Genomic DNA, 515,590 nt, shown 5'->3' with positions numbered 1-515,590 from the left:
ACGAGTTTCGCGCCACAGCACCTATTTGGGTGTTAGTGAGACGACCACGTGATGCAGCGCGAGTTTTTGTTGTCTCGTTAATGCCCATGTGAAATGTGACTTATGGCTGGAGCAAACACTTACAATATAAGTACTAGGGACGCGCGGAGGCGGCAGGACTTGCTAGGTGTTCCGGTCGCGCTCGAAACGCCGTAGTGACATTGCAATAAGAGGGCTGGATGCTACGTTATTGTACGAAATTGACGGTCTCATAAGAAGGAAAGCGAGCTATATAATAATTATGTCGGAATATCGATTTTTTCTCCTAGCTTCACAACATGCGCAGCATTGGGCACCTGCTAATATCCATCTGATACTGAGTCTGTAGGGTGGACCGATAATACAGTGGATAGGTATTCCTGGAAGGGAGACGAGTAGCGAACCTTTGTCTCTGAAGTATCTTTTGCAGCTGACACAGCTCCACTCAGGACAGAGTAATCGTTGTAAGGGTGCAGCCCAAGTGTTGGCATGGTAGGCAACATCGTAGCCGAGATTAAGGTAGTAATACGAGATGTCAGAGATGTCAGTATGTGGATACGGGTTTTGGTGTTCATCGTGTTTGGGATCATCCCAGTGGATATTTAGTATGCCGCGTTTTTTTAAAGTGAGCGCCGGATACGCAATACCGATGCAGTCGGCGGAGAGGAAATTCATAAGAATGGTGCTGCGGAGGTAGGGGATGGGATATAGAGGGGATTCTGCGATGGAACGATGCACGAGAATGGTAGCTTGGGGTGTTCTGAGTTCGGTGGTTTCTTGTACACCTGTTAGGTGTGGACGGGGGTGAGCATATGCGTCAGTGACGCACACGAATTCTTTCGTGATTAGGTAGTCTACAATAATAGAAAACTTGGTGTAGGGAGAGTACAGGTCGAGACGGGGTGGTTGCCAGCATGCCGTACGATCGATGTAACGGAGGGTTGCAATGTCGGAAATAATGGTATGCGTTTTTCGCATAATAGCTCGGAGGTTGATGGGATTGTTGACGAACTGGTGGAGAAGGTCGTGATAGGAATCGAGGAGTTCGTCATGTGCAGTAGTGTAGGCTGCATGATTTCGCTGTCTCCAGGTAAGAACGGAGAGAAAGTCAAGATGCTTGCAGATCTGTAGTTCGAGCTCTGGCGACAGTGGGCTGGAAGGTTTGTATGTGAACTGCGTAGGTTATAGGCGATATAGTAGAAAAATCACCTTTTTGCTTCGAGGGACGGATAGATTTGCGTGGACATGGTGGTTGGTGACGTCATTGCTCTTGGGGTAGGGGTAAATATGGTTCACACCGAGGGGAGTGTGACGTATGGTTCGTGCATGTGAGCACGTTAGATTGGAGATCAGTACTATCTTAATATCTCACAGTGGCAAAGGCACGGAGACTTACGGTCGGTGGGGAGGAAATGGTCATTAGATTTAGCGAAGAAGTGCGTGAACAGGTGGTACAAGTACAGTTGTCTGTTATGAGCTAAGCATATTGTATTCTCGGCTACATTTCACCGTATTTGAGGGTCGGTAAACTGGTGGTGTTCCCACGATCTTCATTGGTCGGGACGGCGAGGAGCTGGGAGACGGCGAGGAGTTCAAATTTGGTTCGCCATGCTTTCCAGCCAGTTCGGTCGCCACCGGAGCTGGTGGTCTTGAAGCGTCTGATGTGAGCTTCAACAAGAACAATGTCATTCATCGTGATTTCAGGTGCACTGAGTCGCTTCATTTGATTCTTCGGCTTGAACTTTTCTTTCGCATCAAAGACGTTCGTGAACGGCACCACCTGTAGGAAGTGGTTAGCATATACTTTTGCATGTAAAGGACACTAACTGTGGCAGTGTACTCTCCGCGTGCCTTTTCGGTTTGGAATCATGATGCGTAGAAGATGTTGGACGGAAAGTCTGGGGAAAATGTCTGCGAAAGGTATATGCTGCGAAAGGTCGAACCTTGCGGGGGCTCGGACTTGTCCTTCAAAAATTGCTGCAGAATCGGAACGTCGGCACTGTGGAGAGGCTGTACGCCGATGTTAACTTGGCTTTGTGGTCTTCCACTGTTGTCGAAAAACCAGTATGCTTGCACTTCACCGACGAGCCAGATGATGATCGGATCATTGTTCGGCATGCATAGGAATGACATTTGCTTGTTCCCCCACGTAGCATTAGGCGGCAGTCATGTGGGTGAAAATGTGGCTGATTCCTCGTCTGCATAGTTTGCAAAGGAAGTCAGTTGTCTGCAGTAATGAAAAAGATCGTGAATGTAAGTAGGCGTGCGCATAATGGGATAAACTTTACTTCATGAATATATCATTGAAGTGGGAGCGTCAGACGATGGGGCTGTCATGTTGCTCTCATGGCAATTGCGATTCAGTGTTATCTCTATTCATTGCGGATTAGTTGTGTTTCATAGAATGTGAATTCGGGTTGGGTAGAACTTACGTTGGGCTGATCGTCGTAGAGGGTGCTTGGTCGGTAAGCGTGCTGTCACTAGGTGGGAATGTCATAGTCTATTCATGTTCATGTGACCAAAATGTGTTACCTGCGCTTCGCAGAGTGGTCACTATCGTGTCCACTATCATTTTTTTCTTTTCCTTTGTATGTTTGAGTGTCGTCATCTTTGTCAGGCCTACAAGAGGATAAGCAAGGTGCGTCAGAGATCGGTGTCTACAAATGATGTGTGCTCGTGTGTACTTGTTCTTTTTCACAGTGACACGCGTTGTAGTGGCATCTTCCTCTGCATTTCACTTGCGACCTCTGGTTAACGGAATATCAGTAACTGCGTACACGAGGAAGTAAACCAGCTCCAACCGAGGACTTTTCATTGTGTCCATGAAGGGAGTTCACCTCGATGGAAGGGGGAGAAGGGGTACCGAGGGGTATGTTCCCTATTCATTTCCTGGACAGACGTGTGGATCAGGATTCAAAGTCAGAGAAAGTTCAGCAGCGATCATTTGTGAGGGCGTAGTTCATCATGTGTGTCGAGAGCTGATGCAGTATTGGGCCAGTCGTGTGGAGTGCATCTGTATAAGGATCTATGTAATCGAGTGAAGAGGGTGCCGCATAGGTGATTGCTTACCAGTCTCATGCAGCCATCGCTATCAGCCTCAACTTCTATGAAAGAGCAGCCGTTAAGGTGAGCTATTTCAGTCGTTCATCTGTTTTTTTTTCGTGCGAGAATGATTGTTTACTTAGGGTTCCAGTACAGTTCAGCGGAGACTTGGCTCTTCACGTCGAACTGCTGAGCTATCTGGATATTCATACACTCTTGAATTGGTCGGGAGCTTGTAGACGAAATTTGCGGACAGTGAGAACAGAGCTCAATCGGACGCTTCACCAATTGCTGTCACACTTTGTGGACAATGTCAAGCTATTTCAGACAATCATGCACGAATCAGGCAGCATTATTTCAGGCTCTGCCGCCCTGTGGTTCATTCATCGACAGGCTGGCTGGTTTCTACACGATATCGACTTGTATGTCGCTTTTAGCTTGTACGAGTTCATTATCAACCAGCTCTTGGTCGCTTTTCCACATGCACTGGTCATCATTGGAAGGTGTTTTGTTGGAAGGTACAGCACCGGCCCTTCTATATGTCAAGTGGTGCAATTTATTACGGACCGTGGGCGTATCGACATCGTCTGCAGCCATACGGAGTCTCCCCTCTTCCCGATTTCACATTTCTGGTCGACACTTGTGATGAACTTTGTCAGTGCTGACACATTTGGTTCAGCATATCCAGCTCTGACTCTTCGAAGGCGTGGTCTTCTTTCGCCATATCGACCATTTGGAGTGAAGGAAATGGCGGTGAAGGTCAAGTACGAAGCGCGGAGTTATGAATTTGGAGTTCGCTGGAATATCTGGGAAGATTGATGCAGTATAGGATGTTGTGATGGCAACAACGGAGCTTGCATAAATTGCGTGTGTTTCTTCGGTGATTCGTTTTGTCTAATAGGGTTTTTTAATGTCATGGAGAGGGAGCGGTTAACCGAGGAGATGTCCCTTACACCACCATTTGCTGAGATGGTTGTATGGCGGTTGGGAGAAGAGGGTTGTGGCGGGGAATGTTGTAATGGATTTCCATCGTGGTTCGCTTCTGTTCCTGTCATAAAAGCTCGATACTAAATGTATAGTTCTGTTGGAGTAAAAATACAGCACTACTGTACACCGAACTTCATAGCGGCCGTGTGAGTTATGGAGAGATGAGCAAAACCTTAGTCGGTCTTTATCTTTTTCATCAGAGGTACCGGAACGGCAGCATGGGTGGGACTGGAAGTCTTCATTGCACGCGGAAGGATGAGGACAGGAGGGATTTCGACACAGTCATCGGAGGGTGCAAGTACATGCAAACTGTCAGCGTGAATTTGGTAGATCTAAATATGGTGAGTAATTCGAAAGCTACAGCATTCACAAATGGAGCTGACATACCTTGCGAACCCTTGATTTCTTTTGAAATATCCAGCAATGGAGAGATGCATTGACGGCGACGATGGTACCGGGACGAAGTGCATCATGTAGTTTCCACGGTGCTATGTAATTGTCATTGGCATCGCGGAATTCCGGCTGTACCAGCTTTGCATTGACTAAGTTAAAGTAGTCTCCGATGTAGTCCAACTGGAGTGTGGGCTCGTACAGAGCTCCTCTTGACACTAGGGGCTCTGTCGTGACAATTGGAAAGTTTGCAGGAGTCGCACGCTTCCTCATGATGCGAGCCGGTTTCAGTGGAGTTATTGTTGGTATCTACCCATTAATGTTCAGGACAGATGCAATGGGAAAGGTGTGAGTGGTTACCTGATATTTGAGAGGAAGATGGACGGCAATTAAATCCATCTCCTTAGTCAAATCACCTTCGACAGAGCGGATCCATTCTTGTGCATGTGTTTTCTGATATCTGAATTAGATAGAAATATGAAGTTTATATGCAATGACTTACAATCACTTCTTTGGCCTCCTCTTGCTCATCAGCGATGCGAACTTCATTCAGCGTGCTGATTTGCTCTCGAAAAGTTTGATAAATCTCATTAGAGGCCATCTTGGGTGAGCTGAGAACGAGAACATTTCTGATCTTGGAGTCATCCGTGACAGGCTAACAAATTTATGGGAGAGTGAATCTGAGGATATTACTCGGGACTTACAGATGTGTCATCGCCGGGTTTGTGATTTCCCTTTGCAGACAAATTGGTACCATTTGTTGTCGGTCGCACTTCTTCGAATATATTGGTCCGAAATTCGGTGGACTTGTCAGCAGTCCACACATAAGAATAGTTGCCCTCGGAAGTGATGACTTTTGAAAAGTCACCAGGATAGAATACTCCGGAGAGGATTGACTTGCCAAGAGACTGTATGAATGCAAGCAGATCGTGGAAGAAGTCACCGTTGGCATGGTTCTCATAGCAAGTTACTGCAGGAGACATGGTTGAATGAAGAGGGGTGAATCCTTTCGTGCTGAGATGAAGCGGGCCAGTCCGGCACGTGTGACACTGGAGCGTGACTTTTCGAGTGGCTCTAGACTCAATGACGTTTCTTGGAAGGGTGTTCATCGCAAAGTGAAGAGAATTCTCGTTTTCTTTTGGATGACACTGTTTGAGGAGATTCTCTTGGGTATCAGTAGGTGTAGCAGTATAAGCTAAATTTACTAACCATGTGAAACATCAGTGGTTGTTTCAGTGCACAGTTCCGGCATCGGGTCATCGTTTGAGACCGATGTCGGAATTAATAAGCCAGATCTGAGCACCGATGCAGAAGCATTCTTTGCAGTGGTCGACGAGTCAACTCTTGTAATGAATGAATTACAATCTTTTAATTCATGCAGTGATGCTAGTGCATCTCGAATTTTAGTCGGAGTACCATACTTTACAATGGTCTTTAGACGCAAAGATTCCAAACGTCTCTGTTCATGTCTGAGATCTTCCGATTGCCGACATGATATTTTACATTATTGAAATGGTCTGAGAATAAGAAGACCTTGCAAAGATGTTGCTCTCGAAATCATAACATATGGTGTCTCAGTTCCTCTACAATTATGGAGATCAACAATAACATGACTAAAGGTCTGACCCTAAGCTTTATGTGCTGTTATCGCATATGTGGGTTCAATAGGCAGTTGTGTACGACGAATACTGCAGCGTTTTTGAGAATATGGATTAGTAAATTCCATACTAATAGTATCATTTAACACTGGAATATAGTGAGATGGTAAATATGGTAAATTTTGAGCATCAGAGTCTGACACTTCAACTATACAGGATACAAGATGACGTTGCTGAAATTCATCAATAGTGTATTGAATTTTTCGTAGTATTCCAATACTACCATTTACAATGCCACCATTTACATCAAAATTCTGAGACATCATTACTCGCATTCCAATTACTAGCGGTATTTTTCCAAGACGATGTCTCATTTGGCCAGAATGCAAATTTTGCAGTACAGTTAATAATCTTGGGTCCAATAATACATTTCCTGCATGTTCATCTTTTGAATAATACCAGTTTAGTGCATGACCAGTTGATTCAGCAAAAGCTTTTACTGCTCGAACATTTAACGCGTTCTTTGTAGCATTATCTGTGACTATAATTGGTGCATGCCGAAAATTTTCTCTACATAAGTCAATATTGATGTTCGACATTAAACGTGAGTTAAGCAAGGTATAATCTGAAGCATCACAACGACCCTGACGAAGTCGACTAAGCAGTTCCACAAAAGGTGCATTTTCTGGACCAGATTGACACATTATTTTTGTTAAAATAACAACTGTATCTATGGAGAGCCAATGAAGCTTACCACACAGAATATCTTGGCCTCTACCTTTTGTGGCTCGAGCAATATCTGATTTTTTATTGTGACCATATAAACGTTGCTCTGAAACAGGTGATAACTGAGAAAAATCCCCTGCAAATATAATATTTATTCCACCAAAAACACTTGTATTACCTTTTGCATCTGTAAGAGCCTCACTAATCTTTGCCATCATATTACAGCCAATCATTGATACCTCGTCTATGAACAAATAATCGACACCTTCCCACATAGCCATAAGACCGTGTTTTGCTTTAGATCCTAAAGCTTTTGATCTAGACCTTTGATCTAGAGAGAGTGCTGAATGTAGTGTAACACCACCAATATTACGTGCTGCAACTCCAGTATATGAAGCAAGTCGAAAACGTCTAGATTGTCCAGTAGTTTGAAAATATTCTTTAAGTGCACTAATAACCAGTGATTTTCCAGTCCCTCCAGCTCCACCTATATACATTCGCAAGGGATTATATTCGCCAACTAACTGAGAATGTTGTGTTACAATTTTATATGCCCGTGCTTGTTCACAATTAAAATTTAATCTAATAATTTCTGATTCAATTGAAATGTCAAACGGAGTGTGAACAGATTGAGATATATGCATAACTTCTGCAGCGTGTACAGCATGTTCATATTCACTATTATATAATGGTAGTATCTGGACTGTAGGCTCATTATTGTTTGCTTGTGGAAGATTTTCCGATGCAGTAGAGTTGGTGATAGTTTTTCTCCAGGAGTCTTTGCGCTGATCATAGGTAGCTTTCCAAATTGCTTCTAAATTAGAATTTTCAGCAGAAACTAGTTGTATATTAGTTGTATCATCATCAGTACAACGTGTATGTTCATTTTGAGATGCATATAAATTCGATCTATTTATAAAATCCAAACAATTCTGAACGTCATTATTGTGCGTAGCACTAGATTCAACGTTAATATCATATAATCCATCTAAATGACCTAATATATCAATTTCTGCTGTGTCGCTGGCTAAATCATCTATATCATTATTTTTTATGTTATATCGTTAGACATTCGTGCAGAACGAGCCAGCTTATTTAATTTTTGTCTTTGAATATGATCGATTTGACTATCTTTACATTCATGCAAAATTTGCATATTATCTAAAACAGTAATTATATATAACGGAGCATTCTGAAGAAATGTTGAAAAATGCATTTTGCCATGTTTGGCTTTCAGACTTTAAGTCTGTAATATTTCTCCATAGTTTAAACAAGATAAGCATAAGGCGACAATGACATTCATACATATTTTCTCTATCTCGTCGAGGTATAGCAGGTTTAATCCGGACAGGAATCATGAATTGATTTGGATGAACAATTTGAAGATGTTTTTGAGAAGATTCTATATGCATTGAAAGTAAATCACATTTTGGTCTTCGCTGAGATGTTAACTGGATTAACTTGAGTAAATCTTCAGTACTAACTGGTGCACAATTTGATGTGGTAGATACTGAATCAGCATTTTGATCTTCACCATCAGAACTAAAATCGTCACTATTAGAGTCGTCATCATTTAAATCGTAGTTTTCGTTTGCATTATAGGTGCTACTAGCATTGTTTTCTTTTCGAATCTTTTTAATATGCGAAACAAAGTCCCAGACACTTAAATTAGCCAACATGCTTCCGCGATAAATATAGTCCATTAGTTGTCCTCCATGTGGAATAATTGTTTCAGAACCACTAGCAGAAATTGTAATTTTATCAGGTAATCCTTCAGCTTCGAGTTCTTCATTTAAGTTTGAATCATTGTTTGTATCAATATGTTCTGAAACATCATTTGACATCAATTTATACGATAACGGCTGTTGATTATCAATATGTTTCTCAAAGCTTGTCCAATACAAATTGTTAAATGTATGACTAGTAAAGTGGTCTTCAAGATCCATTAAATATGAAGCAACTTGCTGCGCGCTAAGTTCTTGATGAGATAAAATAGCAAATGCACACTTTTGTAATACTTTTTTTGAACGCACCGTCATGTCATCTTCATCTATACATACATTTTCCAATTTCTTTATAGCTAGTTCTAATGCAGAAAATGCTACATGTGTCTTAAGTTGTGCTTTTGTAATGTAACTCGTAATATAATATAGAATCGCTTTTGCTGCTTCGCCTGATCCTATAAATTTGATATCCATATTACAGCGAACAGCCTCAAGCATTGTTGCATTAAAGTTATTTACAAGTCCATTAAGGCATTTTAAACAAAGCTCACCGCTCTCCATATCAATCGAACTTTCAGATCGAACATTACTTTCATCTAAATTAAAATGACATTCACGTGGTTCAGGTGGTCCCTTCCAATATTTCAAACATGTATTCGTATGAACATGTGACTGACATGTAATAACAAGGTCATGAAGATCCTTAAGACGATTTTCAATTAGGTTATCTATGTCTTTAGAGAAATTAATACTGCGAGTACTACATGGATGTGACTTAAAAAAGTGTTCATGATCTCCACAAGTTGAAGTTGACTTGGATAGTGATGGTATTGTGGTATCAATACTATCATCTAAAAAAGCTAATAATCTCTGACCAAAATCGACATCTTTTCCCTTTACAATACGATTTTTTATTTGATTGGGATTTAAACCACCTGCTACCCATATCATCATGTGACAGTGTAGTGTACCTCTTCCTTGTGCCTCAACACAACCATAATAGCCTTTAACAACGCCAAGTGCACCTTCATTAGTATTAGAATATTTGCCATTGAAATTTAATAATGAATTAAAAAAGGCCTTCATATAAATATTAAAAAAGTTGGCTGCAATAGCAGGATTTCGTGCTATAAGTATTGATTGATCCCAATAATTCGGAAGTTCATTCAACATCATGTTATCTATATCTATGTCATCTCCTGCAAGAAACTTAACTAATGGATTATAAACATCGGCTGGATTAATAGTAATATAAAAACTTGGAAGACCAAGATGCATCATCATACCTCTAATTTCATTGTGCATTTCGAGTTTCGCCGACGATGATCCATCTACATGAGAAGTAACCAACTTCACTTCTTTTATTAATTTTAGTACAGCATACTCTTCTGTATTTGATGCAACAGCATATCCTTGTTTACTTATTTGATCGCACAGTTTTGCAACAGCACTAGGACTAACTGTTGCAATTTCAGATGCTACTGATGAAAATGCAAGTTTATTTATTCTAATTTTTGAATATAGAAGAACAGCTCTACGTTGTAATATATTAAAAGCAGTAAACAAAAATGAATAATGCTCTTAAAATCTACGATCATGCAAATTAAAAAGATGTTTAACATGATATTTTAAAGATAGTGCTGTACTACGACTAGAATCTTCAAATCCTCCAATACCATAAGGAAACAAATTTGGATATATTAACGAAAACAAATCAGGATTTAAAAATTCATTCACAGGCAGTGGATCATGTGGAACTTGAATGTAACCACCATTTTTTTGAGTCACATATCTAATAGCAGCGGCACGTAACTCATTCGCAGGTGCACGACCATCAATATCAGTTACAATAACATTTTCAAATAACAGTTTTTCGTTTGTACCATTATTGACATTTTCATCTGTAGCTTGCGATGTATTATCAACATGTTTGTTTAGAGCATCTGAATATATATCTGAAGAATCGTAACGCGACAATAAAGCATCTTGTGCATTATTGTATTGAACATGTTCAACTTGAACTGGAAGAATATCATTTTCAGGGAACATATTCAATGCAGTATAATTAATAGTAACATCGTGGTATAATGGATTATGCTGTGTCAACCAAAGAAGGGCATTATAAATTTTTTCTCGACGTATTATAAGTGGTTTTGCTTTTGTTCATAACCATTCTCTAGTAGGCGGGCTGGATCCTACAAATATCACACATACAGGTGTACTAACATTACTTATTGGAGGAGGCAAAACATTTAAAATTTTATCTGGTCGTTGTGGATAAATAATAATATGTCCACGCACACCTCTTTGAGTAATTGGAAGCTGTACCTGATTTTCCTCTTTTAACTGGAGAATTAGACACTTTGATCTACAATGTGCAATAAGACACTCTTCAATTGGAGTTAAATCGGCAAGAACATCTGGTATTGAACCTAGAAATGTTCTATTAGCCAAAGAAAGTGCAGGTACCTTGTTACATTTTAATGAACGAAAGCAGGAATGACAAAGTAATAAATTACACTTTTCCTTTTTAAAAGTATCACCTTTAATGCCTTCACAATCAACTAAAATATTTTTGAGAAATCCGTGAGAAAACGGCATAGGAGGTGAACAGGAAGAATTTAATATGTCAGCTGGACATTGCAGAAGCTCTAAATTAAGACTAGCAGCATTAACAATTTTCTGCTTAGTTACACTAATACACTCTGCACAAGATGCACATATAAACATGCGAAGAGCATCGCTAGAGGTTGCCTTTCGAAACATTTGAATTACTTTGTCTTTAATATTTTGTGATACCACTCGCGGCCATTCATGTGCTATAGCAGACAGCTCACGTTGTTGCTCCATCTGTAATTCGAGACGATGTTGACCGACACTTGCAATATGTTTGCCCTTATATAAGGTAGAAATATACTTTCGAAGATGTCGTTGAAGTAAACTAAGTGAATCTGAAATCTCATATGATATTTTATTGATATCTAGTATTCTTCGAAGTGGATTACGCTTTATACGATTTACAATTGAACTCAACATGTAGATTTGCACGTCTGCTGTTGTATAGTTTGCTGGCACATTTCCATCACACTGACCTGTAGACACATGATGCGTAATTAGATATTTCAACTGTTCTTTACTAGTTTTATGACTATATTCAATACAGTGCGAGTCCGCAAGTGAACGTAATTCAGATAAAGATTGCTGTTCAAAATTGTCAAATAATTTGTGACCATCTGTTGTACAACCTGATATAGGTATCAATTGCTTAATATGAGATTTAAGAGCATTCAACAAATATTGTCGATCATTTGGAACAGAACCAACAACAATACCTACTGATTCGCATAAAGCAATAACAACTGTTAAACTAATGTCATGTTGTCGAGTCATACTATATATATTTTTCAGAATTGATAAGGATAGTTCATCAGCTGATGTCCAACAGTCTCCGATATTTTTACAAGACAAATGTCCACTCTTTGAATGTTCAATACATAGACCACTTATCACGTGATGCATCAGAGCATACCGACAAAGTTCAATAGTAAGCATACTTGAATCAATTCCATGACTGCAAAGAATACTCTGCATCGACTCCAGTGAATCATTTTCATAATTTTTAACAAGAGATCTGATGATGCCATCAACATTCCGAGAATGGCCATGGGTTGTTGACTCCCCTACACAAGTTTCAGAAATAGAATCACAATTAGACAATGGCTCATTCAACACACGTCCGACGGAGGAAATACTTCCACCACTGTCATGATATGCCAACATAGAAGACTCCCGTGAAGTGTCAGCGCTCATTGACTGTTCCATACAATTCTTAGAACTATAATTGCAACCAGACAAGTGTTCGCTCAATGCGCCTCCGCATGAGGAAGTACTTCCACCACTCTCACAACATACCGGCACAGAAGACATTTCACCTTATCAAAGCATCCATTTACATTAATAAGTAAACTCAAGACATAGACAGACGATGTACCAATATTATCCTCCGATGTTGATGATATCACACTGCTATAATGACCAACTCGACTGGCATCCACATCTCCATTCATTCCAACATCTAACATCGACAATCGCCGCATTGAAAACAATGATGAAAGTCCATAATAAAGACACACCATGCAAAACCCCATTGTTGACGCACTCCCAACTGTGTCCATCTGCGCAATGAGAGCCGATATCAGGATCCAGAAGCACTGATCCCGATATCATAATGTCAGTTCCACACACCCAATCATGTCCCAAGATGATGTCAAAGCCTTGGACAGGCTCTACACTCATTCGAAACACAGAAGTATAGCGACCGCGAGCAGTATAGACAAGAACAGGCCTGGAGGCGGTACACGAAGCAAACGAACCAGACACAGCAACTGTAAGGGGAAGGTGATGTTCCCGAGCAAATGAACTCAACAACGATGATGTGGCAACTTCCAGATCGACCGCAATTGACGCCGCGATGTCCAGATAAGAACCTATAACATGAAATCGCGAGCACATCGTTCAGAGCGTTGTAAAACAGTCGACAGTACGCACTGAGCTACGCGTCCAAAGCTCCCGCAGATACTCTGACATAAGCAATGGCAAAGTCCGCGCCGACTTACCAAAATTGCAAGCTGACAAACTGCCTAGACAAGCCTCTATGATCGACGAAAAATGGCACACGGATAAGAATTCAATCAGATGACAAGACCCGCTGGTTACACCTAGCGGGCAAAATCCAGAAAAATCACACAAATACCAGGAAAATTGTGACATGATGTAAGCTCCTTAGAAACTCATACCAGATGCCATCCTAGGTAGTATAGCAGGCCATTGTAGTGGTAACTAGGCAGTCTTATAGGTCATTCTAAGGTTCTTACAAACCAATACTAGAGGGTGTGCTAGAATTGAATAAATGGCATAATAAAACATTGTAGAAGGCTTACTAAACAACATACTAGGAGTCAATATAATACTTTGTAGGGTATTGTAAGGCCCTCATTGACTAGTAGTTAATGGTATGCTTGACTATTGTAAGCATCTTACAAAGTGATACCAGATGATATTTTCAGACTGTTCTAAGCTCATTACAAACTGATACTAAAGGGTATATTAGGAGCCAGCATAACAGGTTATTATTAACTTACTGAATATTACTAGACAATATACTCAGAGTCAGTAGGAGACTTTGTAGACAATTGTGAGACCCTTCTAAACTCACACTACGCAGTATAACAGAATATTGTAGAACACTTACTAGACATAATTAGATGGTGTACTACTTTTTGTAGTGATTCTTCTACATACATTTGTAATAGTTTCTAGTGCTATTTTTTGTAGTGATTCTTATAGGCATATTTGTAACAATTTCTACCGTCATTTTTGTAGTGAGTCTTATAGGCATATTTGTAATAGTTTCTAGTGTCATTTTTTGTAGTGATTCTTATAGACATATTTGTAATAGTTTCTAGGGTCATTTTTTGTAGTGATTCTTATAGGCACATTTGTAATAGTTTCTAGGGTCTTTTTTGTAGTGATTCTTATAGGCCCATTTGTCATTTTTTGTAGTGATTCTTATAGGCACATATGTAACAGTCATTTTTTGCAGTGATTCTTATAAGCACATTGGTAACATTTTTTGTAATGCTTCTTGTATGCATGTTTGTAACAGTTTCTAAGATCATTGTTGTGATCCTTATAGGCACATGTGTAAACAGTTTCTGGTGTTATTTTTTGTGGTAGTTCTTATAGGCACATTGGTAACATTTTTTGTAGTGATTATTGTAGGCACATTTGTAACAGTTTCTAGAATCATTTTTTGTAGTGATTCTGATAGGCACATGTGTAACAGTTATTTTTGTAGTGATTCTTATAGACACATTTGTAATCACTTCTTAGATCATTTTTCAATATGAGGATTGTAGGCATCATTATAATACTTTTCATGGCCACTACACACTTATACTAGGTAACCTTTTTAGCTCTGAAAGTTTCATCACTTGTAAAAATGATGCTTTTCATTTCTCAGGAATCATGACTTTAAAGGCTTCTGACTTTCCCAATTTGGGCAAGTGTACTTTGAGGTCAGAAATCTTTAAAAAAGGCAGAGAAAAGCGGAAAATTTAGAGACATGATCTAGGTAACCATGGGTACCTTAGGTAAGTCGGTTTCTAAATTAGGAAACTGACTAAGCAGGCCTTCTTGTCGTTCACCTCAGTAAGTGGTTTATCACTCAAATCTTGATGAAATCAAATGTTTTAAAGTGCTAACTAGGTCTATTTCTTGGTTTCAATTCAATAGTGATGGTCATAATGCATTAAACTCAGTACAACACTCTATAAAATGTAATTTCAATGTTCTCCAAAATAGAGCTGTTATCTGTTATCTGATCTAATTGCTACAGCCATGCATCTGTTAATTATACAAGTCACCCCAGTTTTCAATACAACTGTTTTGAATGTCCACCTATACTCGACTTGTAGTTTGGCCAAAAGAACCATTAGAACATTTGTAGCTAAGTTCTATCTCTAGAATTTTCCCACAGTCTGGGAAAAAGTATGTCATGGATTAGGTTGGCCTTCAAAGGCTCACTGCTTATAAGAACAATTCTTTTTATTCCTCAGAAATTATAACTAGGTCACATATTAAATAATACAAAGATGCAATACCATCAAAAGCTACCTAAGAAGGTATATGGACTGTGTCGAAACCACCTTATACATGGCTATTGCACTTGGAAAGGCAAGCAGTATATGCCAAAAAGTATGCATCAAGAGCTTCACTGGTCAGCCCAAAAGCCATTCAATGTTCAAGCACCAGAAGACATTAGTGAATGGCAGATACTTGAGATAAAGAAAACTAAGAAGAACAAATCTACCGATTTGCAAGATGTTGATGAGTCTGAACCTATCAGTAAAAAGAACATTGTACAGTATATACCAGCACAGGAAACCAAGCAGCTAAATACTCTCAGCAATGATCCAGCAGAACGATGTGGTCTCAAACGGACTAATTTAGAAAGGGAGGAGAATACCATGCATGATCAAAAAAGGGTGAAATATTCACAAGAAGCAGGTAGCAAGCACAAGCATTGTGAAGATTTAACTGAAGGTTCTGCTTCACAAAAAAGAGGCAGATTTGATATTGGTTCTGCAGGTTTTAAGTGGAATGCCAATACATACAGCTGTGCCTATGATGTCTTATTTGGTATTCTCTTTACTCTTTATAAAGGTTCTTCTAATAATTGGACAAACAGTTTGCAAGATAACAACCCTCATACTAACTATTTCACAACTGAATTCTCAAAAGTTATAAAGGGTAACCTAAGAAAGCTCGAGACCTTGTAAGACAAAGTCTTTATCATATGGACCCTGATATTTTTCCAATTGTAAGTACTGATAGTACAGACCTGATTCAGCTTACATAAAAAATGCTAGCATGACTAGAAGATACTATGTTACAATCTGTCAGATGTAATACATGTAATGTTGAAATAAAGTCAGGTGCTGAAAAAATATTACTTTGGAACTGTTCAAAATCAGTGTGGAAGGATGGTTTGAATACAAAGGGTTCATATAAATGCAGGACAGTTGCCAAATGGCTTCAGCCACTTTTATATCGCAGATCTGATGACATTTGTACTCATTGTCAACATCGACTACAAGTTGAGTTCAATTTCACTGGTCAGCCTAACTTCTTTATTCTACTAACTGATAGAATGTCAATTAAAATGAATTTTGTACCATCTTAAGTAAGACAAAGAAGTGTATTATTTATGTGGGATAATTTATTTGGGTAATTTTCACTCTACTTCACGTATTATTACTAAAGGAGATGTATGGTATAATGATGGAGCAGTAACTGATTCTCAAAGTGTTTTTGAGAGAACCACTAAAAGCATAGATGCCAAGACACTTAGTTATGCTTCACAAAAGAGAAAGAGTTGTATGATTATATATACCAGACTATAATATGGTTATTCAAGAACACAATGAGACAGTTACTAGCAAGTCAGCTACTAGTCAGATATTATAATATAATAGGCTTGTTTAAGAACACAACAAGTCAGTTACTACTCAGTTGGCCACTAGTCAATTAGGTCAGTTATCGTACCTGCCATGCGAAGCATTAATGGCCCACTCCAAACAAGTTAAAATCTGTAATCATCCTGGTCATATATTAGCATTGGCTCACTCCAACCAAGTAATTGTTGTCACACAACCAAGTTGAATAGCCTTAATTTGACTCTATTTGGCTCCTGGCAAATCCTGCCTGCAAGTTAGTAAGAACAAACCTTTCTTTTAAGTGCTTAATTTTCTATTTAGCATGAATTGCTCTGCTAGGCTGTTGTTAATGGAAGATAGTAATGATTGAGAGTAAACACTTATGTTTTCTACTGGTGATATTGAGCACTAGTAAGAGCAATAGTAAGAACTGAAAGGGTCTTACTTAGTAAAATAGTGGCTGAACATTTCAGAATTAAAGGAAAGAAACTAACATGGCTGTGCTAAAGACTTAGAGAAAAAAAAGCAAAAGAACAATGTACAGTAAAGGAGTCAAATACAGGCACAGCTGCTACAATAAGCAACTTTTAGAATGTCCTGAGACATGGTGACTTAAATGGGGACCTAAACAATTGGACATCGCCGAGATAGGTGCTCACGGAGATGTTGAACAGGTGCAACAGAGTTTGCACTGCACAGGCATCCTGGACGTGTTTTTGAGCCAGGATTTCTATGTACATGTACAGGGGTGCTATAACATACAAATGAGCATTTTTTCAATTTTTTTGATGACACAGGAGGCCCGGAATTTGAGTAGATGTGTTGCTCCCAACCAAATTACCTAAAGATGTGAATATGTAGTGGTTCTCGGTGTGTCCCATAAAGAATATCGCAACTTATTTTTCATAGGTCACACAGTTTTTGGTTGGTGGCCCAGTGGGCTGCGTGTCCCATGTCGATTTCGATTTTGAGGCTTCATGGGACACGCAGCCCGATATGGAAGGTCACCATGAACATATCACATTTATTCACCTAGCGATGTGAGGGAGCGCCCAAAGAACATGGGCGCGACTCATGCTGCCCATCAGCTAGGTGGTGTGCACACTCCGGCCATCAATTCCATCGCTCTGCCCCGTGGCCCCCCGCCCACCAACGGCAGTTGCGCATGTCTCGAGACATGCATTACATAAGCAATAAGCCCCGATCGGGCTAGGCTTGCGTGCCCCATGGCTACAAAGCCAAAATATTCACATCAACTCAGCCTGCATTAGCAAAAGTCAACTTTTGGTTAGCTTCATTTAGCTCCCTTATCTTCTTAATTAAGGGCATCTTCTTTCTTATTTGGGTAATTAAAGCCAACAAGGGTGAATAATAGAGGAATAAGAGAAGGGATCTCCTTTTTTTCCTTATTCAAAGGAAATAACTCCGATAAACAAAAGTTGACTTTTGCTGACTTTTGCTTATGTAGGACCATAAAAGATTCTTCAAATTAGTTCTATATACTATCGTTACCCCAGTAATGCAATTGCGATTGCATCTCTATCACCGTTCCTTCAAATCGGGCCCGTCTTCCTTCAAACCTCTTTGGATCAAATATACAACATATAAGCTACCTTCTGTGTGACTGCCAATTTTTTTCCTGATGTTGTGCGACTCCAAGACCGAACGCAGTGAAGAGACTCATTTGCACGCAAGAGCGCCGAATTGGTCACAGATCGTCACGCTTGCCGACGTGCCGTTCCCTTGTTCTCCCTCTAGTCGGAGTTTTAAATGGCACATTTCACTGTCACGCCTGAGTCCTCCAAACTTGCAATTCAGAGACTTCGCACTCTTCCCCTCCGAGTTTGACTCCCAAGTTGCACAGCCAAGGTATTTGGGACTGTGCACATCTATTACATATTTTTTTGTGATTTTTAGTGCAGCAAAATGCGACAAAACAGCGAAATTGCATAACTAGACCAGATTGCAATACTGGGGTAACGATAGTAGAGGTATAATCAATGGCGCCGCGCACTGGCCTTTCCTAAGGCCTGCGCCACAGGCCAAATAGAGCCAAATAAGCCGAAGAAATATGGCTACTCAACCGAGTTGGTTCACTTGCCTCACACATTTGCACATATTCCTACGAGCTCAGCAGTAAATGGCGTCGAGCCCTCTTCTGCGATTGATATCTGCGCTTGCAATGCTGATGGTACTATCTTCGTCGTACTGGATACTGGGTTTTCATCCGTCGGTCGTCACTCATGCAGCTTTGTATCTTCCTTCGTCCAACCGTGATTTTATGACTGGACTAGATGGTGACCCCAGCCCGCGTCTCGCTCAAAACGAAACTCTCGGTGTTGCTTCGAGTATTTACGTCGTCTCTCTTCCACGCAGAACAGATCGTCGTGCTACTATGGAACGCCTCAGGCAAGCACTGTCTCTCACGTGGACTTACATCGATGCGGTGCAGCCGGATGACCTTGGAGTTATCAACATCATGAATCACGTCCGTACCTTCCGAGAAAGATCTCAGCGTCGTCATGATTCCCCTGGAAGCGATCTTGTGGATAGCGGTCGATTCGATTGGATCAATGATTCCGACTTTGACTCTCTTGTACGATCGCGAGCCTCTCTTGGACTTACCGGTTCTGACTTCTGGACATCACAGCCATTGGGTGAGTACCGTCATTGCAGGCTCGTCGCAAGAACGTGATAAGCAGAGTATTGAACTCACGGAGCAGGAGCAGCAAACAACTCTCCAGCATCTTCGGATGACCTCTTACCTCTGACGTGTGCTACTACGAACCTCATCGATGGTCCCGCTTTCTCTTCATCCATTCCTGCCCACATGGTCTTGACAACTGCCAAGATTGCTTGCTGGTATTCACATCTTGAAGTGATCCGGCGTATTGCACAGAGTGGATTTACTCAAACGTCTAGACTACGACCTGGACTGATAGGACCTACCAGCTTGGATGGCAGTCTCCACGGAGACGACGTTTCGGTTATCCTTGAGGATGACGTTGATATGGAGCGGGACATACGTGAGAGGTTGCTCGCAGTCTGGCATCTTCTTCCCAGGGAATGGGACATTGTTTTCTTAGGTGCGTATGACATATGAGCCCTCGTTCTATATCATATACCGATCATGTTCCATGCTCCTCCAGGACACTGTTGGTCCAACGAATCTTTCCATTCGCCTGTCGCGGATAACTCTCCTGCGCAAAATTCGACATCCCTTCGTGGCGTGTCGCTCCACCCTTCCTTCGCTCCTAGATGCACTCACGCGTATGCGCTGACTACTAGCGGCGCTCGACGACTTCTGTTGCACTTGCGTCATCCCCCCTTTGCCTACTCCCGAGCATTCGATCAGGCGCTCTCTTGGCTCGTATCAAGCGGGAGACTAAAGGCTTTCTCCATCGTACCTAGCGTAGTTGTACAGCGGAAGATCGTGGCGGGTGATATAGATCCTGGGGCGCGCGGAACGGGAAGTACATGGCGGGACCACTTACTCAATGGGGTCTTCTGAAGTTGACATTGTTTCCTCGCTTGGGGGACGAAACAGTTGAAGAGACACTCTGGAGATGTTGAAGTTGTGGACCGTACTCTGCGATTGGTTGCAAATCGAGATCTGAGATGGATGTTGTAACAGGATATGCTAATGATGATCTAGTAGTCTGATACGCGTGTGATCACTCATTGTAGCCTGCTCAGCAAGCCCGCGCTGGAGGGGAGGAAGTGGAGGTATATTCCAGAGCAGGTCGCAATCAGGAGCGCCGGATTGTTACACGAGGATCTACTACGACTCTGTACTAAGTGGTAATATACTATAATACTAGTACTCCGCCGATAGTAGTGTCTTGGTGTAACGTGCAGGATTGCATCTGCATACGCACGATACACCTCTCTACTCACTACCGCCACTATAGCTATATTCGACGTCCGATCTTGTCTAATACCTCAACTTCGTGCACTATAAGGCGACGATCTTCAAGCGATCTGTCAGTGCTTCCCTTGAGCGGTTTACAGAACGCTAGACCCCTCTGTGAGTAGTACGCGTATGGCATGGATAGAGGACCATGACGAATCCGCAGGTTGTGTTGCACAGCGTGCCCAGATAAACGAGTTGGATAAGCATGTCTTCCTACTACCAAATCTTGGAAGAAGATCCATTTCCATCGAAGTTCTCAATAGTTCGATTCTTCACGGAATGCGTTCATCACACTTGGCCGACTCATCCTGCGGTCCTCCCGTGGTACGCATCTCTATTCTGCACGGTTGGTTGCAGCTCAAACATCACATTCGCTATCATCCTGACTTTCCCCCTTCGATCAGGAGTCCAATATTAGCTCATGCCGATAGAGAAAAGGCCTTGCGGTGTCTCGACATCGACATCGAGAAGATGGAGGCAACCCTTACCCAAGTCAACATTGCTATGCAGCGCACCATGCGCAATGTGCGCCACCGTCGCAACTATCAGACTGCAATCAACAGGCTACCTGTCGAAGTCCTATGTCAGATCTTTTCCCATGCAAATGAAGGGCGTGTTCGAGCGAAGCTGAGCATCTCCCACACTTGCGCTTTCTGGCGGGACGTTGCAATCGACTATCCCCATATGTGGACGTCAATTGACTTGAATAGCGTCTCTCGCCCCGAGTTCGTTCCAGATATTCTTGGACGTGCCAAAGGTCTGCCTCTTCAACTGCAATACTACGACTGGGAACAACTCGACCAAGCCACAGTTGACCGGTGTGCAGAACTCATGCACAATACTGAACAGCTGAAGCTCCGGGTAGGGACGAAGTATATGCGACATTCGGGCACATGGTTGGCAGATCAACCAGCTCCCATCCTCCGATGTTTGGAAATAGCGATGTCGGGTGGCATCGCTATCTTCCCTCGATTATTCGGAAACGAGAAGCCTTGTCTCATGGAGCTCACACTGACAAATTGTCGACTGGCCTGGTCTCCCAGGCTCTACGTCGGGCTAACCAAACTGAAGATACGCAGTCACTATGTGATGCAAAGTTCCGACCCCAGCGACAGGGACATCCGACAGGTCTTCAAGGATAGTCCAAATTTGGAGGAACTCGAACTCGTAAATTGTGGTCCAGTACATGATTCAGAAGTGTCTGAAATTCCAAAAGTCACACCTCTACCGCGACTGCGCATCCTACGATTACGCCTCCATGTCTCCGACGTCAGTTTCATTCTGAGTGCTATATCCCCCCCTTCGACCATGCGCCTCTCTGTCCAATGCGCCACTAGCGGGACGTTCCGCGATCTAGTGGGTTCGAATCACCTCCTCAATTTTAGCGAGTTTCGTTCCCTCGAGATAGATGGCTCGACCTATCGCATATTGGGCTTCACTGATGTCGGAGGCAAATATCCGTCCTTCGACCTCTCGACGTACGGATCACATTCATTTGGAGTCTTTGATCGTTTTCTATTCAGTCTAGGAAGTGTTTACCCCCTTCCCCTCTTACACCGACTCCGAGTCCACTCTCTGCACACCGATCGCATCGTCTGGCTACTCCATAGTACACCTTCAATCGTCCACCTAGAGCTGGTATCCGAGGCGATGGAAATACTATCCCTACTGTCACATCATTACGGAGAGTTGGACTCCCAATTTGCCCAATCCTTGTGTACTTTAGCCATTGAAAGGGTGTATCTGGATGCGGAGACCTTGATGGACATCGCCGACATGTTGCACTTCTCTCCCAAGCTCCGTGCTCTCTACTTGCATAAATGCACCTCAGATCTTACTCCGGACGAAGTCGTCGAATTTTTCCTTCAGGACGTTGCAACTGTGCAATGGTCGAACGAACCTCTGGATGGATACGATGTAGACGATGAATACGACGAAGAATCCTACATCAGCAGCAGCATGATGTAGATTTGGTAAGCAGTGTTCCTATTCAGTGTCTTTCATTGCTTATTTACTTACCTCTGTGCAGGCCTGGTATGTGGATACAACTCTGTGACGCGCGTTGAATATGCGATCTTCATGGCAATATATTCATCTGGCAGTTCTACACTCGTGGATCCAGGTGGGACAATCTTGTTCATAAACCAAAACGAGATTTGTTGGATAACATTTGTATCATGAATTACCTTTCGCACATGTTGGTGCATATGGCAAAGACAGCTCTACCGCTATTCTCTCTTGTGGTACCATGTCGTTATGCAACGGCACATGCAAAAAGAAAATGATTACTCGTGGGTATTTGCAGCATTCTGTTAGTTCCTTGATTCTCGGTGTATTATCAAAATTCCACATTAATCACTGCATTCGCGCTATCTCTATGCGAAGTCCAGTAGCATCTCCGCCGACATTCACTGCGTTTTTGCCCTTATGTCTGGGTGCAAGATACCCCCATGGATACGTGGTATAACTAGGACCTGGGCTACGCCGCATAGTTCTGCATATCAACCCCCAAGCTGGGTTACCAAGCTTCAAGTGTATCTTTCACTGTGCGATCCCCTGTAGTGAACAAGGTGATACGTTGGCTATGCCGCGCAGCACGTAGTCACTAGCAGTCTAGAAGCTACAGCATACACTTCCTAGGCTACAAGAAATATCAAACTTCAGCTATATTGGCGATGCTCCATGGCTACCATCAACAACACCCGTCTATTCCATTATATACTAATAGTAGATACTCCTGATGCGCTCACATCCCCTACTGCATACCTAATCACACCTGCAACAGAATAGACTTTGCATGTCGATCTTCCGATGGGGTTTGCGACGCAGTCTGTTTCTCACATACCTGTCACGAGAGGTGTCAATGGAGCATCCCAACTTTGGACAAACACAAGAATTGTAGAGCACATCGCATGTTCAGCCATGACCCGAGAGACCAAGAGCATGCAGAGACCATGTCATGGAGATAGAAGGCAACGCAGCACTCCTCGCTCTTAAGGTGACGGCGACGGCACGCCAGAAATATGTTTAGACAGCGGTCAACGGGCCAGTGAATCTGTGGATGGAAGGGCGCGGAACCAGCACGTAGTGTACGCCAGGTGAACTTGACCTTGGACACGATGATGCGCTTGGGCCGATGGAGGCCTGAACTTAGCACTAGTTATATGTACGTCAAGCTTGAAATCGCTACGTGGAATAGCCAATGTAGCTGGTGCAAGGTACACCAGAAAGCCTGTATAGAAAGGAGCACAGTGATGTAGTATAGCTCACGTAGCAGATGGTCATAGATAAGTGAGATCGTGCACCAAATGCGATGCATAAGCTATGTGGGCTAGCACACATCTTTCACATCAAGATTTATGACATAGCAGTGGGGGTCACAGCTATGTTCGCTATCTGCCCTACTCCGCCTATCTTCACATTGCGACTTCGGCTACCCATCAAACTATGTATTCTATCTGGCGTAGCCTATTCGTAGCAGACCCCCTACTAGAACGGCGAAAACACAGTGATTATAAGTGAAGAGATCAGACATTTTACGCCACACTTCTACACCATATATGATGGAGTTGCTGGTGACACCATATTCATTGGCGACTCCTCCCTGACTCCCAGTGAAAAACGCATATTCCAAGAACGAACCAAGACGCACCAGATCGCGGCTTGACTTGGACTATCGCAAGCGGTCGAACCAGATCTCACCTGGTTGAACACGTGCGAGACATCCTGTGATTTGACGCGTCGATCCTGTACCATGTCCCGTCTGAATTGCACTTTGCTCGACGTAAGGCCGCCATCTGTCGAATTTTGCCTGCACGCGTGTCTCGATTAGCTATATACTATATGTTGTACTTGTGCCCAGTGTACTTGCACCCACGCCGAGCTCATCATGTGACAGAGACATGGACGCGTCACCGTACTCATGTCGCCACCACGTCTGCGCTCTTGTCCTCCTGCATCCAGTCGCTCTGACCTCCAGAGCACGATGCTTATTATACCGGCCGATTACTCTCACTCAAGCTCATCCAACAGCTCCATGAGAGCACCCACCCCTCGCGTACTAAAGACACCGCCGCGGGCGAAGACGATGCAGCGGTAAGCTCGAGCTTCAAGAAGCCCATCGTCAAGGCACCGCCGAAAGCGTGCACACTGCAAGCTCGAGACACCGATTTTATATGCGGCCGAAGACACCGTCGAGAAGTGGCTCAACAGCCTTCTCTGCCTCAATGTGACGGTCATGCCACGCTCGAGTGCGCACAGCTGCCCGCACCCCGCACAGTGCGAACTGTTCTACATCTCATTCCCTGTCTAATCTCGCAGCAGTTCCGGGAGAACAAGTTTGCACTGCTTTCTGGTGCACGCGTGGTGCGCATTGCGACACATCCGGACTATGAATCCTCTGATGTGCCCCTATTGACGAGGTACGGCGACAGTTTCTGTGTCAGGCATCCAGGCACCTGAAATGTCCTTAAATTTACTTATCAGATGGTCGAGAGACCCCCTCTGGTGTACTTGCAGCGTTGCTGCTGATTATGGTAGTAAGTACTGCCTACGTGCAAGTGTGGATCATGTTATGCTAATCTTCCGATAAGAAGGCGATCCGATACTATCCACATTCGTTGAGATCCCCATGATCTTTCCATCTGCGCCTTCAATTGGGGGGCACTGACTAGCCCCTCAATCTCAAGCGGCTGGGCGCGGTACGCGTGCCGCATTCCAGGCTCCAAAGCCAAACGAAGACATCCGAGCAGTCCCGTCCGCGCGCCGCATTCGCCGATTCGCGACCCTGGCGCGCACGATAGACATGACCCGCATCGAGAAGTTGAGAAGTGGGGGGATGGGGCAAGTTAGGATGACCAGGTGAGTACAAGGATGTGGATGCGGACACGGCACGTCGACTTCTGGCGCATATACCGGGAAATCCGGGGTCAGAGGATCGATATTTGGGCGCGCGGGCGGGGGGCACATGGACCGAGCGAGGACCGAGCGCACCGAGGCGATCGTCTCGCACTGCGAGAGGTTCGTTTGCGGCGTCTAAAACCCCCCGCCCCCTGTAGCAGGCTCCGCGGTCACACATCTCTCTTCCGACGACCCCGACTAACGAGCTCGCCGGGCCTTTATGCACACTTCGAGCGCGAGAAGCCGTCTGGACGACCTCGACTATCCAGTCAGCCTGAGCGTGAACAGCTGCGCTTGCACCGACTTTGTAGCGGACCTCTCTACCTTATCTCATTCTTTATCTATGCTATGACACATATTCACTAACTCTACTTATATTACAGGTGTTGGGCAGCATCCAGGTGTGAAAACGGGGACGACGGCGAACACAGGGAGTGCGGATGTGTGCGGTTGCGCGCCAGTGCGCGGGTGCGTGCGCGGGCAGGGGGATGGGCGCGCGTGCGTGCAGGGGTGCGTAGGTGCAGGGGTGCGTAGGTGCGAGGGCGGGGGTACGGGCAGGAGCGGGGGCGGTGGCGGGAACGGGGGCGGGGGCGCAGGCAGGGGTGGGAGCGGGGGCGGGGGTGTGAGCGGAGCAGGTCGAAGTAGATCGCGCGATGTCGCAGGAGCTCGCACGACGGCGAGGGTGCTCACACGACGTCGAGTGTAGTCACAGTGTATTAAATCACGACAATACAATTATTATACAGCAGCTTAATATTCGACTAGATGCGAAATGCCTCGATTCTCCCGCTTGGCACTGTGCTAGCCTGCGACCACGTTTGATTGGGCTCGCGCAAGATCGCATATAGTCCAAATTTTCGCGGCTGGTCGCAGCTGGTCACAGCCACGACCTCGTGCGACTTGCTGCGATCTCACAATACGCGTTTTCCACTGGGCCTGACTGGTCAAGTTCGATCAGAAGATGCAGTGCAAAGTTAGCGTACCGGACAATCGGGATACGTTTCCACAACGGTCAGATACAAAGTAGTAGCACCGACTTCTGAAGATTCTGCACCGGAGAGATCTGGCATCAGGAGAATGGAAGGTGGGGGGTTCATAGGCATATGGAAAATCAGACGCCCTGCCAGCTGCCAGTACTTTAGACGTCAAGCCGAAGTTGGCTATGTGTAGTTTCCGAACTGAAAGATGCAGTCGTTCTCGGCGAAGCCTCCATTGGCCATCATCGTCTCATTGAAGACTGGATGGTCTAATAGCCGGATGGACACCAGGTAAAGCTTGGCTGGCATAGGCTCACCGAGGAGAACTGGAAAGAGACATCTCTCCAGGCCCTATAACAGTACCGCTGACGGGAGAATCGATGGTGTCATGTACTGAGCCGATTGTGTGATGCTTTCCAGGTGTCTGAATGACAAGGACTGTAGCGGCGGGAGAGAGTAAAGGAAATAGAGCGGCCACTTGCAGATGCATTGTTGGCGGTGAGGAGAAATTCTATGCTTTCATGACAGTGAACTGCTCTTTGATAAGTCTGCTTTACGGGCCTGGGTGTGGAAGCTCACGTATGATGACACGGGCAAGGCACAATATCCAGCCGAATTTTCACGAACCTGCTGACCATGGAACGATATCAGAGGAACTGTGGTTCCCTCTACCGACGACGAAGATTAGAGGTCATTAGTGGAAGCAATTGTGCTTTCAGTCGACGGGCGACAGGAGCTCAGTGATCGCCGAAGAGGCCGACTCTTCCCAACGGTCTGTATCAGACTGCCAACGTCTGGCAGGCTGGAACGTACAGGCACTAAACTACCTGAGCTCCTGGTAGAGATTCCAGAGTTATTCAAGGCGGTCAATGTATGCCGGGCGTGACACGATGCATCCCGCACAACAGATGGATATCGCAGCGGAGGCAATGACATTTAGTCCGTACGCCACACAAACAGTGGGTGACATGTACTAGAAGCATCTCCAGTGGACATTATGAGGACATTTTTGAGCCAACGAATATAAGTATAATTTAATGTACAGAGACATACCAGTCACTGAGGAGACGAACTGCGCTCGTTTAGGCAGTTGCCGTCTTTAATCTCAATGTTGTGGCTGGAAGAGCTGCACAAAACCAATACTTCCTGAATCTTGAGGCGTGACCTTCGTAGAGCACGTGAAGGGAATGCGCCGGTTGCAGTGCTATTTTATCCGTTTCTCCGTTTCTCGATCAAGTATTCGCGCGGACTAATATTGCTGAGAGTTGAAAGTCCCGAAGAGTCGAAGACAACTGGAACGAACCAGTTAGAAGTCGGTGGCAAATCAGACGAAATACAAATCGCTCTACATCGCTACGTGATCACCATGGATCGGATAGCAGTGGAACTGGCCGAGTATCTCGCACAGTTCCTCCAGAGGTCAGTCAGCTCAAGAAAAAGGCTGGACATGATATGACAACTCAACCTCCTTGCTGCGTCACAGCACTGATCCAAGCGCGCGCCTCCTAGTTGGCATCGCAGGCGTGCCTGCATCCGGCAAATCCACTCTAGTGCAGCACATTGTGGACTATCTTAACGACACTCTTCCGTTGGGGAACGAACCGAGTCGCACCGATGACACCACGAGAAAAGACGTTGCCGTCTCCGTCGGTCTTGACGGCTGGCACCTGACACGCGCGCAACTTGACGCGCTCCCTGACCCAAAGTTGGCGCACGACCGGCGGGGAGCGCACTGGACGTTCGACGCAGTGGCATACGTCGACTTCGTCAGAGTTCTCCGCCAACCACGTTCGGAGGAGGTCATCTATGCGCCCACGTTTTCTCACGTTATCAAGGATCCGACTCCTTACGCTGTCCCCGTATTTGCTCATAATCGCATTGTCTTGATCGAAGGTCTGTACACCTTCCTTGGGATAACTCCATGGCGAACTGCAGCAGAGATGCTGGATGAACGGTGGTGGATTGATGTCAGCGAAGAAGAGGCGCAAAAGCGTCTCGTAGCGCGTCACGTCGAGAGTGGTGTTGCGAAGGATCTGGAAGAGGCAATGTGGAGATCAAGGGAGAACGATGCGCCTAGTACGTACTCAACACATGAATGTGGAAATTCATGATGATTCTGAGATCTCACCACAGATGGGAGATTCATCAAAGAAAATATGCTTAAACCAACAAAGATCATCCACAGTGTCGAAGATCCCAGGTTCTCGTCATGAGCAGTGATTTTGTTTTCTGCGCCAACGTCAGCTCAGTTCTATATCTTAGTCAATACATGTGTCACCTTATACCATCCTATCCCACCTAAATACGATGCAGGCGCCATACATGCCTGCTGCGAGATTCACAGGGATGTGTAGAGCATATAGAGCTGATCCTTCGTTCAACGGTCCACCCCGAAGAATGTGAATTCCTTGACATAACCAAGATACTCATGAGCGTACAGTGAAGGTATCGATACAGCTAGGTTGAATTCACGACCTGCCGCGGAGGGGCATACTATCTCCCTGGCCGCAAGTCAACCTTTCTCTCTGCGGTAACTAACATGAAAACTGTGGGTTAAACGGAAATGTAAAGGGAATACGCGGACCTCCGGTGCTTACCCCAAGGTCTTCTGTCCATAGGACACTGCTGTTTCGACGCTGCGGTCCCTATCCATTGAAGAAGACAGTGCATGTGAAACACATGGCTACATTCTCCCCAAACTAGCGCAATATGTCCAATTCAATACGGAGGTAAGAGTACGAGTGTACTGGGACATCAGACACGTACTGAGCGGACAATCATCCCCCGGCATCTTGCAAGATGGGCAGCAGCCCTCATAGGGCACCCTGCATATGCCACAGACGTCGCCCTCACTGTCAACGTCGCCAACATCTGAGCCAGTGTCCCAGCGCCACTGTGCGATAGCGTGCCAATGTTTGACGATGACCTTCATGAGCCGTCGTGGTTCCGCTCCAGGCGTTGTTTGGCGCTATGTACGCGTTTACGGTCAAGTCATTTTTTCTTCTGTCCTTGTGCGATCACATTCTGCGGAAGCTTATACAATATTCACTCGTGATGGCTTCGATATCTAACTCCATCCATGGCCGACCTTTGAAGCGAGCAGACCCTTCCACCATTCAAAATAAATTCATGGTTGGGTACCAGGGCTGGTTCACCTGTGCGGGAGATGGCGAACCTGTCGGCCCAGGACATCATGGGTGGCTCCACTGGTTCAACTATCCCGTACCAGACGGCGGGCGACCCAACACTGACCTCTGGCCCGATGTTTCAGAGTATTCACCTTCAGAGCTCTATCCTGCCCCAGGTCTCAAGTTAGCCACAGGGGAACAGACCTTTCTTTTCTCCTCCCGTCATCCCAAGACGGTGCAGAGGCATTTCCACTGGATGGCACAACACGGCGTGGATGGCGCCTTTCTACAACGCTTTGCTGGGCAATGCGATGTGGAAGACGGCGGGAACTTGGGCATCAGAAACCAGCGGGACGAAGTAGGGGATCGTGTCAAGGAGGCCGCCGAGAAAGAGGGTAGAGTTTTTGCGATCATGTATGCCGTCTCGTACTCCTGTTACCATCGCTGTTTAAACGTACTCTTAGGTATGACGTCTCCGGTGTTGCCCCGGAACGCATACAGAAGGTGATTGAACACGACTGGCATCACCTCATATATGAAAAGAGCGTATTGGATAGCCCAAATTACCTACGCGAGAAGGGCAAAGCCGTTGTTACATTCTGGGGCTTTGGCTTTGCAGATTCTCGTCATGATCCTGCGACGGTTCGTGCTATCACTGCCTTCATCCGTAATAATACCCCCGGTGGAGCGTACATCATGGCTGGTTCGCCTGCCTATTGGCGTACGTCTACGAGCGACGCGGACAGAAATCCTGAATTCGTCAATGTTTGGTTAGAGGAGTTCGATGCCATCTCACCGTGGACAATCGGCAGATACGGGAGCCCCGAGGATGCTGATAGACATGAGCGGGAGAATATCAAGGGAGATCTTGAATTAATCAGAAAGAGAAATGAACACCAGCACTCAAAGCGGCAGATTGATTACATTCCTGTCGTGTTTCCTGGCGGATCGGTAAGCGTTCGTTCTGTGCGATTTCTCTATTTTTCTCGGAACGGGAAACGAAATTTAATAAATTGTTCCTCCTGATCACCTGCCCTTCCTTTTGTTGTCGCCGTCCTCTCGGGTTTTCGTTGCATTGATGCATATTGACAGCCAGGTTAACATGACTGATATTGTTATCTTCACAGGGCTACAACCTATCCGAGGGGAAGTGGGGTTGGAATGACATTCCACGCCGCGGTGGTCGCTTCTTATGGAGGCAGCTGTATAATGCGCGCAGGAACGGGATCCGCATTATCTATGGAGCTATGTGGGACGAGTAAGTGAAACTTGTCGATATATTTTCATGTTCACTGATTTGCTTGAAATATAGATATGACGAAGGAACGGCATTTCTGCCCGTTGTTCCGCATCAGAATCAACTTCCCGTCCTGGATAATTACAAGTTCATGGCATTGGACGAAGATGGCCTTGAACTACCCTCTGATTGGTAATTTGTGCTCTTCGTTTTCTCCGGCCTTCAACCAATATCTCGAATTGTAATCCAGGTACATGCGTATATGCGGCTTCGCCGTTGAAAGCCTACGAGGACAGCGTGAGATCGAAGAGGCGTTCCCAGAAAAGGAGCTGCAGGATTACTGGTCCTCACGGCCAAAGGGTGCGGATCTGGGCAGCGGATCGGCAGACCCTGGTGGCAGCAAGTCCAAACCGTTTGAAGAATGGGAAAAATTAGAGAACGAGGGAGGGAAGATCGACGACGTTCCTCCGCCCCCTTATTCGCTGGAGCTAAATGAAGCCCTTGCAGAGCAGCAATCTCGGAATGTTTCATCCTCTCCGCCTCAACCTAGAATCTCCACACGTCCCCCCACTGGACAATCGTCTAGACATTACACTACGATACAAGCAACACCGTCCGCACCACCTGTGGTGTCCACTTCTCGTCCATCTATTCCCTCTTCTCCTGTGAACGCTAGCCCACGTACCAGCCCCGTCGTTCCAGAAACTGTAAACTCTCTTGCAGATTCGTTCCACCGGCAATCCATCGGTCCTCCTCCGTCCCCTTATACAAGAACAGCTTCCACTGGTCCTGCTGCAAATCAAAGCACATCTCCTCCATCTGCTTCCGGATTCCATCAGTCCGTTTCACAGCCTCTCGCTTCGAGACCCAGTCAGTCGAGCTCCCCAGCATCCGCACCTTGGCCTCCACCGTCGTGGGGACTCCCTCCTGCTCAGCGCCCGCCACAACCTCCGCATCTCTCATACACTAGACCAAACCCGATGCACGACCGACCGCATTCCGGCGGAGGACCCAGTCCGCCTCTCGGTCACACCTATAGCTACCCGCCAGGTGCTACAAGCTCGCCGCCGCCGCCACTCATGCCTCGCCCTTACATGCCGATGTCCCACACAGAACACCATCCCGAGAGGCCCCAAGGCGTGCAGATGCCCACCCTCAACGTCGGCGCCGGGCAGTGCCCTGCGCCATACGCGACGTATGCTCGACGGTCGTCCCCTTCGCACCCGCACCACGCGAGACCCCCGGAGCATGGTGCTGAGAGCGTGCAGTTCCCGCAGGCGTACGCCCCGCCGTCTCCTCTTGACTACACCGGGCAGCAGCAGCCCTTCGGCGGCTATCCCTACCTCCAGTCGGGGCCGCCGCCCGGTCCTGACCCTCAGAGATTTCCCGCGCATTATGGCTCTCCGCCTCCCCCGCATCCGGGCCATTCCAGTGGTCCTACGCATCCCCGTAAGTACTCGCGCTCTTTTCGTGGCGTAAGATCTTATCCGCAATTATCTATGGAGGGCCCAACGGTCCTCCACCAGGCCAGAACTACATGTATCTCCCTCCTCCTGGGCCGCCGCCACCAGTCCCGCCCACTCATCCACAGCGCCCCGCCTATCAAGGAGCCGCACTCCCGGCTGGGCCGTCCCTCTCTGCCAACCCTGTCGGATACGCAAAGAATGCGGCACATGGTATTACCCAGGGTGCGTCATCGACGCCGGCTTCTGGGACACGCGCACCTGTTCACGCTTTCTGACAGCGAGCAAAGAATTCTACAAGAAGCATTTGAAATGAGGATCCTCTGCCGATGCCGCGATTGCTGTGTATTTATTCCTGTAAATGAACACTCTCGGCTGTAGAACTATATAGTGTGAAATTTCTTGCAACAGACGCTGCGCTGACGAACCATCGTGTTTAAGTGTGGTAACGTACAGCAGGGTATAAGTATTAGATATTAGTTTACCATAAGGACGAGTCAACTCGATAGCGATGCGATAGCCCACCAATACAAGACGGTCTCCACCGGAACAGAAGGGTATAAACGGTCAAGAGACGATACAAGCTGCGTGGAAATGAAAGCAAGCAGATGAAAGCATAGAGTAGATAGCTCTGGAACAGATTAAACTTTGAGCATGGTGCCACCGAATCGGACGGAATGAAAAGGGGGGATTACATATCAAAAAACCAAAATGCCCTCCGAGCTGGTATTGGCCACGTCCTTGCCGAGCAAGCCGGGCCCGGGGAGCCTCCCTCGCCACCCTTGGGGGTGGTACGGCGCTACGTCGGCGTTCTCGTCGAACGAGTCGCGCTCCTCCCAGACGTGCGCGTTCGCGTCCTGGAAGGGCTGCACGGGCGGAAGGGGGACGGGCGTGCCCTTGGATATGGGGGTGAGGTCGAACACCTTGAGGCTGTCCGGGACCCAGCGCGAGGGCGACGGGGCGCGGCGGCCGCGCTTCGCCCGGGTGGGTGGTCTGTCGCTCGAGGGCGTACCCGAGCTGTTGTCTGAGGACGAGGTGACCTTGCGCTTACGGCCGCGTGGGGGGGCGGGTGCGCTGCTCGTGGAGACGATCACGGCGTGCGTGGAGAGGCCGACACTACTCAGGGTGGAACTTGACTCGGCCGCGGAAAACGCGGTGCCTGACGTCGAGGTGTCTGCATCTGCATCTGCATCTGCACTTGCATCTGTCGCGGGAGTGGTGCCGGTCGGGGAGGTAGACACTGCGCCCTTGACCAAGGCGTTGGCTTGACGTTGAGCACAGCCCTTTGCGTGTCTGTTCAGGTTGGAGGCGACGCCAAAGCGGTGTCCGCAGGTCTCGCAGACGAAGGCTTAGAGTGGGGGTTAGATACTGGAGGGGCAGTTGCTGAGGGAAATTGGTATGCTCACCTTTCTCGCCGGTGTGCACAAGGAGGTGCTGGAGGCGAGCCAGGCGGCGTAAGAAACCGCGAAAAAAAGACCGAATCGGATACCATACCTTCTTGAGAGTACTAGGCCTGAATGATTGTCAGTGTGAGCAAGTCCGGGTATTCTAAGGATGGGAGAAGACCAACCTATCGAAGCTCTTGTGACACATCCAGCAACCATGCTTCTTGTCACGTTTTTCTCTTGAGGAGATACTAGCGTGAGGAGGCGGGGGAGTGTAAGAGTCGGACCGAGTTGGAGGGGGAGGGTCTGAGGAGGGAAGAGGATGTTCGGGAATGGTGGGAGCTGCAGGCTCCTCGGGCTGGAGGGGTTCTGTATGCTGATAGGATGGGTAGGGAACGGGCATGGGGGGCAGAGGATGGTGGAAGGTGGGTGGGCAGGGGTGGGTTTTAACCGGGTATGAGTACGGGAAGGGAGCGAGTGGGATGGAGAAGGAATAGGGATTGGGATAGCCATAGGGAGAGTAAGGGCCGGTGGCGTACTGTGCGGAGTAGAAGGGCAGCAGTTCAGGGGAGCACTGAATGGACGATCCGGCTGAGAAGTGGGTGTGCGTGTGAGTAGCATGGGATACGGCTAGTGGCGCTGGGACGCGCTGCGCTGTGCGCGCAGTGGACGAGCGCGCAGTGGTCGACGGGCCCTCCATCCTCGACGGGAGTGCGGCGCAGCGGGACTCGCGCGCGATCTGTTATATACTTTCTCATCTGCTGGAGAGGTACGTACGTACACGTTCTCGCCGATCTCCTCTGGCGTCCACTTCGAGTGCAGGCCCGGTCTCTCTTCGGTCATGCGCACGCTTCCCATTCGACATCTCGCTGCTTCTCCAAATCTGCGTCGCGCGCAAGGGGAAACTTGATCCCGACGGGGTGACCGTCGGGGACCCGGCGATTGGGCTCCCAGGGCGCGCCGAACCGGATCCGAACTGCTGGATGCATCGATGAACCTAGATATCCTCAGTCAGCTGGACTCCGACGATCCCGATCCAGAACAATCGCGCCAAATCCTGGGGCCCAGCGCCGCGAAATATTCCCGTGACTTCATTCAATTCTCCCAGCTGCGCACTCCGAAGCAACTCCCGCGCATGCTGCTGTCACTCTAGCTCACGTTGGCATGGTGTTCACCCCACCGATGAGCACCTCGGACGATGGAATGAATCGCCAGAACTCCCCATCGGTCCCACATCATCTCGCGCAATCCGCCCGCCCTCGCACGTACTACGGAGCCGACGCTGCTCCGCGGCACACTCAGGCGCCGGCAGCGTATCTGATAAATACAATACACGCACCCAGCCAACATGGCAATACATACGTAGAATCGGTGCACCTACCTGAATGTTGCTGCGTCGACTCCACCAGCTAAATGAATCGCCGACTCCACAGACAGCCTCGTTGTAACCAGAAAGCGGACTGAGCATTCCCAAAAAACCCATGACAGGCGGGCATCTCGGGCCATAACCTTCCCCACGCCATCACTCTATTTGTGCACACAATTACGATGCATACGCAGTCGCATGTGCGCGCACTTTACACAGAAAGAGCGTCGTGCGTACTAAACTGAGGTTGCAACATCGACAATGGAGCTCCCAGATTAGCCCTGCAAGTATATACAGAGCTGCATGGTGGAGGCACTCACTGTATGCTCATCAAGGGTAGCACTTCTCAGAAGCCAGCTCTTCTCGTACGGTTAATCAATTGCTATAGTGAAGGGAGAACACGCACGCGATGGGCGAGGAGTGTCACACTGTGACGTGTTGTTGGTCCATACTTGGCGTTGTTTATTTCCAAAGCTCTTGCCAAACACGCAGGCCCAATTCGTTTCGAATCACTCCAAAACCGTTGACGCCGACCATTCAACAGGCCTTTCCACGATGCCCATCACCGCACCACAAAAGCACGAAATCGATGACGTCATCAACGTCCTTTTCAACGCGTCGAGTGCGCGTGGCAAACGCCGCCTCGCGGATATGTTCCTGGAGTTGGTGGACAGACAGTCTTGGCCAGAGTATTACGAGGTCGCTTTTTTCCTTGATCTCCTCATGTATTCGCCTTACGTTTCAACCCGTCCTCTCAGGTAATACCGGAACCCCGTTGTCTCGACGGCATCAAGGCGACTCTGGAAAAGAACAAGTACAAGGATCCGTTGAACGTGTACAACGACCTAAACCTGGTGTTTCTGAACGCGTTGTACTACAACGAGGAGAGCAGCCAGATTTCCAAAGACGCACGAACGCTCAAGGTAGGCATCGCCTGTTTTAAAACTCCGAACAGCTGTACGTATACACGCGCGCGTTGCAGGCAATGCTGGACAACGAGTGGAAACAGCGCTCGATCCTTCCGACACCCCGCGAATCCCCACCTCCGTCTTCGGCACAGAAGACGCACAAATCTGCAACTGCAGCTGCATCGGCGCCTGCACCTGTGGCGACGGCGGCCCCACTAGCCAAGACACAGCCTGCCCAACACGCGTCGATCGCTGTCGCAGCGCCTGCAGCAGCCCCTCAGGCCGTACAAGTAACTGTCGCACCAAAGTCGCCGGAGCGCCAGCAGACGCCGGACATGGACGTCGATGTGGGTGGGACGCCGGAGCCGGAGGGCGTCGCCATCGATACGGCCAGGGATGGGGAGAGCGAAGAAATCGTGTCGCAGCTCGAGAAGGGGCTCCCGAGGTGGGAGGGCTTTGGCGACGTTGGGTGGGCGGAGGGGCTCGATCCCGTGAGTTTCCATTGTTGAGCTCGGTATATGCGCTCCACTGATGGACCACAGGAGCGGCAGCTGGACATTGTGCGCGCGATCTCGAAACATGTCGACGCGAAGTAAGTTTAGCGCGACATCTTCTCTGCTATGCTGACCCTCTCGCATCCAGTGGCACTCGTCTCGCAGCAAGTCTCGATGCCTTGCCAGAGGAGAGTTCCATCCCGGAGCTGTCGTTCAATGCACGTCCACCGATTTATCATTACTATCATAATTTAACTGTCTCCTGCAGTTCCCCCTGTCTCTGTCATTGATAGAGGCGAGTAGCTTCGTTCTCGCTACCTCTCCGTGCATCTGAAGAAGTGATGTTACAGAATCGAACGCTCATGAAGTACTACAAGTCTTCTAAAGACTTTGACAAAGAAATGTCGCAGCTATTCCTCAAGGCTCGCAGATGGTTTGAACCCGGAAGCGAGGCCTATGGCAATATCCTTGTTCTCCAGGTCAGCAAAATGTCTACTTGGGAGACCCTAAATTTGGCTCAGACGTCTTTGTATTTCAGCGCCTCTACCATGCTCTAGCATCTTCCAGTCCCCCTAGTGGTCCTCCCTACGCATCGACCACCAACTTTGCCTCGTTGCGTGCAGGACCGGGCACGGCCAAGCCCATGCACACGACCGAACCAGAAGGCGTGCACGGGGTGACGACTTACCGCGTCTCGACCAAGGACCGGACGTTCGTCGACGAGGTGCAGTTTAAAGGTTGGAGCATACACCTTGCCGACTGGTTGCACATGAGCAATCCGGATGATCCCAGCAAGCCGATAGTCGGTCAGGTTTTCAGATGCTTCACTTCGGATGAGCCGTGAGTTTGTCCGTCGTGTGTCTGTACTGCAGTCATACTCAAATGATCCGCAGAGCGAGAAAAGGACAACCCGGGGTCACAGTCTGTTGGTATTACCGTCCGGAGCAGGTGGGCTCAATCTCCAGTGTTAATTTAACTTACTTCGCTCATTAGCTCCGTCAGACATGGCACCCGGCCAATCGTCAGTTTTGGGAGAAGGAAGTATTCAAGACCAGTGAGTCTACCAACACGCTCCTCCGTAAATCTCGATTTAATCGTGATTTTGTCCAGGCCACTTCGCAGACCACCCTCTCGAAGACATCATTGAGAAAATCGCCTGCCAATTCACCGCACGCCATATCCGTGGCCGCCCACGACCTCCGTTCTGGTACCCCGGCTGGCCTCTCTACGTCTGCGACTCGCGCTACAACGATCGCGAGCGCATCTTCGTAAAGATCAAGAACTGGAATTCCTGCGTCCCTGAGGAGGTGCGCAAGAGTACCGAGTTCATGCCCATATATCCCTTCGAGCGCACCGTATTTCCGCGGCGCTTCGCCAGCCCGTTCGTGAGCGGCAAAAACGTGAAGGGCCCCGGCGGCATCGGGGACGTAATCGAGAGGGTGGAGGGAGAGAAAATTGAAGGAGGAGGCACGGGCAGGAAGCGACCGCGGCGGGCTGCTGCTGCCACGACTGCGGGTTCGAGCCGCACAGAGCACACAGACCGCGTCGGACCTAGCAAGGGTTTGTACGTCGGGGCTTCCACTGGTGCGCCTGCTGCACAAGTTCCGTACCAGTATGCACAAACTACGCAATATCCACGGCCGCATGACCGGACCGTTGTGACTGCTGCAGGGGGTCTGGCCAATCTCGGAGGCAACATTTCCACCGAGAGGCTTCCTCCAGAGACCGGTATGTTTATTCTATATTTGTAACTGCGAAAATAATATCTCTCGACAGCGAAACAATTCGACCGCGATCCTCAGACGAACGAAGTGCTGTGGTTCGCCTCCCCGCCAGTCGATATGGCGCACACCCCGGCGCCACAGCACAGCCTGAAATATTTGCACTTCATGACCAAGATGCGGAAGAATGCCAAGCGACCGCACGATGCTGTGGAGGGGGACGGGAATGAGCAGACGGCCACTGCTCCGAAGCGGAAGAAGCCAAGGTCGACCGTTTCAGAGGCCCTCCAGTCTATGATGACGAAATTTCGGGTTGACTTGTCCACACCTCCGCAGCATTGATCTTTGCAGGTTGGACGTTGATAAATGCCGTTGCTATCACGCTACTGTATTTTTTGTACTGTATAATTAGGTACCGTACGCTTCTCACCATTATTGCACTGCAGCCACTGGGTTGTTTGGCCCTGATGTGCAACGGCTTCTGAATCTAACAGATACAAACATACGCTTCCCAGCCGAGCTTGCGTAAGCGGCACTGCCGCACTATCCCTGAGTTTGCCTTCATCCTTGACCACAAATCGATACCATGGATTTGGGATCACACTCTACCGCAAAGCTAGAACCCTTTCTGCTGATGTCGAAATCAGCAAAGGGCGCTGCTGCTGCTAAATTGATTCAGGACGTCACATCCGCTCATGGCGTGTTTGTCTTCGCGGAGTTGCTCGACCTTCCCAACATTCGAGAGGTGTGAGGTCTGCGTAATGGACATCAGAGCTCTTCTGATGTGAGGCTGTACCAGCTGGCTAGCAGCGAGCAACACTCTCCGTCTTATTCATTGCTGCAATTGTTCTCCTACAAGACATACCCGGACTACCTCCGTTGAGTCACATCATTAACGGGATTGTTGAGTTCCACCTGATGGCGTCGGCTTGCAGAGCATAAGGATTCTCTGCCTGCTCTCAATCAGGCACAGATCACCAAGCTGAAGCACCTGACTCTGGTATCTCTAGCCATGGAAAGCCGCGTGCGTGTTGCTCGTTGTATTCGGCGATCTGGAGTATTCATTAATACAAATATACACAGATACTTCCATACTCCCAATTACTCGAAGTTCTTCAAATGCCCACCATCCGTGAGCTGGAGGACCTCATCATTGACGCAATTTACCTTGAGATCATCCGCGGCAAGCTCGACCAGAAGGAACAACAGTTCGAAGTTGAGTATACCATGGGGAGAGATCTGGAGCCAGGAAAGATCGAGAGGTTGTTGACGTCTCTGCAAAATTGGTGCGTCCTTACTCGTTGATCCTAGGCTCTGCCCATGACTGACGAGTGTTCGCTATTCAGGGCATCCACGACGTCGGCCGTCCTGGCCACTCTCGACGAGAAGCTTGTCTCGATGGCGGCAGATGTCGCAGAGAAAAAGAGGACGAACGAATTCTACGAGCAGTCGTACCAAACGAACCTGAAAGAAATCCTGGATAAGCAGAAGGAGATAAAGGCGGGATTGAGAGCCGCAGCCTATCCTGGACGCACGGGCCTGACAGCCGCTGGTATTGCTGAGCGGGACCGGGAAAGGGAAAGAGAGCGGCGAGAACGAGAACGCGAAAAGGAACAGGATCGCGAGAACAATAGCATGGATGTGGATGAGCCTACCGAGTCTAAAGGCAAGAATCGAAAGTGAGTACTCGTCATCTTCCATTTCGGCTCGAGGTTTATGGTGTTATTGCAGAGCACCGCAACAGGACTCTGCACAGAGAACACAGCGAAAGCGGAACCGTGTCTAGTTACTCCCTGACAGATAAAGGCAATCATTGGACTCTTTCTCGTCCGTCCTCGTATCCCATCTGTTGGTAGAACATATCCTGAGTTGCGTGTTCGCCCTCTGTGGATCTGCACTTGCATGTTATAGTCCATCCCTGTACTTCTAGTCGACGCACTATCATCTGTAATGCACTGTGTACGGTATATATATACGCAAATATTGTCAGTGAGTGGGCTACAGTATACAGCGAACCGTCTTTTGGAGGAAGTTGGATCGCCAAATTCGTTTGATCCGCCCAAAACGAGCTTGCAAGAAAGCCACCAGCTCATACACAAAATTCCACACGGGTATAATGAGCAACCAAGATATTTCTGAAGACCGTCAGTAATGCATTTACCTGGCCCATACTGATCATTGTCCTAGGCAGTGACGATATTCTACGCTCTCTTGCAGGTTCTCCAAGCCACAAAGCAGAATCCTACTACGAGCTCAAAGGTGCGAACCCTGATATCTGCAAGAACGCCCTGACAGCCGGTGCATACAGGAAAAGGTCTTCCGAGGCTTTCGTCGGCCTTCGCGAACGCCCAATTTCTGCCGGAGGAGCTCGAAGACTATGTGACCATCCTCGTAGATATCGCCGATGTCCTCGGGATCGACGACCTCTCGTTTTCGAGGTACATATTATGGCATTCGTCTCGTTTTGCCTGACTTCTTTTGCCTCCTTCCAGCTTTTCCAATGCGATTTGCAGCCTGTCCAGTGAAGAGTTATCTTTGAAGCGGTCTTCTCTCCGTATGCAATATGCCCAAGATGAACTTTTGGCCCACCTCGCATCAGCGGAACACCTGGAAAGCCTCACACAGAAGTAACTACTCGATCCCCGTCTTAGTGGCGACTTCTGAACTTAACTAGACTCTGATTGGCAGGTGGATCAAAACAATTCAGGCAGAGCCAGACCCAAACGCTAGCGTGTCGGCGCTTGAGAGACGCAAAGCAGCGCTCTTCGCAAAGGCCAAAGAGTATCAAGCAGAGCTGGACGCCATAATGGTCCTTTTCCTGCTGAGGTTCGCTTTACCTGAACTAACTTAACCACTTATAGAGCCAGATGCCTGAAACACCTCCCGTGACAGCGACCCAACTCCACGCCCTGCACAAGGAGCTGAAAGTGAAAGAACAGCAGCTCAAAGAGAAGCGCGCAAGGGTCGAGGCATTCCAGGGAGTTCCGCCAGTAAGTGTCTCATCCACCGTCTTGCGAAAGTCAAGTTGATTGCGGAATTCTCCAGAATCTGGAGCTCGCACGGCACGAGCTGAGAAATGCGCGAGATGAGCAGATGAAGCTGATCCAGCTTAGGGAGAGACTACTTGACAGGATGGCAAGTGGCATGAATTGATACTGCAGTTCCTGAGGAAAAGGCGAATGAGTGCACCGCAAAATCGACCTAGTGAACGATCTGTATTCTTCATTGCGAGAAATCCAAAGACATTGGAGATATACATTGACTTCTTCTCTTCCAATAATCGTACAATAGTAATATACAGATTTTACTCGACACGAACACCCAGTATATATAAAGTATGTATGCAACTCCGCACCAACTCCCCACCGCTGACGCCAGGTCAAGTCATCCACGAGATGTCCGTCGTCAATATTATCGGAGACGGGAGACAACACGACACACTGTTGTACACGAATAGAAACGCAAGTTAGCATGTAAGTATTTGCCGCGAGCTCTCGGTTCCAATGCGAGTGTGCGGAGGGTTCGGCTCATAACGTACAGACGACAACAGCAGTAGCAGCAGCCCAAGGGTGGCCGGAAACACAAATACGAGAAGGAAAGCAGCGAGGTATAAGCCAGACTGGATGATGCATATCTAGATGCGTTAAGAGTTAGATGGGGTGTACAAACTGCCGACGGTCCATTGCGAGTTTGAGAAGAAAAGAGAGCGAAATGGGATTCTTTCATTGGTCAAAATTGCCGGTGCCACCCAGGGAGGCCATCCAGATTCTGGTCTTGTACAATCTGGCCATCGAAGTGAACGTGAGCAAGCTCATTTCCGGGGATGAAAATTTGACACGCACCGGAATAATTCTCGCACAAGTTCTCGGAAATCGATCCGCTTCTCGGCGACAAAATAGAACGTTAATTTACGTCGATCCCTGGAAGAGTGGCTGGTCAATCAGGGCCAATCGTGGAGGAATTTTGGGACGCGTACCATTGGTATTCTGCATCGACAACTTCCATGGGCAGTTTTCGCTGCCGAACTTTACTTCTACATAGCTCCAGCGCTTTGGCTTCATCTTGCAATTTAGACGCGAGTCCGCTGACAGATGCACCAAGTGAGAATCAGTAGACTTCAAAAGGGTGTCGCCACGTACTGCGTATCCGAATGTTGCGCCTTCCCATATATCATCTTTGGATTGATATCCTTGCCCCCGCTCGGCCCAACGCCGGTGGGACTCGTGGGCACGCCGTGCGCGTCCGCATACCCAATGTTCATTAACTTCTGCTGCTTCTGGAACGCCTCCACCTCCGCCAGCGTAATGGTATCGTTCACGACTTTTCCCAAGTCCTTCCCACGGTCGGCCTCGACGATCACGAGGTCGCCTACACGGATGTCGAGCGTGAGGTCCGTGCAGTAGAACAGGTCCGTACGCCCCGCCTTGAACTCGACGATGAAGAGCGGCCACGAGGTCGGGACGGAGTGCAGCGGGACGCCGCGCCCGAGCTCGGTCAGCGGCTTGCTCGCGTCCGATGGGCGCCGCTGCAGCTGCAGCTGCTGTGCGTAGAGGCTCGGGCGCAGCACGGACGGCGAGATCGGCGAGGGTAGCACATTCTGCTCTGGTATATCTTGGATGCCCTGGCCGGGCACGAAGCGCGCTAGGACCTGGTGCGACACCTGCCGGCCCCCTTCTCTGCCAGCACCGCTGAACAGGTTGTCCTGCGTTGCAGTGTCAAGCTGGCCGCGGGACGGACTTCCGGCAGAGAGCCCGCTGTCGCTGGGAGAGCCCACGGGCTGGCGAGATGCAAATGAGCCGGCGCCTGAGATGTTGAGATGGAGCGGCTGATATGGCGAGACGCGATCCGCTGAGGGAGGGCTCCGCGACAGTGGAGCGTAGATGGGAAGAGAGGTGGGTTGGCTGGAAGGATGCCCGGACGCTGGCGGGCGCGACTCGTTGCGTGCGTTGAGGCTGAGCATGTTGAGGTCATCGGCAAGTTCCTCGTCCGTGAGCAACAGGCCTCCTCCCCCCGCGAACGATGCGGGGTGAAAAGTGCCAGAACGGACAGGCTCGTCGGGACCATCCGCACCTGGGGCATTGAAGCCGACGATGGTCGGCCGTCGCGGCTGGACGACACTGACGCTGTGGCGTCGGCTGGTCGTGCCACTGCCGCCGCCACCGTTCTCGTCTCTCGGGGGGTTCCTAGCCCAAAGCTCGCGAAATGCGGAACTGTCGTCGAGCAAAATCTGGCCGACATCTCGAACAAAAGGGCTCACGTTCGAGTGATCCGTGATGGAACCATGAGAATAGCCATTGGAAGAAGACCTCGCAAGTCCCCCGAGGGAGCCATAACGGCTGCCAGGCGGCTTCATATCGCTGTATCGCGGGATGCTCTGCGGAGGAGTGAGGGTCGACTCTGGCCAGACGTTCGCCGAGCTGCTTGGGACCCTGGTGCCGATGGGACCTGGCCTCATGGTGGCCAAGGACTGCGACCTGCTGCGAGTCAAATCGACCGCGTAAGTACGCCCGCGGTTCATGGAGGAAAGAGCATATCGCTCATCGTACTGCTCGTACGGGTCCTGGGTGTCGGAGAGGGCCTCGGACTCGTCGTCCTCGAATGTGGACGCAAAGCGAGAGTCGCGCATGGCGGAAGGAAACATGGCCTGGCCGCTTGGTGGGGATGAGGAGAAAGAAGCGCTACGCGTGGGAACCGACTGGGGCAGGGAGCCATTGATGGAATTGGGGTTTAGGCCTGAAGAGAGGCGGGGCCAGACTGCTCCTGAGTTATGGCGGACAGACTGGTAGGGGGACGAGAAGAACCCCTGGGTGGAGGTTCGCGGGGGCTGGCTAGCGGCGCGTTCTCTGGTAGGTGTATCGGAGCCATGTGAGGACAGGAAACGGTTCTGGCGATCAGCGTCGTCAGCAGGGTGCTGGTGGTGATTGTCTGACTGCATCAGGGCTATAGATGGAAGACCAAGGGTCCGAAGCTGTTCGTAATTTTGGACGGACGCCAGCTTTGCCAGAAAGTCGTGAGATACAAAGGGCTGAAGGTCTACGGGGATCGCACAAATCTTCTTGAGCACGCACGGAGGATGGTTCGGGTTCGGGTCGGGTCGTCAGTCTGCGGCAAGTGGCGATGAATTGAATAGGCATGCAGCGGTAATAGGAGAAGCAGTGGACATACGGTGGGCGTTGAATGTATACAGATCGTGAGCTCGTAGACTCTAACCCGTGGCACGACTCTAAACGGGCAACGGCTGTGTGTTCGTCGAGGAGATCTAGCTGGAGAAACAGGCAGAAAATACGTGAAATAACGGGAGAGGTAGAGGCTACAGAGGTGTCTATGTGTGGTGAGGTCAAGAGGGCGGAGGACAGGCTGCAGCGTCGGGCAGCATGATGGGGAAGAGCAGCTGATGGGCTGGTCACCAGAGCGCACTGGCGCCCCTGTTCCCGAATTGGCAATCCGGGGTCACAAGGTTCCAGCACCGACCGCCGGCGCTTCCTTCCCCACAGCTCCCTTGAAAATCCTCCGTCTACGCTACCTCCAGAACGCCTTCTCTTCCAGCCCCGCAATCAGCCCATCTTTTGTGCCCACTCCCGGCGAAGTTGTACCCGGTGTCCCGCTGTGATGTCGCAGCGGGTCCAGGCGCGCCCCGCTCTCTGACGGCGTCCAGTACTGCGGGCCCGACAGATGGCGGGAGCATTCCGGGCTGGGCTTCCACCACCGACGATCAGCCCATCCGGATTAGGGATAGACCCGGAGGACCTCTTGGCAGATGTACACCGTCGGAAGGACCTCGCAGCATGACGTACCCACACGCTAAACGTCGAACACTACCTCCGTCGCCTTGAACGCCGTGTTCCCAGGCCACACCCTGATCGGCACCTCGCACTCCACCATCTCCGTCCGCACACTCCGCCACTCGTCTTCGCTGCCCTCCTCGTTGTCGTCGTCGTCCGAGTCCGCCAGCTCGTCCCCGTCGTGGTACCCTTCGTTCGCCGGCCCCAGCAGCGAAGACGCCAAGTACGACATCCACGACCTTGCCGTGCTCGGTGTCGTCGCTGCCTGCTCCGACGCACCGAATGGGTTCGCATGCACGCGCAGGTCCGGCCGTTCCAAGGGCGCGATGCTCGCCGCAGCCTTCCACGACGTGCCCCACTCGCCCCGCGGTCCGTCCTTGACCAGGTGCTTCAGCCGCAGCCCATCAGCACTCTGGCGCGAGGTCGGCGACGCGACGGCCACAAGCAGACACAGCCTGACTTTCCACTCGAGTCCGCCAGGCTGAGCTCCGATCTGTCTCGCAGAGTCGCCGGGCTCCCCACCGATAGTCACCTGGAACGCCGGGCTCGCGTCTGGTGGTATGTCCAGCGAGAATGTGGTGCGAAGCGTAGACACCACGAAAGACGAGTGATGCTCGGCGTGCACTCGACGCGTCTGCCGCGAGCTTGCCGGTGAAGAAATAGCCGAGGGCAGAGATTCGTGCGCCTCGAGCATTGCCGAGAGCTGCGCGACATTAAGTAAGATCCGTTAAACACTGCCAGCTCTCACCTTCAGCACCCGTGCCCGACTTGACCGCTCGTTCAACTCCACGACACCTAGCACAGTCTCTCCGAGCCGGTACGCAGACTTCGTGAACGTGAGCACCGCGACCTTTACGCCATCCTTGTTTACGTCGTAGGACGCTTGAATGGTGCGTGGTCAGCCCATTTCGATTAGATCTGATATAGGGGCCCATACCTTTCTTCGGATTACGCGTCAAGATCTCCACCGCTTGGCGGCATCCAGTGAGCCCGCCCGCCTCCTCGCGCTCCCGGTCTCGCTCAAGATCCACTGGAAGGTCCAGCCGGACGCCTCCAGTGCTCGGGTGGTGAAACACAGCCAGAAGTCCCCGAGCGTATACCTGGAGGTCTTCAAAAGTTCCCGACCGCGACGCGGGGACGCCTGCCAAGCGCGCAAGATATCAGATTGCACGCGGGATCGAGAGGATAAGCACACCGCACCTTGTAGAGGGGCCAGATCGCTCTTCTTCGCCGCGATCCTGGATTCCTCGATCACCTTCGCGGAAAACTGTGAGCCTCTGGCCTTGCACGGCCATAGGAGATCGTACGGCATAGGTGCCCTCCCCACTGACCGATATTGATGAGTGTATACCCTCGCGAAACGGAGACACGACCTACCGACGACGTTGTTGTACACCCGTATAGGAACCTTCATGACGCGACTGCTGCTGTTTGCTCCTGTCGGCCCCAACCCCCCAGACGGCAGAGACGAGGGAGAGCGACATATACCCAAAATAAACTGGTACGAGAATCTCAACACTCTTCCCTTGTGTGTCGGTGGGAGCTCCGCGGGAAGGACGATGGTGTATGTGTCTACGCAAAGCGAATACGCGGATGAGAACGAAACAGCGGTTGGGAGGCGCGAGAACTCACGCACAGGTACGTGATTCGCCTGGTGCGAGGCTGAGGTCGACAGCAAGTAGGGACGGCTGCACCTCGAACGTAGGAAGCGGTAGTTCAGGGTCTGTCTCCTCCTCTGCGACTCCCAACCCCAGACCAATCGGACCACCATTATCCCCGTTCGAGAATAGAGAGAAGACAGACGCCGTTTGTGGACGCTGAGATGGCATCCAAGGCTGTGGCGCTGGCGAGGACGGCATCAGAGAGGTGGGGGAAAGAAGGGAAAGTAGACCCGCAGAGAGGGAAGACGAGCGTCCATGCGAGCCTCTTGTTCCCATACTCGAAGATGCGCTGTACGCGTGATAGCTCATAGAGGAAGTGATGTCCATACTGCCCCCGCCTACACCCTTGCGCTTCAGCAGATTGGAACGGAGGTAGCTAAGCGTCTGTGCCTGCTGTGCGGTAGTCGTTGAGCCCGGTACCGGGCTGATTGCCAGCGTACCAACAAGCTGCGCGTACGAGTAGAGGATGAGCTCAGAGTTCGGAGGGACGAATGAGGACGAAAACGTAGTACGCGAAGGCTGATTGTTTAAAGCGACTGGCGGAGGGCCGTGTCCGAGCTGTGGTGGTCGGCGTGGGGGACCGCGGCTGGGACGCACGACGTATTTCGCACTTCCGTTCGTGGCGGCCGTTGTCTCCGTGCTGGTCGACGAAAGCTGGGTGCGGATGGTAGGAAGCGTAGAATCAGGCACAGGTGAAGGTGCGAACGGCGTCATCGGTGGGACGGGCGAAGAACTGCTCTCAGCTATGGGGTCCAAAGAGAGGGAGAAGCTGGATGAAGACGTGCTGGGTGATGTGGTGAAGGGAGATTGCAACACAGGTGGTCGCAGCTCTTGCGGCTGCAGTTGGCCATCCAAGATAGACTGCTTGCGAGCGTGTGGGTGACTGGGTGCAATAGGAAGCGAAGCCGACCTTGCCAACGGTGAAGATGTTCGAGGTGAGGTGGGTGCTAGGGCGAGTCAGGTATAGTACCGCGACAGAAATACGGAACATACAAGCATAAGCAGACTCTGTCACTCGCAGGGAGTTGATGGAAGCCTTGCTCTTCAGATCATCTTGTGACTGCTCTTCCAACTCGCTGGACAGTACGGAGATAGAGAGTGACTTCGTCAATACCCTCTTCCTCATTGGGTCCATGGAATCGAGTGACTCATCCGTCCCAGCTGGGAGCTGCTTCTGCCCTATCAGACCCTTCCTGGTAGAAATATCACTGACGCCAGCGGTGCGAGCCAACAGCGTCGGTACAGCCGTACGCGGATTGCCAGGAGATGTCGGAGGACGCGCCAGAGGTACAGAACTTATGGAGTGGGCAGTCCGCTTGTGCCTGCTCGATACAGAATGTGAAGCAGACCTAGCGGGAGGGAGTTCCTGGGTGCGGGTGTTCGTGAACGTAATAGTGACAGAGAACGGTTCGCCAGCGAAATAAGATGCTTGAGATGGGGCGACGACGACGCGGATGGCATCGTCAATGAGAGTGGTATCAGACATAGCACTAATATCAATACAGTCGGTGGTGCAAGGACGGGGTATACTGAACCGCGGGGTGTTGCCGGCGAGATCGTGCTGTTACGAGAATGAGAAGGTGAAGATGAGAAGAGTGTACACAGTGGTCCTGGGAAATCGTTCTGCCGGAATGTTGTGAGTCACCCGAAGAGTCTGGATATACCCACGATTTCACAACGAAGCCAGCGAGGCAAAAGGACGTGGCGAGACGGACAGCATCTTGCTCCCAGCACTTGAGCATCGACGCTGACTTTGGCGCCTCCGGAAGTGATGCGATCACGTGCATTAAACTCAGAGCCACGTGGAGATGGCGCGTTCCTTGCGCGTCGCGTCGCGTTAAGACCTAGTCTTGTTACGTATGGTGTTAACTCTCGCATCTTGATTTCATCCTAACAGACCCATGGAGAGGATTGTTCATTTACATCTTTGCATTTAAATTTCAACTGTACACTGCATTAGTTACTAAGTAGTATCCCTTACAAACAGCCCGTCATAATTTTTTCGTCGCAGAAGTCATCAATTTTTTCGTTACATAACATCGAGCACAACTCAGAGATCACCAAACATCTCACTACGGGGAAGCAGCAACAAACGCGTTGAAATTGTACGACGGCGGCTTGGTGTTGAACTTGAAACTCGGCGGTGCGAAATTCACCGTCGTGTTCGTCCCCCGCACCACCACGGCAGTGACAGAGCAGTTGGTGGAGAGTGGGAGTTTAAACTTCGTCAATCCAGCCGGGGCGAGGGTCTTATTGGTCGTGGATCCGCAAGATAGTGTGACGTTCGCCGGCGACATGAGCAGGGTAACTCCCCAGAGGTAATCCTGTGTCTGCAGAAACTGGGTTGGTGAGGATAGCGACTGGAAAAGCATAGAGAGACGGACCAATTGGTAATTTGTGGGTTTCCCAACAGTGTCCAAAGGTGCCGTGGCGTTGACGGGGTAGAGTCGCGCCCAAAGGAAGACGCGGTCCTTGGAGATGGTTGGGTACTTGCCCGTCTGGTATGCAGTGATGTAATAGGTCATGAGGTCAAACCAGCCTGGAGGAAGATTGATGATCAGGCGACGCGACCGCTCGTGAACAAACTTGTGACATGCCTTGGTGATCAAAACCGTTGACCCATGCCTGCGAATTCGGTTGCTGGCCCTCAATGGGGCCTATGTAGTGTGATTCTCCATAGTCGTTCCACGAGACCACTTCCGTGAATGGAACCTTTGTGCGGTTCGCGATGAGAGTTTCCCACCGCTGGGAGAAGAGCCAGTCATCCCCGCGATAGATAAAGTTCTTGTTGTAGGAATTTACACCGTAGTGCTAATAGCCATAACCTTAGCGACATGAACGCATGGAGAATGAACAAGTCCATACCGTGAAGAACCACGGTGATTGTGCAGCCATATAAGATTTGGAGCCAAGCGCAGAGATATATTGCGCATCAGATGTGAAATTGCTACTGTAGTTACCCATCGGCCAGCCGGAGTTCCACTGCAACACAGATGAGCGACGAAGCCTTGAGGTGCTAGAGGAAGGACCCACGTTGAACATCCCATCAATCACCGAATACGTTGAGAATGTATTCGGAGCAACAAAGAACGACGGGACGAAATAGACCGACGGCACGTTAGTCTTCACCGCATTAATCCAGCCCTGATTAACGCTCGACGCCCCGAACTTGCACGACTCTCCCGAGAACGTCGACAGGAACACTTTTCCGTTGTACAGGAACTGGTTAGGGTGCGAAGCATAGCTCTTGATGTAACTCTGCACGGAGGCAATATTGCTCGCGCTCGAGCAAGGGAGGGATGTCATATCGAGCGAGACGAAGAGCTTGAAATTCGTGTTGTTGGACTTTGCGGCTGCATACGCGTTCGCGACCTGCTGGGGCTCCCAGGAGTCGCTTCCAACGTTGAGAGCGAAAGCGCTGATCCCCTTGGATGCAGCCAGCGCAATGTCTGGACAGCCAGCAGTAAATCATCGGGGCAATGATTAGGGTGAGGAGACAGACCTTTGGCCCAAATACTTGTCGTGTAGTTATAAGTATTGCCGACGATGTGATGGGCGAAGACGATCGGTGTAGTCGTATTCGTCGTTGCTCGCTCGGCCAAACCTGTTCCCGCCAGATCATCCTCCCTCGCTATTTCAACGTCCGGAGTAGCAAAGCATGACAAAGATACAGCAAACATCAGTAGGAAAAGCTCGCAGAGCGTTCTGAAATGGGTCTGCATACTCAAAAGATTGGATAGAAAGCAGAGAAAGTAGGTGCTGTGCCAGACAGCGAAAGAAGAATAAGCAGAAGAAAGAAAGTGGAGGCGGAAAAACGGATGGCGGCCGTAGAGGTCAATGAACGAAGGCGGATAGAGTCTCACAGTCACTCAAGATGCCTTAATATTCTGACCATTTCGATTCTGCCCAAGATGGGGGGTCGCATCCAAAAGTAAATCTCGCAGTCTTCCTGTCTCGTAGTCAATCTCATCGCGGAGAACAGAAATCTCAACATCGCAGCTGATAATATGTTGGCGATATCAGGTAAATCAGAATGTCATCGCCTCATTTACCTCAAACAACTTTCACTTGCAGCTGACTATTCCAAGTCAGCAAGCTAAAACCCTGAGGAAGACAAATCTTAAACTTGACGATGCAGACGAATGATCGACGATCAGCCGCGGCAACAGCGGATTGGCAAACAAACTTACCGCACTCATTCCACAAATTGACCATGACGTCATCGTCAATACTCAAATCACCGAGGCGGAGAAGCATACCCCGCACTACCCCACACGAAGCAAGACGTGCACACCTGTGAGCACACGATCAAAAATTACAATACTCATCGCATAAGTCCATCGTAGAGTTGATGATAAAAATCACCGAATCCAAAGCATTATCGCCGCCACGGCTTATACGGCTACTTGTCCTTCACCTGTTCCTGCAGCCAATTCCACAGGCGTTCCCCGATTTGATCGTCATACGCCTCCTTCCTGCACTCGCCAAGGCGTGCCCACGGAATCAAGAACTGGAAATCCACCATGGTTATCCAGCTGATAAACAGCGGCGCAGCGGATGAAGCTTAAGGACGAACCTTGCCGTTATAGTTCAGAGGCTCGGGCATTGTCCCTGCCCACAGCTGGGTGAGCGCGCCCATCGGCGCCTCGTACATAATCTTATTCTAGGGCGACATTCGATCCATCTCAGTATGGTGTATACGAGATCGACTGCGGGCGGCCTACCATAACATTCCGCGCTGTATTACTGGCATACCGCTGCAGCTCGGTCTTGATGTTACCTGCCACGGGGAATACAAGCTCGTTGCTGTGATCATAAGACAGGGCTAGCATACTGACCGGGATTGAGGGAGACGGAAACGATGCCCTTGTCCGCATACCGCTTCGCAACCTCCCGCGCGACTACGACGTTCCCCTTGAAAAATCCCGCAATATGAGTCCGAGCGAACGAGCAGGAACAAGAAAAGTTGACCCACAAATTTGCTCTGAGAATAGAGATCGATGACACTCAACTTCCTCCGCGCAGGGCCGTCCCTGAACGTTTCCCAATCGAGCGTGTACATGTACGCGCCGCTGGACGAGGTGGTGACCACGCGCGCGTGGTGATCGGGGGATGTCTCCTTTCCGGCGAGCAAAGCCGGCATGAGTAGCTCGGTGAAGAAGAAATGTCCTGGAGAACCCGTAACTCAGCGTACACAAGCGGAACAGGCAGGACGACATACCGATCACGTTCGTGCCGAACTGCAGGTCGTAGCCGTCGGCGCTGAGCAATTCGATGGGGCACCACATGATACCGCTGCAAATGCCAAAGCGTGTGAGATACCTCGGGTAGGAAATTATACAATTGCGTACGCGTTGTTAAACAAGACATGCAACTCCTTCTCCTTGCTGGGCACCCAACCAGTCCGGTGTCAGAACAAGGTCAGCGAGGTGAGCGGAATCATTGGGCACCTCAAAAATTCCTCCGCCGCCTTGCGCACGGCCGATAGATCGGCCAAGTCGAGCTGCAGGAAGATAGCCTCCTTGCCCGTCTCCGCCTTCAGCTCTGCAATGGCCTCCGTAGCCTTCTCCGCGCTCCGCGACGCCATGTACACCTTCGCGTTGTGCTGCAAGAGCGCCTAGACACCGCATGATGTGCGTCAGAGAGGTGCCTCGGATTGAAATGTATTCGAATTTCACCTTGATCGTCTCTTTCCCAATTCCAGTATTTCCTCCTGCATATCGTAGCGTTGAATGTCGGATTGCGACGAGAGAAAACGATGTGTAGACGAACCTGTGACGATCATGACCTGCCCCGTCAAGTCTGGGATCTGATCCGTGCTAAACGTCGACTTGGGCGGTAGGGATTGCCCAAGGACCGACAAGAACGACGCGATACCCATAGAGAACACTACACCCATACTGACACAGCCAAACTTCAAGCGTTAAGCAAGTAGCAACAAGTATAAAAGTGCCTTCGCACAGCTGGGAACACGAGCGGAGTGAGAAACGCGAGAGGCCGAGCTATATGGCGCGCTGCGCAGAAGGCGAGACTCTTTGATATCGGCTGGAGATAGCACAATGCTGCGGGGTATCCATAGCTGACCGTGGGGCTCGTGCGAGTACCGAGTTGGTTAGTCTCCCAGACTACAAACTCAGTCCTAAGTATGAGAGGTTGGAGGGATGGCTGAGTTGGTCGGAATTCGAGCTCGCTCGCGGCGGTTCTCCGTTCAATCTCGAGCTGTGCAATCAGAATAAGGCTGTAGTGCCGTGCAAGCACGGCAGGACCCGCTACCTGTAGGGTGAAGGAGAGGCGCGAGGAGATGAAGACATATATTCGGCGTATTAGAACGTGAGGAGATATAAGTACATTAACGTCGTACGTACGAGTATAATACAATGAATCTGGTAGGCAAAGCTTACATTTGGGCCGGCAGAAGGTACGAGCGATACAGTAAAGCTGGCAGAAAATTTAAGTACAATGGATAGTGGGATGGTTACGTTGTGAATCAATCAGTCTGCGTTGGCTTTCTTGGGCGGAGAGGCGTCGAACTCGGTGAATGCCACAGGAGGGTTGGAGGAGGTGGTGGTGGTGGTGTATTACCGGCATGGGTCCCAGTTAGGAACGCCGGGTTGTCACTGTAATAAGTACAAGCAAAGCCAGTAGTACTAATATGCTACGCAATGCTTAGTTCGCTATTACAGCAACGCATCGATAACCGGAGGAGTGGGCAGATGCGCAATTGATAGAACTGAGTGTGGGATGGGGAATGATGCAGAATTGGTCGGATTCGGACTCGGAGACATCAGTGCCGATTTTTCCACCAAAGAATCAAACAGAATTAAGGCGGGAATTCCAAGATAATTGCCCAGAAGTGAGAAGGAAGGCATTTCAGTGCAACGAATATTATCAGCAAGCAGAGGGTTGGCGATAAATGCGGACAATTAATCCGAGCGATACGCAGAGTCGACGTGGAGGATGCGCGGCGAAAGATTCGGACGCTTAGTAAGGCTTACGAAGCATCCCACACTTAGTAAAGCTTAGGAAGCATTTTGTAGACCTTTCAATCTTTTGTATAGTTTAGGGCAGGACCTCCAAAACTGACAGTTTTTGGCGGGGCCCCTGCGTGACGAAAGATGCAGCAAGACCCACTACCAAAGGTACACGGCCAAAACAGTAAAGCACCAGAAAATCATTAGACGAAAAGGGTAGAAAAGACGGAAATACGTACCGAAATACAGCCCTCGTGTGATGCCGCTTCAGGAATTTTCACGAGGCCTGAGATCGGACCGGATTTGGGTGGTCCGAATGGCCCCGGATTTCCAAGGCTGTAATGGGGCTTTGAACAGGTGGATTCCTGGGCTGTGAGAGGGTGGCTGAGGCGTTCGCATCCAGCCTGACATTGTTGCTTTGACAGCGGCACCAGTTAGACACCGGTCGTGGGATACCGAAACGACGCTTATACAACCCCCGTCCGGCCCTTGCTAGAGCATATCCCGGTCTGGTCTCGTACCCAGACGGTTATCTCATCGCACCCTACCACCGCAGATAACACGTCTGGGGCAGTTTGATAGAGCCCTCCTACCTTACAGTTAGCGCCCGTTAAGCGCCGGATAAGCGACAGACCATGGGCTAGGTCTGTGCCAAATCAGGCAACTGTTGCGAAGCTTGAATGTCCTCCTTCATTGAAGATCAAGCTATTGTAGGCATGCACATCTCAGAACTAGCATGAACACTGTATAGTAATGCTGTAAATGCCTCTAGAAACATTTTAGCACCACAGGAAGAGCCCGAGCATATTTTCAGCCAGATTCCTTGACATTTTCACTCAAAGTAGCTGGCTTAATGCATTTCCGGTGCTCCTTTGTGTCAGCACGAGCTCAGAGTATGCGGGCCATCTCAGAAAAGCTTCAGAGGTTCTCGGGAACTCACTCCCGTCAAATCTCCTCAAAAAATACATGTAAACTGGGCATAGAGATCAAAAATCGCGCTCAATGAGTGGGAAGGCACATAATTAAAGAAGCACGTAAGCGAGGCTTCTCGAGCGGCTAACGGGCGCTAACTGTAAGGTAGGAGGGCTCTATCAAACTGCCCCAGACGTGTTATCTGCGGTGGTAGGGTGCGACGAGATAACCGTCTGGGTACGAGACCAATCCCGGTCCTGTTTCTAACTCCGCGGATTACTTGTACTATGCCAGACCGCTCAGTCGGCGCACCTCCCTACTCGGCGCACCATATATAGGCAAGAAATATGCGTTACGCGAGACCAAGCGCCCACATCCAAGCCCAACGGTGCTCTCTGATTGGTGGAAACCCTGAAAGTGCCGATTAGGGGGGTGCGCCGACTGAGCGGTCTGGCATAGTACAAGCCGCGACTCAGAAAATCTCAAAGTAGATTCAAACTCCGAAGGGTTCGTCAAGATTCTGCTGTGCTCTGCTTCGTGCGCTCGTCTCGCTCCCTTTTCGTCCTCGCCATGATCATCTGGTGACAACCTGCGGCTCCCGCCATCATCTCGGATCCTCTCCTAGTTGATCCCAGGCTTGGCGACATGTTCCCGTCACACGCCGCCTACATTTGCATTGAGAGGAGCTGGTTGCTCTGTCGCATGGTAGGTCAGTATGATTTTCTTCCATTCAATATTCATTGCTAACTCTGACATTGAGCTTACAGGTTGTTTGTGATTGGTGCAGGGTGGAGGGCATACACTAGAACGGCGTGGCGGGAGGGTTACCGGTCAGAGCGGGGCCAATTTCTGGTAGCGGATGGTTCGTAGGGCAGCATAGCGTAGCATGTATCGAAGTCCATACAAAAAATCAATAATTTTGCGGTATACAGTTTTTTGGTATGAAAATGAGATTTTTTAACTGGTTGGTCATTTGTGAGCCCCAGACGAAGCATCGGACTGGTCCTTTCCTCAGCCATATTCTGGGCTGCTACGGCCCCATAATGGCATGGCAGTCTAGGGTTGTTTTGGTGTCTGACTACAAGCCCTGAAATGGGGCTGCACACGGGCTGTCACGGGCCTGTCTACGCGGCTGAATTGACAACAATTACAAGCATTGTATAAGGGTTTTTATAAAATACCGTAAAATCATTAGACGAAAAGGATAGTAATGGGCTGTGGCACAGCCTGGTACGGGGCCTCCGCTCCACGGCCCCATTTTGGTGCCGCAGAGATCTGGCCGTGTACCTTCAAATTCGCACCTCAGGATAACCAGCTACGTGAGCACACACAGATCCAAGTCCGCCGGATACAGCATCCAGGTGGAACTTGGCTATAACACACACAGTACTGTATTGTAAAGTTATAAATACAACAAGCACTCTCAGCAAACTCTCAGTGCAAAACCCCGTACGACCTGCATGAACTTTCTACATCCCGTCTCAGGTCTGTGAGCCGGGATAGGTTTAGCGGAATACAACTCAGAAGGGTGATTTCGCGCTTGCAGTTGGTTCTGTCGAACGAGTAGAAAGCGAGTCTTTGGCCCATCCCATAACACTGATGCCATGGAGTTTCGAAACCAGGACGAGCTCAGACATGCCGAGCCTCTACCGCATCTGCACATCGGCCACAACTCTGGCTGTGTGGCTCACGCCGTGCCTCGGAGGTTTGATCCCGAGGGAAAGAACGTCGACCGTGACGGCGAAGGTTACGATGTGGTCGACGATATAAACATCAGGAGCACGGGCCTCCGGGAGAGGATCCTGAGGCTCGACTGTGGAGGAAGCAGAGTCGGCGAAGCATTGTGTGGCGAGAATTTTATGGTAGACGCCAAATTTAAGTACTGGTTCTCGACCGTAGCGTTAGCTGGGATGAGAGCGAAACGGTCGAATACATACGTGTTGCGGCCACATCGAATGGGGACTATGCGGAAACTTGAAGTACATCATCATTAATCTGCGTGTAAATGATTCGATTCAGCTCACACATAGTCCGCCGTGAAATCTTGAGGAGAAGGAGCGGCTTAAAACCATCATGCGTCTGGCTCTCTACGAAGTGAAGCCGAAGTCCCGCGTATTCAGGACGTCGTGGGTGCTAGAGAATGCGATCACAAAAGCTCCCCGCTTCCGATCCGTTCAAGAGGGTCGGAAGACGGGGCTCCTCCTGCGTTGTCTCCCTGCAAGAACAGTCTCTGGACAAAAGTTGCGCTAAATGAGTGCCGAACGATAAAATAGCTGTGTCGGGGGGACATAGACGCAGATTCGTTCCGCAACGAAGTTACGCCTTGTTACCATATGGAGCAGCTCACATTCCCCTTTTGTCAGCAGAGCGTTTTTCAGGTGAAATGGAGCCTCGCTCGTAACCCTCCGACCGTTCGCTTGGTTCCAGTGACAGCTAGATCTCTTGCAAGAGATGAATTCTAGCAAGTTACAGCGTGACCCAGCGAGCCAAACGAGTCATTACAAGTACAAAGCGGTCTCTTCAGAAGGCGGCCGCCTCTCGCATCCCGACACGGCGCATGCTCTGCAGACATCACGCCTTGAGGGCCTCTTCGCGGTCGAGAACGGACTGTTCGAGCTTAATGAGGATGGTGGTGCGCCCCGGGAACTGGTCCGTGGGGGTGTTGTGCGCGGTCACGCGGGCGGGCTGTAGGAAGTGGTCAGCGGTGCTCGGACGGAGGGAAAGGCAAGGGGGACACGCACGAAGCCGAGGCCGTCGAGGACGGCTTCGACGATGCCGGCAGTGAAGGAGGAGCAGCTGAGCTGGGACATGTCGCGGGGGACGGAGATGGCGCGGGTGATGGGCGGGTCGTTGTCGATGATCATATCTGTGCGGCCAGATGAGCCACGCGCGGGAGAAGGAGAGAGCAAGACAGACACTCGTCGGCGTTCTCGACGCTGCGCTCGATGGCGTCAGCGGGTTTGCCGAAGACGGCGCGCCAGAGGTGGGTGTGGATGGACATGAGGGCGGGGAGGAAGCGGATCTCGCGCTTGGGGGCCTTGTTGGCGGACTCTGTGCGCCAGGACATGAGCTCGAGGACGCGTGTGCCGACGCGGTAGCCGAGGGTGTTCAGCCTGGGAGGGGCGGGTCAGCGGGGGGACGCGATGGAGGAGGGGCACGGACCTGCGCTCGAGGTCGTTGATGCCGGCGACGCGCTTGTGGGTGTACTGGACGAGCTCGGAGAAGAGGAAGGCATAGGCGGAGGCGGAGACGTCTGCGGCGCGGGTGCGGTTGAGGGGGCGGTCGTAGATGTTCGGGCGGAGGCCGGGCTTGGGGGTGGACGCGGTGGAGATGGAGGGCGCGGTGGGCAGCGAGAAGCGGGTGGACGAGGACGCGGGCGAGAGGTGGTCCGTGGACGGGAGGGACGACGAGGAGAGGACAGAAAAGCGGGGATGGGGTTGGGCGTAGGCCATGGCGGGCCGGAGCAGGAGGGAACGAGGCGCCAAGCCTGGATCGACGGCGCTGGAGAGTCCTCGGAGCGACCACTGCTCCCACTCAGCCAAGCTACAGGACGGTATTACGAAGCAGCCATGGACGATACACGCTCCCGCCTGGCGTCCCCTTGCACCGTCTCTTTGTCCTCCCTCCGTCCCTCGCCCACGATGGCGTCCCCGCCTGCCTCCCCACCCGCGTCGAACCCGGCCGACCTCCAGTCGCACCTCTACGCGTCGTTCCTGCACCGCAAGACCGCGGACGTCGCCCTGCGCGTCCGCGGCTCGTGGCACGCGATCTACAGGCTGCACCGCGTCGTGCTCATCCAGGCCGTGAGTTGCTCGCTTCCCGCTCACTGCAGCTGACCGCGATCGTCGTCCAGGGCTTCTTCCAGTCCCTCTTCACCTCGGGCTTCCTCGAGTCCAAGTCCAAGCTCTCTCGCCGCCTCGAACCGGATGTCATCGACATCGTCTTTGACGACCCCAACATCACCCGTGCCGGTGAGTAGCCTCCCGCTACGGCGTCGATCCTGGATCGTGTGCCCGTGGATGCACGCGAGCAATGACATCATGACGCTACCCATCTGCGTGTATTCCTATCATCCACTGACCGCTAGCTTTTCTGTTTTCCTCTCTAGCATTCGAGTAAGTCTGTCCCCGTGCCGAACTGTCGATGGGTACCTGATGCCCTTCGCAGAGTGTGCATAGCCCGTCTCTATTGCGGAGGTCCGCCCCTCCACATCGCCCCATCCCTCATCCCGACCCCTTCCCTGCCCTTGACGCCCTCCTTCCCTCCCTCCTCGTCCTCGCATTCTCCAGGAGACACAACCCCAGAAGGTCACCATCCCGCGACGCCGCGCTTCCTCCTCTCCCTCCTCGCTACCGCCGTCTTCCTCTCCATCCCCGCCCTCGCCTCCCACGCTCTCTCCAGCGTCCTCCGCACCGTCGGCCCCACCACCGCCGTCCGCTACCTCAACTTCGCCATCGGCTGCGGCATCGGCCCTCCAGACTCCGAACCTTCCCGCGCTTGTGATGGCCGCGAGCCCGCCGTGGGCCTCGACGCCGTCGCCGAGCTCGAGATGGACGACGACGAGCAGAGCATCGCCCCATCTACCAACGCTGCATCCACGCCGACCCCCGCCTCTGCCTCCGCCTCCTCCTCCGCTCTAAACCCCGAAACCGATGCCACCGTGCAGAAGGAGGATCCGACCACCACCTCCGACTTTGACACCGAGTCCGACTCGGGCGACACCGGCCCCGCCCCGAGCTGCTTCTACGGCGCCATCTCCGACAAGGTCGGCGAGGCCGCCGCCTGCTGGCTCGCCCGCTGGGGCGCCGACATCCTCGCGTACGAGCTCGACTCCGCAGGCCCCGGCGCGGACTCGGCCGCAGGCACGTTCAAGGTGCCGCCCTCCGTCCTCCGCCCGCGCGCGGGCACCGCCCCCTCGCGCATCAGCAGCGACTTCGTCGTCGTCGAGCGCAAGAACAAGGGCAGGATCGCCGAGGACGCGCCCCTCGTGTGGCGCCGCGGCGGCCTGAGCCCCCGCTGGGTCCGTGGCCTGCTCTCCAGCGACGCGCTCTTCGTGCGCGGCGAGCGGGAGCGGTACGACATGGCGCGCACCGTCGTCGAGCTCCGCCGCGCCGACGGCCTCGACGAAGAGGAGGAGCGCGAGTGGGCCCAGCTGTTCGCCCAAGGGATCTACTACGCTAACATGGTGGGTGTACCCCTTTCTCATGCAGCTGGCGCGCTGACTGTGCCTTCTTGCCGCGGTGTGCCAGTCGCTCGATGACCTGATGGCCATCTCCCGCGACATCTCGCCGCGGACGGGCCAGCCGTACGTGCCCCTCACGGTACTGCAGGCCGCGCACTGGAACCAGTCCGCCCTGCGACACCGCATCACCGCGCGGCCCCCGCCGAGCAACGCCACTGGCGGCGGCAGCAATAATTCGGGTTCGCCGCCGGTCTCGCCGAGCGCGCGCGAGAAGGAGCTCGGGATCGCGCTCAGCAGCGCCGAGGTGGCAGCGTGCGCGGACCGCGACGCACCGCACTATCCCGTACCCGCAGACTCGTCGGTGCGCATCGGGGACAGCACCGGCATCGAGGGCGCGGGGAGCACGAGCATGGAGGCGCTCTTCGAGGCCTCGGCGGGCACGGACAAGAAATCGCCGCCGACCTGCGAGGCGAACTTCTTCGGGCTGCAGCAGCAGCGCGTGCCGGCGTCCGCCATCCCCGCCGAGGGCAGCACTCCCAGTGGACCCTCGCGGTGGACGGCGCACCCGCCGTTCCGGTTCGGCGTGGAGTTCTGGGACATCGACGCGCTGAAGGAGAAGAGCCGGCTGCACTCGCAGACGGTGTGGTACGCGGGCAGCCTGTACAACGTCTATGTGCAGGTCGTCCACAAGAAGGGCGTCCAGCTCGGCGTGTACCTCCACCGCCAGTCCAGCGTCGACCCCATCCCGGGCTCGTCCGCGCCCTCCACACTCGCCTTCGGTGGAGGGAGCAGCCCTACCAGCGGAGGTGGGAACACGCATGCAAGCGCGTCGGGGACGGGATCGACCACGTCGTCGTTGTCGCACCGCACGTCCGGGTCAGCGCCGTCACGCCCGGGGTCCTCCGGGGGAGGGGCCCCGCTCTCGCGCACCACGACGCCGTCGACGCCCGCGAGCGTCTCGAGCTCGCTCCCGTCCGGGCTCGGCGTCGCCGCGCCCCCCGCGGCGCACACGCTGCCCGCGACGGCGGCGCCCGCGATGCCCGCGCAGCCGTACCGCGACCCGCGCGGGGCGGTGTCGGCGTACTTTGCGATCGCGTGCGCGAGCGCGACGGGCGCGAGCCTCACGCGGTTCGCGAGCGCGCCCGACGTGTTTTCGGTCAGCCAGAGCTGGGGCTGGAAGTCGAGCTCGCTCAGGACGGAGGAGTACCTCGAGGTCGGGCCTGATGGCCTCGCGCGCGGCGTTGCGCAGGAGGCGATGCCCGGCGGGCGCGAGGTCAGCCTGCGTGCGACGGTGGTGCTCGGCGTGGTGTGATGTGGTGCGGGTGGTGTGATGTGGTGCGGGTGTGGTATGATCTGTGCGTTATTCCCGGACGGGTGGATATCTACAAGAGTTGGTTTAATGATTTAGCTGTATCGTATAGTACCCGGATTTTCGTCGGGATCTCCACTCAGCCTAGGTAGCAGATGTATATAAGTACTATGCCGTTCATTGTATCGATATGCTTTTTGCCTTTCTCTTCTACGCGGGACGCAGCGATCGCGACCGGGATTGTTTGTTCGGCTTTGTCCGGCGCCGATTGGAGAGATCGTGACACAGAGATGAGTTTTCTCTATAATAGCATACGCCGAGCCGCAGTGGCAGACTCTGCTGGCCATCGCTCTACTCTTCTCCGAGCATGTCGCCCACCGCAGTGACCACGAACACCGGCGCAGCACCGCCGCCGCTGCCGAATCCATCCACCGGCAGCGCGAACCCCTCCGCGTCCTTCCCCGCCCTCTGGGGCTATCTCCAGCCCGCGCTCGACCACATCGTCCGCTCGCCGACGAACAACCCCGCCAAAGCCCCCGCAATCACCGTCAGCTACCACATGGGCGTGCACACCGCCGTCTACAACTACTTCACCTCCCAGTCCGAAGGTCCCGCGCCCGCACACGCCGCCGCCGGGCTCACCACGGTGTCCCGCGGCGGCGGCGGCGGCGGCGGGGACAAGGGCCGCGCGAGCGGGACCGGGACGGACCTCTACGAGCACCTCGACCGCTACTACACCGACGCGGCGCGCGAGCTCTTCCTCGGCGCGCCCACGGACGACACGACGCTCGTGCACTACCTCGTGCCGTGCTTCAACCGCTACGCCGCGGGCGCGCAGGCCGTGAGCCGCCTGCTCAACTACGTGAACCGGCACTACGTGAAGCGCGCCGCGGACGAGGACCGCGGCTGGCTGCGCCTCTCGGACGTGCTCGACGCCGTCGCGCGCACCATCCAGGAGACGGACACCCGCGAGCAGATCCAGCAGCGCCTCCGCGAACGCCGCACCCAGGAGCTCAAGAAGTGGGGGTACGAGGACGGCGCGGGCCCCGCGGCGCTCGCGCAGGCGGAGGCGTACGCCGAGGCCGCGAGCCCGCCCGACCGCGTCGTGTCGCTCTCTGCGCTCGCGTACCGCCGTTTCCGCATCGAGGTCATCGACCCGCTGCTCACCGTCCCGAAGATAAAGGGGAAGGGGAAGAAGAAGAAACCGCCCTCCCATGGCGATAAACCCCCGATGCCGAGGGGCCGCCTTGCGCGGGCGGTGAAGGAGCTGCTGGAGTCGAAGGGGGGAGACGGGGAGGAGAAGCTGAGGCTCTCGGGGGAGCTGGCCATATGTTTGCGGACCGTTGGCGTCAAGGTGGACCACCCGCTGCGCAAGAAACTTGACAAGTATATTCCCCGCTCTGATTCGAAGTAGTTCGCTGCGTGCGTTGCGTTGAGCTGTGCCGGATGGATTTCCGCTGTGTGTTTATTCTTCGCTCGGGAAGTCGCTCTATCACTCAGTGCCTGGAGAGGTGACGTGGTGCAGCTAGACTTGTTGGATTGGTCCGAGGGGATATTGCCGGATACCTCAGTCTTGTGCATATACGTGGTTTACTTGGATCGTGCCTCTTTTATACATGCGTGCTAAACAGTTACAGCTTTCGGACTCCCTCCATTGGCCAATCTTGACTCCAACGATATATGCGGTGTAACCTGGCAACATTAACCCGAACGTTTCATTGGCCCGGCAAGCCGTTGAATATCCTGTACGGGTGAAAAGAGGGATTTAGCATGCTCATCCAAGCATTTTTACGTCGACGTTAATCGCAGTCTTTTCAGTTTGCAGATGGATCGAAACTCTTCTGGCTAGATTTCCAGAGCATAAATAAACGCATGGACGGGCAACTGAAACAACTCTATGTCCCCATGATAACGCCTTGGGATGCATATTGGCAGAATTAGAATTACCGCAGTATAGCAGCTATAGCCCGACAATGTCAGCTCGCGTGGTTATACTGTGAGAAAACATACCGATTGGAGCTGCATCCAATAGTTGGTACTTATTGAGAGACGCTCCCGGTGAAAAGTGCGCTTCGCCATGACGTCTGTAAACCATCAGAGCAATAGAGGCCATTTCTTACCATATAAGGGTCATTGGTAACGAGAAAAACATTCTTAAAGAAGAGACCAAGCACGCTGGTGCGGGAGTTCCGGTTGTGCATCCCGTTTTCTGCGTGAAAAAAAGGAGGTATGATCAACCACCCAGCAATATAAAGATATCGGTGAGCGAAGGTGAATGGTTGCCAGTGGATTCTGAGTCGAGCGAAGTTACTACCGGAGGTCCGATCGACACGGAGACGCATCAAGATGTCGATCACGCACGTCTCGATCTCAGGCTCGAGTTTTGCAGATTTCGATGGAAGGTGGCTATAGGTAGGTGTAAAGAAGACATCGACAATCGCGTCAAAACTCCCCAGCCTGCTGCCTGCGAACAACACAGCACAGACAACTTAGTCGAATGCGCAAAATTTACAACTAGTGAACATTTGAAGTTTTAGTTCAGGTTCCTGAGCTTTTTGATGATTAGATACACAATGATGTCGAGGCACAAGGTGTGAATCTCGCATTCCTTGCTGGTATGCCTCTCCCCATCAATGCTCGGTCCCCTGCTACGAACCACCGATATCGCATCCGTATTACGATAGGGTAAGTGCAGCGATATCGCACTCGAAATTCCGGATGGATCGCAGGCCTGTGAGGCTGTTTGGCGCAAGTCGAGCATGCAATGGCACGTCAGTACGGACGTCATCTTGCAGAACCAGCATGAGCAACGATACAAGCTCTAGTGTTCTCGTCCGGTGTCTAGGCTTACAATGTAGTAAATCCAAGTGGTCATCACCAGGAACTAGAGAAGAATGGAAAACTTGAAGGACGGTGCTGGGGGATCATTGATTGTCCAAGACTCATGTCAGATACTTGCCCAATTCCGAGAGCGAGCGCGTTGAGAACGAGAAGCATCCTGCGCTCATCAACGTCCTCCTTGCTATCGAAATGCGAGTAGCAACGGGGCGACCCACTCAGGGTCGAAATGGCAAAGCCGGGTAAGCGCAGCGGGCATGGCAGAGGGGCAGACAAACTGGAGAGATACCTGTCAGTGACGCAACGGTCAACGGATGCACCAGGAGTAGAATTCTCTATTCATACCTGTCAGTGACGCGACGGTCACTGCAGGTGCTGTAAGTACGAGCGAATACAATAGGAAGGGGGTACGTACACGGATGCACCAGGAGTAGAATTCTCTGGGGCATCCGGCGAGCAAACGTATGGTATATAAGCCACTCGACACTACCTAATATAGCTAGCAGTAGAGCCGAGGCATTGAGTAGTTACAAGAGAAAACAGAAAAGCCGAACCAAAGGTATAACGCACGTTCAGCGAACGTGCTTCAGCAACTCCTCGGACTCCGGATTTCAACACTTGCATCTCCATGGCCACCAGCGAACTTACGAGAAATACACAACACCTGCAAGGTATCAGTATTCATCGTAATGTATTCAGAAGGGCTGCGAACCGTCAGTCAGCAGAACCTCGGCAAGGGCGAATATTGCAGTGGCATTCACCACAGGATCGCGATATCGAATTGTCTTCACCCAAGTGAGCGCCAGAACTACAGCGTCCGCCACGATAGAAGACAAGCGAGTGCCGAAGAACACCGTCATGAGAAGAGGTCGTGAGGACGAGCGTCATCATCAGCGAAGAACCATATACGCACATCATCAAAGACGGGAACAGCCACGTCAGTGGATGTCGGTTCAGCGACGAGGGCGATCTTACAGTCTGTAGACTACGGGATGCAAGGTTGTGGTGACTCCGCATGTACTCAGTGTAGGTGAGAGGTAGGACACTTGGGGGATAGTCACGAAGGCTATGTACTGCTCAAAACTATGGCATTTTAGTCCGAGCAGAAAAACTGAAACTGGAGGGGAGGCAGGCCATAGCAAACCTACCAAATTCAATATAGGGTTGACCAGGCCCAGAAACAGAACGACGAAGAAAACCATGCAGCTGCACATATAGAGTGCAGAAACCCGCATCGCAGAGAACACTTTTGCGAATTAGGAAACAGCAGGATCCCAGACGAATACCAAGCTCACTAGCTACGCAACCCACTACAACCAAGGCTGAAAGCGCTGTTGAACATTACAACTACCAGCCACTCATCGGAATGTTATCTGCGTATACGTTAAATCTTCATTACCTCTGAGTGACATGGTTAGTCCACATCTACCAACCAGAAGCAATGAACTCACCAAAAGTGACTTCCCCGACCAGGTCGACCGCAATATCAACAGCGCAAATGTCAGACGGCTGTATCGCACACTGTAAAATAGCAAGCAGGCTGGGGTAAAAATCCTCTTTGCTCGCCATATATATTTCACCTCCAGTGCGGATGTGAGCAGGTAGCCATACCAGATTAGTGCTGCCAGTGGTTGACTGATTCATCGACACAAGGGATAGCGACGATTGAACAGAGACGTACCGAATACTGCAGCGTAACACGCAGAATTAAGGAAGCTAATAGGACAGAGCCTCAGAACTCAGAACAAAGCGAAGTTCGAAGTTTAGTCACCCACTCCTGCTGATAAGATGACAGGGCCATTTCCTTGTTTACGAAGTCCGAGTGCCGTACGGGCCACTAAGTGAAAGGAGAAAGATTTTCAGTTCGCGGCCTTCATATAATATCTACGTTTGCTGCCGGTTAAGAGCGACTATATCCGGTGCTCTCACGGAGGACTTGATGACTAGGTAGCCTGCTGCCATGCATGCGAGAGAATAATTTATGCATCCGACCGGTGCCCTAAACACGTAAGCTTGCTCTCGCGTTGATGGTGCGAAAGATTTCCGCATGGGTGGAGTGTGTCAAGGATGCGTTTGTGAGGTAACAAACCGATCTTCAAGTTGGAGGCTGCCAGACAAAGGTCAGCATCATTTGAGGCCATGCAATTCTGCAAGAGCGCAGTCCAATTGTTGAGGTTGAATAACTGACAAAAGCCGGAGTCAATGTTAGTAGTTGCTGCAGTACACATCGCAGAACGTCATAAATACAAATAGAACTCGTGAGGCAACTATAAGATGCGCTTCTTGTTGAAGGCTCTGGAATCATCGGACTTTGACGAGAGTACGACAAATATTGACCGCATCCCGCAGAGCAGAAATTATGGATTTTCATAAACAGACCTGTGTCAAAGAATAGATTTTTTGAAAATAATGAGAAAGGGTTGGCAGGTTCGCAGCTTGAGTTGGAGCCGCTCTGAGCCGTTGGCTGACAGTACTTGCCAAATGCAGAAGCGACCACGCGATTCGTCGTTGCAATTCGCAACTTCAGGCTTTCCTTCGAAAATCGTCAGAGATAACTCAGAAAAAATTCGCGAGATGACTGCTGTATTTGAGACTCTTCTGTTGAAGTTCGTAACGGTGCTCGAGTTAACCCAGCAATCGGAGACCACCGCCTTACCACAGATGAAACAGAACTTGTTACAATCCGTGTGTACCTCTTCTGTGGATCTCACGTTGCATCTTCTCATTGTACTCCAGACCAATGATTTCAAGGATAGTCTCAAGCAGGCAAAAGAGGTCGCCAATAACCTCCCGGGAGGCGAATTGTCGGTGCAGGAGCAGGATGAGATTATTGAAATGTTGGAGAAGCTGAAGGAACGGAAAAGGTGCGCGCAACGTCTCACCGGTTTCGGTTGGACGTGTATCTGTGGACTCACCTATGTTACTGCTCTAGGCAACAATTGGAAGCCTTTGCAGGACGTGCAAGTTCTATGGCAGGTGCTTCAAATACTTTCAAGTCAGACAAGATGGAAGTCGACTCCACAGCGTCGACTCCTTCGTAAGGATTGAGGCCGTGGTCAAATGATGCCCACGATCCTGGACCAAATGCCTAGTCGATGTCATAATATGTCAGACACTTGCCGTTTCAAACGCAACCAACGTGACCGAGTACAGTGTCAGCTCGGACATACATTCCCTTCCATGTCCCTCTCTTCACTTCCACCATCAGCCATAGACGGCGTTTACGCTCTTCAAGGCTGGCCCTTATTGTCCATCCTTTATTGCGCTGACGTTTGCCATGTGCAGAGGTCTTCCCTTGTTTCCTTCGTTTCTCCCATTTACCTTAGTTCTTACACTCATCCGACGAACGTCAGGTGAAGGTGTAACGTGGCAGAGCCCTTCCGCTGGGGATGTGTACGCGTCTGGAGACACCATCGTCGGACAGTGGAGTGCGGCACAGTCTGTCGTATCGCCTTCCTTCAGTCTTTGCGCTCTTCAAGCTAAGAACGTTACTGGCCCAGGAGGAGGGACTTGTGGTTCAAGGGTATGGCCCACCGTAGACCAGAGTGATGGGTCACCTAGGATTTATCTGTGCGTCAATTGGCTTGTATATCCGTGTTGTCCTCAAAATGACGTCCATCCTCGCAGCTCTCTGCCAAACGTATCTTCTCCTTCGCAGTTTTATCTTCAGCTGAAAGATGACTTTGGGAACAAGGCGGACTCGCCGTTGTTTTCTCTTAACCGTGAGTTGGTGCGCTGACTTTTATAATTAAATCATATTCTGATGGTCAACTTAGCTGCTTCCCCGGATGAAAATACCGATGATTCTGTCCCAGCAACCACGACATCTCTCACTGCTGTCAGCACCGATTCAATTGCCAACACGAAATCGTCTGGCGGTTCTAGTAGTAATACCGTCTCGTCCAGCAGCACCGGCAGTCCTGTGTCATCCAGCGGCAAGAGTGCCTCGCGCAGTGGCAATGTCATTTCGCATGGCAGCAGTGTTGTCTCACCTACGGCATCCTCACCTACTAGCTCTACCTCCGCAGTGCTTGCCTCCGACATCATTCCCTCCTTACCCAACTTCGACGAAGCACGCATGCCCTCACCCACTGTCGCCTATGCACTCCCGCTCTCCGTCGTCGTCTCTGTGCTCCTCATCGCTGGCATCCTCTCCGTGCACCACCGACGCAAGCTCAGGAACGAGTGCCTCCAGGAAAAACAGGCGCAAACTGCTCACGCACTTTCCCGCCAATCGAGCGCGAGCGGAAGCACGAGCACGCGTACGCTTGTTGATACCGCCCCGCGCCCGTACCCGCCGAGCCTGGTGGGATGGATCAGAAGCTCGAGCAGAAGTACGAAAACTGAGCATGTGCCTGCGCTTACGGGCGACCGATCTCCCTCGATTAAGCGGCAGCCTCGACGTATGACGCGCGAGCCGTTCTATACGGACACTGGCCGCCGCAGGAATCCAACTCGCGTTCCCGCGGGTGTCTTTCGCGCCGCTGTATCCCCTGTGCCGCCCGCTCCGTCAAAGTTCGACCTGGACGACGAGCTAGATGAGGATCGCGACCTGAACGCGTCCGTGAACGAGTCTGTAGTCTCGCGTTACTTCCACTCGTCCCCGATCCCTCCACCCTCACCAACACCCCCCTTCTCACCTAGCGAGGTGGTCATCAGACCGGAGATGGCACATGTGCGCAGATGCGCGGGTGCAGAAGTGAACAAGCCACTGCCTGCGAGCCCTGCAGATGCGGAACTGTACGACGCTGTGGTGCACAAGTTGTCTAAGTTAGACGGTGCACGCGGTTATTCAAGGCGATGACGGTATCGCGTCGTTTCTTTACGTTTTGCACTCTGCCCAATGATGCTTGTTATTGCTAGTGGCTTGTATTTCAGATTTCCCCTTGTCCGACTTCTTCAGCCTTCCAGTCATCGACTAGCTGACACAATGTAGTATGGGACGGCGCCCATTGCCATTACCTTCTGACGTTCTAAGCCAATCCGTACTGAGTCAAACTCGAAGCTTGAAGCTTGAACATCATTGTCGTGGTGTATACTCTTACGCGACGACAATGATCATGGTAAGGCTCAAGTGCAAGAAGAGCGCGTATCCAAATACCAGCACAAGCAAACCCACGGACAGAGGCACGAACGCAAACTCAAGCGGATAAAGGAAATGACTGCTACAAACGACCAAACGAGTTTCGTCAACGATCATTATGCACATATGCAAATCACAAGTGAAACGAATGAGTACAGCTCCGTGAATGTGCCCAACATCTGCATCATCTCCCAAAACCTGTCTACTGGGACGGACTCGTCAGACACCAGAGCAGAATGAGCACGCACCAACGAACAGTATGACCACCGACAGCAAACGCCTGAGTGGGGGATCAGATCGGACGCGCAGCCAAACGAGACGATGTCACATACCATATCCGTGCCATCATGTACGCACATAACCTCCGAAGAGGGCAACAACGAAGCAAACCTCACGAGGAGGCGAAGAATCCAAAAATTGTAAAGCAGCAGACCTGGTGTAGTCTGAATCGAGTTACCCGCAACGCGAGCACCGCGAAGTGCACTCAAGGACGGCGCCACCGAAGCAAGACGACGACATTCGACTTACCGTACCAACACACGCCCGCAGCTCGCCTCGTGCATCTTGTCCGTCCGATAAGTCCCGCAGCCAGCGTGACGGATTCCCGTTGGCAGACGGTTCTCTCTGTCGCGCTCATACAGCAGCCTAAGGAGCTGCGCGCGTTCGCGCCGAAGTGCACCGATTTCTGGGGTCGCTCTGGGTTCCTGCTAGGTACTGCTGAGACCCTAGTCTGAGACGGAAGGCACCAGGCACTACGTCCGCGTTCGTCAACGATTCATGCGCGGCGGTCGATGCGGTTCAGGCGGCGCCCTTCTGTGGGGCTATGCGGACCAAATTTTTCCAGTACAAAGAGAAGTCAACGAGTGTTGACTGCGCGTCGTCGAGGTATTCGACGAATACGTCGCCGGTCATGTGTTCGGCGAAAGCACCGACTACTGAGTCGGCGGGCTGCACGATATCAGTTCGATCGTGGGATCGATGCATGGGGCGCGCAGGGCGGCTCGCGACCGGGGCCAGCGGCCTATGCGAGCCTGTCGAGTGCGCTCCTCCATGCTCGAGGATCCAGCGGGACTTGCGGACAACGCCGAGCGATACTGCACTCGGTATAAGACAAGGGCAGCCAGCCCCCGGCCGTGTCGTCCTATGAAGGCGATCCGGGTCGATGTCGATAGCGCGTGTGTGCGGGGGTGTTGGTCAGTATGCGCCACCCGTCCCTGCGACGTATCCCAAGCCCCATAGCTCGCCCTCTGCTCCGCCAAAGCGGAGTGTCATCGGGCATGCAGAGAAGTGGGGCATTTTTCTGGTGCGTCGCTCGACCAAAATATTACGGTCGGACCCGGCTAGGGTCAGTCGAGAGGGATGAAATGCTCAGACCTTGGCCCGCTCGCGAGTGGGGACAACTGCCACCGCCCACGGGTGCCCTGGGGCACCCTTCCCAGGTCCCTGAGGAGTGGTTGAGCGGCGAAACAGGACGTCCTGTGCGGAGCGAGCATCGCGGCTACAGGTCTGCTGCTGCTGGTGGTTGAAAGAGAAAGGGGAACGGAGAAAAGTGCCACAGGCAGGGGCAGATGTGACGTGGAAACCGTGACAGTCACGTTAGACTTTAGCTTTAGCCGTAACTCCGACAAGGCACCTCGCGGAGCGCAAATTTCGAACGGCACTGAAGTGAACTGCCACGAATTTGAGGGAGATGTTGACTTCGATGCTAGTACCTAAGTAATACAGAGCTGGCGAGCATTTCCCCTCCGGACGACACAGAAAGCGCGCAGAAAGCCTCCGCTAAGGTGGAATACAACACGGTGATTGTCGTACCAAGTCCGAAGTTTTCGTCCCGTTGGTTAATCCTTCCACATCTAAAGTCCCGCTGGCCACACTCATGCCTGGCGTTCTGCTAGATCTGTCAGATCCCCGTAGAAGGCCCCTATTTTGCCATCAGCTGCCAACCCAGGCAATCCTTGGGCCCGCAAATATTCGTTTGCAAAGAAAGCTGCATCCGTGCTCGACCCTTGATTTGAGGACATATTTTGCACCTGTACGCTTGTTACCATCTAAGAACGGGTGGCCTGTACCCAGACCATTCGAATGCAATCTTCATTGCGACGAGGATGGTTCAAACAGACCCTTGATGATACTATATGAGAGAGTAGTAGCGAGATAGCTCACTGGTCTCTCGGGCTCATAAAAAGCCACCTGGAGCGGGTTTCACAACTTGCGAAAGGGTCGGATGTATAATGATTAATCTGGGTATTTATATGCTGGCGTGAAAATATCGGGGAGCATAGTAGGAATATGTGTACGTGAGGAAGATGTTAAGATCACTTAAACTTTTCACGCCTTCGTCTCCCGCAGCTCATCCGACCATCTGTGTTCGTCACCCGGTCGGCCTTTTGCCATTGCTTGCGCGAGCTATCACTTACCCTCTTATCACAGCGATGTTTCGGCGTATGATTACGAGACTGGGCATAACACACCGTCCCCACCTATGCAGAGTGTTCGCGCATCATAACTCGAGTGGCAGTGGTGACGTGCTTTTTGTCGCTCCGTCGAGCGGTACAAGGTTCTTCTGGACAACCAAACCCTTTATATCAACCTAGCTAGGACTTAGCACAAGTGCTCGGGTGGACGTCTGATCAAGGACACGAGTGCGTTAGTTTAACTCTTGACAGTGGTTGGGAGCCTTCCTACTGCACCATCATTCCTCCCGGTACAGACAGTGTTAAGTCATAATGTGATCTGTGTTTTGTCTCTTAAAATTAGGCCTACTTGAAGTAGTACCAGACGACAATGTCGTTTTCTTTGAACCTCATATATTCGGCTAAAGCTCACACGGCTTCATCAATGAGCAAAGACCGTCTCTCCAAGCTAGAGATTCCAAGTGGGTCATTCACTGCTTTTCATTCGCGACATATTGAAGAAGGGCGACCTTGAGTGAAACTTCAAGAAAGAAAAGATCATCATCGCGATCCTAAGCGCCTTCCTAATTCGGCGTATCTGCTTCGGTATCCAGGTCTGTAGTAGCTAGTCTCGTAACCAGCCGTTCTGAGATTCGACCCTTTTTAGGATCTGTGTGGAGGGTCGTCATAACGTCTGGTGACTTTCGTATAGAAGGGGGGGGGTATGTCACACGGGCGTGACCTCAGCCAAAACTCGAGACATGCGAACTCGAACGCGGCACATTCACGGGCCATTGATGGCTAGAATAGGGTTCGGGGTGCATATATGGTTGCATACATGAACAATATTTATCAGCAGGAGGCAGGAGATGTGCAGGTACACGCGGGATGACCAGCGTGACACGCGCTGCGCGGGAGCTACAGCCAGGAGGGCGTTACATACCCCCCCCCCCTCTATACGACTTTCACCAGACGTTCTGCTGTGCGACCCTCTCTTTCTGTCCGTTTTCGGTAAGTCGCACGTGAACGTCTGGTCACGAGACTATGTAGTAGCGGCAACATCTAAATAAATAATTAACCCCTCGAGCTCGTCCGAGCTACACAGTACGAGCTACCCTACCAATACAACAAAACCATAGTCTAGGATCATTATCCGGGAGCCCACTGAGAAGTCCCCCGTGGGAGTTTTTGAGCTACGTGCCAGACACCGGGAGGCCCGGGAAGGGACGGCTGCGTCATCGGCACTGAACTATAATTCCCAAAAGGCGTTGGTGGCAGCAAGATGGCAGAGATGTCAATGTCGTATCTACTCGCTTCGTTCGTGAACTTATGCATGTATGCTATGCAGCTGCAATCCATGTTATTTTCTATGTCTATCATACCTGCAGCTGAACACTTTTCAGAATGGCTTTGATGCACTGATCACACCGTGACAAGAATGCAGGCTAGGACATCTGGGAAAGACTGAAGGATAGGTTGAGAACACATCTGTACATTGGAAAATACAGCGACGTCGCCATGGGCATCGTCTGCAGGTGGATCGATCGCGTCATGAGCTGTTTGCTTCGCGCCTGTGGCTGCACGCGACTTGAGCGCTAAAGATTCGTGCGTCAAATTGCCGTCGGCATCATTCAAAGTCCGGTTTCCCACGGGCGACTTCTCAGCGGGTCATCGATAATGATCTCAGCCTCTATTACAAAGGAACGACTGTCTTCCTCAGGGTAACTAGAGGCTGTATCTATGAGCCTAACAAAACCATTCTGATGTATATAATCTTGCGGCTACCTCGGTTTGTCCCGTGTCCGTCATACATATCTAGGCCTACGGCAATGCCTCCCACTATTCCCGGCTCACTGACACTACCTGTCCTATAACAAATAGAATCTACTCGTGTTATACGTGTACCACAATAAAGCCGGGAACAGCGAGCGGATATACGATACGAACTGTATTGACTACAACAAAAGTCGACGAGGCGATGCGTGTATTCTAAGGAGTTAAAAATCCAATAACTGTAAACGAGCGTATGGGGCTGCGTTTTGCGGCCTTTCCAACAGAGCAAATATAAGCAGCCTGAGACGAACGAGCGGACGGATGCAAACGGGGACAGTTATTGTAAAAACCACAACACCGGCAGAGCACGAAGAATCCGAATCCAGGTCTCCTCAATATGAGTGCAACAAATCACAAACTGCCACCCTCGGTGTCCACCGACTTCATACTCGACCGCGCACTGTAAAACATGCTCGACACGGTCGTGCGTGCGGTATGCATCGTGCCGTGGTCCCAACTATCACTGTCATCCCCCTCGGTATCGGTCGTAGAGGAGTAACGGTTGTGCGCATGGCGAAGGAGAGACTGAACACTGAGCGGGTTGCTCTCCGGATTCGCTTGCAGCGAGTCAGGGCCATTAGCGGACGACAGTGCGGAAAGGCCAGGGTGGATCATCGCTGCGGCGTTCAGAGTCGCCGTCGAGCCGGCTAAGGAATTAGGCGCATGCATCGGGAGACCGGAGCTAGCCCCCGACAACGGTGACAAAACCCCAGAACGGTCCTATCACGCACCAAGCAAATCAGTCCTTGTATGCGCAAGATTTTGAGAGAATACAGACCTCCACGCTCAGCTCGGTGTCGTGCCAGCCCTTGACTTCATCCTCCTGCACGGCACAAGACGCCGGATTCGCAAGGCTCTTGCCACCAGCCGAGCCGCGTCTCGGCGATGCCCTTGACTCGGACCCATGCGTCAATGCCCTCATAAGCGGGAACGGCGACGGCGGACGCTCTGACCGACGCGAGCTCCGACTTGAGCTTGACACCCACGAGCGGGGCGACATTGGTACAGGAAGCGACGCACGGCTTCGCGGAGACACAGGCGACTCAGGTGGGGAAGCTGGAAGAGAGGCGCGTATCTTACTTGCTCGTGAAGGCGAAGTATCGATGTGGTCCACTCTGTGCGCTTCCTTACGACCCACGGACACGTCCTTAGGTGGGACCGGTGGTGGCGATTCTGTGCGGGGAATGTCGGGGAGAGGACGGTGAGGAGGGGGTAGCGGCGCGACGGAAAAAGCGGCGTCAAGAGGCGAGCCAGGGAGCGAGCGTGCAAGTGACGATACCGAAGGTGACCGCGGGATGCTCACGCTCCTGATATCGGCGCTGCCACGGCTGCGAATGCTAGCACTCGAGGATGACGCAGACGACGTAGAAAAGGCGGAACTGCAGGGCGACCACGCCGACGGTGGGAGAGCACCGGTGGCAGACGTCCTGATACTCAAATTGTGCCGGAGGGAACGCGGTGCGGGCACGGGTGAGGGAAAGGTATATGGAGGGGATGGGGAACGTAGAGGGAAGCTATATGCGGGATCAGGAGGCAGGGCAGAGGACAGACGTGCATTCCAGCTCGCGCGCCCTCTCGCATCTGCGTCCACGTCGCTCGCCCAAGGCTCGTGGATATACGCGTGCGAATCGCGCATCCACGGACGCGTCCACGTTCCTGGAGACGAGAATGGGTCTGCAGGTGGTATAATAGCACGGGGCGTCGCGTCAAAGTTGAAACCGAGGGCATGTGAGGGCAAAGCGATGTCCCCTTTAGCGAACGGGTCCGGCTCGGGTGTAAGGACACGGCCAATTGAGAGCGCATATAGATCCTCGTCTTCGAGTATATTCAACTCAGGGTCCACGGTGGCGAGGGACGTACGGCTGCCATAAAGTGTCGGTTCGTACGACTCGGGAACGGGAGGAAATGCGAATACACCAGTGGGCGTGACGGGGGACCATGTATCCGTAGAGCGCGTAGAGGAAGCGGAGCCTGCGGGAGAGGAGTCGGCAGAGAGAATGCTGAGGTTAAGTTTGGAGCGTGAACGCGGGCGCAGTGGAAGGGGAATCAAATTTACAAGGCGCTCGCTAAGACTCATCGTAGACTTGGTGCTTGCCTGCAGGGGAGATGTCAGTATCAGTGACAAGGACCATATAGGAAGGGTAAAGGTGGGAAGGGGGATTAGGCCAATTGGAGCGGACTTATAAGTGCAAATAAATGAATGGGGACAGGTACGGGTCACGTGCCCGGACCTGCAATCGCTTCTCTCGGAAGCGTACCACCGCATTCGTAACGAAGGTTGTTTAGAATGCCAGAAAGCGCATCTGGAATCATACCGCTTCCAGGGAGAATGGGGAATGTATGCACCGCAAGGAAGAGAGACGGGAGGAGGAAACGAGGGTAAACTTACCGTGGTACAAGTACTCGTCGCGCTACCCCTTCTCTCGAACACATATGCCGGTGGCTGTATTTCTTCTTCCTCACGCTCTTGCCGCCCTGCCACACTTGATGATGCACACACTGGTACAGGAACTGGAGGCGGGTCGCGCGGACACGTGTACGGCGACGGGCACCGCCCTGCATGATCCGCAGACGCGTCCTCCTGCGTCCACGGCACAGGCGGCGACGACAGAGCCGTCTTCCTGCCCGAGTTCGCACCGAGGGTAGCGGTCGCTCTGCCGAAGAGGCTGGTGCTCTTCATCTTGCGGAGCGGCGGAAGCCGCGAGTGGATGCGAAGCGGTAGTAAGCCGGCCCCGCGTAGGAGTGGGGTAGCTGGGCGGCTGTAGGAGGGCGTTCGCGCCCGCGCGTAGCCTGTATCCTCAAAGAAGGATGGAAGGCTTTCGATGGCAGCGCTACCGGCGATGTACGGCCTAAGGGGTACACGTCTTGGCGAGAGTTTAATAAATGACGCGTGTACCTCGGCGGGCGAAGGGCCGGTCAAGGTTGAACTGGGTATGGATGGGCCGAAGGGAAATGGCGAGGTGGGACGCGTGGATGGAGTAGATGGACGTGATTGGAAGACGGTCGAGGAGGGGCGGTGGGGACGGACGGTGCGCGTAGAAGACTCGGAAGCGGAGGCGGCGGTAGAGGGACGTGGCGTGTTGAGGTTAGTGGAACGAAGGACGAGAGCCGAGGCGCGTGTTCGGACGCGTTTGAAGACGTTGAGCGCGGCGCGAGCGCTGGAACTGGAGCGCGGTTTGCGACGCGGGGACGAAGAGGGAGAGGCAGTGTAGGAGGAAGAGCGAGCGCTGGGTGTGCGGCTATGTACGGCAGGTGGTGGGTGGGTAGTGTCTCCGTCCTCGTCTTCGGTGTCGCTCTCGAAGCAGCTGGATACAGATAGAAGGGCAGGAGAGGATGCGTGGTAGAGAGAATCGCGAATATAGGGTGAGGTGGAGGACAAGGCGAGGCGGCGTTGGGGGGAATGGAGGTTGAACGCGGCACAGACGAGGTCGTTGAATTCCTGGAGGGAGAAGGGGGTCAGGCGGGAGGATGGGAGCGGTTTGGAGGGGTGGGAAGGCATGGCAGTGAGGAGGATATGTCGAGAAGGTGGTGGTTAAAGAGAGAGAGAGGGAGCGCTCGCACACAAAGAGACATCAACAGAGCACGTCGAGGATGTGACAGCGGGCGAGGATCTGTAGAGCTCATAAGTTCATGTAGACGACACTTGCCTTTTCCGGCCGACGTCTTCCTTCGCAGCTTAATGGCTGTCTCTATCCCTTCGCGGGTCTCGTCTGCCGCCGATGCCGAGCAGCTTTGATCCTCGGCTCCTATCTGCAATATTCCCTCTCTCAGCTTCTCCGACTGTCTCTCGTGCTTCCACTTCCTTCATCCTTCTTCAATTGAGCTTCTCATCCTGGTCCTTCCGACGTATTCTTCTAATTATTCGCCAATTATTTTCATACCATTCTTCTTGTCACTGTTCTCCAAGTCTCCACGCGGAACACAGAGGAATGCTCAGCGCGCTGGGCACTCCGCATTTCAAACGAATTGACGTCCTATGGCCAGTGGCACTGGGCGAAGATGCGACAGCCGCTGCATCAGGCTGCCAATGGCGCGAGCGTCCCCGTACGATGTCCCTGCGCAGTGTCAGTCCCTTGCGACGCTTCTATAAGCACGTCATCTTGTAACACGTATTGATGCTGCACCGGACGTTGGCGCCGAGTTAATAGGTATTGATGCATCACCAGCTCCTACACACGGGAGTGTGGGTGTCAGGACAGAGTTGACCACGAAACACAAACATTAATGCACTTGCCTGTGAGCTCTAGAAACACAATCTCAGGCTGTCCAGAACCAGAACGCTCAGCAGCGTGGGCACATCTTGGTATCAGTCCCCACCCGCAACAGCAGCGCTCATGTCCTGAGCAAATAGATGGGATAGCTGTGAAGTAGATGGCGTAGCCGTAGTACCCGCAGTCGCTGTACGCACAGTACTCGTACACGATGCAAGTACACGCGCATTTCACGGTCTCAAATAATGCCTTAAAGGCTTCAAGCTCAAGCTCAAGGGCAATGCATGCCCTAAGCCGAGCTCCGGCGTCGCATTCAAGCTCGAAATGCACCAGAACTGGAAAGGCACAACAGAAATTAGTATCAGGGCGAGCGTTGGCAGACTCCGCACCAGAGCTGTCCTTAACTTACCACGACATTGTCGCGTAGCCGGCACGGCTTGGACGCCAGAACTTCGTACGCTCCAAAGGACGCGGAGAAGGCAGACCCAAAAAATTTCCGTGAAAGACGCAGTGTGTGCGAGCTCGCCCAACAGGCCGACGTCGGCATGGAAACGTAGGCGTACGAGAGCGCACGTATGGAGGCGCGTCAGATGGGCAGCTTTGGGCATGCTCGGCGCAAGATGGCTCCGGCGATCCCGTAATTTCAACATCACGGCCCCGTCCCTGTCCATCTCACGGTTCATCAGCAGCGTGCATAGATAGATCAGACGTTGGACTCACAAATTGTCGCGTGCAGGACAGCGTCGGGAGCAGGGAGTCCTCCACGACGCCGAAGACTAGTAACAGCATCTCTAGTCCGGGGGACGCGTGCCGCGGAAAGGACATACAGCAATTACGACTGGGACCACAGAAGCTCGTACCTCGATATTCCTCGCGGTATCCGCCACAAGGAGTGCTCTGTCGAGCCTGATGGAGTCCACGGTAAGACAGCATGTCCTAGCTTCCTCGCGTTGCAATCGGAACACAACGAAGCGAGGACACTCTGTTCTCCGAGTCGATAGCAGGTTTGATACGTCAGCGTGCACTCTCCAGAGGGTGCACGAGCGGCCTTCGAAGTACTTTTATTCTGGAAAGCAAAAACAAAAAACCGGGGGTAAATAATGCGGTTCACCTGGGATTGCACGCCGCGTCGACGTCAACTGCGGGGAATGGTCATCTTTTGCGAGAGCGCAATTGAGAGAGGAGCATACATAGCACGGATTCACGCGTCTGCAAATTCCGAGTCTCGCTGGCTTGATATTCTGAGCTCGAGTGTGCTCAAATTTGGGTAGGTATCATAAAACATGTCACATGATTCGTGCTTACATAAGCATGTGCTAAGTTTTGAAGTCGTCCTCCTCCTTCTTTTCGAATGATAACCCAGTACCCAGGTTTAATCGAGTTTCGGTGGACCGCAGGGAAACGATCTCACACGCGTACAGGATCCGAAGGCGTTCCCATGTGTGGAACTCGTGACCGCGTCGCGTGGCGCCCGCGTCGTGCACAGGTAGAGTTGGTGTATGTGCTCAGAGAGAGAATGGAGAGACAACTTGAGATGAGGAGTAGCTCGGTACCTTGCAGAAGAAGATTCAAGATGATGTAACTGCGTCGGCAATAAAACACAGGTAGTACAGAAAGGGAACGAATCGGCGAGGAGATCGAAATTCTGAGCAAAAGGTATGTTGCAACTCTACTGTGTTACCGTACTCCGATGAATCTCGCACGCGCAACGCGACCTTGCGCAGGCGGCACATTAAAGTTGCTCGGGCTATTGTGTGGGTCGTCCTGTGACTTTTCTCGTGCTGTACGTTATCCAGGTCACTAGTGTCTTGGACGACGGGCGTCTGGCTATCTGGTGCCGGTCGCGTCTTGCCTCCACCCCAATGATCACGATACGCTCTCAGCTTTTCGTTCAACATCCACGCCGATAAGATGTCCGAATCTCTGAGAGTCAGACGGCTCTTCGCGTTCCGGAAGCCGCTATCGCTATCGCCTCTGTTACTTATAACGCTGTCTTTCAGCCCCTCCTTCTCACTAGCATTCAACTCCATCTATCTCAACCAGAATTATCTTGCCTAGCTTTCGCCAGAAACCGTGCGGCGTTGTGTATATTGTTATAGTCTCTAGGTGACATGGTACGGCTGCATACACTCAAGATCGACCCACCGCTCCTGAATAGCTCGTGCGCGTGGGCGTCCGACCTCGAACAGCTGCGCGAGCTGTACGAGTGTCCCTCTACGGGCGCAGTCACCACGCGCACGGCGACGCTGGATGGGTTTGAGGAGGGCCCGGGAATCGGGGTGCGTTCCGACTTGCTTCACTCTCGCCATCCGACCCTGTGTAAGCTTACAAATGGCTACTCCTGACAGGTCGTGTTCACCACGGACGGGCTCTCGACGCTCAACACGTATGGTTACTCCCCGCATCCGCTTGGGACGTACCTCGAGTGGATCTACGCGTTGCTCACCGCGCCCGCCTCCCCCACTCGTCCGCACCGCAAGCCTTTCATCCTCAGCATCACCTCCGCGCTCCCCGCAGAGCTTACCACGATGCTCACGCAAATCCAGGCACTGCGTTCACGGCTGCGCGCCGCGCTCGCGCGCGACGGGGCCATGAACGGCTATGCGGACGCAGAGGACGACCCCGCGGCACTGCTGGCGGTCGAACTCAATACCTCATGCCCAAATATTCCGGGCAAGCCTCCGCCGTCGTATGCGCTCCACACGCTTGCGCCACTGCTCGCCGTCCTAGGGGCCTTTGCACGTGCGGACCTCTCCCTCGCGCTCGGCCTCAAGCTCCCGCCGTATCCGGATCCGAGCGCAGCGACGGGCATCGTCGCGTGCCTCCATGAGTTTACCTACACTTCTGCTGGTGAGGGTCCGCTCAGCCCCTTCGCCTTCCTCACCTGCACGAACACGCTCGGCTCGAGCCTCCTCTTCGCCTCGCAGGTCCAGTCTGAGTTCGAGCCCACGTCCCCCACTGCCGCGCTGGCCCCCGCGCTGCCCCCCGGGCTCGGCGGGCTCGGCGGCGCGCTGATTCATCCCCTCGCGCTCGGCACGGTCTTCGCGCTCTCGCGTGCACTTGCGGCGCACCCCAGCGCTGCCGTGCGCAACGTGGGTATCATCGGCGTCGGCGGTGTGCTCGACGCCCCAGGAGCACGCCGAATGCGTGCTGCCGGTGCGACCGCTGTCGCGTGCGCGACTGCACTCGGGGCACGGGGGGTAGGGGTGTTTGCGGAGATCAGACCGGGGGTGGAAGGGTGAACGTTTGAATGCTGGGGGATCTGCGATAATATCGCCGAATTGGATACAGTTGGTAACTAGCTGATCTGGAAGCGGCAGGTATGCTCAAAGCAAGATATTACTATCGTTGACCCGGATATGCCAAAAGTTTGGCACTTCTGGTCCCGCCGCGCAACACCTGGCGCGATAGTCTCCGGCACCCCATATGATGTTGATATGGCACGTAGAATACAACAGGTGGTTTTTCTGTATTTTTTAGAGCAATGTTGACCATCGTAGAGAGATGCCGCTGTGTGGCACCAGCCAAGTACAGTCCTGTGATTGCGAATTTTTTGGGATCCGAGCGGGCCACACATACTTACCAAAAATTTAGAGCATCAAGAGTAGGCACACAGGCTTCTACCTCTGCAATTTTGAAGTGATCAGGTAAGAGAATAGAGCCGCAGGAAAAAATTTGGCACTTCTGGGACATTTGGCATATCCGGGTCCACGATAGTAGGCCTTCAGTCCGACGACTCACGTCTGTTTGTTATATACTGACTGTATTTATTCCTCGAAGCTGGATGTTCAAGTTAAAAGTGAGAAGTTAGTATATTTTGGTATACGATGTAACAACTCACGCCTGTCCACCGTACGGTCTGAGTGTGTCTTTCTCAGTTGCCAATCAATCCGTCTCTCGAAGCCTGTGACAAATTATGCACATATTTGTGTGACTCCCCGTGACGGTACGCGACAGGCGCTTACTCACTTGGCAACAGCTTGACAGGACGCCTCCAGACAGAACAGCAGGCACTCACCTGCATCGGACTTCTTTGCAGTGACGGCGCAGCTCCTGACTCACCGCTACTATGTGCAAACTTGAACAAGTTAGCTATTCGGAACGAGTACGATGAGAAGGTAAGAAATCTGACGAGGTAAGAAATCCGATGCGGAGGTAGCAAAAAGAACTGAGAGAATACATCAAAGCAATAAGAAAGAACTTGGTAGGAGATCGCGAAAACTTTAGATATTCGATTAACGTGAAAGCATCACACAGCATTGCAAGTAAGCAACGCGGGACCTGCCAGTCCCGCGCAGACGGCTACCACACCCAATGCTCTCCAGGGAGCACCACCTCTCGGGCGTCCCTGAGAGCGCATGGGTGTAATAAACGGAAACACCAGAGCAAGAGAAAGGGCATAGGTACCACGCGCTTGCCCTAGGTGTCCGCAGCCTGAATGTCTCTGAAAGGGCCATTTCGCCCTCGGTGCAGTCCTCATGGCCAGAAGGACCCAAAAGATTGCGCAGCCCAATTCGGCACGTAGTCAAGGTCGAAGAATAACCTGTCGAACCCGGCCCCGAAAGATACGTCCGCGCTCTGGCTCAGGCCCGTAGTGGCGTTCCCGGGGGCTTGGAACGCGAACTCTGAGAATGCGTGGTCTCCCGGGACAGGTGCGCTCACCGCTATTCGTGAGATGTTCGCAGGGCCTGCAATGCCCAGCGCACCGGTCGTGATGTTGCTGGCCGGAGCTAGCTGGTATCCTGGACTCTGCGGGCTTGTGGCAGGCATCTCGAACGGCCAGGAGTTAAGGTCGAGCCCGACCGTGGTGTTGGCGTATTTGTCGGTGAGCCCTGTCGATGTGGACGCACTGACGTTGGACGACAAGGCAAACAGGTCCATCCCCGGGAGCGCGTCAAACGCATGGTGATCGAACGGTGAGGAGGGCCCAGCGTTCGGGTACACGTGCATGGCAGGAGTATGCCATTGTGGCACGTCTACTGGTTTGAAGGAACCTGCTCCCTTCATGGGTGCCTGTGGCGAGCTTGTTAATACATTGGAAAAAAGATGAAAGGCAATATAACTGGTGCATACCAGCTGTGCCAGCTCGGGAACCTCAAAGTCGGGCCACGTCTCTGGCATTTGGGTGGAGAGCGCGGCCATCGGGTCGCTCTTCTCCTCAATGGCCCCGCACGGAGGCAGCAGTGGGCTGCGAAAGCCGGGCACGTCTCTTGAGATGGACTCGAAGGTCGGGGTCGCCGAATCTTCCTGAATCCGGGCGTTCCACAGGGCGGGGTCGAACACGCCAGTGGAATAGCCCTTCCTCGACTCTTCTTCCTCCTTGAGCCTTTTCTCCTCCGCATGGATGGTCTGGTCGAGCTTTCGCACCTCCAGCTCGAGCTCATCCCCGTCCTTACCCTCAGCGAGGAGGTGCGCGAGCTGCTCGCAGCGGGCCATCTCTGCGGGGGAGTTGTGCTTCACGTTGCGCTTCTTGGGTTTCTGCTTGCGCTGGACGGGCGCGAACTTGTAGTCAGGGTAGCACCGCTTGTGCTCCTCCTTGATGATTCTCGCGCGCTCCCGCCAGACCACCTTCTGCGTCTCCGACATCCGTTTCCACGCCTTTCCAGCGATTCTGCTGATCTGTTTGTGGCTGCGCTCGACCTGGCCTTCCAGCCTGTGGCACCAGTCCGTGCGGAAGAGTATGAAGCAGTTTGGTGGCCTCGGGATGGGGTTCTTGGACCTTGCGGGCCCGGAACGGCGAGCAGTCGCGCGTTTCTTCGTTGTGGCCTCTTCATATGTACTCCCGGGGGTCGATGGGAGAGGAGAGGCCGCGCTCGAAGGCGATGACCGCTGAGTGGCGTCGTGTGGCCCTAGGGAGTATGAGGACGTTGACGAGGACGGCGTGAAAGGGGAGAGCGGCGACATTGGGGACACCGACTCAAAGACCAGCGCGCGTTGGGTGTTACGGGATGGGTATCTAGACATTGTCGCTGTGTCCGAGGGTGAATCTGAGTAGGGAGTAGGAGTGGGTATGGATGAACGAGGTGAGTGATACGAAGTCAGACGTGATCAGTGCCTGTGAGGGTTGTTATGGGTGAGAGCGGTGGGCGCTGGATGTTGAAGAAGCAGAGGCTGGGTTGGCAGGGTGTTTTATAGGACCGCGTCCGAAATTTCAGAACCACCCGCTTTCAAGATCTGGATCTCCAACCGCACGCGAGGTCCATGCCCTCGGCGGATGCTTATATCTCCTTGTGCCGCCTTGTGTGGCTGGCGGCATTCCGAAATCCTGGCCAAATCCTCCGCAGCTGCTCTCATTGGATGAACGCATGCCAGGTGAGTGTGCCGGCTTCGTCGATGCTCATTGCCACTGACCTTTTGCTCGTGGGTATCACATCCACCTCTCTATGCAACCCTCGCGCAACCCCACGTTGCACGTACAATAGCAAACTCTATCTTCCTATCTCGGCCAGAATTGCGTCGAGATTAGATGACCCCGGTATGATCCCGGTGTTCAGAGTGATGTATCCGTTCCGTGAAGCATTATACACACACGTGACGCCAAGGGACCACGCCGAGTCCGTTATGATTTAGGTGAAATGTTTTCAGGGCTGCCGGACAGTATTTGAGTTGTGTATATTTATTCAGGAACCACCGAAGGGATCTTTACTGGTGGGCGTGCAATCTCTCGGTTCTCGACACGTTGGCGAAGGAGCCAACAATCGAAACGGCCCGAACACAATATGATTACAACATCATTGCCGCAGGCGAAGCATCGAATCAGTGCAGAGGCTTTCGCTCCTCGGGTGGGACCTCGCCGTTCGAAACATTTCGATGCTCAATGACGCTCATAGGATAAGCATGTATGGATTCATCTCATTGTACCTAGTGAGTGGCTACCGGACCTTGAGAGTGGAGCCAAGTGTCCCGAGTGTGGCGCCTCAGAATTTCCGATTCGAAGCTTCCACAGTACTGCCTTTCTGCATGCCCAGCACGCAATGCAGAGGTTGGGAGTTCCCGTTTTAAATTTATTGCAGAGCCACTCTTCGTCAATCAGCTAAACACGGCGAGGTTTCAGGTCTAACCGCCTGGCAGAATCATCGCCAACGTCGACGTTTGCGCTGAGCAAGACTTCTCAATTCATCGTTGTGCAGCAGCACTACGGCCCTAGGATCATGGTCGTGCATGTGAACGTTCGGCAACTACCTAGGTTAGGACCAAGGGCTTTGCAGGGTTAGGTTTACAAGCGTCGCCCCGTTGCACACGACGAGCTCAGCGAAGTCTCAGTCAATGGGATAATTTGTCTGGCTGTGCGATAACTATCAGTGCTCGGCTATGTCGCGGTGAGCGAGATGTCCCCGACACTTGCCCGATGAGTCAATGCGCTACAGGCTCAAAGGGCCCGATTTTCCTGAGAGATATTGAGAAATTCCTACATGAACCATTCCACATCGTGTACACGAAACAGATTGCGCGCAATGGCCCACACGATCGTACAGCTGCGCAGAAACCTTTTCGTGCGGAGAAAATAAATGTCACTCACCGCGCACAGTGTTTGGAGGTCCCAGGGTGGTGTCGATCTCTATTCAGGACCTCGGTCACTCCGTTCATACTTGGCGATGATGATGCACAGCTTGGAGTCCACTCTCTCTATCGTTGCTCCTCCATCTTCCCCTCCCCTCCGACAGCCGTCGCTGCTACTTATCTCTCCCGTTCTCACGTCTCGTTCACATCTAGGTTGTAGCCGAACTTGCTGGCACCGCGTTGCCGACTTCTCATCCATTGCGACTGTGATACCGGCGTGTTGTCACGCCCCTCTCAAACTTAATTCGATCTGCGAACGCAGGTAGACCAAGATGCCCGCGATATCTCTCAGAGACTCTCTGCTTCCGCAGCCCCCTTCGTTCTCTAAGAAGAAGGCGTATGAAATACATAAGGTGCTCGGCGAAGGCTCCTTTGGCAAGGTTATGGTGCGCCCTGTACCTTCACTTTGTATCACACGATCATAACATCTTTATTCCAAACCTCTGCTCGCGCGTGTAGCGCGCAACATGGCACGTTCCATCCGGTCAAACATCCATCGCAGAAAAGGGGGCAGCCGCGGATCCCCACGGTGCCCCAACTCCCAGTTCTACCCTCCCCGTCAAGCCGCAACGCAGCAACACTGGCTCCAGTATCTCTTCCTTCCTGTCAGCTGCCTCCAAAAACCATCCAACCAAGAGCGCCCCGAGCGAACTCAAGATCGACGTCGCGCTCAAAGTGATCCCGAAGAAGAAGGTGAAAGGGAACGAAAGCAGCGTTTGGAGCGAAATGGAGGTACTGAAGGGCCTGAGCCATCCAAATATTGTGAGTATTATCGAATGGTATGAACTACTTTGCATCGGGCACGCACCAAGATTGCATCTCCGTTCGCCGTGCCCCTGATGACAGATTCTCTCTGCCTCATCTACTGCTATGACGTCAGATCGTATATTGTGTTTTGATCACACTCCCCAGGTGAAATTCTACGAGTGGTTTGAGTCCCGCTCCAAATATTATCTCTCCTTCGAGCTCGCTCAGGGTGGCGAGTTATTCGAGCGCATCACTCAGCGAGGCAAATTCACCGAATCTGACGCGGTCGCTGTGCTTCGGTGAGCCGCTATCCATTTGTCCTTTTGCTACCCCACAAAAGTAGTATCGAAGATTGTGATCGAGCGGGCATCGGTCGATATTCTTGCGGATGTTTCTCGTGCGGCGTTCCAAATTCACTCCCTTGTCTTTTGGTGATGAGACTGCTGCTAAGTGCAATAACAGATCTGTACTATCGGGTATTAAGTATCTGCACGAGCATGACGTCGTTCATCGTGATCTCAAGTAAGTCTCCGATTCCGTGTCTGTGGTGCTCGCTCAACGTCCTATCGTTATTAGGCCCGAGAATATCCTGTACCGAACAACTGAGACGGATTCGGATATCGTAATTGTCGACTTCGGGATGTGAGCACGTGTCTTCTCTTCTCTCCTACTATCGTGATCGTACCTTCCGCCACTGACCCCAATGCCATCGATCCAGCGCAAAGCACCTCCATTCCCCGGAAGAGCAGCTGCACTCTCTCGCGGGCAGTTTCGGATACGTCGCTCCGGAGGTGCTCAACAACAATGGGCACGGCAAGGCGGTGGATATCTGGTCTATCGGGTACGTCCGCGTGTATGCCCATGACATCACAGCTCCTGCGAGAAATCCACGAAGTCTGATCTTCCGCACAGGATAATCACATACGTCCTGCTATGTGGCTACTCGCCGTTCCGATCGGACGACATGCAGGAGCTCATCCGCGAGACGACCGAAGCGAAGTTTGAGTTCCACGAGCGCTACTGGTTTAATGTCTCGCAGGAGGGTGCGTCTACCTTTATCCCGCCCCGCCCCTGACACGGTGCTCCCAGCTTCTGACCCAGCGCCACTACAGCAAAGGACTTCATCACGCGGCTGCTCAAACCCGACCCCGCTGCGCGGCCCACCGCCGAAGAGGCACTGCGAGATCACGTACGTCATACCTCAATCCCTCGCACCTGCCTACTGACTGGCCCCCTGCCTGCTTCATACAGTGGTTGACCACGCACGAGCCGTCGACGGAGCACGACCTCTCTGGTTTGCGCACGAACTTCAACCCGCGTGCGCGCTGGCGCGCCGCCATCAACAGTGCGCGCGCCTTGCACCGCTTCGGCTCGTCCGGCTCGCGCGCGAGCAGCGGCGGGTGGAAGTCGCACGGGAGCATGATCGACAGCGACGACGAAGACCACGAGCAGGACCAGGAGCGCACGGGCAGCAGCAGCACGCCACTCAACGGCCCCGGCGAGAACGAGCATGTGACCGTGACTGCACCCGCGCAGGGGCACGTCGACGATCGCGCAGCGGTACTGACTGGAGCCGATGGTGCTGGCGCGCAAAAGGGTGGCGGCGAGAACGAGGTTGCGCGTGTCCCTGCTTCTGCCGAGGAGCCGGACACGACGCATGCACCGGGGAATGAGGAGGAAGAGGAGGCGCACGAGCCGCTCCACCAACATGTGCCGACGCCGCTGCAGGAGACGCACGACGTGCAGTCGCATCCACAACCGCAGCCACAGCCGCAGGAGAAGAAGCAGCTGCAGATTCCGGACGAGGAAGACATCATCCCGCGCAGGTCCGAAGAATCAGAGTACCTGCAAATGCCTGGCTCGTTTGACCGCCATCAACATCATCGACACCACCACCTTCACCACCAGAACGACCGTGAAGGCTGGATGGCTAACATCATGAAGACGCTGCACATACGATGAGGAACTACCATGTACTACTTTGCGAGACACCACTACCGCCTGATGATATTGTGGGACTTTTCTGAACATGTAGCCTAGCGATACATACCGTTTATGACGATTCTTGATTTCGATTTACTAGGATTTCCTGCTGTACTGATGTCTGTAGTGGTGTGGTTTACATACATGCTGGCCGTTGTGTATCCAATCGTACTCCTCACTTGGACGGGGTGGTATCAGCCTCAGACGAAAGCAAACAACCTACATGACAGCATAGCGATAACGAGCAAGTGAGCCCAAAATGCTCAGCTGTTTTGCACGTCACACCCTGACCCATCCGCGACAATCAGCGGCGCCGCACGCGCAGAACCTTGCTCCTGGGGGTATCTGGTCTTTGCCCTTGCCTTTGCCTTTTGTGTACGAAGTGGCGGCTTTCGGGTCGTAGTCTATCGTGAGCTCGGTTCCCGCAGGAACTGCTCGTGTGGTTACGATAGCCAAGTATGGTTGATTGACCTATGTCCACACCGAGGATAATCAGAGTCCAGGCAGTAACTCTACTGGGTAAACGCACTTCCGGTATCGTATCCCAGATGACGGGATATACACGCGCATTGGGCTCACACGAGTGACTGAAATTGCATCCTATCAGTTTGTTAAGTGGCGAAGAGAAGGCGATACTTGCTTCAGAAATCGAGTCCAGTTCCCTGAGAAACGGAGGAATAAATCAGCATACTGTACTATGAGGATAGACAAAGACCCAAGCACACTCACCGTAGATGTATGAGTCGACAGAATAAAAATGGAGCCCCTTTGCATCTTCGCTGCCATCCTCATGCACATCCAGATCGAATATGTATGACTTGTGGTCGTCCGAGCGCTGATGAGCTTGACGGCGTGTTCTGCTCCCGGTGGTATCAGCACACCTTATCCGAAAGGGTGAAGTGGAGAACCACTGCACATAAGCTCCCTGCACGGTCGGTATCAATGTTGATCCTTGCATAACAAAAGTGGAGTTCCTCACCCAGTATATACTCCGAGCACTTTTCCTCTGACAAGATCAACTGGACAGCGCACCCCCCACCCGCAATCTCGTGTCCTAAAAATTTCGATTGGAACCTCGCGTGGAGTCTGTGCCACACGGTTTGGGCATTTTCTAGTAGTGTAGCAGGAACATTTCTGCATAAGGTCAGAATCAAGATGTCATCACATCGAGCGGAAACGTGAACCTTATTACATTCGATCACCTCAACTCCAGGGGGGACGTTGAACTTGAACAGGCCCTGCAAGCAGGCAACTCGTCAGGCTATCGTAGGAAAGGACGCGAAATGTCGAGCCTTATCATCATACGCAAATTCCCTCTCATCAAACTCATTCGTGATTTCTGATGGATCTTGACATCCACATACCCATGCATTGGTACAGCCGTTCTCGCAGTCGCAACTTACAACACAATCAGTCATATCACTGACTAGGACTTCCGGGGAGCTGATAGTTTATGAGAATGGGCGTAAATGCTGCTGCTAGTCGCACGTACTGGACATAGCAATATTCGCGATAAGTGAAACTTTCCAGGCCAGGCGGGATGTCTTCATCGTTTACATCATTGACAATTCTGACGGGAGCTGCACCAAAGCCCCTTGCCACGTTTGACCATTTCTCCTGTAACTTGGCACGACGATCTACGATGGGTGGTAAGGGGGATATTATGCGTCGGGGGAGGGGCTTCATTGGACGTTTCATAGGCTCCAGTGCTATGTCATTTACAGCAGGCGAAGCGGATGAAACCTTCGCAGTAGAGGAACGCTGGCGTGAAGATAGCGGGGTGCTTCCAGTGGAAGCCAATGTATTGCTTTTGTTTCGATCGGGGGAGAGGCCAACCGATGGCAATGGAGATGCTACACTCCTGCTCACCTGTTGACAAGAAGTAGTTAGGCAGACAAAATCAACGAAAATGACGGAGAACATTTACCGGAGAGGCTGGTACTGGTCTGTTGGATGTCGATTGCGCGGCATGATTTGATAATGCAGACACTGAAGCCGGCCTAGCACGAAGTCTTGCACGACTTCCAACGGCAGGTTCGTCGGAGTCGCCGTCACCATCGTCGCCTGGACACCGAATGTTAGCCCAACCAGCATACTTCCGCAAACCAACGCGTTGAGCTTCTGTATCCTTCTCTGCATAGCCGTGCCCTCTCTCGGCGTTAAGAGCGTCATGCCATTGCTGAGAGGGTTCGAGTGCTACTGGTATCTCCAAAGACTCCTTTGCCATTTCCAGCCAATTGTTTTCTCGGTTTTTGTTCCACTCTTCGATCATCTTCTCCATGTCGGGTTGGTGTTTTCCCCATGTCGTACTGGTGCCATCTTCTCGATGCCAGTCTGCCCACTTGATCTGTTGGATGCCACCGGGTAAATTGAGCCAAAGATGGAGGCGATCAATTCCTGTGCACGTACTTCATAGCTACAGTGGGTCAAACACACCCGAACAACGATTGAGATACTCCACGCACCGTTTCGCACCGAACGCGTCGATATCGTCGCTCACAATGCCCTTGACGGCCCATTGTGTATCTGGATCGTCTCCCCAATCCTCCTGAGGTGGGGGTGATGCCACCCATATTTTGTCTGGCATGTCAGCTTCTGGTTTGTACGCGCGAAGGGAGGAGGGTCATCATGAAGAGGGAGCGCGTCACATGTAGCGCAACGCATCGTGTGGACACCACTCAATTACTCACGAGTCATTCTCACTCAAGCTCACTAGGTCAGACGTGGGAATGTGGAGATTGCTGAATAACTACAGGGTGACAAACAAATAGTGCACGGCAATATACAATAAGACAAATTACGGGCCTCGGAATGGGGACGGATGCAAAAAGGTACGCTGTACAAGTGAGAAAGTACGCCGTACAAATGCAAGCAGACAAGCAAGAAAAGGTCTTTATAGATCTGTCTGTGGCATGGAACGGAAAAGCGAGAGGAGCGAGATGGGAAATGCGGGTGTGCAAAATACAATGCGTGATGGATGGTAATATATTCGAGAATGCCGGGCCGACGAAGCCTAATAAACGATGATGATTAGCGGTTCGGATGGTGGTGGGGAGGTTAGTGAACAGGTGAGATGGCAAGAAGGCCGGAATCAGCATAGACAGGCATAGGTATAATCCCGCTCGACAGAAGCTGGGAGGGGTTTAATGATGCGATGCATTCGAGAGGGAGCGACTTGAGTTATCATAGACCTGACGGAGAGCCCGAAGCAAAATTTACATCCCGTAGGCGAACGACCTCTGGTAGGGGTCCGTGATGCCGATTGCAGGGAAAGAGTTCACACCCGCGTACGCAGAAACACCAGAGAACGAGCCCGCATGACTATGAGGCGGAGTCAATCCCGGACTGTGATTCGAAGATCCTTGCATCACATAGCCGTCAATCGGGTGTTGTAGAATCGACGCTCCATGCAGTTGGTTCTGTGTAAGAGAATTTTGCCCGCCGTACATGCCGTTAGGATTCGTGTATGCATCAGCGAGAGCAGCGGCCTGGTGCAACTGATGGGACATATGGCGACTAGAGCCATGAGTAGGACCCATACCCATGCCCTGATTGCCGATGGCCATAGTAACAATCTGTTGATTGTGGTGGAATCCAGCACTGTAACCGTCCATATGTTCTCGCTGCAACTTGTTTTGAATGCGCTTGCCGTACGGAGTGTTGCGGATGAGTGGGAGGACGGGGCGAATCCCCTCAACCAAGAGCGCTCGCTGACCTGGCTCTGCGTAATCCAGAGCAGTCTAACCGGAACGGTCGGCTCGACTCGCTTCTCAAGAGAAATTTGAACACGCACCTGCACACAATAGTTGCCGTAAGAGTCCCGCAGCAACTTTTCCAAACGCGTGCGGTTCAGGAGCTCCCCAATCAACATCTTGCGAGTCGAATGTTCTGCAACCCGGATGCACTACAGAACACTAAACACAAACTGCACCCGAACCTAATCAACACATACCTTTTCGATCACGTTGGAGCTGAACTTCTGCACAGACAGAGCACAGACGTTACCAGTGAACTGCCGAATGACAGCGTCGCTGAATCTGTTGTCATTGAGATCAAGGATGTACTGCACAACCTGGATGATGTGCACGATATATCAGGATCAAGTGCAGAACGATAAGCTAGGTACATACGTAGTTGCCATATGGGTCCTGGACGAGCGTGAGTGCGTTGAACGTGATCTCGTTGACCAGCTGGATACGCTGTTGATCCGAGGCGTGATCCACGCAGCGCTGTAGGACACAGCATCCGTGACGATGCGTGGCTACTTCAACACAGTTGGCGGCCACGGCATTATAGATAAACTTCACAAGATGAGTAAGCCAGCAGTCTTGGCGGACAGGGCAGATAGGCGTACCTGGTTATCCTCTGGTGCCAACTTGTTGAGGCACTTCTGGATGACGTGATTCCCGTTGAGGTCCTTGATAAGCACTACAACATGAAGGCTCAGAGCAACGATGATGGAATGGATCTGAGCATCGTATTTGAGGTCAGCCTGCCATCGTCTTGTAAGTGAAATAAGTGAAATCGAACTGGGATCAGACTTGCCTGTCTGCGCGTGGACAGGAAGTCAATCATCTTCTGAACTGCGCGGGTACCATGCATGTTGAGAGAGATGTTGACCAGATCTTGCGCGACCGACTCGCATATCACATTACGCTGGTCGTCCGTGGAGTATTCCAGGAGTTTCTGGCAGAGGTAGTTGCCGAATGGATCTGACCATGAATATTAGCGCTTTGCACCGAATGCGAATCAGGTATAAACATACCCGTCATGAGATCCGCAAAGTGACCAAAAGTCTCCCTAAAGATCATGTCACGGTGCTCCGGAATACCCTCCTCCAATTTCTTCTGGAGATAACGGCAACCATGCTGGTCCTTGCAGAGCGTGGGAATCTCACCAACCAGATCCTCTAAACGTGTACCCGCGAACCTGTTGACTGCAACGATGCCACAATACGTTAGACTTGATAACACAGTGTTCCAAGGTCGACATACACTCTCTGTCCATATCACCACGTTTATGTTTCGGACCGTGCAACCCATTCATCTTGCTATCCGCTCCGGCGGGCCTGCCGTTGATGGCCAACCCGTACCTCGAACCATGATGGTTGTACAACGCAGTCGATCCGGTGCCGGCGTTGACATTATTGATGCGACCGTTGGCCTCGAAGCCGTATGATTCATACCTGCCACTGTCCAGACCACCATTCAGGCCATAAACGGCGTCCACGCCATACTGCTGCTATCAATAAATCAAACCACGCGATTGAAACGAGATACAAAGGCACGCACGTCTTCCAAGCCCGACTGTATCGAGTTGAATGTGATAGGACTGCCGTCATACTGGCTCGCAGACATCCTCGACAGAGAAGGGTTCAGTTCGCTCTCGTCGCCCAAGCGTGAGGCACTCAGCATGCCGTTCAGACCTTGCGCGTCACCAGAGAGCGGAGTGCCCGGTGCCTTGGCTAGGTGCGAAGCAGAATTTGGTATTCCAGGGAGAGGCGTAGCAGGTACCGATCGCGCCGTGGTGATAGACAATGCATCAGCTATGCCTAGCGGTGACCCTCTGCGCGAAGCTGAAAGGCCTTGTGCGAGCCCTTGCACCTGCTGCAATAGGGGAGAGCCGGAAACAGAACCAGTACTAGCAGAAAGATCACCCAAGCCTGCAGACAGGCTCATGGCAGGGTTTGTGACGGTGCGTCGCTCAGTGCGCGAGTTCAATCCATCAACACGGCTATTACCGTTGAATTGGGGCCACTCGGATGGCTTTTCCCGTGTCTCCAGAGCACGCCCGACGAAGGACGGGCGGGGAGGGGTTTGTGAGAGGGGGGCAAGATCCAACGCTGCTGACGACGTGGAAAGCTGCAGAATGATCGATCAGATATGCACATTTCTTGATCACGACACCAACCTTGTTTGAGTAAGCATTCGGATACTTGTCCTCATCAGAAGTTGGCAAGTGGCGCATTGCGTCTAGTATGATCAGTCAGACCAATTGACTATTTCTCATCTGATAAACTCACTGTGCATCTCTTGGTCCAGCTGCTCGTCAAGCATCATACCAGCATTGAACGTAGTGGTAAAGTGCTGGTTGTCGGAGGATCCATAGCGGCCGCTGCTAGAGCGTAGAATAGACTGCGGGATCAAGCCTGATGAGGTGGAGACACGGTCCGCCCGTTCTGCAGCCAAAGCAAGACCCTGCAGATGGCCTGCAAGCTCCTCGTCGTGTTCACTGGCCGACGTGCGCCGACTGGCGGGCATGCTCTTGGCACCACCGGGACGGGCAAAGCTCTGGGTACCCATGTTGTTCGTCTGTATCTCCGGCGAGTGGTTGACGGATGGCGCGTACGTGACGGACTTACGCTTGTCCGACGCAGCAGATCCGACAGCCTTTGACAGGACTTCCGCGTCCATTGACAGGTGAGACAAACCAGAACCGGCTGATAACTCCTCATGAAGCACAGCGTTTACGCGCGGAGGCGTGGTAGGTGCCGAAACGGCCAAATGCTGATTTGGGTCCAGCGGAATGGTGAGGAGCTCGCGAGCCTGCTTCTGCTCAAGAGCACGCATCTGATCCTCGAACATTCTGCGCTGCAAGGCGCGCTGCCGTTCGTGCTCCATGCGTTTCATGGTGCGCTGAGACGATAGTGACCGTCAACGGCTGGCACGTGGAAGGACAAGAATGCGACATACAGCAGTCACGTCAGGTATATTACTGCCATATCTGGCGGCCTAGAGTGGTGGGCGAGGGTGAGTGCAACGGACGAAGCGATAGGCGCGAAACCACTCACCGAATCCGCCAGGTCAAGAAACGCAGGAGGAGCCTGCTTCTTGTCATCAGAGGACGGGCGACTATCGGCAGGGGATGTAGGAGCTTCCAAAGTAGTACTCATAGTGGTTGAAGATACGTGGCGAATACTTTTGATCCGGGGCGGTGAACGACAGAGAACAGATTGAGTAAACGGTTAGAATAGAGAGTGCGAAAGCCTAATTGCACAATGGTAATCCTGGGGTGGGGAATGTGTCGCGAGATGAGACGGAGACGTAAAACGAGATATTGTGGGTCGATATACCTGCCAGCTGATTTTAAGCCCGTCTATAACGACTGATGGTGATACACTTGGCTGAAGGGCTGGTGGGGGTTGCGATGAACAGCTGCGAGGGTGAGGAAGAGATCAAGAGGCCAACCTTGGGAATTTTGATAGCGAGAGGACGAATGAGAGCAGCGTCGAGAGGATATTAGCGGTAGTACACGGCGTTCTGGAGAGAGCACTGGCGAACTCTAATAAATGCGTGCGGACACCCTCTTTTTTAAACCTCCGACTACTACTATACGCGGCCGGGCCCGTGCTAGCGGAGGTCGCCCCTTGAAACGTGGCTGAATATGCCTTTCCCGTCACTGTACCTCCCGCTTCCCCGCCGGGTCCTCTCGATTTCTTCGCCTTTTGCGACCCGTTTATTCGCCTCAGCCCGGTGAAATTTTTCTTACACTGTGTGTATTCGGCGGCCCCGGCTCCAGCTTTTCGGATCCGGCACGCTGCGGTCGCGGTAAACCTTTTAGGATGCCCGATCATGGGTAAAACATGGCCGCGTCCTTACACCTAATATCCTTTTCCTTTCGAATTTCTGCGTCGGCTGTCAATTGCATCTCACAGAGCCTTCCCCCAGCGTCGCCATGCAAACGCTCTCCAATCTAGGCAAGTATTACGGTAATCCGCCCGCCCTGGCCGTGAAAGTAGGTGTAGGTCCAAGCGTGCAGTCGTGCCGTAATCCAGACCAGTCTCGCATACAAACGAATGTCTAGCTGCACATTGCAGACTCGCCACTGCTATACGTCGATGCCGTATATGCACTTGCAGGCCGCATCAACTGTCCGACACGAGGTAATTCCCAATGTTTGTGCGACCACAAGCGACGATTGGCGCATTCCGCGGCACTGGCGGGACAATTCGAGTTCCCGACTGCGAAGATTGCCGACAGCCCACTAAATTACTCAGATTTACCGTGGTCAGATCAACGGAAGCCAGCTGGGATCGTCCATGTCCTGGAAGCATAGCGAGACGAGATTTTGCACCTCTTGTGCACAAGCATCGACACCATACTTCCACCAACATGCAATAACTTGGCATGCGTGAAACATACTGCCCAGCGCAGAGAGCATCATCCCAGGGCAGACACATAAATTCAATTGACTCCGTGTGTCCGTACAGCTGGCACTGCCGCGGGAGGACGTACAGTCTCGTCCACCTTCTCGAAGTCATGAGTGTCCTCCAAGTGAGTATGGCCATCCCCACTAACCTCCATCTTCCCCTCGTCGTCTACGAGGCCAGGTCGGATGGTCCTCCGGTCATCCTCATCATCCCCGGTCGCCTCGGACTCTGCCTGTGCTTCTCCGTTCGATGTGGGAGGTGCACTACCAGACGCGTCTTGCGCGCCTTCCGATGCCTCGGGCACAGACTTGACGGTCGGTCTAGTTGTAGATGGGTAACGCGAGCGAAGGAAGCCGGTGAATGGTGCAAGGTCGATAAATGCGCGGGATTTACGCGCGGTACCGGTATCCGGGATAGACGTCGTAGGGGTGGTGGAGCCGCTAGCGGGTGGAGAGTCGTGCTCAGCGACTGGAACGGTGGTGTTGATAGATGGTAGGCCGTCGGGCTGTGTCTGAGATGCAGTCTCGGACGGCAGCGTGGACGGAGTGAGGATGGGCGACTGTAAGGACGAAATCGAGACTGACGACGATGCGACTGTTAGGCGCGATCTAGGACAATGCTCTTAAAAAACACGTAAGACGTAGATCAAATGTTGCACTCACGGTAGACGCGATGTCTCGTTGTCAGTAAGCGTCAGCAGAAGATTTTTCAGGTTAGGCAGAGTATGCCGCATATCAAGCGCTCGTAAATCCCGGTCACCCATCAGCTACGCAATCCTTCAATGAACAATCAGGAAACAAGATCGAGCAACCTACCATCTCAATATCTTTGTTCAACAGAAAAACGCCATACTCGAACCGGTATGTATCCACACTCCTCGAGAACAGGGGAAACCTGAAACTATCGGTGAGAAACATAAAGATGCGTGGCGGTAAGACTCACATTCTGGGCCCCACCATAGCAGATATGCCATCTTTGATGAGGCTCCTGCTCCCCACACACGTCACAGGATACACAAGGCCCTTGCCCATGTATGCCGCAAGTAACTGCACAACCTGGGCGGCAAACCCGAGTGCAGTTGCAACCGCGTCCTCCGTCACCTCTTTGTGTGAAAGGAGCGATAGAGGTGGTGCCGGATCTGTGGCAGCGAGTGGTATTGGCAGGGGTACGTCAAGGATAGTGAACAGCAGATCTGGCGGCGAAACAAGCTCAATAGGAAATATGTTCGCAAGCGTCGTGATGAGTATGCTGCGCATAGGACTGAGATTGCTTCGAAGGGACGACAGCCATTCCCTAGAAAGAAGATCAGCCTATTGCAGGAAGGAAAGACTACTGGCATGCGCTTGCCTTTCTTCTGCAAGCTCCAATTCCCGCTCAGCCTCTTCCTTCGTGAACTGGGCATGTGACTGTCGAGCCAATGTAAGCAGTTCCCGACGACTTCGGAGGTCCTCCCTGAGAGCAGCGATTCGGTTCCTCGCTGAAAGGGAGTCATTGATCGGTTGTCGTCGACACCCCGATTAGATCGAATGGCACTCACCTCTGTCCGATTCAGTATCTACTGCTCGGGTCTCCTCGTTCAGTTGAGCCACCCAAGCCGTGCGCTCGGAAACTTCGCGGGTCTTTCAGTCAATAAGCTTGAGGCTCACACATGTCAAACAAAAGTAGCCATACAACGCACGCCGAAGCGGGCGAAAAACACAGAAGCTAAGCAAATAAGAGAGATGCGACTTACTGCATAAATCGCACCACCCTTAAGTACCAATCTGTTGATTGGTCGCACGATGCCCGAAAGTGACTCCTGTGTGTCACTGATGCATGTCTGAAGGTTAATGACTCTGACAACAGAATATCGTCAGTCCCCTCAAGAAGTGATAGGGGATAGATACTTGAACAGTGAGAAGGATACTGCGCGTACTTCAGGAGATCTTGCCATCCAGCAGAGGGAACTTCTCTCCTGCGTCTAAATACGCTCGGCTCCTCTATCACAAGTATATTTTGCTCCATCTTCTCTACCAACCTCCTCGCTGTCTCGTCGGAAGTTATGATACCTCCGGCACTCGCAATATTCCGAACATCAGTTTCTGGATCGGAATTGTAACCAGTAGAAGACGTAGGCAGCGGAGACGGTATGCCCTTATTCAGTGAAGGCGCAGGAAGGTAGAACGTCTGGCCTGGGGGTGAAAGAGTGACAAGAAGGGTATTGGATGGAAGGTGTGACGGGTGGGCCACGAACTACAAACGAGGATAGTCAGACAAGATAGCGGAGGTGATGAGAGAAGTTATACGAATACTACTTACATCCTCGGGTAGGGGAACTAGGTTATCCAGTTCAAAGTCCCACCCCTCCAACACTTTCCACTCTGACAGTTCACCCTCTCTCTCCTTCTCCCTTCCCTTTCCCTTGACATCCGATGGCTTCAGTGGTGTTGACCCTCTGTGTGCCTTGACCGGACTACTTTCGGCCACCCGCTCTTTGTTCTTACCTCGTCGCTCTCTGCCGGAACACTCGTCGTTCGTTCCCGTTTGAGCAGATGACCATCCAGGCCCACTCCCGACACGTCCCCATACCTCTATATGCATCCTCGTCCCACTGACATCTGCGCTTGAGGCAAATTCAAAACCAGATCGCGCATCGAGCTGAAAATATGGGTTGGTGGAAGGTCTATGGATGGGAGAAAGATAGTCCGGTGCGGGCCACGCGTGCTCTTGTGAGGATAGAGCATAGCCCGGTAACCGTGAGTGTTCGGTCTTCGGTAGAAGTGAGGTAAGGGGAGGTGGGATGGGAGAACGCTGTCTTTGCGACGGTGGCGAAGACGGTGTCTTGAGCGCCCTCCCGTTCGGAAATGATACAGATGAAGCCTTCGAGTGAGAGCTGGATGCGCCATTCCGCAGGTTCGATGAAGACAGAGTTACACTCCGTTTACTCGGAGATAGCGAGCTTGACGAAGCGGAGACGGTATTTCGTCGGAGCGCCGCCGAATCCGGTTTGCGAGTCGGGCATGCAACCCGTTCTCGACTTGACGACGACTTCAAACTTGGTGTGGGCGATCTAGAGGAAAAGTTTTCATGATGATCGGCTTGTCCTTGATGTGCACCATCCAACGCATGTGCAACCGGAGCGGTCGGAAGACGGATGGTGATGAAAGTCTCGACAAGGCGGGACTGCAAGACCTTTTCCAAGCCGGTTTGCGAAGTATCTCGCAACAGTCCGGAAAAGCTAGCAGATTTGGAAGTCCCTGGCTCACCTGAAATGGCTGGAGAGGTGAAGCTCGCACGCGCAGCCGAAGATGCGACAGATATCGTGCGTGGACGGTGGAACGGTCGCACCGTCGGCACTGCTGCAGTCACAGAGTATCGTCTTCCAAGCGAGGGGCTAGAAGGAGAGCTCAGTCCACTGGACATACTCGCCCTCGAAGTCGTCCTCTTTCTGACGCCGAACTCGGTAGTATGGTCTGTCTCATGCTGCCCTACCTCTGCTTCAATTCTCACGGACGACAAGGTAGTGCTAGATGCAGTCGAAAACCTCCTTCCGTGTTTGCGACCTATCGTGACGTCGAGGTCGTCGGTTAAATGACCATGAGAAGTGAATTGCGGCTGTTCTGAAGGCTGCTTCAGAGCAGAAGCAAAGGCATCGCGGACAGGGAAAGGCGTTAAATTGCGGACTTGAATCGACGAAACATGTCGAATTCGACGCTACGTGATGATAGCAAAAAGGTTAGGTCACGCATGTAGGATGCTGGGGACGTGCTGGGGACGTCAGGGACTCAACTGGTGTCAATGATAAACTGGCCTCGTCAAGGTGTAAGTCAGAATGGTTCCAAACGCTTTCCGGAGAGCCATGCATGATCTTGCCGCTTTGTTAGAGTCAAGATGTGGATACGAACGACTGCGATCGCTGCAACGGTTGTGGCAGTGCCAACACGCCCCAAGTGCATGCACAGAGACTTAAGCAGAACTAGAATAATCTAGACGAGAAGTAGAGTAATGTGTCGATGTGGGTGGTGTCGTCGCAGGGAGTCGACCGGGTATCGTGGAGGACATCCAAAAGTGTTGGCTGTGAGTGAGAGAACTGCTCCATGCGCGTCCGACGGCTTGAACCGCCACCACTCCCTCGTTGTCCCTGTCGCTCCTGCGCACTAAGTACCAGCGATCTCATTCAGGCTGTGCTGTACGATAAAGAGCCAGTACTTGGATGCTTTAGACGCCACATCTTAATATGCCGCCAAAAGGTCATGCTCGCAAGGCATCCAGTGCAAAGGATGCACCTGCTTCAATCAAAGCCGCCAAACATGCAGCTATGCCACCCCCTCCTGTACCCCCACCACCTCTCGCGATTCTAGAGGCTGAGATGAATGCGCTTTCATCGTGTCTGCGGGCGAGTTTTTCCGAATTAATGTACGTCCTTTTCAGCTGACTGGCCTCTTGGTTAGAATGCTACGGTGAAGACTGGCCAAATCTATGGCTTCTATGCCGATGTCAAGAGACTGTACGTTGCTTAGGTGAATTGTTGGGCAAGGACGAGACTGAATATGTTCTTAGTGGCGTACATAAGTACGCACCATACCCACCCAGCTCTCTTACCTCGGGTCTTGGCCGTGAGATTGAGAAGTATGATCAGCTGTGCGATGCCATGGAATCACATCTAGTGAGTATTGCATTTCAGTTCCATCCTACTCCGGTTAAGGCGTTCTAGCTCCGTGCGATCACTGTCCTACGACGCGACATATCTCGCGAAGAGCGACGGATTGAAGCTGAGGAGGCAGCGGCGTCAGCTGCGAAGAAAGCCCCTCCACCTGTGGAAGACGTTTTCGTGCCGTCCGCGTCGACGCCGCCCGGCTCGCCTTCCCCCAGCTTAGAGCAATCTTTAGTCGCGTCGAAACTCGGGCTATCTGCGACTCCTCAGTCGGCGAAGCCCATCTCTGCGCGCAGACAATCTACCATCTCTCTCTCCTCACTACAGCGCCCCGTGTTTCCCCACAAGCTCGATCTATCTGCTGCGGCTCTCAGGATGAATCCGGAAGAGATTCTCCGCAGCGGGCTATCTTCCCCTGTTACTCTCGCGCCTAAGTCGTCGGCGCGTGCTCTTCCTCCAGACCTTCTTGTCGCTGCGCTCAGCGACGCGTCGGGCGGACATATTGACATCGACCTTACTGCAGATATGGACATGCAGCCCGTTGGGCAACAATCCGAGACGGACCCTGCACTGGGGAGCTCAGCAGACAAACCAATTGAACTGGACCTCGACATGGACATGGACCTGTTCACTGGCCCTGCTGATGTCGGCACCGGCGAGAGTGGGTCCAATCTGTTGTATCAGCCTGGCGCTCCGGGAACAGTCGCCGGCCGTGCTCAGGCTCAATCTGACGACATGAAAAAGGAGGACGAGATTGGGATGGATCTACTTGACGCATTTACTTCTGCGGGTGCCTCCGGGGATGGAGGTGATTTATTCGCCTCCTTAGACGGGCCTTCGGAGACCACGAACACCAGTGGCATGGAACAGCTTGCCTCCACCCCGCGGACAGTGGGCGCAATTGCGACCCCGTCCCCTGGATCCATCCTTGCGAGCTTTGGAACCTCGGGACATGCTGATATTTCCTCATCAATGTCTTCGCTTCCTAATGGACACGAGACCTCATTTGATCTCAATAATATCGATCTGTTGTCTTCCCATCTGGACCCTGGATTTTTCGACGAACATGGCACAGGTCCGGACATGAGCATGATGGAGATGGCGCATCTTTTCAGTATGGATACCATTGAGACAGAGGTAGGTGGTCACCTTGATTAAAGATTATTTTGTGGGACTTACCACTACATCCCAAACAAGAAAACGGCCAGTTCTTCACAAGGTGCTGGTGGAAGCACATGATAGGAGATGCCCTGACACTGAATGCTGTATACCGTATCGTGTATATTATTATTAAGATAGACATTTGTACGAACAGCACATAGCGTTCAGGATCTTCGAGTTTGCCGCCCCGCCTATGAGATGGCTTGATCACGAGCAGTTGCACTCACGCACGTCCACCCTTCTTCTTCTTGTTCACCACCTTGAACCCGCCCCACTCGTTCTGCGCCGGCTTTGGCTGCGCTTTCACCACTTCCGCGATGGACGGGGTCTTACCGGCGGCACCCACAGATGAGGCCCCCTTCGGACGCGACGATGCGTCTGCTTTGCGCTTGCTCACAAATTCTGACGCGAACCGACGGCCGTCGAGAGTGGTGCTGCTAGCATAGATGAGATCGGAGATGATCTCTACCGTGGAGGAATCAGGATCAAGCGGGAATGACAGCAGCATCGACGTGATTTCCTCATCTGAGAGCCAAAGATAGTGTTAGATCGATTAGCGTTGGGGCCACAGAACAACAACGTACAGCTAACACTGCCGTTCAGTCCCTTCAACGAGTCACTTAGCCACCTCAAAAATTCCTGCGACGGTGGTGACGGTGTTTCGTCGGCTTTCGATGACGCACGATTGATTGGAACGGGAGCTCGAGGAGAGGACGTAGCGGGTACTGTTGCTCGAATAGTCAAGGGCGGCGTAGCGACTACTGCAGCTGAAGTGCTAGGAACGACCTTGGTAGAAGCCGAGGTCGAAGCTGGAGGACGAACAGCAGCAGGCGTTACACTAGACGTCTTCCCACCAGTGCCCACTGTGGTCCAAGCTCCGCCAGATGGCTGAGCAGATGAAGAAGGCTGGACGCAAATCAGTAATAGGAGGTCAGTTACGCGATTGGACTCACCTTATTGGTTGTCTCTGCATAGGCTCTCCTCGCCGCGGCGGCAACCGTCTCCTTCTCCTTCACAGCCTGCTTCTTCCGCTTCTCTTCCTCCTCTTGGATCTCCTTCATGGTCTTCTTTGCTACGGGTGTCTTTGGTGTATTCGTCCAAACAGGCACATTGGACGAGCTGGAGAAACCAGTAGATTCCTTGGCAGCAGTAGGAGTTAGACGAGCCGTTCCAGCTTGTGACGTCGGCAAGCCCCAGGAGGTCGTGAACGTCAGGAACTCTTCAGTCTGCGAAGGAGTTCCAGCAGCGGCACGAGCAGCACGCTCGCGTTCTCTTTCAGCGGCCTTGCGCGCTTCGTACTTCTTTGTCTCTGCTTCCTGGATTTCCCGCAGACTCGAAGCAACACCAGAAGGTTTTGATTTCTTGTCATCTTCCATAGACCATGCTGGCTTATGTTCAACAGGCTGTCCTGGCGAAGGTGGCTGTACAGCGGTAGACGGAGCAGTAGTTTTAGGAGCTGGCGCTATTGCAGTAGACTGTGTCGGGGCAGAAGCCTTGCGACTGGGTTTCGGTGGGCGGGAAGGCTCAGCTGGAGTCAAGGGAGTAGTCGATGGCGCTGCCGTCGTGGATTGCGACTGCGCATCACGAAACGCTTCGACGATCGTCTCACGCTGTTGAGAATTAACATCGATCGGAACATTGGGTGCGTGACGCTGGGTAGTATCCTGTTGCTGCTGATTGTGTTGTCCGAGATTCGCAACGGTAAGATCGTTGGGATCTCCTTTCCACCCGTCGCTGACAACGCCCTGAGAGGCAGCATACCATGGTGGTTGATTCGTCTGCAGAGCGCGGTTGAAAGGAGTTTGAGGGAGTGTGGGTACACTGGAGATAACAGTGTTGCTGGCTGTGGGAAAGGTCGGGTCGAAGGGACCTGGCCGACGGAATGCTGGAGGCTCCTGTGGAGCCCAATTTGACTGGGAGCCGGCGTAGGCAGATGGTGCGAAAGAACGTGGGAGCTGCTGGTTGAGAGGCATGGCGTGCAGAGAGGCTTCAGCCTGTCGATCCGACATAGCTTGCAAAGAGTGACCATCCGGTGGCAATGAATATTGAAGAGAGGTATTTCGCGGAAATGACTGGCCATTTGATTGGAAAGAGGAAGCGTTTCCATTGGCGTATGGGCCTCCGAGGCTAACACCTAAGTGAGAATCGGATCTGTCAATCAACGCAGCCCCGTCGAACACATCACGATTCATCGTGCGCGACTGGTTAGTGAATCCACCAATGGTTCCAAATTCGCCGTTAGTGAAGCTCATGGACAAATGTCCACCAATGGCATTCTTCTCATAGTTTCCATTCGATGAAGACCCGCCATCGGCTGTAGAGGCACCGTAGCTGGAGCTGAAAGGACCGACAGAATCAGCAGAACTAGTAGTTATGCCATCCATGCCTGAATATTTGCGCAAGAATCAATATTGGGAAAACAACTGCCAACGCAACACCCACCACCAAAACCAAGTCCATCAGCCACTCTTCCAGGTGTGAGGTTCGCGTAGGATGTTTGATCAGCTAACGTTGGATCGAAGGTATCATTCAATGTCGCTCGCCTCCGGACCATTGGGTCGGCGGCGAATCCTGCTATTAATGATCCCGCTGAGGCATCAGAATAGAGATGGTCCGTTGTGCGCCCGTCAAAGGAATTTGGGTCGGGGGAGTTAATCAGGAATCTTGCCGCACCAAAAGAGGACGCAGGCGAGGCAGACGCACTATTGGGTCCACTGTGCATAAACGAGTCTAGTGTTGAGCCTCGCCGGGACATAGTAGGGACAGGCTGATAAGGTGAACTTCGGTCTCTATCCGGGACTGGACCTTCAAGTAGAGGATCTGGACGACGGGGAAGGCCAGGAGGAGGGACCGAACTTATAGCGGGTGTAAGGAATATGGGACTACTCCCAGCGCCACGCAACATCTCGCCCACTGACATCCACTCTGAGTCTAGATGTGTACGCTTCATGAGGAGATTGGGTGAGAAGTAACCTTCATCATGCCAACGCTGCATAAGATCCGCACGGAACGGCCCTGATAACATATATGAGATGGCGGAAAACCAGTGTGAAAGGGCGACTCTGAACCTTGTATTTGACCCTGAGGATCCAGATAGGACCACTCAACACTGGTTAAATCCGTGAGGCCTAGAGGAGGCTTTGACATCATCGGGTCTTCAGTGATCCCAACGCCATTGGCTACACCTCCATCACCTTGACCTGCCAGAGATAGAGATGCCATACTCCCGCTAACGTTGTCCGCGGAAACCGAACCCCGACCTGTAGTGGCTATTGGAGGATCGGGACGTGGGCTCGGTGTAGGTTGAGCAGCTGCATTATCACCACCACGAAGGTGTTCTGGACTGGGAGGAGCACCTCCTTCCTCTTCTTCCTTGATGTAAGATTCATTGGAATCACGTCCAGCATCGCTCGTGTCCCTCTCTGGACGTCCGGATGATGTTCCGCCAGGCTTTGCCAAGGCGTCGGAAGCTCTACGCCTTGACGACCATGACTCACTCAGTACACCATCGAAACCAAGAGTCTGTCCGATACGAGTCCTAGGAGAAGGGAGTCCAGTTTCGCGCGGCGAAGCCAAAGGCCCTTGCATGGAAGATAAGGATAATTTTCTGGGAATTGTGAGGGGTTGCGCTTCTGCTCGCGGTTGTTTAGGTTGTATCCAGAGAGTACGACGAGAACTCACCTGTACTATCCCGCCTTCTGCCCACGAATCCGCCCAGACGTTCACGCATGGGGCTACCAGCTCCAGACGTTGTATGGTTAAGTTTCGGGCGATCTCCGAGAGAAGGGGTGGCGAGAGGAGACAAGTAGTCTGTAGATTGACGTCGGCGGATCTCAGAATTCAGCGATCCCGCGAAAATCTGCACGTTCACGGCGATGAGTTCACGCCGTGACCGGAAACATACGGAAAGCGGTGATTGACCTTCTTCTCCACCTCGCCCATTTCCTTGAGCCCAATAGGATCGCAGCCCACCTCACGAACAATCCCCTCCCACCTCTCCACCTCTAGGCCCAAGCCACCTTTGCCACCACCCTCCTTATAGATGCGGAGCAATTCTTCCTTAGAATATCGGAAGGGATGAACGACGTCGCGTCGTTCCGGCTGGGGGTTAGCAGTAGGAGTGACCAGCGCAGAGTATGTAGACGCTCCAGGAGGTACAGGCGAGCTCGCGAGAGGTGGGGACGGCGCAGGACGGGAACCTTGCTTCGTGCGCATCCACTCTGGACCAAAGTGCATCATGGTGGTGGTCATTTTGGTGACGACAAGTTTTGCGAAAGGTCGATGTGATTGACACAAATGCGGCGTAAAATGATCGCTCAGTTAGCTGGCGGCGCGTACGAGTAGAGGAGAATATGTGAAAGTAGCGATCACTAGACCTGACCCCAATTGTAACCAGAGAATCTACACGCGGCATGACTAACCTCAGGGCCGGCGCGCCGCCGCCCCGCAAAGTCCATCTCCTCATTTTCTACACGTTTTGACGGGAGAGTGCTGCAACCCGCAACATGCAGTGACATCGACACAGGTGAGACGCCCTTGCAATGACATTATCAAAATATGTCAAAAAATATGTACACTCCGTCCCATCGCTCTAGGAATATACTCGCCATTTGCTTACAGGAATTGCTGCAACCACGAGGTAAGTTGAATGATCGATGATGCATTAGGCGAGCGAAACGCACCTTGGAGTCTACGCGCTGTGGGGATCATGTAGGAGATAACGGATAACAGGCCCAAACCTAGACAAATGCCCGAGACAATGTAGTAGCCATCCTGTTCGGTGACACATTCCCCTCCTAGTTCGGCACATGATGTCTTCCCGTGTTCAGAAACACACTCGGCCGCTATAAGGGCAATGAGCAGACATCCTAAGAATCACGGAACAATCATGTACAAACCTTTGACAGATAAGTCATGACCAATTTTACACGTCGCGATACTGAAGAAATCGACCCCTGCACGGCACGGCCATTCAGTCATGAACCTAAAATAGACAGAACCGACATACCCTTGAGAACGAAGAACTTTGGCCACGTTCCACCGAGGTTGGAGAAAGTATTCAAGAGCTACATTGACGGTCAAGCGCGAAGCCAGCGTGCATGGAAGATGGCACATACGGTCATGTATGTTCCACCAACAACTGGGTCTGAAATGCGGGTATGGAACGCGGAGATACCGCCGAATTGAATCGTACTGGAGAAGGTCGGGACATTTACTAGGACTCGCGTTGTCAAGGACGGTCAACTTACGATGAGAACGAACCCGCTACGGTCTGTACAATCAGCACTATGAAGAAGCCAGTGGAGATTGGTGGTTTGGGGAAATAATACACGATTAGTGTGGCCGTGAGAGTCAGAGTCAAGCGGGGCCAATAAGCATACGTCCACGCTCGCAGAGGCTTTTCACCACGAGACCATCTTCCGGCGAGCCAACCTCCAAATATTTGGAACGGGAAGTCTATGAGGACGGTAACAGCCAGGTCTTCCCGACCCAGACCTTTCTCCACCATCTTGAGTTGGGAGACAGCATCGTTTGCTTGGAAGCCAATCTTAGCAAATAAGTGCACAATCAATAGAGTCTGCACGTCTACACAGCAAATTAAGCAAGGAAACATAACTGAAAATAGGTCAACGTACGTCGCAATTTACAGATTGTCCACATGTCCAAGTAGACTGACTTTATGCTGATGTCCTCGTCAGAAGTCTCTTTGCCCTGGTCCATTGATAAAGATCTCAGTGTAGCATGTATATTGGACCCTGGGACAATCACTTGCCTCTCTCTTGAATAATAGCCAGATTGTGACCAGAAATGAGGCTGCACTGCAAAACAAGAGGTAGCCGCTCAAAGTCAACCGGGGAATATGCCATTTCTCGCTGCAAATAATTAAGCGAATTTGATAAGCCAGGTAAACAATTACAACGCACGCGAAAGCCTCGCTGTTTAAAGCAAGGAAGACAGTATATGACAGTAGGTACCCTGAATTGAGACCTATTGTCTGGCAAGTGGCCGCGTAAGGTAGGTTCTCTTCAGAGAGCAGGGTCAGAGCCCAGCCTGACAATTGCATCGTCAACATGGAGACATCGAAACTGAGTTCCTAGCCTTTCCCTCACCGTCCACCGCAATGTCTGCATTGCCAAGTCAGTACGAATATTGCGATGTCGAGAGAAGAGGGTGAACCTTGTGTTGCAGAAAAGAGCACGAGGCCGGTGAACGCCGCCGTCAACTCGTATAGATGTTCTGCGGGCTGCGACGAAATCAACGGGGCCCGTCAACGATCCCAGAGAAAAGAAGACCGACGTGTTCCATCATCTCTTCGGCCCGGAATGAGAGCGCGAGCATTATGGTTCCAATAATTAGTTGCATGGGTATGATCCAGGACTTGCGACGACCGAAGGAACGGAAGAACATCGAATCAACGATGGGTGACCATAATAGCTTGAGAGAATATGGATAGCTCGACAAGGAAAACACAGCAAGTTGCGAATAAGATAAATGTTCACGTAGAATGAATGGTATCGACCCTGTACCGCTTGGATGAGTGAGGGTGAACAAGGTCTATACGATCCCATACCTAGAGCAAGTCCTAACTGCATGTATCGTGTGAGCGAACATGATGACGGGAAAGAGCATCAAACTCACGGGAAATCCTTGTATTAGATCTTTCCAACGCGTTTAGTGACACATATGCAAAGAAGAGAAGTGGCAGTCTCACAAAGAATGACTAGCAACACCATCGCACTCGTGTCTTGCACAGGATGTTTCACACTAAGCAGTGATTCCCCAACCGCGACGCCATTCCCCGCCTCCCGCCGCTCATCTTCATCCAGTAGACTCAACTCAACTTCATCTAGTTGCCCGTCTGACGGTGTCCACCTATGATGGCCACTTCGCGGCGTCTTCGGCGTGCGCGGCAGAATTTGGATGCTCTCCAAGGATGTGGAGAGAGCTTTGGGGGGCATTTCCTCGTGGTCGTCTGTATGTGAGTTGTCTTGTTGAACCCTCTGGCGCCGCCTGGGATGATGGGGGGGATCGTTTTGATGAGTAGTCATGCAATCAAGTACTGTAGTGAAACGACCTATAGGTTCAGTCACGCGTCAGAGGCCTCGCGAACTGAACCCGCTTCGGCGCTTAAGCGTTTGTAACGTGTCACGAAAGAGGATGTACGTGGCGGGCGCCTGCGCCTGAGTCACAGGTCACTCCTAAGATAGACCCAGTTCAAACCCGACCACTATCACGTGACCCATTTTGTCACGCTTACATTCTTTTGGCGGACGAGAAGGAAAGAATTTCTTATTTCTCAAGCATCATCACCTTCAAGGTAAAAGTAGGACCACAATCTTATTAAGAATATTTTGCTTCAAATAATTGTGGTCTCCGACTTTTGAGAAATCTCACACACTGAGAGAAATAAGATAAAATTTTACAATATGGACATGTTAAGTAATTACCACATTTCTTGCCTGTGGCGACACGATCCTTCTCCACTTTCATGGCGAAATGAAAGCTCGCGCACCGGCGCTCTATTGCAAACCTCGGGAACCATGCAAAAAAAAGAGTGTGCCAAAGACAGGATAGTGAAAAGGAAAACAAAGAAAATGTGAGTAAGTTAGTGCAATCTAGGCTTACAATACTCACCATTACTACAGGAACCACCTTCCGAACTTCTCGCCCAGACCGCAGATAGTTGCGGGGATACATCACCTGCAGATAAGCAGTGCACGACATCACACAGTGCCAGCGCCAGGGCAATACCACCGAGCACCGGCACTGGCATGCATGGGCCACTTGCATTGGAACTCTCTGGCCACGAAGGTGTTGTGGAACAATATCAGATTCAAAATGCAGAGGACACTATGACTGTACCTGATAATGCCAGTGCATTCCCTACATCCAAATCACATCCCTACATACCTCCACCCACCATTGAAGATGCAAATTCTGCTTTAAGCGACATACTGGCATTGCTCCGGCCACGGCGGAAAAATGGAAAGGGAACAAAGCCATTTGATGGTGATGATTTCCTTCATCGGCGCATGGAGCAGATGAGAATGTTGCTGTGGTTCTATGTCAGTGGAGAGCCACCAGCCTGGATTGATGCATCATTCAAAGTTGCATATGCATACCAGAAAGGTGACTTCATTGCAAAGGCTTTGCGCACGTGGACACGATCATTCTTGGCTGACCGGCATAACCTTCCAACCAATCCATATGGGAAATGGAACAACTCAATGCTACAGAAGGGGGACCTAGCATCAGCAATCGGAAGACACCTGCAAAGTATTGGCAAATATGTTCGTGCTATGGATGTTATGGAGTTTGTTAACAGTGCGGAGACACAGAGTGAATTTGGACTCACAAAAGGTATTTGTCTCTCAACGGCCCAAATGTGGATGCATGCAATGGATTACCGCTGGCGCAAGACCCCACATGGACAATTTGTTGATGGACACGAGCGTGCAGACGTTGTCAATTACCGGCAGGAAATATTTCTGCCATTAATAGCCGAGCTGGAATATAACGCACGTCGTTGGAGCCGAGATGGTCTTGAGGACATTGATCAGAACGAACCTCGACCTCGTAATTGCCGTATGGTGTTTTGGTGGCATGATGAGTCAGTCTTCTATGCAAATGATCGTCGCTCAGTGCGTTGGGTGCACGAAACTGAAACCGCAGTGCCGCAGGCAAAGGGAGAAGGCGCATCAATCATGGCGGCAGACTTTGTCTCGGCAGACTATGGCTGGGGGCGCTCTAAAGATGGGACCAGATCAACCCGAATACTTTTCAAACCGGGAAAGAATAGAGAAGGCTACTTCACCAATGAACGTATCCTCGAGCACTGTACAATGTTGATGGACATAGCATCAAGAGACTATCCAGATGATGATCATGGTATAATACTCGACAATGCACCAACTCACCTGAAACGCGCTGACGATGCACTTTCCGCTCGCAAAATGCCCAAATTCCCACCAAAACCTGGCGCTCCAAACTTTGGTGTTATGACAAATGTTATTGGCGAGAATGGCAAACCTGTATATGGCACTGATGGGAAGATCCTCAAACGATGGATGCGAATGACAGAAGGAAAGTTTGCAGATGGCAGACCACAATCCTTGTACTTCCCACCTGGTCACGAGCGCGAGGGACTCTTCAAGGGTATGGCAAATATCTTGGAAGAACGTGGCTACAAGGGTGTTCAAAATTTGAGATATGAATGCCCCAGTTTCAAATGCCCCCCTGGACAGGAAAGATGCTGCTGTAGAAGAATGCTGTACAACGAACAAGACTTTCGAGATGTCGAGACATTAGTGGAGACTCACTGCAAAGCTCGTGGTTTCCATGTGATCTTTCTCCCGAAATTTCACTGTGAGCTCAATCCTATCGAACCTTGCTGGGGATTTGCAAAACGTGTATACCGCCAGTTCCCGCCTTCAAAGTTGGAGGCCGATCTTGAGCGCAATGTGGTCAAGGCATTGGATGCAGTCCCACTCGAAAGCATGCGACGGTGCGTTCATCAATTCTGATGTGATGTGATGTGACTCAGATCACACACAGCTTCTACACTCGCGCGCAACGCTTCATGGATGCTTATCGCAAAGGTTTGAATGGTAAGCAAGCTGCATGGGCGAGCAAGAAATATCGCGGCCATCGCATCCTCCCAGAGAGCATCCTCGAGGAACTTGAAGCTGCAAAGATATAACTTATATTCATAGTTCAACTATCTTGTATACTTTCATTCTTGTGTATATTCACTATGTTTCTACCTCATACACTGAGAACGCTGACTCATTTTATGTCGACGCTCCTGCCGCTGTCGTGCGTTCAGTGCCTTTTCGGGACTTATCCAGGCGCTAAGTGGGTTGCACGTGAGGTGTCACAGTGTGACGATAGTGGTCGGGTTTGAACTGGGTCTATCTTACCTATAGACCACCACCACCACCACCACCACCGTTACTGTTACCGTTACCGCGCCGACACTACAGTCTGTTCACAGTGGCAATCCTGCCGTGACTTGTCCCGCTCACGGTGGGGTTCGACGCAGGGACTGCCGGTGCCAGAAAATATTAAAACCACATCAGCCCCTATTATTCGACATTTTGACGTTCACCATCTGATGCTTTTGCTTTATTCTTTTCTCTTCCTCAGTGCACTGTCAACTCGGTGCCATGTCCTCTGCATCCAGGAGACTCTGTCTCAATAGGGGCTCCGACTGATACACACCATTCTCGTGCGATTGCGATGCCTCTCAGTGCCGTTCTCTCCTCTCCTATCGATTTTTCGTCATTCAACTTTCCATCGACCCCAGTTGCATTGGAAGCAATCACCTTCGCAAGCCCTCTTGCAGTACAACATCATCTGTTGTGCACCTTGATTGGTGACCATCTGATGACTGGCCATCATTGGGAGGACATGGATCATGGATCATGAAGGATTGAAGTTGGAGCCAGTGAGTTTGTGAGGGCTGCATTTGTATTCATGCGATTTGTGCCGTGGATGACTGGGAAGAATGATGGACTTCATGGCTGCGGGACTTCGGAATGCTTACAGGTACTTTAAGGAGAACAGGTGCATAGCGAGCTTCAGCAGAGCTGCAGAAGGACTTTACTATTGCATTACTTTACTTTACTTTACCATACATACTTTAGCTGTAGCTGACGAGGTGCCTTTCTGTACCTAAGCCACGTAGTTGGCGTAGTCAGCTAATTTCATACATTTCCACTGAAGAAGAAAACATGTCACAGGTCACAAACTGTGAACCTAAGGGCCTGATCGGTAGCTCGAGCACCTAGCGCTATTTTGAAAATACACCTGCCAAACGACAAAAAACGGTTTTTTCCTTAAAATTGGCACGTGCTGAGAGTTTGTGACCTGACGTGACCAGTCTGGGTTGTGCCCAGAAGCACCACGGACCGATCTGTGCAAGTGGTGTAAAATTGTCATATTTAGCTAGTCTCCTGCTCAAAGTGCTCTCATCTCCCTGGCGACATGCACAGGCGACCCACGGGTGGCGGTGGGCGCCATGCTCGGAGGTTTCGGAGGGTCTTCCGACCTGTCACCACTCGTCACGTCCGGCCTTTTCCGCGGTTTCTCCTAGCGCAAACTCATAGACCTCGGGCTACCGATCAGGCCCTAAGGTCGTTTCACTACTCCCAGGCGAGTAAATGACGCGCTGCACGTTGCAACAAGTCCAGCCGAATGCCAATCTTCACCTATCCTGACGAGAACTCAGGCAAGTGAAATCAGTATGCTCTACAACGCTGAAACGTGCGTTACGACTCTTATATTCGTACCTATCTGTAGTCTGCCGACAGCTCGGGGATTAACGCCTCCGAATTGAATTGACCATCGCGGACTCAGATTAAAAGTTCGAGTTCTATATTGTCAAACGTCAGACAAGCAGAGAGTGGTACATTACATTACTGAGGGCGGTACATAATACATAAGACCGCTCCCAGAACCTTTGACCGTTTACTCAGAGGTAACCTCAGTTCCCGTGCAGTTGAGTCCAATCGGGCCGTCCGTGCCTGACCCACAATCTGCCGCAAACATGCATCAACATCTCAACGACACCGAGAAAAATAAGGGCGATCGCACTCATGTATCCCGAGCAACAAATATTATAGAAGCCCTCATAGGTCGGCGCTGCGCTATGACACCAGAGGAAAACCGTCAGGATAAGATCAACATATAGACAACGCGGAAACAGCGCACCAAGATACGCCAGCTTCGCATAGAGTGCCCACTAGAATGCTCTCGTCAGAGACGTACACGCCACAGTCGTTCCAGACGTAAGCATCGTCGCTGAACGGCTCCAGCTCCTGGCAACACAGGGAGAGTGGGCGGGGCGCGACGCATTGACTGGACGCGGACTGAGCCAGTGCGAGGGCTATGGGCAGTGAGAGGAGTGCAAAGGCGAACATACTGAGGATGTGTTCAGCGAGACTGCGTTCCCTGGTGAACGAGGAGAGGATTTATAGAACTGTGGCGAACGAAAACGCGCCCAGGTACGCACACGAACGGCTTCCAGGTTTCACAATGATCGAGGTAAAATCCCTTGAAGTACTTGACAGGGCTCTGCACAATGTGCCAGGCGTCAAAACCAGATAAGCGGTTCCAGATCGTACGCAAGCATGTTGGGTATCTCCCCAGAGCAAACAAGTGAACGTGGCGACAAGAATATAGACGCATGTTACACCAAGTCCAGTGGAGTGATATTCCTAATATCTCCTGCCGAGTAACTGTCCCAAAAGGCTCAAGCTAAGTGAAGTTAGCAATCTGAAACGAGCCTGACGTCTCCTGCTCGTACCTATCTGTGATCGAGTAACTATCCCGACAACTCGGGGTTAACGCCTAACATTATCAAGCCCATACTGGCTGATGACGGTAATAGATGGCACTTACCTCACACCCTCTGCGCTTCATAAGATTGCAGCAATTCAGGTAAACACTGTGCAGGTTCACATGCAGGCCAGCAAAAATACAGGGACTCGAGTACATTCGACCGACTTTATTGTAAGTGCACTGGACGTACGTACCACCTCCGATCGGAAGAAAGCAGACAGCGAAACAAGCGCGCACAATGACCGGGGCAATCACGGATGCCAGCGTCGTATCAATCCGCTCGTAGCTTGCCAATGCAATACAGTCAGAGACATGTCGGAAGGAAGCCAGGAGTGAATGAGTTAGTCCGACGGGAGCACATAGAAGAAGCTTCGAGTCAATCAATCATCACATGGGAGATCAGACCCGCCACTGGCAGTAGATAGGAACTGCCTATATTCGTCGCATGCCGGGAAGGGAGATCTACGAGCCGAGGGAGAAAATGCTCGAGCGTCCTAGATAGGATGTGCACTCACGGAAATGAAGGCTTCTCGTTCGTAACGCAGGCTTGAAGCAATAAGTGTAGCTTTGAGGCCCGAAGAGCGAGCTTCTTGCCTCCTTCAGCGCTCTTGTGCAACGACCGAGCACCCAAAACTTGAAAGGACGAACGCCCACCCACATGCCTAGCTGTATGCTTCAGCTGCCTAGAAGCCCACAGCACACCATCGAAGCACTGTGATTAGATTCCGAGTGGTGTAGTGGAGCGGCTTCACTCACGCCAAGCCTTCTTAGTACAGCCACTTGGTGAGGATCTTGGATCTGCTTCCGCCTATCCGCTTTGTGGCAGGCGCTGTGTGCTGCTACATAGCTGCATTACTTACCTGGGGGACGGATTTGTGTCTCTGTCGGCATCACTACAAGCGAGAAAGGGGACAATGGGCACGTGGCCGGCAAGCTCCGAGCTATTTTCGCGCAGCCACTGCGTCTATCAAGGCGACCACCACCCTGCTTCCGCCAGGCCCGCTGGGAACACTCCTTCGTGGCCACGCCCCGGATTCATACTGAGAGCTCTGCCACGCCTTTCTCTCGTTCAGTGGCCCGGCCTAACTCAGCGACGCCCCGCTTACTTTCTTCCTCTGACACCAGGCAGCGCCTGGTCCTCTTTTCCGTGTACCACTGCAGCCTATACTACTGACCTTCATCTCTTTTTTCTCGGTGCTCCGTCAAGATGTATCTCAAGTTCCCTCTCATGCTTTTCCTACTCCTACAGGCTGCTCCGTCCGACGCCAACCTCTTTTCGCGCGGCTCAGAGACCATTGTCCGCAGCGTCAACCATGTCCACCGCCATGCCCTCCGGCGCAGCGCTGGACTGGCGAAAGACATCCGCAGAGCACTGTCTGGTATTCTCGTAGAGCAGCAACCGGTCAGCTCGTCGTCGTATTGTGGATTGGGACTAGGGCTGTCGAACAATTCCATCGGCTCAGACTCAGGCTACGCGCCCGCAGCCAGCGCGAAGCCTTCCGCAACCTCCACCGGCTCGGCCGCGAGTCCTAGCGGTAGTGCTGCTGCCTCGTCGCCATGGAAGTTGACCCAGAACTACGTGCGTACTCAGCCAGTGAATGCGCGAAGCACCCTGACGTCCTACACAGCAAGGGAGCTCATTCTTCAACGGCTGGACGTTCTTCACCGCCGCGGACCCCACTAATGGGAACGTGCAATACGTCGACTCTGTGACCGCCGTACGTTGCCTTTTCAACGAGTTTATCTGAGATGAGCTGATTACGCCTCGATCATAGCAATCGGCGAATCTCACTGAGATCAACAGCGCGGGGAACGCTGTGATGCGCGTTGAGACGACGCCGACTGTCACGGGCAACCGCAAGAGCGTACGCATCACAACGAACTACACCTACACTGGTGCGCTCGTCGTCATGGACTCCGTGCACATGCCCACCGGATGCGGCACCTGGCCCGCATTCTGGAGCAACGGTGCGTCCTCCCTCCGTTACTGCTGGTCATCCTGAGACTGTTCCTGGGGCTACTGCTGACATGATACCGTAGGGCCGAACTGGCCTGCGGGTGGCGAGATCGACATCGTCGAGGGTGTGAATAGCTTCACGGTGAACCAGGCGACTATCCACACCAACCCAAACTGCAACCTACCCACGTCCAATAGCACGCTGCTTGGCATCTCTGGCACCGTAGTTGGCGGGACCAACTGCGCCGCGGCTCAGAGCGGCAACGCGGGCTGTGGCATCCGCTCCTCCCAGACGAACTCGTATGGCGCTGGCTTCAACGCCATCGGCGGCGGGGTGTACACGAGTGCGTGATCTCTATCCTCTCGCGTTTCTTACATGTCTGACTGGCGTTATGCTCGCAGTGCAATGGAATAATGATGGTATATCGGTGTGGTTCTTCCCGCGCAGCTCCATCCCATCCGACATCACTGCCGGTGCTCCCCAGCCAACGCAGTGGGGCCAGTCGCTCGCGTTCTGGCCCGCTACGGACTGCAACCCGCAGACGTTCTTCTACGACCATTCTGCGATCTTTGACACCACGCTCTGGTAGGTTAACCTGTACCATTCCAAGGTGGACACTCACCGATCTTGGATGTCTCAGCGGTGAATGGGCTGGCAACGTTTGGGGCGACACCGGTGTTCTCGGCCAGGAGCAGAGCTGCCAGCAGATGACGAGCACCGCGACTTGTGCACAGTACGTCCAGAACAACGGCGCCGCCTTCGCCGACGCTTGTACGTCTCCTCCCCTTGTACTGTTTTTCCGTCACTCACGCACCATCCGCTTCGCAGATTGGGAAGTCAAGAGCGTCAAGATATACCAGTACAGCTCATAGACGTGTTCTTCACGTACATCATTCACCGGATGTCATGACGCATATCGAATCTAAGACGTGCAGAGTTAACTCACGCGCATATACACAGATTTACGATATCTAACTAATGCGATGTAGTACATACTACGAGCCCTGTAGGGTATAGACGGTCAATACATATCGATTATTTGTACTGCACACGTTGAAAGCAAGTGGCAGGGCAAGCAGATGTTAGCCCATTGCAACTTTGTGGGAGGCAGCAGATCGTAGAGCAGGGAAGATCACACAGGAGCACAGAGCGTTGTTATCTCTTGTTCAGTATATCGTAACGATGCGTACAAAAGACAATTTTGGACGTGCAGATGAAAAGCAGAAACAGTGTGGCGCCAAAGATGGAGAGACGAAGAGGATATGAGATACTCTCATCGTGTCTACCCAGTGCGCACGCAAATCGTCAGCTCCTCTCGTCGGAATGCCCATAACGTAGAACACGCACCTTATTGAACCCAATGGCAGCCGACTTCTCGCGGAAGCACTGACGGCAAAGATCAAGGCCGTACTTGCGGATGAGACCAGCCTGGTGAGCGCACAGACGGCTGTCACAGTCCACCGCACGTCAGTACTATCCAACTATACATGCACCCTTCACTACGCGCAGTGCTATCGCTGACACTCACCACTGACGGCTGCCCTTTCCGTACTTGCGGGGGCGAGAGAACCAAACGGAATCGTGCGTCATTTTGGTGGAAAGGGGTTATTGAGAACGCTGGGCTGTCGTAGGTAGAGATGAGCTGGTTGCGGAGCAAACACGAAGGGACAACTGACCTGGCCCGAGATTGCAGTACTAGTGTGAATTGGCTGGGCTATCGTGACGGTGTGTTGTACTGTGTAAGTGGCTGAAAAATTAAGGTTCAAGTGGTCGGCTGTCCCCGGTTTATGAAGCTGCAGTAATAGTTAATTCCACCAAGCCCGCCGAGTTCGACCCTCATAGTGGGCTAGTTTGTATCCTTTTTCCCAACTTTACCTCGGTAAGAGCATTACTTACTACACCGCATAGAGGCGAGACTTCCAACCCGTGTAACCATGGTGGTCATGCATCATGTAGCAACTTGTACTAGTTAGAAACCAACTGTAGATAACACATCACGTCATGTTTGCATTTCATGCACTACCGTTGTTCCCTATGCTGACCACACCCATTATATGGACCAGCTCTGTAACATCGGCCTCGTCGTCAGAGGTGTGAGCGCGCAAAATCGACTTTGGACGCCCAGCACCCTCCCAGCGCCGCGCACGCGTGGGGGTCTCCTGCTCCACAGAATCTATAGTGAGGTCTATGATAGGCGACATGAGCACGATGGGAGAATCTAGTGTGCCTAACATCAACCACAATTCAAGAGTCGCAGAACACCGGGATGCGCACCGCGGCTCTTCGTTGAAGCCTGTTGGCTGTCAGCCTTGGTCTTCGGTGTCTTCGGGGCGCGCTGGGCCGTCTCGAACAGCGGGATCAGCTTGCCGACCTTGCATGACCCGCATACTAGAACACGTTTGATGATCGGCCACGCAATACGAGAGCGAGTATGAGAAGCCTACCGCATTCGTCCGGATTGATGCTCTTGCTATGACGGCCATATCTGCTCAGGTGTTATAAAGATCAACATTCGCAATTGATACCAAGTGGCGGAAGTCGTAATCATACATCTTGTCACACTTCTCACATTCTCCCAGGATCCGCATCATGAGCCTCAGCTTCCCCACTGAGAACAGAGAGCTGATAGTTACTCACTCCACTCATACTTGTAGGTGATCTCGTAGCTGTGCTTGGTCTGCAACGAGTCCGGTGACTATCATCCTCAGATGATGAACATCGGGCATAAACATACCGTGACCTGAATGTCAGGCCGAGCACTCATCACCTTGTCTGCCCTGCAGGACCATCCCATAATGTCACTGGGACAATCGCGTTCAGGACAAGCCGTGATGCTCACCATTCTTTGAAGATTTGTCCGTGACCCTCCTTCGGATCTTTATTGATGATCCAGCATGCGAGATGGCACATCTCATGCGAGAGCGTGTTACGGATCCGTTCTGATCCACCACATGGTACAATTGCACAACATGGTCATTAAGAAAAGCTTGGACAACGGAGCTTACGCCAAGTAACGTCAACGCACCGTTACAGTCCAGAATTTTCACAGCCAGCTCAATCTGAGCGGTCTGTACGCCATCCCGAGATCTGGAGGAGTCATGCCCGTCAATACACTCGAAAAGCACCGCGAGCTGCGACCCACTTATGCCACTTCGCCCTCCCAGCAGTCGTTAGAAGCCTTTTATTCCAGCGAAGCTGCGTATCCTGCGGGATCCTGCCCTGGAACACCACGCGGTTGAGCTCGTCGAAGAATGCTTGCGCATACGTCTCTCGGTGCGCCTGCTCCGCTGCTTGGAGCGCCTTCTTCGTGAGGCGCGGGGGCCTTGCGCCTTTCCCCGTCGGCGTGCTAACGGCGGGGGATACGATGGTGCGAGACGAAGCGGGCGTGCGGTATGCGGTGAGCGGTGTGTCATCATTGGTCGAGTCGACGTCGGATCCGCGGGTTGCGGATGTGAGTGAAGTAGACGGACCTGCCGCGACAGTGTTGATGCCGGGAGCAGAAGGCGGGGTCTTACGAATAGGTTTGTGAGCACTCCGTGGTTCATCTCTGGATCGGACTGTCAGACTACACGTGTAGACTCTTACGGCGTGAGAGCAGCACATACAGAATGAGTATGGATCCGTCGTCCATGTTGGCCTCCTCTTCCCCGTCGTCATCCACGTACAACGGGATGAACGCTTTCTGCTCTGCGGCAGGAGTTGGCCTGACTGCATGCCGCTTCGTTTTCGGCACCCGTACAACTTCAACATGTTTAGGGAGGCCATGGTCGCTATCTTCCGAAGAGCCAGACGTGAGGTCAATTACTTCGCCAGTAGGTTTATGAGTAGTACGGGATCGAGGTTCCCTAAGCGGTGCCGGAAGAAGAGCCTCTGCCTCGCTATCCAAAACTTCTAAACTAGAGCTCAGAATTATGCGCCGAGCTCTCGGTGTCTGCGGATTCCTTCGCCTGGGAGTAGCAGCCACGGGCTGAGGATTGTCGGATGAACTAATCCAGGTTTTCCTTCATGAGGTAAACTAAAGATTTGAATAGTTGCTACCCACCTATCGGTGGTGTTGCCATTCTTTGTATGTGGGTTAAAACGATCAACAATGGGCTCCCATTGTGGGACGTCTGGCCTAAGCTGCCGCAGTCAACAACCATTTCACATCACAGCTAATAAGAAACAAACATTTTCTCATCCTCGTCGGAAGGTATTACGAAGACGTCTACTTCACCCTCGTTAGCGATCTTCAGTTTGTCAGCCTTCATTCGTCTTTGTCTTGTTCTGGATATCAATGATCCAATAAAGAAGCTACCAAACATGGAGCGTACTTTATCCTTTCTTCCTCGCTGTCTGGAATGATCTCATCCATGTCTTCATCTTTCTCCACTTGACGCACAATGTGAGCACCAAACCTGCTTGGCACATTCAACACCAGCGACGAGGCCTTGTGAAGAGGTTGATGGTCGGGAGTTTCCCCATATCCCGACATGATATTACAATATCACCAGCGCGTCGTCGAGGTTGCTGGTCGCGTACTACTGCATACCTTACGATCGAGTACCTCGGAGGCAGATCGCCAGACAAAAGAGGAAGTCAACTAGCTCCGCGACGCGACCTGCACGTGACGATGCATGGCGGCCACGTGTGGGGTGCACGCGCGCTTGTGGCACAGCGAATTCTGGAGATGGCCATGGAGCCCTTGCAGCACTCCACATTTATCCAATTATGTGGCTTTACTTGCTCATTATTTATATGCCTTGGCTTTCCGCTTTTCCCTTTCAACCTCAACGTCCACCCAGTGGCTACCACACTAATAGGCGGCTCTTCTCCACCCACCACTTCTATACGACCCGGCTGTGCCTCGGTCGCTCTGTACATCCTTTGACCAACATACACTCTTTCACTTTCATTCTCAATGCGTTCTGAAATATCTCTGCTCGTTCTATTACTCGCCTCTGTCGTCCCTTCGGAGGCCATGGTCTTGGTTCGTGGCCCGGAGTCGGTCTACACTGCGGCCAACCGCGCTCGGCATCGTTCAATCAAGCGCAGCGCAGGACTTGCCCGCGATCTCCATTTGGCATACTCTGGTATGTTTGCTGAGGAAAAGCCTGCCCGTTCTGCACAATACTGCGTGAAGGTTGCCCCGAGCCAGGCTAGTTCAACCTCAGCAAGTACTCCGGCCACATTTCCGACGACATCTGCCAGTGCAGAAGTTCCCATTGCTACCGGAGGGACGAATGCCACGTCGCCATTCAAACTGGCTCAGAGTTATGTTAGTGTCTTTGTTGACTCACTGGGCACACTCTGACCTTGGTAGTACAGGAAGGCAGCACGTTCTTTAATGGATGGTCCTTCTTCTCATACGCCGATCCTACTGCAGGAACTGTACAATATGTGGATTCCGGGATCGCCGTGCGACTTTTACGCCTTCTCCCTGCGCAATTGATACTGAAAGCTGTTAAACAGCAATCGGGCAACTTGACCGAGATAAATAGCGCAGGTAACGCTGTCATGCGCGTAGATACGACTCCTCAGATCACTTCCGGCTTCAGGAAGAGCGTCCGAATTCAAACTAACTTCTCGTACAACGTCGGCACCGTCATGATCATGGACTCGGTACATATGCCGACCGGGTGCGGGACGTGGCCCGCATTCTGGAGTAACGGTGGGTCCTCTGTACTCACCTGAGTGGCCCTTGTAGCTCATCTTCCTTCTCCTTGCAGGACCCAACTGGCCCGCAGGTGGTGAGATTGACATCGTGGAAGGCGTTAACACCTACACGAACAACCAGGCCACACTACACACGAACGCGGCCTGCACCCTCCCCAGCAACAACTCCAGTACCCTGGGCATCGCAGGTGGGCTCGTTGGTGGCACTGACTGCTCCGTGGCAGACACCGGGGATGCCGGTTGCGGAATCCGCGCGTCGGACCCGACTTCGTTCGGCGCCCCATTCAACAACGTCGGCGGCGGGGTCTATGCCAGTACGTCGCCTTTGTCAACTTGCTTCGGGCGCGGCTAACAGTTCGCAGTGCAATGGCTCACCAGCGGGATCTCAGTGCACTTCTTCCCGCGTAGCGCGATCCCGGCCGACATTACCGCCGGCGTGCTGCAGCCGTCCACCTGGGGAATGCCCATGGCTAGCTTCCCCGCCTCGTCGTGCAACCCGTCGACGTCCTTCTACGACCACTCCGCGATCTTCGACACGACGCTCTGGTGAGTCCCCTCGCGCATCTCTATGAACGCGTCCTCATTCTGCTTGTCGCACAGTGGCGCATGGGCCGGCACCGGCTGGTATGACACAAGCGCCCCTGGCCAGTCGGTCAGCTGCGCGGTGAGCACTGGGACGTCCTCGTGTGAGGCATACGTGCAGAACAACGGCGCTGCGTTCAGCGAGGCCTGTGAGTACCACCTGCTTCATCCATCTCCGCCCCCCTTCTCATTTCCCATTGCAGATTGGGAAGTCAAGAGCGTCAAGATCTACGAACTGAGCTCCTGAAGGCCAGTGCGTGCAACAGGTAACACGACCCGTTATGCTTTCACAATTTCTGCGCTATCGGTGTAACTGTACATGTAATCTTTGCTGGATCTGGATTGTATGGTTAGGGCCGCTGTAATGGTTATTGTATTGTATTGAAGCTCTGTCTTCGGTCTCTCAGCGTATCATTGTAGCATAGAGAATAGAGCATTGATAATCTCCGAGTGATGACGGATCTGCGTTGGACCACCAGCACCAGAATGTCTAAGTTGATGTCGCCTGGCTGCGCGACGGGAGCAATGCGCGAGTAGACTATACAAAACGTCTTTTCCATCACTGCGGCGAAGCGAAAACCACTGCAAGTACCACGAGTTAACCAACATCTACAAGGAATTCATCGTCGCCATCAGGCCGTTCCACACGAAGCTCCTCGGGTTTCCGCTCGCCTCGCAGAACTTCGACATGAAAAGCTCATCGGTGGGCTCTAAACCACCGGAACACAGTAATCAGCAACCCTCACAAGATCACTCGACGGAAACGAAACTCACTGTAGACCTGCTCATTATCGAGCGTGCGCACCTCGCCCGAGTGCAGCGCCTTATCTGCCATCCACACCTCGAAGAGCGACGCCGCCTCGCCCACATTGAGCTGCTCCGGGACGGGGAAATTGCGCAGTCCGCCCGCATAGTGCTCGAGCTCTGACGAACGGTGGTAGTACGGCCCGGCGGGGCGGGGTAACGGCAGCCCGAGGGCCTCGCTCAGCTCAATCGGCATTTTAAACCGGGTGTTCGCGGTAGATACAGCGCCGAGGAATGCACCGCGGGTCTGAGAGAACACGTCAGGAAAGACACGCAGAAAGAAGTGGGGGAACGAACGAAGAATTTGCTACCGCAAGCGTATTCTAGGATCAAGCGTGGGACGGAAAGATACTGCGATAGGATGGGCCGGTAGTGGGGATCGCGGTACAGGGACGTGCGGTAGACGGCCTGGATGTCGTCGACCGCCATGAGCACAGGAAATCTATCAAAACAGTTGTCAGCGGGAGACAGGAGACAGGTGCGTAAGACTACTGACGTGTTCTGCTGCGAGACCTCCTCCAATACCCGCGAAAGGATTGCAGGTGCGAGTCTCTCGTCGTCCAGTCCCACTTGAATGAGGTCGGTCAGAGGAGACTCGGCTGGGACAGACAGATCGTCCACAGAAAACCCCTTCCGCGTCGAGAGTTCTGCGAGTTGGCGGGAGTTCACGCTCAGGAAGCGCCGCAAAAGCTGGTATGAGTACTCCGGTTGGAGATATGTGCGTGTCTGAGGATCGTAGACATAGTGGGAGGAGGAGTCAACAGTAGTAATTCCTAGCTCAACCTGTCAGTAATATGCTGCATACAACACGAGGCCTACTCTACCTCGGGGAACGTATAATGTTATCCAATTGCTCGCAGAGCAGTATTCTACTGCCTGCAGCATGAGGAAACTCTTTCCGCAACCAGCAGATCCAGCTGAGAAGACCAATATGTCAAGTCGGGGAATTGACGGAGATGAGAACACCTACTCAAGACTAATCTCGTATCCTTGCTGGATTTCTGATTTGCGGTATCAAGAGTATCAATAAGAGATAATGTAACGTCCCGGATGACAGAACATGGTTTTGACAACACACGGAACTAAGGCAGGTGATCAATTACTGTCTCAGCTGGAAGAAGAGGAGCGACTGACATCCATGAGTACGTTCGTTGGCACACCGTAGGCTTTGATGGTATCGTCCTGCGATAATGGAAACTGCATGACAGTACCTACGGCGGCTTCCGTCAACGCTTCCTAGGAACAGCAACCCCACACGCGAGTCAAAACAATACCACCCGTTACCGAACGGTCACTCACAGGACGGAACATTGGCACGCGCATCTCAATACGCTGATCACTCTTGAACAGAGGATGAGAAAGCTGATTTATTGGCATAGGGTTGATGACCTATCCACGGAAAACGCGCGCCATGTCAATGCGGAGAGCACCGCGCAAGTGAGCAGGACGCACCCGTCTGTTGAAGTCACCATCGAACTTGCGCTCCTTTACTTCCCCGTTCTTGTTCGATTTAAATTGACTTGAAACTATGCTCGCCAGTAAGTTGCCGTACCCGAGAGCCCATAGGGTGTGTATGCGGCTTTCTTACTTTTTCTCGGGGCTGCCTTCGAGGCTGCCTTCGATTGGGCTCTTGGTGCAGCGTATCCACGTGTCTGTGCTAACTGCAGTAGCAAGGGACCATTGCGAGATGTCCCAGTGAGATTCACATCGAGAAGACAGCGTGGTCGCCGGACCGCCAGTGAAGCCATCAACCTATGCAGCGCTGCTCGCTGAAGTGGTGAACTTGAAGAACTCGTCCACGTCACGTGGATGCGATCCAGGCGTACAATAGGCGCCGGTTAACTAGACTGAGGAACCTTGACCGTGGTTGGCTCGCAATTCTTATAAATCTTCGAGAGCCATCGACGCTGCCTACTGGGCCAGTCGACGTACCTGAATCCCTGCAGGCTTTTGGGTAAGAGTCAGACATCCGTGATATACTGCTTTCTCCACCTCGCAGCTTGGCGTTCCACTACTAAGCTTCGGCCACTGCAGTTACTCCTGGCGTTGCAGTAAGTCCCACCACTCCCTGAAGTAGTGTAGTACTGTACGTGTTATCGCTTTGATTCATGTGAAGCGCGCCGATCTTCCGTTTCGTAGAGTTGGTTCACTGGGTCAGTTGATACGGATACGCTAAAGACGCGTGCACATACTTCTGGTAGGCATTTGCTAGTACTATCGCGCGTGTGAGGGCTCATCGTCCTCCTGTATGACAGTACAGATCCTCCGAAAGAAACTTCTCTTGTCCTGTTACACATTCAAACGAAGTCCAACTATCGAAACAGTCACCATGGCACCTCTCGCACATACCGAGCCTATCATCCTGCGCTTACCCATCGAGCTCTTACTCCTTATCCGCTCATTCATCCCTCTGCATTCCGCCAAGACCCACATTGCCTTCCAGTCCAGCTGCGGCGCCATCCGTGCCATTTACCAGGACGATGAGCGCTTCTGGGCCAAGGTCTGCTTGGCGTCCGGCGTAGGCCATCCTCGTTACCAACCAGAGCATCCACTCCAGAACGCGCCGTGGAGGGAGCTGGCGATCGCCACGACCAACCATCGTCTCAAATGTCCCTTTCCGCCTTGCCGCGACAACTTCCATCTCGGTACGTGGCTGAGGCACCACTAAACTGCTGCGCATCTCAATTCAAGATACATCTATGCAGGAACGGATGATGTCTCAGGTCCGGTACTGTCTCCCACAGTCGTGCAGCGGGACAAAATCGCGTGCGAGGGGTTCCTCACCTGGTTTGAATTCGACATGGAATACTTTGAGCTGAACAGGATCTACAACTGCGAAGCTTCTAACACGCGCGGCGGGCCAGTCACAAACTTCTACGAAGACCACAACGTGCTCGCCTGCACGTTCGCGACCAACCCGCCGTTGTTGCTTATCAACATAGATATCCTGGGCATAGACACCGTCGCCGTCACGAATCCCGGCGGGGTCACCGTGGGGGACGTCTTCAAGATTATGTACGACGCGTGGGTACATCTTTACGTGGTCACCACCGATGAGCGACTGCATCGCCTGCTGACTCTTCTACAGGTTCATCTCCACGCCCTCGTTCACACTCTCGGAATTCGTATCGCTGTATCGCACCAACCGCGAATTGTTCACCTGCTTCATCAAATTCGACTGGTTGGAAACCACCACGCTTCAGAAAGTCTTGGATCACGCGCGACTGCTGTACGTGTCAGGACTGTATTGCGGTGGTGCCGCGGCTACTCACTTTCGATTGCGGCGTCTATAGAGAGTCTCAAGGCGAGATCACAGATCCCCAGATGCTGCAATATATGGAGACAATCGAGGCAGCATTCGGAGGCTTTGCCCAGAACGTTGCGGTCGCAGATGTCTGGCAACTGTGAGCACCTTGCCCCGCTCTGATAAGACTGGGTCAATGTCTGACGCTGCCGCCAGGCTCCACACGGGTACGTGGACGATCGAGAGGCTCATCAAGCGCTTTGCCGAGATGATACCGTGTGTCCGCAAGGAGTCTTGGTTTACTGACTTGGAGATGCACCAGGACATGACCGACATCGTGCAGCACCTGTAAGCCTCCCACTGGACTCCGTGCGGGGAGCCGCTCCGAATGAAGCTGATGGCTGTGTATGCAGGCAATTTTGTGGATTGAAGCAGACCGCCCCAGGTTCGGTAAAGTTCGTGGCGCAATGGCAGTATGATGGCGACGAAGAAGACGATTGAGTGGTGGCACCCTCTAGATTCCCTTCCGTGATTGCCCGTAGGATATACCGCCTTGTACTGGATTCCAGGCCTGTCCTGTATGCGAGAGTCAGTTGACCGAATCCGCATACCCCATTTTACTTCGGACAGCTCTCTAGGCCGTAGATAACCGTGATGCGGTCCAACAGACAGTCCGGACCAAGTACGGACGTTGTTCTATGTCGTGTGCCACGCCCACATCCGTCAACCTCGTACATCGTCGGCTCAAGCGCGAACATAAAATGACGATCCATTGAACAGAGCGGGCATACGTGATTATACTGACACAAGCCCCGCAAAGGAGGCGTAGACTTAACGTAAATGATCCATTTGACGATACAATGCCGCTGAGGGCTTTCCGCATAAAATACGTTTGTTATTAATTTGTTCACGTCTCCGATTAGTGGTTTACCACAACCAGGGGATGAGCCTCGCCGTGACCTTCTTCTTGTACTCGACGTATGCGGGGCCGGTGTTCTCGTCGTCTTCGATGAGTTTTTCCTGTTGACCAGATTGTCACATACATCACACTATGGGGGAGAAGATACGCACTTCGACCGGCACCTTCACCGCGAACGCAAGCGCCGTGATCGGGAGAGCGACAAGGGGTATGTACGACCAGAACATTCCTGCCATCAGGAACTCCTGCACGAGGATCAGACTGTATCAAAAACGAATCATCAATCGCCGGGACAGAACTAGGAGATAAAGACGGTGCGAACCTGTAGAGAGGGTGGCGCACGATAGCGTAAGGACCGGTTGAAACAACCTGGGCTTTCTCACGAATCTATCGAGACAGCTACAGTCAGTACGACCACGATCTAGTTCATACAGCTTGGACATCTGAAACGCACTCCGATGTAGTGCCACTGGCCACCCAAAGCCCTGACGGTCTTCGTAGCAGCGTACCCGACTCCCACGCTGACGATGCTCGCAAGAACTCTCACCACGCCGACCGCGCGACCCTCGGAGGAGTGGAAGACGTCGTCCAACTCTCCCGGAAGGCTGAATTTCCGCAACCACTCTGGCTGCTCGAGATTGTGTGCGAGCACGCCGCTAAGGTACAGGACAGGGGGCAGCAAAGAGCTGAAGCCATGTGCGGGGAGGGCGAGCCACGCGGCACTGTGCGCTTTGGGCAGCGTTTTTACGGGCCCTGTGGTCTCCTTGGCAAGAGAAGTGGAGTTGCGGTGGGCCCAAGCGGTGGCTGCGACCTGGCCAAGGACAGAGGCGGTGACTATTGCTTCGACATGCTGGGAAGGGCTGAGGCTAAGGTTGAGACCGGCGAGATAGTGCACCATCGTGTAGATGCGTTGGTGGGGATAGGAAAGCGAGCCTGGTGGTTGAAATGGGTGCGGTGCGCGGAGGAGGCCGGGGGAGGACTGGTGATGGGCTGCAATGGGCTCTCGGTCTCGAAAAGCCTGCGCCCACTGCAACCCCTGTGCAGCCGTCCTGTGACCGGTCGGCGTGCGTGACACGCGCGTCGGGATACGCGATCACGCGATCGAGGCAAACCGCCGATCATACCTAGCAACTACGTCGGCTGCTGCTTCTTCTTCTCCGTATTGAACAGCTCCTGGCCGTGTTCCACGATGCACTCTGCCTGTTCGTGCTTGATGGTGAAGGATAAAGTCAAATATTTTTGGCTTACGGATCTACAAGCCAGTCTGACCGCAGGAATCACGGCAACTGGCCAGGCAGTGACCGCATCGACCAAGTTATCTCGCCTTCAGTACTTCTGGCGATCTTCTGTCAAGCGCATTCAGAGGTGTTGGATTGTTTGCGCACACCATCTGACTCATCGGACCCGGCTGCGCCACTCATGCCTAGCAACCAGTGCAACTTCAAAGCGCAATCCCAAAAAGGGCAAGTGCATGCCAGATTTCTGCCTCGTGTCGTGTTTGTTTGCTTTTCCAGTCTTTGTACGAACTGTCAGTAGTATATAACAGAGTAAAGCAAACGACCCAACTCAACGGCTCCCTTTCTCTTGAACTTCCACCTCCACGAATCCCTCACCCTCACCTTCACCTCCCGTTTGTGCCAACCTCTATCCCTATTAACATGTCTTCGGCAAAGTCAAGCGGTACACGCTCGAGAAAGGCTACAGACAAGGAAAAAATTAAAATACCACAGGGTAGGCGTATTCGCCACCGTTCGTCTCCATCCGTCCTCAACATTACTCATTTCTTCCGGTCTGCAGTACCGTTTACCTTCAATACCAAAGACATCAATGTGGGAGATGATCGCGCCTCCCTCGCTTCGTCTCCCTCTACTGTTGCCACCACTCGATTGGCAACCTACAGTGGTCGAAAAGACGAAGACCACATTCCGCGACCCAAGAACGCCTTTATTTTGTTTCGCGGGTCTTGCTGGAAGGTAGAAAAAGAGCGTGTCGACAAACCTGGTACCAGCTCGAACTTCAGCAAGATTGCAGCACAGGTTTGGAAAAGCATGTCAGCAGAACAGCAGGATCCCTGGCGTCGCCTCGCCGAGGAAGAAAAGCATCTGCACAACTTGCACTATCCGGGGTATAAGTATACCCCACAAAGGCGCCAACCGACGCAGCCCAGGCGACCTCGCAGCAAGAGTCTCTTGTGCCCCACTCCGGTCGCACCTAGCACAAGGCGTCGCGGGCCCGCGAAGAGCATGGCGGGGCTTGACGCGGAGGACAGTACGCTCTCTGACCCAGACTACGTTCCTGGCTGTGGCTCTAGAGCGAAGCGTGGCTCTCGAGCCGGTGGCCGCCCAACCCAACCCCGAAGGCACTCGCGCAAGGCACCACAGGAGCCACAGGATGCTACCGCGCCCTCCGAGCCGCCCTCGAAGCGAGCACGAATGTCGCAGGAATTGTCTCCCTGCGAAGCCGAGAACGCCGTCGAGGTCAGTGCACTAGGCGTCCAACATTCACCGGCGCATACCCAGTGGGCTCTCCTTCCCCAGTCCGCTTCTCATCCGAGCGCGGAGCTCGTACCTCCGTCACCCATGTCCTCCCCCAGTCACGAAGAGGTCGCTGAGCTCGTCTCTTCTGCTTCCACTGGGCCCTGCATCCGCGTGAAGGAGGAAGTAGAACTCGATCTCCCGGCTCTTTTCAGAGAGTCCTCCTTCTGCCAAAGCGAGGCAGTCGAGCTCACAACCTCTCAGGAGGCGACACAGACGTTGAGCCTAGCCGACCTACTTTTCGGCGTTCCCCACTATCCTCAGGTACGTTCCGTCCATGTCTGCTCACGAGCTCGGTGCTCACCGAGTTCTCATTAAAGCCCCACTACGGCCACGGGGATACCTCCCTTGACGTGGCGAGGCCGGCGATACCCATCAGCGACTACGCCCATTCGTCCGTAGCGAATCACCACCTGTCGCAAATCGCCAACGAGGTGACCGCTGCTGGCCTCATGGATAACCCCGGCGTTGCTGGGCCATCGTTCTTCCCGGCCTTCCCACCGTTGTACGCGCACGATCTCGGCTTCAGCGACAACTGCGCCAACTTCGTGGACAGTGTCTTCGCTCAGGACGCCGACGCTGGGGCCTGTATCGACGAAACCATGTCCGACAGCTATTCCTGCCCTGTCGTCTCCAACTACTCGTTCCTCGAGCCCGCCGACGACAGTGGCGCGGTCGAGGGGTTGTACTAGAGTTTTGATTGTCCCATCTCGTTTGTATCTGTTGTATATATTCTTCATTATTCTGTTCTTCCCTCTTTCTCTCTTTATTGTGAATACCGCCCTCGCGGATATCGCCATCCAGTTATCGCCGTCCTTCGGTACCTGCTCGGTTGTGGCGCACTCCGTTCTGGATAGGTGTAGACATAGAGACTCGCTAATGGTTGTACTTATGGGAGCATAAGCTGTAGTAGGATTGTCGCGACAGCTGGTTATTTTCTTCCGCAACTGTGTCCTGCTCTGAGCACAGAAGTTCCGCCACGGTCACGGTAGCGGGAGCTTGTGACAAGTGCACGCTTCGTCGCACTCCGAGGACAGCATTTCGTCGACGCTTTGTGCTTTGATGCTTTGCATCAACGGGCGTTCTTCAAGCGAACCGCATCCAAGTCATCTGTAGAACCGCTGCTTTACTCTGTTGTCACGATCTACTTACACGTTCCTCTCTGCTGGCCACATCCATCGATCCAGCACCTTTGCCCTTGTCAGACCTTGCATCAAAACAATCTGACGCGACCCTGTAATTTATGATTATACGGACGATAAAATATGTCAATGATGTTTGATTCCCTGCCCGCTGCACACTGCTCTGGTTATGACAGAATGTGAGAAGAATATAACGAACGGTAAAATATTGTTCGACAACTGCTCCTGCAAAGTTGCTCGAATGCCTAGAAAGGAGAGTGATTGGAACTAGCCCTGCAAGTAGGCTGTTACTGACACATTTGCATGTCCCGGCGGGCACCGCGTGATTATCATGCGGTCAAAGGTACACTCTGGATCGGCACAGGTATTAAAATGAGTACAACGAGGTGCGGAATCAAATAGCGAGGACTCACCGGGCTGGAAGACGCCATGGATATTATCCTAATCAAAAATCGACCATGGCGTGAACGTTGCGGTTGGAGGCCGGTATGGTTGCGACGGGAGCCCGCCGGGCAGCTCTTTTGGCCAAGGCATCCGCAGTCTTGTTGAGTTCTCGGGAGACGTGCCAAAACCCAACGTCTATGCGGAACGTCTTCACAATCGTGGTGATAGCGTCGTCGAGCTTCAAATCAAGATTTGATGGCCGACGCCCCTGGGTCCCACGCTAGTCATTCACCTACCGGGGAATAGTCAGGATACTGAGAACTGTGAACAGAAAATGAAATAGTAGCAAACCTTCCAAACAGGCAGCCACTCCGTCATGCCCTTGACGACATATTCCGAGTCAGTCGTGATGATCCAAGCCGGACGGCGCAGTCCTCGGAGGTGCTGCAGAGTATTGTGCTCGTCTAGGCTGTATTCATACACTTCTAGTTCTTTGTCTCGGAGCTTGAACAGGCCCTTCAGCGCCGCAAGTAGCTCCGCGCGCTGGCTCGACCTCTTGTGGTACGCGTCGACACTATCGTCAATTGGGATAGCCCACTGGTCCCAGTCTTCACCGAATACCCCCACCGCGATACCAATCCCAGCAGTGGCGTCCCGCTGACCATTGGAGAGGCATGCGCCGTCGGTGAATACGAGCTTGTAGTGGTGACAGACCTCGTCACGGTCTGCGTGATTGCAGCATCGCGCGAAGTAGCCGTGACAACGCGAGCAGAATTTGATGAGTTGGGCCGTGTGGTTACACTCAGCGTGCTCGCAGAAGATCAGGCGACGCGCGACGACGCCTTGAGCGCGCTCGGGATTTGTGAGGGCGGCTTGAAGTTTGCTCATGGTGAAGGTGAGACGGCGGACGGAGGTGAAAGAGCATTCGTCGCTGGAAGGTGCTTTGTATTAGTCTCCCGAGGGCAGATGGTAGACACTCTGCTTCAACCTCGTACCTCGGATATCACTTTGTATGCATCACAGATCTCAGATCGAGAACAATTGTTCTCTATTTATGGCAGGTACTGTAGCTAGGCATGAATGTGTTCCTCACAGGAAGGACGGTCAGTCTGCTGATGGCAGGAATCATATTAAAAACCATATATTGAGGGCGTCTACACCAGAGCAGAGATGCTAAAGTAGGTGCAAGGTATACAAACAGCCTGAGTGCGTGACGGAGGGCAAAGCACAGCGGTATAAGATATCTGCGTATCACCTTTGAGTGAGTACAATGGTAAGTACAGGAATAATCATGCAATAGGATAATACACAAACCTGTGTGATAAAAATTCGGGACAAATTGAGGTCACCCAACCTGCCAACACAGTGATAGCAAAAGCTAGCGACCATTGCATCTCGCTACTAAGTGGCGGCTGGCTTCTGTCAGGGTGATAACCAATCAATTTGTGGCATTCTCAAGGTCGATATCTCACTCACCTCTCTTTTTGCTTCTGGGACATCCATCTTGGTGTTGTCTGCCAGGCACCGCTTCAACCCCGTGGAATCACCGTCGACATTGAAAGGAGCTTCCTTTGAAAGAGGTGTAGATACAGAATGTTCTGCGAATGATGTCTCGAGAAGCTTGGGAAGTATACACTCTTGTGCGCTCCAAACAATATCTTCAGAGACTTTTGCGGACAGGTAAATAATGCCTCTGGGAGCCGCCTTGATTCTATAGCGCGCCTTCAGCTCCGTGATACCACTGGGCTTCTTCAGCTTGTACACGCTGCGGATGCGATACGCGTAATCGTATCTGTTCATGTCATTATGCCTCTCGTTGAACTCCCTATTCCCAAGTCCGTCCTCCGGCAATTTCTCATCACCAGAATTGCGGGTCCTCGCTGGGTCGATTTCGCATACGTAGTTCACGGAAGAGAAAGGAGCGGTGAGATAGAACCAGACCCGGACGGAAGAAGAGATGTGGTATCTGCGAAACTCGTAAGTCTTTGCACCGCAAACAATGAGTTATCCGTCATCGGAAGAATAACATCTTCGCGAGTAGCCTTAGGCATGATGAACAGATTCAAGACGTGCCTGCGGCCCTACTAGCAGTTGAGTCGGAACACCGTGACGACGCGCCGCTGTCGTGCGTCACATGCCTGTTGTGACCTAACGCGACTCACTTGTGGGTCATGTCACGGTCTTGGCTACTGTACGGATTTTGCCTTTTCGGATGGAAAAATCTACAAAACTCCCATAAATCGAAAACATTTATTGGCGAGGTCGTTGAAACCCCGTGTAACCTGTGACTATCCGGATTGGTCGCTACAGTATGCTATTTTCATTCCGCCTTTTAGGAGGTAGGTAGATTACCGGCAAATATTGATCTCATTGCTGTTTCTTTTTGAGATTTCATCTATTCTGGAGGTCTTATACCGAATGTACCAGATCAAGCAGGACATACTAGCATTGAAGCTGTGACTTCAAGAACTCGGTGCATATGCCAGCTTTTTTGAGTGCTGCGCTCGGTCAGTCAGTTCTGTAGGAGCCACGTCTACTGTACATGCTTACCAATGTTCCAGCATCGCTCCCGGCATCCCTACTCAAGCTTCAAGTCTCAAGATGAGATGGGCCTGCCATCAGGCAAGACTGCAGAAGTGTCCTTGCCATGCCACTATTGAAGTCGATTTTGAGAGCAATAATAACCTGCCTTCGGAGCGTTTGCGGGGGACACCGCTTTAATGTCTGCGCCAGTACACGAAATTTTGCCTAATCATTAATCAGGGCTCGTCGTGCTTGCGATCAAATCTCCGATCCACGATATTATCTTACGGTTCTCACACCCCTTCAGTTTCCAAGAAGCATGAGCAAAAGGAAAGTGGATCATACTGATTTGAACCGCTTTGGAAATATGATTTGAACATACTGGTGAATGTGGGTCAGCAGAGACTCTAGATTCTTGGAGGATGTCCCACCAGGATATAACTTTCGACTCACGAGGGTGAAGAACTTCACGGGTGGCACCGCATTGCAACTTGGATGAGTAAGATCACTGTCCACAAGTAACAGTCGGTGGTGGTGACGGAGACGTCCGAAAATGAATCTTGATGATACTGGGATGCATTGCGGAGAGTTCTGGCTTTGCAGACTGCACTTTGCGCAAGACGGTATATACTTTATTGCAGATGCTTCGATGCATCCTTGTAACGTGGGAGGCCATGATGAAACACACCTCTGCAGTCCGCACTACGGCAACGCAGACGCAAGATAATGGGGTGCATTGGCTCATGCTGGTAAAACGTAGGCGGACGTGTGTGCAGGAAAATGGTGTTTGATGTCTATAATCAAGTACTAATACTACAGGAACAGATCATCTGCAAATATTGTTCATTGCCTCCTTTTGAATACTCATTCACGAGAAGTAAAACGTATCAACTTTAAAAGCTGGATTTTTCACTAGTATCGGGCGGAGCAGTGATAACAGAGGTTGCTGTAGTGACATGTCGTCTGAGTATTTTCTATCTACACGGAGGAGACCCGACAGACGCCGACACACCTTCCACGTGGGTAAGATCTGAGATACATGTGCGGGACGCAAACAAACATCGTTTCTGCATTTCGACAGCCATCTATCCTCTCATAGTCACTTAGGTGCATTCCGTCTCCCCCATCCTCCACTCATTACCAACATCCTGGAATCATGGGTGTCATTTCGAGCTGCTGCGAGTCTTGCTGTTAGTGCCTCCAATTCCTATCACCGAAAAGCGCATCGTGTCTGATCTCACACGCAGTCCATTCGCGCAAGTCACAGTCGTATGAACCCCTCCTGCTGGAGAATGAGCGGGAGGCGGTAGCAGATCTCCTTCAGTACCTTGAGAGTGCGTCCCAGGGCCGTCTTCGGATACTTGCCACGCCTCTTACATGTCATCCAGACCGAACGACGACCAACTTCTTCACGGGATCTCCCCTCTCCGCGTTGACCACACTCTCGTTTTCCGACAATGTCGACCTGCAGCGTAGCGCTGCGCTTGCCTTCGCTGAAATCACCGAGAAAGAGGTGCGCCCCGTGGGCCGAGATACACTCGACCCTATCCTCTTCCTCCTCAGCAGCCACGATACCGAAGTGCAGCGGGCGGCGAGTGCTGCCTTGGGCAATCTGGCCGTTAACAGTGCGTCTTTTATGGCCTTTTTCAGGTTATATTATGACACAATTTTCTCCGTGACAGCCGATAACAAGCTCCTCATCGTCAAGCTGGGCGGTCTTGAACCTCTCATCCGACAGATGCTTAGCCCGAATGTCGAAGTGCAGTGCAATGCTGTAGGATGTGTGACGAATCTTGCGACGCACGGTACGTAGCTCTCCCTTCGTCGACAGCGTCGAGTGCTCACTGTTTCTGGACAAACGAAGACGACAACAAGACGAAGATTGCAAAGTCTGGTGCTCTCGTTCCCCTTACTCGGCTAGCACGTTCCAAGGATATGCGGGTCCAACGCAACGCGACTGGCGCACTACTCAACATGACACATTCCGGTGCGCACCGTATCTTATCAATGGCAATACGCCTATCAATAACGTATTTTTTGATCCAGATGAGAACAGGCAACAGCTCGTGAATGCTGGAGCTATCCCTGTTCTTGTCAGCTTACTCAATTCATCGGATACTGATGTCCAGTATTATTGTACCACTGCTCTCAGCAATATTGCAGTGGATGGTGAGTTTTGCTGTCCATGCGTACGTCCAAACGCTGATGAGATATATAGCTATCAACCGGAAGAAGCTTGCACAGAGCGAACCGAAGCTAGTGGCTAGTCTGGTGCAGCTCATGGACAGCCCCAGTCTCAAGGTTCAGTGTCAGGCAGCACTTGCTCTGCGGAATCTTGCCAGTGACGGTAATGCAATCTGTAACTTACAGCAACAAGATGATCTGATGCCATTACCTTAATAGAGAAGTACCAGTTGGAAATTGTCAAGGCTGACGGCCTGTCTTCCTTGTTGCGTCTGTTGCAGTCGACCTATCTACCTTTGATTCTCTCGTCTGCAGCATGCGTTCGCAACGTTTCTATCCACCCTCAGAACGAGTCCCCTATCATCGAGTCCGGTTTCCTGCAGCCGTTGATCAACCTACTGTCTTTCAAGGACAACGAGGAGGTGCAATGCCATGCGATCTCCACTCTGCGAAACTTGGCTGCGAGCTCGGAGAAGAACAAACAAGCTATCGTCAAGGCTGGTGCTGTGCAGAGTATTAAGGAACTAGTTCTTGAGGTACCGATGAATGTGCAAAGTGAGATGACGGCTTGCGTTGCCGTGTTGGCTCTCAGTGGTGAGTACCGGTATCATGCCTGGGACCAAGTCACGGAATCATCGGTGTCATAATAGACGAGCTCAAGGGCCAGTTGCTCGAGATGGGCATCTGCGAGGTCCTCATACCTTTGACGAACTCGCCAAGTTCTGAGGTGCAAGGAAATAGTGCAGCTGCACTTGGTAACTTGTCTTCTAAGGGTAAGCACGGTTTACTGTGGACGATCAGGCGGCTACTGAAGGTCGGTGCAGATGGCAGAACGACCACCGACGATTACTCTGCATTCAATGACGTATGGGACAAACCTGACGGAGGCATGCATAAATACTTGTACCGCTTCTTGACTAGCCCGGATGCGACCTTCCAGCACATTGCGGTATGGACCATCGTGCAACTTCTGGAGTCTGGTGGTGAGCATATACGAGTCATTGGTACATCACCTTATCTAATGTATGACCACAGATCCGCAGCTGATCAGCAACATCCGTAATTCAAACATCCTCATCCCGAACATCCGCCAGCTTGCTGAGACACGCACATCGACGCCTACGTCTTCGCTCGGCGGCACGCCGCGCTCACACCACTCGCCTAGCCACTCCTACCAGGACACTGAGACCGGCGAGGGCCAGGGCGAGATTCAGCTGCTTGCACGGCGCATCCTTGACTTCACCGAGGGCGACGGTGATGCGATGACGCCCAGCGCAGCTGCATCCCACATGGGAGCGTCACTGCGGGACCGCGAGGAAAGCGTGAGCGGACGGGACCACGAAGAGCTGCGGAAGAGCGTGCGGGAGGCGTTCTCCACGAGTTCCCTTGGACACTAAAGCGTAGTGCTGGCCGCGCATGTGGTGCAGGTGGGTTTTTACTGGACAGCAGTCTGCTGCATGGATAGTGTTGTCTTATCTTCATTAGATATTCTCGTATACTTGTAAGGCGCTGTGTGTGTTTTCGTTCAACTCGTTCGGGTGCATCTGCTCATAGTGTCTTGCGGTCTCCGTACTCTTCTTGCGAGTCGTTCGTACTTCTCGACGATAGTGTTGACGATATATCATGATCGCGATGTACGTAAGTAAAGGTGTTCCGTCACTCATAGTGGATTGCTCGTTAGAAGTAATAATTATTTGCATCGAGAGTTTGTCCTCTCCTCAGAACTTGTTACTGTCAGCTGTTTGTCACTTGAACGGAGTAAATGAAGTTGAGCGTCCGTGGGCGTTGTGTCCCAAAAGCCTTCCGACGCTTCGCCGACTCGACATTCAACCATGCGTATGGTCCCACCACAACGACAGTGACAGCGCACCCTCGTTCCTTTGCACAACCAATTCGCTTCTTGTTTCTTGACCTTCTCATCAGCCCATATCTTGTACCAACCGCAGAATATCCTTTAAATTTTGTCTCTGTAGATCTCTTTGATTACAATTGTCTGCGGGCTCGTCGATGGGAAGACCGCTCTTTTCTTCATGTCAGCACGGTCCCCTGCATCTTCCCAGAGAAGTAAACTGATGTCATTGTCTTCAAGTCGATTCTGCTTCGTACACAGACGCTGTTGGGGTGGGAACTGCTACAGAAACCGTCTTGCCGCCCGAGTATCCCCTCTTGTCCGGTTCAGTCTTGGATACAACGACTATTACACCGCTCCCACACAACACAGAAGAATCTGAGCACCCTACGTCTAATCTCAGTCCTACTACCATCTTAGACGACCTCGCGAACTCGCAGGCCAGCTTGCTCCACGCCACAGCCGTGTTCAACGATACGTTTGCCCGACTTCGCATCCTGCGTAACCGTCTCGCGAACAATATGCCTTCTCAGAACTCAGCAGCAGCTACAGCGGCTTCAGAGACTGGCATGAATCCAGGTCACAGCGCTATCGTACTGTCCGACGCCGATAGGAACCCCGACCGTATCTCCACCACGCTCACCGAGTTGCGGTCGTCCCCACTATGGCCCCAGACAGAGTCTTCACAGAGGCCCCAGGTTTCTCAACGGCAAGAGGAGCTGTTGCGCATGATGCGAGAAGTGCGCGACACGCGCCGGCGAATTGAGCCATTGGCGGCCAGAGTGGGCGAAGCATCAGCGTCGCTCCTACCCCAGACTGCCCAGCGCTCTGCCGTGCCCAATATACAGCGCTTCGGTCCACGCCCGGAGCTGGCGCAGAGCAGACGAATAGTCGAGTCCTACGTCCGGTCCCAGCACATCGCCTCGCCTGGCGACTCGTCCACTACCCTCGGCAGGCGCGTCGCTGCCCGCGCTGCAGCAAACGCCCGCACTACAGATCCAGACGCACGCAGGTCGGCTCTCGCAGACGATGCGGCCTCACGTCTGATAGAAATCACGTCAATCCTGCGACGTGACATCACATTACTCGCCGAGCACAGAGAAGAGATACTCCGTTCACCTTGGGCCTCGCTCTCAGCCAGTGACCGAGGGATGCGGGAGACCGCCAGCGCATCAAGTTCAGGCAACAGGCTGGCTGCTGAGGTGGCAAGAACTAGGGAAAACCACTTGAGACATCAGCGTAGTATGCGCACCGGAGCGCCATCGGGCAGTGTCAGTAACCGACGAAATGCCCCATCTCAGCCTCCTACAAACGCATCTACCGATGCACCAAGGCAGATGCAGGATACTGGCGTGGCTACACAGGCGAACCCTCTTCTGCACGAAGAGATCCACTCACGACCGAGTTATCGCGTTCGGCGGAGGCTGACTGCAGACGGGGAGGAGCACATACAGAACATCATCATGTCCGACTCGGACGATGATGATCTTTTCAGCTGGTTTGTGCCGGCGGCGGAGCGGGAGCAGCGACGCCGAATACCTATCAGTCACCCTCTTGAAGAGACAGTTAATGTCGCGCCTTCGAACCTGGACGGCTACTCTATTCGTCCCACGAGGAGGTATCTTAGTGAGATAATTGAACGTGGGCGCGCTGAAGCCTCCAGGGCTGCAGATAACTCTCGGCCGCGCAGAAGGGGTTGGGGTATGCAGTCATGTACACCCGTGGGCGCATTTCTTACTCACTGTTTTGCTGTTAGCTCGCCTTGACCGTGATGGTAATGAAATCCCCACAGACGAAGAGGAGGAGTACGAGCGCAACCGTGCCCAGATGCGTAGTCGCGCGCTTGCATTGTCGTCGAGACAAGCAGTGAGACGGACGGAGCTTGCCTTAGCTGAGCTGCCTTTGCCCCCGCCCCCGCCACTTTCACTTCAGCCGACCACACAGACTCTTTTCTGGCAATCGCCTGGCGACTCGAACGTCCGCGTCCGCTTGGGGCCCTTCCCTGGGACAGATATGGATGGCAATGTTGTTCCTGACAGCGACGACAGCGCGACATTGCGCGAGGGGCCTTCGCAACCGCGGTACTTTGGCTCGGCGGTGCCGTTTACTCCTAGCCCTCTCCCGCTGCCTCTTGTCGAGGTGTCGTCATCTGTTTTGCAGCCCAAACGTCCTCACGTCACTGGGCCCGTCGAAGGGGTCAGGAAACGAAGTCAAGCATGGGTTGCTGGACGCTGAAGCATGGCTGCAGCCCGTACGCCATGCGGTGCGGCAGAAGGAAACCCTTGATATAAATTCGTTCCTGGCTTCTCGTCTCGCAGTAGATCTGTGAGTTGAACATTGTGGTTGATACCTGGGCTAATAGATACCGGTCGAAATGAATGACCATTCGCGTGCCGTACGACTCTCCTTCGAACCGTAGTGGGACGTCTTACTCTTCTTTGATCTTGCATACACGTACGCGTTCAAATTGTGCGACGCGACATCAACTCTCCCCCGTGGCTAATAGAAAATAGTTGTCAGGTCATAGCCTGGGCACCTCTGCCGGGGCCCTGTTGAACGATTTGTGCAGATGGCGGCTGCCCTAGATCCACGGACAAACAGACCTGAGGCAGTCCAGATGCGTAGATGGACTTCGATGCGCGCCGCGCAACCACGTACCACGCCAACCGTAAGCGGTTTTAGTCATTATCACGTGAGGGTGTCGGATTTTAAGATCGGTCGATTTCTGAAGAGCCAATCAAAATGGCGCGCATATGAACTCGGCGTACTCACCCGCGAACATATCAACGCTCTTTTCTTTCTCTCCTTCCCTCGTGCGACCACGACGACTGCGACGACCACGACGATGGCGTCCATCCACGATCGCTCGACGGCCGCGTCGTTCCCGTCCTCTACCTCTTCCGAACACCATCGCGTCCCAGTACCTTCCTTCCTCTCCGTTTCGTCCGACATCGCGACATGGGTATACACTACCCTCGCGATTGTCACAGCTCTTCTCGTGCTCGAGCAGTCCGTCTACCGGTATAAGAAGCGACATCTTCCGGGCGACGCGTGGACGATACCCGTTATCGGCAAATTCGCCGACTCGCTCAAGCCTACGATGGAGGGCTACATGAAGCAGTGGGAATCGGGCGCGCTCAGCGTCATCAGCGTCTTCAATATGTGAGCGGCTTACCATTTGCGCCGCGTCCGGTACCTGACGTGTCCCTCTCTCTGCGACAGCTTCATCGTCATGGCGTCGACGAACGATTTTGCTCGCAAGATTCTTAACTCGCCGAACTACGCCGAGCCTTGCCTCGTCAACTCCGCGAAGGCGGTCCTGTGTCCCGAGAATTGGTAGGTATTTGCTCGACTTGATGTCCTGTGCACCAGTTGAAATGTCTTCCAGGGTCTTCCTCACCGGTAGAACGCACGTCGAGTACAGACGCGTCTTGAACTCGCTTTTTACCCGCAAGGCACTCGGGTACGCGATTTCACTCATTGCACCGAGCTTAACGCGTGCTCATCTGGCCTTTAAAGTATCTACGTCGGTATCCAGGACCAGATCGCGCGGAAGCACTTCGCGATATGGCTCGATGCTGCGGCCAAGGACCCATCGCCGATGGCGATCATGTTCCCCGCGCGCGACTGCAACATGGACACGTCCCTGCGCGTGTTTTGCGGGCCCCACATCTCGGATGAAGCCGCGAAGGAGATCACGGAGAAGTACTGGGCGATCACGGTTGCGCTTGAGCTGGTGAACTTCCCGCTGGCGCTGCCCGGCACGAAGGTGTACCGGGCGATCCAGGCGCGCAAGGCCGCCATGCGGTGGCTGGTGCTTGCGGCGGCGGAGAGCAAGAAGGCGATGGCCGCGGGCGGGGAGCCGCAGTGCATGCTGGACGAGTGGGTGCGCACGCTGCAGGACCCGGAGTACAAGGGACGGAAGGATTTCAGCGACGTGGAGATGGCGTTGGTCGTGCTCTCGTTCCTGTTCGCGAGCCAGGACGCGATGAGCAGCGGGCTGATCTACGGGTTCCAGCACCTCTGCGACCACCCGGCCATTCTCGCCAAGGTGCGCGAGGAGCAGGAGCGCGTGCGGGGCGGGAACTACGACAAGCCGATGACGCTGGATATGATGGACGAGATGCCGTACCTGCGTGCGGTGGTGCGCGAGAGCATGCGGGTGAAGCCGCCGGTCACGATGGTGCCGTACAAGACGATGAAGGCGTTCCCGATATCGGACGACTACGTGGTACCGTCGGGTAGCATGATCATCCCGTCGTTCTATAACTCTCTGCATGACGCTGAGGTGTACCCTAACCCCGACGAGTTTCTTCCCGAGCGCTGGTTGGACCCCGATGGCAGCGCGAACGCGAACCCGCGCAACTACCTCGTCTTTGGCAGCGGCCCGCACAAGTGTATCGGTCTCGAGTATGCGATGATGAACATTGGCTTGGTGCTCGCGGAAGCGGCGGTCCTCATGGACTGGGAGCATGTCCGCACTGAAAAGAGCGACAAGGTCCAGTAAGTTCTCGTCATGCACATAGAACGAGCGTGAATGTGTAGCTGACCTCGTCACAGAATCATCGCGACCCTGTTCCCCCAGGACGGCTGCCTCATGAAGTTCAAGCCCCGTCAGCGTGCATGAGAGAAGTGGACGATGACGCATCCTTATCAACCTATCTACATGTTGTCTAGAGTCGTTCATGCATTTTTACACCGGGATCGAGTAGGGGCCGGGTACCCTAATGTCTTGACAAGCATTAATGACATTCGAATGAAATAAAGATGCAAACATTCATGCAGATTGGTGCGAGAGTATTACTGTTATCGCTTCAACTGTCACGCACACGGCTGTAAACGCAGATCGAGATTCGACGCACATCCTCCAAGTTGCAGCTTGGATATTCTTAGGCAGCTGCGTGGTTCTTTTATCTCAATATCCTGAATCTTGCCGATACGCAGAGCTTGATATTATTATACAAGAAGATTACTATCCCTGCATGTTATTTGGGTGAGTGGGCCGTTGCACGAAGGACTTCGTGCATGTATAACAGCCACCTGCCTCGAAAAGTCATGGAGAAGTTTATTGAACATGGCAGGACTGAGCTTATTATACAAAGGTATGTCACTAATAAACGCTGCCTTAAAAGGGATTCTCTGATGATGAAAAGATGAAAAAGACGTGCAGAGCGGTGGGAGGATAAACATCGCGAATATATGCTACATTGGAAGTGGTAACGCAAGCGAGTCCGCGGTCAACTACTTGCGCGCTTCCTTCTCGACGTCGCGCTTGAGGTCTGATGCACCCTCGCGTGCGCCTGCAGCGGTCTTGTAGGCTGGTCAGTGTGGCGAGTAGGTCGAGGGAGCTCGGGGTTACTCACCTGGTTGGCCTTCTGGCCAGCTACCTCGGAAGCCTCTTTTGCCTTCTGTTTCGTTGAGCCTAGAGGACGACGTATCAGCACAACCAGGTAAGCCGTTGTCCTATCCATACGGACCAAACGTATGCTTCGTTGCCTCTGTCGCCTTCTCGCCCTTCTCGATGGCAGACGCTAGACCCCGACCGACAGTTTTGTTCACCTGCGACGCGTGTCATCAGCGTCCCCACAGTGCGTGAATGGAGTGCGCACCTTTTCGGCGACCTCTCCGACCTTCTCTGTGACGGTCTTCTGCGCTGCAGGGGACGAGTGGAACGTGCGAGCAGGGGTGATCACTGCTGCGCGGCAAGTAGATGCGAGTGCGGTGCGGATCATGGACATCGTGGTCGTCGTGTCGATAATGATGGTGGTTGTGGTTGTGGTTGTATGCAGCTCCGGCGGGGACAAGCTGGAGACTAAATGCTGGCTAGGGGCTTGATGACCATGACGTAGCGCGGCGGAGGTGTGAGCGTGGTGGCTGCAGATGATGTCATCGTCACCGCCGATCGTGTCCACGTGTCTGACGCGCTCCGTCCCGACGCTTCGAGGCCGCCACCGCCAGCGGGATGCGCACGGACCATCTCTCATATTCCGGAAAGCGAATGCACGAAAAGGTAAGTCACATTGCAGCAATCGTGTAGTGAATAGAAATAAAAATACTGTGAGTGTCCAAAATACAAGAATGCAAATCTGGCCTCTATGGAAATGACAACATCAGAGAAATATACATACGCATGGATACAAGATATGGCACTACTCTCTCTGTCGGCCTCACTACGTCGCACCACCCTTATGACACTCCGCCCCGATGGTAAAGAACCGCGCCATCCGTCGACATCGCATTTTTTCCGTTGTCTCTCGGTCCTCCCGCACACGCTCTCTTCTTCGTACCACCGCAGCCTCCATGTTGATGCCGCCCACCCACCCCTCGAGCAGTGGTGGGAGCGGCGGTACGGCTGGCTGGGGCGGCTTCTGCCTCGCACCTGCCAGGCTCAGGATCGTCTTCACGCTGTCCGCGCGCGCGGGGAGGTACACCGTCTGCGGGGACTGCACCGTGTCCACGAGGGAGTGGACCGTCCCCAGAGGTGACCGCGCCACATCTCCCGGAGAGTGCACCGCGTTGTTTGAATTATCTGTGTGGGCCATCCCTTCTGGCGGGTGTGCGCGTGCGCAGATCACGGCCTCGGACTGGGGCGAGAGCAGCTCACTTTCGATGAAGATGCTTCCGCCTGCGGTTGGGATGTGCAACCGCAGCGGTGAGTGCCTCAGGATCCGCTCCAGCTGCGGCGGTCGCGCGTCGAGCGAGCGTGGACGAGGTTTTGGTTTTGACGGTCCAGCGCCCGGTGTCGACTGCACGGGGTACATCGAGGGCTGGACCGAAAGCATGAGCGACGCAGACACCGCGGGCGACGAGTACGCGGCAGTGCGCCTCAGCGGCAGGATGAACGACCCGCCCTCCGTCGTGCCCCGCGCCGCGGGCAGCTCCACCTCGTGCTCTCCCCTCCCACTCCCACTCCCAGTCCCAGCACTCTCAGCTGCAGTCCTCCCGCCGAAGAACCGCTGCCAGGGCCACGCGCGCTGCGAGTGCACGGACGCGACGCTGCTGTCCCTGGCCCACGTGCCGACCGCCCACCCGCTCAAGGCCGGGTCCTCGTCGATCGGTGGCGGGGGTGGTGCGCGGTCTGCATCGTCGCGCGCGCAGACGGCATACGCGTGCCGCCGGCGCAGGAAAAGCACCAGCGCGGCGAGGAGCGCGATGAAGAACGCCCCGCCGATGGTCGAGACGAGGATCGCGACCACGCGCGTGTGCGGGGAGAGCGTGGACGTGGATGTGTGCGCGGTGGGCGAGCTGAAGATGCTTGCAGAGATGGTGGGTCCACTAGTGGAGGGCGCACTTGGGGATGACGAAGTTTGGGAGGCCGAATCTTTAGTATCGTTGGTGCCGTCGTCCCGTCTGAAGGTCTAAATGAGTACACAACATGGGACAGCAAGTCGAACACTAACGTGTAGACGATGTAGTCGAGGAGTGCGAGCGACTGTGTTGATGCGTCCGCATATCCGTTCACAAGCGTGAAAGTATGCAGGCCGGGCACAATCGAGTCATTGGCGTACACAGGGACGCTGTAGTCGAACGCATCACTCATGCTCGGCGGGTAATTGACGAACTTGCCCAAGGGCTCGTCGTCGATGAGGAACGATACGAGCGTATTCCCATCGAAGTCCATTGCGGACTGAGGGACGATACAGAAGACGTACAGCGCTGAGCCTGCAACGCCAGAACAAGTGTCAACGAAATAACGGCATACCACACTACAGAGCGCCGAGGCGAGTATTGTATATTGAATGCGGAGACTGACCATTAAACTCCACAGATGCCGTCAGAGGCACGCCAGTCCCGCCGAGTGAGGTGGGGAGGAACGTCCCGTCGTGCCAGGAGCCGAGGAACGCATCGTACGCGTCCGGATGCGCAAGGCAATCGCTGCAGTTCTGGCCGGCGCTCCATGCGTCCTCGGGGCCGTACTCGAACTGAGCGCCAGTGAGCGGGTCGCCAAAGGTGTCGTCGACGGTGACGTTTACGAGGACGGCGGAGGCGGCGCGCAGGCGGAGGAGCGCGCCAAAAAAAGCGAGGTGGAGATGTAGCCGTGGTGCACGCATGAGGCTAGCGTGCTGGCTCGCTAGCTAGCTGAATGAGTTCTTTGACTTTTGCCGAGAGGATGGGAGTGGGAGCGTCGCACAGGCCGCGGGACCGGGGGGGGCAGACTTGATGAGACTCGGCACACTGGCAAGGGCAGGGAATGTGCGAGGAAGTATGACAGATGAACAGGCTTCTGTTGCTGTGACTGTCATCGTGTGCCTGGATGGGCATGAGTATATCACCGCAATCAGCGAGCGAGCGCACTCTAATCACCGTAGGATGCCTTATCGGGAGTGCAGTGCGCGCTCTGGCGTTCTTTATGTCCAACGGCGGTGGGTGAGGGCACAGCCTGGGGAGAGGTCAGTCTTTGGGACCGCGTGTTCGCAGCCGCGTGGGATGGAGAGTTGCCGTATACAGAGGACTGTAGAAGTCAAGGTTCTTCGGGGTAGGTGCTCAGGGTGGGAGATCTGCCAACCGTCGCTAGAATCCGGACATTTGAACGTTGAACGTTGAACATCCACGCGGAGCACAGGTGCAAATTTAAATGGAGTTCAGACCCCGTCGGCTGCAGCCTCCAATAGTTGCCAGAGAGTTGACAGCGGGGCGTGAAACGAGCATCGGACGCGATAGCTTGCGCAACAAGAAGAGACTGACGAACTTTGGCCAGCAGCGTTTGCCTACAAAGTCTTCCGCGTGAGATGATGGAAAGGGCTGGCAGGCACGGCGCATCCACGCCGTAACAAAACGCGTAGCGTCACAGGACGTCACAGCCACATGACATGATTCAAGGTCTGAAACGTTTTGAACTCAGCAGCGAGCTGCAAATATCGAAATCGTCATAGGGCCTTTCAGACTCAATTCATCGCGATAGCTACAAGGGATGCTCTGCGACACATTGATTCCCTCGTCACAATGACGGAGGCTTAAATCAGAGAAGGGATACACTCCCGAGAGCCGGGCATTTCAAGCTGCATAACGCGCGGAAGCTTTCACTGTCGCTGAGTTCGAAGGCTAAGCGCTAATACTCAAGCATTCGTCCAAGAGGATGTATTATGATCGATTAGTACAGCTGCGAGAGCTTTATCGAGGGCACGACCTGGCACAAAGGTGCCCTTAAGTCCACACTGCTCCCTACATCAAGCATGGATTTTCGCAACACAGGCTACGTTGAACTGGGCGAGGTGACCGTCGAACACGGCCTGCGCGGTTTCTCGAAGTTTCCATTCCAGCTGAGCATAACCTCGGAATGCTGTAGTATACGTCGGGTGAGCGATGCAAGTCGAAATCCGCATTTATTCATTTGTTCACCGTGCACTCAGTGGCTGCCTCTCGCAGAACACGTGTCTGCGTGCAGGTTTCGCCCCGGTGACCCTCTTCGTTATCTGCTCCCTAGCGCCCACAGTCGACCACATTCTCTGGCATATACTCTGCTGCAAACATCCATGGTTGGAGTCATATGTCCACCAGTGCTTGTTCTTTGCCATCGCGATCTACCACCCGATGGTCAAGATCGAAACGATAATGACGAAAACCTTGCGCTGCGACCATTACGTCTCTGACCACCTCATCGCAAGGCGCGTTTATCAGCCATGAGCCCTTCATGCCACACACCTCGTCTTTTCTACTTCCGCCCTCCGCCTGGCCTCCACGCATCCTCTCCCCGCTCACCCCACTATGGGGTTCAAGACTTTCCTCGCCCGCGTCTCAACCTCCTTCACCAGCAAATCCAAGACAACAGATGTCAGTGAGCTGATGAGTGGCGGAATGACGTATGGAAGCATGGCTGATATATTCCTGGCGAATAGTCCAAAAATACTGGCTTGGAGCACCAGCCGCTGGTTCCCGCTTACTCCGAGGTACGTCTTCCAGCAGACTCCGACGTGGAGTAATTGACCTACGCAGGAGGGCGCATTAGGTTTCGTCCCTGCATCCCTCTCCGGTCGTCCCGAGTTCTGCAAATTTGCTCGACGCCCATCACAACAATTTCCTCGCCGACGTGGACGTCCACGTCCGTTTAGTTTTCGACCAGACGGGTGACATGGTACGCACTTCACCTCGCTTGATATCTTGTAATTGACTCACCACTGGCGATCCACAGACGCTGTGCTCTGTTGAGTCGCTCAAAGTTGGCAAGGCGGCCAAGCTCGTGGATAGCGAGTCTGGCAGCTCGTCCGTTTCCGAATCGGCTTTTTCCACCCTCTTCGATACAGCTTCACTCCGGAAGGACAATCACAATTATGAATTTGTTCTGCCATCGAACGATTCGTCCTACGGGCGCACACTTACCCCAAAGCTCCTCCTCCCACCACAGCCAGACCTTTTCCCCGTCCCCGCGCCGATTTCCGACCACGTCTCTAGCCTCGTACTGGATAAACCGCTCCCCCCGCTCCCCGTTTGCCCCTCCCCCTCGCTCGCAGACCCTCCAAATCCCATCGGTCGCCGACTGCACGTGAAGCAATTCAAGCCGCTGCGCGTGCTCGGCAAGGGCGGACAGGGCACTGTTGCCCTCGTCGAGGACCGCGTCAGCGGTTCCTTCCTCGGCATGAAAATCGTGCGCAAGGCCGCTGTGCGCACAAAATCGTACCCGCGGCTGTTTGACGAGCAGCGCATCATGCGCGCTCTGGCGGGCGAGCCGTGGGTCCTCCCTCTCCTCGCGTCGTTTGATGATCGTGATCATTTCTTTATTCTGACGGTATGTGCTGGCTGGCTTTTGGCGATGGAATAATTGTGATTTTGTTTCGTCGTGATTTGTAGAAGTACTGCCCTCAGGGCGATCTGTGGTCGAAGATCAAGAACCAGAGGGGCCTGTGCCCGTCGGATGCCCTCCGCTACGGGGCCGAACTGGTGAATTCCCACCCCGCTGTCTTAGACCTCCTGCTCACGGACCGGTTTGCACAGGTCCATGCAATCGGTCTACTTCACAGCCGCCGTATCATCCACCGCGATATCAAGCCTGAGAATATCCTGCTGGACGGCGGTCACATCGTCCTCGCCGATTTCGGGATCTCGAAGGCGTTCGGGCGGCCCATAAGCGAGACCCCGTGGAAGATGTGCCCAGAGTGGAGTGGCAACGTACCTTCCGTCCCCAGTGCTGGTAATGAGACCGGCGAGGGCAACAGTCTGGCTGGTGACGAGGAGGAAGAGGACGTGACTCAAAAATTCTGCGGCACCCCCGGGTTCATGGCTCCCGAGATGAACGAGGGCGAATACTCCTATGAGGCGGACATCTATGCCGCCGGCGTCGTCCTGTATGTGATGCTCATGGGCAGGGTGGGTCCATTTCTCATCTCCTAATTGAATAACACTGATGACGCCGTATGTGCAGCTACCGTTTGGCCTGAACCCCCGCAAGCAAACGCTGGCCGAGCAATTTCGGCACATCACTGAGCTACCGGTTGACTTCGATGTCGATGGGGACATCAGTCCCGACGGCCAAGATCTGTTGGAGCGGGTATGTCGCGCTCTCATTCTCCCTTTCGTTGTTTTGAAGCTGAATGCGAGACAGATGCTCGAAAAAGATCCGCGCCGCCGCGCGACGATCCCAGAGATCAAAGAGCATCCATACTTTGCGTCGATGTGAGTCCCTTATTTGGGAGTCAGACTTGTTCGTTCAGTTGTGGCTACTATTTTAGCGATTGGCCCGCTCTTGAACGTAGAGAGCCCGTACGCTCGGACTCTGGATGTGCGCACCATGCGCACCCCCGCAAGCAACAGGTACACACCACCCAGCCATCTCCCTTCCTCTCTCTCAATTCCTCTCGCGCTTTGCAGCGGACCGTCGATATCGAGCGCTTGGCGCGGGACAACTCACTCTCTCAACCCACCAAGTCGGCCTTCCCGTGGTTCCAATGGCTATCGCCGCAGCTCGAGCACTTCGGTGGCGACTCTGATATTTCTCGCGACCTATCACATTCGAATCCGTTCATCGACGATTTGTTGCAATGTGGGAAAGAGGAAACGGCATCTGCGAACATTGTCACGGGAGAGGCTAAGCCGGGTGCGGGCGAGAAACTGGGGCGATTGTCCACGCTCGTTAGCGGGCGCACTGACGCAGCTACGCCGAACGTAGTGCAACGGGTCAAACGGTGGTGGAAGCGGCGCGGCTTGGTTTCCGTGAGGCCACGGGTGGTCTCGGGCAGGATGGACATGCTGGAGTGATGGCTCGAATCGAATCTTTCATGAGGTGTTGGTGTGGCTCTCCGAAATGCTTGAGTGCTGTCGATCTGCTTTGTTGTTCATCTGCTGTTTCTTCTTTCTCCGAGCTATCGTGTTTCGCTTTCTTGGGGTTTGGACCTGTGATTGCTGTGTTGTGCTTCCGTGCTAGACTACTACTAGTAACTACAGGGCTTACTGGGATTCTGCACCACTGTGATTGACTGTTTTATCCTTATCAATATGTACTTTTCTGTTGTTCATTGCCGATTTTTAAACATGCGCGGCGCGCGTAGATCGTGGAGATGCTCGCTGCTCAGACGCGCTCCCGCCGGCATCTTGCGGTATCCTCCGCGTTTCAGTCACATGACCGGTATTTTTCGATCATATGGGCGCCTATGTAATGGACCGATGATATTCCAAACCTGTCCGAGGAACAGTCCACCACGGCGAGAACAGGACACAAGACACACTTTCCATCCTTATTACAACGGCCAGTGCTGTTCGATCGATCAGACATCCAGTTGCTGTTGCGCGGCGGGGTCAAGTTCGACAAGCACACGTTTAAGGGCGACATGCTGCTGTTCAGAGTGAGCGACTCGTTGCGTGCGCCTGGGTTTGCGATGCTGACTGTCGTTCGATTAGGAGGCGGCGAAGACAAGAGAAAGCGCGTAGCACGCGCAGCCGACCCGGAGATCCCGCCGGAGCTCAATATTTTCAAGAATGCGCAGGGTGGGAGCACGAGTGCCAGTACCAGTGTGAAGCGGAAAGCGGCGGCCTCCGGCAATGGGGCAACTCGCGCAGGTGAGGCGGGCACGTCAGCCAAACGGCAACGTGTAGACGATGAGGACGTGGACCAGGGGGGAGGACGAGGATGATGCCCCCATGCCCTGGCAACGCGTCACGACGAAAGGCTCGAACGTGCCGGCACATGTGGACACCTTCCAGGCATTAATGCCTAAGGGACCGATACCACCTTCTTGCAAACCTCGCGCAGAACGGCCAACAGACATTCAGTCCCACGGAATTCCGATTCGCATGGAGGTACGCCGATTTTGCTCTGCTTTGTCCGTGCACCACAAACACATGTCCCGCAGTCTCGGGATTTAGCTGCGATATATCCGACGGGCACGGGAAAGAGAATGTCATGTTTACTGCCCGTTGTCTCATTTCTCGGTGCCTGCGTCTTGAGCGAAGAGCGAGGCGGGGGCGGGGGTACGCACCGACGCGCGAATTGGCGTATTAGATACATAATGAATGTCTCAGGCTCACCCAGGGACGCAAGTGGCGGATCGTGCTCTTCAGTAAAGCGACCGCAAGCACCCTCGCCGAGAAGAGCGCACGCGACCGAGTCGGTAAGCCTGCCTGCCAGCATGTGGCATCACCAATGCACAGTTGCTCATGAGCAATCGCCCCTTCCAAGATATCATTATCAACACGCCACTGCGTCTAGTCGCGGTGCTTCGAGCGGATCACATCCAGCTGGACAAGTCGACTCCGCGGCTCACTGCAAATCTATCTCATGTTTCTCAGTGTCCGACATGTAATTTTGGATAAGGCCGATCGTATGCTAGACGCGGAATTCTTGTCTCAAATCGAGGAGGTTATCGCTGCATGTACGCATCCTACAATCCAAAAGGCTGTTTTCAGCCCTACCTTACCGGCGGGCGTGGAAAAAGTTGCGATGGGCATGCTGCGCGATCCAATACGGGTGGTCGTCGGGCTGGGAGGTACCGCTTTTAGGACCTCGATTTCTGCCGCCGTCATATGAACAGTATAAGAAATGCAATTCCACGCCAAACATCATTCCAGAAATAGCCTACCTCAAGCCCGTGAATGTGATCCATCCATTCTATTTTTCCGAGCTTGCGCGATGTCCGCAGTGCAACTCGGATGATGTCAAGTGAGCTTTCGCATTGCCCACGAGACGAGCTATGTTGCTGATGGGCCTTGCGTCCCAGAGAACCCCTTCCGCTCATCGCACAATCACTGACGTATGTGGCGGATAACTCGTCCAAGCTGCCGACTCTCCAGCAACACAGCCGTACAACCCTCCTGTACTCGTCTCCGTCTCGTCGCAACCACGAGCGACATTGTTCGCAGAGGAACACTTCCTGAGCAGTGTCCCGAACGTCGACTGTCTGAATGCGGGAATGAGCAGGAAAGGAAGCGCGAAGACGCTATATCCTGGATGCGGCGCGGGGAGAGCTGGATAATGGTCAGTACCGAAGTCATCATGGCGCGCGGAATGGACTTCAAGGGCGTGAGGGAGGTCATCAACTATGATTTCCTGCAGGGCGTGCAGATCTGCGTGCACAGGATCGGTAAGTGACGTAGGGTGCCAGGCACGGTCACCTTCTCCCTTGTTCGTCCGTTGTGCAATTAACTGACGCTCACTGAGTTTCACCCAGGTCGCACGGGACATGCTGGTGGAAAAGAGAAGACAGTGACGTATTTCTCGGATCAGGTCGCGCCATTCTTGAAAACGTAAGTCGTAGAAATCCGATCCCTCTTCGTCGCCCATTCTAATCGATACCGACTCCGCCACTCACACCAGAATCGCGAACGTCCTTCTCCAGTCAGGCTCTCCTGTTCCGGAATGGATCCTCAAGTTGCCAGAACCTTCCAAAATTAAATGGTCTGAGATGGGTAAGGTCGGACGTGCAGAAGCTGTCACACGGGCGAGCTGGGTCGGTCGACAGGACGCTATCAGGAGGTGAGCCGCTTGTGTCACACTGTCCGGTGCCAGGATCGATGATCGATTCTTTTTTGCAAGGATATGATGATCGCATCGACGCGTAGGAAAGAAAGGGCCAGAAAAACGGGGCCAAGGCGGAGGAGCGGGGTAGGCACAATGGAGGAGACGGCGACACTGCCTGAATGGCTTTTCCGGAGTGTGCGGTGAAGTAAGATTATGCATATGTCATATACGCTACTTATCGCGCTTGTATTGCATCCACACCTGCCGCCGTCTCTTTGAGGATCAATTGAATGAGTGACGAAGTTATGGTACCGCAAATTAACCGCGCGGTTGTAGTCATGCCGTCGCATTGCCCAGAGAAATGCGAGCGCGTCGGACAGCAGGAGGCACTCTGCTGTCGAGTGGCGGTCCCATGGCCTGGTCCAAGGGTGGTGTGCTTGCTTTCAGGGCATCCCCCGAAAGGAAATTGGTGTAGGGAAATCGAGACGAGAAGGACTGACTGGTCCACACGTTTATTTAATACTACGAGAACGATGATGTGTGGCTGCTCGACAGGAACGTGTCAGAGGTAGCAGAGCAATTGTTCTCCAATATAGGATCAGGGGAAGGAATCCTTGGATCTCCTCGTTCTCGTGAAACAATCCGAGACCATTGAACTGGTGACGATGGACTGGCGAGTCTTAATTAGTCTGATGCCTCGATAGCAGGAGCATTAGAATTTAGAACATCGAAGAACACGGCATGTTCCCGTGCCTATGCCATGAGAACCCAGGATAAAGGAACTCAACTGGGAAAGTACACCCAGAGCGTCGGCTGCTTTGATGCTGGAAATCATATTGCACCGCAACCTTCCAAAAAAGTGGAGTACAACCCCAATTCTTGGGGCTACAAACGACAGTCACAACTTGAAGGGCATACCAGGGTGACTAGACAATCGGTCTTGCTGGAAGAAAAACTCACCTCAGAGCCTGCCAGATAATTTCTCTTGACTGTAATGGCACGCGGAAAATGCTTCCGCGAAAATTGGGTCATAGTAGTTGTAGGTTAAAACCCAGATCCGAAGCGTAGGAGCCGCGCCACATATGCACCTCATGTTTCAAGGGCATGAGAAAATGTCCTTTCTTCCTATTATCAAGACCAAAGAGTGGCAGAATGAACCCTAAAAACCGAGGAGTAGAAAAAGCTGGAGCTGGAGCTGCCGTACTAGTAGCGGTTCCTCTCCCTCAAGTTCTCCCCCTTCCGTCCCTCCATCCCTCTTCTCCTGGCCCTCCCAGGCATCCCCTCAGTGTTAATTAGTACTTACCGCTATAATGCACAAGCCGCTTCGCGGTACTCGTCGGACGCATCGTCTCTCGAGGCAACCGCCTCACGATCCCGGTTCGTTCGTTCACTCACTATTTGCCATTGTGGGTCCACACCTCGATCTTATTCACTTGCTCGAATTGGATCCAGAGTTTGAAACGTTGGACTTGAACGAAGTTCAGCGTCGTTCAGATGATGGTGCTGTCGATCACTCGTCCCCCGAGTTGTCCAGTTCGCCCTGCGGACCCCCACGCACGATACCTTCTGGCGAGTCTCAGCGTCCTCCGCATAGTCGCAAGAAGGCAGACGACCACATCCCGCGACCTCGTAATTCCTTCATAATATTCCGATCCCAGCACTGGCAGGAGATCAAGGATGATCCTACTACCCCACGCCACCATACTGCGATTAGTTGCCTCGCCGCTACCCGTTGGCTTGCTCTCTCCGAGGAGGAGCGCACACACTATAGGCAGCTCGCGGAGCTCGAAAAGGAGGCTTTCTATCTTCAGTATCCTGATTACAAGTACCATCCTGCCTTTCGCAAGGACAAGCGAGCGAAGCGCAATACGAGCCGTAAGAGCAGTGCGAACAAGACTCTGCGTGCGAAGAAGCTTGCTTCCCAGCCCTCGCAGAGTGTGGGAATGATCGAGAGGGAGTTGAGGAGAGACGACGTTGATTCAGATCCGGAGTACACTCCCTCTTGGCGGTGCACTCCTCAACCTTTACGGGGTTCTGTGCAGCAGAAGGAGATCCAGAGATCCAGAGCGTCTCTCCGCGTCAGACATGAGTTGTCTGAGCGATCTCTTCCGTCTGCACCTACTACTCCGGAGAGTGAGGATGTCGAGCTTCCTTCAACTCCGGACAGCGACGAGCTTCTTTGGGATCTGGGCAGCGAGGACGAGTGCTCTTCGATTCCGTACAGCCGCGACGTTGAGTTTCCTTCGACTCCGGACAGCGACGACCTCGAGCTCCCCTTATATGCCAAGCAGGCTGATTTTGGATTGACGTGCATTGAAGATATGGCGATGATGACTCTCGACGATCCCGACGTATGTGTTATCTGTCTCTGTTCTATGGTCCAAGCCTTACACTTTTGAGTAGGCTGATTTTCAGATGGGATCCGATGCTTTTTCTTTGGCCTTCGCTACCACTTATTTTCAGGAAGCTGTCTGTGACGGGCACAATGTTAACGACCACTTCGTGGATACTCCCACCAGCCACTCCCAGTCCCACATCGAGGGTCTAGAGTCCCACATCCGCGGCCTCAAGTCCCACATCGACGGTTCAAAGCCCCACATCGACAAGCCTGAGTTTCACATTGACGGCGGTGACGACCACTCAGATATGGTGGACTACAGTCCTCACGGCGACGCAATGGATGTCAACTAAGGCGAGGAGATGCTGGTTTTCTGTGTCTCATTCGCTTTACTTTACCTATAGCCTTCCCATGTTTAATGGCTTTCACTTTCGTCTCCATCTCGCTCCATTATATCTTCGTTATTCTCGCTTCGCTTCGATATCTGTTACTCAATAAACATTATTACTATAGCTCAAACCAGCCATGAGTTAAGGATATGCAGTATATATATAGCACCTGGACGAATCATCGCTTTGCCTTCTTCGCGGACTTTCCTCCGCTGCCATCTTTACGCTTGCTGCCGGATGTATTAGTTACTATGTTAATTCTGCCCGCCGCCTTCTCCGATATCAACCAATTCTGACATTCATCAGTGCTCCCTTCCGGGTGTCTTAACTGCCACTCAACCACACGAGAGAGCACATCACCAGTCCAAGGACCCGGTGTAGCCGTTCCAAGGGTCCTCATGACTGTGCGACCCTATCGATGCATGTGTCAGCACGACGCACACAATCCACCACGAAGAACCAAGTATTCTCAAGAACTCACGTCCAGAATCGGCTTCGCGTCCACTGCTGCTGGCAATTTCAGCTCTTCTATTCTAGCGACAAGTTCATTGTATGCGATTACGCGTTTCGTCGCTTCTTCCGCTGCACCAAAACAATTAATAAAGTACCTCGATGTTGCGTTTTTGCTCAATGTGCGACCCACCGTCAAATTCGTCCCTTTCAATATCCCACAGAGGCACGAGTTCTTGGACGAGCGAGAAAAGTAGCGAAATCGACCAGGTTGATCCGATGTTCGGGTTATGCACTACCTTCTCGCGCAACAGTAGACCTATCGCAGCTCTATCCCACTGCGCAGCAGGCTGTTCATGACCTTTGCCAACCACAGCATTTCCCAGTTTGTCCACAGCGGCAAAGAGTGTTGGGATCCCATCCAGATAATGATGCTGCACGCCGAGCTTGAGACCCTCACGGATGGCTGGCTCGACAGCAAGTTGGATCTTGTCTTTTGAATCAAGGCATGTGACGCCGCGATATGGCGTAAGCGCGCAGGCAAGATACAGACGCGAGATGGGTGATGGTTCCGAGGCTGTGCCGGAAAGTAGAAGATGGTGAAGGGGCGGAAACGAGAGGGGGACGATGGACGATAGATTTGGCAATGTCGGATTCAGGAAGGCGTAGAGGTACGACGCAGCTGCTAGTGCGGTATCCTGGGGCGCTGGTCGTGCGGATAGTGTCACGGCAATGTTCTGGGGTATGTGAAAGATGCTGGAGAAAAGAGAGAGATCTTTGATGAGCTTGATAGCATGCAGAGGATCTCTGCCTGGACGCCGATGATCAGGTTCTCTTGCCGCATAAGTGATTTAGAAACGTACCCCTCATCATTTTGTCGAGTTCTTCGCCTACACGTTCTCGACTGATCTTGGATGCGAGAGCTTCCTGGATACGGGTAAGATGTCACGTCAGTCGGCTCCCCCAATGCAGACCAATGCGACTCGCTTGGATCTCGGGATCTTGTGCAGCTTCCTGCAACTCCGGTACCATGTCGAATCCGTACCTACTGGCAAAGCGGATGCAACGGATGACACGCAAAGGATCATCCGAGAAGGTCTCCTTCGGTGGCAAGGGGGTGCGGATGGTACCGCTTCGCATGTCGTCCAAGCCCTACTTCAATAGCATCAACATTTGTTACACCAGATTGTTGGTATATATACCTTTCCAGTGTGGTCCTCAACAACTCTCGAGTGCACATTGTAAAAAAGGGCATTGATCGTGATGTCTCTCCTCAAAGCATCCTGCAATGGTGTGCCAAATGCCTGAAACCGTATATTTAATCCGCACGTCGCTTAATTTTCAAGATTTGCTCACTACTTGAGTAGGTATGCGGCTGTGCTCTGCGTACTCCTCACTCCGCAGATTCACAAAGTCAAGTTCGAGATCGAGCACGGTCGTCTTGGCCGTCTCCAGATGTTTCGACTGGTCCGGGTTGCTCTCAATTTTGGCGATATTTTTTACGGATATATGCTTGACAGATCTGCAGTATGTGACAAAGTGTTCCGCAAATGTCATACCCATCATGTCCTGGAGTGCAATGTCTATGTCGTGGCTCTGATGGCCGAGGAGCTATAAACGACTGGTTAGCCATGAAGTATGGAGATAAGGAGGTACGGTTATTGACCTTATCACGAACCCATCCTCCCGCTATCCTGCAGGTAGTCTCTAGACCTTTCTTCTCCTTGATTCGGCGTGTACACTCGTCAAGTAGAGTACAGAGCTCATCCTCTGCTTCTGTGAGTTTAATCTCCATGTTCTCGGGGATGGGGACGCGGCCACAGAAGGGTCGCGGTGTGGTATGGGAGGCCAGCTGTCTAAAGCGATGTAGAGAAGGCTTACGGCAATGTCTAAGCATGAGCTCAAGGTTACAGCTGATCAGTGTGGTCACTGAGTGACTTGCAGAGAAGTCATGGTCACGTGCTGCCACTCTCTCAGAACTCAATATGTACCACTCTGGAGCTGGCGAACACAACCGTATGCGCAGAATGACATGTCATTTCTACCTTCCCGCGGATGGGTAGTAAACTACTCGCTCTCGTCATCCTCTTCACTATACTCCTCTGCCTCATCATCGATGAATCCATTCAGCTTTAGATCATCCTCCTTATCTTCATCTTCTTCGTCCTCTTCCTCGTCATCCTCGTCATCTTCATCTTCATCCTCTTGAATCTCCTCCTCCTCCTCATCGCTCCCACCGAGCTCGATATCCTCCACGCTGCCACCATCGTCCCCGCTTTCCACCTCCACGTCCATCTGCTCGTCCTCATCTTCCGCCTCGCTCTCTCCCTCCACGTACCGCCTAGCCTCTCGCCCCTGCGTCTCCTTACCCTTGCCCTTAGGCATCGGTAATGGCGCCGGTGGCCCGGAGGCACGCATCTCAATCTGCGAAACCACCATGTCTAACCGTCCGTTAAGAGCAAGCAGGCTGTCTTGCAGCGCTAATCGCATGGTAAGTGTCGCGTGCAACCCCGACAAGCGTGCCAACAGGTCAGGCATCTAAGCACGCCTTCAGCAAACGGTCAACCACGGAGCACGACAGAGCCTACAGTCATGAGGTGCCCACTGTGTGTCGCGAGGACAGCTTTCACCCAGTTGATAAGTGCAGTACCTCTCTGTGAACTCGCGCCGCCGCCGCCGCCCTTCATGTTGCCCCCGCGCGCTCCGCGTCCCAGCCGTTCCACGCAAGCGGTGATCAGCGGGACCGCGAGCTGCGGTGGGAGCCTCCTCACGGTATTGCGTATTAGCGTGGTGTCCGAATGCGCGAGACACGTCTCGAGTAAACCTGCATCGGAGGAGTGTAGTGCCTGGATGAGCGTGCGGGTGAGTGAGTTCGCAGGGACGGCCTGCACGGCGTCAACGCGTTTTGGTTTCTGTGTGGACGTCAATGCGTCTTCCTCGTCGCTCGTGCTCCGGCTCCCTGTATCTTCGACGCCGGTTAACGCGGTCAACCGCTGGCCAAGGCTGAGCTCAGCTAGGTCTGCATCGAGTTCGCCGTCAACGTCGCGCATCGGCAGGTCGTCCATGTCCTCGTCTTGGCCTAGCTCCGCACCTGAACGGACAGCAAGAGATGGTGATTCATTGTAACGCCGCACAGATGCGCCCTGAAGGAACGTGAGATGAGTCAACGGACGAACGATATGTTCACGGTGAAACTCACCAATAGGCCTTCTGGGCCGCTCGCAAGCCCCGCATTGGCGTCAGATATCACGACGTCTTTGATGTAATCACCACCCTCACTAACGTATGTCTTACAAAATATATTAGTGACCGCCGGTGTATACGCACATACCTCGATGATACTCACGACAACATCGAATGCGGGTTGAATACCGTTGACCAATTTAGCTACGCGTATTCGTCCCTCTTCTCCCGTGAACGCGGCGGCAACAATTTCCACGGTGTCGCTCTTGGTAGACACAGAGATAATAGACTTCGGTACGAGAGTGGGTACCTTCTGTTTCGTCCTGACAGGACTCTGCTCTATCAGTTCGGACGGAAGGGGGAAGACGGATATTTTCCCAGAGGCGGAGACGGCGAGAAGGATTTGTTCTTGATGCATAGCAGAAGTGGAGGGTGGTGACAGAGATATGCATCGCGCATCTGAGTCAAGGGGTATAGAAGCGACCATCTTACCCTCGGATGCCTGGCATTCGGGCACGTCCCAGGCACAGATGAAACGGTCTGCTTCTGCCAAGGAAAGGAAGAGAGAGGAACTACACCACTGCACATCCTTCACCGCAGAAGCGTGACCAGTAAACTTCGCCAGCTCCTTTGGCTTTTGTTTCCCAGATTCGGACGAGCCCGTCATCGTGGACAACAGGCGCATGGAGTGGTGCGCAACGAGGACATCCGTTCGACCTTCTTCATCTATGGAAGGGCGCACTGCTAGGGCGGTGTACGGATTCCGGTCGTCGCTGTTCCACGTGCTCAAAATGGTATTCTGTGATGCGTCCCATAGACGGAATTTACCGTCAGCACTGGAAGTCCAGATCGACGATGTGTGCTCGCTCCCTGTTTCGTCAACAGCGACAGACAGGATAGCTGCACTACTTGCAGGATGCGATAACGTACGCACGACGCGTCCGTGAATAGGAGAGAATAGGACGAGAGCCCCGTCTGATAGACCGAGCACTACCAGCTGGGGTGCAGGAGGAGCAGGAGGCGCAGGAGGCGCCAGACTCTTCCGCTTTTTCCGCTTCCGCTTTGGCTGCTGAGCATCCACGTCGTCCTCTCCGGCCTGTTTTCGGGTTTCCAATGGGTCAAAGCGACCCCAGCATAACGAGGTGACGCGGCCAGCATCCACAAGGTGTTCGGCGACACACTGTCTCGTGTCAGTATCGTAGACGCGTAGCTGTGACTTGTCGACTGCCAAAGACAGTAAAGCGAATAGATTCCCAAGTGGCGAAAATGTAGAGAGATAAGTTAGAGATGAAGAATCTGTGACCGCGGGCTGAGATATCGTGGAGGTTGCCGCAGGTCGCTCGCGCGGTGGTTTTGTACGCGGTTTTTTGGATTTCGCCGGTACCAACGCCATGACCGGGGCTGCGTGCCAAAATGTAAGATCGAAGTAGAAGACAATAGGGGTTTGCGCACCTCGCGCGAGAATGTGAGAGTCCTTGGCCGAATAATGTCAAAACACTTTGCAGCTTTGCAGAGGCAAAATCTTCGGACGGAGCACGTGATCTACTCGACTTCAAATTAGATCGAAGTTTCGAACATACTCCTGCACTTCAACCACGTCTTGCTACAAACGCTCTTGACAATCCGCGTGTTCAGAACTTTTCCCTGGATTGATCCTTTCAGCCCTTTTGAACACGGGTATTTTTGCATTACAAATCTTTGTTTTCCGCCTCGCAAGGCACTTAGCTGTGGCTGTTCCGTGTAAATCCAGATTTGGCCATGAATTACGTTCAGGTAGGTATCCTGTTGTGATATTGATATCTCTGCTCATATTGTCTCGTGTGCAGCTGGAGAAGCTTGGTGAGATTGGTTGTATACGGTTGATTTTATGTAGAACTCATAATTCGTGCAGGAGAGGGTACATACGCTACCGTCTACAAGGTCTGTGGCGTATCACTCGTGAAGACGCAGCGGCGTTGACGTTTACTTTAGGGGCGTTCAAGGACTACGAATGAGATTGTCGCTCTCAAGGAAATCCACCTCGATGCGGAGGAAGGCACGCCTTCTACTGCGATCCGTGAGATCTCGCTCATGAAGGAGCTCAAGCACGTCAACATCGTTCGCCTCTACGATGTTATCCACACCGAAACCAAGCTTGTGCTTATATTCGAGTATTGCGACCGCGATCTCAAGAAGTACATGGACGTACACGGCGATAGAGGCGCCCTCGATCCTGTTACTGTCCGGAGCTTCATGTACCAGCTACTCAAGGGAACCGCCTTCTGTCACGAGAACCGAGTTCTCCACCGAGACCTCAAACCACAGAATTTGTTGATTAACCGGAAGGGGGAATTGAAATTGGGCGACTTTGGCCTGGCAAGAGCGTTCGGTGTTCCTGTCAACACGTTTTCGAACGAGGTACGTCCTTAACGAATCTTTCTATCTTGCAATTCGTCTCAATGAACTTAGGTTGTCACACTATGGTACCGTGCTCCTGATGTCCTTATGGGCTCTAGGACATACAGTACCTCCATCGATATATGGTCGTGCGGATGTATCTTCGCCGAGATGATCTCTGGTGTCCCTCTTTTCCGGGGAAGAGACAATCAAGATCAGTTGTTGCATATCATGCGAATCATAGGTACACCGGATGACCGCGTGCTGCGCAAAATTGCCAGTGAAGGCGTAAGCTACAGCTCTTGCCCCCTTTTCCTGCACACTGACTTGCTGTCGATCAGCAAACCGAAAATCAGGGACCGCAGAAGCAGTATCCCCGTTATCCGAAGATCCCCTTCCATCAAGTTCTTCCCAAAGCCTCGCCTCAAGGTACGTCGTCCTGACACCGTGTTCACAGCTTGATGCTGGTGGCGTTGACTTCTCGATTCACACCATTCAAATTCTAGCGATCGACCTACTCGAGCGCCTGCTCCAGTTCGACCCTGCCAAGCGTATCACTGCCAATGACGCACTGTCACACCCGTACTTCACCACCGCCATACCATACCCCATTCCTCCTGTTCCTGGTGCGATGGGTCCTCCAGCATTCAATTACCCCCACCCGCATGCGCAACAGATGCAGCAACAGCAACAACAGCAGTTACAGGCTCAAGCTCAAGCCCAGGCCGCTTATGTACAAGCCACACAGGGGATGCTTGCGCATGGACAAGCACAGATGTTCACGAACCCGGATGGGCGGATGGCTCAGGCACACGTGGCGGCTCAAGCCCAATTTGCGCTCGCTGCTCAGGCTCAGGCTCAGGCGCAGGCGCAAGCTCAAGCTCAGGTACAGGGAGCCCAACAGCCGGCAGGTTACGGGATGCAGTACCCTCAATACGCGCCTGGACGAGCGTAGCGTGTCTACATTTGTATGTGTACGTGTATACCCTCGCTTGCCAAGTTTTCGGGTTTTCTGTACAGAATTGTCGTGTTTGATTTATATGTTGTACACTTTCACCTCTACGTTACGACATAGCGCGGGCTGTTAGCCTACTAGATCTCTTCATTACTGTATACGTACCTCTTGTCGGACTGAACGTTCTCTCTACAACGTGTTGTAATTTAAAGCGACGCAATGTTTACAGAGTTCAAGAACAAGCGGACCCGTCTTTGATCATGGTCTGGATGTATGTATGTGTTCAAACGTCCACTGTCCAGTGATCTCGGTGGCAGTTTTGCTCCGTTTCGCACGCGAGAGACGTGTCAGCGACGCTTTCGATTTCTGCGGGTGCACATACAATTATTAGGCGAAAATTAGATGAGAAGTGCTCGAAAGCTATACCTTGCGCTTCCGGGTTGGGGGTGTAGCGGCGTCCAGCTCTTCGTCAGACAGAGGCGTCAAGTCACTCTCTCCACCAACATCTTTCTCTTCCTGTGAAGCAGATGTCTACATCGAAAATTTGCACGTGGACGAACTCGAACGATATCCTTACAGTCACGACAGCACCAGCCTCGCCACGGGTAGGTAGTCGTTGGAGCTCAGCGACATATGCAGAAGTCCGGCCCCCAACTGTAATCCACTTTATTGTTGCCGGATTTCCATCGGGCTGACGAAGATAGATTGCATTTCAGGATAACTGACGACTCCAGCGGAAAGTTAGAACTGACCAACTTCATCGTATGTTTTTGCTTCTTGCCCTTCCCCTGAACCAGCAGAGACATGTTCTGCGGACTGCGCAGGTATATAGAGTTTGGGTGACTCACCCAGCGATGCTTGAACAACCAGTCTTCGGGAAACTTGGAGTCATCTGCATTAGCTTCGACTGCGATCTGACAAATTCTCGACGTTTGCTCGTATAGAGCGTGAAGCTGAGGAAGCGACAGAGTCTTGCAGCGTTGTTCTGGGTGTACTCTGGCATGATATAGAACTTCGTCTAATGGAAGTAACATGCATGAGCTAATACACGCACTGAAAACAAAGTCCTACTTGCCAGCAACCCAATTTCCGACGCCCGCACTGAACGATTGGTCCAAGAGTAATGCTTTGATGGGACATGACCGTTTGAGCACACCCTTCCTAAACTCTTCAATATTTGGCATTGAGAGTATAGGATCGAAACCAAGTGTAGAGATTGGGGGCTCTGTAAGCGGGGAAGTACAGAGTCGGATCCGGCCGAGTCGTCGTGCGTCTAGGAATGCCAATTGTGTGATATCTCCGGTCTCCACGTCACTGATATGAATGACAAACTGGGTCGAAATTTATCGCAAACCCTGTGGTAGACTAGAAAACAAGCACACCTTCATGAACTTCGGTGGCCAATCTGAGGAAGCTTTTCTAGGTGTCTTCCTGTAGTAGGTGGCTAATTGACCTTTCACCTTAACATGTTCACTCAAAAAGCACTATCAAGACGTGATGAAAAACATACTTGGAGCATTCCATCCCGAAATGAAGTACAGGAAATTTGCCTTCACCGTCAAGCTCGATGTAGAAGACCTTTCCTAAGGCAGGAAACATAAGACAATCTGAGAACTCTTGAGAATACGCTCACCATATCTTCCAACACCGGTGACCGTGCGACCGGTGATTTCATTGGCCTGATTCAGTGATTGCCAGTGCATGCGGAAGGCAATTGGATATCAGTCCACTCGCCGCAGCAACCTCGACGCCACTAACGAAGTCTTTATGAGTCGAGCCTGAATAGACAATGGTGTCTTCTATAGTATCGACCTTGACTATCTTCTTCCGAAGTGCTGTATCTCTGACCAGCTTGGCCGCTCTTTCAACCTCTGTGAGAGAAACCTTGATGATGAATCGGAACTTCTGAAAGATGCTGTACGACTTGCCTGGAAGTTCAGGCATGATCAAATACCAAGTGGAATCATGCAGTGTGCCGTTCCTAGGCCTGTGCCAAGTACGTCGTAAATGCTGAGGAGCCACGCGGCCGCGCCTGATCACAATCGGGATTCGCCGGGCGTTGAGTCGTTGAAGCTATCGGCCCCCGGAGATTTGGCCGAGATCCCTAACAGTTACAGTTGCGGACAATCAAACGCGGTAAATTTGATAGCGCCTGAACCAGATTTTTCTGAGACAAATGGACTTCAGATTCAGACTCAGGGAGGTCTAAAACCCCCAAAAATGCACTCAGATAGTTTTTCCCACGAGGTTTTTGGATGGCCAAATTTTTGGGCGATTTTTTCGACACTTATAGGCCACTTTGCGATCGTACTGAGCACTATTGGCCACCTGCTAGTCACCCGCAACCTCTGATTCATTCAAACGTTGCGAATCCACCCGAAATTCACCCAACCAGCTTCCGTAAGGGATCCTACCGCTACTTACACATTTGTTCTCACGCCACATGTTTGAGGCGTTCTCACATGTTCGCGCAGATTTCAGCTGAAACTGCCTCCGGCCATCATAGCTAGATTGGCAATGGTCAGAATGCTATCTAAGAGTGTTTGAGACTAACTTTAAATGACAAATTCCATATTCTAGGTGCACTTTGTGCATTTTCTATGGCCATATTTTTGCATGTATATTTTTCATCTGTTTGTGGCATCATCCCCTACTCATCGAAAGGAGTCGATTGCATATTTTTTCGTATTTTTATCTAATTAATTACGGGGTTGGCCAAAATTTTGGGTCCAAAACAGGAAATAATAAGAATTAGTGAAATCGGCTCGTGCAAATCGAGTCTCTGAGTCATAAGCATCACATTTGTGCAGTTTCCGAAAGTTTCCGGCACTCTCCGGACTCTGCATAATTGGACTAAAATAGTTACCGTGTTTGATTGTCCGCAACTGTACTACCTCCGAGCCTCAGGGGCACGCCCTGAACGGAAGGCTCTGTTCGAAGGTTTCCTGTACTACACCACCACCTAGCCTGATGGAGCATCCAACTCGGTGACACTGGAAGTAAAATGGAACGTTGTCTCTCGCAACCAGTGGAGAGAGAGAACCATCTCGACTCGGATGGTAACACTGGCTCTATAAACAAAGCTCGGCCTTGGGGTCTGAAATGGAGGTGCTCAACATGGTTTGTGACCCTAGGTAGATTGTTTAAAATGCGTCCAATATTTATATGCTCAACATTTACTTCAAGTCGTTGGCTTAGGTGCTTCCAGGACGGTCGTTTAGCTGTCCGTAATGGCTGATGCCTATGACAGGAATCACCACTGACCTTTTGGTGTATTCCATCATCGTGCCCATCATGCCCTTTCATCTCGAACACCTTGAATACAGTGGAGTGTCCGGGCTTGTAGGATGGCTTTTATTTGGATATGTGAGTGCGTTCTCATTGTTCAAGTTAGCGGATTGGGTTCTGACGTGCTAGTCAAGTCGGCAGGACTGGTTGTATGCGAGTAGTGTTGTAAACTTTCCATACGCTCCAATCTAATCATTGCTCTAGTCACACCTCCCATTGCGCTCTTTTCAGAGCGCTATAAATCCCGGAAGACGCCACTCATCATTGGCTTATTCGCCCTTGTCGGCGCTCAAATCATGCTCATGGAGGCGCCCAAATATTGGGTCATGGTGCTTGCTCGGATTCTACAAGGAATGAGCTCCTCTGTTGTATGGGTAGTTGGCCTCGCTTTGCTGTAAGTCCGTGATGCGGTCATGCGATGAAACATTGTTGAAAATCCACCAGTTGCGACACTGTTCCCGAAGCAATAGTAGGCAGTGAGCATGCCTTTTGCCGGTGGTGTAAAGGCACAAGCTAATCATCTGATCGTTTGTCAGGACAACTTGGCCTCGCAATGAGTGGTCTATCTCTCGGGTATGCTTCAAGTCTGCTGAACAGCTATGTTGTTCCTCTGATATACTAGGTAGCTTTCTGGTAGGACCGTCTGTATCTGGAGCTCTCTACAATGCGTTCGGCTTCCACGGTCCATTCATCTTCGGTGTTATTGTCACAATGGTCGACCTGTTCGGCCGCTTGTTGATAATTGAGCGCAAGAAGGCGCTGCTCTGGGGAGTAGACCCTGCCGCTGTGATGGCGAAAGATGACGGAGTTGATAAAGAGGAAAAGACCTTTAGCAGTGATGTCCACAACGCACAAACTCCGCCAACCGCTATTGTAACAGAAATCATCGAAATACCAGCAGAAACGACTGAAATACCAGCTGATGACGCAAAAATGCCTTATACTCTTCCCTCTTTAGGAGGTGGCACGGATCCAATGGACGCTCCTACAATTCCTGAGCGTGGACCAGCGCTTTTGACTGTTCTAGCGTCGCTCGGCAAATCATCGAGAGCGCTGTCTGTATTTGCCACGACATTGATTTATGGGTATGTTGTCGCTATCATATCTATGTGACACTGTGTCAGATACCCTCATAGAATTTTGTATACCAGCCAGGAACCCGCACTTCCCTTGTATTTACAGGCACAGTGGAACTTCAATGCATCTAAAGTTGGGCTTGTCTATATTGCAGCTGTGGTGCCTACGGTGTTCTGTATGTCCACTAGCCAGAAGATATCCCGCCACTCACCGTCCATCTAGCATCGGCTTTGACAGGTTGGCTCTCTGACCGCATAGGGACAGCTGGAGTCACCGTGCTGTGCCTTGCATTATCTTTGCCATGGTTCAGTCTTCTCATCATACGTGGAGCTTTGGCTTTTTTTATTGTTGTGTATGCTCTAGCGAGTACGTCTTCTGTTATTTTTTTCCCGTTCAATCATGAGAAAAATGTATGGCGCTTTTCTAGATTTCTTCTCTTCAGGCGTTGTCTCCCCGCTAACTGCGGAGCTTGCTGCAGTAACTCGAAGACTGGACGGTGTAGGCTGTATGTGTTGGTGGCCTTCTCTGAATTCTATCCTTAGAAATGTCGGACAGATGCGCATGTGTATGGCGCATTCAATCTCGCATATGGGATTGGCTCTGCTTGTGAGTGGCTAGATATCCTCTGAACGGACAGCTTATTAAGATGATGCGCACACATAGTGGGACCTCTGATTGGCGGGCAGGTGAGTCAACATCTGTGGCCATCGTACAAGACGGAAATTATCAATTCACATCGGGCGTCCTAGATTTATGAACATGTCAAACATGGGTGGGCCACCATCTGGCTGCTTGCCACAGGCCTTGCTGTCGTTTCTATGGCCCTCGCGTTCTGCTACTTCGAAGAAGTCTCTCTTCTCTCAAAGTTCATTCATTGTGTTGACAACTTGATAACGAAGCGCGGAAGGTAGGCCGAAGTTGCTTCTAAGTAGGCATGGGCCATAATTGGCACGTAGGATGTATACAGGGCTAGATATGCTACATGACTCATGAACTCTTGAGGGTATCTAGCGCCGACGTACGGCAGATACTGTTCAATATAATATGTATAGGATATGGATATGTGATAAGATGCATGAAGGACAGCGTGAATGGATAACACAACATGGATAGAGGAAACATCACGCAGAACTGACAATAAATCAGGGTGGATGTGTTGAGAGATCTGAATGCTGGGGAGGTGCCCCGAATGTACACAACAGGGATATGAGATCGGCTGATGTGAGAGTTGCGGTCAGCAGAACAATCCAAATTTGCATGAGGAAACGTACCTCTTTTCAGCGGTTTACTCAAGAAGGCGTTCATCCCGGCACTGAGACAAAGTTGCTTTGTTGACTCTTGACAGTCCGCGCTCAATGCAATGACTGAAACGACATTTAGTTTATCATACGATGAGTCGCAAGGAAAGTGGACTCACTCGGCAGAAGAGTTGTTACCTTACGCCTGCTTTCTAAGACTCGTACGCGCTTGCAAGCCTCGACGCCGTCACATATTGGCATATCTGCAGCAGAATGAGTTTGTGACGGTACTTGCTTATATAACATCAACTGACGATGATCAAATAGGGCCGCACTGAAGTGTCCAGGTTCATGAGATTCCCATTCTGTAAAAGCGGTAAAATCAATCTAGTGCCAAGAGAGACCAGCGATCATCATTACCAGCAATAGCCTCTTCACCATTGGAAGTAGCCACAACATTCAAGTCGTAACGTTCTAGCTGTTTCACAAGAAGCTTCTGCGCCACAGGATTGTCTGCAACCGAACTTGAGTTCGTACTCAACAGCATCATCAAGGACCTGACCTTCCGCAACCAGTACACTACCATATAGTGTGCGATGTGAAAGAGCCTCTTCTTCCGCCAACTCAGCAACATTCATTGGTGGTGCAGCGGGGGCTTCGATAGGCAGATTCTTCAGATCGGCCAACGCTTGTAGTAATCTCAGTTGACGTGGTGGCTTCGTCATCCGGACAATCCCTGCGCCTATATCATGCCTCAACACGGGAGGCCCTGAAAGGCTGTCCGTCGTAGGTGTGAAGAGGTGAATGATCTTGGTATCCTTCAATGAAGCAAACGACAATGACTGAAGAACATGCGCGAGATCGTCCGCACGAGGCTCTGACTGATCATCGAGAATTACGAAGTCTAGAGGAGGATGAAGGAGTCTGGCATTACGAAGGTGCTCCTCTGCCTCTTGGATTGACGAGACGGAAGTGATGAAGAAGCCACTTAACATCGTACTCAGGAGAGACAGCGTGGCGCTCGAGGCAGAGCTGATCAGGAGTCGCAGTGGCTGAGGTTTCATAAGCTGAGACTTCAAGCGTTCCATCTCTGCTAGTGCCTAAACGAACCATGTTGAGCACAGGAAATCATACGTTCAAAGCAGCGACTTACTTGACGAGATTCCTCCGACTCGAAAATCTCCACGGGAATTGTGAACCAAAACATCGAACCAACACCTAATTCAGACTGAACACCGATGGCACCGCCCATAAGCTTCACAAGTTGTCGAGAGATTGATAGGCCTAAACCAGTTCCTCCGAACCTCCGCGTTGACGAGTTATCGGCTTGCTGGAAGGGAACAAAAAGCAGATCGACATCACTGCCGAGGAATCATCAGCTCAGCACGCCCCGTAGACAACGGTGCCTTGCCCACCTCGAGCTCAAACCAATGCCCGTATCCCTTCCCGAAACGATTTGTGAGATCACGCACAAAGTCAAGTTGATAATTTAAGTACTCACTGAATGACGAACTTCAGGCTCACTTGCCCAGCCGAAGGTGCAGTACTGGCGTCGAGCAAACACGTCACACGAACAAAGCCACGAGCGGTGAATTTTACGGCGTTGCCGATGAGGTTCATCAAAACTGGCGGGTCAATGAGTTATCGACTACCAAGAGTGAACGGTGGACTTACTTTGTCGTATTCGAGCATAGTCAGCTTTCACCCCTGTCATTTACTTATCAGAACCAACGCAATTACAGTACAGATAGAGAAAGCATACAAGGAGGAACGTCAGGCTCAATGTTGTAGGACAAGTCCAGCTTCTTCGCCGCCATAGGGAGGAGCAGCTCCATGCAATCCTGGCCGGCAATTCAAAGATTGCCTAATGTGGGGAAGCAGAACACATACGGCAATCATGTTCTCCATGGAGAACCCAGAATACTCTAGCTTCAGCGCTATGGGAGTTCTATGTCAATGGAATGTAATGGAGGTCTGCTCAATGGTCTTACCAGAGGCCTCTAACTTGCTGTAATCCAAGATAGAGTCAATGATCTGTGCAAAAGAATGTAAGTACGAAGAGTGATGCGCAGAAAGCACCATTACTTTTAATAGCAGCTCGCACGACTGCTTGGCAGTTTGAACTGAATGTGATGTCAGCTTGAGCATCTGTTGTCATTACTTTATCAACCCACCGATCTCTCTCTGGCCGGTATTCAACTCCGTGCCACTGAGAATATCGAGAAGTCCATAGAATGAACTGAGAATTTTACGTATCAGCCCGCGATATGAACCTGGGACTGACGTGCTATATGTACCTGAACGGTGTTCGCAATTCGTGACTCATCGAAGCCAAGAAGTTGCTTTTGATCTACCATACGGATTAATATGCTCCATGAAGCACGCAGCTTAGGCTACGGACCTTGGTAGCTTTGAGGGCATCTTCTCGACTCTTGCGTGCAGTTTCAAGAGCATCACGCTGAGCGGCTATCATTTTCAAGTTCTCTCGCGTCCCAGCTTGCACTGAACGGAACAACAATGCATTTGAGATCCCAATACTGGCCTGCTGGCAAAGGAGAGTCAAGATGGTCACCGTGTTGGGCGAAAAGGTGTATTTTGAGGCCAAATACACTGCTCCAAATGTTTGTCCGCGGTTGCTGAATATCGGCAGGCACACCACGGATCTATGTGAACTCTGCTGAGCTTCAGAAGAGAATCGTGGTTCAGCCGATACGTCCTCGAAATACTGTCGCTCTTTCGTGTTGATGGCTGACAAGAGCATCAGAGTGAAGCAATCAACCACGACAAAACACGTACTATGCTGGATGATAGTGCGCTGGAGAGGATCGACGATAGATCGTATTGGCACCGGATTCCTAGCGTTAAAAGTCAGTGACAAAGATAGTGGTGACAAACGGATGACATACTCATGTACCTGACACGGTTCAGGCGGAACCAAGCTGGTAGCAACGGTATAATCTCCCGCCTCTCGTGCTATAACTACGCATGTGCTCTGACTACCAGAGCTTTCTGCAAGTGCAAGCTACTTAGGAACGATGCTGAAGCATAGCAAATACGTAGGCATACCAGTAGCGATCTCCGTCAAGCGCTGCAACGCCATAGGCAAGTGAATGTCGCTTGAGATTTCTTTACTCCACTTCAAGATGGATGCAAGATCCGCAGCAGTGAGTTTCGAGATCTCCTCTTCTTCCGTCGAGTCCGATTTGCCGTTGTCAAAGATGCCCTGCATCTGGGGATTCGAAGTCATGACAACACTATCGGTCTGGACTGCCACATCGGACGAGAAGATGTGACGCTTCAAAGGTAATTGCGCGCGGGTGTCCAAGAGCGAGGTTAGGTTATTACTGTCAGAGATATGTCAATACCAAAGCAATCGTGGAAGAGACTATACAAACACTATGCCTCGTGCACCCCATTGAGCTTGCCGTGATATTCCTCTACGTTGCAGTTCACTGCCAAGGCCTTCGACTCCACATCGAACAAAGTGGCATCCTTGCTGATTTCCAAACATGAAGGTTAAATGCCACGATCATTACGAGCATGGAGAAACATACTAGAAAGATGGCCCAACCAGCTTCAAGCAGCCAGTCGTTGTTAACAGCAAGTCTATGTCCGAATGTGAGGCACGAAAGAATGAGTGATTAAACCGAGCATACTTCACAGCGACATCGAATAACTTGAATGCATCTGGATTATTCGTCAGAGATGCGATTTCCGCGTCCTGTGAGGTGGAATTAACGAGAATCATTCAACACACGAAGCCAACGCACCACTAGAGCAACCCAAGCAGCTGTGTTGACCGGACTGGGTGACAGCCATCTATTGACGTACAACTCAATGCGACATTGTAGGAAACGTGCACGAACTGCTTACTTTCTGACGTATGCCTGGTTGTTGTCGATTTGCTTCGTGAAGCGACTACGGCGGTCTTGAGGCACCTTCCCCTCACGAAGACAAGCAACCAACGCCAGACTGTGGAAAAACAAGGCATAGCGAGTGTGCCGGTGACTGGCAAGGATATCAGTAACTGCGTAAGTGAGCACCAAAATCAGAAATTACTTTGGATGTCTATCTCTTGTTTCATAGAGGAGAAAACCCAGATCAGCGGCTTCCTCAATGAATCCGAGGCAAAATAGTCCAACAACCTGTGCAGACCATTACATAGACAGATCATCAACCGACACAAAAAGGTAACGATACCTTCAGAGAGTTGTACCTGCAGATGGTCAATTAACCGATTGTGACGCGTAAGTATCAACCTCGTGCACATACCAGTTCATCGTCACATCAAAATTACCACACTTAGCCTCAACTTCACGCAGGTATTCGCGTTCGTTGTAAGTTTCAGTATCAAAGGCGGTCTCCGCCGATTGAGCGATTGTGAAACCTCCAAGGGCACGGATACAATTCAAAAGACCTATTAAAAAGTAAGTCACATACTAGGGACAAATCATAAACACAAACCTTGACCCAACACAGCAAGATCGTCGCTCGGTGTCCATAACGTGACGTCGGAAACACACTTTGTAACCACAGATTAACCTAACGTGATGAATACTATCCTTTGACACTGACCTCTTCCGCGGCAACCACAAGTTCGCTGACTACGCTGCATCTGAGTATCATTAGCATGCGAGGGGGTTTAAGACCTACGATGATCACATGTCCATAGTCGGGTTTGTATCCTATGGACGCTCGCAAAACTGCTGAAGATCCTGCAGAGAAACTTGTAAGGTCCAAAGTTCAAAGAAGGCAATCACTTAGACAGTACTGACTTGTCTCCTGAGCTTTGGCCGTATTTCAGTGCCTCCTCTAATCGCGGCAGATTCACGCGTATGTGAACGTTATCGTACCCAGAAACCATGGAACAGAAAAGAACAAGAGCACGGCTGTAAGAATGAAGTCGGTTAATATCGAGGCAGGATTCCAATTGCCCTATCTTCACCCTTTTTCATAATTGGTGCCGTATTGGTCAGCGATCCGCAACGCTAGTTTGCCCAGATCGGCAGAGAAGCGATACAGTTCCCTTCTCTCCGCGGCGGCTTCAACGCACGTCAGATATGCTTAGAGCACACACAGTACTGAGCAATCATACCTCCCAGCGCCCAGAAGAATCCAAGCGCCGTACCAGGACACATTCCCGAGCTGGATGCAAAGATTCAATTTGTTTACGCCGATCGCTTGATTGTGTACGCTTACCGCAACGCCAGCTTGACCGTCTAACGAATGCGTTAGATAAGATATCACCTCGAGAGGGCGATCCACACACTTACCGTCAGGCCAATGACATCCGCAAAACCCTCACCCTTACTCCAATAAGCATTGTGGCCTAGACAGAATGTGAGATCACAACGGTGACATCGAAAATCATACTCACCAGCATCGTTCAAGAGGGCGATGGCGAGATCAGTCCTGGAGTCTCTCGCGCGAGGTATTGACAAGATGTCATCAAACCCTACGGCCAATATCTCGTTCTTCACGTCTTCAAACATCACGTCCGCTTCGCGTCGCGTGGGCGCAGAGTTGACTTCGACACCGAGCAGATGTAAGCCTTGGATATTATCGATAAGGGCTGCGGCGTAATTCCCACGCATCCAGAAATTTCTAGAACGAAGACGCAACATTCGAGCCTTGCTTTCTGCGTCGTCCACTTTTGCCAGACATTCCTCAACCAGGGCATCCGAAGTGGCATAGTCACCTGTTGGCACATCAGTAACCCTCTCCTTGACTTAGCATGTAGACACCACCTTTCCACGTGTACAGTCTGCGTAAAGGGGCAATCAGCCTCCGCTTCTACAAAGTTGATATCAATACATACTCTGCGAGCCTAAGACACAAAGATCCGGTTCGCTCTGGATCTGTTGTCCACGAATCAGCATCAAGGAGTGACTGGGCATTGATGTATGACTGTAGTGCAAGCTATGAAAGAGTTTCGAGAAGTTGATAATATTGCACCACACGAATCATTCAGCTCTGCTTACCTCATGAGCACCACGGGCTCGAGCGGAATCACCTGAATCGATGGAAAGGAGGAACAACTCGTCCCGCTTTGCATGCTCACGGAGCAATGGCAAGCACCTGTAAAATTGTTCAGTCACGGCGTTGAAGTACCTGTGACAGACACATATACCGTTTAGCGTGCTCCGCAATGCGATAAGCGTCAGGTGTAGAATCGTGAAGCATCATCAAAATAATCTAGGAGTGTATCATGAACAACTGGCTTTATTTTACGCCGAATCGCGTGACTTGCCCTGAAAGACATCTTAGATATCATGCTCTCTGGTAGACTCTCCGCTTCGGCCAGGGCAGCTTGGCGATACCGATCGTGGGCAAAGCTACACATGTCGCGCGCTCTCTGGACCAGCCATCCTTCTGCAATAGCCGTCTGCAATCCACGCATGGAAGGTCGACCAGTAGTCGGCGCTGTATCCCGGATATTCGTCACCGCCTTTGACACGTCCCACATGTCATCTGCTTCTTCGTCGCTGGCACTGCTGCCACTGGAGTCTTCCCAGTCTATCATCAACGCTACTTCGGTTACGCGGAAACTGAAGAAGAGAGTCAATACAAGAGAACGAGGGCCCACGAAGAACTTACGTCGGTCCAAAGAAGGAAGCCCAGATGAGATACTTCTTTGCATCTTCAGGCAGCTCGCGCAGATGGGCGATGAGGAAGGTGAGGTCGGTTGGGTCTGTAACCATTTGCTTGTCAAGGAGACTGTTCTCAATGGCAGTTATGTCATATCTGTGAGAGCAATGAATGAACACGACGATAGTAGGAATTAGGTGGGTGACAACGTACTCCCAGTAATTACGATCCCAGCTATATTTGATCTGCAATTATATTGGCATAAGAGAAAGGTCCTACACACGCTGCAGCAATTCGCACGTACATGATGTTGCCGCTGTAAGGTGTGCAGAATATTTCTCGCCGAAAATGCGTTACCTAACGACGCGGCATGCACAATACGCGACAGACTGGCGGCCTCTTCTTTCGGTCGGTGAAGCGTTCGTGCCACAAGATTCGAAATCGCTGAGTAGGTCAGAGGTTCCAGCGCTATCCACGTGGCGGCTTTGCTGTTGGAGAACGTAGCTCGAATCTTCTCCACAACATCGCTGGTATAGAAAACACGTCAGTAATAGTTAGATGATCTGTATGCTTATACCTACGCTTTGTCCGAACGGACAGTTGCAAAAACAAGCTATGGACACACGTCAATATGACTACTCGAACTGGATAGTGGTGAAATAAAATACAATGCGACTTCGAGAATTGACAAGGGCATTGATGAGGTCTAATGAACTGAAGAAGACATTAGTTTACTCTCCGAAAGAGTCATGAGGTCACTCAACGAATCGCCAGCGTCGTGGAGATCATCCAAGAACAAGGCGAACAAGCGCGTCTCCGCAAGGATGGTAAATACATTTTGCACAAGGGATTGGAATCGCGCACGTAGCTCATATGTCTCCAGCGCTTCTTGCGGAACATCAATGTGAATTCCAAAGAGTCCCAAGATATCACGCAACTCAGGCGCGCTCTCGTACAAAAGTGGTACGTTCTGCAGCTGCGGTCCCAGGCGTGCTTTCAGTGCGTAGACAAAGCTGTGTAAATCCGTGTGGAAAACAATCAACTGGCGGAGCACCGACGACAAACAAGCCAGCTGAGACTGTCGGCTCAATAACTGCGTGGAACAGCGCATTCGTGAAACACGCACCAGCGATGCGAATGGCCCAGCTTCCACACCGGAGAACCTTGCTTGGCCCCACAAGCCGTGCGCTGTAGCAAGTATCAGTACCGCAGCCCTAACAGTATGCGATCAGGCTACTCACATCTCCATTTGGCTTGATTGGCCAGTATCAAAGAACTCTTCCCCGCTCTACGTGAAGTATAAGATTAAATAATGAGCCAAGATACCTTGGATGTCATAGCTTACCCTGGAGGCCCAACCACGACCACGGCGTGAGTTCGCGGCCGGCTGGTTGAAGGAGACAAGGCAACCCGGCGCAAGCCATCGCTGGTAGAGACCGGAGAAGTGCTCAAGGTAGCAGATGAATTGAGCTCGGAAGATCTCATTGACGACAGCTTTGGACTTAAGGCATCGCTACTTGTCCCGGTGGAAATCTGGCCCAGTCCAGAAACTTCGCTTTTCGACGACATAGATTCGCTGCGGTCTTCCCCTGTTCCAGTCGTTGTACCAGTTGCACTATCTGAGGATCCAAGGATTATTGAGCCTTTGGAGGCCCCGATATGCCGAGAATAGCTTGTTGAAGTGTGGCGAATGACATTGCGTATAATCTCAAGCTCCTTCTCTCGGCCAAACTGAAACAAGCGTTACATGACCAGTAGACGGCTAACAAACAAAAATCATACCAATGGACTTGGAATGGTGAATTCCTGCGCAGAGGATGAGATACATGAACAGACAAACATTGGTAGGTTGACTCACCATATAACGGTCCTCTGCGGCGATCTCGAATGATGGTATAAGCTGAAAGAAGGTGAATTCTAAGACTCGCAAACAGACAAAGAAGATAAACGCACTTCCATTGCTTGATCCGACACCAGAGTCACAGCTCTCAACAGTAACCGTTGGCATTGCAACAGATCTTGCTTGAGACCATATGCGCTCTGGTAACGCATATCTGGGCCTTTTGCTAATAGCTATATGGATAATTCGAACTTCGTCTAAAAAAACCTATTCATCAAGCCACGCACCTTGTCAATGATTGCTGCCAACACCTGCGGAACGTCTCTGCGAACTTCGTGCACGGGCATGGGTCGTTTCTGCACAATCGCATGCAAGAGCTCCAACGGCCCTCCTTCAAACGGCATTGTACCGCGGCCGACTAACAGCGTCCAGAACATGACGCCGAGAGAATACAGGTCTGTTCGGTGATCTTCCGTCAAAGCCTCCATGCTCCCGGTTTGCTCGGGTGCTGCATTAAATATGTTAGACTTAGCAACCACATGAGAATCTCAAGACACACCAAGATAACACAGTGCCTCTTTCACCTTCAATTTCTTCGCCTCCTCAAATGCATCCGCTCGTAAGACAAACGTTGATGGAACACCAAACTGCTCCAGAGAGACCGCCCGGTTACCAAAGTGGACCATCCGAACTAGACCGCTATGCGCGCTCAAGTGGAAGGCATTGGCTCGCACTGTGATCATACATAAGATTATGTTCTTAAGTTGCTTGGAGCAAGACGCATACCTTCGCGATGAATCAAGCCCGACCTTATAAGGGATGAGTAGCAGATCGCAGGATCGTACGTCAAAACGTACCTGTGCATCATCTCCAAACAGTGTGTGGCTTGTATTGCAAACCTGCAACAAAATCAGATACCGAACATCAAGTGAATACGCTAGACTCACTCAAGGAACGACGCCAGATCCATGATCTCAATCGCCTCCATCTCCTCCGCGTCATATGCATCCTCCAGCCCCATCATGTAGATATCCCTATGTGAGGATGCCGGTCGCGCCCGTGAAATGTCGCCCAGCAGTAGGTCATTGACTTTCAGCGGGGGAAAGAAACGACCGAGGAGGTTGAGCCCTGGGTGTGCGAGCAGCAGCACGACGCAATCTCCGTTGGGGCGAGGGATGGAGAAGAAGTCGATCATCCGCAAGGTCGTACTGGCCGACTCCGGTGTCGTAGACATACGCTCGAGACTGTAAGCAAAGCCGAAAGCTCCCGTCAGTTAGAGAAAAAGAGAAGGTGACAGTGACGTACATATGAGCTTCGCGTTCGATGCATAAGGATGCATTCGAGTGAGCGAGGGCGATCTTAGCCAAGACCGCCGAACCATCTTTCAAGCTTGTGCCCTCCGCAAGCCGGGTCATACTGCCGGTATCCTCCCATGCTACTGCCTTGAAGGTTCGCGTGATGAGATGGACACAAATTCGGCCGGAACGATGGGCATACCTTCTCAAATGTGTACCCGGGGAGAGATAAAATGTCTTCCCTGAAGTAGAGGTTTGGCAGCGCAGGTTGCGCGAACTTCCTGCGCATGTTGGAAAATGAGCGACCAGCGGTCGAGCCAAACGTTGTTGCTGATAGCGTCGCCGTCGTGTACGAGGAAACAGATGGTCGTGGAGAACGCGAATTCCGCGGCGACAGTGAACTTTTGACGACCAGGTACTCGTCTGTTTGTCACGACGCATCGTCTGCAGCTCTCCTTGGCCAGGTCGCCCAGACTCAAACCAGACCCTGTTGCTGTGTCACAACAACGTCATAAGGCACGATTTCACTCCTTATTCCGATATTTCTATTGGCTCCTTCTCGATTAATGCCCGTGACAAGAACTATGGACTTTCCACCACAACACATATGCATGCACGGCGTGTCCTTTGAGAGAGACAGAAGGACGATGAGATTATGAGTACAATCATGACAAGGCTACTCTACGCGAGTAAATAACAAAGAACAAAGAACACCAACACGGACATCCAGAGATTACGAGGTCACTGGACAAAGATCTGTCAGTCCAACACCGCAAGGAAGAAATTATAACACTTACTGTAGCTGGCAGGATCGACGTGTTCAGGAAGATCCGAAACAGCAACTTCGAACCGCGACTGAATCGCGGACATGACCTGTTGGTCACTTTCCGACGACACGAATGTAATGGCGAGACCTTTTGTGCCGAACCGTCCAGCACGACTGCATCCGGTATCAGTGCTGGTTCACGCATCAAGGATGACTACGGCACATACCCGACACGATGAAGGTAGCTGTCCGCATCGGGAGGGCAATCGTAATTGATAACGATGTTGACCCGCTCAACATCAATTCCGCGACCGAATATGTCGGTCGCCACAAGGATACGCTTCTCGAATGCTTTGAAAGCGGTGTATCGGTTGATACTATGCACGCCACATGTCAACGTGGATCCAAGAATACATGTAGATGGCATACCGCTCCTCCTGAGCCAGACCAGAATGGATACTGATACTTGGGAAGTTGCACGAGACCAATAGCTTATCGAGCTCTATCGCCCGTGCGACAGACTTCACGAAAATGACGACCTAGGTGCAAAGTCATTTTAAGCTCGGGTTTGACGCACAGAACAATCACACAGACCTGGTTGAACTCCAACGTGTCCAACAACTCATTCAGCTTCCTGTTCTTTCCGACTTCCTCCAACTTCACATAGTGCTGCTGGAGACCGTGGAGCGTCAGCTTTGTCTCATCATCAACAAATATTTCGAGTGGCTACAACATATGGTGTCAGTAATAAGATCGTCTGAAACCAACTAGGAGATACTGACGTTGGCCATAAACTTCTTGCAAGTAACACGAATATCCTTCGCCAACGTCGCACTGAACATCATCACCTGCTTGTGATGAGGTGTCGCCCGGAAGATTTCTTGAACATCGCGTCGCATGTCTAATGAACGGTGCCGCAATCGGTGAGAACGGTCCAGTACAAGTCAGGAAGGTAAAATTAGTGAAACAAAGTCGATCGGGAAGGCGAGCAAGAAAATGAAAACGAAGCGAATAGAAGCAAAGGCTGCGCTATACATCTTGCTCGGGTGGCGATCGGTGCTATGTCTGAGTAGACACTGCTCCGCTGCGTATTGATTTCGTCGAAGCATTCGTCAACTCCATCCTCCCTTGCTATCCTCGTCCTCAACAAACGCCATACCGGGTTCCGCCAACCGGTGCCGATATTGATCGAAGGAGGGCGCTCAGCGCTCACAGCGCCTCGCGGGACGCAGACAGGCGAGAACGACTGAGAAATCCACACGGCCGACTCCGCGATGGAAAGAAAGGGGCATGGGGCAGGTCGTAGTAGTAGGAGGGAGGGCCGAAATTCGCATGACTAACCAAGCTGTTCCAGCATTTTATCGCACTCGTCCAGAATGAAGTGCTTGACTTTGCTGGCATCGAGTACCTTGTCCCTCGTGAGCGCATTCAACCGTCCCGGAGTAGCGACGACCACGTGAGGGCACTTGTTTTTGTCGCGGAGTAATTCGGAGTCCTTGGCCACGGGCGTACCGCCGTAAAACGTGCTAACACGAACGTCAGGCATGTACTTGGCGAAGCGAGTATATTCGTTTTTGATTTGGAAAGCGAGTTCTCGTGTGTGGCATAGGACCAAAACGGAGACTTCGCCGTTGACAGGCTCGAGTTGTTGAAGGGTAGCAAGGACGAAAACCGCAGTCTTGCCATGGCCAGACTTAGCCTGGCACAAGACGTCCATTCCCAGGACCGCTTGCGGAATACACTCCTGCTGGACTGAAAAGTAAACACAACATGTGAGACTGACAGCATCAAGAGTAAGAATTAATCAAACTCACCTTCAGAGGGATGTTCGAAGCCAAGGTCACTAATGGCGCGCAGCAACTCAGGCTTCAACAAGAAGTCCCTGATAAGGTGAACAACGTGAGTGGCACAGCTTAGATAGCGCCGGCAGCGAGAGCAACAGGCATACCGGAAACCCGTTGAGTGAATGCCTGAGAAATTTTTCTTGTCTTTGTCGCTCTCACCATCGACTGCAGGAGCTGTCGAGACAGCACCATTGGTCGCCGATGGCGCCGCGCCACCGTTCGTGACAACGTCGTGTTCATCCTCGTAGTCGATCAATTCCTCGTTGTCGTGAGAGCTCATGGTGGATTGTGAGACGGAGAAAGCTAGCAGAGATGTTGAAGAAAGCAAAGACAAGCAGAGGGGCTAGCTGGTGACGGTAAGAGGAAAAAGGCGATGACAGGCGCCCGACGCGCGTTGCCGAAAATGAGCTTGATTGCAAGGGCGCGGCCCAAACTTTATTCCTACGCACGGACCCCTTCCCCCGACGAGTCACCCATCCCACTTATGTCTCTTGCAACCAGCTCGTTGCAACAGCTCTTCCTGTCATAGGGTCGCGACATTGATGACCTTCTTCCGCTTGCGGTGTCGTCCACTGAATGGAGGACCGCGGTATAATAATATTATCAGCTCATTGTGATCGATCTTCTCGCGCCGTGTTATCCCAAAAAAGAACCTCTCCGCCGCGCATATTGTTTTCTTTATTATAATAGTGTCGGTTAGAATGACTGCAAGTCGTGCATTGACCGGCGATGTGCTTCTAGCACCTTTTCATGCATGTCAGGTTTCACTAGCTGAGCTATGTCCGACGATTGTGCGTTAGGTTCGACGCAAACCCCTCTGACACGCAGAACGCGGACGGTCTTAATATGAGACTGCTATGTGCGTCTGTACTTCTCGTAGACATATTGGGACGATATTACAGGTTTTCCAAAAACCTTGACGTCGCACCATTTTTTTTCATTTTGCTTATGAGCTCCGGAATCCCTGAACGTCCTTATGAGGCATGAGTCATATGGCAATTAATGCGACGGAAAACATAATTTTCATTGCAACCTACGTAAGTACAAGAAAAGGGATAGTCTGGTAGTCAAGGTGCAAAATACCCAAGAACACTGATGGTACGCTCCTATAATTCGTGGATACTCTATGGATGCATCACATACCTGAGTAGAGCCCTCAACGGAGCGATAACAGCTTCCGAGAACCAGGGGGGAAAATGGTGCACGTCGACTTCAAGGCTTTATGGAAATAGGTTTTCCCTGGCATGGCCAGCCGATTCAGAAGCTCCACCAGTTGCCGGTCTTTTACCGTCTGTGGTGTCTCACAACATGTCAACTTAATGCACAGATGTTTCCTTATCCTTGTACGGCGCACATATGTGTAAACGCTCAAAAGAATTGATATTTATTTCGCGCCGAAGACATGTGGTGTTTTACGGCGCTCCGAGTCCGAAGCCGAAGTTTCGCAACATATTACCATTGTGGTTGTATTAAAATTGGAACTTCATGTAACCCACACCTCCAGCGCGAGTTTGACGGAAGGTGGAACGCTACAGAGACCGTCTGTACTCCCACCATGTCGCAACAGCAGAAGTACCCCTTCTGGTGAGCTCAAAGGTCCATTCTTGTCATCGGCGCTCATGGTCCACATCTCGGTAGGCTTGGAGGTTAGTTCGTACGATGTTGTCGAGCGAGCAGATTTTGTCCTGACTGTCCGAGCGCAATAATTGCAGGAGTCGGCGCTTCTAGTACGTTGTCCCTAGTTTTGAAGCTATGGAGTTGACTAACTCGCTCCCTGCAGTGGCCGCAAGCTGCACGCATCCGCTGGACCTCACAAAAGTGTGAGTTACCAGTGCCACGTCGGTCTCCCCACGGTTTTCATCTCTCAAGCCCTCTTAACGCTTTAATCTAGTCGAATGCAGACATTACCCCCGGTTGCAGTGAAACGCCCTTCCACATTTTCTGTCATCCGCACGACTGTGGCTGAGGGAGGCTTCCGGAGTCTGTACACCGGCCTGACAGCTTCTCTCATGCGACAGATGTCCTATTCACTCATTAGGTTAGGTAGTTACGAGAGTCTAAAAGCGCGTTTGTCACAACATGGGCATGCATCAACTGGGCAACTCTTGTTGGCCGCTATGTTGGCCGGAGGAATGGGTGGCGTAGCGGGTAACCCCGCTGGTGAGTGTTCTTATTTATCAAATGATTTTCTCTCTCAGGATGGCACACAGATATCCTGCTAGTCAGAATGACGAGTGACTCGATTCGACCGCCTGAACGAAGATACAATTACTCTAATGCACTGAGTGGTCTGGTAGCGCTAATCAAGAAGGAAGGTGCGAGGGGGTTATTCCGAGGGCTGGGGACAAACACAGTGAGCCAAGAAAAAATGTAGACATGGTGGTTCACGTATCAGGCAATTAGACACGAGCTGTCTTGATGAACGTACGTGTCCAAGTTGAATTGAATACTCGTGGCTAATTGCAATGTCCCAGGGTTCTCAAGTAGGATCGTGAGTCGGTCTAATTTGCAACGATAAAACTGCGCCGCTAATTACGCAATAGCTATGATTTCTTCAAGTCCACATTATTGCGACATCCAATACCCATAATCGAATACCATTTCCGCGACAGCCTTTTGCTGCATACTGTTTCAAGTCTTCTAGCAGGAACTGTTGCAACGAGTCAGCAGTCATACTTTGTCCCATGGTAGTTATTGAATTGATGCCCCACCTTCAGCTGTTTGTGCTCCAGCGGATGTGCTCAGGTCTCGAGTCATGTCGGCGGTGAGTGTAAAGCGGTCGCAGACGATCTTGACTATTCATCGTGACTCTGACCAGTCCGGTAAATCGAGTCCTGTGGAGGTGTTGAAGACATCGTTGCAGCACGAGGGCCCGAGGTTCCTTTTCAAAGGCTGGACGCCGGCGTTCATCCGTCTCGGACCAAACACCGTTCTCATGTTTGTCTTCTTCGAGGTACGTCCATTCTCCGTGAACGCTTGTGTGCACTAGCTGTTTTGCTAACGACGTGCGGGCAAGCAGCAATTGAAGCATGCTTGGCGCACGCTGTACCCAACAGTGTAATCTGGTGTCCACTTTCTTTCATATTGTAGTAGACATTTATTTACCTTCCACTGACATAGTGATGGACTCAGGTTACTCGTATAAGCCTCAATTTGTCTAGACATACCCACTAGATTGGATTCGGTTCTATGTAGATGCGATTGGTGTGTCGTAAATTATCAGACTGGCTTTGCAAAGTAGACATCTAGTCTGTTCCCTGTCCATGGATGTCAATCTATGCTCGGCTTGAAGCTTGAGCCCCAGTCAAAAACCCGTATGTCTGGAACGGATACAAACGACGACAAGCGGAATAAGTCGGAGGAGATCTAAGCTTATAGAAGATGCGACAGACTCGGCGCTTATATGTGACTTGACATCGTCTTCTCAGCCTGTTTTTAGCAGCGCGTTTTTGAATCACTAGTCATGTAAAGTTTCTCTGTCCTGGAACAAAGTGTCCCAGATGCTAGGACCATGACATAATCCCGGAGAGCACACCGACACGTCCGAAAGTATTACTCTAGTCTCGCTAGCCCTCCTACTGTCAGTGCAGTCGACGCGCCATCGACATGTCCCACCTCGTCTCTCGACTACTATAGTACCTTCAATATTACTTCAGTTTTCTGCTCTAACCGTGCTGAGTCTTCCACGCTAGATTCACCACTGCCAGAAACTCAGTCTAACGCCTCGTCTTCGTCCGCCGACATAGATGCCACGCTGGCAATTCAATCATCCATGCTAGATTCTCGGCTGCCCGAACATCAGCCTCACGCCTCGTCTTCCGAGTCCGCCAACGTGGACGTCTCAGGTGATGGTGCGTACAACTAATTCTATTACCGATCTCATTATTCTATTCTATTCTATCATTTAGATCCTACTCAATTGCGACCAGATAGTACTGTCCCCAGCACATCCGTTGTAGCCCTGCACACGACGCACGTAGATGCACAAAGCATTCCACTAGTCGTGGTCTGTGGCTCACATCCTCACGCTCGCGTTTATCTTCTCATACTCACATCTATTTGCGTAACCAGCCTTTCGATCCACTGTATGTACCTCCTCTCTTTGGGGAGCATCTCACTCACTGTCTGATGGTTCTACAGTGCTGATGAGTTCGATCCACCTACTCCTTACTCTCTCCCCACCCAGTCCAAAACTACGAGTGCAAGTGGTACGGCCGGTACGGGTGTAGCACCTGCCGATAGTGATCTCAGAGCGACCGCTGCGGATGCACCTGCAAAGCCGAAGCGCAAATCACCCAAGATGAAAGCGAACAAGTCTAATGATGCATCGTACGTGACATTGGTTATGCCTGTTTGCCCATGCTCACTGCCAATCTCTCTCCCACAAGTAATTTGTTTGCCATCGACTGGCTCCCAACGAATCAAGGGAAATCACGCGACGAATTCAGCGCTGCTTGGGCAGCTGTAGATGCAGAAACCAGGAAGGTAATGCAATGTACTATGGTATTCTTCCTTACTCATTCTTGTCGCTGCATGCAGAAATACGAGGTTCTCAGTGCGACCAAGAAGACTGCTGCAAAGATGGAGGAGGCTGCAAAAAGAAAGGCTAGTAGAGCGACCAAGGCCACTAATAAATCGAATGCGAACATCGCAGGTGCCTCTCAAGCGACTTAGGTATTTTTCCGTGTTTCTCTTTCGAACCGTACTGATGTCGATGCCCAGGGTTGTGGCTGGGTATCCGAATTCTGTTGCATGTGGAGGCGGGCAGCACGGGTGACAGTTGTGGGGCGTGGAGCACGTTGCAGAGGGGGAGCGAGGCGAGTGCGGTGCAGGGCGCAGGGCGCAGGGTGCAGGGTGCAGGGCGCGGGGCGCAGGGGCGGGGGCGGGGGCGAGCACGAGCACGACGGGGCGGGCGCTGGCTTACTCGGACAGCAACGGACGATATCGAAGGACAACGGACCTCATCTCAGTCTATCGAAGACTATCGATGTGTAGCTAAAGGGAACGGAGTGTATTCTACGGGTCGAGGATGAATCTGGTTGACATCGGACAGTTATATACCTGGGCCTAACGGTTTCGAAACGCGCATACAGAGCATATTTCTGCTCCTTTTTTCTTTGAAGCTGTCCGCTCTCAAAATAAAATAGTCCACTTTTCGAACCAAAACGGAGTATTTCTACGTCTTAATATTTATTCCTTTCTCGTCCTTTCTCGTCATACAGGTTTTTGACTGGGCTTGAAGCTTGAAGCTTGAAGTCCAAAGTTAATCCCCGGTTGTGAATGTGACCGTTTGTCACTGTGAAGCGTCAGAGGAGGTTGGGTCAGCACAATACTTAACTATTCTTGACACTCAATCGATCAAGCTCAAGCCCAGTCAAAAACCTGTATGACGAGAAAGGACGAGAAAGGAATAAATATTAAGACGTAGAAATACTCCGTTTTGGTTCGAAAAGTGGACTATTTTATTTTGAGAGCGGACAGCTTCAAAGAAAAAAGGAGCAGAAATATGCTCTGTATGCGCGTTTCGAAACCGTTAGGCCCAGGTATATAACTGTCCGATGTCAACCAGATTCATCCTTGACCCGTAGAATACACTCCGTTCCCTTTAGCTACACATCGATAGTCTTCGATAGACTGAGATGAGGTCCGTTGTCCTTCGATATCGTCCGTTGCTGTCCGAGTAAGCCAGCGCCCGCCCCGTCGTGCTCGTGCTCGCCCCCGCCCCCGCCCCTGCGCCCCGCGCCCTGCACCCTGCACCCTGCGCCCTGCGCCCTGCACCGCACTCGCCTCGCTCCCCCTCTGCAACGTGCTCCACGCCCCACAACTGTCACCCGTGCTGCCCGCCTCCACATGCAACAGAATTCGGATACCCAGCCACAACCCTGGGCATCGACATCAGTACGGTTCGAAAGAGAAACACGGAAAAATACCTAAGTCGCTTGAGAGGCACCTGCGATGTTCGCATTCGATTTATTAGTGGCCTTGGTCGCTCTACTAGCCTTTCTTTTTGCAGCCTCCTCCATCTTTGCAGCAGTCTTCTTGGTCGCACTGAGAACCTCGTATTTCTGCATGCAGCGACAAGAATGAGTAAGGAAGAATACCATAGTACATTGCATTACCTTCCTGGTTTCTGCATCTACAGCTGCCCAAGCAGCGCTGAATTCGTCGCGTGATTTCCCTTGATTCGTTGGGAGCCAGTCGATGGCAAACAAATTACTTGTGGGAGAGAGATTGGCAGTGAGCATGGGCAAACAGGCATAACCAATGTCACGTACGATGCATCATTAGACTTGTTCGCTTTCATCTTGGGTGATTTGCGCTTCAGCTTTGCAGGTGCATCCGCAGCGGTCGCTCTGAGATCACTATCGGCAGGTGCTACACCCGTACCGGCCGTACCACTTGCACTCGTAGTTTTGGACTGGGTGGGGAGAGAGTAAGGAGTAGGTGGATCGAACTCATCAGCACTGTAGAACCATCAGACAGTGAGTGAGATGCTCCCCAAAGAGAGGAGGTACATACAGTGGATCGAAAGGCTGGTTACGCAAATAGATGTGAGTATGAGAAGATAAACGCGAGCGTGAGGATGTGAGCCACAGACCACGACTAGTGGAATGCTTTGTGCATCTACGTGCGTCGTGTGCAGGGCTACAACGGATGTGCTGGGGACAGTACTATCTGGTCGCAATTGAGTAGGATCTAAATGATAGAATAGAATAGAATAATGAGATCGGTAATAGAATTAGTTGTACGCACCATCACCTGAGACGTCCACGTTGGCGGACTCGGAAGACGAGGCGTGAGGCTGATGTTCGGGCAGCCGAGAATCTAGCATGGATGATTGAATTGCCAGCGTGGCATCTATGTCGGCGGACGAAGACGAGGCGTTAGACTGAGTTTCTGGCAGTGGTGAATCTAGCGTGGAAGACTCAGCACGGTTAGAGCAGAAAACTGAAGTAATATTGAAGGTACTATAGTAGTCGAGAGACGAGGTGGGACATGTCGATGGCGCGTCGACTGCACTGACAGTAGGAGGGCTAGCGAGACTAGAGTAATACTTTCGGACGTGTCGGTGTGCTCTCCAGGATTATGTCATGGTCCTAGCATCTGGGACACTTTGTTCCAGGACAGAGAAACTTTACATGACTAGTGATTCAAAAACGCGCTGCTAAAAACAGGCTGAGAAGACGATGTCAAGTCACATATAAGCGCCGAGTCTGTCGCATCTTCTATAAGCTTAGATCTCCTCCGACTTATTCCGCTTGTCGTCGTTTGTATCCGTTCCAGACATACGGGTTTTTGACTGGGCTTCAAGCTTCAACTTGAAGTTTTCATGCAGCACTGTGCCGTCCTCAACCTCGCAATCACTGCTACATCATTGATTCTGGAGGTTCTTGAAAGCATTTATCAGGCTGTGTCTGTCAAATGTCTTGCTCCTGACTGAATTGACAAACATCCTCGAAACACAAAGAGTTATCACAGCTGTGGTCATCACATCTAAGGTTAAATCTACTGTACAGTTTCATCAGCATTGTGCTCGGTAGCTGAGCTACGGAGTGGAGCACGGCTCACTAAGATAGCACATTCGCCGTGCAATGTAGAGTGCTAGTCTTGCGGGTTGGGGAGAGGTGGATTCCGGCGGCGGCTCAAGCTCGGAACAGGCTGCAATAGGCGCCTCACAGGACTGCGACGGCCCGAGAAGTCAGCGGGCGACCGGCAGCGGAGGGGCGAAATGCGAGGGGAGCCTGAGCGGAGAGAATCGCGGAATCCAACTCGAGCGTGAAGCGGCGGAAAGTCGTTGAGAACACGGCTAACCACCGCTAGGACGCTTGAATCAACAAGGGGAGGTGGGTGGGATGAAAACGAGTGAGAGGCTGTAGGTGCAGGAGGAACAGACTGGCGCTTACGGCGCCTATTCCTCCGCCTTCAGCCTCTCGCTTAGTAAGCACTAGTTTGACTTAGCGCTCGCGAGCTGGCTGCTAAGCCAAACTCCACTCTCCCTATTTCTCAGTGGCGCAGCGGACCTGGTCTCTCAGTTTGTCAATGCGCGGTCGAACTCTCGGCGGTGGGCTACCGCGAAGATGGATGTGTTACTCTGCTAGTGGTGCACGCAGATTCACTATATTATCCGTCATGACTACACTGGCAACCACTGGCTTCTCTTGTGGGAGTTCGGACGAAACATCAAAATTTCGTTGGTTGCGGTCAACATGTCTCATGCACTCGATTCGTCCGAGAGCGATGACACTGGACACCCCTTGGTGCCACTTTATTTTACAAGTTGAACGTGTTCTTGAGAAAATCCTTTCCTCTACCCGTCTCCCTTGCCGCCTATCGATGGGCAGTTTGCTGGGTTTGGGCCCTGAGGCAACACTACGCGATCAATGCAGAGGGTGCTAGTGTGCTGTATTGACACTGCTAACTGAATAATTGGGGCAAGCCCGTGCCAAATATTTCCGGTAGCATGTGGTCACACGGTGAGAATCGATGATTGGCAAACCGGCGGCCTACATGCAGCAAGATCGTAAAATTCCGACCACTTTGGTGTGCATGGTGAGCAGCTCACTTCTTCGGTGAAATGTAGTTTCATGACATTCGTCTTGTTGGCGGAATAATATCTTCCGAGACCATACCTGTATTTAGAACGATTTTCCCCTTCGTTTCTTCAGACGCGTGCCTCTGGAATTGTACCTACCAAGTCGTTCACTAATTATTGAAGTCTGACGCTGAGGAAGGCGCCGTAGTAACTCGATGATGGTTAGCAAGAGCCACGATACCATGACGAAGCTGCAGCGTGAAACGATTTACGGTGTGTCTGTTTCCATTTTTCAAATTCATCACCCACTCGGTTCCATTTTCCTTCCATACCGCTGGCCTCTTATAAAGTACGACTCGGAAGGTTGTGCGCATTTATTGATTCTCATGCTGTGGCTCCAGATCTTTTTTTGAGGTGACTTTCGCCGTACATGCTTTAATACAGTCACGCCGGTCCTTCAATATTCAATCCCAATGCGCGTCAACATATCTTTCATTCACTTCTGAGAGCTTCCAGCTCACGTGTCTGCCCTGACGCGTAGTCAGCTCATACCGAATTTAGCCGCGTTTCTTCTAAAATCTCGATAATCCGCATCCATAACATAACACGATCCTCTCAATAATTGCGCAAGATGTATGTCCGGTTATCTATGTTGCTGCGAGAAGCCCACGATGTATCAAGATGGTTTCACGGCGGCACTTTCCCAGGTACGTGTTGGAAATGAAACCTTTTCACTTGGACATCTTCCCTGTGGCGCTTTACAATGTTCCGGATCAAAGAGAGGCCCCTCAGCGAATATGATGGTTATTCTATTCTACGCTGTAATCTTTGAAGACTTATGTTAGCTATGATCGCTTGTGAATGCTGACTCTCGGATTGCTGTCTGAAGTAGACCGTCCGTTCATGTACGTCCCAGGAGCCCGCAGACTTCTCATGTTCTTCGTCCCAGTGGACTTCACGTGTCGTGTGGTACTAAGTGTCAGCACCAATTTTTTCTTTTCCACTAGTGCATTGAACGGTGCTGAGGCGAGTACTTCACAGTTTATCCGATAGCTTCGTACCCTCGTAGGATATGTCCGTTCCGCAGGAACGGCAATGGTTGCAGGCTATCGGTCTTTCAAGCTCATGTACCCACCGAAATCAGACTATGCGGATGAGGTTGTGATACAGGTGACATCGTGATCGAATACTTATTGGCTCCTCCTCCAGATCAAGTAGTGAGTAGCTAAGCTCTCGAGACGAATTGGCAGAGCTCATCGCATTGGGAAACATTCAGCAACGGCCCTTTTAGTATCTAGGTCACAATAGAAGCTTGCCACAAGCAATATTCCATGAAGGGGAGGCTGATGCGATGCCTGTGCCTCCGACTCTGCCCGTGTCACGTTACTCCCACTGATATGACATGGACCCAAGTTACACCCGCCCGTGACTCGTCTTCTCATTGAGACACCACGGTCTGTCCTGGGAGCTTGACGTGATGGGTATGCGGGCGCGGTGGCGTTAACTGACGAAGCGGAACGCGGACCGACTGCTGGAGGTACTTATCTGAACACATGACAGAAGCCGCGCTGCCAATCATATCCTTCAGAAGGTCTACCCCGCGTTTTGTCTAGACGCAGCCGAGCTCCTTGTTCATCATTCGTTGGTTTTAAACGCCGGTTGGCATCTTGCCTTGCTCAGGTCCACTGAGAACAAATCACGGGATGCCGTTAGTAACCTGCTTCCGGAACAGGTGCTCGTCGACGGCGTAGCATTGACGCCTATACTGGCTGTCCCTCTCCCAGACTTGCGGGAGCCAATTGAAGTGCGACGGACCCGATGAAAGTCGTTGATGGAGAGGCGGTTGGTAAGTATCACCTGGTCAAGTCTTGAGTGACGTGCGATGATTTACTGTATTGATTATTGAGGTGAAGACACTTGACCTGTACTGCCGTCAGACCCACTTTAAAAGCGGGGCCCCAGGACATTACACCTTATCTCAGAATCCCTTTCTCGCTACCCACTGCCACTCAGACGGACGTTTCAGGGTTATTCATGTATTCTACCATGCAGCCAATCAAGTTGTTTCTCAACCGGAGGTTCAATGTTCGCCCCCTCCATTTCCATATTGCCTGCATTCTGGATACTCATAGTGATTTTTTTAGCGATCTGTCTCCTGTGCGACCGATAGTCGTCCGTCAATTGACTCGTTTGACTCGAACGAGTATGTCATCCAACTAGTATGTCGCGTACTGCTCGGTCAGTCTTCTTGCTATGAGCTAATTTAGATTTTTCAGCCCGTGAGCCTCATCCCCAAGTTGGCGTCGCAATCTGTGACACCGCAAGCAGGCAGTTTACAGCGCGTACGTACACCATTGCACCATGTTGCTGTGTCTGTGCTTATGTTGAATTAGGCCCAAATGATGGATGAAGAGGACTGTGCTTGGGGACGACCAAGTAAGAAGAACCAAGGAAGACGCCATTGAAAACTCTTGCTTTGGCCCTGCAGTGCTACGAAGTGTTTTCCCTAGGATACCCTGCACCCAGTTATGCTATTGTATTATACTGTACTTGTATTGGCTATCAATGTTTATTTCACTATTCATGACTGTCATTCCGTTGCTGGATTGAAGACGTGCCAGAACCGGCTTGGACAATGCTTTAAGATTTGCTTCTACACACGAGACTGGGAGTTGGACACTGCCGTCGTCAAGGAAATGTTCGCAAAAGCCTCCAGCCTGGCGCCGCAGAGACCACGGAAACCTACATGATAGTACATCAAGAAATGTTACATGTGCACTAGATTACTTCCTGTGCATTCCGTCGAAACAATTCAAATGGCCATGAGCGAGACGTTCACAACCTGGCTTGTCGCAGGACATATGGAGAGAATTTCCGGGATTTGACTTGATCCACATCCGCCATGGTGACGGGCCTGCACTCATACGCATGGTTGTATCCGAGCCTTGGATACCGAGCAGAATTAGCACATTTTCAGAAAGAATTGCGTTGATCAGAACGTACCTGTCTCTTCCATCCTTCCCGCCAGCCTTGAAGAATTCAGGGCGACGAAGAAGACTGCAAACCACCGCGCCACCAAGACCGATGTTGTGCACCATGCCGTACTTGCCCCGCTTATCAGCTGTATCGAAAAGGCCTGGAGCCTGCATCGGGCCTGCCCCTAGATATTGACAGCGTCTAAATGGGGCTCAGCCTAGAAAACAAAAGTGGCTTACATTCGCGCAATTGCACTAGGAACACGTTGTGAGAATTAGTGTATGCATATGAGAAGAAAAGGTGAACGAACTGGTTATATAGAAATGCATTCCTAGTCCCGTAGCGCCCAAAGGGTGACCTTTCGCTTCCAGGCCCCCGCTAGGGTTGACGACGAACTTGCCACCAAACTGGCCGATATTTGACATGAGACTTCAGTGCTGACCATGAAATACCTACACGTACAGTATTGTCCCCGCGCTCAACAAGCTTGTGCGCCTCGCCTGGAGCACACAGTCCCAGTGCGTCGTATGTTATGAGCTGAAGAACATCTCGGTCATGAATATTTACGTTAGAGCACTTAGATCACACCTCGTTGGCCGCGAAACAATCATGAAGTTCTACAACTCCAACCTGCTCTCTTCCTTCGCCCTCGTTGAAACCTGCCGCCGCAAAGACTTGATTGGCACAACTTTTGGTCATACCATAGCCAACGACTTCCATGGCACTCCTGCTTTCGAATGTTGCAGGTTCATCAGTTGTCAGAGCCTGCGCCACAATCTCTATCGCTTGATTTTCCAGGCCATGAGAAAGAACAAAGTCCTCCGAGGCGACAATGCAGCATGCAGCACCGTCCTGGATTTAGATCTAAATAACCACGGAAGAAATCGAGAAGATTTTCATACCGATGTCGGGCTGCACATGAATTTCGTTAACTGGCTGCATATTTTCGGAGCGGCCAAGACCTGTTCTACCGTCCAACCATCACGAAATTGTGAATAAGGATTGTTGAGAGAGTGCTTGTGGTTTTTGGACGCTAACAGCAATAGATCTCGATCAAATTAAAGGCCATAATCAACGCCACTCCATTCTCACCAATTTGGGCAAGATGTTCAATAGTTCCGCCATACTTGTCGAAGTATTCTTGAGCGCCATTGGCAAACATCCTTGGTGCATCAGGTCCGAAATTCGCGCCGCTGCTGAGGTCCTCCTCGAGTTCCTGTGTCCTCTCATTCAACAGCTTCAATGGAGACGGTCTGTCCGGGAAGTGAGTCCCAAGGCTCCCTCGCGCCATGCGTTCAAAACCAAGAGCGAGAACACAGTTCGCCAGACCTGACTTCACCAAATTGTTTGCATGGTAGAGGGCAACGCTTCCCGTAGAACAGTTATTGTTGACGTTGGTGATGGGGATGCCGGTCATGCCAAGGTTATAGAGTGCTCTCTGAAAACCCGGGTTTCAGTATTCCCAGGTTGACAGCAATTTATCCGATAACGTTCTTACTTGTCCGCTGGTAGAGTCACCATAACAATAACCGACGAAGGCGGCCTCAACTGCGTCATAAGTGATGCCTGAGTTTCATGCATTAGCCCATATATCAGTGCAATGAATAATCATGAAGGACCTGCGTCCAGCAACGCCTTCGTTCCGGCTTCTAAACCCATCTATGAAACAACAATCAGCGATTTCTGGATGTCAAGCCGCCTGGTTTATTACATCCTCTGTCGTTCTTGTGCCTCTGGGCTGTCCAACGACGATCTCAGAAGTTGCGCCACTGTAATACAAGTACGCCCACCTTTATAAACGCGGTACATCCTGCCCCAACTATGAATGATCTTCGTCCCCCGAATGACATGTTTACCACCGTGACGTCGAAAGAAATAATGAAATGGCTGTGATTTCACGCTCGCTGCATGCGGAGATAAGCTTGGTCGGCCCAGAAGTGTGACGACCGCGTCTTTTAAGTAGTCGCCAGTCAACACAAGGGTCACTGGGACTCCTGTGTGGTGACAAACTTCGGAAGACAATGTGATTGTGACGGTGAACATGTACCCCGCACGCCAGAACATTTACCCTCGGCTTCCCCGCGGCCGGTTACTTACTACATACTTAGTCCTGTCAGATTGGTCTTTGCACGAACGGTCAAGCTTTGAACGCCAGCAGTCAGCTGAGCCTTATTCTCTGCAGACATGTCCAGCCTTCCTCCAGTACTCTATCACTATTTCTCCACACCTCTTCCATACGCACGGACATTAGCTTTGCAAGAACAACTTCATGCCATCCAGCTACAGCATCGGCGCTCCTCCGGAACACATCGAGACATTCTACTCCTGCTACAGCACCGCCCAGTGTATACTGCGGGACGACGCCAAGTTTCCACATCTCCTGAGGTGGAAGTCGAGGCAAAACGTCTCCGAGGTATAGGGGCCGACTTCGTCAACACTCTGCGGGGTGGAGAGACCACGTATCACGGTCCCGGTCAAATCGTTGGGTATCCACTCTTGGATCTTGGGAGATGGTCACCACCGATGGGTATTCGATCGTACATCTGCAATATGCAGAAGATGCTGCAGACACACTTGTTGGAAGCGCACGGTATTCGCTACATTTCGAGCGAGCATACTGGCGTGTTCTTGGATGAACAGACAAAGATTGCCAGCATTGGAGTGCAGGTCAGACACAGGTTTACGAGCCACGGGTTCTCCATGAATATCACACGGGAGCCATTAGCCTGGTTCGACAGAGTGGTTGCGTGTGGATTAGCTGATGTGAAGGCCGGATGCATCGCGGACGCCGTCAAGAAGGATAGTTCGACGATCACCGTTGAAGGGGAGATAGAGGGCTTGGTAGAACGGTTTGGGAGAGTGTTCCAGCGGGAGATGATAAAGATGGATGTGAACCTTGCAGGAATTGATTTGATGGGCGCTATACGGGCAGTGGAAGAGGATGCGGAGGGCGCAGGGGGCTGGTTGGCAGGACCGGCGCGATGATCTCTCAATCTTCCGCGTGGCAGAGTTGCAGAACGTCAGTACCGTGGTCCTGACTGTGTGTATCTCCGCATCACAGAAGAATCGGAGGAACTCAGATTAACATCGACTAACGGCCTGTTCTGGTTCTGATTGGTGGGTCACCAACCATCTCATCGTTCCTGTTGCACTGCAGAATACTTACCTTAGCATCAATATAGAACACTAACAGACGCTCAAAATAGGTCGCCAAGGGCCAAGCATGCTCTCCGCCGCGGGGTTGGCCTTTCACCCGGTGATGTTGACTCTATTCCCAGGAGAGAATTCTTGCACGGGAATCTGTGTACCCATCGCAGGTGAGCTCGGTCCTGTTTTCCGGGAATGAACACGTGGATATCCTTTTAGCAGTGCCGTTGGGCGACGAGCTGCAGCAAGCTCTGAGAGCGCGTGTAGCGAATGCGCTCCGGTGGGCAATCTAGGCGTCGCCGGCACTTTCCGTTCAGTCATCGGAATTCACCCTTACCTGCTCACCGCAAATTCACCCACATGTGCACGGTATCATCGTCATATCGTACCGGTGAACATTTTTTTTTGCGTTCAGGAGTCTCACGGATCATCACATGCAGCCACGACTCCACATCCTCATGTTCATCGTGTCCGCCCCGCTGTGGTGTCGTGGTTTTCTATGTCCACCGTTACTGGCTGCAATACTGAATAGCGGACAAAAGCACCGTTGGTCGATATTACATCGACGTCGTGCGATCAGAGTAGACCACTTCCCGCTTCTTCTTACGCGCACCACATGGTGGCGAAGAGCATGACATGCAGAACGATAGGCTCATTGAACGCCCGCGGCCAATGTGAGCGGACCAGCAGGTCAGATATATCCAGGGTAAGTCATCCGTATCGGTCATGCGCTTTCTCGTCCCACCGTTGTTCCCTCCATTCTGCAGCGCTGGCATTAACGCTGTGAACGGTACTCGTGCAACCTCTTCCGGACCCTCGGAGCGACGATATGCCTTGACTTACATGGAAATCTTCTGCGATTGTCCATGGCTGATGTCCATAGATGTGTATCTGAAACAGATCCGGACAACATGTTCAGACGAGAGGTTTCTGGTATTATTTTTCACCCCTGGTATAAAGATGGGTTGACTACCGAGATCGCACTTAGCTCGACACGACATTAGTTCTCGCTCTCCTTGTCATGTGGTCATCGGCAGCCTCCCTCCTTTTTCTGTCCTCTCTAGCATTTGACGTCCTTGCTCAGACATATAACCTTGACACCAGTTATGTCGGCCAGGATTTCTTAAACGACTTCACCTTTGAGGCTATCACTGACCCGACGGGGGGCAGAGTGTGAGTGTCGTGTCTCGTATCGAACGTGTCTGCATCCTTCTGTGTCGCATGTATCGATCACTGACGGTTGCTGGTTGGTGTTCAGCACATACGTGGACCAGGCTACTGCGCTTGCGGACAATCTGACCTATGTATCCAGAGATACTCTGATCATGCGTTGCGATGATACCACGGTCCTAACTTCCAGTGACCCTGGGAGAAACAGCGTCCGGATCAAGAGTTCCGCGTCGTACACCACCCACGTTGTGGTGTACGTTTTATGCTTCGTGCTTTTCCTCGGTCACTAATACTTTGTAAAGGTTCGATATAAGGCACATGCCGGAGGGATGTGGCACTTGGCCAGCCGCTTGGGAAACTAATGATGAGGACTGGCCAACGGACGGCGAAGTAGACATTGTAAGTGTTATATGACGGCCTACAAGTAATTATAGTTCATACATTCGCCGAAATTTGTTGTATTTGTATTTCAACAGTGAGTGCACCTGCTATCCGTTTGTGCCCGCAGCTCTGACATGCTACGGATTGTAGGATTGAAGGTGTGGACAACGTGACCCCAAATACTGTTTCCCTCCACGTCGGTACGAACTGCACCATGCCCGAGACACGCACAATGCTGGGGTGAGTCACATGACTCGGAGCTTAGATGAGGGTATTTATTCAAGCCCAGGACTGCTACCGCAAACAACTGCGACGTCAACACAGACGGTAACTCAGGATGCGGTGTGCAGAACCCATCTTCGAACAGCTTCGGCCCCGACTTCAACAGTGCAGGCGGTGGCTGGTATGCGATGGAGCGAACCAATAGCTACATCCAGGTGTGGTTCTGGTCGCGGACCGATGGTAGCGTTCCTTCGCAAGTATCAAGTGGAGCTGTAAGCTCGATCGACACATCTACTTGGGTGAGCACCTTAAGTTGCGTCAACTTAACTCAAACTGAGCGGGTTACTTCAGGGTGAGCCCACTGCGCTGTTTCCGGATACTTCATGCGATATCGCCGATTCTTTCGGGCCCAACAACATCATATTCGATCTGACGCTCTGTATGACCTTGCCATGATCGTACATGAATTGATGATTAATATTCGTTTACCAACAGGTGGAAGCTGGGCTGGTATCGCATCTGTCTACAGTGACGCAGGGTGCTCTAGCGATTGCGTCGGTAAGCCACGATTCATCATCTTATTCAACCAATACTGAGCTTGTCGAACTTCCGTAGACTATGTCAACAACAACCCTAGCGCTTTCACCAACGCTTACTGGGATGTCGCAGGTGTCTACGTTTACACGTAGTGCACCCTGGTGCTCCCTCTGGGGAGTCTCGCCTCACGCAGTCTTCACATCACGACAACTCATGACTTGTACGAAGTATTCGGATGCAGAAATCCCGCATTTGTATCAATATCCAGTGTATCCCGTATGCAAGCTACGTATCTGGGAATATACAATGTCTCACTAAGTAGCTAGATTGCCCGAGTGCCTGAGTGCTACTCGATGAGGTACTATTGATTTTATGCAGTGTCCGAAGTGGTGCATAACAGAGGTTGCGTAGATTTGCGTAGCTCCGAATCACAACGACACAAGAATCCATCAAGCCCTAGATCAAATAAGTACTCCGAGAAGTCAAATGCCGCAGGGGCCCGGGGCGCTGCCAAGGCAGCCTGCTTGAGAGTGGGCCATGACGGATCGACGAGGCCAATCTCGAAATCATCCCCTTCCTGTGTGATCGAGCGGTCCGTCAACTGTCCCAGCCCTGTAGCCGGAAGAACATACGTGAGGATCAGCATCTGGGAGGACTTCCCAATACAGCCATGGAAGACCTGCGGCAGTGATGTTGCTCGCCCATCCTGCAATGTTGGCGTTGCGGGTGGCAGTGGGGAGCGGGTCGCCTACTGGGCAATTGCTGTTCAAAGTGTCGTAATAGCATGAGCCCCTGAGTAAATAACATATTCAGACGTTGTTTTGATGCAGCAAGTTCTTGACGTAGTGCACAAACCGGAAGGTGCGACCTCGCACAGTACTTACCATTCCTCCATAATCAACTTCTTGCCCGCGGCTTGTGCCTGTTGGACGTATGACTGGATGGACTCCATGTAATAGTCGGTTACAGCATAAGCGTGAATTGAGATGACATCCAAAGCAGAGCAGCTTAGGAACCGGGCTGGACAGATTCACTCATCCAAGACTCTCCGCCAGTCATAACAATGATCTAACAAGCGCGACCAAACATAAATCATTGGCTCTACATGATCGAACAGAACGTTGCTTGACTCACTCCATGGTTGTTTCCGAGTTCGTTTCGAATCGTGGTAGCCCGGTCGCATTGCCTCTAAAGGACGGTGATAAGTATGCATCATGACAGCAGCGAGGCCAGGTTTTACCATTGCTGATTAGCTTCGATGAAAGATTGTCCCTGATCAGCACGACGAGAATGAGCTATGAATGCTATAAGATAGGCAGGACAAAAGCATACATCGCCAATCATCGCCTTGTTCTCAGCTTCGAACCCAAAGATGAAGTCGTTCAGCTCCTTCCACGGCTGTTCAGTCATAGTGTGAACATGATTCAGTATGTGCTGCAGACGGGCGTCGAAAGCTTGTTGGGCAGACGGATTTGTGTAGAAATCTGCGATGCCGTATGCAGCTCCGTATACGTCCCCGCCTTGCAGAGCATTGAAGCTGTGCATGGTGATCAAGAGCTGAAGGCCAGACTGCATTAATGCGACATGAGAGGGATCTGGAAGGCCAAAATTCATCACCTTTATGCCGAAATCACGAGCTACAAGCATAAAGTCGTCGAGCCGTTCTAATACAGTATCGTCATAGCAGGACGCTACACTGTCGCAGATTTGAGTAGGCTCCAGATCCGGAAAAGGATTTATTGGAGTGCCCTACGATATCCGGTGACTAAAATGAGGAGCATAAACGATGGGGAGAAGATATGTTTACCTTCTGATCTGTAGACTGGCCCCAAATCCAAACACGGAGTGCTTTCATTCCAGCACCTCGCAAGCCCCTGCAATGTTTTCTTCGAGTCAGCCACAGTGACATGAATTTCCTGTCCAACCATGTATGAACGAAGAGGAAACACACTCTAGTAGAGTCGTGGTCGAGTTTCGGTAGAGCCCGGCGGCATAATACAGGTTAGATCCTGCAAAGGAATTTGCTGCATATTTAACCTGGAAGCTGAAAAGGGATAGCACGGTGTACAACCAGAACGACGAGCTTTTGGACAAGATCATCGTGTCGAAGGGTTTCTTGCTACTAGTGTCCGCCTCCCTGTCTATATAACATTCTGAATCAACCAACTCACTTGACATTTGAAGCTTGAAAGCTTGATGTGTCACTCGAGGCTTCCGGTTTACTGTACATGGGATGACTCGCCCTTGATGCAAATAACATTGGCAGTAATACTTACTACTTACGCACGCATGATCGGATTGCTGCTTACAGAGTCCATGCTGTGTACACCTACCTAACGAACTTCGATTCCAGGGCCTCACGCGCACGTTTTGCGAGTGGATCAAAGTGCGTTGCAGGTGCAATGAGGGATACTTAAGCCGGGTGGGCAAGACTAACGGAACTATCACTTTGCGAGGACAACGCCACCGTGGCGCGAGGCTGTACTCTATGTCATTTTTGAATTGAACCGCATTCAATTACATAGAGCATACATAGCAGAATGGATCGATTTTGAGACAATTGGAGACCAATGGAAGAAAGAAAGGCTGTACAGCAAGCACACTCAAGCACATCGTGGGTCGTGAGCGGGATCTGCGTGGATGAACTTTCCGCCACCAAATCTGATCTGATCTATAATCGGAGGCTATCCCTTCAACGGACACCGTGACACACATGTGAGTTGTCCGCCGTATTTGACTTGAAGCTTGACCTCTCCCAGCGCAGGAACTTGTGATGCATCTGCTTGTCCTTGGTGCCACTGGTCCCTGCGGCGTTCAGCTTATCCAGGAGGCCCTTTCTACCTCGCATTCCGTCGTCATCTACGCCAGGTCACCCCAGAAACTCCCGGACAGCATTACCTCCCATTCCTCTGTCTTCGTCGTCAAAGGGGAGCTTGGAAACGTTGAGCTGTTGTCCCAGGCTATGGCGGGTGTCGACGCTGTACTTTCTGCGCTAGGGCCGGCTGTCAAATCTGGACCATTTCATCCCAGCGACACTCCTCTCGCACGAGCGTATGCCGCTATCATCGACGTGATGAAGAAGTGCGGTGTCAAGCGGCTGATCGCGTTGGGCACCGCCAGCATCAAGGATGACCGCGACAAGTTCAGTCTGGAGTTCGTGGCGCTGGTCAGTGGAGTGGCTCTCTTCGCCCGCAGCGCGTACAAAGACGTCGTCGCCATTGGAGAAACGATTCGTGCACAAGGTGACGGCCTGGAATGGACCATTGCACGGGTGCCCATTCTCACGCAGAACGAGAAGCGAGATGTCCTTGCCGGTTACATTGGGGACGGGACGACGAAGACAACATTGGCGAGGGCGGGGTTTGCGGCTTTCGTGATCAATGAGGTGGAGAAGAACGAATGGTGCGGAAAAGCTCCTCTTATTTCTTCCCCCTAGATACCCGAGTACATGTATGTGTATTGCATTCCGATATGACACCTTATTTCGAGTGATGTTGGAGGCTTTGAGTGATCACACACTAGCTGGAACTGTGTTGACAGAGTGACACATTCTGCAGGCTGACGTTGAAGTCGTGGTTCATGATCAAGGAATACCAGACGAATATCCCAGAAAATAAAACAGACTACGTATACTCAGGCTGCATCCGCCTAGGCGGCCCTAGTCCTGCATACACACAGTACTAGTCACCATTACTCAGCTGCGGGGGAACTTTGACTGCAGACAGGTTCCGGCCAGCTCTCTTCCAATAGTACTCGTCGCAGTCAACCACAACTTGCTGCACAGTAATACCACACAGACGGATGCGTCTCCTCATCCTGGGCGGAACTGGCCTCTGCGGTCACCTACTTATTAGAGATGCCCTTACTGCCTCTCATACAGTCGTCGTGTACGCGAGGTCTCCAGAGAAACTCTCAAACGATTTCGCTACCAACCCTGCCGTTACCGTCATCAAAGGAGACCTCACCGATGTCGATGGCTTGTCCAAGGCCATCGAGGGTGTCGATGCCGTAGTGTCCGCTTTGGGTCCCGATAAAGGCCATCCCAGCGGTACACCGCTCGCACACGCATACGCGACCATCATACCCTTGATGAAAAAGTACGGTGTAAAGCGCCTGATTGCTCTGGGTACTGCGAGCATCCGGGACGAGCACGACAAGTTCAGCCTCTCATACAGCGCGATGATCATCATGGTTTCGACCTTCGCTCGCAGCGCATACAAGGATATTATCGCCATCGGTGACACGATTCGTACGCAAGGAGATGACCTGACCTGGACGATCGTGAGGGTGGGAATCCTCACGAACGACGAGAAGAAAGATGTGGTTGCTGGCTATGTCGGGGACGGAAAGACACGGGCACACCTGGCGCGGGCTGCCTTTGCTGACTTTGTCATTGGAGAAGTTGAGAAGAACGAATGGTGTGGACAAGCACCCCTTATTTCTTCGCCTTGATTGTTCCTGTCGTTTAATGGCCCCGGTCGCCTGAATCAATCCCTTCGTCTCAGGTGAGGGTTGTCATTTTGTCCACCGATCGAGTCCTCAGCGCTCAGATCACACAGGAGTTCTTTAAAGCGCAGATCGTTTAATGGCTCTCGGGTTTGTAACCTGTACACATTTGGAATATCAACTTTAGCCCATGAATGCGGTCCTATCGAAGATGCATGTCCAAGTCCGGGGCAGGGTAATCTCGCCATCTAGGGCGAGATGGTACGGCGCGCTACTTCTGTCTGCTGAGTACCATGACAGTTTCCGAGTTGTCATGCTCATCCCATTTTCCGGTGAGGGGGCAGAACCGGCGCCTTGGAGGCTTAAGAGGTAGAACCACAGATTTCGAGCTTCACGCCACTAGGCTGGGTGGAGTAGCCAGGAACATGTACCGCCCCTGGGCAAGTTTTCCACCATGGTACAATGTACCTGCAGAACCTAGATACAAGAAATAGCAACGAAGTAACCGCGGAGAACTTGGCTGGAACGAGTCGGGTGAGTTTTTCCGAACGAACTCATCTTGCATTACAGGCACGTAGAAAGAACAACCTGGCAATTGCGAATCACGTTGCCATGCTTGCTCAGAGAGCACGAACGAACCCTCGGAGAAATACGATAGCGCAGCGGTCGAGATTGTCTGTTCCTCCAGATGCGAGTTGGATCGCCGGTAGCATGAGGTCAAGCAATACATGTCAAATAAGGCCTTCTGCGCCGGATGAAAATGTCAGGAAACAGCTTAGAAGCGTGTAAGCTTGCTAAGTACTTCTTAGAAACCTACCACCGAAGAGCTACAGGATGTTGGCATCCCCACAGACGTTATCACCCCGGCCCGATTCGCCTTCACTACGCCGTAGTTGTAGTCCTCGTTGACATTCGCCCGACTAGATTCTGAAGCTTTCGACAAGTTCTCATCGTGAGGTTCCCCTGACAGAGAACATTACGACTTCAGTACGGTGCGAGGATTCCACAGTACACTTGATACTTGCAGTAGCATAGATAAAACGAGCGTAAGTTTTGTCCGTTGAACATACGTAATTTACATATGCGCTGGGCGCAATGGTCCATCAGCTTGGATATCACACAAATATTACAAAGGTCCGCATGGTCTGTATATGGTACGGTTTGAAGTCCTGTGCAGAATACTCCTCGTCAATCGCCGCCGCGTCTACCGCCTCCACTTCCGCCGAGAACCCCAGGCCATATTATCGTCGTCCAGCATCTCAGCCTCAAAAAGGACCACCAGAAATCAGTGACTTCATGGTTGGAGAAGATGCCTATTACTCACAGTGGGTCTACATGAGAGGTACTCTGCCGATGCAAATCTTACTTGGGGAATCTGCATGGGTTGTGTTGGCTGTCAAATCTCGCATGAACACCCATATACATCTACGGATTTATAGGTAAGAAACTGACCAGTGACACAAGGTATGACTGCGAAGAGCCCTGGCTGGACATGGACGGACGGGGAACATCGACAGAAGACCGTAAGTCGACGGAGGAGCGGCTATCCATGGATGATCTCTGCATAGCACCACGATGAGCACATACTATTCATCGAGTCTGGGTACAGAGGTATATACAACGCAACGCACTTTTGTTTTGCGAGACACTTTGAAGAATGAGAGAGAAGGCATCGCTTGTTCACAGAAGTCGAGACTCTTAACGAGCGCAAATCGTAATGGAGGTGCAAGTGGAAAGACCGGAGGGCTGTCGAACAACTCGGATCATTCGACGACTGACCTTTATACAACGCTCATCCTTCGTTAAACTGCGGCCAGGTCAGGTGCAGGGCAGATAAGTCGTGTTCTCGATCCATCTGCCGAACTGCGCAGAACTCCAAGCTTCAGCAACGAGGAGAGCTAATTACGACCAACGTCCGACCAAGGTCATCGGACGAAGCATCAGGCAGTGTGTTCACTCCATGCCGGTCTCCATCCTATTTTTAGTGCAGCCAATCCGTTGTGTCCTATCGGTCATCCACTTCTCTTCGATACAGCAGATCGAGACGCTGTACTGTATCCGGACGGGGTTCGTTTACGATTGGACTTCTGGAGTTTCATTTCTGTGAGCTATTCTGCTCGGAAGCATGAAGGAGAGGATTCATAACCGATGTAAAAATTGCACCAGGTGTGCGCAGGCGCCTAACATTGAAAGTCAACGACAGCTATGCGAATATCACACGATGGAAGTGGAACAGAGAGGGCATGGTCGATTGGTCGGATTCGATTGGCGCCTGCTTCACGTAACATGACAGATCCTCTAAGGATCTGACTTCCGGTTGTCCCGTCCCGTCCGTGCCCGGAGTCAGGCCGTGCTATCCACGTGCACGACCGACGAGCGCTTCATCATTTTCTTTCCTTTCAGTTTTTGAGCTACTAGTCTACCACCGCCTTCTTGTCACGGTCACCTAGTACCCTGAAACTCATCCGTTCATCTCGCTCGTTCGACCCTGTCTGCACATCCCGCGTTGTACGCCAGCTTGGAGCCCTCTCTTCCGCTGCAATCGCTCGCTCGCGACGCACTGCTAGTGACCCCTTGCCGTCAATGGCATGAAGTTCGCGAATACCTTGGAGTCCACTGGGCGCACTCGCGCTGCCCGCTGGTATCTTTATAAAGGCTAAGGTATGATCAAAAGGCCAACTAACAACCCTCACACTCATTTGTGTATATCACCCGTTCGTTTCAAAGATGCCTGCTGAGCTTTTTCCTCCTCTGTTTGGTCGTACTCGCAACGGTGTCGACGACGAGTACGGTCATTTACCTTGGCTGCGTCAGATACGCAGAGCCCGCAATGTCGTTCTGAGCTTCCATGGTCAGCTGCGATGCTGGTTCTGGTGAGTTCGGTATGCTGTCTGATAATGCAGCGTTTGACTTGTGTTCAGGCCGGTGAGGGAGGATGGTGCCAGGGTGCCTCCGGATGATCTCATCACTCACCGCATCACTCACAATATGCTTGGGCCTGGTTGTCTGTGCTCCCGAGTTGAGAATGCTGACTTCACCAAGGCAGTGATTTTCTGCGTAGAAACTGGTCAATTGTCCGGGCAGTGGGTTGCGGCATGCGCTAACCACAAGTGCAAGTACTTTGGTATGTAACTAGCATATTTGCATCGGAGAGCTGTCCACTAACCGATGCCGCAGTTCGACTGGAGTCATTGTACACGAAGCCCGGCTTGCCGGTCACTCGCTATCCCCGTCGCAGTATGTCCAGCAGTTTCACGTTTTGATTACCTGCTTACTGTCCCTTGATAGCCATAAATAACCCTGCACCTCCCGTGGTTGTATGCGATCGCCCGCCTGAGATCCCGACTGAACCTAGCACCCCCACGACTCGTTCTACCCCCCGTTCGGTTCGAGGTGAGCCTTGTGTCCATGTCTCAAATCACTCTGCGGTCTGATGTACAAGTAGGTACTCGTCAACATGCGGCAGTGACAGAGCAAGCGAACAGATGTGCTGTTATGCAAGACGGTAAATACTTTCCATGTATCTCTTGTTGGTGAAGCTCAGTCATGCCTAGATGATGATGACCCAGTTGCCGTCATTCCAGTCCATCGTCCTGCACGCCACAATCCACTGGATGCAAGCCGGAGGCGTACACGTCGGTTGTGGCAGGGTAAGTTTCGTGCAGCACTCTCAATGAATCTGGCTTTGAATGTATGACTCAAGAGGAAGCTGATCCATTCCGAATCCCTTTGGCTGCGATCGCAGGGGCGGATGTGCAACATCGTTGGAGACCGTTACGTGAGTATTCTTGCCATACCCGTCGTGAGCTTGCTTTCTTACAGCCACATTGATCAGGGAACACTGATTCGACCACCATTCGTTCAGCTCCCGCACCTGCAACGCGCACCCTATCACCGAGCCCCTTCAGACAGCTCATGAAGCTGGATGATTTCGAAAACCCGGGGCTCACATTGCCCGAGTTCAAGAGGCTTTTCACCCGTTGCCAGTGTGGTCTTATCATGACTCACTCCTCGTACACCATTCACGAGTGCTCGTCCAAGGGTGTGGTCATAGACCTGACTCTTGATGAGTGAGGGCTTGTAGATCCTGATTTTTGACACCTTCCTTAGTCATTCTGTCCATGTCTGTCCCTACCGTAGTTAGCTTACCAGCAAGTTTAGTACATGTTATATTTACTCATTTACCACAATATACATATTCTTTGTTTTGCCGTAGGTCCGCAGGACACATACTTTTTTTCTCTATAAATTCTGCCCATAGTGTTCCGTCAGTCCGCCATCGATATTACACCACTCAATTCCTCCGAAGCATCAGCATCTCCAGCTAAACCGACAATGCTTGTGTCTCCAACGATCAAATTACAGCCTACGGGCGGTGAGATACCCTAGGTCGGGTTTGGTACTTGGAAACATTATGGTCAGAAGGCTTGACGCCGTCTACGAGGGTCTGAAAGTGGGCTACCGGCTGTTCAATTGTGCCTGCAGTTTGCATGCCTCTTCCTGTACCGCAACTGATGTAACTACGACAGATTATGGCAACGAAAAGGGGTGCAGCGCTGGACTGAAGCGCGACATCGACGAGGGCATCGTGAAGCGCGAAAAGGTCTGGGTCGTCTCTAAGCCGTGGAACGTCACTGACCCAAGCTGCAGAGTTCCACCCGTACAATGTGCAACTCCGGCTAGTTGAGTACGCGCATTCGTTGGGAATCGCCGTGACGGTTTACTCCTCGTTCGGTCCACTTGGCTTCCACGAGCTTAACATGAAGAAGGCACTCAACATGCAACCTCTGTTCATGCACCCGCCGATCACCACGCTCGTCGCTTCGCACGCGTGCATGCCCTCACAGATTGTGCTCCACTGGGCCACACAGCGCAGCATCGCGGTGATTCCCAAGTCCGATACCGTCCGTATGATGCGGGATAACATGTGCAACGTCGAAGTACACCTCAGCGAGGAGGAGATGCAGGAGATCGGCGAGCATGATAGAGGTTTGCGGTTCAACGAGCCAGCTGATGTGAGTTGCGTAGCTGTAGTCAGAGTGCAACTTCGTGTCGGGTTACGTTGGATGCACACCCCTCTGATAATGTCCATGCGGAACGCGGACAGCAGACTTGGTACAAGATTACCCACCTCGTTCGATCTCCGTGATTCAAGCTCAGGATGTGGGCCCGAACTTCATTGGATGTAAATTCAATCTATGACATCTGTATGATACATCCCAATGCACGGAACTGGCAATTCTACCTCTACATTCCCAGACCCACTCCATGCCAGTACAGTAGAGACTTCCACGGCTCGCTGGTGTGCAGATTCTGCAGCAAGTAATGTGTGACGGGCAGTTTCCATGGTGTTGGCACCATTCTCTTTCCGTGTCATCAGGTGAGTACTTGCGTGGGACTGGCTGGTGCTATCAAGCCGTCGCTGGGCAGCAAGCATAGTTTTTGTCCTTCTTCTCAATGCAGTATTAGCTGCGGTGATTTTGGAGTCATGGGTTAAGTGGCCCTTTCGTCGTGCTGCCTCTGTAGTATATATTAAGGTGAAATGTCCCGATGTTGTAAAATACAGACTCACGTTGTGTTTTCAATGACTTGTATGCCTTTTCGGCACTGCCGCGAAATTGGAACGACGGCTCAACACCAGCATCTTCCAAAGCCTGCATGAAACACGAGTATAAGCAGTATGCCAGGCCATCACTGACTATGTGTGTGTTACATACCTTGAGAGTGCGCAACTTCAGCATATCCAGATGATGGCCTCGAACTATGCCGCCAACGAGACTGCATGCTACACCTTCCCGATTCACATCTGCATGCTGGCTCTCGATTAGATTGCTGTTGCGCTCGCCCGCCTGCCATATTTCTAATGGAATCATGCTTTTCGACCAGCAAATTCCCTCAAATGCAAAATGACTACGAATCTTGTCTTCAATCCAGTCTGCATAGTATTACTTTAGACTGTTGCCGAAGATCACACGGTTTCATACTCACTGACAGCCGCCCGACCCCCCTGGTTCCGAATCTCTGCAACAGTCCCATCCCAATCATCATGCTCAAGGCAAACCAAGCTTCGCATCATCTTCTTGACCTCATCCGAGACCGCACATGACTTGATGTTTCGAAACACATGCACGACACAGAGTCTGAAAATGCGGTGAAGATGCTCGTACAGAGAGAGTTCTGTGACATGCCGGTGAGGCTCGTGAAGGTCCAACCTTGGTGGGAGCTGTGATGCCAGGTGTTGTAGATACAAACCCAATCCTGCAGTATATGACATTATTGAGCGACGCCAAGAGCAAGGCATCATAGAGATGACATACCTTTTGCCTGACCAAGATGCTGATCAGCCGTCCACTGAAGGATCCCTGTGAAATCATCAAGGGACCGGGCATGCAGATGTCTCCAGCAAAGAGAAGAGCCCGTATCGTCTTTCACAATAGCATCAATCTTGTGAAATATGAAACAGTGTGCCGCGGCCGTCTCGCGTGTGAGCAAAATACGACAATACACAATAGCTGTCAGAAACGATGAACAAAGTATCCCAGAGCACTGTGCAATGCGCTGACCTGTTTTGTTCTCACCATCCCATCCTCCGAGCTCGAATTCCTTATATCCCACTACACGCTTGAAGGCAATATCGCTCTGAAGGTACTGCGCCTTGATGAGTCGTCGACTCTGCTCTTTTGTCATACAAATAATGATTCTCATCTTGTCGGAGGCCGCCTCGGGCTCCATGCTGTCCTGACCTTCTAAGTCCTCTGAGATGAACTCTTCCCCAGCATTTAGGGCCTCTTCTGACAACTCGGCCATATAGCGAATGTACGTGTCTTCAGGAGAGCATGTAGCATCTTCGACAGCTTTGAGGTGCCTCAACCCTGCAGGTATATGAATTACCAGCATACTCTAATTGTAGTGAAATCACCGACCTTCCCAACCTGTTCCTTGCGGAAACAGCTCCTCTTTCGCCTTTTTTATGTATGACCGCAGATGCTCACGGTTTGCCAGGGAAACGTGTAGGTCGCTCAATGTTGGATTGCATATATGTGGGAGAAGCTCGTGGACCCGTGCCAACACTACTGGATGCCGAAGAAATCGTCGGGGCGTCATATCTGGTAAGTCATGTCCTACTGATTCCAACATATGGAATATCTCTGCCCGAATATGGGCAGGAGTGTTGGTCGGGAGTGGTATCGGGTGTGTATGTTCCCCCTGACATACCAAGAGTACATATGGGCAAGCCGTTCGAAACTCCGACAGAGGTTCAAACACTTGGAGCTTACTTGTGCATGACAAGTGCAGCATCTCCTGCGGTATAAGATGCTCGTCTTCATCTCGGTGCTCACATGCTACAACACTTCAGGTGAGTACTCAGAGTATCTGACTTGCTGATAACTCACGGCAGTGCACCCTGTTTGAGGTAAAGTTTGCGAGAGTATTGCATACCGCCAGCGGCCCATATCCCTCTTCTTGTGCTGCATATTCAAGACGACTAATGCTCTCATAGTCATCCGTCAAAGCGGCCTCAAGGTACTCGAGGTCATACGACCCATTGCGAATTGTGTAGTCGAGCAGGTGTGTGCGGTTTTGACGGGAATAGTGCTCGCACCTGTAGCATCCATTTCAGGATCCGGGAGAATTAGCATAGTGTGCGTGGTGCTATTGTTGAGACGTACTGTACAAATGGCTCTCCGTCATAGTCAAATAAATACAGCAACCGACCCTCACACCTCCTCATGGTCAACTGGTATCCACGCCGTCCCTTCTCCTGTGCAGCACGCAGGTGTTGATGCTCCAACCAGTCTTCATCTGATACAGCTTGGTAGCTTGAACCTGCAGCATGCTCGTTGATAGATGCACCACATCCATACTTCCGATAGGCAGCAATGCGTCCCAATGTTTTTTCGAACACAAGTCGCATGGGTGAAGCGAACGTTTGCTGTTGCTCGCGGTCACGCCGTAGCCGATTTTTGAGGTCTTCCCGGGTGGCGGATGTGTGCGTTGAATTAAGAAGTGCTGCATCGGCACAAGGACAGATTTTGAGACCTTGACCTTACAGAGTACACTCAGTCCAGTCAAAATTGAAATGAAATATAGAACAACTCAATGCTACATACATGTAGAATGCTTTTCCTGACACAATACCATCATCCCATTACCATCACGCAGAACTTCGCACTTCACTGGCTGGTCCTTGGCCGAACGTCCACGCGGAGATCCTTGCGCATAAACCACGTTCTCCACTGGGGTGATCCAGTTCTCAGGATCACATTTGAACAGATGGCCCACACAGCCAGTGCGGCTGGTCTGCGGGAACTCAATGACAGCACCGTCTTCGTGATGGATGAGAATGTCAAGCATTCTCTTCCGAGTGATTTGAACATTCTCCTCACACGAAGACAGAGTTCCAACAGGGTACTGAGAGTGGCCAGATGGACTGAGAGTGGCAGGGAGGTGGGTAATTTCTCGTAGGGCAGTGGAGAGCGCATTGGCGGTGGTGGCAGAGACAAGGATAGGGCCAGACGGCAGAATAAGGTGCTGTAGACAAGAGAGCTGGTCACGAATATCAATAACCTCAGCATGTGGAGAAGAGGAGATCTGCGCTGCAGCGTCATCGGCAGAATCTTCAGGATTCAACAAGTCCTGTATTCGCAACATGGACGTAGCAGATCAGCAGGGCACGGGGGGGAGGACCATTCAGACAACGGAGGCACATCGAATCCCCAACACAAGACGCTGAAGGAGATGGCATGATGGATACATGACAATCCTCCGAGACTTACAGCATCTGTGGGCAATCAAAATGCAGTGTTTCCAGGGCCACAAGGCCAAGATGCAAATGAGAGAGCTTCAATTTGAAACAAGGAGCTCTTAAAAAATGCATCTGGCACTAGTCTGAGCCTTGACGATGCACTCACAATATATTCGATGTGATCCCAGCGGACAGTCGCCATGTCTCCCTGAAATTTGGCACGCGGGCCGCGCCACTTGCAAAACGGCTCCAGGGTGAGGACCATAAGCAGTGTCCCTGGGACATTTCGGAGATGCTAACGAAACGGCAGTTGCTATTTCTATTGAGTACGAAAAATGTATCCCAAGCGCATCATGTAAAGACGTCAAAAAAGGTGCGACAGATCGCACGGGTTGTTGGACAGGATCCAGTAGCCGCATGGTGTTAGAGATTGTAGATTTATAGCGTGACAGGGATATGTGTGCACGAACGACAACCATAAGATAGGAGTAATGGAGCGAAATGCGACTCACCGTCCGGAAGCTAAGCGCCTTTCCGTCTTCCCGGTCAGGGACCACGGAGGAAAACAAGCGCTCTCTTCATCCCGCCTTCCATGCTTCTTGGGCGGCAATCGAATCCGACCCATCGACAGTAGACTCAGTGGAACAGTAGGAGAACGCCGTCTCACTAATTGTCGCATTGTAATTGATTTGTCTCCGGGAGGTCACCCGAGAATGGAAGCCCATGTGATTCTGTTGCGAATGGACAAGTCTATCATGTTTGACATAGAGAAACGTTTGGAGCCCAAGAACGCACTGCTATGGGAGTGCCGCAGGACTGGTCTTCAAAGAACAGTCTGTCATTGGGGCAGAGGGGCAGAGGTTCACGGAACGTGGCCGGACCAACTTGTTAACTTTGCCAGATGCTCATTCTGTTGATTCCAGACATGCCGGAGGTTTGAGAAGAAAGTTGTTTTTTTCTGACGCTTAACAACCACGTGGAATCACCGCCAAGTGTTTAGACCGCAAGTTACTGAAGTCACATTCAGAACAGACGATGCCAAGAACAGATAGTGAGGTGTCTTCGTCATCATCTACAGAGATGGAAATGATAAAACGTACACGGGCGGGCCCAACCTGGACTGAGCCTTCCGGTGACCGGGGACAACTCACCGATCCCAAACCCATCCCTCCGCCGCCCAATCGGGCATCTCAGTTTCGAAGCACCCCAAATTCGTCGTGTATCGGAGCGCGTGAAGGAAAATGTACAGTCGATCTGGCTTTGGGTCTGGATGTAGAGGCAGGTAACATTCGCGACAATACAGAGCTTGCTTGGGTGCGTCTGCGGGTGATACGAGGTCATCTACTGGGAGAAGAGTTGGTTCTGGCGTCACGCAGTGCAAGGTAGCTACCGAGCTTGAACCCGAGGGGGAGAGTGTCACCGGAGGAGTAGACGGCTGGAAACATGCGAGCTTCGCCAGAGCCTCCTGCTGCGTAAGCTGCACCGGTTCTAAATTCTTATCTTCCGGCTTGGTATTGGAACTTGCTTTAATGCCGGTGTCATCGGGGGTTGGTAGCTTTGCAGGGCCACCTTTTCGACGTCTGTTCTGCGGCGGAAGAGGTGCGAACACGCCATGTGGAGCTAGGGCGGCTTTCCCTCGGAAGACGACGTCCCGCCAACGACTCCAATCTTCGTCCTCATCCTGCGTGTTCCGATCCATTATAGCGGGAAAAACAGTCCGACGTGGCAAAGCATCAGAGTGCTGCGTAATATGGACTCGGGCAGAGCGCACCTTCATGTTGCGAAGCCGCGTTATGATGCCAACCATCTCAGCCGAGAGCGGAACAGGCGAAGCCATACCGATGTCATGGCCCGTTTCGCGCGGAAGTAGTTTACGACGGGGGCCTGTCGTTTCGAGCTTCTCACCGTCCATCCCTGTTGCAGTGCAGTCTGGTTGTATGTTGTTGCCTGTACCCGTGCTATTATTAAGCTGCGCATCAAGTGCCGTCGCCAAAGGTTCCTCGCCGGACAGCGATTCAGGGCTCAGTGAGCCCTCGAAGGTAAAGTGCGATGGAGCCTGAGGTGCTGCGCGGTCCTCACTTGGAGTGAGATCTAAACCACCCTTGCCGACGTTCTCACCCTAGTGTGACATATATGAGCATCAGTGTCATGTTCGAGCGGGAATGAAACCAGAAGGGGGGAAGGAAGATGAAAATATAAAAGCATACCCAAATCTTTGTGTCAGAGTATATGATATCATTGGCAATTGGGTGACCTAGGTACTGCAGATGCACGCGAATCTGATGAGCTATGTATGAATGGATTTGTAAAGTATCCTGAACAACAGTCTAGGTAAATGAATGACGTACAGCGACCTGTGAACGGTTTGCCTATATCGACATGCCATGTTTAGGTAAGTACTATCAGAAAAAAATGACGCTCACAGCGGACAACACTTGTATCTGTATTGAAATCGTAACGGATCAACTTGAACACAGTCTTGGCTGGCTACCGTTTCGTGGGTTGTTTCGTCAACGATGATCACACCAAATGCACGACACTGACCTTCCCCTCAGGATGGACGATAGTGAGGCCTATCTGTCTGTCGACAGTAAGTAGGGGTTGCTCGCACGTAATCTCGTCTCTGACGGTGCATATCAACGAAATTACGATTTAATCACAGAGCGCGCCAGATAAAACACCGCTTACACTGGGAATCTCCCTCGACAACGCGCAACATATTCCTTCCTCACAGTGCCCGCTGCGAATTCTTGCGCGAGTAGGTTGGCCCGTGAGGCTGAGATAGGTATGATCATCAATCCCGAGGTCAACCGATCGAGTCTATTAACAGCTGGAAACATAAGATCCGACGTTGGCATCAGCAATAGGGCGCAAAAAAAGAAAATAACAGTGTTGTACGGTAGACTTTCTCAAACCCGAAATCACTCTTCAGAATCTCGATGAGGCTGTTGCGATGATACCTGCCACACGCGTGAATTGGCTATGTGAAAGATTATTGAGGTGTGGCGAAATTTATTTAAATGAAGGCAGACTCACGATAGAACCAGGCTTGTCAATGACGATGATTTCCTTCTCATTGTCCTGAAGAATAATGCGGACGGGCTTCGTTGACACTGGAGGCTCATGTTTATGCACAACACTCCTGAGAAGACGTTCAGCTCCGTGAATTTACATCGATCGTTATAAGTCTTACTCAAGTCGGTCTCCATTGCAGATGATTGTGTCAGGTTTGGAAACCTTGCCATTGACAGTGACTACTCCGGATTCGAGTGCATATCTCTGTTGTTGGGGTCGATCAATTCACTGAAGTCGATTTAGACAGATGACAAGCTGCTGCGTACATAGTACTCCATTGAACGATCGCGAAATTCAGTGGAGACGACTTCAAGGACTTCCCGGCCAAGCCAGCGAGCTTTGGCCATCGTTGTGTATGCATACCAGTACGGCGGGATCTTCTTTAAGCGAGGTTCCTGCTTTGTTTCGGCAATGGTCACACCATTCTTCGCGCCTGGCATGTCCATCGTCGCCATCAAGAAATGAGCGAGGACGTGCCAGAAAACCTCGTTGTCGGGTAAGGAAATGTGTGGCAGGTACACTCGACGTGGGTAGTTTTCAGCAGAGTGGCCTAATGGTGGACGCAGACCGTTCTCCAGATCGTCAGAGGTTGCTTGAGCCACCTTGTATATCACAACTGCACGGCCTTTGTGAAAATTGTGAATGGAAGATCGGATGTAGTACGAAGAGAGGCGAAGGCTCATACCAAATAGCCGTTAACAATTGATGCGCCAGTCAAAACTCTTGAAGACTCAGTCACAGCGACGTAATCTGTGACAGATCGTGACGCGTGCTGCCCGACGCATGACTCATGGACTCAGAGGACAAGCTTCCAGACAAATAATACAGACTGTTTTTTTTGGAGGAGCAAAGGACTGGGGCAACGGACAAATAATACAGACTGTTCCATTATTGCCAAGAGATACATCCTAGTGCTGGTATACACGGGAACAGGATAACATAGCGCTACATTGGAGGCAGCCGCTAACCAGAGCCAGCATCGAATCATAACCACCAATCATGTCGTTAGTATAATTTACTGCGCACTAACCAGAGCCAGCATCGAATCATAACCACCAATCATGTCGTTAGTATAATTTACTGCGCAGTAAAGCTGTAGCAAAAAGTTTCAGTAAGTTGTGGAAATGGTTGAAGAAAATCTCTGAACTCACTAGATCATGTCATCAAGCGTTCCGTGCTGCGCAACCGCGACGAGCACCGGCTGGTGGTTTGCCGCACTGTTGATTGATGCCATCCGGTATACACCAGCAGGAAGTCCACCCGTAACTTGCGCGGTGAGGGTGCCATTCTGTGCTGCATCATTCAAGCCCTTGAAGAACGCGAACTGGCTTGGGTTCGTCGGCGTCGTCTGGTTTAGCGAGTTGAGGCGCTCAATCACCAGATGCGAGTGGCCCTTCACGTTTCCCGCGCTGTCCGTTGTTTGTGGCGCGGCGAAATAATTCTCGTCCGCATTCACGAAGAAGCCAGTGGCAAGGTTGGAGATCGCCATCGTCACCGTGAAGTTGGTGTTCGCCTTCACGGTGCCCATGTTCGCCGGAAACACGAACTTGGCCGACGGCATGTTGTTCGTCGACGCGATGATTCCCATCGGCGCTGGGTTGCATGATCCGTTCTTGATCTGCTGCCCATTCGTGATCGGTAGCTGTGGCACCGTGGCGCAGAAATTAATGAAGTTGTTCGACGACGTCTGTGACGGTACCTGGCCTGCCTGAGGTCTGCCAAAGGATTTTCAGGCAACCTTCATACACTATCGATGGCTGACACTTACTGGTCCTGACCATTATTCTCAAACCCTGTAGCAATAACCGACTGAAGGAGGGTGGAGGACGACTGGGGATCAGTACTGTTGCCGGACGAGGTACCGTTGTTCTGGGACGCAACGGCACTAGCAGTGGGGGTAGCCTGCGTGCACATTAGATGATGATTTACAACAGCTTTGTCCGCGGGGATGCAACGCACTGCTGAGACAGAGGACGAGACTGCAGACCCGGAGCAATCACTTCCGATACTAGATACCGCGCTTGCAGACGCAGCGCTGGGTGCAACACTCGTTACCGCACTAGCGGTTGTAGCAGGCTTGGACACCAATCAGCTGTAAATCGTTACTTGCTCCGAATCCGACGCACCTTTGAGGTCGAATGAGAGACAGCGGATGCAGAGCTCACAGGGGCCACGCTAGAAACGGCGCTCGGAGATGAAGTGCCATTTGTGGCGCCAGTGGCCGCGATACGTGCATCGAGGTCTCCTTGTGTGGTGCAAGTGACGCTCGTTCCTTCGGAATTGACCAGCGGCAGCGCGGCGCAGCTAATGCGAATGTCAGCTTGATGTCTCGATGAATGCAGAGCAAGCTCACATCAAGGTCGTGCCACAGGAATGCAAAACATACTGGCCATTGACGCACTGGGCGAACTCGCTGTTCACACACGCAATATCACCGGACGTGCATGAGGAGTTGGCAGTGAGCGTCTTGAACTGGTTGCTGTTTTCGATTCAATTGTCGTCAGCACGTGCAGCCCAACATGTAGTAGACATACTTGAGAGCGATAGCTTTCTCGCCATTCTGGAGCGCGAAGCCGGCGCGTGAGACATATGCCGGCGCTGCAAACGCAGCCGTAGAGACAAGCACAGCAAAATATACAGAGAGTTTCATGACTTCTAAGGAAAAGAGTGAGCTGAGTATGCAGTGGTGATGCTGATGGGTGAGCGAGGTGTACAGTGGTTCAAGCAAAGGGGAAAGAGAGTGACTGGCACTTGTATGATCCCAGATCGGAAGGAAGGGACGGGCTAAATACCCTCAGAGAGCGTGGCAGAGAAGAAGTGAAAGGGTGGTGACGGAGGAGTAACGGGAGACAAGGAAAAGATTATATACCACCAATCTGACAGCATGTTGCAACATGAACAAAGGGCCGCCGCTGTGCCGGTTGAGAGCCCTCAATTGAATAATGAACCTTTACGTTGAACAATGGCTGGGAGTCACGTGCCCATTGTTCTGCTCTATTTTTGTCGAAGGTGAGTTCTGAAAGAGGAAGGTGTCGAGGTCGCTTCGCAAAAAAAAACTGAGACCACAAGTACGCCAAAGCGCGTCCCGACATGGCGGAGGCTTTGAGGAAAATTGATCAGATAGGCATGTTGACAAGGGTGTGGACACCGGCGAACTGACGTCGCCCTACAAAGCTGGTTCCAAAGTGCTGCTACTAGAAACCAGGGTCAGTCTCCTGTTTGAACGTGCATTTTAATCAAACAGCTAAAATGGGATGATTTCTGCGATGAAAAAAGATACAGCTCGTACATATAACCTGCTCACGACTTGAGCTACGCAATCATGCCTTAGTGTCCGCTTCCTCGAGTGGGGGAGGGCCGTCGTCGTCCTCATCGTCCTCATCCTCAACGTCTGCACCTGACGGCCCTGCACCACCTGCGCCCGCTCCACCCATCGACTTCATCATCTACATCAGTCATCAGTGTCAAATGTTAAGCAAAGACGTGGTAAGATAGACATACCTCCTCAAAGTCCATTCCACCCGGCATGCCGCCCATACCACCAGGCATGCCGCCCATGCCGCCGGGCATACCGCCCATACCACCAGGCATTCCGCCCATACCGCCAGGCATACCGCCCATACCGCCCATGTCGAGATCGTCGCTTAGATCCACCTTCTCCCCATCCTGCTCGTCCTCATCCACCCACTTTCCGAAGTCGGTTTTGATGAAAGGTGTCTTGACCTTCTCCTTCGTGAGACGCGGCCAGTACTCTGCCTTCTTCTCCTTTTTCCGTAGGGCGAGGGTAATGGAGCGGCTCGTCAGATGCTTCAGTGACTCCTGTGAGCACGTGAGTATCCAGCAATCGTAGGAAACTGGAGAAAAAGGAGTACTTCGGGCACGATGTCGGCGAAAAGGTTGAAGTTGAATGCGTAGTCGCGTTCTTCCAATCCCTTCTCGGCACTGCGCGCGAAGTCAGCATTACCGCCTCGGAAAAAGCGCCGATGTAAGTGGGCCGATGAATGACACGCACTCGCCGGCCTTGGCCTTAAAGGAGATCGTTGTCGACGTCAGATCATACTCGACGGTTTCCGGCTTGATATCTGGAAGGTTCACTGTGAGATACAAGATGTTCTGGGCCAAGAGGGGCGCGTCAGTGCCTCAGAACACGAACGCGATCATGAAGAGCGCTCACTTTCTTCTCGTCAGATTCTGAGCTGCGCTGTGCCCAAAGTATTTCAGGATGGAATGCCATGGTCACGATGGTGTGAAAAATTGAAACTGGACAGATAAAGAGGTGAGTGTCGAAAGCTCCAGAAATTTGGAGAACACGCACGCCTCTACGAGGAGAGCGCGAATGTGCACGTGATCCAGTCTAGGGCAGGCCGGATTGCTATGGCAGACTCTTCGCCTTTCGCAATGATGCGCCCCGCTTCATCGAAGTGATGTGGTGAGTGCGACGAGCTCTGTAGATGCTGCCGACCATAATACTCACTGTCGTTTGCAAGGTGTACTAGGTGGTATATCCCTCTTGCGCTTCTGTCGGTCCCGACTGCTTCCTCGTTCTTCCTCCTGCTGTTCCTATTCTCGACGACATTACAAGCACGACCATGGTATGCTCCATCACCTTGTCATAGTCGCTCGTTGATTGATTGTTGTTAGTTTTTACTGCATTTTACTGCTCACCCTGTCGTTCATGTCGTCGTGCTATTGGTCACCGCTGCCGCTCGATAGCCCGCTCGCCGTGCCGTGGTCGGAGAACATCACGACATTTGCAGACGCGCTCTACTCGGTCATGCCTGATCTTACAGAACAGGAACAGCCTGTTGACATCCAACTGGTGGACCGCTGCTGGTGTGACCTATCCAGTAGCGGGTTCTTCGAACCCTTCAACGTGACGCAGTGGGAGCTCACCAGTGTCTTGCGGACGAAGGAGGAGTTGGAACAAAAGAGGGCAAGGGCGGCAGAACAAGGAGTGCCAGAGATTGGTGGTAATGCGACGAGCAGTCAGGGGAGCTCGTTTTCGCCGTCAGCAAAGTCAGACATCACATCCCTTACAGAAGAATACACGAAAGCATGGACCGACGTCTGGGGTCAAATGCGGCTGTTCTCGCGGAAAGCCATTTCGCGCTTTAATGCCTCGGCGACCGTTCCTGCTTCTATCCCGTCTCCCCCCACCACGTCTGATCAGCTTCCTACTGCTCATTCTCACCCCGAGCCTAACGCGACAAATACCCCGCCACAATCCTCCGCGCCCTCGGAGTCACCAGAGAAGCTATCGATCTCCCGAAGAGAATACGATTTGCGTCCTTATGGCTTCGCAATTGTTCTCGACTTCGGCTGGTCGTCACCGCGATAGACATATTGGATAGTTTTGCGAGTTGGGTGGAGATTCCTCCTTAGTTGGCACTCGGAGGTTATAAAACTACGTTCCGCAATATAATAAACCTGTACTGTATTGTTAGCACTCGAATGGGATAGTACGTTGTACTTCCGTCCTCCGTGGTTGTCTCAAGGTGGGACTCGGTACCGGCAAGGAGGTAAGCGTCACAGCACGTGCAGGCGCGGGAAGTTCTGCTCCTCTGCCTGACGCGCTTCAAGTTGGGTCCGCCAAAGCAACGACCAAGTACTGCTCGTCTGGGACTCCGGACGTGAACCAGCATGGCGCAATCTAGCAAAGGCCAGTCGGCGCAGGAGAAGAAACGTCCACCGCGGCAAGCTTTGGAGCCTCTTGCCGCAAGCTCTTCGTCCAGTACAGGTAGCAAGCTCGACGTCGTGTCCAAGGCGATCCTTGCCCCATTCACGCATCGGAAACACGACTCAAGCAAGCTTTTCACGGATTGTGCGTGTCTTTTTCGTCGCTGCATGCAGTGGCTTACGGGCACGCTTTTCCGCACTCTCTTTTACATCTCAGTGGCTCCCGTCATCATGACACCCCGGATGATGAACGCGGCAACCGTCTCTGGGAAGCCACGCGCCTCGGTCGGCGGCTCCGGGTCAACTTCACGCATGGACTTCGCAACACTGGGACGCGCCCCGTTGCGCCTTGGTCTGGGCTCTCGGCGTATTACTTCACGGGACTTGCAAATCGTCGAGGCAACGGACGAACTGCTCGACGCGGAAGTGCCAGAGCCGGAGGGCGTCGCGTCAGATGTCAGTCTTTTACGCGGGTTCAACGCGACAATTCCAAGTGCGGAGAAGAGCCGGATACGGAGAAGGCAGACGCGTAATGTTGATGCTCCGCGGCTAGGCCTCAGGAAACTAGGACAGAACGCGAGGGGCCTGCTCGGTCAGGAGGAAGACCATGAGAGCGAGAGTGTGGCGAGTGATGATGATGTGGTGGTTGTGTCCAGGACGGTGCCAAGGAGCACAAAGCGTAAGGGGAAACGAAGAGGGAGGCAGAGTTTGAGTGCAGGAAAGACTTTTGGGAGGGAAGAACTGGTTCGGCAGACTCGCGAGATCGAGCGGGATAAAGAGAATCTACATGTTCGAAGAGTATGCATTTCTCGGGCAAGTTTGGCCACTCATTTGGACTGACGTCTTTCAGACACTGGTCAACAGCGAGATCGCGGAAATAACTAACAAGATCGAGGCTCTTGATGCGATGCGCGCGAAGCTCGAGCAGGATCTCCTGAAACTGCAAGAGGATGAACTGGAGTTAGATGACGAACGTCAGTGTGTTTTTTATCAGCCGTTGAACAACCGCACTCATAACCCTCACTGCAGTGGAGGGCGTGAGGGAACGACTTGAGTTGGAGGAGTCGACAAGTCGTGGTGCTCGGAGTCCTGCGCATGCGAACCATGTATCTCAAAGTTCTCGCAGACGGAAAGGTCTGTCACACGAGCGAAGAGTACTCTACACTCAACCCTGACATGCCATTGGCAGGTCCTATGTTCCTACCGTCAGAACACGACGAACTACCGCCAGGTGTAGCATTCATGGTAATGTATCAAGCGGCTATTGGCGTTTGGCTTCACTCAACTATGGTCTTGCAGACGTTAACGGGTCATACAAATCCTATTACAGCGCTCGATTTCTCAGAACCTTACGGTACACTCGTGAGTGCCTCCCAAGAAGATCCACAACCGCGTGTCTGGGATCTATTGACCGGTGAAGAGCTCGGACGGCTGCGCGGACACCGAGGGACCGTCAAGTGCATGCAGGTGGAGGACTATGTGTGTCTAACAGGCAGCGAAGACAGTACTGTCCGTCTGTGGGATCTCCGGAGGGTGGACGAGGAGGATGAATGGGAGGGAGAGGGTGAGATGCTGAGTTTGAGTGATGTCGCGGAGGATGATGAGAGCCGGGACGGCGGAGAAGCGAAAACCAATGGTATTCGCTCTGGAACCAGTGGAACCGGCAGTACAGAGGAAAGAGATGGTTCATGTGTGAGGTTGCTCGAAGGGCACACGAAGGCTGTCTCCACGTTGTATTTTGAGGACGAATGTCTGGTGAGACTGAGTCGAGCCTCGTTTACTTCAGGGTCTCAGCTGACTGTCTGGTTCGTCAGGTTACAGGCGCCTCAGATAAGACGATGCGGCAGTGGGACCTCACCACTGGACAGTGTGTCATGACCATGGACATCCTGTGGGCCATATCACATCCACCCGTTGCTCCATCCGGCAGTGCGTTGCCGAATCACTTCTTCTCTGGTGCGGTGGCTGCGTCTGGGACGTTCGCTGTACCTACCCCTCCATACGCTGACGGGACCTGGGAGATGTATCAGGATTTCGTTGGTGCCGTGCAGTTCTGGGGTTACGCTCTAGTCAGTGGAAGTGGGGATGGCGCAGTGCGAATGTGGGACAGTGAGTTGACTGCTACAGATGTCAGGTGCACACTGACGGCGTACTCATCCTTGCAGTGCGTACTGGCCAGCCTCATCGTACATTACTAGGTCACACTGGTCCTGTGACCTGTTTACAGTTTGACGAGCTGCATGTCGTTAGTGGCAGCTTAGACAAGTCGATTCGAGTTCGTCTTCCGCTCTCTCTCTCACGTTCTCAGTCGTCTCTATGGTTCTTTTGTAGATCTGGGACTTGCGCACAGGTGGTATATTCGAGACCCTTAAGTACGATCATGCCGTCACTTCGCTACAATTCGATACCAGGAAGATCGTGGCAGCGACAGGTGACAATGGGGTTAAGGTGAGCGCACTGGCATCTATTTCGTTGTGCAAGACTCGACCCTTTTCAGATTTACAATCGCACAAGTATGCAGCAGTCAACACTCATGATCAACGGACATACAAGGCCGGTCGAAAAGCTACGTTACATGGACCGGTATCTTGTCTCCGGTGCTCGCGATGCCGCTGTTAAGATCTGGGCTCTATGACATTCAAATGTTGTGCGCTATCCCGATGTTCATCGGCATGGGGGCTCGTTCGGACTACTTACCTTGGTAGTAGAAAGGCTTAGGGGCAACAACTGTAGTATATAATGCACACAAGTATCATGTTATAAATCATCTAATTCACCTGAGTAGAAAGCTTTTGAGATCAACGCAAGCGCGACGCGTCGAGATCAACGCGATCAAGGATGGACCACGTGATCGGCATCAAAAATTTGAGAGCAATCCGAGAGACTCAGAGGTCTAGAGAGCCACCACCATTTGTTGTGCATGTAGTCACACCCGCCGCTCCAAGCTTCTTACATCTGCTGCAGCCGCGCGACTCCCAGGTTCAATGATGTCGATGTTCGCCAGAGGCCGCGTGCTGTTACTGCCTAAATGTCTCAGACGACCTGTTCAGTCGTCTCTCTTCTGCACCACGGGTCGGCGATGTCGCGACTTGGAATCTTCCCGGAGCGTATATTACGAGTCTAAGTACGCAGTAAAGCTGCAAAAGCGTGCACAGGAGTGAGGTGTTTTACCTCCACCTTTTGTGAGCTATGAATTGTACTGACACACTGTGCATTTGCGTCAGGCAAGATAAAACCGTCTCCCAATTGCGTACAGAAATCCAGGAGCAAGAAATGGAGAAGCGGAAACAAAGCCTGGCTGCCGCATCGCAGAAGGAGAAGACGCCGAGTGCGTCTGGGGTACGCGCGAGCGGCAGCGCCTCCTCAGAGAAGTTCTCTGAGCAGACGCCCGGGTTTGTTGCACGGAAGGACGGTTCCCCCGTCAAGGTACAGTCATCTATTCCGGATGCTCCTTGGTCTAATGTGTTGCCACACGTTGTATAATAGCCTCTCAACAGCATTCTAAACTTGCAGCGACTCTTCTCGGCTCCTCATACGACAGAGCAACTCTCTAGACTTTGGCAGGCCTATCATAATTCTCGATCTGGAGGTACTGGGCGTGGCTTCCTCTCTGCTGTAATCCCGGCCGATAAGTATCGGAAGATGCTGGACGTTGCCACGCGATACCCCAGATTTGTCGTGCCATTGCCAAGGGATAACGCGGTGACCGACTCAAATGAGCGGGCGTACGAGTTTTTCCTCATGGAGTGGGGCTTCTATGGTTCACCGCCAGAACCTTCGACAAGCAGCGAGCTGTTTGCCTCTCCACAACCGTCCGCCAACCCGCAGACGTCGACGGTGCTCTTCACACCTCTTCAGGAATATAAGCTTCGCTCCTCCTTCGCCACTCCGCACCTCGTCCTGACGCACTACACCGACCTAGCGCAATCACACGGACTTGTACTCTTGCGAGGGGAGATCACTCCGACATCTAGATCTTCCGCTGCTGGTGGCGGTGAAGCTGATGGACGGTACTTGCTGAGCCAGGAAGACGCGCAGATTTTGGCGGTCGCGGTGCAACGATTTTATTTGTGGGCGGAAGGGGAAAACGAAAGAACTGCTCTGCTGCAGAGATTCCATGACAGTTCGGAAAATTTCAAGTGGGAGGAGTTGTTGAAGCACATGGAGTATTCGTTGTGATGGGTATTTTGTAGCTAATTACTCTTTGCTTGATCCTACAGCTCCTCGACCGGATGCCCACCAGCTATTGGCTATGTCAATCTTTGAAGCTGCAGTTACTTCGGATAAACGTCTGAAAGGTTTGATACAATTGTGGTAGCCGGACTCTCTCGAGTCGAGAAACCAAGTATAATCTTTGTTCAAATTGGATGTCGACTCGACCTGACATGGGGAGCGCATCTATTTCCAGCACGACATCCGTGTTTGTTTTCATCAGATATCCGGTTTTCTCACAAAATTGTGAGAGACATCCAAGCTTGAATTACGGTCCAACAGCCTGTGCTGACCTCGCATGTTGACGCTGCCTGGAAATTTCTGCCTCTGTGGTACCTTTCGTTTCTCTAAGCTGTCTCTCGCGAGTTGGCTTGAGTAAGTATTATCCAATGTATCTCCTCTGCTTTCAGGCGACGAAACAGCATGGAGGTCTATTTCGTTCTGCAATGTGTTCGGGCCACTCAAATGTCAGCGCACATGATGCGCACCTTCTCCAGCAGCTTTTGTGAGCTATGATATCACTTGCTCTCAAGGCTTTCTCAAGATCCGCTCTTACTGCGATCGTCGTCCAAGGCATCGGTCTTCTTCCGAAGCGGTATGGGACTGGAATGTCTTGTAATCCGGTCATTGGTGTCTAAGTCAATTTTGTCTGGGCATGGTATTCTCTTCACCGATCTAGAGCTCCCGGGTCAGGCTTGCAAGGCTTGCGACTCTTGTATGGAGTGTAAGATCTGGATCTATAGAACTACATAACTACTTAGTGCCTTTTAGTGTGTGGATCTGCATCTCCTCAGAGGCCAGCTCTGCTCGATTACTCTGCAGATATTAGGCCAGACTTCGTGGGAACAGTTCTCAGCACACCCGAAACTGGCTTTCGAATTCTCAATACCTCACATTCGATGCTACTCAAAGTACCCGACTACGATCGTGCGGATACGAGTCGATGCAACCAAACCAACTGATTATATTCAATTACTACGATACAATCGCAAGACCCCCTCTCATCGCGCTGCCGACGTCGTAGGCTGATAATCCGCAAGATATCTCTGCCCCGCATACGTTCCTGCGCCCCCAGGTGTCGCAGGCCGCGGCGTCTCCGGCGCGCTCGGCGTCGCGACACTGCGCGGAAGCGGCGGCAGCGTTGGCGCCTGCGCCTGCGTGGGTGACCAAGACTGGTACAACTTGCTTGCGGTGGACACCACCGTGTTCGCCACCGCCCGCTGCGGCTGCGGCTGCTGCGCCGTGGACGCGAAGAAGCTCGCGTAGTTCGTCGCCACCGTCGTGGGCGACGTCACGGCCGTCCCTGGCTGGGGGGTGGCGCGTCCCGACGTCGAGCCCGCGACACTCCCGGCCGCTTGCGGCTGCGCGGACGGCGGGTAGTTGTGCCAGGAAGAGTACGGGTACTGCTGGTTGGTGTTGTATTGCTGGCCGGGGTAGTGTGTGCCCGTGCTCGTCTGAGTCTGCGTGGGAGCAGTGTAGCTGGGATAGTACGTGCTTGCCTGGCCTGGGGTGTAGGTGCCATAGCCCCCACGGTACTGGGCACTTGTAGAGTAGTTGGAGTATGTGTAGGGGTTGTACGCTGGAGCGGCCGCTTTCACCGTCGTCGGCGTGGCTGGAATGGGGGGGGCGGCCGGAATGGGTGCCATTGCAGCACCCGACTTGACTTGGATGGTCGTGTCGTCCCGGAGAGCCGTCGTGCGCCCCTCAGGAAGAGTGCCATACCACCCTTGGGTTTCGTCAGTGGGAAGCGTTCGGTGCAACTTGTGTAAGACTGATGCGGGAGGGACGAACGGAGGGCTGTCGTCTAAGGATGATCTGGGTCGCAGCGAGGCCAACAGCGTCAACGAGTCGAGGATGCCATGTGCTATCAAGGGAGCGATCTGTTAAATTCGATCGGAACCATGAGAGCAGAAAAGGCCACATACCGACATCCCACTCTTCAGAACCTACTTCCACGACGCTCGACCCGCCGCCTTCCGCACCAAACCGTCCCAATTGCAGCACCTCCAGTCTAACCAATGCTCTTGCATTCTTGTCCAAAAGTTCCTGTACAGCTTCTTCCAACTCGAGGCTACCCAACGCAGCCTTGATGACTGCGACTTGATCTGGAGGCAACAAGCTTTCCACCACCGCCGACAAATCTAGCACCTCAGGATTCTTCTTCTTATCACCAACGTTCTCTCCCTCCTCCGCGCCTCCATCAAACATCTCCACATCGTCTCCAGTACCAAGCGCGGGCCCGCGCCCAGGCCAAGCTCGTTGCTTGCCCTTCCCGCTGCCTTGCAATCGTCTTTTCTGCTCCTGTCTCCAAACTACCTCGCCTAGCGTCATTCTCCCGACCTCAGCGCCACCTTGGTCAAAGCTAGGCGCAAAGCCGGCATACGGTCCGTAATCGAGGAACCGCCCGCAGCTCAGCTGGCGAGGGCCAGGGAGACCCGGAGGAACCGAGCTGTTGTTCTTCTTCGCGTATGCAGCTAAGGTCACCGGCTCCACCGTAGAGGTCGACGCAGAAGGGAGGATGGACACGAACTCCGCGTGGGCTGTGGGCAGGTCCTTCAGCTCCTGGCTGTCCAGGGCTGTGCTCGAGTTCAGAGACGTCCACCAGTCGCCCGAGGGCATGTGCTGCACGAGTGCGTATTTACGCTTGCGTGATATGCTCGGAAGCCCCGTGGCAGGCTGAGGTGGGAGTTTGACGTCTTCATGGTCTGCTGAGGACGAATCGAGGATCGGAATGAGACTTTCGACGTCAAGGGATATTGGAGAGGAATGGAACGAGGCCTGGTCAAGCAGCGACAGGGCGAGATTGCAGAAACGGAGCTGTTGAGCGGCAGGGGCGGACGGACGGGATCGTGGGTGCGATGATATAGGAAAGAGATGTTGGACTGCAGACTGGTATGGATACATGTTCATCAACATGCCAGGACGCAAAAAGCTTGACACGTACGCGCAATACACGTAATGGGTAATCTGAAGAGTTCTTGAGGAGTGCGCGGAAGGAGTATGACCGCGTTAATGTTGATGGACTAGCTACGGACTCCGGCAAGGTTGGCTCAAGGGTGTCATCTGGGAGGGGGAAGACTCGATCTAGAAGACCTTGGGTATCAACCCTGCGAGCGTAGTCGGCGAAAGTAAGACACAAAAGTCGTTCAGAACATACGCACATTTCCAGGACATCTAGAATCTTCTCCGCGTCGGAAGGTTCAATCGGAACATCACCGCTCCCAGGCAGCTGCACTGGTTTGGCATTTGGTGGGTGTTCTTCGGGCTCCTGACTGCCCTCTTCCTTTATGTCTGTTCGTACTTGCTTTGCGGCGGGTTGGTCGCCAGAGTCCGCGAGTGAGGTCCGTTTCCGCTTTTTTGAGCCTGTTTTGCGAGCGGGAGGACCGACGTCAGCGGGTTTGTCTTTTTCGAGCTGCGCGGTTGAACGAGTGGCACGAGCCATGCAGAAGAGGATATATTTCGAGATAAAGAGATCACGAGGATGGGTGGTTGACGCGACTGTGGCGAGACGTGTATGCGGTGGTGTATCCAAACGCGTCCAACTCGACGCGTCCCGTGAAATCACTCGACGGTCGTCGATGAGCTGTCTTGGGTGAGTGACGCAGACTGGGCGGTTGAACATTCTCAGTCACTTACTACCATTTCAATCTCCGCTTCTAGTTGTTACTACAACGTGTGCTTACTTTTCTAGACTTTTTTTCAAACCCAAATTGAACTGTCACTATTGTTCATTACAAAGGCTTGGCGATATTTTCCCTCCACCACCCCCTCACTATGGCCTTCAAGCTCGCACCTGCCACGAAACCTCTCCTGCGCGCCTCGCTGACTTCGCGACCAGCTAACGGCCATCTTGCATTCATTCCCCAAATCCGCAAACTGGTCTTCGAGTACTGCGACAAATGGCCATCATCTGCAAACACCCGGACATATCTCCATGACCATTTGGAGGATCTCGCCCGCGAAAATCCCCACGTCGAGTTCGTGGTGAGACAGCGGAACCAGAAGGAGCCCATTATCCGCGGTTTCTACCGTGCGTGGCACCTTTCCCGCGCGTTTACGCTACTTCTGACCTGTTCCCAGTGAACGACAGGGAAAAGGTCATCGCGCTGAACGGCTTCGAGGTAACGGGCATCCAGAAGAAGGTCCAACTGCTGCTCGATTCTTCTGGCGCGAAAATCAAGCCTCTGAAGAGACGGACGGTGGAGAGCACGACAGAGGCGGCGAGAGGCATCTGGAGCGGTCTGCACGACACACCATTCAAAATCTAGGGTTGCAGTCGTCGTAGACGCGGTATGTGACATGGGCTGGGGGCAGCTGGAGGCCTTGAGTGGCCATACCCACTAGAGACTCGGTATTTGCATGCGTCTGTATGGGGCTTAGAGGAGCAGGATCCCGAGGAGACGCGTAGGACTGCAGTCATGGTGGACGTTATCCAGCGTCATACGGGTGACTTGGACTAGTGAGCAAGATTGAACGTGGGGCAAATTGCGGTGGTGTCGAATAAATCAAGGGTCCGAGTTTAGAAATTCAAAGCTTCACGGTTTCTACAGTCATGCCTTGAGTGGAAAGCTTTACCTCAAGGGCCTTAAGGCAGACTCAAGGGGTATGCACCGGCAGATTCCGAGACACAGGGTAGGGGGGGGGGGGGCTCCGAGGTCCTTAACTGAGAATTATTTTTACTTATGAAATGGGCGGCAGGAGGTAAGTAAGAGTCTCCTGCAGTAAAACCATACACTCAGTAGCTGAAAGGCACCTTTGATGATGGTCTACGGAGTGTTTGCGCAACTTGCAGGGGTGGGCTGCTCGGAGGTGGCGGCGGGCACGGGCGCTACCAGATGTGATGTCGGGTCACAACGATGACTAACAAGGTGACCTGCATCACGTAAGCCTAGGATTACCATCTCTATATGGCAGGTGCCTTCTATATATGGACCGTGGGAAGTTCCCACGGGGGGGGGGGGGGGGGAGGGGGTCCTGGGGGGGGCTTAACCGGATTTTCTGACCCTGTCTAGAATCCGATTTATGCATGCCCCGGCAGACTTCGAGCTTCTGCTCCACGTGACAAGCTTCAAGTTTGAGGCTCTTCGCGGCGAGCAGGCTCAAATAAAGCTTCGTGCTAATAACGGTGAGCTGTGACAATACGAATTCCTCTTCATGCAGTGTGCCCATATCTTTTTCATGCATTGTGTACTAGGTCCTCCCTGGGTCTGATCACCATCCACACCGGATGTGAGCGCGCGAGTCCGGAAGTCGATCACAGTCAGATGCTTTCGGGGAGCAGTCATCCCGCGCAATCGCTGATCGTCATAGAAACGACGACGATACTGACGACGCATGCACAGGCAAATGAGACGTATGCCTTCACTGAGGTGGAAATCTATGCTGCCCCCCGTCATCTACCTTCAAAGACGCAATGATGTAGACCCCTCCGACGACAGCATCTTTCCTGTGCCGTGGAAGGGAGCCTTACATCCTGCGAGTATTAGCGAAGCATGCGGGCACAGTCATGGGTGGACGTTCACAATCAATGGGGGAGGAATTGACGAAGCCGGTAGCGCTAGCGGGCGCGCACTTAGGCCGCCTCACAGGTAGTGTCTGCTGTCAGACATGAGTGCGTCGTTCTCTGCACGTTCTTCCGATGTTCTGTGCTCATTCCAGCTATACTGACGCGAAATGTTCAGGATCACTGTAGTATCGCATCCCCCCTCGATGGTCATTAGGTGACCTATGCCTATGCCACGACGAGGTTCATCTCACGGCGTGTGAGCGGTTGGAGGACAACGACCCATTCAAAGAAGGTAAGCCGGTCCTGTGTTTTGCAGCTTCGGTCCTTGCATAGAACATACTTCTCTCACTATGCCCTATTGCGCACAGAGCTTAATAATATCATTCCCATGCGGAGAGTTTACTCATGACCATCATCTCATTCGCCCTGGAGTGGTTGAGACCTACACACATATAAATACGCAGAGGTGAGTTCAGACGAGGCAATAATGGGCACAACAGCTGACTATATAAGCTTCATTATTCGACCCATTTACAGCTGCTTACATCCGTACAATGAACCTATTGGCAGATGTGCTCCACAAATTCCCAACACAAGGCATCCCTAGTTCCTGGAGTCGGGGAACTGTACGGTAGGTCGTCGGCTGAAAATCTAGCAGATGCAATGTTCCACGGAATAGGAACATTGGCTCTCTTCCAGTTCCTGAAGTCAGGGAACTTGCATGGTATGCTGCCAGCTGAAAACCTCGGTGTATTCACCTCGGAAGTGCCGTGGTAATAATATTAGAGGCTTCTGATAGTCGTTGTACCACGCTAAGTCCGTATTTGTATGATGAACGTCAATGTACGTTACTTTCCAAGCGGTGTAATCAGGAAGTTGCTACGTCAACGCTACGCAACCGGGTGTCCCAACGGTCACCCAGTACACCGCGTTCGCGGGCCCTGGAGTTCATTGCCACGACTGCGGGTATTTCTCGGTCTCTGTTTGAGTTCTTGCACTCCAACTCTTCACCCATTCAGCTACAGTGCCTGCATGGGGCATTCTCGTGCAGTCGAAAGTTCTGGTTGGTAATGATACGCGCGCCTCGTGTTCGATGATCCACGCTTTTGCCATGCTTTTGCGACCGCACTGATGCCTGCATGACTCACTCGTGCTTTCTATATCTTTAGTTTTTCATGGGTCGCAGGGTCCCGTACGCCCTTCCCCACGTGTAGGATATGTGAGCACTTAGTAGGCTTGCTCCGAATCCGAGAGCGCAGCGCCCATCTTACATTCTACCCATCCACTACTACTTTCGCCATGTCAGTGACGTCGACCTCTCCCCGACGCTTCTACGCCAACGCGAAAACTTTTGACGTCCAGCCTATGCAGAAGAGGACGAGCTTTTACGCCATGCCCCAGGGCGATACCCAGATCTGGTTGGACTGGGTGCATTCAGAGCGAGCAGCGAACGTGAGTACCATCGGGTAAGGTGTAGGCAGCGGTGTTGACGGGCTCTTCGCGACAGTCCTCATGGGGCAGTTCGACATCTACAACCCTCGTCGATGACTACGTGAGTGGCATACAGATGCCATCAGTTGACGAGCTGAATCCATTTTGTAGAAGCACAATCCCACCGAGTCGAAGACGCACGACAATCCTCTGTCCCTATGCTACTCACTGGTGAGTGCTGTTCGCGTAGGAAGGATGTGCTGTCTGACGAGCTGCATATCAGACACCCCCGACACCACACTCGCCCGACAGCGACATGTCGTCGTCACAGTTATCGATCGATTCGGCGTCCGTGTTCGACGAGATGCCCGAGATTCCTTTCGTCTCGTCTCCTGTCCAGTACGGTAACCCGTGGCATCATTACCGGAAGGGAAGCGCGGGTCATGACGCAGAACACTTCTGGTCGTCCGTCATCCGCCCCACAGCGTCCCAGTCGTCGGACCGGAGCATTGCGGTCTTAGGACATACGAACGACCGCGTAATGGGGCCATCGAGGCAGCGGTCCGGATCCCTGGATTCCATGGCTTCATCTCGGTCGAAGCCTGCACCAGCGAAATCGATCCTGTCGTCGAGCTCGTCCATCCGAACACGGACGGGGCGATCACCTTCATCCGTCAAGTTTCTCGACATGCCGACCATTCACTACCAGGAGTACGAGCCGGAGTCTCCTCTCTCGCCAGAGGCTCCATTGGAGATCAAGAAGCTTGGCCTCTTGGACCGGATTTTGCGTCCGATGAAGAAACCGCAACTTGCACCTGCGCGTCCTATGATTTCTGGGCCAATTCCGCTATGGGAGAAGCCGCCACGACGCGTTTGTAGTGGGGCCGCTAGCCTACGCTCTGTGAAATCGAGCCGTAGCCTCCGGTCCGTCCGGTCATGTAGCAGCAGGCTGCAAACATATTGGGGCAGAATTACGCGGAGGGATAATTGATCGCCTGTAGTCTCATGCGTTATGCCAATGTGAGCTCCTTATCGGTAAATATGTTTTTTTTTGCTGATAATGATGCTGTAGTGCTGCCCTATCATGCTCGGACATTGCATGTTTGCCTTCATGCCGCCGCCTCCAGATTGCGAAGCACATGGACATTATTTTTTCGCCATCTCGCACTCACCGCACTGAGCTCCTTGCACCTTGCCACTGCAAGTGCTCCCGGATTTGATATCAAGGGAAGCCAAGTGGGACTCTGTCAAGGAGTACAGTAGCGCGACATGTAGGACAACAGTAGGGTGTTCTCACTGAGACATGCCATTCATCCGTAGTAGCCAAGCAGTATGTAGTCCCAACGCCTGCTGTACACTCGCCTATGGGTCCTGGCCGTCGAGAGATAAGATAGCAGACCGACATGGTAGCCATTGTATTCAGAGTTGTCGCTCTCGTGCCTTCTCCATGTCCCACCTCCTTTTCATCATGGCAATACCTTCATTTCTTGACCGCACGATGGGTGATGTGAACTGTAACCGAGCAGCCTCAAGGTGTGGCGGTAGAGCCGTGTCATTGCGGATAACCTCAACGTCCACAACTTCGTCAATCGGACGGCGAAAGAAAAACTGACAGCTGCTCACCGAACCAATGGCAAGGAAGAAGGAAAAGGTAGCGGCACTACTCAGCATGTATTGCGAAAGCGTTGGGAGGACCCCTCGCGGTCCCGCACCTCCTCTGGAAGAGGAGAGTCAGTAACTGCGCTATCCTCGCGGCAGAAGACACACCTGAAGATGCTATACGAGCCAAAGATGAATCCTATAGTAAGGCCAACCCCTGCGCCCATCATAGCACCCATCCTGAAGTAGATTATGTTGGTTCACTCTACAACTGAAGAAGTGTCATAGTTCCATACTTCACTACGCAGATATGTTACACATAAGTCGCAAGGAAAACGCACGAAATTCACGTACATTTTTGCCATACAGTAGGGCCAGCGTAATTTCGCTGTGGTTGAGCCATGGTGAGAAAAAAGAAGTGCGACAGAAACCAGTTGAAGACGTTGTGAAGATGCTGAAGATGGACGAAGCCAAGGAGAGGTCACGCCTCAGCCTCTTAAGCCAAGTTTACCATGGCCGCCACGCCACTTCTATCGTTCCCCCCGGCCCAGCAAGCTCAGATCAGTGTGTCCATCCCTTAGTCCGTATGATTCTTGCTCATTCACGTCAGTCCACTGGGCACAGTCCGGTCAAATCAACGAGATTTCTTCCGCGTCTCATCCTTACGGGAGCAGACGGAGTCCGTTCTGAGGTCCTGGCTAGGTAACTGTGTGCTGCTCACCCGGCGTATGCGTTAGATATTCAAGAATTCATTAGGAACACGTTGGCTCACGCGCTGGGACAAGGAGATTGACCTCCTCGTCAGGTTACTGTACTATGGCTTGACTATTGGTCGAGGTGAGTATAGTGGTACGCCCTTCAGCATTTCGACCCATCAGTCTTTTACAGCCTCCCAGACTCTCGGTGAGGAGTATACAGATATTTGGCTGCATTCTGTGCACACGGAGAGACCGCCGTCATGGCGAACGCGAGCAGCTCTTGTGATGCTACCAGCATTACCCTCATATCTGCTGGCGAAATGGGGCTCTGTTCTCTCCCAGACATCGACATTAGGCTCCATCGTGAAGAGGTTGCCGACGTTGCTCGAAGTATTATCTGAGGTTAACCTCGCAATATTCTACTTTCGGGGAACCTACTATAGCCTCGCGAAGAGATTTCTAGGGCTCCGTTATGTGCGCCTTCCTTTTCGTGTTCGTGGACGAGCACGCTGAAGATGATTCGTTTGCAGATTTCTTCCATCCCAGAAGACCCAAATACCCGTCCGCCTTCGTACTCGCTTCTAGGCGTTCTCCTTGCCGTCAGACTACTATCCCGTCTCATAGGTGCAATCCGTAATTTTACAGCGAAGTCTGCCGCGCAGGCTTCAGGAGGGTCCAAGGACAAGCAACCTGTGGACAACTCTCGTGAAACATATATTGATGATAACCCTGTGTCAACCATGCTCGGGCCTGTCGATAGGGAAGAAGCACCCCAACCCTCCGCTGAAGACGATGAGCGGACAGTTCTAGACGTCACACGCATACCACCGAATGTGAGAGCTGCCCGAACATGTACACTCTGCCTGGAAGAGCGCACGGCAAGTTGTGCTACGGAGTGTGGTCATCTTTTTTGTTGGAACTGCATAGTCGGGTGGGGTCGCGAGAAGGTGAAGTTCGGCCTTGGTGATCTATGCGTATCTGGAGCTAATCCACATCATAGCCCGAATGTCCACTTTGCCGACAAGCTCTCCAACTGAACACTCTACTGTCCATCTACAACTTGTAGCGGTTTGCCTCGTTGCAGGGTAAAGCCGTTGTAGGATCTCCAAGATGGTATTCGCACTGTACCTGTACACACAGCAAATCGTACAACAAGGACCTGTGCACTCTGCGCAGTGGTCAAGTTTTAGTCGGATAGCTTCCTAGACGACTATCACACGACTTGTTGAATTAGTGTGATATTATCGCCCTTGAGCAGAATGCGCCCTGAACGCCGAACTGTCAGCACCAAACGCAGCCACAAGCATAACCCTGAAAACGCGCACCAAGTTCTCGTCGAGGCTTTGACTCCTTCACGTATACTTCGGCTGCCTCGTCGATCACGACGTTCATGAATTCGTCGAAGCCCTGAGCGGAAATACGTGAGCGAGAGTTCATGAACACGAGCCAGAGGAAAGGGGAAAAGTGGCGCAGCAGCGATTCGGAAGCGTTAGGCTCGAGCGGAGGGCAGGAAACGAGACGCATCAAAATGCAGCCAACACCTTTCATTGAGTTGGTGTTCAACGCCAGGCGTGTTCGAGTCGGAGTGAGGACGTACAATTATCCGGCCCTCAATGCGCATCTCGATATTGTCGTACAGCCAAATCACTACTTTTGTTCGCTTAAAAAATGGAGAGACTAAGCGGGTTAACTGGAAAGAGGAAAAACAACTGTGTACCTGCTGAAGGTTCTTGAATATGACATTCTGGTGAAGCACTGAGTCAAACAGTCAGTCCAAGGAGAAGAAATCGAGACGTACGATGGGCTGAACCATCACACGCTGCTGACGTCCAGACATATTGAGGCGGTAAGTCGAGAATGAGAGACTAAGATGATGAGCGAACTGCAGGAGGCAAATGCAATACTGAAGCAGAGTGGTGGACGACAAGAAGGTGTCGTTCGGCAAAAGCCGCACGAGTTGTGACGACGCGTCGCAGTCGCGTTTCCTTGCAATTGCAGCCAGCCAGCAACCATGGAGGTCCGTCGTGAACTTGTCATGTCCGCCAGATTTTGCTCATTTCATTTCGTAGCTGTTGGCACCGTCCAACTCATCCACTGCGGCTGCAGTCACCTTCATCACCTTCGTGCAAGACCTCAAACGTAAGACGAAGACATGGGGCCCGATGATAGAGCTATGCGCAAGTGGGGAGAAGACCCTGGAACGTTTCCGTTACCAGTTCCCGGAAGACTGGCTGTACAGTGACCAGCTTCAGGGCGAATGGAGTGCGTATAATGAGATTCTGAAGAGGAAGAACGACTCCATCCAAGAGCAGCTTGGTGCGTTTCGTCGGTCCATCTGTTCAGACGCGTCTGTGACGTGTTTTTTTGCAGCTGGACTACAACTGAAGATCGTAGCTGAGGATAAGATCGTAGAGAACAAGATAAACGATACCATACAGGAATGGGAGCAAACTCGTCCCGTTCAAGGCAGCATGCGTTCCGACACCGCACTTAATGTGATCAATGTGTTTGAAGGAAAGCTCAATCGAGTACAAGAAGAGTACGATCTGGTCTGCAAAGCCAAAGAGGCCTTGGATCTCGAGCTTATACGCCACACCCGCCTGGAACCTGTCTTCGAGGAATTACGGGACCTGAAAGCAGTATGGACCGCGCTCTCCGGTATTTGGGGCCAAATAGGCGAATTGAGGGAGTTGGCATGGGCTACCGTGCAACCGAGGAAACTTAGGCAGCAGATTGACGGGCTTCTATCCTCAACGAAGGACATGCCAACGCGCATGAGACAGTATGCCGCATTCGAGTACGTGCAAGACACATTGCGTGCCTTGCTTAAGTCCAATACCCTCATCTTGGAGTTGAAGTCGGAGGCTCTCAAAGACAGACATTGGAAGCAATTATTCAAGGTCTTGCGGGTGCCGTCGCAAGTTGGCTTGACTTTGTGGGTCATATCATATCGAGTGCTTCAATTCCGTCTAAGGAACTTCTTTCAGAATGACGCTCGGACATGTCTACGATATGGATCTTCGCAAGAATGAGAATCTGATCAAGGAAGTCATCATACAAGCCCAGGGCGAAGTCAGTTTCTGGTTCCTGTTGGGTCGCGACAGTTATTCTAATCATTTGACTAGATGGCGCTAGAGGAATATATCAAGCAGGTCAAAGAAATCTGGACAAATTACACGCTAGATCTCGTCAACTATCAGAACAGATGTCGTTTGATTCGGTACGTGCATGGTTGCTCATGTCAAGAAGAAGTCGTTGACTTTCACTCTCTAGAGGTTGGGATGACCTCTTCAACAAATGCAGCGAGAATCTCAACTCTTTGATGGCTATGAAGCTGTCGCCGTACTACAAAGGTACGAGAGCCCAGTTCATGAATGACGCACGTCGTTCTGATAGCCGCGATTCGCAGTGTTCGAAGAGGAGGTACTTCGTGAAATGTGAGGGATTCGAGGCGAATTACTAATTCTTTTTTTAGGCTGGCTCCTGGGAGGAGAAGCTGAATCGCATCCATGTGCTATTTGGTGAGTGATTAATAAACGCTAACGTCTCCCGCGCTAACCCTTCATACAGATGTCTGGATCGATGTGCAGCGCCAATGGGTATACTTGGAAGGAATCTTCTCTGGCAGTGCTGACATCAAGCATCTCCTTCCTGTCGAGAGCGCACGCTTCCAGAACATCAACACCGAGTTCTTGGCCGTCATGAAGAAAGTCTACAAGTCTCCTTTCGTCATTGATGTTATGAACATCCAGGGTATACAGAAGAGCTTGGAGCGTCTCGCAGACCTTTTAAACAAGATCCAGAAAGCTCTCGGAGAATACCTTGAACGGGAGCGGGCATCATTCCCTCGATTCTACTTCGTTGGTGACGAAGATTTGCTGGAGATAATTGGAAACAGCAAAGAAATATTACGTATCATGAAGCATTTAAAGAAGATGTTCGCTGGCATCTCGACCATCATGTTGGATGATGACTTGACGCAGATACAAGGCATGGCTTCTCGCGAAGGAGAGGAGGTACAATTTAAGGATGCTATCCTCCTCAAAGACTACCCGAAGATCAACGACTGGTTGGGCAAACTGGAGGCGGAGATGAGGGTATCTCTGGCGCAGTTGCTATCTGACGCAGTATCCGAGTTGCAGACCTTTTACGGTGTTGCTACGCCGCTACCTCAGGATCAATTCATGACATGGATGGAGAAATATCCGGCCCAGCTAGTCACTCTCGCTATACAAGTGGCATGGACGGCTTCTGTGGAGAGCGCCTTTGAAAGTTCACAGTCTCTCGATGTTCCCCTCGACGTCGTCCGACAAGGACTTGATCTCCTTGCGGATGTCGTTCTCACCGAGCTAAACCCCGTCACTCGGCGCAAGTGCGAGCATCTCATCACCGAGCTCGTCCACCAGCGTGATGTCATCCGGACGCTCATTCAACAGCGTGTGTCCGACAATAGAGCCTTCTCTTGGTTGTATCAGATGCGCTTCTACCTCGACCAGAGTGTGGAGAATCCTTTGGATCACCTGTCGATTAAGGTCGCCGACACATCGTTCCCGTACGGATGGGAGTATCTCGGTGTCCCGGATCGACTCGTGCAGACACCACTCACGGATAGGTGCTACTTGACCTTGACACAAGCCTTAGGTAACCAGCTAGGTGGTGCTCCGTTCGGTCCTGCCGGAACTGGTGAGTACACGGGAATAGTGTACAATTGTCATAGCTATTCACACGTACTCCCCAGGAAAAACGGAGTCAGTCAAGGCACTTGGGGTGCAACTTGGTCGCTTCGTACTGGTGTTCTGCTGTGACGAGACCTTCGACTTTCAGGCCATGGGTCGAATTTTTGTCGGTCTTTGTCAAGTAGGCGCTTGGGGATGCTTCGACGAGTTCAATCGTCTGGAAGAACGTATTCTGAGTGCCGTCTCTCAACAAGTGCAAAGCATTCAGCAAGGTCTTGCTGCGCTTGTCAAGAATCCCAACACCGAGATCGAGCTGGTTGGAAAGAATGTCAAGTTGAACAAAAACATTGGTAGATACCCCCTTCTCTACATGTTTCTCATGAATCTTACGTTGCTAACTCCTAGGTATATTCATCACGACTAACCCGAACTACGCCGGTCGCTCGACCCTTCCGCCAAACTTGACAAAATTGTTCAGACCGTATGTTGTTATAGCTTGCCCCTATGGCAGAATTCTGACATACATATAGAATGGCTATGACTCGACCAGACCGTGAACTGATCGCACAAGTCATGCTTTTCTCCCAGGGTTTCCGTACTGCAGAGTCACTCGCATCCAAGATCGTGCCGTTCTTCAATCTTTGCGACGAGCAGCTTTCTCCTCAGCCTCACTACGACTTCGGTCTTCGCGCGTTGAAAGCTGTGTTGGCGAGCGCGGGTATCCTCAAGCGCGAGCGTCTGCAAGATGCACGCTCTGGCGACGGGAATGGCGACCCTGGAGGGCTCTCAGACGCTATATCCGAGCAAGTAATCCTCATTCAGAGTGTCACCGAGACAATAGTGCCCAAGCTAGTTGCTGACGACGTGCCACTGTTGACGAGGTAAGTAGTTGTTACTGAATCTGCTTTGCAACTCAAGTCGGTTTTGCGCGCAGTCTATTGGCGGACGTGTTCCCAGGAACAGACTATGTTCCTGTCAATCTAGATGCACTGCGGGAACAGATCAGCAGAGTATGCTCGGAGCGTCGCCTGGTGGAAGGCGAGAGGTGGATAGCCAAGATTCTCCAGCTTTATCAGATCCAGAAGATTCAGCATGGTCTGATGATGGTCGGACCCTCCGGAAGCGGAAAGAGTAACGCATGGCGTGTTCTACTGGCGGCACTCGAGCGACTCGATGGCGTTGAAGGTGTGGCGTACGTCATCGATCCTAAGGCCATGCATAAGGATGCACTATATGGTACTCTGGATCCTACAACACGTGAGTGGAAGGACGGTCTGTTCACACACACACTACGCAAGATTGTTGATGACGTACGTGGAGAAAGTGGCAAGAGGCACTGGATCATCTTCGACGGTGACGTTGATCCAGAATGGGTCGAGAATCTGAACAGGTAATTCTGCATCGAAAGCCATGTCTTATAACAGCTAATTATCATCGTCTCCAGTGTTCTCGATGACAACAAGCTGCTAACCCTCCCTAACGGAGAACGTCTGAACCTTCCACCCAATGTGCGCATTATGTTCGAAGTGGAACATCTCAAATACGCCACGCTCGCAACTGTCAGCCGTTGCGGTATGATCTGGTTCAGCGAAGACATCGTCGAGCCCACCATGGTTTTCCGTCATTATCTCGATGCCCTGTCCACGGTGCCTCTTGACGCTGAGGATGAGGAAGGGTTGGAGATGCCTGGTCGCCGCTCTGATGCTCTGGCATCGGATAATGCATTGTCTGCGAATCTCATCACTCAGAAGCAAGTGGCGGTTATTCTCGAGCCCTACTTCGCAGAAGGTGATCTCGTTATGTCGGCTCTCGAGTTCGCGGCATCCATTGAACACATTATGGATTTCACCACGACGCGTGCTCTCAACACCTTGTTCTCCCTCATCAATAAGACGGTACGAACCGTTATCGAGTACAACATCCAACACTCGGACTTCCCTCTAACTCCCGAACGGGTGGAGCAATACGTTACCAAGCGATTATTGGTCAACATCATCTGGGCGTTCTCAGGCGATGCTCGATTGGAGCTGCGTTCCGATTTAGGTGATTTCCTCCGGAAGCAGACTGGTGTAGATCTCCCGCTCTTGGGTCCAGGAAGCTCCCTTCTTGACTATGACGTCCAAGTATCCAATGGGGAGTGGTTCAGTTGGCAGTCAAGAGTTCCCGTTATCGAGATCGAGGCGCATGCGGTGACGGCCTCGGATGTGGTCGTGCCAACCATTGATACTGTCCGACATGAAGAAGTCCTCTACTCTTGGTTATCGGAGCACAAGCCTCTCATGCTATGCGGACCTCCGGGTTCTGGCAAGACTATGACTCTCTTCAGTGCTCTGCGCAAGCTCCCTGACATGGAAGTCGTTGGTCTGAACTTCTCCAGTGCCACTACGCCAGATCTGATCTTGAAAACGTTCGAACAATACTGCGAATACCGTAAGACACCTAATGGTGTCATTCTTGCACCTGTTCAGATAGGACGTTGGCTCGTGGTCTTCTGCGATGAGATCAATTTGCCGGCTACAGACACGTACGGGACGCAGCGCGTCATCTCTTTCATTCGGCAACTGGTCGAATCTGGTGGTTACTGGAGAACATCCGATATGGCGTGGGTAAGGCTAGAGCGCATCCAGTTTGTTGGGGCGTGCAACCCTCCTACGGATCCCGGCCGTGTTCCTCTCAGCCACAGATTCCTTCGTCATGCACCTTTGGTAATGGTGGACTATCCTGGAGAATTATCCTTGAAGCAGATCTACGGGACCTACAACCGTGCCCTCCTCAAAGTGGTCCCGAACCTCCGCACGTATGCCGAGCCGCTCACGGATGCTATGGTTGCGTTGTACCTCGCGTCACAGAAGCACTTCACGACGGATGTACAAGCTCACTACGTCTACAGTCCCCGTGAACTCACACGGTGGGTACGCGGTATTTATGAAGCGATCAGGCCCTTGGAGATTCTATCAGTAGAAGGCCTTGTACGCGTATGGGCACACGAAGCATTGCGTCTGTTCCAGGATCGGCTTGTCACAGAAGAGGAGAAGCAGTGGACGGATGATAGTATTGATGCTGCTGCTATGGACCATTTCCCGACCATCAATCGTGACGAAGCTCTAACACGTCCCATCCTCTTCTCTAACTGGACTTCGAAGAACTACATTCCAGTAGACCGAGAGGTTCTCCGCGAGTATACCAAAGCTCGACTCCGAGTCTTTTACGAGGAAGAACTCGATGTACCGCTCGTCCTGTTTAACGACGTTCTGGACCATGTTCTTCGCATTGACCGGGTTTTCCGCCAGATTCAGGGTCATCTGCTATTGATTGGAGTCAGCGGCAGTGGCAAAGTGAGTAATGAAGTGCAGTCGTCCGGTCTTCGTATGCTGAAAAAAGTGCAATAGACTACTCTGTCTCGCTTTGTTGCTTGGATGAACGGTTTGAGCATCTTTCAAATCAAGGTCTCAAACAAGTATACCGGCGAAGATTTTGACGAGGACCTGAGGACCGTTCTTCGTCGAGCAGGTTGCAAGGGAGAGAAAATGTGCTTCATAATGGATGAGTCAAACGTGCTCGACTCTGGTTTTCTCGAGCGAATGAATACCCTACTTGCCAACGCTGAGGTGCCAGGTCTGTTTGAAGGCGACGAACATTCCGCCCTCATGACAGCCTGTAAAGAAGGATCTCAACGTGATGGTCTCATGCTTGACTCTCACGAGGAGCTCTACCGGTGGTTTACCCAGCAGGTTGCCAAGAACCTCCATGTCGTGTTCACCATGAATCCTCCGGAGAATGGTCTGGCCTCGCGAGCTGCTACTTCTCCTGCCTTGTTCAATCGCTGCGTTCTGGATTGGTTTGGTGACTGGTCCGACCAGGCGTTCTATCAAGTTGGTATGGAGTTTACTCGCACGTTGGATCTGGACGTGCCGTCATACAATCCTCCTGCCCTCTTCCCCATCGCCTATCGTGACTTGGCTATGCCCCCTGTCCATCGAACAGCCGTGGTCAATGCTCTGGTCAACGTGCACCAGTCACTACATCAGATCAATCAACGCCTCAGTCGACGTCAAGGTCGCTACAATTATGTGACACCGCGACATTACCTTGACTTGTTGAGTAATTCCTTTTGCTGTCCGACTTTAATCCTAACACATACCTGCAGTATCAATCATTATGTTCGACTTCATAATGAGAAGAGAGAAGAGCTGGAAGAACAACAGCGCCATCTTCACGTTGGGCTGGACAAACTCCGTGACACAGTGACACAAGTCGAAGAATTGCGCAAGAGCCTTGCCATCAAACGTTCGCAGTTGGAAGCGAAAAATATCGAGGCCAACGAAAAATTGAAGCAGATGGTAGCCGATCAGCAGGAAGCGGAGCAAAAGAAAGCTGCGTCCATTGAAATACAGGCAGCCCTTATTGAGCAGGATCAGAATATCGAGGAGCGTCGTGAAGTCGTCATGAAGGATCTCGCTGATGCAGAACCAGCTGTTATCGAAGCCCAGTCGGCGGTCAGTAACATCAAGAGGCAGCATCTCCAGGAAGTTCGTACCATGGCGAATCCACCGGAGGCCGTCAAATTGGCGATGGAGTCGGTCTGTACCATCCTTGGCCACAAGATTGACAGTTGGCGTGCGGTTCAGGGTATTATTCGTCGCGACGACTTCATCCAGCGGATTGTGAACTTCGACACGGTTAATCAAATGACCAAACATCTGCGCGATACCATGAAGAAGGATTTCATGAGCCGCCCATCATACAATTTTGAAACCGTGCAGCGTGCTAGTAAAGCTTGTGGTCCTCTGGTCAAGTGGGCAATCGCTCAGGTTCGATTCTCCGAAATCCTGGATAAGGTAGAACCCCTGCGCAACGAAGTGCAGTCGCTGGAAGATCAAGCAGAGCAGACCAAAAAACAGGCCAAAATGATCATCGGCATGATCTCCGAACTTGAGGCCAGCATAGAGAGGTACAAGGAGGAGTATGCCGCTCTCATCAGGGAGACTCAGGCTATCGCTTCAGAGATGGAACGTGTCCAGAGCAAAGTCGATCGTAGCATGAAGCTGCTGGACAGTTTGTCGTCGGAGAAATCCAGATGGGAGTTAGGCAGTCGTACCTTCGACACAGAGATGAGCACAATCGCCGGTGATGTGCTACTGTCTGCTGGATTTTTAGCGTACGGTGGATTCTTCGATCAGCATTACCGGGAAGTCATGTGGCAGGAATGGTCGAACCATCTGGCAGAGGCCAACATCAAGTTCAAGACCGAACTGTCACTTCCAGACTATCTTTCCACTGCAGATGACCGCCTCAGCTGGCAGTCCAAAGGTCTGCCGTCCGACAACCTGTGCACCGAGAATGCGATTATGATCAAGCGCTTCAGTCGGTACCCTTTGATAATCGATCCGAGTGGCCAAGCGACCAACTTTTTGCTCAACGAATACAAGGACCGCAAGATCACAGTCACCAGTTTCCTGGACGAGGCATTCCTCAAGGTGCTGGAAAGTGCTTTGCGATTCGGGAACACTCTGATGATTCAGGACGTCGAGCATCTTGACCCCATTCTGAACCCCGTGCTGAACAGAGAGATTCGGAGAACTGGAGGACGTGTTCTCATCCGTCTCGGTAACCAGGATATCGACTTCTCGCCCTCGTTCACGATGTTCCTTTCCACGCGAGATCCTTCGGTCGAGTTCTCTCCCGATATCTGCAGCAGGGTGACCTTCGTCAATTTTACGATGACGAGAAGCTCTCTTCAGAGCCAATCACTGGATCAAGTGCTGAAGGTGGAACGCCCTGACACGGAGCGGAAGCGCACCGATCTCATGAAGATGCAGGGCGAGTTCCGTCTTCGCCTCAGGACCCTGGAAAAGTTGTTACTACAAGCTCTGAACGAGTCAACTGGTAATATCCTTGACAACGATAAAGTCATTGATACGTTGGAGACTCTTAAGCGAGAAGCTGCCGAAATTACTAGGAAAGTGGAGGAAACAGATCTCGTCATGAAAGAAGTAGAGCAAGTCACCGCGGAGTACCTTCCATTAGCGCAAGGCTGCAGCGCTGTTTTCTTCATCCTGGAACAGCTGAACCTCGTCAATCACTTCTACCAGTTCTCTCTGAGGTTCTTCCTCGATATCTTTGACTATGTTCTCCACCACAACCCAAATCTCAAGAATGTCACAGATCACAGCCGTCGTAGAGATATTCTTCTCAATGATTTGTTCCTCGTGGTGTACAAGAGGACGTCACGGGCATTGTTCCATCGTGACCATGTCATGCTCGCAGTACTACTGGCCCAAGTCAAGCTTCGCGGGATAGAGGAAATCGCAGATGAATTGGAGTTCCTGCTGGAAAGTGGAGACGGTGGTGTTAGTGTTGCACCTGGGTCCACTGTTCAGAGTTCTATCTTGTCCGCCGACCAGAGCGAACGATTACAGAACTTTGCGAAGCAGCCACTATTCAAACCGGTCCTCGAGCACGTGCTGCGGCATGAAACAGAATGGATTCCCTTCCTCGAGTCTAGCAGTCCAGAGTTATCGGTCCCTTCGCCGTGGGATCCAACCACCCGTGAGTCACGCCAGCTGAGTTTCACTCTAAGTTGGTAATTGATATTCCTTTAGCTGCGGTCGAAGCCGTGCGCAGAATGATGATTATCAAGTGCCTGAGACCCGACCGACTGCTCCAATCAACGGCATTGTTCGTGAAAGGCGTCTTCCAGACTGACATGGCTGCAGAGTCGGGCTACGATCTCGGCAGCATGGTCGCAGACGAGATTCTTCCCGCCACACCATTGGCACTAGTCTCCGTCACGGGTTATGATGCGAGTTATCGCGTTGAGAATTTGGTGCAGAACGCTGGTGTTCGGTGTGCCTCCGTTGCAATGGGTTCGCAGGAAGGTTTCACTCTAGCGGACCAGGCAATCGCGTTCGCCGCCCGTCAGGGTTCGTGTGTCCTGCTCAAGAACGTTCATCTTGCACCGTCTTGGCTCGGACAATTGGAAAAGAAGCTGCAAACATTGAACCCTCACCGGAACTTCCGCCTATTCTTGACCATGGAAGCTAACCCAAGCATACCTGTCAATATCCTGCGACAGTCGCGTATTGTCATGAATGAGCCCCCGCCTGGTATCAAGGCTAATCTCACTGACTCGCTACGGGGAATATCGTCCGCTCGTCTGTCACAAGGGCCTGCGGAAAAGGTCCGTCTATATTTCTTGCTTGCCTGGTTCCACGCCGTAGTGCAAGAGCGTCTGCGTTACGTTCCTCTCGGCTGGAGCCAAGTCTACGACTTCAACGACTCTGATATGGCTTCCGCCTTCAACACAATCGATACGTGGCTCAACGCCATCGCAAAGGGTCGCGCGAACATCGACCCAGCTGTTATTCCCTGGGATGCCCTGCGAACGCTCGTCAAGCAGTCTGTGTATGGTGGCAGAGTTGACAGTGATTTCGATCAGAAGATCCTGGATGCGTTCGTTGACGGACTGTTCACTCCGTCCGCTTATAATGTCGATTTCCATCTGGTCCCGAGTACCACAGGTTATCAAGTGCTGGGTGTACCGGATGGCACCAAGTTGGATCACTTCTTGTCATGGGTGCAGGGACTACCCGACAAGGAGCCTCCAGCGTGGCTGGGCCTTCCGCCCACTGCCGAACGCGTCATTGCTATTGCTCAAGGTAACGCACTCTTATCTTCATTTAGATATTCGAACTGATGTCTTTTCAGGGAATGAGCTGCTTGGGAAGCTGCGCAAGATGAGGCTCCTCGCTGATGATGACGATGAAGGGGCTGCTACGAGTGTGGGTCCATCCAAGGGCCAGGTGTCTCAGCAACCTGCGTGGATGAGGTCTCTTCTGGATCGTTGCCGCGAATGGCTGCAACAGCTTCCTGCCGTGGGTGTCGTTGACATCAGTTTTGCGTCTGCAACATGACTGACGTGGTTGGAATGTAGACGTTCAACACACTCCAAAAGCAAAGTGCGGACAATCAGGATCCTCTCTACCGGCTATTCTTCCGTGAGGGCAGCATCGGCAGCAAACTCCTGGGGCAAGTTCGCAGAGATTTGGCTGATGTCATCAAGGTTTGCGAGGGTGCTCTGAAGCAAACCAACCATCTCCGCACCTTGATGAGCTCTCTGACGAAGGGTATGCACTAATCTACTGTCTCTTCGCATTTGCTGATATCTTATACTCAGGTACCATCCCTACCCACTGGCGGCAATACAAGGTGCCGAAAGCAATGGCGGTATCTGGCTGGATATCCGATTTCGCGCGGCGGCTAGCACAGCTCGACAGCATCGCTGGAATGAACAACCTGAACAATCTTGAGGTATGGCTTGGCGGGCTCTTCTTCCCAGAGGCGTACATCACTGCGACTCGCCAAGCTGTCGCCCACCGGAAGAAGTGGAGCTTGGAGACGCTACAACTCAGTCTAGATATTGAGCGCGTGAACGATCCTGGCGCGTTCATTGTCGATGGTGTGTTTCTTTTCGCGGATGCTTTATTGTCTGGGCTGACTTTGCGATACTGGTGTAGGTCTAGTGCTAGAAGGCGCGGCGTGGTCTGAGGACAAGCTTACGCTTAACGATGGCGAGACCGTCCGCCTCAACCCGTCGCAGATCCGCTGGGTGCAGGCAGAAGGCTCTGCGACATCCGCCGCAACGGTGAACCTGCCCGTCTATCTGAACAGCGACCGCAGTCACATCCTCTTCACTGTCGACCTGCCAATTGTCAGCACGGCCGGCGCTCTGGTAGCGACACGAGCTGTGTGTCTCACTGCGGGAGGTTAGATTGTAGAAGTGAAGTGAAACAAGTGTAGATGTTGGCATACCCGCGTGCATTACGATACCTCGCATTTCATTCGTTTATAATTTGTGTTACCTGACGATCTAATGACTTACGATTTGGGAGGAGTGGCAAGCGGATCACTCTGGAATTATGGATACAGGCTATGAATGTTGGACAGCGCTACCACCAACAACGGTGAGTACCTTCCAGTCTACTTCTATACCTTGACGTTTAAATATTGCACGTGCGTCTTCCGCAATTGCCTCGAACCCGCCTGTCGCGAGCGCAAGAATAGTGGGACCTGCACCAGAAAGACAGATGCCGAGCAGACCGGGATGGGTCGAGGGTGTAATGCTCGAAGTCACTTCTGGAAGACCGGGAATCTGGAGATAAACGAGACGCATCAAAATAGCCACCTTTTTCCTGCGATGTGCGACACTCACTAAAGTTTTTCGGTACGGCTGATGGATTTTGTCCTTCATCGCCTCGTAGATGAGATCGGGGTCGGGAGGTGATTGCCCCAGCGCGGTGGTCAGCACGGCTAGCCGCTGCAAATTAAATACCTGTGTGGATTCGCATCGTTAGACTCGGAGTAAAGGACATTCTGAGTTCGTCTGACACACCAGATCTTTCCGCGAATAGCTCAGTGGCAACACCTCCCGCGCCTTCGCCGTGCTGAGCTCGAAGCGCGGGATGATCGCGACCGCTTTGATGCTTTCGGACCATCCAAACCGGACGTAGTGGCCGATCCCATGCGGCGGGTGGGGCGGGTCCATCCCCCAGTCTTCGCCCGCGTCAGGTGGGTACTCGGGGAGAACTTCGCTCAGCGGCACGCTTGCGGCCTCCTCCGCTTTGTGGTCCAGCTCGCGCAGATACGAGCCGACGAAGCCGCCGACGAGCGCGGCGGTGACATTGTCCGGATGGCGCTCGACCATGAGAGCGAAGTCGAGCATACGCTCGCGCGAGAGGTTCAGTGTGCAGACTGCATCGGCTAGCAGGACGCCCGCGATGACAGCAGCACCAGAAGAGCCGAGTCCACGGCCAAAGGGAATTTCGTTCGCGGCGTGGATGGAGAGATTGGCAGGGAAGCGCGCGATGCCATGGCACCGAAGGACGTATAGCGCGACACGAGTGGTGAGGTTCTTGTAGGGATCTAGCGGAACCTCGTCGGCACCCTCGCCAGTATAGAGCAGCCGTGGAGGATGTGGAGGATCTCCAGGAGCTGGCGGGTTGACGGTCACAGAGAGAGTGAGGTAGAGCGAGAGTGAGAGACCGACGACGTCGAAGCCGGGACCGATGTTGGCGGAAGTGGCGGGGACGCGGACGATGAATGAGTGGGACATCACGAGCAGTACACTCGTCGTCGCGGGCGTCGTCGTCGTCGTGAGCTGCGACGCTGTTGCGACCAGTGGTGACAGTAGCAAAATTGCATCTGACGAGCTGAGCGGTCGGTAAACGCGCTCGAGGCTCCCGACGCGGAAAAGATTAGCGCGATTTCCTTGAACGGGCACGGACCGGAAAATCTTTCCGGGTTAAGCCCCTGATTGGAAAAGTCCGTTGGCCGCTCCGGGCCCGGAGAAGACTCCGGGTGTGCATCTGTAAAAGGAAGGTATCTAGGTTTCTCGCCTTCTACGCAGTAACGTTTTATTAACGCTCCATCCACTACGGCACTCCACAGCGTCCTCATGTTCTGAGTCCAAAATTCGGGCAGTAGTCTCTTACAGAACGAACGGATGATTGCGACATCGTACTAGCACTGTACTGTACATTGACCTAAGCACCTGGATATACAAGCATTAAGATACTACCCTATTGAAATATTGATCATCGGTCTATATAACGGCCTCCGTCGTCACTGTGTTCACAGTGATGAAGGGAAAACGGCCGGCCACCGCCGCCTCGACGTGAGCTTCATGCTGCAACGTTAATTCTAACGCATCAACGTGGCCGTGCATTGTACCGGCCCTGCGCCTCATATCCTCTACCCGTAGAACCAAGCGCGAAAGTGTCAGGATAGTGACGGACCATGTAAAGCTGTGCGTGAATATTCACGTGAATCAACTACTCAAAAGCCAAGAATCAATGATCTAGAGCATACAATGGTGTCAACAAGTTGTACGCCGCCTTGCGAAGTTGTCAGAATCAACGTGTTCCAGATACCATAGGCATACTCACATCCGGAACGGCACTCAGCGCCATGTTCAATACGCGAATCCCTGTGACCAGAAAAGTTACAAAAGTCTATCGTTTATTTACTGGACACGTGACAATTTGCTTACAGAAAAGTATCTATAGACTTTAATCAATATAGGTCAGACACGCACCACGAATTAGACGTACAAAGATATACAGAAATCCGTCGCGGTACAAGTCTGTGACTAACTTGCTTTGAGCACGCCGTGGGCGTTCCGCAGCGTTAAAAATTGTGAGCAGAAAGGTGAACAATTCGAATGCAACCTGCAATCTTGTCAGACTGCGTGATGTAGTGGAGACGTCATAACACATACCTGTGGCGCCCAGTATCCGACAAGATAATGAGGCTGCGACGTGAGGATACATGTCCGATATAAAAGCGGCTCCCAGATCATGCTAGCTGAGTGAATAGTGGACTCATCGTGGACCGAGAAATGAGGTAAATAAATGCCTACCTATCAATTCACGCAGCGCTAAAGCTCCGAAAACCATTCCAATGGAAAAGGTCAATACACATGCGTATATCAAGATTCGCAAGATCTTCTTCCTGTGGTCATATAGCGCATAAACGCGAACGATCAGAACGACTAGAATGGGGTAATTAAGTATGAAAAACATTCATCTCCGTGGTCTCAATATCACGTACAGTTGGTCGAAGCGGTAGAAAGAATAGTGGACACCCCGACAGCGATTATCCATCCTTGACAGCTAGGCGGCCGTAAGTGTAATTACCACAACGCGTTATATGGTTCGCTCACAACTGTTACGGAAATAAGTCACTGATCATACAGCATAGCATGAGTGACACTTACTTTCGTTGTGTGGGATGCCATGCCACTCGTGACTGGAACAACCACTGCTTCAGCGAGAGGAGTGTAATTAAGTTATAATGGAAATATACCATTTGCTACAGAGAGTAGGGCGGATATAACACCGTATCGAGTAAACAGGAACACTAGCTTCGTAACGTCGATCGGCTGGAACCATACGAGACGTATTTCGTCGCCGAGCGTCAACACAGTGTCATAGATTAACAGCGTAAGACCTGCGGCTGCACAATACGTCCGTGAAGACGGGAAACAAACACTGAACAGTGGTACAACATACCTGTGAGATACCTGTTCGCTGAGACACTCCCAGAGATTCCCTGCAAAGATCGGAGGACAGCCTGAGGCGACGTGTCCATGCTGGCGACCGTTGAACACACTGCGGGGTTAGTGTGGATGATACGGAATGTTATAACCACTCTGCAACCTGTTTTAGACCTACTTGGCATGCACACACAAATAGGGCATAACGTGAATTCTACAAACTGCCAGCCGGCGTTGTCCTGAGGGCTATTCCAAAGTTATAAAAATCCATCAAACTTAACATGCTCCGCAGTATGAAATACGGCGCCACGCGGTCAGACACGGATATCCTGAGGCAGAGTGTCTACTCACGCGTTAAACTCACCACTGCGTCAACCACAGAAGACGTTGGCTCAGTATCAATCACGGAATGATTCTATCCCGACTGTTGATCAGTCGGACTAGTGCAAAAGGGAGATGGTAGCTCGACGCTGCCTTCTTCGAAATACATGTGTTTTCACTTGGTGTGGCGCCCAATGTGTTGTTACAAGTGCAGTTGGTCTCCATACAGAGGGCGCAAGGCCTCCTGTCAGCATACAGAGAGAGGCCACGCCCGTTTGTGGTAACGGATGTGTGGATACGATAGTAATCAGCGGAGGATATCACACAGATGAATGCAGGACTTCCATGCTCGCACAGCGTTCAGCGCTCAGGTGTCTGATAAGGAGATGTCTCGGCGCGGGTGTTCCGTCGACTGGCCTGCAGTTTCAGCTTGTTGACGTGCGAGGGTGTTTGGGAATGCTCACGCTTTCTCCCGACATACTGTATTCTGAGAAATAACTAAATTTTGCATCATACCAAGTCGTGGCACTGAAGAATAGTAACCTGAAGAGTCTTGATTGATCAGAAGACGTGCGAGAGAAGACCACTGGACTCTCCAATGCCAGACAGCGACCCTCCCACTGGCTGCCATAATCTGAGTCTCAGGCACGTTCGCTGGCAACTTTCAGAAGTGTCAATCTGGCACAGCGTCCTATGTGGGTAACATTTATGAACCGCTCCGCGGAGAGTTAGTTGACTGGCGATCTTGAAGTTGTAACGTGATTCTTGCTTGCAAGGTCTCTCTGAGTCCCTCTATATTGTTGCATTTTTTGACTCCCCAGTCTCTTCCGTGTGCATGATGAGTCCTGCAGGACAAGTCCCGAATCTGTGTGGTGGAAAATTTCGCAAGCAAGGTCTCTGCCGCGAGGAGGCGGCGCTTCCCTCAAGGTGTGCACAATGGCATCTGCTAGTCTCGTAACCAGACGTTCACGTGAGCAACCTGGCGGTTACCAAATTGGGCGTTTAAGATGTTGGGTCGCTCCCGATAACGTCTAGTGACTTGTGGGTGAGCGGCGCTGCATTCGCACGCCATGTCCGATTCCCTAGTCCCCCCACGTATATTCACAGCATCGATTTCTGTGAGAGCGACATGTGATAAGGCGGTAGTCATAGTAATAGTATACAAGAAAATCCCGTAGTCAAGCCATGTAAATTTACAGTGGCAATCACTGCAAGCGAATAGTGGGGAAGAAAATAAACGTAGGTAGCGCAGATTACAAGCAGTAGCACAGGCTCATATAAGATAGAGGCTAAACCTGTCCGCCACTTGGTCCAGCCCTTCTCGTATGAAGCCTTACCTTTAGCATCGACCCTCCAACGAGTGATGTTACATTCGACCAGGACGAGATCATTTTTGTGGATGTCCATGGCATGCATCTGTCTCATAGTGTTCCTGGGGCCGAACTTGGTGTCGGCATCAAATACGTCTTGAAGGCTTCCACCTTAAAGCAATGAATAACAAATATTTGTTGAAAAGAAGAAATTCAACATACAGAAGCATACTCTCCACTCCCGGTGCTCTGGAAGCGTGACACTTTCAAAACATCTGAAGTGTTTGAACCGATCTTGATGCTCACAACGGCCAAGGGTCCACCGCGAAGTTTGAACCAAGATGAGTCGACTTCTCCGATGAGCCACACAGTAGCTGGTTTATTGTCTACGATGAGGAGAGGATATAAATCCAAAGCTGCAAGTGTCGACATCAGCAAGGGAGAGAAGGAGGGAGGAAGTATCAGGCACACTCACATCTATGCAGCATACAGAATCTACGTGAAGAGTGAATGCAGCTGCGAGAAGATAGAGGATGGGTGCAGAGATGCAGACAATCACCCCTAGCCATCGGTCCTCCTCCAGTCTTTCATCGGAAATAAACTTTCAAGGAATGCCGGCCGACTTTGTGTTGCGGAAATCTTGAACAGGAAGCGGGAAACCCGAAGTGAATCGGGTGGCCTAAAGACGGAAAGTAAAAAAAGCGGATAACCATTCTAAGAGAAAATTACTATATGCGGCGCGGGTACAACTTTATGTCAGCAACCACCATACGTGCACAGACTGACTGATAACCGATTCTTTAGGGAATCGGAAAATTTGTATAGAGGGAGGGGGGTATGTCACATGGGCGTGACCTCAGCCAAAACTCGAAACATCCGAACCTGACCGCGGCACATTCGCGGGTCACCAATGCCTCGAATATGGTCCAAGGTACACGTATGGTCGCACACATGAACAAATTCTTCCAGCGGGGGTCAGGAGATGCACAGGTACACGCGGGATGACCAGCGTGACACGCGCTGCGCGGAAGCTACAGCCAGGAGAGCGTTACATACCCCCCCCCCTCTATACAAATTTCACCAGACGTTCTGACAACCCTTCCACCTCAATTCCCAAAAAGGGTCGAAGGTCAGAACGGCTGGTTCCGAGACTAGGCATCTGCAAACTGTTCCTTCGATGGACCATATAAGGAGCGAGTTACTATATAGGGACCGGGTACAACCTCCTATCTCATTACCTAAGCATTGGCTATACTCCCTATAACCGAATCGGGGTTATTCTGCGATGTTTGGCCAGCTTCCGACAACTTGTATAACGGCCCGGGAGCTGCCAACCTGCGGTTGGCAGCGGACGGGCTGAGACGGGGGAGGAGTGTAAGCTGAATAGGTATCAATTCTGCAGAGATCACGGTATGTCATGAATGTTCAGATTTTTCCTTTGACATAATAGAGAATTGGACATGGCGTGCGAATGCAGAGCCGCTCACTCCGCCACCCGTTACTGGTTTCGTTTGCCCACATATGGAAGAACGGTGGCGAATGCCACAAGGCACCGGTTGCAGCCTGACAGCTGTGCACACTGCACTGGCGGCAGAATGCGACACACGAGGTCAGCTTGAATTCAATCCTCCGTAAAGTTCATCACAATATGGTATGTACGTATTCTGCAAGCCGTCCTTTGGTGCGGTTTACGGTCCGCCTGCTTCCCAGTTTCTCCTACCGTCGGTGAGGATCATCGTCATTATAGTAGACGCTTGCGTTTAAAATCCATCAATTGGCAAAAGAAAGCAGGTTCACAAGGGTTCGAAAACGCGCCCGAGGCGTCAGGCATCCGTTTGCCGAGGAATGGAACCTCCCGCGGCCGCCCTCCATGCAATTTCCTACACCAAGATCATGGTCGCAGGGAGGTCGAAGATAGCATCTTCACAGAAACTTGAAATGCGAACTTTATGCATGCCAGTACTGACCGAGTTCGGTCATCGCCCACCCTATACCCATTTGCTTCCCTTCCGTCCTTCCTCCGCTTTGCCCTCTATCTACACATCCAGTTCACTGACCGCAAGATACCGAGGGTGTTTCGCAATCCATTCACCCACTGAATGTCGAAAACGCACGGCGTCGTCGTTCCTATGCAGTCCTCGGTGCAGACCGCAATCAACGACTCGCTTGTACCGATCGAGGTTTCCGCTACTCCAAATGAGCCTCACAAACGCGACTGGCGTTTCTGGATGATATTTCTATGTATCACTGCATCGCAGTTTATCACAGCACTCGAACTGGTCAGTCACTTAGCAATCTCCTGGTGTCGCAACTGACGGCGTGCAGGCTGCGGTGACCACCGCTCTTCCCCGCATCATCGATGTTCTGCACGGGGAGCAATTTGTGTGGGTTGGGTCTGCGTACACCATTGGCACAACTGCCTTCGTCCCTCTCAGTGGGAATCTAGCACAGGTGTGTTCCAACCCATGTCAATGAATGATTCACGGTCTTGCTTAACGAGCCCAAGATATTTGGCCGCAGAATTACCATGCTGGCCTCCATTCTATTCTTTGCCATTGGCAGTGCGCTTTGCGGCGCGGCAACCTCACTAAATTTTCTCATTGCCGGAAGAGGTGTGTATGTGCTTCGCGTCACATCCTGGTGTTCGTTCGATACCTTTACTGAAGAAGATCTGTGTTGTAGCCGTGCAAGGTGCGGGTGGAGGGGGTATCCAAACAATGTGTCAGATCATTTTATCCGACCTCGTCCCCTTGAAAGAAAGAGGATTGTTTAACGGTCTTATTGCAATGTAAGCCAATGGTTATCTCTGTGTAGACAATGTCTTATTTCCTAGCAGGAGCTTTGTCGTCGCGAGTGGCATCGGGCCGGTGGTAGGCGGAGCGCTGGCTCAGCATGGGGAGTGGCGTTGGTTATTCTGTGGGTACCGAGTTCGTGTTCACCAAAGTTTCACACTGAAAGTCTATGGCCAGATCTCAATCTTCCTATCTGTGGCGTGGTCGTCTTTTTGGTTCTTATCTTCCTGAGGCTCCGTAGCCCTCCAGGAACTCTCAAGGAGAAGTTGCAGACGATAGATTGGATGTACGTCTATTCTCAAGTGTTTCGGCAACGTGTTGATCGTCTCTCTAGGGGAAATGTGCTCGTGATCTCCGCGACGACATCGTGCATGATCGGACTGACGTGGGGCGGGGTACAATACGCTTGGTCGTCAGCACAAATCCTTGTTCCCCTCATACTTGGGCTTTGCGGTCTGGTCGCTTTCATGGTATTTGAAGCTTATGTACCCAGAAATCCAATTGTATGTTTGACTTTCATTTACTCCGGTTATTAACGATCAATCTTAATCCAGGTTTCGTACGCTGTCTTGGCTAAACGAACGGCTGCCAGTGGTTTGCTGCAGACATTCGTTCTCTTCACCGTTATCTTGGCTATGCTTTGTGCGTCAGTCGGCCTCCCAAGCTCAATCTTGTAGCTGACGAGCTACTTTCAACAAGATTACTTACCTGTTTACTTCCAAGCATGTAAGGATGCGTCACCAACTGCCTCCGGCGTTGACTGCTTTGGTTTGGCTTTCACCATCGCGCCGATGGCACTTGTCTCGGGGTTGTCGATCGCAAAATCTCACCACTATCGCCCGCAAATATGGTCTGCTTGGGCACTACTAATCATTGGCATGGGACTTTTCAGCACAATTCACGCTGACTCCTCGCGCGCCCGCGTAATTGGCTTTGAGGTCATTGCCGGGGCCGGGGCCGGTCTACTCACCGCCGCCATGTTCTTCCCTCTCCTCGCGCCCGTTCCAGTAGAGTTGAGTGCGCAAGCGCTCTCTGTGTACACGTTCTTCCGCAGTTTCGCTAACGTGAGCATCTACTTCATTTGATGTATTAGCCGCACGTCCTCCGGCTAATCTGACTTCCACGTTTCATTGCAGATCTTGGGTATCACTATCGGAGGTACTGTGCTGCAGAACGAGCTGAAGAAGCAGCTCCCAGCGGCGTTTGCGCAACAGTTTTCTCAGGGTTCCGCGATCGCGTATTCAATCATTCCGCTCATTCCGACGCTGCAGGAGCCGCTGAAGACACAGGTGCAGGTTGCGTTCGCAGGGAGCCTGCATGTCGTGTGGCAGGTCTTCATTGGGATCGCCGGTCTCGGACTTCTGTTCAGTCTGCTCATGGAGCACTTGCCTCTGCATACACAGGTCGACAAGCAGTGGGGTCTCCAAGAGAATAGTAGTAGCATAAAGGAAGTGCACGAGCTGGAAAGCGACCATGCCTGAGTGCAATATTGTCCAGGTTACGGCGTTTGGTGTTTGTTTAAACCGACCGTGTATGATACTGATTTTTTGTCTCTTTGCAATTATGTATATAACTTATCTGCTGCGAGTCATTCCGTTTGCAATCTATACCGTATCATGATAACACGTAAGTTCAGTAGATATTAAGGCAGTCTCGGCTATTGCCTACACGTGGGAGGGAATACTTGGCATGTGTCTCACGTTCCGGGATGTCTAAGTTGAGGACCCATAATCGCAACACTTAGCGACTGTCCAAAGAATCCGGTCTGTATGGTAACAGAACTTTCTTGGCTCAGAAACGGGCAGCGACTCGGATGCCGTTTTAGCTCGATTTCTAGTTAGCTGCCAGATATAGTTGGATCTGATCGATCGGTGGACCCGCTTACTAGAGGTTGAAGGTGCGCGAAATTTGAGCAGAAACTTAATCCCCTAGTAGCCGTTGTAAATGCACCTAAATTATGTCTGCGTTATGGTTTCTCAATGGGTTCTCAACATGATAAATTATCGTCCTTCAAGAAGCTCTTCCATATATCCCCGACTCCAGGAACTGGAGGAGGGCTTTGGCAAGGGGAAACGGCAGACGCCTCTGCGAATGAAGTTGTGCGAAAACAACATCAGTAAATAAGTTGAGTAATAACACTTACGATTTGAGTCTTGACTCCGTCTAGGGTTCCGGTCGCGAACGTCGCTGTTGCACTGGACCTGTCGACACTGTTCGAGTGCAGGTCTATTTACGTAAGATCGCGCTCGCGAACGTTCCGCCCTTGCGCTCGACCTGCCCACGGTGTTCCAGCGCAGGTCTATTCACGTAGGATGGTGCTCGCAAACATCACGTGCGCGCTCGATTTCTCGACGATGTTGGCACTGCTGGACGACGTTACACCTCAGTGTCGCTCCTCGACGAGTCGCTATACGACATCATTCTGTTTTGCATGTGAGTGTATTCTTCTTCTCGTATTATTACTAATCTACTGATTCACCACTAAACCATGTAGAATCTACGTGGACCTGCTCTCTTGAAGACATAGTTTTCGCGTTTTTTGCGACTGTTTCGGACAAGTGTAGCTGCAAAATAGGTGCGTCTATGCTTGTTGACTTGTTCAAATGGATACTTACAGTTTAATTTGCACGATGCAGTTGCTATTTGTGATACTGTGTTCACAGTTTCGCAGTGCTGTTTTGATTGAGTTCGTGTCTAAGCACGTTAAACATTTTGTGTTCAAGCACGTTAAACATTTTGTGTTCAAGCACGTTAAATATTTTGTGTTCAAGCACATTAAGTATTTGTCTTCAAGCACGCTGTTCAAGTACACTAAGGATTTGTGTTGAAACACCTTTAAATCTTCGGACTGAAGTAGCGTAAGCGATTGACTTTAGCTATGGCAGATTTCAATCCCTCATGGTTCTATTTGTCTGATGAACAGTATTTGCGTACACTCCAAAGGTTAAGTCTTCATACTCTGCAGTCTGCAGCTGTGTCATCTCACTGTTTAATACCTCAGAAAGACCGTAACAAGTCTGAGATTTGCAGAAGACTTCTTGTTGACTTTCAATTGAGTCGTGCATCTGTTGCTATCATGTTCAATGAAGATGTAGCAAAGTGTCTGCATGGTGATGATCAACTTCTCAAATCCCGGTATGCTCTGCTCAGTGCTCTGTATATTAAATTGTATGGTGAACCTGTAGCACTAGCAATATGTTCTGCGAACTCTCCACTTTTTGAGGAACATCCATTAATTGGATATGCCATACCGCCTGTAGAATTATGTATAGAATTACCCTGGTTTGTCACTCCAGCTAGTGTTCTCATTCACTGTTTGTCATCTGTGTTAATGCGAACACTTTATAACTATGGTATTACGTTTACAAACCAATTGCCAGTAAAACGTCATGCACGTTGCACAGTTATAGTTGAGCATATTGTTGAGTTGTCCCAGTACTTATTCAAAGTTGAATCTTCAAAGTTTTTGAATACTATCTTGTGTCATTTACCATTCTTATCTCAGAGTGAGTTATGTAGTCCTCGTAGTGAACTGATTTTCAAGCTACTAAAGTCAAGTGTTCCATCTGAGATTTTTGATAAATTAAACATGGAGTCTCATACAAACAGTGATGCAAAGAAAGAGCAGCGTAGAGTTGAAAAGGCGTTAGAAATTGAACAGGACAGTGCAGAGACAAAAGCATATATTGATGCATGGCCACAACTTGTTCCTCACAATGTGATTCTTAACTGTCTGAACAATTATTACACTCATACTCAGTGGCATTCACCTTCAATTTGTGCTGTATGTGCTCGTCAGTCACATGAGATTCATATTTCTGAATATAAGATGGATGGTTTACTGCGGAATAAGCAAGTATTATCTGCATTTCAAATCACAGATTCTTTCATTCTAGAAAACTGCGTAGTTAAACAGAATAGCTCTGAGTTTGTTTTTAAGGACTCAAGGTTAGACGGCTGTATGTTGGATAAGAAAGGGCTGACTTATGATAATGGCATGGTCACAGCTATCAAAATTTGTTCGAGCTGCTATACAGCAATACAACATCGTACTACACCACAATATGGCTTAGTTAATAATCTGTATCGTGGTTGTCTGCCTGAGCAATACAATGATATAACCTGGGTTGAAGAAATGGTTTGTGCAATCTACCGTAGCACTGCACATGTCACAAGAATTTACCAGTCATCTGACCCTGCACAGCCAAAGGTGTTTCATGGAAACACATGTGCACATGATTTAAATGTTGTTTCCACAGCATCAGTGCTTCCAAGAACACCTGCCGATGTTGCTGGTATGCTTACAGTTGTTTTTATTGGTCCACATAAGTTTAAGCCTGAGTACGTAGGAAACATGTATCGTGTGCGGAAGCGTAAGATTTGGAGCTTCTTACTGTGGCTTAAGAGTCATAACAAGTTGTATAAACATATGACTTTTGATCTGTCTGCACTTGATATGTATCCTGAAGATGATGTGTTACCGGGTCTTAGTTCACGAATTGTCGAAGATCACAGAATGGATACTACACTTATATTTCAAGATGAAACGGCAGGCTTTTCAGAACATTCTGCAGAATTATTTGCCAAAAGCTGCCCTCTATCAAATGAACCACAACTTATGATGGAGAAAATGGGCATGTCAGATCCAGAAGGAGATAAACTTAGTGGGAGAAGCTTTACTGCTGCGGCAATAAGAAGTATAGTTAATCCAACTGCATCGCAACCTGATCTTGTAGTTCATCATGGTATGCTGCCTGTCTCTGAATACAACAATCCTAACTTGTTTCCAGGTATGTTTCCAACACTATATCCATTTGGCATTGGTGGGTTTGAAGATCCTAGTAGGCCAAAGCCAATAGAGTTTGATACTCAGGTCAACTACTATCTTGATCTTGCAGACAAGGCATTTCGGTATCATCACATGTTTATGTTCATTGCACTTAATATATGGCAGCGTCGCTCTGCTCACTTACACACACACTTTGCAGTACAAAAGCCCTACTTTCAGACTATCACTAGAAGATTAGTCACTCTTTCACCCTCCTTGCTTATGTCAGTCTCTAACCATCTTGAGAATGAAGGTAAATATGCAGATTTGACTGACCAGCAAAAAGATGCATTAGACTTGCTAAAGCATGTGAACACTATTGGTGGACATATTCCTGGTTCTCAAGCCTCAAAAATTCGGGTCAGAAATGAGATACGTAGCTACTTTAGTTACTTTGGCATGCCACATATTTACATGACCATAAATCCTTCGCCTGCACATAATCCAATTTTCCAAGTCATGTATGGTGACACTACTGTAGACTTGGCCAAACGATTTCCACTAGTTGTGCCTGCACATGAACGTGCTTTGCGGCTGGCCAAAGATCCAGTTGCAGCATGCGATTTCTTCTACTTTTGTATACACACTATATTTGAAGACCTCTTGGGCTGGGATTTTTCTAAGAGACGCTCCAAAAGGCAAGGTGGAATCTTAGGAAAGTTGCGTGCATTTTATGGTACACCTGAATGTACTGAGCATGGTACACTGCATGGTCACTTTGTATTATGGCTACTTGGAGGTCTGAATCCTTCTGATTTGCATGCTAGGTTGCATGACAGTCATGAGTTTGAATACCGATTTTTCAGATACTGGGAGAGCATTATATTTCATCACTTGCCTAATATTGATATGCAAGTTGATCAAACGTACGAACCTCGTATTGAACAACCACCACAACCACCTATTGTTGGTGAATCGGCACTCAATATTCTGAATGAATGGGAGTCAGTGTTTGTCACTGAAATTAAAAAATGTGGAGAAGTCTTGCAGCGTCATCAACACTGTAAAGTCTGTGAAAAATACGGTAATGAAGGTAAATGCAGATTTTTATTTTCCCATGAGGTTGTTGAGAGCTCATATTTTGATCGTAATACTAACTCTGTCATTCTGATGTGTAAAGATGCAAATGTGAACTACTACAATCCATATATTCTGGTTTTTTGCAGACATAATCATGACATTAAATGTATTCTTTCTGGTAAAGCTGCGAAGGCTGCAATGTTTTATATTACAGACTATATTACTAAGGTTGACCTAAAAACCTATCAGATGCTATCATTGTTATCAAAGGCAGTAGCAAGTTTACCCAGCGGCAATGACCAATCCTCGCAATTGACTAGTTACAGTACAAAAACCTTACTAAATAGGTGCTTGGCTCAATTCTTGCGTCAACAACAGATCCACTCTCAGCAAGCAGCCTGGTACATACGTAAGAGAGGCGATAGTATTTCATCACATCCTACAAAGCCCTTGCTATCCATTTTGTTACTCCTTTATGTCAAAGAGCATTATTCATTTGCTATGCAAATTGAAAGTCAGAGTGGTGAGGATAATCATTCTGATGCTGATGACATAGAAGAGTGTACTATCAATATTAAAGTGAATAAAAATGGACAGCTACTCAAACGGAACCAAATTGATGATTACATCTACAGACCAGACACTCTTTCTCACTTAAACTTCTATGACTTCTGCAGATACTTCACATTAGAGTCTAAAACAGCACAGTATAACCATCATACATCAGATGATCGACTAGGTGTACTTCCACGTCTTTCTGTAAAGGAACAACATCCTCTTGCAGATACACATGTACTTGTTGAGCACTTCAGTCCAATGCATGTTGACTTTAATATGGAGCGTGTTCCACGTCCAATTGGTACACTGATCCCTCGCCGTGAAAATAGTGAAAGGTATGCAATATTTATGCTGGCACACTTTAAACCATTCAGTGATACAGTTCCACTTGTAGAGTACGGTGACATCTTTCAGCATACCTTCAGTGTATATGACTTTAGTGAGTTCAGCAAAACCAAGATGCGCAACTGGGAGGCAGCATATGAATGCGAAGATGCAAGAGACAGTGAACAGTTGCGCAAGCGAGTGACGCTGCTAGCAGAATCACGTCACTTGACAAAATCCATGTACTTATCTGTTACAGCAGACACAGATGATGATGTTGATGTTACATCACATGATAGACGAAGTGCAGTCAATGACTTTAAGATACAGCAGTTTGTCTCTTTACTTGAACAGTGCAATTGGCTCCATCACAACACTTATCACAAGATAGCTGCACTATCCACTGTTAAATATAATATAACCCACTTGCAGTTGCAGAAGTGGAAGTCAGCCCTACATGAGCAAGAGATGCAAGTAATGCAGAAAAGACGTAATGCTGGCAACATGAGCTCTCAGTTTACTCTCGAAAAAACTCCTGCATACACTGAGTATTACATGACGCCTACAATACCAGAACAATTAACCACATCCACAGAAGCCCCAAATATGAGTGATACTACTGCATTAGTTGAACAGTCCCCAATGAAAGTTCTACAGTCTGTTCAGACATCCTACAGTTTAAATGCTAAGCAGACATATGCCTTTCAGATTTGTGCAAAACATTTTATTCAAAACTATGTAGTCAAATCAGACACTGTAATGAAACCGCTGTACTTGTTGCTCACCGGTCCCGGTGGCACAGGCAAGACGCATGTTGTCAAAGCCTTGAAAGAATTGATGACATACTTTGGCTGCTTATACCAAATTCGTTTTCTTGCACCTACCGGCTCTGCTGCTGCTCTAATCAATGGAATGACAATTCACAAAGGACTCGGTTTGAAGATACAATCAAAGACAAAGGGTAAAGGCAACAGGCGACTGGGCGAAAGTGAACAGGACTATACAGTAACAATTAGTGTTCAAAATTGTACAGTATTGCATGATGAATGGCAGCATGTTGAGTTTGTACTTATTGATGAAATCTCACTGGTTAGCTGTCAGTTACTCTCTGAGATAGATCATGCATTACGTTATGCCAGAGAAAAACCAGATGTATGGTTTGGAGGTATTAATATAATTTTTGCGGGAGATTTTTATCAATATCCTCCAGTAGGTGGGTCTAGTTTTCCATTGCTGTAACTACTGTAATAAATGCCTGTACTTGTACTACATAACCACCAATCATACACCCTCACTCTTACAAAAATCGTCAGCACCCCATCGGAGTCGGGGAATGGCGCGAGCGCCGCTACGATCCCTTAATGAAATCCCGGGCCGACGGAGCTTACGAGTTCTCTGTCTCGCCCTTGCGATTCTCCGACCTGCCAGACTGCCAGATCATTCTGGAACCCCTAGGCCTCGTAGGGCTATCGGCACCACCTATACTGGCGAGTGCGTTGCATCCTGAATTGCGTATCGTTTTCTCCGCACCCTGGGCTTAACGCAAATGTCCCGCCAAGCTCGCCACATTGCTTTGTACCCCTGGGTGTTATGCAACAGCTTCCGTCTTACATGTCCGTCCAGAAGTGTTGAACTTCGCTAATGTGAGCTTGTTCCGTCTAGCAAGCTGAGCTTTTTGCGCGGACGCACTGACGCGATCTTCCCTATCAGTTTTTGGGCGTCATTATGTGATGCAGAACGAGCTTCTCAGGACCCTCCATCATCCGGCTCATCCGAAGGTTGCAAGAGCCGCACAAGAACAACTACAGCTCGCCTTCGCAGCAAGTCTGAAGGTTGTCTAGCCCGGCCTTGGGCTTCTATTCAGTCTGTTCATAGAACATTTGCCCTTGCAGCCGGGTCTGGACAAGCAATGGGGCCTCGAGCACAACAATAGTGCACGGCCGCAGTCACAACCCGAATCTGACTCGGAGGGATGGGATTACTCCGCCTCTTTTTCCAGTCGCTGTTCCCCACACCTGATATCTTGTACACGGAACTTCTTGGTTCTCGTAAGCGAATTCACATGTCAGCTCCCTTATCTAGTGCTTATCTATGCCGTTCTGGCGAAGTTTTCATCCGTAACGTTCGAATGTTCATGCGTCATGCAGTAAAAGGACGTATTGTTTTCTTCGCTCCCTAGTACTCCTGGCGCCGTATTGCTATCGACGATCTGTTTGGGTCGTTCATCCACTACTTGAACGCTCTTGTCTATCAAGTGTGGGCGCTGAGATTTGGAGGCGCTGATAAATTGGTGATCTGTTGCATGAGCCGCCAGAGCTCCAACCGCGATGCTTATATTTGGTTGGTATTGCGGCCGCTTTGTGATGCTTCCATCTTGTTCCTAATGTCGCCGTTTAGAACCTGATTGCGTTCAATCCTTCTGCGTCCGCGCTGCTGGCCATCGAAGATACTATCAAGGGTTGCAGGAGGTCATCTATCGTCGACCGTCGGAGATGGCATCAAGCCGCGTCGCTTCCCTTAAACGTTGACTTTTGGTACAATCGTTCTCGCCAGGTTGGATCATACATCGATGGCTAATCCAGCTACCTCCTTTGTCCCCCTGGCAGTGTTCGTCATGACTCATCCTTGTGCTTGCTCTGCAAGGCGCACCAGCATGCAGTTCCCCATCTCCAACACATCTGGTATGCCTGTATAAGGCTTTTGCGGCCTGTAGGTGATCTGAGAGTCGTCGGAAATGCACTGAACTGAAAGTATTCGGAAGGCAAGTTTTCGGCAAGCAAAATACAGAACTTTCAACGCGGTTGAGCGCGTATTTACTCCGGCGCCTCGACTTCTTTATTCACCGAATATCCTTACAGCCTCTAATTGATGCTGATCGCAGCTACTACCGGAGGTCAGGTTCGTACCAGAGCACGCCATTTAATCATTATAGTAGCGACTCACCTACTCACTCACCTACTCCTTCTGTCGATTAAATACAAGCAGCGTTCTGTTCTAGAGATCATGGACAATATACTGAATGGCACGATACGCATGGAAGCTAGACCCCGCAGTGGCGCTGAGAGGCATCGATCCTCGTGTCTGCGTCGACACTGACGTCCGCGAGATCTGAATTCCTGGGGGCATATGTCAGTACGCAATTTGCGCACCAGTGGAAAGATAACGCATACCACTTGCATGTGCTCACAGCACGGCAACCCCTGATGCTAAGTTGTCGAAGTTAGAACAGCCGAGCAACAACAACTCGGGGTAGTTGGCACGCGAGAATAAATATAACGATGCCGAATGACGCCGTCGAAAAATAATTCTAAGCGATAGGCAAGCAGAGGAAGAGAACAGCGCAAAAGAAAATACTCCATTAGGTGAAACTCGCTCGTGTGGATCGCAAATAGGAATGTATCACCATGATGAGGTCTTTGCGTCTGCATCGAGAGCACATTACTGGCGGTGACTACCAGTGCCCAATGTCCGCAAATTGCTGTGCAGCAGGAAATGATCCACAAAATAATAATGTGGTGGATTAGCGACTTTAAATAAAGTATAAGTACGGTTGCCGACCGATCGACAAGAGGTTCATAACTGAAAAAAGTATTTGCTCGAGGTACCTACCTGAAGAGATCCAAGATTGTCATCAGATGGCTCGAAATATCATATCTTCAGTACTGAGTGACGAGGGATAAGTTGCAACTTGAACGCGGTCAACAGCGCTCAAGCTGTTCAGCGGCAAGTGATCGGACTTTCTCAACCGGACGCCTTCCTCGTAACTCAACTTCGGGCGACTTTGGTTCCTGCAGACTATAGGCTCATGGGATTATAATTTCTGAGGCGCTCGGTATCGTGCTTCAACTTTTTAACGACGGACGGGGTTGCTCGGTACTGGACATACTCCACACTCTTCAACCTGTTGCTGGTGATGTGGCATTCTTTAATTCAGTCTCATATTCAGTCCACAGCACCGTTCCAGTCGTTTGTCGGTATACAATCGAGGGAGCCTTCACAGAGATCACCTAATACGTGATCGAAAAATTCGAAGTGGGACGCGCGACGGTGTTCGTTTGTCTATTCTCCGGGTTGCTGGAGTCTCGTGAACGTCAGTGAGCAGTTGCTACCAGTGGATATAGCAGAGTGCAGGTCGGTCACTGCATTCTTACTGTGGTCATCGGGCGTGGTCATCACACAGTCCATTTAGTCTCCCAAGGGCAGATGGTAGACACTCTGCTTCAACCTCGTACCTCGGATATCCGTGTCTGACAGTCCATTGAGTTTTTGGTCGAGGTCAGGCGAAGACTCCATTCTGCGCGTCTACCGATGACGCCCGCGGCTTCCACCCATGGACACGGCTCTCCAATTCTCCGAGGAGAGGTTAACTTCCGATACAAAGGACCACCGCGATGCATTTTGCCATCGTGAGAACTTGCGCACCCATTCTATGATGTTTGCGGTGCTTCCTGTGCGCTCGGATCTCGACGAATGGACATCGCACTCTTAGACCCATGGTGACCAATACGCTCGTTACTTCCCGCCGTTCGAGCACAAAGCTTTAATCGGAGGTTGCATGAATAGCAGCATTCAAGAAGTCCGACTGGGGTGGTTGGTCTTATAACTACGTGGTATGCTTACTCCATACCTTCCATGTTGCGCTCATGTCCGGCTCACTGATGCAAACTGCGTGTTTGTATTGACAGATTGATTAAGGTTGTTCGGTACTTGTCGTGATGTACAGCCTGCACCCGACCACTCGAACATGTATACCAGTCCCTTATTCGTTATAACAACACCGGGCCGTTCTCGCCATGCATCAGTGTCATTACGTTGCACACGTTCAAGCAGCATGACAGTAATTTTTTCGTCTAAAATGCTGCAGCGGCCTGTCCGAAGCAGACTCCGAGGTGCGTGTTTCCTCGGACGCATGTGTTAACCACTATTCTGTGGCTTATGACGTCTCCCGCTTCTTATCATGCTCTTTCAAAGAGACAGACATGATATTATGCAGCCAGGCCAACCTCGGATCAAGCGTTGGAGAGGTGGTGCTCGCCCCAACCATCCTTCTTTGTCCCTCTTCATCTGTTTCTGTGTCTGAGTCCTGCTTCATCCTTGTCCGCCGACCCGTGAGGATCAAAGTACGCGGTTGGAACGCTCAGATTATACAGCTCGCTGCAAGGCTTTCATACCATGACGGAACAGCAGGATATGCCCATTGTGACGATGAAATCACCGAATCCAGGCATCATGGAGAACTCGACTCCATTGGCTGAGATAGAACCAGCCCCCAAGGTCGATCCGTATAAACGCGACTTACATTTCTGGATGGTCTTCCTCTGTATTAACACGTCCCAATTCCTCACGGCTCTAGAACTGGTAAGTTGGATATTCGAGCCACGTAGCTTGAAACTGATAGCTTACAGGCTTCGGTGACCACTGCTCTTCCGAGCATAGTTGATGCATTGCATGGTGAACAGTTCGTGTGGGTCGGATCAGCGTACACAATTTCCACGACAGCCTTCGTTCCTCTCAGTGGAAACCTTGCCCAGGTGCAAGAAACCAACACTGAATTACAGGTTGTCATACTAATAGAAGAAGATATTTGGCCGTAGGGCTATTATGTTGGCCTCCGTTGCTTTCTTCGGTGTTGGCAGTGCACTCTGCGGCGCTGCACCCTCGATGAACTTCCTCATTGCTGGAAGAGGTATACATCCCATGCAATCCAGACCTTGAACGCTCGCTGATGCAAGTCGTTGTCATAGCCGTTCAAGGAGTTGGAGGTGGCGGAATTCAGTCGATGTGTCAGATCATCCTATCCGACCTCGTTCCTTTGAAAGATAGAGGGGTGTTCAACGGTTTCATTGCGATGTAAAAGAACTCTCATCTCTTCAGGCGATGTCTCATTCTCTTTCAGGAGTTTTGTCGTCGCAAGTGGCATTGGACCTGTAGTGGGCGGAGCATTTGCTCAGCACGGACAATGGAGGTGGTTGTTCTGTGCGTGATCACAGTTTTATCATTATAATTATGGGTGCCAATTGCGAGCACAGATCTCAATCTTCCGATTTGCGGTGTAGTTGAACTTCTGGTTATTCTCTTCTTGAAACTTCGCATTCCTCCTGGCACATTCAAAGAGAAGCTGAGAATGATTGACTGGCTGTACGTTCATGTTCAGCACGTTGAGCGGTTCTTGATGGTGGATCTTCAGGGGCAATGCCATCGTAATTGGGGCAACGACATCCAGCATGATTGGGTTAACCTGGGGCGGGGTCCAGTACTCTTGGACGTCGGTGCATATTCTTTTGCCGTTGATTCTCGGTTTATGCGGTCTGGTGGGCTTCATGGTATTTGAAGCATACGTTCCGAAGAATCCGATCGTACGTTCTACGTTTGACCTGCCTTGTGGATCGGCTCCCGAACTGTTCTTCAGATTTCGTATACTCTCATGGCAAACCGGACTTCTACGAGTGGCTTTTTGCAGACAATGATACTCTTCACCGTCATCTTGTGTATGCTCTGTATGTCCATCTTGATTCTCATGCGTTCACGACTCACAAAATCCCGTCTATCAGATTACATGCCAGTGTACTTCCAAGCGTGCAAGGATGCTTCGCCAATTGCCTCCGGTGTTGACGTGTTCGGCTTGGCCTTCAGTATTGCACCTATGGCTGTAATTTCCGGTCTGTCTATCGCGAGGTCCCACCACTATCGACCACAAATATGGATATCCTGGGCGCTGGTCATCGTTGGCATGGGTCTCCTGAGTATAATACATGCCGACACGCCGCGCTCCCGGGTGATCGGTTTCGAGATCGTGGCGGGAATTGGAGTGGGCATGCTCACTGCAGCTGTTTTCTTCCCTGTCCTCGCCCCACTGCCAGTCCAGTACAACGCACAGGCTCTCTCTCTATACACGTTCTTCCGCAATTTCGCTAACGTGAGGATCCTTATCTCTATCTCTTTCTGTTGGTGCACTGGCATGACTTATGCGTTGTAGATCTTGGGTGTCACGATTGGAGGAACGGTACTGCAGAACGAGCTAAAGAAAAAGCTTCCGCCTGCATTCACCCAGGAGTTTCCCGAGGGCTCAGCCATCGCGTACTCCATCATCCCGCTCATCCCGACGCTCCAGGAGCCGCTCAAGAGTGAAGTGCAGTTGGCGTTCGCAACGAGTCTGCGCGTCGTCTGGCAGGTCTTGATCGGCATTGCCGGGCTCGGGTTCCTCTTCAGTTTGTTCATGAAGCACTTGCCGCTGCATACGAGCGTAGATGAGACGTGGGCCCTTGAAGGTAGCGATGGTGCGGGGGACGAAACACATGAACTCGAAGCCAATGCTAGCCACACCATGCAACCTGAGTCGTAAGCAGACATCACCGCGGCAGCCATTGTTGACTCTGGTCGCCAATCTAAAGGGGGTCTAGATTCTTCTTGGATGCTATTATATGTATTCTCGTACCAGATGTATATCGGTATACTATTATCGGCGTATTCTATTAACAAGTCTGATCAGGGGGATCCGCGCAACGAACGCTGCGAGTATAGATCGTTGGAATAGATCGTCTTTCAAGTGTTTACCAGTCTCCGCACTCGAGGGATTACGCCTACAGCAGACCATACGAGCTACTTCTGCAGCTCTGGCATAACCTTGTCCTCCAGCGTAAACTTGCCATCGGCGAGTCCTTTCCGCATATCCTCTTCGCCCCACAAGACTTTCTGCAATATCGAATCCCTTCCCTGGTGTGCGAGCGCAGAAAATTCCCAGATCTCCTTCATCTTCGGAATGGCGAGTCGTACGCGCTCCATTATAGGCAAGAGTATCTTGATGGGTGTGCCACAACTGTACAACGCATCGAGAGCGCAATTCAGGTACCCTGTGATGGTAGTGGACCAACCAGAAATATCAGAGTGGGTGGGCCAGTACGAAAAGAATCCTGAACGCACAGACATGATTCTCGTCGTCTTCGGGGAAAATGGTTGCTGCCGTAAGATAAGCCTTGGACGCCTCCGCGAAGTGGATCATGACGTCCCCCAAGCTAGTCACTCCAAGCTCTGCACACTGCTTTGCCATTTTGTTGTGATAGAATCCAATCATGCTAGATGGCCAGCACCCTGACTGTTAGCTCACTCCGAAATGGCAGATATTGAACACGTACGCGTATGCGTGCGCTCTGGGATAGATGTAGAATGAAGAAATGAAGCCTGGGTCGTATTCGACGGTAGGTATATTCGTCATTGCGATGTCAATTTCGCGAATGAGGTCTTGGGCCTCTTCAAAGAGGTCCTCCAAAGTATATTTGGAGTCAGGCCTGGGATTTTTTGAGCAAGCCTGGAAAACTAATGGGATCAGAGCCTGAAAGGAGGATGACTGTCACTTGAGACCGTACCTCCATCAGGCTCTCGAGACGTAATGAACGAACGCCGCGCACAAAAGTGCTCTCAAAGACAGAACCGCGATCGTCTTTTGGTACAGATTTCCATACACGTCTACCCCATTGAAGCACATCCAGGATCCAGTCATAAAATTTTAAAGCATCATCCGATTTCTGTTGAATTTTGTCCGCTATGAGCGCTCGCATGATCCACGCTCTAGGGACCCATGTCAGCTTCCCCTTTGGCACTGTCAGGCTACGTACCGAACTGTGGTCGATATTGCTGGACGAACATCATCCCAGCCCTTCTTGCGTTGCCGCCTCAGGGCCTCTGCGATGACCTGCGAACTGTCTCCGGTCCATGCTTGAAACCTCTGACAGTTCACCATCACTGCAGATACTCAGCCTATATCAGGAAATAATATGGAACAATGTACCCTGTATATTGTACATTTCCAGCCAATTGTTATCTGCGATGTGGAAGGCACGGGAGTCCCTCATGATGCCATTGGTGAGAGCTTCGATAGCCTGGTTCCTGCGTGTAAGAAATGATAACAAGAGATGGTGCAGGACTCACTCCAGGGGGGCCTGAGTACATTATTCCCGCGGGTGTAGGAGACTTTTTAATGGACTTCATCAACTCAACACCTTGAGCGAAATCCTGGAAGAAGGGCAAAGTCAGAAATAGATAGGTTGTGACTTCAAATTGCGCTACATCGTATGCTGCCGATATAACCCATGCCTAAGTGGAGATTAAGTTAACGGTGAACACCGCTCGCGACAGGGTTGGATACAACTCACGCTACTCTGCACCATTGCATACCCGAGACTTCGTAGCTTGGGTAGCATAGCCTTCGCGCGAACCCACGGCGCCTCTTTCCCTCCTTCCTTCATAACGATCCCAACGGCTGGTGCATCGTGCTCTTGGGCTCTGATCTTCCTCAATTCCGCCTCGTACTGCTCCTTCTGCCTAGACTGGGCAGGGCTTAAGTTGGTTCTTGGGAGAGTAGATAATGCTTTGTTCCAACATTCGATACTCTCGATTATGGTGCCAAGAGCCTAGGTAGGGCCATAATGGCAAGAAATGAGATACACGTGTCTGCTTCGAAGAAAAAGCTTACAGCGCGAGCGGTGGCAAGTCGCGCCCACGCTTTGGCGTAGGTTGGATCAATCTCAGTGGCCTAACATCGACATATTGTGAGCAAAACGTTTCCACTACTGAGCGATTTAGTCGTGCTGTCACCTTCTGTGCATCGACACTAGCATGGGGATAACTGGATAATGACATCAGCAAACACATAGACGCATATTGATTAAGGATGATTTACTCTTTTATTCCCAAAGCGCAAGCAGCACGGTTCGCGTACAAAACAGCATTGTCACTGTCGTACTCCAACGCCTTGCTATATTTTTCGGCAGCCGCATGGTATTCTTGCTTCACATATAGGGCATTGCCTTCCTCCTTGAGCTGTGCTGCTTTTTTCTTGTCAGTCATCACGAGAAAGATATAAGGATGACCGCGTCCGAAGGGATGCTCTCGACGACGAGAGGAAAGTGAAAGAAACAAAGAGGAAAGGATGTAAAGGCGCTCATCCCGAATCCCGAATAGGTAAACGCCGCCGCGTTAATTCATCCGTGACTAGGGACGGTCTTCTGAAACATCAGCCTCGCGAGGATGAACACGGAGACGGAGACGTTAGCTGACGTGGTGGCGGCGAGAAGACAACTAGATTGATTCAGAGAGCGTTCCGAATCGGCATTTTCCGCCTGATTCCACCACTATTCCCTAGGCAACACAATCGCTATACTGACATGCGTCTTCTCTATTTGAATCGGTGTTTGAGAGAATCAGCGCGGAAAGTTTGTGAAAGTCGATCATTTCCATGAATAACTAACAGCTGCTTAGGCTGAAAGCTAAAAGTCTGATACTATTCTCTCAGACAATCTATTCGTAGGTCGAAAGGCATTCCTGTCGAGATTGATGGAGCAGTTTCATGTAAATGACCAATACTTGTTTGTGGTTTGCTATTAATCGTCGAACGACTCGAAGTACAAGAGTTCCCTCTTTTGGCGTTACAATCACTGATCGCCACTTACCAGGTTCGACAAGGCATGGGGAGGCTACACAACACAATTATAATGGTCGAAATCAATGCAATAGCGGCAATAGTATTCGAATTTCCACTCTGCTGACCTTCAAGTTGAGACTCGCTGGCACGTTGCCATCTTGGAGGACTGAATCAATGACCTCGAATGTGGTATCAGCCTCTAGACCTGCTGCTACCTATGATAAAGCTGGCAATCAACCAATCGGAGTGCAGACTCAAACTGACGTAGACGTTCACCGCCCCTTCTTCTATGTATTGAATGCTTATTTAAGTTGTATCGTCTACAGATATGAACAATCGAGATGTCCGCTCTTTTTGACACCGTCGTTGTGAGCGCATATAGGTATGAGGCAGTTCAACTGAAGGGAATTGGCTCTATTCGTGAGTATGACTTGTACTCACATTCCTGTACGTTGTCTAACCACATTGTGCATCGTTGAAGGTCGTTCTAAGCAGCAAGTTCCCAGGCGCCCATTACCAGTGGTCGGCCCGAAGGGCTTATCGCGCGATTGGTATATTCTGGCGATGACACCGCGTTTATAGCAGAAATGTAAAAGTGTGCTGTCGCTTGTTTGGAAATTGCAGTGGTTTTTCTAGCAATACTCACTTGCGTTTTCACTGACCGCGATGAACAGATACACCGATGATCTCCGTTGCTTTCCCCCGTGGACGGTGCTCAGTGATCCAAGCCCTGGCTCGCCGCTCCCCGAGTTGCCGTACAGCTTCTGCCAGATGGAGCTCGCGTGTGTGACGGTCGCGATCCTTATGTGTGTGTTTGCGGAGCCAGGACGAGTGCTCCCCAGTATGGTATTCACTTTTGTGGGTCACGCTCATCTACTATCTACTCGCGTGCTGGGCATGGTCTGTTCGTGGCTGTGAATACACGTGGAGTGTGCTCGATTATGCTGGTAGGTGCTCCGCTCCTACAACCTCTGTTTCTTCGCTCACGGCCATCACTATCCGGTGGCGGGCCCACAGAGATCGGCAGCGGCGTGTCCGGCGTATCGTTCCCCTGGGTCCTTGGCCAGCGCAACGAGCGCGAACTGCTGAAATCCTGCTCACACAACGTGTCACTCGGGAGCTTCATGATATGGTTCCGATGGTTCATGTTCAATACCGGAAGCACGTTTTGGGCGAACCTGCATGTGGTCCTCGCTATATGAAACTCCATAATCGCTGGAGCATGGCCGGGATCGTGTGGAGTCTACTAGACTATCGCCTAGAGCGCAAATTCTGCATGGTCGGCTTCTGCTCTGGTACTATCGCTGGTTTAGTCGCTGCCACCCCTGCTTCGGAAAGAGAGTCTCTTATTATGGGCGTTGTAGTCGGAGCAGCAGCCAATTATGGCACCAAGCGTGTGTGAACAGTTATATGCACTGTGTACAGTTGCTGATATCTCTCTTAGTTAAATTCTCGTACGGATCGATGATGCGTTAGGCAAGTTTGATCGTGGCTCAGGTTCCTCTGTACTGGTATGTCCCATGCAGATTTGTATGCGGAGCATGCTATCGGACCTATCGTTGGCCTCATCTTCAACGCACTCTTCGCCAAAAGGGAGCTGATTGCTCTAGACGGTGTCAATACCTCCGACTCGACCACAACTGGAAGCAACTGTCCACTTCATGTACATCTGTGTGATAATGGTACATGCATTCGTTATGACACCTACGCTCGCGAAAGCTATGGATCTGATTCCATCACTGAGTCTTCGAGCGATGCAGAGGCGCTTGGTATGGACGATGCACAGGTGCGTGGCATACTCGTCGGTCCCATGTCATTGGTCTCAAGCTCGAATTTCTGTGATTTTCTCTGTAGATCGGGGAGTTCTTGAACGACTACATTGAGGTGCTCCCCCTACATAGTGCCTATTGGACACCGGCGTGCAACTCCGGCACAGGAGATTCAGACTTGCACGCTCCCTACCGCTGGGGACCGTCATGGACGCCAGATACATCCATGTGGGGGCCGCAGCGGAGGGATCACCACGTTGTAAACAACCATCGGGAGCGCCATCTGACACCGTTATCAGAGAAGCCTCAGCACGAGCAGCAGGCCTGACTCCTGATATAGTGGGCTGTCATGTTCTGAAGTCTGTGCGCTTATGCAGCTTGAACTGTCATTTCTTTAGCCCTACGAATGTATCAATCACGCGATATCGTAAGATTCAGAAGCGTGCATATACTATCGTTACCCCAGTACTGCAATCTGGTCTAGTTATGCAATTTCGCCGTTTTGCCGCATTTTGCTGCACTAAAAATCACAAAAAAATATGCAATAGATGTGCACAGTCCCAAATACCTTGGCTGTGCAACTTGGGAGTCAAACTCGGAGGGGAAGAGTGCGAAGTTTCTGAATTGCAAGTTTGGAGGACTTAGGCGTGACAGTGAAATGTGCCATTTAAAACTCCGACTAGAGGGAGAACAAGGGAACGGCACGTCGGCAAGCGTGACGATCTGTGACCGATTCGGCGCTCTTGCGTGCAAATCAGTCTCTTCACTGCGTTCGGTCTTGGAGTCGCACAACATCAGGAAAAAAATTGGCAGTCACACAGAAGGTAGCTTATATGTTGTATATTTGATCCAAAGAGGTTCGAAGGAAAACGGGCCCGATTTGAAGGAACGGTGACAGAGATGCAATCGCAATTGCATTACTGAGGTAACGATAGTAGTAATCGATGTGTTACTCCACATCCTGTATGCTTCCGATCGGGATCGGGAGCTGGATCTCCAAGTTGCCTCACGCGAAGGTAGCTGTCAACACTCACTGGCGTTCAACCACACGCCCACCACTAGACAATCGTACGTGCACTGTTGTTCGCGAGTCCCAGTGGCGAGCATTTTTCTTCTGAGAGTGTTCAGACCACATACTGACTCACATATCGCGCCTTGCAGGCAACAATGCAAGTACCACGTTCCCCTGTACTAATCACTCGTTCGCGAAAGCAGCGGGAAAACCAGAAACCTCAAGGAATCCTCCCGCGAGCTCGAGCCGCGCAGACAGCACCTGCCAATATACCTGGATCCTCGGAGGCTCCACTGGGAAGTCGAAAGAAGGCTGTGGTAGCGCCTCAGGAGCGCTCGCGTCGGGGACGGCCTGTCCTAGAAGAGAAGACGGGAAGTCAGACGAGCCTGCCTCGCACGAGGCAGACGTCGCGTGCAGCAGATAGCAGTTCTGGTGGAGGGAACGGCGGGCAAGTGCGACAAGAGGCGTCTCTCTTGGACTCCGAAGCGAAACGGGAATCGCATCCCCAGGCTAAATCCAAACCCAGAAAGAATCTCTGCTATGTCAACGTACCTCCTCTCCCCAAACGCGCACTCCGCAGACGCCCAGTCGGCGAGGCTATCACTCAGGCCGTGGTCCCAGTCGCCACTGAATCACCGCCAGATATGCTTCCGCTTCCGAACCGTTCTCCGTCGCCCTACGCAGCATCTGCCGAGTCCCCGTCAGATTGCGATGTCTACCTCTCTCAGAGAGAACGGCCCTCAGACGATGCGGGAATCATCACCCCTCTAGATTCCTCCCAGCCTCCGGATTCAAGCTACAGCGGTGGACTCGTCACTCTCTTCATTATCCTCTTCATCGGCACCACTTGGGGTCTTCTGTACTACCACATCGACCCTGATACTGGCTATGGCAGGTTGCTCGCGTTTCCTTTGCAGCTGGGTTATTGACATTTGATGCACTTGGTCTTCTTGTTCTCTTCTCCTTGCACAATGCATTTGAGTTTCGCCTCATTCAGTATCACCTAGCTTGTAGCAGTTCTGCACCACCAAATTGTAACATACTGCATTTCTGAGACGGCCATACGAGGACCCAGGAATATCCCCTTACTAGACGTCGTCGCCAAAAATTCCGGATTTTCGAATTTTTGGCGGTCCATTACCGACACAGGGCCAAGCACACTGTCCGGATGGCGCGACGGCCTTGTCGATGCGGAGGGCTCGTTTGCCCGGATGCTGCGACATCGTTCGGTCGATTTTTTCGAAAAAAATTGTCCGGATTCCGCGACGACGTCTGAGGGAAGATAAGTTACACGAGGTGTATTACGCGTAATGAAAATATGACGCGTCGCGCGTATAGCGCGATAATGGGTCACGTGCTGAGGTTACGGAGCAGCCGAAGTTGGGTGAGACACGCACTCATACCGCTCTTTGTTCTTCGACCAACCATGTTCGAATTCACAGGGGCATCTGCCATGCTCTTTCTCCCTCGAGAGCTAGCAGAGCGCATCCTCATTTTCTGCCATCCTCGCGATGTTTCGGTTCGAGTTCACCTTTCCCCCTTTCTCGCACATGGCGACTGATAAAGTTCTCGATTGCAGAACTTTGCGCAGACATGCCGCGGTGCCCATGATTTGGTGTACAAGTCCAAAGACCAGTATCTCTGGCGCGAGCTCTTCCTCGAGCTGCCCTTCGACGACCTTCGCAAAGCCGTCCTACCGTTCGGCGCGAAGAAAGTGGATTTCGACTGGAAGATGGAGCTCCAGCGCAGGATAGAAGCTGAGAAGGTAGCACAGTCGGCCATCGAGGGACCGGACTTCACGCGCGCACTGCAAACCTTCATGTCCGTGATCGAGACTGCGCTTCCGGCCACGGCTACGCCTGGCACCGACTCTACAAACCTGCTCTGGCTCGATGGCGTCCTGCAGAAGTGTGCGTTCCATTATTTCCTCGTGCCCAGCTCGGAGCGGCAGCTACACGGCCGCTTGCGTGCCTACCTCGCGCTCTGGCACGAGAACGGGGACACCGACGAGTCTCGCCGTCGCCTGAATGTGCTGCGCCGCACGAGCCGCTGTTATGTCTATGACCTCCGCAAGTACGAGGAGGAGACACTTTGGGGGCCGTACGTCGTTGGAGAGAAGGGCATTAAGGTCAATTGGGAGCATATGGAGCATATTGTTACCGTGGTCGCGATGAAGTTGCGCGAGCTCCCGCTTCTTGCGCTGCAGATTTACGGCTACCCTGTGCCTGGACTGGGTGGGTTGCGCGCGTATTCTGCCCCACACTCATTTTCGCGTAAAGCCCATGACTGGGCTGGCGTCTCGGGTGTCTGGAGGCGCTTTGTGTGCTTTATGGATTATCGGTAAGTGCCAGAATTATACGAACGTACCTTGCGCTGATGCCCCGTGGGCAGTGACCTCTTTGGTATGTAGATGTTGGACTAATGATCTTACTGACGTTGACACCTCGTCCGTCTGTTAGCATTCAATGTGAGTCAACAATTGATCGCAGCTCTGGTACAGCTCGATTGACACTATTGCCACTTCCACCAGTTTTCTTCATCCCGCAATGGGGCCCGTGACCCTTCGTTCTTCGGCGAGAATTACCAAGAAGCAATTCGTCCCGTTGAGTTGCACCTGGAGGTGGTCGATCCCGAAGATGGAGCGGACGCAGAGACGATAACAGACTATCCGCCCCTTTTCTTTAAAGGCTTCTCGCGCGGCAGCCACAGTGGCGAGGCTGCCGTCGAGGGCTCCGTGCGTTTTCTCTCGGATGGCTGTATCAGGTGGTTCTTCGTAAGTCCTGTTGGAGTTCTCTGCTTATTAAAGCTGATCCACCTGTATAGGTCACGAAGTATGATGGGCTGACGCAATGGAGGTAGTGGCTGTAACTCGCCCGTTTGTGCTTATTACTGAACGTGGAACCAGCGCCGAGGGCGTCCAGCTTGGGAATGTGTGCAGCATGGCGGGCGTCGCAGGTATTTGGACGGGGGCATTTCACGAGGAAGGTCCGTTCATTTAGTCTTAGATCTTGTATACTGATCTCAGTATATTTGTATTCCTTAGCTGATCCTGCCGGTAAGACCATGCTTGGAGATTATTGGTACATTACTGATCGTCGTTGCAGGTCCATTCTGGATGTGGAAAGCACACAGTGCTCTGCCATTCTATCATAACTAGGTTTGCGAGACGCTGCCAGTGCCACGCGTGTGCGCACAATAGGTAATGCATCTTACCGTGTGTTTTCTGCGGGTTTTAGTCACCTTTCGCTGTAATTGTAGAATGATTGACAGACTTTCATATATGGACGACATGTTACATTTGGACTCGACGACTTCTACGTCCTTCTTTGTTCTTCTGTCACGCCTCAGTGGGTGTGCATGCCATTGACATTCGTGTAGAACTTGATGAGGTTGCCGTATAGATCTTCGAAGCTGAGATTTCTGTGTCAGGACGGTGAGGAAATGGAACGAATTTGTGACACACAATTTCTTGTTCTCGGCGTTGTTGAGGTCCGCACGGGCTCCCGCGAATCCGTGGAACCTGAACGGGGTGTTTCAATGATAATGAAGAGATACCGAAGATGTTATGATTATACATTTCGTTATAGTACTTCGTGTCATTCTTGGCAGCAAACGGCTTCTTGGAGACGATGCTGAGCATCTTCTCGTACTGCAATCATACGTTCTTCGGTAAGCATGTGTGTATTGGGAGCAGAGCACTGATTACCTCCTCGTAAGACTCGTCCTTGGTCGGGTATAGTCCCAGGGGCACCTGAAGATTCTCAGTGTCGGGCGCCGACAACATACTGTACATCATTTCAGAACAGACGTCAATGCACGCATCATTCAGCCTCACGCAGGATGAACAGCAGCGACAGCATCGAACGGCGTCCCAGTCTGTGAGCCAGAAAGGATAGTGACCTTACCACCTGCAGCACTGTCAGCATTCCGTTGCAGCGGCGACCCCGACTCGCTCACCCCAGCAGAGGCCGTACGTGCCAACGAACTTGGCACCGTCCGCCTTCAACGCTCGCCCGACAGTCAGGAGCTTGGCAACGCTGTCCTGTGGGTGCGCGGGCCCGCCGAAGAATGCCTGCAACCCTGCCTTCTCCTCGTTTGTCTTGGGCGGGAAGTGCTCAAGCGGCCACGGGCCCGCGGGCTCAAAGAAGTCCGGGATGAGGACTTGTGCTTTGAGCTGCTCCGCGAGGATGTCTGCGCCCTGCTGTGTCTGCGGCTTGAAGCTTGGGGATGGGAGGGGGGAGGGGGTAACAGTGAGCGTGAGCTAGAGCGACTGATGGGCACAGATATACTGACCCGAAGATATCGTACACGCAGACGATCGCAATGTCGCCGACCTTCTCGGGTCCGGTCACGTACACCTACAAAGTGTAGAAGTCGGCCTCATATCCTGGACTCTCGAATGGAGATGAAGTCACCTTGCTGATGCCGCCATAAGCCTTGTAGGTCCCCTTCGGGACGTAGTCAGACTTGACCGGAGGAACGGTGCAGCAGGCGACGTTGGTGTTGTGGACGGTGGTGGTGGACATCTTGGCGTGGTTAAGGTGGTGGAGGACGGCGGAGAGACGAGAAAACATCGACTCTTGTATGCGCCCAGTCTGCTCGCCATGATGGCATCGCTAAGCGCCCTTGGACTTTGGGGATGGGAATCTCTTTCCTGTTTTGGGCAGGTGGGCATACGACGACCTGGCGTCAATTATTTTCCACTTCATGTTCGACCCCTACCACAGCTTCGTGTCTATCGCCTGGCAACTCTCTGTCTGCGTCGGCACTGGGGGTATAGAGTCTGGAGGGGGAAGATTGACCAGAGCATAATTAAGCCGGAGCGCTTCTCGACCGTTTGTTCCTCCTGGAGCCCGGAGTGGGAACTGCTTGACTATGTCGCTCGTATATTTCTTCTTATGCTGTTCCTGTATGTACCTTACCAGGCCCAGTATCTATGCTTTATGCTTTAAGATCTGTGGAATGCTTGAGCGGCTGACTCACAAATCCGTGCGGCAACTGTCCATCCTCGACGCCCACAAGCGAATGCAATGCAACCGAGTCAGTAAGGCCGGATTTTCGATTCTGAGGCTGGCAATACAGGTACTTCTCTTTATTGGTACTTTAAATTTACTTGTCGGCGTCTTGGTTGCGGAACATCGTGGATGTGCACTCGGATTGCGCACATCCGCTCTGCCGTCTAGTCAAAACTCAAATAATCCGAACTGCACCCCTAGTATTCCTTGTATGCGACGCGTTCGCGTTGTTCTGTCGGTGTCTAGCACACGCCGGCACGACGGCACGATTGGACAATTATCTCACTTTTTCCTGCATGACAGATAGATCCAAATGTCGGCTTCCGAGCAGCTTCTGTTCCCCGAGGAAACGTGAGCAACATTTCTCCCGACGAGGAGTTGCATCGGTTGAGGCCAGTGAGCAATTGCAATATGGACGGTCCATATTGCAATTGCTCATCCGCGGACACGAAGCGGACACGCAGAGCGCGCCGTGTCCGCAATGCCGCCTACCCGTTGCTGGATGTACACTCGTCCCACACCCGACATGCGTAGCCGCAGAGTCGGGTGTGCGCAAGGCTCACGCAGGAAACACATAAAAGCGCGACCATCTCAGCCAAACTGTCATCCGCATTCTCCGTCTTCACCTCTGCACTCGCACTCGTACCATCCTGCAAAGACATCTGGCCATGTCTCCTACCGCTACTTCATCCTCTTCGGCTGGTCCGGAGATTACCCACCCTTACTCTATCATTCCTCCGAGTTCGTGCTTCACACCGCTCTCCCTGGAGGAGAGCCTATTCCTACCCCGTGTGACCCCCGCCGAACTCATGGAGATGGCCTCATACCCGGGCCTCGCACATATTACTCGTAGCGAGCTAACACGCTCGTACGAGGGCATCCCGGAGGCAGAGACAGACGAGGCAGACTACGAAGCAGACCGCGAAGACGAGTGCACGCGCACGATCGAACCAGTGCGCCGCGTCGCCAACAGCAAGCGGGCGCGCATCGTCCGCCCGCTACTGCCCAACCCCATTGCGAACCAGCCGGAGAAAGCGAGAGCTTACGTTGGACTCGGGCTGGGTCTTCCCAGCAGCGTCACCCCCCGTATCACCCGCAGGACGGCGTGCATCGGGCTGGGAATAATCTTGTCTTCGCCATTGGCCGACAACCTTCCGCCTGCGATCACACCCCCCAGCATGCATTGCGATTCTCTTCGACGGCCTTTTGCCGGTATCGGCCTAGGGCTTGGGATCATTATTCCCCAATGATGCGAGAGTGGTGTAAACTACTATATGTCAAAAAAATTCATGGTGGCTTGTGAGCAGGACTTGCATCCCCACAATGCATAGATGTTGTTCACCCAGCACACGATGTATATACACCACTGTACATACATGATACCCAACACAAATAGAAAACTCGTCCACAAAGAATGGCTGTCTTGGCGTGAGGCAGTGGTGGAATTACAGTAAGGAGAGCGTTACGTGTACGTAGCTAATAGACATGACCGATCCTAAGTTACAACTACGAAAAACATCTGAATAAGATGCGAGCAACACCAATACTTATCAGCAACCGAAAGCACGAAAACAAGCCCCCACCGCATCCTCCAGGGGTGCGAACTACGTGCGACGGCTAACGAAGGGTACGGTCGAAGGGCGGGCGGGCGCACGCGCTCATTCGTAAGGTGCAGCATATCCTTGACCCTGCGCGTACGACGGCTGGCTCTGGGCATATGGCTGCTGCATCGCGTACGGCTGGAGCTTCGCCGACTCAGCGGAATCCTCGTCCCAGCGCTCCGCCAGCGGGCTCTGCAGGTAGTCGTTCTGCAGCGGCGTCTTGATACCAACGATGACGTAGATGAGGATCGCGATGTACTCCATGAGCACGGACATGACGACGTAGATCACCCATGAGCCCGTGATGCTGAAGTTGCTGAGAAAGGAGTTGTTCGTCGTGTGTGTGACCTTGCCGTTGGCGTCGATGCTCTCGCTTAGCGGCGCGAAGGAACCGAGGACGCTGTAGAGCACGCGGATGAAGAGAAAGGGTAGCGCTGCGGAGATGCCCGCGAGCAGCTGGACGGCGCACGTCAATCAATATGGAGAGAGCGCATTGGACTGGTGCTCGCCTGACGTCTGTACTTGAGGATCCGGCCACGGTTGTTCCAGAGGAAGACGTGCACGAAAAAGGTCGCGACGAATAAAACAAGGAAGAGGATAGAACCAACGTGACGCAGGGTCGACGCGCTGTGCAAATCCGATTCGGTCTTCGCGACCCCCATTTTCACACCACCAATGATGGACAGTACAAGGGCGAGCGTGCCCAATAGACCCATCAGATGCGTGCCGCGGGACATGAGTGGGTGTGAGTCGACAGAGTTCTGTGCACTGTGTTTCGAATTAAGAGTATTAGATGATTAGACACATTGTAAAATCATTGAACCATTTGTACCACCCACACAGTGTTGCAGAAGCCCAAGGTTGCCATCAACAGCGGTGACAGACCCGCAGACTCCATAATACTGTAGATGGTGATTAATGTCGAGTTGTTCTTATCCGACGTCTCTGAAAGAACATGCGTAACGCCGCCAACAATGCGGACTAAGAAAAATAGTACAGTCAGTGAGCTGCGAAAGCTGGACGGATATTAGAGTGCTCACTGATGGATAGAATGACGAGGAAAATCCATCCCGCTGTCCGGGCAAAACCATGCCGCACGACCAGTATAAAGCTGATCACCAGGATAGGGATGTAAATAACAATCTCCGCCGCCGCGACATCACCCCGTTTGTCCAAAGCCATGGCTGATAGTCTCTGGTGTTTTGGAGGTCGCGGATTGAGGGTCGTAACAGCGGTGGAACTTAGAGTGGAAAGAGAGGGTGTGCTGCTACCGTTAAACGTTGTGCCTAGCAGCATATATAGTGCATTTCTACGCGACTGATCAGCGCCCACAGCGAACGCGGGAAGGCGTTGGTGCAGTAGGGCGTCTCGGGCCCTCGGAGTGGCTGTACGTCTATGAATAGGTGAGCATCGGCTCCGTAGATTTATATCTCAGTCAACACCGAATGATCTCCATAACGAACTGGAACAAGTTTTGCGCTCCGGATGCTCTTTACAAGGGCTGCCTTTTGCGTGCAGAGAGAATGCCCACGGGCGCGGTTGGTTTTGAGCGCGCTCTAGCGCAGCAGCAATTCATTCGTGAGAAATTTCAGGAAAAGTCGCAGGTTTCAGAAGACTCCCAGATGAGAGATTGAGCACTTCCATACGCGCAGTTTGTGATGGCTGAAGCGCTGAAAGCTGCGATGTGCATAGCGCATGGTGAGTCGTTGACTTCTGGCCTGGAAGGCGGCCGTGCGTTTGCGGTAGGCCCTCGGTAAACCTAAACCGACCTCCATCCCCGCAGCTGGCGTGGCTGTGTGCGCGCAGGTCTCACCAGAAGTCACAGCGAAGAGCAACGTATAATCGCTGCGCATTTCGCACAAGAGACGGTGAGCGTAGCGAGCGGATGGTTGGTATGTACAAATGGAGATCTGCCATGAGGGCGGTGGCGTGCCTCGGACATCGGAGATCAATCCGAGACTGCTAGCTGAATTCGGGTTAAGGTTATGACGCGGAAGCTGATTGGCTGAAATTTCTGTTCATGCTAAAAGGCCTCCGATTAATACTCTTGTATAGTCTCCAGACGTTCACGTGAGCAACCTGGCGGTTACCAAATTGGGCGTTAAAGATGTTGGGTCGCTCCCGAGAAAGCGTGACACGCGCTGTGCGGAAGCTATAGCCAGGAGAGCGTTACATACCCCCCCCCTTCTATACAATTTTCACCAGACGTTCTGACAACCCTTCCACCTCAATTCCCAAAAAGGGTCGAAGGTCAGAACGGCTGGTTCCGAGACTAACTCTTGTAAGTATCTACATGAAAATCCTCTAAACTGCAGGAATTCAATTAGTAGAACAGGCTTTATCCGCTGAAACTCGCCAGAAACCATGAGACTTCCGCGTCGCGTCCCTTGGGAATCTCTGAGCGAACTTGATCAAGTATGCTCCTTGATCTACGCAGACGAGAACGACATTGACGCAAAAGTGCAAGCGGTGAACAGGGTCAGCCACTTCATTCGCTATTGAGAGCAATTTTGACATAAGAATTTTGACCCAGATCTCAGCCTGGCGGGCAATAACATCCCTTCCGCATGCTCTGGAGTCTACACTTGCCCTTCTCTGCGCCATCCTAGACGACTCGCGCAGACAGGGCTTGCCATCGCTTCTCTCTCTCCGACAGAGCTATGCAACTGCGCTCATCCGATTGGTGAATGGCCTCGTAGACCCGCTCCAAGTAGGTGCCTATGCCCGCTCCATTGCGAGCATCGCCGCGCAGCTGGGGTTGCCAGCGTGGCTCGTGGAGCTGCGACATGCCGCAACGCACGAAGATCTCCCTAGCATTGATGTGCTCAGAGAGGCCGCCAGGGAGGTACTGCGTATGTTTATCTCGCAGATTTTCTTGGCTGAAAGGCCTGCATTGTTTAGGCTATGAGATGGCTATTAGATAATTATTTCCTCCCGACTTTGAACCCTTCGGCGGCCGCCCCTTCGCCAAAGACCGTGCTGCGACCGCTGTCTCCTCTCCTGAAACAGTACAAAACACTGCTCAAAGGTACGACACGCGATGCGTCTCTGTTGCCGACACGGAAACATGAGATCGCAAAGGTCACGCGGGATATCGAGCGGTGGGTAGCGGAAGCAAAGGTTGCGGCAAACGTATCTGTCGATGCAATTGAGTGGGACATAGGCGCACAGGATGATTCTATGGAGGATGGCCGGGAGCGCTGGGCGCTGGAGAGACTTTGTGATGCGCTCTTGGAGCTCGGCGCGCTTGTTCCTGTCTCAAAGAAGTATGCTCATCATTCCTCTGGAAATCCATACGCTCATTCTCTCGCTACAGGAAGAGGACCATCTCCGGCGTACCCTTGGCACCTGCGCCTGCAAACCTTGCCATCTGGACACCACTTTTGACCAATTTGCAATCCCTGCATCCCAAACTTCCGGCGGTGCTTGCCGTCCGCATCGTCTCGCACCTTTTATCTCGATCTGGTCCATCTCAGGCAGATGTTGGCGCTGACACTGTGTCTCTATTACCTCAGGATGACGCTCAAATGGATACATCTTACGACAGATGTCTTGCCGGCTGGGCAAATTGGCTAGTCGATACCTGCGGCGCAGGCGCCGAAGAAGAGGAGCAAGAGATGTTGAGAAGAGACGACATCGTAGTTTCTCTGATCACCGGACTGGGTCCGCAGCGAGAGGCTTCAAAAACGGACATCATGGTGTACGCGCATTTTTCCTGAGCACAAGTCATCTGCGGACTGATGGCATCCTCCTTCGCAAAGTGCACAGGATCTGCTAACTGCGCTCTGCGCAGGCCATCCACACCTCGAAAGAGTGGCGGCGTCTCTACCTCCGATCGCGGATGCGCCATCAAACGTACGTCTTCGACCCTTTGCATCCTCCACCGGCTCCGCCTAACTCTACCAACCGCCATCATTTCCGCAGCAATGGAACAGCACCGACATTGACCTCATGCAACAGCGACTCTCCGCAGTCCTCGCACTGGCTCGCGCGCCTGACGCTCCAAGCTCCTCCGCCACGGGCGCACTAGGCGCCCAACCTCCGAACATCACTAATCCTATGGAGCCGGTGTGTACCGGACTGCCGCCTGGGTGGAGGCTACTGAGCGAGAAGGACGGATGGAGACCGTCGCCCATCGGAGTCCACGTCCCACGCGTGCCTGCATAAAATTCATGTTTAGTGTTTCTGATACCAGCGGGGAACATGCAGCCGCAGCATCGTACAGGGCGGAGTCGGTTACCGTCTGGAAAATAACGCTAGGGGCGAGGTTCCGGAAGATGATCCAAATACAGCTGCAAACCTAAAAGACTGTACAAGCAGTCGGTACAAAGGGCCAGTGTCAGGAATGTCGTAGCTGTTAGCTAGGGTCATACCATATTTGTTGGTTTCACCCGAGTCTAAAGGTATGATAAGGAATAATCGCAATAATTTCTCACTTGGTTCAACTTTCGCAGAAGTCAAAACGCTACTGTAACTTCGAGCGGTCGAACACCAATTGCGAGGGTAAATTTGATGGGAGCAGACGTACGTGCGGGGTGCCGAGAACGCGCACCAGCTTGAGCTGTAGGAAAGGCACTCACAAAGCATAAACTGCGGAAAAGACGGCGCGATTGTGAGCGGTGATATCGTCGACCTAAATCGTCCGCCGAAGGAGAAAATGGCGTCGTTGCATGGGAAGTCCTGGATTTTGAACTTATCGAGGCCTTCCCTCTTGGGTAGGCCCGCGAGGCGAAGGTGTCGTATATACTGAGAGATGTGGGGTGCTGATACAAGGAATTTGCGGAATGCGTTGAACGAGCCGTTCTTGGCGGTGATGCGAACGCAGTCGTTGAAGAGATGTAGGCGTGCGGAGGTCGGTCCATGATCTGCAGACTAACGTGCACACAGCGAGACCCAGCTTGTCGTCAAACAAATAGTCAATGAATGAGTCACATATCTCCGCAGGAAATATGGAATCGCGGGGTGTAAATGCTTCCCGGAGGATGTCATTGCTCTAGTGAGAGTGGAGTGAACAATCAGGCTGACCGCGGCTGTCCATGTCACCCGTGGAATCACTGTGACAATCGTGACATGACGCGTGAAGTCACGGAGCATCAAATGAACTGCCAGCTGTCAGTGCACTAAAATTTGCCGTTAAATCCACTACACCCCCGCATTCTAAGCATAGCCTGGAATATCGCTTTTTGTAAATATCTTCTCCATGTTATACGCACGATGCTTTCCGACTGATCAGTGAGGTGGCTTTTATCCATAGAAACGATGGAACACGACAGTGTTAGAAGCCCTCGGTTCCCGGTGGAAATGTGCGAAATATTTATCGATCATCTGCATGACGATTTCTCTTTGTCTTCGTGTGCGTTGGTGTGTCGCTCGTGGGTCCATTCCAGTCAATACCACCTCTTCCACACGCTCCGCATACAAGCCCGAAACGAAGGCTTTATCCCCTTCCAAGAATTTATTACAGGAAAACCACATATTGCTCGACATATCCGACATCTGCGCCTAGCTGCTCCTCACGACGCTAGCGCTGTGGACCTCGACGGGCGTCCCCTTACCCCACCGCTGCGGGAGTCGCGAGAGGTCGACTCTCAGCTCATCTACGACATTGTGTCTCATCTACACAATATCAGCTCCCTCACTCTCAGTGAGGTGAAGTTTTCCCGATCAGTCTATAGCAGACATGTTCGGCATCTTTGCACTTTTCTCGGACATCGATACACTAAAACTGAACTCTATTGGATTCTCCGTGAAACCCATAGACCTGATTATGTCTGCCACCCAGAAGTATGCAGTCCGCGAGATGTTGTCGCGCACGAAAGTGTGCTCCCTCATACTGCAGCTGGCGCGGAGATACACACCCACGCTGTGCAACACTTTTAAATTTACAGGAATTTTTGCCTATGCACAACCTGAGGTTGCTGGAGATGGATTGCGAGACCTGGCAGGATGCTATAGCAATGGGAGCGCTTCTTCGCGCTGCTGGTCCAAGCATCCAGCATGTACATTTTGACCCGACTGGCCCCATCATAGACCTCTCATATTATCCAGGTGAGTACATGCATCTGCTAGGTCTTATATCACCGCTCATGCTGTGATATTCAAGACAGCGGACCATCTCCCGCCGCCGCCGACACATGGCGGGTTCTTGAGCTTCAGTACTGCAGTTCCCTACGGTCCATGATGTTCACATTGGAGATAGAAGACGACCCTTCAACGAACTACCTGAAGCCCATCGAATGGACTGCATACATCCATATTCTTTCCCACGTTTCCTGCAGTCTGCGGTATGTCGCCTTCAAGGTCAATGTGTGGCCGGACAGCTTGGACTGTCTCGCCGATACAGACCTGTTCGATTGGGATGCAATGGACGAGAGCTTGAACAGATTCCCGCAGTTGGCTACGGTGACATTCGATTTTGGGTTTGTAGAACGTGACGAGGAGGAGAGGCAAAGCGATTTCGAGGAGTGCCGCATGCTGGTTGAGGAACTGCTGCCAATGCAGCAGGAAAAAGGACTGCTGCGGTCCTTGTCCGATGGATACTATTAGCCCTTGAAAATGTGTCTGTACACCTATGATGGGCTCAGGTGGCCAGGTGGCGAGCTTTTCTTATATTATACGAGTCGTGTACTATATACCTTTGTTCGACCTCGGAACATTTTATTGAAATTATTCTTTTCCGGGTGGCGCGTACACGTGATCGTGAAAGGGCCTGGGGATGACGTAACCCCGCCCCCAACAAATTGTATGGGTGGAGACGGCCTCGCTCGTCGTTCTGCTCGTGTGCCGCCGAGTCCCTCACCATCTCCCACGTTCTCCACGCCCTCGTCCTCGTCGTGCGACATGGCGAGCAGCCAAGGTGAGCCCATCGTTCCCCGCTGTCGCTGCCGTTGACACTGTTCGCCAGAGCCATCCATTGTACCGTTGCTCTCACGCGCGCTGCATCATATTCGCTTGACTCCTCCACGTGTAATCGCTTCCCCCGCAACTCGTACGTGCCTTCCATACCATTCATGCACCAACCCCCAGTCAACTTTAACTCCGTCAGAGCCGCGCCGCGCTGCAGTTGCGCTCATCGTCCGTGTCGTTCCCCCACCGTCGTATGCCCCACGACCAGTTTCAGCTGCACAGCCGGACCCCGTCGCCGCTGCCGATCCCTCTGCTCCTTCTTCATCTCCAACCAATGTACCCACTCCGTCTCTTTCCGAATTTTTTGAGCTCGACTGGGTAAAAGCACCCGGCGCCCGACCGGAGATCCTTTTCCTCCGTAGGGACACGCCCGACAGCGGAGATGCTGGTCGTCTGAGCGGCAGTGGACCTCGCACGCGCGAGGCCCATGTCGCATTTCCCGGCGGTAAGACTGAGGAGAGCGATGAAGGCGGGCTCTACACAGGTTTGTCGTCACCGCTGTCTCATAGCACGTTCACCTGAAACTCCCTCAGCGATGCGCCAGACCTGGGAAGAAATTGGGCTCGACCTCGCTGAGAGCGCATACACACCCATCGGGCAGCTGGATGACCGCGAAGTGACAACCTCGCTCGGCAAGCGGCTGCTCATGGTGCTCTCTCCGTTTGTCTTTTTACAGCTCGCGCCGCAGACGACCGCAGTGGACCCTGTTGCGGGCACGACGTTGCACTGGGTGCCGATTGCGGAGCTGCTCCCGCTCGGGGGAGATGGCGAGCCACGCCCGCGGTGGTCGAGTGTGAGTGTGGATGCGTCGTCACGCCTCGCCCCGCGGCACAGCACCTTACTGCGCCTGCTTATGCGCATTCTCGTCGGAAGTATGCAGTTCCCTGCCATTCTCATTTCGCCGTCGTCCTCGTCCGCGTCGCTTTCTCCCTCGCCGTCAAAGGACACGGCGAAGGCGATAGACGCGAAGCGTGCGCACGTGGAGGCAGGCGCGGCGAATGGCACACTCAGGAAGCGCAACTCCCTGCCAGGGCTGAGCCGGGTGCGGGAGCTTGAGCGGACGCAACTGAAGTTGTGGGGGCTGTCGCTCGGCATGACGCTCGACCTGCTGGTGCACATGGCATCGGATGTTGGATCCATACCTGCATCTAAGGGGAAGAAGAAGAGGAGGAGGAGCGTGAAGGATAGGGCGTTGGTGGCGCTCAATGCAAGCGAACTCCTCCCTCCCGATGCACTGATGGCAATGGGAGTTCCTGTCGTCGCGCCCAGCCTTGCGAGTGTGTTCCCAAGGTTCAGCTATCCAGATGTGAATTTCTGGATCTGGTGCGCATCTTTTCCCAGTATATTCAGCGCGATATATCATTGCTCATCGGATACTGTCTAGGGTATTCGCAAAGCGTTATCGAGCAGTCATCCGTGGATGGGAGGCCAGTGCACGGGCGGGAGGCACGAATGACCGTCGGTGAGCACCTGTTTACTTCCTGGTTATCGTGCTTGACACTGACACCTCGTGTACAGGATGAACTGGACAGGCTCGGCACTCACGACATTCTACGCAGCAGTGCGCAAGGCGCTTGTCGTAGTTCTTGTCCTGCGCGCACTGGGTGTGCTCGTCGCGCTCGTGCTCGGCACCTGGATCCTCTTCTGGTGAGTTCACCAGGAGGTGGTAAATACGTACATGTTTGTACTCGCCCCGCTGTTGTGTTCATGTTATAGGAGGCGACGTTGTAGAAAAAGCGGCTCGTTACGTACCACTTACCTTTTCTCAAACTTCAGTCGCGTAACCCCGTTCCTCCTGTGTTTTCTTTTCTTGTCTCTCGAGTGGGGACAGGAGGCTACGTGGTATTTGGGACGAGTGCTCTGGTCGTAGTTCCTACTGGGGTTTGGAAGCAGACGTACACATCTCTAGGCTTAGGGACGATGAAATGAACAATGCATTGTCACAACGATGGTCGTCATTCTCATTGTCAGGAGCCCGTACTGGTGAGACTCACCACGTAGCATATTTTCCCATACAACATGCGCGTCGACATCCTGACGAGGGAGATCGATTCAAGCCGAGGAATGGAAAAACACCAGTACAGAACACGAATTGTGTTGGTGAGTGAAGAGAACCGTGTGCACGGTGTAGGGAACGAGGACGCTCACACAGCCATCGATATCGCTATACAGTTGATGATGCCTGTGATATCAGCGAGCACAAGCCCGCACAGCGACATACTAATCGATATCGGGTGACTCCACACGCGTACCCTAAACTGAACAAGATCCCGACTATAAGTGACTGCGTGCGGCCCTGCGGCTTGCGTTGGAGAGACGGAGGAGAGCGAAAGCAGAAAATCAGCCCCAAGACCGGAAGAGAGCACGGAGATCCAGGATCCCCTGCATATATAGAGAGCTCGGCGTCCCTCACGTGAGCGTAGCAGGAGTGTCACTGTCAATCGGGACTGGTGTCTTCGCGAAGCCTTGAAAAGGGCCACACAGGACCCCTGGCAATTGGCCAAGATGCCTGATCCTGAGAGGCCAAAAATGTCCGTTAGGAAAGTGCCATTTTTGACCCAAAATGTCCGCAAAAAATGAGGCATCACCCCCAATTTTTCGGTCCATGTCCGCGTTTTACCTCAGGCATGGCGTCGCGTTCGGCCCCAAAAAAGGAAATTTTGGGCGCTTTCGGGAAGGCGGCGAAGCCGCCGCCCCTTCCGCCCTCCTTCGAGGCGCCTCGCCAGGATTTCACGAGCATTTGTCCGGTCCCGGATCAGGCCCCCCAGGTTCAGCCTTCCGATGTCCGCGAAATGGCTCAGGCTATATGGTGGTCAACCCCTTGATTTGTCCGTGAAAAACCAGGCATGAGGCTCTCGAAAGTCTAAATTTTGTCCGAAATCGGCTCAGGGATCCTCCCCAATTGCCAGGGGTCCTGGCCACACGACACCGATCGAAGTGGTAACGTGGTTCAATCTTCAGGCCAGCGCCAGCAACAACGAGTCCAGTGAGAGCTATCCGGCAGAAATTGCAGTTCGATGACTCCAGGCGTCGCGAAAACGGTGTTGTACGCAGCTCAACTCCGGACAGGTGGGATCTAAGCGAGAACGGTGTACTTTCAACGATATCCGAGACAGATGCAAAGCGAAAAATAGGCGCGTTGTACCTTATCACCTTCTTGCCATGCACTGCTCTACCGGTATAACTACCGCGCTGTATCATATCGGGACAAACCACAATATGGCTGGGTCAGCAATGCACCCAATAGCTGAAAGGTGAATCGAGGTAGCAGACCGTACACCGTTTGTGATGCAACTGAAGCGCCATCTTTCGGCACTGAGCGGGGCGTCTGCTATGATGTGGTCTGAGAGGAATATAAGACACTGGTTTGAACTGAAATGTAGAGGCGATGACTTGGAAGAAGGGGGATGACGGAATGTGCCAAGATACGATCTAGGACCGAGCCCAAGCCTGAAGATGCGATCTCGGATCTGCGATGTTGACACTCCGCGGTAAGAACGAAAGGGCCCCCCAAGTTCCGTTGCGACATCTCACTTTATCAGCCATCTCTCTCATCCCCATCCACGCCATCCCCATCCAACGCGCAGAATACTGCCATGAACGCGGCCACTGAACGTATCGCGCGCAAATTCATTGGTGCGGTCGAGGACGAGTGGCAGCTCTACAGGTGCGCAGCACCCCTTTGACTCACCACATCCAGCGTACTAACGGTCCTGCAGCGACACTTTCTCCGACTACACTGTCGGCGCACCCATAGGCTTTGGCGCGTCTTCCACAGTCTACGCCGCGCAGTTCCAACCGCCAGGCGTGGCCCACCCGACCCCGTGCGCGCTCAAGGTCCTAGATCTTGACCGCCTGCCACCCCGTGCCCTCTGTCTTTTACAGCGCGAAACGCAGCTCATGTCACTGTCTAAGCACCCAAATGTCCTCCGCGTACGTGGCACGTGGATGGACGGTCACAAGCTTTATATCGCGATGCGTCTGATGAATGCGGGCAGTGCCGCTGATGTGATGCACTATGGATGGCCCGGTGGTATGGAGGAAGAGGTTGTGAGGTGTATTCTCAAGCAAGCGCTTGAGGGAATAAAGTCCAGTTATATTTGTCCATCTAAAGAGCGGTACTGACGCTGCTTTCTCCCTTCAGCTACTTGCATGTCAATGGTCTTATCCACCGCGATGTCAAGGCAGCGAACCTCCTCATTGATGATGATGGCACCGTGCTTTTATGTGACCTCGGGGTTGCTACCTTTCTTTGGGACTCAGAAGATATCCCTCCAATTATTAACAAGCGTACAGTCGCCAGCTCCAGTTCAAGCTCAAGCTCATCTGCTACTATTCCCCGCCACTCACACACCCATTCCCATTCGCAATTACACTCACATTCTCACCAGAATCCACATTTACACTCGCCTTTGCATGTAAATCCACACCCACGCCCCAAGCTCCGTACAGTGGGCAAACGCAAATCCTTCGTTGGAACGCCGTGTTGGATGGCGCCGGAAGTAATCAACGGGCGCACCTACGACGCTTCTGCAGACATCTGGTCGTTCGGCATCACCGCGCTCGAGCTCACGCAGGGTCGCGCCCCACGCTCGCTCCTCACGCCACATAAAGCCCTCCTGCAGACTGTGCAGGACGCACCGCCCCAGCTCGACCGCGCTGGCGGTGCATACACGTATTCTCGCGCGTTTCAGGAGGTCGTTGCGGCCTGCCTCAACAAGGATCCCACACGCCGACCAACCGCTGCTGAGCTCCTCGCGACCCCGTTCTTCCGCGGCGCGCGGAAGCATACCTTCCTCGTCGGTGCCGTGCTGAAGGGTTTGCCACCGCTTGCTCAGCGGCAGGAACGCCGGCGTCAGCCGTCTGTCTTGACCCATGGAACGATGGAGAGCTGGGATTTTTCCACGAGTATTCCCACTTCGCCGGTGCAGTCCGTGTATGGCTATCACAAGCGCGCGACGAGTAGCGTCTTGCCAGAGGACGGAGTGTTTGAGATCGAGCACGAGGAGGCCGAAGGAGAGGAGAATGAGGTAGGAGAGGCGAGCAGTAGTACGCAGGCGAATGGCGTACGAGCCGACGATGGCTTCGACTCAGAGTCGCGGAACGTATCATGGACAGAGAATCATTCGGCGCCCAATCTGTCCGATTCAGGACCCGATACGGAGCTTCCTAGTCAGCCAATTCTGATCAAGTCTAGTAAGGCAGACGAGAAGAACGGGATACTCGCGGTGCCCACGGCGCCGTCGCTCTCGACCTCTCCTTCCATGTCCACTTCCTCACACTCATCCAACACCTCTAAGGCCTCCGCTTCCACCACCACCTCCGCAACCTCCGTCTCCCAAATCTCCTCTCCTGTGCACGAGACGCCCACGTCTGTTCATATCCCGTTAATGCCATCATCGCCGAGTAGATTGTGGCGGCGGCTCATCAAGCGGCGGAACGAGAAGGGGAAGGCTGCTGATACGAAGGGTGACGGCAGGACGGTCAAGAAGACTCTCGATGCTGTTCTCGGGAAGACGGCCAGCCGGACTGTGGGTGCCTAACGGTGAACCTTTACGCGCCTTTGCTTCATTTCGGACGAGGAAGCTCTGATTATTTGTGTGTATCTCTGGAGGTGGTTATATGCATCTGACGTGTATATGTGTACATCTAATAGTATAATGTCTAATGGTTTCCGTGCTCTCCCACTCGAATTTTTGTTATGCTCTCGTAACAATGTATACGGAGTACTGTATTAGGCGACTTGCGTACGGCTGACCCAGGCCATTCCGGTACCAGCATTTTTATACGTCCTTCCACACACGTAGCATCTGTACAGATGTTGCATGATTTTCAGACACTGGGACCTGTCGTCGCTAACAGATTACAGATATCTCAAACGGAGGATCTCAGATCGAGATCAAATTTCCTCTTGTCACACTGCTCTCACGTACCTTGAACCACTGGACCTCATGGCCCAGCCAACAGCGGCTGCAACTCATACCAAACACCACGCTCTCGGGAAATATGCTCTATTGACTTATGTTCAAGTTTCATGTTCATCGAGCCCCTGCCACTGTGCACGACGACTTCTGGCAGGGCATCGCGTCGTGTGCATTAAGGTCTGTCGCGTATAGTATGGACTCACCCAACTCAGCGCGCCATCTCTTCAACTCCCTCCGTATCACGGCGAAGCTTTGGTTCAAGTTTGTCTCCGGATTTTCTTAATCTTTGCATCACCGCGCGTCTGCACGTACACACAGCGACACCACCAAAGACTCCACTTGCACACACTGAAAATAGAGCAATCTCGCTTAGTGGGATACTCTTCTAGCGAGCCTCGGAATTCTTACCGTTGTACGATAGACGAGCTGGGGATCCGCCTCTTCGGCGATAATTGAAGCTTTTCAACGTTGCACTAGGACTGTTTTCTGACAATGGGAAGCTGCCTCCGACTTCAAAGGCCATCGGTACCGCTCTGATGGGTAAGATATATTCTGCGACGGCCACCAAGAAACACTCCAGCACCGACGTTTGGGCCCTCGCTTCTAGGATCGCTGGATCATGTACCCCGCTCTCCTCCCCTTCAGCAGCTGCATGTTATCCAAAGCACATGAGATGAAATCCTTGTCCTGGAAATGGAGTAGGCAAAGCAGCTGACTTACCCTGCATTCCACTCCCCCGCAGCTCTAGGCCGCATTTCAACATTGACCGCAGCAGCTGCAAAATCAATACAGTATCTGGTTGCAATGGTCAGTCCATGTCTCCTCGGTTCTGGATAAGAGTACCTACCTGTCTTGAGCCCTCCGTCCAGATGCCATTGGTGTAGTGAGTGCGCTTGGATTCTGCGCGACTCTCCCTTTGGGAATAGAGACACAGAAGTATGCCGAGGGCGACGACGAGGACGACGGTGAGGAAAAGGAGAAAGACGAGCAAGACGACGACGATGATGACATATTCTGGCTTGATCTTCAATTTGAAGGCATCAAACATTCCTCGCCGATTCACATATTCTCCCCTGTAGTGGACCCTCCTCTCAAGCACGTCATCTTTGGTGTGGACATCAAAGGCTGCAAGATGGGCCATCTTCTAGATTCAATAGTTCTTGACTGTAGCACAGTTTTGGTGGTGGTGGGGGGGGGGGGGGGGTTAGTCTAGGTTCATCTGCCGCATGCCCTCTGAGGACGTGGGAACATCGAAGCGCAAGGCCGTCAAAACGTTGACAGGTTGTCGCAGCATTCCTTGCATTGGTGGAGGAGGTTGATGTGAGAAGCCGCGCTCCATTCTCTATATGTGCAATAAATTTACATTCTTATTTCATGTATTTATCAAGCCTGTTGTGCTTGGAGAAGGCTATATCTTTTCCACTCAGATTTTCATGCGAGTCGAGGAGATATCAGGCTGGGCGCGAGTTGTATGTATGTAAGTAAGTAAGGCCCGGTCGAATTCTCGTGCGTATCGAGTTGCCGTCGGCGCGGTCCTCAGAGCGAAGCCAGTGAAAATGCCACCCTCTATGCATTAGAGAGGCACGCGCCTACGACTGGGTCTTCTGCTAATAATTAATTGGAGGCTATATCTGAGCGTAGGTCAGTGGCGTCGGGCACTGTTGCGTCAGTCAGATGCATGTCACGCGAGTGTGACTGCATTTCGACGTTGAACAACACCGCCGCCACGATTGCTCCAGATGCACGATCGGAGCAAATGTCATCGTGCATGCCACATACACTACATGCTGTGCTCTCCAGAAGGCTCTGCCCACGCGCACACTCAGCTCTGTGAAAATGTTCTGCGAGATTTGAAGGGACCTGGAATGTTGTCGCACAGTGCAAGGCCAAACGTCCTCAAAGTCTATCTTGACCTATTGCTCCCCATCATTAAAATATCCTGCGACCCTGGTGAGGCGAGAGTTCATCATCTTCGTTGTGTCTGATCTCGCCATGCTTTGGTACCATGGACTGAGATGGGATTAACATGGTTTTAATCGTTTCCCCAATCTGGCGACAGGGACCTTTGATTTGAGTCTCTTGGTCAGTTCTTCTGATGTTTATGAGGAGGAGGATATGATGGACAATTTCCGAAAATGCTCGTCCATGCCTGAGGCGAGGGTTGCGTGACAGAGGACTGTTGCACTTCTGCCAAAACAAGGGTGCGTACTTTTCCCAATATTGGTTTGACTTTGGCGTATGAATTGTGGACAACCGTTACTACTGGTTGTGCAATCAGAATACAGTATCTCTGTTGGAGGTGCGGATTAGCAATCCGGCATCTACGGAAAGGTCCGGGAAAGGTCCGTAGGGTTAGGATTAGTAAGGACAATGTCTCGAGAACAGTCTGGTAGTTTCTAGTCTTTTAGTTTACAGTATATAAGGAGCTCAACAGGCTTCTATGTAGTCAAGCCAATTTCTATTCTCTTCTACTCGTAGCCCGAGGCGCAGTTGCTTACAGGTTATGAGCCCCGCACTCACACTACATCAGCATTTGTCATCACTTTCTTAGTCTACTTTATTCGCCTTGAATAAGGGAGTAAGACAAAAACAAGATGAATAATACATTCAGAACTTGTCTCCTTAATTAAGATGATCGCTTGTCTTGATCCGTCTGAATTTCTCCTTAGAGGCTTAAATCCAGCTGGCACTCATGTGTTCAGATGGACTAAAGGAAAATCAAGGAGATGACTTATGGCCTTATTTCCTTGGTAAGGCTGCTCTTAATGTTCTTGAATCATCTGCGTGCTACTTCACTAAGGAAGCATCAAGACTGGGAAGGAATGATATTCACAGCACATAAGTCAAGATAAGACCGGTATAAGTAAGCCAGCTGGTAAGCTACTTCTCCGCACAGCATAGTAAGACAAACAATTAGTAGTCAAAGCTAGCCAGAGTCGACAGAACGTATGGAAAACCTTATGATAATTGGCGAGACAAACAACGGCAAAAAATATCAAGACTTGAATGACCACAGAAGGAGGCAGACATGAAGGGGAGAGAATGTTCACGGGAAATGAAAACTGGCGTGGAAGTGAAAATTAAAAGCGGCTAAAAATGGATGGGACATGGGAAAGGAGCCAGAGGGCGACAAGAATTGCATATATGGTATCATTAATCTCTCTGTGGCTAGCACAACACACTAGCAAATGTATGACCAAGTCAGTCAACGTGCTCGAGGACAATGGTCTGCCAGAACATACGCGGAATGCACAGTTAGTCAGAGTCCACTTCCACAAGGTTTGCGCGGTCAACGTCTGACATGTCCTCGTCGGAGATGTCAATTGGATTCTGGCTGCTTGAATCCACTCTCGCATAATCACGCGCCTTCTCGACAACCTTGACCATTCTTGCTGCGGTGAGGTTAGCAGCTGACTGTGCGTATTCGCGAGTCTTGGATCCATAGTTCGCATCACTAAAGAGCGTGGACTTGCGCGACAGCTTGCCTGTGGTCGGATTCAGCTTTTTCAGGATGACCGATTTCCCGCCCTCCAGCATGATGCTATGGGTCTTCCAAAGTACCAAGATACGTTCAACCTGTCAAAATGAGTCATATTCAGATCAACCCAGATGGACTTCTCTATTCTAATAGGAACAAAGTGAACATACCGCGGCAGTCGCCAATGCCACTGCACCAACAATCCCAACATGGTCTTCATTGTTGTATAGCCCAGGAACGTGCACGGCATGATTGTTGATGGATGTGTAGTGCCAAGCAAGCGTCTTCAAGACTAGGACTCCGCAGAAGAGGCCTTTGAATTTCTGGAAACGGCACGGTACTTAGTTGTAACACCATGAGGAGGATAGGAACGCACTGATTGATCATTGCTGTCAGCATTCTCCCATGCAAATCGAAGTTTGGAGAGCATTGCCCGCGCAAATTTTGCATGTTCATCAAGAGAATCCCGGTATAGTTTACTGGATTTGAAGATGCTCTCAAGATGATTCATGGCGCTAGAACCAAAACCGCTCCGATACTCATACACACGTTGCATTGCCTCCCTCAATGAGTCAACACCATGTCTTCGAATTGATACAAATTGGGCTTACCAGCGCAAACACAGGACCATCGGTGTCTACCGTATACTGTATATCAAACTTGTAGACCGCGTCCCATATAGCTTGAAGAACCACAATGATCTCAGAGTCATCAAGTAGCCAGGGGTCTCTGAGACTGCCGATATATTCCTGGAAAGTCGGTACGAACATACCGCGCCAACGGTTGCCCCGTGCTGCACCCCTTGGCAGGTCGGAAGTTGTGAACCCCTCATTTCCTATTTTCACCTTACGAGGCTTGTACTTGACATCAACCTCTGAGTCATCATCGTCGACTTCCATTGGAGTCGCCTCAGCGTTCAGCCTTGGCTTTGATTGTATTGCTTTGCTTGGTCGAGGAAGCTGATGGTCAACATTTTCGATCTTAACCGTCGTCTGTTCCCATATAGTAAGTAGACAGAATGCTCAAGATGAACGTGTGCTAAACATACCGCAGAAGTGGTCCTCTTATTCTTCGCCTTTGAGGTATCTCCATTATCCAACAATTCAATGACCTCTGCGACATGCACATTCTCGAACTTGACAATGTCCTGATTGGTAGGTTGAATCAGGTTCAAGCTGAGATGATCACAGAGACACTTACATCGTTTCGAACTCGTGTTCCAGCACCTTTGATCGGACTAGATAAAGCTGCATACCGTTCCACCTCTTCATCGAGATCGTCATCATTAAGGATACCCCTAGGATTGACAGTATTTTCCTCCTTTGTGCGTGCAGCTGCAATTTTACCTGAAGATGTTTTGGATTTTTTAGATACCTGTACTTCTGACGACACAGGTTTAGTGCGCCGGGAAACAGTGGCATCCATGGTGTGACTGTAAGTGCTGTTGGGTTGAATCCTGGTCCTAGACTGAACACCCCATGTAGAGACGTTGACTGCCCAATTCTTTATCGCCCCAGCGGCAACAGCAATATCCTCTCTGTGGAAGACATGTCAGATCAGTAACAACAGTGAGTAATCATGATGTATTCTATGAACTCGTTATCTGATTTCTCAGCTTCATCGGGCTCTGCCACGCGGCGCCTGTCATCTGCATCAGGCCCGGCAGGTGTCTTCTCTTCATCCTCGGATTGTTCCACTATCATAGACATATCCTGGTGCTTGCGTATGTTTTTGATCGCTTCTCGGGTACTGAAGTTGTTCTTCTTAGACTTCTTCTTGGGCCGATCATTATCGCTTGCATCGAGGTCAGTGAGGACAGACCCTTGATCAGTTTCGTCCACCTTGTTTCCTTCATCTGCAACAGTGGACGGTGTCTCTGAAGGCTAGGTCAGACTTATCAGCAGTTGTAAGTTAAGACATACCGTGACGAGGCTTCCGTGACCTCTTCAGGTTGGCCATCCCCACACGTGTCACTTCGCGTTGGGCATCCTCCATGGCCATCTTGTCTTCAAGCTGTGCAACACGAGTCTGGCCCTTCTTCTTTGCTGCTGCCTTCACCTGACTCTGTTCCTCTTTTGCGGCCGCCTTCATCTCAGCCTGCCTCTTTTTTGCTGCTGCCTTCGCCTCAGCTTGCTCTCGTTTTTCTGCTGCCTTCGCATCGGCCAGTTCCTTCCTCACTGCTGCCCTTGCCTCAGCCTGCTCCCTTCTCGCTGCTAATTTTGCCTCAGCCTGCTCCTGCTTTGCAGTAGCATCAGCCTCCTTCGCCTTTTGCTTTGCTTCCTTTTCAGCTTGGACTTCTGCAGCTGAGCGACGTACTCGGGCTGGAGGATGAGTGCCTTCACTAGGTGGTATGAAGGTAGTAGAAGAACGAGTATTACGTTGTGCCATAGGGAGTCGTTGACTTGAGAGAATGAGAGATACTGTGTGAGTGATCTGTTCAAGTTGTTGCGCTGACAAGCGGCTAATGCGGAGAATACCAGATTTGTATGCTTGATATATTGTGGCTTCAAGTTAAATCAAATGCCTTTTCCAATTTTTGTAGTTCCGGTAACGAAGATTACCACCGAATAAGTGCTTCCGCCACAGCAATGGCAGCGACTGAAATCGCTAAGTCAGCACAGCACAACTGGTTTCTATTCTTCACTCTCGCTACCCATGTCTCGTCCAGTCTATGCTCATCTTCAGTTTCAATGCCCTGCGGCAGGCTGCAACAGATGGTTTCGCAACACATCAGGTCGCAAGAAACACATTCGAGCCCAACATGGGCATTCTTTCAGTGAAAGGTTGCCATCAAGTTCACAGCCGGGACATGAATCTACTTCATGGATGCATCATGCAGAGTTGCATGAACATGATAATTCAGACGGTAAGCCTATCATATAATATTGTCTCTTCGGGTTGATGACATTCAAGTATATATTGATCTGCATTCACATTTTCCAGATATGAACTCCGCAGACCACAACTCGCTGCCCTTCAACGATCTCGACGTAGAAAATCTTGATTTTGGTATTGAGGAATATGATTTGTACCACAACAATATCGACGAAGGGTTTGACAAGCACGAGGAAGAGTCCAATGGGTCTGATGAGTCTGATGAAGGCTCAGATGAGTCCGATGAAGACGCAGAGGAGTATGAAATGCCCAGTAGAAGCCCAAGTCCTGTCTCTGCCGATGAGGATGAAAGGACAACGCGTGAGTCTCTCGGCGTGGAGTATCATCAGTATATCAATGGTGAGAACAATGCGAAGGTGAGATCTCGCTGTGAGCTGACCTTTTTGATTACAGGTACACCTTGTGACAAGGACGGCAACTACCTACCTAAGAATACTCCTCCTACACCTCGCGATATGCCCCGATCAGATGACTGGACTCCCTATCGCAGCCAGGTTGAGTTCGAACTCGCTGAATTTCTTTACACGCGTGAGCAAATGTCCGCACCAAATATTAACACCCTCCTTGATCTCTGGGCAGCCACCTTGCTGCGACACAACGATGAACCTCCCTTTGCCAATGCGAAGGATATGTATAGTACGATACACTCAACCAAGTCTGGAGAAGTTGGGTGACAGTCTTTCAACATGACTTATCAAGGAGAAGTGCCTCAGCATGACGTTCCGCCGTGGATGCAAGCTACTTATGATGTTTGGTTCCGAGATCCACATACTGTTGCACAGAATATGCTCGCCAATCCGGACTTTGATGGAGAAATGGACTACGGTCCATTGCGCGAGTTTGATGGTGAGGAGCGTCGTCTCAAAAATTTTATGGGAGGGGACTGGGCATGGAAACAAGCGGTACGTCCTGCCCTTCAAAATTTGGCCACAGACCAGTCCTCATCTACTTTGTAGGATATTATCTCGGCTGATCCCAACACACATGGTGCAGCGTTTGTCCCTATCGTGCTCGGAAGTGACAAGACGACAGTGTCAGTGGCCACAGGACAAAACGAGTACTACCCTTTGTACATGGGGATCGGAAACACTCACAATTATGTTCGACGTGCGCATCGCAACGCGATTGTCCTCATTGGTTTCCTTGCAATACCAAAAAGTTCGTGGTGCCTATGCTTTGCTCTTATCCTTTCACTGACTCAGTACACAACTTGAAGCGGATCGGAAGTATGCTGATGATGTCAAGTTTCGCAAGTTTCGTCGACAGTTATTCCACTCATCTCTTTCGAGGATTCTGCAGTCACTCAAGCCTGGAATGACAACGCCAGAAGTCACACGCTGTGCCGATGGCCACTTTCGGCGGATAATATATGGCCTTGGGCCATATATCGCTGATTATCCTGAGCAGGCACTCCTGGCATGCATAGTGCAGGGCTGGTGTCCGAAGTGCGTCTGATTCTCCCTTGTCTTTGACATTGAAAGGGGCTACTTATACAGCTAATAACAGATGTACTGCGAGGAACACAAACCTTGATGGCAATGATAGCGGGCGTCGTTCCACCCAGCATACCGAGTTACTTGTTGAAACCTTTGAGTTGGGAATCCTTTGGGATGAGTACGGCCTTGTCGGTGATATTGTGGTAAGTACACAGTCTTGGCGATCGAAGTTCTTTTGCTTTCAAACTTCCTATTGTTCACTCTTCTTTGCTTCGGATTCTGCCTCAATATCTTTCTTTCTTTGAATGAATTTTGTTGTTTTGGCAATCATCTAATTGACGTACTTACATATTCGTTGGTAGCCCTTCACCAATGATTTTCCTCGTGCTGACATACATGAGCTCCTTTCGCCCGACCTTCTCCACCAGCTAATCAAAGGAACCTTCAAAGATCATCTGGTTGATTGGGTAGAGCAATATCTGCAAATTAAATATGGAAAGCGAAAAGCTAAAGAAATCATGGCGGATATTGACCAGCGGTACATTACTGCTTTATTTTATTGTATATCAATGTTATGATTGAGATTCTGCCTGTAGTATTGCTGCAGTTCCTGCATTCTCTGGGCTACGGCGATTTCATGAAGGTCGAGGATTCAAACAGTGGACAGGAGACGACTCCAAGGCACTGATGAAGGCAAGTCTCAGACTCAAGCATGAAACCGCGATCACATAGCATGCTAAATGTGATCAGCTGCAGGTTTACCTACCGGCGATCACTGGTTATGTCCCTCAAGATATGGTTCGTGCGATCCGAGCATTTCTCGAATTTTGTTACATCGCTCGACATAATGTCATCACCGGGAAAGACCTTGAAGATCTGAATGATGCATTGCGTCGATTCCATAAATATCGGACAGTCTTCGAGACAGCTGGCGTTCACGTCAATGGATTCTCTCTCCCACGACAACACTCTCTTTGCCACTACGAAATTCTCATGTGGGAATTTGCTGCTCCAAATGGCCTCTGCTCCTCAATCACTGAAGCAAAGCATATCAAGGCTGTGAAAGAACCCTGGCGACGTTCAAGTCGTAATGAGGCCCTCGGACAAATGCTTCTGACTAATGAAGCTCTCGACAAACTCGCTGCATCACGGGTAGACTTCGCAAGTCGTGAGATGCTCAATATGCCATCTCTCGCTGCGTCCTTTGTTGCACTTTGTAAGTTCCCTTCATTTTCATCGGTTTGTCAGCAGAACGTAACAGATATTTGTGTAGATCCCACTGAGCCTCCACAAGTTGATGAACCAAGTGCAGATGAATGGATCAATGATGCGGTGCCTGTCCCTGGACCGACAGTACATGCATATGTGACGATGGCAATTACCAAGCGTATGTTTTTGAATTTTACCATTTCCTTCTGCTAACAATTTTATTCGATGCTAGAGCATAGACACTCTCAAAGGATCGTGGGTCTTGCAGCTGAGATCAATCAACCCGAGCTTCCTGCTCTCGTTCGTCGGTTCCTCTACAATGAATTACACCCCCACAGTGATCTTCATGGGTCCAGAATCTCTCTGGATAGCTGCCCTCCGTTCAACGAGAAAATTTTCGTCCACTACTCAGCTGCCGCTACATTTTATGCTCCAAGTGATCCCTCTGGTATTGGTGGTATGCGTCGCAAACATATTAGAGCAACTCCGAGTTGGCGCAAGAAGGAGCCTCGGTTTGACTGCGTCTTTGTGAACATGGATCCCGCGAAGAACCGGCTGCACGTGCACAAACCTCTTGTTGCACGCATCCTACTATTTTTCTCTTTTTCATATCATGCAAAGCGCTATTTGTGTGCATTGGTTCGATGGTTTGAACCAGTTGGGGATCAGCCAGATGAAGACACTGGGATGTGGATGGTGAGACCGGCACTTCGAGAAGGTGAACCTTCGATGGCAGTGATTCGACTCGACCGTATTTATCGTGCAGCCCACCTGATACCGGTCTTTGGGCGAAAGCCCATACCAGAAGGTTTACAGGCATACCACTCCCTTGACGCCTTCCAAACATTCTACATCAACAAATTTGCCGATCATCATGCTTTCGAACTGCTGAGTAGCAGGTGATTAACATCGTGTCTCGAAACCTAAGGGTTCGCATGCACTGAGCAGTGATGGTACGTTTTCTCTAACACGTGTCAACGGAATATATGGTGGCAACTCACACAGGATATCTTCTTGATACAGCAGACATTCTACCCCTCTACATCGCTGCATCTATGCCATATCTATGAGATCGTTTACCTCCCGAACATTGCGTATGCACTGGGCCTAGCTCATTCATCATTTCCAGTGACACTCACCTTTCGCACCTTCCGGCTTCAACTGTGTCCGATCTCGATGGCCCTTCAGCTTCTCGACGAGCACTGCGGTCATGCCAGGGAAAAAGTCAGGGCTGAGGCCGTGCCGGATAAACAGCATGAGTATGGATGTGAGGATGATCATCGAGAATGGTACTCACGCAGACCGCGGAAGCGATACTCATATCCATCCGTAAAACTTCAAGGAGCACCATCGTTTCCTGTGGGAATGGCCGCAAAAGCGATTTTTCAACTCCTCGGACTATGCAGGCCCAGCGGAGCCAGCATTTGCAGCATCCCCTCACCCCCCCCTTCCTTCCATGAATGCCTTCAGGCCTCCGATGGTTTCTTCCACCAAGCTGCGGCAGAATGCCTTGTCCAAGCCCTACACTTTAGGCGCGTGTACAAGAACGCCTCGATGTCATTCTAGAATGCATTCTCTTGTGTTTGTCCTTGTAGCAACATTGCCGACATAAATTGTGAATTGACACGTTCCCCGAAAATTTGAATCAGAGTATAGTAAGTCTCGTAAGACCCATTTTACATACCGTTTGGTCGTGCCGATGGGCACCTTTTCCTAGAGCATCCGTAGCTTTGGCATAATCCCAGTCGATCAACAACCCTCGCCCTTCGAGGGTAATTAAGACGTTTCCCGCGCTGATGCCCCGGTGCAAATACTTGGCATCCTCGTATGCTCGCAGGTGCACTATCATCCATACGGAAATGAGGCTCACTCTTCAAGTACCAACAGCAGTACCAGAGAGCACGTACCTTCAACCGCATCGGCGATCACCGCCACAAAGCTCATTGGTGTTCGTGAACGACGTGAGGTCCCGTGCGACCTCGCGCAAGACCAACCGGTAGTGTAGATGTCCTGTCTGTATTGCCACCAAAAGCTGGGCCGCATGATTCCAAGGTTCATACACTAGCGCCTGGGTCTTCATCGCATGGTCGAGTACATCACCGTGCCGCTCCACAGTGGGGATATATGACGCATTGTGTGTGCGCAGGGAAGCTAGTATGTCACCCTCCTTCTCGAGATCTTCTGCAAAAATCCGCCATGTATCTTTGAGGTACACCACCTTGCGCTGCTGTAGATCATAGACAGGACACCCGCGGGTGGCATGCCCTACAAGCGAGTCCAGGGAGCACTTCGGCATAGGCCTGATATACTTGTAGGTTTCGGACTCGGCGACATACTGTGAAGGCCCTGCGTCAACAAGACGCACCATTTCATGGCTAATCCCAGCGCGTAGCAGCAGGCTGCAAAGCAGAAAGGTTAGAAGCCAAATCAAACAATGAACAGGCCTTCGCAAGTGGCAAACACAATGGGCGACATAGGACTCCTTCAAACCCAAGGCGTTCGCTACTTGTGAGCCATAGAAAACAAGATGGCTTACCGCAGTCTCTCTTTCGGCAAGGCGCAGACAATCTGGGGAAGAAGTCAACAAAGTGCCTCTAGGAGTCCGACAAGATCCACGAAGTGAGCGATATAGGGCTCCTTCAAACCCACTTCATGGAGTCGGATGGGTGGTTTATGATCTCGCTCACCCGTAGGGCCAAAAAGGTACCGGAAGCGCTGGCAAAACGCAGCTTGCAGGGGAACTGGCAGCAGTGGAACTGTGAGGGCAAGCTGCATCGGGTTCAGCTGGGAGATCAGGGTGGTTGGGTGGCACAGCAGCATGGTGAGCAGTACGTTAGGAGCGTCGCGCCTTTGTAGACATGTAAATGCGACGCGTTTGGCCATGTTGACGCGTTTGCACGTGTCCACCGCTGCCTTCTTCGTAGTACAAGCGCCTCGCGGCCTTCCCCACCTCAAACTCCGGCCGCGGTGCTGCCATTAATCTACGTAGGAGCGGGTTTCGGTGACATGGGTAAACAGGGGTGAGTTGACGTATTCTTGCCGCATTCGTCGAAGTTCACGTTTCCTCAGGATCACCCCCTGGAGCATGTCCGAAAAATCATTAAGGAACAGGGCGACATGAGCAACTGCAAGATAAGCTCATGCAACTTGGTGCTTTGAAGTTTGTTCCACACGTGGTGATGAAGTTGCTCGGAATCATTCCCTATCCTTGGCAGCAAGTGCGTGAATTGCCGGTTCTTTACCGCATAACTGGCACCATTACTTTCATGAACGAGATTCCGCGTGTGATAGAACCAGTCTATCATGCCCAGTGGAGTAGTATGCGGCGTGCTGTGCATAGGGAGAATCGCGACCGGAGACTTTTCCAACACATGCGTTTTCCACCTTTTGATGACGAAGAGCCTCCCCTTGACTATAGCGACAACACGTTGGATGTGGAACCATTGGAGGCTATTCAACTGGAGCTTGACAAAGAGGAGGACGCAGCAACCTCCTAGTGGTTCTATGATCCGAAGCCGTGAGTCGATACGTTTCGTCAATGGTGCTTCATACCGCTACTGGTCGCTAACTCTTCCTGCCATGGCCAATTTGTATTGCGTTGGCCGGACGTTGTTATCAGATCACGCAGACGGCAATTCTAGCTATCTCTTCGACAAGAGGTTTTTCTTCACTGCAAAGACTTTGAACATGGCGATTCTTGGCGGTCCACAGTTCGAGCCGCTCTATAGGGATATCGACACTTGACGAGGATTGGAACGAGTTCAACGACATCAACAAGGTCATCATTTGTCAACAGATTAGAGCCGAATATAAGGTCGCATTTCCCCACCTCTACAACTCTCTTCCTCGCTCCGTCTATATCTCTCCTTATCACAGTCCGGAAAATGTGTATATTCGCACGGATGATCCCGACTCGCCCGCCTTCTACTTCGATCCCCTCATCAATCCAATATCACTTCAGTCACGAAGACATGATATTCAGGCCGAACGATGTTGACGACGTCGATTTTGAGCTCCCAGAAGATCTTGACCCATTCCTCGAGAAGCTGCTGGAGAATGGTGTTACCGCTGATGCCATTGCCCTCTGGTGGGCGCCTGACCCCTACAGCCGTCGTTCGGGACATACGCAACAAGTGCAGGATATACCACTCGTCAAGAACTGGTATCTTGAGCATCGCCCTCCCGGTCAGCCTGTGAAAGTTTGCGTCTCACAACGCACCGACTTGGGAGGCAATCACCACGCACATCTACCGCGCGATCTCGCACTGCACAAACAAGCCAAGAGTACAGAATATCTATGGAACCGATGTCGAATCTCTCTCACTCATTCCCCCGTCGCATGCACAGAGGCCGCCAATGCGAACGCTGCAAATAATGGTCAGCAAGGGGACGTCGATAGCGAGGAAAACCTACCAGCAGCACTGCAGACGCCGACGGCACACCTCCGAGCTGGAAACTGCGCAGCACAAACACGAGCAGAGGAGAACACCAAGGAGAGGAGAGCGGACGAGCGGAAAATGCAAGGGAAATGGAATGAAGACTTCACCGAACCCGCGCTGCACCCTCCCAGTTCCCAGCCTCCTATGCTACACACCCACAGGACCAGGACCCATCGTAAGCTTCCCGCGCAGAACGCAACAGCACCGCAGACGTCTTCCTCCGCCCTTATCCAGCCGAAAAGGTTATGACGAAGAAGCACCTCTTCAGACATCTGAAGGTGACCAAGTTCTTCCAAACGACGCATCTTGATGGGGTTGAAACTGGCCTGCAAGTGTGCAGACAAGGCTACAGCATGTTAAACTTCCTTATTCACCGCAAAGTTAGTAACTTTGATATGCATGCTATCGCTCAAGCTAACAACCGCCCTTCCAGAACCTGAACTATCTTCATCTGGATTACAACATGAATCTCAAGCCGGTCAAGTAATGTCCTCATATCTGTAAACCGAGTCTATATTTATACGTCATGCCAGGACACTGACAACGAAGCAACGCAAGAAGTCTTGCTTCGGAAATGCCTTCACCTGTATTGCGATATCCTGCATCTCACCAAGCTCGACGCACGTGTACAATTTCATCCTCCCCACGTTGACGCGCTCCAACTCGCGGATGCGCTGCAGTATATTTTTGCACATATCGGTGCATTGATGGGCATGTATAGATATAAGTACAAGGTGAGTTTCGAATTATTGTGGAATCCTTCTCTCCTCTTCTCTCCTCGAAAAGAGTTGCTTATGCGGCATGCAGTTGATGCATCAAGTGCGAATGACGAAAGATCTGAAGCATCTGATCTACTATCATTTCAACATCGGTCCAGTCTGTAAGGGTCCTGGCTGTGGTTTCTGGGCGCCGGGATGGCGCGTGGGGCTTTTTTTCATGCAAGGTATTGTGCCGCTGCTGGAGAGATGGCTTGGCATCAGAGCACATACAAATCCTCGAACAATGGGTACCCACGTCCACGGTACGACAGCAACCAATTACTCATGCTTCCGGCTCCGTTGTTAGTCAACAATCGTCCAGTTGGTTCGACGTCTGCATCTGTCTCTACCTCGGGCCGGTCCCGCTCCAGTGAGGAGGGTAACGGGTCTGACATCAGTTCCCAACAGCGGCTGGTTCCTAGTGCGCAGGATTATCATGAAGGTTACGACAACACGCCATATTATCCCCTGTCAATCTCACACCAGGGTGCTGGATTCGAGGAGAAGGTGTCACGCACTGCGGGGGTGCACAGTGGAGTCCTTCAGCAAGCCACTGTGTCTAATCAGTATCCAGGAGAGACATACAATCCGTACTTCCAACAGCCTCCGACTGGGTATGAGGATATGCCCATTCCATTCACCACCGATCCGGATGACATGCCCATCTTACCCACACCTGCATCGCCTGCTCGCACCAGGCAACGTGGCGTCAGCCTAGTGGATAATGGCCCAGTTCCAGGCCCCGGTGGCATACGGCGTGTGGCAAGGCAGTCAAATGCCAAATGTGCGTCCTCACAGGCGCCTCCGCAGAATCAGTATTCTCGGTCATCGTCGTCTCCTTACACGAACCTTCCCCTGGTGCTGCTCCTTGGCAACCTTTTGGCTCGTCAGTTTGAGGGCCGAAACAGCGAGGGTATTGCAAAGACCATGACGAAGCAGCGTGTCGAATCACACTATGATCTGGAACTCCGTGCGGCAGTCATGCACGACATTCTAGACATGATGCCGGAATCCATCAAGCAGAACAAATCCAAGATGATCTTGCAGCGTCTTTCAGAGGTGTGGCGTTGCTGGAAGGCCAACATTCCTTGGAATGTTCCCGGTATGCCGACTGCGATTGAGAACGTCATTCTGCGGTATATCAAGAGCAAGGCCCACTGGTGGTGCTCTGTAGCCCACTACAACCGCGAGCGTATTAGACGTGGTGCTACTGTCGACAAGGCGGTGGTGAAGAAGAACTTGGGACGGCTGACTCGCCTTTATTTAAAGGCTGAGCAGGAGAGACAGCATGGATATCTGAAGGATGGACCGTATATCAGTGCTGAAGAGGCCGTAGCAATCTACACGGCAACCGTGCATTGGTTGGAAAGTCGCAAGTTCTCACCCATCCCTTTCCCTCCACTCAATTACAAGCATGATACCAAGCTGCTTGTTCTTGCTCTCGAGAAACTGAAGGAGGCATACTCAGTGAAAGGTGAGTGGTCAATTTTCTGTGTCATCGTCATCATTAAATTTGCATAAGGACGTTTGAACCAATCCCAATGAGAGGAGCTTGCACTCATTGAGCAAGCGTATGATAATCCACTTGAATGTAGGTTTCGCGCGATTACCTCTTTGATCTGTTCTTACCCGGCATTACAAGGTCTTTCTCGTATCAAATCGATACATATGACAAGCTCATCCCTTGCTATGACATTGAGCCCGTCGAGAAGATTACAGATGCTGTAAGTCTAAATCTTCGTCTGATTTGCTAAAATGACTGACCACTTCCCTCAGTACTCAGACCAATTCCTGTTCTTTGAGTGTGTACACCTAGAGTTGTTACATTTTTCTTTGTTGACCGTCCATGACAGGGCAGATAAGCGAGGACTCTTCTCGGCATGGATCAAGCTGGCAGTATGTTTTTATTAGCCTTGTAGCTCGTGTCAGTACTAATTTATTCATAGGACACTGAACCGCCGCCACTACTTGTATACAAGGTAATGTTTGCTCTTAGCGAACACGTAGTGTCGAAGATTGACAACACATCTTTCTAGTGGTGTCAAGGAATCAACAACTTGACAGACATATGGGAGACCAGCGACGGCGAATGCAACGTTCTAATGGAGACTGTCCTGTCGAAAGTCTATGAGAAGATTGACTTGACGCTCCTCAACCGGCTGTTGCGACTTATCTTGGACCACGATCTTGCTGATTACATCACCGCGAAGAATAACACAGGTGAGTGTCTGGTCGAAGATGCTGTGTACATATGTACTGACGCTGATTACTCCATTCAGTTCTCACGTACAAGGGTAGGAATTCACGTCTTGCGCATTGCCTCGTCGTCTTATCTCTTATTTGTAGATATAGCACACACGAACGCATATGGAATGATTCGCGGCTTGCAATTCTCTGCCTTCGTATTCCAGTACTATAGCTTGGTTCTCGACCTGTTAATTCTTGGTCTCCAACGTGCGAGCGAGATGGCGGGGCCTCCGCAGATGCCAAACAATTTCTTACAGTATCGCGACTCTGCAACTGAGACTTGTCATCCGATCCGACTGTACTCGCATTACGTCGATCATCTTTATATACTCTTCTGCTTCACCGCAAAAGAGTCCCGGGACCTCATCCAGCAGTATCTCAGCACAAATCCAGACCCAACCAACAACAACGTCATCAGGTACAACAACAAGCGGTGCTGGCCTCGAGGCTGTCGTATGCGATTGTGATGTCAGTCTGGGTCGCGCCGTGTTCTGGAATGTCAAGCAGAGTCTTCCGTGTTCCTTGACGACGATTGAATGGGAGGATACATTCGTCAGCGTATTTTCGAAGGACAACCCTCAGCTTCTATTCTCGATGTGTGGGTTCGAGGTCCGTATTCTGCCGAAAATCCGAACGATGGGCGGGGAACGGTTCTCGTTGAAGGACACAGTATGGAACTTGACAAACGAGCAGTCGAAGGAGCGCACTGCTCAGGCATTCCTTCGAGTATCGGACGAAGGTACGAGAAGAAGGGTTGGGCGTATTTACAGAGCTAATGTTTCTCACTGCAGGTGTCCAGCAGTTCAACAATAGGATCCGGCAAGTGCTGATGAGTTCCGGGTCTACCACTTTTTCGAAAATTGTGAATAAGTGGAACACTGCACTTATCGGATTGATGACATATTACCGTGAAGCTGTCATCCATACCAATGAACTACTCGACTCTCTTGTTAAGGCAGAGAACAAGATTCAAACTCGCATCAAGCTTGGTTTGAACAGCAAGATGCCATGGCGTTTTCCGCCAGTAGTGTTTTATACACTGAAGGTGCGTGCGACTTTTTTCGATCCCGACGGAGGGCACTGACGTTGTCTCTCAGGAACTTGGGGGCTTAGGTATGCTTTCCATGGGCCATGTGCTTATCCCTCAGAGTGACCTTCGGTGGTCGAAGCAAACTGACGTTGGGAGGTATTTCGTTTTTGTTACTCGCCTGGTACCAGCTTCTAATTGCTGTGTTTCCTTAGTTACCCACTTTCGAGGGGGGATGTCGCACGAAGAGGATCAGCTTATCCCTAACCTCTACAGATATCTCCAGCCGTGGGAGGCCGACTTCCTGGATTTCGCTCGCGTGTGGTCCGAATATTCGATGAAGCGCAAAGAAGCCAACCTGCAGAATCGTCGTCTGACGTTGGAAGATCTTAAGGATAGTTGGGACCGCGGCACCCCCTGGATCAACACCCCGCTCCAGGAAGATCGTTGTATGCAATTAAATTCCGAAGTGTAGATTCACACTCTGGTGGAGCCCGCCCATCAGTCGTGCTAATGTCTACAAATTGCACTTGGGAAGGGGCGATTGGAAGGCCTTTCGCAGGATTAGTCCTGAGAACTGACCATCGATTTTCTCGATGAGACGGAATTCATGGAAGTCGAGACGATTTCTGCTTGTATGATAGAATTGATCGAAATTTTTAAGTAAGGGCCCACTTAACTGTTCTGTGCGTCTGAATACACTTGCAGCCTAGTTGATTTTCTTTTTTTACTTACTTGACTTTGATACTGTAACGAGTCCAATCTTGTACCTCTGCGTGCCTTAACAGCATTTACTTAGCCTACTTGAATTTACTTACCAGCCCGGTGTTCTTATTCCAGAGCGGAAAGTATGACTAAGAAGAAGGTGACAATTGCTGATGTAGTTCATATCTAATCTCTCCCTCATATCTTATCACTCGATCTTATCATGCGAGATGGCATCGCTAAATCCCCATGTCAAGCTCCCGACCCTCACGGGAGATAATTACTATGACTGGAAATTTGCGGTTTCCATGGTCATGCGGTGCAACGCGTGCTGGGACGTTGTAAGTGGAAAGGTGTCGAAGCCTGCCGAAGACAAGTTGGGAGACTGGCCAAAGAAAGCGGAAGATGGACTCACACTGATCGGGCTCACAGTCGATCCGAGCCAGTATGGCTACATTCGTGATTGCGCGGATGGACCGGCGGCATGGAAAGCATTGGCGGCGGTCTACGAGAAAAATAGCCGCGCGAACTGAATCGCCCTCAAGCGTCAATTCTACAATTTCGTGCATGATCCCAAGTGTCCGATCCGGGATTACATCAGCGGCATTACCGATTTGGCAGCGAAGTTGAAGGGCATTGGAGTTGCGCTCGAAGATGAAGATGTTACTGATGTCCTTATATTCAATCTACATGAGGACTACTCTAATATCGCGGGCACACTCACAGCCACCAAGGGTGATCTGAAGATAGCAGATGTGACAGGTGCTCTAGTCGACGAAGAAGGACGACGCGGAGGATTGCCTAAAGCGGACGATGAAAAAGAAGTCGAGAATATGGCATTATTCGCGCAGAAAGAACGTGACAATCGAAATCGTAACGTGGAATGTTACAATTGCGGAAAGCGTGGTCACATTGCTCGTGATTGTCGCTTACCGGGCAGGTACAACGAAAAGAATTCGGCAAAGGCCGAGAAGGCGTCGGTTGCCTTTGATTTGCGAGATGTTGCATTTTGAAGGGTTAGGGTTACCGTGGGAATCAAGGGAAGTACCTTGGGAACGAAGCATAGGCTCTGCTGTCGTGGTCGAAGGATCTGGCGGGATGGTAGCAGGAGGCTCTCTTGTCACGAGCATAGGGCTCCCACAGCATATAGCGAGGTACAGGATTTCCAAGTATGGATAGCCGATGAATTTTGGAGATGCCGAATTGAGGGGGTGTGTTGGAGGTGCGGATTAGCAATCCGGCATCTACGGAAAGGTCCGGGAAAGGTCCGTAGGGTTAGGATTAGTAAGGACAATGTCTCGAGAACAGTCTGGTAGTTTCTAGTCTTTTAGTTTACAGTATATAAGGAGCTCAACAGGCTTCTATGTAGTTAAGCCAATTTCTATTCTCTTCTACTCGTAGCCCGAGGCGCAGTTGCTTACAATCTCGGCACCTTGCAGGCCGTGCTGTACTTACGCGTCAGGTCACGCTTGAGGCGCGTATGTCACAGACTGTGACTGGAGGGTGGCAGTCAACCAATTCGGCGTCCTATCACGTCTATCCTTTACAACATCCACCATCGAGTTGCAGACAAAACCATAGAGCGATGGGCATCCACGTCGCACAGCAGGTCTAATTAAGATTTCCTGTCGAGATCTCTGACATCTTCATCGATCACCTACACGACGATGTACGGACACTCGCTGCCTGCACGCTCGTTTGCCATGCGTGGACGTACTCCAGTCGACTTCACCTCTTTCATACGGTCTGTGTGTAGCACGGGACGGTAGCTTCCATGCCTTTCTCGAATTTCTCGTTGCCTCGCCACCCATCTGTCATTATATCCGTTGCCTTGAGTTCACTGTACGGCCGAAGGCAACGACATCTGCTGCCGTGCAGAGTTGCGTCGGAAACGCTAGCGCGAGAAACTCTGTGTTGACGCGGAGTTCATCCACTCCGTGTTTTCGAAACTTCGTCGGCTTCGAGCGTTCAAGCTTAGCCTCGTGCGCTTCGCAGGCAGGCGCACCTGTGGGCCTGTCATCTCAAACCCGATCAAGTTGGATGAGCTGACGATCCTGGAGGCGGGCAGCGACGAAAGTACCATCCAGGACTTCCTCAGCATCATCGGGCTCTGCTCGGAGATCCAGTCGCTGTCCTTACGACACCTTCAGTACGATGTAGATTTGGCGGGGAAGAGAATGCTCCGGATCCAGACTCCCACTGAAGTGCGCTCGATTGCGACTGCATTGTCCCTCTCGCGAGGCATTACCGGAGACGCGTGTCGTGCGGTCAGAAAAGTACTCCCCATGCACGCTTTGAACTCTGTGAAGGTATACTGTGAAGTGTGGGAAGACGTGATGGCCTTCGGTGCATTGCTGCGCGACGCTGGGCCAAATATCATCGAGGTGTATTTCAACCCGTCGGGACCGATTATGGACCTCTCATGGGACCCGGGTGAGCAAAGTCATTGGCTTTTGTTAACATCGCAGCTGATTTCGTTCCTTCCAGTGACCAACGAGATGGATCGACTCCCCACAGGCGCCTGGAATGTGCTCAATTTCGCATCATGCACGTCCCTGCAGTCCCTTGTCTTCGCCTTTGACCTAGAACATCATGGGCTGTACATACCTACTATGAACTCGAATGTTTGCTTCGATGATAACGTCTTTGTTTTAAATGTCTGCGTGTCTCAACCGATCCTGCTCCACAGAGCAGCCATAGTCATAGCAAGGGTACGCATAAGTGTTCGGTTCTACTACACTAGAACTGTATGGTCGGAGGGGCTACAGGGAGTACTCGAGACAAGGAAATACGTATAATGTAATAACATATTGTATGCGGATGGTGCTGTCAGTAATCAAAGCTCAGAGCGTACGTGAGGATGAGGTCATGCAGGTATGCTATGGTGGGCGGGTCAATTAGAGAAAACATAATGTGAGTTGCACGAATGTCTAGTCTAGTGGTCATGATGAGGCGTGTCAGTGAGACAGCGACGAAACAGACGGACAGCGAACTGGCAGTGAACACGAAATCGGCACGGGAAAAAGAACGACTGAAAGAGAAGCTGGAAGGAGAAGAGGATGGGTGCGCACGGTGCCGTTATGCATCAACACGGCTGGACGGTGCATCACGCCATGTTCCCCGGATCTTCCGCCACATAGACCGGAGCACGCGCCGACATCACCATCCACAGAGGTCATCGCTCATCAGGTCGACCTCCAGCCACGGATGATGAATGAGATCGCGTGCTTGCATCCGCTCGCGGTAGTCGATGATGAGCATGGGCTCGAGGAATGCGCAAAAAGCCTCTGAGTTTTCTTCCGTCCAGAGATACTTCTCGGCCATGACCCGCTTGAGCGGCCACGGCTTGAGGCTGCGGATGTATCGCAAGGCGCCTATCACGACATGACACAATTCAAAAGTCAGCACGCAACCCAACCCACTATAGCGCCGTCAGAGATCGTGCGCGGGCACGCGACCCAACGGCGCCATAAAAGGACAGTAACCTACCGGTGCTGTCAAAAAGCTCGCGACTGAACCTCCCGCCAAACTTCACGTCCGGACTGAAATCCCCCATCAGCTCGATGATCTGCGCCATATGGTCGTCGTCTTTTCCGAAGACGTCCCCTTGGCTCTGCGGGTCGAACAGGTACTCGGCAGTCAGCAGCTCGAAGATCACGCACGCTGCGCTCCAGATATCCGCCGTTGTACCCCAGTCTGTGCGCCCTAGAATCACCTCGGGCGCGCGATATTGTCGCGTCTGGATGTCCTCGGCGAAGTGCTTCTGTATGGGTGTCGCGTTTCCGAGGTCGGCGATCTTGACGGAAATGGGTAACGATGGTACGGCGTTGGAAGGGGGAGATGCGGGACGACTCGGAGGTTGCGAAAGGCTAGAGCAACATGTAGGGCACATGGGGGTGTCAACTGGCTCGGAAGTGAGGTTGTGGGGTGCAGTCTGTGACAACAACGACGGGCCCGTGCTCGGTTTGAGCTGCTGTGGTCGTTCATCCAGTGAGTCGGTTACCACCGCCGTACCCTTCACTATCCCCGCTTCCCTCTCGCACAGACATGAATAGATACCTGGGCTGGACACGATCGAAATCTTGTTCAAACCGGATACCACGCTCCCGACCGACGTCGCCATGGTCTCGTTGCTCATCGACGTGATGAAGCTGGACGACGCGAACGCAGACCCTGAACCTGAACTCCCGCTCAACGAGTCTGATACATCGCTCGAGCTGGACTTCTGCTTCCCTTTCTTCAAGGCTGCATTTAGACGCACGACACTGTGTGTGCTCCCCTTGCGGGACATGTGCATGTCGGGCCGTGTAACGGGACTAGCGCTCACCAGTCCGGGGCTGTAGGACGAAGGGCTAGACAGAGGCTGCGAGTCGAAGATGTGCACATGCCGCTCGCGACCACCAGGACGCCGAGGTATTATGACGCCTGTCCGCCCCAACTGTTTCGGTGGCACACCCACCTTTCGGGATGTGGGTGACGGGATGACCTCGAGCTCAGCCTGAATATGGGATTCCACATCAGGAATTGAAATCACTGCGCACGCAATCAGTCAAGTAATCGATGCCACAAGTGGTAACACGCACTGATATTCTCGGGCTTGATGTCGGTATGCACCAGCTTGCACTCGTCGTGCAGGTACTCAAGACCCAGTAAGATCTGCTTCGCGACAACTTTTACCAGTGCTGGTGCGACACCAGTCTTCTTGTGTCGCTCAATTAACGCCAGAAGGTTTTCGCCCAGAGGCTCGAACACTATGCACACGTGTGTATCCTCCGGACCGCAATGCTGGAACGAGTCAAGAAACGACACAACGTGTTCACGCCCAACGTGTGCGTGGTTCGCTTCCATCACCTCGCCGAGTAACTTAATCTCGTCTCTGGCAGTTTCCGCATAACGCCCGGCAGATTTAACCACCTTGAGGGCGGAGTGGCGGTTCGCTCTGAGAAGGAGAAGTCAGTGATGGATCTATTGAGGTGAGCACAATTCATTCTCCGTGGGACTCAAACCACAGAAGCTGCTGAGAGACGCGACGCGTGGCTAGGGTACGTACCACACTGTGGAGTAAAGGCGTTCCGAGTACACAGAGTCGCGGCTCACGCTATTGCATTCTACCATACGTAGCACAAACACCGGAAGGCAGAACATGAGTTCGTCGCCACAGCAGCATCGACATGCCGCCGTACAAATGGAACAAAAAGTCAGACGGCAAGCATCTGTTCGCTGCACACACTCGCAGCCGGACATCCGCAAATTCCGCTCCTAGCAACCGTCAAGACCAATCCGTCTGTCTCAGACTTCGAGCTCAGAAGTCAAATTCGGTGCACTGCCGTTGAGACGTCGCGTGAGAATGACACCGGATAAAATCCTATCCATATCTTTACACCAATAAGACTCTGTCGAGTCACCACGGAGAACCCAGAAAACGATGACAGGAGAACATGGGAAGACGGAAGACTCACTGTGTATCCTTCACGAGCCAGACAGTCGAAAAATGGCCCCATCTGATTGTGGGATTCGAATATCAGTCTGAGCGACCACAAAAATAACCTCTGAAAGCCATAAAGTCTGAAATAGGAACAATGAACGTACCCAAGCTTCCGGAGTACGACGTACTGCCCGTTCTTGAAGGAGTCCTGAAGCTTAACCTGGAGATAACCGCCAGTGTTGTAGTCGGCCGGCGATTCCTCATCCTTGGAGTGCACATCTGGCACGGGAAGAATCTTGGGGCCAGCAGGGGTGACGACGTACTGATATTTGGCACAGGGTTGTTTCGGTGCCATAGAAAGGACAGAGACAGAAAGAGGCGAACCTGTCTATTTGCCTCCTCCCGGCCTTATCATCCTTATCGCTGACGAGCTGCGTCCGGACCTTCTCCCATTATTACCGACTGGTTCGGCATTTCCCTGTCGGAGATTTAAAATTGGAGTTCCGTCTGGCTTGCTGAAGCTTTGCTCGGGCTTTTCCTAGTTTCCTACGCCCGTCGGAGCTCGAAAACGCAATTTTCCCAGTGGGCCCCTGTTGCTGACTCTTGACTCTTGCCATCATGGCTGCTTCTCCTCTAACGACCGACGGTCCTAACGCGCAGCCTCCAGCAGAAAAATGGAACAGCATGGACGTGGACCCTGTGATGGGTGATACAGGCGACGCTGGCAACACCATTATACCTGGAGATGAGCGTCACGGCGCTCCAGTACATGGTTCAGACAATCCAGACTACGCGCGTGCAAGCTCTGCGGTGGGCGACGGTACGGACGCCTCTGGTAATAAGTCTGAGGCGGGCTTTCGCGGCGAAAAACAGGTCAAGGTGCTTTTCAAGTCTGTTCGTCTATTCCTCCTGCTTGTGAGCTGCACTTGTCTGTCTGCGCCACCACGCACTCGTTTCTAGCGACTTGCGACACGGCTGTTGCTCAGTGCATGGCGGCGGGTCTGTTGCGCAGTCTTTCTGGGTTTGTTCATCCAAGGCGATCGGTCGAACAACAATTGCAACGTAGCTGTAACAAGGATCGTTCTGCCAGTCTGCCCTTGCTTGACATCGCGTTTTATTTGTTCCTTCTCGTCTTATGAATTGCCCTACGGTTGCACATTACCTTCCTGCACGCCCAGGGACTGGACGTCATATATAGTTGCTGACAGCTCACACTGTTGTCTCTGTGTTCTTACTGGGTGTTCATGATGTCTCCGCAGCCGAACAAAGTCTACATTGGTGGTCTGCCAGAGCATACTCGCAAGGAGGATCTAGAGAGTTGCTTTGGTAAAATCGGCAACATTGTTAACATCGAGTTGAAGTGAGTGAATATGGTGTTCTCATGGTTGGTTTGTACTGATGCGAGTCGTGTTGCAGAGTCGGCTACGGGTTTGTAGTACGTAACATGATGTTTTTATTGCGCACGACTTCGTCTTGACTTGTTTCAAAGGAATTCGACAACCGTGAAGCTGCGGAAGAGAGTGTGGCGAAATATCATGAGGGATACTTCATGGGCAACAAAATTCGTGTCGAGCTTTCTCATGGAGGAGGAAGAACTGCTAAATATAGTGGTGACCCTGGTGCATGTTTCAAGTGCGGTCAAATGGGCCATTGGGCAAGGTGTGTTTGATACACTCAGTTTTACCTAAGCTACGATTCAACCTACCGTTGATTATAGAGAGTGCCCCAATCATGCCTCAAACGGGTGAGCATTGTCTTTTTTCTTCTCCGAATGCATGTTCTGATTGGTTCTGTGATATAGCCATCGCCGTGTGAGCCATACAAGTGATGCTCCCCTTATTGATCGTATTCAGCCACCAAGAGATTATCCGCCACCCCCAAGAGACTACCCACCTTACCGTGATGATTACGGCCGGTATCCGCCTCCTCGAGACGTACGCTATCCGTACGAGTATCCCCCGCCCCCTCCTGGACGTGACTACAGACGACCACCATCCCCTCACAGAGAGTATCGTGACTACCCTCCGGCTCCTCCTGTTCGCGCAACTCGTGAGTATGATGACTACAGACTGAGAGGCCCTCCCCCTCCGCCTCCGCCGCCGCCTATACCTCCTCCTCGTTATGAGTCTCGTCCAGGCTATTATCCACCCGAAGGTGATGCGGCGCCTCCCGGCTATCCTCCACGATACGGCCCTCCGCCGCCACGCGACTACTATGACCGCTATGAAAGGCGACCTGGACCACCTGAGAGGTACGGTTCTTACCCTCCGCCACCTGTTGTGCGACCTCGAACACCACCTGGTGGTCCTCCCTCTAGGGCGCGAGAGGAATTCGACCGACCACCTGCTCGGTATATATTTCATAGGCTGTGGACAAGAAGTCGATACTGACGGAAGATTGTGTAGTGATTATGTTGCTCCACCGGAACTCCGCACCCGACCGGCTAGTCCACCTGCTTCACGGTATCCCGACTATCCGACTCGCACTGCCACCACGGATGCTCCTGCGCGGTACAGGTAATCACAGTGCATGTTCTGCTGCGAATCTCACTGACTAGCACGGTCACAGACGACGGTCTCAAAGCCCTCCACCTCGGGCGGCCTCCGGCGCGTACGAATCGGCGGGCTACCAACCTGGGGCAGGTGGTGCTTCTTACACTGGCGGCTCTTCTGGTGGCTTCGCGGGCAATGGTTACCCTAGCAGTGCTCCTGGCGGTGCTCCTCCTCGTAGTGCGGGCACTGGCAGAGACTATCCTTCGCGACCTCCGCGCGAATCCGGAGAACCTAGCGGAAGCTACAGGAGGCCGTAAAAATATCGATGTAACTTATGACGCTGGCGTTACTATCGACCGGCTAGATTGCAGTGACTCGTTCATGTTCGGGATGTCTGGGAGGGTTCTGCGCGCTTGCGCGTGTGCTGGTTGCTTGCTGCTGGGGAGCCTTGCCCTGCCTGGGTCTTGACACGTCTTATCTTACTCCCAGTATTGTTTCTCGTTCGCGCGTCGTTCTTTGCAGCCTCTTCTCGTCAGGAGGCGCACTAGTTTTTTCGTTCTTGTGGCGAGACAGAAATTGAAGTATTTTAGCTGGACATTCTTGCGTAGTTCTGTGTAAAGACGCCTAATGCGATGCTCCCGCTTTTCTCCCCTCCTTCACTTCTTTGGTTTACCTGTGAGGCTGGGTCATCTCGATATAAACGTTGACAATCGAGATTCCCTAGTGCGGCTTAAACGATATCGCTAAGAAGTTCCCATCCATAAAACATTTTTGCAGCGCGAAGTCGCTCAACCCTCATGGGTGCGCGATTGCAAATTCCCAGTATTCGCACCGTGCGGCAGATTGATTTTCGTATCAAACGAACGGAAACCTATTGCCATTGTTCGCTCATTTCTACCATCTAATTCATCCGATGACCAAAAGGCCATCCGCGTCGTTGAAACTGTGCTCCGGAATCTCGAGGTTCAACTGTCGCATGACCCGCGTCAGTAATGCACATGCATCAGAAGAATCCCAAAACTCACGGGAGCCGGTCCCTTGCGAATACGACCAGCTGTCACGAGGACATCAAAGAACCGCGGGAGATGCAGAGAAAGAAGAGACGCACAGATATCATAGTGAGAACCGTGGCACGGGCAGAACCTGTGAGAAGCACGGTGACTTAGCAGCAGCAATATAACGACACCCAGAATGCCTTACCATCCTCCATAGTCACCAGCCTCTCCGATGGGCACGCACCCCAAGTGGGTGCAAACGCCGACCATGACGAGCCACTCGGGCTTCTTCGTCCTGTTCTCGTCGCTCTCCGGGTCGCGCAAGGACTTCCAGTTCGTGCCCCGCGCCTCCTGGATCTCGTCCGCCGTGCGGTGGCGGATGAACACGGGCTTGCCGCGCCATTTGATGATGGCGTTCTTGCCCTCGGGGATGCTCGCGAGCTCGATCTCGACCTTCGCCATCGCGAGGACGTCGGCCGTTGCCGCCATGGTGGAGAGGAAGTCCGTGACGGTGGACTTGGCGACTGAGGCGGAGAGCACGCCGAGCGAGCCCACCATCACGTACGACAGCGCGCGGTTCGTTGACTCTGACTTGGCCTCATGATGTGAGAAGTCAGGGACCTGCGGCGCGTCCTTCGCGGGCACGGAGGCATGCAAAAGGCGCTTCTGGAAAACACCCGTGGTCGGTGCTGCATATCGCGACAGCAGGAGCATGAATACGACCGGTCGGCGGCAAGATCACCGCGTTCAAAAATCAGAAACGCCACTCACCGGTGAAGTTCAGCCTCGAAACAAGCCCCGCTGACTGGCTTTGAGTCACACTTCCCACCCACTTTGAAGGAGCATCTCTTCGGGGGGCAGCAGAGTGTCCGTGTTCATGACCGTGACCAGCAGGCTCGCGGGCGGAAAAGGTGATGAGCGACGCGCTCGGAACGCCCGAGGGCAGCGTGCGCACTGTCGGAGGGACGGTGAAGGCTTTTTTGGCGAGCTGGACAGCAGCCATGGTGAGGGGGGAGGAATGTGCTCGACGCTGCTCCCAGTGACGAGGAAATGGGTGCGGAGTTTGAACGCAGCGCCCGGTACTTGAGTCCGTTCTTTTCCGAGCCCACACGCCTCTGCGCCAAATCCGTATAGGACGGAAGACCGGAATTCGGACAAAAAAAAGCAATCGCGTCTCGATAGCGATTGAAGTGGGTGAAAATAAAATAAAAACTGCGAAACGAGAAAAAAATGGGATGGCCCGAAACCACAGTCGGCATATTAGTACTTGCACAGCTCGTAAGAGAAAACTCAGGTTGAGTGGGGGGGCTTCTTCTCAGTTGTACTTGCCTGCTGCCTCAGGACGAAGTGAGATCACAAAAACCATCTACAGCAAAATTTCTAATCTATGGTACAACATTGAATGATCTAAGGCATATACAGTTTCGTTAAAAGTCCTGAGCCGCATGATAATGTACTTCCGGGGTATGCTATAAACGACCACGCTCACAACTGCTGCTTCACCAGATGTTCCTCTAAACATGTAAGCACTCTCTGCTTGGGGTATTTGGGAGCAGACGGCAAGCCGCGCTGCTTGATTAAACGCCGCACAACATTAGGATCTGGACGCGAATATGAGGCTTAGCAAAGAAGGACAAGTCACCATCACACGTACAATCAGATATAATACCGTCCACCTTCCACTCCAACATCTGCTCAGCAATATTCATGCGGTTTACCTATCAGTCGCATGAGTCAATGAGAACCGAAGACAGCGGTAGCAACACACCGTCCACACTTTGACTTCCATTCCGAGCTTGTGGCTCTCCTCAATCATGCCTCGCGTCGTGAAAGTCTGGTATCCATCCATCATAGGATCCGGTACAGGAGAGTCCTGCGACTTAGCCCCAGGGGAGAGGATGTCGGCCCCAATTAAGTGTGCAGCCTGCGCGACCTGGGCACCGAACGTGGGCCCTGGGAACGAATCTAACCGAAGCCCCGCCAGCCACGGTGTAGTGCTGTTATCTGACATACTCGCAGTCTCGCTGTGGCAATTTGAATATCATGAGAGCAGGTCCGTCGAATGAAAGATACATGCGTACTCGTCTATGAGGGCAGACGTGACTATGTATGGGTTGACAGCCTACAGCGGTACTCCCATGATTATTTTTGCAGTCTCAAGTTTCACCTGGTACGCACCTTCATAGCAACGAGTGTGCGCCAATCAAAGCTTTGGTACTGTGGTGATCGGTGAATATACAATATAAATACTTTTACGCACCACCTACCGTGATCGATGAGGAATAAGGGCTGGTAGAAAATATTGCATTCTGCTTGGTCACATAGTCGTCAACGCCTAATGTACGGTTCGGGTGCTGGGCGTTGATCTTCGATTCTATGTTCCACAAAATCTGGTGCGCCGGATCCGCACACTCCGCAAAGTCGAACACCTCTTGCAACGTAGATATCCGTGTCCCGGGATACGTCAGCTGCATCGCTGTACGAGCATTGGCTTGGTATCAGCGCTCAGACACAAGGCGAAGGCCTTACGGTAGCCGTCTTGCCGCTTCGACCCGCAGTCCAGGGTCTTCAGCTGGGCCAGAGTAAGGTTGGCAATAAACTTCCCCACATAAGGAAAGTCAGGATCGCCCGAAAACTAGACGCGTGGCTCCGTCATGCATCACGTCGCGTCAGTTGGCCGGCACGGACTTACGACGGGCGAGGTGTCGACGCATTTCTCCGGTGTGATGTTCTCGTCGTGCCACACGACGACGACCCCATCCTAGTCACCCAAATGAGGGGGCTCTCCTGCCTCATTCAGAGAGCGGTGCATACCTTCGTGATCCCGTTGTCTAACTCTAACGTGGCGGCGCCATCAATGAGACCCCTCAATAAGACGTAAGTGAGGACACAGAATAGCAAGAAATCTGCGATACACACCACGCGAAACTGGGCAGGGTGTTCTCGATTGTGTTTCCTCTGCCGCCACGGTGCGCCTGAAGATACGCGTCAATACGTAACCGCGTCGGACATGAGATGGCGCCCACCTGGATGTCAAAAAAACGCCGGTGTCCTTCCCTCGCAGGCGCAACCAAAGGAATCTCGACTGGTGTGGGGGACGCGAGAGCCAGCAGTGCGTAATTGAAGTAATTAGCGAGGATGCCAAACGACGAGAACATGGCTGGCGGGGGAGGAGGTAGAGACAGGATTGCTCCGGCCAGACAGACCAGAAAAGCGAACGCCTGCGTCAGCCACGATGTAAATTCCCTTCTGCGAGCTGGGAACGTTCCAGGATGTGGTGCGCTGGCGACCCCACGTTTCATCGCCGCGCTGATCGTGGTCGACGAACGTTCATTTTCTTCAAACTCCGATGTGACCGTCGCCGCGATGATCGTCCCGAATGGGAATCCCGCATCCCATATATGGAAGGTCTGGCAGTCGTCGGCCCGGCGAGTACGATCTACGCTTGCGAACGTGCAATCTGCTCACAACGCTCCACAAACCAGTTCCCCGCAGTTACCCCGGGTTTCTCCGTGCACGAAGGCGCTCCGACTGTGGACGGAGGCTTGAAAAAAAAAAGTTGCTCACCACAGTTGTAATGCATATCGCGACAAGAACTTGCGGTTCTCACCTCTAGAAAATATCTGGACGCTGGCTGTTACATAGTATATGAAAAGCAGATTTATCCTTCACCTACTCATTCCGGATCCTGCGCCCATCAACCAAACACTGGCTCTGTCACTCTCCGCAGCGTCATTATGACACACGTGCGAGCATCATCATGCATGAGAAATCGCGGGCAACAATCACCGCATTGTGATACAACAAGTTACGCTGTGTTTGCCCAACCGTGACAAATTCGGAGCGAAAGCCGCATTGCGGAGAAAATTTGCGACCATTGTCTCGCGAATGTTGTGCGTCCGACAACGATTTAATATTTAGTCTTCATGATGACGTCGAGTTACAAACCTGCTAAACCAAGAATATTAATATTTTCCTCGCTCGCGTGGATAACCGAAGGATCAGCGAAGATATACAGCGCCGAGAAGAACAAATTTCGGTATGCGGCACCACCACATGGCATCGGGTAGCAGCTAAATATCCATGAGCTCGGACAAGCGATGTACAAATGCGCGGAGGGGTTAATTCGTTTTGTGCCAAGTGATTTTGCGAACATCGACGCATCGAAAGTGGTTGCGACCGGAGCCCTCTAGACAGTGAGCCACTGCAACGTCATAAAATTCAACGAGGCAAAGGTTAAATCGTAGCCGACGACATATGGATGAGACAACGGGATATAATACAGATGAGACACTGCCAAAAAATTCAGCCAAGTCAGCATGCAGCTTGGACAAGAAGGCGACGGTGGACGAAGACGACGAACGGTACCGTCAGAGCGACTATTGGTGGATGCGAGAGCTTCGTGAATACTAGGGTGCATTATGTTGAGCTAGCACTTGCTGTAGACCATGGGATTATCCACCAGCTGCGATTCAGTTCAGGCCTCAGGATGCAGGTATCCGGAAGCGGTGATTCATCGCAAGCATTCTTTATTTAAATTGCTCCGGGAAGTTGCAGATACTTGCAACTTCAATAATAATTACTGCTCCAATCCAAGGGCATTGAAACGTAACCAATAAGACGACATCGATGAAATTGTAGTAGTTGGCGAAAGATGAAAGTGATATGGTAGTGAAGGTGGTGATAGTACATCGTATTGCAATCGCGATCGGATGCCCGATGGTCCCCTGTGTTTTGAAAAATCGTGAGGGCGTACAAGACGGACCGTACCGCAGCAATGTCCCGGACGAGGCAGCTTCCATAATCACAGAGCTGTAGATGATATGCGGCTGCAGTGACGACACAAGCTGGACACGGCTAGGGACTTGAGGGAGCATTGTTTGGTGCATTCTTGACGCTGCCTTCTGGAGAGGTTTCCGGAGGGGAACTTTGCAAATTATCCAGCCCTAGATTTCTCCACTCATCGCGCCCCATCAATCCGCTGTATTACCTCGTCAGTACTGAGACTGGGTACTCGGAAGATGAGGCAACATACCGATCCATCCTGCAGTCCAGATACTCTCGATTGAGATGGCGACATGGGGTGGAATTACTGGAGTTCTTTCGCAGACAGTCAAGATATACTTTCATGAAATCCTTACACTCCCCTGCATCGAGTCAGGACAAACAATCACTAGTAGATATGAGGTATCGCACCATAGTGATCTAGCGGGAACGATCCTCTGTCCTGTTTGCAAGAATGAGCTGCGACGTGCACACCAAATGATGTAGAGCATACCGGAGGAGCGCTTTGGAAACCCGCAGAGACTGACGGCGGTCGTCCGAAAGACATGTCGTTGGCAAGAGAAGTCTAGTAGACCACGCGGCACGCAGGTCTTACAGCGTGGGAGGCCACTCCCGCACAAAGTGGAAGAGGATGGTCCTTATATGGTAAATTCCGAATTGCCCAAAGTCAAAAAAGCAGGTATTCGGAATTCGCTAGATCGTTTATACAATGGCCCCAGATGATACAGTCCTCAGTCCATAAGACATAATCCGCCGGAGAAAGTCACCCCACTTATCTTCCCTTCCCCTTCTCTCCAGGCCTCTCCGACGAACCGTCCCTGCTGCTGCTGGGCTCTCCTCCTGGGCTAGATGTATTGCCCGGCGTACTACTCGACGTGCCCTGCTCCAAGTCAGGGACAACACCAGCGAGGCGTTTGCTTTTTAGCATGACAATCTCCTTCAGCCACCCATTTTCTCTTCGAAGCTCACCAGCCTCTCTCTCGAGCTCTTCCACACGTCCCGAGAGATCAGAGATGCCGCGCTCAAGGTTCAATGTCCACTGCTTCTTCTTGATTCTGAATCGAGCTGGTGGTCCCGAGAATATCAACACCGCTCTGTCTTACAGCCGTTTCGGGAATCTCACCTGACGCCGCTGTGTTCCTCCTCCTCTTGTCGTCTGAACTCCCGATCTGATCACCCTCCTGCGGTTCTGCAGCCTCGGGTGATGGTGGATTGCTGACTGGCTGAGGAGGAGGTAGTTGTGGCGGCTCGCTCGGTCCGGCGTCGTTGGATACGAAAGACCCGAGTTGCCCGCTATCGAAGCCAAATGGTACCTGAGGCATGGGAGGCGGCGGCATGTACTGAAGTTGTTGCTGCTGCTGCAGCTGATGATGTTGTGGTTGATGCTGTTGCTGCTGACCGTATATGCTCTGTATCTGCAGGTACTGCAGCCACGGAATGGCCGCGAGGAATGCCTCCGTTGGGTTCGGCATAGGCTGACTTGACATGGGATTCAACGCAGGGTTGAGCGCAGGGTTGAGTGACGGGGGTGGGATCGGGGGAACCTGCGGAACAACTGATGGTGATTCTTGCAACGAACGTACTGCTCTGGCGAATGCGTCGTCGCTATAAACTGGCTGAGGATATGAAGGTGCGGAACTAGGTCCCGCGTTGTATTGATTCAGGAAACTAAAGTCCAGTGGGTCTACAGCCTGTCGACTGTGGTCAGCGGCGTGTTCCCTCAGAGAAAGACGTGTTCTGGTGTACCCTCGTGCTCGGACTCGACATCGGCGCGTTGTGTACGGGGGTCACTGGCTGACTAGCCGACCTCCCGCGACGGTGTCCTGTGTTGCGGTCGTGGGGTACGTCGTCCGTCGCTGTATTTGAGTCCTGGGGCATGATCGATGCACGAATGTTGATCTAAACACCCGGACTCCCTCTGCATGTATACTATCAGCCTGAGCGATATGGGAGAGCTAACCGAGATCTCATTTGCAAAAGTCGCTCGCAATAACGACAGACCTCGTCATTTACAAATGACTTTCGCCCGTTATGGACTGCCATGTCGTACAGTTCAGCTTGAGACGCACTCGATTCGTGGGTTCGTCGTTTGTTCGCCATAGGAGTACTGGATTGCGCCAGAATTTCCGGTGGTGAACCTGGTATAACGGTCATGTGATATAAATAAGAAGTCAACCAGAAATATGAGTATTACATAATTTGCATGACATGAGTGACGTCTGTACAAGCGCCCGGACGCGTACGCGTAACTCATCTTATTAGCTTGAGCTACAACTGCCGCAGTGGCCACAACTTCACATTACCCACATATTTCTACCATGGTATGTCTTTTTCGTCCGAAATGCAACCACACACGATTATGCTCGCTCAGTTGATCAGAATCAGGTCGAAGGATGGAAATTTTCGGTTTGATCTGTCACCTACGACCGATATATCAGAACTGGCGACGAAGGTTCGTATTTCGTTGTCGAAAGTGCTTGAAAATGATGCGACACACCGGTGTGGAATAGATTCTCGAGACCACACACAACGCCGATATCTTGACACTCGCGATTTCTAATCGTCCCAGGGGAAACGAAACGTTGGTGTCCACCTTGGCAGGACGCAACTTGCAGGACTTGGGTCTCTCGTACGCTCCAACTGTCCTATCCCTGAGATCACACACTTTATCTTGTTACTTTTAGGCATGGAGATCTTGTTTTCGTCTCCTATAAATCACAACCCGATGCCACCTCCAATACTCCTGGGACCGACTCATTCCCTGCGCCGAAAGCTACAAGCAGCACCTCAAATCATCCATGGGAATCTGTACAAGAAGACCGAGTTGATAAGTACTGGCGCTCGCGCGATGGTATGATTCCGCGCTCGCGCGACGCACGTTTCTGCAAGCATGGCGCGAACGCGATGTGTGACTACTGCATGCCCCTCGAGCCGTACGACGCGTCGTACCACACGGAGCACAACGTCAAACACCTGTCATTCCACGCATATCTTCGCAAGCTCACGCCGAAAGGCTCTGCATCCGCGTCCGCGACGGCGTCTCTGCCGCCCCTCTCTCAGCTTTCGTACAAGGTTAAGGACCCATGCCCCTCGGGTGGACATCCGCCGTGGCCAGGGGGGATTTGTACGGCATGCCAGCCATCCGCTATCACGCTGCAGAGTCCGCCATTCCGGATGGTGGACCATCTTGAGATAGCGTCTAGGACAATCGTGGAGCGCTTCCTTGCGGCCTGGCGCGCGACAGGCATGCAGCGCTTTGGATGGCTGATTGGACGGTATGAGCCCTACGACGAGGTACCTATGGGCGTGAAGGCGGTTGTTGAGGCAATTCACGAGCCCCCGCAGGAAGGCGAGCTCGATGGGCTGAGTTTAGGACTGCCTTGGGAAGATGAGCCCCGCATTAGAGCGCTGGCTCAGTCCGCATCTCCTCCACTGACGGTTGTTGGATACATTTTCACGGATTTGGATCCAACACCCGAGGACCGGACGAAGAATGTGTACAAGCGTCATCCACAATCCTTTTATCTGTCCTCGCTTGAAGCGATTTTCGCGGCGCATGTGCAAAGGGCCAATCCGACGTCGTCGCGTGCCTCACCCTCAGGCTTGTTCGCGTCGCGTATGGTGACGGCAGTGCTAACAGGTACTGCGGACGGTGCAATTGACGTGTCAGCTTACCAAGTTTCGGAGCAAGCCTGTGCTATGGTGGAGGCGGATATGATCGAGGCAAGTGTAGATCCTAACATTGTGCGCGTTAAGGAAGAGGACAGGAGCCAAGACACAGCCCGCTATGTCCCGGACGTTTTCTTCACGTATAAAAACGAATACGGGCTAGAGGTGAAGAAGAGTGCCAAGCCATGTTTCCCCGTTGAATACCTCCTAGTCAACGTACGTGCAGGTGATTTGTGCTTCTTAGTCTACTTTCTAAACTCTTGACAGGTATCCAACGGATTCCCCCAGAATCCATCTCCCCTCTTCCACTCTACGTCCTTCCAAATTGAGAACCGCCCAGGACTGGAAGATCAGCACATCGAGCGTGTCCTGCGCGAGCTGTCGCGTCTGCGAGCACCGGAAATTCCGGAAAGCTCTCATGGTGGTGACCCACAACTTCGTGCAGAGCTTGCAAAATGGCTAAGCGATTGGCACCTGGTGGCTTTCCTTGGCTCGACGCAGTTGATATCTCATGTTGGTGTTCTCTCTGTTACGCGGGCCCGTTATTGAATAATTTTCTCACTTAAGGACGATATGCAAGTCTTGGTCCACACGGCGTCTGCGCCCAACGTTGAGGATCCTACTGCACTGGATGCGCTGATCAGGACCGAGAGCTGGCAAACACTGATGACGTTCACACGCGAGACAGCTCGTGAGCTCTGCGTTTTGATTTCCTGCCACTGTGGTTTTGATATTTTCACCTCACGTAGCCCAACGGCCGTCTACCTCCGCACCGTCGGGGTCATCACATACGCCTATGGATGAGGACATCCCGCAGGAAGTTTACGACCAAATTACTCGCGAAAGTGGGGGTCAGGGGGGTGGCCGTGGGAGCATACGGATATGCCCGCACTGCACCTTCGAGAACGCTCATGGCGGCAGCGATTGTGAAGTGTGCGGGTTGCCTCTTTGAGACGATAGATCAAATGGACGAAGTGACGCTGGACCCTCGAAAAGAAATGTATTACACATCACGAGTGCCCTCGAATAGTTATGCGTAAAGTGCAAGTTCGAAAGAACCAAGTGCTGTACGTGTTTGTCCGTAGCAGCGCGAGAGGTTCGCCAGAATATCCAAACTTGTAAGTCAATTCAGGATTTACCAACCTCGCCCCGGTATAGTGGAGGAAGGTAGCTGCACCTTGCTCTATAATAGATGTGGGGACAGATATCGACCTACGTACATACACCACGTTCAAGATGTTGGCGAAATTATTCTTCACTGCTGAAGGTTAAACCAAAGATAGAAAGTAAAAAGTTTATCAGACGGACATCCAGGCACTACCAGGGCTCGAACCTGGGTTTTGGGAAGACTGAATGAATCAGAATCCCAAGTGATAACCACTACACTATAGTGCCAGCAGTACGTGTTCCAAAATAGATACAATGATCTACCGGTCCTTGAGACAGCATGATTGATGCTAAGTTTGTTTTTTTCCCCTTTATATACTTTTTAAGGGTCTCAACTAAGTACAGTATGCATGAAACTAGGTATCTGCGCTCGACGCACCCGCGCCCTGGGCCATCGCGTACAGAGCATCTCTATCACCGCTCTCATCTACTAGTGCTCGCAACATGCCCTTCTCATTCTGCAGCAGCTCACTCGGCTTTCCAAATTCAGCCTGCAGAGACTGCTGAGCATTTCTAACTAGTATCGTGAGATTTCACTTACAATGTGACCTGCATCAAGTACCATCTGAGGACGATATGAATCAGAGTTGCTGCAAGGTTCACGATTCTGCACTCACAATCTTGTCTGCATCCATGATTGTCTGCAGACGGTGCGCGATGGTAAGGAGCGTCACATCTTTGCTCAGCTCCTTGCGCAGCGACGTTTGAATCACAGTATCAGTGTGATAATCTAAATTTAATTATCAATCACCCAACACCAAGGTAGATGACGGTTCCTTGATCTTACCAATAGCGGACGTTGCTGTCAAGAATACAGGCCATCAGTCGGTCTCATCCCGGAATTGACATTGTTACCAACCTTCGTCTAGGATCAGCAGTTTGCTCTGTCGTACAATGGCTCTAGCTAGTGCCAAGATTTGTCTTTGACCGACGGACAGATTACCTCCTGCACTGGATATCTGAGTGTCTAAAGTTATCCGATCATCGTCGGTGTCGCTCTGCACAGAGAACAGCCCGGCAGTACGCAATGCGTCATTGAGAACAGCATCGTCGTGCATCTGAAACGGATCCAGATTTTGGCGCAGTGTTCCACTGAGGAGTTCAGGCTGAAGGGTACACCTGCATCAGCCGACTTTGAACAAGACGATGAGGCCATACAAACAAACCACTTGGGGAATGATTGTGATGTGGCTCCGCAGCGCATCGAGATTGATTGTATCGGTAGGAATGCCGTCGAAATACACCTTGCCTTCGGTCAAGATGCACCGTAGCAGAGCCAGGGTCAAGGAGCTCTGAGACGACACTGTTAGTAGCAGCGAGACGTCCAATCATGCACGAGTCAACTCACCTTCCCGCTTCCCGTTCGTCCCACTACCAAATATGTGAGTAACATCATATCTAGACATTTGCCGCAGCCACACACCGATGCCCACGCGTTCTCCTGATTTGACTTCAAACGAAATCTCATACAGAACGAGGGGTCCATCCTAATTACAGTCAGGACAAAGACGGTTAGAACAGCGACTCAAGATGCAACACTTGACATACCGGAGAGTAACGAGCGGACAAGTTCTCCACTGTGAGGTCGCCGCTAGCGGGCCAATACGCGGGGGGAATACCGCGTTCTGAAGCCTTCAATTCTTGCTCAATGATGACGTACTGCTGAATGCGCTCCAAGCTGTGCACGATTGTAGTCACCATCGACACATAATATATTTGAAGCTTACCTGTTGCCTACATTCCCAGGCAAGTCAGTAAAAGGTGTCAGTGAGTAAATCAAGCTACTTACCGCTGACTTCGAAGTCGTTGAAGATCCTGACCCACCACAAGATCATGTCACTAAAACTAACTGAACTGCAGCTGAGTAGTGAAGGAGTTTGCAACAACTGATTGCACCTCACTAGCCATGTTTAATGAGAAGCCCTGACCAGACCACCCAGCGTCAGAAGAGGTTTGGCGAGGATCAAGAGACATACCGTAGCGGAAGCACCCGCTCTGCTGACGTACACCAAGTAAGTCGCCAAGCTGGCGGCGAACAGTGCTCCAAGAGATTCGATACGGATGCACACCCATCTAAGCATGAATGAGCTACACCGAACGGTCCGCATGCGGATATTCTCACCGGTTGAGGTTATAGAACGTCCTGGAAGCTCGGGTGTTACGGTTGACACGCCGTGCAGATTCCAGTTTGAAAGACTCCTCGGCGCCGTATGCACGAATGGAAGCTGAGGGTACCCGTGAGGACACTGGAGCTTAAAAGTGAAGAACACTAACTGAGGCCAGAGATGGCAGCGCCGAAGTGTCCTAGCACTGGAGCACGAGCATTACTCTTCTCGCGTTTCACTGACAACTGTGCCTTCATGTAAATTTGGCCACAAAGGCCACCCAGGAGTGCAATCAAAACGCCCGGGATAATGAATATAGGGGACATTATTACCACAGCAGCCAGCTTCACGGCCATGCTGAAGGATAAATCGAGCAGGAACCAGAAGTATTCCGAAATAGTTCCATCCACTGTAACACCAAGGCGTCAGATTGTCGCAATCACCTGCTTAAACTGCTCATACCAGACTGAATGTCCTCTGTGCAACGGGCAATGATGCGAGATGTGGGGGTTACATCGAGCCATCTTCGACAGTTTGTGAGCACGCGGTATCACGGAGGAAGTGCTGTTTACCTCAAAGTTGTACCAAGGACGGAGGAGACCAGTAATTGATGAACCGACCGCGATGCTCTCAGTGTGCCAAACACATAAGCAAGATAACCTGCACAATAAAGGACTAAAAGCCCGAGTAGAACCACTGCGTACATCGACAGATAACTGCAACAAACAGCGGTAAGGCGAGATCCAAGCCATAAGCGTTGGAATCACTCACTATGACACATGAATGTCCGAGGCATCGTGATCTTCATATTGTCGTGCCCAATACCCAAGCCACCATGCTTGCAAGGTGTGGAGCACGCTGGCAGAAAGCAGAGAGCCCAAAAGGGCGAACCAGAATAGAACATGGTATCCACCCGAAAGGTTAGCGAAGAACATTTTCACTGAGATGCGTAAGCAACGTCCTGCATTGAAGTTTCAAGGAAAGAACGCACGCGCAGGCCACTCGACATGCCCTTCAGAGATTTCCTCTGCGACGATCAGCTTTCCATCAGCGTTCGCCGGAATATCTGGGTTCGGCGGCTGATCAACTTCGTGCTCGGCCTTTTCAATTTCTTCAATTTCTTCAACGACCTCGGCAGACAGCTTCTTATTCGCTTCGAGTGCCTTAGACAATGATCCTTGGCTGAGAATGCGGCCGTCCGTGCCCAAAGAGACAACGAAGTCAGCAATTGGGCGTGCCATCGAGACATTGTGAGTCTGAAGGCGCGGAGTTCGGAAGGTATCAGATGTAGATCAGGAGCGGTCACGTACGACCAAGATGACGGTTCGTCCTCGGATAAGGTCGCCTTGAAAGCATTTCTCAACGATCCATCGAGCGGTATGCACGTCAAGAGCAGCCAAGACCTGCACAAACCACTCAGAGAACAATTCACCGTGCACAATGATACACGCACATCGTCGAGTAGGAGGATTTCGGCATTGGAATACACCGCCCGTGCGAGTGTGATACGAGCCTACAGCAGAATTTAGCAGCAGGAAGCCACATTCTCGCAATGACATACTTTCTGACCACCACTGTAGTATTGATGTGAATAAGTGAGTCATGTACAGAATAGTATTACCACACACCTGAGCGTCAAACCCTTCTCGCCAACTTCAGTCTTGTCACCAGCGTCAAACAGAGACAAGTCCCTCTTCAGTCCACAGTGTTCAATAACTAATGAAATCTATCAGTCAGACCTACATCAACTGTGGTCATCCTGTCACGCACCTTGGTTGTAACGCTCCTCGTCGTATGGGGCCCCAAATATAATATTGTCCTAGGCGTATAGAATGAGAAGGCGCAGTTGAATAGAGATAACACACCTAGCCTACCTGGATTGTCTCGTTTTGCACCCACGACTCCTGTGCAGCGTACGCAATCCCACCCGAGCGAGGCAAGTTAAAGAACGATTCCGGCCCGGAAGGGATGTAGTGCATCTCGCCTGCCAAGTCGCATGTCAATCATAACAGTGGATATTCAGTCACCAAAGTTTGACTCACCCAACAACGCCATTATCAACGACGTCTTGCCAGACCCTGTAGGTCCCACGATAAGATTGATACGGCCACGCTTAAAAAGCAACTCGTCCTCGATACGGAGCGTAAAGTTGCGCTTCCGCGGCCCCGGCGTCAAAGTGCCGTCATTATCGGCCGACCATGTGAACGCAGCGTCGCGGAAACCGATCATGTCTCCTGCGTCCGGCTTTGAGATGACAAGAGCTGTGTCTTCCTCTCCGGTCTTTTCAGTGAATTGATCGAGGAGTTCCGTCTGTGCGAGCAATGTGTGAGAACAGGTTCAAAGAGGGGAAGTGCATACGCGCCTTGTACAAAAATTCATTGACACGGTCGAGTGAAACCTTGGCTATTAGATAAAGACAGTCAGATCACACACGCAGAAAGCAATATGATCGTCATACCTCTGATCATGGCTGGGAGCATACCAAAGATCGCATGCAGTTGGTTAGCCAACATTTCGAACACTAGTTTATGAGTCATCAGTGAGCGTCGTCCAGAGAGAAAATCATGAGAGAACATACCAGTCATAGATGAGAACACAATGGAAGCTAGCATGAAATCAGTTCCTCGCATATGGAATAGGATATCAATGCAGTATCACCGCTCAGATTTCGTTTCATGATCACGGTCTGCATGAACGGTAAGTATAGTTACATAGTGAAACACTTGGGACGCACGAAAGTGGCATAAGTAACCATCATGGTCAACAACGGGATGAAGTGACTGCAGAACGATATTAGACACCGGCATGAATACGGAGAGAATAAATATACTTCAGCATGCCAATAGAGAGCTCCAGAATCTTTGACTTCTTCTGATATAGCAGTTCATCATCACGTTTCTCAAGAAGCTGATCGACAACTCGGGGCTCCCATCCAAAGAGCTTGATCATACGAATGACACTCATGGCTGGAAACAAACCTCAATCCGGGAACCTGGATATCACCACGACGTTTACTTACTTTCGGTGACCGATTGTACCCGGGCATCAGTCTGAGTATGGCATATAAGTATAGTGAACCCTTCGGCACTGAAGAGCTCCAACCTTTTTCATTTTCTCCGCCTGCACTTTTTGTATGAGGATTGCGAGGTATCCCGGAAGAGGGAAGCAAATGACCATAACGATCATTCCGCACAAGGCGCTGCATGACCGCTCGTGGTTTATAGGTATAATAACCAGTGAAGGACATACCTCCAGCCAAGAAGCGAGTAAAGGAACCAAACACAGAGAACGACCTGCAGCGGGATCTCCACCACTGGGTTTGTGATGTCATGTAATAAGACTAACACTGATAACACGTGCACTCACCTAGGAGCAAGAAGTCGCGTCCGGTAGTGACATTGTTGAGATCGGTGGTCACCAGGTTATTGATCTTGCCGACCAGATTACCGCCTTTCTCAGACGCAGGCTTTTCGTCCGTCTTCTTGCTGTCGCCCGAGTGGGACGAGGTTTTTGAATTACGCTTCCCCACAGCAGAGTTTGTGTCAACGCTATCAGAGCTCGAATGCACGGTTGCGTCCTCGCTGCTGCCGGGACTTCCTGGAGTATCACGGGACTCGCTAGGTCCTACGATGGACCCGTTATCCGGAGTAGCCACTGCCGTGGTCTCACCTGCACCTCCGCCACCCGAAGCGCCCGAAACTTCAGCTTTCACACGGATGCGCAGGGAGTGGTCAAAAACCAACGACGTTAGAATACCCTCGACGCGGACCAACGTTCTCGTCTAAAGTTACAGAAACGTCAACGCAGAAACTGGAATGTCAGCATGTACACATACCGCCATGAAGATGTACCATTGCACGAGCATGGAGCTCACTATCGGTCCTAATAAGAGCCAGGAGATCCACACCCAAGACCGAACGACAGCACCCTCTCCATTAGTCTCCAGATAGCTACAGATTATCATGAGAATATGATGTCATGTTGAGAAGGTAGATCCTACCGGAGGAGGAGGTTGATGCCGAGAGGACTCGCGAAGCTTACCACAACCTGAAGCAATTAATAAGAAAAGGGAAAGATCAGATCATTCGAGAAGACATACCCGCAGCCCCAGCATCGTAGCCATGACGTAATATTCAATACCTGGATGTCCGATACGGTGAATTTGTCTTTTTCCGAAGTACCAGACAACTTACGAAAGATTCTCATCAAACCAAAGAATATATGTCTACGTGATTTTACTTGGAAGGGATCAAGATGCTTGATGAACACTATAAGACAAGTGTAATAGAATGGAGAGAATAGGAAACCGCACAGGGAAACTCTTCTTAATCAAGTTACTTGTGTAGTCGTAGTCAGCCAGAGGAGGGAGTCGCTCCAATGGAAGATGAGGAACGCGATACGCAGTAAAGACGGTCGGATCCAGCCACGTGTACAGTATCAAGGACAATATTGATGCAGTTTGCTCAGGATTGGGCACAGGCATTGGATCCTGTCATCATTACCTGAATACGCTGCTTCATGCGACGTGGGGCATCCTCACCATGCTATCCACAGGGGTATATTGGCGGGGCATGAGAAGTGGAACTGCCACCGCACCCAAGGTCAGGACAGAAAACTTGGCCCACAATATTCTTCCCTCTGCGACATCAGCTGGAGTCAAAGTGTATGTCGCCAGGGGCCACACATCGCGGTATACAAAAACTGCCCAAGTAGTGAGGAGAACGGTAGCGAGGTGTCGTGCAACGACTCTGCTCAAGGTAGGTCTCGCCGACACTGATATCACCGCCAGTAGCGATGCATATGCCTGTCGTTCTGGCACTTAGATGCGCCATTCAAGGCTTAGGTAAGAACTTACGTATGTTCCACAGAGTATGTTTTGCTGCCACTGGGGAAAGACAAAGCCTAAGCTCCAATGGCTGTCTCCCTCGAAAGTAGAGGCAAAGACAGACAGGCCAAGCAGCACAAGACAAGAGAGTAACCTGACACATTGAAACCCAAAGATAATGGGACCGCCCAATTGTTGTACGTGTTTTGCGATGGTGAATGATTCAGACTGCTCAACAGATGTACAGTCATTCTCCTCCGATGTCCGTTGGGACTTTGTGAATCTCGCGTGAAGCTTCTTGACGGGGGATGAGCATAGCACGAGCTGAAAGAACAAGACGACGACAGATATGGTCGCAACGTATGCTGGTATAAAGAGCGTGCCCAAAAACACGCTTCAGACATATGAGAAAAGAGAAGCATCCCACGCAAGCAGATGGAACGCGTACCGCGTCTCGTCCTGCGGTAAAATTGACCAAGCGAGCAGACCCTGGCCTAAGACGGCCTGAGAAGTGTCCACCAGCGTTAGCAGAGAACTTCCAGCTTGCAGGACAATTCCCATGGCGTATCGTCTAACTTGCCGGCTTTGAAGATGAGGAAGCGGAGGGGGAATAATTCACGCAAACTGAATGTTTATATAGCGAGTAGTACTCACCACGCGTCGCAATCACACTAGCGCCCGGCTTATCATCCGAGTCAGGAACCGCTCCAAGCAGATCAACGCCGAACGTCAATGCAGGCATGCAACTGGCATGCATATGGAGAGCTCAGGCTGTCATTTGCAAATGTTCATCGAGAACCTACATAAACCAGCTCGACAGGGCGGCTGCGCTGAGGTGGATTACTTATAATGAGCGCCGCTGAGCGCTGAGCGCTTCAAGCCACGTGATTGGATGTACAACTCCAAGTCGAACAGGTCGATGACCTTATTCATCGCAGAGCTCCTCTGATCTGCGCCACGACTACGTTGACATTACTGGTCTACGCGCAATACATTCTGCTCAATGTCCTCGTCGCAGGACAATCCCCCCTCGTCCAGGTCATCCCTTGACACACCGCAAGACGCTATTGTCCTGTTCGATCTGCACCTCAAATTCCTCACTGAATCATACTTGACCTTTTTTCAAGAACGGTGCGTCCGTAAGTGCTGTAGAAATTGCTTACCCTCACCTCACGATGGCAGGAAGAAGATAGAAGAGACGTAGTGAGCTTCCATCGAGTACATTTGTGTGCTGAACACTTTGGAAGTTCACGCGTCAGTTTAGCGTCGAAGCCCTGCTCAAGCTGCATACGAAGGCCAAGATAACCGATACCCACCTAGACAGTCGAGTGGAACTCAGTACCACGAGAGCCGCTTGGGTTGAGGTCAGAGACAATGTAGCTCGAGGTGCGTAATCTACGCGACAACATACGTCCGCGAACATCGATAGATCAACATTTCTGCAGAGGCTGATACGCGCATGGCCTTCCTTGGCGCTATCACCACCGACATTATCAACCCATTGGCCGCATTGAGGGTACGTCTATGCCTTCGGGAATTGTCTACTCCTATGGAACTGCTTGGATCAGGAAACTCAAGATCGCATCCGCAAACGCATCAAAGAAGACCTGAAAGATGCTGTCAATGCTCACACAGACTACGCGGAAAGTACTTTGCCCCGACTGAAGCGTACATACTTGAAAAAGTGTCAGGAAGTTGAGGTAGGTCCATAGACTTTCTCTGTGGTAGATGGACACCGAGTCGACGGAGGACATAGGATTTCAAGAATGCTGCAGCTGCAGTTCCGCCTGTGTCCCCCACATTTGCTCCTGAGCATCATAATGCACCTGCTATACTCAAACCTACCACCTCCGCGCCCTCTAAGACTAGCCAAGGTCCACCAACTAGGCCTATTGTTACTGCTCCACAGCCACTTCGTCCCCTTGACCGTCGACCATCGACAAGTGCAGCATCCTCTAGAGCTCGTTCTCCATCAACTTCGACGGCTCTACAAGATCTGGCACATTCAGGTGCATTACCCTGTGTGATAGTCTTATTGCTTATGACAACATTCACTTTTTTTGCAGGAAAGAGACAGTTGAATCAACTGATTACGTTCTTAGATAAAGGAGGTAACGCGAAGGAGACCCTGGGTCGATCTGACAACGCGTTGCGGTCAGTGCGTGCCAAGAGGGAGGCCGATGAGGCCGGTAAGTTACACGTTATTGTAGCCCCGCATGTTTAGACAAATTTTTTAACTCTTCACTTTCTAAGACAAGGAATATCGGAAAGCTGTTCATTGGTTAGAGACACTACGCCTCCGCAGGATAAAGCTCTTGGAAGCCGGGTACACTGTAGGTCATTATTGCATTATGTCTCCCGCGATAATTAAACCGTTGTTTGAAGAGCTTGAAATCCTTCGTTCGTGAATCCGCCGAGACAGTCAAGTCTGTGCTTTGGAGATATACGGATAATCTGATGTGCGTTTGCCCATATTACGAAGATGAGATGGAACCCACCAGTCCCGTACTTTACAGTGCGACGGCTGCGACACAGTCTCAGATATGCGAACATGGTCGCCGGAGTATTGAAAGAATATCGTCTCAGACAGATGATGCCATAATTGCCGCCCACATTCCTCAACTAATTGCGGCCGCTTCGCCGAAGCCGATTTACTACCACAATTATGCCGTTGGAGAATGCAAGGATCTTGTCTTTGGTGTCTCTCTCGTTGACTATGCGACGGCAAGGAATCTGTCGGAAGGGGAAGTTCCTAAGATTGTGAGAATGTCAATCAAAGAGATCGAGAAAAGAGGTTTGGAGGCGGAAGGCATCTATCGAGTGGGTAGTGGTTTCATCTCCCAGCGTTCTAATCGGTCATGCCTTCCGTTTACAGGTGTCTGGCAGACATGCAGCGGTTCAAGAGGTACGCTGCAATTCGATTGGAGTTTGTGCATCACCATTCATCCTATAATTACACAGCTCCAACACAAGATAGAGCGCAACGAGGCTCTATTTTCGTTTAATCCTACTGTAGACGACGTATACGCTGTCTCGTCCCTCCTTAAGGTAAAGCTCAATTTCTGTCATTACGGACCTGTCAAACTCATGTCAGAATCTAGCTGTATCTGCGTGGGTTACCAGAGCCGGTCTTCAAATTTTCCCTACAGGATCGGATCCAACACAGCGAGGATATGGGTGAGGAAAAAGTTAGGACTGTCTCATCGGCCTCGAGACTGACGTGGGTTCTGTAGAGGAGCACCTATTCAATAACTTCATGCTATTGCGATCAAAGATGCGAAGACTGCCGGCGATACATCAAGGCACTCTCAAGATGATAGTAGAGCACCTTGCGCGTGTAGCTTCGCATTCTGACAAGAACAAGATGGACGCCAAGAACCTGGCTATCGTGTTCAGCGCTGTCATCTTTGGCGAGGACGAGATGCCGAAGGGTGGAGATCTACTCAATGTACAATCGTGGAAGGTACACACTATCTCAATCTGAACATTGGATCCCCTTGCTAACCTAAGATTTGTCAGGACACACTTATGGAGGACCTCATCACACATGCTCAAATACTGTTCCGACTCAGTGATTCCCCACCGCTACCACCCGCACCGTTGGGCGAGTCTCCCGCCCAAGTCTCATATGGCTCGACACACACCAAAGTTGCGAATATGCCTCCGCCGCCGTCACCGAAGGATCGATCAACCTGGACTGTGCGATCTGTATCTGTCCCTCGACTACCGCCTCTGTTCGACGATGTTCCGCCGGAAGATTTCACACCTCAGCTGCCTCCTCGTCCGGCCGGCAGCATCCACCCGTCTCTACGTGCAGGTCCTTTGTTACCGCCTGTCCGGCAGGCCGTCGCGTTATCGGCACGGTCGGCACTCTTGTTCAACGATGAGGTTGTCGTGTCCGTCCCACCTCCAAGTCTCACTTCCATGAATGAGGAAGAGGACACCGCTCCGTCGTCATTGCCTCCGCCTTGGTCTGATAGCGCCTCGATATCGACATCCACGGGTACCTCCACCATTATGGACTCGCGCGAGAACTTTGAGAGAACGATGCCTGACATTCCGACATTCAATATTGCAGAGCCACGCGAGGATGATCCGGAGAGACCTGCTTCGTCGTCCTCGGCAGCGACGTTCGAGAGTGCAATGTCTTCTTCGCTACCTCCTCCCACTCTGATAACTGCCTCCTCTACAACTTCGAGGTCCGATCTTCCTGTTCTTTCTGCTGTAAAATCGGACGATCATGATACACTCGAGCTGCCCCAAGATCCATAGCAAATCACCTGGAATGATTGTGTCGTTTATCGCTGAGTCTAGCTGTGATTGTCGCCCGTTTCTTTCCGCATGTTTTCGTCGTAGGCACTGTATGTTTCTTGACTGTTACGTTGGAATATAATAACCTAGGTCTTGTAGTGTAATTCCAAGTTTTAGCACGATGAATTGGAGGACGTAAATATTACAAGAAAACTCGTGGCTGCAACAGCTTACAGATAGTCTGCCCAAAATTCCAGATCGTCATCAAGATTAGTCTCAAATTCCATATCATCTTCGATTACACCGCGCTTCGCGGTGACCTGCCTCGTCCACTCGAGCACGCGAGGGTGAGCCATGACCCTGGAAAGTGGACATCAATCTCAAGTGACGAGATATATGACAGGCAAGAACACCCACTTTCCCGGGTCAAACTTCAATACTTGCAGTGCTTGCATGCTTGTAGCTCGGGAGAGAGCGACGTATGCTTGAATGGGTGAAACGTGACGTCTGATTCTGATATGGGATCACGCTTACCTTGACCCTTCTCGAAAATACGTCCCAGGTCTACCCGGACCCTCTCCAGCGTTTGGCCCTGCGACTTGTGTATGCTGAGGGCCCACGCCAAGATGAGAGGTACCTAATTTCCACCGCACGTCAACACTCGAGGGAGAGCAGAGTCGTGCGATCGAGAAGTCGCACCTGCTCCCTCATCGCTTCCATCGTGCCGATGGCGTTGGTCTGCTCGAACGCAGTCGGGATGCAGACGACCATTAACCCCTTCTGGAACTTCACGACCGGCCAGACGTCGTTGGAGAGTAGGATGTGCTCCGGGATCTTACCTTGGTCCTTGTTTCTGTCACCGCTACTCGTGCTGCCGCCGGCCATCATGCTGCCACCGGGAATTGGTAGGCTGCTGCCACCACCACTGACGCCTTGGTCGTGTGCAACCAACGCACCCCCGTTGATAGCGTCCTTGACCTTGCTGAATGCGACGACGCGCCCGACAGAGCCGTTGACAAGTTCACCTTGAATGAGATTCTGGCACGATGCACATGTGTTAGACTGAGGAGTTCCTTAAGTGAGAGAATGACATGAACTACCTTGATCAGCATTACTTGGGCACCAACCTGTTTGCGAATGTAGGTTAACTGAATATTGGGTGCGAAAGGATGAAAGATGACCTTCAGCGTGACGGCCTTGGGAGCAATCAGCCTATCCAACATCGCCTCCATCTTCTTCTCAGAAATTGGGGCATTATTGTCGTCGTAACCTGGGACATCTCTCGCCTTGTACTCATGGCGAGGATCGCTGAGATTGGCCAGGCGATAGTCGTTGGCATTGTCGACCTCTCGCCGAGTTGGGAAGCTGGACAAATGCTGATTAACGATTGCCAAAGGTGTGCAACTGGGACGTACAGATCCGTGGGTTCGATGCCATCATCATATTCAACATCTCGCGATAGCTTCCTGAATTCAGTGATAGTCTTTGGGCTGAGGCGTCCGAATCGCATCTCGTTGAGCATGTCCACGAAGGCTTCAATGATGTGAGAAATAGTTGTGCCAGTCATTGAGCCACCTTACCTTGGTCTTTCTGTCGGAAGACATGCGTCAGGATAACTGGTCGACCAACGCAATCCTCCCAGGAATGCGCGTCGAAGGCAAATCTGATATCTTTGGACACGCCGTTCATTCGATCCGGTACAGGCGGAAGCTGACAGAAGTCTCCAGACAGTACAAGCTGGACGTCTGTGAGGCAGAGATGCCACGGAATGGAAGACAGCTACGTACCTGGATTCCTCCGAATGGAGCTTTGTTTCGTCGGAGGATGCGAGCGATGTATTCCTGCCCCCCACGTCCACTCAGTAACCTGGACGAGATTGGAAACACCCAGGTTTGCTTACAAGTTTATCGAACAGATTTCCGTCAATCATAGATACTAGTCAGAGGTGGTGAGGTCTGACACCTGGACTTCAAGGCATCAACATGTGGAGGTAACTTACTTTCGTCGATGATAAGTGTCTTGACCTCACGCCAGCGATTCACCGACCATGAATTTTTCTCCGTGCCTGTCTCGTCGTACCAGTCCATGTCGTCTTCCGCCTGCCTGCCCTTCTCCTTATCCTTCTTCAGCAGTTGCTTGTGCTTGCCGAGGAGTTTTCCCACAAGAACTTTGGCATCTTCCTTGCCCAAGCCAATGCCTGCCCAAGAGTGAAGCGTGCACCCGCCAATGTTCACGGAGGCGATCCCCGTTGCAGCGGTTACTGCTGGTCGCTTACCAGAATGCTCGGTGCAAAACTTGATGATCTCCCGGAGCAACACAGATTTCCCCGTGCCTTATTGTGTACAATTCTCATTTGTCACGATCAGCACTTGTATGAAACTCTTTGAGGACGCACCAGCAGACCCAGTGAAGAAGACGCTTCTTCCTTGCTGAACCATGTCCAAGACCGCACGCTGTTCAGACGATAGAGCTACCTTCGGTTCTGGTGGTTGTTGGGGAAGAGCAGGAGGGAGATTCCCAAGGAAACTATCCGCAGGAATATTCATCGCTGTGCCTGGGTTGGGCTGTCCATTGAAGGACTTTGATCGTCGCGACGGACCGGCGGCAGGGTCCTGTGGAGGAGGCGGCGTCCAGTCCTTCGGGGGACCTTCTAAATCTACGGAATGGGTCAGACAGTATCACGCCATGAATAACAAGACATACAAGTCCTCTGCAGCGGAGCTGCCACATTTAGCCACCGTTGGGCTTCGGTCTGGCTTGTGAAGCTTTTGTGCACAGCGCCAGGATACCTCGACACCTAGCGCGTATTATTTCATCGTGTCCCCCTGTTACCAGAACTACTCACATTCTCCTTCGCCTTGAAACACAAAACATCGCGCGTTAGTAATGGCGTAGGACAGTGGTCGAGTGAGTATAAAAGACATACTTCCTCCCAAGTTGTGTAGACTTTGGCACCTTCTCGACCGTTTCTGACTGCGTAGTACTTCATTTTATTGGCCTTGGGCATGCCTCAGAGATGAAGCCTGATATGGTCGTTTTGCACCTTTCGACTTAGGTTGGTGATACTAAGAGGGCCAAAGCTATCACACGTAAAGACGCGTCGCGTACGGTAAGTCATGTGATCGAAACTGAACCAGGCTGATAACCTCTCGAAAAAGGCATGTCAAGATGGCCGCTAGTGTCAGGCTAGTGTCTCGAGTCGAACTACTATCGTTACCCGGGTATTGCAATCTGGTCTAGTTGTGCAATTTTGTCCTTTTGACGCATTCCGCTGCACCACAAATCAGCAAAAAATGAGCAGTAGATGTGTATGACCCCAAATACCTTGGCCGTGCAACTGGGGGGTCCAACTCGGAGGGAAAGGTGCAAAGTCTGTGAATTGCAAGTCAGGAGTGATTCAGGCGTGACAGTGAAGTGCGCCATTTTAAACTCCGACTGTAGGGGGAACAAAGGTACGGCAGGTCGGCAAGCGTGACGATCTGTGACAGATTTGGCGCTCTTGCGTGCAAACGAGTCTCTTCACTGTGTTCGGTCTCGGGGTCGCACAACATCAGAAAAAAAATTGGGAGTCACACAGAAGGTAGTTTATATGTTTTATATTTGATCCGATAAGTTTTGAAGGAAAATGGGCTCGATTTGAAGGAACGGTGACAGAGATGCAATCGTGATTGCATTACTGGGGTAACGATAGTACTAATATTCCTGATGCGGCGTCAGAACTCCATGAGTATGGAGGTCGTTTGGTTACGGTTCGTTTAAGGACAGATGCCGTGATGCCGACACGTGGCTCTCACGTGGATCAACCAGGAGACCTCAGTCACCGCCTACGTGCGCTAGTATTTTTCCTTAGGTACCGCACATCGTGTTCACCGTGCGTCGGCTCGAGCTCATCGTCGCTGACGACGAGCTCCACTACATAAAGTATACGCCAAAATTCTCGCGAATATTTTCATTTCCACTGACTACCATATACGTCGCAAGAAGTATTTGTCTCCTGCTCCCCGACCTTCGTCATGTGCTCGCGGTCGTACATGCTCATCCCGCGCGCCCGCACGCCGAAGCCGTTTGGCTCCACGCGGTTTGCCCCCGCCATTGTGTCCTCGCGCGAGTCCTTGCCCTTGCCCTGCGGCGTCTGCGCATACACAAAGGACTCGGACGCATTTGTGTTCCGTGCCCCCGTGCCGTTCCCGTTCACCGGCGGTGCACCACTGTTCGGCGGCACCGGTGACGAATGCCCGTACGTAGTCGCGCGGTACCTGCCCGAGCTCGGCGCCGTCACATATGGGTGCGGGCTGAGCCCCGCATCGCGTTCCCTCTCGCGTTCCCGCTCCCGTTCCCTCTCGCACTCCCGCACCTGCTGCTGGCTTGCCCGCCGGCTCGTGGGCGCCAGGGGCTGCACGCTGATATGCTCGCATGACCCGCCACGCGAGTCATGCCCCGGCTTCCGACTGCTGCTCTTCATGTGCACGGGCGTCGGTGCGAGTACGAGTGGGAAAAAGGGCGACTGCGGCGTGTCCTGCAGCGGCTGCAGCGAAGCGCGGCGATGGCCGCCGTGGTCATGCTCGCGGTGCTCGCAGTGCGGTGTCGCGCCACTGTGTGCCTGCGCGAGGAGGGTCGAAGGAGTCTGTGTCAGTCTACGAGTGCCTGATGTAGAGAATTACCTGCAGCGATACTGATTATGATAGACATGAATTACCATGGATTTCGGGCAAAGGGATGAAAATGACATGACCATATTTCTGCGGTTCCATGAGCGGCACGCGGAGCTGCGCGAGCACGTAGCTCGTGATGGTGTTCATCCGCCACGTCTCTTCGAACACCTCTACGGGCACGTCCTTGATGTCGCCCTGCGGGCCAATCTTAGGCCCCGCAATGCCGTGGTTCGCAAAGAGGATGTCCGGGTGCCCGATCTGCTGCATGACCTCCACATGGAGGCGGCGCGCCTCGTCGTAGTTCGATAGGTCTGCCTGGAAGGCGGCGAACCGCGCGTCGGAGCTGGCAACGGTGAGGTCGGAGAGGAGCGTGTCTGCCTTTTTGGCGCGCGAGGATGCCGCCTGGTAGTGCACTGCTACTGAGCAGCCGGAGCGGGCAAAGGCACGTGCAGTCGCCTGCCCGATGCCTCCGCTGCGCCAGATGTGGTGTGGGCGAGATATGATGTGGTATGCGATGTACTTACGTGCAGCCAGTGATGAGGACCAGCTTGCCCTTCAGGTCGGAAAACATACGATGCTCCAGCCTCGTGAGGCCGAGAGAGGCAGCATCCTATGCAGCCTCTCTAACATGGGCCTGAGTACAGCTGCGAAACAGCCCGGAGTGGGCCAGTGCCGAGCTCATGCACTCAGGCTGGACGCGGGATCGGGTGCAGACGTATGCCAGGACAGAGACTAGCAAATGGCAGAAATTTTGTTGTGGTCATATGTCGGGGAGCAGCGAGAATTTTGGCGTATACTATGTAGTGGAGCTCATCGTCAGCTCCAGCTAGTGTCGGGGGCAGAACTAAATCAGGGAGTTCTGCCGGCAGAACCGGCAGAACGGCAACTGCCAGAGGTGGCAAAACTTGGCGAAACTCCTGGCTCATAAATTGCATAGTCTGTGATAGAAGGACAACATACAACTGGACAGAAAACTAGAAAGCTTACAATTGGTCGATTGAGACTCTTGGGCTTTGTATGAGCGAAACTGAGTTCATTTGCATCCATTTTTACGTTCTCATCTCCTAAGTTAGGGTTAAAATGTCAGGTGACCATTTTTCGGAGCATGGAAATGTTCCCAACTTGGACGTTTGTTGGACCAACCGGAAGATTTGTGTGTCAGTGTCATGCTCACACTGAATACAGGAGATAATTTAAGCCTTAAAGTCTCTCCCGCTGACTATAGCCCCAGTTTGACTGGCACTTCTGCCAGGTTCTGCCCAAGCCTGCTGGGCAACTGCCAGCAACTGCCGGTTTGGCAGAACAGGATGGCAGAACGGCAGACTTCTGCCAACAACACTAGCTCCAGCCAAGGAAAAATACCAGCGCACGTAGGCGGTGACCGAGGTCTCCTGGATAAACCACGCGAGAGCCACGCGTCGGCATCACGGCATCTGTCCTTAAACGAACCGTAACCAAACGACCTCCAAACATGAGAACTTTTCAGGAACGAATGAAGAGCTCAACGCGCCGATTTCGCTCTGATTTCTTTTTCCGCAGAACGAGTCTCATGCGTGCGCCTCCCAAACGTGCGAACGAGAATAAGACGTGTCAGCGCTCAGCACCCACTGGCAGGTCTTTTGGATGATCTGCAACCAATCTGCAACGGCCACAGCACTGTGCCGCGCCCAGTTACCGGCTTCGGCGGGATCAATGCGCAAATCACTGGATTCACTGCGACCGACCATGGGTTGCCGCGGTGCAACATCATCATGCGGCATGGGAGGCCGCGAAACCGCCTGAGACCGCCCGGATATAAATTTATTCCCTACAAGTACGATAGTAGCCGCGGCGTGTGCCATGATCCTCAACTTATCTGCTTGACGTATCCTGCCAGTTTGATAGCGCACAATGGGTAGTGTCTTCTCTGCTCTCGATGCTCGGCTGAACTTCAGCAATACCGTGACTGTCCTACGGCAGTCTTTCCCTCCTAAGTCTACCTTCAGTACAGATCAGATTCCTGACCTCACCGGGCAAGTAATCATTGTGACTGGTATGTCCTGCTATGAATGTTCAGCCGGACGTCGTATGCTTACAACTGCATTTCAGGAGGGAATACTGGAATTGGCAAGGAGACCGTATTGGTAAGCCCAGCGTTCGCTGGACGACTATGAGTTGTGACTGAGTTGGGAGGACTGCAGAGACTCCTGGAACACAATGCCAAGGTCTATCTGGCCGCGCGGAGCAAAGAGAAAGCCGATGCCGCCATCAAGGACCTGAAAGAGCTCTCTGGAAAGGAAGCCATCTTCTTAGAGTTGGATCTGGCCAGCTTTGCCTCTGTTCGCAAGGCCGTCGCAGAATTCATGAGGTTTGTCTTATTCGAAAGTTGTGCATTTTCATGCAATCCCTCATGCATATACGAGCAGCAAAGAGAAGGAATTACACGTTCTCTTCAACAACGCGTAAGTTTTGGTTACCGTTTGATAGGTCGCAGCCGCTTACGGCCAATTATTCGAACAGGGGTGTCATGATGTGTCCCACTAGTTACCTTACTGTTGAAGGGTTCGACATGCAGTTTGGAACCAACGTAATCGGTATGCGTACATCCACGCCCATATTTACATAGTTGTTCACTAATTATTTTTGTAGGACACTATCTGTTCACGAAGCTCCTCATACCTGCTCTTGTCGCTGGGAAAGAGACTTCACCAGACCACCATACCCGTGTAATCCACACGTCGTCATCAGGAGCATATCTATACGCCATAGATTTTGACACGTTCTTACCCGGACCTACGAGGTCAAAATTGTCTACGAGCGAGCTCTACTTCCAGAGTAAATTTGTGCGATTAACATATACCCCGAGGTCGAGGCATTCCTATGATACTGACATGGGTATCACCAGGCAAACGTAGTAGTGTCACGACAATTCGCGAAGCGCTACGCAGACCAAGGCATCATTTCTATCGCCTTAGATCCAGGTTTATTCCGCGTTGGCATAATTGTCGATGACGCTCTTACTCACATTTATTCCGCGTGATTTCGAAGGTAACATCCGTACAGACTTGCAGCGCTACACCAATGCATTCATTCAGAAGCTTTCCGTACGTAATCATCTCTTAACTCATCGTACGTGGAAATAATTCATGTCCTCTCTGTTTTCTTAGGATGTTGTGCTTCGTCCCGTAAAGTTCGGCGCACTCACCCAGCTATATGCTGGTACAATGCCAGAGGCAGTAAATCATAATGGCAAGGTTTGTTCTTGCGTAGTGTTCGAATCCTCGTCGTTGGTATATACTGAAGTTGTGCATAGTTTTTGATCCCCTATGCTCGAGTAGGCATCTGCAGAAAGGAGGCCTACGACGAAGCCATTGGAGAACACTTGTGGGACTGGCTTGAGGAGCAAGTTAGCTCAAAGTAGAGCACTTGTGTCGGTACGGGTAGCTTGTAGATCCGTTGTGGACTTTCGCCACTGGCACTGTTGAGTCATGTGTACGTTATGTTCTTTTCCGTCGTTGGAATTTAGTGCTGGCTGTAGGCCTTGATACCGCGCGCCATGCATGTGCGTGCTATGTACTACTTAGTTCGAAGTGCTGAAGCAAGATCACGTGGCGCGCATACGGTCGCAAATCAAGCGCCCATTTGGTATCATGTATTGCTCACTGCGTTGGGGACGGCTCAACGTTTTCTACAAAGCTGCGAGGTTCAGACATTATCTCCGCTACTCATCTACGAGTTCTATTATCGCTGAGCAAAGTGAACAGAGGCAAAGATACCTTGACCTTGGCGAGATCCTAGCAGTGGGCACTTCGGATTTCGAAGAAATGACACCACCCTCTACCTTGCCACCGCTTGACAGCAGCATTGCCTCTTCCAATTTACCCTCTTTGTTAATTGATTCTGCTGCGCCTGAACCTAAACCTGTGTACGCGCATTACCACTGGAAGAAAAAGTCTCCCGATGGTCGCGTCGTTTACATCAGAGATGCGAAGACCGCTGACGATGAAATCTCGCGACTGCCGCCTGGACCGTACGGGTTTGATTTGGAGTGGAAGCCCAAGTTTGTGAAAGGAGGGCGGGAGAACCCAGTTGCACTAGTGCAGCTTGCAAACAGTGATACGATGTTGCTCATCCAAGTGAGTGCTATGTCTGGTGTGTATCGGAGTCTCAGCGAACCAGTAATCGTCGTAAAGCTAAACTCGACCTTCAGCATTTCCCCAGAAACTACACGAAGTCCTGCAGAGTGCGGATTATGTGAAAACGGGTGTTGGGATACAAGGTCGATCCTACTGGTCTTACCTTCTGCCCGTCTTCTGACCAGTGATGACTGATGCAGGGGACTGTCGCAAGCTGTACGCTGACTTTGCGGTGACCATGCGCAACTGCGTCGATCTCTCCTTACTTGCACGCTCAGTCGACAATCCCCGCTGGAAGGGGCGGTACGCCTCGCCGATCGGTCTGTCAAGGCTATGCGAGACCTACGAAGAGCTGACGCTGAGCAAAGGCAAAGCGCGGCTCAGTAACTGGGAGGTGGATCTGAGCCAGCTACAACAGGACTGTGCGTGCCACGTTTGCGATTGGTGCTTGGGTGCTGACCCTCGGTTTTTATAGATGCGGCAAATGACTGTCATTCGGCATTTGTGCTCTATCGCAAGCTGGTCTCTATGGCGATGGACATGGCCTCTCCGCCTCTAGCGGTCTACTACACGTTTAACGTCGTCCAAGGACGTTTGTGCCACCCCGTTACGAGCTTAAACTGGTTCCCGCACAATCCAGAGTACGATCCTGGTCCACCGCCGCCACCCAAAGTAAAAGCAGAAGATGCTGTGCTTCCTAAGGAGAAAGCTACGTCGGAACCAGGTGTGGAAGTCGAGTACACGTCACGGGAAATCGTGGTCGTACCGTTGGCGAAGAACCCGACGGTGTCACAGCATTTCAAGAGACGGCAGCGAGCACAGATGTCTACCGATTTGTCTCCTGTGCCTCCCCACCAGGCAGAACAAGTTGCTTCGTTCCACTCAGGATCATCGCAATGGCCTATGCCTCAGCAGCGACGAGGGGCGCCTGTACGGTCGCGGCAAATTCATGATGCTCCTCCACACAAGAAGCCGCGGCCATAGCGTATGCATCGTGCAGGTCACAGAAGCCCGTCAACCCTTCAAGATGCTGCTTAGCATATGCAGGACGTTGGTGCGTGATCATGTGCACGTCTCCTTGCGTCTATCTCACGTCGTTTAATATTTGGTATTGTTAATTTCATCCAGGTGTCTGAAGCCTTCCAGCTTTACTCAAGCCATTGATATAATTATGAGCGTCACATTTGACGACAAATATTTTGATCTGTACGACGTCCTGTAACACTAGCGCCACCTTATACGCATCCCATTCTGTACAATCTCAATGCCCTCGCTCATATCAACGATACAAACCTCTATTCTCCTTCCAAGTTCACCTGTGATTTATATTGTCACCACATCATCATGCAATCAAAAGTATATGTCCCAGCCTCAAGGTGCGTTATAACAGCTATCGCTACGCACCACCACCTCCAAACTGGCTTGCCCTACGAGAAACGTGAGTTATGTAGCAAAGGGGAGAAACGTGCGGGTTCTTACAGCTCCCTCAGAGAAGGGTCGGACATGAGTTCAGACATTGATGGCATATTACCCGACTGCACCCGGTTCATCTACGACAAGGAAAACCACTCAGTATCCGCGCCATACCCGAGGTCGGAACGAGGGTATATGAACACGTACCATGTTGGCCAGTGCAGGATTTGACATGAGCCGGTCGATACCGCCATTCTGCATCATCTGCTGCGCCATCTGCATCATCGCCGGGTTGCTCAGAAGACTGGCCATATCGGGCATGCCTCCGCCTCCCCCCGCGCCAGCGCCAGCGCCGCCGCCCATGCCTCCTAGGCCTCGCAGCATATCCGCAATGTTGCCGAGCCCTGCCCCTGGCTCGCCGCTAGCACCAATAGGTGGGACAGGGTCAAGCGGAGGCATCTCGTCATCAACATCTTCATCGTCGTTTGTGATGCGTGTCTCCGCATTTTGAAGACCAGACTTCAGCGACGCGTTCGATGGGTCCAGCTCGAGCCCGCGCCGGAACGCTGCGGCAGCAGCCTTGAAATCTGAGAGTGAATAGTGCGCATGCCTGTAAGGTATGACATTTGACACGACATAGTGAGATCTTGATAATTGGGACAAACGCGACAGTCATAACGTACCCAAGTCGGTGATATGCCTTCACGAATGACGGATCGACCTCAATCGCGCGCTCTGCGTCTAGCACTGCATCGTTGTGCTGACCCATACTCGAGTACGCAGCTGCGCGATTCGAATAATATACAGCGTTAGTCGAATCCAGCCCGATCGCGGCGGTATACGAGCGCACGGCGGCATCGTACTGTTTGGTCGACATATGCGCGTTTCCTTGAGCCTTGTGCTTCTCTGCTGCTGCCTTCTCGTCTGCGGAAGGAGTCGCGGACGATCCCGCTACTGAGGAGGATGACGCGGCAGGCGTAGACGAAGGGGGCACAGCAGTCGAGGAAGTCGGGGAAGCAAGCTTGTCGCGGGTCTTCAAAAAGACATCGAAGATAGAGGGAAGAGTTGCAGGCTTCACGGTCAACCGCGTGCGCTGTGCTTCGTCTGCCGGATCGACCTCAAATGCCTCCGCTATGCACTGGACTAGAGGTAGATGAGTAGCACATCCACGGCGGGAAGAGCTGCATTATACTGACTTGCAACCTCGAGGCCTTCCTTGTCGTCCTGCTTGACAGTTCCATCCTGGATAGACTGGTTCAGAAAGTCTATGATAGAAAGTACGAGTTTCTGTTTGTTAGACATGACTGTATGTCAGGCTGCTTTCTCGAGATTTGCAGGAGTGTCTGCTGCACGCCTATCCAAAAATGGAAATTCGAACGAACTAGGAACTCGGCGAACGTATACTTTGGCACAATATTACTGTAACGGCAACAAGACCGAAGTCTTCACTGCTGTGAGCATTCAAACGTTCACCCCCAGTTCCGAATTAACAAAACTACAAACTGTCTTGGGTGTCTTGCCTAAGACTGTAAAGACCGTCAAGACCGTAATACCACCGTCTTGAGCAAGAGCATTGTTCCCCCCGACCGCCCCCCTCAACTCGAAACTACGGTGGAAAGGATCCAGCAGCCAGAACACGCGTGAATGTTCCGGCCGACGGATTGCGTCTTGCGTCCACCGCCGAGAGATCCACAAGATCCGTTGTCTCTATTGAATCCTACATAGCCATCATCTTCCTACGCGGTCCTACATAGCACTCCGTAGGCGTGGCAGTTCTATTGAACCCCACATGGAAGAGGATGTTCTACGGAAGGAATTCACCTTTGCAGATGTTGCAGTTGCATTACTGTCTCAAGCTTGTTCGCTCTCGGCCACCTTTAAATTAATTTAAACCTTTGCTGTTGTGCTTCAAAAAATTACAGAACCAAGCCTATATGAGAAACTTTCTATGTACAAAAATTCCGAGAGGTTACAGGGAATATTTATGGAAGAATGGGAGGCCGAACTCCATGAGGGAGTTGCATAACTGTACTACAATTGGCCAGGATCGATTCGAGCGGAGTTTTAATAGAGCAACGCGAGGAGCCTGCGTAGGCTCATGGTACTCACCGTCAATTTATAGTGAGCCTAGCTCAAGACTCATTGCCATTGACCCTACTTTGAGCCTACAGGCGTCTTTCCACAATGTTCTTCTGCTCCATCTCTGGCGAGCCCCCCCAGGATCCTGTTGTTTCCCAGAAGTCCGGCCACGTCTACGAACGTAGGCTCATCCTCAAATACATCACTGAGAATGGCACCGACCCCATAACTGGTGAAAAACTCGAGGAGTCCGACCTCATTACCGTGAAAGCAAGTACGCATCTTTCCATAGTGCTCTGCTCTCCCTCTCGCTGAATTGTCGCTCAACTGACGATATGTTGTTATTTTTATTTTTCAGACCCGAAGGCAGCTCCGCCTCGCCCGCCAACCGCTACCTCTATTCCTGCACTCCTCCACACGCTACAAAACGAGTGGGACGCTGTCATGCTCGAGACGTTTACTCTCAAACAGCAATACAACTCCCTACGCCAGGAGTTGAGCTACGCGTTGTACGCACAGGACGCTGCTACACGCGTCGTAGCGCGTCTTATTAGGGAACGCGACGCTGCCCGGGAGTAAGTATCTCCTTCGGATTGCCTTGCTACGATGTTGACTTCTCGTGTCCTGCGTACAGAGCGCTTGCAAGTGTCTCCGCCACCATGGGCGTCGCGCCATCTACAAATGGCGGTGATGTCGAGATGACAGAAGGGGGCCAGGAAGCCAGTGCTCTTCCAGAGGATGTGCTCAGTCGGATCGATGAGACGAACGAGAAGCTTTCGGCAGCGCGAAAGAAGCGCAAGGCACCTGCAGGTTACGCTACTCCTGCGGACGTCAAGACCTTCACCGCGAAACACACCATTCCGTCTCTACACTCGCCCTCTCCCGCGGGCATCACGGCTCTTGCGGTCTCGCAAGCAAACCCCTCGCAGTTCCTCACTGGTGGCAACGACAAGGTTGTTCAGCTCTACGACCGTAGCACCGACAAGGTACTTGCTTTGCTCAAGGGCCACACAAAAAAGGTTACACACGTCGCCTTCCGCGAGCAATCCGGCGAACCTACTCTACTGTTGTCTGCAAGCGCCGACAAGAATGCGAAGATTTGGGCGCACGACGAAGCTTCGGGCGAATACATCCCCCGCGCGACCATACGCACACACAAAGGCGAGCTCACCGGCCTCGCTGTGCATCCAACCTCGACGCTTGTGGCACTCTCGTCGGCAGACCGCACCTACTCGCTGCACGACCTCACGAGCGGTAACGCAGTATACCGTTCACCAGCCGCAGATGAGCCATTTGCGTCGCTTTCAGTGCATCCTGATGGCACGCTTCTTGCACTTGGAACGCCTGCGTCGACAATCCAGATCTACGACGTGCGCTCCGGCGCGGTCGTGGCGGCGCTCACACCCCCCGACAGCGTTCCGTTCACAGTGAACACTCTCAGCTTCTCCGAGAACGGATACCACCTCCTCGCGCCAGATTCATTGTCGTCGCTAGCCGTGTGGGACCTGCGCAAGCCGAAGATTATGCACTCGATCGCGCTTGGTGAGGGCTTCAAGGTCAATAAGGTCGCGTACGATTACAGCGCGTTGCTGCTCGGTGTGGCAGGAAGCGAGGGCGCGCGAGTGTATGCACATAAAACGTGGGAAGAGTTGGTTCGGTTCGAGGAGGGTGGTGAGGTGGCAGATATTGTGTTTGGACAGGAGAGCAAGGAGATCTGGGGCGCGAGTGGACGGGAGGTTCGGATTTGGGGTTTACCTGCGTGAAATGGCCTATCTAGGTTACTCTGCACGCAAAACTCTAAGCTGTCTCATTTTGCGTCCGTGTAATATAGTCACTACGGTCCGTTGTACAGCTGTATCTTGTTGCTCAACGTTGCGAATCCTGCGTCCCAAAAGATGAATGTGGTCGAGACGGTTGCGACTCTCATTGCACATATTCTGGAGTTGGGCAGGCAATACGCACGTCAGGATTGCGATTCGTCTCGATTCTGGTCATAATGCAGTCATTTGTATTGTCAACGTGTTCAGTCGTACAAAGTGTTAGTAGGATGATGTAGAACGAATACAAGCACACATCACCCTACGGTGACTGTCGCCAAAAAAAATGCCTGAGGGGCCCAAAAGAGAGAGAAATGGAGAGGACCCAGAGGGAGGATGCAAGGAGATGTCGCCGGTGAAGTGTGCAGTATGATACAGAAGATTGTCCATCGGAAGTGAGGCGATAAGTTATGCTACAAGGATGGGAAACCAGTTTCACACCCAAGTCTGCGGCCCGAATGTCGCATTCGGCGGGAGACTGTAGAAGGGCATGCCCAGGGCGTCAAACGTCTTCGTCCACACGGTGTTTCCCCACCAGTTAAGCGTGATGCCGTTCTTCGGCAGCTGCAGGCAGAAGAAGATAAGGATGAGCCCCAGTGCGAGGCCCGCATCGAGTGCCGCGGAGAGGATGTAGTTATATCGCATCCACCAGAAGAAATGGTAGCGGCGCATAAACCACATGAAGAAACACCCGACGGTGATCCACGCGGAGAAGTTGACACCGGTTGCAGGGGGCATCACGCCTAGTCCGGCGAAGATAACGGGAATATTGACGTACCGCCAGAAAGAGTGCGGGTAGCGGTAGGCGAGGAAGTAGAAGGGGATGGGAAGGACAGCACCGACGATGAGGAAGTAAAGCATAGGGTGGTACCTACGATGAGGAAAATCGATGAGATGGGCGAACGCAAGAAAATGGTAAACATTTACTCACAGTGCGCCAGCCGAGAATATACGCTTGGGTCCAATGCCGCCCCAGATGACGGAAGCGGTTGCGAAAGTGCTGAATCCAGGACAAACATAGCCATCCTTCTGCGTAGGCGAGCAGAGATCCTCGATGTGTGCAAATTGCCAGTACTGCACACCAATACATGCCATCGCAGACATGATGGTAGGAATGACCTGCGCCATAAACATGGAACGGGGAGGGATCTTCATGTAGTGACCAATCTTCTGATCAGCCGTAAAGCTAAGCGCTTGATTGACCGAGTTGAAGCCATACGTCTTGAACAGCATGACAGCGATGGGCCGCCCAGGAATGATATAGCCACCGATGAGCTCGCTGAGGACGTTGAGGGGGATCATCTGGTTGGTGACAGCGCGAATGATGCCGATGGGGATCACAAACACGGCGGCGACGATGAGCGCGACAAGCAAGCCGAAAAGGGGCATGCCGGTATCGTAGACTTCGATCCCAACAGCTCCCAAGACTAGGGCTACTACCCCCACTGTGGCATACCAATACCAAGGCACTTCGGGGTATACCGACATTAGGCGTGCGTGCACATCACGCTCATCCCCCAAGGATCGATTAAACTGCCGGAAGATGTCACGCCTATACCATACTGGAAAACAGATAGTCAGATGGGGCAGAATACCTCACAATGAGCGCACACTCACGAAGAACATGCACAATTACAGCGGTAAACGCTGCGAACTGAACACCATATGCAAGTGACAGAGTTGTCGGCATGTACAAGGGCGAATACGCCTTATACTTCTCGAGGTCGAAGACCCCATTCGTCAGAATCGCATCAACGACATACGTCATGCCAGTATTGTCGTAGGATACACCAGCTGATATGGGCATATATTTCGCGTAAAGCGCATTCTTGACTACGAAACCGTCAGCAAGTCAGCGCTGATCGAGGACGTTGTAGAAAACAGACATACAGTACATAATGGGGGCGATCACCCAATAGCAAATCACGAATCCGACCCAAATGTTCAGTTCAGCCCACCACTGTGTAAGCATATGAGCACCGCGGGCAAATCGTACAATCAGAATCGGGGACACACAGGAGTAACTAATGGGCTTCCCATGAAGGAAATCATCGCCCAATCGAAGGTCAAGAAGCCCATTCCCAGCCCACTGGCGTATCCGAACAGAGCATTGACTGTCGGATTTTCGGGAGCGATCCAACACACCCAGTTGAACATGCTGAGCGCTGTGAAGACGAATCCCGGGAAAAAATACCACACGGTGGCAGCAATCATGACATAGAGGAAGAACCTCTCTCGCGACATATGGCGTCCCTCCTTTTTGCCGTAACTTTTGTGAAGTGTGCGGAGCAGCGCGCAGGACACAAGTGAGCCCGGCCAAATCATACTGGAGGGCCAGACGAGGAAGTTACGAAGGAATCCAACAAAGGAGTAACCAATAAGTTGGGTCGACAGTGAGAGAGTGAGTTGATAGCCAATTGAGAGAGCCTGATGGTAGAAAGCCTGCTGCGTTACAAATACCGACGACACGTAGACATCGCCGTAGATACTGTTAGACATAACAGTGATAAGCGTGTGCTCCTTGATGTTGAACGGCCCAGGGTTAAGGGACCAAGTGTAGCCAAAAGTGGTAAAGCGAGTGGTCGGAAGAAGATACTCAAATGCCTTGCCGCAAGGGAGGGCAACCAGTTGCATCACTAGGGCACTGATTGCAACAGAAGGATCTTGAGGCTGAGTGAGTCGGATATGCATCGAAGAGTGGCACACAGTACGTACAACGTGTACCAAAGAAATGATTGAATATGGCAAGTACCATGGCTAGCACAATACCTATGAACCAACTGTGCGGGTGTGTTAGCGAGACAAACTAGGAGCTGAAAGAAAACTGACGTTCTGAAAGTATTTACGGGCATAGACGGATCGTCCGTGTTGGCCACCGCAGCTCGAACTTCCGCGTAAGGGGACTCACTGAGATAACAACATTAATGCGGAAAATCGTAGGAAAACAGGCCACCGACATACTCATCATATTCTTCGACGTCAAACCCTTTCCCCGAGCTAGTCCTATAACTCGAATCGACTTGCGAGTCGGAGTCGCCGTTGGAACTGCGAATCGAAAGACGGCTCGATGTGATGACACCGCTTTTATCATCAAGCTCGAGAGAGTCTATGCTTGCTCTTGGAGAAGCTCGGTCCAGATCCCAGTTTGGATCGTTTAAGTGTTGCATGACATAGTCAACGTCCTCGGGAACATCGGGAATGGGGTTGCGGCGACGAAGAAATTGAGGGAACGTAACAGTGACGGAAGATGTTGGCGCCTCCATTCTGACGACACTGTCAAGACACAATCTTCGGGGAGAAGGAGGGTACGCACTGCGAAAGCGCAGGGAGATGCTGAAACAAATGGCATGCCTTGCCTTTTCATTCTCGTCGTCCGCTTCGAAAGTGATAGGCACACGTGGTTTTCAATTGTTAGCGTTGCAGTCAGATTTCGTCTCAGCGTGGAAGTGAAGTCGCTAGGACGAGAGGCGACGCCCACGAAACAATAACGGATCTGAGATGGGGTGCAACTAGCACAGCGAATTTGATGTAGACAATCATCGTTTACAGGCGTTGACTCCTATCTAAGTGTGAGAACAGCTCGTATTAACTGACTTGACTCGAATGTGGTGAACAGGTGTTTGAACGCTTACATTTTCGGGAGGCAAGGGGAAAGGAAGAGCATAAATCTGGAACATGCACTTCAGAACCGTCCGAATACGACAGCACATGACCAGGTGTAATTCAGAAACACAGACGGCGGGAGCAATGTCCTTATTGTCCTTATTGTCTTCGGCGAGGGCGGAGAGAGGGACGCGCCCTACGCCAACCCTACGCACACAATAACTGGTGCTAGCCAGATGGACAGCGGAGATCAGGATCGGGCTCGCCCTCCAGATCGACATCTCTAGGAGATAAGATTAGATGTGACGACCAGACCTCTTATCGGAGAGCTATCGACGGACAGCCGAATTCGCAAGAATCGCATTTCCAGAGCACCCAGTGACTGCATACTTATCCACGGCATCCACTTTCTCATGATTACTCACAAATCGCCACGATTGCGCGCCCAAACATTCAGATGACGAACAAAGCCCCGTTTATATGCCTAGCAGAACCGCGTTTCACGGCGTGCAGTCTGCCAGTGAACTCGTAGACATGTCGACGGTCCAAACAATCACTCAATCCGCTGTGGGATCTGCTCCTGCCAAATTGACTGTTCTCCCGTCGGCAGAGGACAATAAGACGGAGGAGCGCGAAGAATATCGCTACGCGCACCTTCTTCCGGTATTTCCCCAGGACGAACACTACCGCCCTCTGACTCCGTTCGATCATGGCGATCCCGCCTCTCGCGCGTTGTCTCACCCGAACCCCCGGGCTTTTCTCGATAACGCCACTAGCGTGGTTCAGCTGACTCCCCATCTGGGTGAGGTTGTTACCGGAGTCAACCTTGCCACCCTCGATAACGAGGGAAGAGACCAGGTGGCGCTGGAGGTAAGCCCAACCTGGTTGGCGTCCCCTATGACTCATAAAAGCTTATTGTTTCTCGCATCTGGAATCGTGTGTAGGTTGCCAAGCGGGGTGTGGTAGCTTTCAGGGACCAGCAGGACTTTATTGACCGCGGTCCCGACTTCTATCTCGAGTGGGGCAGATACTTCGGACGCCTGCACATCCATCCCACATCTGGCCATCCGGTGAACTACCCGGAGCTCCACCTCGTTTACCGTGATGAGAACTCCACCTTCAACTTTGAGCGTAGCAACAGCATCAGCTCCACGGGGTGGCACTCGGACGTCTCCTACGAGCTCCAGCCACCCGGCCTGACCGCCCTCTTCCTCTTCTCGCAGCCCTCTACAGGCGGTGACACCTCCTTCACGTCGCAGGTCGCCGCCTTGAAGAAGCTCTCCCCACAGTTCGTGGCGTTCCTGAAGACGCTCAAGGCCGTCCATTCGGGGTTCGAACAAGCCGAGTACTCCCGCTCAGGGAGGCGGGGTGGTGTAGTCAGACGTGAGCCTGTGAAGCACGTCCACCCCATTGTCAGAAGGCATCCTGTCACCGGCGAGGAGGCGCTTTATGTCAACAGGCAGTTCACTCGGTACATCGTCGGGCTAAAAATCGAGGAGTCCAGTCAGTACTTCGCGTATATTTCCGGCTTGTTAGCTGAACCATTCCCCGCAGACGCCATCCTCAACCTCCTGTATGACCACATCGACCGGAGTGCCGATGTTCAAGCACGCGTGAAGTGGGAGCCTTACACCGTCGTCCTCTGGGACAACAGAATTACTGCTCACGTAGGCTCTCAGCTAAGGCTCCTTGTTGCGCTTCGGACTAAGACTGTTCTCTCGTCAGACTGCGATCGTCGACTACCTCGACACCAAGCAACGCCGCCACGGTGCCCGCATCACCCCGCAGGCGGAGCGGCCTATCCCTGCTCTAGAAGGTCTCGATCTGTCAGAGTGAGGGGAGTGGTAGAATTAGAGGTCATTTACGGAGGAGCAGGTGTATCAGCAAATATTGTATTGAATAAACCCCAACTTGCATCACATGTGACAACGAATTCTTGCACACGATAAGCCATAGGCAAGTCTTGATACTCCACGCTGCACGAGGAAGGGCTATCGGGACATACGAATTACGAAGAGGTGCTCTATACCCGCCCCCCGCTGCAAGACTACCTATCAGATGACAAAGAATTCAACAAGCGCCAAGAGAGTTCGTGAGCCAAAGGAGGAATTTTCTCCTTACCTCACTCTGCAGCCCGTAATCCTTGAGCATTCTCGCACGGATTCCAGGTACGTCATTTTGCGTGACTGCGACCAGATAAAACCGACCGCTAGGCGAAAGCAAGTCCTGTCCTGCATATCAATTCTCCAACTTCGAATAGCCGCTAGATTTACGGACTTCTACTTGCTGCAGCAATTTTTCCGTGACCTGAATACCGTCGGTCCCACCCGCCCATGAGCCCTGAATATCGGCGCCATGCTGTGCAGCGTTAGCTTCGTCGGAGTAGGTTGGCACGTAAGGGGGATTGAAGAGCAGGATATCCACGGCATGGTGTAGACGGGGAAATAGTGGTTCAGCCAGAAAGGTATTGAGAGGCTCTAGGGGGATCTACTGCAGTTTGTTTGTGACTTGGATCTATCTCGAGGATGAGCATGAGGAGAGCTTGTATTGCTCACTTTGTTCTGCCGACCAGTGGATCGTGTCGCACAGCAAGCGCGAGAATTTATGTCGGTACATAAATACACTACGTTTGGTGTGAGGTGACCGTTCCCTATTAGACTGGTGAAACGTACGCGCTGCAGAGGCTCCCAGTATACTTCCGACGAAGCTGGAAACACATCCAGAGCCAGACCTGCGAGAAATCGGGTCAGATAATCAGGAATCGTAACCATGGAGACCCGTACCCTATCTCAAGGCATACTAGCGGCTGCAAATCTCGTAATTTTTGGGCGTCCTGCTCTAGGGCATCCAGGAGAATAAATGTGTCCTCTGCGGCAAGCGCGTCATTTGTCCGAAAAAAGCACATTCCCGCTGTATCACGAACCTGCTGGTTCATATATGTGCTCATAGTCCTCCTTCGTCAGATGTGAGAGGTCGGGAGTAGGTATCATGGCTGCAGCTTGCAGGCTGTTGTTACACAGGCAGTCAGTCGTGCCTGCCAGTGGTCGACGGCCCGGGCTCTTGAACCTTCCCGATTCGGAAACTAACAGTAGCTAGTCTGCTTTCTAACGCGCCTCCTTGTCGAGAGGTCGGAAAATTTAGGCGGAGCCTAAAGTTTGGTAGTTCTTTCTAATGCGGAATCTTAAACCTTTGTGATACCACGTGATGCAGGTGGCGCTGTAAGTCCGCCGAAATTCACGAAAGTCTTCCTGAAGATCCTCTCCACCCTGGTTTGGGCACATCGCAGGTGAGATGAGGTGCTACAATGGATGGGTGATGGAATGGTGAATTTTGCTTGGGCGCGGGGCACAGAGAATAGAGGGATTCACTGTGTTTTCGCCGTTCTAGTAGGGGGTCTGCTACGAATAGGCTACGCCAGATAGAATACATAGTTTGATGGGTAGCCGAAGTCGCAATGTGAAGATAGGCGGAGTAGGGCAGATAGCGAACATAGCTGTGACCCCCACTGCTATGTCATAAATCTTGATGTGAAAGATGTGTGCTAGCCCACATAGCTTATGCATCGCATTTGGTGCACGATCTCACTTATCTACGACCATCTGCTACGTGAGCTATACTACATCACTGTGCTCCTTTCTATACAGGCTTTCTGGTGTACCTTGCACCAGCTACATTGGCTATTCCACGTAGCGATTTCAAGCTTGACGTACATATAACTAGTGCTAAGTTCAGGCCTCCATCGGCCCAAGCGCATCATCATGTCCAAGGTCAAGTTCACCTGGCGTACACTACGTGCTGGTTCCGCACCCTTCCATCCACAGATTCACTGGCCCGTTGACCGCTGTCTAAACATATTTCTGGCGTGCCGTCGCCGTCACCTTAAGAGCGAGGAGTGCTGCGTTGCCTTCTATCTCCATGACATGGTCTCTGCATGCTCTTGGTCTCTCGGGTCATGGCTGAACATGCGATGTGCTCTACAATTCTTGTGTTTGTCCAAAGTTGGGATGCTCCATTGACACCTCTCGTGACAGGTATGTGAGAAACAGACTGCGTCGCAAACCCCATCGGAAGATCGACATGCAAAGTCTATTCTGTTGCAGGTGTGATTAGGTATGCAGTAGGGGATGTGAGCGCATCAGGAGTATCTACTATTAGTATATAATGGAATAGACGGGTGTTGTTGATGGTAGCCATGGAGCATCGCCAATATAGCTGAAGTTTGATATTTCTTGTAGCCTAGGAAGTGTATGCTGTAGCTTCTAGACTGCTAGTGACTACGTGCTGCGCGGCATAGCCAACGTATCACCTTGTTCACTACAGGGGATCGCACAGTGAAAGATACACTTGAAGCTTGGTAACCCAGCTTGGGGGTTGATATGCAGAACTATGCGGCGTAGCCCAGGTCCTAGTTATACCACGTATCCATGGGGGTATCTTGCACCCAGACATAAGGGCAAAAACGCAGTGATTCCTACGAGATTCAAACATGTAATGCCCTCTTGGACCAGTACAAAGCAGATAAGACAGCAAAGTCTCCAAAATCAATCTCAATTAATATACCCATTGGAAAGTATTGTATACACATGCAGCACAGGACAACGGGTGCTTCTTGCGCTCGAAACGCGACGCGTTCAGCGCGATTTACAGACGCGTTGTGCCAGCACGTGATGTGCCGGTTCGGCAATCAAGACCTCCTAGTAAGAGCCCGTGATAGAAAGCAGACGTCAGACACGGGCCGATATCCGAGGTACGAGGTTGAAGCAGAGTGTCTACCATCTGCCCTCGGGAGACTAACAGTAGCTCACTACCGCCATCATCAATGTCATCGTTGCCGCCCTCCGCGTCGACATACTATGCATTATTTATGGCGGTGTCAGTCCTCGTTCTGAAGGCTGTGAATGAAGAGGTCACAGAACCATACATGGTGTGTACGGGTGCGTAGGCTGTGTGTGTCCGCCGCTGACACGCGCGTTCAGGATGAGCCATTTCACGTCCCGCAGGCGCAGGCGTACTGTCGGAGCGACTACTCGTATTGGGACCCTAAAATCACCACACCTCCAGGCTTGTAAGTTCTTGCAACCCTTCGCGACACTGAGATCCGACGTTTCAACCCGGCTTTCCCGCAGATATGTGCTGAGCCTGGTTCTGAAACGGGTGTTCCTGCTCAAGTGTAACCTCGCCATGCTCCGGCTCACGCCACTGCTCTGCCTCCTCGTGTTGCCGATCGTAATGACACGCCTGGTGTGCTACTACAGGCGCGAGAGGCCGCCGCATTCGCTGGCTGTGCCCGATCCGGAAGCCGTCGTGCTGTCCGCCTTCCCGATCGCATGGTTCTTCGCGTTCCTGTATTACACCGATGTGCCCAGCCTGTTATTCGTTGTGTCATCAATCGTGTCTGCTACCCAGGGCAAGCACTGGCTCGCGGCCTTGGTATGTGGCGCCTCGCGTGCTCGTGGGGCTGCCCCATGAATTATTGTTAACTGATGCGGGACAAGGACGGTAGTTAGGCGCGATCAGCTGCACCTTCCGCCAGAACAACATAATATGGGTGCTCTATGGCTATGCATCCAGTCAACTGATGTACCTACGCTTCCGGCACGCCCTCCCAAATGAGAAGCCGTACGCGAAACTCCACGACCCACCGGCTCTTGTGGCTACTCCAAGCAAGTCGAGTTGTTCGTCTGTGAGAGCTGCTCACTTACTGTATGATATCCATAGTTGATCTGGTCCGTTCCGTCCTGTCTGCGCCTGCAATAGTTCTGGATATCCTTCCGTCGTTCGTCCCATACGGCTTTGTCCTTGCAGGATTCATCGCCTTCGTTCTATGGAACGGTGGTATTGTTCTAGGTAAAATGCATATTTCCCTGTTGAGTCCCTATTCAATGCTGATCCCCTCTTAGGAGATAAGTCAAACCACATCCCCGCTTTCCATGTCCCACAGCTGTATTACTTCGTGGGCTTCGCGACTATTTTTGGATGGCCTGCATTGATTAGTGGGAAGGGAGGCCCACAGAAACTGGCACGGGACGTTCGATTGCGAATGTTCGGTGGCGCAAGGTGAGTACCATGTCCGTGCGGTGCGGCTCCTGCGTGTTCACTAGTCGCTCAGGAATACAGCGATCACTGGCCTGGTCGCCATCATTATGGGAATGACGATCTACAAATTCACGTTCGTTCATGAGTTCCGTTTGAGGGGGGTAACTTAATCTTGCGTGCAGGATACACCACCCGTTCCTACTCTCGGATAATCGCCATTATACGTTTTACATCTGGCGGCGGATATTCCTCCTCCATCCTGTAGTACCGTATCTTCTTATACCTGTGTACATCGCCTGCGCATGGGCATGGTACATCCGGACTGGTATGTCGTTCTGGTCGGCTAGCATTGTACAGGCCAAGGGTTGACTTCGTTACTCCAAATTGCAGGGCAGGATCAAACTTTGCTGCAGAACATCCTGCTCGCAGTTTTCGTAGTGCCCACGCTGATTCCTACCCCCCTTCTAGAACCGCGATACTTCCTCATTCCTTACATCCTGCTTCGAGCGCAGATCACCGATGTGCCCGTGTGGGGAGTGTTGGTGGAGGGTCTATGGTACGGCACGGTAAACGGGGTGACCATGTGGGTATTTCTGCACAAAGAGAGGGCAGGCGTTGGTCGATTCATGTGGTAGAGTACGTTGTAAGGACGGGGGTCAGGCAGCCACATACGCGACTGTGGACCCACGTTGCACCTCGTGACCGGGAATGTTTACGCGAAGTTTGGGCCAAGTTGAAGGGGACGCGATGGGATTGCCATCAGGCAACGACCGAAAGTCGAGTTTCCATCGACACGACGCCTGAACGACCTTCATTCATACCCACACGACCTTCACGCCCACGCTACTCCATCCCAGGTTCACCGCTGGACAACCTATATACTTCCCCATGTCTGCTGAACTCACAGGCCCAGCCAGTGGCATCCGTTCCCGGCCCATCACTCGCAGCTCTATCCGCCAGTCTCTCGGCAAGGCCCTCGCAGACGTTATGCACAAAGATTCGAAGGAGTCCGCGGTTGAGAAGGAGAAAGGGAGCAAGAAGGCGAGAGACGCTTCCGCTCGACGCACCACCACAGTTCATCTTGCACCCCGCTCGTCCATCGACAAGCCTCTCCTCAGAAAGACAGAGCGCGATGTGTCCCCCGCCGCCAAGGACAGAACCATCACCCGCAGTAGCAAAAGACTGTCCGCAATTAAGAGGCCCGCCACTACCTCATCCGACGAGCAGTCGTCGCTGGCGACCTCGCCCAAGACGAGCGTGGTTCGCTCGGCTACATTGCGCCCGAGAAGCTCGCTTGCATCGTCTGCGCTCCCCAAGTATAGGCCCAAATCTGCGCTGATCGAAACTGCCCCCGCTAAGCGGTCTCCATCACCTCATGCTGGTTCGCGACACCTAATCAGTGAATCGAGCGACGAGACGGAGGGTATCCCGAAAGGCAAATACATCACAGAACTACAACCTCCTCCAAGCAAAGCTAGCAGATCCATCAGCCCTTTACCCCGTCGAGGCGCCCTCCAGGTTAATCTCACCTCAGCAATCAACGTGAGGCCCGTTACTCCCGACAAGAAGAGCAAGAACTCTTCACCCGCACACGCTCCTTCACCACGTCACACGTCGTCTCGTCCTACGAAGGCAGCGAAGACTGCCGTATCCCAAACTGCTTCCCGTACTGTCATTCCTCGCCCCCCCTCCTCGTCATCGTCTTCTGCGTCTCCACGCACGCCGAAGACGCCCACTGGGCTCAGCAACATCAAACGTACCGGAGGGTCCAGTAGCCGCGATGGAAGTCCTAGCCCGCGGCGTGGTCCTGCACTGTCCGCGCCAGAGTCGCCCCTGGGGAAGCTCTCTGCGCGCAAAGCTGCGAATGGCAGCCCTACCTCCATCCACCGCGCATCCGCCTCAGCCACTCCCACCCGGACCACATTCACCGAAGGCAATAGCGTCGATAGCGTCGACGCTAACGATGTGGAGTTCATGCTTTCAGCCGTGGCTTCGCCCACAGCACCTACGCCCGCCCTCCCGAGGTTCAGAACAATCTATGCATCCGAGTCTGAGAGCCCTCAGACACCCTCCCGTTCACCGTTCCTGCCCACCCGTTCCAATCTCTCGTATATCTCCCCAGCCGCCCCCACCTCGGACAACTCGCCCTTCCTGCGCCCAAAGGCACAATATGGAGCGAACGAACGCGGTTCGATCCTGTCATGGGAGCAGCTTGCCCGACACAACAAGACATTAGACGACGAGGACGTCGAGAACATGATTTCCCAAATGCCCGCACCTTTTGACCCCGGACTTATCTCCCCTGCGCCGAGCTCCGTTCTCTTGGATATTCCTGAAAGTCCGAATCTCAGCGCCTTACCATCCCCGACGGGATATGGCTCGATATCGCAGGTCCTCCTCCCCGACGTTACGCCATCGCCTGCCATGTACAACACTAGCTTGAAATTCCACCACATGGATTCGGACGCGTCAATGGGTGATGCGGCCAATGCCACACTCCTGCGTCTGCAATTGGCGTCCGCGGAGAGCAAAGCGAGGGAGCAGCTGGCTGCGATTGAGCTCCTCCAGAGCCAGCTACAGTCCGCAAAGGAGGCGCGTCTGCGCGACGCTGAGGAGCTCTCGAGGCAGATGTCACAGTTGGAGGAGCAGGTCCATGGCAACCTGCGCGTGGATGATCAGCGGTCGGAGTATATCGCGTCGCTGGAGGGGCAGCTACTCCACGCAGAGGCGCTGCGCGACCAGGCCGTGCAGCAGGCGCTCGCGCAGATGCACGCGAGCGCCCAGGCGTCTACCGCCACGGCGCTTCGCGCGCAGCAGGCGAGGTGGGAGGTCGCGTGCAGCGCATGGGATGCGGGCGCTGCGTGGGGCGCCGTGCGCGATACCGCGGAGGGCGAGCTTGAGCTCGTTAGAGCCAATCGCGAGATGCTTGCCGTGTTGCTGGCTGGGCTGAACCACAGCTGAACGCGAGGCATATACTCTCGTATGTATCATCTCGAGACCGTTTCGTGAGTTATTCCCCATCGCTTCTGAGTGATGGTCGAGCTCACCTTTTGCCAACAGGCTCACTCATTGCCACATTTGTGCCACTATCTTATACCGATTTCTCGACGACTATCACGATATCATTAACGATGGTGTTTATACGCGAGTACAGGTATTCCAAACTTCGACGGGTATATATCATTACACAAATTGCTCTGTAGCTTCGATGCACGCGTCTAATAAACAGCCATGACTGTCGACAGAACTGGCCTGAGCCAACCGGCCCAAGACTGCATCCAACGCAGTCTTTCGTCTATTGCAGTGTCATCGCGGATTAGCGACAGATGAGAGTGAATGGTGAGTGTGGACTCACTCTACGCGCCCGTACGCGACCTCTACGGTTGCCTTCAATGAACCAATGGAAATAGGCCATTTGGAGTACGTTTGTCTATCCAAGATGAAGGATATATACGCCTTCCCCTTCGCGCTTGGGAACAGTACTGTCGCCTTGATATGAAGATCTGGCAATCCTGAGTTCAGGCTCTGAACAGCTTCTACTGATAGTGGGTATTTGATGGCGAGGAAAGTTAGCTGTGCACGGAGTTGCGCGCATGATGACCAAAAGTCGCCCAGCAGCTCAACGATCTGCGAAATATGCGTCAACTATCGCTCGGACAACGAATCCCTGTATTTAATACCTCTCGGATGTTTGCATGTGGTGGAGCCTCGAACACGAGCTGCTGCGCGACCTGTATCGCGAGGTCGGTGAAGCGGGGAAATTGATCTCGCTCCCTTGTCCGGATATTTTTCGCTTTGCAGACACTGACTTTGGCAAGCGTCGGCCGGTATTTGAGGCACGGGATAGACACCTGGTATCTTGAAGCGTATACGAACTCGGTGAGGTCAGCCTGGACCTTCGTAGCACGCCAGTAATGCAGATCTTGCAGCGCTTCCAGCTCCTCTAGAGGATCCGCAGGCCTCTCAGGTCCCAAACGATGCCAAGCTGATTAGAGGCTACGTACCTTTTAGTCTGAAGACCTCGAAATTTGTGCCTTCCTTCTTGAGGTGAACGAAATACTGAGCCTCTGCGATCGCTACCGACGCTTCCTTCTTTTGTGCGTTAATCTCGGCGAGCTTCTCTTCCAGCCGTTCCAGCTTCGCTTTTCCTTCGGAGACATCACTGCGGAATACTTCGAGCTCGGTCCTGAAGTTGAATTATTTTTTGATGAGCTCTGAGATAAATCTCACCAGGCATTGTGCGGACGTACTGTTGTTCCGCAATGGTAGCCTTCAACTCGTTGAGGAAATCTTGGTCGGAGTTCTCAATCTCCGAGATGTCCGCTTGTTCCTGCTGGAGTTCCGCCATGACCTGTGCGTATTCCCCGCGGAGCGCAGGTAAGATATCCTGCGCCTCCTTCATGAGATCCGCAAGCACTTGCGCATCCTGCGACGCACAAAAAAGGATTAAATCTGCCTGAAAACAATGGGGAAAGGACACACGCTTTCGAGATGGGAAAACTCCTGTTCAGCCTGGTCGTATAGCCGGTTCACCCAGGTCGTTTTCCAGTCATACCACTGTGATTTGGCGGTCCCGTAGTTGTTTGCCTTGATCAGCTTCAACTGGTGCTGCGTTCCCGAGACCTGATCTCAAGGTCAGCCCTCTCTAGAAAGGAAGAGGTACTCACCACCAGCATCGCCTTCTCCGACTCGTCTGCGGCAGCAAACTCCCTGAAGAGCTCAGGGGTGTCCTTCTCCGTCTCGCGCTCCGCCTCGAGGCAGATCTTCTTGCTGTTCCCAATCCAAGCGGTCAAGTCGTTCACAACCGCCGTGTAGATTTCCAACTGCGGCACCTCCACCGCCATCGCGATGGAGAACTCCGCGAGCGGAATCGGGTCCTCGTCTTGCTCCGCAGCAAACTCGGACGAAGAGCGCCTGCGCGCCCGCGAGCGCAGTTGCATGGGCGGGACTACCGATTGGCGAGGCTTGGGCATCGTCAACTCGTCCATGAAACGGATCCCGGTCATCGTAAAGAATTGTTCTATTGAGATTGGGGGCTGTCGGAGTGAGTGAGCGAGTATGTTAGCGTTTTTAGCGGTTCGAATGGAACTTATAATAAATCACGCACCCCTTCATCCTCGAAACCCGCGTCGTCTTCGACGCCGTCGCGCCATTGTGCAGTGACAGCGGATGGCAGAGGTGCAGTTTGTAGGATGCCGGGAATGTCCACATCCTTTAGTGGCAAATCAAGAATTATCCCTGACTCCGAAGTGGACGCAATGACAGCTGGAGATGGCCGCCTTGGAGACCCAACAGCAGGTGAAGCCGACCGCTGAGGGGTCTCCTGCTTCACAGCACCGAGCGCCGGCGAACTTGGCCGCAGCGCAGGCGCAGGTGAGCCGCGGGTCGGGCTAGGCGCAGCAACCACCTGGCGGAGTACCTCACGCTCGCATCCGCCTGCCTTGGGGCCCGGCGCCGGGCTAAGGGCCTTCGATGGTGTCGGCGGATCCTGCCGTACAATATTCGCGACGTCCGGATAGAGCGAAGTACCCTCCTTGCCAGGCTGACTCTGTCCGACGCCAATTCCCGGACCGTTACCTGACGGTACAGCTCCCACGCTCGCGCGGAAGCGCCCCAATCCAAGGCCTTGGCCCGCAATTTTCTTCGGACCCGCCGCCGTGCGCGTGTCCGCATTAGCAGCGTTCGTGATAGTAGGTGGGAGGATGCCTGCTCCAAGACTCTTGCGCTGCGCAAAGTAACCTGAAGGCCTGCGCACCGCGCTTGTCCGCCTATTCGCCATGGGTTGCGGTTGTGGCGGCTCAAATATGGCGACCTTAGCGGGCTCGAGCCTGCCCACAGCGGGCCGCTTGGCTGGGCTTGGCCTATCCTGTGCACTGTCTGTGATGGGGCGCTTGAGGGGCGACTTGCGCGGAGTCGGGGAAGCGAACGCTGCGGTGCCCTTGTGCGGTCGGGCTTGACCAAAGATCGGGCGGGGGATGGAAGAAGAGGGTGCAGGAGAGGGTGCGGCACCCTTTGTTGGTGAGGGAGCGCGGACGAGGCTGAAGGTGAATGGCTTGGGAATAATTGCGGAGGCAGCGGTTTCGGCGGGGGAGCGCGGCGTAGGGACTGGGGTCTTCGCAATCGAGAAGACGCTGGGACGCGCAGACTCTGTGGCGGTGAACACTGACGGGAGAGAGGCAGATGTAGGAGGTGCTTCTTCTGCCGGAGCGACAGGAGCTGGCAAGGAATCTACGCGCTCACGAGGAGCGGTAACAGGCACCCGCACGACATTCTCGTCGTCGTACACACCCGTCACATCCATAGACGAGTCGGTCGCGCCGAGGCTCTGCCGCATGAGTGCGGTGATGTTCATCGTTCGGTCGCCCGCGGCACCGTCGTCTGCGAAGCTGTCCTCAGTCGAGGTGAAGCTGTCGTCCGGTATCTTACCCTGCACCCCATCGTCAAATGAGTCCGCGCCACCGAAGTCATCCTCAGCGTCCGCGTCCGGGTCGCCCCCTTTGAGCGGCGGGAGCCCAATGGACGAGCGTGCGCGCAGCAAACGCTGTGTCGCGGCAGTGAGGTCCATGTCTTCCGCAGTGTCGTCCCTATCCGGTTGCAGGAAGGGCTCATCCTCGTCGGATTCGGGCGGTGGTTCACTCGCCACGCCAGCGTGCGTTATTGCCGCGAGCTGCTGCCAGACTTCGCTCCGTTCCGGTGGAGGTCGCAGGGAGCGCGAGATGGGAATGGTGAATTCCATCGGCGCCGTGTTTTCATCGGAAGGATCTTCGGAGAGATATGACTGGGATTGCGCGGAGGAGGTCGTGAGGTCCTGATCTACGTTCTGCCCCTCTTCAATGATTTTAGGTTCGGCATTGAAATGTGCTTGCTGACCAGGTCGCGGGATCTGGTTCTCAGACTGATGTTGGGTAGAGGTGGCGGGTGCAATGGAGGAGCGGCGGCGGAGGGCGAGAGATGGGTGTCCTGGACCAAGCGAAAGGGAACGCTTGCGATTTATGTTAAGTTGGATGGCTTCTGTAACCTCCATATCCTCGTCGTCTTCATCCTCTGTGAACTCGTCGTCCTCGAGTGCGGAGCCCTCCTGATGAAAGATATTGTTCTCGTTGATGAAGTCGTCCGGGACGGGGGCATCGTCATCAATGTCCATATCCATTGACTGCTCGCCGAATTCGCTGAACCTAGTGGACGAACGACGGCGCACGGAGCTGCGGCGACCTCCGCGTGCAGTATCTGGATATACATTCTCGTCATTTGTTCGACTCTCAGTTTGTGGGAAGGATCCTTGAGTAGGTGAAAATGGAGGATCGGCACTGCCGTTGGTTTTCTTTCTCTCGAAGATACGAACATGGGCGTGGCTGGCGAAGCTGACGCGGCGTCCGAGACTCTTGCGAGCAGCGGCGTTGTGGATGTCGGTAAAGTCCATGGTCTGTGTGATGTTGTCATCGCCAGTGAATGTGGAGGATTCCGCGCCATCCTGGAAGTTAATGGAGGCCTTGAGAATACTTTTGCGCGGAGCCTAACTGAAGCTGAGGAATGACACGCGCGGAGAGAAATATAGCACACGCACCAGAGACCGGCGGGCTTTGGCGGCAGGACTGAGCTTCTCTCCTGGTGCGATACTGTACGCTCTCCTGCGACTCTGGCTCTGTTTTGAGGAGGATTGACCGAGGACCGCAATGGACCTGCGTCTATTGGGAGATACCTTGTTCACCATCGTTGAGAAGGCCACAGAAGACGCGCATTCCAAATGTTCGTGGCTCAAGATATCAAATTATATCTCTCACGACTCAGCCAGTGTTTGCGTTGTACGCGTCGTGAAGTTGAGCCGAGAGGAAACTGGAATACAATTCAAGCGTGAAGCCACCGTTTGTCCTTAAGCTTCGCGGACCACCAAAGCTAGAACTCTTCTATCCAAGATTGTGATTGTGGACGGCCAACTTCGACAAGTACCGTCAGCGGTGAGGGCTGGCCGACTAGGATAAAGAGGATCGTCGAGGGTATAACTTTAAGGACAACCTCTCGCTTAGTAAGCATCAAACGATGCGCGACGATCACGTGATGAACGCGCCCTCGTGTACGTCTCGTGCATTAGACGCTCGTCCTTCAACTGCTGGGGCATGTTCGCGTTTGTTTCCATCTCTTCCATCTTCCCGGGCACTGCAAGAGCTGCATCACATACTGTATGCACGCCGACAATATTGCTTTAAGATTCTTGTATCAGTATCTCCAAGAAAGTCATTATGTCAAGCAAGCCAAGAGGTGCCGCCATCCGTGCGTCAACCCGTACCAAACCCACAGCAGTCAATGCCGCACCTGCGACCACCCGAACCACCCGCGCCGCTTCAAAGACAGAACATGCTGCACAGTCTGCACCAAAAGCCAAGAAGATGACTGCTGCGTCTCGGAAACCTCTTCTGAATAGAGCTAACTCAGTCGATGCCCGATCTGCAGAAGGCGGCGCACATACACATCAACTACCGGAGAAGTTTGTTATCCCAAAGTCCGCCACTCCTATACCTCTTCCAATGGACACGGAGCGGGAGCCCATTCAGGTCATTTTCAATCTTTTATGCACTTCAAGTCGCGCTGACCCGATGTCCAGGCCTTCCTTCGTATCCGTCCTCAACTCGGCGAAGGTGGACCGTCTTTGGAACCCTACCTCGAGCCAATTTCCGATACCGTAGTTCGCATGGGCGACCCATATTCGTCCCCTCGTTCGCGGATGTCCTCCGTCAACCCTGCCTCGATGTATACCTTCTCCCACATCTTTCCTCCCGATACCACGCAATCGGACTTCTTCAACAATACAACTTTGCCCTTAGTGCGGGATGTGCTCGAGGGCCAGAACGGACTGTTGTTCACGTACGGGGTCACCAACTCTGGAAAAACATATACGATCCAGGGAGGATCGAGTGAGGGAAACGCGGGAATCCTGCCAAGGACACTTGATGTCATATTCAACAGCATCGAGGGTCTACACGGCGACGATCGAGTGTGTTCAATTTTCTCGTCTTCCGCAATCTTCATCTACTCATTCAGCCACAGTTCCGCCCGGTTCGCCTGCAAGGCATTGAACTCGCGAGCGAGTTTTCTTCCATCGAGCCCACCGCATTCCACATCCCCTCCTCCTCTCCCGCCCTCGCCGACATCCTCGAAGACTCCTCCTCTGCAGACGCCGATACCGACCCGACAGTGCTCAAGCTCGACCGGAACCATGAATACACCATCTGGCTCTCCTATGCAGAGGTTTACAACGAGAAAGTCTACGACCTCTTTGCGTCCGTCGATGCCCCGGGCAGCACGCCCGCGCTGGGGCCCTCAGGTATCCCGCGCCCGACCTCCAGTTTCCTCGCCCTACCGGTGCCCTCGTCCCAGGCGAATCCGCTCCTCCTCACGCGCAAGGCGCTGCCACTCAAGTCGTGCCCTCCGTCCGACTATGGCGCACCCGCGGGCGACGGCGGCACGGGCAAGTATGTTGCGGGCCTACGCCAGATCCGCGTGCAGAGCGCGACACAGGCGAAGGCGCTCCTACGCCTCGGCCAGCTGCACCGCCGTGTCTTCGGCACGCTTGCGAACAGCCAGAGTAGCAGAAGCCACGCGCTCGTCACGATCAAGGTCCTGCGCGTGCATCGCGGCGAACGTAATGTACGTTGAATCCCGTCTTCCAGATTCGGTAGGTTGGATGGTTTGTGCTCACTCTAAACTTTCGTCCCATGCAGGACCCCACGTCTATACAAACCTCACGCCTCACCCTTGTCGACCTCGCAGGGTCCGAGCGCACGAAGCACACACACACCTCGGGGGACCGCCTACGTGAGGCAGGCAGCATAAACAAGTCGCTCATGGTTCTCGGGCAATGTCTGGAGACGCTCCGTGCGAACCAGCGCACGGTCGCGCGCAGCCTTGCCGCCGCCGGTACACGCGTCGACACGCGTGAGGTCAAGAAGGGGCTCGCGATCGTGCCCTTCCGCCACAGCAAACTCACAGAAGTGCTCATGGATTACTTCGTGGGCGATGGCAAAGCGGTACGCGTCCTAAGCGTGCTAGATTTTTGTGTCTCTGACGTAGCGACCTTGCGGTGTGATGTCTCTTGATAACAGGTGATGATCGTGAATGTGAACCCGTACGACACAGGTTTCGACGAGAACTCGCACGTCATGCGATTCGCCGCGCTGGCGCGGGAGGTATGCACAGCCCCGGCGACCACCATACCGCGGGTGGTCCCCACCGGTAGCAGGGACAGGCCTGAACTTTTGCGTGCACGGAACACTGACGTAGGACCGCACAGGCGTAAGGTGACGATCTCGACAGGCGGACCGGGGAGGAAGGTCAGCGAGGCAATCCTCGAGGTGCTGGAAGGTCAGAACTTAGGACGACTCTACTATTCTATTGTCATAGCTCATTATTATCTCAGAGGATGAAGAGCCTGGAGAAAGCGATGATCGCGATGATGGGCCGATCGACCCGCTTGTCGATGCGCTGTTTGACGAGATTGAGAGCCTGCGTGCGCAGGTGCGTTCGCGAGCGGAGGCTTACGCTCGCATGGTTTCTGAAATAGTAGGACCTAGCTGTATGATGCGCAGGTGCAGTGTGCGCTTGCTGAAGCAAACACGCGCGAGGAGGTCATGGAGGAGATGGAAGAGCGCATGCGGAGCATGGAGAAGATGTACAAGCGGCGGCTGATGAACGAGGTGCGTCCGTAGTGCTTCTCCTGTGATTACACACGCTCACCTATCATGGTGCTGTTTCAGGTTTTGCAAAACGAACGGAAAATGGACGCCAAACTCGACATGCTCCAGCAAACGACGTTCCACAACGCCCCGCCTCGACGTCATGACTTCGATGAAGACGACTTTGACGAGATCGAGTCTCCATCTGATCCAGCAGAGGAGGAAGACGATGAGATCGAGACCAGTCTCGTAAGGTTTCGTGTCAGCCATCGTTGCACCTGTCTAATCGAACTTCTCGCTCCCCAGCGCGAAGATGTCCGCGAGGCAGAGTCGGATGTCAGTAGATCCCCTTCACCACTCGTACGAGTGGCCAAGACGAAGGGAAAGAAATCCGCCGTGCATACCTCGGCCAACTCAGATATCGAAAGCGTTCGAACGATGGATCCGGCTAGCCAACAGAGCCAAGCTTACTTTGCAAGCCAAGAGGACTTCGACGACGCGTCGTCTTCGGAATACATGACCTCGGACGTCCTAGAATCGCTACCAAAACGCCCTGTAAACAAGTCTGTCGCGAAGGTCGCGCAGGTGGCGTTGAGAATGCCGCCCTCCCCTATATTCGAGGCGGACGTGAAGGCGGGCAGGGCAAAACCGAGGCTCAACAAACAACCAACTCGGAGCTCGTCGAGCGATTTAGCGCTCGTTCAAGACATGGACGAGCTGTCGTTGTTGGACAAGGCAGATGACTCCACGATTATTATCCCGGACAAGAAGGCTCGAAAACAGGCTGTCGCAAATGGGGGCCCTGGCGTTGAGTATGTCCCGAAGCCAGGTGAAGCGGATGCGTTCAAGAAAAAGAAGAGGTACGCCTTGCAAATTATCTTTTCACTCGAAGAGTCTGATTTCAGTCTAATACAACAGACAGCTTGGAAAGCATCGTACCGTTGCGGATGACGAACTCGAAGCGATGGTGACGGAGAAACCGCAACGGCAGTTGCGACGTAGCGTTAGACACTAAACATGTCTCACCATGTATGCCGTTTGCTCCATCTGTAGTTGTGTTCGTTTCGATTTGAGATGCATAATCCACGACAATGATTTCACTTGCATCCTCAAGTAGACCAAGCAGCGTTGACGTATGTATTATCCTATCCTAAGTGAGTATAAGTTGATTGCAAGATAAAGTCCAGGTAATACAGAGTTTAAAGTAGTCGTGAATGCATGATGAATGAAGCATTATTAAATGGGAACGTTGATGTTCTCGTGAATGTGAAAGGAGACAACAGAACGCGTGTGCGCGAATGCAAGAGTTGTGACACTGATAACCTCTTTCAATCGTCGCGATCCGCTTTTCGACGACCGCTCAAGCTAAATCTTGATGGCGATGTGGGGGCAGATATGGTACGGTCCATTGACTGGAAGGACGAACGCGATCGACTGCTTGGGAGGTTGCCACTGGCGTCAGGATCGAACTCCAAGCGCAAACGTAAGAGACCCTGTCCCTCACGCAACTCAGCAAAGACGTCGGCCGTGGATACGCCACTTCCAGGCTGTAGATGTCGCCAAAGCTGGATGTAGGATGGATTGATAAGCGATTGCGAAAAGAGAGGAGGCATCCATACGTACGTCAATCTCGGCGGAGCCCAGTTCCTTATCCTTCCCCAGAGTCTTGTGATCGTAGACCCATGCGTACATTTTGGTCTGGACTGCAGGAGCTGCCGCGAATGTAAACGACTCATTCCTGCACACACACACCATCAATACCAGTACATGGATTCACAGAGTGAGTTGACCATACCATTCTGGCATTGCTGTCTTCGACGCGTGTTTCGTCTTGTACTGCCTATCACCGACGCGAATTTGGACATAAGGTTTCGCATCCCCAGGAGACAGGTCCTTCGCATCCAGAACCATGACTCGTAATGTGCCAGGCTCCTGGGCGTGACCCGGCGCACTCTCCCCAGCAGCAGTGATGTGGGGGAAGGCAGCTGCAGCTGTCCCCACGCTGGCTGGCGCAGCCAACCCACCCGCGGGTCTGGAGGACTGTCCCGCAGGCAGTTCCGGAACCGGAGGCTTCTCAAGGTCGGAATCGACGGAACCGTTGGTCTTCACAAAGTCCCGCTTGAACACACCCGTAACACTTGACATGACGCCCTTGCCTGCGCCAACAGGGAGGTGGCCGATCTGAGTCATTGTTCGGCCCGCAGTGGAGAAAGTCGACGTATTCTTGCGTGTCTTGACGATGATCTCAGGACGGAACAGTAGGGAGACCCTGATGCTGCCCTTCTCTCCATGCTTCGGCGAAGATAGAGGGATAACTCGCTCGGCCACTTCAAATGGTTCCAGGTCATCAAGTTGGATCTTGCCAAGTCCAAGACTCTTGGCCTGTTCAATCTGGTTCCAATCGAATACCTCCAACATGAAGTTACCGGCAACCCGTGAAGGCTACGACATAAACATCAGCGAAACGCATCGTTCTTGACAGATCCGGACATACCACAGCCACCTCGAAGCGCTCATTCCACTCCGGAGTAAGCGTCTTCTTTTTCGTCTGCGACTTGTATATCCTCTGCCCGTTGAGAGAGAACACAACGAAGGGATCCGACTTGCCTATTGGCATGGTCAGAAAACAAAAATTGCTGAATAACATCGCACACACCTCCTCTGTCGACAGCTGGGATGTCACGACCGTCGAATAGCTCGACAGAAAGACTTCCCTGGTCTACAGTAGTTGTGAGTAATCTCTACGGAACAGAGTAGCACGATAAACTCACTGTTGATACTCTCTCTGGGTTGCAGCGTCATAGGAACAGGTACATAGCGAGTCTCGATCTCGATCGTTGACGTCTTCTCTGGGTCATCTTTATGAAGGAGGGTGAAAGTGGATGGACAGTCCTAAACGAAGAGAACGTCAAGGACAAATACAACAGTCAACCGAAGTGAAAGCGCACGAGGGTCTGCTTTAAGAACGTCTTGGCCTCCCCCTTGTACTCAGCGTAGACGTCGTCCTTATCGCCCTCATCCGCCTCGTTGAGCCGGAGCCACACGCGGCCGAAATCGAGCTCCTTGATGACGCCCTCGCCGATGTACTCCCAGTGCACATTGTGTGCATGGGCCCGCACGGTGCTGAATGCAGGCCAATACGCGTCATCCAAGAGTACCTCGAGCCGCGCCTTCTTCTGTAGATGTCCAGAGATGACGTTGAAGATGATAACACCAGACTCTGCAAGACGCCATCAGTCGATGACATGTGATCCAGGATAAGGTGACACTAACGGTGTTTGAGGAGCTCATCTTTACTGAGCTCCAAGCCTTCATCCTCCCGCTTGCCCTCCGCCTTGGCGACATCCGTAGTCGGAGTAGTATCCGCAGACTCGGCACTAATAGCAGTATCGTTCGAGTTGGTCTTCTTGTGCGCAGTACCATTGCCGTTGGCCTTAGCAGTCCCATTCTCATTTACGATCTTGAACGCCGGGCTTAGAGGGCTGAGGGGGCCGGAAGCAGTAATACCTTCAGGCACGGTCTCCTCCTCCGACGACCTACCGGACCCGGCATCGTCGAGAACCGTATCGCCGTCGCTCTCTCCGTTGCGCTGCGACGCACGCTGGATCTCGTTGACTCCCGTCTCGAACTTGACGTCCTTGACGGGGAGCGCAGGGATGAACTCAGCTTCGTAGTGCAAGTTGCCCTTGAGTCCACCTTTATCGAGCTTGATGGGTTCCGCAGCGACCTTCTTGCCAGTCGGAGCGTGGCGATACTCGCCTCCTTCTGAAGACCGCGCCAGGTCGGAAACCTTGAGCTCAACATACCCGAGGGAACGATCCTGCTCCAGACTTAGACAAGGACGCTGCGTTCCTCATGCTGTAAACTTACCTTCGTCAAGTATTGGTAGTCCATACACTCGAGCGTCATGATCTGCTCGTTTTGTGAATGTGCGTCAAGTAAAATGAAACTTCCATGCGTACCTCCTTCAGTGAATGCACTATTGTCGACCACCCATCAGTATGCGCAGCACACTCTGGACACGTTCCGAGTGAACTTACCGGGAACGTAGATGATCTGGTCCCATTCTGGATTCAAGTCTGCTCAGAAAGGAGTAATTAGAGACACCAGAAGGGATGACGTAAACGAGGACTTGCTGTTGTTGACCACCTCCGTCCTGCCTTGGGTAACATTGTTGATTTGCACACGCACATACGGGTCGCTCTGTCATGGAAGTAGAAGCATGAAACTGACAGCTTCTCAGAATCACAATCAATGCAGCCCACCTTTCCACCCAACGCGGCTTCGACGTTCCTACGAAAGCGCTCATGTGAGAACATAAATATAGAGGCCGCCAACGCTAGACGCACTTGACATCCGTCGCCTTCTGCAGCCACAGCCGCACGACGCCAATGGGGGGCACGTACTGGTCCGCGCCGTGCAGTGCCCCAGGTATGTTCAACGGCTTCCACTCGACGCTGAGCCTTACCTTCCCGCTCTTGCAGCCGCTGAGCGGCCACCAGTCGCGACCCGCCTCCTTGCTCGTGGCGAGCAGGTCCTCGAGCCGGACAGTCATGTACCCGACGACGGGGTCCTTCATGAAGTCGCGGTCGTCGACGACCTTCAAAGTGATGACGGAGGTGGCCCTGTCCGTGCAGAGGAATTCGGCGGCGGACTCCCAGACGGGATTGTTCGTGTGCTTCACCTTGCCGGTCGAGTGGAGGGCATTCCTGGAGTTGCCCAGGAAGACCTTCATAAATGGGTTGAGGTCGCCTGTCATGGACTTCGTGTGGTCCAGGTCCTTCGCCTGGTGCAGCATCAAGCGCACGATGCCGACCTCTGTAGGAAGGGCGTCAGTGGGGCTGAGCTAACTACAACGAGCACGATAACTCACTACTCTCTGGAAGCTCGAGAGTTCCTGCCTCAGGCATCAGGACGGGGTAGAAGCTTACGTCAAACCGCACCATCCCTCTCTCCTTGCCGTCCTTCAGCACCGGAGCCTCGACGCCCTCATGCGACGCATCCTCACGCAACTTCGAGAGATCAAAGTTCGCGTTCCCGAGCTCGGTGTTCTTACGATGGTCATTGTAGTCAAGCAGAGAGAGCACAAGCGTCTCTGTAAGGTTGTTGACAAGTAAAAACTTCGTCTCCATCCATGAAGGGTTCGTCCTGAGTATGCCTTGTGAGACCGCAGGATAGCGTGGGGGAAGGGATGTAGTACGTACGTGCTATGCTTGTACTTGGTCTTCGCGAGCTGTGCTCTGTTGTTGATGCTAAGACTAACGAAGGGGTCAGGCGTCCCGCCACCAAGCTTCACGCCCTTAATGCCTCTAGCAGAATGAACATGGACCTGGAGGACACCGGCCGCGGTGTCAAGTGCCTCGCCCGAGAGGAGCTGCTCAAGGTTAAGTGTGAAGACGTTCGGATCGTACATCATGGGTCCCAATGTTCCATGCACCATGTCACGTATGAAACTTGAGAGGCCAGGAATCTACAAAAAAAGGTGAGACAAAGCCAAGACGTGGTGTCACATACTAACGTTGGCAACATCGAAACCGAAAGTGTCACCACCGATGGGTTTGAGGACATAATCGATCACAGGCTTCTCAATGAACGACAGGTCCGCCAACTGAATATGCGGGAAAGTGGTCATCAACTTGAGGCGGATTCTGAGTAGGCCTGAAAAGCTGATGTCTTCCAACAGGATTGGCATCACTGCGCTAGCGACACCCTTCCCTAGCCGAACAGACAGCACAATCTTCGGGTTGACTTTTGCCTCCTTCTGCTTCTTTGTCATCTCCGAGGTGTCGTTAGGGGTGAACGACAATGCCCATTCCATGAGGACGACATCATCCTGCGTCCTAGGAGAGGTCTTGACCTTGTCAATTCTAGGAGCCTTCGTCCCAAGCGTGAAAGTGCTCAAGCGGAGGGAGTCTAAGAATGGGGGGCAGTTCGTGCTCAGAACTTGGTCAACCGAAGCTACGATTGTTTGTGAAAGCACAGGTTCATAGATAAGCCAGAAACGGTCTAGGAAATTGTTGACCCAGTCCGCTGATTCGAAGTCAGAGTCCAAACGCGTCTTCACGAGCTCGCGTTGAATGTCATCTCTTGCCCGCCGCCGGACCCGAGACATAGAGGTGGAGTAGTATGTATTGCAAAATGCGAGGAGGATGAACAACCATCCCCAGCCGAAATTGAAGCGAGTGAGGAAGTGTGTGATCACGACCACCTGAATGATGTCACTTACACAGCTCACGGGCCATATTCATTTGCACTCACCGTCACTATCAGGAATGCATTGTGGTACCAATCACCGTAGAACTGCTCATTCAAGAACAGCTCTAGGACGGCCTTGTCCCTGGTTTCGCCCTCTGGTATCACGGACTCAATACCGGACACCTCACGCCAGCCAACCTTGTACCACTCTGGGATCGCGGGGGTCGCCGCCACGGGTATTGCACCCGGGATCTGTGGTTCAGCTGACGAAGTTGTTACCTCTGGTCGGGCGCTGCTCTCTGTTTTCTCTACGTCAACGTCTTCCACGGTGATAGTGGGCACCACATCGGCACTTCCGTTGTCGACGGTAAGTGCTGGATAATTTTGCAAAAACATTATTGACGGTGTGGAGCTGCGCATCAAAGCGTCGTGGCGCACCTGTGGCTTCTGTTCTAATATCGTCTTTACCGCTCTTTAGCTTGTCTTTCTGCGACCCAGCGGCGGCGGCCTTCTGTTCTGGGGTGGCATCTGGGTCGAAGGTGTGTACCGCGACACGGTTCTTGTCCGCGTCTTTGGCGAGGATATCATTAAGCTCCGCCTGGACTTGTGGTGGCGGCTGCGGGTGACCGTTCGGGGTCGCAGCGCTGACGGTCGCCATGGACGATGAGGAGGAGGGAAAGTGTTCACAGGCCTAGGGATTAGAGTGTGGATGGAAAGAGCGTGGGATGGTTGGGGGAGGGAGGAGGTGTTAGGGGCAATTGTAGGTACACGACACAACGAATTTCGAATGAGGCTAAGGCATTCGATGACGTCCAGCTTGTCCCCCCGCCACCGTGGCACCCCGCCGTTACCCTTAACCTGAATCTAGGGTGGCGCTTTGTTCTTTCACGAAGGTGTGGGAATCACAGTTGCTAACCAGGCTTCAATCTTGCCTTGAATTGTTGACCTGGTTCCGGAGTCTCGAGAAGAAGGCGCAGACTGTGCTACTGCGCACGCGCCTGCACCCTGGGCTCACGACATGGCACTTCCTACGAACATTCACCTAGCCGCAAGGACGTGTACTATGCACCGACGTAACCTGTCAAGGCCCGCGAAAGTATGGCTAGGTCGACTTGGTTATGCGCCCCGCCCCGCCTCGGATGACCTACCAGACCTGCGGCCGAGCGCTCCAAGGGTCCTCTAGTACGTTCCGCTCCGATACGGCTGGAATCCTTCCGACATGAATGATGACAAAATGCACACGTACTGTCACGGTCAGTCCATGACTGCGAGGGTCCATGAGACTAACGCAATGCGCGTGGCTGTAAAATACCGAATGCCAATTATGTTGGCGAACAGGACGGCGTTAAACTGTTAAACCCCACACGCGACATACTAGGCTCTCGCATTTAGCATTCGCACTGCGCAATGCGATGCCGTGCTGTGGGCGATGCTCTTCTGCAACTTTTCCCATTGGTCTTTGATAACCCGAAGTTGGACTTGGCAAAAGAGCGGGACCCCGCTGGCGCTGAAGCGCTGACAAGGCGCAGGTAAACAGCTGCAGCACAGCAATCCGTCGCTGCTTGACCTCCGGAGCCGAGAAGCATCGTAATTAATTTTGCTGCACTCAAATTCCTCGCCTAAGCTCCATCCAGAAAGTTTTACCCGGAGTCCCATCCGACGTTTGTCCAAGAATCTTGGAACTGCGATTTCCAGTTTGCAGTGCAGGCTGCGCGAGCAACCACGCCGCCGCCACCGCAGTGATCTCTTGTTACATCTGGAACATCAACGTCCCTTACAGTCACCTGGTTTCGGGGGTCGGGCACCAAGATGTGGAGGAAGTACACTCCTGGACCAAATTTGCATCATGGCGATCTATATATGCAGTATGCTTGAAGACATGCCTGATTCTCGTGAGCTACACATTCTGCTGCGAGTGATATATGCGCAAGGACTCTCCCTAGATGTTGAGTATTTATACATACCTACTGACGCTGGGGTATCTTCGATAAACCATTCTATTCTGCTCTGTTCTGTTCTGTCAGCTCCCCTACTCATGTCGACGACCACACCGTCGCAGCGGTCCCCCACACCGCCATCACCGTGCCGATAACGAGCGCGAGACCATCCCAGAACCCACACCTGCCCGCGAGCGCGACCTTGGCGGATATGGGGCCGATGACGCACAGCAGGAACGAGGTACACGCGCCGAGGAACGCCATCATTGAGCTGAACTCGGGCACAAGGATCGACACGGCCACGGAGAGCATCGTGAATGCAGCGCGCTCCGCCGCAGTGAGTATGCGCTTCAGCACGACCTTGCGCCGCTGCGCAGTGAGTGGCTCCGCTCCTTGGGTTGTGGACTTCGCGGTGTGTTCGCTCGTGGGGGCGGTGTTCGTTTCCAAACCCAACACGATTTCCATGGTGATGTTGAGCTAGATTGGTTTCGTGAGACGTTACATTGACCGTCCTGGGGCGTAGTATATACTCACCGGCCTCGTTGAAAGCGCGTATTTGGATCTAAAAGAAGGTGATGAACATATCTTGCGGAATGCTACGAGGGAAAACTCACATCGGAGTCAGAACAAGGCCCCACAAGGCGACTTTGTTAAGCACAGGATACACGCTATACTTGGCAAGGTCCTGACTGAACTACACGACGCGCAATATTAGCCTTCGCAATACATCCCAAATTTCAGACCCTACCTCGTCGCTCACAGAATTCCCGAACATGAGATACCCTGCAATGCCGATGATGGCGTAGACGGCCGTGGCAATGCCAAAGGCATAATTAATCATCAGGTCAAACCGGGAAGGATCCACCATGTCCCTCGCCAACGATGGTATGACTGCGTGTCCGGAGAACTGCATGCCGCCATGAGAATCTACTGCACAACAACCATAAATACCAAACTTACCCCAGCCATGAAGAGCCCAAAAGAGACACCCAGTTTTCCAATACCCATGAATTTTAGGCTGGTATCTGCAGGAATCCAAAGGCTTCCGGGAGGATCCCGCTTCGAGAAGCCGTCAATGAGGATCACAACGATAATCAGGAGCGTAGAGAGTATGCCCAACATTGACGCATAAGAAAGCACGGACAGCGGTAGGAACACCGTCGGGATAAGGCTGGAGAATATGAGAAGATGCATCCTTCACGCTAATGCAATGAGCCCACTTACAAGACAAGACAAAATATCTTGTAGGTGTTCGGGGAATATGCGGGCCATACCGCGTACAACGAATCAGCAAATAATGTTACTAGGGCGACGCTATGAGGTGTCAGAAACTGGAATGGACATAAATGCGGTATGACCACACCCGACTGCAAACAATTCCAAGCAAAACAAAGCGTTGATCAGAGGACCTGAGCGCGGACCAAAGGCCTTATGACCAATGTCAGAGTATGATTTCAGCCGCAAATCGTCCAGGATGATATGTGCAAGTATTTTCGCGCTGGAAAATACGTCCAAGGTAAGGAAAAGGCTCTTCACCAAAAATTTGCACCCACGTATAGCAAGTCACAAGTCCATACGACACTATGATCATGGTGCCACCTATCCATCCAGCATATGAAAATGCTAGGGGCTCAGACAGCATGCCAATACCTACGAGGATAGCGATGGCGTTAAATAGCTGATCAGAAACGTTAGTGTTAATCCCCAAAATCCAGAAAGCGGGGCTTTCTGACAGACCGTCTGGCCGAATGTGCTGTGACCCGGAACAGCTTTGCCATGAGCGTTTTCTGCAATGATCTTGTTCTGCGCACTCAATCGTGATGTTTGCCGAACAAGCGTAATAGGGACACCGTCGTTCGCTACGGCAGGGATGGTTCCGGTTTTTGCGGCCTTGTTGAGGTGCGTGATGCTTGTCCGAACGGTCGGCTTCCGCAGGAGAGGCGTGCTCTCCCCTGCCGGTGGTATGGCTGCAATCGGGGTCGACCTGTCCTGGTCAGAAATGACAGATAGGCTTGAAGGACTGCCGTCTCGCTCGGGAATGGGGGACAGATCTTCATCCCATTCTAAATTGCTGAAACCGTACGCGTCGCGTGCGCTGCGCCGGTCGGTCTCGATGCCAATCCCACCCTCTTCGTCACCCTGCGGTTCTTCGTCTATGTCCTCTTCGTCGGAGGGAGCAGACGCGGACGCGGACACGGAGTCCGTGAGAAATGCCTGCGCGCGGCGGTCTGCGTGGGAGGTCAGTAACAAAAGGGAAGGTGACGAAGCAGATCACTGCTCACACGACGCGATAACATCTACGACGCTCGACGTCGCAGACTGCGGTCGAAAACTGATTGATGTTGCTGCAGTCGGAAGGGAAGACATGCGTGGAAGGTCGTGACGATTCGTAGGCAGGAGCCTAGGATGGACGAGGCCCTAAGAGTACATACAACGATTCACTCGTCGATCGCTCGCGGCGTCGAGCTGCGAAGTATTTAGTTCAACAAGGATGGACATCCTCAATCGATGATCACTCCTCGGAGATCTAATCTGCTAAGATCTGGGCACTCATGCAGTGCTCGAGTTAATGCGGTTACGATGCTAGTTCCTACGTGCGCATGCCTAGACAGATGAAGATGATACGTCCCTTAGGCTTCCGGGTCGAACCATATCTTCCCAACATGGGATCTCCTAGCCATTCGCAATCACCCAATAAGCTGAGCTTCTACGCGAAACAACTGTAAGTCCTACAATTTCGCTACATATATAACCCGTACAAGTATTTTTGCCAGACCAAGCTCCCATGCAAGAAGGAAAGCATCAGACGACTACTGCAGTGCCTCACATACGTAAGAGCAGAGGCGGGAGTTGTTTAATGCGAGCTCGAACGACAGAAGTTGCCTGTCTTGGAAGGAGTCGGGAACAAATAAAGTCAAATACGGCGCCCTGGCGGCAAGTCGGCGCATGCCGCGCACTGTGTCCCTCGGCCTTGCCAAGAACTGCATGCTCTATTCACCCGATTTCTGCTGGACTTTTGTACTGACATAGACTATTTAGGGTCAACAGAATCCTTTACATCTCTCGCTAGCTGCTACGTTGAACTTCTGGTTTTCGGTTGCCTCCAACGAATGTCTCTTCTGCTAGCATGAGTTCTACACCTCCGTCTTCTCTACGTGACTTATACACCTCCCCATCCGATGCTTGGTCTTTTCTCCCACCACCTAGTTCTTCCGAGAATTCGACCGTCTTTTCCCCATCATCTACGCCATCGTACGAATGGTCTACTCGCACCAGGTCGAACCCGCTGTTCGAGCTGTCCACCTCTATCGGGAATGATTCTGCCTTGAATACAAATATCATCATTACTGTGAAAGGCCTACTGGCTGCGGCGTTCTTGCAGTATGCGACCACGGCACTCGTCATGCCACTTGATGTAGGGAAGACACTACTCCAGGTCCAGTGGGTTCCAAGAGACGCGGGAGAGGTAGTACCCGGAGCGGTGTTGACGACTGATGTAGTGGATGAGGAAGAAGAGGTATGATCGTGAGGGCCAATTTTCACGCTTGAGTTGGTTTGTTGAAGCGTGTGCGCCTTCACCATTTCGTACAGCTCAGCGACTCGTCGAACGAATACTTCGCGGACCCCAGTAAACCCGACTCCTCTCCATCCATCCCTCCAAGGCTGTCCGATGAGAGGGGATATGTCGTCAGGCAGTCGGTCCTGGAGGAGGGTACCATACCTGAATACGTCATCCCAGTCGGCAGTGCAGCTGGTTCGTGGGGAATGGCGAAGCGGTTAGGACGATTTCGCGCAGAAGGCTGGTTGTCGCTTTGGAAAGGTTAAGACTGGCGTTTTTGGGACTTTCAGCCACTAACGTCTTCGCATAGGCCTGTTGACATCCAGCGTCAGCGATGCGCTTTCAGTGGGTTTGCAACCATTGATCCACGCTGTCCTCCAATCCGTGCTCTCCCCCGCTCTTCCTTTATTGTCGACTTCCCCCATGCAACCACTACTTCTCCCTGTAGCCTCTCACGTCCTGACAGGCTTCTTCCTCTCTCCTCTCGACCTCATCCGCACTCGCCTCATCGTGCAGTCTGCAATGCCGCGGTATCGCACCTACTCTGGGCCCATCGACGCCCTCCGCCAGATCCTCTCCCACGAGGGCGGCCTCAAGGGCGTGTACTTCCATCCACACCTCCTCATCCCGACGCTGCTCGACTGCACCCTCCGCACACTCGTCCCGCTCACGCTCCCAGGGCTCTTCGCGTCATACCTTAGCTTCGGCGGCGCGCCGCTGACGCCCGAGACGCGCCCGTTCATGTGGAGCGTCGCGGAGCTTCTCGGCGGCTTCGCGGGGCTGCTCATCACGCTCCCGATCGAGACCGCGCGCAGGCGGCTGCAGGTGCAGGTACGTGGGACCGCGAAGCCGCTCAAGGCGTGCGTGGAGCTGCGCCCTGCGCCTTATAACGGCGTCGTCGACGCGCTGTGGCATATCCTCACGGAGGAACGGTCAGACCTTCCGCTGAAGCCCAAGAAACGGCATCGGCGGCACTCGAGCGGGAAGGCGAAGGGTAAAGAGAAAGAGAAGACTGCGGAGGAGCCTGAGGATGTTTATGAGAACGAGAGTTGGTTGAGGAACACGGGCGCCGGTCAGCTGTATCGTGGACTGGGTATTCGAATGGCGGCGAGCGTTACTGTGTTCGTACTCGGGATGCTCAGCGGTGACGAACCGGATGTGGGGTGGGCAGAGTTGTAAGGGTGTAGCACTGCGTCTAGCGACATTGTTTCTGTTCGTCCTTGCATATCTCGCAGCCACATAAACACAACCACAACCTCCATTCATACGAGAAATGATGTCTTCCGGTTAAATTTAATAGTAATCACAACGGATGGAAATCTGCATGTGATGGCACGACTTCTAACTTCTCTAACTAATCGGTCGGGAGAACCTCCTCGAAAGTTAAGAAACAAGTCGTGCTCAACGTCGAGCGACACCACAACACTCTATCAGCATTAAACGAATTTTCGTGTAAGAAACCGTGGGCAGTATCATCAGTCAGTCAGCAGCAAAGCGTATGTTCACGGGTTTCGGACTACAGGAAGGGCCTTGTTCTGTAGTTTCTCGGCCATCTTGCGGGCCAACGCCGGTGGAACAACGTCTAGTTGAGCAGGCATATCGGGGGGATGGCCCTGCATACACTGGTCAATACGGAGGAGCCATCTGCGAAATATTTATCACGCACATGGGCCAGGTGGTATCGCAAGCCACTCAGTTGCTTGTACTCGTTGCGACAACCAGGGTATGTGCAAGGAAAAGTCTTTGCTTTGACCCGACTGCTTTCCGCCTGGCTCGGGTCAGTAGTGGAGTTCGTAGACTCAGCGGGTATCGGGACGCTTGCTGCCAGTGCTTGTTGAAAGTGTGTCTTGGAACTGATAGAAAAAGAAGAACATTGTGTCAAACCAGACTATACGGTGAAAAACGCCGAAATGAATCGTACATTTGCAAATGATATTGGAGGCCATTAATGTTCTGCCAGCGATGAGCTTAAAGACGTACAACTGAGAGATTCCAGGCTAACCTTCCAGCTCTTGCCGCAACCGGCCAATCCACATTTGAATGGCTTGCTACCGAAGTGATCTTGCGGGTGCTTTGCCCTGTTATGTTCGAGCAGATCTCCAGACGTCGCGAAACAGGCGCTGCTCGTGATGGTGCCCTCAGGCCAACAGAGCTGATGACCGCAAGCATACGCCAGCACACCTGAGCTGCAAAAGGGTCACTGGTCGGCACACCCACAGCAGTATAGAAGAGGTTCACAACACTCACTCTGATGTGGCCGGAAGGTTGGCAGAAAGACGTAGCGACCACCCGCGCGAAGTACACTGCCAATTCGCGCTCGGCGCGGCAGAACAAAGTGCGGTGTCGTGGACCGCAGGGCTGCTCGGTGGCTCACTGCCGGCTGCACTCATAGGTGTTTCAAAGTCACCGGAAGAACTGGGCAGCGAGGCCGGCAGTGACAAAAGAGTAAGCACAGACGAAGCTGGAGTTAATATGACACTCTGAATCTCAGGAGAGGCTCCGATTGCCACCGGAAGTTCACCACAACCGTGTGTGTGGTTCATCTCCGAGTCAGAAGGTCGGCCGTTTTGATAGTACCTGCTATCATTATAGTCGACGCCAGAGAGATTATCAAGTGCGACAAACGCCGCATGGTCAGGTTCGTGCACAGTCGGACCGGCACTCGAGGAAGCTTCGGTCAAGTTGAGATGTTCGGAAATGGGAGAGGGATATAGAGCGTAATGCGCCTGCGGAGACGGCGAGGTAAGAGGACTCGATAAAGCCCTACTCAGGGAAGAGGAAGCATATTGGAAGGGCGGACGATCGACCGGGTCGGAGCAGACATCAGTTTGATCATAGGAAGTATCCAGTGCAGCGAAGTCTTCCGATGGTAGGTAGGACGGTGGCGTTTCACCCAGTGGCAGCATCGCATCGATAGGCAGCGTCGACAAAGAGGACATGAAGTGTGAAGCATCGTGGTCCCAGAGCCGGGAATCAACAGGTATTGCCATCCATTGAGTCGAGGTATCATCAAGAGGAGGTTGGTCCATGTCGACGTTCGCCACAGAGAGAGTTGATTCAGAAGGCTCACGGCGAGAGGCCTTTTTCCTCTCCAACATCCTCCATCTGGTGACAACACGTCAGAACGATCGTTGGACGCCACAGAGTCAAAGCGCGACCTGTTTCGACAGCTCAACCCGCTTCTCCTCAACTGCTGTCCCATTTGCCCCCACTTGCCTCCCAGACGTGCATACGCCTCCTGAAGCGCGGCGTCTTCGTCAGTTGTCCAGTCATCCCGCCTGAGAGAAGGATCCAATGCCTCCCGATAGCGCTTTGAACATGCATCATCTGTCCTGCCAGAAATTTGACGGGCAATGACAGACCACTTAGTTCCGTGCACAGCGTGAAGAGACAATAGAAGTTGGTCCTCCTCCGCGGTCCAAGCGGACTTCTTGATGGAGGGGGAAAGCGAATGAAGCCACCGCTGTTACATCGATGCAATCCGGTCAGATCATGGTACTATCGTGAATATACACGTAGGTAATCGCCTTTCTGCAAGCCTTGTTGGTGCGCCCAGGGACACAGAGCGCAACATTCTTCCAGTTGTCAATTTCCCCATGCACAGCTACCGCCTGGGTGAGCAAATTGTCTTCATCTTCCGTCCATTGCCTCCAGACAACCCCTTCGCGCATTAGCAGGCAGCCTGCCCGAGCAGCAAGTGATGAAAAGTCGTGTATAGGTAAGAAAGGGACATGCTCAACACACCTTGACTCGACTAGAACAAAAATGGATATTTTTGGGTTGCCTCACCTTTTCTAGAAATATTATTCCAGTGGGACATTACGTAACCCAACCTCTCTCCAGCTTCAGTCATGTCTCTTCTGCCTGGATATTCCTCAGATGAGGATTATGCTACATCTCTCTCGGCTTCGGCGGATACCTTTGGACTGTCTGCTATCCCAGCAGCGAAGAAAATACGGCTAGACGAACCTGCTACCTCCATTAGCCCGCAGGCTGCACCAGATGTGCTCTCTGAGGTGCGTAGACGCGTCCTTGAAATTTCGGATGGTGCTTGAAGGGTACGTGCAGGATCCCCTCAAGCAGACGTCTTTGGTCACACGACCGACAGACACCCGAATGAACGTCAATATCACCTATAACGACATGATGCTCCCGGTGCAAGGGCCGGAGAACCCTTTCGGTGACCGTAATCGGTTCTTGAATCAGAATGCCCTCGCAGGCCATGTGGAGGAACAGTCGATGACCGAGCATGCGTTCCGGCAGCAGCATCTTACCCACTCTATCTTGGGCTATTCTGCCAACCCTTCTGTCGATCCGAACGCACCGGCAATCCTGGGTTCGGTCGAGAAAGCTCAAGCGAACAACTTCGCGACTATTGACGCATTGCGGACGTCGAAGAAGGAAAAGAAGGATTTAAAGCGGAAGCGGAAACCGCGAGGCGACCTCGAGATTGTGGACGGGGAGGGGGCATACGAGGGTCCATGGACAACTTGGTCGGGAGATAACCCCAATGAAGTTGCGGTGGAAGAACCAGATGCAGAGGAGGAATCGGAAGAGGAGCCAGAGGTGCAGGTGCAGACGAAGAAGGCGAAACCGAAGCGTGGCGCACCGGGTCTGGAGTCGTCCGTCTTCCATGGCAAGTCGATGACAGACTACCAGGGTCGCACGTACATGTCCCCGCCCCTCTCGGAAGCGCCACAGCTACAAGCCGAGGCGGGGTCGCAAGAGACGTTCATTCCGAAGGTTTGCATCCACACGTGGACCGGGCATACACAGGGCGTGTCAGTTATACGTTTGTTCCCCGATACTGGCCATCTACTTCTTAGTGGGTCCATGGACACCAAGATCAAGGTGCGTGTTCTGGTCTGACTTTATATCACGATGCTGACGCCGCTACTAGCTGTGGGATGTTTATACTCACGGCAATTGTTTGCGAACGTTCCATGGCCACATGAAAGCGGTGAAAGATGTGACATTTTCGAACGACGGTCGCAGGTTCTTGTCTTGCGGCTACGATCGTCAAATGAAACTGTGGGACACAGAGACCGGCGCATGTATCAAACGTTTTAGCAACGGTAAAATCCCGTACGTTGTGCGTTTCCATCCGGACGAGGATAAGCAGAATATATTCCTCGCCGGTATGTCCGACAAAAAGATCATACAGGTGAGTGCTCATTGGTGAATGTCCTGTCATCTCCCAGCTAATCCAATATTAGTACGACATCAACTCTGGCGAGATTACACAGGAGTACGACCAACATCTAGGTCCGGTCAATACTATCACGTTCGTGGATGAAAATCGACGATTCGTCACGACCTCTGATGACAAGACCATCCGTGCTTGGGACTTCGATATCCCCGTCGTAATCAAGTATATCGCCGAACCGCATATGCATTCCATGCCTGCGGTTACGGTACATCCAAACAGTAAGACTTCTGGAAATATCAGTAGCATGACTGCTGAATTTTGCCTGTAGAGAAGTACTTCGCAGCCCAGAGCCTGGACAACCAAATTTTGGTCTACAGCACGGATAATTTCAGGCAGGCACGAAATAAGCGCTTCGCAGGGCATTCAGTTGCTGGTTACGCTTGCCAGGTGGGTTTCTCTCCTGATGGCAAATGGATCAGCAGCGGCGATGGCGAGGGCAACGTCGTGTTCTGGGAATGGAAGTCCGGCCGCATTAAGTCGCGTCTTCGGGCACATTCGAAGGTAGTAATTGCACACGAATGGCTTCCTCATGAGACAGTACGTGCGATGTTCGGAGGTACCGCGGCGATTCTCATATGTTCTTTTCCACAGTCAAAAGTTGTGACGGCGTCTTGGGATGGGTTGATCAAGCTATGGGTACGTGCCGTGAAGCGTAAGTTTGAATGAAGCGCACTAACCAGAAAACTCCAGGACTAATAATAGGCTAAGTTTGTCTTGTACGTTCAAGTTGCTCGTGTATGATTCGTTACGCTGGCGGTAGATACGCGGCCCCCTGAATGGGCTTCCTTGATATTGCACGTGTGTACTGCACCTTTCGACATCAGCAATGGAAGATGTATACACCCACGGACAATTACTGCATGGTGCAAGAGATTCCCTGCATGATATCCGAAAAAATCGGTGGAGTCGGTGAGTGGACAAGATAGTTCTTATAACTTATCAGTGTACACACCTAGACCGATCTGGCGACGATCACGGCGTGTGCTAAGGCAGTAGCAACAGTCAGGAAGCTGCGAGGCCCAATGCTTTGGTGGGGTTCCTGGAAGGCTGATGCCGGGAGTCTACTTTTGTATAGGACTCACCCAGAAAAGACTGCAGCCTATTGCAGGGCGTCCGAGGAAGGATCCGAACGCTGTGCCTGAAGAGCCCACTTGCTTATAAGCATCGGAGCAAGTCTTTGAGCGCCAGGCTATCTTCCCACCCAGTCGACTCGCCCCACAGTCTTCGGCCTCCGCTAAGATGAAGTTTTCGCTGTGCTTGCTGTCGCTCGCACTGCTTACGTCTCTCGTCTCCGCCTCTCCGGTGGGTGCTCTGCTCACAGGTGCTCACTTGATCTGATCTTGCTGATGCATTCGTTCGATTTCGGTGCGATGCAAACAGGTCGCGGCGCCAGATGAGATCGTCAGCCGTGAAGAATATGGAATGGTAAGCGTCGCGTCTTTCATCGCTGTTGTCTGAGGTTCTCATATGTCTTTCGTCTTCTTATCAGCTCGTAGATGTAGGTGCATGCACAATTGAAACTACGACTTAACTGAGCCGCTGTTCGACAGAGGCAGTTTGGTGGTGATTCTTGCTGTTCTCCGTATTGATTGTAGTTGAGAAGTATTGTCCGTATGTGTTTCAACAGCAGTGATCATAACAGTGGAACTAACGACCCTGCCCTTACAGCGCTCGCAGCGTTTGCACCATGCCGATTTTACTTCTTGGAGCACGATGCGCATGAATTCGTGCTCGGAGTTCATCCATTGTGGCATCATTTTTGTGGACCTGTACTCTGTTGTATTCTTGTTTGGCGTGCGGTTGGTACTGTTTATATCGAGTGTATTATCGTCGACAGCACCAAATGTCTAGTCGTGAGACGCGCGTCTCAAACTGCGCTGAGGTAGCTGGACTTTGGGTGAGCATGTGAGTACTATGGCAGCGATTGGAGACGTTGCCGGGGAACTGCGACGACGGCGCAAGAGCCAGATGACCTCGAGGTGCGAAAGGAACAAGCGAGGAAGCAGATCCGTACGATCCGGTGAGTGGTCTGATACTCGCGGAGCGGTGGAGACTTGCAAGCATGGGATCCTGCCAACTCCGTGCATATGGAGCCGTGGGCGCGACGCCGATAGCGTTGAAGCGCACCGACTTATCTTTTCTCCGCACAACTCCCTCCTCCGCTCCTCCGCGTCACCATGTACGCCAGCTTGTCGTCGATCCTGTCCGTTTTCATCCTCGTCGCACTGGTCTCGGCGAGAAGTGTCAGTGGGAATATGCTTTCGGGGGAGACCGCGCCGGAGCGCTCGTGCTAACGCGCGCTGTTCTGTAGATTGCGTACTCAAAGGCGAAAGGAAGCCTGCAGATAGCAGGGACCGCGGTGAGTTTTATAACTCATATAACTCTGTTTCCACTTTGATGAACGTCACTCTGACAGGAGTTTGAGCCCGAAAAGGCGAGCGTGATGCTTGTTGAGGTTTTGGTGGTGATTAATCGGTGCCAACTGACCAGGGACAGGTTGAGGAACGCGGAGGCTGCTACGCAGATGACTGCACAGTACCGTGGTGATGAGGATGGGGTTTGCACCACAGAAGGCAGAGACAGATCAGCGAGTTCGCAGTTGATCAGCGCCATGGGCAGCATCAGGCTGTGCGAATCAATCGCGGGACTCCAGAGCTTGACATGTCAAGCCTTCCTACCGACTTTGAACTTGGTTGTACGGTTTGCGGTGGGTTGTAACAGTAGCTGCACTAACGATTGTCGGATGTATTTTCTGACCATCCGCGAGATCGCTCGACAATAGGCTGTTATTCTCCTTCAGCATCACGACGATGGCAACACTGAAAGGTGTCCAGAGCATCGATAGGCGTCGCTGCCTCGATTTGAGGAGATTCTGAGACTCAGAACTGTTGACCCGTCCGCAACTTCAAACTTGCGCTGCGGCTAAGTAGTGACAGTACTTGCTAGACTCCTAGCCGAACGTCATGTGCCTAGTTCAGGGCAGGGCATTTCGTGCCTCAAGTAACTTAATTTCAAGCGCGACGCGTCCGTTCCCTCCCACGTCCTCTTCGTTCTTCCTCCAGCAAAAACCCTAGTTTCACGAAAGGGTGAGTTCACTGCACGTTATTGCGCGTTGTATGTCCTTTTGCATCGGTGTGCCGTCGGGAAGGACTTTGAACTGTTTCTTAGCCTAGTGCTTCGTCAAAACTGTAATTTGACGCGTTGGACCGTGTTGGAAATGGGTTTACGCCCATATTATTGGCTATGTAAAATGAGGCAAGACCGCCTGAAAGGGGTCTGAGAGCGAATGAGGACTGACCGATGTGGAAACGTGCAATATTATGGTGCGGTGTCACCGATTGCCGCATGTCAGAAAAGCCTCTGCAAAACATCTCTACTCACATCACTTCAGACAGAAATCATGTCACTTCTAGATGAGCCCGAAACTCTGGACGACCAGATGCGCGACAGGACGCGTATATTCGAAGAATTCCTCGATTCCGACTCGGACCTCTACAACTACAAGGATGAAATTGCCCGCATGCTCCGCCAGGATCAGCGCCGACTGATTGTCAATATTGACGACCTTCGCGATTACCGACGTGACTTTGCTGACGGGCTCTTGAAGCAGCCCGTGGACTACCTTCCAGCCTTCGACGACGCGCTCGCCAACTTCGTGAACCGCGTACACGACCAGGAGAAGTACGATGTTTCAGGCAAGAGCTATCGCGTCGGCTTCAGCGGGTCATTCGGTGACCACCACGTCAGCCCTCGCACTCTCCGCGCCGCGCAGCTGGGTAAGATGATCTCGCTCGAAGGCATTGTGACGCGTTGCTCGCTTGTCCGGCCCAAGATGCTCAAGTCTGTGCACTACTGTCCTGAGACGCACCTTTTCCACGCCCGAGAATATCGCGACGCGACAACGACAACATCCAATCTCCCACCAACATCTTCCGTGACACCGCAGCAAGATGACGAAGGCCACCCTCTGGAGACGGAGTTTGGACATTGTATCTTCCGCGACCACCAGCGTATCAGTATTCAAGAGATGCCGGAGCGCGCGCCCGCAGGGCAGCTGCCACGAAGTACGGACGTGATTCTTGATGATGACCTTGTCGACAAGTGCAAGCCTGGTGACCGGATTCAACTTGTTGGGGTGTATCGTAGTGTAGGAGGTGGTGCTAGCGGCGCGTTCAAGTGCGTTGATTCTATCTTTGTTCCGCTAGCCATGGTCTCAAAGACTACCATTTTACAGGACCTTAATTCTGGCGAACAATATCAACCTCCTTTCGTCAAAAATCGGCGGGGGTATCGCCCAGACCGCACTCACAGACTCCGATATTCGTATGATCAACCAGATGTCAAAGCGATCCAATATCTACGAGCTGCTCTCGCAATCGCTCGCGCCGTCCATCTACGACAACGACCACATCAAATCCGCCGTCCTCCTACTTCTCCTAGGTGGTGGGGAGAAGAACCTCCCCAATGGCACGCACATCCGAGGCGACATCAACCTGCTTATGGTCGGCGACCCTTCGACTGCAAAGTCACAGATCCTGAGGTTCGTGCTTAGCACAGCGCCTCTCGCGATTGCGACAACTGGGCGCGGCAGCTCGGGCGTCGGTCTCACCGCCGCAGTCACGATGGACAAGGACACCGGCGAGCGAAGGCTCGAGGCTGGTGCGATGGTATTAGCTGATCGCGGTGTCGTGTGTATAGACGAGTTCGATAAGATGTCGGACATCGACAGGGTGGCGATTCACGAAGTCATGGAGCAGCAAACTGTCACCATCGCCAAAGCGGGCATCCACACCACCTTGAACGCGCGGTGCAGTGTGGTCGCCGCAGCGAACCCAATATACGGCCAGGTGCGTATCCTTCCGCTTCTTGCAGCATGTCATATATTGTCTGGTTGTCTGATATACGCGACGCAGTACGATGTGCACAAAGACCCTCACAAGAATATCGCGCTCCCGGACTCGCTCCTCTCGCGTTTCGACTTGCTCTTCGTCGTAACGGACGACGTCGACGAGGTACGCGATCGCATGATAGCGGACCACGTCCTGCGTATGCACCGGTACCTCCCGCCAGGCGTCGAGGAGGGCACGCCAGTCGCGGATAGCCTCACTCAGAGCCTCGCGATAGAGGGCCCCGGCGTCGTGTCTGAGAACGCAGACGAGGGTGAGCCGTCCCCGTTCGAGAAGTACGACCCGCTCCTGCATATCGGCGTCGGCGCCACGCTCTCCTCGACGCGCAGCAAGAAGCCGCGCAAGAAGGAGGTGCTCAGCATCGCGTTCGTGAAGAAGTACATACAGTATGCAAAGAATAAGCCCGCACCGGTGTTGACCAAGGGCGCTGCGGACCATATCGTGAACGTGTACGCGACTTTGCGGAACGAGGACCTTGAGGGCACTAAGAGGAGGGTGCGTTGTCTTATCCCTCTCTATAGCGGCGTCCCAACGTCTGACTTGTCTCTCACCCAGACATCCCCACTCACAGCACGTACACTCGAAACACTCATCCGTCTGTCGACCGCCCATGCAAAGGCACGGCTCTCGCCGAAGGTGCAGGAGCGCGACGCGAAGGCGGCAGAAGAGCTGCTGCGCTATGCGCTCTTCCGAGAAGTCCTCAAGCGCCAGCGGAGGAAGAAGCGCAAGCTGAACGACGGCACTCCACGCGACGGAAGAGAGGACGAGGACGAAGACGAGAGCGACCACGAAAGCGACGACGAGGATGGCGCAGCGGATGCCAGGATGGAGATACCGGCGCAGGCGAAGGGTAAGGCTGTCCCTGAAAGGCCAAGCCGGGAGCCTTCGATGCCTGTGGATCAAGATATGCAAATGGATGAAGCCCCTGCTGGTCCTACGGATGACCCTCGCATTCACCCCGAGCGGTATGTACTACACTTCCGTCATTTTGTTCGCATTTTGATGCGCTTTGTGTGGGTAACAGGCTGAAGCTCTTCCGCACACGTCTTGCTAACCTCTTCGCGACCAAGTTGCAAGACGAAGAGCAGATGTTCCTGGCGGACCTGGTAGAGCTGATCAACGAAGGTCTCTCCACGGACACGTTGTTCGGGACTGCCGAGGCTACTGTTGCGTGTCAGATCATGACAGAGGCCAACGAGCTTATGCTCAGCGAAAGTATCGTGTACAAAATCTAACAGGGGACAACGGGTTCCTTTCATCTTAGCTCGAGCTCTCGTTACCGCTGTCTTGTTGTATGTATCTCCAATCATACCCAGCTGTATTCATCCAATATGCAATGCTAGGACATCATAGAAATACCTAAAAACTCAACAACCGCACGGTCACTGTTCACAATCTGCCCTCGTTCCCAAGATCTGGCCTGCCACCTCTCTGCTCAAACTCGCGAGCCCGACAGTTTCCATCATCGCGCCCTCCCACTCCTAGTCCCCAGCTACACCAAAGCACTTGTCCGTGACCTTCGCGAATGCCTCTCCTTCGACACACAATAAACGACCAGCCTGAAGTAACGGCCTCCACGGCGCTTCGGCGCGTGCCCGCTCATCGCGAGCCAACGCGAGCCGGCAAGTCTCCACCCAGAGTTCGCACTCTGCCAGGATGATTTTGCTCTCCTGCAGGCCGATCCGCCCGCGGCCGCGATATAGAATTTGGCGCTGGAGAATATGCAAGGAGATATGCGACGCGATCCGCCGATACAGAGCGGACATAATCGTATGAGGGAGAGTAGGATTAAGGTATGATAGGTGCGAAGAGAGCAATGCAATCGGCGCCAGGAGCGTTGGTGGAAGTGAGATGCTGTCTTCGGCGCCAGCGCTGGTGACATGCCTACGGAGACTGTTAGAACGACCGAACCATAATTAGAGCATATCTACGTACGTTGAACCACCGGAGATGTGAGCCTTGTAACTGCCCTCCACCTCTCCGCAGACACAATGGACAACCATGTCTTCAGCGCGATGTGTCAGATTATTGTAGAATGTAACCAGTTGCTCGAAGATGGTGCCCTCTGGAAGATCGGAGTCAGCATCGTTGCCCTTCGGGCTGGGCAGCGAGGCTTCAGCCTCTACACGAGAACGCAAGGACGCCCTGCGATTGATTTCTTCCCACAATTCAAGGAAGAACTGTGACATCGTCCCCGTGAGCTCAAGGGAATAACTAGATAGTGTTCCCTTTACTCACCAACTCCTCACCCCAAGCTTCAAGGGCAGATGCCATATATTTCGCACTCAGCAGCGCCTTGCATAGCCTCTGCACGCCCTGTACGCCGCTTGTCAGGTTTTTGCTGTCTCCCGGTCGCCCCGAAGCATCATTGCCACCCCCCACGGTGTTGAGGGCGCCTGGCACAGCGCGCATGAAGCTAGAGGAAAGGGTCTCGAAGGCATCCAGAGAGGCCGATATGCGAGCGTGATAAGACTCTAAAAGAGGAAGCTGCACTGCGATCAGGAAGCGAGTACGATGCGTGAATTGGGGTAAGGGAGAATAACGATCTTTGCGGGGCAGATATCAGTACGAACAGAAGAAAATATTTAAAATCAGCGAACCTGTGACTTGTTCCACCAACGCCTTGACTCTCCTTGCAGAGTTTGTGGGCTTCAGCTCATGGTTGATCGCTGGGGTATCGTCACCTTCACCCTCATCGTCCGCTATGAGCCACGCGTCCGGAGCCATAATGATCTCCATGTATTGGTCCATGGCGACTGTAATTACCATGTTAGCAACCAAACATATGTAATGAAAAATGGAATCGCCGACATTTTCTCTCCCCTTCTAACCATGCTTCGAACCATTCCCTTCTCCCTAGAATTACTTCACTGATGCCCTCCCACTGCGTTTTCTTGTCTTCCCTGTCATGCACGGGAACATCGGTCGCGTGTTTTTCAGCCGTCGTCCCGTAGAGGTCGAATCCCTCATCTTTGATCGTGCTGTCGAAAGTGAGTGCTTGGTAGATGGTGTGTGCAAGTACTGGTGGATGGGTCAGCAAAGAGGGAACGGTATGTCGCAGTTTGCGGGCGAGGAGAGGGAGGAGGAGCATAGTAAACTCCCGCTGCGCGGTATCGATGAGGAAGAGCTAGAACAACATAAATCACCTCCACTCACCCAAGCAATGATTCCCCTGTATTGTGTACCATTCAACAGGTGTTGTACTGTGGTTTCCATGAAAGGGCGGTGTTCATGCGAGACATTGAGGATATGAGCGAAGTACCATTCAGGCTATCGAAGAAGACTGCGTTAATTTCTGTCATTTGATTGGCTTCCCGCGTGCACTCACTTTATCAAGCCTGTTCGTCTGCCGTGTCCCTTCAAAGTGATACTTGAACCGAAGAGATACAGGCTGGACCAGGGCCTGAATTGCATAGAGACCTTCCCTTTCCACACCCTTTCCCTTTGCCGATGCGTGAAGTTTTTCTCCCCTGCAGGAGACTTTCAGAGAAGGAAGGAAAGGCGAAGCTGGAATGTACGTACATGGTCTGAAGCTTTAGGAGATTGAGGAAAGCGCTTTGGAACATATTCCTATCCTCGTCCGTTACGGAAACGTAATCCACAGGCGTTGGCCAGTGAAGCTTTTCGGAAGCGGACAGTAGGGCCCTGCAGAATACAACTAAGGTCCCGCTAGAAAGACATGCACGTCTACACTCACGCCGATACCACATTCTTGATGTCCAACCAGGTCTGCTCTCTGACACTGTCGAGGAAGGAGAGAATTTGTAGATTCCCCTGACCTGCGGAGTCCTCCACCTGAACACATGCTGTATGCACTGACGCTATGAACTGCTGAAGGGCTTCGTATTCACTCAGAGATGACAGTGAAGACGAGGAGCGTATCTGCTCGACGGCAGAGGCGCTATGCAATTGTCATCTCTCGGTTTGTGATCCGCAAGTGAAACCGATTGCACACCTTAGCTTCAAAGCACGTTCAATTATTTGCACATAACTCCTGACACTCTCAAGCTCCTTCAGGAGGCGGTGCAGGGTCTCGAGATTTTCCAACAGGGTCGGCTTGCCGTCAGACGCAGCGAGAGACGAGACCAGCTCTTCCGAGAGAGACGACAGTTCGTCCGCCAGCGAGTGTCGCAGCAGCGACAGCTCCTGCGCAGTGTGCAGCTGGGTCTGTGCATCACTTCGGGACTGCACGATCAGCGCGTCCACGTCTATTCGGAATTGAGAGAGCTGAGCTGCGACATTCGGTTCAGAAGAGCAACGGTCGGATACGGGTGCCCGGACGCACTTGGGCCTTCAGCTGATCCCTCCCCTGTCGCGCCTGCTCGACCGTGTGATTGAGGTCTGGCTGGTCGTCTAGGTGTCCGAGTGTGGTGAAACTCGCATTCAGGAAGTCGAGTGTGCGTTTCTCAGAGCCGGCGAGGTCGGGCTCTTGCAGCAATGCTTGGATCCGGACAGAAGCCATGACATCGAATGTGGATGATCAAACGTGGAGAACGGATGATGGCGAGATAGATGGAGTTGCGATTTGAAGAGGTCAACGTACTTTGAGTGCATGCGGCTTTGCATGCGGCTGTATACGGCTAATACACGGCGGCGTCGCCACGATATCGTGACTCCCGCTCGCCAACGCAGCGTGCAGCAAACACTCGCTGGCACCCACATGACTACATACTCAGCCAATTATTCTCAAAATTAGAGTGGTGCAACGTATTTATGGTGGTCAAAGGTATAATCTAGATTACATGCTCGGTATTTGGTATTGATCTCAGGCTCCTGCCCATGATCAGAGCTGGATGTTCTCGTCGACCCATTGCACGACTGCGTGCCAGTTCTTTACCCTGGTGATTCCCTCCGGGATTGTCGCAAGATCGTCGCGCCAGAATTCGCGGCCGCCCTCAAGCTCCAGCTTCTCGTCGAAGCTCAGTTCGTCTTTCATGTCGCCGAACTTGGCTTCTCGCTGGTTCCAGCTGTTGTCACCGAAAAGAAGGACCGGCACTGGGGGATTGGCGCGGGCGCACTTGTGCGCGTTCTCGATGGAGTCGTCTACTATGAATTTGGCACAAAGCTTATGACAAACCTAAGAGGGGATTGCGCATTCTCAGTGCACAGTGTAGAGCAGCAAAGAAGGCTCTCACCTGCGCCTTGGAAAGTTTCGTCAATGCTTCGTGCTCATCTGCCAAAGTTTCCTGGGACTGCCCAGTGCAGATCATAGTCTCAAAAATCCCGGGATAGTGCCGCTGCAGCCAGCGCATGCTCCGTTCCATCTCGCGCTGCTGCCTTGCGGTCACGACCACCAGTTGGAAGCCCCTTCCAATGAGCTTCTTGAGACTTTCCAACGCCCCTTCAACTGGAGGGGCCTCATCTAGTCGGGTAGTTCTGTAGAATTCTTCTACTTTTCTGAACGTCTCCTCAGGCGCTCCCCAGAACGGATTCTAAGGCCCAGCATTTAAGGAAAAGTTCTGCTATTCGTGGGGCTCCGACGTACCTTCCAATAGTAATAATCTGAGTCATATGTGAGCAACCGTACGTCAACGAACGACAATTTACTGACAATAAAAGTGTGCGAGGGTCATGTTGGATCCATAGGTGTCATTGTGCCCTTCGGAGTTGTCAGCGCAGAGTCTACTGTAGGGGGAATCGGCTGGGCACATACATTCCGCCACCACGCGATTGGTTTGGCTGAGCACATCGTCAAGATCAACCGCAATGACGGGCTTGTCTGGGCGCAAGGCCAAACCCTCCAGTGCCGAGCCGCTGGCGGGTAAAGCAGATGGCGCCCTGGAATGGGATTGCTGGACGGCGGCGTCAGAGGATGCAGCAGACATCGTGTGTAGTGACGTCAAGCAGTGGGTGGTGTATGAAAAAGCTGGCACTCACCGGTGACCGGCGCACCGGCGAGCGGCAAAAATAGTTTGTGAGCGAAAAACGTTTATGATCGCAATCGATGACGGTGCGTGAGATCTGCATCTATCAAAACGTCATTGCACACCATATGTCTTGTCATCACGCATGGGCCATCAAATAAATATTGAATATTGAACACTTGATAATTAGGACCGAAGTTCTGACCAGTAAACAAGGTTGTTGCCGAGGAGTGCTGGGAGGTGACAGCCTATGCAAAAGCGGCAGACGTTTATGTTCTCGCCAACTCACTGCATTGTGGGTAAATAATGTAGGCGACTAGCTAACCGCTACTATAGTACTTGCTAGGAGTTTACGCTTCTTCTGACAGTCAGGAACAATCTCTCTCACCGCCTCAGTTTCTGTGGACCATTTTCGCAAACGGGCGAGGAATTCGAAGTTCAACGACTAATGTGATCTTACGTAATTAACATCACAGAATCACATGTTGGAAGATGTCTCCCCATTTGATTTACAATTCTGAATGGGGCGGCATTGCTCTGAGTTCTCTCAGCTAACGCTTATGTTCTGCGTATGGCGGTCCAGTCTACTCTTAGAAACAGCCGGCAGCACTTGAAGCAGCTTGCCAACTTCTACGTCGCCCACCGTCCTGTCTTCCAACGGCTGCTCACTATTGCTTTCGCTGTACATGTTATCTCTTCAACATACCACGGTTTCTCTGCCAAGTCTTCTCCCAAGAGTAAGGGAAAAGAGAAGGAGAAGGTGGAGGCTGTGAATCAAGGTCATCCGCGAAGGCCTGTCCGAGTCGCTGTGAGCTGTATCAACCTGAAGAGAGTACTCGGTGAACTAACCTGAATCTGTGTCTCTCACTGGAATGTGGCCCATCTCTTCAGGTGGATGCGCTGTTCTACCAACGGCTCTCCACAATACTTAGAATCGTGATCCCGAATCTACGCTCGAAGGAGGCTCTACTCCTTTGCATGCATTCCAGTCTGTTGATATTCCGAACGGTGATATCCCTTTACGTTGCGGCTTTGGATGGGAAGTGAGTCACCCATCCTGATTCCAGCTGATGTTGTACTATTACATGAATCATGCATGCTCACCATCTGTTCCTGCCAGAATTGTGGCATCACTTGTCCGTGCTCAACCTGTTCCTTTTCTCTTCAACATCCTACGATGGCTACTTGTAGCTATTCCCGCGACATGGACTAACAGCTGGCTCAGCTATGTCCAAAGCAAGCTTGCTTTAGCGTATCGTACACGTCTCACCGAGGAAGCCATGAAACAGTACTTCGGCGACGAGCATACGCAGAACTTGAATGTGTTCTACAAGTTGTGTCAGTTTTCAACCGTGTTCATCTTTCAGAAGGTTTCCTGATATCCCCTTGTTACTAGCGAATCTTGATGATAGAATCAAGAACCCTGATCAGTTCGGTCGTTTCTACCTCACCTCAGGTCGACAACTCTAATACTGCCATAGGATGATAACCCATGACATTCAACGTTTTTCTGCACACTTAGCCGCCATCTACGCCAATGTGGCGAAACCCGTGTTAGATGTCATCTTGTACAACTATCAGCTCTCACAAAACGTGGGCGCAGAAGGCTTGGTTCTCTTGACCGTGTTCGTGCAGTTGTCCGCGACACTCCGTACGCCATTCCTGTTGTCACTGAATCGTTGTCTGACGCCCCACTCAAAAGTGCGCAAGCTAACGCCGCCGTTTGGTCTCTTCACCGCGTTGTCCGCCCAGCTTTCAGGAAATCTGCGTCACACGCAATCTCGTCTCGCCGAATTCTCGGAGGAAATCGCTTTCTACGGCGGCGAGGAGACGGAGAAGATGCTCGTAGAGCGGGAGTATGCAGGTCTCGTAAAGCATGAGTCGCGCGTGCTGCGCAGCCGGTGGTGGCACGGGTGTGTCGAGGAGGGGATCATCAAGTGGTTATGGGGTAGCTTCGGAGTGAGTATCTCCCATGCAAGATGGGGTTTCGAAGATCTTCCGCTGAACGCAGATCATCTAGTTGTGCATCTGTGCTATACCGATTTTCTTCCGAATACCCGGCGTAAACAACGTTGATCTCGGTGGTCGTACGGAAGGTTCGCCTTATTCCAATGCGGATGGAGTCGTATATTGACTCTGAATATGTAGGTTTTGTCACAAACCGACGCCTCCTTCTATCTGCTTCTGGTACAGAAACTTAAAAGTAAGGGATATAACCTTGACTGACCAAGTTTCTTAGATGCCTTCGGGAGAGTAATGTACTCGTACAAGGATCTGTCGGAGCTCGCGGGGTACACGACCCGGGTAGCTCTGCTACTAGAAACGATGGCAGAAATACGAAAAGGCAAGTTTGAGAAAGCACTTGTGAGTAGTGCGAGTGTTGAGGAGCATGCGAAGGGTAAGCCTCTGCCCATGGTCAGTTTCTAGCTATATAGCGAGCGTGATTTTTGCCCCAGTGCTCAAGGGCAGAGGAGTAGTCGTTGAATCTGACGATATTGAGTTTGAGGATGTCCCAGTGGTTACGCCAAACGGTGACATCCTGGTCCGCAGCCTAAGTTTTTATGTGAAGCCCGGGGTGTGTACAATCTTATTTGGGTGTAAATTTCATTTGTTCACCTGGCTTGTCACAGCGACATTTACTTATCGTTGGACCAAACGGTAGGTGTTCCGGTCATTCAACTGATTCAGTATTCAATTCGGGTTGGCTGCTAGGGTGCGGGAAGTCGTCTCTATTCCGTATACTCGCAGGGCTTTGGCCTGTCTATGGTGAGGAGGCATTTGCCCGTATCGGATGAATTTTGCTGTTAACCCACTCTTTGCACAGGGGGCATTGTTCGGAAACCGCCGGCATCGCAATTTATCCTGATTCCTCAACGACCATACCTGTCACTGGGTACACTTCGCGACCAGGTAATTTATCCCCACGGGCGCGACGAAATGGAAGCCAGTACGCCCCCGCTCCATAATCGCCTACATTCCAGGAATTTTGACTGTCATCTCTATGTGATCTCCAGGAAGTGTGACGGATGATGATCTCCTTGCTATATTGTCTGTGGTACAGATGGACCACGTCGTGGAGCGTGATGGCGGGTGGGATGCTGCGCGGGAGTGGCGCGAGACGCTCAGTGGAGGCGACCAGCAGAAAATTGCATGGGCACGGCTATTCTACCACAAGCCGAAGGTTGGTGTCCATACTTATTCGGCGTACGCCTCTTGTCAGATACTAACTCTGTGCTGTAGTACGCCGTCCTGGACGAAGCGACCTCCCTTGTGCCCGTCGAGATGGAGGGGAAGATGATGGAGTACGCCGCCCGTCTTGGGATCACGCTGTTGACTGTGTCGCACCGGCCGTCGCTATGGAAGTATCATGCCATGATACTGCAATTTGATGGGCAAGGCGGATATGTGTTGTGCGTGTCCCATCTCCACTCCAACAAGACAGTGCCATTGACGGAGATCATTCACTGCAGCACGAACCTTGATGCGGAGAAGCGCCTCGCACTACAGCAGGAGAAGGAGACGCTCGAGGGGAAATTGCTGGAGGTGTAAGTCGACTTGATATCTTCTTACGTGCGTCGTGCCGTGCTCTTATCTATGTCTCGTACACAGACCTAAGATGAAGGCAAGACTGGCCGAATTACGTGCCGTTCCACTGGAGGGGCGCTGACTGGCGTGCTTCGAAGATTGCTGGTGGACCATGGGCATAACGCTGCATTGACTACTCCCCTGCGTATCGTTATTTTACTTGATACGTGACGATGTATTTTGAGTGCGTCGTACGGACTCGGAACGGGCGTAATTAAGCGGACCCCGGATTCCATGCCCGTGGAGTCATTTCAAAATCGCCATGTTTGTGATCGGTGCGGAAATAACCTAATCGAGATACAGTAAGCTGAAAATTCATCGGGGCACTTCAAGTTTGTTCTGCTACATAATGAAGGAGCATGTATGTACGTGCAGTTCTGAGCACATTCTTTGAAGATCTGCAGGATGCAGGAGGTTGCGAAGCCGCTGTCGGAACACAGGCGTCACGGGCCCCATGCCCCTTGCTGACGTACACACGCCGTGAAATCTACGGAAGAACCCGGCTGAAAGAAATTGTCCCTACCTAAGTCCCGCTCTCCAACTTTTCCGGTCGTGTGCGATCTGTTTCGGCGACCCATCTGTACTCTACACCTTCTCGCACTATTCACCTCTCTTTTACCTGGTGTCCGCGGACATGCATTATTTCTCGCAGCTTTTCCACTATGAGTGAGTAACCCCGGTATTCTTGACTCGGTTGCAGGATTTTATCCCCGTCTGTGTAGGCACCCGTGGTCCCATGTGGTAATTGGGATGTGGCATAAATACCCTAATCCTCACTGTACCCACGTTGTTACTATCGACGTCGTTGACCGTACTGTCGATCCAACAACGGGTGTTATCCGAACGGAACGTGTATTGGGTTGTAAGCAGAAGACACCAGGCTGGATCGTCAAGGTGAGTTTTGTTAAACCTCGCGCGTCTGCTTGAGCTAAACGTCCGTTGCAGTTGTTCGGTGGGTCAGAGGACGCATTTGTGCGGGAAATATCCTTCATCGAGCCGAGGACGCAAACCGCGACCATCACCTCCGTTAACCTTTCCCTTTGCCAGTTCGCCAAGTGCTACGAGACCATACGCTACTCGCCAACGAATGACGGCCGCACAATCTTTCAGCAGACGGCAGAGATACAGGCCCGCATGGCTCTTTGGCGGAGCGCGGCGGACAAGTTGGAGAACTGGCTCGTGCAGCGGTTCGAGCAGAACGCACAGCTAGGCAAGGTCGGATTCTCGGACGTCCTTCGGAGCATGTGGGAGGCGAAGGAACAGTGCCAGGCACAGTGACAAGTCGTGAACTTTTCCTTCGTCTGCATCTTGGGTTGGCTAGCGACGGGTTTTCGCACCGTCTAGACGCTGTTTTTTTGGGGGGTGGCAGTATCCTCTGATACTTAAAAGCGTCTTCCGACGCCTTATATCACGACTTGACGATACAAAGCATTGTACTATTTTACAGCACGCGTACTTCGACCTTATGTATGGCATCCTTAGACTACTTTTGCATCATCCTCTGGATTTATCTGCGGTAGTCTGCCCACAACTTGTCGAAAAGCCGAGTTGGTGAATATTACGTAAGCAGAAGGCGGGAGAGAGCGCCCCGCGCCCCTTATCCCGCCCTCCGAGCCCTCGACGATCAAGCATCCATCGATATTCTCATAAGTTTTCACGGTTGCAAGGCGACTGTGGTGAGTGTTCTCAGTTGTGAAGTAGCCCATAACTTACAACAACCCGCCTATCTTTGTATGACTCTCATGTATCAGCGGGAGATTCGCCCCCATGGATGAGCTCGTCCGCCATTGCCTCCGTGAGCTCTCGTTTGACGGAGATCTTGGTGAGTGTTCATTGCGACGTGCCGTCCGGTTTGGATGGGTTTGAGGATAGAATCGTCGTCTGCTTCGCGAATGCCGTCAAGGGTTCGATCCCAGCTGCAAGCAGAACGTTTACACCGCTTGTTGCTAAGATCATGAAAATTCGCAACTGACCTCATTTCCAGGCTGCAACGTCTCACGTCTGCATGAGTTTGTGAACGGCTTCTACTCACGCAGCAGCTCCTCTCCGCGCCAAAATATCGACGATGCGTACTGCGCGTTCATCTGGTCTGTGATCGTGCAGCAGCCGGGAGTGCGGGTGGGTACTATCCCTCCCGGCTCCGCGACCGAAGTGTACATTGCCCCACAAACAAGCGCCAAGAGGAAGGCAAAGGCCAAGGGCGAAGAGCTTGAAGACCCCCTCTTGCCTACTACACTCGACATCATCCCGGATGCCATGATCAGATCACTGGAAGACTTGACCAACGAATATGGCGACGGTCTCAGGATCGCTGTCAATCCTGAGATCTCGTTTTCTGCCATTACTGGGTCCCATATCCGAGTGCGCGAGATTATTTTTATTTTTATCTTATATGCGAGCTTATTCCCTCGGGTGCAGCCATCGAAATTAACGCCGATGGTTTACACCGTTCTGCAATTCATCACACGTGGCCGAGAAGATGGTATCAGTGTCGTGGATTTGGGAAAGAAGTCTGGCTATGATCAGAAGAGCTGCTTCTACCTCGTTAAGCAACTGCTCGACTTGGATTTGATGTAAGATTGGTGTTCTCTTCTGCGATGGGAAGCTCATTGTAATTTTGTCTTCCCAGTGTGAAGAAAAGACGACCTGGAGTCAGCACCAACTTCTGCGTCCACAAATACTTTTTTGAACACAGTCCGATATGGAAGAAAATCGTCGAAGAAGAAATGAAGGCAAATGAGAGCGAGGAAGAGCAGGATGACGATGATACGCAAATGGGGCCGTCAAGCTCAGACGTTGAGTTCTCTGCCATTGACTCGCGACACCTGTCGAGTCTACCCCTAGTGAGGGCCCGCATCGCCAAATTACTGAAGAACAGCCCGCATCATCTGCACGCGTCTCAAAACCTGCTTCTCAAGATCGTAAGTCCCCGGCCGTCTTTTACTTCAGTGCGTCCTCATAGCGAGGTCCAGGGCTTTGCCAACCCGACAAAAAGTGATCGGCGCTTCTTCCGATCTCGCATACGTGACCTCATAGACCAAGGAGTCATCGAGAAAGTCCAAGTACCTCATGTACATTTTCCCAATCGTAAGGTCACTTGTGTACATTTAATTGCCCCAGACGAGCCTCCAGAAGGTGATAAAGAGATCCCACTGTCAGGAGATGCTGAACACATCGTTAGTGGAGAATGTAGGACGTATATCTTCGTGGACGACCATATACTAATAGCAGAGATTTCTCTCTCTACAGTGGAGCCTACAGAATTGAAGATGAACCTCACGCTTCACAAGCAGATGATCAATCTCCTGGACGTTGCAGGTACGACAGGCATGACATTATCCGTACGTCACCGCGCATGTTCATCCTTCGCATAAATCAAGAAATCATAACACGTTTCTAGGAGCTATCCAACGCCCTCTGCGATTTTGACAGGCGAACGGTCGAGTTACTTCTATCCCGTTTGGAGAAGGACCCTCCTCCTCTTCATCTCAGCGACCTTGGTGTAGCTCAGCTAGGCGAGACACACGGGCGCGAGAAACGTTACAAGTATTACACCGTGGCCCACTACCGGACCATCGCAACCAGGGAGAAGTTCGAGGAGTCCCGTTATCTCGACGTTGATTGCTCCAGTGTTGGCACTTTTTTGCCGGTGGATGACAAGCTTTTCTACAAGGATGAGGATACCCTCAACAATTATGTCGACAGCTTCAAGAGGAAAAGTGGCCTCGGCGGCAGTGATGCTTCGTCGGCGAAGAAGAGTAAGAAGCGTAAATCTGTCGCGGATGCTCGAGGTGGCGATGAGTCCACTCATGTTACGAAGGGGAAGAAGCGCAAACGGGCTGATGCGGATGTGGATGTGGTCAACGATTCGGATGCCGGAGAAGAACCGCCACTAAAGCGGAAACGAGGTGGACCACAGAAGAAGCGTCCGTCTGTGGAGGGAGATGGCCCCGGATCACAGGTTGGTGACCAGTCGGACATGCCAGTGCCCAAGAAACGAGGCCGACCTCCCAAGAAGTCGATTACTGCAACGAATCTCATCCATCCCTCTGCAGAGACAGAGAGCTCTGGACAGCAAGGCGATGTTCCACAGGAGATGCCAGTCCCCAAGAAGCGCGGTCGTCCGCCTAAGAAGAAATCCGTCGCTGGGGCAGGCCAAAGTGGCGACTTGCCCAACACTGTGCCCAAGAAACGCGGCCGTCTGCCCAAGGCAAAGCCTGCAGAGTCAGATGCCGATGTAGCAGTTACGGATGATATTCTCATGGTTGATGCCGCAAAGCCGTCTACACTAGACGCTTCCTCCTTGCAGGAACCCTCTGCGCTACATCTCAACGACGCATTGCCAACTGCAGACAACGATGTTTCCATGCAAGACGGAGTTTCCGTCCACGTAACTGAAGCAGCTGGGCCTTCGATTGCGGCATGCGAGAATAACTCCACTGGACCTCTTGAATCGCGGGACTCGGTGTCCAGCAACGCAGTCTCTACCACTCCCCTTCGGCATTCCTCTAGGAAACCTAAACCGCGGCATCTCAGCATCGAACGTAGTCCGCTGAGAGAACCTTCCCCGAGCAAAGGACCCGGCGTCCGTAGTCAAGCCACCCTCCAGGAACATCCGGTGGATGTCGATGCTGACGATGAAGCACATCAGGTTGAGGGAGATTCACTCCACGGCGACCCCCCCGCGGCAAGAGCGGGACTTGAAATAGTAACGCAACATGATCACTTTCTACCTCCCGCTGCGTCCCTCGTCGTATCCGCTTCTGTACCGACTATCGAGGTGCCTATTGATCCACGCTTGACAGGGGAAGGCGGACCTCTCGACGCCCACACTGATGTCAGTCGTCTCATTAGTCCCAATATACCGGAGCTGACTCCTAGTCGTCAGGTCCAAGCTACCAACGGTGAATCGACCCTTGCCGTTGTTGGTGCAGATGCTCCAAATCCTATGCAGGATATTACTTCGAAACGAACGCATCCGGATACTTCCAGCCCGGAACCTCTCGCTAAGCGACCCAGGACAAATGAGCCGCAGACTAGTTCTGTGACTGGATTCCGCTCCAAGGCTAATATTTCACAGTCTCGTCGAGAAAGTGAGATACTCCGAGTCATATCAGACTTTGGTGGCATCGTGAACACCAGTTCCAAGGAGTTCCTTGAAGCTCATGCGGCCGTTGTTCAGGCAATCACGAAGTCTGGAGGGGTAGCCAGCACTCGCCCAGGCGCGCGGTTGGATAAGCGTACGGTCGAGGCTACACTCAAAGGTCTTGAGTCTCGCCACAAGATCAAGATCCTCACGACATCTGTGAAGACACCAACGGGCATGTATCGACTTGTACGGATCATATATTTCCCTGACATTCCAGAGGAAGACTTGCTCGCGTATCTGGCCAATTTCAACGTCCCGCAAGCTGCACCCGAAGTCATCAAGACTCTGGATGGACCTGTGGCTTACGGCGGTGAGTCCCGAAGAGCTCTACGGGGCTTCGCTCCAGGAATCACCCTGTCTTCGCACCGTACGAACGCGAACCCATTACAGGATTTCCAGATACAGCAGTTATTCGGAGAGAGCGACGACACTATTAGGACGGCCCTCTTGACGGAAAAAGGCACGTTAGCGCAAGCGCACGGTTTCATCGCTGGCAGAGCAGCCAGAGCTCGGGAGTTGCATCTTTCCACCGTCAAACTCTTCGAACAAGGATCGCCTTCCCCGTACATTGTTTCATCCGAACAAAGAATCATTCAGATGTCCTATTACTTCGAGGAACTACCCATAGCCACGTATTGCCAGTTGGTGTCCTGTCTTACAAGCAGCGAAGATCTGGTTCGTGTCCTCAACTCAGAGAGTGATCGGTGGACACCTGTTGGGCAAGTGTCACCCGACATCCAGCAAACACTAGAGGTAGCACGATCTCGCTCTAGAGCTCGTCTCCTGGATTTATTAGAGATTCTGCGGTACCTTCGACTTGCGATTCCGCTTCAACCTTCAACTTCTGCTCAACCGCTTGTCACCTGTACCGTCAATGGGCAGCACCCCTCGGCGTTCGACGCGGTTACTGCAGACACATGGACCCCTCTATCAGCACCTATTTACTGGCAATTTACTTCGGAAGCCCCTCTTTATATCTGGGCTCTATCAGAAGATTCTCCCCTCTTCCTGAAGGACATGTCGGTTTCCACCGTTGAAGAATGTTCGGGATTTTGGCGAGAACTTCAGAAACTTAGCATCGATGATGATTACGCCAGCTCACTCGCGGAGATCGCTCTCCCTGCTACGACGACGAATATCGGATTGGCCAGGTGTCTTCGTCGTGCCACATCTTGGACTAGCGGATATAATCTCTCCTGCAACCAAAGCGAATACCTTCGGCAGTTTCTCAACGGAGCCAATGGGTACACTCCTTTAGAAGACGAGGATGGCGGCGAAGCACACCTCGATCACCTCGCTTGGGTGATCTCTGCACCGAAGGACATAGTAAAGCAGTTTTTCGAGAAAGCCCACAAAAAACATGTCCACGAGCTCGAGAAGGCACAGAGGAGACACAGGCGTGCTATGAACGCTAAAGCAAAAGATACGGCGGCGAAGGCTGCACTCGCTTCGAAGGCTGCTGAAGCCAAGCGTCAGAAAGAGCAAGATTGGGACGACATGGTCAACAGGATCCACCCAGAACCGCTCAAGGGGCCGGCTGCAACTCGCGTCCGTCGTGTCCGAGCTAATTTTATGCAAAGTTCCGGGACAGATCACTCGAAGTGGGAAGCCGAGATCTCGGAAGCTATTCGTGAGGCTTCCATCGCAGCCAAGAAGGTACTACCGACTAGCAGACCACCAATCGTCTCGACAGTTCCTCGGTCGGGTGCTGTCGCTCCGCCTGTGGTGGTCACCGACGGTCCAGAGAAGTCAATAGAAGACCTCCTTGCTCAGCAGGGGAGTTTACCTGTTCGCCAAACGAGCCAGAAGAAGAAAAAGGGGAAAGATGCCGTCAAAGGTCAGAAATCCCCCTCGGTGATTCCGCCGAATTGCTGATGACTCGAGAATTGTCATCTTAGGTGAACCAAGCGCCGATGACACCGGTAGGAGGACTCGCTTCCAATGGAACAGAGACTTCGACGAGCTAGCACGAGATGCTTTTGCTGTTGTCCGGGCACGATGTCGCAACACGGGGCGATTGGATCTTGGAGCTATAGTACAAGTCTTTCCTGGCGTTGCCAGGAATTCCGTTCGCCAGCGAATTGTTCACCTCAAAGATAGTCCAGGGGCGGAAGCATACCAAGCTCGTCTAGAAGACAAGTGGTACAACCTGTGGGTCCAGCATCGCGGAAGCGAAACCTTACCGGACAAAGATCCGGGGAGCACCACTAACTTTGACCTTGTTGCTCACATCAAGTTTTTGCGCAAGCACGTCGACAAGAATGCATTGTACGCCCGAGTTTCTTTCCTTCTCAGTTGGCGCTGAAGATGCTGCAGGCGAGTGGGGTTTGTCGAACAGAGTTCGGATGTCCAGATTGCTCTACCTGCTACGGTCGAACAGGTAGAGACGACATGGGAAGTTGTAGACAAGAGATTGCCAGCTCCGGCTTGGGACTTCATGTGGAACGTGGTTGCAGAAGAGGGTCGAGAGAAACAGTTCGCACAACAAGCATTCCTCACCAAGATGAACGAAGTACCGCCGGTTAACGACTATCCTTTGGAATATACTTATGTGGCCGATTCTGCATTGAAGGTAACGATGTTATGTTTTCTGGAGTGCTCGCCTCTTTGATACCATGTCGACACAGATGATGCTTGGAACCCCTCACGAGAGTTATGATCCAGAAGCGGCAGCCAAAGCGCTGCACCTGGTAGGCGAGGAATATGTCAAAAATGCGACGATGAATCTTCTTTCCCGAGGTATCCTCACCAAGGTCGTTCGAGACCCCAAAAAATCAAGACCTGGCAGAACACTGAGGATATCTGACAAGTAAGTAGATATCAAGGCATACCAGCACGAAGCTCTGATGCGATCCCTATTTTACAAGTAACCAAAATGCCCTTAGCGGTCCATTACCTCAAGAAGTATTCCAGGATGCCTCGGCCCTCGAAGATCTGCTGGCTCAAGAGGAGGATACTGGCTGTTGGCGTGAATGGCCGTTACTTGTGAGTGACGGCGACAGCGCCGCTCTGCTTGAGCTCGTCTCGGAGGGAAAGGTGCGGTATTCCTGCACAATCGGTTGCGAACCGATCACGAAACCTGCAAATAGATCGACTTTCAGATTGACACTACACAAGCGCGAGCAGCCCGACCAAAGATTGATTGGAATAGCAAGAAAGCTGGTAATGTCTTTTTCTGTACTTGCGTATTCACGCGTTCTGAATAACGACCAGACGATGACGATATCGAAACGGCTATCCAAATTCGCGTCAACGACAATCTGAGTGCAGCCCCTCGGGCATCTCCAGAATTCTCTGTCGAGCCTTTGGTCATCCAAAGCAACATACAGCTGGAAACACAGCCCGAAGCTGAGCACGGGAAGACGGCCGAGGGGGCTGAGGCATCTTGTCGGTTATCCTCCAACGGACTCGTCGATTGTCAAGCTTGCCTCGATCAAGCGGCCAAGGTTCTCGCAGAAGAACTCAGCGAGGAGAATGTGGAGATTATGAAGCAGATATGCATGGCCTTGAAAGGTGCCAAAACGCAAGGATTGACAAACGAACAACTCTTGGTACTTCGTACAAACCCTTGGAGAATGTCATACAAAGCTGACACTCCTTCTATGCAGGCTAACGTTGAGTCCTCAAGCAATGCGTCATTCTTGTCGGTCGGCAGACGCATGACTGAGGCATCGATCCCTCTCGCCTGCTGGACTGGATACAAGTCAATAGTCTTGGTTTCATCTGACAGTCTCGATCCCTGGACAGTCAGTGTGTCAAATTCGCAGGACTCCAGAACAAAACTATTCCCTAGGAGATGGCTTGATATCAGCGGCAAGAAAATCAGTGACTTATGGGATGCGGCTCTCCGAGCGATAGTCGCAGTCATTTTATCCAGACCAGGAATCACCCAGGTTCGTACATGTCAATGCGCAGCTGGATAGTTGTTGATGTTACTTGGCCCGACAGGCGGAGATCCGTTGGAGACTGAGGTTGGTGTATGACCGACAAGAAGTCAACGAGGTTCTGCAGTATCTCCTCGATGACGGCGTTGTCACAAGACGACTTCTTACGAGCTCTCCGTATCAAGAGCTGGGACCGCCAGATGACCGGGAGGAGGAAACGATAAGCTGGTTTGTGGTAGGGAGCGGAGAGAAACATTGGTTTCAAATGTAGCGCGCAGTCGCAAGTGCCGCGTATCGGGCGTGCTGGTCATGATGCATGATGAGCAATTAAGTTGGACTCCATGAAGCGAAGCTTCCTCTGTAGCGGTAGCCAATCTGTAGTTGTCTATTACATCGAGCTGCACACAAGTTGTGCCTTGTCATCCACGGTGTGCCACAACGTAATGATCTGTCGTGGAACAGTCGCGACTCTGTGACTTTCCCGTCCACAGTCGAGATTGATGCCTTGCTTTGCCCCATGTGCAACCGTTTAACTTGTAGCCCTGCTTCATCTTAGAAACATGCTTCAGCGATGCTCCAGTGCACGAGGTGATAACCGGAGGCGGTGGTAGGGCCCGTGACGAGTGGCAACGTTGGACTCCACCTTTCTGCCAGCCCTGGATACCTGATCCCGATTAGGCGTGGACTGCAACCCAGTACAACGATGTATCCTCTTCCCTTCGGACGTTCACGTTCAGTTTCCTGGTTTCCTTCCCTTCTTTCCCTTTCCCTTTCTTTTGAGTCCGTACTTTCGGCCGGACCGTTGTCCAAACTTGCTGTCTCTGCTCTCAACACGGTGGCTAGGACTACCGCTTCACACTCGCCCTAGAGGCGCACTGTGTCTATTTTCGACGGTTCTGACTGGCTTTCCACTTTCGCTGCTGGTGGGTCTTCGGAGGGACGCTCGCCCGAGAATGTTGTGTTGAGATGATGGTCTTGCAGATTCCGCTATGCGCACAAACTTCAAGAGCTCCAGGACCTCTGGTCTTGTGTTGAATAAACTGAGGCTTTTCGTACGTATCTCTCTCTCTAATTCTGCTGGAGGTCTGCACGCATCGACGCATCGAGGTTCTCCTCCTGATCCCAATAACTTTGGTCTCCTGGTTGTCGGTATCATGGAGTACGCCACTCCGTGCATGCAGTCCCTTCTGGTGTAGTATGCGCGACATTAAACGCGTTTGTGCTTTCAGTGGGATCGTATCACCTTATCCCGATTTACTGCTATCTATTTCACCGTCGCGCTCCTCCACTTTGCCGTACAAGTTGTCTTCCAGATCCAGGCATTCTTAATCAATGCTCAGGCGGCCACACTCTTGAGTGACATTGTCCAGAAAGGCAATGCCACCCAACCAGGGTTCCTGGTAGCCGGTCAGAATCAAGTGCGCATGTGCACCTCTGTTCCGAACACCGTAGATGCAAGCTCTTGCATGGTGATGTGGGCAGGCAATTCGTCCGACAGTAAGGCCGTATCGAGCACTGGCGGACAACATGCTGCAAGCAGTGCCTCAGGTACAGTAGGACCTACATCGCCAAGTATCTTTCTCTCGTCCTCGGCTTCGTCTTCTGCTACGACCATGCCCTCGCGCTCTAGCTCCGCCGCCTCGTCTTCTATCTCTCCCATTGCTACAAGAAGCGCTGTCTCTTCGACGCACGCATCGTCATCGACGAAAGCGGTCTCTTCTAGTACTGCTGCTCCGTCATCGTCGTTTGGGGACCTGCAGGAAGAGACGAGGCATAGTCAATCGGCGACATCAGAGCCATCCTCTGGTTACGTGTCGAGTTCCAGTTCTCCCCGAGTTGTTTCAACGCATACAGCCGACGTAACCGTTCAAGCCACTGCTACCAGCCCCGAAGTGAGCAGCGGTCAGGTTGAAAATGCGGACAACAGGAAGGTGCGCCGGACTTAGTTCATATATTCTACTCCTGCGCTTAGGGAGCTCTCCCAGCGATATACCCGTCGTTCTGTGACAATAGTAGCTGTAGAGGATAACAATCAAACCGAAGTCGTAGTTGATGGTGTGCCTGACTTGGGCGAAGTTACGCTGGATTACACTTGTTTGGTCGTGCTCAATTGGCCCATTGGAATGTAAGAGTATCGGGTACGGCACGACGGTATTTTGCTCATGAATGTCCTCCTTCAGATTGGACGAGACTAAACGTGAAGATCTGGTGTTCATCATGTTCCAGTTCTGGCTTCTAGCGATGTCTCTTGTCGCTCTTCTCAACGAGTCTGTCCCGCACATGTCGGTAGATTAATCATATGTGGCTATTGATATCATCTTCTCAACTGGACTTACAGCATTGCGTCGCTCCTTACCCACATCCTAGCTACCGGTTGGGCCGGCTTTCAGATTGTATGCTCTACATCTCTCAAGACGTATTCGTGCCCTTCTGATCACCTACCACTGTAGTTCAATACGGCCCAATTCCGAAGTCAATTCACAGACATGACCACTAATGGTGCATGTGGCGTAGACCTTCTGCCGAATTACTGGAGGGATCGTTCAAACGCAGAGATACCCAGTCTTGTCCTTAATGCCGTTGTTCTGGTGGCATCAGCTTTCCTCACCTGGAGACTAATGAAGGTCTGTTATATCACTATTCCGTCTACATTTAACTCTTGACGGCTGTGCAGTGTTTTGGCTGGCAGACGTTTAAACGTGTTGGGGCTTCCCGCACCATCAATCGTGTCTACAACGCCGTCCTGATCCTCTCGATCACCATCCAGCTTGCTCTGTTTTTCATTGCAGTATCGGGTGCCGTATGGATTGACCAGGTGTACAACGGTGCCATTGGGCGATTGACCACCGATGCCCCTCTGTTCAAGGGTGTCACTATCGTGGTCGAGGTGGTGAGGATCCCCGTCGTTACAACAGTTGATACCACGGCTGATAATCTCTTAGTTGCTTATACCATGGCTGACAATCGTATGTTGTTTCCCTGATATCCTCCTGTTTCATGACCGACCTGTGCCTCTACAGGGATGGATTTCTGTTCGGCGGGAAGCCAGCATCCCCATGTTCATTTTCATGGTTCTCTCTGTCATGTATCTTGCCGGATGGGCGTCCATGTTCATCGCACCTACCTTCCGCTGGACGTTCGTACAATGGCGATTCTTCAGTCTCATCGCGACCGCGTCGGTGCTCCTCACCTTCGTGACCGTCGTATTGGGCATTATCTGCCGAATCAACTTCGGAAAGGGCCTGGCGCGCTACCGTGCGTGCTCTGCTGCTAATCTCCGCGGTCGTGCTTACTCACTGGTTTGTGTATGCAGTGAATGCGCAGCAACCTATCGAGGACACTGCAGAAGACATCGACGAGAAGGTGGACCTTGAAAAGGCGGAATTCCCATCGAATGACTTGCCACTCCCCACTTACTCCGTTGCGTTTGGCCCTGGATCGCAGCTCCTTACCACGTACGGCACTCCGCGACAAGCCCCCCTCGTATCCGATACTGCCTCCTTCAATCCTCCTGACACTGGATTCAATTACCCTGGGATAGATCCAAACATACCCATAATCCCACGTCCGGAGCCTGTACACCCATCTCTTAGTCGCGGTGACAGTCGCAGCAGCGAGCAGGGTGGGCCAAGTAGCAAGAGTGATACGCAACCAAACTCGAAGCGCTGGATGATCGAGTAGATCATTTTTGAACTTGTAGATCACTGTGTGATTTACTTTGTATTCGTGTAATATACTCGAGCTTGCCTCCCTGAATATAAGAAGGCGGGTGGATAAGATAGGGCGATAGTACATGCAAGAGAGAACTAGGCTACATATATGGGCGTGCTAAGGCGTAAAGCAAACATCTATGGCGTCGAAGTCGTTACTGTTTTGGACTGTCAATACTGGTATCGACGTCTAGTAGTTGGTCGAGGTCGGTGGAATCGGTCGGGGTCTCCACGGGCGACATGCTGGGGGAAGGGAAAGCGATTGTCTCCACCTCCTTTTCTTGTATGATGGCCGCCTGTCGAGCGACACTCGCCGATACAAACTTTTCCTGCGGGGGCATCTCCAACGGTGGGTTGGTTGCAAGCTCAGCTTCCTCCGCTTCGCTGAGAAATACGCGGAAATCGAGCATCCACGGATGGTTCATCAATTCAACGGCCGTCGGCCGCCGCATGGGGTCAATGGTCAGGCATTGACGAATGAAGTCTATGCCCATCTCGCTGAGCTGGCTTGGATCTGGTAGCGGCGGATGTTGTGTTGCAACTCCAATGTGGAACATGATAGCCCTATGAATGGGATCAGTACCCAATGTCAAAGTAGAAAAAAAAAGAACCTCACCATTCATTGTCAAGATTACTCCAAGGTTTCTTTCCTGTAGCGCATTCGAGCACAACACATCCCAACGACCAGATGTCCATGGCACCTTGCCGGCCGTGCGAGCTGTTTCTGATGACTTCGGGCGACATGTACATTGGTGTTCCAGTGAGACTGTTATTCATCCCGAAGCCTCCTTCCGGTAAATTAGACGGCGCATCAGAAACTCGACGCGAACGCTGAATTGAGCGCTGATTCTTGGCAAGGATTTTCGCAGCACCGAAATCAACAAACTTAATAACACCCATGTGGTCGAGCAAGATGTCTGGCAATGCTTTTTTAATGTTCTGTCATTCAGGCAAATCAACCATAGCTCACTGTCCGGCTTGATGTCGCGATGAACCACGTTCTGAGAGTGCAAGTAGGCTAGACCTTCCACCATCTGCAACGTGTATATCTGGATGATCCCCTCGTCCTCTATTCGACCATGTTCCAGTAAGTCTGCGAGACTGCCTCCTTGGCAGTATTCTTCGAAAATGTAAACTTTGTCTCGATGCACTTCGATGCCATAGTACTCGACGACGTTAGGGTGGTGGAGCATTTCCATGACGCTCAATTCGTCTTTGATTTGTGAATATAAGTTAGAAAGACCTGCAATCTCTTGAAACCTGATTTCCTTGACAGCCATAAGAGACCCAGTATCCAGATTGACGGCGACGTATACTGAACCAAAAGATCCTGCACCAATGAAGCGTCCTTGCTGCCACCGTATGGAGACATTCGCACTTGAACCGGCGAGAAACACCAACGAGCGATCCACAAGCTTCCCTTCATCCAAAACTCGACCGACGACATGTCGTTCCATGCCTATACGCGACCGCTGGACCTCGACCTCCTGGATAGCGCGTGTTGCCTTCTCCCAGTATAGACGAACGGTGGGATCAGTATATGCGGTGGATATATCCTCCAGATCTGCCGGAGCGTCGCCATATAGGTCGTCCGTATTATCGGTCCTGTCGGCGGGGACCGACTGCTGACGGAGCATCTCCTCTTGCCGCTCCTTCTCTTTCTTCGCCTCGAGTGTCGACCGCGCCCCCAAGATATCAAAATGGCTGATCAAGAGTGTCATACAGCTAGCAACCTTTTGCCTCAACATCTCAAACTGGTCATCGGGTAAATTTAGAATATTATTCCGCTTCGTCCGATGGAGTGTGAACTCAAGGGCAGTGACCGCCCATCTGAACGTCCTACGGTCGTTCGGATCACAGTCGTCACAGATGAACGATACCCAGGAGATGGCCAGTTTGATCAACATCCTGTTGAACTTCCGCAGTGTCGCGCCCTCCATAAACTTCTCTGAGTGTGTTCCATGTTCCGACGCGAAACTGTACCAGTTCTCCAACAGTTCCTGGTAACCAGTGGTATCCCGCAAGGAGTCCCGAACATGATGCACAGAGTCGACGATGGATTCCGCGAGCCGATGGCTGGCACGGCTGATCTTGCGCAGCTCGCGGTTAACCAGGGGCAAGTGTGCTTGCTGTTCGACCAGACACGTCAAGGGCACCACCGGTGGCTCGATTGGTTCTCCCTCTTCGTCAACGGCGGTGAAGAGGTCCAAAAATTGTCGCTTTGCAGAGGTCAAGCGGTGCTGCGGCCCTTCTGTGATGAGACGAATCCGATTATCCTTCAAATCAAGGTCGAATTTGGGGATCTGGAACATGAAGACGACACCAGTCCACACGAAACGGGTGCGAGGAGATAACACCAAGAGGTACGGTGTTTCCTCGTGCACATCTTCGTCGACTTCACCAGTTTCCATCAACCAGCTCCCTTCATCCAGCTCGTTTATCTGGAAGGCTTCCAGGAGCATCCGACGAATGATATCCGGATGATTCATCAGTGCGGGAGGTGCGATGATGTAGGTCCCTTCTTCCTCGAAGGTTTGAGTGAGAATAATGAAATGATCCGTCTCTATCAGAGCGGCTAAGAAGACATCGAGAGGGACGTCCTCAAGGTCATACTCAGCAGAGTTGCTAAATCGTTGACTGAGGACACTGTCGAGATAGAAGGGCATCAGCCTCCCATTCCCCAAGGCATAGTGTAATTGCTGACCGCGCCAGTCGGTGAAGCTTCCGATACCTTTGCTTGATGCCATCCAGAACCTTGGCATACCAGCCGACCACTTGTTCGTCAGTCATGCTCTTGCTTGATGATGACCCTGGCTTCAACTGCGTCTGGAGAGTACTTGTGTCGGCGCTATTAAAAGGCCTCCCATCCGGCAATGACGACTGGGGCGACTCATTCATGGTCGGAATACGAATTTGCGTATCAAAATAGCTAGTAACCCGGACCATGAGTTTGTTGGTCAGCGCACTAAGCACTCCAAAATCAATAACCGGCAACTCTGAGTCGTAGAAGGAAACACACCACAACTGTTCAGCGACAAGAGACGCCCCTCCGGGAATGCTTAAACTGACATCGCTGAACGTCACCCACTGAGCCTCAATGACATCTGTCTCTTTGGAGTGAATACCCTTCGCGCCACTTTTAAGTTTCCAGTGAATTAACTTGAAGAAGTAAGTCAAAGTGTCGAGAATAACAGTATCATAGTCTTCGCTAATGCATGGAGGTAAATTCCAGTTTCCGCCGGGGTCGGGTATCAAAAACGCCTCGTATTGTCTCTTCAGAGTGCACGCAAAACCCATCTTTACCTTCAGGTCTTCTGTTAACTGATCAATGATCAGGATATCCGGGTTCTTCAACTTCTGGGCATAATCCAGGCGTACGCGCAAGACCGCTTGGGCAAGGTTTGTCAGGAAAGAAACGAGAGGGACTAGCTCCTGCTCAAATGGAGGGAGGTTCATCTTTTGGAACATTGGAGCAAGGTTAACATGGGCATCGCGAGTAGTGCCGACAAGAGCATGAATGGTAGTCATCGAACCCTTCTCAAATTGCCGCTGGACAGATTCCTCCTTGAGCAGTCGGTCAACGAACGTCGTCCCGTTAGAAGTGTCAACGGGAGCGCGACTGGGAAAGGGGTTATCAGGATTTGAGGTCGGTTGCGTGACGTCAAGCGCTTCGCTGCCGGTCCACCTACGCAGGAGGTAAAGTAGTTGGCGAAGAGATGTCAGGACGGTAGACCAGGTATTGAGGGTATCACAACGCAATTGGAAGTCGTCATCTAGTGCGGCGGGGTAGTCCGAATAGAAGCTGCGCAAGCTCGAATACAATGAATGAGCAACGTCAAGTCGACGGAGCAACGCGCTAACTTCCCGCAGTGCATGAGTGGCGAGTGATTCAGTTGAGTCGGACGGAAGGTCAGTTACTCGGAAATTGAGAACTTCCTTGAGAATGGCATCGCCGATGCGTAACCTCCGTTCTTCCAGTCTCTTGCGTTCCTCCTCTTCTGTCGTGCCTTGTAATCGCGCCCTAATACCTAACCAGATATTTGACCGCACATTGTTCTCCTCTTCCAGCGAAGACTTCAACGCGACTGCGATGCGCGTATTTTCAGCCTTGAGGACGTCCCCTGCCAGCACAGAGGCAAGCATTGTCTGCCATTCCAAGCGCTCCCTGTCCTCCAGTGTTTCCGGTTCAATTGGTTCGGCATCAAGCATAAGACTAGACAAGCGGTCATGAACCTCACCACTTGCGCCTACAGCAGTACCTCGGAGTTCTTCGTCATCGCTATCCGCAATATCGAGGAGCTGTCCTAGACCTCGCTGATAGAAGTGGCTATCTGGCTCATTGCGAGGATCGTCGTCCACCCCACGACCAGATCTGTAGCGTCGCAGGAACTGATTATAGACGTTAGGGTAGCTCGGTCTCTCTGGCACGGATGAAGACGAAGCCAGTGAGGTCACAAGAGGAACATTTGGACCGGGGGCGAAGGCGCTTCTTTGTTTGATTTTGGACCGACCTTTGGAGCCGGTAGAATGCAAAGAGGAAGGGAGTCTGGACGACGCTGAGGACCAGCTTCCGTCGAGTCCGGAGTCCGCGTCGTGTTCGGGATGCGTATACAGAGTTGGCGTATGTCGTTTCATTCCCTGCGAGGACCAGGAGCGGAATTGGTTGAGTACAAAGTACGAGCCGCAATGTTACCGCAACATCATTTGCCAACTTGCCCGATCATCTTACCGCCACTCCTTTCAGCATACATAGGCGCCCGTCGTCCCTCTTTCAGACATTGATTTCATAATTGCCCTCAGCTCAACAATTATTTCTTCGTTCCACACAGTCTTTTGGCAAGATGGGTATCGTAGAAAAGGCAGGTACCTTTAGGGTCCTACTCTGCTTTAACTGACTCCTTCGCTCTGTGAAGATCAAAGAGATAGAGGGTGAGCCAGATGCTTGCATTTGCACCGGTCTGTTTGCATCAGCTATTCAACATTGTTCGATGTAGAGGAGATGGCCAGGAGTTTGTATATCCTTGCTCTGATCGAGTAAACACATTCATAATTCGATCTGAACAGCCCAGAAGAACAAGGTGATAATCTCACTGATCTATCCTTTCGGTCAACAACTTATCATCCACAAAGTAGGCCACGGAGTATCACTTGGGTCTCCTGAAAGCGAAGTTGGCTCGTTACCGAGCACAACTTCTCGAACCAACGACTAAATCAGGCGGTGCTGGTACTGGTTTCGACGTACAGAAGTCCGGGGATGCGAGAGTCGCCTTGATTGGGTTTCCCTCCGTAGGAAAGGCGAGCTCTACTCCTTGTGCTTGATTCAGGCTATTACAGAACCTGACATTTCTATCAAGTCCACCCTTTTGAACAAGTGCACTCATACGGTTTCCGAGTCAGCAGCATATGAGTTTACGACTCTAACGGCAAGTCATACCACGGTATGCTTGGCTCCTTATTCCTGACGTTTCGCTTGCAGGCTATTCCTGGTGTTGTGGAATATCAGGGAGCTCGTATTCAACTTCTTGATCTGCCCGGCATCGTCGAAGGCGCCAGTCAGGGTCGGGGCCGTGGTCGTCAAGTTGTATCCACAGCCAAAACTGCTGATCTCATCTTGATCATGTTGGATGCTACGAAGTCTGACGAGCAGCGTCGATTGTTGGAGATTGAATTGGATGCCGTCGGTATCCGCCTGAACAAGAGGAAACCCGACGTCGTCTTCAAGCGGAAGACAACGGGAGGAGTAAGTAAAAATATTCGAACATTCGTTTGCGCGTATAACATGTTCATCCCACTCAGATTACAGTGAGAGTATCTCAATTTCAGCCCAACTGAGTGCCTTATACCTGTGCCAGCTGAATACCACGGTCAAGCTGACCAGAACAGATGAAAAGACCATAAGGACTATTCTGGCCGGCTGTGAACATCATTATTCTTCTGGAGTGTAGGAGCACGCTAATGTCTCTTCGGAAAATCTACTAGATAAACTCCACAATTGTGATGTCATGATCCGAGAGGATGTAAGTGCTATGGCATTGTTTCGACATGCGTTCTAACTTTTGGTAAAGATTACAACCGACGAGTTCATAGACGTCCTTATAGGTAGGATCGACATGTCCGTTGTCATCGCATAATTGCTGACGACTCATTTTGCTACAGGAACGCGCAAGTATATACCTTGTCTCTGTAGGTCTGCCGTTATGTCTTTGATCGACGTTGCTAACGTTGTTTAGATGTTTACAACAAGATAGACGCCATCAGCCTTGAGCAGGTGGACAAACTTGCCCGAGCTGACCACAGTGTAGTCACCAGTTGCGAGATGGGTCTGAAGTAAGCGGTCAGCCAGTTGTCGTGAGCACAGTCCTGACTGATATCGCGTAGCCTGGATTATCTCATTGAACGATTATGGGCTGAATTGGATCTCGTGAAGGTGTACACCAAGAAACGCGGTGCTCATCCAGATTTGGCGGATCCAATTTGCTTGAGGAAAGGTGCTACAATTGAGGTTCATCGACTACCACTTTGAGGCTGGTATTGCCTAGTGAGGCTGATGTATTTGACTTTGTTCCAGGGTGTGTGTAATGGCATTCACCGATCGTTGGCCACCAATTTCCGCTACGCTCTCGTTTGGTGAGCTCTTATACTCATACCGCGCTGGACGATGTGCTGACGATATTCCTAGGGTAAGTACGACGATGCCATAAGTGTGTCTTTATCGTCATATATGCACCTCAGGGAAAATCTTCCAAATTTGCTCCCCATGCCCAGAAAGTGGGTCTAAGCCACCTTGTCCAAGACGAGGATGTCGTGTCCAGTGCGTTGCAGTTTTCATCCCAGTCATTGTTTGTCTCACCGTATGCACAGTTTTCACCAAGTGAGCGCTCCGTACACCGGACATAGTAGAGCGTGTAGAAACAAACCATCTATGAATACGTCGTGTATTTAAGCTTTCTCGAGTGTAAAATTAGATTGCTTCAGGTCTCAGATCTCAGGTATGAACTGTTTGCTCTGAAATAATCACTTGAACAACGATATGCATTACGGTACATTGTACAATGTACATTGCAAGTAAGTACGGTACGTTGTCGGCCAAAGTTGAGATCCGAGACACAACCACGTGGACAACTGTTGTAATCGCCGGATCGGTGACGGGCGCACCTCCTCGTCATTACGCGCTACGGCTGCGGACGTACAGCCAGACTGATCTTGACCATCCCATTGCCGGACGCTCGACACTGAACGCCAACGGCCCTGTCATGGTGCCTGCAATCCATGGCCAATGAGACCTTTTTTCCACACGTGCTGCCGTGATATCGTTAACTACCATTCTGCCCGGCCGATCATGATATTTCACAACCTGCGCGGCTGAATTGCTGAGCGCTGTGCCATCGAACTGCACTCATACCTTGACCACCATGGGCTCCCTAGACTTTGATTCTCCTGCCTTTAATGATCCCATGGAACTTATTTTCTTGGGTACTGGCACATCCTCCAGCATACCACATGTAGACTGTCTCACTGCTCCTCCCGGCTCGAAGCCTTGTCGTACGTGTCTCTCGACCTTAGCGCCGGAGGGTAAGAAGAATATTCGTGTACGAGATTTATTTCAACACGCCGCACACCCCGGTACCGGTCAGCGTTTGTTGCTCACTTATAAAAATTGTCAGCGCAATACTTCTGCTGTGGCCAGAATCCGTGGGCGAGACGGGCAGACTGTGTGAGTGGTGTACATCCTGCTGTGCACCACACTGATGCTGATGCTGTGTGCAGAACAATCGTGATTGACGTGGGCAAGAGCTTCCAAGCCGCTGCGATTGAGTGGTTCCCGAAATATAGCCTCCGCCGCATAGATGCCGTTCTTATAACTCATGCCCATGCCGATGGTACGCTTTGAATGAATGAATAATGCATCCTGTCACACTGAGTGTCTATCTTGATAAGCTATGAATGGTCTTGATGACCTCCGGGGTCAGTGCACTCGCGTGTATTTTCTGTGTTCTTTTTTCAGAAAAGATCTCTAGGCTGGACACTCCATGGCGCGATACAATCTCATGTGGATCTGTACGTGTCAGTGTCGACCTACAAAGAAGTCCAGCGCGCATTTCCGTATCTAGTGTCAAAGGAGTTTGCTTCCGGCGGTGGTGATGTGCATCCCATCTTCTCTTGTGCCTAACGTTCGCCTTAACACTATTTGGACCAGGTCCCGGAGTTCAAATGGCACATTATAGAGGACCGCGTCCCTTTTGAAATCGGAGACACTGGAATTCAAATCACTCCATTTTCAGGTCAGTTGTTTGATATGACGATGGCGATAAAACTTACAACCAGACTAAACCAGTTCACCACGGACGCATATTCTCCTCCCCACCTTTGGATGTTATTCCAAGTCCATATTCACTTTCTCCTGCGTCCACGAATGCCTCAACGCCTGACATTCCAGGGACACCTATCCGTAAAGGTGCAGCGCTGCATTCGCCAGAACCGTCCGGTCAAGTGCAACCTTACATGTGTTTCGGATTTGTAATCCAAGACGCTGTGGTCTATATGTCCGACGTCTCGCATATCCCCGAAGACGTGTGGGACATGCTGCAAAAGCCATCTGGGTGCGACTTCCTACGAAGGCCGCCGCCGGTCTTCGTTCTTGACTGTCTGCGAATACATCCGCACCCTTCGCATCTCAGTATCGCACAATCTGTCGAGGTTGCAAGGCGGATGAAGGCTCAGCGGACGTACTGGCTTGGTTTCGGGCACGAACTGTCGCACGACGACTACGTTACTATCGCAGAGACGCTCGGGGGCAAAGAGCTGGGCAAGCCTGGACTGAGTACCCTCCAGAATCGAGCCTTGGAGAATGTTGCCAGCGGCGATCAAGTCTGGATTAGACCCGCATTCGACGGGTTGAGGGTATTCGTGTCCGAGGATGGGGTGACGCGGGATGAGGGATATCAGTGAGGGCCGTTGTAATTCCATATACCACATAGATTTGCTCGGATGCTGCTTGTAACAGAGTCTGGACGGTTTCTGGATGTGCCGTCGACATCGTCTCCGCGTTCCGAAAATGAATTGGCGGAAATATCGAGATCACGTGACGCATCCGGATGATGTAGAACTAGAAGCGCTAGCTATAGGGTCATCTGGCCCACCTCTTTCTTTCTCATGCAACCAGTGCTCTCTCTTCCACCCTCATCGTCACCACCATAGTCAAGTCGAACAATACTGTATCTCTCTAGTATTTCTAATCCCAGATTCCGAGGGGTAAAGCTTTGCAGTGGCACCGGGGTCGTTTGCAATGAGGTTCTATTCGCAGTCCTTTTTGTACGAGTAAGTGCTCCGCATGGACTTCTCTAGGTCTTGATAGTTCAACGTGAGCTTGCAGCGATCCCTGGTCAATCGTTTCGCTGGCGTTCTGCTTGAGATACCCTAACCCATACGCCTCTCATATTCTTTCTTGCGATGTCATCTCGCGCGCCATAAACACCTCGGGATCCCTCTTGACCACTCGCCTGATCTTGAAGAGCGGTTCTCTCCCAAGATGGGCTCCGAAGGGAATCATTTCCAGGGCTGAAAGCTGGGTCATTGAAGAGAGTGAGGTTGATCCACTTGGGAAGGTTGTGAGGTGCACAACCACGAACCTCGACCATGTGAAGGTTATGCGTGTGGAGGAGCGTGTCCGTATCCAACAGCTTCAAGATGGGTGAGCGAACTTCTGTGACATCCTTTGGGTGGTACTGATGTAGCTTTGTCGTACAAGTAAAACACTGCAGAACACGGAAGCCAGGTTCCTCTCCGGCTTTGGGTGGGGTATGACAAAACGAATTGAAAGCCACGGGGTAGCACGCTTCAAGGCGAATTTACAAAGGGTATGTATGCACTTGCACTGCGAGTCACCCATTCTGACTACGTGCACAGTCTCGTCAGGGATTCTACGTCATCTTGAATCTGATCCGCCAGTCACGCATGCAGCCTATGGCTCTGGGTATGGCTGACTCGTTTGTCGAGTCTCACACCCTCCCAGAGACCAGGTTGGGCGTGCAGAACGAACCAAACATCAGCAGGGATCGGGGTAAGGGATCCGATAATTCATGGACGAAAGTAATGTCTTGGCTTCGATCTCGGTGAATGCACAGTGCTTGCTCTGTTACATAGTACTCTTCCGATATTTCTATAGTCTCTTCGCTGTCTCTGTTGTTTTCGGTCCACGCGTTGTAGTTCGTTCAAACCTGTATTTGTAGCACCGTACGATTTGTCCATCCGTGATTAGTGCACAATCCCACTCATTGCCAGTTTACGACTTTCACGCGTACGCTTCCGCGTCGAGGCGGACGAAGTCAGCGTACTTCCAAGTGCCTACTACCATCACATCATCGGTGAGGGTGTCAACACAGCATGCGACACCCTACATTATTGTAGATCCGAGAACCTGCTTACAGGCGGTCTGCAGCCCCATGTATTTCCCCACCTCGGCTGCGAGACAACTCTCTAGTGCACCCGCTTTACCAGTTCCTGCTGAACCTGTCATCTGTCTCTCACCTAGTCCGCGAAAAAGTCTTTTCTGTACTCTGACAAGAAGTGGCGTGTCTGCATGGCGCATTCGAGTATGTGCGCTAGAGCCTTGGCTTCGACTGAGTCTAATTAATTGGCTATGTATACTTTCAGCCATCCGCTGCGCTCGCATACTTGTCGCGGACACCGACATCCGTGCAGGAACATGGGGAGAATCTCTCTCTGAACTGGGCACCGAACGGGAGGCAGATTGTTATACAGGTTCGTCGTGCTGGTGCTGTCTGTCTGCTCCTGAGAATGACTCTCTGCAGACTACGCGATCATATCTGGTTCTGGTCTCGGTCGAATATAGTCCAGATGAAGCACCATACCAGTCCTCGTCACTCGGTAGCACTGCTCAGCGGCACTTCCAACCCGGCTCCGGTGAGGCCGTCATCCTACAAGGAATTAGCCTCCATCTAGAGGGTGCCATCAGGATAGAGGGTTCTCTTCTCAGGTGAGTTGCAAATGTGTTACCTTTTTGATGTGTTCTAAATTACTTTATTATTACCAGTGTTTCTGCTCGGAGTGATTGTATACTGTTCTCCACGAAGAGTCCGCCTTCAGTCCAGCGCATTCCGTGGCCTCATGTCCATGAAGAGGTAACTGTGAATGGAGGAGCTGCACTGGGTAGAAACTTTCAGACTTGGAGCGTGAATGAGAATGAGCTCCCCTGGCTGGTGGATGCTGATGGTAAGGACCATCGTCTTCCATCTCGAATCTCATTAATCGGCGTATTTTCAGTTGCGGTTTCCAAGATATCGCACTCGAAGTCCACGGGGTTTGAGTGTTGGATAACCACCGACGGCAGGGCGTACCTGGTCCAACAGTTCGACAGTGAGAACATTCCTCAGAGCTCATCAGATGTCAGCGAGGTTCCAGAAGAATCGCGCTCGGTAATTCTGTCCGTTCTAAATTTGAAGGACCAAACTGACTATTCTAACAAGAGTGCCCATACCGACGGGCCAAGAGGCTCAGGGAATAGCGTCGATGCCGATCGACGTATCCAGTGGCAGGGCACCTGCATCCACAATGTCGTCCCACCCCGGTGGGTGCAGAAACGGCGCCGAACGGATGACACAGTACTTCCATATGTAGAGCCCAGACAGGCGATGGTCGTTGCAATTAACGCCAAGTTCTCGTTGATTGCCATTGGCACGTACAGGTATGACTTTTCCCTTCTCAACTAACTAACTTAAAGTTATCTCTCATTTGCAGCGGATCCGTCGAATACTCAAATTTCCCTTCACAGGAGAGCCTTTCTCCGAAGGCGCAGGTGCTCCAGATACCAAGCATGTACACACGAGAAGGGACAGGTCCGGTATGTGCCATGGAGTGGAGCTCTGATGGGTATGTGCTTGCAGTAGGCTGGCAGAACGGCTGGTCTGTCTGGAGTGTTGGCGGTCGTTGCCTGGCGTGGGGGTTCGGTGCAGAGCATGACGTAGATAAGGCGAAGTAAGTTACAGCTGACTTTCATGAGGACTACATTGACATGTTGGTACAGGTTCCAGGATGCATTCATGTATGGAGTAGACGACCTGGTATGTTCTTGCCGTGTATGTTGAATCATCGTTGACTTACGAGCGTACTAGTTCTGGGCTCCAGGCAACTTCGAGTTGGTCGTGTTGGCGCAGTGCTCCCCAAACAGTATGTCTCCTTTTGTTTCCCCATCAACTCTGGCTGATGGTATTGGCATTGTAGAGGTAGATGGCCAACTATTCGTGATCCCCTTTGCCAAGAGTGCCACGACGGGTCAACCATCACCTGTGAGTTGCATGCAGGAGGCGGTCGGTTATGTTGATTAGATTGAATTTTCAGGATAGTACGCAATATGCATTCTTACATATGGACGATCGCATCCTTGTGTATCGCGGCGCTGATCAGCCTGACATGAGCGTAATCAATCCTGAGTCTGATGTTTGGCAACATATAAAGGTCTGCGTATCTCCCATCTGTCCTCTTGGTGCAGCCTCTGAGTTGAAATGGCGTGCAGATTCCTGAAGCCTACATGTCTGCGAATTGGCCCATACGATATTCTTCTCTGAGCCCAGATGGACGTTTTATTGCCATCGCAGGTCGTCGCGGTCTGGTTCACTACAGCTCTACGTCCGGACGGTGGAAGATATTCTCGGACGAATTCCAGGAACAGGCGTTTTCTGTCAGGGGCGGTCTCCTTTGGTTTCACCATGTATTGATTGCTGCAGTAGACATTTCAGGCGCATACCAGGTGCCCCTCAATTTTCGCATCACCGCCGTACCTGCACTGACTCCAGCACCATAGATCCGGTTGTATTCACGCGATCTCGAACTCAGCAACCAGAACGTGCTGCACCGGGAGTTGCTGCTTTCCCCTGTGGTCATACTCTCATTAGTCGACAATTCGTTGCTCGTGTATACTGCAGACAACACGCTGTATCATTATCTGGTAGTGCCTACTGCTGACACGATCAAACTTCATCTCTGCGGAAGTATCACCTTCAGGGGCATCATCGTGGCTCCGAGTGCGGTCAGAATGTTAAGTTGGATGATACCTACTGCGCAGAAACGTATGTAAAAGTCCTCTTCATCAGTTGGAGTTTGGTAATTTCTGTATTTCCAGAGCTTGGTGATCCTGTGGATGATCTCGCTGTTGCAACAGTCCTGATGATCGTTGGCGGCAAGCTCGTTCTCCTTCGTCCAAGAAGGGTTAATAGTCCTTGCCATGCTCGTTGGGCGGAAGTTGACCCTTTTCTTGCAGTCAGGCGATCAAGAGGTCAAATACGACATGCGCATTCTTGCAGACCGTATTGAGTTCTGTTGGATACATCTTCGCGGCATTGGCACTCTGGAGAACTCCCTTTGGGGCTTCGACGGTGAAGGTATACGATTGTGGCTCAATGCCTTGAACATCGAATCCTCCGCGCCTCAAGCGGACAAAACGAACGTTTCAGAAACGGTCAAGGAAAGCGTTAACATACCACTCGACTTCTATCCGCTCTGTGAGTTTGCATCCCATTGCGATTTTTTGACGGTATTCCAATCTAATTGTATTCTCAGCTGTTTTGATGGACAAGGGTATTATTATTGGCGTGGAACAAGAAATTTCTATCAGGTCAAGCATGGCTTTTACAATGTTCAGGCATGCCACGTGTGTGAGTTGTCCCCTTCGGTTAACATGGGAGTTATAATTTGACAACCACTTATTTCTAGTCACATTTGTTCATGCATCACGTTTTGTTGTTCCACCTGGAGAACAGTCAGCTCAAAGAGGCCGTTTTCTTTGCTTCCCATTACCAGCATCTTGTTTTCTTTGCGCATGCATTGGAGATCCTCCTGCATAGCGTAGTCGAAGAAGACGCCGGCGTCTCACGTGAAGGCGACAGTTCAGTGGGGTCGAGGACCCTTCTTCCAATCACCATTGAATTCCTGGACCACTTCGACGCGGCGTTGGATGTCGTCGTGGGATGCGCTCGCAAGATCGAAATGACACGATGGCCACGACTCTTCGACGTAGTAGGGAACCCAAAAATCTTGTTTGAGGTATAATCCAACCGTGGTATTTCCGATGACCTCGTCTGATCATAATGTATGTGACTAGATGTGTCTCACTTCTCATCGTCTCAAAACCGCTGGGTCGTATTTGCTTGTTTTGCACAACCTAGACCAGCTCGATGGGAACAGTATGAACGGGGACGCTGCTCGGCTACTCAAGAGCGCAGTTACTGTGAAGGATTGGCAATTGTGTCGAGAGATTTTGCGCTTTCTGCACTCCATAGACGAGACTGGGACTGCATTGCGTACTGCCCTAGCAGAAGCTGGGATAATTGACTCATCTGGCGGTACTAATGGTGACATTACTACACGGACTACGGTGAACTCCTGTTAAAAATTCATATCTCACTATCTTGGCCGGACCTGTACTAGTATCTAGTCGCATTCTAGGTGTACGATTCTAATCATGTTCTGGTGGAAATGTGGTGATAACTGATAACAGCCACTGCGATAGTCTACCCAATCACGCAATTTCAGTAATATGTTGGCCCCCATTTGACTGATCAGATCATACGAGTCAGCTCCCCTCTGCAAGAAACACCTCGTCGCTCTACAATGACTACTATTTATCAACAAAACACTCGTCCAGTAGCTTTTACTTCGGAAGGCCCTGTATCGATCTCATACCCGACTTTGGTCGCTTCGCCGCTTTTGCTTGCACAAGCCATCGGTGAGTTTCTGCGACCGCATCGATATCCTCTGACTACATCTGACCATACGACCAAAGAGAAGGCGTTTGGGTCCAATCCTGATTGCTTAGGGATTCTGGTGATCCGTGATTTACCTCCGATCTATGCTGCCGCAAGAGAGCGCCTGCTGAAATTGGCATATCGTTTTGCAAATCTCGATCCTCAAACACGAGAACATTTCGCAGACCCGAAAAGTAGATACAGGTTAGTCTGTGTAACATCAATGTTTATTGATACTGAGTACGTCCTTAGTTTTGGATGGTCTCATGGCAAGGTACACATCCTTTGTTTGCGTATGATCGGATCCGCAGGATTGACAGTCTATTCGTAGGAAATCATGAATGGAAAACCTGGTCAGTGCTACTTCCTATTCGTACTCTAGAGTCTTACAAGCAGTATCTTACTCCGCCCAGACACTTTGAAAGGTTCTTATTATGCGAATCCTATAGTGGACGAGCCTAGCGTGTTCGAAGCTCAACGCATGACATACCCTGAGTACTATGGACGTAACATATGTAGGTGATTCTCAATGTGTCGAAACGTAGAGAATGCACCTGACGCAATGAAAGGGCCGACCAATGACGTCAAGGAAGTAGAGGGCTTTGAAGAGGCCTTCAAAGAACTGGGAAAGTGGGCTTCTTTCTCTCTATATCTAGATCGACTTACTCAAGAATCATAGATTCATTTTCCAGGTCGGGTGTGACCTAGCAGTGGCGTGTCAACCATTTGGTGAGCCCTTGACGACCCGAAGATCGCCTTGGCACTGATTCTCTGAATTGCGCTGAAGCTTCGTCGCACTTGGTGGATTCTTCCGTATCCTTGGTAGATCTCTTGAAAGCGTCACAGACTCACAAAGCTCGACTTTTACACTATTTCCCTCCCACCAGTGATAATCCGTTACCCGCGGATGACGAGCCTGTGGACAGCTGGTGTGGATTCCACCTAGATCATTCTCTGCTCACCGGACTTTGTTCCGTGAGTATATCGATTATTTCTATGATCGATCGCCTTATAACTGTTCCTTGTCCTTCTCACAGGCCATGTTTCTTCGTCGAGAGTCCGACGGTTCCCCGACTCTGGTTCAGTCACCCTCGCCTAAATCTGGATTGTATATCCGCACTCGAGGGGGCGACTTGACCAAGGTGTCTATTCCTGTTGACTGCTTGGCTTTCCAAACTGGAGAAGCACTTGAACTCGCCACCGGTGGTAGCTTGCGAGCGACACCCCACTGTGTTCGTGTGGGTGCGGGTGCTGGAGTAGAAATCATCTCTAGGGAGACGTTTGCGTTTTTCATGCAACCCGACGCTGATCAGCAAATCACGGCATCCGAGACTTTTGGGCAGTTCACGAAGCGTGTACTTGACCGACATTACAAGCAGGATAACGGCACACCATGAGGTTGCGTTGCAACCGTTTTAATGCCCATTAGAAGTGACGCGCGGGTATAGTACAAGGATAAATCAGTAGTGGATCAGTAAACAACAGATTATAGATACATGGGTCGGAGGGATGTGCAAGTAGTCTAAGAAATTGAACATACATTCATGACAGTCATTGATGAAGTGAGTCGTCAGATATAACGCTCCAGTCACTAGCAGTCCCATGATTCGAACTGACGGAGCTCTCTCCAGAGCGAGTACCCGAACGTTCAGGTGCACGAGATTCCCGGATGGTAGCATTCTCATTATCATAATCGTGATCACGAGGGGGTCCACCTTTGATCAAGGATCGGGCATATTCCAAGTCGCGATATATCGCTTCAATTGCAGTTGCAACACCGTCCTCCTACGAGAACGCTCAATTCGTCCGCCAACAACCGAATAAAAAAGCTCACTCACCGCGCGGATTTGCTCACCGACTTCCCTTGCACGATCAATCTGCTTCTGGTCAGTGGTAGCCGTATACAACGCATATGTGAGGCTGTCCACAGTCAACTTGCGCACTGCGGTTCCTATTCCCAGAGCTTCCACTCGATCAGCCCAGAAGAATTGGTCACCGAAGAATGGCTTGATAATTGTTGGAATTCCAGCTATTCAACAGGTAAGGAAGTGAAGCGGCCACAAGTAGGAAAACGCACCTCGTAAACTAGCTCCAGTAGTCCCTGCACCGCCATGATGACAAGCAGCATCGATTTGTTTGAACAACCAATCATGAGGGATTGAAGAGATGGGATAAATTTGCGGCGGAAGAGGTTCCTCAGGTTCCGAAACATCTGTTGCTGGCTTGACCAGCCGATCCGACCAGCCTTTGGAGAGTATGGCGTAAACACCACTTCGAATAATGGCTTCAATGACACAGCGTGTCATTGCCTTCGGATCAGATACCACGATGCTGCCGAAGCCGATGTATACCACCTTCCTCTTCGCCTTATGAGCGGTTGCAATAAACTTTTCTAGATCAACCGGAGGGGTCCATTTATTGGAGCTGACGTCAGCGTCGTCCAAGAACCAGTATCCTTTTAAGGCACTTAGTAAAGTCCTAGGGGAGTAAGGTTCAAACCGACCTGTGACTCGAATCCACTCAGGCCAATCCAAGGGAGGAGGTACTACAACAGGACTGAAATTGTAAAGGAATGGGATCTTGTGAGGTTCCATCTTATCCAAACTTGTGGAGGGAAGACCGAGGACATTCCGCCGCCAACGGTTGATTTGCCCGGCGGTTGCTCGCCAGAATACCTGATCAAACAAGACATAGGACTGTGTGGAAATGCGAGAACTTCTTAGCAGATGTAGCACCAAACGGACGAAACGAGCCTACCATGTAATTGTAGTTACCTCCCATCTGTCCCACTCTCAAGCATCAGTATTCTCAGTTTGGGTCCGATCAGGAAGCAGGAACTTACCTTGTGATCCGGCACGGCGAATGCGTGCGGATAGGCTCTGTGTGATGTTAGGTACGATGCGCCAAACCTAAACAATGCTTATCCACGAACCTGGTTCGTGACCAAGTCATCGTAAATGCTCTAAAATAGGGTATTCGGAGTGCCTCTGCAATATGATAGCCACCCATGGCACTGGGACTCTCCACCAAGACGTCTGTTCCCTGACATGCCTCCCACGATGTCCTGAGCAGGTCGTCGATCCACCCGCGGAACTAACAGCATTCTCAGCAAACACGGGAGGCGAATCTGAATAACATGGCAAACCTTCAGCATACCTTCCCTGAGGAATGCTACGGTGAAAGTGCCGTTCTCAACGCAGATTCGCATCAGCTCTGCTGGATCGCCTCCGACGTATCCAAACTCAATACCATGCTTGAAAATTGAAATGTTGAGTCGTTTCCTTCCTCTAAACAGCAGGAACATTGCATACGTACCGACTCTATCCAATCTTTGAATTCTCCATGTGTTGCGATCCGAACGCGATGACCATCTGCGATTAGTCCCTTCGCTAATGCGATGTAAGGCTGAACATCCCCTCGAGAACCGATGGTCAAGAACGTGAAATGAAGAGACTTCTCAGGCTTGAAGGTCAAGAACGTTGACGACGTGGAGGTGAACATTACGGCGGGAAGCGAGTCAGCAGTAGATGTTTCTGCTTCTGAGTCTGCTTGTGAACCGACCTGCACTTTGGACGATGCACGAGGACCGGACTCTTCCAACAGGAGTGCTCCATGTTCCCCAAGTCCAGAGGATGTGGTCTCGCCAGCTACAGAACGATGACGCACGTCCTCTATTTGCCGCTCAAGGAGTGTCACAAATGCTGTTCTGCGTTCTTCATCGGAGAACTCAAAGAAGAGTTCCTCGTGCCCTCTGACCATAATCACCAACCCGTGGTGACCGAACCGAAATGCCTTGCACTTTTCTGTTGACAGAATGTCTCGGATCGGCAGGATCATCTACGGAGGGTTGTTTAAACTTCGTGGAATTTAACGCTAAAACAACGCACCCTTATCTTTGTCGTCAAAGTACCAGTCGACTTGAAGCAGAAGTAGTTGGTGGACACGTGGAGACGTCCGTAGACGGGTAACAGTCGGAAGATATATCCGGGGAACACTGCAAAAATGATATTGTTTATCTAAGAAAAAATGAGAAGCTTTGTACACACCTCCCAGCAGGTTCTCCTTGTCATCGAACGCGAATGAAGTGCGGAACTTCTCGATATGTTCTGCGTCAATGATCGTTTCCGGAGTTTCCAGAATGCTAAAGTATCCGAAGTCGTTGTAGCGACTAGAAGATGTCGAGAATACCTCCGACACTTCTTCCGAAGTCGACGCCAATGTCGAAGCGGTCCCAACTCTGGACGTATTAAAGGCACCACCAAATACCCTACGTGAAGGCATCCTCAGCCAAGACGGTACGCCAACGTTCCACGAGCTACTGTCTTTCGTCGGAGAGGTGACATACTCTGATATGGAGGGCGAAGGTGAAGGAGACGGGGGATACGTGTGGCTGACGGAAGTGACTGGGGTCAGAGTGGACAATGATGTAACAGAGTTATCTGGAGAACGACCAGCATTCGGTGACGGCAGAGATTTCGGAGACGTAGTGACAGCGATGAAAGAGGAACTGGCTCTCTTGGAAATGTGGGTAAAATCTTCGTTGTCACGTTCGGGGGTGCTGGCGGACCGGCCAATAGGGAGGGAATCTTGCAGAGGCCGGAAGATCGACGGCAATTTGAACATTGAGGTTGACGACCGAGGCGGATTCGATACAGGCATGCTTTGAGTACGATCTGTTAAATGAGGGGAGGTGAGGGAGGCTCGTGTAACGGTGGTGTCGATGACGGCCGGCGTCGCCTTGTCGGGTAGACCCCGATTAGCTCGCACTGCATCACGAATCTCTTCAAGAGCTGCTGGTAAATCATGGAAATATGCAAAGAAGTAAGAGTCAATCGAGTATTGGTCGCTCTTGTCCACTACTTTCACTTCGATTGTTTCGCTGAAGTCCATGGCAGATGACCGCTCAACATCGACGATCGTTGTATATGGGATAGCAATCTGCCAACAACATTAAGGTTCAAGGCAGTTGAAAACATGTAAGAATCACACCTTGACACTGTCGCCCATATTCTGAGCCTTGAACATAACCCTGCGGATGGCCTTCACCCATTCGTCTCGGCTGGGAACGGAGTCAGCAGACAACTTTATTGTCTGTTGATTCGTCCTAATGCGTATTTCTTTCTCGCCGGTCGGCTCACAAGTGATCGCATAGCGTAAGTCGACAATACCGTGAGGGAAGTAGGGATCCTGGGTAACAAGTAAGGATGCGTGAGTAAGCCATCATTCATGTGTGACGGAACGCTTACTGAAGATGACTGATACCAGTACAAAACGTCATTCTTCAACACGAACCAATGTCTAATCCAGCGTTTAGTGCGTTGCGCTCTTTTGCTTAATGTTCCTGATTTGAGCACTTGGTCCTGACATGGCAACGAAACGTCAGTACCGGTACGGACAGTGATAATGTGCGCGCGACCGCTGACCTCTCTGGACGGCATATGTGCGAAGAAGCACAAATAGGAGTCGGTGAGATACATGTAACCCTGTAGCACTGAGAAAATGTGAGATGCGGACTAATCTGAGTTGCGACGAAGACACCAACAGACAGATCTGAGGAGCCAACACGGCATCTCTTGAATTCAATTCAGTATCAGCGGGCATAAGAGAGGAGAAAGGAAGTACCTGCAATGACTTCTTGAATACCGCTCAGTTCGAAGACTTCCCTCAGCTTGTCAGCCAGCCGAGCCCTGCGCTGCAACTTCACAGTAGCCATGCTTCCGGAGCGTCCAGAATGATGCTTTGGGGTCTCCGTAACTGAGCCGCCAACGTCCGATGCTGGCTCCGTCGACATAGTCTGACTGCCCGTGATAGTAACACCCTCGTGATCAGATACTGAAGCAGGCTCGAAATCGTCTTCCAGTTCCTCATCAGACATTATAGACTCTTCTGCCTGTCCAGTTTCATCTTTATCGGCGATCCTAGGCAACGCCGGACTCTGAGCGCGACGGCGAGAGGTTGCAAGCTCTGAACGTTTCATTCGTGCAACTGGACGGTATAATGTATGGATCGAGGAAGCCAGTCGATTTACTAGTCATAACCGTTTCAGCATATTGGCAGCGGAATGATGAAGTATGTCTGACCGATTCCATCGTCCTCGTCACTCTCTGTGTCTATAGGAGTACTTTCATGAGAGGTATCATCGTCATTATCTTGGTATTCTCCCCAAGGCATTGCTTGCAGAGCTTGTATTAAAGCTTGAGTCCCGATACGCATCTGAGGGTTGTAGTCCTTCGGATCAATAAACTATCGTGACTTGAGATGATACACGTACAGATCCGTTGCCGCGGAATGTCTGTGGCTCTGGCTTAGTTGGGCTAAGCCGTGGGGACCGTGGAGTAATGAAAGGTGAATCATCGTCTCCTGCAAGGGGCACCCCAGACACGCATTTACGTGACCGCATTGAAGGCGACAAGAAACCCGAGCTTGTGACTGGCAGCACAGGAGAAGGAGTACCTAACAAATACGGTGTGTGTTGCGTGAATGCAGAAGCTCGTGCAGATAAGATGAGGGGAAATTACCTTCATTTGTCCTGGCATCGCCCGGGTCAGACTTGTCTTTGCCCTTACGAGTCAAACTGAATATGCGTCGGCGACCCTGCGTCGGGAGCGAGGGCTGGCTTTTAGACATCTGCGCCTTCGTCCCGACCGACTTACTCCTGCCAAGTTTGTCGGCAGTCATCTCCATGGCGCGTTTGACAATTCCAGATTTCGAGTCAGTATCGGCACGTTTCCCCGCGTTCGCGCCTGAAGAAGCTAGGAAAGCGCTCTCCGGGCCTGAAGACGAAGATTTCGAGGAGGTGTCTTCGTCCATGTTCCCACGCGGTGGTGTATCAGGAGCAGCATGAATGAACATGAGGTTCTGAACGTGTTCAGAGCGAAGCAAGCTGCGGTAACATGAACGTATGCGTACCCCTGCGCGACCGCCGCTTGCTCAATCTGGTAAAGATGAATGAGCACGTGACTGTACTAATCACGGCACGCGTAAACGGCGCCGAGTCGCGTCTGCAGGCCTCGAGGTTGTCACGGTGGTTGTGCAAGTAGTGCTGACTTCCCTTTCCCTCTTCCCAGCTTCTGCTTTTCTCGAGATACCATGCGAGGAGAGATATGTGTAGGCTCTGCTTCTTTTCTCTCGTGAGTATTCTCGTTTAGATAACGTGCCGTCCGTTTGACATACCGTCTACTAGACTAGTGTCATTGCTATGCCTCATTTTCATGCATGTAAGTCTCCGTACTTCGTCGCATATCGCACGTCTATCTGATCTATATGAACCTCATAAGGTCGGTCAAATAAACACGTCGTCTGTCCCTCGAGGCATATCCATGGTGATTTCGCCATCTTCCATCGACATGCAACCGTGGTTGACCTCGTGAGCTGCGCAGATTAACGTCAACATGTCTGGCTATGGGTATGCTTTTCCAATCTAAGTTTTTATTCCTAAATTCATATTTGTCTAGACAAGGACTTGCAGGCGCCCTTGGAGATCCTATCGAGGGTCTCTATACTTCGAATGCTTCCGCACCACTCCAGAAGGGGGCAGGGCTCCGCAAGAACTACGACTTTGGCCTTTATTCCTATTGTGCCTACGTTAACGCCAGCCATGGCATTTGTTCCGTCCACTTCACGGCTAATCGTTTCCAACCTTACGAAGATATAACGGCCGACATGTCCGCTAACTACTCAAGTCTCACTGATGCCCTCATAACGGATACCAAATTTATTGACTCGTCATATCTTGGTTCCTTCTCAAACGGAGCTTGGTACCTTCTGCTCATCGGAACCATATGCACTGCATTGGCTTTACTCGTGTTCGTCTCCGCTCACATGATGTCTCTATCACATTTCTGTTGATCCTATTTTCGTGGCAGCGGATTGATGAAGCATCCCCTCGCATTCGTTGCATCGACTATTTTTGCAATCATTGGTAGCTTGATGCTGCTCATAGGTGCGACCATTTGGACCGTTATCATCAAGAAAGCCGAGTCCGTCAATGGCATTTTGGTTGGGCCCGCCGCTTCGCCCGTGCCTCTAGGGATCACAGTCTCTACGGGGAATGCGCTTTATCTTTTGTGGGCTGCGTTCGCGACCCTCATAGTGTCTATACTGCCGTACATGATCAGGTATGTTTACTCAAAAAATCATTGTGTTAACTTCACAGTCACTCCGACATGCACAGTTGCTGTACATACCGTGGATAGCTTCGTATCGATGCTGGCCATCTGTATTCAGCTATTCCAATCGGAGGAGCAAAGTCAAAGACACTTTCGATACCATGCATCTACTTAGATTATATGTGTATTTACATGATTCCGGCGAAAGCGTGAGCAAAAACTCGAGAAGGGGGTACGATGAACAAGGTTCCCCAGGAAAACATATCACTAGCCCACCGCGAGGGTCGAACTCGCAGCCTTCAGATCAACCCGCCTAAGAGTCTGACGCTCTATCCGATTGAGCTAGGCGGGCTTCAAAAAGGGGGCTGAATGATGTAAAATTGTGTATAAGCCAGGCCGGAGTCTCGAGGCCGATGCTCTGGGAAAGGCTCGCCAGAATGGATGCATTTGTGGACCAGCTCTACCACATCCTGCCTATTTCATCTTCTTCCCTTTCTTTTGATATTGCCTCGCTCTCGTGTTCAAGCACAGAGACACTGCCTTTCCTTCATACCACCCCGCTGCAATGCCTAAGGTCTCTGTAATAGCAGCGGTATTGGTCGCCGTGGGTCTCCTAGCCTCAGGTGCCCACTCGATTCAAAAGGTCTCGAGAAGCGGCAGATACCTCTACACAGCGGATGGGAGCAGGTTCTACATCAGGGGTATAGCATACCAGGAGCAAGGTATGACATCCCCCTGCTCTGCAGAGTTATGCTAAACGGTGCCCCTCACCGTTTGCAGGTGCCGTGTCGACAAACGCTAACAACCCATTTGAGGAGCCCGACAGCTTCATTGACCCGCTTGCAAACGGTACCGCTTGCGAGCGTGACCTTACATACCTCCAGCAGCTCGACATCAACACGATACGTGTATACAGTGTAGATTCGACGCTCAATCATGACGCCTGCATGAACGCTTTTAGCAATGCGAATATCTATACCATGTACGTCTGTGGGTGCTTATATCGTGCGCTCCTAGCTCACAGTATCTGGTAGTATCGATCTGTCGCTTCCCGTAAACGGCTCTATCAACCGTGATACCCCGTCCTGGACTACCAACCTGCTTGACCAGTATATTAACACTATCAATGTGTTCTCCAAGTACGACAACGTCCTGGCTTACAATGTCGGTAACGAGGTTGTGATTGCAGCCAATGAGACCTCCACTGCTGCTTTCGTCAAGGCTGCTGCTCGAGACACCAGGGCTTACCTGTAAGTCCCAGCCGATCCGTGTAGTGGTGATACTCCTGACGTTGGCCATGTGGCCAGTGCTTCCGTCTCCTCGTCCGCACTCGTCGGCTACGCCGCTATTGACGGAGTCTCAGACTGGGTTGCCCCCCTCGCCAACTACCTGAGCTGCGACCCGTCGAACACCAACTCTGATGCGACTGCCATCGACATTTTTGGCCTCAACAACTAGTGCGATCTTTCATATTCTGAATTTGACGGTTATTAACCACGCGCTACAGCGAATGGTGCGGCGATGCCACTGCAAGCGTCTACGACAACACCAACGGCGAATTCGCGGGATACAATGTTGCGGCTTACTTCAGCGAATTTGGTTGCGTGACCTCCCCGCCCCGTCTCTGGACCGAGGTTCAGGCGCTATTCAGCAGCCCCATGACAAACATCTGGTCTGGCGGCATCGCGTTCAGCTACTTCCCCGCCACTAGCAGCGCAGGTGAATTCGGAATCGTCAACATCACCGCCAACGGTTCGGTCGCGACTACAGCGGACTTCACACGTCTCGTCACACAGTACGGCGAGATCTCTCCTCCTAACAGCCCATCGCAATCCAGTGCGGGCTCGAGCAGCTACCCGGCATGTCCGCAACAGAACTCGACATTCCTCGCCTCCACAACCATTCCATCGACGCCCAACGATGCTGCGTGCAGTTGCCTAGAGAACGAGCTGAGCTGTCAGTTCACACCCCAGACATCGAACACGTCTACCATTATTGGCAACCTGATTAACGAAGCGTGCGGGCTCCTCGCCGCTCAGGGTGGCAACTGTAACGACATCGCCAGCAACGGCTCGACAGGCGTGTACGGGCGCGTGTCTGGCTGCAATCCGTGTACGTCTCTTTCCAAACTATCTACGCACGCACCCCTGCTGATCTCCTCGCGTTTAATTCGCTAACTCTATTTTCTTGTTCCCTTGCGCCTTTTCCGCCTCGCCTTCCCACCACGGCGTTCCTCCCCGTCACGCGCGTTACGCACCGGGCGTCTTTCTGCAGCCGTGGAGCTCTCCTACATCATGAGCGAGTTCTACGAGGCGACGAACCGCAACGCGCAGTCGTGCAGCTTCGGCGGGAACGCGACGATCAACAGCAAGGCGCCCTCGGGCGTGTCCGCCAGCGCCGCCGCGAGTTCGTGCCTGTCGAACCCCTCCGCAACGTTCACGCCCAGCGCGCCGTCGACGACGCCAAGCTCCAGCTCGGGTTCGGGTTCAGGCTCAGGCTCCTCCGGCAGCGGCAGCAAGAGCGCGGGTGCGCGCCTCTCAAGCAACCACCAGGTGTTGCTCGGCATCGTGCTTGCGGGCCTCTGCAGCATCGCAGGCGGCGTGCTGACGCTGCTATAACCGCGGAGACCCCTTTCTTACCTGTTTGCATCCGTCCGTCCGATTGCGTACGGAGGCAGATAGACGTGATGGGTGCGTGGGGCGGGTGCTATTATAATGGGAGCTATTTACGTCCGTGCGTGGCTGTGGTGTGGGTGCTTCGCGCCTCGAACTTCTGTCTGAATTCTCCAGTCTGTTACCGTTGACGTCGCGGACTTTATATGTGAACTTTTGTGAATCTACTTACTACCCACGGACAGAGTCAATTACTACCATACCGCCTTGGTTTGATACCGAATTTCATCTAATGAATTGACTCACCATCTTTGGTTACCTTGTTACCACTACACCGTGCGCAGTGCTACTGTATTTACGCCAACGCTGTCTGTTCCTTCCCACCGGCAAGCCGCCGACGCGTCAAGACGCGACGATTATTGAATGCAACTAGCTCACACGAACCAAAGCGGTGACGAGCTCGAGCATAACCATATGCGGCGGTTCGTTTATAATTGCCATTGTAAATCTTCTCTACTGCGAGGCCGAAGAGGATATGTAATTAAATGGCGTTAAGGTTCGTGACTCAGCCAAGCAGTCCAACGACACTCTAAAGTAGGGGTAGGTGAGATTCACCACAAGAACTGGAAGGGATAAAGGGCAATGCGTGGTATCAGTGTCCAGACGGTAAGGCAGGATCGGGGATGCATAGGGAAGAAATGAAGCGCGCGCACGAGATACGACATGACAGGGCGAGGACACGAGACATTAACAAAGACAAGAGTGCGACGAGTGCGGGTTGCGACGACAGATGTTACAAGATCCGCACGACTTTGATCAACAGTAATCAGGCGTCCGAGGCTGCCAGTCTGTATCCTGTCAGAGCGGGAGCCAAGGACATCATAGCAGAACTGCGCCGATGCCCGCGAGCAAGCTGACGAGCGACATGCCCACGACGGAGTAGTGCGCCATCGAACTCGTGGCACCGTTGGTATTTGACGCGCCCGACGCGCCTTGGCCACTCTTGCTGGAACCACCGGAGGACGTAGACTGCGCAGCAGCTGTTCCGGAGTACGAGCTAGTACCATACGCTGTACAAACAAGTTAGCGAATATGTCAAGATACTACCCTGAATATAAATTACACACAGCTAACGTAGATTGGGTTAGATGCGTTGTTGTTTGTCTCGAGATAGACGTCCGACAAGGTCCTACCCAAACACTCATGGATCGGGGTGATGTTGAGCTGGGGCTGGTGAGCAAGAGCATCCGGCAGGATGTAGCCGGTGGACATATCGACGGTTTGCTGGAAGAGATCGTGCTCGAGCACGATGAAACCGGTGTCAAGCTGGCTGACGTTGCCCATGATGTTGTTCCAGTTGTCAAGCACTTGCCAAGGAGTGACAAGACCAGCGGGCAAATCCCAATCTGATAACGATAACTTTATAAGTCCTAGAAAAAAATAACGACGAATATACGAACCATTAGTGTCGAACGTGAAGTGGTTAGACTGTCCGACGTTCACACCAGTCCAGATAATGGTTTCCAAGTTCAGGGCTTTAGCAATAGCCCGAACACGGTTATCGACATCAGCATACGGAGGTCTCCAGCACAACGGGGTAACTCCGATGATTGCCTTGATGATTGCTTTCGCCCAACCCAACTCCGCGACAACTTGCTCGGTTGTCAACGTAGTCATGTACGGGTGACTCCAAGTGTGAACGCAAAGCTGGTGCCCCGACATGTACTCGGTCTGCAGCGTTACCGGGTACTCTATGACGCGGGAACCGATGACGAAGAAAGTAGTGCGAAGATTAACCATTTCGAGATACTGCAAGAGACCGGGGGTATACGGGCCAGGACCGTCATCGTGGGTGAGACCCCAGTTGAACTTGGTAGGGCAGGTGGTAATGTCGGTGGTGGTGGTGCATCCACCGCACGTCCACCAACAACGATCCGCCTCGCCAAGGATGGCAGAGTTGTTGCCGCAACCGCCAGGGTTGGTTGGGGACAAATCGGGGATGGGAATACCCGAGTTCATGACTTCCGACAACCACTGCTGTACCTGCGGAGAATCGGTCGGGGGGGTCTTGTCCAGGGCCGGGTATTGGCTTGGCACTATGAGAGCCGCTGAAATTTACGTGTAAGCGGGGGAGAACTAAGATAACACGGCAAATTGGGGAGTTACGAACCGTTGGGAAGGGGGGGAGCGTTAGAGATAAGGGAGTTGGTAGCGGCCGGTGCGAAGGTGGAAAAGAGAGGCGCGGTGGGCCAAGAGCTCATGCTGTAAGTGATATCGGAGAGAGGAACAGCGGTAGGGTTCTCGGAGGCCATGGAGAAGCTGAGGGTGGTCGCGCCGCTGACAAAACGACTCGATACGGTGCCAGAGGCGGAGCTTGCCACGGCGCCAGACCCAGAGCTAGAGGGCGCGGGCGCTGACGTGACTGAAGAGCCGGACGACGCGACAGGTAAGGCGGACGAGGCGGCGGCGACGGGAGCAGCCTGGCGGGGGTGATGGCGGACGACATTGACGCCATGGGCAGAGACCACGACGGGGATGGCGAGCGCGGAAAGGACAGCGAACTTCATGATTTGAGTCGTGTAGACTGTGGGTGCAAAGGAGTGCGAGGGTTTTAAAACCGAGGACAACGGCGAGGGCGTCGACGGGGAAAAAGACAGAGCAGAGGAAGAAAGGACTCGAACCGGTTAAGAACAACTCACGCTGCTGCACGACAGGCCAGACAAAACCCTGCCCTCGGCTCCGCTCGGCACATCCAAACACCCGCAAACTCAGCTCTAACCGCCCAGACGCCTGGCAGGCTGCACTATGTTTGCTCGCCAGTCCCTGCCCGTCTATATTCGTCCCCCGCTATCTTTGGCACACCACTCGTATTTTTATCCCTTCACGCCGTAGAGCATATGTCCAGTACACGCCAGAACTACACCTCGAGCGAACACTAGCCCCCTCACGCGTGCTTCGGCTTCTTCACCCGCGGCTTCTCCAGGTCAATCTCCTCCTCGTCCTCCTCCTCTTCCTCATCTTCCTCGTCAGTGTCCAGCTCGTCCCCCCCAGCCTGCCCCAGGAAGTACTCGATCGCCTCCGGGAAGATGTCATTCGCAATCAAGACTCCGATCTAAACATGCACAAGTCAGCAACCATGGGGCTCTATTCGCGTGCCGCGCTCCAACTCACATCGAACGGATCATCCCCATACACGAACAGGTTGAATAAGCTGCCCCCCTCGGACGGCATGTCGTCGTCGGCCTCCTTCACCCGCGGATACAGCTTCACAAGGTTCTTCGACTCGTCTTTCCATTTAATTTCAGTAGCCTGTAGCCGGCCCCCTTTGTGAGCACTCTATATGCATCATTCCGATCGGAGCGCATACCTGCGGCTGCACGTCACGCTCCCATGAGAACTCCAGCATCGTCGCCGTGATGCCATCTTCGTCCGGCTTATCGCCCTCGGCGGCAGGTGGTACCTCGTACTTGTACTCCTTTTTAAGCACCGCGTTCGAAAAGAACGGGTTTTCCTTGAAATACTATACAAAGCAAAACGCACAGACGCCACGGTCATTCATAAGAACTACGCGGGAGAGCACCAGCACTCACGAACTCGAGCGTGAAGCACCGCGACTCGGCCGGGTTCCGCACGAGCCAGAGATCCTCGAGGTAGCTCAGCGCCACCTGGTCCGAGTTGTGCTGTGCGTGCAGTGCGAACATGCCGTGGTTCATGAGCGCAACAGCCCAGAACTTGGAGATCGCCTTCACGACCTCGCGGCGTTTTTCATACACGGGCAGCAGCTTCTCCTGTGCGCGCCGCTCTGCCCATTAAACGCATCAGCATTTTTGTGAGGGGAAGGGAGGGAAACGGAAAACGGCACGACGCACCGAGCGCTAGCTCTATGCGCGCAATGTCTTTCTGGACCTCCTGCAGCTTCGCCGCATCCGCGTCGCCCAGGTCCACATCTCCGAGGGGGTTTTTTTCCGCCTCCGCCCCGGGGGACGAGCGCTTCACACCTTTGCTGCTCATTTGTGCGCACGTACGGATACAAGCCTAGTAGTAGTAGTTCACAGGGGTGCAAGAGAAAAGATAACGTCAAAAATGTGGCGCAGAGCGAGGGTGTGTGAGCGACCAGTTGCAGCGCGTCGAGCACAACAACACGGTGCAAATTTGGCAAAACGCTCAGACTCCGCTGTGGCGCGGAATTATCGCTTGCCCTCCCGACACCCCCGATAGAGACTCCGTCCCTGTCGCCGTCGACTACAGTACACCTGCACAGCCTGCTGGAGCTCCGGCGTGAGGCACCATCATGCCGCGCGTGCCTACTGAGCGCTGAGCGCCGGAAAATATTCGTTCCAATGGAGCCGTCTGCGCGGCGTGATAAACGAAGCGCCCGCGCGGCGGTGGTGATCATGCGCTCGCGGCCACCTGCCATCCACGAAGAATAGGAAAATGGATATCCATCAATATACGGGAGGACGTAAAAACATATATATTGCAGTGAGCAGAACCGAAAGACCCTTCGCCCATCCCGCGGTAGAAAGTCCATAGCAGTCCCGAGGCGAGCGAAAGCGAATCAGTCCAGCCGTTCCTTCGTCCCCATCTCGATCTCCTCGAGCTTGCTCCGCGCGCGGCGGCCGGCCTCTGACATGACCTTCGCGCGCTGACCCCCCTTCAGTCTACGCACGTCGAGCGCTGGGATACCAAAGCCTTTACCGCGGTGACCAGAGCGGTAGCCCGGCCCCTCGTAGAAAATAATTCCCGTGAGCGGGTTCAGGCGCGGCCAGTTGACGTAGTCGATACCGTGCGCGAACACGAACACCAGCGAGAGCGCGAGGATGGTGAACCATAGGCAGTAGTAGTAGAATAGCGAATAGTCTGAGCCCGGGTCAGCGGCGCGCACGTGTGCGGGACTGGGTGCGCGGACTTACCAGAGGTGCGCGGGAGAGTGAGCCCAGCGACTATCATAAACAGCGAGAAGAAGAGCGCGTATGGGACCTATATGTGGTCAGGAACGGACCCAGCCTTAGACGAACAAGACGGTGACCTACCGCACGGATAACGAGGGGTCTGTAATCCCTCACAAGTGTCGACGGAATCCATGCTCTCTGGGGAACCCAAGCTCCCGTCATCAGGTCAAACGCATCCTGCAAATTATGTCAGCAAATTTTATGAGGGGAACCGACACTCCCACCTGCCGCGCGCCGTCGAAGAAGTTATTCTTCAGATATCGCATGACGGAGTTGTACCCATCCTCGAGCAATCCCGCTCGCGTGCGTTTCCCAGTGCGGGTAAAGTCGGTCTTCAACGCGCCAGTCCCGCTGTACGCTATCGAGATCATATTCGCATGATCGGTCCACACTGGCCCAGCGAGTGAGCACGCTGGCTGTCAACAATCACGAAAAAAGGAAACCTACTCTCTCGCAAATCCTTCATGACATCGTCGTAGTTGTCTATTGAGTCGCTTTCCTTCAGGATGTCTACAGCGACTAATTGGCGGTTGAGCATCCACTTGGCCACAGCAGCTTGCGCGACGTTCGTACGGTCGAGGTTGTCCAGGCAATTCGTGCGAACGGTGCCCCTCTGCATCTTCACTGGCTCAGCCTTCGACGCGTCGAGGTGGAAATACCTAGGAGACGGTCAGCTGAGGCTTCCTTAGTCCGGGAAAGTGATAGCCTACCCATATTTCATTAGGTCTTCCTTGAGGCTGTCGATGAGCACACTAATACGGTCCCAGCTCATGTGCTTGCATTCGTGGTGGAAGTCGAAGTACTCATATCTGACACCGGGTAGGTTGAGCTGCGAGTAAGTCAGTACATGCAGCAGTAATTCGGGTGAAGGATATTCCTACTTCGTTCACGTAACGTTCGAATGCCTCTTTCACCGGATGCTCGTGTCCTTTCTGGTTCAGTAAGTTCACGAGGCTCTGGTCGCCATAGTTCTTGAGCAACTGATCCAAGTGCTTGCGCGTAGCGGCGACCTAATATACGCATGAGCCATGAAAGCAACACGGCAGGGATGTGCAAATCGCACCGTGTCATCCAGACACATGATCTGTACGTCGGGCTTGTACCGCAAGGTATTGACCTCCGCCCAGAACAGTGGCACGCTGCCGCGGAGCTGCACAAAGCTGAGCTGCACGCTCGTATCGTCGGTCCCGACCAGCAGCATCTGCTCCGTTTCAATGAAGTTCGCGACATTTCCGTCGTGGTCGATCCCTCGCCGGAAGTATCGCGTTCCCGCCCTGTAGCGAGATCGCCGGCTGATGAGGCAGATGCGGAAGTGCTGACCATAGAGACGCTCTGCACGACTGTCAAACGCTGCGGGCCGAGACTGTTAATGGAGGATATAATTGCGAGCGTGAGAGAAGCGTACTTCCGTACATGACTGGGAGGATGTATGGACTGAGCTGCACGGGAGCTACGTGAGGAATAACGTAGAGAATACGGCGGAGAGCGACCTACGTTCTGATCCGCGTTTGCCTCAGTCGCATCTATGAATCTCGAATGGAGGAACCTAACTCGGAGATGAGTGAGCTGCCTTACATACCCCACTCCATTCCACGCACTTATTCCAGAAGAATCTATCATCCGCCTGGCCCAACAATAAATATTACGGCAAACTGCACGAATTGTTATCAGGGACTGACCACTTCCCAGAGCGGCCCGTCGGCGTCTTTCTGTAACGACGCCCATTGCGCTTGCAGTCTCCGGGTAAGGTCCCATCCATAACTAAAGAAGAATGAGCCGTTGGTGAGGTGCGACCGTACGAGGGCCAGAAGATGCGCTTCCACTCTGTTTGGTGGAGATACAACAGAGACATCCGGGTTCAAAGGGAGGATATCATAGTCAGTGGCGCGGTATATATTCTGGCTCATGAGACGTCCTCGGAGTTCACGCCCAGTTATAATAATGATGTATTCAGCTGTTACGCAGGGCAATTAAAGGAGTCTGTAGACGGTCCTGCGGAGCACACTCACACATGGCCAAGGAGATCATTCCGTATATTCCATATATTGTCTTCCCAGAGCGTTCAGCGATAGCGGGTAGGGGCATGTTTAGCGCTGCATATAATGGATGAGCCTCAAACACCACGCTGAGGAGAGAACTCACGATTGAGAACAATATCCCCCGAATTCCGGTAAATTGTCAAGGAGCGCGCGCCGACGGGTTCAACTGGAACGAAAATGTATGCCTCCTTGCCATCGGTGTACCTAGAGAATTCATCAGCATTGCACGTCGCATAGGAACGGCACTGGCAGCTCACAGGTTGAGCCGTTGGTAGAGGGGCTTCATGATGACAATGGGCGTCGAGTGCAAGCGGAAACCGCGCAGGAAAGGCGCGTCACGAACTCGCGACTGAGAAGCACGCGGATCCAACGCTGAGGTTGTTCAAGTTCCTCTCACCCGCGATGGTGAAGCTCACACCAGAGCTCATTCAGTCGGTCCCTTCCTCACTCAATCCCCTCAAAGAGAGACAGCTCGACCTACGAGGTGCGTCCTGTCCCATCCCACTCACAGCACTTACAAACCTGCTCACAGGCTACAAAATCCCGGCCATCGAAAATCTTGGTATAACCAAGGTATTTGTCGCTTCTGCTGCAGCCCGTTCTATTGCTCATATACACGCTACTCCAGGACCAGCACGATGCTATAGATTTCACTGACAACTCAATCACCGTCCTTGGGAACATTCCTCTTCTCCGCCGACTACGAACGCTCTTCTTCGCTAATAACCGAATAGCCTCCATCTCGCCCTCCTTGCACCTTTCTGTGCCGAACCTTACAACGCTAGTCCTCACGAACAATAGCATCACAGAGCTCGGCGATCTCGAGCCTCTCAAGGATGTGAAGGGTCTGCAATATCTCTCGCTGCTGGGGAACCCCGTGCGCGAGAGGAAATGGTATCGCGAGTGGCTTGCATGGCGAATACCAGGGCTGAGAGTTCTTGATTTCCAGAGAATCCGCGACAAGGTGCGCGGTTCGTTCTTCCTGTACCGTCCCCCTTCGCTCAGATCGTCGCATGTAGGAGCGCCATGCCGCAAAAAGCCTCTTCCTCACGGCGGACAACCTGCCAACGCAGCTCGCGACAACACTGTCGACTACAGTCACGACACACGCTACAAAAGCGCCCGTCACCACGGACGAACCACGCCCGGTCGTCACGCCCGGCAAGGCAGGCCGGCTGATGTCCAAGGAGGAAGCGGACAAGGTCAAGGAGGCGATCGCGCGAGCGACGTCTGTGGAGGAGATCAGGAGGTTAGAGCGAAGTCTCAAAGAAGGCTTCTTGCCGAGCATGGAGACTGTCGGCGCATGACACTGTACGAGAATGTATTTCCTAGCAATCTCATTTAATTTCTTGTCGCCCTCAAATCAGATCGCTAGAATATTCGGTGAACGTGATCATTCAGCTACAAGTACAGAGAAACAACGGAGACGTAGATTCATAGTGCTGCGGACTTGTCCACTTGATGATTCAATACCAAAATGCGGGGCTTGAGCGCCGACCTCTGCGGGATCCTCCAACTTTCCTCGTTAGAGGTTGAACGCCGCTATCCCCACGCCGGCGTTTCCTATCCATAAACCATGGAACAACAATGAAATGACGGCACAGAGATTGAGCAGGGAGCTCGCGCCGTGAAGGGCAGAGAACTGCTTGTTCACGGTCTTCATGCTATCAGATACCTGTAGGAGGAGCGAAATCTTCAGCAACTGAACTAATGCAAGGACTTGATCATGAGTACCCCAGATTCGTCGTAACCCTTGCTCTCCTCCTTCTCCAGCTTATGACGCTTGAACATCACGCTACCGGAAGGAACATACGCGCCTCTCAAAGCGTGTCGAATGCGCGGAGACGGCATGTGGATACTCACCGGCTAGTCATCGGCCCAACGACGAAGTAGTTACCCGCCTGGAGGAGTACGACAGCCGCGAGCGTGTACGCCTGAGCGACATCCGCCACCTTGGGATCATCCCAGTGGATAAGCACAGCGGGATGGCCGTATGCCCAAAGGCCCAACAGCGCGGATGCGAGTAGGATGCTAATCACGAAGTACACGGGGAACGTGCGGTGCTGAAGCGTCCCGAACTGGTGTCTCGCTACTAATGGTTTAAACATTGTCAACTTTGGCGACTGAACGATGCACATACGCAGCGTTTTCAATGCAATTACTCCTGTTCGACCGTTCGCGATAATGAACAAGGGTTTCATTACGAAAGTTAAAATTCTCACCTCCCAAGAATGAGACCCATATCGCTGTACAGGACTTAAGTGCATCATGCACAGAAACGTAGGAGAACTAAAGACATACACATTCCGCATAGCCAGGCATATCCTAACAAATAAACACCAGAGGGATTGATCAGCTTGAGCAGAGAAGAGGTAGACAGGAGATCAGGGTGAGTCATGATGGAAGAAAAAATAGCAAGGGGATCGTAGAGGCTGAACAAAGGGTTCTGAATCCACTTGGGAAATCTAGTACAGAGATGAGAAATTATCTGCACACACGTGGAGGCGGAACTGGATCATTACTGCTAAAGCGCTAATGAACAATGACGGCGACCAGCCTCTCCTTCTTCCGCCTGCGTTACAGCGATTTGCTGACGATTTGCTTGCATTTCTTCCGCCGCAGAATCCGGAACTTCATGCTAAGCATCTCGTTCCGCTCCAGCTACTCATGCAGTACTCATCTGGGGTTGCATTTATCCACTTTTTCTCCGCGTAGAATGAATGAACCAAGAAGATAATACATTCTTCCATACCTTGTCTGGCCACACATGTACATACAGCACAATTCGGAAGGCATTGTGCTGGCTGACATGAAACATGGGGCTAATATTGGGGAAGCAAAATACAACTCTAGCCCACCGCGAGGGTCGAACTCGCAGCCTTCAGATCAACCCGCCTAAGAGTCTGACGCTCTATCCGATTGAGCTAGGCGGGCTACGCAGTCAACTCTGACTCTATCCATAATTATCATAGGACAGTAGTGTGGACGCGAGCAGCCCTGCCCTCAAGTAACGCGTCGCGTCTAAGCGCGTTTCATTTCACTCTTCCTTCTAACTTCCCTGGAGTATACATCCTCCTCGTCTGGAATTGCCTACTCAGGAACTTCGGATCGTGTATACGCTGAATATCAGTAACTTGGATTCCAGTGAGTAATTTCGCAGCACAGGGAGACTTGTCCTGGTGGAGAGGGACGCGGAGGTCGAGCAGCGAAGACCAACTCAGAAGGCGCTGATTGCGTGTCAACGAAGTTCCCATAGCAATTTCAGAGCTCCTTCAGCTCCATGGATAAAGAACTTTGTTGGTTGAGTGCTTCATAGCCCCCCGGTAGTGGCCTGCTCGCAAGGGCTTGATTCCACTATCGCTCTCTTCCTTGGAAATCGTGTCATGTTCTCATCCACATGGCATACAGAGCTCATATCTGACGAGTCTTCCAGTACAACATTGCACACATCATGTCGGGCTTTGACGCTGACCGTGTCTACTCTGTCTCCGTGCATGACCTCCCCAATGCTTCCTCTCCCGATACACCCTCACACACCGAAAAGCTCCTACTCGACTTTCTTCTCCAGTACCGCATCGGAGGCGAGTTCATCTACAGGTACGCGTCGCGCTTCTATTCTCCTCATGCTGTGATACTATTTTACCGCTCAGGGACAAATTGCGCGCGAACCTGTTGCTGAAGCAATACCAACTCGAGGTCGACCTTCGTCACATCGGACTGTACAATGATGAGCTCGCCCACGACATCCAGGAGAAACCAGGAGAGATTCTCCCTCTAGTGAGTCTCCACATATACACTTTTTATTACGTTTCCTATCCTATGAAACAGTTTGAAACGGCCGCTGCACGTGCTGCCCGCACCATCCTCTTCCCCGTCGCAGGCAGCAGCACCGAAGCTGCCGCCCAATCTATCCCTAACATCCAGATCCTGATTAAGTCCGGGCTCAACCTGCAGCAATTTCGCGACCTCGCCGCGAACACGATGAACAAGATGGTGCGCATCCCGGGCATCGTCATCTCCGCGTCCGTGCTCTCCTCGCGCGCGACGAAACTGCACCTCCAATGCCGCGCCTGCCGCTCCACGAAAATTATCTTCCCAGCCAGCGGCCTCGGCGGGATCGGCAGTGGGTCTGACAGAGGCCTCCCGCGCGTGTGCGACGCTCCCGAGATTGAGAATCAGAAGAAGGATTGCCCGCTCGACCCATACCTCATCATCCACTCCAAATCGACATTCTCCGACCACCAGATACTCAAGCTGCAGGAGGCCCCAGATATGGTCCCCGTCGGAGAGCTCCCGAGGCATATGCTGTTGTCTGCAGACAGGTACCTCACAGGGCAGGTAGTCCCTGGCTCGAGAGTAATCGCCACGGGCATCTACTCGACCTACAATTCGGCGAAGAATGTAAGTGGCGGGTTCGTCCGCTTCGTAGTTCCTTCATCTCATATTTGCCGTAGAAATCAGCTGGCACAGCTGCTCTGCGGAATCCATATCTTCGGCTCGTCCACCTCGAAGTTTCTTCACCGTCCGCCGGTGGCTCGGGCGGGTCAAATCCATTCGGCCTGCAATTTACGCCAGAGGAAGAGGAAGAGTTTGGCGAGATGGCGCGCAGCGAAGGCTTCTATGAGCGATTCGCAAAGAGCGTCGCGCCCAGTATTTTCGGCAGTCTTGGTGAATACCGCCGTCGACGTCTTTGTCATCACGTATTCATAATGTTCACAGACATCAAGAAGGCTATAACGTGTCTACTCTTTGGAGGCTCGAAGAAAGTGCTGCCCGACGGGATGCGGCTTCGAGGCGACATCAACGTGCTTCTTCTCGGCGACCCCGGTACCGCGAAGAGTCAGCTGCTCAAGTTCGTAGAGAAGGTTGCCCCCATCGCCGTGTATACCTCTGGCAAGGGTTCTAGCGCGGCGGGTCTCACAGCTTCCGTCCAGCGCGACTCAGTATCGGTGCGAGCTTTGCATTATCCATCTCATACCTTAGCTCACGCAGGCGCGTCCAGCGCGAGTTCTACCTCGAGGGCGGCGCGATGGTGCTCGCGGACACTGGTGTGGTCTGTATCGACGAGTTCGACAAGATGCGCGACGAGGACCGCGTTGCGATACACGAGGCGATGGAACAGCAGACGATCTCTATCGCGAAGGCCGGCATTACGACTGTGTTGAATTCGCGAACAAGCGTCCTCGCCGCCGCAAACCCTGTGTGGGGGCGTTACGACGAGGGCCGTAGTCCCGGAGAGGTGAGAGCGGTTGATCTGAGAGCAGTGCCAGTGACCTGACGGAGTATATAGAATATTGACTTTCAGACGACTATCTTGTCCCGATTTGACATGATTTTCATTATCAAGGACGAGCATAACGAACAACGCGACCGAGTACGTTTCCAGCATATCTCGCTGGCCGATCTGTATGGCTAACAACTGGTTGCCGTAGATGATCGCGAAACACGTCATGAACATCCATATGAATAGGCCAAATGAGAATGCAGACGAGAACGGTGAGGCCGTCGGCGAGATCGACATCGACAAGATGAAGCGGTTCATTGCATACTGCAAAGCGTGCGCGCTCTCCCAGAAACACCACCGCAAATAATGGCATTCTGACAACATTTATGTTCAGGAAATGTGCACCGCGGCTGTCGGCGGAGGCACAGGAGATGCTAAGCAGTCACTTCGTCTCTTTGCGCAAGCAAGTCCAGCAAATAGAGCAGGACAATGATGAACGGAGCTCAATTCCAATAACCATACGGTTCGTGCCCGTGAAGGCATAATCATGAATTGCACTAATAACAGACATCTACCCAGACAACTGGAAGCTATCATCCGAATCTCGGAGTCCCTAGCAAAGCTCACACTGACACCAGTGGTGCAGAGCCACCACGTCGAGGAGGCAATACGTCTGTTTAAGTCGTCGACAATGGACGCGGTATCTGCGGGCAGTGCGGACGGGCTGTCGCGCGGGGAGCTGAACGAGGAGATGGGGCGGATAGAGAAGGAGGTGCGGCGGCGGCTGCCGATCGGGTGGAGCACGAGTTACCAGAGCCTGGTGCGGGAGTTCGTAACGCAGCAGGGGTACTCGAGTCATGCGCTGGAGCGGACTCTGTTTGTCTTGGAGAAGAGAGAGATCATCAGGTTCTCAGGGCAGGTGAGTGTAAATTTCTCTTTCGCGCGAGATTTGTTCGCCGACTTGCTGTGTTCTATAGAACAAGGTGGTGCATAGGTGAGTGTACTTCTTTGATTTTTGCCGGTGTCTCTAACACTGTCGATAGGGTGGGCGTATAACCTACTTAATTTCGTTATCGATATCGTGTTAGGTTGTGTTGAAGTAGCGTAGTGCATGCGAGCGTGTGTTCGAAGCACACTATAATAACCAGAATACTTGATAAATGAGTCCCGTTTAGCTCAGTTGGTAGAGCGCGTCACTAGTAATGACGAGGTCAGTCGTTCGAGTCGGCTAATGGGAATAATCGTCCGTTCCAGCTGCTTTTGCCGCCTGGTTGGGCGTTCTCAATGGTGCTGGCAAAGAGACGCACGACGTCTGCATTGCAAACCACCAGCGATGAGCTCAAGTACTAGTGCCATGGACACAGACGATCTTCCCGTTGTCCTCCCATCCACTACGACATCCGGCCTCTCTCTTGCGCTGTATGTCCATTGCCCTATATTTATGGAAGTTACGGGCTGACTGCTTCCTTCAGCCACCCTCTCCCTATCCTCAACATCTCTGAACACCTCACCCGCCGCAAGCTCCAAACGAAGTCTAACGAGCCGTTCGGTATGTACTCCCTACATACCCCTCATCAAGTATCCCCGCGTCGCTCACGCTGGCGCAAGCGCAGTCCTCGGCGCGCTCCTGGGCACACAGAATGGCCGTGAGGTCGAAATCGTGAACACCTTCGAGCTCGCTGTCGAAAACGACGGCATCACCGTCGATCAGGGCTTCTTCGTCGCCCGCAGAGAACAATGTACGCCGTCTCTCCCGTCCCGCGATACCTGTACCCGCTGATTCGCGCACAGACAAGCAGGTCTTCCCCTCCCTCGAGTTCATCGGGTGGTACACCGTCGCCACGCGGCCCACGCCACAGCACATCGCGCTGCACGAGCAGGTGAGCACCTTGCCTTTCTTCCTCCCGCGTGCCACGGCCCTCGCCGTCCGCGCGCTTATCGATACTGATCCCGTGCACAGTTCACCGCCTACAGCTCGACGCCGCTCCTGCTGATCCTGCAGCCGTCGACCGTGTTCGCGGCGTCCGCGGACCTCACAGCACAGCCGCTCCCGCTCAAGGCGTACGAGCCGACGGTCGAGATCCGCAACCGCACCTCGCGCTCCGTCTTCGTCGAGGCGCCGTTCACCGTCGAGACCGGCGAGGCGGAGCGCATCGCCGTCGACTGGACCGCCAAAGGCGGCGAGGGCGGCACCAGCCGTGCGTTTCCCCTTTCCCCTCCTCTTTCTTATTGGTCCCTGTGCGCTGACGCTACGCGCTCGCAGTGGAGTCGCACCTGCACGCGCAGCGCGCGGCGGTGAAGATGCTCAACGACCGCATCGTGCTGCTCGTCAAGTACGTCGCGGACGCGATCGCGGGCGCGGCGGTCACGGACCACGCGGCGCTCCGCGCGCTCTCCGCGCTCGTCGCCTCGCTCCCCGCGAGCGCAAGCAGGGGCTTCCGCGAGGAGTTCGACACCGTGCGTGCTCCCTCTTTCCCTCTTTTCCTCCCCCGCGCGCCTCGCTCACTCGTTTCGCGGGCACGCAGGAGTACGAGGACGTGCAGCTGACGGCGTACCTCGCCACGCTCACAAAATCCGCGAGCATCCTCAACGACGTGCGTCCGCCCTGTTCCCGTCTTTCTGTATCCGTACCGTGTTGACGCGCTCTCTCCCATCCAGTTCGTCGACAAGCACATCGTGCTGACCGCCTCGCGCGAGGAGCGCGGGCCCACGGGGCCGCGGCGCCGCGGCGTGATGGGGCGCCAGCCCGACTGGGACCGCTTCCACTAGCCCGCCTCGCCCATTACAGCAGATGAGGACGGGAAGGACGACACCCCCACGAACGTTTCTGCCCGACGTTGTTTGTGCTCTCCGTTGTCCCGCATACACACATACACATGTATTTTTTTGCCGCACCGCAATTCCAGCTGTTCTGTCTCTTTGACATATAAATGCAGAGTTCATCATCATCATAGTCTTTAGAACGTCCACACGCGCACACGGCGGCAGACCGCAAGCTAATTCCGAGTTCCGCCTGATTAAGATCCATTTCTCCAACACGTACGTACGTATAATGCACCAGCACTTCTCAAAGCACAGCATCGGCGACAACACAAACTAGATCCAACGAACCGGGGGAAAAACCCCACGAATGCAGGGGGAGAACGAACGAACGAAAACGAACGAACGAAGGGGGAGCGTGTAAGCCCGAGGAGCCTCCAAAAAGCACGGCCGAAACCAAAAAAAAACACACGAGACTTGTACGAGCGGATATCCGAACGAAACACCTGTTACACGGGCGGGGCTGTGCTGCGCTGCGCCGGGGTAGGTAGGACTCTGGCCTGAGTCTGGGTTGGTGGGTTGGTATAGGAATGCGCGGAGTGAGGAGCAAGGAGCAAGGAGTGGGAGGGAGCAGTAATACACGATGACATAGATACCGAATACCAATATATGCAGCAACAAGGCGAGATGGGAAGGGAACGAGCACCAGGGGGGGCGCCAAGGCTATGAGAGCCCTCCTGGCGGGACCGCGTACAGTGGCGGTTCCCGGTAGTCCGCGGCTGCAACGGCTCGTCAACAAGTGTGCCGAAAGACGGATACGCGCGAGAGAGAGAGAGACAGAGACGCACTGCGTTGCCAGACGGAGTTCCCCCACCACTTGAGCGCGATGCCGTTCTTCGGGAGCTGCAGCGTAAAGAACAAGACGAGCAAACAAATGACCGTCCCTATCCAACAAACACACTCAGCATCAGCATCGGCGCGCCCACCGCGCGAGACACTCACCGCTATCGAGCGCCGCACTCGTAACATAGTTGAACTTGCTCCACCACAAGAAATTGCGCTTGCGGATGACGTACTGGAAGATGAACCCGACGGCGAACCACGACGAGTAGTTGATCCCCGTCGACGGCGGGATGTTCGCGATCGCGTTCACGATCATCGGCGTGTTCACCATGCGCGTCCACGAGCGCGGGTACCGCCGCTGCCAGACCCACAGCGGGATCGGCAGCACCGCGCCGATCGCGACCGCGTACAGCAGCGGGTGGTACATCGACGACGCGCCAAACTGCCGACTCGGGCCTATCAGGCCCCTGCAGCGCACCATCGTCAGCCCGGGGGTACAATCGCGCATACCTGGGGAGAGAGACGCACCAGAGGATCGACGCGGAGAAGAACACGCTCGCGTACGGACACGTCAGCTGGTCCCTCTGGTTCGGCGTGCAGATCTCGGGGACGCTCTTGAACATCCACGTCTGCACGCCGACTTGGATGAACCCTGTCAGCAACGTCCCCACCAATTGCACTGCACGCACGGACGTCAGTACAGCGCACAACGTACCGCGGCTGGGGGACGTACCGATAAAGGACGCTCGTGGCGGCACCTTGATGTAGTGCCCGAGCTTGAGGTCCTGAACGAAGCGCGAGCCCTCGGCGAGCGTCTGCAGAGCATACGCCTTGAAGATCTGCAGGCGCTGTGAGCGGCGGGAGCAGCTCGTGCAGAACGAGACGCACCATATTCGCAACAGGTTGGCCTGGGAGAGCCACTCCCGGGATCACCTGGACGACCAAATTAATCGTAATCTACGGGAGACGAATCAATGCACAAGTAAAGAACAGCACACGCGAGAACTACGCACCACTTGGCCCGTCACAGCAAAGACGTATCCCGAGGGCACGATATACAGCGAGGGGATGAGCACCGCGAGGATGAGGAACCAGAACGGCACGCCCGTATGCCATACCTGCACCACCGTCAGCACCGTGCCAGAGCACAAAACGCAACAACGCACCTCGTTCGCGATGAGCGCGAGCGAAAAGCAGGAGAGGAACACGAGCGCATACCACCAGTCGGGGACCTCGGGATACGCACGCATGAGCTTCGCATGGATGTCGTCCTTCTCTACACGGGAGCGCTTGATGCCGCGCAGGATCGTCGGTGCGTGGTAGAGTATCGTATGCACGACCGCACACGACGAGAGGGCAAACGCGGTCAGGTACGCGATCGCGTATGTCGCGGGAAGGTACAACCGCGAGTAATTGTCGTAGAGCGTCTCGTTGAACTGGTTGTTCGCATCCAGCACCCGCGTCACGTTGTACAGGTGCCCGTGCCGGTCGTACAGATTCGAACTCATCAGCGGAAAGTACGCTAGGTCCCATGTCTGCGAGAACATTCCATCAGCGGATGAGCGGGATCTGGGATGGCGGGACTTACGTTCGTGTAGTACAGGATCGGGGTGATGATCCAGTACATGAGCACGAACCCGCCGAATATCTGCGTCTGCGCCCACCAGGGCACCATGAGGGGGCTGCCATTCCAGCTGATTTGGGTCCAGTCGAACGTGATGACGCTCACACCGAGCCCAGAGCTGATGCCAAAGACCTGGTTCACTGGGATGTTGTTGGGGGCGATCCAACATATCCAGTTGAATACTGAGAGCGCGGTGAACAAGTACCCTGTTGTGCATGCGTCAGAGATGGCAAAGTGGCCAAATGATGAGCTATAGTACGCACCCGGGAGAAAGAAGAAAAAGAAAGCGCCGATGAGAATGTACACCAAAAACCTGAACCTGGTGACCCCTCCCCGGCCGTCGTCCTCCTCGGCATGCAGCGTGTTCAGCAGCGTACAGGTGATCAGGTTCGACGGCCAGATCATGCTCGCGGGCCATACCAAGAACCGCCTGCAGAGCCCGGAGAGCCCAAAGCCGGTCAACTGGGTGGAGATGATGAGCAGGACGGTGAACCAGTAATCGAGCCTGCGGCCGTAGTCCTGGTCGGAGACGATGGTCGCGAGGATGGAGTAGGGGGCTCCGATGGCGACGTTGGCCATCATGTACACGAGGGCGTGCTCCTTGATATTCCATGGCCCAGGGTTGAGGGAGAACTCGAGGCGGCCGAGGAAGCGCGGGAGGCGGTAGGTGGTGATGGGGAGGAGATAGGCACAGAGCTTGCCGAGCGGGTGGGTGACGAGGACGACGAGGCTGGGGGTAAGCGAGGGGGACGGGGCGCGCATGTAGAAGAACATGTTGGCGCCGCTGGGGTGGACGGATCAGGAGCGAGGGGAGGGCACGCGGAGAGATACGCACCCAGCGATGAAGGTGAGCAGCAGGCCCAGGAACCACATGCGGATGGTCATGACGGGCATATCGGGATCGTCGATATTGGAGACGGAAGCGCGTACCTCTGGGTACGGGCTATCTTCCTCGTCGTAGTCTTCTAAATCCACCTCCATTCTGCGGGCAGGAAATGGAGCGAGGACGAGGGACAAGGGGCGATGGGACTCACTTTATGGACCCCTCGCGACTGTCGACATCTAGGATGCTGGTGGTATAGCTTGTGGAGGCGGGGGTTGGGGGGAGCTTGCGCTGGGAGGACAGCTCTTGAATGCTCTCTCTGCCCGGAGGCAAGGAGACGCGCACCTCTCTAGAGCTGATGGCGGAGCTGACGCCAGAGAGCGTGCCGGTGCCGGTGGCAGAGTTGGTGGCAGGAGCGCTAGCGGGGAGACTGGGTGGTGGCTGGAGACGCTGGAGTCTGTATGCGTCGCCATCATGGGACTGAGACTGGGACTCGGTGGAGGGGGGAGAGTCGACGGGGGGCGGGCTGAGGGGATACGGATGGCGGGGGTATAGAGTAGAGGGACCTGGTATGGGGCCTGCGTGGGCTCTGTCGTGAAAGTCGAAGGCAGGGGGCGGGTATGCGACGGGGGGAGAGGGAAAGTAGGAGGCGGGGTCGGCGGTGGACGGGGGCCCAAAGGCGAAGACGTCCTCTGCCTCGGACTCGTCCTCGTCCTCTTCGATCGTGTACTCCTGCGAGTCCGTGTACTGCGGCCCGTAGCCTGGCGTCGCGAGCCCTGGCGTCGCCGGGAGCCGGGACGTGGACGGGCGGTGCGATGCGGTGGACGGGCGGGCAGAGGACGGCGGGCGACGAGGCATGGCACGGCGGGAGAGGAGGAGGAGGAGGATGGAGGGGAGAGGGAAAAGGCTCGAGCTCGAGTCTCTCTCCCAGGCACATCATCTCGTTCCTGACCTCCGATTCCCTTTCCCGGCACCCTTCCTTCCCTTTCCCGGCCATTTCCTTCTCCCCGCCATGGCCTCCGACCTGCCTCCCTTCTACGTCCTCCAGGCGTCCGGCCCCGCCCTCGTGCACCCGGCCGTCGAGTACCACTACGCGGACGACGACCCGCGCGCGCTCCTGCCCCGCCGGCCCGGCGAGCAGCTCCTCGTCCTCGACTACCGCCCGCCCTCCGCCGCGCCCCCGTCCGCCCAGAGCCTCTCCCCACTCCTCGCCGTCACCGCCCTCCGTGTCATCCCCGCCCCCGGCGCCGCCCTCGCCGACGACGCCCGCAACCCCAACCTGTACATCATCCACACCACTTCTCCCGACGACGACCACAGGTCCGTCTCCCTCTTCCCTCCCCCACCCGCGACTCACTCCTCGCAGCAGAGCAGACGACGACGAGGACCCGTCCCCGCAGGCCGTCCTCGCCCGCTTCAAACAAAGGTCCGCCCATCACCCCTCTTCGCGCGTCTCCACTAATCGCGCTCCCCAACGTTTAGAAACGCCGTCCTCCGTCGCGCCCTCGACTACTCCGACGCCTCCATCCATCCCAAACCGCTCTCCGCCGCGCCCCCATGTCTCTCTCCGCCTCCCCACTCCCGCTGACGACCCCCCGCGCTCCTGATACGGCCGCGCGAGGGCATCGATCGTATTCACCATTAGCACCCGATCGCGAACTGCGCGCATACTCTGTAATTACCGTACCCTCCGTCTTGATCGCGCGCGTGGCGTAGGAACGTCGGCAGTACAACAATATTTCTGAATACACCACTAGTTAACTCACCTAACGCTACAGACGACAAGAACCTCTTACACTGTACAGGTGCACGCAGTGTGCGGGAGAAACGCAAAGGCCATTCGAATGTGGGCCGACCTTATATACGCGCTGCTTGGATCGCCCTCTGATAGGCTCGTTCCCAAAGAACACACCGATGACGCAGGCGGGATACGAAGCCAAGTTCGAATCATCAATCCGGCAAGTCAGTTGCTCGATAAGGCAAGCACGGTGACGTAGAGTCAGCCAAGGACTCTTCCGGCACTTGCAGGCCTCTGGTTCGAGCAGAAGTCATGTCGCGCGACCAAATATAAGTATATGTACACGGATTTCCGCCTACTCCTCCAACTTCGAATGCAGATATCTCCTCAGTGGCTGGGCCGTTTTTCTTAATTCTTGCCGTCTTGGACTCTCCTCGTTAGCGCACAGGGCATGCTACCAAGAAACACACATATTCGGTCAATCCAATACTCGCTCTTCTGGTGAGCTCAGAACCGACTTCCCGTGCGGCAGACAGTCCAAGTGCTGAAGGAGTTGCTCTGAAGACTGAGAGGACTACTTAGTATCGTAGAGAGCGCATGGTATACAATTTGAAGATGAGCCTGTCCTGATTCTCCGACCTGTGGCATCCAATTTGTGATCACAGTGCTGGGACTCCCTTGCCAGACGGTCATAAACGCTCCCCCGTTTGTATCTTTCATTTTATTTTGATATCCAGATGGTTTTAACTTTTAAACAAGTGATGGAAGGCACTCGGGATGGTGGGAGACATGCTGCAGCCGATATGATACTCAGGCCCTTGCATCTTCAGAACTGTCATCCTTCATTCGTGATGTACACACAAGCACTATATGTATTCTACACACATATTACACCAATATATCTGGCCCAGTATCATGAATTCTGTAACCCTGTAGTATGCCCGGGCCCCATACAGACCAAGACATTCCAATATGTTAACGCAGATCTTCTTGTACCACAAATGCGTATCCCTACCCTGCCTATCACATCCAATCGGATGACAAACTCACTTCTGAGAGCAGCAAACGGATATAGTGGAGGAAGGAGATTTTTTCAGTATGCGCGATAACAAGGTGAGACAAGACTCAAGAAAAACGGCCCTGTCGCTGAAGGGATATCTGCGTTCAAAATTGGAGGTCGTCGATGCAGAAATTTGTGGTATTTGGCCGCGCGACGTGACTTCTGAAATCACCAATATCCCGTTAGTTGCAACACTACATAATACGTACAACGACTCCACTTCTACCACAGCACACCCCGCCTACCGCCGCCGATGCACATTCTTCCCTCCACGCCCCCTCGCGCCAGTGGACGCCCCCTTCGCGGCGCCCGACGCCGCGGCCTTCGCGCTCGCATTCGCCTCGTCGCCCGCACTGAGCAGCTCCGAGATCCTAATCGCAACCCTCAGCCATCACGCCGCACAAAACAAAAGATTGGTGAGCAGCAACGCACCCCGTCCTGATATCGCCGCTCTGGATCGAGCTCTGGATGCTATTAATCCGCGCCTGCCGCCCCTGGATCTCCTGCAGCGTCTCCGGGTCCATATTCTTCTGCAGCACCCGCTCAGCACCCCAATTCACAGCAACACCGCGAACGGACAACGGGGGGAGGAAGGGTGCTCACCATCAGATACGGCATGAGCAGCATCAGCGCGCCCCCGCCGACCGAGAGCAGCATCATCGGGTTCTGGAACATCCCTAGTAAGTTGAACGCCTCCGGCGGCACGAAGTAGTCGTGGCGCGCGCGCGGTGTCAGCAGCGGCGGGTACGGGAACTGCACCGCCGCCGCCGGGTCCAGCGGCGTCCCGGGCGTGTACGGCCGCACCTCCGGCGCGGCGGAGCTGTCGTTCGCCGGTACGTCGATGCGGAGCTGCGGGTGCGTGAGCGACCCCCGTGGAGAGAGAGGGAAGCGGGGCGGAGCGTACCTGGTCGAAGGCGTGGTCGTGGGCGAGCACGGAGAGGATGTACGTACCTGCGGGGACGTCCGGGCTGCGATGTCCGACGAACGAACGCATGGATCCTGTGAGTACGAGAACTTAAACGCAAGGAGCGCGGTACGGTACGTACATCGTGAACCCGCCGTCGCGCGTCACGCCTCCGCGCAGCCGCCCGTGGTCGAGCACGACGCTCGCCTGGCCCAGTTCGCCAAGACCTGCAAAATACACGAGCATCGAATGCAGCGCGTCAGCAAAGAACGCAGTACAGCGGGAGAGGATGGGCGTACTGCTGCAGACATCATTCCATAGAATGCGTCCCTTCAGGTCGAACGCGAGCGCTGTGCAGCAAGAACTTGACGTCGGTGTCAATGGCGCGCACGATGAATGAATGAAGGCGTTTACCTGGCCAAGGCGAGCAGGGCGACGGGCACCTTCATGGTAGTACCTTCTTGGGTGTAGAACAAGAGTGTATATAGAGGAAGACGTGGTGGATGGTGAAGACGCTGATAACACGACCATACATACAATCTTCCTCTCGATCAAAAACGATCTCGCGCGTCGCGCACTCTGTTCTTCAGCTCCTCGGATTCTGAATATCTGCATCGCTCGAGAGCATACACACATCTCTCCTTTAAGCTTACAGCGAGAGTGAAAATGCGCATCAAACGAGCGAAAGCCTACCGCAAGCTCATGTCCCTCTATTCGACGTCCTTCGGCTTCAGAGAGCCCTACCAAGTCCTCGGTGCGCCCCCTTCTCACCCGCCAGCAGCAGCCGCCCACTAACCCCCCGCCAGTCGACGCCGAAATCTGCAAAGCCGCGATCCTCCAAAACCTCGCCCTCGCGACCCAGCTCGGCGCCGTCCTCCAGGGCACCGTGAAGCCCAGTGAGCCCCCCTCCGCTTTTGTTGTTCTGCCACGCTAACCACCCCGCGAAGCGCAGTGATCACGCAGTGCTGCATCCACGAGCTCTACCTCCAGGGCAAGCCGCAGCAGCCCGCAGTCGACCTCGCCAAGACCTTCGAGCGCCGTCGGTGCAACCACCGCGAGCCGCTCGCAAGCGACACCTGCCTCGCCAGCGTCGTCGGTGCGCCCCGGCCCCTCCCTTCGTCCCGTTACCGCTGCTGCTGCTGACCCGCCGCGCAGGCGAGACGAACAAGCACCGATACGTCGTCGCAACGCAGTCGCAGGCCCTCCGCGCCGCCCTCCGCGCCGTCCCCGCCGTCCCGCTCGTGCACTTCAACCGCTCCGTCATGATCCTCGAGCCCCCCAGCACCGCCACGCTCGCCGCCAAGCGATCGGTGCGTCTCCCCCCCTTCACGCCCTTCTCTTCACTTTTATGCCATTCCTGGCCCCCCGCTGATGCCAAGTGCAGGTCGAAGAAGAGGCTCTCCACCCATCCGCACCCGAGCTCGCCGCCCTGCCCACGTCGTTAAAAGACGACGCCGACGCCGACACCGAGCCCGTGCGCAAGAAGAGGAAGGGGCCAAAGGGCCCGAACCCGCTGAGCGTGAAGAAGAAGAAGGCGAAGCCCGACGCTGCTGCCCCGAAGCAGATGCCAGCGGCGAGGGAGGAGGCGGAGGAGGCGGGCGAGAAGCGGAAACATGTGGATGAGGACGCCGACGAGATTGTTGGCGCTGCAGAGCTGCCTGCGGTGGATGGTGCGGGGCACAAGAGAAAACGGCGGCGGAAGACGAATGCTCGTACCACTGAAGTTCCTGCAGGAACTGTAGCAACCCGTACCCCCATAATCTCAACAGCCTGACTGTATTTGCGTTGACTGTCGTCAGAACTTCATGTGCTACATGCTTCATGTCATTTTCTTTGGTTGGGAAGTTCACCCTCATACACATGGGCTCGCACAAGATCCATAACCCGACGCGTGTATAAACGCTATGAAATGAGCGCTAATCTACAACATACGAATGATAGTACAGCCATGCACGAGACGCAGACACCTCAGAGGCCGCCACGCAGACGAAGAACTGCAGCGATGGGTGAGTCAACAATCCAGATAGTGGAAGGACACAAACGTACCAAGGTGAAGGGTAGACTCCTTCTGGATGTTGTAATCCGAGAGCGTCCTACCGTCTTCCAACTGCTTCCCAGCGAAGATCAGGCGCTGCTGGTCGGGCGGAATGCCCTCCTTGTCCTGAATCTTCGCCTTGACGTTGTCGATCGTGTCCGACGATTCAACCTCCAACGTGATTGTCTTGCCGGTAAGCGTCTTCACGAAGATCTGCATACCACCGCGCAGACGGAGGACGAGGTGGAGGGTCGACTCCTTCTGAATGTTATAATCAGAAAGAGTGCGCCCATCCTCCAACTGCTTGCCCGCGAAGATGAGACGCTGCTGGTCTGGAGGGATACCCTCCTTGTCCTGGATCTTCGCCTTCACGTTGTCGATGGTGTCGGAGGACTCGACCTCAAGAGTGATAGTCTTGCCAGTAAGCGTCTTCACGAATATCTGCATGCCGCCGCGGAGACGAAGGACGAGGTGAAGAGTGGACTCCTTCTGGATGTTATAATCAGAAAGAGTGCGCCCATCCTCCAGCTGCTTGCCGGCAAAGATGAGACGCTGCTGGTCTGGAGGGATACCCTCCTTGTCCTGGATCTTCGCCTTCACATTGTCAATGGTGTCGGAAGACTCGACCTCAAGAGTAATAGTTTTGCCGGTCAAGGTCTTGACGAAGATTTGCATTCCGCCACGGAGACGAAGGACTGACAAAATTATTAGTTCAAATCCAAATTCTCACACAGTGATGGTGCTCACCAAGGTGAAGCGTAGATTCCTTCTGAATGTTGTAGTCCGACAACGTACGCCCATCCTCAAGCTGCTTACCAGCGAAGATGAGGCGCTGCTGGTCTGGGGGAATACCCTCCTTATCCTGGATCTTTGCCTTCACGTTGTCGATGGTATCCGAAGACTCGACCTCTAGGGTAATAGTCTTGCCCGTCAGGGTCTTCACAAAGATCTGCATACCACCACGCAGACGTAGAACTGCATAACAGGTCAGTGACTGAGACTAAGACAGATCGTTGGGATACATACCCAAGTGAAGGGTAGACTCCTTCTGGATGTTGTAGTCGGAGAGAGTACGACCATCCTCGAGCTGCTTGCCAGCGAAGATCAACCGCTGTTGGTCGGGAGGAATTCCCTCCTTATCCTGGATCTTCGCCTTGACGTTATCGATGGTATCGGACGACTCCACCTCGAGGGTGATCGTCTTGCCCGTCAGGGTCTTGACGAAGATCTGCATACCGCCACGAAGACGGAGGACAAGATGGAGGGTCGACTCCTTCTGGATGTTGTAATCCGAGAGGGTGCGACCGTCTTCGAGCTGCTTGCCAGCGAAGATCAGGCGCTGCTGGTCGGGGGGTATGCTGCGGACACGTCTGTCAGCCGGATCGTCCCATCGGCTGAAAATCTAAGAGCAACTCACCCCTCCTTATCCTGAATCTTGGCCTTTACATTGTCGATGGTGTCGGACGACTCAACCTCAAGTGTAATGGTCTTGCCGGTGAGGGTCTTTACGAAAATCTGCATGATAGGAGAGTGGTTGGTGGGCGGTCGATGTGTGGTTAGAGATGAAGAGATGGAGATAGCAAGACAGGGCAGTGTGCCAGCCTATATATGGACGGGGTAGCGGAGATTGAAAGCTGAGTCAGTAGTGCCACATGGGCGCCAAACGCGCCCGTCGCGAAGCGCCTGGATTCTGCTCGAACTTGAAGGTGCGATCAAAACACCTCCCATTCGCCAGCTGCAACTCTCGAACCTGCTCGGCTTCTCACATTCAGACAAAGGCGAGCGCTGTGGACTGACAGTAGCTGTGAAGGTAGAATACAGATATGCACAACAAACTGCGTCGAGACCGGGACAAGGCTCCCAGCGACCACTTCTTTTGTGAACGAATATAGCAGAGTTGCAGTGCAGCTACAAACTGGACGACGGCACTTCCAACTTCGTCCTGAGATATATTGTAACATTCAAAGTTGAAGAACATCTGTTTACATTATGTAGACTTAGACATGACTTCAAGTTGCAGCCCTTGCCCGCCATTGTATGTACAATGCAGTTCTCCATACACGGAAAGTGGTACCGATTATCGGTGTCACCTTCAAGTACATCCCAATGTCGCCTCGGCGTAGATTGCTTGGGTACCACCCGGTTTTCATCGGCGCTGAATGCCAGTAGTAGACATTTCACAAGTCGAAGATCGAGATGTGATGATGCATACAGCAGTGCGACTTACAAAGTTCGTCTGCATGTGCACTTCAATACCCACCGACAGCATTACGATCTTCCCATATCCGTATAGTCAGGTCTTTCTCCATGGAAGCGGAGGCGATGACAGGTCGAGTTGGATGGGCCTTCGAAGACTGTATTCAGCGGGTTTTCGCGATCAAAACCACATTTGAACTCACCGCTATAGCAATCACGACGTCTGTAGAGCATTCGGTCAAGTTCGTGTTACTCCTCACCAGGATGAAATGCTCACCTCTGTGACCTTCAAGAACTTGCGCGACTTCTCTACTCTGCAGATTCCACAGGTAGACCTTCGCGTCCTCGCTTCCACTCACGATGTATTTTTTTCCCGGAGCAAAATCAACAACCAGACAATACGTGCGATTTGTATGACCGGTGTATGTCTTGACACACCGTGACGTCTGCGTGCTCCAGAGGCGTATGGTGGAGTCTTGTGTGGAAGCGAGAATGAACTTCGAATTAGGCGTAAATTTAATATGAGAACTTCTCGAGGATTGAATTAGTGTTCTACGAAATCAGAAGGAGAAAGCGTACCAAATTGGGTTGTCGTCATCTGCCAATGTTTTCAGACACTGCCCAGAGTCGGAATCCCAGATGCGGCTGGTAGGAGTGTCCACGTCCGATAAATTAATTATGTGCACAAGGAAAGACGTACATCAGCCCGTCCATCGCACAGGAAGCAATCAAAGTGCCATCATGATTGAAGGTAACAGCAGTGACGGGGTCAGAGTGCGCCGGTAACGTTTTCAAGTTTCTCCCTCGAAGATGTTCAGTTGCAATGCGTCACGTATGTACACAAGACATACCCCGCGCGATGTCCCACACGCGTACTGTCTCGTCAAACCCGCCGGAGACGAGCAGGTTGGATCGCGGACTGAAGTTTACGCAAAACACAAAATTCGTGTGGCCTTTCAGCACCTTCACGGTAGACATCTACTTGCAATGACGAGGTGAGAAATGCAAAACATATGATGGTCGACATAGCGTTGCATGGAATTTAGACTCACGGAATCAATGCTCCATATTCGAATGGTCTTGTCGTCCGAAGCAGACGCAATGTATTCGCCGTCGGGTGACCACGCAATATCAGAAATACCCTCTGTGTGACCCTCCAGGGTGTGCAGAATCTCTCCAGTGTCCGCATTCCATACCTTCACCGATTTATCCGCAGCTTGCTTCGAGAAACGCGTGAACACCAAGGCAGCTTTGAGGCTTTTTCGAACACACCTGACGACGCCAGCATCGACCCGTCGGGACTAAATTTGATTGCTGAAATAGACCTGGTATGTCCGCTCAAAATGAGCTTCACTTTGTAGGCTGGACCAGAAGATGTAATTCCGTTGACTGCGAGTGGCTTGGGTGATCCCGCGGAGTGTCCGGGGAGTGATGAGGCAGTTGGGGGTTCTGTGGTCGTTCCTGTGCTATTGGTATCGTGTTCGGCGTAGTTTGCACCGTTGTGGTCGGGTGCAGGCGTTGGAGAGAGAGGCTGCTGCTCAGCGTCCATGGTGATGAGTGAGGTGAAGGAACAGACGCCCGCGACGCGATGCGTCCTGTAAATATTCTCAGCGTCTCTCTCAGAGTTTGTCATTACCAGACACTTCAACGTCGGACACTTCAACGGTAGAAAATACATATTTGACCATGCCATCCGTAGCATCAGTCTGGGCAGAACCGCCGACGCGGACACCGCTAATCGAGAATCTCGTCTCTGGTGTTGGTGCGTTTCGTTCTTTCCGAGGCTGAAAATCTGTTTGACTTACTATATGCAATTCCTGTGTGCAGACAGATATAACCCCAACAATGTTGGAATTCTCGAGGACTACCTGTACCACCAGATTCGCAGCGAGGAGTACGATTGCCTCGCGAATCTAGCCATCCTAAAACTGTGAGTCCCTTAAAAACTCGAATCGGAGTAGTCCTGACTCCCGGTAGGTATCAATTCAACCCTGACCTGTACAATCCCGATGTTGTAATCAACATTCTCATCAAAGCACTCACATCTTCACCCTTCCCCGACTTCAACCTCTGTATTTCCCTCCTCGACGAACGGTCGGTGAACGCAAACCCCGACGAGCCCGACCCACTACCCTCCCTCCTCCCTATTCTCACCACACTGTACAACCTCCTACAGCAGTGCCGCTTTCCCGCGTTCTGGTCGCTCTACCGCTCGGACCAGGTCGAGTCGCTGCGGGACAACTACACGGTCGAGTGCGTCGGCTTCGAGGACTCTATCAGGGAGGTCGCGATCCGTGCTGTGAAGGCTGCGTTCACGCGGATAGGTCGCGAGCGGTTGGGCACGTATCTCGATCTGACAGGTGCATGTCTCGTTTTGCTCCGCCCTCGGTGAGAACTAATGGAGTCCACTTAAAAAAAAGGCGAGAACCTGAACGCGTACATTGCGAAATTGGGATGGACGGTCGACTCTGCGACCGGCGTCATCACTGTTCCTCCCAATCCAGACAACCAGATCGTCTCGACGGTCGTGCAAGAAAATATTAAGCTACCTCGTGAGTTCTTCAGCCTTGTATCAGAATTTGCTAACTGACTTATTGCTAAACAGAGCTAATCAAAGTTATTGCGCACACACAAACTGCGTAGCATTGCATGAAATACAGTTCTTTTTTTTTCGATGATGCCCTATGTCTCGAGATTGGTGTGAGATACATCTACATCCAAACGAGACTGCGGTGAAAAGCTTAAACTCGACTTCCTCAAGCCATATACACCTCACGATGTTGGCCATATACGTTGAAGATGCCTAAACGAATGTTTATGGCTCCTTCACTATATTACTAATTTCTTATTGTGGAATGTATTCGGGACAGCATTGCGGAGAAAATAACCTATAACTATGAACAGAATGCCGTACAGTGTAATATGCAAGGTCCGCAGATGTGATGTCAATGATGGGATGGTGCTGAGATGATAAACGTAGTGATGTCACGACCCGTTGACAGCCTTGCGGTTGGTCCACAACATGTAGGGCTCTCTAGCAATGTCTGGCCCTCCATGTCTTGTCCGGGCGCTGCGGCGCGCTTCTGGCAATCTGGCATTCATTGTCAAGTCCTGAGGGATGACAGGCACAATGAGAATTTGCATGTAACGAATGAAATACGGGCACGTACCGCTGAACGCCGCTTCACACCTGGTCCGAGGTGTTGCCCCCACTTTGCGAAGGCATTCTTCAGCGCGAGCTCTCGTACGCCCTTCGGGTTCAACCAAGCAATGAACTCGTCAACCTGTGAAAATGAATAAATCTAAATAGAGAATGGCACCAGAACAAAAATGCGTACCTCGTCTAAATCGTTGTACACCGCCCATTCGCCGACTCCAAGCATGCCCTCCTCTCCCTCCTCCTCCTTTCTACGAGCAGTAATATTTTCCTCCCTGCGCTCTAACACTTCTATATCAAATTCGCTGGGCCCTTGCACGAAAATCCGGCCCGTGCCATACTGTACAGCACCCCCACTGCCAACCAGCGAGGCCGCACCCATTCCGTCGAACCACCAGATGCGATTGTAGAACCTGTCTTTGCCCAGAGGCTTGACCCGCACAGCCCCGAGCAGCTTCCTGAATTCTCGCTCGATGCCCTCCAGTCGGCGTTCAAGCTTGTTGAGCTCCTCGTCCAGCCGACGGTGCTCAGCCAAAGCCTGCTTGGCCGATGCGGACTTCGCTCGCGCGAGCTCTCGATCTTTTGCCTGGGTACGCCGCTTGTGGCGGGCGACAATGCCGCCCTCTGCTTCTCCCTCTGAGCCAGGGGCTTCGGAGAGATCGCTAGAGTCTTGCATCACCACGTCTTCGTCAACGCCATTCAGTGGTTTCAGCTCTTTGGCACTCTCGTCCAGGGCGTTCATTTCTTCAGCGCTGGGAAACCATGCCATTAGATGCAAGACAGAAAGCACACAGATTAAACAACTTACCATTGTTTCTTCGACCTGTTCACCTCGATTTTCTCCTTCCGCAACGCGGTCAATTGCTCCTCGCACCACTCCATGTGTGCGTGGATGGCCTTGCTGGAAATCGCTAGGTTGCACATAAATGACAGAATTGCAATCCGATCTTCGGGTGGTAACGAATAATATCTTGTACTGGGAGAAGTAGGGACAGAAAGGGACGTGGGTGCAGGGGTACCAGATGGAGAAGCATTGGATGACACTGATGGCTCTGCAGTTGACTCGGGGGCGAAGAGCAGTCGGGTCAGAATCTCGCGTATGCGGGGGAAGTTTCCGACATTCGCATGCTGTTCAATGCTTATGAGAATAGAGGACAAGCGGAGCATATTGAGCAATAACTTACGTCCTTCAGACAACCGACCAAAGACTCCTCCCACCCTAACCTACCCTCAGAATGTCTTAGAGGAGCTCGCTCCCAGTTGCTACCCACATCCGCCATGGCGGCTGTGAGTTCGTCGGTTGACACTCCAAGAACTACATCGTCCTCGCCCTCCATCTCCTCCTTGACACGGAGTAGTGAGAGGAGCGCACTGTGGCGATTGAAAGGTACGGTGCGAAGGTTGTAAATCAGGGCTGCATGAACCTCAGCAAGTAAGGAGCACTGTGGGTCGTTCATAGAATGCCGGATAGCTTGTTCAAAATCATCCATAGTAAATGGAGACATATGTAACGGTTGTCTGCGCACTGCATAAACTACCATCACTCACAGAAGAAAATAGTAGACGCACCCGTAGACAACGAGGAAGTTCCAGGACATTATGAATCCTTCGTTGGTGGAGTTGTCATCACCAAATGGCATTGCCACACGACTCGGCACAGGCCTTCTCAGCTTCATGCCCGCCTTCTTCTCTTTATCGCCTATAACCACGTCTAAGTCTTCAGTAGGGTAGCGTATGGGCTTCTTCTTCTTTTTCTCTGCAGCAAGCCGCTCGCTCTCCTTCACCTTCATTTTCTCGGCCTTCTCTCGGGCTTCGCGCTCGCGTTTCTCTGCAGCGGCATTGGCTTTAGTTGAATGAACTTAGTAGCAACGCAGACAAGAAATAGCGTAAGCATCGACTCACCCTTCTCCTCTGCAGCAGCCGACATTTTCTTCTGTTTTTTTGTGGCAGGACCTTCCTTGTCTTCCCAAACCTTCTTCCGCTTGTCGATCTCGCCTTTCTTGATGGTCTCCACACCCTTCCGCGTTTCTTCAGGCATCACAGTGTTCACACCAAATCGCTCCGCGATAGCCGGTTTAACGGTCCACGGGGATGCAACAGCCGCATCTCTGTCGACGCAATCACGGATGAATCGGCGGAGGATAGACTTGGAGAAAGCAAGACGGTCGCGACTAGGCGCGCAGACGTGCATAATGCTGCTCAGCAACGCGCACATCGCGAAACAGGAGATAAACGCACCTCATGACAGGACATCGAACATCCATGAGACTTCCTGTCCATTGAGACTTCGTTGTCTCTTTGCCCTTGCTCTTCTCATGACTCTTGTTCGCACCAGGATGTCTCTCTTCTTCAAATATTTGGACCTTGTATATGTACTGAGAGGGGTCGTCCTTTAGAGCGGCGTCCTTGACGGGAGTCTTAAGGTCCTCAGCAATCTTGTGAATAGGCTGCTGCTCCTCATCAGACAAGGGAGAAGAAGAGGTGGACGCCAAGGGAACGGGACTTGTTGCGGAGGTAGAAGGAGCGGAAGTGGTTCTCGGAGGGAAGACCTGAACGACGCGGGCGGCGTACCTGCACAGGAGTTGTTGGACGTGATCGTGGATACGAGTGGGATAGAATACATACTTGTCTCCTTCAATGTCGACAGACACGCCTGCCACCAAGAGTAAGCTCATCGGGGGAAGAATTTTGGTAGAAGGGGGGACATACGTTCGTCTGGGAAGTATCTGTCCTTGAACCGTTCATAAACAGCTTCCACGAGGTGGTCAAGGCGGCCCATGACCTCTGTCAGCGGGCGAGAGAGGTTTCACATCAAAAAACACGTATGCGGCGCAGAGGAGGCGTGAGACGTACGCCATTGGACTGCTTTGAGCACGGCAGCCTTGAGCGGGTCGGGAAATCTGGAGTGCATGGTGCGGGCCTCTTGTTGTTCACTGTCGAGCGCCTGGAAGTAGTCCAAGCCACTCTTTCCAGTGACCTCGCATTGAAACTGTTTGCGGCGGTAGAAGGACATGCGGGCAGTGTATTCACTGGGAGAGGTATGGTAAGTGGATGAGCAGGAGAGTGGGAGGGTATGAAGAGTAGCCGCACTCGTATGTTTCGAAGATCTCGCCTGTTTGTGAGAGATAATAGACCTCCCTGTTGGGATCAGTGCGGAGGGCTTCGAGGAGGGCTGGGGAGGGCTCGGTGAGGACGACGCGTTTGCGTCTGCAAGTGGGCATGATTGTGGTGTGGAAAGGGGAAGGGGGAAGGGATGATGGGGGGAGAAGGGAAGGGGGAGAGGTGGCCAGAAAAGCGTGAAGCGGGTGTTCGCATTTTTGCAGAGTGCGTCTCCCGCTCGAGGCCGACCAGCCTCAGCCACTCCTCTCCTTCCCCATTTCCCACTCAGCCTTGTCACGCTTGCCTTTTGTTTTCTCACCCCGAGCCCTTTTCTACCCACAACCGCCATCCACACCGGCCATCTTCACCATCGCAGTCTGCACTCCAGCGCCTCGTCATCCTCCGGCACACCACCGCGCACAGCTTCCCACCCGATCCACGCACGGCAACCCGCTTCACCAGCGTTGTCTTTGACACAACAATGGACTGCCATCCTCGGCGGGTGACGGTTTGGACTGGCCGAAGGAACACGTCCTGATCTTCATCCTGTTCGTCGTTTCGTGCAGTAGTACGGAGTTGAGAAGGATTCAGTGTCTTCGCCACAGCATTCCGGAACCTCGCTCTGCTATTTGCACTTCCTCCGCTGTCGGATTCTATCTCAAAAGTTATATCTCCCTCGAAACGATACCCGATGTCTACTTTTATGTCAATCCAATGCGTTCAACTCCTCCTGATGGGTGTACAACTTCTAAGTGTGATGAATCTTGCGTCTCGTGCAGATCGAGCGCGCTGGCAACCACTTTGCTTTCTCTTGGTTATACTCAACACTTTGCTTTTTATTCAAATCGTCGCATCTGGTACTCGGTGCATCTCAATGTGAGCTTGAACAATCTCTCTAATAGAAAAGGCTTCAGGGGATATCGTGGCGTGTCGCAGGTCACGTGCAGCGCGTTTGAGGCGCACAAATCGAGCTGCTCTGTCGAGTCTGTCCTGCAGTTAACCCGATACGAAACTTCCGTCTGCTAGGCTTGGATTAGGGCACATGCGCTATTATTTTCGGCACTACGGACCCATACACGTCACTCAACTTCGTTGCGAGTAGCTTCTCGTGTGAGTTCGCCATAGGTAATTTTGCTTTTATTGCCGAATAGTGCCCCAAGAACGAGACTCATATGCCGTACCAGATTTCTTGCAAACCTTCGATATTTTGGCGTCAAGATCAACCGTGATATAGACCCGTCGAGGGACTACATTCCACACGCTCCCACAATGCGAAGAGTAATATACGTGTGTATGGTTACCGCTCACTGAAGTTCCTAGACACAGTCGTTCTTGCGCAATACTACCAGTCAGATGGCCATCGTCCGAACACAACGAAGCGCGCCGTACACCACTGATGCACAAATGCGGTCCGGCAGCAACATGTACAATTTTCTTTCGCATGTTTTGTCAATTCGTCATCTCATTGCGTTCCGTGTTCAGTCAATGTTGAAACCTGTCATCTGTTTGTTATGTTTCAGCTCAATCATGCAGACAATATTCGAAGGATCTCTTCGTGCTGAGCTATGGACTACTACCATGCACGCCTTGAACTGTAATTGACTGTGCGTTGTCATCACCCACGACGTTTTCAACCAGCTCCGAAACCCTTGCCCAAAGCCCTACGTTGGCCCTACGCCTGACCTCGAAGTATTTGCAATTGCGGTTGTCTGCGGATGAGGCGGCTCTCTGCTTCCCTAGGAACACGGAACGTTCACTTCATTACCGGTGTGGAATTTGCACACTGCGGTTTCTCTTCCCATCGACGTGGATTTGCTCATTGTTACCATCTCAGCTGAAGTCTTCGAACATGCTGAAGGTTAGAGTGCTACTATCACCATTATGATACATGACATTGACAATAAAGATATTCAACTGTCGATGAAGATGCCCATATGAGTTGTCACATCAGATCAAAAGAACTTCCACCTATAGTCATATCCCACCGTTCTAAGTTAGAAGAGCATAGACGACACAAAACCGGCCAGGATGTCAGCAAACTACGTTGCATTACTAGGGTATGCAATCCGGGGCGCCCACAGCAGGGTAGTTGCATGTGGGTATGGCACCGTCACAACTGAATGGGGTTAGAAAGTATAAACATTATGACAGAGACCACTCACCAAGTTTATACGACTGGAATATACTGTACAAGGCAAATCAAGCAAGACTGAAGTGTTTATCGTGTGATCATGAAGCAGCGGGTAACCGCCAATTGTGGTTCGAACCCATCTTCTCGTACCTCTCCGTCTCCAGGCTTCTCTTCGAGACACCACTCTCGGGAGTCCTGCCTCGAGGAAGTCCGTCTAGAGAGTCCGACCGCTTCTCCCTGCCCTTCGCAAATATTCGCCTGAGGCCAGAGCCTTGCGCCGCCTTCTCGGCCTCTCGCTCTTTTGCGCTCACGGCGTCCATGATGACGATGGCCTTCGCCGCCGCCATGTTCGACATCGCTACTCCGACACCTTTCTGAGCCACTGCGCCCTGCGAACGCGGGACCCGCGAATCAGAACTGCTCCTGAGGTGCGGAACTCGGTCATTGGCGATCAAGGGTGCCCCGTTAGGAGCAGTGGTACGGTCCCGAGTGGGACTCGATGCATTGTCCCTCCCCTTCCCTGTCTGCCCTTGTATGTTCACCAGCACCCAGCCCGAATCGGTGTCTCTCCGTGTAGGTTGAGGCCTCGCTGCACCATTCGGCACTGCCTGAGTACTACCAGGAACAGTGTTGCTCCTCGACCTCGCACCCTCTGACTCGTCGTGCTTCGGAGACACCATGCGCATCTCTGCAGCTAGCCCAGTTGTCCTGTCGTGCCGACGTGCGAAGTCGTCCTGCTCCTGGCTGGGGTGCTCCTTGATGGTAGGAGGCAGCATGTTTCGCGCGACGTCATCGTACCGGCGTTCGTCCTTTGGAGCGGACGATGGCGTCGAAGCCCATGCGCTCGGCAACCGCGGCCCGGAAGGTCTGCGTTCACGTGCGCGCTCCCTGTCGGAACTAACGCGAGCGCGCCCTTCGAGCTCGTCCTGCTCGCGGATGTCGGCCAGCGCGTGTTTCTTCAGGGACGCGCCTTCTGAGTCGCGCCCGGCCCACGAAATGGGGATCTCATACGAGCTCCGTACCATGGTCGATGCGTACGCGGAGTCGCGGAAGAGCCCTGGACTGAGAAGAGGTGGCGTCGGTGAGCGCGGCGCGTCTGGGGCGGGGTCCCTCGACAGAACGTATGTGTCATGCCGTGAAGCATCCCGGTCCTGCATTTGTGCATAACCGTCATCGTACGAGCGATCATGCGGAGTCGAGTGACTGTACGCGGTGTGAGATGAAGTGTCAGCTGGTGGAAGAGACGCTGCAGTGGTTCCGTCCATCGGAGGCGGTGTGCTTGTCTCGACAGGCTGCATTTCCAACGAGCTGCTATAATGATACGATCCACTCGTGTCGGCAGGAACATGCCTCTCGCAACTGCTGTGGTGTCCCGACGTCATATAAAGCACTTCGGGGGTGATGGAGTGAAATGACCGGTCCGGTCTGCCAAGGCCAGAACCGACGCCAGTCATGTCCAAGCTCCCCACGGAGCTAGCAAATGGATGCTGCTTCTGGTCGATAGGTGAGCGCGAACTCGTGCTTGCGATCTGCGGGCTGTCCATCTCGGCTGCGAACGCAAGCGGTAGCTTAGGGTACGCCTTGCGGAGAACACCCCCTGACGCCTTAGGAGAGGAACCAGAGGTCGGTTTGAGAGGAGACGAGGTGGCAGGCGCGGTATCCGTGGGTCCGCGTACATGAGTGTAGTGAGCATCAGCGTAAGGGTGAACCATGCCGCTTGGAAGAACACGATATGCGCCGACCGGTGCAAGTTTCTCGTTACCTAGTGGAAGCATACCCGAGCCAGGTGTAATCTCCCTCTTCAACTCTAAGCTGGCGGTTCCAGGGCTAGAATTGGGAGATTCAGGATCTTCCGCTGGTCCTGAGAATATCCATAGGTCTTTGACCCTCGTCCGATTGGTGGCGAGAGAGAGAGAAGTAAGTAGCGAGAATGCATGAGCATCAAGAGAAGTGAGAAGAGTTAGCATGTGATGCAACGAATCAGTAGGGAAATTATCCTCCTGAAACCCTGGAAAGAACAAGCAAATCAGTAAATCGACTACTTGGATGGATTGGTGGGACAAGGGGGGGGGCAGATTTGCGTGTTTCAGTTGCTCGTCGGAGACATGGACGAGTCAGCCGAAACACGCCAGGATGTCCGCTCGCAGCTATTTCTTCGCCGGGCTCTGCGTCCTGCGTAATGCCTCCGGGAATGTAGACGTACATTTGTACCCCTTCAGTTTGAATTCGTAAGTCGCATCACCCACTTTCTTTTCGGAGACCACACCGCGAGGCCATGCTCCTCTAACCGCCTGCAAGATGGCCGGTGTTGAGTGGAGAGGCGGATCGATGACACGGAGAACGGTAGTAGATGCAAACGAGATAGCGAAGTGTGCTCTAGTAGGCTGAGCAAGTGTCGTCGCGGACCCATTAGTAAAAGTGATGGTAGCGGATGGAACGGACACTGGTCTGGAGAATGCGATAGCTACGCGATCATCCTGCTCGCGACCATAGTCAATGGTGGACAGGAAGGTGAATCCACACTGCATGACAGTGGTCAGAATGGCGACAATTAGCCATTCGGACTCGATGCTCTTTGCATTCGCCCATGGCTTGTGGTCGAGAGAGAACTCGAAAAAGCTCTTTGGCGCATGTTCGCGGACACTTGTGATAAGATTCTGCTGATCAAAGAGACGACGAAGAGCAGAGATGACAGGTCCAGGGAAGCTGTACAGCCTGACCAAGCCAGGGCCAGAAAGCGCAAGGAGAGAGAAAGAGGAAATGATTCTTTGATCCCGAATGAATTCCTTCCGGGGAATGAAGTGAGGACTTCCCGTAAGCGGAGTCGGAGACATTGGATGTTTATAGAGCGGAACCTGGGGTGAGTGTGTCATGGATGTCTGGTGCAACAGGTTTGCGTGCCATCGCCAGCAACTTGCTGCAGCAGCTGCTGTGGGTGGCGAAAGACCCACACTAGAACCATGCACCGCTCGATCGTGCATAGCACGTGCTCCACCACCGCTGCGCGTTTTCCAATTCGCAGCCACCGACGCGCGCTGCACAGTGACATTGTCCGGGCAACAAAACAAATATTCGCCATACAGCAGAAAGTGTTGCACAATAGAAGGTGTCGACCACTTCAGAGAGGCCCGTTTGGTCGATGGTCATAATGCGCTCTCAAAAGAAGCCTACTACATGCACAACCTACTGGGCACATCGCCGGCTACTTCACTTACAACGAAGAAAAGACTTCGAGTGCATTAAATACTGCGGTAAGTTGCTTTGGAGAGAAAATGTGAGATGTCCACTATCTCGCTGGGCGCAGATTGAAGGCAACGATATGAAGACACTAGTCGTACTGAAGAACATGCAAATGCGCGAATATCATTGAGTTGAAGCTTGGGTCGACTGGGTAGTTAAGAGAAGAGGAAAAGAAAAGGGTACGAAGTGGGATGCACAGGAGCACAGCAGCGAAATGCTTGCTAGACCATGCAGGAGGGTGATAATGGGCGTTCAGACTTGAGAGGTGGATGTTCGACGGACGAGCAATTGGAAAATTACATAGTCTGACGTCAAACCCACTTTCACGAGCCACTCGGATGCGCAGTCTATCGATGCAGGTCATCGTCACGGTGAAAGATTGGTATCTGACCAGGACGCGCGCACGTTCATATACTTTCCCTGCTTGCCATACCGTGCTCCGCCTTAGATTCGCCTCGCCTCGATGGCATTCGCCAGCTTGAGTATGAGAAGACTTGGTTTGTTATCCACACCGCACCGAGGCAGACAAGGCCTTCGTCAGTCACGTAAGAGTACGTGGATCGTCCTAATATAGGTTTCAACTTTCAGTATTTTATTAAGGACAAGCTCACCACCATCTGTCAGAGGGAGACAAGGCGACCTTCGGAATGCCTGAGAGAACGCTTGTCTGTGATCGTGACGGCGCTTGTTATGGGTGTTGTACTTTTAAGTTCGAGAAATCCTGGCATCAACGATATCCGCAAAGCACCAGTACCGCTGTTCGTACATATGCGCGAAGAAGAAGTGCGGCAGTACTGTCGGAGACGATGTGTGTGCTGTGGCGGGCCAGTGGCGGCAATGACTACGGCTCGACCGGGCCGCGAGCTTTCCCGGGCCGTTACCGGATCGAGTCTGGATACACTCTCTCGGACATACTTATAGGAAGTCTTCGAGCAACACGATGAGGACCCCTCACCTGCTGTCTTCCTTTATCTGGGTTGTGTGTAGGCAATTGCAATGACAACCGAAATGAAGAAGTTGAACGTGCTGATGTGTAAGCACTTGCAATCGCCCTTGCGGACATTTACTGGTCCGTTGATTCCGGCACGATTGGGATGCAGGTGGCGCTGTAAGTTCGAATCACTGGCTCACCCGTGGTAGTACATTTTACATTGATAATTATACAGGGAGAGTATACCACAGGATGGACGGAAAAAGGAGCGTCCAAGTCCGACAAGAAAGTACGTCTTGATTGTGTTGCCTCTAGCGCTTCACTTACATCTACTTAACATTCACAGATCGGGGTATGCATCCTAAGACATCTCCCGCTGCAGATGGTACTGATATACCCTAGGTTGTCGGATTGACCCTTTTTGACCTGCGGAGACTGGGCAAGGTACGTCTCCTGAGCGCTGGCGAACTGTAGGCCTTCTCACACACCGTACTAGGTGGACCAGTTAAGTATGGTTGGAGTCAGCGGAGCAAAGTTTCCCGCCATCAAGAAACACTTCGAAGAGAACATCGCTGGGGTGTACAAAGACATGGATGTTAGGTACGCTGACTACACTCTGTTGGTATCACCTATGACGCAGTAACACCAACATGCTCCAGCTTCGAGTCTTTCCCAAAGGCAGATAATTATAACCCTGTAGCCTGTGAGTCTACGCTTAACAGCAGGAACTACTTATGGCATTGATAAAGCCATGCAGACAAGGAAGCCATCGACAAGCTTTCTCCCGGGGATGCAGTCATTATATTCACTCCAGACAGTACGTCGTCGTATCGTGATGTTAGTTTTCGTGTAGTTCACCGCGAGAATTTTGCAGACACACATTATCCTATTGCTTTATACGCAATTGAGCACGATCTTCATGTATTGGTCACAAAGCCCGCAGTCCAGCTGTTACCCCACCACAATGCACTAGTTGCGGCTGCAAAGAAGCACAACGTAGTATGCTTCGTGGAGCATCACAAGCGGTCTGTTCATTTACTAGTATGACGATGCTTGTTATTCATCCAGGTTGGTTATTACAGGTTTGATCCCGTCTACAGCGACGCAAAAGCTCGTGCTGCCAGCTTGGGTGAATTTAACTTCTTCAGCGCATGGATGAGCCAGCCGAAGAGTCAGCTGGACACCTTCCGTGCATGGGCAGGCAAGGACTCGGATATCAGGTCAGTTACAGCGATATTTCCCCCGTGAATCTTCCGTTTAATTTTTGTAAATTCAGTTACTACTTGTCCTCCCACCATATTGATATCCACTGCTGGATTATGCAAGGAAGGGCCGTGCCTACGCGTGTTGTTGCAAGCGCCGCGACCGGAATCGCTACCAGCGAGCCGTACAACTGCGTGCCACAGACTGAGGATACGATAACGCTCCTCGTCGATTGGCAGTCGCTATCGAGCTCCAAGCACAGGGGCACGGCAGTGTACTCAGCCTCGTGGACCGCGCCGCTGAAGTCCGGCGTGCACTCGGCCCAGCAGTGGTACTATATGGCCGAGAAGGTTAGTAACAATAATTCAGGAACATTTTGCGCGGTAATAAATCTTCGATTCAGGGGGAGATCAATGTCGACCAAGCCCACCGAGGCTACGACATCGTGCAAGATGAAACTGGCAAGGCATGGTACAACCCGTTTTAGTACGAAGGTCTCTTTCGCTGGTCTCGCCCTGTAATGCTGATTTCTTGTCCCGCAGCATGAAGTATTCTCCCTCCGAGAGCGGGCACTTTGATGGCCAGCGCGGCTACGGCTACATCTCCATCGAGAAGTTCATCGACGCGGCGCGCAGTGTGAACGCTGGGCACGTGCAGCCCTCTGAGTTCGACGGCCATGGGCTGCCGACGATCGCCAACACCGTCCTTACGACGGCCATCTTGAACGCCGGACGAATCAGCCTGGACGAAAAGCGGCCCGTCAACATCAAGCACACCAACGGCGAATGGATTCTGGAGTAGGCCGCCGTCTGGGACGTAGAACCACCGGAGAAAGAAAGGTATATTTACAATGTTGCGTTGTACTCTTTAGCCGTGTATACTAGCATGATCGCACTACCACATGAACGATCCTGTGCCGTGCTGCAGTTAGTCCACGGGCGAGCGCCCGAGTGCGATACCAATAATCATCATTTCACTGATACGATGTTCGCCATCTCTTTCCGCGATACGAGTTCGCCGAGCAAACGTTGCGTGCCCAGCGCCTCTCTTCCTTGTGCAGCCCGCACGACGTCTCGCAATCGTGCATCATTCCCGTGCACGCGCCTTCTGTTCCTTCGGACCTCAGATCATCATCAAAATTCCGTTAGACCTCGAATCCCGCGGGCCCATGGCTAGGCATCTTACCTCACCCTAGTTACCAGGAAGACAGATGATGCATTCCTTGCGCTGGAATGGAAGCCGTGACCTTGACCGAGATCACCAGTGCTGAGATGCAAATAATAATCGGATTCGGGCTTGCTACTTGGTAATGTAGACGACAGGGATTGCGCGGATATGAGGGCCCTTCAGGCTCGTGAGGTGGATGAGAACGACAGTGATGTGGAATGCTGCAACATTGACGAGACTGTAAGGAAACTAAGAATATACGAAACAGTGCGGTTGAAGAACGAGAACGACAAATGGTGGGATGCTGACGAGACGGTGCAAATAAACGTAGAAGAATGGTACAATAAAAGTGAAGAATAAGGTAGAAAGAAAGGTGACAATTTAAACACGGGGTAAGAGCCTGTCGAGCTCATCGCGTAAGGCGACTTGGGGAATGGTGCGCAGAGAAAAACAATGATATGCATAGGGTAACAGACAGTCGAGTGAATGTGTTGGGAGCGTTCGATGAAGGAAACAGACAGTTGGATCCCGACGAGGCGAACGAAAGAGGATTCTTGGCAGATGAATGGGCTGTCCAGTAATTGTACACCGCCTATCGGGCACACACTAGCACGACGGCGTATGGAGTTCCTCTGGGCGACCTGTTCCTCGTCGAGTAGGAATCTTGTTCGAGGCGAGATGACGGAGATTCAAAACATTGCAGAGAAAGAAAGAATGCATGGATGATTGTGATGCTGGCTGAGACAGATTGCGGTTGAAATGCCGATAATCGACGTGTATGGTAGTGGTGTTACATTTTGCGGTGATTCTTGAGAAACTGGTGCCACGAGAACTTTTTACAACCTTATACACCATGCTCGTGGGCGTATGCGCCGAGGAAGGGTACAGTCACAGTCAAGCTCAACGAGCACCTATGCAACAACTGTCGCACGAGGTGAGACGTTCAGGCTATGGAGTGCCGGGCGACTTAAAGTGACGAAGTCGTGCGGAAGGAACTGATCCGGGATAGGCTCCGCGGGAATCTTATGGATAATCGGCTCAAAAATAGGGGAGGGCAGATTCTCCTTGTCGTCCGACAAGCACGAGCCAGAGAATGGATCGCTCGAGAACATGGGACTTGTCGGTGTCGCTGGCATGTCATCCGAGAAGTCGGAGGCAGTTGTCGAAACGCTCATGGGAGTACTGACGATGTTCGCCGAGTGTGACCGAACGGGAGTCATGGGGAACGAAAGGGATGGCTGTCTAACGAATCGCCCGCCATGCAGGTAGTAGTGTACGACGAGTGTCGCGGCCTTGGAAAAGAAAGCAAACGAATACTTCCTAACCAGCGTCTCCGAAAGATGATTGACGTGCTTCGACAATCGGTTATCCAGAAGCTCCACGACCTCAAGACACTCCTCTGTCTCTTCGAACGCACGACGAGCCTTGCCGCAGAGGTAGCGCGCCAAAGTGAGAGATCCGAGGGCAATCGACGACGGAAGACACCTCACAAACTCTCGGTAGAAAAGCGTGATTTCCATGAGGAAACGTGCGACGTGTTGCACTCTGGTTTCCTCCAACCATCGATCGGCACACAGGAGCCTCAGCCAAGCCTCCGCAGTTGGATGTCCCAACGACCACTGGATGGTTTGCAAAACGTGACCCTCCATTTGAATAAAGGCAATCTGGTCGTAAGTCCCTTTGCCACAGATTTGTACAAGATCCTCTATAGACGGAACTCGGTCCTTGGCGTCCTCGAACTTGGCTGCAATCCATAGCGCGGCACAGCCAACAAGTTGGTAGTGCTTGACGTAGACGATACGCCGGGACACATAGCGGTCGATTATGTTCAACGCGAGATAGAGTGTCTCAGGGCGAAGCCGAAAGGTGAAGTGGATCTCCACAAGGAAGTCGACTAGACACGGTCGCATATGCCACCGAATTTCCGGCTGTTGATCCATTGATGTAATGGAGCACGTCGTGTGTCGCTACAGCATCGCGGTGTTCATCGCAATGAGTAATGTGAAAGACGACACAACACTAAGGACAACTAACCTCCATTTCGTGCATGTAAGCTCGGATTTCGTCCTGGTATTCTTCCTCGAGATAGATGCCCTGCCTTCGCAGTGCCAAGATTTGCGCGTTACGTTGCCTTTGTGCAGTCATCTCGGCCCTGGCGGCGCGCGGCGTCCTCCGCACAAGAAGAGATGGAGGGTAGAGAGGGGATTTCCGAGACTTGGAGATCCCGTAGGGAGACGGGCGCTTCTTGGGATACGCCGACGGGCGGGCAGCTTTGGACGCGGTTGATACGTCCTTCATGTCTGTTGTAGAGAAGGGATTCGAGTCTGAAAGGTGTGCGATCTCCTGATTACTACACGGAGAAGAAAGAGAATCAGCCAACAGGTCGGGATACGCGCTAGTGGACATCGTTGCAGAGCCCAAGGAGGCCTGAAAGCGTGAAAGAGTCCCAGAAACGTAGATAGGCCAAGAGGCAGAGATAGGCGTGGTGGGGGTGTGCGTAGAACACCAGACAGCAACCAACCAAGGATTGACATGAGCCAGTCATCGAAGGCCACCCAAAGTAAGTATATCACAGTGTGAACGAGGTGATCGTCCTCGAGGCGCGTCCGATCGAGACCTTGCCGGCCACCCGAAAAAATGAAGATACGACTACACACTCTGACTTTGCGTGGCTTAACGCACAGAGAATGAGAGGAAACGGGACTTACGGATAGGATCATGCGATGACTGCAAGAAGGAAATCCGTGGTGGAGAAAACGGAATTGTGGCTTTGATTGGGCGGAAGGCGAAGATGAAGCGAAGACGAGGAGGATACTGGTAGAAAATGAGTTGTCGTCAACGCGTAATGTCGTAATGAAGAAGAGGGAGGGAGGGGGACGGGAACGTAGGGAAGGGGAACGTCGTGCTCGACGAGGACAGAAGAAAGAGAGAAGCGCTGGGTCCCGACAAGATATAAGGCCACCGGCCGCCCGGAACGGGGATTTCGGTGTAATTTGGGGTTGAATATGCGGACAATTTGAGAATAAAAAAGGCGGAGCTCTAATGACCGTTATCAAGCCCCATCGGCTGATCGCCACGTTGATGCACCCACTGCGGCGCTCTGAGTCTGAGTCTCTGGTCCTCTACGACCTTTGTTGCGAGCAAAAGTGGAGCAGAACAACGTCGCTGGGGCAGAGGATATTTCGAAGAAAATAAAAGGATAATAAAATGGTGAAAAAAGCGAGCAGAAAAGATCTGCAAGCAATCGATGGGATCTGGACGATGGATCGTATCGTCGCCTGGGTCTGCTCGGGCCGCCTTGGCAATTCCCACGCCCCACGTTCCTCGACACCGCCGGGGGAACGAATAGTGACGTAGCGTTAAATTCACCTTGTGCTTTTAGAAACCTCTCTCCGTATGCGCTCAGGGCCTGACCACACATCGCTGCATCAGACTCCAATCTCACAAGACACACCGATCACTGCGTACTCACCGCCAACAACAATCTTGTCGCTGTTCGAACCTAGTAATCTGCAACCCCATCAGCACCTTCTGCAACAGCGATCGAATTCCACTCACAAGAGCCAGACGGGTGTTAGCTTTCTTGACGACCGAGGGAACCAAGAGAAATGACTGGAATTAATGCCGACCTCGCGAGATCACGATGGATGGCCAGCTGGATTGCAATACGCGACCAAGAGAGACAGACTGAGTGGGTCTAAATGAGAGACGATGGCGGTATGCCGATTTCTAGGTTGTCGATCAAAGAACTGCAGGACGAGGAGAGGGAAAACCAAATCCCAGCGGGTGTTGCTGTGCCAAATGCGAACACACGGGTCTCGCTCTCGAACCGACCCTGTGCCACGCAAGCGTTGGCGAGGGTGCTGAGCAGGAGGAGTGGCAAGAACAAGCGACGCTCGAGGTATCAAAAATCTGACTTTTCAAGGCGAGAATGCAGATATCTGAGGTCAAGTGCAACGCTGGACGGGCGTGTATCCGCCTAACTCGGGTCTCCCGGACTTTCTAATACATGCAGAACCCAAGGGATTTTTCCGGTGCGGTGCCTATTGGCTCGATTCTGGCCGTGAGCTACACGTTTCCCGCCTGCAGGCAGCGTCTCTCAGATTCGCACCACTATTGGGTGATTTAGGTAAACCTAGACCTTCCCTGTCGCTCGTCCGAATCGCCTCGCCTTCATTCCCCGTTGGAGTATCGAAGAGTGTAGACAGTACTGTCAAAGTGTTCCAAAGATTTGGTGAAGGTATGTACATAACCGCATCAGCCGGCCCCAGGCCAGCAGCGCAAACGGATTATCCCACTCTTTTAACCGTAGGCAATGCGGCGCCGTGCGCAGTTCAAGTTGCTGTAAGAGCAATACCAATACGCAGTACTCGTTGCGAATGTTACAGATGGTTTTATCCTGCCGGTAAGGAGCGGTCGGGGTGCGCCCGATTACTTACGAATACCACGTACGGTCAACGGCTAGGCCTTCCTTTACTCTCCATCGTACGCCCCCATCAGTCACGCCTTATCGTGTCCATCATCAGAGCGCCCACACCAGCCGGATTGTGAGCTCGCTGTGGACATCTGACGTACTCTTGACGTGTGCTTCACTAGAGCCTACTAGAGCCCGAATGCCCAAAGCAATGGCAGCACGCATGAGCTGATAACGGTCCCCGTTTCAGACGAGGGGGCCGCACGCAGAGTTCCATGTCGGGCGCAGGGGTGCGGACATCACCGCAGGTGACCCGAAGTACGAGCAATGCCGACAAGAATGCTAGTGTGGCGCTCAGAAGACCGACGAGCGCCTGCGACACGACCTGTTGCGCTCGGCACCGTCGCTGATAGCCAGCAGTACTTGGGAGGTTCGTTCCACATCTCACCGCCAGGGACCGTGCATCATGAGGTGGGATTCAGACCGTCCATCGCTTGCTTCTAGCCGTAGCTCCCGGGCACTTACGCCAGGATAGTCCACGGGTCGTCCAGCAAACGAGCGCATCTTACCCGACGTCAAGGTATACATATCAAGGGCCTTGCATCAGTGACGACTTCATCAGATATAATGAGGACCAATAGAGGACTCACATCTGTCCAGTAAGCAATAGAAGGAGTAATAACCACCCTTCGCGAGCGGTCTTTCACATCACTTAGGCTCTAAACAGTCACAGAAACCCACAAGAAGCACATAAGTATGGGCGGGTCGTATGCCGGTGGGAGTGCGACCTCGTGAAAACCGGAAAAGACGCTGGAGACGGTGCCCCGCAGAGGATATTGCTATTAGTCTGATGCTGTCTCACTTGACAGGGCATTGAACGTCGGAAAACCTACACTTTGTCCCTCCTCGGAGCACTTGGAGTTGATGACATGCGAGAATGTCTAGTGAGTATGCCAGGTATCGCAACGAGGATTCCCTGTTCTCACAGACCTTGTACTGCGCGAGGAGAAGCGAACGTCCCACTCTCAGGAAAGCAACGATGTATATGGAAGCACAAGAACAAGAACATCGGCAGCTGTAAGCTGAGCAGTTCGTGGAAGAGGCTGAACCGGGACAGGAAGTTTGATGACGACAAATTGGAGATAGGTTGAGTATTTTAGCGGGATAAGTCAAGAAATGTCCACAAGGGGTAATTTTTGAAAAATCCAAGATCTCCGATGCGAGATCTACAAGATGAGATCGATCCTCGGCTGCCAAGACTCCAAAAGGCGACTCCTGGCCTGCAAACTTGTTAACTCGGCCCAGCTGCGCCAGACGAGCACGAAAAGATGTCTGGTAGAGCATTGGCTTCGACTTGGAAAGGTTTCTGTTCCATTCATCTAAGTATCCCCGCCATCAATTACAATCACTGCAATGCCCGCCACTCATCGATATCCGAGGCACAGTCACGCGAGGCTAAGAGTATAAATTACCAAAAGGGGGCTCATGACGTTATGTTCGGCCACGTCAAAGAGAAAGTCGTACTTTACCTCAAACAGTGTCTCGTTTGAGTCCAATAATGCACGATAAAATACACAGTACTAGTGGTACCAACAGTGGACGCCTTCTGCATCTCCGCGCTCGACTTATGAGTGCAGTGCCAGGGAGATACACCGTGACGGATACCTGCGCGCTGACGAACAAGTAAGGATATAGGATCAAGCAGTGCACGAGGAACGTGAATATGCCGTCGAGTCAAGAATATGATACACTGAATGACGAAGAAAATGCACAGTTCTGAGACAGAAGAAAGCTGATGGACGACTCGAAGACAAATACGCTCATTCCCTGTGACCACCCATCAAGAGGGCCATCAAGTCCTGCGCGCCCTGTGGATTACCCCCAGACAGCCCTTGCTGCTGTTGCAGATGGAGAGGTAGCATATGCGGCACCAAGTGAGGAGGTATATGCTGCTGCTGCTGTTGTTGCTGGCGCATGGAGACGTGCGACGCTGGTATCTGTGAAAGTCCGTGCTGGGGACCAAACCCTGACCCCGAACCTCTCAATCCCCCACCCATACCACCTCCATTCATCCCCAGCAACTGCGCTTGGGTGTGCGTTCGTAGTTCCATATTGTTCTGCAGACCCATCCCGGCCATTGAGTTCACACCAAGCGTGCTCTGGGGACCAGGAGGGCCGCGGACCTGTGGATTGCCATTGTACCCAAGACCACCTCCTGTGAAGTTATTGTAGATCTGCTGCGCAGGCGAGCTGCCTTGCAAGCCAGCATGCAGTCCAACACCCATAGGTCCTCCCGGGTATTGTGATGGGTCGTGAGGCGGGCGTCCACCGAGATTTGCGAGCCCTTGAGGTAACCGCTGCGAAGGTCCCTGGAGAGTGGTTTGGTTCGAAAGTGGAGACGGGCCGCCACGATATTGTGCCTGCTGAAGCGGCATGCCACCGTTGCGCAGCATTCCTGCTTGCTGAGAGTACAACGAGGGTACAGGACCGGAATACATCTGATCAACGTGTCGCTGGGGAGGGAGACGCTGCATGTTGAAGTGTAACGGGTCGTCAAGCTGCTCGTTGAAGAGGACTCCAGTAGGCTCCCTGCTTCGGGACCGCGGGACGGCCGGTCGAAGACCAGGAACCATTCCATCCGGAACAAAGTTCCTGTCATCAAAGCGGCTGTCGTACAGTGAGTCTAGGTGATTGTTAGACGGGAAATGCTGCTGTGGGTGGATTTGCTGCTGGAGAGCATGTAGCTCTGCGTGACCTTGCCCAAAGGGGCTTCCGGAGGCAAGTCGGCCGGGAGGAGGTATCTGCGGTGAAACACGATGACCCTAAAATTCTCCGCCGTTAGTGTCTGCATACCGTGATTCAACGGGAAGATTGCTGACCTGGGAGGAGTTCTGCAGCATGGCGAAAATGTCTTCCATAGTTCTTGATTCGCCACCGTTGCCTAACGTATCATTGAGGTGCATCTGCTCCATTCTCGTACCCAGATGAGATGAAGAGGAGGCAAAGCCTGCTCCAGGCTGTACCTTCCTGGCAGGAATGCTTTGTGCCTCTCTGGTCTTGGAATCGAAAAATTTAGCAAATCGGCTCCCTTTACCACTAGCGTAAGTAGGGCCATTAGACATAATTCCATTGGAATTGAACGAACCGCTTTGAATGTTGGCTGCAACAGGTGGGCCACCTCCCAAATCGACAAATGGAGTTCCGCTCTCGGAAATGCCATATGTCGCTCGTTCTGACATAATCGAAGCACGACGAAGGGTGTCATTTATCTGCCCAGCGGCAGGTGGTATATCGTGCAAATCTTCAAACTGATGAGATGCTTGAGATAAATTACCGTGCGGCGAGTAACTCCTAATGACTTGTGACGACTCGGAGGGTGCTAGTCTAGCGCCAAGAGGTCCTTCAGATCCCACAGCGGACAAAGCGTCGGGCGCGCTGTGCATTGTGCCAGCGAGTAAAGGATTTACGGAAGCGAGTGAAGAAACGTTCGTTGCCTTCTGCGCAGCAAGAGGAGGAACACCTGGAGGAGCGAATTGGGCAATAGGGTCAAGAGTTGAGAGACTCTTCGACGGGAGGAAGTCGGGGTTGACGGGTGAAGCAGCTGATACACGAGAACCGAATGCGAGGAGACGAGACCCAGGTGGAGGATTGAAAGTGGTGGGTGCATTCGAGGACGACAAACCCACTGGTGGAATGTCTGTGTATTGAGCGGTAGACGGTGATGACGTAGAAGAGGACATTGCTACGACACGGGACTGTAGAACCCTAGACCTGTCCAAATCTAAGGACGGGGTGGATGGCTTGGGAACACGCAGGGACGACTCATTTGATGCAGAGGAAATCAAGGCGGATAATAATGACTGCGACCCTTCTGAGGGGGATACGTCTGATTTATCCGGCTGAGAAGAGTGATGGATGCTCCCTGTCACGATGGCCGCTTGTTTAACAGACTCTTCCAATGTGCGAGGAGTACTGGCAGTATCTGTTTGTAAAAGCGAGGAGACGGGAGGTGAGCAGGCATTTGAGAAACATTAGCAGGTAGGTGGAAAAGCGGCCGTTGCATTGCGCACCGTTCGAAACCGTTGACGGTTCTTGGTTAGCGTTAAAAGCACCTCCTGGTGAATTGGAGTTATTCTGTGTGACTGTTGGTTTATCTTCCTTTTTCTCCGCCTCCCTTTTCATCATCAACTTAAAGAGTTGGATTTCGTCAAGCTGATTTTCGATGGGATTGGAAATAGGAGGAGTGGAATCGCCAGATGGATCCGTCACGGTCTTGTGCGTCGTTGTGTCGGCATTAGACTGGAGTTCCTTCTCCTTGCGCTCTTTCTCCTTCATCCCCTTCTTCCAGGCTTGGATGCCATCCAGTTCGCCATCCACAGGTTTACCTCCGAGTATGCCTCCACCTGAAGTGCTTGGAATATACGTCTCCATCCATGCTGGCTCTGCTTCTCTGTCCCTGTCCCGTTCTCTGCGTTCGTCTTTCTCCTTGCCGTCGTCAGCGGCACCTCCTCTTCGCTCGCGTGGCCCGCGCTTAGGGCGAGTATCACGGTCGTCACCTGCAGCAGGACGTTCCCTGTCACGCTCGTCATGTCTATCCCACCTTTCGCGCTCCCGTCTAGTGGCCACCCTCTCGTCTCGTCTGCCATCATCCCTCCATCGTCTTGGGTCATCGTCCAGGTCTCGGTCCCGGTCGATGTCTCTCTGACGAGGGTGATCATACCTGTCTCGATTGTCTCGCTGGATATGGTCGTCCCGATCTCTGTCACGATTGTGGAAGTCATCCCAATCCCGGCGGGAATAGTCGTCGCGATCACGCCGAGGATAGTCATCCTTGTCCTTGTCACGATCGCCATCACCACGGCGATCACGACCTCTGTCCCGTTCGTCGCGGTCCCGGTCTCGTCGACCCGCAGAAGGTTCGCGTCTAGGTCTGGAAGATTCACGTACCCGAGAACGAGGCCGATCACGGTTTTCACGGTCTCTTCGAGAATTGTCAGGTCCTGGAAACAGTATCATCATTCATGTGGCCACTCTGATGTTCGTCCGAACCCTTTGAAGGCGAAGGAGAACTTACTGTCGTCTCTGGTGGTGCGTGACGTATCAGGTCCTGCAGAACCAGTTAATGACACGGGACACGACCCTCACAGGTTGCAAGTAGACATACCTCTCCTCCAGTCCTCGCTGCTTTCTCCAAGCTTTCTTTTAGGTGTATCCCTTACCTCAGCACGGCGGGCAGCGACAGATCCTTGTGGCTGCCCAAGCCTTGATGTCGCAGAATTCAAATGCGGAGCTGAGTCTCTCTCTTTGTTGCGCAAGTTAGTGGCAGCAAGTCCGCGGTCGCGATCATATTTGTCAGAAAGCTGGATACGGGCTGTTAACGCAACGCCACAGTGCAGCCGTCAGCATTTCCACTCACGTTCCGCAGTCTTTCCTGACCTTCCTTGTCCCTAAGGTCCCGCTCCCGCTCCTTTTCCGAGTCTTTATCCTTGTCACGCTCGGTCGTACGGAGTGATTGATGCCGAAAGTTGCCCATTTGTGAAGGCTGGGTTAGCGCAGTGCGGAATGTGGGTCTGGTTGGAGCATCTACCATGAGAAGAACATGAATATACGAGATCATTGTCTGCACGCAGTCATGCTTACCTGTATCTTCCGGGTCCCGTCGAAAGCTATGGAGGCATGAGTATTCTGACCGACACAGAAAACTGTCGCAACACACCGTCTATCTCTAGCATTTGTCGCGCCATTGGTGTTTTCTGAATCTTTCTTCGTCGTAAGTTGTTGCTCATTCCAATCTCTGGCCGATGAGGCGTAAGCAATGCGGGTGTGAAGAGCAGCACGCTATTCTCACCCGAACCAGTCCTTCAAGGGAGGCATGCCATCCGGGGGTTTAACCAAAGGAGATTTGTGCAGATACAGAACCTGCGAGCGAGTGTAAACCCTAAGTGGCCGTGGTGGAGTGTCTATTTTGTCATCTGTGTCTGGTTGCGGGTCCTGTAAGACGACTCCGGCGACTCCTTCGACAAGGTCATCGACCACTAGGCTTTGCAGTAGTGGTGAAGATTCCGCATCCGGTTTGCGAGTTTCGATATCCACAGCGGCCATGTCCTAAGGTGACAGTTAGAAGACGAAGAGCGCTGGAGACTGAAAGCGCCTGTGGCACGGACTTCAAACTTCGCATGGAGGAAGCGCCCGGGCCGGTCACCACACTGCCTGTGGCCGAACCTTCACTGTGGCGGCTGACTGTGTCCTCAGAACTTCTTGCATTGCAATTTTTTTCACGTCAGCAGACTCCCAATACCAACTCTACATGCAGGGATGGCGTTCGCCACGCAGGGTCCAACTCTGAAACATTTTATACTGAGGCAAAGAGTGCTCAATCTATATCGTCAAGCCGTCCGTGCGTCCCGATGTAACGCCTTCGCCAACACGCTCTGCCAAGCAATCTGACATTGCCCTGCAGCCATTCCAGACATTCAAACACGAAGTGAGACGGTCCGTTGGATTCGTGGGGAATTCGAGAGAAACAGACATATCAGCGACGTGGTTCGCACTTTCACTCACAAGCTCTCGTCCGTTATTCATTGACCGGGACGTTACAGACTTTAATCGAGGACAAGTTAGCGGCAGGTCGCCGAGAGCTCAGACAAATTCTACCAACTATCGCCTTGCCGATAGCTCAGGCATGACCCTCCCACACAGCTGGCTGTGCACCCTCGACTTGAGGTTATCTTTCCTTGTGGGACGTACGTCTTGGTGTGATTATAGTGGGACCACCGTGACTTCACCGAGGTATTGTCAACGTTAGGTCAGGGTACTTTTGTCGTCGACTTCGTGCAGACAGGCTCGGAAAGCCAAAGCGATCACGTGATAAGTATACATTTGGTCACGGTGCCCACACTCCGATGTGGTTCAGCTTCCAGCTTGCTCAGTTCGGATGGAGCGCGCACATAGCCTGCTCTCGCCGAGTTAAGCTTCCTTGAGGGAGAATCTTGAATTGTTGCGTGTGAACTAGGCAGCCCACAAAAGTGCACTTCTAAACCTCCTCTGGCTCCTTATCGTACAATCAGGCGCTGTACACGACGATCTCACATACGTGCACTGTATACACGCTGAAATTTCCGTGGTGGATAGGATAATAAACAGGTATCAGTGGCAGATTTCTACGCTGAACCCACTGACTATTGGACTTGCACTAGTGGAACAATTTCACCAAATAGTACGTCGTTGCAGACTTGACACCTGCAGTTCGTCTCATCCCAACATCTACAGAGTACGGTATCTTCCCCTTGCATGAGGCCTAGCCCAGAGACGGGTTCCAACCAATGTCCTCCTGTCTTCTCGTGCTCTACGTTTAAGCAGTGCTTGATTTGAAACCTTGTTTCCCGCTTATAACTCCCACTTTCTTCGCGCCCAATCGCTCTCAACTTCGACCCCATCATCATTCTCTACCCTCACACCGCCATGGAAATATTTATGCAAAATATTGGGCCGTCCGTGACCCAGTATGATCTTAAAGATATGATAGCGGATGTCTTACATAGCCCTGCTTTTACCCGTTCTTCAGGTGTTCTCAATTTTGAGGCGCGTATCTTTCAGCATGGCAGGCGAAACCACTTACGTCAGGGTACCATGACTTTACCTTCGGAAGATATTGGCTGGCAGTTTTTACAGGAGTATGGAGGTCCACAGCCGAAGAAGTCCATCGGCCGTACAAGAATTACATTTCAGCCTAGCAGAAACAAGCCAAACGCTCAGGTACTAGAAATGATCTGCCGTCTGCCGTACGTTAACCAAAGACTCCTGCGGGAAAAGGAAGAAAGAGCCCAGGAGTTGGATGCGAGAAGTGTGTCTATTCGAACCATCCAATTCGGACGGGAGTGTCGCGATGGTGTATATTCGGTCGAATGGGAGAAGCACTGCGTCGGGGCCCACCTCATATTCAATCAGGAAAGGAAAGAGTTTCGAGTGGAAGTTCCAGATTCCACGAACACCCGCTTTATTTCCATCCGAACGGCTCAGATCTTCTCGCTTTCTGCGAGCATGGATGATCCACATGCCCCCACGGTGTTTTTCTCTCTCAATCATCCTCCTGCATTCGAGTCAAGGCCATCCGACCTGGAGACTCTGATGAGCAACCTCTTGTCAATGAAGAATGTTCCGATCAGACAGCGATGGTGTGCCTTTGACGATGATCATCTCCGCGTCGCCTCTTTTACTTCACTGTCCATGCGACTGGTTTGCAAGGCTTCCAATGATCTGGATAATTTCCGTTCTATCTGTCGCATGACGCATACGAGATTCGATCATTCTTCCTATCCAATTCAATACCGTGGCCTATTCTCCGACCAAGTTCGCCGTACTTACTCGGATTGGTTATCAAGATTGGTCTGGCCTGTCGCATTCCAGGTGGAAGCATTGGCGCGTGCCCATTTCATTGACTTGAAGGAGCTTTTGGGATTGCGGGAGAGCATCGAATTAATGGTTAGGGAAAGGGGAGCATCATCTACTGCGATGTTTCTTCATGATTTCGCTTCGCACGCCAAGACGTTGTTCTGGTATGGCGAAGAATCCGAGTTGTCTCAGGAGTCGGTGGAGATCTTATTCTCGCGTCTGTCTCGCGAGTTCCTTTCCAAACCCATACCACCCATGCCGCCGCCGTCAGAGGACAATTTTGATTGCCTTCATGTGATCGTGACACCCACAACCATGTATCTCGAAGGCCCATTTCCGGAGAGATCAAACCGCGTCATGCGCACATATCCAGGAAACGAGGATAGCTTCGTGCGGGTCAGTTTCGCTGACGAAACGCGTCTTCAACATCGATTTGACCGTGAAGTCGACGGGCGAGCTTTTGTTGATCGCACAATCAAGAACTTGTTATTAAACGGCGTCACGATCGCAGGCCGCCCCTTCCGCTTTCTTGCTTATTCACAATCCGCTCTAAAAGAGCATGCGGTTTGGTTTGTGAAGCCCTTCACGGATCCCAAGCGTGGGCGCATCGACGCGCCAACCATTATCCGGAGTCTAGGATCGTTTCGCCACTTACCCTACGACCGTCTACTCATATACTGTCCTGCTCGTTATGGTGCCCGGATATCACAAGCATTTACCGCCACGGATGCTTCTGTATCGGTTGAAGCAGATGAAGTATTTGTGCTCAACGATGTGCAGGATCCAGACGGCCGGTGGACATTTACCGATGGTGTTGGTACCATCTCTGCAGAGCTAGCTCGTACGATATGGGGCAAATTGTGCGCTAAGCGCCCTCGAGGTAGGCGCCACAAAGCATATCCGCGCACCTTTCAAATACGCTTCATGGGATCGAAAGGAATGCTGAGCGTCGATTACAAACTGTCTGGCCGAGTTGTCTGCCTAAGGGATTCGATGATCAAGTTCGACGCCCCTCAATCTCTGGACATCGAGATTGCAAGGGCATTTGACAAGCCCGGGAGGTACTACCTGAACCGGCCACTCATCATGATTCTGGAGGGCCTTGGAGTACCCTGCGAAGTGTTCAAAATCTTGCAGGATAACGCCGTGCGTGATGCAGAAGGCTCCGTACTTTCGTTGGAGCGCGCAGGGCGATTGCTGGAAGCGCATGGTCTTGGGACCTCGTACCGACTCACCTCTACAATGCTCAGCCTGCACAGACTTGGTGTTGGACCTCTCTCTGAGGACGTGTTTTGGCAGCAAATGATGGACTTTGCTGTCAATCATGTCCTGCGAGAGCTCAAACATCACGCCAGAATCCCTGTTCCCGATGGGTGGACGTTGGTTGGCGTCGCTGATGTCCATGGATTCTTGAAGGAGGGAGAGATATTCGCTTGCATTGACTCTCAAGATCACTCTGGACTTATCTATCTAGAAGGTCCCACATTGATTTCACGATCACCGACAATTCATCCAGGTGACGTTCAGCTTGTCCGTGCCATCGGTAGACCGCCTCCAGGATCTCCCTTCGAGAAGGAGTCTTTGCGAAACAGCGTTGTTTTTTCCATCAAAGGTGAGCCCGTTGCTATAGATGTGGTCTTTTTCTAGGCCCCTAAGTCTCCGTACTAGGTGCACGGCCTTTGCCGTCCTGCCTGGGTGGAGGTGATCTTGATGGGGACGTCTACAATGTTACCACAATGCGATCACTGTTGCCGCAGAAAACATATCACGCTGCCGATTATGATCCAGCCAAGAAAAAACTGAACGACCATGAAAGCACAATGCACGATGTGGCGGAATTTGTTGCGGAGTATATCAACAGTGACGTTAGTTTTCATTCTAGCCGGGCGTCTGTCATTGTCTGACCTAACGCGTCCGTCAGACCTTAGGGATCATCGCCATCAACTGGCTTATAATTGCAGACCAGAGTCCAAAGGGGATCCTAGACCTCGACTGTCTCCGACTTGCGCAGTTGCATAGCGATGCCGTAGACTATCCGAAGAGCGGCATGCCTGTCCCTTTGGAGCATATCCCGAGGCTCAAGTTCAAGGCAAAACCTGACTGGAACGCACCCGAGACACTCACGAGGGAAACTCCCGACTTCTACGAAAGCAGACGCGCCATTGGCAAGCTATACAGAGCCATTGAACTCCCCGCCTTAAGAACAGTTGCAAGAGCGTCCAGTGTTCAACGTCGACATCTGGAGGACAGCCACGAGGAGTCATCTCGTTACGTCTTGGATGAATTCTACTCTGAAGAACCACATCTTGACGACTATGTTCGGTTGGCCGTCGAGGATCGTGTCGGACAGTTCCTCCCACTGCAAGACATCACATTTAATGACGATGTGATAATCGGACTCTGGGAGCTATTCCATTCATATGTTTCGCAGCTGCGCGCGATTTGCACCGACAATACACTCTCTCACACTCGCTCAGCGATGCTCACGGAAGAAGAGGCCGTTATTGGAACGATCGTGGCGAAGTGTTCTCAGCCCCGCAAGCGCAAGGATTTGATGTCACAGATGCGTGAGCAGACCAGCGTTCTTATCAATGGAATGCGTGCGGAAATATCTGGAGACGAAGACATGACACCGGATGAGTCGTTGGAGAGAGCGTGGATTGCGTACAAGGTGGCTCTCATCGAAACAAATTATTTCGGTGCCCGCAGCTTCGCGTGGATTGCTCTTGGTGAGATTTTCGATGCAATAAGGAACATCGAGGACGCCGATAAGAATTTGTTGAGGTGAGCACCACTTCGCACGTATGGGCCATGTCGTATATTGATACTACGTGTCTGAAGACCTTGATGCTGGACCACGCTGTTGGGATACCACTTCCATTGGATGAAATTTTTACGAGCGAATGATCAGCGCAGGCCTGTATCTAACTGTCATCTGCCACAACACAGCGAATTGAACGCAGATCTTGGTGGCAATGTACTACATATCTCTGGTCTTGCGACTGACCGATGTACAATACCTTTATACATACTCACAATACAGTTCTTCACCAGTTCCACAGGGGATGCTGCGCAAGGACCGCGAGGGCACTAGGCCCCGCATCCGTAGCGCAATCACAAGGAGCACCAAACCGTTTGCTGCCACAGAAAACGCTTACGCAGTGTTGCGAAGAACTGGGGGTTCATCATGGGTGATATTATTCGAAAGATTTGACGATAAACTCACTCAGGATAACTGAGTCACCCCTGGAGGTTCAACAGTGTCGGTGAAAGTAGCCCCGACAGGTAGATGAGATGACTGACCTCAAGAACATTTTGCTGATGAACCGATCCTTGTTCACCGGCTTTTTGTTCTTGCCCTTGGGAACCTCGGTCCACATCTAAAGCGAGCGTCAACATTTGCCAACGATGGATCTGCGAGACGACTCGCCTCCTTGACATTCTCGAGAACCTGTCGCGCACCATTTCAGTGCACGCGATGTAGTACTAATGGACATTCACGTACCATGTTACTGTGTCGGTCAAATGCCTTCACACGAGCAAGCAGTTTCTTGTTGTTTCGTAGAGAAATGAGGACTTGCGTATGATTTCTCACTGCTTGTTGCAGCACTGAGAGTGGACCCTGGCTAATCTCATGTTCCTCGAGGGCACGCAACTGAGCCTCGTCCAGCTCGGATTTGGGTACGTGAACATATTGGCTGTAGAATTATCAACACAGATGAGCGGCAGAAGCATAGACCAGAGCAGCAAATCTCGCCTCATTTTGCGTTGTGTTGAGTGAGGTCTGCAGAACACGGGTGTAGAGTACAAGGTGTTTAGCGCCCGTGCAGTACACTCTTTCGAAAAAGTCTGCCAATCGGTGACTGCAAGCTGCGTCCACACTCGAAACTTGTCTGCACCATCTCCATACCATGGGCCGCTTGAAACAGAAGGGAAAGGCGGGTGCTGCCAAAGCATATATAACCCGCTCGACGGCAGTGAAGAAACTGCAATGTTCCTTGGCTGACTTCCGACGACTATGTATCCTGAAGGGTATGTTCAATTCTACCCGGGACATTCGTCAAGGAAACTGAAAACCAATAGGTATCTTCCCTCGCGAACCTCGGAGTAGAAAGCGCGCAAACAAGGGCTCGTCGGCACCTACTTCTTTCTACTACACCAAGGACATTGCGTATATTGCGCACGAGCCCGTGCTGAAAAAGCTGAGAGAGCATAAGGCGTTTGCTAAAAAACTTTCCCGTGCATTGGGAAGAGGAGAATGGAGCAGTGCCAAAAGTCTAGAGGAGAACAAGCCGGTGTATCGTCTGGACCATATCATTAAGGAGAGGTAGGTCTCCATGGACATTCGCTGGTGTTATCATATAATGAAGATTTATTCCAGATATCCGACTTTCATCGACGCTGTCCGGGACATCGATGATGCCCTCTGCATGATTTTCCTATTTGCATCCCTTCCTTCGAACGAGCGCGTCTCACCCTCCTTGATTGAGAACTGTTCTCGTCTCGCCTCGGAATGGCAGCTATATGTTATGCACACCCACGCTCTACGCAAGATTTTCCTATCAATAAAGGGCGTATACTACCAAGCCGAGGTTCTGGACCAGACAGTAACATGGCTTGTGCCATACCAGTTTACCCAAAATGTATCTTGTCGTTGTAACAGCATTTGATTCGCACTGACGATGTCCTTGCAGATTCCCACAGACGTCGATGTCCGCGTCATGCTCACGTTCTTGGAGTTATACCAAACTCTCCTAGGATTCGTTTTCTTCAAGCTGTACACAGACGCCGGCCTCGTCTATCCACCTCCTCAAGACGTGGAAAAAGACGAGAGCGGTGCCGGTGTCGGTGCATTCAAATTACAGGAATCGAAACCTGTGCAACCATTAGCAGCCCCCAAGGCCAAGGAGGTCGAAGTGAACGGCAAACGCGTCTCGAGCAAGGATGTCAGGCATACCATCAAGACCATTGGAACTGCATCTGCCGTAGATGGCGATGGCGATGTTGACATGGAGGCTACGGACTCTGCGGTGCCCGAGGAGGACGAAGAGGAGTTTATTCCGCAACCGTCAACGTCACATACCGACGAGACGACCTCACTACCTACCCTCAAGACGCTCTCCGCCCTACCACAATCCACTTCATCTAGACTATTTGCCCCATGCACGTTTTGGCTGTCGCGCGAAACTTCGCGCCCTATCTTCGAGTTCATCGTGCGATCGTTCGGTGGCCGGATAGGGTGGCCCGCGTCCTCTGGGAGCGGCTCGCCGTTCGACGAGACGGACGAGTCCATCACTCACGTCATCATTGATCGTCCCGTAGTAGAGAGGCCCGACGAGACAGAAGCTGAAAAGGAGCGAAGACGGTCGCGCAAGTATGTGCAGCCACAGTGGGTCGCGGATTGCATCAATGCGGGTAAGATCCTGCTGGAAGAGCCGTACTTGCAGGGGAAAACGCTCCCTCCCCATCTCAGTCCGTTTGGCGAGCATGCGGGAGCATATGATCCTACGGTTGGGCTCAGGGAAGATGTGGACATGGAAGATGCCGAGGAGGCTGAAGAAGCTGGGGACGCCGATGAAGGCGAATCTAAAGTTAATGAAGATCGACCAGAAAAGGTTGCTCTCAAGGCTGCGGCGGTGGCAGAAGATGAGGTTGCGTTGAGGGCGGCGGAGCTGGAGGCGGAGGCCGCAGGTGTTGACTACGGGACTTTCGAGAAAGAAGCGAAGAAGGCACAGAAGAAAACGAAGCAGGTGAAGGAGGCTGCGGAAGGCGAAGAGGACATGAACAAGATGATGATGAGCAACAAGCAGAGGAAGCTGTACGAGCGGATGAAACACGGAGAGAAGAAGCGTGCGGCTGAGGTAAAGTTACCCTCTTATGTTAGTGGCCCCCTCGACTGACGTCCGTAATTTAGCGACAAACTCTGGAGCAGAAGAAGCAAACTATTGAGAAGGAGAGGAAGAAACGGAACAGGATACATTAGTACTTGATCTCATGTCATGTTCATCCTGGGTCTCGCAAACCGCAGTATGGTGCCATTCGCATGTGCTTTCCGAACGAGTGATACGAGTTTTACCATTCAAAAGCGATTCATAGCAATGTGAGATAACCTGAGAGCATACAAACATATGGTACAAGGACATAGCACAGCGACGCCTAGTCAACATCGCTTGACAGCATCTCGACGAACAAATTCTGCAAACAAAAACTCAAACTCTGCTGTACACGATGATGTGTAGCAGATACTCACAGCGACCTGACACGTTAGATATCACCAGCCTCCCAAGCTTCCAATAGTTTGAACATCTCGGCACGAAGGCCCTCCCAAGTGATCTTGGGCCTAACGTCAAAACCGGAACGCCTGAGCTGTCGCAGACAGGCCCAAACCCAATTCTGGCAATTCCAACCATAATCATGGCGTACGACGGGGGTCCGGCGCAGAATCGATTCCACAACATGCAGCGCGTCTGTTGGAAAGTTGCAGACGACGAGAGATCCGCGCCAGTTGATATTCTTCAACGAAACGTTCGTCAGCTCCTCATAGTGAAACGTATCAATGTTCCCGGCAGCATTGTAGAGATTGCCAACAGGATCGCTGTCTGGACCTGAGGTGGGAACGACGAGAGCCCAATGAAGGGGTAGGATATTTCCTTCGGAATCAGTACCACGCCAGACCTGAGTGACTTGTAAGCTGGAAGTCATCGCTGTAGATCAGACAGATGAGATCCTGCAGCAATCATGACGTCATGAGACATACCTGGTCGCAGTGAAAAGAGAGCGCAGGTAAGACGCCCACGGTCTCGGATCAGTACAAACAGACGCAGAAGGTCTGCCGGCGGACTCACCTACGGAGGCAGACCGACGCTCTGCCCCAGGTGAAAAGATGGAAAGGTTGTACAGAGAAAGAAGCATGCCACGGCTGTATTTAACTCCAATCGACCAGGAGGTGCTGAACAAAGGCCTGGCCGTACGGAATCTGCTCCACAACGCCGTCACAGCATCTTTGTCCAGTGGGTCCCTACAGGCTGAATAACAATCGTTGGAACAATGAAAGTTCCTGTCCGAACGTGGCTTCGTGGCTTAGAAACAATAGGTGCAAATGGAAACATACTGTGTCAGTCGCGCGAGCACTACCACAAATGCGATTACGTAACCTTGGCCGCTGGCGACAGTGGCGTGCGTTCCGGGCCAAATTTTATTAGCACAGAACTTCTCCTCGTCGGGTCTAGGAGACGATTGAGCTTTGCTACGAGTGACGGTCAGTACGTATTTGTACTAATATAGTGCCAGCGTAGTACTAGAGAAAATACTTGTCGTGAGGATGAGCTACTAGTACCAACGTCAATTGCCTTTTCCAGCGACGACCGCCACTGGCAGACGACGACGAGGCTCTTTCTGTCCTGGCTGCTCTTGCTCGAACACATCCTCTGCGCCTCTCTGACATACCGCCGGCGCGGTATGGTCGGGATCTTCGCGCGCAATAAGGGCTCTCCACGTACTCGCATTGAGTCGACCCCACCCCCGCCCCCGCCTTACGAGTCAAACGGCCACCACGATCCCGTCTTCGCGACGACGACGACGACTCATGTTGTCACAACCACCACGCACACAACCACTCATTTCTTCTCCCTGCCTCTTTGGAGACGACGCTGCTTTCCGGCCAATCCACCTGCGGTCGGTTCGCAACCCATGGCCGGAGTCTCGTCCGATGAATTGGGCGTCCTCCATTCGCCAGCACAGCACAGTGTTCTACTCAGGGACAAGGAGTTGCCTCCCACTCCTGCGGAGGATACGCGGACTGCGATGCACGAGACCGCTCAAGTGGATACTGGCATCGACGGAACGTTGCAGGTGAGGAGGGGCAGTGACCTCTCTGGACCGTCTCTCATCAGGCGAGGGTCGCCGTCGCCCGGGGAATCGTCTTCTATCGCACTCGCTCGCGCCGCGTTGGGGCTCGGCCTGCCGCACGTTATGCCCAACGGCATCTCCGCGTCCTCATCGTCTTCGGAGGAGAACATGATCACGTTCGTACCACCACCTCCAATTTCCCAGCCTTTACAGTCCAGAGCATTGCAATCTACGATAAGACGTGCCAAGAGCTTCCAGGTAGACTCTGAATCGTCTTCGGAGGCATCGACGGCCATTGTAGGGGAACGTATGCGCTCGCGAGGTCTCTCGGTCGGGCCATTACACTTGGTATCCAACGAGAAGGGGAAAGAGAAGCAGCGAGAGTCCGAGGATGAGGCGCCTGGGCAGACGGTGCGGCCTGCAAAGCCATTGTCACGCAAGAGCTCGTTCTGGTCGCGTCGACGTAACGACACCCACCTTGCACCGCCGGCGATCGTGCCCGCAGTTTACGATCAGTCTTCAGGTCCCTCTCTGCCGATGTTGCAGCCCGTGTCACCATTTTATGTCGATACGTCGATACCACCTTCCCCGCAGCCGCCGCCACTACATCGACGACATTCAGAACGGACAGGCTCGTCTTCACTCAAGGGCGAAGCCAGTGATGACCCCCCATCTGTTCCCTCGAATTTGCCCTCGAGTCCAGGAAGTTCTAAATCCGCATTTCGTCGTCCTAGGCGTCCTCAAACGGCGGATTCGTCCGCGAGGCCTCGCCGTTCGACGATCTTTGGAGATATTCCGCAAGTCGTCACATCTTCACCCCCTCCCGTACCGGTTCCTCTCTCCCGAATTGAGGAGCCGGCTCCTGTACGCACGCGAGCTGCGCTTGCGCGACCTCGCTCGTCGACAAACCCTCCTTTGCTGCATCGCCTGTCCGTCAGCCTTTTTGGCTCTTCCACTCCTTCTCCTTCCACATCTTCAAGTGCTCCAGCACTTGGCCCCAACATGTTCAGTGACCTCGCAACTGCATCTCCCACATCCAGCCCGGGTTCCTCAAGGAAGTCCTTCTCAAAACCTTCAATTGAGATTCCTCGACCTCGCTCTGAAGAGGAGTCTCCTGAAATATATCTCCATCGTCTCATGGAAGCAGTCGGCAAAGCTGAGGTTGCGATTGTATTAGCTTCGAAGTACGTGTCTACTCGTATACTGATGACGTTAAACTGAACTGGTCTGTCTAGTCCAGACGCATTCCATGCCAGTGCGCTGCGCGCCTATATTGATCAGTTTGAGTTCGCTGGTGATCCCTTGGACGTCGCTCTGCGCAAGCTGCTGATGGACGTTGGGCTACCGCGTGAAACACAGCAGATCGACCGAGTCATTGAAGCGTTTGCTGCAAGATATGTGCGCTGCAATCCGAACCTGTTCACATCGGATGGTATGCAATAGTGGCGTACTATAGCCGGCACGGGTGTCTAACGTGTTGGAACAGACCACCCGTACATACTGGCGTTCAGTCTGATCATGCTTCACACTGACGCGTTCAACAAGTCGAATAAGCGTAAGATGACGAAGCAGGATTACGTGAAGAACACCCGCCTTCCTGGTGTCGCTCAGGAAGTGCTGGACGTAAGTGCTGGTGGCCCTGGTTGTTATTGACGACGTAGCTTATACATGATTCGCAGTGTTTCTACGACAATATCGTGTTTGCGCCGTTCATATTCATTGAGGATCCTCTTGATGTAAACGGTCAACGCGGTTTGATCCCGGAAGCGGCGCGACGAACATCTACCCTCAACACCTCATCACCCGGAGGTCACAACAGTTCTAGCTCTACTGTTCTTCTAGGCAAGAACTCGAAGATCGATCCATATTACCTTATAGCGCGCGTCAGTTTATACTGCTGTGTCTTAATTTCTTCCTGTTGATCATCTCTCAACCAGAACCTCCTCGATGACTTGCGTATCAACGTGCACTCGCTTGTACCAGTCGAGAGTCCCTACGGCTATCAAGGCACTGGAGGACCCTGGGATGAAGAAGAGCTCCTCCGAGTGTTCGTCATGGCTAGCGTGGTTGAGGTGAGCGTTATGGAGAACCGCTATCTTTCGTCGCCATGGTTCGGCTTGAGCACGCCCGGCGGACCAGGTCCGATCTTCCAAAGTTCGCTACCGATAACTGCGTTACCACCTCAGGGTGAAACGTGGTCGCTGAAGGTGACAAAGGTCGCTCTGCTGCTCCGCAAGGAGGATACGATAGACGGCGGCCGGCGCGCCATGAACCGCAAATGGCGCGAGTGGAGCGTCCTGCTGACTGGGTCCCAGCTGCTTTTCTTTCGCGACGTGTCATTCGTCGCGTCCCTGCGGGCACAGATAGACCCGTCCGTTGGTCGTGCGGTGTTTCCTCAGGCAGCTGCGCCTCACCCGGACGAGTTTTTGACGGTCAAGGACGCTGTTGCTGTCTATGACAGGTCCTACACCCAGGCACGTACTCTGTCTCTTCAACGCGCGTGTGCTAACGCTCGCTGCAGCACCGTTACACGTTCCGGCTCGTTATTTCAGACGGCCGACACTTCCTCATGCAGGCGCCAGACGAGAAGGAGATGAACGAGTGGATTTCCCGCATCAACTACGCGAGCGCGTTCAGGACAGCCGGTGTCCGCATGCGGGCGCTCGGAATGTCTAGCAGGGATATTGAACTGACGGGCATCGCTGCTGCGGCCTCGCACATGCGGGATCTTCAGCATCGTGCGAGCCCACATCAGTCTCCGCGGATCCGAACGTGGTGCGCGAACACGCCGGAAGATGCCAGTAATTCTCCTCGAGACTTCGCGTCTGCAGGAGGATGGCTTTCCACGTCCCCAACGTCGGCGCAGACAACGGAATCGGAACCGGTCACAACTCCGATAGAGAACACGTCCCGGCTGTTCAAGGCGACGTTCGACCAGGTGAAGACGGAGCTTGCGACGAATCGCTGGCGTTCGCTTGATGGTTTGAGCGTGACTCCACCAGGTCGGCCGCGAGCCTACAGCTTGGAGTCGACTCTAAACTCGCCGCCGATGTCACCGCTTTCGGAGAACGGCGAGGGCTCTCGGGGCTCAAAGCGGTCGGAGATTATTCGATCCAAGCTGAAGGAGCTTGAAACTAGCATTTCCCACGCACAGACGCAGCTCGACACTGACATGCGTTTTGTGCGCAACTTGGGGGTGCTTACGCCGTTCCAGCGCGCGACGCGCGATCGGGTGCAGCTCGCTGTTCAAGGAGCAGCAAAGCGGATCATGCAAGTGCGACTGAACCTTGAAAAGTTGATGTGCTATCGGGATGTCCTGTCGGACGATCTGAGGGCGGACGAGCGCAACTGGCAGTGGACGCGAAAGATTGCGATGCGGGCCGCTACGCAGAAGCTGGAAAGCCAGCGTGCGCCGGTGTTGCCCCGAATGACGTTTTCTGTGTACCTCAACGACACAGATTCACCGCTCGTGTCCTCCCCCATGAGTATTCCTAGCACGATATCCGCGTCGAAGACTTCGTCGGGGCTAGATTCGTCCTTTGAGGAGTCCTTCCACTCTGCATTGTCCAACAGGGAATGGTCCGGCGAGGCCTCTGGGTCTGCCAAGACGATTGACTCTGCGCGTCCGCGCGCGTCGACCTTGTTCGATTCCCCGAAAGCTTCACCTATCGACGGCACGAGCCCGAGGCTGTCGAACGGCTCATATCCGTTTCCTGACGTTTCGGAACGCCCACATGCGTCTCCGCTCGCCCCGCAGGGTTCGACGGAAAGCGCGGGACGCGATTCGGAGACCACACACGAAAAGTTCTACACAGCACCGGAGATCTCGGAGGAGCAGGCAGAGGATTGGAACAAGACGCGGGCAGCCAAACGTGTGTCTCTGGTGAGACTGCCGCCCGACTTGCGGATTTCCGTGCTGTTCGGAAAACAGGGCTACAGTGGCAGTGAGATCTCGGAGGGGACGGATACTACGCCGTCGTCACCAGTGCAGAAACCCCGGAATCCGTTCGATCGGACAGAGTCGACGGTGGACACTGTTGCGATGCTGGATCTTTGAGTACTGTCATGCTGGGCACTCTCACAAGTTTTCATGCAGTGTATAGCATTTACATATTCGTCGTTTGTTGCTCTCTTTGCATGATCGCATTACAGATAGATTAGTCGCATTATACATTCACTAGTACCTATGAGTTATGGTGTATGTATCCCGTAGATGGCAAGGTCAAAGATTCGGAGGAGGTGGAACATCGTGAACGTCAGGCGCGTGTCTGCAGCCAAGGCGGGCAGGCACAGAAGCGCCAACGGGAGTGCACGGGCCAGAAAAGGCAAGTAAGATGTTTGGTTGCTAGGAAACTTTCAAGACACGAGGCTATCAGTTTGCGGCTGCGAGATCGGCGCTCCTCACTTGTGCCGTCTTTTCTTGGGCCTTTTTCTCTCTCAGTGCTGGATTTTCCTCGCAGCTCAGGAAGGGATATATCTGCGATATATCCCACTTTGTGGATCTTGCAGCCACGCTGAAACCTTTCCCCATCAATCGGTCAATATTTCCCTCAAGCGACGCATCAGCCCGCCACAGCGGGAATGGTTCATCCCAAGCGGACTCGCAGGAACTTTTCTCTTTCTCTCAGTCTCTCTTCGTCCTCCAAGCAGGCAGGCCCTTGTCATGACAAGAAAGGTCGTTTATCAAAAGATAATGAGGCCAGTCTAATCTCGTCTCCGCCAACCCGTACTCGTCCGCCGTCTGGTTCAGTATCTTCTTACTCATCTCATACGCCACTCCTTGCTATTCCTACTTGCGTTGCACCCTCCGAGCCCGCTGTACCCCCAACTACTAACGCGTTTGCGCCATCTGACAAGATGAAGTTTATGCGGAAGGTCAGAAAGCTCAGTCGTGTGCTCGGGGAGGTACCCGTCGCGGTCGGCATCGACGAGTCCTTCTCGGAAAGCGACACCCATATCGAAACCATATCGGAGGACCCAGTCTCGTCAAAGTCCAATTCGCCGCTGCCTTCGCCGACGAAGTTAGGCTTTCCCTCACGGCAGAGTCTGAAACGTAGCGCGACGCTTGGCCATCTACCAACACTCGACACACCCGGCACCCTAACAGTGCGTGCCACTTCTGTGCAGCGTATTCGTTCAATGGCATCGATGCGACCTTCTCTCGCAATTCCCACCGCCGTTTCGCATCCCAAGCATTCCCCTCTGTCCCCAATTGTGTTCTCTTTGCCTGACGGTTCACATTCCGAGTCTAGCAGTCCATTGTACTCCGAATCGCTTGCGCCTTCTGTGGTCCTTGACATCGAGATTGAAACACCAATCGTTGATATTCCCACTGCCGCACACGTACGTGACAGTTCGCCTCGGCCGTGCAAGAGCAGGCGCAATTCGACAGCATCGTCCGTTCTCGTGCCTGGCTCTGAGCAACTACAACCGACTCGCGCGGCGAAGCTTACGCGGCACCTCGGCGATTCTGTGCCCCCAGACGTCCTGCTCCGCGCCGCGTCTCCAGCGCCACGTCCCCCGTCCCCCTCCTCCGCGACACCAACTCCGCCAGTTTCAGCTCTGCCGACGGTCAGTCCGATCTTAGACAGCAACGCGCTTCCATGCCGCACCACGTCATTACGTCGCGGTAAGGGCAGCGGCCGGACAGATGCCAAGCGACGACTCAGTCTCGATTTGCGCGCGTTTGCCGATATGGTCGTGCCCGCACCGCTCAGGAGTCCGGGATCACCTGGCAATAACTCGGAGTCGTCCAGGCCAGGGCGCGCGACGTTGAAGAAGACGCGTTCTGCTTGGCTTGCTGCCAACGTGGTGCAAGAGGAAAGTGAACTAGATGCGCAGGCCGGCGATGCCAGGAATTCGGATGAGTTGGGGCTTGGTGAGCCAATGAGTGACAAGCAACGGGCGATGGCTGTCAAAAGGACACGGAAGATGGTGCAGGTGGGTGTTGTTTCCTCCGTCTTGTATCAGAATGCGTTGATAATGTCCGTGCAGCTATTTGGCGACACTCCTCCTGCGACACTTTACCAAATCACAAATACGCAGGCGACGGCGTCTGCAGATGACATTGCCTCCGTGGTTATCAGCATGACGTCGAGGAGTCGCGATTCGCGTACCACCTTCGTGAGCGACACCATGTCCGTGGCGCAGGCGCATGTGCGCGACTCGATGTCCACAGCTTCAGAGCCTATGTCACCTGTTCCTAGTCATAGGCCAGATGCGCTAACTCTGCATGATGCTATTGTGCTGCCGCCAGGACCAACCACAGCGGAACGAGAGTCTCCTTCGCAGTCTCTCCCACCGTCAACGGACCCGGGAGCCAGCGTCCAATCGCTCTCTCTCTCCACCATCTCCTCCGACCCTCCCGCACAATCTGTCAACTCTCACACTCCTCTCACCGCTCCAGCACGCCAGTTTCAGCCTCAATCACCAGCAACTCCACCACCCTTCTCCAACCTGTTCGTCTGGGCCCCTCCACAGCTGCCAGTTCCAACACCCGAGGAACGGCCTCCCAGCCCCTCCCATGAACCTTCCCCCGACTTCCGCACCCGCCGGCTGCGCGCCGCGAAGCTCTCGCGTTTCTTCGGCGTCGCGCCCAAGGATCTCGCGGAAGCCCTCCCAGCGATGCCCTCATACGGCATGGGCGAGGGCTCCCACGCGAGGAGGCCACAAACTCCCGCATATCCAGCGGAGATCGACTTGGCGACCGCAATGCTCCCGCCATATCACATACCCGAACGCACCCATCCCGAGGTGGCCCACGCGCGCAAGCTCTCGACGACCGTCGAGGTTGCCGCAGAGGTGCCGAAGGGTCCGTTCCGGATCGGGCGCCCGGGGCAGAACGTCGTGAAGGAGATGGACATGCGGGACGTTATCCAGCAGCTGCGCAAGATGAAGTGACGAATGCCCTATGGCTATCCCGACGGCAAGCTTTGGTAACCCGAAGGACGTGCCCACCTGCAACTAAGCGCGACGCAGCGTCGGTGTATGCGCCCTTGAGCGTCATCTGTGCGATGCTCTCCCCCCACTTTTCACCTCACAGTCCCAATTTATAGAAAACCGCTAACGTCCGGTGGCGCGTATTTGTTCCATCATGATTCACAATGCAACCTTAGACCCGCAATATTTATTTCCACAGTGGTATTTGATAACAATGTAATTACTCATCTACTAGTTTTTGCGTAATCATCGCGCAAGTCGCTACATGTCCTGTCCTGTCGTTTGTAACTTCACTTGCTATGCGCTTTGTTGATGCACTACATTTGTGCAGGGCTTCGGTGTCACAAGACACCGTTAGGGATTTAATGCTCTCTAACCAATGCCAATCGTTCCAACGCTGTATCTGGACTGGTTTCTATCGACGGAGAGTACGACACTCAAACAGAAATTGATGTGCTGCTGTCGACTTACGGAAAGTGAATTACATGTCTCCGAGAAGATCACTACAGTGCTGCTTCGCCTTCTCACCGTTATTGGATGGGGCGCCTTCATGACAATCAACGGACTATTTGTTGTTTGTAACGCGTAACGGGAGACGTACCTCAGTGTGGCCCTACCTCGATCTGCTTGATGTGTGCGTCTCGGGTGTCGCCCTCGCCACAGGAGATACAAGTCGTGGCTCAAAAATATTATCAAAATAACGAAGTCTGCGTAGCATCTCAGACGTCCATCCGTGCACACATTCGCATGTCCGCAGAAAGAAACCTGTCATAAATAATGCATATGTGATGTCAAACAAGCATATGAAGAAGCTAAAAGCTGTTCGGAAAAAAATCAATGTGTAACCACAGCATCCAGCCTCAGATACAAGTCGTGGCTCAAAATATTATCAAAATAACGAAGTCTGCGTAGCATCTCAGACGTCCATCCGTGCACACATTCGCATGTCCTCAGAAAGAAACCTGTCATAAATAATGCATATGTGATGTCAAACAAGCATATGAAGAAGCTAAAAGCTGTTCGGAAAAAAATCAATGTGTAACCACAGCACCCAGCCTCAGTGGGAATGCCATATCCGGCAGGTCACCTACCCTTCTGGTACACCCACTACGGATGATCTCAGAGTTGATATGCTTAGCCGGACTGCCTGAGTGGAATTTGTCATCGCAACAATATCGTCAACTGCTGCATGGAAGTAGGTAAGTGCTGTAGAGGATCTGAACGTCATTCAGCCAATATTGCTACCACTGAGAACCTAGTACGTCTGTCGATCTGCCACAATAGTCCGAGGGCACTTCTGCAAGTCAACGAGTCACTCAGAATACAGGATATCACTCGAGGGGTGCAGAACTTCATCTATACTGACCACAAACAACTAGCTGGCCGCCCGATGTCAGCAGCGAGCCTACAACTTAAGATCTGCTGAAAGTCATAGGTGAAAATTAAATAGCATCTCTGACAGCGTCCACGCGAGTCAAGCAGTGGCTCTGCGGAATGTAACGAATTGCCGATCCGAGAAAAACGGTGCACCAGAAAGTGCAAAGCACCACATGGACTAGGCTCGAGTGACATCGTTCTGACGTCCGTTGCGGCTCAAAGTTGGGGTCACCTCAGCGGTTGCGTGGCGCACTCCAAGCAGAAAAAAAACAACCCAGTCACCACTCGAGCAACCCAGCAGACATATAAACCCGGGCGAGTTTCGCATCTAAGAGCTAAGTTCTTACAGTCTTCGAAGAAACTCACCTACTCAACTCGTTAACAACCTTGACATCACTAATGGCATCCGCTAACCCAGCAAACGTAGGTAACCCGTGTCCGAGACATTGCCATTGTTGAGCTCACACGAGGCTCACCTAGGTTGCGCGTGGCCTCAATAAGCACCAACGCGTGGTCGCTGAGTTCGCTGAGGTTGCTCACTGGTCCAATACAGAGGCTGCCATTTCTAACCCCAACAACTCCGAGGAGGAGAAAGAGCGTACATCGCACAGACTCGAGGAGATGGAGGCCAGCGACGGGCTCGTGACTCCAACGTTGCCATCGGCCACAAGGTATGCTGCATCATGCTTAACGTACAAGTGTAGCTCACCGAAGGTTCCTTCAGGCGGCGATCTCTAACCCCAACGTCTCGGAGGAGACGAAAGAGCACTGTGCGCAGGTCCTCGAGGAATTGTAGAGGGCCTTTTCAACTCCCGGTCTCATCGCGAGTCTTGTC

General features: G+C 52.1%; 177 protein-coding genes and 4 non-coding genes across 181 annotated transcripts; 93 read left to right on the top strand and 88 right to left on the bottom strand.

The window, feature by feature from the left end:
• Nucleotides 1-4,220: 4,220 nt before the first annotated feature.
• Nucleotides 4,221-4,710, bottom strand: SCP_0114430 (hypothetical protein; the record flags this gene model as incomplete). The annotated part of the gene is made up of 2 exons (XM_027753666.1): nt 4,221-4,379; nt 4,435-4,710. 2 exons carry the CDS (start codon nt 4,708-4,710, stop codon nt 4,221-4,223), a joined length of 435 nt encoding a protein of 144 aa, XP_027609467.1.
• A 13,912-nt stretch (nt 4,711-18,622) lies between these two features.
• SCP_0114420 (predicted protein) lies at nt 18,623-19,993 on the top strand (the record flags this gene model as incomplete). The annotated part of the gene is made up of 4 exons (XM_027753665.1): nt 18,623-19,078; nt 19,133-19,139; nt 19,206-19,568; nt 19,632-19,993. 4 exons carry the CDS (start codon nt 18,623-18,625, stop codon nt 19,991-19,993), a joined length of 1,188 nt encoding a protein of 395 aa, XP_027609466.1.
• A 607-nt stretch (nt 19,994-20,600) lies between these two features.
• SCP_0114410 (hypothetical protein) lies at nt 20,601-22,363 on the top strand (the record flags this gene model as incomplete). Its single annotated transcript, XM_027753664.1, has 2 exons — nt 20,601-20,719; nt 20,800-22,363. The coding sequence occupies 2 exons, from the start codon at nt 20,601-20,603 to the stop codon at nt 22,361-22,363; spliced, it is 1,683 nt and encodes a 560-aa protein (XP_027609465.1).
• Nucleotides 22,364-26,095: 3,732 nt separating this feature from the next.
• SCP_0114400 (hypothetical protein) lies at nt 26,096-26,397 on the bottom strand (the record flags this gene model as incomplete). Its single annotated transcript, XM_027753663.1, has 2 exons — nt 26,096-26,224; nt 26,278-26,397. 2 exons carry the CDS (start codon nt 26,395-26,397, stop codon nt 26,096-26,098), a joined length of 249 nt encoding a protein of 82 aa, XP_027609464.1.
• Nucleotides 26,398-27,637: 1,240 nt separating this feature from the next.
• On the top strand, nt 27,638-28,484 carry SCP_0114390 (Putative uridine kinase; the record flags this gene model as incomplete). Its single annotated transcript, XM_027753662.1, has 3 exons — nt 27,638-27,690; nt 27,755-28,347; nt 28,405-28,484. 3 exons carry the CDS (start codon nt 27,638-27,640, stop codon nt 28,482-28,484), a joined length of 726 nt encoding a protein of 241 aa, XP_027609463.1.
• A 953-nt stretch (nt 28,485-29,437) lies between these two features.
• On the top strand, nt 29,438-32,415 carry SCP_0114380 (hypothetical protein; the record flags this gene model as incomplete). The annotated part of the gene is made up of 8 exons (XM_027753661.1): nt 29,438-29,543; nt 29,594-29,813; nt 29,864-30,350; nt 30,527-30,657; nt 30,712-30,828; nt 30,887-32,085; nt 32,142-32,324; nt 32,381-32,415. 8 exons carry the CDS (start codon nt 29,438-29,440, stop codon nt 32,413-32,415), a joined length of 2,478 nt encoding a protein of 825 aa, XP_027609462.1.
• A 382-nt stretch (nt 32,416-32,797) lies between these two features.
• On the bottom strand, nt 32,798-34,184 carry SCP_0114370 (Zinc finger and BTB domain-containing protein; the record flags this gene model as incomplete). Its single annotated transcript, XM_027753660.1, has 4 exons — nt 32,798-33,447; nt 33,506-33,533; nt 33,594-33,612; nt 33,670-34,184. The coding sequence occupies 4 exons, from the start codon at nt 34,182-34,184 to the stop codon at nt 32,798-32,800; spliced, it is 1,212 nt and encodes a 403-aa protein (XP_027609461.1).
• A 1,221-nt stretch (nt 34,185-35,405) lies between these two features.
• SCP_0114360 (hypothetical protein) lies at nt 35,406-38,315 on the top strand (the record flags this gene model as incomplete). Its single annotated transcript, XM_027753659.1, has 12 exons — nt 35,406-35,549; nt 35,609-35,773; nt 35,833-36,249; nt 36,301-36,350; nt 36,401-36,470; nt 36,521-36,547; nt 36,603-36,731; nt 36,791-37,092; nt 37,146-37,200; nt 37,255-37,306; nt 37,363-37,980; nt 38,029-38,315. The coding sequence occupies 12 exons, from the start codon at nt 35,406-35,408 to the stop codon at nt 38,313-38,315; spliced, it is 2,316 nt and encodes a 771-aa protein (XP_027609460.1).
• A 244-nt stretch (nt 38,316-38,559) lies between these two features.
• SCP_0114350 (COP9 signalosome complex subunit 7a) lies at nt 38,560-39,759 on the top strand (the record flags this gene model as incomplete). Its single annotated transcript, XM_027753658.1, has 6 exons — nt 38,560-38,718; nt 38,773-38,851; nt 38,909-38,997; nt 39,057-39,259; nt 39,320-39,652; nt 39,705-39,759. 6 exons carry the CDS (start codon nt 38,560-38,562, stop codon nt 39,757-39,759), a joined length of 918 nt encoding a protein of 305 aa, XP_027609459.1.
• A 330-nt stretch (nt 39,760-40,089) lies between these two features.
• Nucleotides 40,090-41,126, top strand: SCP_0114340 (hypothetical protein; the record flags this gene model as incomplete). Its single annotated transcript, XM_027753657.1, has 7 exons — nt 40,090-40,117; nt 40,161-40,232; nt 40,282-40,411; nt 40,466-40,600; nt 40,662-40,782; nt 40,835-40,963; nt 41,019-41,126. The coding sequence occupies 7 exons, from the start codon at nt 40,090-40,092 to the stop codon at nt 41,124-41,126; spliced, it is 723 nt and encodes a 240-aa protein (XP_027609458.1).
• A 569-nt stretch (nt 41,127-41,695) lies between these two features.
• On the bottom strand, nt 41,696-43,908 carry SCP_0114330 (hypothetical protein; the record flags this gene model as incomplete). The annotated part of the gene is made up of 5 exons (XM_027753656.1): nt 41,696-41,756; nt 41,816-41,893; nt 41,950-42,057; nt 42,113-43,450; nt 43,520-43,908. The coding sequence occupies 5 exons, from the start codon at nt 43,906-43,908 to the stop codon at nt 41,696-41,698; spliced, it is 1,974 nt and encodes a 657-aa protein (XP_027609457.1).
• Nucleotides 43,909-44,774: 866 nt separating this feature from the next.
• SCP_0114320 (hypothetical protein) lies at nt 44,775-47,902 on the bottom strand (the record flags this gene model as incomplete). Its single annotated transcript, XM_027753655.1, has 7 exons — nt 44,775-45,458; nt 45,504-45,637; nt 45,693-45,896; nt 45,956-46,081; nt 46,133-46,327; nt 46,392-47,363; nt 47,410-47,902. The coding sequence occupies 7 exons, from the start codon at nt 47,900-47,902 to the stop codon at nt 44,775-44,777; spliced, it is 2,808 nt and encodes a 935-aa protein (XP_027609456.1).
• Nucleotides 47,903-48,488: 586 nt separating this feature from the next.
• On the bottom strand, nt 48,489-50,096 carry SCP_0114310 (Glucan endo-1,3-alpha-glucosidase agn1; the record flags this gene model as incomplete). Its single annotated transcript, XM_027753654.1, has 6 exons — nt 48,489-48,746; nt 48,801-48,955; nt 49,014-49,227; nt 49,282-49,398; nt 49,450-49,865; nt 49,919-50,096. The coding sequence occupies 6 exons, from the start codon at nt 50,094-50,096 to the stop codon at nt 48,489-48,491; spliced, it is 1,338 nt and encodes a 445-aa protein (XP_027609455.1).
• A 722-nt stretch (nt 50,097-50,818) lies between these two features.
• Nucleotides 50,819-52,315, bottom strand: SCP_0114300 (Uncharacterized oxidoreductase; the record flags this gene model as incomplete). Its single annotated transcript, XM_027753653.1, has 10 exons — nt 50,819-50,926; nt 50,993-51,079; nt 51,141-51,196; nt 51,255-51,330; nt 51,392-51,585; nt 51,638-51,711; nt 51,768-51,803; nt 51,867-52,033; nt 52,095-52,129; nt 52,189-52,315. 10 exons carry the CDS (start codon nt 52,313-52,315, stop codon nt 50,819-50,821), a joined length of 960 nt encoding a protein of 319 aa, XP_027609454.1.
• A 4,555-nt stretch (nt 52,316-56,870) lies between these two features.
• Nucleotides 56,871-57,751, bottom strand: SCP_0114290 (Transport protein particle subunit trs31; the record flags this gene model as incomplete). Its single annotated transcript, XM_027753652.1, has 4 exons — nt 56,871-56,984; nt 57,041-57,165; nt 57,216-57,412; nt 57,462-57,751. The coding sequence occupies 4 exons, from the start codon at nt 57,749-57,751 to the stop codon at nt 56,871-56,873; spliced, it is 726 nt and encodes a 241-aa protein (XP_027609453.1).
• A 117-nt stretch (nt 57,752-57,868) lies between these two features.
• On the top strand, nt 57,869-60,793 carry SCP_0114280 (hypothetical protein; the record flags this gene model as incomplete). Its single annotated transcript, XM_027753651.1, has 5 exons — nt 57,869-58,102; nt 58,153-58,270; nt 58,387-58,414; nt 58,467-59,484; nt 59,549-60,793. 5 exons carry the CDS (start codon nt 57,869-57,871, stop codon nt 60,791-60,793), a joined length of 2,643 nt encoding a protein of 880 aa, XP_027609452.1.
• A 364-nt stretch (nt 60,794-61,157) lies between these two features.
• Nucleotides 61,158-62,204, top strand: SCP_0114270 (predicted protein; the record flags this gene model as incomplete). The annotated part of the gene is made up of 1 exon (XM_027753650.1): nt 61,158-62,204. One exon carries the CDS (start codon nt 61,158-61,160, stop codon nt 62,202-62,204), a length of 1,047 nt encoding a protein of 348 aa, XP_027609451.1.
• A 2,068-nt stretch (nt 62,205-64,272) lies between these two features.
• On the bottom strand, nt 64,273-64,488 carry SCP_0114260 (hypothetical protein; the record flags this gene model as incomplete). Its single annotated transcript, XM_027753649.1, has 2 exons — nt 64,273-64,292; nt 64,341-64,488. 2 exons carry the CDS (start codon nt 64,486-64,488, stop codon nt 64,273-64,275), a joined length of 168 nt encoding a protein of 55 aa, XP_027609450.1.
• Nucleotides 64,489-65,023: 535 nt separating this feature from the next.
• SCP_0114250 (hypothetical protein) lies at nt 65,024-65,429 on the bottom strand (the record flags this gene model as incomplete). The annotated part of the gene is made up of 4 exons (XM_027753648.1): nt 65,024-65,029; nt 65,080-65,249; nt 65,310-65,344; nt 65,404-65,429. 4 exons carry the CDS (start codon nt 65,427-65,429, stop codon nt 65,024-65,026), a joined length of 237 nt encoding a protein of 78 aa, XP_027609449.1.
• A 680-nt stretch (nt 65,430-66,109) lies between these two features.
• SCP_0114240 (hypothetical protein) lies at nt 66,110-68,432 on the top strand (the record flags this gene model as incomplete). Its single annotated transcript, XM_027753647.1, has 6 exons — nt 66,110-66,313; nt 66,365-66,492; nt 66,561-66,665; nt 66,914-67,198; nt 67,256-67,350; nt 67,405-68,432. 6 exons carry the CDS (start codon nt 66,110-66,112, stop codon nt 68,430-68,432), a joined length of 1,845 nt encoding a protein of 614 aa, XP_027609448.1.
• Nucleotides 68,433-73,288: 4,856 nt separating this feature from the next.
• Nucleotides 73,289-76,436, bottom strand: SCP_0114230 (hypothetical protein; the record flags this gene model as incomplete). Its single annotated transcript, XM_027753646.1, has 3 exons — nt 73,289-73,657; nt 73,716-75,032; nt 75,327-76,436. 3 exons carry the CDS (start codon nt 76,434-76,436, stop codon nt 73,289-73,291), a joined length of 2,796 nt encoding a protein of 931 aa, XP_027609447.1.
• Nucleotides 76,437-79,259: 2,823 nt separating this feature from the next.
• SCP_0114220 (hypothetical protein) lies at nt 79,260-80,390 on the top strand (the record flags this gene model as incomplete). Its single annotated transcript, XM_027753645.1, has 2 exons — nt 79,260-79,427; nt 79,497-80,390. 2 exons carry the CDS (start codon nt 79,260-79,262, stop codon nt 80,388-80,390), a joined length of 1,062 nt encoding a protein of 353 aa, XP_027609446.1.
• Nucleotides 80,391-81,624: 1,234 nt separating this feature from the next.
• Nucleotides 81,625-83,112, bottom strand: SCP_0114210 (hypothetical protein; the record flags this gene model as incomplete). Its single annotated transcript, XM_027753644.1, has 2 exons — nt 81,625-82,161; nt 82,222-83,112. 2 exons carry the CDS (start codon nt 83,110-83,112, stop codon nt 81,625-81,627), a joined length of 1,428 nt encoding a protein of 475 aa, XP_027609445.1.
• A 1,868-nt stretch (nt 83,113-84,980) lies between these two features.
• On the top strand, nt 84,981-87,417 carry SCP_0114200 (Pkinase-domain-containing protein; the record flags this gene model as incomplete). The annotated part of the gene is made up of 9 exons (XM_027753643.1): nt 84,981-85,094; nt 85,168-85,470; nt 85,621-85,754; nt 85,918-85,977; nt 86,032-86,097; nt 86,174-86,296; nt 86,368-86,498; nt 86,568-86,644; nt 86,707-87,417. 9 exons carry the CDS (start codon nt 84,981-84,983, stop codon nt 87,415-87,417), a joined length of 1,719 nt encoding a protein of 572 aa, XP_027609444.1.
• Nucleotides 87,418-87,717: 300 nt separating this feature from the next.
• On the bottom strand, nt 87,718-90,135 carry SCP_0114190 (Histone-lysine N-methyltransferase, H3 lysine-9 specific; the record flags this gene model as incomplete). The annotated part of the gene is made up of 13 exons (XM_027753642.1): nt 87,718-87,909; nt 87,968-88,025; nt 88,079-88,100; nt 88,168-88,295; nt 88,355-88,363; nt 88,418-88,572; nt 88,623-88,676; nt 88,731-88,881; nt 88,931-89,307; nt 89,366-89,785; nt 89,848-89,854; nt 89,904-90,030; nt 90,129-90,135. The coding sequence occupies 13 exons, from the start codon at nt 90,133-90,135 to the stop codon at nt 87,718-87,720; spliced, it is 1,707 nt and encodes a 568-aa protein (XP_027609443.1).
• A 518-nt stretch (nt 90,136-90,653) lies between these two features.
• Nucleotides 90,654-94,330, bottom strand: SCP_0114180 (hypothetical protein; the record flags this gene model as incomplete). The annotated part of the gene is made up of 13 exons (XM_027753641.1): nt 90,654-91,178; nt 91,232-91,342; nt 91,391-91,510; nt 91,569-91,739; nt 91,793-91,930; nt 91,984-92,150; nt 92,204-92,374; nt 92,433-92,679; nt 92,730-93,299; nt 93,349-93,410; nt 93,461-94,073; nt 94,131-94,169; nt 94,229-94,330. The coding sequence occupies 13 exons, from the start codon at nt 94,328-94,330 to the stop codon at nt 90,654-90,656; spliced, it is 3,036 nt and encodes a 1,011-aa protein (XP_027609442.1).
• Nucleotides 94,331-95,621: 1,291 nt separating this feature from the next.
• On the bottom strand, nt 95,622-99,431 carry SCP_0114170 (hypothetical protein; the record flags this gene model as incomplete). The annotated part of the gene is made up of 11 exons (XM_027753640.1): nt 95,622-95,684; nt 95,736-96,195; nt 96,250-96,353; nt 96,403-96,481; nt 96,530-96,880; nt 96,935-97,064; nt 97,125-97,206; nt 97,320-97,422; nt 97,503-97,819; nt 97,886-99,280; nt 99,357-99,431. The coding sequence occupies 11 exons, from the start codon at nt 99,429-99,431 to the stop codon at nt 95,622-95,624; spliced, it is 3,159 nt and encodes a 1,052-aa protein (XP_027609441.1).
• A 372-nt stretch (nt 99,432-99,803) lies between these two features.
• Nucleotides 99,804-101,459, top strand: SCP_0114160 (hypothetical protein; the record flags this gene model as incomplete). Its single annotated transcript, XM_027753639.1, has 5 exons — nt 99,804-99,962; nt 100,018-100,073; nt 100,127-100,232; nt 100,281-101,357; nt 101,418-101,459. The coding sequence occupies 5 exons, from the start codon at nt 99,804-99,806 to the stop codon at nt 101,457-101,459; spliced, it is 1,440 nt and encodes a 479-aa protein (XP_027609440.1).
• Nucleotides 101,460-101,604: 145 nt separating this feature from the next.
• SCP_0114150 (predicted protein) lies at nt 101,605-105,620 on the bottom strand (the record flags this gene model as incomplete). The annotated part of the gene is made up of 7 exons (XM_027753638.1): nt 101,605-101,906; nt 101,966-102,287; nt 102,335-103,767; nt 103,824-104,396; nt 104,450-105,013; nt 105,063-105,240; nt 105,303-105,620. 7 exons carry the CDS (start codon nt 105,618-105,620, stop codon nt 101,605-101,607), a joined length of 3,690 nt encoding a protein of 1,229 aa, XP_027609439.1.
• Nucleotides 105,621-105,972: 352 nt separating this feature from the next.
• SCP_0114140 (Uncharacterized membrane protein) lies at nt 105,973-108,340 on the bottom strand (the record flags this gene model as incomplete). The annotated part of the gene is made up of 15 exons (XM_027753637.1): nt 105,973-106,007; nt 106,064-106,225; nt 106,280-106,336; nt 106,390-106,447; nt 106,499-106,574; nt 106,631-106,967; nt 107,018-107,093; nt 107,155-107,254; nt 107,306-107,432; nt 107,492-107,506; nt 107,559-107,625; nt 107,679-107,902; nt 107,953-107,968; nt 108,021-108,040; nt 108,094-108,340. The coding sequence occupies 15 exons, from the start codon at nt 108,338-108,340 to the stop codon at nt 105,973-105,975; spliced, it is 1,617 nt and encodes a 538-aa protein (XP_027609438.1).
• A 4,510-nt stretch (nt 108,341-112,850) lies between these two features.
• On the bottom strand, nt 112,851-113,302 carry SCP_0114130 (hypothetical protein; the record flags this gene model as incomplete). The annotated part of the gene is made up of 3 exons (XM_027753636.1): nt 112,851-112,918; nt 112,977-113,029; nt 113,094-113,302. 3 exons carry the CDS (start codon nt 113,300-113,302, stop codon nt 112,851-112,853), a joined length of 330 nt encoding a protein of 109 aa, XP_027609437.1.
• A 1,628-nt stretch (nt 113,303-114,930) lies between these two features.
• SCP_0114120 (Probable glycosidase) lies at nt 114,931-116,553 on the top strand (the record flags this gene model as incomplete). The annotated part of the gene is made up of 7 exons (XM_027753635.1): nt 114,931-115,302; nt 115,352-115,441; nt 115,499-115,691; nt 115,764-116,024; nt 116,083-116,266; nt 116,322-116,452; nt 116,510-116,553. 7 exons carry the CDS (start codon nt 114,931-114,933, stop codon nt 116,551-116,553), a joined length of 1,275 nt encoding a protein of 424 aa, XP_027609436.1.
• A 401-nt stretch (nt 116,554-116,954) lies between these two features.
• SCP_0114110 (40S ribosomal protein) lies at nt 116,955-117,271 on the bottom strand (the record flags this gene model as incomplete). The annotated part of the gene is made up of 3 exons (XM_027753634.1): nt 116,955-116,963; nt 117,029-117,128; nt 117,210-117,271. The coding sequence occupies 3 exons, from the start codon at nt 117,269-117,271 to the stop codon at nt 116,955-116,957; spliced, it is 171 nt and encodes a 56-aa protein (XP_027609435.1).
• Nucleotides 117,272-117,693: 422 nt separating this feature from the next.
• On the bottom strand, nt 117,694-120,155 carry SCP_0114100 (predicted protein; the record flags this gene model as incomplete). The annotated part of the gene is made up of 13 exons (XM_027753633.1): nt 117,694-117,899; nt 117,956-118,069; nt 118,126-118,166; nt 118,232-118,253; nt 118,319-118,358; nt 118,416-118,458; nt 118,521-118,620; nt 118,707-118,768; nt 118,824-119,228; nt 119,287-119,667; nt 119,724-119,798; nt 119,852-119,941; nt 119,995-120,155. The coding sequence occupies 13 exons, from the start codon at nt 120,153-120,155 to the stop codon at nt 117,694-117,696; spliced, it is 1,740 nt and encodes a 579-aa protein (XP_027609434.1).
• A 486-nt stretch (nt 120,156-120,641) lies between these two features.
• On the top strand, nt 120,642-122,165 carry SCP_0114090 (Probable glycosidase; the record flags this gene model as incomplete). The annotated part of the gene is made up of 7 exons (XM_027753632.1): nt 120,642-120,938; nt 120,989-121,078; nt 121,133-121,331; nt 121,390-121,650; nt 121,699-121,882; nt 121,937-122,067; nt 122,122-122,165. The coding sequence occupies 7 exons, from the start codon at nt 120,642-120,644 to the stop codon at nt 122,163-122,165; spliced, it is 1,206 nt and encodes a 401-aa protein (XP_027609433.1).
• Nucleotides 122,166-122,527: 362 nt separating this feature from the next.
• On the bottom strand, nt 122,528-124,403 carry SCP_0114080 (predicted protein; the record flags this gene model as incomplete). Its single annotated transcript, XM_027753631.1, has 11 exons — nt 122,528-122,628; nt 122,693-122,969; nt 123,020-123,164; nt 123,219-123,495; nt 123,547-123,639; nt 123,693-123,804; nt 123,857-123,958; nt 124,022-124,111; nt 124,175-124,248; nt 124,311-124,334; nt 124,385-124,403. 11 exons carry the CDS (start codon nt 124,401-124,403, stop codon nt 122,528-122,530), a joined length of 1,314 nt encoding a protein of 437 aa, XP_027609432.1.
• Nucleotides 124,404-125,051: 648 nt separating this feature from the next.
• Nucleotides 125,052-126,467, top strand: SCP_0114070 (hypothetical protein; the record flags this gene model as incomplete). Its single annotated transcript, XM_027753630.1, has 6 exons — nt 125,052-125,367; nt 125,428-125,746; nt 125,811-125,951; nt 126,016-126,126; nt 126,183-126,314; nt 126,380-126,467. The coding sequence occupies 6 exons, from the start codon at nt 125,052-125,054 to the stop codon at nt 126,465-126,467; spliced, it is 1,107 nt and encodes a 368-aa protein (XP_027609431.1).
• Nucleotides 126,468-126,893: 426 nt separating this feature from the next.
• On the bottom strand, nt 126,894-127,783 carry SCP_0114060 (hypothetical protein; the record flags this gene model as incomplete). Its single annotated transcript, XM_027753629.1, has 4 exons — nt 126,894-126,986; nt 127,038-127,146; nt 127,208-127,272; nt 127,340-127,783. 4 exons carry the CDS (start codon nt 127,781-127,783, stop codon nt 126,894-126,896), a joined length of 711 nt encoding a protein of 236 aa, XP_027609430.1.
• A 760-nt stretch (nt 127,784-128,543) lies between these two features.
• SCP_0114050 (hypothetical protein) lies at nt 128,544-130,111 on the top strand (the record flags this gene model as incomplete). The annotated part of the gene is made up of 3 exons (XM_027753628.1): nt 128,544-128,616; nt 128,683-129,683; nt 129,740-130,111. The coding sequence occupies 3 exons, from the start codon at nt 128,544-128,546 to the stop codon at nt 130,109-130,111; spliced, it is 1,446 nt and encodes a 481-aa protein (XP_027609429.1).
• A 1,114-nt stretch (nt 130,112-131,225) lies between these two features.
• Nucleotides 131,226-131,833, bottom strand: SCP_0114040 (hypothetical protein; the record flags this gene model as incomplete). The annotated part of the gene is made up of 2 exons (XM_027753627.1): nt 131,226-131,237; nt 131,297-131,833. The coding sequence occupies 2 exons, from the start codon at nt 131,831-131,833 to the stop codon at nt 131,226-131,228; spliced, it is 549 nt and encodes a 182-aa protein (XP_027609428.1).
• A 513-nt stretch (nt 131,834-132,346) lies between these two features.
• Nucleotides 132,347-132,745, bottom strand: SCP_0114030 (hypothetical protein; the record flags this gene model as incomplete). Its single annotated transcript, XM_027753626.1, has 2 exons — nt 132,347-132,364; nt 132,422-132,745. 2 exons carry the CDS (start codon nt 132,743-132,745, stop codon nt 132,347-132,349), a joined length of 342 nt encoding a protein of 113 aa, XP_027609427.1.
• Nucleotides 132,746-134,624: 1,879 nt separating this feature from the next.
• SCP_0114020 (Vacuolar protein) lies at nt 134,625-137,049 on the top strand (the record flags this gene model as incomplete). The annotated part of the gene is made up of 11 exons (XM_027753625.1): nt 134,625-134,658; nt 134,716-134,802; nt 134,857-135,093; nt 135,151-135,273; nt 135,333-135,455; nt 135,515-135,637; nt 135,687-135,815; nt 135,872-136,246; nt 136,303-136,425; nt 136,477-136,635; nt 136,688-137,049. The coding sequence occupies 11 exons, from the start codon at nt 134,625-134,627 to the stop codon at nt 137,047-137,049; spliced, it is 1,875 nt and encodes a 624-aa protein (XP_027609426.1).
• Nucleotides 137,050-137,659: 610 nt separating this feature from the next.
• Nucleotides 137,660-139,736, top strand: SCP_0114010 (predicted protein; the record flags this gene model as incomplete). The annotated part of the gene is made up of 3 exons (XM_027753624.1): nt 137,660-137,684; nt 137,742-139,202; nt 139,258-139,736. 3 exons carry the CDS (start codon nt 137,660-137,662, stop codon nt 139,734-139,736), a joined length of 1,965 nt encoding a protein of 654 aa, XP_027609425.1.
• Nucleotides 139,737-140,070: 334 nt separating this feature from the next.
• SCP_0114000 (Cytochrome P450 61) lies at nt 140,071-142,128 on the top strand (the record flags this gene model as incomplete). The annotated part of the gene is made up of 6 exons (XM_027753623.1): nt 140,071-140,169; nt 140,233-140,663; nt 140,724-140,837; nt 140,890-140,964; nt 141,021-142,004; nt 142,062-142,128. 6 exons carry the CDS (start codon nt 140,071-140,073, stop codon nt 142,126-142,128), a joined length of 1,770 nt encoding a protein of 589 aa, XP_027609424.1.
• A 614-nt stretch (nt 142,129-142,742) lies between these two features.
• On the bottom strand, nt 142,743-143,239 carry SCP_0113990 (hypothetical protein; the record flags this gene model as incomplete). The annotated part of the gene is made up of 4 exons (XM_027753622.1): nt 142,743-142,811; nt 142,865-142,923; nt 142,979-143,060; nt 143,111-143,239. The coding sequence occupies 4 exons, from the start codon at nt 143,237-143,239 to the stop codon at nt 142,743-142,745; spliced, it is 339 nt and encodes a 112-aa protein (XP_027609423.1).
• A 432-nt stretch (nt 143,240-143,671) lies between these two features.
• Nucleotides 143,672-145,552, bottom strand: SCP_0113980 (hypothetical protein; the record flags this gene model as incomplete). The annotated part of the gene is made up of 3 exons (XM_027753621.1): nt 143,672-144,851; nt 144,902-145,163; nt 145,255-145,552. The coding sequence occupies 3 exons, from the start codon at nt 145,550-145,552 to the stop codon at nt 143,672-143,674; spliced, it is 1,740 nt and encodes a 579-aa protein (XP_027609422.1).
• A 1,654-nt stretch (nt 145,553-147,206) lies between these two features.
• On the top strand, nt 147,207-149,690 carry SCP_0113970 (cAMP-dependent protein kinase catalytic subunit alpha; the record flags this gene model as incomplete). The annotated part of the gene is made up of 10 exons (XM_027753620.1): nt 147,207-147,272; nt 147,338-147,388; nt 147,448-147,573; nt 147,631-148,224; nt 148,287-148,376; nt 148,431-148,802; nt 148,858-148,983; nt 149,038-149,108; nt 149,165-149,246; nt 149,304-149,690. The coding sequence occupies 10 exons, from the start codon at nt 147,207-147,209 to the stop codon at nt 149,688-149,690; spliced, it is 1,965 nt and encodes a 654-aa protein (XP_027609421.1).
• Nucleotides 149,691-150,259: 569 nt separating this feature from the next.
• Nucleotides 150,260-150,562, top strand: SCP_0113960 (hypothetical protein; the record flags this gene model as incomplete). The annotated part of the gene is made up of 1 exon (XM_027753619.1): nt 150,260-150,562. One exon carries the CDS (start codon nt 150,260-150,262, stop codon nt 150,560-150,562), a length of 303 nt encoding a protein of 100 aa, XP_027609420.1.
• Nucleotides 150,563-151,899: 1,337 nt separating this feature from the next.
• Nucleotides 151,900-152,467, top strand: SCP_0113950 (hypothetical protein; the record flags this gene model as incomplete). The annotated part of the gene is made up of 4 exons (XM_027753618.1): nt 151,900-152,008; nt 152,096-152,171; nt 152,242-152,400; nt 152,461-152,467. The coding sequence occupies 4 exons, from the start codon at nt 151,900-151,902 to the stop codon at nt 152,465-152,467; spliced, it is 351 nt and encodes a 116-aa protein (XP_027609419.1).
• A 1,228-nt stretch (nt 152,468-153,695) lies between these two features.
• SCP_0113940 (hypothetical protein) lies at nt 153,696-155,076 on the top strand (the record flags this gene model as incomplete). The annotated part of the gene is made up of 3 exons (XM_027753617.1): nt 153,696-153,762; nt 153,838-154,736; nt 154,789-155,076. The coding sequence occupies 3 exons, from the start codon at nt 153,696-153,698 to the stop codon at nt 155,074-155,076; spliced, it is 1,254 nt and encodes a 417-aa protein (XP_027609418.1).
• A 214-nt stretch (nt 155,077-155,290) lies between these two features.
• Nucleotides 155,291-157,357, bottom strand: SCP_0113930 (CCA tRNA nucleotidyltransferase, mitochondrial; the record flags this gene model as incomplete). The annotated part of the gene is made up of 8 exons (XM_027753616.1): nt 155,291-155,524; nt 155,594-155,694; nt 155,756-156,373; nt 156,426-156,489; nt 156,550-156,714; nt 156,765-156,866; nt 156,919-157,173; nt 157,229-157,357. The coding sequence occupies 8 exons, from the start codon at nt 157,355-157,357 to the stop codon at nt 155,291-155,293; spliced, it is 1,668 nt and encodes a 555-aa protein (XP_027609417.1).
• A 272-nt stretch (nt 157,358-157,629) lies between these two features.
• SCP_0113920 (hypothetical protein) lies at nt 157,630-160,138 on the bottom strand (the record flags this gene model as incomplete). The annotated part of the gene is made up of 4 exons (XM_027753615.1): nt 157,630-158,100; nt 158,151-158,705; nt 158,762-158,851; nt 158,909-160,138. 4 exons carry the CDS (start codon nt 160,136-160,138, stop codon nt 157,630-157,632), a joined length of 2,346 nt encoding a protein of 781 aa, XP_027609416.1.
• A 365-nt stretch (nt 160,139-160,503) lies between these two features.
• SCP_0113910 (Negative regulator of the PHO system) lies at nt 160,504-162,076 on the top strand (the record flags this gene model as incomplete). Its single annotated transcript, XM_027753614.1, has 7 exons — nt 160,504-160,518; nt 160,572-160,584; nt 160,637-160,665; nt 160,717-161,142; nt 161,194-161,409; nt 161,463-161,550; nt 161,628-162,076. 7 exons carry the CDS (start codon nt 160,504-160,506, stop codon nt 162,074-162,076), a joined length of 1,236 nt encoding a protein of 411 aa, XP_027609415.1.
• Nucleotides 162,077-162,334: 258 nt separating this feature from the next.
• SCP_0113900 (hypothetical protein) lies at nt 162,335-163,751 on the bottom strand (the record flags this gene model as incomplete). The annotated part of the gene is made up of 9 exons (XM_027753613.1): nt 162,335-162,442; nt 162,503-162,592; nt 162,654-162,767; nt 162,829-162,864; nt 162,925-163,094; nt 163,152-163,407; nt 163,459-163,529; nt 163,587-163,659; nt 163,710-163,751. 9 exons carry the CDS (start codon nt 163,749-163,751, stop codon nt 162,335-162,337), a joined length of 960 nt encoding a protein of 319 aa, XP_027609414.1.
• A 1,329-nt stretch (nt 163,752-165,080) lies between these two features.
• Nucleotides 165,081-167,352, top strand: SCP_0113890 (MFS general substrate transporter; the record flags this gene model as incomplete). The annotated part of the gene is made up of 14 exons (XM_027753612.1): nt 165,081-165,210; nt 165,263-165,274; nt 165,327-165,442; nt 165,499-165,517; nt 165,569-165,758; nt 165,809-165,840; nt 165,901-165,937; nt 165,991-166,449; nt 166,501-166,616; nt 166,664-166,807; nt 166,869-166,946; nt 166,997-167,047; nt 167,105-167,127; nt 167,191-167,352. 14 exons carry the CDS (start codon nt 165,081-165,083, stop codon nt 167,350-167,352), a joined length of 1,569 nt encoding a protein of 522 aa, XP_027609413.1.
• Nucleotides 167,353-167,583: 231 nt separating this feature from the next.
• SCP_0113880 (histidine kinase) lies at nt 167,584-177,691 on the bottom strand (the record flags this gene model as incomplete). Its single annotated transcript, XM_027753611.1, has 61 exons — nt 167,584-167,657; nt 167,713-167,805; nt 167,859-167,942; nt 167,994-168,044; nt 168,100-168,192; nt 168,242-168,779; nt 168,833-169,040; nt 169,095-169,121; nt 169,181-169,304; nt 169,354-169,386; nt 169,442-169,520; nt 169,570-169,616; nt 169,671-169,713; nt 169,765-169,802; nt 169,854-169,918; nt 169,977-170,029; nt 170,081-170,427; nt 170,476-170,534; nt 170,586-170,688; nt 170,746-171,023; nt 171,075-171,175; nt 171,234-171,285; nt 171,336-171,400; nt 171,450-171,498; nt 171,553-171,687; nt 171,739-171,824; nt 171,880-171,895; nt 171,952-172,096; nt 172,144-172,201; nt 172,255-172,283; nt 172,333-172,394; nt 172,455-172,568; nt 172,625-172,721; nt 172,775-172,824; nt 172,879-172,898; nt 172,953-173,008; nt 173,057-173,377; nt 173,427-173,443; nt 173,498-173,598; nt 173,661-173,757; nt 173,810-173,874; nt 173,930-174,227; nt 174,277-174,423; nt 174,481-174,512; nt 174,572-174,794; nt 174,849-174,880; nt 174,936-174,981; nt 175,032-175,339; nt 175,394-175,455; nt 175,509-175,555; nt 175,613-175,998; nt 176,050-176,073; nt 176,126-176,167; nt 176,221-176,340; nt 176,395-176,615; nt 176,667-176,840; nt 176,894-176,916; nt 176,965-177,006; nt 177,055-177,351; nt 177,413-177,549; nt 177,605-177,691. 61 exons carry the CDS (start codon nt 177,689-177,691, stop codon nt 167,584-167,586), a joined length of 6,921 nt encoding a protein of 2,306 aa, XP_027609412.1.
• Nucleotides 177,692-178,135: 444 nt separating this feature from the next.
• On the bottom strand, nt 178,136-180,292 carry SCP_0113870 (ATP-dependent RNA helicase SUB2; the record flags this gene model as incomplete). The annotated part of the gene is made up of 9 exons (XM_027753610.1): nt 178,136-178,146; nt 178,200-178,342; nt 178,396-178,545; nt 178,598-178,707; nt 178,763-178,894; nt 178,951-179,069; nt 179,510-179,920; nt 179,983-180,050; nt 180,117-180,292. 9 exons carry the CDS (start codon nt 180,290-180,292, stop codon nt 178,136-178,138), a joined length of 1,320 nt encoding a protein of 439 aa, XP_027609411.1.
• Nucleotides 180,293-181,567: 1,275 nt separating this feature from the next.
• SCP_0113860 (Mitochondrial dicarboxylate transporter) lies at nt 181,568-183,073 on the top strand (the record flags this gene model as incomplete). Its single annotated transcript, XM_027753609.1, has 12 exons — nt 181,568-181,596; nt 181,651-181,658; nt 181,725-181,739; nt 181,793-181,832; nt 181,904-182,172; nt 182,223-182,365; nt 182,416-182,436; nt 182,487-182,503; nt 182,556-182,674; nt 182,730-182,776; nt 182,831-182,965; nt 183,032-183,073. 12 exons carry the CDS (start codon nt 181,568-181,570, stop codon nt 183,071-183,073), a joined length of 885 nt encoding a protein of 294 aa, XP_027609410.1.
• Nucleotides 183,074-183,784: 711 nt separating this feature from the next.
• On the top strand, nt 183,785-184,686 carry SCP_0113850 (hypothetical protein; the record flags this gene model as incomplete). The annotated part of the gene is made up of 6 exons (XM_027753608.1): nt 183,785-183,863; nt 183,921-184,018; nt 184,084-184,097; nt 184,153-184,341; nt 184,401-184,497; nt 184,552-184,686. The coding sequence occupies 6 exons, from the start codon at nt 183,785-183,787 to the stop codon at nt 184,684-184,686; spliced, it is 612 nt and encodes a 203-aa protein (XP_027609409.1).
• A 1,256-nt stretch (nt 184,687-185,942) lies between these two features.
• SCP_0113840 (hypothetical protein) lies at nt 185,943-186,844 on the bottom strand (the record flags this gene model as incomplete). Its single annotated transcript, XM_027753607.1, has 6 exons — nt 185,943-186,077; nt 186,132-186,228; nt 186,288-186,476; nt 186,532-186,545; nt 186,611-186,708; nt 186,766-186,844. The coding sequence occupies 6 exons, from the start codon at nt 186,842-186,844 to the stop codon at nt 185,943-185,945; spliced, it is 612 nt and encodes a 203-aa protein (XP_027609408.1).
• Nucleotides 186,845-190,579: 3,735 nt separating this feature from the next.
• SCP_0113830 (hypothetical protein) lies at nt 190,580-191,010 on the top strand (the record flags this gene model as incomplete). Its single annotated transcript, XM_027753606.1, has 4 exons — nt 190,580-190,630; nt 190,690-190,764; nt 190,822-190,887; nt 190,939-191,010. The coding sequence occupies 4 exons, from the start codon at nt 190,580-190,582 to the stop codon at nt 191,008-191,010; spliced, it is 264 nt and encodes an 87-aa protein (XP_027609407.1).
• A 370-nt stretch (nt 191,011-191,380) lies between these two features.
• On the bottom strand, nt 191,381-193,371 carry SCP_0113820 (thiolase-like protein; the record flags this gene model as incomplete). The annotated part of the gene is made up of 12 exons (XM_027753605.1): nt 191,381-191,489; nt 191,549-191,705; nt 191,761-191,775; nt 191,832-191,928; nt 191,984-192,058; nt 192,110-192,373; nt 192,424-192,554; nt 192,614-192,959; nt 193,020-193,087; nt 193,141-193,180; nt 193,233-193,259; nt 193,312-193,371. The coding sequence occupies 12 exons, from the start codon at nt 193,369-193,371 to the stop codon at nt 191,381-191,383; spliced, it is 1,389 nt and encodes a 462-aa protein (XP_027609406.1).
• A 334-nt stretch (nt 193,372-193,705) lies between these two features.
• SCP_0113810 (Probable octanoyltransferase) lies at nt 193,706-194,506 on the top strand (the record flags this gene model as incomplete). Its single annotated transcript, XM_027753604.1, has 1 exon — nt 193,706-194,506. The coding sequence occupies one exon, from the start codon at nt 193,706-193,708 to the stop codon at nt 194,504-194,506; it is 801 nt and encodes a 266-aa protein (XP_027609405.1).
• Nucleotides 194,507-195,689: 1,183 nt separating this feature from the next.
• On the top strand, nt 195,690-196,317 carry SCP_0113800 (hypothetical protein; the record flags this gene model as incomplete). Its single annotated transcript, XM_027753603.1, has 4 exons — nt 195,690-195,841; nt 195,927-196,091; nt 196,141-196,237; nt 196,315-196,317. 4 exons carry the CDS (start codon nt 195,690-195,692, stop codon nt 196,315-196,317), a joined length of 417 nt encoding a protein of 138 aa, XP_027609404.1.
• Nucleotides 196,318-196,433: 116 nt separating this feature from the next.
• On the top strand, nt 196,434-197,130 carry SCP_0113790 (hypothetical protein; the record flags this gene model as incomplete). The annotated part of the gene is made up of 5 exons (XM_027753602.1): nt 196,434-196,459; nt 196,509-196,740; nt 196,793-196,880; nt 196,937-196,999; nt 197,057-197,130. 5 exons carry the CDS (start codon nt 196,434-196,436, stop codon nt 197,128-197,130), a joined length of 483 nt encoding a protein of 160 aa, XP_027609403.1.
• Nucleotides 197,131-197,348: 218 nt separating this feature from the next.
• Nucleotides 197,349-197,930, bottom strand: SCP_0113780 (hypothetical protein; the record flags this gene model as incomplete). The annotated part of the gene is made up of 3 exons (XM_027753601.1): nt 197,349-197,555; nt 197,611-197,770; nt 197,863-197,930. The coding sequence occupies 3 exons, from the start codon at nt 197,928-197,930 to the stop codon at nt 197,349-197,351; spliced, it is 435 nt and encodes a 144-aa protein (XP_027609402.1).
• Nucleotides 197,931-199,751: 1,821 nt separating this feature from the next.
• On the top strand, nt 199,752-200,414 carry SCP_0113770 (NAD-P-binding protein; the record flags this gene model as incomplete). The annotated part of the gene is made up of 1 exon (XM_027753600.1): nt 199,752-200,414. The coding sequence occupies one exon, from the start codon at nt 199,752-199,754 to the stop codon at nt 200,412-200,414; it is 663 nt and encodes a 220-aa protein (XP_027609401.1).
• Nucleotides 200,415-200,779: 365 nt separating this feature from the next.
• On the top strand, nt 200,780-201,430 carry SCP_0113760 (predicted protein; the record flags this gene model as incomplete). The annotated part of the gene is made up of 1 exon (XM_027753599.1): nt 200,780-201,430. One exon carries the CDS (start codon nt 200,780-200,782, stop codon nt 201,428-201,430), a length of 651 nt encoding a protein of 216 aa, XP_027609400.1.
• A 1,198-nt stretch (nt 201,431-202,628) lies between these two features.
• On the bottom strand, nt 202,629-203,097 carry SCP_0113750 (hypothetical protein; the record flags this gene model as incomplete). The annotated part of the gene is made up of 4 exons (XM_027753598.1): nt 202,629-202,688; nt 202,749-202,817; nt 202,877-202,984; nt 203,056-203,097. The coding sequence occupies 4 exons, from the start codon at nt 203,095-203,097 to the stop codon at nt 202,629-202,631; spliced, it is 279 nt and encodes a 92-aa protein (XP_027609399.1).
• A 1,054-nt stretch (nt 203,098-204,151) lies between these two features.
• On the top strand, nt 204,152-205,498 carry SCP_0113740 (hypothetical protein; the record flags this gene model as incomplete). The annotated part of the gene is made up of 8 exons (XM_027753597.1): nt 204,152-204,297; nt 204,346-204,548; nt 204,602-204,661; nt 204,713-204,817; nt 204,870-204,929; nt 204,979-205,074; nt 205,128-205,202; nt 205,260-205,498. 8 exons carry the CDS (start codon nt 204,152-204,154, stop codon nt 205,496-205,498), a joined length of 984 nt encoding a protein of 327 aa, XP_027609398.1.
• Nucleotides 205,499-205,838: 340 nt separating this feature from the next.
• On the top strand, nt 205,839-206,573 carry SCP_0113730 (hypothetical protein; the record flags this gene model as incomplete). The annotated part of the gene is made up of 4 exons (XM_027753596.1): nt 205,839-205,899; nt 205,954-206,027; nt 206,077-206,439; nt 206,532-206,573. 4 exons carry the CDS (start codon nt 205,839-205,841, stop codon nt 206,571-206,573), a joined length of 540 nt encoding a protein of 179 aa, XP_027609397.1.
• A 42-nt stretch (nt 206,574-206,615) lies between these two features.
• On the bottom strand, nt 206,616-210,435 carry SCP_0113720 (hypothetical protein; the record flags this gene model as incomplete). Its single annotated transcript, XM_027753595.1, has 12 exons — nt 206,616-206,629; nt 206,690-206,944; nt 206,997-207,078; nt 207,142-207,359; nt 207,413-207,682; nt 207,742-207,936; nt 207,988-208,296; nt 208,348-208,767; nt 208,819-209,027; nt 209,095-209,470; nt 209,536-210,061; nt 210,337-210,435. The coding sequence occupies 12 exons, from the start codon at nt 210,433-210,435 to the stop codon at nt 206,616-206,618; spliced, it is 2,973 nt and encodes a 990-aa protein (XP_027609396.1).
• An 882-nt stretch (nt 210,436-211,317) lies between these two features.
• On the bottom strand, nt 211,318-213,928 carry SCP_0113710 (hypothetical protein; the record flags this gene model as incomplete). Its single annotated transcript, XM_027753594.1, has 11 exons — nt 211,318-211,851; nt 211,942-212,289; nt 212,378-212,457; nt 212,519-212,539; nt 212,594-212,657; nt 212,715-212,793; nt 212,859-213,000; nt 213,069-213,150; nt 213,207-213,312; nt 213,364-213,449; nt 213,512-213,928. The coding sequence occupies 11 exons, from the start codon at nt 213,926-213,928 to the stop codon at nt 211,318-211,320; spliced, it is 1,959 nt and encodes a 652-aa protein (XP_027609395.1).
• A 394-nt stretch (nt 213,929-214,322) lies between these two features.
• SCP_0113700 (hypothetical protein) lies at nt 214,323-215,895 on the bottom strand (the record flags this gene model as incomplete). The annotated part of the gene is made up of 7 exons (XM_027753593.1): nt 214,323-214,338; nt 214,397-214,960; nt 215,014-215,147; nt 215,205-215,321; nt 215,372-215,549; nt 215,599-215,724; nt 215,780-215,895. 7 exons carry the CDS (start codon nt 215,893-215,895, stop codon nt 214,323-214,325), a joined length of 1,251 nt encoding a protein of 416 aa, XP_027609394.1.
• Nucleotides 215,896-216,565: 670 nt separating this feature from the next.
• Nucleotides 216,566-217,479, bottom strand: SCP_0113690 (Protein wos2; the record flags this gene model as incomplete). Its single annotated transcript, XM_027753592.1, has 5 exons — nt 216,566-216,691; nt 216,747-217,064; nt 217,118-217,187; nt 217,258-217,358; nt 217,420-217,479. The coding sequence occupies 5 exons, from the start codon at nt 217,477-217,479 to the stop codon at nt 216,566-216,568; spliced, it is 675 nt and encodes a 224-aa protein (XP_027609393.1).
• Nucleotides 217,480-217,669: 190 nt separating this feature from the next.
• On the top strand, nt 217,670-218,583 carry SCP_0113680 (hypothetical protein; the record flags this gene model as incomplete). Its single annotated transcript, XM_027753591.1, has 3 exons — nt 217,670-217,674; nt 217,733-217,837; nt 217,887-218,583. The coding sequence occupies 3 exons, from the start codon at nt 217,670-217,672 to the stop codon at nt 218,581-218,583; spliced, it is 807 nt and encodes a 268-aa protein (XP_027609392.1).
• Nucleotides 218,584-218,885: 302 nt separating this feature from the next.
• Nucleotides 218,886-221,556, top strand: SCP_0113670 (Mitochondrial division protein; the record flags this gene model as incomplete). The annotated part of the gene is made up of 10 exons (XM_027753590.1): nt 218,886-219,066; nt 219,139-219,719; nt 219,772-219,895; nt 219,951-220,055; nt 220,111-220,166; nt 220,221-220,676; nt 220,736-221,030; nt 221,087-221,196; nt 221,253-221,369; nt 221,419-221,556. The coding sequence occupies 10 exons, from the start codon at nt 218,886-218,888 to the stop codon at nt 221,554-221,556; spliced, it is 2,163 nt and encodes a 720-aa protein (XP_027609391.1).
• Nucleotides 221,557-221,905: 349 nt separating this feature from the next.
• SCP_0113660 (hypothetical protein) lies at nt 221,906-223,100 on the top strand (the record flags this gene model as incomplete). The annotated part of the gene is made up of 3 exons (XM_027753589.1): nt 221,906-222,078; nt 222,146-222,347; nt 222,408-223,100. 3 exons carry the CDS (start codon nt 221,906-221,908, stop codon nt 223,098-223,100), a joined length of 1,068 nt encoding a protein of 355 aa, XP_027609390.1.
• Nucleotides 223,101-224,134: 1,034 nt separating this feature from the next.
• SCP_0113650 (hypothetical protein) lies at nt 224,135-226,575 on the bottom strand (the record flags this gene model as incomplete). The annotated part of the gene is made up of 4 exons (XM_027753588.1): nt 224,135-224,997; nt 225,059-226,022; nt 226,078-226,240; nt 226,295-226,575. 4 exons carry the CDS (start codon nt 226,573-226,575, stop codon nt 224,135-224,137), a joined length of 2,271 nt encoding a protein of 756 aa, XP_027609389.1.
• A 332-nt stretch (nt 226,576-226,907) lies between these two features.
• Nucleotides 226,908-227,401, top strand: SCP_0113640 (54S ribosomal protein L51, mitochondrial; the record flags this gene model as incomplete). Its single annotated transcript, XM_027753587.1, has 2 exons — nt 226,908-227,163; nt 227,214-227,401. The coding sequence occupies 2 exons, from the start codon at nt 226,908-226,910 to the stop codon at nt 227,399-227,401; spliced, it is 444 nt and encodes a 147-aa protein (XP_027609388.1).
• Nucleotides 227,402-229,938: 2,537 nt separating this feature from the next.
• SCP_0113630 (predicted protein) lies at nt 229,939-231,061 on the top strand (the record flags this gene model as incomplete). The annotated part of the gene is made up of 4 exons (XM_027753586.1): nt 229,939-230,091; nt 230,147-230,191; nt 230,242-230,301; nt 230,354-231,061. The coding sequence occupies 4 exons, from the start codon at nt 229,939-229,941 to the stop codon at nt 231,059-231,061; spliced, it is 966 nt and encodes a 321-aa protein (XP_027609387.1).
• Nucleotides 231,062-231,489: 428 nt separating this feature from the next.
• On the bottom strand, nt 231,490-232,072 carry SCP_0113620 (Protein MGR2; the record flags this gene model as incomplete). The annotated part of the gene is made up of 4 exons (XM_027753585.1): nt 231,490-231,636; nt 231,694-231,787; nt 231,838-231,909; nt 232,020-232,072. 4 exons carry the CDS (start codon nt 232,070-232,072, stop codon nt 231,490-231,492), a joined length of 366 nt encoding a protein of 121 aa, XP_027609386.1.
• Nucleotides 232,073-232,181: 109 nt separating this feature from the next.
• SCP_0113610 (Peroxisome biogenesis factor 10) lies at nt 232,182-233,433 on the top strand (the record flags this gene model as incomplete). The annotated part of the gene is made up of 6 exons (XM_027753584.1): nt 232,182-232,233; nt 232,294-232,371; nt 232,426-232,506; nt 232,558-232,841; nt 232,898-233,314; nt 233,368-233,433. 6 exons carry the CDS (start codon nt 232,182-232,184, stop codon nt 233,431-233,433), a joined length of 978 nt encoding a protein of 325 aa, XP_027609385.1.
• A 147-nt stretch (nt 233,434-233,580) lies between these two features.
• Nucleotides 233,581-234,180, bottom strand: SCP_0113600 (Small nuclear ribonucleoprotein; the record flags this gene model as incomplete). The annotated part of the gene is made up of 5 exons (XM_027753583.1): nt 233,581-233,633; nt 233,693-233,774; nt 233,965-234,027; nt 234,085-234,111; nt 234,166-234,180. 5 exons carry the CDS (start codon nt 234,178-234,180, stop codon nt 233,581-233,583), a joined length of 240 nt encoding a protein of 79 aa, XP_027609384.1.
• A 198-nt stretch (nt 234,181-234,378) lies between these two features.
• On the top strand, nt 234,379-245,459 carry SCP_0113590 (Dynein heavy chain, cytoplasmic; the record flags this gene model as incomplete). Its single annotated transcript, XM_027753582.1, has 21 exons — nt 234,379-234,384; nt 234,437-234,683; nt 234,738-235,302; nt 235,355-235,439; nt 235,493-235,587; nt 235,641-235,720; nt 235,777-235,790; nt 235,843-235,888; nt 235,938-237,050; nt 237,106-237,393; nt 237,449-237,524; nt 237,574-237,924; nt 237,978-238,433; nt 238,488-240,378; nt 240,433-241,139; nt 241,191-243,592; nt 243,646-244,701; nt 244,751-244,917; nt 244,977-245,169; nt 245,220-245,353; nt 245,409-245,459. The coding sequence occupies 21 exons, from the start codon at nt 234,379-234,381 to the stop codon at nt 245,457-245,459; spliced, it is 10,023 nt and encodes a 3,340-aa protein (XP_027609383.1).
• A 108-nt stretch (nt 245,460-245,567) lies between these two features.
• SCP_0113580 (Homoserine kinase) lies at nt 245,568-247,154 on the bottom strand (the record flags this gene model as incomplete). The annotated part of the gene is made up of 6 exons (XM_027753581.1): nt 245,568-245,799; nt 245,855-245,872; nt 245,925-245,953; nt 246,015-246,194; nt 246,255-246,374; nt 246,435-247,154. 6 exons carry the CDS (start codon nt 247,152-247,154, stop codon nt 245,568-245,570), a joined length of 1,299 nt encoding a protein of 432 aa, XP_027609382.1.
• Nucleotides 247,155-247,643: 489 nt separating this feature from the next.
• Nucleotides 247,644-249,190, bottom strand: SCP_0113570 (hypothetical protein; the record flags this gene model as incomplete). The annotated part of the gene is made up of 11 exons (XM_027753580.1): nt 247,644-247,845; nt 247,910-247,935; nt 247,987-248,027; nt 248,091-248,100; nt 248,152-248,268; nt 248,319-248,404; nt 248,460-248,591; nt 248,651-248,712; nt 248,794-248,848; nt 248,906-249,055; nt 249,112-249,190. 11 exons carry the CDS (start codon nt 249,188-249,190, stop codon nt 247,644-247,646), a joined length of 960 nt encoding a protein of 319 aa, XP_027609381.1.
• Nucleotides 249,191-250,837: 1,647 nt separating this feature from the next.
• Nucleotides 250,838-251,214, bottom strand: SCP_0113560 (hypothetical protein; the record flags this gene model as incomplete). Its single annotated transcript, XM_027753579.1, has 3 exons — nt 250,838-250,897; nt 250,949-251,142; nt 251,202-251,214. 3 exons carry the CDS (start codon nt 251,212-251,214, stop codon nt 250,838-250,840), a joined length of 267 nt encoding a protein of 88 aa, XP_027609380.1.
• Nucleotides 251,215-252,825: 1,611 nt separating this feature from the next.
• Nucleotides 252,826-254,999, top strand: SCP_0113550 (Efflux pump FUS6; the record flags this gene model as incomplete). Its single annotated transcript, XM_027753578.1, has 10 exons — nt 252,826-253,005; nt 253,052-253,177; nt 253,233-253,338; nt 253,409-253,514; nt 253,563-253,642; nt 253,696-253,804; nt 253,853-254,021; nt 254,073-254,160; nt 254,218-254,582; nt 254,655-254,999. 10 exons carry the CDS (start codon nt 252,826-252,828, stop codon nt 254,997-254,999), a joined length of 1,674 nt encoding a protein of 557 aa, XP_027609379.1.
• Nucleotides 255,000-265,420: 10,421 nt separating this feature from the next.
• SCP_0113540 (Efflux pump FUS6) lies at nt 265,421-267,590 on the top strand (the record flags this gene model as incomplete). Its single annotated transcript, XM_027753577.1, has 10 exons — nt 265,421-265,606; nt 265,654-265,779; nt 265,829-265,934; nt 265,993-266,098; nt 266,145-266,224; nt 266,278-266,386; nt 266,436-266,604; nt 266,658-266,745; nt 266,800-267,164; nt 267,225-267,590. The coding sequence occupies 10 exons, from the start codon at nt 265,421-265,423 to the stop codon at nt 267,588-267,590; spliced, it is 1,701 nt and encodes a 566-aa protein (XP_027609378.1).
• Nucleotides 267,591-267,847: 257 nt separating this feature from the next.
• Nucleotides 267,848-270,091, bottom strand: SCP_0113530 (TPR-like protein; the record flags this gene model as incomplete). Its single annotated transcript, XM_027753576.1, has 11 exons — nt 267,848-268,098; nt 268,169-268,320; nt 268,381-268,553; nt 268,612-268,813; nt 268,861-268,987; nt 269,034-269,124; nt 269,174-269,338; nt 269,398-269,655; nt 269,718-269,777; nt 269,840-269,870; nt 269,925-270,091. 11 exons carry the CDS (start codon nt 270,089-270,091, stop codon nt 267,848-267,850), a joined length of 1,677 nt encoding a protein of 558 aa, XP_027609377.1.
• Nucleotides 270,092-271,331: 1,240 nt separating this feature from the next.
• On the top strand, nt 271,332-272,762 carry SCP_0113520 (hypothetical protein; the record flags this gene model as incomplete). The annotated part of the gene is made up of 3 exons (XM_027753575.1): nt 271,332-271,506; nt 272,192-272,451; nt 272,520-272,762. 3 exons carry the CDS (start codon nt 271,332-271,334, stop codon nt 272,760-272,762), a joined length of 678 nt encoding a protein of 225 aa, XP_027609376.1.
• An 839-nt stretch (nt 272,763-273,601) lies between these two features.
• On the top strand, nt 273,602-274,375 carry SCP_0113510 (hypothetical protein; the record flags this gene model as incomplete). The annotated part of the gene is made up of 1 exon (XM_027753574.1): nt 273,602-274,375. One exon carries the CDS (start codon nt 273,602-273,604, stop codon nt 274,373-274,375), a length of 774 nt encoding a protein of 257 aa, XP_027609375.1.
• A 497-nt stretch (nt 274,376-274,872) lies between these two features.
• Nucleotides 274,873-276,603, top strand: SCP_0113500 (hypothetical protein; the record flags this gene model as incomplete). The annotated part of the gene is made up of 9 exons (XM_027753573.1): nt 274,873-274,965; nt 275,026-275,786; nt 275,838-275,848; nt 275,906-275,913; nt 275,977-276,219; nt 276,270-276,301; nt 276,352-276,431; nt 276,490-276,501; nt 276,551-276,603. The coding sequence occupies 9 exons, from the start codon at nt 274,873-274,875 to the stop codon at nt 276,601-276,603; spliced, it is 1,293 nt and encodes a 430-aa protein (XP_027609374.1).
• Nucleotides 276,604-276,790: 187 nt separating this feature from the next.
• On the bottom strand, nt 276,791-277,972 carry SCP_0113490 (Uncharacterized AIM2 family protein; the record flags this gene model as incomplete). The annotated part of the gene is made up of 8 exons (XM_027753572.1): nt 276,791-276,857; nt 276,910-276,966; nt 277,022-277,095; nt 277,153-277,231; nt 277,282-277,354; nt 277,404-277,666; nt 277,740-277,804; nt 277,862-277,972. 8 exons carry the CDS (start codon nt 277,970-277,972, stop codon nt 276,791-276,793), a joined length of 789 nt encoding a protein of 262 aa, XP_027609373.1.
• A 1,157-nt stretch (nt 277,973-279,129) lies between these two features.
• On the top strand, nt 279,130-279,711 carry SCP_0113480 (hypothetical protein; the record flags this gene model as incomplete). Its single annotated transcript, XM_027753571.1, has 1 exon — nt 279,130-279,711. One exon carries the CDS (start codon nt 279,130-279,132, stop codon nt 279,709-279,711), a length of 582 nt encoding a protein of 193 aa, XP_027609372.1.
• A 408-nt stretch (nt 279,712-280,119) lies between these two features.
• On the bottom strand, nt 280,120-281,244 carry SCP_0113470 (predicted protein; the record flags this gene model as incomplete). Its single annotated transcript, XM_027753570.1, has 4 exons — nt 280,120-280,518; nt 280,572-280,830; nt 280,902-281,043; nt 281,103-281,244. The coding sequence occupies 4 exons, from the start codon at nt 281,242-281,244 to the stop codon at nt 280,120-280,122; spliced, it is 942 nt and encodes a 313-aa protein (XP_027609371.1).
• Nucleotides 281,245-282,426: 1,182 nt separating this feature from the next.
• On the top strand, nt 282,427-284,229 carry SCP_0113460 (Las1-domain-containing protein; the record flags this gene model as incomplete). Its single annotated transcript, XM_027753569.1, has 6 exons — nt 282,427-282,540; nt 282,596-282,907; nt 282,964-283,328; nt 283,379-283,762; nt 283,824-283,917; nt 283,987-284,229. 6 exons carry the CDS (start codon nt 282,427-282,429, stop codon nt 284,227-284,229), a joined length of 1,512 nt encoding a protein of 503 aa, XP_027609370.1.
• Nucleotides 284,230-286,214: 1,985 nt separating this feature from the next.
• Nucleotides 286,215-286,535, bottom strand: SCP_0113450 (hypothetical protein; the record flags this gene model as incomplete). Its single annotated transcript, XM_027753568.1, has 3 exons — nt 286,215-286,230; nt 286,285-286,341; nt 286,408-286,535. 3 exons carry the CDS (start codon nt 286,533-286,535, stop codon nt 286,215-286,217), a joined length of 201 nt encoding a protein of 66 aa, XP_027609369.1.
• Nucleotides 286,536-286,806: 271 nt separating this feature from the next.
• On the top strand, nt 286,807-288,619 carry SCP_0113440 (predicted protein; the record flags this gene model as incomplete). The annotated part of the gene is made up of 6 exons (XM_027753567.1): nt 286,807-286,918; nt 286,967-287,050; nt 287,108-287,452; nt 287,502-288,291; nt 288,353-288,430; nt 288,487-288,619. The coding sequence occupies 6 exons, from the start codon at nt 286,807-286,809 to the stop codon at nt 288,617-288,619; spliced, it is 1,542 nt and encodes a 513-aa protein (XP_027609368.1).
• Nucleotides 288,620-290,564: 1,945 nt separating this feature from the next.
• SCP_0113430 (Serine/threonine-protein kinase fray2) lies at nt 290,565-292,511 on the top strand (the record flags this gene model as incomplete). The annotated part of the gene is made up of 3 exons (XM_027753566.1): nt 290,565-290,635; nt 290,688-291,056; nt 291,113-292,511. The coding sequence occupies 3 exons, from the start codon at nt 290,565-290,567 to the stop codon at nt 292,509-292,511; spliced, it is 1,839 nt and encodes a 612-aa protein (XP_027609367.1).
• Nucleotides 292,512-293,675: 1,164 nt separating this feature from the next.
• SCP_0113420 (hypothetical protein) lies at nt 293,676-294,033 on the bottom strand (the record flags this gene model as incomplete). Its single annotated transcript, XM_027753565.1, has 2 exons — nt 293,676-293,687; nt 293,740-294,033. The coding sequence occupies 2 exons, from the start codon at nt 294,031-294,033 to the stop codon at nt 293,676-293,678; spliced, it is 306 nt and encodes a 101-aa protein (XP_027609366.1).
• Nucleotides 294,034-296,147: 2,114 nt separating this feature from the next.
• Nucleotides 296,148-298,758, bottom strand: SCP_0113410 (hypothetical protein; the record flags this gene model as incomplete). Its single annotated transcript, XM_027753564.1, has 8 exons — nt 296,148-296,468; nt 296,541-296,693; nt 296,747-296,929; nt 296,982-297,362; nt 297,419-297,517; nt 297,571-297,907; nt 297,967-298,246; nt 298,293-298,758. 8 exons carry the CDS (start codon nt 298,756-298,758, stop codon nt 296,148-296,150), a joined length of 2,220 nt encoding a protein of 739 aa, XP_027609365.1.
• A 557-nt stretch (nt 298,759-299,315) lies between these two features.
• On the top strand, nt 299,316-301,433 carry SCP_0113400 (hypothetical protein; the record flags this gene model as incomplete). The annotated part of the gene is made up of 8 exons (XM_027753563.1): nt 299,316-299,604; nt 299,659-299,901; nt 299,965-300,167; nt 300,222-300,423; nt 300,482-300,710; nt 300,772-300,904; nt 301,064-301,239; nt 301,298-301,433. 8 exons carry the CDS (start codon nt 299,316-299,318, stop codon nt 301,431-301,433), a joined length of 1,611 nt encoding a protein of 536 aa, XP_027609364.1.
• Nucleotides 301,434-301,694: 261 nt separating this feature from the next.
• On the top strand, nt 301,695-302,813 carry SCP_0113390 (hypothetical protein; the record flags this gene model as incomplete). The annotated part of the gene is made up of 3 exons (XM_027753562.1): nt 301,695-301,917; nt 301,975-302,088; nt 302,143-302,813. 3 exons carry the CDS (start codon nt 301,695-301,697, stop codon nt 302,811-302,813), a joined length of 1,008 nt encoding a protein of 335 aa, XP_027609363.1.
• Nucleotides 302,814-303,819: 1,006 nt separating this feature from the next.
• SCP_0113380 (hypothetical protein) lies at nt 303,820-304,278 on the bottom strand (the record flags this gene model as incomplete). Its single annotated transcript, XM_027753561.1, has 1 exon — nt 303,820-304,278. One exon carries the CDS (start codon nt 304,276-304,278, stop codon nt 303,820-303,822), a length of 459 nt encoding a protein of 152 aa, XP_027609362.1.
• Nucleotides 304,279-305,089: 811 nt separating this feature from the next.
• SCP_0113370 (hypothetical protein) lies at nt 305,090-305,407 on the top strand (the record flags this gene model as incomplete). Its single annotated transcript, XM_027753560.1, has 1 exon — nt 305,090-305,407. The coding sequence occupies one exon, from the start codon at nt 305,090-305,092 to the stop codon at nt 305,405-305,407; it is 318 nt and encodes a 105-aa protein (XP_027609361.1).
• A 405-nt stretch (nt 305,408-305,812) lies between these two features.
• SCP_0113360 (hypothetical protein) lies at nt 305,813-306,598 on the top strand (the record flags this gene model as incomplete). Its single annotated transcript, XM_027753559.1, has 1 exon — nt 305,813-306,598. One exon carries the CDS (start codon nt 305,813-305,815, stop codon nt 306,596-306,598), a length of 786 nt encoding a protein of 261 aa, XP_027609360.1.
• A 794-nt stretch (nt 306,599-307,392) lies between these two features.
• SCP_0113350 (hypothetical protein) lies at nt 307,393-313,884 on the top strand (the record flags this gene model as incomplete). Its single annotated transcript, XM_027753558.1, has 15 exons — nt 307,393-308,581; nt 308,654-308,678; nt 308,750-308,831; nt 308,884-308,909; nt 308,961-309,003; nt 309,054-309,086; nt 309,144-309,327; nt 309,387-309,401; nt 309,454-309,772; nt 309,828-310,093; nt 310,146-310,399; nt 310,452-310,467; nt 310,597-310,830; nt 313,082-313,519; nt 313,574-313,884. 15 exons carry the CDS (start codon nt 307,393-307,395, stop codon nt 313,882-313,884), a joined length of 3,435 nt encoding a protein of 1,144 aa, XP_027609359.1.
• A 361-nt stretch (nt 313,885-314,245) lies between these two features.
• Nucleotides 314,246-316,866, bottom strand: SCP_0113340 (kinase-like protein; the record flags this gene model as incomplete). Its single annotated transcript, XM_027753557.1, has 5 exons — nt 314,246-314,460; nt 314,576-315,619; nt 315,670-316,025; nt 316,546-316,587; nt 316,676-316,866. The coding sequence occupies 5 exons, from the start codon at nt 316,864-316,866 to the stop codon at nt 314,246-314,248; spliced, it is 1,848 nt and encodes a 615-aa protein (XP_027609358.1).
• A 263-nt stretch (nt 316,867-317,129) lies between these two features.
• Nucleotides 317,130-319,320, top strand: SCP_0113330 (predicted protein; the record flags this gene model as incomplete). The annotated part of the gene is made up of 8 exons (XM_027753556.1): nt 317,130-317,390; nt 317,771-317,871; nt 317,928-317,946; nt 318,001-318,170; nt 318,229-318,255; nt 318,313-318,861; nt 318,917-319,027; nt 319,080-319,320. The coding sequence occupies 8 exons, from the start codon at nt 317,130-317,132 to the stop codon at nt 319,318-319,320; spliced, it is 1,479 nt and encodes a 492-aa protein (XP_027609357.1).
• Nucleotides 319,321-319,909: 589 nt separating this feature from the next.
• SCP_0113320 (Cytochrome b-c1 complex subunit Rieske, mitochondrial) lies at nt 319,910-321,001 on the bottom strand (the record flags this gene model as incomplete). Its single annotated transcript, XM_027753555.1, has 5 exons — nt 319,910-319,972; nt 320,029-320,057; nt 320,112-320,146; nt 320,204-320,687; nt 320,770-321,001. 5 exons carry the CDS (start codon nt 320,999-321,001, stop codon nt 319,910-319,912), a joined length of 843 nt encoding a protein of 280 aa, XP_027609356.1.
• Nucleotides 321,002-321,483: 482 nt separating this feature from the next.
• On the bottom strand, nt 321,484-323,300 carry SCP_0113310 (PLC-like phosphodiesterase; the record flags this gene model as incomplete). The annotated part of the gene is made up of 11 exons (XM_027753554.1): nt 321,484-321,599; nt 321,653-321,716; nt 321,767-322,022; nt 322,080-322,120; nt 322,177-322,215; nt 322,266-322,474; nt 322,528-322,633; nt 322,691-322,759; nt 322,813-322,864; nt 322,918-322,973; nt 323,025-323,300. 11 exons carry the CDS (start codon nt 323,298-323,300, stop codon nt 321,484-321,486), a joined length of 1,284 nt encoding a protein of 427 aa, XP_027609355.1.
• Nucleotides 323,301-324,855: 1,555 nt separating this feature from the next.
• SCP_0113300 (hypothetical protein) lies at nt 324,856-325,330 on the bottom strand (the record flags this gene model as incomplete). Its single annotated transcript, XM_027753553.1, has 4 exons — nt 324,856-324,979; nt 325,034-325,145; nt 325,195-325,225; nt 325,277-325,330. 4 exons carry the CDS (start codon nt 325,328-325,330, stop codon nt 324,856-324,858), a joined length of 321 nt encoding a protein of 106 aa, XP_027609354.1.
• A 225-nt stretch (nt 325,331-325,555) lies between these two features.
• Nucleotides 325,556-326,661, bottom strand: SCP_0113290 (hypothetical protein; the record flags this gene model as incomplete). The annotated part of the gene is made up of 3 exons (XM_027753552.1): nt 325,556-325,848; nt 325,907-326,474; nt 326,530-326,661. The coding sequence occupies 3 exons, from the start codon at nt 326,659-326,661 to the stop codon at nt 325,556-325,558; spliced, it is 993 nt and encodes a 330-aa protein (XP_027609353.1).
• A 440-nt stretch (nt 326,662-327,101) lies between these two features.
• On the top strand, nt 327,102-329,404 carry SCP_0113280 (Nuclear protein localization protein; the record flags this gene model as incomplete). Its single annotated transcript, XM_027753551.1, has 7 exons — nt 327,102-327,104; nt 327,155-327,235; nt 327,294-327,412; nt 327,468-328,668; nt 328,720-328,965; nt 329,020-329,143; nt 329,202-329,404. 7 exons carry the CDS (start codon nt 327,102-327,104, stop codon nt 329,402-329,404), a joined length of 1,977 nt encoding a protein of 658 aa, XP_027609352.1.
• A 360-nt stretch (nt 329,405-329,764) lies between these two features.
• SCP_t0113270 lies at nt 329,765-329,847 on the bottom strand. The gene is given in 2 exon segments: nt 329,765-329,799; nt 329,811-329,847. It is a non-coding gene; the product is annotated as a tRNA-Gln (tRNA).
• Nucleotides 329,848-329,975: 128 nt separating this feature from the next.
• SCP_0113260 (ATP-binding cassette transporter abc4) lies at nt 329,976-337,110 on the bottom strand (the record flags this gene model as incomplete). Its single annotated transcript, XM_027753550.1, has 44 exons — nt 329,976-330,110; nt 330,161-330,184; nt 330,237-330,349; nt 330,407-330,421; nt 330,479-330,725; nt 330,786-330,911; nt 330,968-330,990; nt 331,043-331,106; nt 331,168-331,297; nt 331,347-331,353; nt 331,409-331,468; nt 331,521-331,542; nt 331,596-331,692; nt 331,742-331,844; nt 331,894-332,133; nt 332,187-332,248; nt 332,297-332,440; nt 332,496-332,664; nt 332,716-332,980; nt 333,035-333,127; nt 333,178-333,237; nt 333,286-333,298; nt 333,353-333,440; nt 333,495-333,543; nt 333,599-333,708; nt 333,767-334,034; nt 334,087-334,127; nt 334,183-334,245; nt 334,303-334,329; nt 334,383-334,410; nt 334,459-334,504; nt 334,555-334,690; nt 334,744-334,774; nt 334,827-334,923; nt 334,974-335,037; nt 335,091-335,505; nt 335,560-335,674; nt 335,725-335,771; nt 335,824-335,864; nt 335,918-335,981; nt 336,037-336,213; nt 336,265-336,528; nt 336,580-336,943; nt 336,998-337,110. 44 exons carry the CDS (start codon nt 337,108-337,110, stop codon nt 329,976-329,978), a joined length of 4,860 nt encoding a protein of 1,619 aa, XP_027609351.1.
• Nucleotides 337,111-337,552: 442 nt separating this feature from the next.
• On the top strand, nt 337,553-340,821 carry SCP_0113250 (RhoGAP-domain-containing protein; the record flags this gene model as incomplete). Its single annotated transcript, XM_027753549.1, has 15 exons — nt 337,553-337,680; nt 337,732-337,752; nt 337,814-337,935; nt 337,995-338,065; nt 338,118-338,249; nt 338,306-338,558; nt 338,616-338,738; nt 338,803-338,882; nt 338,935-339,008; nt 339,066-339,369; nt 339,425-339,454; nt 339,511-339,597; nt 339,651-339,726; nt 339,783-340,012; nt 340,069-340,821. The coding sequence occupies 15 exons, from the start codon at nt 337,553-337,555 to the stop codon at nt 340,819-340,821; spliced, it is 2,484 nt and encodes an 827-aa protein (XP_027609350.1).
• Nucleotides 340,822-341,030: 209 nt separating this feature from the next.
• SCP_0113240 (ATP-dependent DNA helicase PIF1) lies at nt 341,031-343,807 on the bottom strand (the record flags this gene model as incomplete). Its single annotated transcript, XM_027753548.1, has 14 exons — nt 341,031-341,160; nt 341,218-341,284; nt 341,335-341,437; nt 341,500-341,838; nt 341,901-342,165; nt 342,216-342,333; nt 342,381-342,537; nt 342,588-342,641; nt 342,701-342,735; nt 342,800-343,132; nt 343,196-343,456; nt 343,504-343,597; nt 343,646-343,657; nt 343,727-343,807. The coding sequence occupies 14 exons, from the start codon at nt 343,805-343,807 to the stop codon at nt 341,031-341,033; spliced, it is 2,049 nt and encodes a 682-aa protein (XP_027609349.1).
• Nucleotides 343,808-344,749: 942 nt separating this feature from the next.
• Nucleotides 344,750-346,023, bottom strand: SCP_0113230 (hypothetical protein; the record flags this gene model as incomplete). Its single annotated transcript, XM_027753547.1, has 3 exons — nt 344,750-345,444; nt 345,497-345,924; nt 345,977-346,023. The coding sequence occupies 3 exons, from the start codon at nt 346,021-346,023 to the stop codon at nt 344,750-344,752; spliced, it is 1,170 nt and encodes a 389-aa protein (XP_027609348.1).
• Nucleotides 346,024-347,342: 1,319 nt separating this feature from the next.
• On the top strand, nt 347,343-348,852 carry SCP_0113220 (Uncharacterized oxidoreductase; the record flags this gene model as incomplete). Its single annotated transcript, XM_027753546.1, has 10 exons — nt 347,343-347,484; nt 347,541-347,575; nt 347,633-347,799; nt 347,858-347,893; nt 347,952-348,025; nt 348,081-348,274; nt 348,337-348,412; nt 348,480-348,535; nt 348,599-348,685; nt 348,745-348,852. 10 exons carry the CDS (start codon nt 347,343-347,345, stop codon nt 348,850-348,852), a joined length of 975 nt encoding a protein of 324 aa, XP_027609347.1.
• A 403-nt stretch (nt 348,853-349,255) lies between these two features.
• On the top strand, nt 349,256-350,551 carry SCP_0113210 (hypothetical protein; the record flags this gene model as incomplete). Its single annotated transcript, XM_027753545.1, has 4 exons — nt 349,256-349,583; nt 349,642-349,710; nt 349,768-349,989; nt 350,043-350,551. The coding sequence occupies 4 exons, from the start codon at nt 349,256-349,258 to the stop codon at nt 350,549-350,551; spliced, it is 1,128 nt and encodes a 375-aa protein (XP_027609346.1).
• Nucleotides 350,552-350,963: 412 nt separating this feature from the next.
• SCP_0113200 (Small glutamine-rich tetratricopeptide repeat-containing protein) lies at nt 350,964-352,282 on the bottom strand (the record flags this gene model as incomplete). Its single annotated transcript, XM_027753544.1, has 5 exons — nt 350,964-350,994; nt 351,047-351,117; nt 351,188-351,590; nt 351,664-352,123; nt 352,177-352,282. The coding sequence occupies 5 exons, from the start codon at nt 352,280-352,282 to the stop codon at nt 350,964-350,966; spliced, it is 1,071 nt and encodes a 356-aa protein (XP_027609345.1).
• Nucleotides 352,283-353,164: 882 nt separating this feature from the next.
• SCP_0113190 (Pre-mRNA-processing factor 19) lies at nt 353,165-354,822 on the top strand (the record flags this gene model as incomplete). The annotated part of the gene is made up of 3 exons (XM_027753543.1): nt 353,165-353,333; nt 353,418-353,634; nt 353,694-354,822. 3 exons carry the CDS (start codon nt 353,165-353,167, stop codon nt 354,820-354,822), a joined length of 1,515 nt encoding a protein of 504 aa, XP_027609344.1.
• A 489-nt stretch (nt 354,823-355,311) lies between these two features.
• On the bottom strand, nt 355,312-358,139 carry SCP_0113180 (Glutathione transporter 1; the record flags this gene model as incomplete). The annotated part of the gene is made up of 8 exons (XM_027753542.1): nt 355,312-355,747; nt 355,808-356,438; nt 356,494-356,709; nt 356,767-356,836; nt 356,893-357,539; nt 357,592-357,656; nt 357,706-357,783; nt 357,838-358,139. 8 exons carry the CDS (start codon nt 358,137-358,139, stop codon nt 355,312-355,314), a joined length of 2,445 nt encoding a protein of 814 aa, XP_027609343.1.
• An 820-nt stretch (nt 358,140-358,959) lies between these two features.
• On the top strand, nt 358,960-360,315 carry SCP_0113170 (Alpha-ketoglutarate-dependent sulfonate dioxygenase; the record flags this gene model as incomplete). Its single annotated transcript, XM_027753541.1, has 4 exons — nt 358,960-359,349; nt 359,424-359,982; nt 360,034-360,146; nt 360,205-360,315. 4 exons carry the CDS (start codon nt 358,960-358,962, stop codon nt 360,313-360,315), a joined length of 1,173 nt encoding a protein of 390 aa, XP_027609342.1.
• A 155-nt stretch (nt 360,316-360,470) lies between these two features.
• SCP_0113160 (eRF1 methyltransferase catalytic subunit mtq2) lies at nt 360,471-361,469 on the bottom strand (the record flags this gene model as incomplete). Its single annotated transcript, XM_027753540.1, has 7 exons — nt 360,471-360,530; nt 360,601-360,705; nt 360,757-360,966; nt 361,035-361,102; nt 361,152-361,210; nt 361,263-361,347; nt 361,403-361,469. The coding sequence occupies 7 exons, from the start codon at nt 361,467-361,469 to the stop codon at nt 360,471-360,473; spliced, it is 654 nt and encodes a 217-aa protein (XP_027609341.1).
• Nucleotides 361,470-363,298: 1,829 nt separating this feature from the next.
• On the top strand, nt 363,299-365,150 carry SCP_0113150 (Dol-P-Glc:Glc(2)Man(9)GlcNAc(2)-PP-Dol alpha-1,2-glucosyltransferase; the record flags this gene model as incomplete). Its single annotated transcript, XM_027753539.1, has 9 exons — nt 363,299-363,403; nt 363,456-363,544; nt 363,606-363,909; nt 363,983-364,154; nt 364,198-364,326; nt 364,380-364,536; nt 364,589-364,648; nt 364,698-364,840; nt 364,906-365,150. 9 exons carry the CDS (start codon nt 363,299-363,301, stop codon nt 365,148-365,150), a joined length of 1,404 nt encoding a protein of 467 aa, XP_027609340.1.
• A 253-nt stretch (nt 365,151-365,403) lies between these two features.
• Nucleotides 365,404-367,476, top strand: SCP_0113140 (predicted protein; the record flags this gene model as incomplete). Its single annotated transcript, XM_027753538.1, has 1 exon — nt 365,404-367,476. The coding sequence occupies one exon, from the start codon at nt 365,404-365,406 to the stop codon at nt 367,474-367,476; it is 2,073 nt and encodes a 690-aa protein (XP_027609339.1).
• Nucleotides 367,477-367,698: 222 nt separating this feature from the next.
• SCP_0113130 (predicted protein) lies at nt 367,699-372,226 on the bottom strand (the record flags this gene model as incomplete). The annotated part of the gene is made up of 9 exons (XM_027753537.1): nt 367,699-367,810; nt 367,871-368,142; nt 368,196-368,458; nt 368,520-368,701; nt 368,766-368,941; nt 368,998-369,123; nt 369,183-369,551; nt 369,623-372,028; nt 372,080-372,226. The coding sequence occupies 9 exons, from the start codon at nt 372,224-372,226 to the stop codon at nt 367,699-367,701; spliced, it is 4,053 nt and encodes a 1,350-aa protein (XP_027609338.1).
• Nucleotides 372,227-372,752: 526 nt separating this feature from the next.
• Nucleotides 372,753-376,197, top strand: SCP_0113120 (Kinesin-like protein; the record flags this gene model as incomplete). Its single annotated transcript, XM_027753536.1, has 10 exons — nt 372,753-373,064; nt 373,115-373,504; nt 373,558-374,157; nt 374,232-374,537; nt 374,613-374,871; nt 374,927-375,024; nt 375,081-375,203; nt 375,264-375,431; nt 375,489-376,042; nt 376,101-376,197. 10 exons carry the CDS (start codon nt 372,753-372,755, stop codon nt 376,195-376,197), a joined length of 2,907 nt encoding a protein of 968 aa, XP_027609337.1.
• Nucleotides 376,198-376,510: 313 nt separating this feature from the next.
• Nucleotides 376,511-382,035, bottom strand: SCP_0113110 (Uncharacterized protein; the record flags this gene model as incomplete). Its single annotated transcript, XM_027753535.1, has 19 exons — nt 376,511-376,747; nt 376,806-376,920; nt 376,978-377,624; nt 377,677-377,789; nt 377,839-377,901; nt 377,954-378,074; nt 378,131-378,402; nt 378,456-379,002; nt 379,053-379,094; nt 379,145-379,161; nt 379,223-379,261; nt 379,319-379,385; nt 379,448-379,475; nt 379,532-380,000; nt 380,056-380,330; nt 380,387-380,652; nt 380,701-381,390; nt 381,441-381,751; nt 381,816-382,035. 19 exons carry the CDS (start codon nt 382,033-382,035, stop codon nt 376,511-376,513), a joined length of 4,539 nt encoding a protein of 1,512 aa, XP_027609336.1.
• Nucleotides 382,036-383,410: 1,375 nt separating this feature from the next.
• SCP_0113100 (Vacuolar amino acid transporter 1) lies at nt 383,411-385,681 on the bottom strand (the record flags this gene model as incomplete). The annotated part of the gene is made up of 10 exons (XM_027753534.1): nt 383,411-383,791; nt 383,849-383,876; nt 383,929-384,008; nt 384,063-384,221; nt 384,275-384,485; nt 384,539-384,628; nt 384,678-384,812; nt 384,868-384,992; nt 385,052-385,542; nt 385,597-385,681. The coding sequence occupies 10 exons, from the start codon at nt 385,679-385,681 to the stop codon at nt 383,411-383,413; spliced, it is 1,785 nt and encodes a 594-aa protein (XP_027609335.1).
• A 760-nt stretch (nt 385,682-386,441) lies between these two features.
• On the top strand, nt 386,442-388,052 carry SCP_0113090 (mitochondrial carrier; the record flags this gene model as incomplete). Its single annotated transcript, XM_027753533.1, has 3 exons — nt 386,442-386,831; nt 386,906-387,134; nt 387,184-388,052. 3 exons carry the CDS (start codon nt 386,442-386,444, stop codon nt 388,050-388,052), a joined length of 1,488 nt encoding a protein of 495 aa, XP_027609334.1.
• A 323-nt stretch (nt 388,053-388,375) lies between these two features.
• On the bottom strand, nt 388,376-390,075 carry SCP_0113080 (hypothetical protein; the record flags this gene model as incomplete). The annotated part of the gene is made up of 6 exons (XM_027753532.1): nt 388,376-388,486; nt 388,540-388,726; nt 388,795-388,826; nt 388,876-389,059; nt 389,121-389,978; nt 390,032-390,075. The coding sequence occupies 6 exons, from the start codon at nt 390,073-390,075 to the stop codon at nt 388,376-388,378; spliced, it is 1,416 nt and encodes a 471-aa protein (XP_027609333.1).
• A 649-nt stretch (nt 390,076-390,724) lies between these two features.
• SCP_0113070 (Pre-mRNA-processing factor 17) lies at nt 390,725-392,778 on the top strand (the record flags this gene model as incomplete). Its single annotated transcript, XM_027753531.1, has 7 exons — nt 390,725-390,889; nt 390,942-391,724; nt 391,774-392,037; nt 392,090-392,300; nt 392,351-392,619; nt 392,674-392,718; nt 392,773-392,778. The coding sequence occupies 7 exons, from the start codon at nt 390,725-390,727 to the stop codon at nt 392,776-392,778; spliced, it is 1,743 nt and encodes a 580-aa protein (XP_027609332.1).
• A 543-nt stretch (nt 392,779-393,321) lies between these two features.
• Nucleotides 393,322-393,671, top strand: SCP_0113060 (hypothetical protein; the record flags this gene model as incomplete). The annotated part of the gene is made up of 4 exons (XM_027753530.1): nt 393,322-393,384; nt 393,463-393,507; nt 393,572-393,580; nt 393,633-393,671. The coding sequence occupies 4 exons, from the start codon at nt 393,322-393,324 to the stop codon at nt 393,669-393,671; spliced, it is 156 nt and encodes a 51-aa protein (XP_027609331.1).
• A 588-nt stretch (nt 393,672-394,259) lies between these two features.
• Nucleotides 394,260-394,629, top strand: SCP_0113050 (hypothetical protein; the record flags this gene model as incomplete). The annotated part of the gene is made up of 4 exons (XM_027753529.1): nt 394,260-394,325; nt 394,394-394,441; nt 394,499-394,516; nt 394,573-394,629. 4 exons carry the CDS (start codon nt 394,260-394,262, stop codon nt 394,627-394,629), a joined length of 189 nt encoding a protein of 62 aa, XP_027609330.1.
• An 853-nt stretch (nt 394,630-395,482) lies between these two features.
• Nucleotides 395,483-398,224, top strand: SCP_0113040 (DNA replication licensing factor mcm3; the record flags this gene model as incomplete). Its single annotated transcript, XM_027753528.1, has 5 exons — nt 395,483-396,258; nt 396,317-396,929; nt 396,996-397,484; nt 397,545-397,954; nt 398,014-398,224. 5 exons carry the CDS (start codon nt 395,483-395,485, stop codon nt 398,222-398,224), a joined length of 2,499 nt encoding a protein of 832 aa, XP_027609329.1.
• Nucleotides 398,225-398,470: 246 nt separating this feature from the next.
• Nucleotides 398,471-401,451, bottom strand: SCP_0113030 (hypothetical protein; the record flags this gene model as incomplete). Its single annotated transcript, XM_027753527.1, has 11 exons — nt 398,471-398,873; nt 398,925-399,169; nt 399,228-399,535; nt 399,590-399,745; nt 399,801-400,092; nt 400,146-400,259; nt 400,318-400,459; nt 400,512-400,634; nt 400,687-400,890; nt 400,945-401,216; nt 401,275-401,451. The coding sequence occupies 11 exons, from the start codon at nt 401,449-401,451 to the stop codon at nt 398,471-398,473; spliced, it is 2,436 nt and encodes an 811-aa protein (XP_027609328.1).
• A 321-nt stretch (nt 401,452-401,772) lies between these two features.
• Nucleotides 401,773-402,956, bottom strand: SCP_0113020 (hypothetical protein; the record flags this gene model as incomplete). The annotated part of the gene is made up of 6 exons (XM_027753526.1): nt 401,773-402,066; nt 402,125-402,421; nt 402,475-402,491; nt 402,541-402,588; nt 402,643-402,781; nt 402,867-402,956. 6 exons carry the CDS (start codon nt 402,954-402,956, stop codon nt 401,773-401,775), a joined length of 885 nt encoding a protein of 294 aa, XP_027609327.1.
• A 468-nt stretch (nt 402,957-403,424) lies between these two features.
• SCP_0113010 (Peroxisomal long-chain fatty acid import protein) lies at nt 403,425-406,520 on the top strand (the record flags this gene model as incomplete). Its single annotated transcript, XM_027753525.1, has 17 exons — nt 403,425-403,661; nt 403,745-403,896; nt 403,974-404,191; nt 404,250-404,283; nt 404,335-404,504; nt 404,556-404,812; nt 404,874-404,949; nt 405,002-405,040; nt 405,093-405,251; nt 405,310-405,428; nt 405,484-405,511; nt 405,566-405,619; nt 405,678-405,800; nt 405,868-406,034; nt 406,094-406,263; nt 406,324-406,398; nt 406,463-406,520. 17 exons carry the CDS (start codon nt 403,425-403,427, stop codon nt 406,518-406,520), a joined length of 2,136 nt encoding a protein of 711 aa, XP_027609326.1.
• Nucleotides 406,521-407,072: 552 nt separating this feature from the next.
• On the top strand, nt 407,073-407,716 carry SCP_0113000 (Protein UPS2, mitochondrial; the record flags this gene model as incomplete). The annotated part of the gene is made up of 3 exons (XM_027753524.1): nt 407,073-407,104; nt 407,161-407,332; nt 407,384-407,716. 3 exons carry the CDS (start codon nt 407,073-407,075, stop codon nt 407,714-407,716), a joined length of 537 nt encoding a protein of 178 aa, XP_027609325.1.
• A 489-nt stretch (nt 407,717-408,205) lies between these two features.
• Nucleotides 408,206-419,152, top strand: SCP_0112990 (hypothetical protein; the record flags this gene model as incomplete). Its single annotated transcript, XM_027753523.1, has 27 exons — nt 408,206-408,260; nt 408,423-408,799; nt 408,857-409,011; nt 409,068-409,359; nt 409,411-409,627; nt 409,688-409,779; nt 409,839-411,275; nt 411,327-413,424; nt 413,486-413,855; nt 413,904-414,159; nt 414,215-414,396; nt 414,455-414,623; nt 414,677-414,749; nt 414,801-415,138; nt 415,196-415,480; nt 415,536-415,706; nt 416,340-416,394; nt 416,453-416,523; nt 416,701-417,402; nt 417,457-417,596; nt 417,652-417,753; nt 417,810-417,864; nt 417,922-418,095; nt 418,146-418,361; nt 418,414-418,437; nt 418,492-418,726; nt 418,785-419,152. The coding sequence occupies 27 exons, from the start codon at nt 408,206-408,208 to the stop codon at nt 419,150-419,152; spliced, it is 8,709 nt and encodes a 2,902-aa protein (XP_027609324.1).
• A 184-nt stretch (nt 419,153-419,336) lies between these two features.
• On the bottom strand, nt 419,337-423,816 carry SCP_0112980 (MAP kinase kinase kinase wis4; the record flags this gene model as incomplete). Its single annotated transcript, XM_027753522.1, has 5 exons — nt 419,337-419,745; nt 419,798-420,098; nt 420,152-421,827; nt 421,886-422,146; nt 422,201-423,816. The coding sequence occupies 5 exons, from the start codon at nt 423,814-423,816 to the stop codon at nt 419,337-419,339; spliced, it is 4,263 nt and encodes a 1,420-aa protein (XP_027609323.1).
• Nucleotides 423,817-424,022: 206 nt separating this feature from the next.
• On the top strand, nt 424,023-425,812 carry SCP_0112970 (GTP-binding protein; the record flags this gene model as incomplete). Its single annotated transcript, XM_027753521.1, has 15 exons — nt 424,023-424,040; nt 424,095-424,110; nt 424,176-424,190; nt 424,246-424,259; nt 424,315-424,476; nt 424,536-424,604; nt 424,658-424,921; nt 424,978-424,983; nt 425,034-425,097; nt 425,161-425,198; nt 425,247-425,280; nt 425,338-425,364; nt 425,412-425,508; nt 425,560-425,683; nt 425,750-425,812. 15 exons carry the CDS (start codon nt 424,023-424,025, stop codon nt 425,810-425,812), a joined length of 1,011 nt encoding a protein of 336 aa, XP_027609322.1.
• Nucleotides 425,813-426,593: 781 nt separating this feature from the next.
• Nucleotides 426,594-428,130, top strand: SCP_0112960 (Putative hydrolase; the record flags this gene model as incomplete). The annotated part of the gene is made up of 7 exons (XM_027753520.1): nt 426,594-426,770; nt 426,846-426,895; nt 426,949-427,061; nt 427,120-427,146; nt 427,200-427,324; nt 427,379-427,463; nt 427,517-428,130. 7 exons carry the CDS (start codon nt 426,594-426,596, stop codon nt 428,128-428,130), a joined length of 1,191 nt encoding a protein of 396 aa, XP_027609321.1.
• A 337-nt stretch (nt 428,131-428,467) lies between these two features.
• Nucleotides 428,468-433,585, top strand: SCP_0112950 (RIC1-domain-containing protein; the record flags this gene model as incomplete). The annotated part of the gene is made up of 23 exons (XM_027753519.1): nt 428,468-428,499; nt 428,555-428,872; nt 428,930-429,038; nt 429,088-429,241; nt 429,463-429,545; nt 429,609-429,773; nt 429,835-429,942; nt 429,993-430,177; nt 430,235-430,413; nt 430,465-430,616; nt 430,668-430,885; nt 430,939-431,175; nt 431,225-431,261; nt 431,313-431,367; nt 431,422-431,486; nt 431,539-431,655; nt 431,714-431,947; nt 432,002-432,266; nt 432,320-432,405; nt 432,458-432,698; nt 432,757-432,851; nt 432,910-433,239; nt 433,298-433,585. 23 exons carry the CDS (start codon nt 428,468-428,470, stop codon nt 433,583-433,585), a joined length of 3,753 nt encoding a protein of 1,250 aa, XP_027609320.1.
• A 221-nt stretch (nt 433,586-433,806) lies between these two features.
• On the top strand, nt 433,807-435,337 carry SCP_0112940 (hypothetical protein; the record flags this gene model as incomplete). Its single annotated transcript, XM_027753518.1, has 9 exons — nt 433,807-433,921; nt 433,979-434,144; nt 434,193-434,214; nt 434,272-434,293; nt 434,354-434,455; nt 434,510-434,570; nt 434,620-434,669; nt 434,728-434,915; nt 434,978-435,337. 9 exons carry the CDS (start codon nt 433,807-433,809, stop codon nt 435,335-435,337), a joined length of 1,086 nt encoding a protein of 361 aa, XP_027609319.1.
• A 154-nt stretch (nt 435,338-435,491) lies between these two features.
• On the bottom strand, nt 435,492-440,792 carry SCP_0112930 (Sterol 3-beta-glucosyltransferase; the record flags this gene model as incomplete). The annotated part of the gene is made up of 19 exons (XM_027753517.1): nt 435,492-435,725; nt 435,779-435,969; nt 436,018-436,395; nt 436,444-436,636; nt 436,698-436,721; nt 436,783-436,819; nt 436,873-437,033; nt 437,086-437,193; nt 437,256-437,777; nt 437,828-437,934; nt 437,987-438,878; nt 438,930-439,127; nt 439,187-439,300; nt 439,364-439,431; nt 439,483-439,512; nt 439,563-439,967; nt 440,021-440,153; nt 440,212-440,393; nt 440,459-440,792. 19 exons carry the CDS (start codon nt 440,790-440,792, stop codon nt 435,492-435,494), a joined length of 4,311 nt encoding a protein of 1,436 aa, XP_027609318.1.
• Nucleotides 440,793-441,029: 237 nt separating this feature from the next.
• SCP_0112920 (hypothetical protein) lies at nt 441,030-442,135 on the top strand (the record flags this gene model as incomplete). Its single annotated transcript, XM_027753516.1, has 7 exons — nt 441,030-441,070; nt 441,124-441,157; nt 441,218-441,262; nt 441,320-441,345; nt 441,395-441,745; nt 441,806-442,057; nt 442,114-442,135. The coding sequence occupies 7 exons, from the start codon at nt 441,030-441,032 to the stop codon at nt 442,133-442,135; spliced, it is 771 nt and encodes a 256-aa protein (XP_027609317.1).
• A 182-nt stretch (nt 442,136-442,317) lies between these two features.
• SCP_t0112910 lies at nt 442,318-442,400 on the bottom strand. Its single transcript is given in 2 exon segments — nt 442,318-442,353; nt 442,363-442,400. It is a non-coding gene; the product is annotated as a tRNA-Lys (tRNA).
• Nucleotides 442,401-442,613: 213 nt separating this feature from the next.
• On the top strand, nt 442,614-444,666 carry SCP_0112900 (1,3-beta-glucanosyltransferase gel4; the record flags this gene model as incomplete). The annotated part of the gene is made up of 6 exons (XM_027753515.1): nt 442,614-442,770; nt 442,829-443,030; nt 443,083-443,298; nt 443,356-443,505; nt 443,556-444,160; nt 444,323-444,666. 6 exons carry the CDS (start codon nt 442,614-442,616, stop codon nt 444,664-444,666), a joined length of 1,674 nt encoding a protein of 557 aa, XP_027609316.1.
• Nucleotides 444,667-445,539: 873 nt separating this feature from the next.
• SCP_0112890 (Carbohydrate Esterase Family 4 protein) lies at nt 445,540-447,227 on the bottom strand (the record flags this gene model as incomplete). Its single annotated transcript, XM_027753514.1, has 4 exons — nt 445,540-445,730; nt 445,788-446,066; nt 446,121-446,768; nt 446,831-447,227. The coding sequence occupies 4 exons, from the start codon at nt 447,225-447,227 to the stop codon at nt 445,540-445,542; spliced, it is 1,515 nt and encodes a 504-aa protein (XP_027609315.1).
• Nucleotides 447,228-447,604: 377 nt separating this feature from the next.
• Nucleotides 447,605-448,671, bottom strand: SCP_0112880 (hypothetical protein; the record flags this gene model as incomplete). Its single annotated transcript, XM_027753513.1, has 5 exons — nt 447,605-447,772; nt 447,832-447,969; nt 448,028-448,180; nt 448,251-448,462; nt 448,530-448,671. 5 exons carry the CDS (start codon nt 448,669-448,671, stop codon nt 447,605-447,607), a joined length of 813 nt encoding a protein of 270 aa, XP_027609314.1.
• Nucleotides 448,672-449,218: 547 nt separating this feature from the next.
• SCP_0112870 (Uncharacterized protein) lies at nt 449,219-451,937 on the bottom strand (the record flags this gene model as incomplete). Its single annotated transcript, XM_027753512.1, has 15 exons — nt 449,219-449,520; nt 449,574-449,640; nt 449,694-449,789; nt 449,837-450,003; nt 450,060-450,271; nt 450,323-450,441; nt 450,494-450,622; nt 450,676-450,962; nt 451,018-451,051; nt 451,107-451,158; nt 451,211-451,236; nt 451,292-451,566; nt 451,622-451,705; nt 451,755-451,855; nt 451,909-451,937. The coding sequence occupies 15 exons, from the start codon at nt 451,935-451,937 to the stop codon at nt 449,219-449,221; spliced, it is 1,980 nt and encodes a 659-aa protein (XP_027609313.1).
• Nucleotides 451,938-452,053: 116 nt separating this feature from the next.
• Nucleotides 452,054-452,958, top strand: SCP_0112860 (U2 small nuclear ribonucleoprotein A'; the record flags this gene model as incomplete). Its single annotated transcript, XM_027753511.1, has 4 exons — nt 452,054-452,135; nt 452,184-452,224; nt 452,280-452,615; nt 452,671-452,958. 4 exons carry the CDS (start codon nt 452,054-452,056, stop codon nt 452,956-452,958), a joined length of 747 nt encoding a protein of 248 aa, XP_027609312.1.
• Nucleotides 452,959-453,176: 218 nt separating this feature from the next.
• SCP_0112850 (hypothetical protein) lies at nt 453,177-454,049 on the bottom strand (the record flags this gene model as incomplete). Its single annotated transcript, XM_027753510.1, has 6 exons — nt 453,177-453,326; nt 453,386-453,446; nt 453,515-453,740; nt 453,792-453,815; nt 453,874-453,897; nt 453,953-454,049. The coding sequence occupies 6 exons, from the start codon at nt 454,047-454,049 to the stop codon at nt 453,177-453,179; spliced, it is 582 nt and encodes a 193-aa protein (XP_027609311.1).
• Nucleotides 454,050-454,502: 453 nt separating this feature from the next.
• Nucleotides 454,503-454,585, bottom strand: SCP_t0112840. The gene is given in 2 exon segments: nt 454,503-454,538; nt 454,548-454,585. It is a non-coding gene; the product is annotated as a tRNA-Lys (tRNA).
• Nucleotides 454,586-455,102: 517 nt separating this feature from the next.
• SCP_0112830 (DNA replication licensing factor mcm5) lies at nt 455,103-457,931 on the top strand (the record flags this gene model as incomplete). Its single annotated transcript, XM_027753509.1, has 12 exons — nt 455,103-455,248; nt 455,302-455,428; nt 455,480-456,052; nt 456,106-456,319; nt 456,371-456,600; nt 456,654-456,890; nt 456,942-457,025; nt 457,084-457,208; nt 457,270-457,398; nt 457,455-457,794; nt 457,853-457,869; nt 457,919-457,931. 12 exons carry the CDS (start codon nt 455,103-455,105, stop codon nt 457,929-457,931), a joined length of 2,235 nt encoding a protein of 744 aa, XP_027609310.1.
• Nucleotides 457,932-458,040: 109 nt separating this feature from the next.
• On the top strand, nt 458,041-458,113 carry SCP_t0112820. The gene has a single exon. It is a non-coding gene; the product is annotated as a tRNA-Thr (tRNA).
• Nucleotides 458,114-458,208: 95 nt separating this feature from the next.
• On the top strand, nt 458,209-459,644 carry SCP_0112810 (COP9 signalosome subunit 6; the record flags this gene model as incomplete). The annotated part of the gene is made up of 8 exons (XM_027753508.1): nt 458,209-458,294; nt 458,348-458,424; nt 458,489-458,614; nt 458,667-458,755; nt 458,836-459,073; nt 459,139-459,332; nt 459,401-459,469; nt 459,534-459,644. The coding sequence occupies 8 exons, from the start codon at nt 458,209-458,211 to the stop codon at nt 459,642-459,644; spliced, it is 990 nt and encodes a 329-aa protein (XP_027609309.1).
• Nucleotides 459,645-460,358: 714 nt separating this feature from the next.
• SCP_0112800 (Glutathione transporter 1) lies at nt 460,359-463,783 on the bottom strand (the record flags this gene model as incomplete). The annotated part of the gene is made up of 13 exons (XM_027753507.1): nt 460,359-460,414; nt 460,484-460,579; nt 460,638-460,945; nt 461,007-461,157; nt 461,212-461,317; nt 461,367-461,435; nt 461,492-461,596; nt 461,645-462,013; nt 462,067-462,308; nt 462,366-462,886; nt 462,938-463,084; nt 463,137-463,216; nt 463,271-463,783. The coding sequence occupies 13 exons, from the start codon at nt 463,781-463,783 to the stop codon at nt 460,359-460,361; spliced, it is 2,763 nt and encodes a 920-aa protein (XP_027609308.1).
• Nucleotides 463,784-463,937: 154 nt separating this feature from the next.
• SCP_0112790 (hypothetical protein) lies at nt 463,938-464,513 on the top strand (the record flags this gene model as incomplete). Its single annotated transcript, XM_027753506.1, has 3 exons — nt 463,938-464,245; nt 464,295-464,351; nt 464,408-464,513. 3 exons carry the CDS (start codon nt 463,938-463,940, stop codon nt 464,511-464,513), a joined length of 471 nt encoding a protein of 156 aa, XP_027609307.1.
• Nucleotides 464,514-465,964: 1,451 nt separating this feature from the next.
• On the bottom strand, nt 465,965-467,076 carry SCP_0112780 (hypothetical protein; the record flags this gene model as incomplete). Its single annotated transcript, XM_027753505.1, has 7 exons — nt 465,965-466,094; nt 466,156-466,253; nt 466,327-466,572; nt 466,628-466,691; nt 466,770-466,854; nt 466,927-466,991; nt 467,042-467,076. The coding sequence occupies 7 exons, from the start codon at nt 467,074-467,076 to the stop codon at nt 465,965-465,967; spliced, it is 723 nt and encodes a 240-aa protein (XP_027609306.1).
• Nucleotides 467,077-467,293: 217 nt separating this feature from the next.
• SCP_0112770 (rRNA-processing protein) lies at nt 467,294-468,401 on the top strand (the record flags this gene model as incomplete). The annotated part of the gene is made up of 5 exons (XM_027753504.1): nt 467,294-467,381; nt 467,434-467,523; nt 467,580-467,723; nt 467,783-467,937; nt 468,012-468,401. The coding sequence occupies 5 exons, from the start codon at nt 467,294-467,296 to the stop codon at nt 468,399-468,401; spliced, it is 867 nt and encodes a 288-aa protein (XP_027609305.1).
• A 194-nt stretch (nt 468,402-468,595) lies between these two features.
• On the bottom strand, nt 468,596-470,183 carry SCP_0112760 (Polyubiquitin; the record flags this gene model as incomplete). The annotated part of the gene is made up of 5 exons (XM_027753503.1): nt 468,596-468,621; nt 468,674-469,357; nt 469,410-469,637; nt 469,689-470,020; nt 470,080-470,183. 5 exons carry the CDS (start codon nt 470,181-470,183, stop codon nt 468,596-468,598), a joined length of 1,374 nt encoding a protein of 457 aa, XP_027609304.1.
• Nucleotides 470,184-470,911: 728 nt separating this feature from the next.
• On the bottom strand, nt 470,912-472,407 carry SCP_0112750 (Set1 complex component swd3; the record flags this gene model as incomplete). Its single annotated transcript, XM_027753502.1, has 8 exons — nt 470,912-471,007; nt 471,062-471,081; nt 471,136-471,386; nt 471,438-471,503; nt 471,559-471,661; nt 471,710-471,836; nt 471,911-472,074; nt 472,131-472,407. 8 exons carry the CDS (start codon nt 472,405-472,407, stop codon nt 470,912-470,914), a joined length of 1,104 nt encoding a protein of 367 aa, XP_027609303.1.
• Nucleotides 472,408-472,544: 137 nt separating this feature from the next.
• Nucleotides 472,545-473,501, top strand: SCP_0112740 (Eukaryotic translation initiation factor 3 subunit K; the record flags this gene model as incomplete). Its single annotated transcript, XM_027753501.1, has 5 exons — nt 472,545-472,620; nt 472,686-472,788; nt 472,836-473,218; nt 473,279-473,410; nt 473,464-473,501. The coding sequence occupies 5 exons, from the start codon at nt 472,545-472,547 to the stop codon at nt 473,499-473,501; spliced, it is 732 nt and encodes a 243-aa protein (XP_027609302.1).
• A 342-nt stretch (nt 473,502-473,843) lies between these two features.
• Nucleotides 473,844-477,236, bottom strand: SCP_0112730 (chromatin remodeling complex protein; the record flags this gene model as incomplete). Its single annotated transcript, XM_027753500.1, has 12 exons — nt 473,844-473,969; nt 474,029-474,142; nt 474,197-474,767; nt 474,824-475,143; nt 475,200-475,533; nt 475,585-475,858; nt 475,918-476,186; nt 476,254-476,586; nt 476,641-476,668; nt 476,725-476,799; nt 476,869-477,044; nt 477,106-477,236. The coding sequence occupies 12 exons, from the start codon at nt 477,234-477,236 to the stop codon at nt 473,844-473,846; spliced, it is 2,751 nt and encodes a 916-aa protein (XP_027609301.1).
• A 2,107-nt stretch (nt 477,237-479,343) lies between these two features.
• On the bottom strand, nt 479,344-482,079 carry SCP_0112720 (hypothetical protein; the record flags this gene model as incomplete). The annotated part of the gene is made up of 2 exons (XM_027753499.1): nt 479,344-481,253; nt 481,449-482,079. The coding sequence occupies 2 exons, from the start codon at nt 482,077-482,079 to the stop codon at nt 479,344-479,346; spliced, it is 2,541 nt and encodes an 846-aa protein (XP_027609300.1).
• A 1,402-nt stretch (nt 482,080-483,481) lies between these two features.
• Nucleotides 483,482-485,420, top strand: SCP_0112710 (NAD(P)-binding protein; the record flags this gene model as incomplete). Its single annotated transcript, XM_027753498.1, has 13 exons — nt 483,482-483,518; nt 483,586-483,593; nt 483,652-483,705; nt 483,763-483,768; nt 483,819-483,860; nt 483,913-484,016; nt 484,076-484,119; nt 484,174-484,233; nt 484,291-484,441; nt 484,499-484,636; nt 484,693-484,969; nt 485,023-485,105; nt 485,162-485,420. 13 exons carry the CDS (start codon nt 483,482-483,484, stop codon nt 485,418-485,420), a joined length of 1,263 nt encoding a protein of 420 aa, XP_027609299.1.
• Nucleotides 485,421-486,697: 1,277 nt separating this feature from the next.
• On the bottom strand, nt 486,698-488,084 carry SCP_0112700 (cyclin; the record flags this gene model as incomplete). Its single annotated transcript, XM_027753497.1, has 2 exons — nt 486,698-487,753; nt 487,821-488,084. 2 exons carry the CDS (start codon nt 488,082-488,084, stop codon nt 486,698-486,700), a joined length of 1,320 nt encoding a protein of 439 aa, XP_027609298.1.
• Nucleotides 488,085-492,020: 3,936 nt separating this feature from the next.
• On the bottom strand, nt 492,021-496,302 carry SCP_0112690 (hypothetical protein; the record flags this gene model as incomplete). Its single annotated transcript, XM_027753496.1, has 10 exons — nt 492,021-493,022; nt 493,080-493,288; nt 493,346-494,182; nt 494,271-495,200; nt 495,275-495,307; nt 495,365-495,560; nt 495,617-495,783; nt 495,841-495,866; nt 495,917-495,994; nt 496,049-496,302. 10 exons carry the CDS (start codon nt 496,300-496,302, stop codon nt 492,021-492,023), a joined length of 3,732 nt encoding a protein of 1,243 aa, XP_027609297.1.
• Nucleotides 496,303-497,661: 1,359 nt separating this feature from the next.
• SCP_0112680 (RdRP-domain-containing protein) lies at nt 497,662-501,439 on the top strand (the record flags this gene model as incomplete). The annotated part of the gene is made up of 4 exons (XM_027753495.1): nt 497,662-500,203; nt 500,260-500,456; nt 500,513-501,375; nt 501,433-501,439. 4 exons carry the CDS (start codon nt 497,662-497,664, stop codon nt 501,437-501,439), a joined length of 3,609 nt encoding a protein of 1,202 aa, XP_027609296.1.
• Nucleotides 501,440-501,745: 306 nt separating this feature from the next.
• SCP_0112670 (Small nuclear ribonucleoprotein Sm D2) lies at nt 501,746-502,353 on the bottom strand (the record flags this gene model as incomplete). Its single annotated transcript, XM_027753494.1, has 6 exons — nt 501,746-501,765; nt 501,818-501,837; nt 501,895-501,971; nt 502,022-502,042; nt 502,097-502,289; nt 502,349-502,353. 6 exons carry the CDS (start codon nt 502,351-502,353, stop codon nt 501,746-501,748), a joined length of 336 nt encoding a protein of 111 aa, XP_027609295.1.
• Nucleotides 502,354-502,502: 149 nt separating this feature from the next.
• Nucleotides 502,503-504,574, top strand: SCP_0112660 (Pescadillo homolog; the record flags this gene model as incomplete). The annotated part of the gene is made up of 5 exons (XM_027753493.1): nt 502,503-502,623; nt 502,675-502,918; nt 502,973-503,234; nt 503,286-504,452; nt 504,506-504,574. The coding sequence occupies 5 exons, from the start codon at nt 502,503-502,505 to the stop codon at nt 504,572-504,574; spliced, it is 1,863 nt and encodes a 620-aa protein (XP_027609294.1).
• A 281-nt stretch (nt 504,575-504,855) lies between these two features.
• On the bottom strand, nt 504,856-505,293 carry SCP_0112650 (hypothetical protein; the record flags this gene model as incomplete). Its single annotated transcript, XM_027753492.1, has 1 exon — nt 504,856-505,293. One exon carries the CDS (start codon nt 505,291-505,293, stop codon nt 504,856-504,858), a length of 438 nt encoding a protein of 145 aa, XP_027609293.1.
• Nucleotides 505,294-506,049: 756 nt separating this feature from the next.
• On the top strand, nt 506,050-510,496 carry SCP_0112640 (hypothetical protein; the record flags this gene model as incomplete). The annotated part of the gene is made up of 6 exons (XM_027753491.1): nt 506,050-507,623; nt 507,675-507,871; nt 507,926-508,062; nt 508,119-508,322; nt 508,377-508,913; nt 508,961-510,496. The coding sequence occupies 6 exons, from the start codon at nt 506,050-506,052 to the stop codon at nt 510,494-510,496; spliced, it is 4,185 nt and encodes a 1,394-aa protein (XP_027609292.1).
• A 524-nt stretch (nt 510,497-511,020) lies between these two features.
• On the top strand, nt 511,021-513,339 carry SCP_0112630 (hypothetical protein; the record flags this gene model as incomplete). Its single annotated transcript, XM_027753490.1, has 2 exons — nt 511,021-512,379; nt 512,434-513,339. The coding sequence occupies 2 exons, from the start codon at nt 511,021-511,023 to the stop codon at nt 513,337-513,339; spliced, it is 2,265 nt and encodes a 754-aa protein (XP_027609291.1).
• Nucleotides 513,340-515,590: the final 2,251 nt, after the last annotated feature.

Source organism: Sparassis crispa (genome assembly GCF_003851025.1).
Source record: "Sparassis crispa DNA, contig_000000F, whole genome shotgun sequence".
Lineage (NCBI taxonomy): Eukaryota > Fungi > Basidiomycota > Agaricomycetes > Polyporales > Sparassidaceae > Sparassis > Sparassis crispa.
Note: the sequence above shows the minus strand (reverse complement) of the source record. Positions and strands in the feature narration are given on the sequence as shown.